Here is a 557,712-nt window from a genome sequence, read left to right on the forward strand (position 1 = left end):
ATATATTGACACAATGAATTCCTATGGAGAATAGCTTTTCAAAATGACATTTTTGTAAAATCGGCCATTGCCAATCATTTAAAAATACACATGGGATCAAAGTTCTGTTTACCCCAGGTTTAATAATTACCTTAGCGATGCAAAGCTGAGCCCAGTGACACAATAAACGTTCCTGTCCAGTTTGACATCCTGTATGTCGAGATGATGTTGACTCATGACTTCAGTCACTGCTTACAAATATTGGCCTGGGAGGTTGTTATAGATCAAAATAAATGATGTTATCAGGAAAGCGAAGATGTAGGAATCCTACGAAACTGACCCTGATCTAATGAAAATATCCACCAAATTAAGCAGATCATGGAGCTAAGCATCTCCTTCAGGCTTTTGCTCCGCTGTGATCTGTCGAGGGAAGGATTTACATTTATCTGAGCCTGAGGATTCATTATGGTGCAGTTTTTAAATGCAATTTACAGAGCACTAACAAGAGGTGAAACCAGGGTCACTATTCAACTCACAGATCAATAAATCTTTTCCATCCTTGAACTGTAATGTCAAATGCCATTGCCTAAAAATTCCTCACCCAATACACCAATGTATATCCATTACAGTTATATTCTCCTCTCAGGGTACAATTAGCATGCACATAGCCTCAGCTACACTTCACAGCTGTATGTGCAAGTTCTTCTACTTGCGGGCAAAAGCATACCCTAATTTCAACATCTATAAATAAATAAATACATTCTGATTCTTTTTACACATCCATAAGTTTCACATTGCCAATGCAGTAATTATTCTCCAACTCTTCCATTTCTTAATCAAAATAAAATCTTTGCCTAAACTCCTTATTCACAGTGACAACACAACATTAACATCTTTGTAATTCAGATAAGCAAGATCTTCTCTAAGAAATTCAGGGGGAAAATATGCAACCTGACAGAACAGCATGAAGCTCCCATATGAGAATCCTAGCAGGAAGTGTCTACATATTTCAGAGTAAAATCAAAGGAAGCCATTAAAAAGGAGCACATTGTCTAAAATGTGTTGAAATGAGACATGTATTCATTCTCTCCCTGAGGTAAAAACCTGTACAACTTTGGGTTTACAACCCATAAATTATCAAGTCGTTTCTCACTTGTAGAATAAATAGCATCCGAGAGCGTCTGCATCCACACATCAGCTCAAGCTGGAGAGAGCTACATTTACAAAACATTGAATCAGGAGGTATGTGAGACTTAGTAAACAGCACAAAATCCAGTGCCTCCAGCAAGGAATATTATAGCTAATCAGCAGGTTTTTGACTTTTCAAGAAGTTTCTGCCAGAGTTCATGGGGTGCTCAGGGCCCCCCTGCGGAGCTCGGTGGAAAAACAAGCGCAGCCCATGGAGGCAGATGGGTATAAAGGATGGAGGAGCTGAGCAGGATGCTGAGACCCAGCCTGGGCAGCAGCCTTGGGTTCGACCACACTTAATGGTGGTGTTCTGGGGCTGCCGAGCAAAGACGGGAGGGTGGTAGGTGGTCAAGGGTATCTGAATTCCTGGCTGAGCCGTGCCTTTCCTCCCTGCTCCTCTCCCGAAGCCCACCTGTCCTGGCAGCTGTCCTGCGTGGATGTAGGTCAATATTCAGAAAAGATCAGCAGAGCTGAAGTTCTCCCACCCGCTCCACGGTTCAGTGGCAAGTTGGGTGCCTGGCTCCCATGGAGTCCCAGGCTTGAAAGCTTTCATGGGAAAAGCACAAACTGAAGGGTTTCAGCACAGGGTGTCCAGGAGCCTCAGCCCTTCCAGTTATTACCCCCTCATAAGACCTTTTGGATACCTTGCTTTTTGAACAAATGTTTGTACATTGGAATCAGCACCCTGGCCACCCAGCCTGCAGAGCAGGGAGGAAAGGTCTTGCGACTTGCCACAGGGCTGGGGTCCTTATTCAAATGGCAGGTCAGCTCCAAGAGCTAGAGGTGGTGAGAGCACCTCACGGGGGGCTTCTGGCTCCTGCAGAAACTTGGCCCAGCCTGGTGGTTGTCCACAGTGATGCTTTGCCCTGGAGCAGGACTGGGATGTGGCCAGGGTAGACCCAGGACCTGGGAGCTCTCTGACCCCGCAGCAAGGCATGGCTGGAGCGCTGGGTGTGGATCTGCCCTGAACTTCAGAGCTTGTCGGCAATTACCTGGTGCTTTCTTGATTAATGAACTCCTGGTCTCATTGCATATTTTTAAGGGCAGGTGTCCGAAGGGTGGACCACATGGTGTGTCTTCCCCGTGCTAAAGATGTGCCCGCGCTGGCAGGCTCTGGAGGAACCGTGAGTGGTTTTGCCCGTGGAGGATTAAGCCGGACCTCGACCCGCGGTGTTCGCAGGGTCAGTGCTGAGCCTCCGAGGAGGCACGAAGCAGGCCGGAGCACCAGTCCTAAAGGTAAACATGAGAAAACACGGGCAAACAAATTACGGGGGGGGGAAGAAATCAACAAAGATGAATGTGGCAGATGAAAGGTAACCAAGTGTGTTAATGCAGGGTCAGATAACGACTTAAAAAATCTTGTACTCAGGATATTAAAATTGCACTCCCTGGTGTGTACCTACCTGCACCTCTTTTCTAAACATTATTTCTGCTACATTTGCCTTCAATTAAGAAAGAGGCTTTTCATCTTCGAAGCAGTCAGACCTGCAATTACACTGACCGAAGTTTTGCATGAAGTAATATTTTTTCCTGCCTTAAACACGTTTTGTGCTCAAAATGAACTTGTTAAATAGTCTGTCATTTTGCGTTTCCTTCTCTAAAGATGTGGACAACACCTGAATAGTTAATGAGCTGCAGTGCAGTTTAATCAGAGTGGGAAAAACATTATTTCAAACAAAGAACAAAGTCATTCCCTCCAGTTTCTCCCACAGCCTCCAGCTTCTCGCACCGGTCACCGGGTCACCCTGCACGTGGTGTCCTTCGAGCACGCCCTGAGCCAACCTGCCTGAGCCCCGAAGGCTGCACACACAGTTTTGGGGGCTGATGGTGCCCATCACCTTGCTTTCCAAGCAGACGTTTAAGCCAATGTGAAGTGGGAAGGCAAAGGCAGCGTGCTGCCGCAAGTCATGGCCCGACAAGCCTGGTCCTGGTCAGGCTGCGCAGTCCCAGCGTTTCAGCCTGCATAAGGGCTTACAAGGGCTGGATGCTTACTCACCCAGTATGTAACTTTACTAGGACATGGTCGTACCAGTGTACAAGAGCATTGATGTGCCTCCAGTCATAGTCCTGAGCCCAGAAATTTCGCTCAGAGCAGTCATCACCCAGAGCAGCAAACAGCTTTGGAGCTGTACATGGGAGCGCAGGGTGGAGAGCTGTGCCAAATGTAATATTATTAAAATAGCTTTTGTTCCAATACATTGAGCACATAGAAGGAAAAATATTACATATTGTCTGGGTTGTAAGTTCCCCTTTGTATAAAATATGAATAACATTTCTTAGCTGTGTTTGCGAAATGCTTTGTCCCTGGGTACAGAGTCTATACACAGCCACAGCATTGCTGTTATTTATTACTTTCCTTAAGCACCTGGAGTTATGAAAACGTACATTTACTTTGATCCTTCACAGACCCAGTAGCCTGCAGGAAGAATACAATTCATCAACGGTTTTGTTATGTGTGTCACTGTACCATAGGGCAGGAATGAGATACAGCACTCCTCTGCCACCTGGGAGCATCCTCTACCCAGCAGCGTGAAGGCGGCTGGGTAACGTCCTCTCAGTGGGCGAAGTGTGTGAAAACGTGAAGAAATAAAGTGGTGATTGTGGCTGGGAAGTAGCCGCTAAGGAAATTTAACTCAGCTGACTGTGATGAGTAAAGATGCCATTGATAGTTCCTGGTACTGGCCAGTGAGTTATTGGATACGTGATTTCCAAAATCCAGCTCCCTTAGTGCATTGCTATATTAAATCTGTTGTTGCTTGCTTTGTTTTATCCCCAAAGAATATGAGAAAGGTGAATTGCTGACTTTCCACAGCTTGCTCCGACTGCAAATGGAGCTTCAGCTCCTCAGGGCTTCAGCTCATGGGCAGTGAAGCAAACAGCGACAGTGGCTGAAGATGGAGCTGTCTCCCACCTGCCTGCCAGAGGTTACTGCTGCGCTGGTGGTGTCAGCAGCAGAAAATATCTGCCCGAGTCAGCTCAAGCTGAGGCACAAGGGTGGAGCAGCAAAGATGTAGGTGCTGAATCAGCTCTGTTTTGGAGCTCGGAGGGATGTTAGCAGCAGCATGGGGACGGGACAGGGCAGGCCAGGAGCCCCCGGAGCTACTCCTGCAGGATTTGCTTAAGCTGCTATGCCAAAGCCCGCAGGCACTTTTCGCGCTTCTTGCCCCAAGATTATGCTTTGTTGGCCAATAATCTTTGAAAGAGGGAGAAACCGAGCATTGTAACCTTGCTATTACCCACGTGAAAGGTCAAATCTTCCTGAGCCTGATGTTAATTTCATTAGTGGTGGGACGTGGCTTAATAAACACAAAGTAATACTAAAGCAAACAGAGGCATCTTGCTTAAAAGCTGCTATTATGCTTAAAAGAATTAAAATGGCAAATAGTGCAGGAGCAAACTGCAGTCCCCGTGGTTCAGTCCCTGCTGCATGTGTTGAATGTTGGGAATCATATACTTGAAAGTCTGCATTTTTGGTGTGTGGGGGAGAAAAATATAATACACAATAGGGTGCCATGGAACAGAATAACACAGCCGGGCAGGGTCCCCGTGACTCATGCCCAGAAGATCTTTCCTCAGGAGTGGGAGTCATAATAATCCACAACAAACTATTGTAACCCGCTGAATGTCGCAAGTGTCTCTGAAGCTGCATTAACTTCCCGCAGCAATGATTTTTCTAAATACGTGACATCGCATATTATTTTGCTCTGTGCCAAACACATTTAAAGGCACTACCTTGACTTCCCTTTCAGAGGTTCGTCTGAACTGCTCATTTCTTTTTCTCTCTCCTCTGGCCCCCTCCCCAGGACTGGGTGACGCTCTCTTCACTTCCAGGAGAAATGACAGCAGCATTCTGCTGCTTGGAACAATGTTCTGGTTTATCTCCAGGAGACAACAGTAGGTGGTTTACTTTTTGGCATTTCTGTCTCTTTTTGTTACTTTTCTAGGCCATTTGCCAAAGGGGAAAAAAAAAAAAAAGAATACCATGCTTTGCATTTCTATATCTTCTTCCATTCAAGGCTCCTAGAAGATTTGACAAACATCCTTTGATTTCGAGCCAGGCTGCTGGCGGGCCGACACAGCCACTCCAGCCCCACTGAGCAAATACTCCCCTGCCTGCTCCCTGGGTCGCTGGGAGGTGGGATGTGGGTGTTCAGCTGCAGGAGAGCGGCAGATGCGCAGCCGTAGCAGGGCAAAGGCAGAGGCAGCTACAGCCTGAGCTGCATTTCCACCTCCTCCTGCAAACCAGAGCCGCAGTGAGCTCCCACTTGGTCGTGGTACCTCTGCAGTACCTCCTCCTTCAATAAAAAGCCCATCGGGAGTCACCAGGTTGGATGGCGGTTGCTGTCCCACCCAGCCCCGGGTGCCGTGGCTGGCCATTCAGCAAGGAGGATGGCAAGGTGGACGGGCAGAGCCGGTCGCGGAGCGGAGCCCACCGGCATCCCCGGGGCAGGGCTGCCTGTGCCCCCGCACCTGCAGCAGCGTGGCAGCGGCACCCGTGCCTGGAAACCCAGGATTTCCAGGTCTGTGGTGAGGAATTAAGCCTGTGTGTACAGCTAACAAAGATAACTCCTTTCCTCTTATCTTATTGGAAGGAAGAGCAAGGGGAAGGCCAAGAAATGAGCCAGATAGATAGTGTTGCCAGGAGCAGTGCCCCGAGCCCCCTGTGACGGCTGATAAAGCCGTGTTGTGACCATGAAGCGGCAGAGACAGCGCCGTGACCCCAACCCTGCCTGAGAGCAGGAGGTGGAGGATATTTATGTTACTAAGCTGCGAACTCCAGTCTCCCCAGGCCACTTTGGAGACATCACCTGCCTCCTCCTTAGGGACAGCAGCCAGTGGCATGTGCTGTTGTGGCACATGCCCTTCCAGAAAGGATTTTGGAGAGAAAAAAGTCCAAACCCCTGAGAACTTCTTCCAAATAGCTGAAGGGAGTGGAGCAGAGGGGCTGCCCCTCACCACCAGTCATGGTGGGCATACACTGGGGTGCACCAGCCAACTGTGTGTCTTCTGCCATGGCTTTTGGCGAAAAGCGGCGGGTATGGATGTTCGTAGGCATCGCTTTGCCAGATACTCCCTTGCCAATGGACCAGGTGCTGCAGGGATGCACAGGCACCCAGGCTGGTCATCTATTTTTATTGTAGAAGGAGCTACCATGGAAAAAGCAATCCAGGACCGGCACATTGACTGGCAGAAGTTCCTATATGGGTACGTGAAGCTGAGCAATAGGGCTGCACTGGAGCTACTGAGGTCCCCTTTCCAGGGGGGGAGAAGGGGGGGTGCATGCTGGGGGGCTTCAGGTGAACTTTGAGAAAAGAGAAGAAATGCAGAGATGATAAGGGGATTACAGGTACACCCTAGGATTTCTTCCAGCTCTATAAACATCCATCAGAAATCTTTAAACCTGTTACAAGTCAACACATGATGACCCAGCAGCATATTTTAAGATACCAATTTCACAGGTTCATCCCCTCCCCTCTGTGGCAGCTCTCCAAGAGCCTGCTCAGTTTTATGAGCGTCTTTTCACACTGTTGTGCATCGTGTCATACAAGAAACGGGAGGACCTGCATCTGCCAGGGATGCTGCTTTCCAGGGAGTGCTTCTTGAGGGGTTACCACGGCGTGGAGGGCTGAGCAGGGAGCTCACTGGGACTTACAGAGGTTGCTCTACTCAGCTTATTGAAGATATGGAAAGGAGGAGACTTCTTCATAGCTGATGTGCCTCTGCCGTGACTCGGATCTGATATCTAGCACTGGTGGAGCAAAGTCCAACATGGGGAAGGGAAAGACAATTGTATTAAAAATGAAAATATTTGATACAAGTCAAATAGTTTAAAAAGCACCCTTATGTCATCCTGAAGAGAGAGCAATAGAATTTCTGGCACTGGAAATCTTTAAGACCTTATAAAATGAGGTTGTAGCATGGCCAGAAAGCCCTGATCTGGAGCGAAGTGTCCCTGGTGGAGCCCTGTGATCCACCTCACTGGGCATTAGGATGATGTCAGGAGCACCTTAACACTTAAAAGCTGGTGAAGCAGACTCTTTTTGTTTTACTAAGACTACTTAGTATTGTTAGCATAAAGGGAGCTTGGTAGCACTGCAATCAGTATCTAACCTAGTACAGTCACACCCTGAGCCTGCTGCCCATCCTGGGCCAGTTGGTATGGTCTCATGTTAAATTGATGACACTGAGACACAGAGGGACAGATTTTTCCAAGAGAAGCCAAGGGCAGAGATGGGAGTCTGACAGTTTTCACTCAATGACCGGATAGCTCCTTAGCAGTATAGCCATGATTCCTCTTGAGGATAAAAATGCTGTGGTCTCATTTATACTTTATATTATACAAGAGATTCTCATTGACAACCGCTCTGAGCAATTTCTCAGTGACCTTCTCAAAGGGAGCTGGGAGGAATATTTGACTTGTAAGTGATGAATTTAGAATTCTGGTGGAGGATTTGGAATAATGAAAAATATCTGCTTATTCTATAATATTCTGGCTTATCCTAATGCTTTGCTTTGCTGCTAATACGAATTAAGATTTTTTTAAACTAACCTATGAGTCTGATTTTCCAAGCAGACTTATTTTGGTTGAAAAAGTAATTTTGTGGGTCAAAACAGAAGTGGAGGTACCACTCCTAACTTCCTTACTGCATCCACATGGTCAATGTATGCTGGCTCCACGTTTTACGGTCCTGACGTATTTCTTGGATAGGGCTTGCTCTCAAAAACAACTAATTTTACAATTTACAAGCAGGTGAAATAAATAAAAGTAGTATGACTGTGCAGCTCTGGGGATGCAAGGCTCTGACGAGATATTTTCAATAAATGAAGAGTGCTGGGAAGAAGAAAGAAGTTACCACCCGTTTGTTTTCTGTTCTGATTTTTTCATCACGGTGTCAGCCTTTTCACATCACCTGTATCATTACACCCATGTGTCAGGCACACATGTGTCAGGGTTTAAGGGTCCCTGAAGCTGTGACAGAGGTGGCTTTTTGCCCGGTGTGCACCTCCGCAGGTCGGGCTTGTTGCTGGCGATGCCCGGCTGCCCTTTGCACGTGCCAAGCCACTTGCAGACGGCCAGGCCCCACGAGGGCACACACGTGTGGTCCCTTCGCACTCCCGAACCGTCCCTCAGGGCTGTGCAAAACGCCCTGACCTTCACCCTCTGTGTCCCTCTTGCTTGGTGCCCAGCCGGTCTCTGCTGCCGAGCCACCATGGGGAGCCTGCTCGTGTCAAAAGCCAGAGCCAGGCTCCCAGTACCACTTCAGAAGATGCTCTTTAACTACAACAACAACAAAAAACCCCAAACAAAACAAAGAAAAAAAAGAAATTGAGTTCAGTGCATAAATGCAGCAACTTAATCAGCGAGGGCGGCCAACACATTAACCCCTGTGTTGATGGGCTGAAAAACGAGTCTGAGCATTTGGTGGCCCCGGTGACCGGGTCTCACATAAGTTACGAGCTCTGACACCCCCGTGTATGTCCCGCGCTGGGCTGCGGGTCAGGGAGCGTGGGGGCAGCGGGATGGATGCTGCAGCCTGGTCGTTGCCCGGGGACGCCCTCCTCCCGCACGCCCCAGCCCGTCAGTGGGGCTCCTGGCTTATCCTCAGGGTTTGCATAAATTTGTGGGTATTTTAAATAGCTTTGATGCAATTACCATTCAGTTTTTGCTCGGATTATATTTGCACCCGCAGCTAGAAAGTTTTTGCGGTAGACAGTAGGCAAACAAAATACGTGCTTGCAAAATGCTTGTAGCTCTGCGGGCTGCAGTTGTGTGCCTTAGATAAAAGTGTTGAATCTTGGATCTCCATGCACAGGTCCACTGACATCCGTCATACAAATTGTGTATTTTAGATATGTTTTAAATGCAGAGTTGACAAGAGAAAGCCCTCAAAACGTGCAGTAAAATATATATCCAGCTCTCTGCAAGTTTAGCGATCGTTAAATAAAAGAGAAGGAATATCTTTTCCAGGTCTCTGAAAGTTTAGTGATCATTAAATAAAACAGAAGGAATATCTTCTATAGACTGCCCCAGGATTTACATCCTGCTTTCCTTCACAAAGTAAAGTAAACTGTTAAAACTGTCCTGGCCTGTTAGCCCTGTGTACCTGGGGTCCTTCGGGTTATTCAAGCTAGAATAGCAAAGTAGAGAGATAAATTAGGTTGTAAAATGGACTAAGCGTTTCTTTTGTGGCCACTGACATTTAAAAAATTCTTCAGATAAAGGCTACCCACGATAAATATTTGCAAGTTAATGAAAGCCTTGGAAACTTGAGTATGCAGATGTAACATTGGTAAGTACCCAGTATTTCTTCACCGAAATCCAGAGCAGTGAATGGATAGTAGGAAACAATAGTCATGGACATGAATACTTGTTGCGGGAGATGCCTCTTTATATAAGACATGTTTATTTAAAGTTGAAAAACAGGTTTGCAAAACAAGATCGAACATTAGAATTGTAAATAAGCAGAGACAAGTGGAATTTCCTTAAATATACTTAGGCACACTCCTCACACAGTGCTAATAGGGCACAGCAGCACAGTGGATTGGAAACAGAAAAAAGTATATTCTTATGACTGTGTTGCATCCAAAATTGTACATTAAAGGAAAGATCATCCAAATTAGGAACATATAAAAGCAAAAACCATAATGACTGTTCTGTATTTGTCTTCAGCAATTTTTATTTTTATGCATAATAGATATTCAGAATAATTTTAAGCTCAAAGTCCCTCCTGCTACCTTCTTTTCGAAGCATGAGCATAGTTTATTTGCTGTAGGAGATTTAAATCTTTAAAGCAATTTCATAAAAATAAAATACATAAGGTATTGAAGCATAAAAACTTTCTACCTTTTGAAAGTATTCACCTTTAAATTCTGTTATTAAGCCAGACAATAGAAAGTTGTTAATACTTGTTCCCTGGTTTGGAGGTTTTTTTAATCTTATATTCTTTTTTAATGGCTACAAGATCAATAGTCAATTTAAGGGTTTAGGCTCACCTATTTGATAACATCAACAGTATTTGTAAAGAAATGCCTTTCTGAAAAAGAAAAGCCTTTTAATATTCTCTTTTATATTCATACCTCATTAAAGTTAATAAGCAATAAAGAAATAAAAGTTTAAACCCATTTGAATGAAATGCTATACGAGAGACAAAAATGTGTACAGTTAAATACTCTATTTTCAGCTGAAATCATGAGATGTCAGTTTACAGAAGATGCATATCGTACCAGCCCACTGGAAAATGGAGCAGCCAAACAGCTGCTACTGTTCCCACCCCACAAAAATTAAAGTCTCGTAATAACATAGGCATGGAAGTTGCCTATAATTTCACATTTAGGCCTTTGTTTAGAAATTACTTGGGCTCTACTTAAGAGCAAAGTTCATGTAACTGGCAAGGCAAGACTGCATTATTATCCAACTGTGACAAGTCCTGTGCACAAAAAAGGGATTCATCCCAAAGGGTTATTTGGCATGGCCAAGGCAGCTCCAGAGCGCCAGGCCTCTCTGGTAAGTCCCTGCATAAATAGGAGAAGAAAACAAGGAGGCTTCATGAACAGAAGACTTTGTTTTGGAAGAAGAGGCAAGATCGATTAGCTGCTAATTGCTTCTGACTTTCCTGTCCAGCATTCACAGGGCAGAGGCTTCAGCTTTGCTGAAGCCAAACTTTATTGACACTGAAGCTTCAGCTTCACTGATAGCCCCAAGAGACATGGGGTTCATCACTTTAGCATGGTCAGACCCATCCTCCCCATTTGGGCTTTGGGGGATCCCCATCTGGATTATGAAGAGATCCTGTACACCTTGGGATGACTGAGGAAGGGCTTTCCAGCCCGCAGTTGAAGTGTATCGATGGTGTTGATGGCCCACCTGTTGAGGTGGGCAGAAGAGGTCCACCTCAACAATTTGTATTTTTTCTAATCTCTGTCTGAGACAAGAAAGGATGGGATGGGATGGGATGGGATGGGATGGGATGGGATGGGATGGGACACGACACTGGCCCTGAGTAGCTCAGTCCGGTTGTGTGCTGTGGTTTCAGTGCGAGTATTTGGTGAATACCTTGCATTCCCCATCTCCAGAAGACCAGCTGCTGCGCAGTAAAACTCATCCCTTATGTCTCAGGACGACAAAACCATGCCTGGGCTGCAGTGCCTGCCGGGCCCAGGGGTACCACTGCCACCACTAGCGCAGCAATGCTTCTTCAAGGCTGAAGTGATCATGGGCAATTCGCACCTTGTAGCAGCTGCGAAGGTGGTTTCTTCTGCACATCCGTCACATTATTCTCCTCTAGCCATTGGTATATCTTTCTTTAGCAAAACCTTCCAAGCAGCAAAAGGGGCAGGTCTGCTTTCTGTGTCTGTCTGATGGTCAACACTGTGTGCTTGCATGGATGAGTAAAAAATAAACCCACTTGGCGGAAAGATCTCGCTTCGGAAAGTCCACTTTTTAGTCTTTATTAGCATAAGAAAGTCAAAAGTGCTTCAACATACTGTCCTGTTCTCAGACATGACATGCTGTACCACAATGAATAAATGGTACTTGCAACCCGGTGCTCCATAGCTCTCTTATTTGCATCTGATTACGTAGAAAGTCTAGGCAGTTTCCTTAATTTTTGTCACAGAAAGTTGTTAAAAGCTGGGGACAAGACGTGCATCAGGACTCTCCACATGGTGACAGTGACAAGAGTGTTTTTCTACATTCTTCCACGAAAGCCTTTACCCAGACCCAAGGAGCTTAGACAAAGCTCATTACTGCTTGGTGTTACTTAATAGTTCCCCCGCCTACCCTGACCCTTCCAAAATGGTCTGCCGTGGCCACATTAATAAAGCAGCTACTCGCCTGTTAATGTGCTTTTCAATTCTGCTTTTGGGGTGCGAGCTCTCTCCCTGAATGAAGTGAGCAGCTCCACTGCCTGAATAATCACTTCCATAAATTAATATGGACTGCAGCCACGTCCATCTGTGCTGTGATTTTCCCCCCACTGCCCATGCTTGGAAGGGGCCTGTACCTCCTAAGTAATTATTTACATTCCACGTATTGCATTCTCCATTGCAGACCACAGTCTTTACTCATTTCTCATCTCGATTTACTCCCTGTTGTTTTCTGTGTTAAAAAAATACTGCACAAGAGGTGAAAGCCCGTGGTAACCTCTGTCCTGCAGCTTAGGTGCTTTCTGCCTTTAACAGGGAATAGTTGTAACTTACATGAAGAATCTTGGATCAGGGGAGTGTGAAAATAGAGTTTATTATGATTTTTACAAGCTTTTATTTTGATACAGGCTGGTTGGTCTTAGTCACTTTTCTTAAACAAACTGGTTTATTGTTATTAATAATAATATCTTAGCCTTGCTGTCAATGGGAGATGGATGAATAAGAAATACTGGCCAAAGATATTGCATAAACCCCTCATCTTCAAAACCCATATTTACCCAGAGCAGTGAGGGTTATTAAGCCAATGCCCTGCGAGCCAGCAGGGACAGCGTGGTGGGGCCGGCGGAGGCTGCCTCCTTGCCCGGCCACGCTGGAGGCTGCTCAGACGCAGGGGCAGGGGATAAGCGGGGCATGCCGGTGCTCCTGGTCCTAACAAAATCCTTCAGACCGGGTGAGGTTTGGGGTGAGTTATGGGTAGATCGTGCTCATGTGAGTGAGATCATGCTGGAGCTGGGACCAGGAAGAAATTTTCCTTTAGGTGAAGACTGGCAGGGCCTGGAAGTTTCTTTTTCTTCCTTCCTTCTGATGCACAGGGCTTGGTCACAGCCTTGGCTCCCTGCAAACGTACTCAGTAAATGTCTCCCTGCTATTGTAGGGACATGCAAAATTGTGGGTTTGTGGTTTTTGCAATATCTAGGGTCCCCCAGTTTTGCTGTTGGGCATCATTCTTCTATGCAAAAAGGAGCCTGAAATTTGCAGGAGAGTTTTGAGAAGCACTTTTTGACCTAGAGGGATAGGGGCCGGGAGGGCAGGCATCTTGTCTGGACTACATGTCTATTACACTGGTGCTGGTGGCTGCAGGAAACAGGGTTTGAGGTCTCAGACAGTCCCTTTGAGTCCTGCGTCCTTGAATATTAGTGGTCTGGGGTCTCTGCTGGATTCCCCACCAACAGAGCCTGGATGAGATGGCAGGCCATGACCGTGGGACTAAGAAGAGGTTAGAGGTCTTGTGAAAGTGTAAGAAACAAAGGAGAAAGAGGAGGGGGGGGTGGAAGAGAGAGAAGCATAACATAAAGAAATGGAGGAAGGAGGTGACTAAGGAGATACACAAGGCTTCCAAGTGGAGCCATTACCTTTTTTGCCTTCCATTACTGAATGTCCCCTCATCGGTAAGTGACACAGACAGCCTGTAGAGGAAAGGGGTGGGCTGGCTGCACTAACAGTCCTGGCTGCTCTGGATACTAAGCTGCTGGAAACAAAGAAAATTGCCTAAAATTCATCAGCACGGGCCCTATCCAAATCTCAATGACTTCAGGGAGCACTAGTCCAAGCCCCGAAATCCGCTGGCAGATTAGCTACCCCCACACTCCCAAGCTTATTTAGGGAATAATCTCTTGGAGAAAAAAAAATGAAAAGGCATTGCTGGCAATTGGTATGGTGGCACCCCGGCAGAGGCAGCCAGCATCCCCTCCTTCTGCAGCGGTGGGAGCCCATCGCCCCTTTCCCCTGCCACCTTCTTTTTTACAAAATAAGAGAGTTGGCTACATCTGGCAGCCCCCCCCAAACCAACTGGCTGACTTTCCACGGATGCTGGGCAGAGGGGGCACGAGCCGAGGTGCGTTTGCTCAGCCGAAGCCCCTCTGGCACAGCCTGGCCTCGCTGGCGAGTTCGCGGTGGAAGGAAGCAGGAGCGCACGAGGGCGAACACGTCCCTTTGGCAGCGGTTTCGCCAGTGAGACCGCACAGCTTTTGCCTGCATGAGATTTTTGGCATGAGGAAATTATATTATTAGTCCGTCACTTTTACAAGCATTGAAATTTATGGAGGAGACACAGATGTTTAAAAAAAACCCCAAACAAACAAATACCCAAATCTGAAAAATAAATAACCCAGCTAAAAAGGAAGCTTCGAAGCCAGACTGACTGCTCGATGGCTGCTGCGGAGCTCAGTTTCCACGGCAGTGGCCAGGGACCCCTGCCAGCCGGAGCGGTGGTGGGAGCTGCCTGGTCCCCTATGCCGTGCACCGCCGGTCCCTTTCGTCTTTACAGCAGGATCACGTCACAGCACGTTTCTTCATCCAAGCCAACGAGGACATGGCCTCGCTCCATCCCTAGTGAGGTGCAACCCAGTAAGATGGGAAACTGCAGCAAAGTTTTGCTGGTGGTGGTGAACTCGGGCTCGGTGCAGAGCTAGTGGAAAAGGCAGGTCGGGCAGATGGCGAGGATGTCCCCCGGGCCACCACGCGCGGGCTCTCCGTCAGCTGGGTGGGAGGTGGGCCAGCGAAGCAGCCTGCACCGACGTAGGGCAGCTGCGTGGTGCCATGCATGTGGCTCACGCCTCCGTGGAGGGAACCTTTCCCTCTGGCACTGAAACCAATCTAGGAGGGAGCCCCTGCACCGTGCCAGTTTTGCACTTCAAAAATGCTGGCAGGTAGGCTCTCCTTTCCGATTACATCATGTCACTACTGCTCACCCGGGCTGTCTCTGGGCATTGGTCAGGATCCAGCAGCAGCGTGGTGGATGCTTTAAACTCTGGTAGATTTGTCCCCGTCTCCTGATGCTGTGGTCCCTCTGCCAGCCCTGCTTTGTTAAAAATGTATGTTTTTATGAATTATTCCACTTGCCAGTGTTACGTGCTCAGCTGCTCATCCCCCTTGTTGTACCCGCTGGGTTTGCTCCTCTTCCTGGGATGAAGGGCCTGGGCACGCATTCTTGGGGGGCTGAAGCCCCCTCCCGGGGACCTGCCCTCCCCAGGGACTCACACACAGACCTCCCTAAGCTGCGGGGCCCACCTCTGGGGGTGTGTGTGCCTATCATTTTGAAGATGGTAGTGGAGAAGGTCTAAGTAAAAATCTCCCTTTTCCCCAGCAGTGGGTGCGGGTACAGCAGAGGCAGGGCCGTGGCTGGGGCAGGGACAGGGGCAGAGGGGCAGGGGCTGGGGCAGAGGGGTAGGGGCGAAAGGACAGGGGCTGGATGAGAGGGACAAGGACAGACGGACAGGGCAGAAGGACAGGGGCTGGAGCAGAGGGACAGAGGGCTGGGGCAAAAGGGTGGATAGAGGGATAGAAGCAGAGAGACAAGGGTGGGGGCAGAGGGAGAGGGACACGGGAGCAAGGAGGGAGCAAGGGCAGGGACTCAGGTGTCGGGGGGGGGGGGGGGGGGGGCCGAGGGCAAGGACAGGGACAGGCGCCAGGGCAGCGGCAGCGGTAGGGACCCAGGAGCGGGGACAGGGGCAGAAGCTGGGGCGGGGACGCAGCGGCAGGGGCAGGGGCAAGGCAGGGGCAGGGCAAGGGACCCGGAGGCAGACAAAGGGCGGGCAGCGGAGCCCGGCTCGCAGCCCGCGTCCCCGCAGCGGCAGCACCGCGCACCGGCGCGCAGAGCGAGGAGCGGGAGGAGCGGGCGGCGGCGGCGGCGGCGGCGGCGGAGGAGGAGGAGGCGGAGGAGGCGGAGGAGGAGGAGGGGAGGGACCTTCCCCTCCCTCCCGCCCCGACACCGGGGGAAATAAATTATTCCCAGCCCTCGCGCTCCTAGCTCCGTGCCCCGCACCCCGGCAGCGGCAGGCGGGGACGGCGCAGCCTTCGGCGGGCGCGGAGGGGCCGCCCCTGCCCGCGCCGCGCTCCGCTCCGCGCCCCGCGCCCCGCGCCCCGCGCCCGCCTCCCCACGAACTCCCGCGGGCCGCGGCGGGGGGCAGCGCCCGCCCCGTCCCGTCCCGCCCCGTCCCGTGCGGAGCGGAGCGGCGCGGCGGCCCCGCCGTGCCCTGGATGCCCCAGCGGCGCCGGCGGCAGCAGCATGGAGCGGCGGCGGGGCGTCCCCGGGGGCTGGCCCTGCCTGCTGGCCGCCCTGGGTGCCCTCCTGGCGGCGGGCCGGGCGGCCGCCCCCCGCGCCCGCTTCTCGCCCTTCTTCTTCCTCTGCACCCACCACGGCGAGTTGGAGGGCGACGGCGAGCAGGGCGAGGTGCTCATCGCCCTACACATCGCGGGCAGCCCCGCCGCCTACGTGCCCGGCCAGGAGTACCACGGTAGGTGGAGGCGCCCGCCGCGCTCGGCGCTGCGCGTCCCCCCGGCGGCGGGCGGCCCCGGGGGGGTGTGGGGGGGTCCCGCACCGCGGAGCGGCACCCCCGGCCCCGCGGGGAGGGGAGGGGGGGGGCGCGGGGGGGCGGGCGCCCCGGCCGCGGAGACGCGCGGCCGTGTGCCGCGGCCCAGGTCAGCCGCCCCGGCCAAGGGCTCCTTGGGGCTGCCCGGCCGTGCGGGACTTTGTCTCCACCTGTCCCGGGTGGCCTGCGGGGAGGGCCGCCACCGCCCCCGTCGCGGCGCCGCTTCGCCCTGCCCCGGCGCGGCTCCTGCGAGGCGCTGCCCGGAGCCGGAGAAAATCCCGAGTCCCCCCTCCTTAACCGGCCCGGGGCCGGATCCAGACCCTCCTACGTCGCTGGAAGCCTGTCCCTTTCCCACTCCGGTGGCTTTCGGAGCCGGCTCGCACCGAGAGCATCGCCCCTTCCCCCGGTGGCTGCGCGGTGCCGCAGCTGGCGGCTGCCACTCGCGGGCCACCGGGACGTGTCCTCGCAAGGACCGCGGACCCAGCCTCGGCCGGGGCAGCCAGCCTGTTGCTCCCCGTGCAGGGAACGCGGGAGCCACGGGCGAGGGCGGCGGGTCGGGAGCTCACAGGTGGCTTTGAAGATGGGAGGTCGTGCCCGGAACTAACAAACCGACCCGCTTTTTGTAAACGCCCAGGCTGAGCAGAATCAACTAGAGCGGGCAAAGTTGTTCACGCAAGTAGGGTCTTTTCGTGACGTTTTGGGTGAGGGGCACAGCCCAGGGCTGACCGCGGCCTCGCGGGCAGGTACGCTGCTGTGGAGAACTGCGTTCAGCTGCAGAGTGCCCCTGCACACCAGCAACGGCGTTGTTCAACAGCCTTATCACCATTTCGCTGTAGAGAAAACTTCCGTGTGGGAAACGTTTTTTAATTCATAACCGTGGAAGACCGCTTGAAGGTATATTCACTGACCCTTCTTCCCTCTTTGTGTCTGCTTGAGGTTTTGCCATGCTACGTAATAACAGCTAATTCTGCAGTAAGCAATAAAAAGTCAGACGAAATAACAATATTTGTTTAAAGCACCTTGCTCAGAAACAGATACTGCGTAATGGTCCCTGGTAAAACTTCTGAGCTCGATACATTCCAGCTCAGAATTCAAGTTTTAGGTAAATCATTGAATCGTTGAGTTATGTGAAGATGCCGATCGATTTTTTTACTGCAAAGACAGAAAAAACCAAACACGTCAAATATTCATTTTCACACGACCTAAGGGCTCCCGAAATTTTTGCCCACGAATAACCTTTACCAATATAGTTTTACCAAATTCATAGGAAACTTTTGTTTTTAAAATATCGCTGTCCTTTTAAACAAACCACGTATGTAAATTATATGACTTCATCAGATGATTTTTTTTCCTTAGAGCCCCATTTCTTCCGGCCCGTAATACACACTCAGATCAGGTAAACTGCATTCAACCTGCTGAACCACGAACGTGCAGAGGAAGAAAAAGAAGCTGGACTTCCCATCTCGCACAATTTTGAATGCTGGATTTTTAAAAATACGCTTCAGGCACGTAAATAACAGAATCACCCCCTTTCCTCGCCGCTGCCGTGTTTTCCAGCGTGCCGCCGGTGTTTAAGCCCCGGTGCTGGTCTGGGGAGAGGGGCTTGTGGCGGGCGCGGGAGCAGGGCTGCGGGCAGGGCTGCCCGGCCGCCTCGGCCCTGCGGGCTGAGGAGCAGGGATGTGCGTGTTTCTCCGGAGATGCTCTTCTGCCTCTCGCCCTCTAAAAATGAGGTTTAAATTTTAAAATACCAGCTTGCAGAGAAACGCCCCAGCCGCGCGCCAGACCTTCCAGGTAGCCAGGGCTGGGTTCTCCGCCGCTCTTGTGCCTCCGACAGAGCGAAACGCGCCGGCTTCGAACGTCCCGCCGTGCCTCCTTTGGGTTTGGTTTTGGTTTTTTTTTACCGCCCCGGTCTCCCGGGGCGCCCGGAGATTTTGCGGAGCCGCCGCTGCCCCGGCTGCGCGCCGCTCGCCCGGCCCTGCGCGCCCCCGCTGCGCGCTGCGCGCCCGCCCTGCGCTTCTCCCCCCTCCGCGGGCAGCCCTGCGCGGGTGCGCGGCAGTGCGGCCCGGCCCGGCCCGGGCCCGTCGGCGAGGTGCTGGCCGCCGCGTCTTCCCCGGGGGTTCTGTGCCCGCCGCGCCGCCCGTCTGAAATTTGCGCCCTGGTTGCGCTGTTCTGTCCGCCAAGCGGGCAGCGCTGGCGCAGCTGCTCTGCCCGCAGCATCGTCGCTGTCAGCGGCCAGCGTCTGCCCCCGGGGGCTGCCAGCAGAGCGTTTCGGGGTGTCTTTTAAAGCCACTGTATCGAGAAAGAATAAACAAATTGGACGCGCCCAGGGGATCCCGCTAATTCTCACGAACGCGGGAGAAAGTCCACAGACTGAACTTGAAAACCGGTTTGTTTACACAGCACAAGGTGTAGGCACGCCCCGGCGCGCGCCAGCCTCGTTTCTTCTTTCTGTCTCGCAGTGGTCATTTTCTGCAGTTTTGTGCGTTGATTAAACGCTTACCTGTGCCAAAAAAAGACAAGAAGCGCTGCCTGATTGCTATGCACAGCGCAGCCGACGTACCCTTGAGCTAAGCACGCTTATTCAGTTAGATATTTTGAAATAGCTCATTTGAATATTTTTAAATATAACAATTATCAATGTTAAATATAGCACAAGAAAAAAAACCCAACCCAAAGTAGACAATCTGAAAAAAAGAATTTGAAGCGATCGGGGCTTTTATATAAGGCAGTTTAATGTTAACTGAAACATGCCAGTCTGCACTGGTTGAGCATTTGTCATTTAAAAATCAAACTTTAAAGGCGGTCTTGTGGGGACGCAGAGGTGGAGTTTTGAGATGCAGTACAAAAGCACAAGACAAAGGGACATTTACATATGTACAAAGCAAATTCACCTGCTCAGAGAGCATATAAAAATACACTGCTCCCACTCTTCACAAGTTCCAGTGATGCCCCGTTTTACACTTACTGCCCTCTCATTCAAGAGGGATGGGTGACAGGCAGCATCCAAGAGCATTGAGTTCAAAGAGGAGTGAATTGGATGAAACCATACAGCAAGGGCTGGAGGAGAAAAAATTCCGATTAAAAAAAAAATCAGCCGACAACTTGCTGTTAAAAATGAAGGCAGTAATATTCCCTACTTTGCATAGTTAAATTAGATACTTTGGGCTTTAGCACTTCTCCCCTAACCCTTAAAAATACTCCAGATTTGGCCCTATTCCCGCAATCAGTAAATATTTAAAAATGCATTCACTGATTGAATAGGACCAGACCTACGCTGCATATAAATACGCTCTTTTATATACAGGACTGACTTGATAAATTGGTAAACAATTTTATTACCTTTGGCAGACTTTTATTCCTTGAATTAGCTTATTTCAAATTTAATTAAGTCCTTGAGCTGGCAAAGCACTTAAGCACTTGCTCAAATGCAAACTGACAAAGTGTGCACTGGTTTAATGTAGGCACCTGCTCAGCTTCCTTCCAGCCAAGTGGTGGTCGCCTGTTTGGAGAGCTGCATCAGGGCCCACTTGGCTTGCTCATAGCTTTTCTGGTAGATAGCAATGCTCCCGTTTTCTTTTTCTCCTGGGCCTTCCACTGTAATCTGCAGAGCAGAATATAATTTCTTTAGGAAAAAAACCAACAACAGTATAAATTTTTATACAAGTTCTTTTGGGTTCATTTCCAATCTGCGGTCAATTTTGATTACCCATGTCAACGCGCCTTTGGTGCTGAGAGCGTGTACCATGATTTACAGGCAGATAAGTACATTGGAAAAGCATAAAGAAAAAAGGATAAACTTGACTGAACATTGAGTCTTCACTGCCCTTAATCACAGAAACCTAAAAATGAACAGTCAGATTATGTAGTGTTTAAAAAATACAAATGGATTACCTTTACACCATATTTTTCTTATCCCTTAGAATTTTTTTTGCTGTCACTGCAAGCAGTGCCTTTTTCCCAAGGTTTCAAATTTAGAACTTTTAGGAACAACTTTGAACTGTTTTCCCGTGATTGATGTTAAAACTCATCATTCGGCCCTTAAAATAGTTTTCTTTAATGAGACTTGAGTTTCTATTTCACTCTCCATTGTTTCTTTTTTTTTTTTTTTTTTTCCCCAGAACGGATTAACCTTCAGTCCCCAAATGTTATCAGTTTCCATCAATGACTGTTACTATTCTTAGATATACTGTATATTGTCTGGAACCATTGCTTTGATAGGTTGTAAAAAAAAAGTTTTCAACTATTTTAAGTGGTAGTTATGCACTCTTTCAGCACTGATAAAAAGTTGTTTACAGTCTGGCCAATTCCACCTTTGTTATTAACCGCTCTATATAAGAAATACAGATTGTGACTTAGTATCTGTTTTCATTAAGGTTACTTACATTTCTGGTACCCGCTTTATGTGGTGGGTATGTTCATTGCAAATTCTTATTGATCAGATTATTAAAAAATAAAAAGGTGTTGGAGTTCAAAGTGAGAGAGGGGAAGAGAGGAAATAACTGGTGAGTAAGCAGTGATGCTGGTTGAGGTATAAACCGGATTATAACTGAGCTGCAGAAACTCACTTATGGATACTTTCTCTACCAGTTATGCCAAAGTGTAGGAAGCTTTTTGTGAACCAGTAGAAGTAAAGAGTGCACAGGAGGTGATGTTAGTGATGGTGCATTGCTAACAGAAGAGCAGATTTCGGTCCGTGTTTTCCGGCATCAGCCTGAGAAGCAGGTCAGCTTCTTGAGTCTTTTGCAGGGTATTCCCTCAAAAACTTTCATCTCATCCACTTACAGCCTCCTCTGATCTTTGGAAGAATGGAGTCTTCTGTCATTTTTTGTTTTGAATTAAAGAGGCGTGGAGAAATTTTTGCTCATGGGAGGCCAGTTAGCTCCAGGGATTTTTCTATAACTCTTAAGGGACACTTAAATTAAAAATGTGAGGCTGGCAATAGGTAGCAATGGAGAGGGAGTTATTAAGAATGGGGAAGACCCTTGGTCTTCAGGTCTCTTCTTTCCTCTGAGGTCCCTAGCAATATCTTGCAGCTGCATAAGGGTTTCGTAGCACATAAAAATTTCATCTGGGGTCAGCATTTACTAAAAATGTCCTCATCCACCGAAGCCCCTGGAGTGCACCCTGACTGTGCTCTGCTGTATTTAGCATTTTCTTGCATAAAGTGAACTTTTGCAAAAGCAAGGCTGATTTCTGAATACTGTGGCCTGTTCTTTAGATGTTCTGCTTGAATTTATCAGATCTGAGCCTTACTTAGTGTGTTTTTGAGTGAACATGGGTTTCTAAATCTTGATGTTGGCCAATGGCTTGTCTATATTTCTGAAGCTTTTGTCTGGCCCCAGAGTTCATGTGGTGTGTCTTTGCAAATTTTAAAAACCTGTGCTTTTAAGGTCTCTTGACCAGAAACTGATGAAGGATGCCAACCTATAAAAGAAAAAGGTAGGCAAGGTCACAGCTGACAGCCTCTTACAAACTGTGTTTTGCTAGGGAAGACGCTTAATTTTAACGGGTTCAGCTGTCATCGCTCTAATTCGTGGGCCAAATCAGCAGTCAGCAGATGGCTCAGTCAACGATGTGGTCAGGCATGGGATTGATGAAAGGAGGTAGAAGGTCCGCAAAGGCCTAAATGAGCCTTTCTTGCAAATTTGCAGAAGAGATGTAATCTCTGGTTAAATCCTTTCTCCCCCCATCAGGGGGCTGCTCCCCCCTGCAAGGGAGACTTGATTGCCCCAAATAACAGAAATCAAAGTCAGCATGGCGTGCCGGCCTGACCCACATTTGTCAGGTGACATCTGACTGTAGGACAGAAACGGTATTGTTGGTATTATGGGTTTGCATAGGGCAGACTACGCTGGGCTTGTCTGTATACATTAAAAAATGATCTCTGCCTCAGTGAGTTCACCGTCCGAGGCCCAGAGCTCGGTGTGGGGGCTGGCGTGTGTGCCAGCTTTCCCATAGCACATCACCCAGCATTGAAGTCAAGGAAGAAAAGAAGCCTATCAATGGTGAAAGGGTGCAAAAATACTGTTTCAGTGGGGATATCGCACATATTTTCTGCTTTCTGAGCTTAAAGGAGATATTTTTTAATATGTATAATTTATCTGTGGGATTTGTTGCTAAAAGCTGCCCCTACTAACTGCTTTCAAGTCAAAATTTTTTTTAAAAAGATATTGTTTTTATAAATAATTAATAATTGTAATTAGATATAAATAGATGTATACAAAACAAGATATAAACCTTCTACTTCAAGACCTAAGGTGACCAGTAAACAACCTATAAGTAGGTTACTGTGCTGTGGTGGCATGTAGTACATTTCTCCAATGTTTCCCACATTGATTATTCCACCAAAACCGTGTTGGTTCATTAGGTAGAACAGAGCGAGACTGTCAGACCGGTGGCATTTCTCATTTTCCTTATTGTTCCCTTAATCTGGATTTTTGAAGGCCACTGCTATTGAAATACTGTAGCATTTTATTTGCATATTGACTGGTTGAAGTACAATTTTCAATCTGATCATAGCCGTGGTGATACAACTGAGATGGATTCAGATGCAACCTTTATTTGCTTTGTGTGTCTCATGCCCTACAGCTGTGGCTTAGAATTGTCATGAGTGTTTGCTGCATGGAGAGGGAAGGAAACGGCACTGTCTTACCTCTGAGAATAAGCAACCTTTCATAGTGGCCCTTGTTATGAGAATTTCAATAGTCTCTGATGAAAGGTTCAGTCTTTTTAACATGCTTCCTTTCTTTGTGCTAACATTTCCTGCCTTTTCATCGGGCATGAAAGGTGCACAGAGTGCAAATGTGTGTCTGGAATATTTGTGTAATTCCCACTTTCCCCCCCAGCCCCAGTTGTGACTAGCCTCTGGGATAAACATAGGACAAACTCTGACAGTGCAACTTTTAACATCTGTCAAAGCCCAAGAACAGATTGCTTGTGGAAAAGACTTCCCAGTTTGTCAGACGATGCCTTCTTCTTCGGTGGGCGGTTTTCCTCCATTCCCCCTCCCCTCAGGTCAGACCTTGAAAATGAAAGTCATAGCGTGTGTCAGGCAGTTTGCGTGGCGCAGGCTGGGCTGTGCCAATGGACGGTGGTGTCATGGAGGCAGAGATCCTCCTGGTCCATGCCCGTGGGACCTTCTCCCAGGTCCCCCCCAGTGCTCAGATGCCTCCCATGGTGACACCTTTTTTACTCTTTTCCTAAAGGGAAGAGCAGGGCCATGGAGATGGGTTTTTTTGAAGACTTTGTTTTGGTTTAATATATCTCTCATTAAGCATTTGCCTTAAATAAGGCAATGTCAGCGAGGTGTACGTCCTGCTTGGAGAGGGAGAACCGGGGTTTGCAAGGGGCATTAAGGCTTGTGCCCGTTTATTCCACAGTCTGGCACCAGGCATTACTCAGTCCTTCTACAGCTGGAGAGGTCCTGGCTGGGGCTGGAGATGGTACCCAAAGGCTGGGCACAGGGCCACAGGCTCGCTGCCATCATCTCCTGCAACCGTCTGGAGCAGCTGATGCCTCCCGGGCACCACAGTGTTTCCTGGGCAGCTGGGTTCAGCCGAGCTTCAGGCAGAGGCACCTGTGGGCTCGTTCTTCGTCTCACCAACCGCAGCATCACCTGTGTCCAGACTCCGTTTGGTGCAGTTGTTGGCTATTCACCCTCGTCCTGCCGCTGTCAGCGTGGCTTTCTGTTTGGGGAGACTGGTTGGTATATGTGGTTTTTGCATGCCAGTAGTGATCTCCACAAGGCTACTCTTCCTCCACCCCAGTGGGATCCTTGGTCTTCCTGGGGAATGAGGACATCCCTGACTGTTACCTTGTAGTGTTTCCTCACGACCTGTTGTAGGCAATGCCCTTTATGTGAACATCTCAGTCTAGAAAGCAGGAGGTGTTTGGGGGGACCGGACACGAGTGGCCTGTGAAAGTTGCAGAGGAGCAGGTGAGGAGTTCCCTGGACACTTTCCCAAAGGCTTTCATTGCAAAGGGGAGGCTGTTTTTCGCAGTCTTTGTAAGGTCCCTCTTGCCATATTTTTTCATCCTGGGAACAAAACAGAGGAGGCTGATCCCTGCTCCTCTCCAGGCACTTTGATATTAATATTGGTTGTGAGAGTTTCACAGGCATCTCTTCAGGGGGTGAAATCAATGGCGCTTTTCCAGCCCGCATCTGTTGAAGTTCAACCTGCAAGAGCCCTGAGTGACAGCAGGCGACAAATCCATCTCCCTTCAGGTGCAAGCTTCACATTACACTACCCTAAGTTTTCAAAAAAACCCCTTCTTTCAGACTTCTACCTTCTTCCTAAAATTTTGTGCGCTGCAGGTTTCTCTCTGACCTGTGCAAGTGCTTCAGTGCTGCCCGTTTCCCATGTCCCAGGGTGACAAACACCACAGGGTGTATCTAGCCCTGCGGCGGGACCAGTGCTCCCCACAGACCCTCTCTGGGAGGATGCCTTGCCCCGCTCCCCAAGAGGGAGGTGGTGTGCCAGCCTGGGGGACAGCCTGTCCCCACCTCCTTGCTGAAGGGCCGGGTGCCAGCAGGGGAGGACATCAGATGGATGGTGGCCCCGCATGCCTCTGGCCCCATCCCCTCCTCCCCTCCTCCTCTCTGCCTGCTCAGAGGAGGGAGCAGCTCCAGGGGAGAGTTCAGAGTATTTGGTTGAGCTGCCCGAGTAAAATTTGATTTAGGTTTGGTGGATGAGAAGTCTTATTAATAAGCCCAGCCTTCTGGGTGTAGGGGTTCACTAGGGGTTGGAAATATTTGTGAAGCTGCCGGTAAAACTACTGCTGTGTCTCCTCCTGAGGCAGAAGCCTTAGGGCATGCAGACGTGCAGGGTGGTCACTGGTTTCTCTCTTTGGTTTTGCAAGATACAGCGCAGGGGGAACTTCAGCGCCCTCGCTCTTCTTCAGCAGGGTGAGCAGATTAATCATCAGAGATTGGGCTGAAGAGCTGTGTGTGTTTCCCTGAATGGCATCTACTCACACATATGCATGCATGTCTATGGCTGCTTGTTTCTCACAGGAGGTAGGGCCGTACACATCGGGCTGAGGGGATCGAGTTATAAACCAGACTGAGACAAAATGCTAAGAGCTCTTGCACCATGCTTAGCAAAATTATGATTGCCTCAGATTAGCCAGAGTTATTTATTCCTCCCCATGTCTGCTTGAAGGATAGTTTTGTAAATAAACGGGTATGACGTGACAGAGCTGAAAGGCAAGAAGAGGGTCTGCCTGCCAACCCCAGATCTGGCTGTGGCTGTGTGTCCTCCTCTCCGGCTCATCGTTCCTTGCTGCCATGGGTGGCTGGACGCTGGCTCCTTTGTCCCCCCTCCAGTGCCTGGCCACCATGTGGCTGTACACAGAGCGGTCCAGCTGGTGAAAACCACACAGCGTAAGGGGCCTCACCGCTTCCCTCTTTCCATCCCCCTGACGTCATTTTGAGAGTGCAGTTAGATAATCAAAAGTTGGCAAAGAAAAACCCCAGTTCGTACAGGGAAATCCGTCAAACAAGCTCCCTTTCATGCACAGGCGTGCATCTGGGAACAAATGCTGTTTTCCCCTCCTTATCCTGCCGCACCGCAACCGCAGGCAGTTCCTGGCCTGTCCCAGCTTGCGTTTGAAGGGATTTGCGTGTTGGTTGTCCATGGGTAGTGTATGTAGGATGCTCCCTGGGAACGCATGGGGAAACTGTGAAAGTTGACAGTCTGTCCATGTGCTGTGCACATTATAGTGGAGAGGAGGGAAGGAAAAGGGAAAAGAGAGAGCACCTAACACTCACAAGCCGGAAGACTTGGAGAAATCTGGGAATATTCTTCTCTCTGTGGCTGGGAGGTACTTTGTGGTCACATTATTCAACATGTCTGGAAGTATACTAATAAATGAGTTAGCAAGGACACAGAAAATCAGCCTTCCTGTGTAGGTTGCCCATGCTCTTGCAGAGGAATACCCCGTGGCAGAGCTGGGTCTGCCCGTGGGTCCTGCATGGGAGTGCTAGAAGTGAAAGCAATGAGTAGGTGATCGGCCTTTTTAACATCTGAAAACAGCAGCACGACCCTCTGTGGCCTCTCTTCGTGTCAGGCCCTGGGATGTGAGAAGTCATTCATCACTCACGGGGCTTGGCAAGGTCTCCGCCGTTTGCCTTCCACTTCTCCCACTGCTCCCCAGGACAATACAACAGATAGGAAAGAACAAGAAATATAGATAATATTTATCTTTCTGGCTAAACAAGCTGTGGCTTCCAGGCCACAAAAACCTTCCAGTGTTCCTATTTCACAGAGGAAATGCGCTGCTAGAAAAAAAACAACCCTCCTTCCAGAATTAGACACATTCATCTGGACACTGGATGAAACAATTATCGATACCAAGAACTGCAGAGAGAAACAAAACAGCACAACTGGCCAAGGCAAAGATCCTGGTTTAACAAAGTGCTGCCCAGCATTGCAGCGCAGCAGCTTGTGGGGATGCCAGGTATCACAATTAAAGAGTCAGTACTATAAAGTGCTGTAAAAAAAAAGTTCCTAGTATGTTTGAAAAAAAGGATCTCTGGCTAAACTCCAGCGTTAAACATTTTTGTAGAGCAATTCTTCTGACTGGCCCAAAAAGACTGTAGCCTTCGGAACTTCATTCTGCTTAGTACGAAGACCGAAAACCTCTGGCAAATATTTTTATGCTTTCCAAATATTATAGTTGATTCGCTGATGACTGATACCCCATCAGATAGGTTTTCAAGTTGATAGTATTCTTGCATGAGACACAAGACTTTAGAATTGATTTGGCTGGAATTGCCATGTTTATAGTGAATTCATTTAAAATCTGGTTTTGCGAAGGATAACAACTGACAATGTATTTGAGTAGAATTTGGTAAATGTTTTAATGGAAAATGGGGAAGTGAAGCATTTGAAATATATTACTGATATTTTCAAAACGTATTTTTGATTTTTGGTTTGAAAAGGTATCTTAATTGTGAAACTGACTGTGAAAAAGAAAAAAAAGAAGTTGGCTGCATAATCAGAAAATGAGACTTTTCTGCTTGAACAAAATTCTTTATCTAATTTTTTTGGGTTCATTGAAGATTTTCATATTGACCTAACTGATATTTTAATTTATTTTTTTGTGCTAAACCCCTCAGTACTTCTCCTTTTATGTTAACCCAAGCTGATCTCTTTTTCTTTCTTTTTCTTTTCATTTTGGTCACTGAACCAAAAATCGAACAGTTCTACTTCTGACAAGTTGACCATTTAATTTCCGGCCACTGAACAGATCCGATTCAGACAAGTAACCCTCACCACTCTCCTCACATTTGTTCCCAAAATAAATTACAGAATAATCATTCGCTCTTTAAGGCACCAAAGTGCAGTTGGTAGCAATACTGACATTTCCAAGGTAACAAACTCATGTTTTCTATAATGATACCTGCGGTTGCTATGTGGCTTCTGATGTATACGTTGACCACATTTTCCTTTACATCTAGTCATTGTTCAGTTTTCTTTTTCAGCAGAAATCTTTTCCCTCATTCAGTGTTCAGTAAAAAAGGCTTAGAGGAGATCTGTCACTTGGCTCCTTCTGGATGTCTACAGTTAAAGGATATTTCTGCTTCCGAACTTGAAAACCTGTTATAATGCATCTATAGAATTGGCATTCATTTAACTAGACAAACAGGCGTTCATGTCTCTTAAGATTCTCTTTTTTTCAAGGAATAATATTTATAGGGCTGTCCTCCTCAAATAGAAATGAACAGCTCAGAGCAGACATGGAAATTGGCTTGGAGATGCAGGTTTATTTCATTCAGGGAAATGATTCCCTATGTTCTTCATTGCCCTGCTTTTCCTTCAACCTGTAGTTAATGCAGTTATGGAGTACAATGGAGTTACAGCGGAGCTGTGATGTTTGCAGAATTTGCCTCAACCAGCGGAGATGAAAAGGTGCGGGTTTGGCTGGGGCTGGCAGCACCAGTCCCTCCCCAGCCTCAGGCAGCCCGGATTACTCCAGTGAGCATCTGTGGACCTTTTCACTCAAAGAGATGTAAGTTTTGTTTCATCAAGTGGTAGCAGATGTTAGGGAGCTTTCATGCCATTCATCACCGAGGGAAAGCCAATGCGATGGCATCTGGCTGTTTTCTTAGTACAAATTGTTTTTTTAAACTCTAAACTGTCTTTGAGCAGCAGTGGTGGTGTATTACACACTGGCTACTCTTCTTCTGGGACCTTGCCCAAAACCCCAATGTCCAACTCCCCCCAAGTGCCTTTTTCCCAATCAGTGAGATTACAGTAGAGATCACATTCTCCTGCTATTCGCAACAGTTTCAATTCGAGAAAACACATCCTAAAATTATTTGCAGTACAATATTTCTTCCGACTGCACATTGCTAACTGCTAAGAAACACTATTGAGTGACTTGCACCGTAACTATTAACCTTTCATTCCTGATTTACAAAGCCTGCACTTGTTGCAGTTACCAAGTATTCTCTACATGCAAGCAGTCAGAAACAGGGAACCTTTTCTTCCTAATTGACGTATTTTCTCTTAGAGCACGTAGATTTGCTACGAAGTGCAGAACTCATGCAGATGCTAGTAAGCATAGTACCTCAAATCTTTACACTGGCCAAATCGTTGATAAAAATTGCATGTTCTGTCTGATGTCTTGGAGCGCTCCAGCTTTTAATGCTCCAAGGTGGAGGAGGACTGTGGTCCCCATGAGAGGATCAGTGCCAGCAAAACCCACAGCTCCTTGATGCATCTTGTAATATGAGTGATGACACAAAAGCTTTGGGCAGCAGGACAAGCTTTAACTCTACTCTCTTCTTGAAAACTTTACTGATTTACTCCTCGAGCCAGACATCTGGATGGCAGTTTCCACCCCTCTTGGGGCAGTGCTGCGTCGGGGCAAGCCTGACCCCAGCGTCCAGGTGCAGAAAGGTGAGGCAGAAGGGATGACCATGCATGAGGGAGCAGTCAGACTTTCAGTTTACCAGATTATTCCCCTCTTTTCTCCTTTTTCAAAGAGCTGGGCTCATTGCTCAGAGAATGTAGCTGGACTGACAGCTTCTGTCTAGTAACTCCCCCAAAAACTGCTAGGCAGATGTATCGGTAGGAAAAAAAATGCCCCGGTCAAACGATCTGGATGACGTTCCAGCTGCGTGCCAGTTCCGTTCTCATCTCTTCTGCTGAATTTAACATGTGTTTATTATGTTTAGCATGCAGAGTGGTTGTAATGAATTTGAATTAGAGGGGAATCATCTTCTTTGTGCTTTTTTTACATCAAGAACACTGTGCTCTGGTATAAAGAGAGATTGATGCCTTTGTAATTAGCTAGACCGGAATTTCATGGCCTTTTTGGTTTTTGCTTTTACCTGCTGGTACCTTGTATAGGTATTTACCATTGAGGCAAACCAGGAATGAATGATAATAACACATCACATTTCTTCTATTCCTCTTAACAATTTGGAAATGTTTAGGTATAATGAAAGTATAATAATACATTTCTTTTAGTTATACACTTCAGAGCATATTCCATGATGTCCTTTGTTACATACCTGGCTGTTTTGTTGCTTCTTGATCTTTTCTGTTGCAGGCAATCAGATCGCTGCTGGGATAAATAGTTATACATGTTGGGTGGCTAATCATTTAATGTGCTCTTTGGAATCAGAAGAGGTGCCACAAGGAAACATATGTGAGTGGGGTGGCAGAGATCTTAATATATATTTCAGGATCCTGGGTATTTAGCAGCTGTTTATTACGCTTACTGTCTGTGTCATGGCAGGCCTAACATAATTCCTATCATATGCCAAAAGATAGCCCGACTGTCTGGTGTCTTGAAAATCCCCCTTTAATATCTCCCAGGAAGACCACATTTCTGTGACTTAGATCTGGCTTAGGTTTTGTATTGGTGGGGGCACCTTTTATGTGGTACAAAGCTGGTAATATATTGGGCAGGAATTAGGAATTACTGGGACATCTCCCAGTTCTGCTTAGAGAAAAAGAAGAGTCCTGTGATATGCTTAAATATAAACTTACTTAAATGGACCCAAAGGCTCAGGCTCATTTTTACTTTCCAAGAGCACAAAGCGGTGGAAGGATGCAAACATAATTTAAGTTTTTGTGACTTGTTCACTGTAGGAATACCTTTTGTTGAATTTATAGCCTGCAAAATCCCATGTTATTTGAAAAGCTACAAACTGGAACACTTCCCTGTGAGAAACAGAGGAAGAAAGAAACGTTTCTCAAACTTAAAGCAGGATTTTTACATATTAACTATAAATATCTTGCAACTGTCTGATTTGCTTTTAAATAAAATAAAGCCGCTTGCTGTCTCTGCAAAAATGAATTGGGGAAAAGGATTTATCCAGGGTAATTCAGTCAGATGAATGGAGAGATATGTCCATCACCACTAACGGGACGGTTATTCCTTCTAAATATAAACTGATAATATTATATATTAGAGGCTTGATTATACCGTTAAGAAGATTAGTACATTTAAACAGAAAATAAAGGCTTATGTGCCCTAAATGTGAAATGAAAAGGAGAGAGTTTTATATATGGTAGTATCACAACATTCAGTACTTTTGAACAAGGTATTTTCCCCATGAAAATACCTGTAAGGAATAATCACTGCATGCTGCCTCTGGGAATAGGTGGGATGCCTTAAATCTGATCTCTTTCAAAGTGGTGATTTAAACATATGCAGGTATTAATCTTGGCATATTTGGGTGTGTTTATTGGAGTAGGCATGATGATTGGATGTAATCGTGTCTGCAAGGGCAGTTTTCCGGCTCATCCATTTTCTGTAAACGTTTGGGCCATTTCTAATTGCAGAAATGGTGGCACATCTATAAAAAAATGTGACAGAAGGGAAAAAATGGTTGATGATGCCTCTGTGATATTTCTGTGAATCAGATATATGAGTTTAAAATATTTAAAATATATTAAAGATTTCAGTGTCTTTTAATATTGTGCTTGACTTTACACAGTACCGTCTCTAAGGACATAGTAGCTGAATCTTTTGATGGTATTGAATTTATGACAGTGAATTTAAGACTTTTGTGCTCATGTCATGAAGCTTGTTAGGTAGTGTTTAACATGTCTCCTTTTTCATTTTTATTTTTTTGAAATTCTTGTTCTTTATAAGCTAGTAGTTCTTCTCAGTGAAAGATTTATAGTGAGGATGGGGGAAGACTTGATCCTTTTAGTTATCTTCCTGATAGATAGCACTCCTTGATTTCCTTTTATGCACCTCTCAAATTAGATATTCTGCACCTTAATCACAACACCATCTTACTTACTTTATCTTTTAAGAGTAAAAGCACTACGATTATAGATTAACTTAGAAATATTACAAGACCTTCTGCCTCAAGGCTTGTCTTTGTTTCTGACTCAAGCATTGCTCCCTGGTCAAGTCCTGTCCAGAGGAAAAAAACACCTTAATTGAATCCAGCGGGGGCTGCAGTTTGAAGCGGCTGGTGTGTCCCGAGGCAGAGCTGGAGCTGGTGTGAACCCACAGCCCTGCTCCCGCCATGGGCTGGACACGGGCTGACACCACGCAGGCACCAAAAGTGCTGTGCAGGTCAAAATTAAATGCTTGCACTTCGGAGGGCAAATCAAGGAGATATGGACACCCAGGTATGTTGAGCGCTGGCTTTTCTACCCATTGGTTTCTGAAGACACCATGCAGAGGGGTGCCAGCCCCCCTGAGCCCGTCTGGCTGCAGGTAGCATGTCCGCCTGCCTGGTGCTGACAGTGCTTGCTCTGGAAGAGGAGGTTGGGTCCGGCCTGGGCTGAGATGCTCTGAATTTGCTGCCCTGCTTCCCCAGCGAGCTGGCCGGTGCCACGGGGAAGGGCTGCCCGGCCCCTCGTGTTCCGGAGGACAGGCTGGGGACACAGCCTCACCCATCCCTCCTTCGGGGCTGGAAGCTCAATGTAAAGCCTGGCCATTCCTGGGACTGTGTATGCTTTTTGCACTACCCATTTAAACTCTTCAAACCCATGTTCTCTAAAATACTAAAAAAAAATGAACTTTGCTAGCTTTTACATATGTACAAGAGCTACCATCCTTTAAACACTAAACTTCCGTTTACACATGTTATTAGGACCACTGCATAGTAATGTCCATAATATTAAAATGGTCATGTATGTATTTATTGCTTCTGTTGCTTTGGTGCTATTTTCATTGGCATAGCAAGATGTTGTAGACCAATACGCTAAATAAATGTTCTGTACATTGCTGTGGTGTCGTTGCCTTTTCTGCATGCTTATGCTTGCAAATAAATGTATTTGTCCCTGAAGCAGATTTATGTGAACAGACTCTTTTCTAAGGCACTCTCAGTACGCTGTCCGTCCTCCTCCCTTTTGAATGTGTTGGTTAACTTCAGTCAAATGTAACGTAGGGATACAGGTCTCAAAGATGCTAGATACCTGAAAGCTTGATGGAAATCAGTGGCCAGAAGAGGGAAAAGACCCAGGGTAATGCCTTCACCGAAACGAAAGACAGTCAGGTGAGCTTGGCTATTTATTAGCTCCAGGAGAACTCATGCAGAGAGGCACCCTGCACATGCCGCAGGCACAGAAATACCTTGGTAAGACTCTGCTATACCCTACAGTCACTGGGGGATTTAGCAATAAGGCACTGATCCCTACTGAAAACAGTTTTTATTTCCCCACTGAAAAGAAAAACTACTCTACTGCAGCATCTCCTGTGGATCCCAGCCACAGAGTGTTGGGCTGCTGAGCCATGTGGCCCTGTCCCGGCCGAGCAGAGGTTGGCAGTGATGGGGGGAGAGGCCTCTCCATTGGGATGTGCACAGATGAGGGACAGCAGGGGTCCCTAGGGGGACGGGAGTGCCCCAGCACGGGCTGCCTCTGCTCCCACCCTTGCTGCAAAGCCCTTAGGAGCAGCAGTGGGTTTTAGGTTTCTAGTCATATCTGGGAGATAATTTGTTGTCCTGGACGCATAACCAGTTCTTCTGGTGACCATCACAAGTCAGTGGCTTTTAAGCCAACAGCTGATCTAGTCCCTGAAGTTTTTTTCTTTGTCTCCGGATTAAAATCAGTGGCTTTTAAGCCAACAGCTGATCTAGTCCCTGAAGTTTTTTCTTCGTCTCCCGATTAAAGAGGAGCTTTCTGTAAAGGGCACCCTCTGCAGTTGCAAAGCAAGAGCGTAGTGATCCCTGTGGGAATAAAGTCTCAGAAGAAATAGGACGAAGGCAATAACACAAACCCTCTGTAGACCTGTAGGGCTGAACTGCAGTAGTGTAAGATGGGTGGAAGGTGTCTGAGGGCACTTGTTCACCCCCTCACCTGAAGCCAGCCCTGGGGCAAAGCCCTTCCCGGGCACCGGCCCCAGCAGACACAAGTCCAGGACCAGGTACAGCGAGATGTGAGAGAATATCAGCCATAAGCAGGTTATTTCTTTGCCTTTGATGAGATTTTTATTGTGGTTAGTAAAATTCTTCCTATCAGGTCTTAACTTTTGTGCTGTGCTCCACGCAAGTGTGCTTAAGTATTAGATGATTTATTTCTATATTTTCATTTGTCCTCCATGGGAATGACAAAGATTTTAATGTAGTACAGAAAATCCTTTGAGATTTTCAAATTAGAAAAGCTCTACTGGAGTCCTTTTTTTTCAAACATAAAATGATTTGTTTGTGACTCTAATTGATGATATGCTCATGAATCCCTTGAGTTAAATAAAGTGAGTCAGGTAAACAAAGCACTTTGTCTTGCTCATATTCATTCTTGGAAAAACAAGGCTAAAACACGTCTGTAAAGTAATTAATTTGAATCAGTTTTACCAAAAAGAAACACTTCTACTGGAATGGCAATATTTAAATTTTGTGCATCATCCTGGGATCACTTTAATTTAATTTTTGTATGAAATTTGCATTTGGGTCATATTCTGTGCTGGTGGAAATGGGATCGTGACTCCAATGGGTGAAATGTTATCAGCGTGGTCCTGATGAGTGGAGAATTTGGCCTTGAATCGAGTCATTATGATATCACACAATGTCTAAGGCAATTCTAACAGAGTATTTTAGGCAAAAGCAGTGATACCACAGAAGCATGCTGGCTTGAAGTCCAACACTGATCAAGACACTACTTTCCAATTTCTCTTCCTGCAATCTGCCTGCCCTCTGCCAGCCACTGGTGTGTGATTAATTGACTGACACGAAGTCTGTTATTTACATTGCAGGTATATTGTAAGTAGACTCCAGGTGAAGCTCACAGCATGCTGCATATTTACCACCATATGTTCAGGAGGTTGTGAACAGAAAAAAGTAAGTCTAAAGCCAGAGGAGGTATTAGATGACACAATAGAAAAGCTAATTATAAAAGCCTTCAAAAGCAGTCCCTGCTTCACCGTTTGATGTCCCAATATGTAATTACAGAGAACTAGGAAATAAGGGAAGATAATAAAAGGAAGATAATAAAGGGAAGATATAAAAACCAGGGCATGCTAGTTTGTGAGAGAAGAGAAAAACAGAGCTCCCAACCCATTTCTCCTTTAGCTGCTGGAAATGAGGGAGGGCTGTGAAAGGGGGTGGAGGGGGCAGGTGTCCTGGACAGTATAGGCAGGGGAGGTGTGAGCTCAGGGGGAATGGGCAAACTTTGTCAGTGCCTTTTTTCTGGTGCAAACTGGTGTTTCACTCTCCTGAGGGGGCTTTGCACCAGGTGGGATGGCCAGAAAGGGAGCGCTGAACCTGGCAGCTGTATCATCCCTATTGGCAAGCAATAATTTGTTCCCTTTAAGCAAGGACAGCATGGGATAAAATCACCCCACAGGATGCCACCCTTATTTTAAAGCCCATTATGGGCTGCCTGTGCAAGTAGAAAATCTTGCTCTGCATCTGTTGCTCTTGCCCATAATAATGTATATATTTTCCTTGCTATTTATATCGCTTCTGAGTTAGGCTTCCTCTATAAGGATTACAGTGTGTCTCCTGTTGTTTCGCAGAGTGGCTGGTAAGAGTAGTTTAGTAAGGGTTATAATTTTCGATAAAATAGAAGAAAAGTATGTAACTAAATCTTAGCCTCAAATCTACATTTATACTAAATCAATATTTCTTAGAAAAATAAAGGTGCCCTGCAATTCTCTTAGCTACACATGCAGTAGGGAGTTGGGGGTCAGGATACTCTTGGTCAAATGATGCAGCTTCTAACTGGCTGTTACAGGAAGGTGCAAGCAATGCGGGGGGCTGGAAATGACAGCTCTAATTTTGCTCCGGGGCTGGAGGGAGGATGTCTTCACTTGTGCCTCAAAGGGCCTTCCCCAGCACACAGCTCAGTTATATGGTCGGTAAGCTGATTAGAGGATTTGAAACCAATCATCCAAAAATGGTTGATGCCAGCCTCCAACTGACACATCAACTTATTCTCAATGAGTGCAAAGACGAGATACATTTCAAATTACAATTTTGTAGAAGTGTTTAAAAATGCCTTCAGAAGGTGTTTCGTAGTGAACGGGGTGAGCAGTCAGCAAACAGCTCTTTAATATACCTTTGTGTCTGTTCTAGCTGATGCTGGAGGCTCGTGTGGTGCCTAACAGTGCTTGTGTGCTGTGCCTGCTTGTGTGCCATCCTGGCGTGCAGCTGGGCTCAAGGGGATCAGGGGTCCCCTGGGCTCCCTCTTCTTGGGAGGCAAGAAAGATGTTCACTCAGGAAGAGAAAGTAGGAAAACAGAATTATGTTGGTTCAACGAGAGGACAAGTTGGAAAAGGTGCCAAGAAGATTGGACACTTAGAGTATCTGCTTGTTTACTCCTCACTTTCCTTTAAAGAAACACCCAAAATTCCCAAGTAAAAAAAAAAATCCCAAATTCCCTCTTCGAAACTTAATTCTTTGCAAAATTTCAGTTTCTTAGCAGATTTCCAGCCTGACTTTGCAACAATGATTTACGCAAGTAACCCTGTGGATTTTACTAGAGCAACTGGAGTCAATAAGGTTTACATGTGAATAGAAGTCCACAGAACCTAAACCATAAAAATTCCAGAAATTTATTTTTTTAGTGTTTTGCTATGAATCATTACTGGATGATTACATATGTATTTGTCCACGGTACATAGATGGTTTAATGTTTAAGGCATAAACGTACATTTTCTTACATTTATAATTACATTCAGAATGGAAAATTTGCATTGATAAAGCCTTGCTTTAAATGTATCCGCTATTGCTGAAATTAATATACACATTATAATATTTATTGCCCATTAAACTTCAAAGGCATTTTTCAATTGTTTAAAAAAAAATGTGTTAGAGAAAGCACATAAAATGGCAAAGGTGACAAAGAGACTAGCCATGAGCAGAGAAGCTCAAGTTGGCAGCCCTGCACCCCTCAGCCTGGCCATGGAGGTGGTTGGGTTGGAGAGAGACAGCTCCTTTCCTTAGCACCTGCATAGTGCTGAGCACTTATGTATGTAGTTATCCATTTCTGCTTTAACCTTGGATAAAGCTGTGATTCAGCTTCCTTCACTGTTCCTGCAGGCCCTGCTCTCAGTTTCCAAGACACCAGTCTTGAAGTGCACGATGATGTGCACTGCCTCATACTTTAAATGCCCATTGCGTGTGCTAATGACTTATTCAAAAGTTTCCAGCACACGTAAGCACAGATGAAGTTAATGGGAATCCTGGTGGTCAAAATCTTTGCAAAATTCAGATTTTAGATATTTCTAGCTGGAGGCTCAAAAACTTAGGGCCCTGAAGTTAGCTGTTTACAAAACGTCGTACCTGATTTCTCCTGCCTTTGCATACGGTGTGCACTGAGAAGGTGTTTGTAACAGACCTCTGTTCTTCTTGTATAAAAGCACTTTCAACTGGTCTGACAATGTATTTTGGTCTGACAATGATTACTGAGTGCACCCTGAACTCAGCTTGCATAAGATATAGTGTCTTCTGTAAAGACAATAATTCTCCATTCGCCTCAATGACATTTTCCGATGTCTCAGTCATTTCACAACCATATCATTACAAGTCTTTGGAGTGTACTTTATAATGTCAAGTTTAGCACAGAAAAAGGTGCGGTATGTTTAAATTCAGGTGCCTTAGAAACATTACAAAGTCAAATAGAAGAAAACTACAACAGCTTAAGTCTGTAGAGACTTTGTTACAAATGCAAAATGAACATAGTGCACGATATACCACCATTTAAAGGTTAAAGAAATTAAGCCAAAACCCATGGACACTGAGACAACCTCAACATAGCAAGACATGCTACATTGCTCACTCCTGCACCCAGGAATTGTACCTTCTGCAGCAGAACCTGAATATAAAGAGTAATTAAAATATAAACTCTATCTCATGATGTAGGTCTCCATGCTTTTCTTCCAACTGCACTGCAATCTGTGAGGCACCTCCTAATCTGCCTGGTAGGATAGAGGTTTTATATGGATTCAGTGTGACCTGGAACTTGGTGAACAAGGAAACAACAAAGAATCTCAAGGTGTAAAAAAGGGGCACAAGTCTTCTGCTATCGTGCTGGGGACTTCCTCTCCTTCCTTGGATTGTGGTTTGAGAAAAAAGATTTTAATTCACACAGAGGACTTCTAGGGGTTCCTGGCATCCTGCTGGTGGGTGAAGTACCAGCAATGTCTGACACAGCAAGAACTGTAATTTTGGGAGTCCCCAGGGAGTGTTGTTTTCTTTATATCCACATATGGGCAGAAACCTTCTGTTTACAGGAAAAAAGCTTTTTTTGGAGTTTTCTTCTCAGAAAGCTCCCCTTCTGCTTGCAGTTCTGCCCCCCATCTGAGGGAGGAGAAAAGCAGATTAATACTATGTGAATTTCTCAAGGAGTTTCCTTAAATGCTACTGTCCTACAATGGGACAAAAGTCAGAAGATTACTTACTTTTACATCAGAATAAAACCTCTGGTCTAGAGACAGCTGAATGTACAGCTGAGACTTGCATGGGCCTAACCTGCTCCAGGAGCCCTCTTGCAACACAGGATGTGTTCCTGCACCTTCTCTTTCTCTTATTCCCATCTCAGTCTTCTTGATGATGCCATGTTTTTTTTACTACATATAGTACCTTCATAATTTGATATTTTATCCTTTTTGGGAGGGCGAATTATTCGCAAGGTACAGCATAAACTTGTGATTTTTCCCCAGAAATTAGAATACAGTTTTATTTGTAAATGAAAAAAAAAAAAAAAGATCTTTATCTGCTTCTAATCACAGTATCATTATTACTTTTAAAGGATAGTCCATGTTTGCCTGGATAGTTTCATGTATGATAGTCATAACTGTGTAGGATAGTGATTTCTTAAGTGGTTATGTCAAGAAGCTACTGATTAAAGCAAAGGTTGTCCATTACCAACAGAAAGAAAAATTGGAAACAACCCCACAAACAGCTCCCTTCTCCCAGTAGTTCACTGAGGGGAATTTATGAGCTCAGTTCCTTGTGGCTTTGTGTCTTGAGCTGGGATTAGTCCTCCTCTGTTGAGGCACCAGCTTTGAGTGGGGGTTTTCCTGCAGCTGGAGCACGCATAATGTCTTGGGCCGTGTGGGTTCTCTGGTGTCTACTAATGTGGCTGCGACAGCCTTCCCCTCCCTGGGGAATGAAGGGGGCCGTGGGCCTTTCTCACATCACTGATTTTTCAGAGGATTAATAGAAGCGTAGTAGTTTTCAGATGTTTGCCTTTTTGTTGTGTTTAGTTGAAATCATATAGTGGGATCAACAGTTAGTGAGAGAAGTGTTGAGGAAAGACGCTTGTGGTTCTGTTATGCTGTTTTCTGTATGGACATGAGACTTACCCAGTATGAAATGTTCCTTGCTTGACTGCCTTCTCTTAAATGAGAGGAAGCAGAACAGCCGTGGAAAAAACTCATGTTCAGATTTAAAAGGAAGCTACAAGAGTAGGTAAATAAAATAACATTTCAAATGTGAATATGTTCTGATGGGACATACAGAAAGCTAAGGTGGGACAAGGAAAGAGGAAGAAAAACCTGTGATCTACAAATTACCTTGAAGCCAATAAATACATAGAGATGTTAAAGACCTTAATCAAAATCTGTGTCCCAAAGTGAAAATTTTAGTTTTACTTGTGCATCTTACACGAGGACACTGATGTAATTTGCCTATATTGCTAAATATTTAGCTGTCTGGTGATATTAAGTGAAAGAGCAAGGTTACCCTATCAAAATTGCCATGAAAATTTGACAGCTCCAATAGAAAAATCTACCCTCCTCGACCTTCACCATGATGACTTATGTTAATGAAAAAACTAATAATATTTTACTTAGCTGTCAAATGGCCCTGGGCAAGTGGCTGAGTAGAGTTTTACAGGCCCGGGTGGAGAATATTGAAGAGGAACAGTCTTTTCATATAAGAAGTAAGACTACAATCATTGGGGGCAGGGGGGAGAGAGACTGGGGAATAAAGAGAGGATGAGAACTTGGCCATATGTAATGGCTGTATAAATTTAAATGTGTTCTCTGAGGTGTCTGGGTACCTGTAGTGTGATGGACATATTTAGTAATAAAAATGTGGTTATAGTAATTGTCCTTCATAGAATACTGAGCTACCTGGTATTTTAAAATTCATCGAGGCCATTTTTAGGACATTTTTTCACATTTTGGAAAACCATTTTCTGAGCACTTGTACCAGAGTGGAAATAATTCCACAGCCATCTGACATATTATTTCAGTATGAAACTTTTAAAGTGCATTTTAGTTTTAGTATTAACTTGCCTGAATTTTAAAGGCATTTCATCCCTAGAAGTAACTAAATGGGTAAACCAGTTAACTGCAGGTGGTTACATTTGCTAATCAGATGGATAATTATTACACATTGGTAAAAGAAAGACAGCTGCAATTGCTGTAGAAGATTGTTAGAAAATTTTTAGCATAACAATGAACTGCAGCACCTGCCTTTCCAATATGCTTTGCAGTTACACCACTAGTATTATTTCCTTGAACCCCCCCATAGCACAGAAGGATCTAGACAGTGCTCTAGCTGTAGCTAGAAGACAGTTTCATTTTAAATGCCTCTTTGTGCTTGCTTACAACTTTCCAACAACCTTACCTTTTTGATCAATGTTTATTAAAGCTTTGCTTTCATTAAAATGGTGCACAGATGTTTGGCAGACTTATGTATGGCTATTTTATAATTACTGGTTGATTTGAAAAAGATTTTCACTTGCTGAAAGAAAATCAGGTTCCAAATCAGTATTTTAAACTTGTGCAGTTTTCAACTCATTTCTGCACATGTGTAACTCATAGACTGCCTGCTGGGACCTTCAGGTTTCCTCCCTTTTATGATTAGATTGGTAATAAATTTGAAGGAATTTGGTTTGCAAGAAAGATGCTTAGTTATTTATAAATCACTAGTATGTCTTTGTTGTGCTATGTATATGGTATTTATTTCCATATTTGACTTATATATGCGCACATCAGTCACTTCCCATTCCCCCTTAATTTAATTTCTGCCAATCCCTGCCTTAGTATATCCTCCAGATACTGCAGTCTGGCAAAGAAAGTGCTTGTGTCACCCCTCACACATGGCAGGTGTAAAGCAACATCCATCAATGCAAATTGGTGAGGATTTTGTATTTGTGAAAGCTGTGCTATCCTTGCTGTTTGGATCTATTCCACTGGCCGTTTACCATTCTTCAGGTGAATTTGGGGAAAGCACACTGAACCTGCTGTAATTTGTAGTGATGTATTTTTTCCTACATCTGCTCTTTTACCTTTACAACCACAGTTCCCATCTTTATTATCTGTAGCTTTTCAGTAACAGTTTGCAAACGGATGGACTGCTGTCTCAAGTGTAGTGATACGACAAGGGGTGATGACTTTAAACTGAAAGAGGGTAGATTTAGGCTAGATGTAAGGAAGAAATTCTTTACTGTGAGGGTGGTGAGGCACTGGAGCAGGTTGCCCAGGGAGGTTGTGGATGCCCCATCCCTGGAAGTGTTCAAGGCCAGGTTGGATGGGGCTTGGAGCAACCTGGTCTAGTGGAAGGTGTCCCTGCCCATGGCAGTGGGGGTTGGATCTAGATGATATTTAAGGTCCCTTCCAACCCAAACTGTTCAATGATGCTATGATTGAATATCCAGGGTATTTACCCATGCTAAAAGGTAAGAAGCCTTACAAATATTTTCATTTTGCTCTCTGTGCTTCACAGAAAGCTGATTCTCCATACTTCTCTACAGCTTATCAGTATGGCGTGATACATTGCAATATAATTTCTTATTTGTGATTGTTGGTTTGGAGACTGAATCCTAATGCTCACAAAGAACTATCTGCTTCTCCGTGCTTAAATGTAAAACCACTGGGCTGGGACAAGTGCATGAGAGGGTCTGAGATCCCCCTTTATCCTTACAGCTTTCCCACACTAGCATTTCCTACATCTGCTGTTTTACCTTTACAACCACAGTTTCCATGTTTATTATCTGTAACTTTTCAGTAACAGTTTGCAAATGGATGGACTACTGTCTCAAATGCACTGAAATTTTAGCAGCTAAAATTCCCCTGAGATCTTGGGCCTCTGAAGAGGGTTTAGCCACTCTTTGCCCTTTCTTGCTGCCTTTTTGCTTCTGCCTGGGGAGACATGAGACCACAGCTCGCAACGGGCAGTTGTTTAGGGACCTTGAGGAGCTACATCTCAACACACTTCATTTTTAATACATTGGGCTTTTATTGTCTTATGAGAGTTTGGTGAGGTTTTTGCCATCCTTAAATCTGAACAGGGTATTAGATCGTGTACTTGCTTAACTGTCTGAATCTTTTTCTCAAATTCCTATCAGCTCCAATCAAATCTTATTTTCCCACATTTCAAGGGGACAAATTATCTCTCCAGCATTGTCAGCAACAGGCACAGCCAATTAGGGGTTCACTTTCAAGCTTTCTTCCTGTGTCTACTGAAACAATAGCAATGTCTAAGCCAGTATCCACCATTCTTTCATTTGTAGTCTGTATTACGTACTGGAAAATTTCCTTTCTCTGATATTGGTCTGCAAGTCCAAATTAACCTGTGTAGATACAAGTGTTGTTCTGTAATAATTTGGTTTTTTACTCCGTATTTATGCTCTGATACACCAGGAACAGAAGTTTCTTCAGGCCCTCTGTAATGCAGATTTGCTGTTTTCTTTTCCTCTCCTCCTACCCCTGGACTATGTCTGGCCAACTCAGACTAGTGGCCTTCTCCAGGACTTGCATGTGGGCATTGCACCACATGTGGATGTTAATATCATTGTCCAGAGGCAGATGTACCTAAAAAACACAATGAAATTCATATCCAGGGTTATTTTTTCCTAATACAACCACTTCTGGTGGTTCTGGAAATTTTGTTTATCTTCCAACACATTAGACATGATTTTGAACTGATCCAAGCTGGTCTGAGCTCACGGGCTTCCCTCTAAAGATTATTCTATCATTTATATGGGATACCCAGAGCTTTCCATTCTGGGACAGCTACATGTGCAGTCAGGGAAGAAAAATGTGGTGGATGTTTGCTGTTAGAGAAATCTTTTGGTCCACCCAACTCAGCATCCAAGTGGCTGGTGTCCTTGTGGGTTGTAATTCTTTAATCTCTTTCACAAAGTGATTGCTCATGTCTTCAGGTCTGTGTTAGAGTTTCTCTTTCTTGGCATACGCCAAGTTAGTCCAAATTTTCCTACCCTCCTGTTTTTGGGAAAAACTTAGTCTGTGCGGTCAGGTCAGGCTGCTAATCAGTTAATTAATTCACCATTCTGACCTGAAAATGGATTTCCCCCAGTCTGCCGTGGCTGTTTCAATAAGAATCTCATCTATCTGCAAGGCTTTCCCTGACTTTTCTGGAAAAAAATCAGAAGTTTTTAGAAATTCTTTATGACGGTTTTGGTTCATCATTTTGGTTTGGTTTTAAACTCTTTCTGAACTCTTGGATGAGGGCCGTAGTGTTGTTTTGGGTTTGTGTGGCAGGGTTTTGGTAGCGGGGGAGGGGCCGCAGGGCCGGCTGCTGTGAGAAGCTGCTGGAAGCTTCCCCGGCTCCGAGTCGGAGCCGCCTCCGGCCCAGGCCGAGCCCGTCAGCGACGGCGGTATCGCCTCTGGGAGAGCGGATTTCAGAGGGGGAACCTGCAGCGAGTAGGGGATTGGGATGGGAGAGGAACCCCTCTGCGGGTACCGAGGTCAGGGAGAAGGAGGGCAGGAGGGGCTGCCCCCGCAGCCCGTGGGGAGACCAGAAGGCAGGCTGTCCCCCCCCAGCCCACGGAGGGGAGCGGGGGAGCAGATGCCCACCGGCAGCCCAGGGAGAGAGGAGCCCACGCCGGAGCAGGGGGATGGATGCCCCCCAAGATGCCCGCGACTCCGTGGGGAAGCCCGCGCTGGGGCAGTCTGTGCCTGAAGGACTGCAGCCCGTGAAAGGACCCGCGCTGGAGCAGTTTGTGAGGAACTGCAGCCCGTGGGAAGGACTCATGTTGGAGAAGTTCATGGAGGACTGTCTCCCGTGGGAGGGCCCCCACGCTGGAGCAGGGGAGGAGTGAGGAGTCCTCCCCCTGAGGAGGAGGGAGCGGCAGAGACAAGGTGTGGAAAACTGACCCCAACCCCCATTCCCCATCCCACTGCGCCGCTGGAGGGAGGAGGGAGAGAGAACCGGGAGTGGAACCTGGAAAGAAGGGAGGGGTGGGGGGAAGGTGATTTGCGATTTGGTTTTACGTCTCATTATCCTTGATTTGATTTGATTTGTAGTAAATTAAATTGATTCTGTTTTTTCCCCAAGTTGAGCCTCTCTTTTGCCTGTGACCATAAGTGGTGAGTGATCCCTCCCTGTCCATGTCTCGACCCACGAGCATTTCTTTATATTTTCTCCTCATCATCCCACTGTGGGGGGAGGAGTGAGAGAGTGTCTCGTGGTGCTTTGTTGCCAGCTGGGTTTAAACCACAAGAGTCATTTTGATGCCATGTATCCCTCTGTGAGTGTTGTGACTCGTCTATCACTTGCACCTGTTTGATGCAATGGTCGTAACATCTCTCTGTTGATAGTAGATCCCACTGAGATTACCTCTTTTCAGGATCATATGAATCACTTGCAGGAGAAAAAGAAATTGATAACCTCTGTTTTTTTCTTTGATAAACCCCTCCTTATTCTAATGAAGTCTTATTTCCTTGAGTGCAGGGGGACATGAGATGGTCTCTGAATTATTTCCTTGAGTGACATGAGGAAGTCTCTTTGGCCATTGCGGGACTTTTCCAGCAGCCAAATAAATGTGTCAGTCTCATGGCTGTGCTCAGCACAGTTGTTCAGATTGTGTCCTTGCATTTTCTTTCACGCCTTTTCTCTTAACTTCGCCATACTTTCTTCTCTGTTTTTCAAAGAAACACAACCCTTCACAAAGCAACTGCCAGCAATACTGTTTCACATGTGTATGTCTGCTCTTGGATGATGATGTTCAGCACTGGGAATGAAGGACCTGCTTTTGTTTTAACTGGTTCTGTAAAGGAGCCTGGCTGCTGCTTATAAGCATCTCATTAGAGGACAGAATTATCACTATTTTTTTTTTAGTTCACTTACCAGCAATATTGTGAAATCAGCAAAGGGTATTCTCTGGGGGAGGGGTTTTTGTGTGTGGAAGCTTTGGTTGTCTGAGGTCTCTGGATATGAGTGTGGGTTAGCAGGAGCACAGAGTGGTGCAAGGACTGAAGTGGAACTTCTTTGTTTCATCTGCCACATATGAGCATTTGTGGCAGATTTGGTTACTAGAAGGGAATGACATTAAATGATGATGCTTATTTCTCCTCAAAATTAAATGGAGAATAAAGGTTTGAGATCTCTTTCTGATTTGGGGTTTTTTTGGTTGTTTTGGGGTGAGGTTTTATTGAGGTTGTTTTTATGAATAGCTGATATGGGGGGCACGCTGTGTCTTGGCTCATGACCTATATATACTGATTTTTATGTGCTGTAGCTTCAATGATGGGGTATTCCTGATAGCTATCATCCTCTTTGAACTTACCAGTAGTATTATGTTTATAGTATGTTAATTTCAGTTTTGTGGTCTATAATGAAAATGCAGACAAAACCATGCAGAATCATAGCTATATATTGAATTTACACTGACTGACAAGGGGCAAAGAGATGGGCAGGAGTTCAGGTGTTGCAGAATCTGAACTCCAGACTGTCAGTCTAAGCGACTGGAGAATGCGCATGTGTTCATAGCATAGGCTTTACACTGTCTGTTGTCCTCTTACAATTTCCACCAAACTTCAAAAGTTTTGTAGTGTTGTGGTTTTGTAGTGTTTTATCTAGGAATTTTCCAAGGAATTTTTACTTTATCAGGGATCAGGTTAAGAAAGCCAAAACACTGATAGAATTAAATCTGGCAAGGGATGACAAGGGCAACAAGAAAAGCTTCTATAGGTGCATCAGTGATAAAAGGAGGACTAGGGAAAATGTGGGCCCTCTCCGGAAGGAAACAGGAGGCCTGGTTACCTGGGACATGGAGAAGGCTGAGGTACCCAACAACTTTTTTGCCTCAGTCTTCACCAGCAAGTGCTCCAGCCACACCACCCAAGTCGCAGAAGGCAAAGGCAGAGACTGTGAGAATGAAGAACCATCCACTGTAAGAGAAGATCAGGTTCAAGACCATCTAAGGAACCTGAAGGTGCACAAATCCATGCGACCTGATGAGATGCATCCACGGGTGCTGAGGGAATTGGCAGATGAAGTGGCTAAGCCACTACCCATCATATTTGAGAAGTTGTGGCAGTCTGGGGAAGTTCCCACTGACTGGAAAAGGGGAAACATAACCCCCCTTTTTAAAAAGGGAAAAAAGGAAGACCCAGGGAACTACAGACCAGTCAGTCTCACCTCTGTGCCCAGCAAGATCACGGAGTGGATCCTCCTGGAAACTGTGCTAGGGCACATGGAAAATAAGGAGGTGATTGGTGACAGCCAACATGGCTTCACTAAGGGCAAATCATGCCTGACAATTTTGGTGGCCTTCTACGATGGGGTTACAGCATTGGTGGATAAGGGAATAGCAACGGACGTCATCTAGCTGGACTTGTGCAAAGTGTTTGACACTGTCCTGCACGACATCCTTGTCTCTAAATTGGAGACGTGGATTTGACGGATGGACCACTTGGTGGATAAGGAATTGGCTGGACGGTTGCACTCAAAGAGTTGCAGTCAAAGGCTCCATGTCACAGTAGAGACCAGTGACGAGTGGTACTCCTCAGGGGTTTGTATTGGGACTGGTGCTGTTTAACATCTTTGTTGGCGACATGGACAGTGGGATTGAGTGCACCCTCAGCAAGTTTGCTGACAACACCAAGCTGTGTGGTGCGGTTGACATGCTGGAGGGAAGGGATGGCACCCAGAGGGACCCTGACAAGCTTGAGCGGTGGGCCCATGCAAACCTTATGAAGTTCAACAAGGCCAAGCGCAAGGTCCTGCACACGGGTCAGGCCAATCCCAAGCACAAATACAGGCTGGGTGATGAGTGGATTGAGAGCAGCCCTGCAAATAAAGGACTTAGGGCTGTCGGTTGACGAGAAGCTCAACGTGACTTGACAATGTGTGTTTGCAGCCCAGAAAGCCAACCGTATCCTGGGCTGCATCAAAAGAAGCATAACCAGCAGGTCGAGGGAGGTGATTTTCTCCTTCTACTCCGCTCTGGTGAGACCCCACCTGGAGTACTGTGTTCAGCTCTGGAGCCCCGAACATAAGGACGTGGACCTGTTGTAGTGAGTCCAGGGGAGGGCCATGAAGATGATCAGAGGGCTGGAGCACCTCTCCTATGAGGACAGGCTGAGAGAGTTGGGGTTGTTCAGCCTGGAGAAGAGAAGGCTCTGGGTAGACCTTCTAGCAGCCTTCCAGTACCTAAAGGGGGCCTACAAGAAAACTGGAGAGGGACTTTTTACAAGGGCATGTCATGATAGGACAAGGGGTAATGGCTTTAAACTGAAAGAGGGTAGATTTAGATTAGATAAGGAAGAAGTTCTTCACTGTGAGGGTGGTGAGGCACTGGCACAGGTTGCCCAGAGAGGTTGTGGATGCCCCATCCCTGGAAGTGTTCAAGGCCAGGTTGGATGGGGCTTTGAGTAACCTGGTCTAGTGGAAGGTGTCCCTGCCCATGGCGGGGGGTTGGAGCTAGATGATCTTTAAGGTCCCTTCCAACCCAAGCCATTCTATGATTATTCAGGAATAATAAAGCAGAGAATCTCAGAAACATATTTATAATCAAAGCAAGCATTGTAATAATGGAATCAGCATCATATGTGACTCAGTCTCTTCTAAAGAAGTCTTCATGCCTTCATTTTCAACTTTAATATGTTTTTAAACACTATATTTTAAAACTATTCATAAAGTACTGGAACAGTTCTTATATATTGTATTTAAAATTACCATTATTGGCAGCAGCAAAGACAAATTTCAGTGCTTGCTATTTACAGTGAGGGAATTTGTGAACAGATAAATTTCTATATATATATTTTTGCTTACCACAGCTGGTGTTTTGGAGAAGATTTACTATACTAACACACTAACACTAATATGCTACAATATGTAAAATGCCTTTAGCATGCCATTTACACTCATCTGAGAGATTTCATGAAAGTATGATATTAGTAAGCCTTCATGAGTAATCCATCATGCCTAGGAGACTTAATCAGATTGCACATGTACTTACCCCTGGCTTAATAATTGTTATTTTCATTATTACTGTCCTTATTCCTGTTTCATCTGTGGTGAAAATGTTGAGAATTTCAGTTGTAGTTCAATACATTATAATCATGGTTCTCCACAAAACACAGCCCAGCACAAAACCTACAGCCACAATTCAGATGTAATGCATAGTAAAATCTCTTGCTATTCCTTTTAAGGGACCGTACGAAAGTTTAATATTTCTGCAGGACTGTTGAGGTAGCAGCATTAAATATTAAAACTTTTAAATGTGCAGAACTGATTAATTCAGAATATATCAGAGCTGCTCATAAATGCTTAATATCTGTATTTTGCCTGATTGGATATAATTTAAGCTATGTGCTTCTTCCAGCACTGTAGGACCAGGTACTCATCTTTTATTTCTAGGAATGGTTTAAACATCATTCCTTTTATTACAGGTTAATATTAATGCCTGGACCTTCCGCTGTTATTGTTCATTCTTTCATAAAACCTACTTCAGAATTTGTCACCTAATGTCTAACTGAGAGCAGCTGCTAAAGTTCTTTTTAAGTTCATACAGTTCAGTTAAAAATTGCACAAAGTCAGTAGGCTGAAAGCTGAAATTTTGTCTTTGCAATACTTATGCATTTCCTTAGAAATGCAGAAATATTTTGGGGGAAGATTGGGACTAAACGAGTCCTGGACTTACGCTGAGGTTAAACTTGGAGTTGTGTTATTTCACAATGAACAAGTTACACTAAAAAGCTGAAGAATGAGCCTTAGTGTCTCTGGGGGAGGTGGGATAGACCTGGCACGCATGTTGGCATGTGGCTGCTGAACCCGAAAGAGATTAAAAAAAATCGCTGTAGTGGTAGGCAAGCTGAATGAATGATGGTGGAGAAAGAGTTTCTCTTTTAAGACTTTGAAAAAGTTCAAAACTTTTCTAAAAAGATGCTCTTTGTTAAGTCTGGTTATGCCTATGGGTTTTGGTAGATTAGAAAAGCTCCCCTCCTGTGTTCCACAAAATTCACGAGATCCCAAACAAAACAGCTTTACCACATTCAGAGACCTGGGAAATGCACCCTAAGTGCAACGCTGCCAGCTGGTAGGGCTGAAAGTGGCATCAGTCAGATTGGGTTTAGCTTTATAAAGTTGTAAATTGTTTACTGTTGAAGTTACATTATCCATCTAGATGTGCCTCTCCCGAGACCTCTCTTCTCTAGCACAGCAGCTCAGCCTCATGTGTTTACCTGTGGTGTATGGAAGGTAAAGATCTACATGGAAGGCTATAGATCTGTTTGAAACTTAGCTCTAAGTCTGGTCTGACCCCCAAATGCCTGTATTGTTTAGCTTCCAATTTACTACATCAGTACTGTTAAAGCTTAGAACAAACAAATCAGCAAATCCTATGCAGGCAAACTTGTGACCACACGTTTTTCTTCCCCCAAAAGCTACTTTCTGCAACAGTGCTCTGTCTGGAAATGTTTCTTCCACTGTGACTGGTACAAGGACGTAGGAGGGATGGACCTCATCTTTTAGATGTTCATTCTGCCGTAGCATGGCGGGGCCCCCACCAGGGCAGTGACCCACTGGGCTGGAAGAAAAACAAAAACCCTGTAGGAGCATCTGTCCCAAGACATATATGGTCTTCCAGCACTCAACAGGAAGCATGCTTAGCATACAGCATTAGCAATGCTCTATACCATTTCATTTTCTTGCTTAACAGGCTTTAAATTATCTTCGTTGCATTTAGTGCTTTATCCTGATCTCTCTGAAGTTAATGGCTAAAGGTCCATTGCCTGTAATGAGGCCCAGCTGCCTGAGAATGCCTCAAGTATAATAACAGGCTAGCCAAGCAATTTGCTGTGGTCCAAGGTAGAAATTTTGCTTTGATGCAGTGTTTTTCTCTTTTGAAGAGTGCTTCTCTACAACACAATGAATAATTCTGGTTGCTGCGAAAAGCAAACTTGAAGTTTAACGGAGAAGAGAATGAGCACAACAATGCTACAGGTTAATACCCTGGTGTGCATCCGTAAATACCAGTTCCAAGAGTGTTTGCCTGAATTAAATGTCTTGAATTTTTTGCTGTCTAACTTTCTGAGGTAGTTAGGTGCAGTTTGTCTCTGTAGCACGTATTTCTCCTTGCCCTTGGAGAACTGTGGGAATGTGAAGGAGAAGAGGTTGCATACTCTCCATCTCATTACAAGGATGAGGGACACAGTTCAAGCCCTTGGAAGTTGTCCTTGGGTGAGAAAGTGGAAGTCTAAAACCAGCTTAAATCACACAATATGACCTTTAGCCAGGGAATTTGGAGGGATATTGCATCTTGAACTCTGAGGCAAGTCCTGCAGCTCTACAGTAGTCTGCTCAGAGACGTTGCCTAATGACAGCTCGGTTTCATTTTGACTTTGTTCTTCAGGACTTGACAAAGTGCCAAGTTCTCCCTGTTTTCAACAGGATAATATAAACAGCAAAATAAATACATTGCCCAAGCTACTTTTGCATGTGAGCTCTCAGGAAAACTGTGTTTAGTCATGTTTATTTCAGTGTTGGCAATAAGGAAAAATATGTCAGATGTAAAAGAGAAAAAAAAAATCATAAAGAGGTATTTCAATACACTCAGTAGAGGCAAAGTGTACCTTTGCCCTGTAGGAAATGGAATAAAAGCAGTTCCAGCAGGAATGATTTATAATAGAAAACACAGCTTTTGCAGAATGAAAACTTCTCTTGGAAAAAATCCTCTGTTTTTCTTGACAATTTTTTTTTTTATTTGGAAAACACAATTTTTGAAGGGGGGGTTGACTCAAGTAAAAATATTTTTTGCATTTTTTTCTTCAAATTCATTTAATGCATTTTGTTCTTTGTCACCTCAAGATTAAATTGCATGTTCTTGGTTTGGTATGTAGTATCAAAAAGTCTGTGGTTAGGATCTTATTGCCTTTACTCTGTCAGTAGGTTGGATGTATTAATTAGACTGTGAAACTTGAAGCACAGTGAAGTGCCCCTCCTGGGTGAAGGGAGCACCCAGCACAAAGTGTTTGGAAAGGATATTTAAATGTTGATGTAAATAAAAAATGAACTTCTTTGTTTCAGTTAAAAAAATGAACTGAAACATTTAATTCTAAGCTGAAATGATACTTGGGAAGATCAAAGTATTTAATTTTCATTGAAAAAAGACATAGTAAGAATTTTTTCACTTATGAATTTTTAAGCATTTCAGTCTTCTAAAATCCCTTCATTATTCCACCTTTTCATATTTGAGATAACAATAAATGTTCAAATAATATTGGCACTGCACTAATTATTGCTAATATTTATGAAAGAATCTTATTTAGCGAAAGTGCAGAGTCCAAGTTTCTTAAGATTTGGGGTAGTAGAATGTGCATTTACCTCTGAGCTAACGTGGTGGAAGATGTACAGAAGTGGATTCCTAGAACACCTTTTGTTTTGTTTTTTTTTAAATGTATTTTGGTGCACTCTTGTTGACTTCTCTCTATTACATATTTTGCAAGTATAGTGTACAGTGCATCCCAACTGATGCATAGACCACACTCGTATTCAGATACATCTTTCTGTACCAACCTCTGCTTATCTGATTCTCCTTACTCATTCTTCCACGTGCAACACTGAGAGGATTAGGCAGATGTCAGAGTCATTTTTTGAATCAACTGCAGAATTTCAAAGACAGAAGTGGAAGAAAGTATTGAATATATGGTTTCCCAGATATGTGCTACTTATATTTATCTATACCTAATTCCTTTATAAATAGATCTTTATGATGTATGAAGTGGCATGACTACTTTTAATGGTGTCTGGCCATTCCTCTGTGCTTTAATTATTGAATTAGAGGGAGACATTGAAGATGAACCAGAGACTTTTGCCATTTTTTCTCAAAACATGTGACTTGTCAAAGAGTCCAACTTCAAACATCTGCAGTAAAACCAAAGTAGAGTCTTCACCTAAGTAGAAAGTTTCTCTGATTTTATTCAAGGTAGTACAGATTCACAGTGACCTTGCTTGGTGAGTCAGGACTGGGCAGAATGGTAGATGTTCCTCTTCCACATTCAGGCACATGTTTCTTCTCACCAGTTGCTCAGAATTTGCTTCCAAGTGTGGGTATCTGCTGGTGATAACACAGTGGAGTATTTTCTCTTTGTAGTTGTTCTGTGGGAAGGGATGTTGGGGTTTAGACGCATCACAACATAATGGTGTCACTTCTACCTTGACCTTCGTAATCCCTGAGGGGAAACTGATTGAAGTGCCTTTCTTTATTTTTGCACTGGAACAGGGGGTTGGAAGAACAACTTCAACATTTAGGTAAGATGTGGACCAGCTAGTATGCTTGCATCAACAGCCTATCTTATTATAGGTGGCTGGTGTCCCTGGGATCTTATTTGATAACCCAGTTTATTCAGTGATGTAAAGAGATGCCACAGAACAGGAGGCAGGATGACCAATTAGGGTCTATGGATTTAACTGCATTCCCAATGTTATGTTGTGTTTGTCCAGTCAGTGATGTTTGCATCAAATACAATTGACTAACTTTGCCACTTTTTGGAGGGGGGAGTGTTGATTTCTTGGTTTTACTCTTAAAATTTTCATTGACAAACAGAAGAAGAAAAGACAGGAAGATTAAAAACCTCTTCATGTTTTTTTCTGGCACAGATCTGCTAGTTATCATGGCTCTTGGCTAGCTTGGCTTCTTGTTGAGGATACCAGTACAAGTTAGTTTGGCAATTAATTTAGTTCTTCCTGTTACTAACCACCTCTTCTCTAGGAGAGTGGCTGTGGTAGTAGTACATCTTAGTTTGCTAGGCAGCTGATTTTCCTATGGTGTAACTGCGCTTTCTGAGCCTTTTCAAATTGGCATGAAAAAACGGAAATTTTTAATCTCAAATAAGCATTTGTCAACATAGTAACAGAAGATGCCACAGGATATACCACCTATTTCCCACATTTGTCGCAGTCCTCTTCAAACCCCCTACTGTCAAAGAGCACAAGTTTCATGCTCCCAACAGCAAAGCCCTTAAATATGAGGTATGCCGTGGCTTCTTTCCACCCAACTGACTCACATCTCTGCCTAAGGCATGTCTGCTCTGAGCACTATCACTATGACATGAAGTTGCTCTGCTGATTCCTTGCATGAATACTGTCAAGGCTACATTGAAACATTACGGTTAGCATATTTACCATTTTAGCCGTTGCCACCCTCCTATAAAAATATGCAGAACATCACTTATTCTGGAGGTACTTCCTAGTAATTGTCTCCTTTGGGATGTGAAGACCTCTGTGACACAAGAGCGCACAACCCCAGGAGCCATAGGCTTTCAGCAAACCAAGGCAGGCGGCTGTGGGATTTTTTTTCCAGAGAGCAAAGTGCCTGTTTCTGTTCTAACAAGATATGAGTCATAGCAGGGACATGGCTGTGAATACTTATCTCTTTCACTGGGATGTGCGGAGCAGAAAGAATTTCAGCATGGAAAGAGGACATGAACTGATTTGTTAAAAACCTCTTATTTGCTTGGGGAATTTGTGCTGGTATTATCTGGGATAGTTGTGCACACCAGGGTCAAGAACCATCCTGTTCCCCCCCCCCCCCCCCCTTTTTTTTTTAAGAACGGAAAGTGACCATTTGGGAATTAGCGGTGTATATAAAGTATTTAACACGCAACTAAATGATAATGACAAGTTAATCCAACAGAAGTCATCATGCTGCAGTTATTTTTTCTGTGTGTGCATGGCTTGACTAGTTGCTTTATCAGAATGTTGGGCTCAGATCTTTGTGAGTGTTGAAAGATGGCAAAGCATCTGTTAGAAAGTGTCTAGAAACGGGAGTCTGGAAGGAACCTCTTTTATCTTTAGATCCAACCCTTTGCCCAAGCAAAACAGAGAGAAGGCACTTTGTAGATTTTCCCCCAGAGCCCTGCCAAATGTTTCCTAATCGCAACCTGCCACAGTCCCACTGTTCCAGCCCTTGGTCTTTCTTGCTCAGTAGTTGACCATTATAACAAACCTAACACAAAGAAAAAACCACTCACCATAAAATGATATACCTACAGTCATACCCTTAGTGAGGTAGCCATCAATTACTTGGCATGCTCAGGCTTTACAAACCACACTGTAAAGAATTACACTGTAAAGGATAAGCATATGTATTGTATTACTGTGACCATCTCTGCCTCTGACCCATTTAACCACATATCCATAAAGATAAGACAAACAGATGCCACTGCACTTTAATATTGCTCTTATTTTAGGAATTTTATTTCTTAAGCATATTATTTTCATTATTTTGACTCAATTTTCATTAGGGGTGTTTTTAAGTGTCAAAGAACTAGTGAATGTTTGTTCTTATTTTTTTCAGATTCTTTTCCATGTTGTTCTGATTTGGACCTTTGGAAATAAGTATTCTTCATGATTAGACCTTGCAATATTAATATACTATGTATGGTCAAAGGATTGTATTAATATTTGTTACAGTCCAATCATCATTCATATGCCAGAATTCAGTATAAATACTACTTTATATTTAGTATAAACCCTACTATATTTTTCCCATATGAATCCTCATTTGCTCCATCCTGTCTACTTTAACTTAAAATGTCAATCAATCTCTAGGCTATTTTGTAGTTTTGTTCCAGTTTATAGATGGGGGTTGTCTAGCTTGCTTTTTTTATAGCATTCTGCGCCAACTAAATGAAGGACTGTGCTTAAGCAGAATTATTTTGTTGCATGAATCATACATACAAAATTATATCACATTTTTAAACTCTCGTGCCCTGTTCCCATAATAATCAGCATCGTGTATTTTGGTCCTCCTCCTTCTGCTCATGGTTCTCAGCAACTCTCAGTGCATTTCAGTCTTTACTTTCCTGTACTCGTTTTCTTTATTTTTGCCCTTCTAATCTGGACTTTTGTGCACTTCACCCCCCTTGCTCCCCAGGAGGCTATAGCCAACTGTCCCAGAGCCTGACTTGGTATCTACTTTGGGGTTGGACAGGCTGCAGCACAGACATGGCTGACTCTGCTGGGTAGATCTGTTGTATAGAAAGGACTCCGAGATGAGCAGTTTGGGTGAGGAGGACAATGTTCTGCACACTGACGTCCAGGCAGATGAATCTCCAGTCTGGTATTAAAGAAAAATCTGCGTATCCAATGCACAGCTGCTATATTGGATGCCCAATGTATTTAGACTGCAAAGCGCCAGGTTACTTAAGGTCTCTTATTACTGTGGTCCATTAAGCAATCCCATTAAGCTCTGATTTAAGGAATATAAACACAAATATATAAAAGATAAATGGAGTCAGAAAATTTATTGCTCACTCTTGCTCATGATCTAAACTATAAGAGTATGCCAGCTTTCACCTGAATTGTATCATACAAGGAATCCACTGTGAGGAGGGAGAACTGAGTCTGATGAGTAAGAAGTGTCATTGTCATGGCTTGATGCCTGAAGTTAAGAGTGGTTGAAGTGATCATGCAGGCTTAATAGCAAGGTAACAGCATCATATACCATGCTGCTCAAGGTAGTAAAATTTAAGGCTAACTGTGTTACTGTTAAAATGAAGGTGGGGAGGGGCAGAACCCAGGGAAAAATAATGAATATGTGGGACAGGATATTGGGAGTGAATCTCAAAAGATACCACCTCAGTGCTAAGCATGTGTCAAAAAAAAAAGTCAAACTGAACCTTGGGAATTATGAGGAAAGGAGTGAAGAGTAAAACGGCCAGCATCATTTTGCTACTGGGTGTGCACTACAATGATATGCCCAGATTTCAGTGTTATGGGCAGATCTGGTTGCCTCTGCTTGGAAAAATCATAGTAAAACTAGATGATGAAAGAGAGGGAACATCTTCCTGTGTAATGGGAAGCTAAAGCAAGTTTTCTTTATTTGGGAAAAGGGATGGTTGAGAGAGATGTGAAAGATGCCTACAAATGTTGAATGGTGTTGATAAAGCAAAAATGTTTTGCTGTTACTGAAAATGCAAGAATTTAGAGAAGGTAGAGCTTAAAAAATAAAGGGAAAGCATTGTCACACATGCTTTAAATCACAGAGCTCCTTGCCACCTGAAGCTGTAAAAATACACATACAGTTATTTAAATGGACACTTTAATGGTTCACTGACGACTATTTTACGTCACAACGTGGCGTACCTGGAGATGGGAGTGTATGCAGAGGGGATGTGGGGCTCACTCTCTGCATGCCCTGTTTCTTGTACTCCTCTCAAAGCATCTGCATCTGGCTGGGGTCAGGACAACAAGGATGGAAGGGACGTTTGGCCAGCTCAGTGGGACAATTCAGTTGCCTCAATACGTGTGTAGTGCTGTTTGTGATAATGTACAGCATGCCTGGCCCCTGCCTGCCAGTCCGCAGGGGCAGGAGCTTGCAGCTTGGCCTGTGCTGTAATTGCTGCCTTCCTGTGTTCTCGGGGTGCCCCAGAAGGCACCTGTCTTTAAGCAGCTGAAGTGAATTTTAGCATCCCAAATCTTGTACTTCACACCAACTAAGGATGCTCTGTGATTCAGAACTTCTGCTCCCTAGGAGGTTTTAAAAGAAGCCAGTGCTGAAAGCTTTTGAAACTAGTCAACATCAACACAGGTTGTGTGCATCACCATGCAATCACTGTCACACTTGCACTGGTACTAGAAAATAGGTGTTAAATTTTATAATGCACTAATATAATTTTGCGGTACATTAGGACTTGGATAAACTTTATTTACACGCTTTAAGAGTAACAAACAGGCCTTCAGTGGGTTGTGTTTAAGGTTTCAGTATGTTTCTAGGGCAAATTTAAGAAGTTTTAAAGCAAGGAAGTAGCTGACCTTTTTTAATTTTTTTTAATCTATAAGAAATGTAACTGGAGGATACAAGCTGTAAGGAATTTCTTTCAGTATGTTTAGGAAAAGATAGACCTATTGTCTTATATTTATCTAGGGTTATATTTTATATTACAGACGAGTAGTTACAAAAGAACACTGCATGTGTGTATTTTGATTTGAAAATGCCTCCTTATTCTCCAGTATCACTCGAACACATGCACTTCACAATATTTGCTTATCATAATTCATGTGTCTATAAGAGGATTTATATTTTAGCCTGAGGTAAACATGTTCAACAGCCTGGTTTTAGTTGGTGTGCTTCCTTAGTTAAAATTAAGACTAAAGTTCTCGCAAATGTTAAGATATTACTGGGTTATAATAAATTCCCAGTAGATAATTATACTTGCTCTCTTCCAAGCCAGCCTTCATTTTATTTTTTAATGCTGTTGTTATTTGTGTATTGAGTAGTTGTTTGTCTTTTGAGGACAGCAGAATAAAGGGATTTACCAAACTCTCTTGAAAATCCGAACACTGCAGTAATATTCAGATGTTCTAAATAATTTATTGAGACCACAGCCAACAATATGAAATTTTCATGTATGGGTATCAAACAGGCAACCTCACATAAACTTGAAAGGCATGAAAAATAAGGTTAGTCTTCAAAACGGAGGTCAATATTCTCAGGCTTAGAGTAATAAAAAGGTAATCACAATAAAGTTTAATCTGTTTTTAAGAAAAACCTTACGTTGGCGCATTTCATAGAAGCATGACAAAATTTGAATTTGAAACTTAAGGAGATTGGTGGTTGCTGAATAAGGACACAAAACGGTTCCAACATAGACCAGTGACCAGGCTTGCTTCATATCCTTTGTAGCTGGTGAGGTCTAGGAATGACCATCATCTCTTCCCATCTGTTCCTGGGACTTTGGATAAGAGAAATAAAACACTATGACTGGCAAAATAAGTTTCACAATTATTTAGGTCTAACCATCATGTACATACTGTTAAAGCATATGTTGCTGGCTGTTATGTTATGCTACTAACTTGCATATTAACAATATTTTTTGCCCAGAGGTGCATTTTAACAAATAATATCATTGGGTTTGTGTTTCTTAAAACTATAAATGACCATCCTCATTAATCATTATAGGAAATAGTATTTAGATGATCATTTTTGTTTTGGCTATAGTATGCAATATAATTTGGTGGTTGAATTTTGACTGTTGGTGGCTTCAGCTAGACACCATTTTTAGAGACATAGCTGATGTACATTTTTGTGAAACAGATTTTGTTTCATATCCAAATTATTGATCTTACTGCTTAAACTTCATTAATGTTGTTCAGGGCTCTGAGAGTTATCAAATGGAGTAACAGACATTTGCTGATATCCTTTGGAGCTTCTTGGTACTACAACAGTGCTTGCTAAGTTGCTAAGGGTTAATGATATATTTGGCATAACACAAGAAAGAAGATAAATATAGTCATTGTCTCTAATGTCCTCAAGTGAGCTCTGGGTGCTGGGATGCTTAATTCCTGCTCACCTCCCTCTGATGTGGGCAATAGCTGGACATCTAAATAGAAGCTGGATAATTAAGTTACTCTGTGTGAGTGGCTCTTGGTGGGATTCATCTCAGTTTGGCCATCTTCAGTGTTGACATCTACAGCTGAGCTTTACAGTCTAGGCTCCCTTTATAGTCAGTGGCGAGAATCGGGAATTTCTTGAGTGTGATTCATCTGGCCTGTTTTAGACATCAACATTAGGGTGAGATTTACAGGCTAAATGGGGTGACATAAATAGATATGATGTTCTCAGGAGCTTTATTTAGCAGCAGCACATATTCACTGGGCCACTGACTGAAACTTCCATCTCCTCCTTCCAAGAAGGCTGCCCCAACTGCGGGAATAGAGAGCAAGCCTCTCCCTGTGCCAGCTGGTGTTCACTTGTCCTATACAAAATGCAGTGCCTGCAGCTGAGGGACAGTGGCTGGGCCACACGGACACTGGGCTTTAAAATATTTTAGGATATTTGCTCAGGAAATTCAGGTTTGAATCCTCTTAGCTAGGTGAGAGCCTTAATTACCCATCTGTTGGTTAGGAAGCAGGCTGCTAGGGTAGCATCCAGTCTTACCCGTCCTCTGTCAGGTCTCTGGGCTGTGCCAACATGTTTGGCAATGCCAGCTGGAACACAGCACCTTGCTGCTCAATGTGACCAAGTTTCCGTTGGCTTTGGATATGGTCAGAAACATATTTAAGTCAGGGATTTTGATGCATGAGAAGTCAGGCGCTTGGGTCTAATGTTGGAATCATGCACCTGTTTTAGGTGCCAGAGTCTGTTCACAGGTCTAACCATCGGACTCTTCACTTTTAGTAAGATGCAGGCTCTGAAGCATCTCAGACCTTATAAAAAAAGTGACCAATCTTTGTAGTTTAGGAATAGAAGAATAAACACTGCTTATATCGCTGCTGATGTCACTGACACTGTCTTGTTATGAACTTTCAAAAAGATGTTATAAGTAGTGTCTCTGCAAATAGTTCTTTCACGAGGCTGATAGGCTACTCTTTGCATCAATGACAAATGATGTCTCTGTATATCATGTTACTGACATCTTGCCACACATCTGCAATCTATTTTCAGTTCTCTGTTGCTCATTACCAATTTAGGAAAGGAATTGAAAAGCTATGGAGACAAAGAGATTTGATGGAGCATGGGGCAGAACCACTGAAACAGTACCGTAACATGAAGCAATACCAGATCTGCTTTTAAGCTGCCTAGAGCAAGGTTCAAAACTTGTGCATTTTTACTCCCCTCATCCCAAGAGCCATTGGTAACTGGAGTTATTGGTGAAGGCATCATGGGTTAGAGGTGGTGCTATTCAACACACCGTCAGTCCACCTTCAAGAAAAGTTCACTGATGTGCTGTTGTGAGTTCAGTGCTTTGGTGTGGGCATTAGAAAACCATTACTTAAGTGAGAATGCTTTCAGTTGTAAGAGTGCTGTCCCTTGCCCATGTCTGTTTATTTAACCATGCTGAAATGTCTGTCTTTTTTGTATTCTCCCACCTACCTGGGGAAAATCAAAACCAGTATGAGTAAGAATCCCGTGGGTTTTCTGCTTTTGTTTTTGCTGGATGAGATGTAGACCTGTGATTCACACTGTTCTTGGGTATCTTTCTGGCATTTGTATTTGAAATTGCTGCATAATTATGAATTCCTGGATTTTGGTTTCTTTTGAAAGCAAAGTATTTCTGTGAGCAGTGAAAGTTAGTTTGATGTCAACATATATGTCACTAGTTTTTTTTAAATTCCTTCTTTTTTACTAATAAGGTTCTGAGCACAATTAAGTGTATACAGTTTCTGGATTCTTGTAACAATGCATACTCCACCATTAATTTACAAATACATTTATCAGCACACTATTTTGAATGTATACCTCTAAAATTCTACCTGAGTATTTATAGATTGCTTATCACTGTGGTGTCTAACCAGTGTACCTTTAAATAAGACATCAGAGCTTATTCTCTTCTTGCTAGCAATTTAATCTGTAGTTGACATTTCAGGGGTGGTCTGGTATTTTAAGGATTTGGGCTTAGTATTATCTGTGCCCTGTAAGACAGCTCTACATGCCAGGATGGGTTTACACTTGGGCCACTTGTGTTTGGCTTTGCATGATGGTAGCATAAAGGCACCATTACCTAAAAGAGGTAACCAACTTGGCAAGGGACAAAGAACATCTTCCCCATGTTGATTCATCTTTTGCACAAACCCTTCCCCACTTGCTGGGACTCCAGGTAATGAGTCCAGAAATCCACTCTGGGGGCACCACCTCATTTCAATTTTTAAAGCCATTGTGAGCAAAGCCAGAGAGGGAAAATTCGAAACAGGAGCAGCCCAGTGTGGGCTTTTGATCAGGTCATGTTGGGCAAGGGATGCTGAGATGCAGACAGGCATGGCATGTGCCCCTGCCGGAGCTCCTCACACTCACTGGGCTGCTGTTTGTCCCCCCACCCCAGCTCTATCTCTGAGCTAGCAAGGTTGGTGCCCATCCCAGCTCCACCTCTGAGCTGGCAAGGCTGGTGCTGGGACAGCATGAGACCCTACTGTGGGGTGACCTCTTGCCAGTCCTGGTGGTGTGGTGGGAACATGCTAATGGCAGAGCTGTCTCTGCTCTGCCTACTGCAACGAGCTGGTGCCTCTCAGCTGCGGGGAGAACGTGCAGCACCATGACGATTCTGGCATGAGGTGGTAGCACACTATATACCAGGTGGTTTTAAACCAGGGTGACAATAGTTGTCAAATGCTAGTAAAAGAGATGTTGTTTAGGAATTGTGACTAGAGAAGGTGCATTATCTTTGATGTCCCTGTTTTCATCCTCCTGGTATGTTGTGTGCCTAGTACCTACATAATTGGCATCGGTACAGTTTAACCAAACCCAGTATTTGCTGATGAGGCAGCAGAAAATGAGATTCAGAGGGTAGAGTGTCTCTGCGCTGGTCTCCCAGGTGAATCCTCCAACTTGTTCAAGAGTCGGCTCTTCTTCCTGGTCTTTTGAGCTGTATAAGGGAAGTCAGGGTTTGCATGCAAGCATGTGAGCTCGGGTGGTCCCAAGTACACTGCCATCAGATTGCATTCCTGCTGCTGGCTGTTTTAAGGAGTGTTAAGCTCTGCTTGGCTCTGAATGTAACGTGACATTGATGGTCTGGTGTATTTGATGTTAGTCTCCATTTCTTTTTGCAGTCTCCTGTGAAAGCCACAGCACTGTGGAGGGACAGAGGCCTCTCTGAACAGTGCCACTGCACACCCTGACTTGCATTACTTAAGAGACTGATACATTTTTTGAGGAGTCAAGTGAAAAAAAAGAATTACTTCAGTAAAAGTAACTTATTTCCTAAGAGGAAGGTTTCCAGCCATGGGTCAGCTGTGCAATGATGCAATATTACAGTATTATAAGGAACTGGCTTTGACCTTCAGAAGAATGTAAAAAAAATGCCTGTCCTTGCTTTGATGCAAGGAAGCCTCATTTTGGGAAGTCCACTGTCTGTGGTGATCCCCTTTCACATACCAAAATGATTTTCTGTTTTATTCATGGTATACAAAAGTGCAGTTTTACACTGCGGCTATGTGTCTTGACTCACATAAACAGTATATGGGACTTCAAAGAGTTTTGCCTTTGTTAATTTTTTCTTGAACTCTGCTACATCTCCACTCATGCTGTTTCATGTGTCATATCTGTATGTCTACATCTAGTCCTTTTCCTTGCCTTAAAGTTTTTTAACTCTGTGACTGTCATCAACAGCAGCTGCAAATTCTGTGGAATTTCTGTATATATATCAGCCCTCTTAGTGACATTTAGCTGATGCTAAAGAGCAGTGAAATTTGGTAAGACCTGTCAGTGGCAGATATCTCCTGAGATGATCCCATTCCTCTACCTGGCAGTTTTTCTGCCTTTACAGTTTAAATGCATTGACTGTACTTTGAGTATTTTGGGTATCAGTCAAAATGCAGCTGTCTTTTCAGGGAGTAAGTCAGTCACGCAAGAAAATGTAAGGCAAATTTTATGCAATTACGTACACAGATTAATCAATTTCTATAATACTATACAGTATGTGTAGCATATAACACTGGAAATAGTGAAAATGATGTTCATAAGAATGGCATGAGTTTCTTAGAAAGATCTGAATATAACTACAGTTCAAAACCCACTTTATCTTTCCTGTTATGCTGCTACCTCCACCTGTGGTATAATTTCAGCAGCATCTTTGCCAGCCTCCTTCTTCCTGACCTGCTTCTTCCTCGAAGCATGTCAGCTCCCAGCATCACCGGAGGCACCACTGTTCCTTGCCCCGTGGGAGGGCACCAACTTCAGGGCTCTCGCAGAAACCTGTCATGGGAAGTGTGAGGCGTCTCCAGGGACAGGCTGCTGCATCCCCTCTGTTCCCAAGGAAATAACACCCCAAAGCTCCCCAGAGATGTGTGGCTTTGGCAGGATGAGGCCAGCCTGTGTGCTCATTTAGCAGGTGTCTGTAGCAACCCTAGGCGAGCACAACAGCGTGTATGTGCTGGCCATGCAAGGAGTTGCAGTCAGCAACTCTCCACATTTTTTTGGTGGAAAATGGAACTGGGGGCCTCCTGGTTCTCAGAAATACAGTTGTTTGTGACCACAACCATTGTACAGAAAGAAGAGTAGGACAAAGCGGCACTGGAGGCTATTTCTGTGGTATTTCCCAGCTCTGATATGACTTTTTTTCATGGAGCCATTTCCTAGGCTTTTACAAAATATACTGAAGTTATCCACCTAACCTGTGTATTCCTATCCATGTGATTCGTGGACAGGAAGGTTTCATATCCATCATGCAAACACTGTTCACTTGATTCAGAAGGTAGAGTAAGAGCTGCATAGCGGGTTGCCATTGTGGCTGTTGACTAGCATGTGAGGCTGACCCACACTTCGCTGTTGGGTTTTACAGGTTGTTTTGCACCTGGTCTTTCCCCCAGGTCAGTGTGTGCATCCCTTGTATTGAACATCTGCAGGGTTTGCAGGCCACAGCTTCAGATCCCATCTCCTCCTTTTCATCACCATCTCTCTGCTACTTTGCCCAGCCGTGGTCCCCTCTTCCCCACTGCTCCCTGTTTTTTCTCCAAAAAGTCTCTCTTCCCCTATTCCCTGTACTGGTTCCAGTGTCATCACCTTCTCCATCCTAGTACACTCACTGTCCTTTTGCTCTCAGGTCTGCTTTTGTGTCTCCTAAGTTTAAGTTATTGGGGATGGTGTTGGTCGAACTTTAGGAGCAACTTCGTTTTTGTGACATTTTGCACATTTTTCAGCTTTTTGAGAAGTGAGATTCTGCTGCTGTTTTCTCATCAGAAGGCTTAGACTTTTTTTAAAGGTCCCTCCCTTTCCCCTTTTCTTTCCAACCAGCAGACATGACTTTCTGCTTTAAAACACCGAGAAACTTCCCGGATCAAAACATCATCGGAAATGATACCTCCACAAAGCACTTCTGCTCCAACAAAGCAGTATAGCTGGACTGAAATATATCTCATGGGACTTTTTTCAGCAAGCTCTATTAGTCAGTGAGTGCTCTAAGAGTGCTAAATGAAGACAGAATCTCCAGAAATATTTAGATGCTAAAAATGAAAATGTGTCTGTTGAGCATGTGTGAACTCTGATTTTTTTTTTTATTTTTGTATACATATGTAGAATATAATTTGTCCAAACTTGGAGGACAGTTCTCACACTTCAGAGTGGAAGAGCTACTGAAAGCAAAGGACACTGGAATTTTTCAGCCAGGGCAACGTAACATTTTCCTCTAACCTCATCTCAGAAATGAATGAAGTGTTTTGACTGAAATTCTTTCTCCCTTAAATAATTAAATCAGTCTGACACAGACACTTACCATGAAAAAAAAAACAACCGAAAAAGCCCAAGAGGGTAAAAATTGGCAAAGATCTCAGGAACTGAAAATAGAAGGAAATGTTGGGCAACTTTTAAAGTAGCTGTTATCAGCTTTGCCTCTAATATTTGCAGTGTGCTGTTGCCCGATCAGTAGGTTGTTCCCAGTGCAGCCCTCTCAGGAAGATGTTCTCAGTCCCTCTCACTGGGCTACTTCAAGGCAACCGACGGCTTTCTACCTATGTCTGCGCCATGGGCTACCTGCTCCCACGGGCTCTCTCACAAGCTCCCTTCCAATCCTCGGTGTGAGGGGTGAGATGAGTCAAGCCGGGGCTCCCCGCTTGCCCTGGTGCAGCAGCCAGGAGGACTGGCACAGGGTGCTGCTCTGTGCGGGGTGGCAGGGTTGGTTGTCCCCCCTGCCTGGCTGAGCAGTCCCCAATGATAGGAAGGGCTCCTCACTTCTTCACTCACCCAAATTCTCCTCCCAAGGAAGGGTATTGTGGAGGATGGAGCAGAGCCTGGTTGGACTTGTAGATGAGACTCACTGCTGTGTTGCCCATTGGGTGCTATGGGGCGGGTGATGGGGCTGTGCCAGAGCCCCCCTTGCCTGCCCACCCTTGGGTGCTCAGTGCAGCTGTTTCCCTCCAGAAGTTTTCCAAGGTCCAGGTGGCTCTTGGTGTTGGTCCTTGCTCCTGAAGCACCAGATATTTGGCATCAACTACCTATGGCATGAGCCAGTGTAAAGGCAGAAACAAAGCCTGGCAGAGGGGATCTCAGAGGAATCTTCTTGTTGCTCTCGGAAGGGGAAGCTGAGGGGCCTCACTAACAAGCCCTAGTCCCTACATAAAATCATGGTCCTGTTGCTGGGCTGTGCATTAGCACAGCTTTCCCGTTCTTGGTCATTAACGCTTGGCATGGTGTGTTTTCTTTCATTTTATGGGAATTTGATGTATTTCACCACTGGGTAGAGAAAAAAATCATCACTGAGAATGTCATGATTAATTTTTTTCCTCGTGAAGAACTATGAAATTATTCTGAAATGTATGACACATGTATAATAACAGCCTAGTGCTCTGTTTTTAAAAAATGTGCTAGAGGCGTTGTGCCGTTTCCCAGAGGCTTAATGACGGAGCCATACTGTGTTGGAAATTTTTCAACAATAAAAAATGACCTATTACATGCTCATGTAAAATGAGGGTTGACAATCACACAAATATGTCCAAAATCAAATGCAGGCATTGTAAAATATCACTTCTTTCCCACAGAGAAACTGGTCACCTGTTCACAGTAGAATTTTGCATTATATCCTATTCAGTAAAGAATAAGATGCTTCCCCACAGGGAAACAAAATGGCAGCAAAGTACTGGCCTGGTGCCCTTCTATCAATGCTTTTCACTGACTGTTTTGCCAAGTCTTCAAAAATAACGCATAGGCATATTTTTTCAACATATGTTTTGCCTCTTTGTTGGTTTAAAGGCACAAAGGGAAGAAAAGGTTCTGCATTATTCGCCACTTCATCATCAAATGCAGGAAAAATTCATTGTTTGCTTGTTTGATTTTCTTTTTCTCTCCATAATACTTCTATTTTTTAGAAATCTAGTCTCTTTTGCTGCTTTTTTAACATATGTATCAGAAGTGGCCTTTTAAAAATTGATCATATGGCTCTGAACCTGCATCTGCATTCAGGGAAGCGTCTATTGCAAAACACTGAAATTTGGAGTCACGGGAGCAGAAAAGTTGGATTCAGGAATTATTCAGTATACTATTGAATAATCAAAGAAAGGAAGATAATTAAATATAAAGAGTTGAAGAATAAATTAATCATGGTAAATATTGTTCCTCTGCTCAGAACAAATTAAGCCACTGTCAATGTTTATATGTTCTTTAAATATTTAACAATAAGTTTAGGCCAATGTGTACCCCAGAGGAAACACTAAATGACTATTGGGATTTAAAAAACCCCAACTGTTTCATTGCTGAATGTGTATTACTAGTGAATGTACTAGCAGTCACCTCGCAGTACCTTGCTTCAGTTCCCCAGCCAGTCACTGGCTTGTGATGTTCCCAGCAAGAGAGAGCAATATGGGGAGGTGGAACGTGATGTGGAGAGAGATCAGAGTTTATCAGCAATCCCCCCAAGGTGGGAAAAAGGATTAAAGTATGAAAGCAGAACCAGCATGGTAACTAAAGTCTTGATGCATCTTCAGTGTACAAGGCTACAAGTCATGAGACTCTTCTTCAGCAGGGAGATCTTTTTGTGTGGATTTCCTTGCAGGTTCTTTGCCCTTCATAATGCAGTTTAAAAAAAAAAAAAAATCCTATATGGTAGGCCATAGATTTGCAATGCATTTTATCCACATTCAAATAAATATGGGTAAAGATTGTAGAAAAGGATAATATTAGACATAGAAAAGGATGATATTACATTAGAAAAGGATATTAGATATCAGATGTAGAAAAGGATGATGTTAGACAGACAAAGGTGAGGAGAGAAAGAGAAGAAAATTTACCTCATTGTTAAGCTATTTAATTCATTTTTTTGTAAAATTTCCTAGTTCTGATTTTCAGTTCAGAGGTACGCAACCTAATGTTAGATATTAAATTTAAAAAAAAAATGGACAGGAGATTATTATGAAGCAAAGAAGGTCGTGTGCTGCTGTAGGATTAGAGAAGTCATTCTGGCTATAGAGGATATTGCATTTATATAATAGGAAAAACCTAAACCTATCACTTAATAATTTAAGTATTTCCAAGATAGAACCACTGAAGCTGATGTTAAGTATACAATGATAAAATCTGAAAGATACCAAAGTAAAAATGTAAGAATTATTAGCGTTTACAGGAAGTAAATAAATATTGCAAGATTTATCAATCCTAACAAAGTATATATAGATTCCTGTGTTACTTGTAGATGCTATTTGAATGATTACTTTACTGCTAATGTCTAAGAATCTGTTAAAAATACATTAATGAGTTATTTAAATACATATAATCTGTAATGACTCAGATGCCCATATAACTGAAGTGTATAATACTATAATATGCATGATAACCATAACTTAGCACTCTGTTTAGGTCCAGAAAGAATACCATAATCCTGGTTATTTCATTGCTTTTACTATATTCTGGTATCTTGACAATTGCTTACAAGCCATATATTTCAATGCTATGTTTTACTAACTCATTGTGCATTTAGTGTATAGTATAGTTTTGTGCTTCTAGCAAAGGCAACTGCCCAAGCAGCGATGGCCATGACCACCCTTTTGATGTTCATTTCAGATCCTGTTGTAATGCTCAATTTGTGTCTAGTTCCTGCTGCAGATGATTACTGGTACAGGACTTATGATTCATTTAGGAATAGAAGCTCATTCGAACACCAATAAATGCCAGTCGTTTACCTCTAAAACAGTCAATTTTCTTCAAGTAAACCCTGAGGAAGTTGTACAGGAGCATACTGAAACTTGGCACACACAGCTTGAATGCTGAACAAGTTGTTTGGGCAAATTACATGGGAGAGCTAATTTAAAGTCACTGAAGTGTCATAAGTATTGGGGGAATTCAGATGAATTCGCTGTACTGAATGATGGGATCTCATTCAAGGGCAAGAGTCTGCTCACAGAATGTGTATAGGATCTTAAGTACTGCTTATAAATAATTACACATATTTTATTTCTCTCATTTCAGTGACTATTTCGACAAGCACCTTCTTTGATGGCTTACTGGTAACTGGGCTCTACACCTCTACCAGTGTTCAGGCTTCCCAGAGCGTTGGTGGTTCCAGTGCTTTTGGATTTGGTAAGTCCAGTGTAATTTATATTCTGCAACCCAGGGTAATGAATACTTGGTTGTACAGAGGACACCAATAACAACACAATTACTGAAACAGGTTAATTTAGACTGAGTAATTGACAATACATGGAAGTCAGTGGGAGTCAATGACATAAGGCAGTAGTGGCTTTTAGACAGCTTTTATTTCTTCCTCCACTTCCTTCTTCTTTGGTCAGGCCTGGTAGTGGTATACTGAATTATATGAAATTTAAGAGAGAAAAGCCTCAGCATCTAAACTGGTTGAAATAGCCATTTCTAAATGGTGTAACATTTTGTATAAACTAAAGCATTTAGCCCAAAGCATCTAACTGTTCCTGGGCTGAAGAACTGATTCCTTTGAGCTTATGTCAACCTATTTTTTCCATTCACTTAACAATAGCATCTTCCTTAAAAACAGAATGCTGGTCAAGGTACTTTATATAACCAATTATTTTCCATGTACAAAACCTAGAATTGTAGTAAAAGGGGGAGGACAGGTTTTGCAGAATTATTATAAATTTCAAGTTCTGCTGTAGCATTCAGCAGTGCAGCCAGGCCAGTTGTGCTAAGGACAAGTGCTTTTGAAAAATCTCTCCTAAATTTGTGCAAGTAATTTACAGCTATACCTTCTGCAGTTTGTTATTTGGTAGCATTTTTTATATCCTTGCAAATAATTGTAAGAATTGCATTCCTCCAGTTGGAGGAACTCAGTGACTCCTAACAAGCAATCTGGGGTGAAGGTACAAAAATAGGTACCAGTTGTATGGGACACCAACTGCGCTGCACTTGCAGTAGCATGTTTAAATGTTCATTTGTCTGTTAGGGTTAAACTTCAGTACTTTCTTCATAATAATCTTTCATGACAATTATGTCTGTTATAAAGCGTGTGAAAAACGAGTGGCCTGGGCATGTGAGTGTCATACAGCAGGCATACGTTGACTTGTAAATGAAAAAACGCAACGTAAATAGCACATTATTTAAAACTGTATTGAGGAGTAATTTGAGAAGGGCTTTGCCTTTGGTGAATAGCACCACCGATCAGCCACAAACCTTTTGCTCGGTCTTTCAAAGGGAAGAGCACAGCTGCCACAGTTATTTCATGTCTTATGCAAAATGCACTGAAAGATCCACTTTTCTGGAAGAAGTAGTACTACTGTTTCTCCTTTCCCACCATACTCTTTGCAAGATGAACAGGATCTGATGGAGTAAGCAAGGCCGAAAGCACTTATCAATGTGAAATTTTTGGGATGGTCAAGTTACTGGCAAGCTATTATCTTGCCACAAAATAGGTGTTTGTATCATGCCATTGGGGACATCATGGCCCTGTATGGCAAACTCACTGGGCAAGGTATACAGGTGATGTTTAATCACATCTAAATATTTAAGAATGGAAATAAAGCAAAATTTTAAGAACCTAAATAGCTTTGTGCATTTACAAATATGTCTGTATTTTTTCCTAAATTTGTATCTTCATCTGTAGAACAGGGCTATTATAGTGGGTGTCTCACTGAGACAGATGTTAAAGTAACAAAAGTGATGTGTGACAGAAAAAAGATGTGGCCTTTTTTAATTTGCCAAAGGTAATTTTTTATCTCTTCTGTTACTTTGACCATTCAGTCACTGGTAAGATAACAAACAACTAAACTGATGACACGTGTGTTCTGCGGACCAAAAGAAGATCCAAACCTACAGGCTGGGAAAATACAAAAGCCAAAGAGATGCGAAAGCAGTCACGCGTGGTTGGAGCTACTTCATTTTGCTTGTCAATACAAATTCTCAAACATCATGCCCAGGGGAGGTCTGCTGCTCTGTCTTGAGCATGCCTCCATCCATGTCAGAGAAAAACTGCTGCCATCTCTGACATTTCTTTTGAACTTTCTGCAGACAAACCGTAGGGTCAGTTGTGTTACAGTTGTTAGCTATGCAACATTTTGAATAAAAATCTCATTTTGCTGGTTTTTTTTGCTATCTATCTCCTAAGCTTGCATATATATTGAAAAAATACAATCTGAATGTTTCAAAAGAGCTGATGCTCTTGTGCAGTGTCTGTGCAGTCACAGTAAAAAGTAAACAGTGAAGCAAAAATGGCAATGGCTTTTAAACTTAATTTTATGTAGATGTTCAATCCATGATGTACTGATGGCTCCCAGGATTGAGAACTACACAAACGTTTCCTTTCTCTGCTCTGCAGTGAGAGATGAGAAGGTTGGCCTGTTCCAAAAAGCATTTAGCATGCTAATGATATGCTTTTTAAAACAATTTGGTAGCTTTAAAAATTATTAATATTTTAAAATCTACCATCTGCAGTAGAAAAAGAGAGTAGTCTCCACAGTATTTAATATATTGTTTAATAAAATAGTAGGTGGGAATGGCATTGTTTTGTTTTCTGAAGAAAATGTAAAGCTCTTTCTCCAGAAAACCTGGATCCATCTGTTGTGTCATCATTTCCAATTAGCAAAGAAGCTGATCCTCCTTTCCAGCAAGTGATTGTGGTGTTCAGGTTAGATTTAGCTTGCTGGAAATTATTTTTTTTTAAATGTCAAGGACTATGTCAGGTTCAGAGACCTCAATTCAAAGACTTATGTGGTTTATCAGAGATTAGACGGGGGGGTGCGAAGCTGGGCCTTTAAAACCTGAAGATAGCAATATTCTGAAATTGGGTTGATAGCGGTTGCTTACGGAGCAGGGAAGAATATTTTTTCTCCCTTGGAATATTACCATTGAAATGCTCTTGTCTGTGTTACGCAGGAGGTCACGCTAGATTATGATAATCTTCCAGTCTACCCCGACAATATGAAGTCTTCCCAACATACATATATATGTCTTTTGTGCCATAAGTTACTGTATTGTGGCTACAATTATCTTTTAATTACCCAATTTAGGAAGTTGCTTGATGGAGACACAATCATTGTCAGTTATCACAGTTAGTTAACCGTGTCAAGAAGCTTTGAAGAAAAAAGATAAAATACGTTAGTGCTAACAGAGTTAATTCTAAGGGTTATGTTTTCTTTCTTTTTCAGTATATATTGTGTAGCCAAAGCAATAGTTTCTGGTTTCCTCTGTGGGATTACACTGACATGAAACTTGCTGAAATTTTTATTTGGGAAGCCTTCTAACAACTCTTTTAGGGAGAATTGGGTGAGCTTTTGGGGATAAAACTTAATAGTGGTCGTAAATATTAATCTTTTGTCCCAAGCTGAACCATTGTCTGGGTTCAGATTAAGGTAAAGCTAAAACTGTAAAGCTAAAATTAGAACTGGGATAAAATATAAATGTGTACTTGAATCTTCACCACCAAGCTGTGAGGATCCTTTAGCAAAGAAATGATCCTTAAATCTAGCTTTCAAGGATAGTGTTTCTTTCTTCGTTAGATCCCTTGATATAAGAGATACCCAAGTTGCATCTCTCCAGTAGCGTTTCCACTCTCCTTTCGTGATCGGTGCAGTGCGTACCTGGGATCATTTCCACGTCCTTCAGCGTTGCCTGCTGAAGGCTGAAGAGCAATCCCGCTCTTCATGTCCCCCTTTCTCAAGCCACATTGATACCCCTCAGTGTCACTCACACCCTGTCTCTCTCTGGAGACACGTTTTGGACTCCTGTGGGATCTCTCTGTCCCTCAGTGTCCTTCCCTTCTGCTTTTGACTCTGAGGGTCCTTGCTGGCATTTGGCCTTTTTTTGACAGCTTGGGTCATCTCCTGGCTGTGCTCTGGTGTTTATCAGCCCACCAAGGCTAACCTCCCATACAGCCAGGATGTCCATACCATCACTTAGGGGCTCTCACTGCTTGACTTATTCCAAATATGTAAGAGGAAAGTGGGAGACAGGAGTATTAAAAAACATGTTAGAAAGTTAAAATACTGTGGTGGGTTTGACGGGAATGATTGCTTGCAAATGAGATTAAGGTTAAATGGGTCTGGTGGGTGATAGGGGTACAGGTCTGTAACTTGGGATAAGTATGAAAATACAGCTCAGCTCTCCCGAAGCCATATGCACTGGGAAGCGAGGAACGCAGTATCACTTCTACAATTAAAGGAGAAGATTACAGCATAATCCCTCAGCAGCGATAAGGAGCGCTGTGTGTTGGGACCTGAATCTGTCTCATTACACGGGATCGTCCCCGCTGACAGGCTGGTTGAGCAGGCAGACGTGCTGGGCTGTGCACATCAAAGTTTGCCTTTGACCTGCCAGTCACACTGCATCTCCGTGCATTTGGGTTCTTCCCAAAGCTTTCTGGCTCCCTGGCAGATTTGCACATCATGCGCACATGACAAATTATTCAAAATTTAAGTTTGGTGTAATTAGTTTCTTGCAAACTACAGTGGAAAATGTAAGCCTTTATAGTTAAGCCCCCCAAAACCTAATTTTATGCAAAATCATGATTACTGCACTGATATCTACCTTCTAATAAATGTGGAATACACAAGTAATTTCACTATAATTTTTGTATATGCATTAACCTTTCAACCTAAATTGAAAAGGTCCTTTTGGAAGTCCATAGGCTCTATTATGGTAGGACAGTGGATTCAAAGCTCTCATTACACTGGAAAGTATTGCCTCAGGCCTAATTGGCTAACAGAAAATTTTTGGTTTATCTTCTGTGTAGGTTTATACAACTTGTAATTTACTATCTTTTAAAACAGATGTCTCCTTTCTACTGCAAGGTCATAAACTGCTGGTGAATTTTAGATTTTCTTTAACTCTGTGGGCTACTTTATAAGAGGCTATGAGAGTGATGTTACCTGGAAACATTTTAGTGCCTGAACAGGGGAAATGTATCTGCTAGAAAGCAAAAAAATAGAATATGAAAGATCATCTTGCAATCTCTCCTCCTTTGCAATTTTTTGTTTCTATACCATGAAAGTGATCTCACCTACTGTATGTAATATGTTGAGTCTCTGGGCTTTTAAAAAAAAAAATTGAATAGTTACAAATGTTCCTTAAAATATGGTGAACAATAAATTTCCTAGAGGAAATCCTGGGGAGAGCAATCACCCGAGATAATTTACTTGGCATTGCATTTTATCTTATACTCTTTTCTTTTTAAATTAATTATTCTATTGCTTTTTGACAGGATTAAGGCAGCCTTCACATAATCCTCTGCTTGGTATTTTGGTGACATACATGTTTGCATAGCAGACCAAAACCAAAAACCCCTTTCAGTTTGTAGACAAAGGATCATTTTGATTCAGCTCTGTATGAGCTGAGAATAGGGGAAAAGGATAAAAGTAGTTTCCTGGTCCCGTATACCCCTTTGGCTCGCAGGTCATGAGCAGTTTTAGGGCAGAGTTACTGTAGGTGGATGTCATTGGTGATGCTGCTGGTTTCATCTCCAGAAGAAGAAGGGGAAAGAGTGTGCCAGAGTGGCTGAAAGGCACCCACAGTGTCATCCCAAGGGGGTACCACAGAAAATGCTCTGGTCGTGCTCCCCAGCTCTGCTGGTGCATTGGTCTGGACTGTGCGTTGGAGGCATCTGAGGCTCCCACTGCTGGTGGATGGGGCGTGTGGTTTCAAGCCTTCAGAGGCTTGGTTTTGGCATCAGTTTATGCTCAAACACTGATGGTTCTGGGGCAATGTTTTGCTTTCAGTTTTTGACAGATGAAGGAAAATATCCCCCACTAACATTGTGAGATGGAAAAAGGCCAACTGTTGGATTTCTCTTGTTAGGTGAGCCTATAAAATTGATCCCTCCTGCTCAATCTTTGCCTCTCTGTGCTTGTTCACAGCTTTAAAAAGTAAGGAATAATCAGTAAATGCCAGCTCTTAAAAAAGTTTTCAGCTATGTACATGCTACCGCTCTTGAAGTGCAGTTTTTTAACTTACTGAAATTGCTGTAGATCCCTGGTTTACTTTGTGACAAGCCAAATGGGCTCCAGGACCCTCCCTTCACACCGGAGATACTTGCCAGAAACCAAACAGATGGTAAACTAGGAAGAAATGACCCTCGGCATTCTCATTAGAACAGTTGGGGAAATTTTAATAGGCCCCCATTTGCCTCGTGCTGTATCTAATACCCTTTGAACTGCCACTTTTTTTTTTTGTTGTTTGTTACAAGTCAACTACTGCCATGTATATTTTAATAGGGTTTATCAAATACAATTTGCCCAGAAGAGGTACCAGCCCTCTGCTGCTAATTAGCAAAGTTTAAATAATCACTGAGTTCTGGAATAATTGGAAAGAAACACTGTTTTTCCTGCCAATGCATAATTACCAATTAACAGGAAGATAAAATATCTGTATAGCAGTCATATCTTGGAGAATTTGTTAACAGTCAATTAAATAGTGAGTTGGTGCCAAACTGACAATGGTCAAGAAAGTTTACATTTGAGTTTAGTTTAAAGATACTCTCCCCTGCAAATGGTACGTAAAGAAACCATAATGATGATAAAAATTTCAAAACTTGTGTGTCACAATGTTTAATTACTACTTAAATGTCTTTATGGCCAAAAGTTGACAATTTCTACAGGTGGTTGACCATCATATGTGCCTTATAGAAGGGGTTTCAGCTTTATTAACACAACATATACTCATTATCATGGCATAGGCAGTAATTGCCCATGCTTACCCAACAAGGAACTGCGTCCCCAAGTATTTTAACTTCTGAGGAGGAAAATTCCCCACATGTAACTGGGTAAGGCAGAGAGTAATGCCCCAAGGTTGGAGAAACAAGCTAGCCAGAGAGGGACCTCCACAGAAAATACTTAAACTGACCTAGTTTGAGTCTAGTTTGACCCAGTCCCATCACCCTGAACACTTTCACCCATTTCTGCAAGTACTCTTGTATTTGTCAGGTTTACCCTAACCCCCCGCCACAGCAGCAGCAGTTCTTGGACATCAAAATCCAATTTTGCCTAATCTGCTAAGAAGCTCTGAGTTACTCCACAATTTAGCATTCATAAAATTGAGTGATGGTGTCTGCTCTATAATTTATTTCAAATGTCTTTGGAGCGTTACGAAGATGATAGTAAAATAACTCAAGCTTTTAACCTTTCAAATACACCTGTAGCTCCTGCTACTATCTGTGTGGTCAAGGTTGAAAAGGAGAATGAACCTCTGTAGAAGTGTGGCATGTGTAACATTGCTTATATTTGTTAGCTTTGAATAGCGGGTGCAGGTGGGTGTTTAATGCTATAGGCATCACTTAATGCTTTGCAGATGAGATGAGAGGTGGTCACTGCACTGGAGATGCAGAGGAACATTTTCCAGTGTGGCAGTGCTTGTAAAGGGGCCCCTGGCATTTTCAAACAAGAAAATGCCTTTGGAGATAGTTTTACATAGCCAAAACCAAAATGCTAATTGAAGTGTTGGGGCCAATTTTGGTCTAATTTAGCAAGTACATTTATTCAGTAGTGATGTTTTTTCAGGTCTTATATACATCTGTTTTTCTTCCCTGGGTGGGCTGGAAAATGGTATGGGGAAAAGTTAGAGCATCATTGAATTTTAATATGATTTTTTAATTGTGTTTTAATTTTTAGTAACATGCATGTAGTAAAAAACTGATGTAAAAGTTTGTGAAGTGATCAGATCAGGTTTTTTGCTACCTCATACCTCTGAGAAGATTCTGGTCCCAATAAGGTACAGTTTTCATTAAAAATATATTAAGAGATTAAAATATTCATTGTGACAGGTTGTTGATTTTTATCTATACTAATACGTATTGAAAGTAATTAGTAAAGCTTTTTAAAGTGTGCAAATCGTAGGTCCTTTTAATAATGGAAAATAATATTTATATCAGTATATACACACAACCCCATATATATACACATATGTATTTGTTCCTCGCTCTCCTTTTTTCATCCTAATTTCAAATACCACATTCAACTGGTGCACTTTGAGTGCTGTTAACCAGCATATTCCAAATTTTTATTTTTTGTGAAAACATACACAGTGGGGTTGTGGCATTATCTCCATTTTACCAACAGTAAATTAAGAACAATGATTAAGATCAAAAGTATCCTGCAAGTCTGGTGCCTACTTTAAGATGGCTATGAGCTGACTTTTGGAGATGCTGAGCACTGCATAGGAGTTTGTATATTGAAAAGCTCCTGTTAATTCCGGTGTGGGTTAAGCATGCTCAGCCCTTCCACATTTCAGCCCCTGCATGTCAAACTCGGCACCTGGAACATGAGGACCACTTCAATAGTGACCATGCAGGAAAATTTGGTGCAAGTGAACAGTTTCTAGAGCTTCTGGGCATGGGACTATGGTAGAGCCCAGCTGCCCTGTTCACCTCTTGGTAGCCTGGGGCTCCCTGAGGCATTGCATCAACTTGTCTCTTCCCCAGGGCTCCTCCATCCTTGCCCTGAGGCACAGCTCCATGCAGAGTACAGTACCTAACTCACTGCACTGTTTTCCCAACACTTAAATCACACCTAAACCCCATTGTAGCTACACTTCAAGCCTCTGAATCTTGGAGATCGAATCAGCTTGCCTACTCTCAAGAGTAACCCCAGAAATACAAAGTTTCCTGGGCTCCTTTATAAGCTTGTAGGTAACCTGGTGTGGAGACATCGACATCTACCTAAATTCTGCTGTGATCAAGAGACAGGTGAGGACCCCAACATAACTGCTAGAAGCTGAGGTACCAGATTCACTCAATTTCTCTTATACAGCACTGAATTCAGTAAAAACCAGACAAAGTGAAGACAGTTGGAAGAGAAGGACATGGGGGGCAACCAGATACATGGAGTTGGTCTGGCCATTTTCTTGCATCATAGATTAGCAATTAAAATACTTGTAGCATCCGAGGCCTTGAACTGCCCACTATTCTACCCCAGGAGGCACTGAAGGGAGCAGCCAGGAAGCGAGCCATGTACCTCTTCCACTAATTCTCTGCAGTGTCCTCTGTGCATGGGGAAATGTCTGGAAGCTTGCTGCGCTGCTTGTTCTCACTGAAATCTTGCCTCAAAATCCATCTTCTCTGTTTTTCATGGGTAAATCACTCCTGTTTGGCATCAATTAGAGAAATGTCAATGTATGACTCAATTATCTTTTATTATTATTTTATTTTCTTAACAATAACATTTGTCTTATTTGTTCACCAGTTAGAGCATGATCTCTAAAGCAAGGACTTCCTTCTTTATTATTCTGTACAGACATGCTGGCACAATAAAACCCAATCTTTAACTGTTCATGACTGTTATTATAATATGGATAATAGTGCATAAAAGTCAAGGAAAAATGAATTAAGCCTTCATTGATTGCGGCAACAATAACAAAATACTTTCCCCTCTAAAAGACGTTGTCATTATGCTTTGAGAGCTACATTCAGCTGGATTGACAGGCTGAAGTTGCATGGTAATTCATAGTAACAGAGAGGTATCTTTATTAAAGTAGGGAAAAAAGGCCATCATCTAGAAATTTAGGGCCATCTTAAAATTGCATTCTGTGTGTGTATGCCTCAAGAATATATTAAGCAAATGTTCCCATGGCTGCATGAACTTCACACTGCCAATGTGCCTGCCTGCATTGCTTCTTGTCCCGAGCATGTTTCTGTGATGCCTGATTGTCATGTGTTGTGCTGCGACAGTCAGTCAGAAACCCCTCTTCCCAACTTTCCCGTTGTGCCAGGCCTATTATTTTCCCTGCATTTTGTGTTTATCAGGATGTGATCGCATATTCAAGCTGAAATTACTGGGCTCTTGGACTTCATCAATTAAGATGCATTGAAGTCTCTTGCAAATGTGAAATGATATTGGGAAACGGTTATTATTGTAATTTTGAAGACAAGTTTGTAAACTAATTTCTGGCATATTATGACAAACAAATGTTGTGATCAGACTGCTTCCCCCATATCTGCCAATATTGTTATATTTCGAAGTGGAGTTGATTATATGTGGTGAAAAATCAGGCTTACAGGAAAATGGAGCTCAACAGCCCTCTGTTAAGATCCTGATCATCACCTGTCCTACCAGTTGATTTCACTGTTTGCTTGCTTGTTGTCAGTGTTGTGACTGATAATCATTTGCAAGTTTTCAGAGATGCTTCACAAGAAAAATCTGCTCCAGGTCTTCTAAAAAGAATAATCCAATTTTCAAGAATATAAGAACGAAAGTGAATTGCTGTTCATAGGGAATGATTGGTATGGTTGCATCTTTATCAGATGCTAAAATATGTGAACTAGAGAAGAAGGCTACCAAGCCCATGCCGCTGTGTGGCACAGTGGGAGCAGGGCCGGCTCCCTGCTCTCTTGGCGCACAGAGGGAAGGGCAGAGACCCTCCGCATTGCTCCCGCTCAGCTATCGCCGTCAGCGTTGGTAGGTGGAGAGAAGGGATTGTGCCTTTGTGTGGGCAGAAGGTCATGCTCACAGCTTGTGCCATGGCAAAAGAGGTATTTACTGATTACAGTACATTGCTGAAGTTAGAAAATTTGAGGTTGGATTGAAATGAAAATTGTGAAGTTACTAAAAGGCACTTCTTCGTATGCGAGCATAATCTTGCAAGAGTCCGAGTCAGTCATAAAGTGATTTCAGTCCAGTCATCCTTGCTACAAAATCCACAGGAAGAAAAAGTGCGGTCCTTCACATGAAGTCCTTATTCCTTGTGGTAGGGTTGTTCCTCAGTTCTGCTCTACTGAATTTTATTACTCAATGAAATCCGTTATTCCAGGGTGATCATGTCAGTCCAGGCGTGACATTGCACCTTATTTTATAAAGTTCTTGAAAGAGAAGGAGAAAGAATGATCATTTTTAATTTAACAAAATATGTGTGTTCATATTTTATTAGTTTATCTACTGCTTGAGTTTAATTATTTTTGGTGACCTACTGGACCTACTGTCATGTCATATGAACACTGACTTTTACTTCTGAAAAGAAAGAAAATAGGCCTTTTAGTTCAAAACTATAACTTCAAGATATTAAAAGCCTTAAACCAGGATTTTTTTATCAAATGAATCAATATACTGTAATTCTTGCCTCATTTCAACCCTTAGTAAAAATAATGCAATTATTAAAATCAGTGCAGTTTGTAACCAAAGCAATTGTCTTTTCATAAGCCTTAGCTTGAGCTGGTTGAATGCTTGAAGGAAACAAACCTTCAGGAGGAATCCATGAGATAGATAGACAAATACAATATCCAACCTCACTGCAGGAAAGTAAAGATGTTTTGGAGCTGTGTGAGGATAGTTTTTTCAAATGACATCAAATTAAATAGCTGAATGTTGAAAGACCGCATGGTGTTTTGGGAAGACATGACATTGGTCAAAGCGCCCTCACTGAGTTCTAGTTTATTTCAATAAAACTATTTAAATAATTACTTGACAACGCTATTTTGGCAGCATTACAGAAAGCGATGAAACATTTTACATAGCAGATTATTAATAAAGTCAGTATTTTTTTCCTCTAACACTCTGAGATTTGCTATATGTCTGTTTCTGGATAAACAACTGACACAAATACTTTGTGACACTAGAGTCATACTCCAGTCATATGGCATCACAGTCACCTTGACATTCTCTGACATGCTGGAAAGATGATGTAATTATTACAAGGCTGAATCAATAAATGCTGACAGCATTAGCTGTTAAGATGAAGAATATGAGCATTAATGAAGTCTAGATTAAAAAAAAAAATCTTTGAGCTGTTTTATCCTGCAAGTCTTAATTTTTAGAAAGATTAAGTTTAAATTTTTAATTTTTATGTGAATAGTGAAATTGTTGAAATATTCCATCTGCTTGCTCAGTACATATATACATTAAGCTCATTATTTTCTCCCTGTAAATGAAACTTTACTATTTTTAGATTCCATAATAAAAGTCTTGGTAGAGATTTCTCCTTGTTAACTACCTACTTAAATTTATCACTGAACATGCAGTATCACAGGCACTAGTGACCACCCAGTAGTCATAATTCACTCAAATAGGCAGCTTTGGGATAACCTTTGCTTAAGGAGGGCAAAGATGTAATGAACTCTTTAAAAAATCTTCAGTCATAATCTGCCAAGAGTTCAACCAAAATAAACTGGGATGTGCTTTGGCTGCAGTTTTCCCTGAGACTATCAAAGAGGTGTATGGTAGCTTTTAATTCAAGTTTGGCTAAAGATTTAGCATGAACACAGAATGTGGATTTGCTCTGAAAAATGTATTGAATGTGTGTGATAATCTAAGGACTTTTTGCTTAGCATGGAACAAATAAATGTTTAGTTGGTCTCCACTGAAATATGCTGAGCAGGATACGTAAAATTCAAGAACATTTTCTATCCTGAGAAATATTTCTGAGGAATTGACTACCTGAATTTTTCACATTTTTAAAACCAGGAACATTGAGGGTTTTCTTCTGTGTTTTACTCCTAGATGGATCTCCTCAGCCTATTTCTGAGGATCCTTTCATTAGGATTACTTAGGTACTTTATTAGGTACTTCATTTTTGCTGTGTAGATGTTAAGGGAGAAGCCGCTGCCCAAGCATTCACACACCCCCTGAGACTTTACCTGCTAGGACCAGAGCCCCTTCGCAGCGGGCAACTCCAGTGAGCTGACAGGTGCCCCTTTCGACTCCTCACACGCACACACACACACACACGCACACAGTGTCACCCTCGGGTGCTGCTTCTTTTCTCAGGCTCAACCCTAGGTTCCCTGAAGCAGAATCTCTAATCAAGGCCTTCAAAATAAAAAGTGTGATTTATTCTATCTATGGTGCACAAATTTAGCCAGCTCCAGCTGGGTGCCTCCAGAGAGGGACCCCCAACACTAAACTCCCTGGGCAATTATACCCTTACAATCTAAGTTCCTGCCACTCACACCATAGTCTGGTCCAGCAGTAATATTTGGGTCTGCGGTCATCTTCTCTCTCACTGGGTCCTTTTTCTCATCTCCAAGCAGGTTCTTTCTCTTTCCTGTTTTTTAGGCTAGTTGTTACTATGGCTCCTTTTCCTGGCTCAAACTGGCTCTGGGGCATTCTGAATCTTCTTATTCCTCCCATCAGAGAATAGGTCAACCTTAAGCAAAAGCATTAAGCAAGCTATGAGTTCTGCTTTGTCATGAATGACTACTTTTAAGCAGCTAAGCAAAGTCCTTAAAGCCCTCCAAAATATATTAACAGCCTCTATAATTTATATACGTTCCTGTGCTATTATAGCCTCACAATCTTATCCCATTATTGCCAAGTTTATGGCTCGTCCAGGTGCAGTCCACATGCTCATGCAGCTCAGCTTTGCCACCTTCCACGAGAGTATAAGGTGGGGAACTTGGCTGGCTGGCTGAGGCATTCACACACAGACCTGCCTTCAGGTGCCCCGTTTTCCAGGGACCAACATTGAAATGCAAAGTACTTCTGAAGATGTAATTTTCTAATACTAGCTGCTGTTCATCCAGAGGAATTTTGAAAGATGTCTGTCATATTCAGTTATGGCAGGGAGTTGTGGTGAGCAGCTGAGCTGGTCCCCCAAGGCTTCCTTCCTGCTCTGGGGAGAGAGACCGGCACTTCGGGGACATAGGTCGTCTTACCCTGCAGTAGCCATCTGAACTAGTCAGATGACTTCTCTCCAAAACTACTGATATCTTCCTGGTGATTTTAGAAGGAACCAAGGTGAGTAGCTCAGCTCTGGACCTCAACACAAAAAGTTACGGATCACATTTTCTTCTTTATTTGACAGAACAATGTAAGATTGTAAAACGTATGAAGCACAGGAAAACTATAGGCTATCACAGTATGGTATCAGTCATATTATTAATTGTTAGACTAACTGGGGGGGCAATTTTGTGGGAAAAAGCAAATGTGAAGGAAGCTGTAGCTGTGCTTGGTAGGGAGGATAGAATGTACAAGATACATGCTGTTCTTCAGGGCAAATGGAGCAGTGTGTTGGTGAGCTGATTAACCACTGAAGCAGTAGGGTTAAAGTGGACTGTTCCTGAAGCTTTGTAAGTTTGCGGTCATATAGATATGTTCTAGGAAGAAGTTGTAGTCACTTCACATGGAAAAAAGCTAGATTACAGTGAAATCAGAGCAGGGGGACAGATTGGCGCATAGAGACTGAGGGACTTTGTAAAGCGGAATGCTTTGTTACATAGGATTTTGATTTAATGGCATATGAAGATTTTTAAATTTAATTGATTGGGGTGTTCCTTAGAAAACTAGCTTTTAAGATCTTAGCTGTCATCATAAGAGATGTATAAAGTTTGTTAGAAGTGCCCAGTAGTCCATGGGAAAAAAGCTGTCTACTTCAAGTAGGTTATGAGAATTACAAAAGTTTAATACAGAGAAGTCAGTGGCATAGTATCTCTGGCTCATAGCAGAGGACTTCCAGCTGGTAAATTTACTTTAATTAATATCCAAAGCATAATTTTACAAACCAGCCAGAAGAAATAGACTATGGTGTTTGTCCTTTAAGTAAAATGCTGAAAAAACTCTGACTCTCCATTAAGAGCCCTTCCTATTCCTTCCCCAAAGGTGAGGTAAGGTCAGCTTACAACTGGTTAATTATCCTTGGCTTTTCTGTGACTGAGCTTTACAACACTGACATTTGTCAGTAAAATATGGAGATTTAAATTGAGTATTTATGAAAAATGACTTAGGGAATTTTGGTATAGTTCCAACTTAGATTTATTTGAATGTAAAGCAATCATTGAAATACAGATTTTTACACTTAAGAAGGAAATACAGAATTTTGTCTTCTGAGATAAACTATCTGCAAAAGAAAATGTTGGGGCTTGTATGAATTCTTGATCTCTTCCCTTCCATCCTTATCTTTAGGAAGGTGGATACTGCCCAATTACAGTCCCAAGCAAAAAATGTCACCCTAAAGAGATTTAAAAATGTCAGCTGCACCAGGATGTACATACACACATCTCAGAGTAGGAAAATCCACTGCAGCCCCCTTATGTTCAGCCTAGGGTCAGATTCAACTATCCATACCCAGACATCTGCAGCAAGTCAAGGTTCCCTATGCCATCACCCAGCCTCCAGCACCTGCCACAGGAGAACATGGACCCACATCAGGTCTTGTATCTTCTGGATGCCCCAAGCATCTCAGGTGTTTTTAGACATCACTGTGCAGTTGATACAGCTTGTGACATGTAGAGAATTAGTGTCTTAAGGCAGATATGTGTCCCATGCCCTGGGCTGATCAGACCTCCACTGTCTGTGAGGAGCCGAGACCCCTCGCTCGCCTGAAGGCACGTCTACATTGTCTCTGTCTGGAGCCAAGTCCCACCCTGGCTTTTCTCCTTCAGAGACTCAGGGTATTGTCTGGTTTTGGTAACAAACCACTTCATAGTTCAGCCTTGGGAATAGCTGAAATGCAGCTATGGCTTCCTTTAAGCATAGCTTAAAAATTATAGGAAGCAACTTTTTTCTATATGTAATAAATAAATTTATTTAAGTGAAATTCTATTTAATGTCACAGGGTAAGAAAAAGGAGGAAAGGTTTCTGTTAACACAATCTGGTTTTACGCTGGCTGTGGAATTTGTGCTATTGCAAACCCTCTGAAGTGCTTTTTCAAAAGCTGGTGTAGAAGAGTCTTGCCAGGACAAGTGGCTTTTCATGCGTTGTTTTATTGACTCACATTTGATGGTTTCCCATGTGTGTTTAAAGGCTGAATTCCAGTCTCTAGTGAATGACTAGGAAAGCATTTAATTTTGAACTGAATTCATTTGCAATTTCCAACAGAGGCATCTGCCGACCACTTATGAGACGGTCTAGGTTCTTGAGTCCTACCTATTGTAATCTTGCGGCATGCTTTATTTTGAGCGTTCTGTGCTTATCCTAGATATTTCTTTACAAATGAATGAAATGAAATATAAATAGCTTCAAAAAACAATGCCAGTTATTTAAAAAATCCCATGTTAAAAACTCATTCAACTAGTGCTCACTTTCATGAATCACAGTCTAACACAAATAACAAAAGATCCAAATTTTCCTACTTGTTTTACTAGTAAAAGAAAATGTACAGTATTCCCTCTACTTGATTTGTCACAAAATAAAACATCTTGAAGGCAAGTAGTTGCACGAGAGAAAAAACATGAACTCTGGAACTGATAAAAATGGGCTACAGTCAAGTGGAAATAATCGTAGGTATGGTTTTATGAGTTCCACAAGCCATGTGAACTACCTACCTTGTTTCACAAAAACTTAGTAATAATTCTAAACAGAGAGGAATTTGCACTTTAACATTAGATCCGCATCCATTTTATTTGCAGTTTGTTTCTTGAGGTGTTTTTTTTTAAATATAGTTCTACAGTTTTCAGCATAACAAAGTTGAGAAACTGTCAATCTAATTAGAGCAGCCAAGAAAGCAAAAACTGATAGCATGGTAGGAAGCTATAAGTAGTTTCAAAATTATTCTAATCAAGGGAAAATAGCTTAGAGTCTTCATAAGCAGATTTTGTATTTTTTTGTGCCCTGAGGACAAATAATAAATCTGAAGTGTTTCAGGAAGCTAGTGTAATGAAATGACCTTTTTTTAAAAAATGGGGGTGGGTGGGAGGAAAATATATGATCATACTGCAGCTAGATTGCTATTAAAGTAAAGCACTGCTTCACCACTTCATATGCAACAAGAAAGGTACTCACAGCAACATTTATTTAATTGAGTCAGACAACATTAAGTTGAACTACTGCTAATAAATACTAACCTGTCTGTCTTTTTGTGGCTGAAACAGTGCTTCCTACTCACATGAAGTACAAAAGAAACAGTGAATATTTGTTTGATAGTGAGATAATTCTTATTTTTGGCAGCCTGACCTAAATACTACCTATTTGTGTATGAACCTCGATACAAGTCCATTTAACTATGGTATTTTCAGTGTAATTTCAGCTTTGCTTTGAAAAAAATAAATGAATGATTATTGCAAGTTTCTAAAAGTGAATTTCTGACATTAACAGAGAGCCCAGAAACTATGGTGCTTCTAAGAAGACATAATTTAATTTTCTTTGAGAGAAGATAAGTTAGTAAGATACTAACTTCAGGGCTTGATCTCAATTTAAGCTCCATGCTTGTTTCAGCAGTCCCTGCAGTTTGGGGGTGATTGGCCCGTTTTGACGCCTGACCCCTGTGGTGCCAGTGAACCGTCCCCAGGAGGGGACCTTTCAGTTTGGCTCTGGTCCCCAGTGCTGCAGGAACCAGGACAATGATGCTGTAGCTTGAATGTCTGTGGATTTAAGCTCTGTCTTAAAGCTGGTTAGAGTCGTTTATCTCCCAAATTCCTACTGCAAAATTGTTTCAATGCTTCATTTGCCTAGTGATTAAAAAGGATCTAAATTACAGTAAATTTATTCAAGTCCAGTTTCCACCCTTTGTTCTTACACCATGATTGTCCTTTGGCTTAGACAGCTCCTTTACAACCCCCGTTATATTTAGTGATAGCAGTCATCCTCTCTCTAAACAAGACAAGCTTTTTCTGTCTCCTTTTATGACATATTTTACATTCTTCTCATCATCCTAGTAGTCCTTCTCTGCAGCTGCTCCAGCCTAAGTTAATCTTTTTTGAACACAAGCATTCATAATTACACACAATAATTGAAGTGATGTCTTAGCAGTGCTTTACCAGTACCATACTAATACTCCCCACATCGTTGCTAGAAATAATTGAGCTGATACATTCTAGGGCAGTGTTTGCCTTTTTTCACGTTGGTAGCTCATTGTCAGACTGTGATTGACTAACATGGACTGAGCTTTCTCCTCCTCAGTCATTTCTAGCTTGTAGCTGGAAGTATTCATGTTATTATCTAAAGTGCATGACCTTACACTTTCTACAAGAGGCAAAGAATCCACTTTGTATACTTTTTTCCAGTTGTTAATCATACTCTGTATAAAAAGATGCCTAATTTTTAATTTCATTGTGTCTCATTTGAGCTGTCAGGAGCTAGTTCTCACTATGTCTTTTATGATGTGTCTGAAAGTCTTTTATTAGGGGATACTTTCTTTATGCTAGGATACTTATCTACTGATATTACATCACTTCTCAATTTCAAGAAATATATTATAACCTATAGAGATTGAACTCTAAGTTTTTAGTGTAAGGAATCTTTTTTTATGTCTAAGCAGAAGGTATAAAGCAGATTAGCTTTTCTCCATACTGTAGCAATTTTCAGCTTCCTTCTAAAAACATGAACCCCAGCAACAGGTATTCTTGTAGCCTCATTTCCTTGTCCCTACAGGTCTGTGGGGGTTTTGTTTCGTTTTGCTGTTTTTAAAGGTAGACTCAGTTTACCAAAGACTCTGTTTACTGTATTCCATATAACTAACCTGGCTCAGGATTTGTTCCCGCTTGGCCAATATTTTTATCATTCAGAAAGTGTCACAGTTGGTGATTTCAGATCTGCTTCCAGATTACTGATGAAAATGCTTACTAACAGCAATACTCATGAAAGTGCTATTTAATGGTGATTTATAAGAGACAGCTGGCCTAAGTGATTCGAGTGCTTAATGCCATAAATGTATGGTTTGATATTGTTTGGGACTATTTTTGAATATAGGGATATTGCATTTTTAAGTAAAGTGCCTCAGGAAAGGCTAAAAATGATATTCTGAAACTAAGTGAATCAGAGCTGACATTTAAAATAAAAAGTTTCAGAATATGCTGGACACAAAAGTATTATTTCAGTGAAAACAGATTCTATCATTTTCCTGCTCTGCTAATTAACAATGGAGAAGAGTAGTTATTATGTGAAATTCGGGCAGTTCAACAAGAATTCACTTGATTAATACATGCAGAATAATACATGTTAGTCAAATACTGTTTTCCTCTGAGATCCCATTAAAAATTTGATCAAAGTTTAATTACAACATAGGCCAGTTATGTTTAGATGACACTGAAAACATCAAGGCCCTTCAAATAATGGGAATGAAACAAAGGGAATTGACAATTGTCATGGACCAAACTGGAAGTCTGCAGGTTTCATTTTCAGCCAAATGGCTGCACAGTAAAGAGAAGAGTGCTCTTTTGGTGATGGCACATTGCAATGAAAGGCTATTTTTCATTCTTTCTGGGTCATTTTAGTTCCAGAAGTCACTTGAGGACTTGACAGGTATGTGCAGGAGCTCTTGGATTTTGTGAGCACACTGTTGTGAGATCAGTGACAGAGAAGCCCCTAACCGACATACACTGGATTTCATGAGCCTTGGTGGTTTGCTTTGGAATTAGCTGTTTGATATTTTCTTGGGTCCACTTCTTCTCAAGAAGGAAGGTGAAGATAGCTCTGTTCTGCATTTCTCTAGTGAGGATTGTCATTTGAGAGCTACTTGAGGAAATAGGGTCAAGGGGTGGGTTGTAGAGCAAATCTGAACAGGGATATTTGAGATCTACAGAAGGTGTGGAAGCAGGTAGAGTAGGAACAACGGGATGGTGGAGACATCGAGGGGAAGGAGGTTTGCTGAAGCAATGGGAGTGAGGGAGAAGTAGGCATGAGAACAGAGGAACTAACAGAGATGAAGCTGTTCAAATCAAAGTGTATCTGCTTCTTCCTTGTGAAAAATTAATCCAAGAACTCAGATGTTGGGTTCGGGGGAGTTAGAACTGATGGTTTGTACAAAATGCATGAAAGTTCGTTAAGTCAGACTTCAATTCACGGTCAACGTTCCTGGAATGTGCTGCAATAAGTGGCATAACTACATTTTTTAATTTAATGTAACACAATCTCGTAGTGATCCTTCAGGAAGGAGTAAAGAATGGGATGTTCTTTCTTTGAATAGTTATAGGGAAGAACTGCATGACCACATCATGGCTCAGTAAAGCTCCATGGGAAAAACATAAGCCTCAAAGCAGAATTATTGCTATTCCTGCTTAGATCATCGGACCAAAGAAAGGCTTTCCTTCAGGAAATCTCATCTGGACAGAAGTCTCAGAAACTCTGAAGTAAGGGTTTCTATGATATACTGGATTTTAAGACGTATTTTATGAACAAAAAATTTGTACTGATGTAACAACAGGAGCTCTAGGAAGGAAACTGTGATCAAACTGTTATATTCTCCAGCAGAGATCCAATTCTGACAGGATAAAGATATCTTACACTGTACTAGCTTATTAATTTTCCCTGTAAGAAGACCTATACTGATATGAAGCGCACTTATACCTACAACTATACTTGGTAGAGATGTAGTTATTTAACTATTACTTTCTTGTCCAGGTGCTCTGAGGCATTTCAGATGCAGCTTTGAATATAGCCATGCATTCATTTTTATGAATAACACATCACATTAAAATGATCCACTTCAGCAGCAAAGATTTGTTTGTTTCATAGGGTATTTGTCTTGAAGATTATTTTCAGCTTTCCTACACTAATATAGCATCTTTTGTTACCTTCATGATTTCAAAGCACCCCAGAGAGAGCACCAAACCCGCCCTGCTTCACCGACCACTACTCAGAGATTTATCATGACCTCTCTTCACTTTAGCCTTTTTTTGCTGTTCTTAATGGTCTTCTTTAAACAATCTTTCAGTAACTCTTACTTTTTCCTACTTCAAAAGTAAATTAAATTTACTAAGGTAGCTATCCTTAATGGTATGATTCTCCTAAAACAATTCACCCACATTACATGTCTCTGAAAATTGCCATTTGCACAGAGTGAGTAGAATTAGTTATAAAAAGATTCAAAATCTCTGAATGCCACATCTGCCGTGAATACCGGGAATTTCTTTTGGCTCATAGACTGTGATCCCTAACAAGTCTTTTTTTTGATAGTGCAAAAAAAAAGGTGCCTGCTAGCAACAAAAAGATTTCTTTCCTTCATTTTCTTGGAAGTAGCTGTATTGTAGGGCTAGCTAAGGGGAATCACAATCTCTTTTTGATGCATATATTAATTTTTTGTGCTCCATAATCCTTATTATCAAGCAATGCTTGAACTTTTTGTGCAACTGAATGGGACATAAATTATAGGTAGCTTTCTGTGGAGACCATCACAGGCACCTATCTCTCCATGTTGTTTATAAAAGGAGCATAATGATTTACTGTGTGAGGACTGGCTCATTAACCGTCTAAAGTATAAGTTCAAGTGGTCTGGACCATACCCATGGGAGTCATCAGGGGCTAACCGCTCGAGTGTTTACTCAGTTTTTATAAAAGTTCTACAACTTTATATATTCTTATCAGTAGCTGACTTAAGCAGCTGAAAGCTAATTCGGAGATGCCCGCATGAGTCTAATTATTCAGAGAAGTGATTTCAGCATAGCCAAACTTAATGGTAAGATAGTTCAAGTGGTATAAGTTGCTGACACGGGTTAGACAGATCTGGGCTTAGGTCACACAGTGTGAGGGTCTGTGTATTTGCATGTGATAAAATGCTTTATTTCCTTTATTTACTATTTAAAAAAAAAAATCTCTTAAATGTAGCATTTAAGAAGAACAAGGAAAAAAGAAGTATTCAAAAGTTGGAAGATAATATTGCATGGTTTTGGTCTTTCCATTATTATTATTTCTCTATGGCTATCAAAATATGGCTATCTATTTTAAGCTTAGATGTATTTTCCAAAGAGCTATCTGTACTCTGCACTACACTGCATAGAGCTGTGTAAGTGATAATAACCTGCATGTATCTCCAAAAGAAATCCCATATACACCTATATGCAGAGTATCGGCAGCCCTTGAGCTTTTGATATATTGCCAGGACAACCTGCAGCTCTAGTTGTGCACTGCTGGTATTTCAAAATATTTACATGAAAAATAGGTGGAAAACTAATTATGGAAATTATTTCAAAGTGAAGTATGGTGATTCATTGAGATAAACTGCAAAATAAAGACCGGGCAGTGTTATAAGCATGGAGTATATCAAATTCATTACAGCCACAAATAGTGATCACAAATGTTCTGCCATGAATATTTTTTTGTTAAGCAGGACACAGGGGCATTCCCCACTCCTCCATGTCTTTGCTCGCTTGTAGGCACGGAGCAGCTTCCCCAGGAGGCCACCAGGGTGCTGTCTTCAGCCTCACTCCACAATGGCTCTGTTGCCATTTGCATTCTACTTGTATGAAAGTAGGCTTCAATCTACCCAAGAAGCAGTTTATTCAATACGGTCTCCTTCCTCAGTGATGATTTGGCCAGGCCACTGCACTACATAATAAGTTGTTAGCCAGCTTTAGGCTCCTCCCATTTTTCCAGATCAAACTGTCTGGTGATGTTTGGCCCGTATTTGTAGATCAGTTGGAAACTCCCTAATCTACTCAGATTTGGCCAGCGTATTATTTACCAGAAATATCTTCTTATATACTAGTTTCTCTATCAATGGGGAACAAGATTCAGAAGCACTAGCTCCATTCATAAATTAATAGATGCCTTCCAAGAAAAGCATCAGTATCAGAATAGAGTATGTGGACTTGTGGAGAAGGACTGATACTTGTGAGAGCTGATGTTACAGCTCACACTACAGAGAGTGTGAGACAGCAAAGTTACAACTGCGAAGTATCTGGAAGTCCTAGCAAGAAAACATCTGAGTTAGCATACATGGCAAGGCTGACATTAATGTAAATTAGGAAACCTGCTTGCTTGCTGAACTGCTAATCTGCCTTGAACAAGAAAAAATGTAGAGACCTAGAGATGGAAATTCAAATTCAAATTTCTCCCTTTGTGACACACACACTTTCCTATTGATTTCATCATATTGCAAAACAATAACGAAGGGGGGAACTTCGCTGTGGGGCTACAGTTCTTTGAGAGATTTTTCTTGTTAGGGGTAGATTAGCAGGTCAAAAAGCAGAGCATGTTTTGATCTTCATTTTTTTAGCCTCATCTTTATATGTTAATGGGACTGCTGCTCCCTAGTGTAAGTCCCTTGGGTGTTACTTTGACTCACTGTATTTTTTAAAACCTTCTTAAAACTGCAGTAAAATCTTGGAACATTTATCCTACTACAGTCACAGTGGGGGTCGTTTGCTTGGAGAGGCAGGCTTTCAGCTAAGTGTTCATTCATGGAACTGAATCAAGCAAGTTTTAAGATTAAATTCAAGCATCTAGTTCGAAGACCTGCAGCAGCAGCAGGGGCACTTGGGATGCTCTGCTCCCACTCACACCCTGCATGTAACAGCCTGGAGCCCAAATATTTTTTCCCATTTCTGTCCCAGATCCTGAAATGCAACTTAGACCTTTTACAGGTGATCATTTGCTTGGTTTTGTCCTCATATTGCCACAGCACTGGATAAAGCTTTCTTTCCAGCAAAGGCATGGGTCAGTTTGGAGGTCATGTAGTGGAGGCTCCCTGCACCCTATTTCTGTAGCACATGTAATTTTCACACATGTTGTGGCATTAGCTGCTATCACATGAACATTGACTAGGCTTCAGATGTGAATATTGTTTTCTGGGGGTTTTTTTCCCCATAAGTGCATAGGACATCAACCACAGAGGGGGCTGCAGCTCACCCAGGTCCATGGAGTGGCCTGTGCTGGTCTGGAGAATATGGCTCAGCCCTGCCACTGTGCTGACCCAACAGCAGGTTCATTACAGCTCTCCCAGGACAATATTTTAAGATCCTATATTGAACATGAAATGACTGCATAAGATTAGCCTTTAAGATTTAGTCATAAAGTGCTCTTTCGAGGACAAAGACTTCAATAACATAAGTCTTTTTCCCCAAAATTACTGTTTACAATGACTGATGTTTTACAAAAGGGTTACTGTTCTTGGTAGCTTGCTTTTATTTGCCTTTCTTATATCTGATCTGGAAATGCTCTTGCATATTTGGAATTGGTAATGTTTTGTCTAGAAGAAGTAAGCTTCAGGCAAAGGAATGAAATGCAGAATTACTTTCTTCTCTGCTTTCTTGCGACTCTCAACTGACAGTATGTGTTGTCAGATAGAAATAAAAGTGCAGTGTTACAATTTTCTGTCTGTGGTATGTATGTCAATATATACCATATGGCTGGGGGGCATTGCACCAGATTTTTTCTCGTGAGTGATTTTTTCTCACTAGAGTTAAAAGTAGTAATATGGAAATGAATGAGTAAAATAATTTGCTCTCCCTCTGGGCTTGTTGGCTGTGATTCTTGCTTCTTTTGGTGTGTAAAGTTTTGCATTTAGGTTTTGTTTCCTGAAAGTTTTGCTGCTGTTCATGTTTGTTCATGTTTACTGAGGAGTTTTCTTCTTCATTGGTACCATTCTGCTTTCAGTGGGCAGAAATTCAGACTGCTGAGCATGTTGCTCTTCTCTTAGTAACCGCTTAGTGAAATACTCTCAACATTATAGTCTGCTGCTGTTGGTGGGGGAGATGCAGCATGAAGTTGCAAAGAGTGGGATCATTGCAGTATTTAAGATAGAACAGGAGGCAAAGTAAACTATTGTCCATGTCACAAGGGAAAGGGAACAACTGCCAGACTGCAGTGATCAACTTCCAGTTTTCTGTTTTGTCCTGTAATAATCATAAAAAAGATGCTAAAGATGCATAAAGAATTAAAGCAACTGTCTGGGTGTTTGTAGAAAAGGAATTTTTTTTTTTGCCAAAAATACCACAGAGTCTGCAAATCACAGCTGATATTTCTGCTTTGGTGATGAAAGAAAGTGTGAGAAGTGTGTAATAGGGAAACACTTTGATTTTCAAACTCCACCTTTACAGAGAACCTGAATATCAAAACTTCTGCCTCTGTTCCCCCCATACACCTCCCTGGTGACAGCGAGGTGACGCTGCATGGCCAAGGTATCACACTGGTGGGGATCAGTCGGGTGCTGGTGGCTGACACTGGTCTCAGGCTGCTGTCACAGCCACGCTGGCTGTCACCTCCAGGCTCCCCCCATTCCCCATCTCACTGTTGGTACACAGCACCTGCCTGAGCACACGCTCACCCTCGTGGCGATGCTTTAGCCCAGGCCTAAAGCCTTGTCACCACTGCCAGCCTGCAGCCAGAGCATCCTGAGTTTGGTTCTCCTACACTGTAAAAGCTGTAAATGTAATAGATTTCTGGTTACAGAGGAGGTAAATCCAGCAGTTTTTACCTTGATACGTCAGAACATCTGTGGAGCATACAGGCGGTGTACAGGACTGTGCTTTCTTCCACCACTAATGTGATCCAGGCAGAGATACTGGTGGGTTTTAGCCAGTGGTGTTGAATCTCAGCATAGTTTCAAAAAAAGAACTCCTGGAGATTGAGAATTTTAATTGAAATTCCTCCATTCAACCCACAAACCCATTTTTCCTTCCCCACTTCTCCCTTACCTCTCCCACCAATTTGTTAGCTGGTTTCTCAGCTTCCTTCATCCCTTTGCAGAGGCTGAGAATGACCATGGTGCCCATTAAGCAGCTTTACTTACAGTTCTAGTTTTTATATTCATGAATCCTGAGGATTTTTTAACTCTTTCCTCAACACTCAAAAAGGCAAACCAGTGCTTATGTGTCACTGGTGTCAACTGCTGAAAAAATGCAAATGTCTTCACTACTGAAAACAGTGTTACAGACACTGTAACTAGTGTTTACAAATTGCATGTGTTGTAGTGGTTGGCCATGTTTAAATGTATGAAGATAAAACCATATTCTGTCATTACCACAGCTGTTTTTTCCCTCGCAGACACATAGCTCCTGCACATAATCTTTCCTGAGCAAATAGGAAAAGCTTTTATGAGACACCCCTGCCCCCAAAATCTCCCACAGGCTCTGGGACTGGCCACACCACAGGTCACTTCAGTGTCCCAGTGAGGGGACATGGGGTTGTAGGAGACTTTACGCAACTCACCTGAATGCGGGCATCATGGAGGCTGATGTAAGCCGAGCCGTGGGGAGAGGATCAGGAGACCTGGACCACCTCCAGGACTGCTCCTCTGGATAGAAACTGCCTCCTGTCTCCAGTTCTGTGGAGATGTTGCAGGCAGCGCTGGTGAAGGACACACCGTGGCTTCTGTACACAATACAGGGCTTCAAGTTGACTTTCAGATCACCTGAGATAAGAAATTAGGGAATAGGACAGAATAACTTGCATAACAACATCACTCGAAAACAAGAGATGTCTGTAAATGATAAATACTCCATCTGGAAAAATATTTCCGTGAAAGTCCCTCTGGTTTCATTATATAGTTATCCTTATTGATTGGTTTGACTGACTTAATTTGCTTTGGAGGAAATTATCAATTTTAAAACATCAGAGATCACCAGTAATGTCAATAACAGAAATATAAAGTGTAATTAAGGACAGTGCAAGTGCAAAGAAGATACCAGGCACTGAGTGCGTCCTTCAGCGACTGAGGCAGTGACAGCAATGTGGGCAAATGCAAAATATGTCTGCAGGCAACGGATCAAAATAGAGGAAATGCGTTACAAGGCAGACTGCTGCCAGAAACCATTAAGTTCATTTAAAATAAATTAAAGAGAGACTTAGGGGTTTTTAGGTAAAGCCTTGAAGCCGTTATCCCAATTAGTCATACTAGGCTACAGAAGAGCAAACAGGATATTGGGACGTGTCACCAACGCCCGTATAGCCAAAGAAGGGGTGTTGTCAGTATGCAAACCACTCAGCCCAGCACAGCTAGAATCTGGGGTGAAGATTAGTTAAAAAAAATTTTGTTTGGAAGCTACTGCCTTGGAAAGGATGCATTATAGGTCTAATCAGGATGTAGGTCTGTTACAGAAGAGCGTTGGGCAGTTTACATTTTTATTGGGCTGTGTAGTTGTTTTCCAGTTGCTACACAGCAATGTTTCATTTGATGTTTCTCACACCAGTAAGCAGGGAGGTTTTGTTGGTTCATGGCTCTGTGAGCCTAAGTGAGCAGGTCAGCATGGTTTTATCAGTTAAGACTGCTGGTTTGCAGTTTCACCTCTACCAAAGCAAATTCGGGGCAATTCCAGGGGCTCCAGTGCTGCCTTGGTGAATTGTCACTGCTGTAAGGAGAATGATGTGGTTACTGCTGGCCCTGAGAGTGAGTCTGGTGGGAGCAGATGTCTGGTGTGATAACAGGGTGGTCCTTTGTCACATTTGTCACTGGTTCAAGACCTATCAAGCGGTGTGTCTGATGTTTGGCTCCTGGGACACGTATTAAGGTTTGCAAAGTGGAAAGATTCAGAACAATGCAATATTTTTGGTAAGTTTTATAAGAGTTGCTCATATGGATGAGACACTCACCAGCCAAAGACAATAACAGTAAAAAAAAAAAGTGAGGGCAAACCAGGGACAGCTGGTTTTCTGCAAGACAGTAGACTGGAATACATTGCTAAAATAGACCTATGAAAAGCTAGTACAGAATGAAGGTATCAGCCTAACAGGTTTCTATAAAGAAAAATATAAAAGTTGCTATTATAAAACATGCTGGGGCTGTTAGGAAAACATTTAAAATAGATTTTGGCTCAAGCCTTTGAAAGGAGATTTTTTTCTTCCTCTACATTTCAGCAACACAGTAGCTTATTAGCATTTTCTATTACTGCTGGTCCCTGTTTACTGTTACTAAATCTACTTGCCTTGGAGCACTTAGTACCTTGTTGCTCTCTATGGAGCACTTAGACTTCAGCTTTAAATTGTCCTCTCAACCTTCCCGACAGTGGCTACCCCTAAAACGACCAACACGCTGCAGACCAGGGTCTCACCACCCCCACCCCCCTGACTCATGCAGCCATATCACACATTACACAAGGGGCTCATTCAGTGTCTTGGGGAATTATGCAAATGAAACGGGATATTCTCCTCCCCGTGCACCACAATTTCCATATGTGTAACTCCTGTTAGGTTTAATGAGACTGGCACTCATAAATCCCTGAGATGAAATTATACCCCTAAGTGGGTTCTAACAAAAGGCTGCTCAAAAGTTTTGATCAATCCCTTAAAAGTAGAACATTAAAGGAGAGATTAAGCAAAACAATATTCTCTCTTTCAGAGCAAATTTTTGTAAATCTGTACATTAGGGGTTCAGTCCTGCAAACCTGTGTTTCTAGTGAATTGTTCGCTTCAGTAAGTATTCAAAAAATGTGAACATAAAGCACTGTTCTTGTTAGCACCTAAATGACCTAACCTGATCTGCTTCATACCCGGATCCCAAATTGTGAATGTATTTCAAATGTGAACTTGCAATAAATTGTTGTTTTCAGAACTATAAAGAAAACACATTTAAATTTTAAATATGTAGCAAAAGGTTACAAAACCCGTCTCAAGTCTGAGTCACTTGAGCACAGTGGTACCCCCACAGGAATCAGATTGCTGTATTCAGGCTCTAGTTGGCTCCTGACCACAAAAGGAGTTATGGATTCTAGTGACAGACTTTATTAAGTTGTTATGCACTTAACCGTTCTTTTTCTGCTGTTCTTTATTAGCCTGTGGATGGTATTTTCCCCAATGTGGCATATGCTGAAAGGGTTTATTATTTAATAACAAAGCAGTAATAATAATAGTGAAATAAACACAACTTCAAGAAAGATAAAGGTAATATATTGCCGGATGGAAGAATGCATCTGACGGTTGCTGGTCTTTTCTTTCTTCATACTATTTAATAATTTATCAAACCATCCTGGCCCTTAATTGATCACAAGGGCTACCAAGTGCTTTAGCAGTCTGTTACATTCTATCAAACGAGATGTGTTTTCCCTGTGAAGCAGAATGAAATCATTCCCCAAAAATCAATCAGCAACAGCATATTTTAGCTAGGTGGGTGCAGTTCACTTAGGGCCAGATTCTGCACCTTTACTCACTTTGAAAGGAACTTGCATGGGTAATTCAGTTGCCTTTAGCTGTCTATTTGCTTGAGTAGAAACTGCATAAGCTCATAATTGTACATTTGTGTTCATGTTTTAGAAATTATAATTACCAGCTCCAGATATTTCTTTATTCCCAACAGTCCTTTTTAACACAGACTACTGATGTATTTCTTAAACATATATTTGTGAAAAAAACTTGGTTTTCTTCCTACCACTAGTTTTCCACAGTATTTTAAGACTTACATTTCGGAGTCCTGAAAGGGGTTCATAACAGTTTAAGGATGTTGCTCAAATATTCTTCCAGTAACTAAAACCAAACCATTATTTCACTTGCTATATCATTCAGGGAAAACACGTATTTAATTTTAAATGTATTTACAAGTAAGGATCAAAAAGGTCCTTTAAACATCCAAAGAGACTTAGGACAAAGGGAGGTGCCTAGCTCTGAAAATGTGGTCTGAAAGCTGCAGCTCCAGCAGCTGTAAAATGCACTTGGTGTCTACATATATTCAGTGAATAGATTTTAGCCTAAAAACTTCCTTAGGGCCTGCCTTTGGATTTCTGTGAATTCAGGTCTTGCCAGCTACCTGCCCAACTGTGCCACAGCCTCTGTTGCTCCTCAAATGATGTGGAGAGGCACATGGCTTTCCCTTCACTTGCAGGAGAACCCCAGTTCTGTGGTGGTCCTGGAGAGCTCTCCTACAGGGACTTTACTAAAAAGCCAGGCTCCTTGTTAGTAGCCACCAAGCTATGTCACTTGTCCCAGCACTCTTGCATCTGACTAGTGCAGTCTTATATGCAACAGGAGAGTGGGAGGACCTCTATATACACTTAATCTTCAGCTTCATAGAGAGGATGTGCTTCTGGGAAGAAGAGACTATGGGCATAAGCTCTCTGCCAAAGTGATTGCTTTAAGTGATAGATTATTATAAAAAAATGTGGCTACCAACATCCCTCCATTTTGAAAAAAATGAATTGTCCTACATACCCTCTCAGAACAAGTCCCTGGTGCTGCATGGAAGAAGCAAGCTGCAGGCTCTGGTTTGGCTGCTTTAGCATGGAATTCAGCATGGGAGGTGTATTCTGGCACAGTCCTGTTTGCATCACTCCCTGCTTCGTAACACCAGGCAGAACTGTGCTTAGCTTGTGGGTTTATGGATCACCCTTCAAGATGCTAGAGCCTGGGTGGAGAACATAGGTCCCCAGCTCTGTTTCCTATGGGAAAAGTGTGTTCCTAGGACTAGGTACTTCATTTTTACATAATGCAAAATCTAATTTGAAGGTGTCTGTTTCTGACTTAAATTTATTATCTACTAATCAGAAATGATTACTTTCCCAAAGATCCCAGAGTGATTTCGTTACTTACAGCTCTATTTTCTTGGTATTTCATCAATATTTCATGTTTGGCATTTTGCTGTCACTCATGCATAACTTTGAAAATGGAAGCATGGTGTAGGTAATCAGTTTAGAGGCAGCAAAACCCAAATGTGGTTATTCATTTTACACCTGTATTTAACATTAACCCTCTCCTTTAATATCATACTCAATTCATATAATAAATAGGAAATGGTAGACTACTTACCATCTGGTTCAGTGCTGGGAAGTCTATTGAGACTTAGCCTTGATGAAGGATTTACCAAGGACCTTGACATGCAGATGAGCTCTTTGTATAAAGTTCTGGTTTAGGAAACTGTTTTCTAAGGAGGATAGGTAAAAAGGATATGTCATGTTGTAATAAGGAACATTACATTGTTACCACGTGTAAGTCAGGACAATTACAGATACACATTCTCAGACTTAAAAAGCAGAGAAAGATGTGAATCTTACTGCATTTATCTGCACCTTTAGATGCTTCCCAAGCTCTGCCAGTAGAAAAGATCATCTTTTAGCTTCAAGGGGCCCAGCTGGGAGAATAGTTCCTATCCCCTATAGCTCTCCCTTTTGGAGAAGCTACACAACAAAGTGAAAGTAATAAGGAGTTCAGGAACTGCACTTGCATTTGGCCATTTATGGACCACCTAAACCAGCATTGTCACATGTCACTCACCTTCCCGTGTGCCACCTTATAAAAGAGGCAAAATATTTCCGGGCATTAGCTGCTACACCCCTATTAGTGATTCTGATTATCAATAAAATAATTTTCCACATGTAAAGGTTGAAGCTATGTATTTGTCATCCGACCTTACCTAAGATTTTCCATTCGATAATTTTTCTCTGTCCTTAGATTTCTTGTATTTAATCTATCCCTTGAAATCTACCTCTTCACATAGAAGTTCTTTGATTCAGTGACTGTAGATGGTGCGTCGAATAGGGCTAAGCACATTTTAAAAAGTTTACACAATAAAAACAGCTGCTGAGTTAAATCTTGAGAGGGACTGAACATGTCTAGTTCCTCTCCTAGGAGTGCTGTTGGCAGGTACAAAGCATGTCTGGGGTTTGAATGATTATACTGAGAGTCCAAAAGCCTCAGAAACTTTAGGGGATGGAGAATCTAGAAAGTGCAGATGTCTGAAAGACCTCAGTATGATGAGTGTAAAAAACAAGGGGAAAGGAGTTCAGAGAGATGTTAACCGCATCTTTGCATGTAGCACGTTTTAGAGCTGTGGATGTGCAGCTGTCACAAACCTTCGAACATTTCAGTATTCAATAAATCACATGGAAACACTTGATTATTTGCAGAAGTGTTTATAGAGCTTTATACAGACAGATCTTAAAATTTTACCTTAAGATTATTACTTTTGTAAACACTAGACTTGAACGTATATAGTTGCACTGGTCAACAGGACATGAGAGGGGTTGCCTATAGAACAACGTTGACCTGAGCCAAGCGCCTTAAACAAAGGCACGCTCTGTCTTTGAAGCTGTCTGAGGTACATACAGGATACAGTTTTGTTCTGAGAACTGCTATATAATCAGGCTTGTCTTGTATTCATTTCATTTTTTGCAGCAGAACACTGATTCACGTTTGTCCTTCGATTTGTTATGGGGCAAACATTCAGTCTGGGAAGCAGCCTGCCAGGTTGGAGAGGGGATGGAGGAGAAGGGAGGAGTTGCCTTCCATAGCAGGGGACTGCAAAAAGACTGGAAGCAAGAGGGGGAAATAACATTCTTTATCCTTAATTTGAGGAGTTCTAGGTATCAATTGCATTGCTTCATTTGTGCCATTTTTGTGATTTTTATGTTCACCTTTTCAGTAAGGAACTTTGGGGTTTAAGCATCAAAAACATTTTTTCATATCACTTTGTCACTCACTGACATTTCAGTACTTAATTATTGTGAAATGTTCTGAAGGCTCTGAACTCCAAAATGGAGTTAATGTACCCAGTAGAGGTCCAGCAGATGAGGACTGGTTGTTTTTATTATAAAAATTATCACAATAAATTATTAATAAAATATAAAGATAAAATGGTGATAAAATGAAAAAATTGGAATTTTGAATATTCTCAGTGCAATTCATTGACTTTTTTTCTGCAAAAAAATGAATGAGTTGGTTTTTTTCATTGTTTAGAATTTATTCTAGTCACTGCAAAGTTGTTCTTTTTTTAAACTGTAAATCAAAGGAAAAAGAAATTCTCCACAGATGTTGTATGTGTTTGATGTATTAGACACATTTTTGCAGTCTACTGCCTGAAACCTAGGGAATTCATTAACTCACAAGTTGCTGCCAAAGAGGGAAGCGGTCACATTTCCCAAGCTGGTGTGTCTGTCCCCCGGCTGGGGGTTGTGGTAGGGCAGTCTTTGTCCTCCCTTGTATTTGGCTGGCTCTGGAGAAGGGGGGATTTCTTCAAACTGAAGGGCTGTTCCTGTTTCTCCCCAACAGCGTCTGTTATTTAATTAACCTGATAAAGTCTGTACCTCGCTCTGTTTCCCATTGTGCAGCCAGAGATGATGATAGATGAGAGCTGGTTCTCCGCATCAGTCCCAGAGACCCCGTCCCACATCCCTGGCTTTAGCACAAACTTCAGAGAGGGACAAGACCCACAACTTTGGGAAAGCAGCAGAGTTCCCACCTTTCACCCTCAGCAAAGCAAAGCAGTTGTCTAAACACCACTCACCCTGCAAGAGGCCTCTCTGGGCATATTTTTGGACACATCTGCCTCAGCAGGGCAGACTGGGTAGACTTCAGCAGTGAGACCAGGGCAGTGAGCCTGGGCACCAGTCAAGTGGGTTTCTTTGAGGGTGTTAATGCCACCCCTCCCAATTAGCCAAGGAAGGCAAACAAAGACTTAAAATGTCAGTACAGCATGGCAAGAGATGGCCAAACCTGATCTGCATCTAGTGTCTTGCAATAAGCAAGAGTCAGGAAAATACTATCATCTCCCTGGATTTCCTTACTACTGCTCTCCAGAAAAGAGGCTCCACCTATGGGAGCCTGAGCCTTCTCTGTGGCCATCCTGACCTAAGAGGCTTTAGCATTGCTTGGAGATTTGAGCTGAAAGGTGTAACTGTGTGAATGATGGAAAACCTCATGTGTATGCTTCAGTGGGGAACTAACTGAAAAACCCCGGGTGAGAAGGTTGTGGTCGTTTGTAAAAGATACAGGCATCACTTCCATTACCCGCTGCCTCCTGTCATTCCTGGGATAGATTACTTAAACTCACTGTGGCTTCATTTCCCCCACCCCCAAGTTGAAGCTGGTTTAGAATTTAATAGCCCTCAGGATAAATAACATATATAACCCTGAGCTATAGTCTGTGATGCTCACCAGTACCTGAATGGGATTTCAGATGTTGCTTTTGATCTATAAAATGCTAAATGGTTTGCAAGACAGCCCCCCTCCCCGCGGGGTGCTGCTAGCATGGCAGTACCTGGAGAGGCACCAGGTGGAGCAGCATGTTTGCATTAGGAAGGATTCATGCCCCTCCTTAGTGGAAATCTCTTGCTTGCAAACTCCTTCCACCTCTGGATCTGTGAGGGGTTAAGAGAAATTGCTGGGTTCACATTACAGAAGAATTGCCATGAAAAACAGCTGTAGAGGATTCTGAGAGGCAGATATGGGTTTTATTTCGTTGTCATTTGAATTGCAACAAGTAAATATAAGAAATACCAGCCACTATAAACTTTCTGAGATACAGTCACCCAACAGCTAACAGTGACCTTGTTGAGCCGAGAGGCACCTGCTACCATTCGCTTTTCCTTTTTATCCTATTAGCAATGTTTCAGCCCACGTCACTATTTTCTGAACTGAAGGTTCAATATTTGAAGTAACCTGGAACAAGGCATTTCCTTCTGATAAGTGCATTCAAAAGAATAGTTTCAACATTTACTATTTAATGTACTAGGATTAAAGGTGTAGTAATCCACTCAAGTAAGATTGCCCTACTTTAAGGCAAAGGGTGTTAAACAAATAACCAAGTAGCACTAATTTGTAGGAAACTACAGAAGGGCTCTGAGGGGGAGAAGACTGCTATCTGATACTGGGTTTTTTTGTTAAAAAACACAGTTCTTTTGTCTAGTGATGAAATGCAGTGAATTCCAGAGGGAGAGATTAATAGATGACATTTATATTCATCCATGTATTAGAGGCTGATTCGGAAAAAAAAAAAAAAAAAAATCAAAGGCATGTATACTGGTAAAACTACTGAAGGTTGCTGCTTTTATTTCAGATCAGAAGAAGAGTTCATGAATCCAAAGTTCCTCTGTTTTTCCAAATAGGTGTGCCTGTCTACTAGAACATAACACCTTTCTCTAAAAGCTTCATTTTGCTTATTAAAACATGGCATTTTTCCTTCAGGTTTTATTTTCTTTTACATCTGTAATGGGTGTTGTCGTGGTTTAAGCCCTGCCGGTAACAAAGCACCACGCAGCCGCTCGCTCGCTCCCCGCCCCCCCCCCCCCCCGGTGGGACGAGGAGAAAATATAAAGAAAAGCTCGTGGGTTGAGACAAGGACAGGGAGGGATCACTCACCACTTATGGTCACGGGCAAAAAACAGAGACAACTTGGGGAAGAAGCAAAATCAATTTAATTTACTACAAATCAAATCAAAACAAGGATACTGAGAAGTAAACCCCAACCATAGAACACCTTCCCCCCACCCCTCCCTCCTTCCCGCCTCAACTCCACTCCCAATTTTCTCTCCCTCCTCCCCGCGGCAGCGCAGTGGGACGGGGAATGGGGGTTGGGGTCAGTTTTCCAAACCTTGTCTCTGCCGCTCCTTCCTCCCCAGGGGGAGGACTCCTCACTCCTCCCCTGCTCCAGCGTGAGGGCCCTCCCACGGGAGACAGTCCTCCATGAACTTCTCCAATGTGACTCCTTCCCATGGGCTGCATTTCCTCACAAACTTCCCTGGCGCGGGTCCTTCCCGCAGGCCGACCTTCAGTCACAGACTGCCCCAGCGCGGGCTTCCCCACGGAGTCGCGGCCATCTTGGGGGGCATCCATCCCCCTGCTCCGGCGTGGGCTCCTCTCTCCCCGGGCTGCCGGTGGGCATCTGCTCCCCCGCTCCCCTCCGTGGGCTGGGGGGGGACAGCCTGCCTTCTGGTCTCCCCACGGGCTGCGGGGGCAGCCCCTCCTGCCCTCCTTCCTCCCTGCCCTCGGTACCCGCAGAGGGGTTCCTCTCCCATCCCAATCCCCTACTCACTGCAGGTTCCCCCTCTGAAATCCGCTCTCCCAGAGGCGATACCGCCGTCGCTGATGGGCTCAGCCTGGGCCAGAGGCGGCTCCGACTCGGAGCTGGGGAAGCTTCCAGCAGCTTCTCACAGGAGCCGGCCCTGCGGCTCCTCCCCCGCTACCAAAACCCTGCCACACAAACCCAATACAGGTGTAAATCAGGTGATGGAATAACATTGATTTACAGCAGCTGTGATCCAGTTCCTCCTTAAAAGTGCAAATAATTCCCCTGGTATTGGTCTCATGAAGAATAACAGCAATAAATACATGGAGCCTTGTAGTAAATACAAAGTCAGCCTTGGCTTAAGCAAAGGCCAGCTCCAATGTTTTCAATGGCATTAATTCTAATTACTCAGTGGTATACTCTTGTTTGTTTTTTTCACTCTGTGTTGCCATGATGAAACACATGGCAGATGTATTTCTCAGTCTGTTAGCACCCTGTAATGAGCCATTAATATGTTGCTGTTTATCTCCCTTGTGTGTTTCTCGTAGGAATTATGTCTGACCACCAGTTTGGAAACCAGTTTATGTGCAGCGTGGTTGCATCACATGTGAGCCATCTCCCAACTACAAACCTCAGTTTTGTTTGGATTGCTCCACCTGCGGGGACAGGCTGTGTCAACTTCATGTACGTATACACACAATGCCTATCAGAAGATAATCAGTCACTTTAGAGATAATGAAATGATCTAACCTGCTTGCACTAGGACCTTATGGATTAAGAAGTCAGTCCTGCAAAGTGTAGATTTTAATAAGAATACTGAGTTCTTCCTAGCTGAAAAGTTTCTGTGCTCATTAGGACTTTATATTTCAAAGCCTGTTGGAAGGAGATAGTGTTTTGTAATGTAGCATGCCATCAGAGAAATGGTGTACAAATGCATCAAGCCTAGCTTTTCAATAGAAATTGATTCCTCTTAGTTATTAATCATATAATTGATTTTTTTAAGTATACGGCATGTTTGCATTGACTTAATTTTTTATCTGTTGCATTTAATAAGAGTTAGAACATCACACAGATGTATTACTCGGATTGTAAGCATCAACACAAAATACAAGTATTCAAGAGTAGCCATACTCAAGTATTTACTGTTCCTTATAATAAACACTTTTAACTTCTACTTAATTCAGCTAGTTTACAACCTGGAAAAAAAACAAGAGGTTATTCTTACAGGGGTTTTTGGTAATTTGTTTTAAAGACCTAAGTCATCATTTGATGATTTAGCACCATATAAAGTGCCAACAAAATACACAGCTTAACGTGAATTATTAGAATATATATTACTATGTTTTACCTTAAAGTAATTTCTAATTATTTGTCCCAAAATTTTGCTAGATCAGATTTGAGAGAGAAAACACACCTAGAATGGAGTTGAAAGTAGAAAATTTTTCAAGTTTGACCCATTGGTAGGAAAAATGTCAGACTGCTCCCTAATTAGATAAGTGAACAGTTGCAACATTTCAGTGTGTGAGACGTTTTCTGTGTTCCTGTGACTGTCCTGTTTGGCAAAGCAAATCTTCTTCTGAGTATTATTCCCTTTCTATCTATACTGGGAATTTGCAGGTAAGTGCCCCACAAAATCAGGTTGTTTTAGTGTTTAACACGTTGTAAAACGTAAAAAGTGACTGGCTTTTTTGAGAACATAAGTTGCTGATGGTGAACACAGTACCTGTTGATTGATTGATCTGTGTCGTTGATATGTTCCTTTTCCTACATAATGCATTTTTTTTTGCCTATACTATTACAGTACGTTATTTATTAGCTGCAATGACAATGTCAAGACATTTTTATTTCTAGCTCTCTTTTTCTTCTAAACGTCTAACAGTAAATTGGGAAAAAAAATTAGTTTTGATGAGTGGTAACTAACTTCTAAGAATGTATTTGTTTCTCATTAACTTCTACAATGTACCAGAGAAGCTGTTTACAATATTTAAGATTCCCATTCACTATTTGACAAAAGACAAATTTGATGAAATATTTGAGGAAATATTGTCACTATTTTACTTAAATTCTGTGTCAGAAAAGTTAGCCTCATAAAATAGTCGTATATAACTCAAGGAAATCTGTCAGCTATGTTTTTTCTGTGGAAAATCTGTGAATTCTATCCTTCCTTTAATTCCTCTCTAAAAGTAGTTTCCTTTGTTGATCAAGTTGTAGCAGCTAAATTTTGTTCTTTGAGCTGCCTGAGAAAAATGAGATATGAGATGTGCATTTTCTCTGCATACTCTTGCTTACTCCCTTTCTTTCTCAGACTTTTGTTTTTCCTGGTATTCAAGAAATAATTGTTGGTCCTGGCTTGCACAGTGTCTGTGAATGTATTTATTTATCTGAGATGTGACCCTCCATTGCGAGTTTTGAGGTCAGTTTATAAACAGTTATTAATTTTCCTGTGACTGATTATTTTTTTTTCCCCCATGGTTTTGAATTGGTTATTTTTGTTCATGTTTGTCATTGTTGAAGAAGAGCTGACAAATAGCTCTATAGAAATACAAGTACTACTATGACTGCTGATTCCCATTTAAGTGAAATTAAAGGGACATTTTCTAAGGCAATGAGTGCTTGCCTATCTTGAAATCAATGGAAGGTTCGTCATTGGACTTCAGTAGAAACAGAGTTAGGTCAGCACCAAACAATTTTGGAAATCCAACCTGTAATTCCCTGTTTGTATAAGCCATAATGCACCACTTCAGCATTAGCACCTCTTCAAAAATGGTGTTGTTTGCACTATGTTAGTAAAGTCCTTAGCCATGCTGCAGTGTGCAGAACATACATAGCAGAAATCTGAATTTATTCTTGACTATGTAATTTGCAGCATGGATGTACACCTACGTATGTCAGCAGTCCAGGTGCAGAGACATCAAAACTGTCTTTCCTTGATGTCCATGAAACTGGCAGGGCTGAGAGGTCTGATTCTGCACTGACAAGTCCAGCAGTGCAGCTGCTCCCAGGGTCCCTGGCCCAGGTGTCTGTCAGTCTCAGTGGCTTTACTGACTGCCTCACCCCATGGTATAAGGACACTCCATGGGTGGTACTTGTTTGTCTTTGAGGATGAGCAAAACGATGCAGTTTTATCAGTTTGGTGTCCTGTAGGACAAATTCAGACGAGAGTGGAAAGGCTCAGCTTCTCTGAAGTCGGTGTTTACTCCAGGATCCCACTTGGCTGCAGGACTTCTGCGTAAATGTGATCATCCCTTGAAGGAAATGAAGGGAGGAGGAATATGTTTTACCTCTAATCGTCCTCCTCATTTTTATTTCAGCTGCCCATGCTTTCTTGCTTCAGCTGTGTTTCCCCTGTATACTAAATCACAGGTTGGAGTAAACAAAGCTATTTTTTTGGTGTGGTGTTAGTCTGCCTGCCTTACCCAGTTCTCCGACTTCAGGATTTCCAGAGATGGCTCTACCTTCTTTGTCTTCATTTGCTCCTCTATAGCAAATAATTAACTTAAGACTTTTTAACACTTGAGACTAACTACCAGTCTAGTTTAAATTTAAAATAAATTAAATTAATTTTAATTAATGTTTAATTTAATATGAATTAAAAATATTTACAAAAGGTACCTGAATTTATAGACTCTGACAACACTGCAGTATAGGGAAGAGCTTCCTACGCTGTTTGTTGCCAATACGTTTGTGATTCAGATCAGCTCATTAGTCTTTGAACTCTGTGGAGATGGATAATGAAGTTATTAATTAGCACTAGCTTTGGTGTGTGATTTTTGCAGTGTTGATACATCTCCCTGGACAATTCTTGGAAGGAACTGGACGAAGTCCACCAGGCAAATCTCCCACAGGCCAGTGCACGGCTAGCATTTATTTAACTGCACGTAATATTGACCTGATCTGGCTTCCACTGGGAGCATGGACATGACACAGGGAAGTCATGACCCTATAGACATCAGGGGCAAAATTCCCTTTCACTTCATCCATGCTTTTTGGTGTGCTCTTTTAGAGCTCAGTCCTGGAAGAGAATGAACCCCTAAGAAACAAGATTTGTGTGGTAATGCTGTCAGTCTGTCCTCCCCTGTAGCTCTTGTACCCATTAGTAATGAAATGTGACAAAGGGGTTGAGATATCAAGATACTTAGTTTCATAAAAATCAGCAGCCAGGTAGAGCATTTATACCAGTAAATTCGGACATTCCCAGCAACAGTCCTGCCTGCTAAAACATGCTTGTCTATAAACTGCCAGAAATTTTCCTGGCATAAATTTGGCAGTTTCCAGCTACCATGCATTTCCCAGGTGTGGCTAAGGAGGAGGGCTCCTGGCCATGTTTGGTTTACTAAAACAGCCAGTGATGGACTCCCAAAGTACTGCTGCTGTTGCATGAAAGGAAAGCTAGCAAAGCTTTCATCCTCTGGGATGAGGGGAACTGGGAATGCTGTGGGGAGGGATGTGGGACTCCTGCAAGGAAGATGGGCTTATTCCTGGGAATGGGAGATGCAGAGATGCAGCAAACTGGGATTCACACCTTGTACAGCAGCTTGCCAGCACAGCACTCGGTTTCTTTCCTTCCCCGCTGGAAGATTCCTCATCTTTACAATTTGATGTAGTCCAGTTATTTCCATTGCACACAGTGCTGTGTCACTGCCAGGTCTGAGCATAATGTTGCCTGTTGGAGATACGAATGTTTCCTTGGCTCAGCATTTCACACAGCAAGCCTCCTCCCCTATTTCACTGGGGTAAGGGGTGGTGCAGAACCCTGTGCTCCATGGGGGAAGGTGGCTGGAGCCAACCTGCTTCTATGCAATATCAAGCAATAGCCATTTTTTTTACACCAATCATGTGCAAACTGTTGCTTATTCTTCTTTTTTTCTTTTTTTTTTTTGGTCAAAGTACTTTATTATGGCTAATAAATAAATATTTAGAAGTACCCTTTTATAAAATATACTTGTAAGAGAAACACAGAAAGCTGCTGGTGTCCCTGTAGTACATCTCTGTGTAATCCTTTAGTGTTTTTTCACCGTAGATACCTCCAGATGAGTTGAGGAAATAAAAGCTAAAATACATAATTTATTGCAGAATAGCTAGCTTAGCAGTAACTTAGGACTATTTTAAACAGGCGTTGAGCACCAGGGGCTCCTCTGTAAATGCTCTTTACCACCAAAAAATAGTAGGTCTTCCTTTACACTAACAAGTGATTTCTCTGATTGTGTGCAAATTTGTAAAACATTGTCTTCATAATCCTTCAGCTAGGTTCCACTGTTTGTAATTTCTGCTTTAAGCTCATGCTAACCTAGTTAAAGCTCAGCCTGTGGGGCAGATAATAATGGCTGTTAAGCAGGGTGGCACGCTGGGTTACATCTTAGGTTATTAAGCCTGTTGTTTTATAGATGGCTTAACTTACTAGTTTGTAAAAGTGATAAAGCTGACCTAAATTGCAAAAGCATATTGTGTCTTGACCATCAGCATCATTTATTGCAGAAGTTTGAGTTACTGTATTAGATAGAATAGGTTGCTATAGAAATTACTTTGGAAAATAAGTATTTTTCTTATATAGCCATTTTTGCTAGTTGTTGAACAGGTGTCTTATAATAATGATTGTGTTTATACATATATTCACTCTAACCTCTATTAATAGTGGACTGGACTTCTGTAATGCTGTCTGCCTGAGTCTGTAAGCAGTGCCTAATAACCCGTGTAGGAGATGTGACCCATCACAACTGATCTTAAAATTCTGTACTTTGAGAAGTCTTTGAAAGTACTAAAAGGCCCAATCATATATTATTCGACACCTAATTAGCACAGCTTATAGTGCAAATGGCTACAAGGGAACAGGAATAGCTGTGGTGGTGTCCCCCTATGAAGAGAGAGGTAAGAGAGCGGTGGTTGCTGAGGCGGGGCACTGCCACATCACTTCTGAAGTCGGAGCAACTGGTTCTCAGCACAGCTCCTGGAAAAAGTTTGGGACTGAATGCTGAGGCAGACAGCTGAACTACTGAAAAACTTTCAAGAAAGGAGATGTGTTTTTCACTGAGAGTATGCCTTTTCCCATAATCACCTAATGATACAACTCATTTCTGGGAAATTTAAAGTACCCTGTTCCAGAACTGGTCTCTTCATGCCCATGTGTTTAAGCCTGTTTCTAGGAACTGGCAACTGTGTTAATATATGAACTTGAAATATCATGCTATGCAAACACTGCAGAACATAAAGACTGTGATTTAGAGGCTTGGTTACCTATTTAAAGCATTTATAGAAAACCTATGATAATAATTATGGAAATATTGAATAAACATCCAAGAAGATTACATGGTTTTCTATATTAGTCCTCTAGCCAGGGTGGGAAAGGGCTATATTGTCTGAAGGAACCACATTCCCCTGGTAAACCACTTAGCTAAACCATCATTTAAGACACTGTTTACTGTTTTTTTTTCATTTGCTTGAAACAAATACAGAGGATTATCTTCAAGATTAAGTACACAATTACATTTACTCTATACACGATTATAATACATACAAATATTAAAACTGGAAAGTAAACAGAAAATAGCAAATATCAGAACTGAGGTCCCTTAGGTCCCTTGTATTTATATATAATCGCTCAACTCATATTTATATGGTCATTTAAGTTTTTATCCCTCATGTTCTTATGGTGAAACAGAATTGTACAATGAAATACATTGTTCTTCGTAGCATCCTAGTTGTTGCTATGACTTGCAATCTTTGCAGTCGGTTGGAGAATGTGTCATAACACACATGTATAGACAGCCTTGGCTTTGGGGTTCTGTGAAGCACCAGCTCCCTTTTAAGTGCTGCCCTTCTCTTCCTACTCTTTATTGCAAGGTCAGGGTGAAACAGGATATTTCTTACCACTCTTTTTGGTATTGGCGTGGACCCTGTTTGAGACAAGGGTTGTACAGGCACCAAATAAGATACAGTCCTTGTTTACAGTCAGGGTAGTTCTGACATTAGCCCAGTGTTGCAGTCACTTTATTTTTCCATATTGCTTATAAATTATGCCTTGTGGAAAAAAAAAAAATCATCAGTAATTGTTCCTTGTTGGTGTGCCAGTTCAGTGGAACTATGAAGAAAAATTACTCTTTTGCTTGGTTTTCCACTTCCCTGGGTAGAGGCATTGTTGTACCGTCAATCAGCATTATGTGTAACATTCTGAAAATCACGAGCCAATATTTATTAAGATCTTGGCTCTGCTCTCATGTCCCATTTTGATGTGGTGCCCAGATTACCTCCTTCATCTCCTGTGTTTTTGTTAATTTTCCAGTGAAATGCAAACACTGTGCATGGAATCATTGTGGCTTCTCTAAGTAGGACCCCAAGCAGCATAGACTCAACGGACTGTGCAGAATTAGATTTAGCTTGTTTATTAGTTTTGTCTAAGTTTCCTCTATTTTGTGTGGTGATAAAGCAAACAGAGATGACCAATGAGGAATTCTGGGTGTTTTCAGAAAGTTTGCTAGCAGAAGATGGTAGCACAAAGTGTACTGTGATGGTGAGTATTCAAAAAAGTTCAGAGCAAAGGAAGAAAACTGTGAGGGAGGATGGAAACTGGTTGCACCTGATTTTCCACCCTCAAAAGGATTTTCAGTTGTTTTCAACTGGAGAAAGGATATGTAGATATCTCCAGGTAGGTATTTATGTATGAGCTGTGTGTCTGTAACTCCCGTTAATGGGGGTGCAGTCTGGTTCCATAGACATCTAGGGCCTGACATTCAGCTCTACATCTAGAAAGAGGTACCTGCAGGTCTAGAAGGTCTCTGTAGCTCTACTAGTTTCCTTAGGACATTCCAAATTATTTTAGATATATTTAGACAGCTGAATCAAGCCCTAGGTCTCCACTGACCAAAATGGATCACTAGCTTCCTAGCTCCCATGTAGACCTTTATACAGGCACCTATTTTAAGCTTTTTAAAATCTGGATCTGAATCCCACCCAGACTCAGCTGCCTAAACATAAGCACCTTGTGCCAAATTATGAAAACGAATTTTTCATGCCCACCACCCTCAACAGTCAGTAGCTTTGTCTGCGTCAAGAATTTCCAATGAGCAGGCTGCTCGACAGTTGAAATCTGCTGAAGGGTATGAATAAAAGAGGCAACTTCGTAAAGTTCATAAAATCTTGCAATTTTTTTTCCTTTTTTCCTTGGAGGTAAAACCTGTTGTTTAATATTCTCTCAGATGTCTGATACTCCTACTAAAAGCCCAGTTTAATGAGAGGAATATTCAGTTTTTCACATTTTCTCCAAGTTTGCAGACAACGGGCCATTTGCTATTTTAGGCTTCTCATACTGTGTAGGTGCAAGAAAAGCAGAACCAACAAAGCTAGGAAGAATGGGTATGTGAACATTTACTAAAAATAAAGCACATGAAAACTCTATTCATAAGTTAGTTGGACTTAATTCAAAAGATGAGCAAAAAGCATAAAATGCTATTTTCATCAACATTGTGTAATGCCAGAATAGAAACTGCAAGCTGGTACAATATTAGGATGGTTTATTTTCTTTGTATGATACAAATTTAATGTATCACATACTGGTAATGTATGATAGCAGAAGGCAGCTCAATATAGCCTTTGGCTACTCTGTTAAGATTTTGGCGTGGTTCCATATAGGACTCTGGCTCCTCCTGCATGAAATAAAATGAAATTCAGTCATTTTCTACTGGTATTATCTAAATAATAAAACAGTCATGGTGAGAATTACTTCCCTTCTTACAAATGTTCATTTGGCAATTCTAGAAGCAGAGATTAGATTTTACTTTCTTCCCTTTCTAAGCAATGTACCCATTATTTTGTGCATGAGGCGATCAATTCACAATCCACAGTACAGTTATCAGTAGTTGTGTTTAAAATTCACTCTTGAACTTTGTTTTTCTCTCTCTGAAATTTAACCTCAGGGTTATTTTTGAGAGCACGTTTTAGTTCATCAACAACATAAATCTTTGTTTCATTCAAAGACACGCTTTGTCGTTCCCTTTTCTCAAGATGGCTTAATTTTGAAAACATGACTAGACTATAAAATAAATTACACACACTCCCATCAGTTTGCTTCCACTAGAAGGTTTTCCTGTGTAACAGAGGAATTGAATGAAATATCTTCTGGCTGCTAATAATTGATCAATAATAAACCCATCAAAATGACAGCGTAGAAGAAGTACGCTTAATGAAATAGGCACAAAACAGTTTTTGTGAATTCTTTTGGAAATGTTGGTTATATGAAAAGTGAGCAATAAACATACATGGAACCATTCTATAGGGGTGAACATATAGTGCATAAAAACACGAGTACAGGCAAAGGCAGAGGACAATTGTAAGAGATGTTTTAGGAAGCTGAATTTCAGTACTGCAGACAAGCCCATACAACTGGACACTGTGTCTGCATTGAAGCCCTTTGTAGCTGTGGAATGTCCCCCGGGTTGACTGAGAGAGTCTGATCATTTCAATGCCACTTCTCAAGTAGATAATACAAGAAGTGTCCAGTGCATGAATGAGTTTGAGATAAGTGTATTGTCTTTATACTTCTTTGGGAAGCACTTCTTGCAAGGGACTATTACTAAATAACTTTGTGAAGAGCTCAATACTGCAGGATGCTGAGCGCTGGCCTTGATCCAGCAGAGCAATCATGCGTGTCCATGCTGTCATCAGGGCACAGACAACACTTTTTGTATTTTTTAAAATTCATGCCTTCAGATTACTTGTTTGAAATTTTGCTTTGTTTGTGTACACAGCTGAGGACATATAAGGATGCTCTGTCTGTATTCTCAGTTCAAACAAATTAACTTTCCTCACCTTGTTTGTTTGGATGAACTATAATAGAGTGATCTACAAAGTATTGTGTAGACATGCAGTAATATTCAGCAAGTCTTCATGTATGTGTATAAAATGTGAAAACTTGGATATGATGAATGTGAAAATCCAATAAGACAAAAAAAATTTCTCCCTTTTTCTACACTACGATAGTCTCCTCACATCTAGTTCTAGCAAAAGTTTAAAAACAAAAATGAAAGAAACCCTGTACTTGAAGATATAAAAAATGTTAGATCAGCTTTTGCTGCCCACATGCTGGGAAAATTTGGATTTGAGTATTCAGAATGACCATGATCTCAAGCTAGCTGACAGAGTGAACTCTAAACCATGTCTCAATTATTGTTTAAACTGTACTTAACAATAGGGTGTATCCCTCCCTTCTCAGTTTGAGAAACTCAAATCTATTATTAATATTTAGATAATTCTTATCTGTGGATATAGAATGAAATACAATTCAATCTATTTATAATTATAAATTATAAAATATTATAATAGTATTATATATAAAACATTACAGAATAAATAATAAAATATAATAATCCTTCTATAACCTCAGTATATACATTATACAAATGTCATCAGAATGGAATTACACTAGGAAAATATTTGATAGTATCTGTCTTTATCTGATTTTTTTTACAGTAGTCACACATGACAGTTAATTCTTTTGATGTCATTCAGAATACAAACATTGCTTATATGCAGTGGTCTGTACATGATCATATTGTGGTCTATATATGTTCATGAACTCTGTCCTCCAGAGCCAAAGACCCCTAAGGTCGAGAGAGCTCCAAAGCTTGCAGAGGTTTCTGCAAGGGGTCAGAACTACACACCACCGTGGACACAGGCTGGAACTGCCCTGCATGGCACACGCAGGTCTCGTGCTGAAAAGCAACCCGTTCCCTTCGCCTGTGCAAAGGGGACTGCTTTGGGACAGACCTCTCTCCTGCACTAACTTTAAAACCCCTCCCTACAATTCCCAGCTTCGTCCCTTCCTCCCAGCATCTCCCCAGCCCTGGTCCCTCAACTTAGCTTTCAGAGGGCTGAGGGTCTGAATCCATTATCCAGAAAAACCACACGGGCTAACTGGGATATTCCTGCAGTCGCCAGGCTCCTCTTCGTCATCTGCAGGTAAAAAAAAAAAAGAAAGAAAAAAAAAACCAACAAACCCAAACCAAACCTGAAAAGGGAGTAAGCATCCCGTCGGCCAACACAATGATCATTTGGCAGGTAAAAGAGAAAATATAGAGAGGTAAATGAAATAGTTAATAATAATTCCTTTGCTTTGTTTTTCTTCCATTCTTGACATTAGAGAGGTTGAAACCAGAATCTTTTTATAGCTCTCTCCCTTTTTCTTCTCTGTCTTGCACTGTTTGTCCTCCGGAAAAATGGAAGTAATTCCTGAATGACTCATGAATGGGAAACTCCTTCCTGAATCCAGTGTGGCACGTCTGTCTTGTCTCCTTTTCTCTTATGGCCTGGAATACACCCTTTTTGAAAATCACTTGATAAATGGCACCATGATCAGCATGATCAGATGCACACAGCCACCCCTAGGTGAGCGCCCTCCCTCCTCTACCATGGCAACATGGTCCTTTTGGGCAGTAGCCCACATGGGGTCCATCTGTGTGACGAGAAAGCCATCATATTTTAGCAGGTGTCTATTGCTAGCCTGTACAGCAATGCGTTGGAAACTTCTGTCTAGTGTGGAAGTAAAAAACGTAATCTGAGAGAAAGATTGTGCAGCGTTAACTTCCAGAATTAATAAATGGTGCATTCATTTCCGAAGTCATCGTATCTACCTTAATAGCCCTGTTAAAAGGCCAGGTTGGCTGTATTAGAGTGTTCCATTACTTGCGTCTTACTAGGTGTGATTAGTTGGACTGTGGCTGTGGCATATCGGTGGCCCTGTGAGCTGTTCGGGGCAGAGACAGCACCACAGCAGGAGACTTCAGTCCAGCCAACTTTCGCACGTCGGCTGCTCAGCAGTTCCTGGTGGGCAGCAGCTCAGTCATGGGAACAGAAGTCTCAGACAGGTGTTGGGGTGGCACCTGATCTGATAATGATGATATAGTGATGTTGTAATGGTGGATGCCATAATAACTTCATAATGACAGGGTCATCATCACAGCAGCTCTCAGTGAGAGTTCTGTTCCATTCTGGTTGTGATACAGAAGAGTTATCACCTAGGAGAAGGCTTGGCGATCCTACACTAATTCAAATAATAATAAAATTTATTTTAAGAGCAAATTATTGAAGTATTTCACATGCCATCTTCTGGCTCTTGTTGCTGATTAATGGCTGTTCTCATAACATGTATTTTACAGATACAATACCACCATAACATTATGAAATAGGGTCTTCCTAATGTGGCATTGTTTTCCTTATCGCTCTCAAGTGGCTTGGATCTTTTAGTTCTTACTAGAAATGTAACAAATAGAACATTTTCTTTTACAGCCTTCTAAATATCCCTCTTGGCTCATCATAAGCTGTTTAGCCCAAGTAGTAATGTACATTTACTTGAGACATTTTCTGTGAAAAATGCATTTTTGAAGCCTTAAACAGTAAGCAGCTCTCCAGCAATCTCTATGATATCCCACCCAAGTAGGGAAGAGTTTAAAATAGCAAGTTTGAAGAAATGAATAATGGAGGAAAGTCAATCTCTTTGTCTTTTTTTCCAGTATTTCACTAGTTTTGAGGTCAAATTTTGCCCACATACAACATATCGGTTGCAGTCAGGAAGCAAAAACATGTTCCATAAACTCACCCAGCTCCTATCAGCATTAGTGTTTATGCAAAGGATTATAACTGATATGAACAAATTACTTTGCAGAACCTACTTACACATTCAAAGAGCAATGTCCTAAAATACAAAAGATAAACAGTAGAAACGCCTCCAGTCAATATCACAGACTGTTTTGCAAAGCAGTGAAGATGTTAGGGCCGTAATTTGAATGATAGTTTTAACAAGCAAATAGAGAGAGAATATGTATGGTGAGTTAAGCTGCATAAAGCCTTTCTTCTAAATCCAGATGTAGGCATTAACTTGCATATTTGAGATGGCATGCTTATTTGCTAAGTGCAAAGATGGTTAGAAAAAGGCTTTCCTGACTGAGGATAAAAGCTGGAGTACTCTTTAATTTTGGTTACTGCCAAGCTTATTTCAACAACCACAATAGTTATTTGGCTCTGTACCAAAAAGTGGCAATACAGTACTTACATGTCTATGGATCAAAATTAGATGAAAAATTGCTGTTTCTCATCTCCAAAGCCATTTGCTGCACATTTTATAGGCCTCAAGATGCCTTTTGTAATATATGATAACAGAGCCAACTGAAGCATCTGCCTGAGAAGAGATTACTTTAATTATGGACTCAATGTCCTATTTTCTGCAAGTGTTCCCCAGAGAATTTCTTACTGCAGGATGAGAGGTGTTATGATGCACATTAAAACCTACAAGTCAAACAAAAGAGGTTGTAAAAGTGAGACAAGGACACCCATAAAGTCTCCAGTCTTGTATTCAGTGGCTAAAAAAATAACTCTGAATGCTGTGATGATAACTTTTTAATTAATCTAACACCTGTTAAAATAAATTTCCAATAATGTAGAGAAAAAAAGAATGTTAAAAAAACTTACCCTTTTTTCCTAATCCTATTATGTTTTGTAAAATTGATTGATCTGTAAAAGACTTTAAAATACTCATGTTTTCTTTTTAGTTTTTTTCAACATAGTAGTAGTTACTAATGAAGTAATGAGAAAAATGCAGCAAAGAGGTTTCTTGTTAGCTTCTATTTTTGTAACATGCTAAGTTTCTTGTCATTAAGAATTCATTTGCCTTCTGCTGTAGTATCATTGATCACAATTAACTCACTTGATATTAAAGTGGATGTGCTGTATGCTCCTATAGAAATTCTGTGTAAATCACCATTGATTTAGCACAGTTTAATGGCTACTTAAAATATTTGTCATTCTCTCTTTATCAATTAGAAGAAAGCCTAGAGATCTTCATTAGCAGCTGTTGCAATGATGAGCTAAAAGTTTTTTACACAAAATGTGATGGAAGAGCTGTAAAGATGGCTTGAAGATGCTGTGACAGCACGTGAGGTACTGGGAAACTTCCCTAGAATTTGTAAGATTGCCAAAATTAAAAGGGAAAATGACATGTTCAGAAGATACTGAAGTTTAAAAAAAAAAAAACCAAACTATTTGAAGTGCATATAAATCAGAGGGCCATATCAGATAGCATTTGGGAGAACTGCTTCTGTTCCTGTACAATTATTAGAAAGGTTTATTCTCTTCAAACAATAGAGTGAAAGCAATGCTCATCCTCTATAAATAACATCAACTAACATTAGGGATTTTTCAGTTTGCTAATTATATAGTAACTGTCTTTATGGAAGCAAAACCGAGTCTGAAAAGGATGTTACATAGTCAGTAATTCCCTGTCTGAATGAAGGTAGTATGGAGATTTCATAGCTTAGCAAATGGAAGAATTTAGCCAGCCATGCAGCTTCCAGCCCCAGGAGGACATCCTCTCCTGTGAACTGAATATGTCAGGTAAGGGTCACATGTGTCTCTTCATGCTTTCCGACACCATTTCAGGTGCCTGGGGAATACCTGCCCCAAGCTTGGTCTGTGCTGTCATGTAGCCTAAGCCTGTAAACCCAGTCACAGCATGATGTGCTAGTGACTGTGGCTCAGAGATACCTGATCTGCATCTGCAGGATTGAATTTGGGTTTGGAGGTGGTAGCACCTGTTCTGTCTGGGCTGCGGGTATGCTCATTAACTCACACGACATAAGCTTTAGGTAGTGGATGGAGAAAGCTGAAATACTGAAGGTGGCTTTTCGTGGAGCCATCCTGGACTAGGAGAAGCTGGAGCTCAGCTCTCTGCTGCGTACGACACGGCGTGACGTCCTGAAGTCTGTGGGCTGGAACAGGTAACTGCAGAAACCCATGGACTCCATCCCCATGGAAGAATTAAGGATTAAAACTCAGATCTCTTGTCTATCTGCTGGGCTTTTCCTTGTTTTTTTCCTGACTCCTTCCTCTGGCTGTAAGAAGCTGTGCAGTGCCAGGGTTTAATGGAAAGTTTTGACTTTTAAGTGAGTGGGAAAAGCCCTGCTCTGTGAAGAGATCCTTGGATCAAGGTGGGAATTGAGTCTATATCGACTGTTTCCAGGCTTGCTGCTTTGTCTTTTGGTTTGTTACTGAAAAGGTGGAGGAAAGGGTCACTAACATCCATAGTTTACTGAAGTGACTGAGGCCACTTTGCTTGGAGCTGAATTCAGGACATTGTTGAGAGGTAGATGTGCAGGAGCATCGCTGGTTGGACACCAGTGTCCCTTCTGGGAGTTTGGGAGAGTCCCTCTGCCTTCATCAGGTTGTGGAAACTACACGTGTCTGAGTCCATATGCCTAGGAAACTTTTGGTGAGGCACCCTGGTGTATCTGGAGTGGAGCTCCCTGGGCTGCTTTCCCAGGCTCATGTGCCCTACATACCACCAGATCCCCTCGTGGCATTTGAGTCATGCTGGCAGTCATGCGAAATTTCAACTGTGATGTCTGCAAGGGCAAACATTTCAGCTGTGACACTTCACCTTGCCAGCAGCCACAAAATCTGTTTGGGTATTTCCCTGCTTGCCAGGGAGAGCTGACCTTTCCTTTGGGTGAAGTGTCCAGCTTTGGAGCTACTGTCCCTTTGCTCCTGGAGCTGGCACTGTTCATCGAGGTTTTTAGCCAGAGCTTTGTGTTTTAAATACTGTGGGCAATTAGGTCATCGTTCCAATTATCTATGTGCAAATTGTTGTCTTTTTTGTTTCAAGGAGTCTATTTTGGAGTGACCTCCACACAAAAAAGGTTCTAAGAGGCTGGACCTCTGTTGTTACTTAACATGATGTAAACATCATTACTTCAGAGAATGGTGTTTTGTCTCCCAGTGGCTTTGAGCAATGGGTTTCTTACTCTGTGGAGCCTTTAACTTGTTAGGGGACTTATTTTTTTTCTGGTTGTTCTCAGCAAACAAGAGTCCCGGAGTCAAGTGAGTAAAGGGATGAAAAAGACAGCTCTGCTTCCAAGTTGGTCTTTGCACTATCAGCTAATGTTGACTGTAGCTCATGTCCCTCTCCTGCTCGCTTAGCCCGGCTGCAGCAGTCACTGCTGGGAGGTCTCTGCCCATCTGGACAGGAGGCAACAAGTGTCTGGTGGCTCCTGCCTCCTCCACTAGTAGAGATTGTCAGCTTGGTTTGCCAGGGGAAGGGAAGAAATGGACTCCCAATCCCCCCTCCTCCCTTGCAAACCCACGTGAGGTGTCCCTTGACTAGGGAACCACTAGTTTAGCACTGTAAGCAGTTCTCTGTGCTAACAGATGAGGAACGTCGGCTTTATTTCTTGGGGGGGGAGGGCAAATAGATCTGTAGTCAATGATGACACTGTCTTTGCTCTGAAGTACATAATTTCACTTTTTCTAGCCCATGCAAGGATTTCAATACCATTTACTAGAGAATATGAAATGTGGTCTTGCAAATATTTCTCTTTGTGTGGCATTTTCTTTAACATAGAATTTCCTCTTTTTTAATCCCTCCCCAATAATGCACAGAACATCCATGTCAGCCTTTTCTCCTTCTCACGTGGCTCATTTGTAGTTCTCCCGTGGCAGCAACATACATGGCAATAGTGAAAAACTTCACAATCCTGGCAGAGCACAGCAGTCCCTGTGAGTAAGTCATGCTTCAGAAAAGCGCAAATTGTTTGATGTTAAATTTCTGAAAATGAATACCTTCCTCATTTATCTATTAGTAGATTTATTTGTGCCTTTAAAGAGATGACTGTTGTGATATTGAAGCCAAATTTAAATCTAACTTTGCAGTGCCATATGGCACAACCTGTAGACACTAAGACTCTGGGAGTTCATGCATTAGATTGCCAGACTGATGTGGTGGATAAGTAGATTGTCATAAAAGTCATTAGTTTCAGCGCATATAGATTGCACTTGGCCTTTTTTGTTGTTAAGCTTTTAAGGGTTGATCTTTTAATGCTTTGTTGTGATGCAAAAACAAAGCATCTCAGGAGGACACTTTATGGCTACAAATCAGTTAGTATGTGTTAGCTGAATGAAATAAAAATAACAAAAAAGATCTCACTCTTGCTAGTATTTAGGATATGTCAGGAATGTTTACTTGTATTTGTAAGGATATTTCCATCGTGGATTTGTAACCCACTAGGGATCTAACTAGTAGCTAGGTTTACTGTTTGTGACTATGTTCAGAGCTCTGCAATACTTTTGACTACAAGTCCCCATGGACTAGGAGAAGGAAAGAAAAAAATAAATCAGAAACAAGTATTTCTGAGGTTGACAGATGTTGTGTAATGGGATATAGATGACTATTGGACAACTATTACATTTGTCAGTAAAGGTAGTTTAGTTGCAGTAGTTAGTTTGGTAAAGGTAGTTTATTTGCTTCGGCAACTCATGACTCTTATTCTGTATCTGTCTACTACTATAGGTAGTTAAGATGGATTTCAAAGCTGGCTTTTTGTCCCATTTTTGGCAGCAGGGCTTTTCTGGTGCAGAATGTGACTTGGAATGTGAATTCCCAGCTGGAGCTATCAGGAAGTGCCAAAGCCAGGACAGAGTAGTTAACCCTTCCCAAGGATGATGCCTTTTACCTGGGAGCCAGTCCAGAGCTGCGCATGCCCCAGACCTCGAAGGGTTGTGACACGTGTCTTGGGGCTCTCAGCCGCATGGAGATTTTGGTGTGTAGCTGGTAGATTCAGGAGCACTGAACACCCAGTGACAGAGGGAAAGGGAGGGGTACAAACCTCAGCCAGAACATGAATGTTAAGCCAAGTGTATGAAGTTTTCATGAGTTTCCTTAGATTTCCAGAGAGTAACAAAATCGTAGGGTAAGTGAAGCTCAGTGTTTGCCAATGCTGGAAGCTTTGCATTACTCTGTTTAGCAGTGCTTAAATAATATCTTTAAAATTTCAGATTATATTTGAAAATGTAATAAATAGAATTTTAATAAACCTTGTTTCTTTTTTTGCTTTAAATTGGCAAAATAATGTTATTAGGACTTATTCTTTATGTGAAAGTGTGAGTGCAGAAACATTTTATGGTTGATTTATAAGCCCCTTGAAAATATGGTTTATAATGAAATTCTGACAGACCCTTAACAAAATTAGCATAACAAATAGCAGTGTAATAATACCTTTCATGCCTGTGCATTCCTGCACATTTACTCTCACTAAACACTTGCCAAAGGCCAGAGCACTTCCAGCTGGGGCTGGGCAGCACACCGAAGAGAAAGCAAGCACGGAAAGTTGACTGCCTGCTGCACCTAGATGAAGTTATGCATTCAGAGAGTCTGTGTGGGTGAAGTTAAATCAGCGGTAGTGTCACCAAAATAGCATCAAACTAAGAATAGCTGTCTTCAGCTACAGAGTGATTGCTGGTCTACTAAGGCAAAACATGAAAAGTGTAACTTTTGCTGCTGGCAGTACTTAATTTCAGGGTTTTGTTAGAATTAGGAAATATAGCTGAGATGGTAGCTAGAAAACCAGTACTGACTTGAGCTGTCATTGTTCGTATAAGAAGTCTATATTTATCTTTATATTTTAAAGCTTTATTTTGATGAATTTTACAGTTGAGCCTGGTCTCTACAGACTGAACTTCTGATGCTTTGCCTGTATCTAATGCTTGCAATATATGAGATTAGTTTCTGCTGCTGTGTTTCTTTGGGAACATTTCCTTTTTGTATAGAATAACCTGTGCCAAACCTGGATAACTGGTCGGACTCAGTATTTTTATGTGGAGAAGTCTGGGCTGTGGCCACCTCAGATTTAATGTACGTAACACCAGCATTTTGCCACTACGAATTCTGAGGGCATTATACTGACCTCAATCTGCTCATGCGACCACTGAAACAAATTAAAGAGCAAGAGTACTATGCAGCTGTTAGTATGCAAAGGGCTGTTAGAGGTTGTTGGAATAAAAAGCAAGGGGAAGACCTACAGCGAGTAGCATAATCTTTGGTCTCCCAGCAACTGATACACAATTATGGATAGATGAAGCTAAATTTTAACATTGAAGTTCATATATGTAGAGTATAATTACATTTTTATTCTAAAAACGTAGTTAAAACAATGTTACACTAGTGGTTTCTTTTCAAAGGAAAAGTTAAAATGGGAGATATAATTCCAGATGGGATAGTTAGAAAGAACCATTTACTGTGTTTCCCATTGGCAAATAGTTAGGATTATTTTGGGAAATACAAAAATGGGTGGGAACAGAAGAAACAAACTGGGAAATAAAAAAGAGGAGTGAGCTTGTGGTGAGACAGCAAAGCTCATGGGGGTGCAGGTTAAGCCAGGCCTGGGAAGAGTTTGTGCAGAAAGTGAGCACCCTGCCTACAGAAATTTTGGAAAAAGTAGAAACCATTGAGTGACAACTGCGTTATTTGTCCAGAGCTGTTCAGTTTAGTTTTACAGGCATGTCTATGCCTGTAGCAATCCTCAAATCTCCACTGTCAAAATGTCAGATTAGGAGGTAACTTAGTACTGGAGATCACTGGTTTACTGGAGAGAAGAGCAGACATGGAGGAGCCAGAACAGTTTGGGGAAGCCCAACCAAGGCTTGACACAGATCCTGTTGTAATAATTGAAGCTTTTTTTAATTGAAGCTTTTTTTTTTAAAGCACTGTTTGGTAACTAAGATAAAAAGTGATCATGAAAAGCTTTTATCATAATATGTACGAAATGGGGACAGTGTCCATCTCCTGCACTCAGCCTCAGCCCTCAGCTTTCTCACTGTGATTTTTAACAGCAGAATTTGTCCTTTGTGTTAATAGACTTATGAAGGAATAAAACATCCACCCGGAGTGCAACAGCATACAAATTATCAGACTATTTTTCTCTTTTTTTGACTAGCCAGGCTAAGTCTCCTGAAGGAGCAATATTTGGGCTTCAGCCAGCATGGTTGGGTGCATGGTCCATTAACAAGATTTCTTAGGCTGACAGTCTTGCTCTTTTAGCACACTTACTTTTCTCTGATCATGTCCTCTGTAGCCATTGGCAGATCCAGCAAGGAGGGAGAGATGTTTGTGCACAACTTTATGTGAGGGGTTTCCCTGTTAGGGTCATATGTCAGGACTATGCTGCAGTTCCTGGGGAAGTGAACTTATTTTGTGGTTGTTACATGGTTGTTACTCATGACCTACACAACAGGGTCATAATCCAGCTTTACAGTTGCTACCTAACAAATTGTACAGCATATGAAATTGGGTCTCTTAAGGATTCAAAAACTTATAACCAATAAGTTTAATTGGAGGTGGTTTTACTGTTTCTCAGACACAGGCAAAAAGATATATAACTCGTGGTAATTGCAGAAAAGCCAACACTTGAAATTAAGTTCCCCAAAATACTAGGAAGTAGGCCATAAGAAACAAATTAGCTCATTTCTCTGCCAAAGACTCTCAACCTTAGCAACTCTTAACTATCTTTAATGTCAGATGATTTGTAAATTAACCATTCATTGTCCTCTAATTTTAATTTTCTTAAGGAAAATGTTTGCTAACCAGATTCTGCTATTTTAAATCACATTGCACAGGATGATACTGCATGAGTAGTGAGCCTCACTAAGCATAGTGTGAGTATTGGTATACACACGTGACATGAGATCTTCTCATCAGCTAAGGTGCTGATAACTCAAAGTGAGCGAGCTCTCAGGACCTGGGTCTTCATATTTAGTTGAAGAGCTGCAGCAGCGCTACTAGTTTTTGGGATAGTTGCCTATGCAGTCAAATCAGTAACTTGTAGAAGCAGATGGATAATTCGGAAATGTCCCTCCTGGAATACTAGCTGTTGTGATAGATGCCTATACAGTCAGTCAAGTCAGTAACTCGTAGAAGCAGATGGATAATTCAGAAATGCAGGTACTGGAAGCAGTTTGGCACGCTGCGTTGTTGGACTTCATATAATGTCGAGGACGACATAGCAGCAGTATTTTCTTTGCAATTTGCTTCTTGTTTTAAAGAAAGAAAGTCTAATCCAAACCCAGTTAATCTGAAGTCTGATATATATGATGTGATTTGATAAAATTGCTTGGTCAGAAGTTTCACATTTTTACCAGAAGTGGCAGGTATTTATAATTTGCTGCACAAGTAGTTTAAGTATTTTAGCATAATTTAGAATGAATTAATGGATTGTTATTTATTACCTAATGCTCTATAGGAGTGATTTATAAAACCATGCTCTGCACTGCTTGTTACTTTGTATTCTTTGTGTTAGATGTATCATCAATATCATTAAATGAATTCACAGTGACATTGCTCTGAAACTATGATTTTTGATACAAGGGTAATGGAACATAAATCAAGAATTATGTTTAATTCATAAGAGGCACCAGTCTCTCATTTAGGTGTAGGCTAGGCTAGACGGTGTCAAAAATATGCTTTACAATACCTCTTCTGATTGCATTTCAGACCCTCTCTATATGCCCTTATGTTCTGTGTGAGAATAATATATAGCAATATAGTGCAGTTTGTCAAGTGAATAACATCTGTGTTTTTATTTATTTGGGTGCAAATGGTATCATTATTTTCACCACAAGCCAAAAAGGAATATATTTACATTAATATACTTAAGGGAATCTATAAATTTAAAGATAAGTCTTGCCTGTTCTGTGCAATAAATACTATTGTTGATTATTTAAATTACACTTTAAAAATCTAATACTTTCTAGTATTTCTTACTGTTATTTTTACTTCTCTCCCTGCAGAAATAAAAAAACGCTTTCATTTTAGTCTTTCTTTACTTACCTCTTTAAATTCCTCTTGAATTAGTGCATTGAAATCCAGAGCATAGAAAAGCCTGTAAGAATATTTATCTAATATCTGATTACTTTTTATTAATTTTGTCTAAATATTTCTGTCGTCTTTAGCTTTTGTAAAAAAATTATTCTTACAGAGCCTAAATTTAGGATCAGCACTGACTTGAAAATGTGCTTTTACCTCAATATTATTCCAAGGATATATGAACTCTTGACAGTGTCACTCACATATAATGGTAATTCTGAAGAAAGAAGGTTTAACTCTTCGCGCTGCTGATGCAGTTTATTAGAAGTGTTAATTATGCAAGATCTATGGATGACGCCAGGGCTGTCATTCGCTAGTAGTTTGTTTATTACCTGGGTGCAAGAAGTGGGACATGTTCTCTTTGACATTTCTTGGAGTTACCAAAATAGTCATCGCGTATTTTAAATGTGTGACTGAAAGGAGTTACATTCATGAGACAGTACTAATGTTTACACCTAAATCACTAGAAAATAGAAAAAAACATGTTTTGTGAAAATATTTTAAACTTTTGTTTTCAGTGGAAACAAAGTACTATAAAACAAATAGCATATCACTGGACAGGGAGCGAAATCAGATCTCAGGCTCCTTATGTCACAGCTTTCATGCCCTGTCGTGTGTGAATATAAATTTGGAAGAAGCGTGGATCAATGCGGAAAAGAGTTGTACCCCCTGTATTCCTCACTGCAGCTTGCTATCACAGCTGCCTGTCCTTGGTCTGGAGCACTGGAGGCAGGACATATCCCACAGCCCCTCTGCCCCACTGACACTAGGGCTGGGCTGCCCATGCAGTGGGGACAGCTATTCGCTTCCCTGCAGCCCTGTGGCAAATGGCAAGCAGAAGTGTGGTGGCTGTAGAAAGTCTGGGAAGATGGTTATATTTTTCCTTTCTTAATGACTTTTCTTTTTAAAATTATCACAAAGTATATCCTACTTTGTAATTAAAGATAGGAAAATTTAAAGAAAATATTTTATCTGCTCTAAGTCATGCTTTTATTGTTTCATTTCATGAAAATTTCAGAGTGTCTGGATTTCTTTCTAAGGTGCAAAGGAAGCACACTTCAGAGTCCTGACATGCCTCCCAAAATGGGATTTCTGTTCTCTTTACAGGCCTGACTAAAAGGGTAAGGCCACAAAGAATCAAAAGCTAAAAGCTTTATTAATAGACAATATTTGAGCTTTCACTAAGATTAGAAGAACATTGGTGTTAGAACGAGGGAAAAATCAATTTAAATGTATGATAGAATTTTGTACACAAAGCTGGAAGAGATTTTTTTTCATTTTCACTTAAAAATATGCTGGAAGGGAACTTTTTGGCTTAATATTGTCTTTTTAACTCAGTTCTGCAATTCAAAATTCTATCCAATTTGTAAACAAGACTTAGACACTCTCCTAGAACTAAAAGCACCTATATGTGAAAATCAGAAATTCCCATTAGTGTTGTATTAGTCCCAAATCTTCCAAAAATGCTTTATCCTGAACAACTCATTGGCTCCTCTTCTCCGTTGCAATGATGGCTTGTTGGCCACCTGACACCTAGCACCCTTTCCTCCCACTGTTGTGCTGGCTGATGTCAAGGACGTGACTGGTGAGTTTTTGGGAAGGTGTGCGGACCCTGAGGGATCTCTTGGTCTCATAGAAGATTGTGGCCCATAGATTTCCAGGTCTTCCTTACAGCACCCTGGGCATCCCTCCCACCTCTGCTGGCAGCCAGCACCCAAACTGCAGCAGAGTAGTTTGGGACACCTTGTCCTCAGTTTTGCAAAGAAAACAGGTATCTTGTTAGTTGTGGCATCCTTAGGCAGGGCATAAGGGTGCTCAGTAAAGAGCTATCATGTACCTGCTTAATGACATTAACATGTTCAAGACAACAGAGCTCCTTTAGGATCAGAAGTTAACAGTTCAATAACTAACTGCAAGCTCATTTCATCTTCTAGTACTTCTGAAATAACAGTGACTAGGGTAATTTTTCTTCATTATGTTGTGTGTCCTTTGATTAGGAAGGTTATGTTTTAAAATGGGTAACTGCTGTGCATGCTGACATGGTACAGATCCATTTCCTGGGCAACTGTCCAGTTTTCAGACAGTCACTAAGTAATATTAAAATTTTCTGTCACCAGCATTAAAAGGTACCTGTGCCAGTTAAAAACAGGAAGAGAAAACATGCAGGGAAATTCAGTTTAATTTGGCCTAAGATATATTGCTGGAGTGATAATGCTGTCTGTTCATCCCTCTTTCTCCCTACACTAATTATTTTTGAACTTGTAGGTCCATTCCAGTGAAAGCTGGCAGCAATGTGTTTTAAATATATTATGTGGGTGTTTGAATATAGAGGACCGTGCTGAAGGAAACATTGGGAGGGATTATCATATACAAGAGGATCACAGGGAGAAAAATTTGGGGCAGCTCATGCTTGGCAAGCAGCTCTGGCTGGGCATCTGTTTTATCAAAATCCTCCTCAACCAGCAGGAGTTTAAGTTGAATTGAGAGACCAAGGGAAAGATGATACCAATGTGGCTGCGAGTGATGAGCTTTCTGTGGCTTAGAAATCACCGCTCCTTCCTTCAAGTGGGCAATGAACGTGTACACACTCCCACTGTGTGGAGGTGCACAGGAAAATGCATTAAGTTAAACCACTATCCAATAAACTCATCGTAAAATCACAAAGCAGCATGGTTCAGCATACCTGGCATCAGGAATGCAGCCATGGGTTTCTGAGTTCAGGACTGCAAGGCTTTAAACAGGATCTTTTTTTTAAAGTGTGTTCCCAAAAATTAAAATGGGATTTTCTTATTTATTTTGATACAAGTTTCAGAAGTGTTAATTTGTATAAACATTTTTTCAAAGCATGAATAGTGTTTAAAATAGACTATTGAGGAATATAGGTACAGTTCCTTTAAAATACAATTCAACAGGACCAATATTTATGCTCTAGAGAATAAACCTTAGCATTTGAAAAATAAATACTTTCTGAAATTTAGTGTATTTTGTTTGCATAATGAAGCATATGAAGTAGTCTGGAAAAATAACAGTTTCAATCATGCTTCCTAAAACCAACAGATCAAAATTCTTTACAACGTTCTTAATGGTAGACTCTTCAAAAGACCAAATATCAGTGTGGAAAATATTGAAGAACAATTTTCCATGACACTACTAACAGCTGCAAAAAAGTAAGGTATTTTCTTACAGCAAGACAACATGAAAATTTTTGTAGCAAGCATAGATGAAAAGATTCGTGAATGGAAACTTGGATAAGATTCATGTTCTGGTTGACTAAATGTATCTAAAAATATTTATGACATTTTCTGTTTCTCTTAGTTCAGGAATTCTGATAATTTTTCATATAATTTTATACAGAGTCGATAATACAGCCATAACAATGTTTAGGTGCGATATATATTGAGAAACAGAAATAAATACATAATTTGAAATTCTGAAGCTAAAAGTACATGTGAGCATGTGTCCACTGAGTATTATTAATATATAAACCCAGGTCTTCAGTCTTCAGGGATTGGCCTCAAGTCAATAAAATAAAAAAAAGGAGATGGGCAGCAATGTCATGCAAGGAAACCAAACTTATTATGAGCTGTTTGATTGAGGGATCCTCAGAAATGGATGCACCTGGAAGCTAAAAGGCATAGATAACCGGCTGTATTTTAAAACATTTTATTTGTTGTTTGCAATATATTGTTTTTCACACTTCCTACTAGTATAACATAGCAGAGTTAATCTTTGCCAATGTATGAAGTCTGCCTGTTTCCTTAGCATGTGCCAAACAAGTGGTACTGCATAGTTAGTGCTGCTATTTTTACAGCATTGTTTTTAGATGCTGTTCTTGGATATGTCTTATTTTCTTCTAAATTGATAATTGTATCTCTGTCATCCGTATGCCTTTACCAGTTAACAGTTTAGTGCTATTCCTTCCATCTGTCTCATGGGTCTTACTTCAATTCTTTTGACTCACAGCCACATCCATCCCATCCATAGGGACAAGGTACCTTCCGGCTTGTGGTATATTGTTTTTTCACTGTAGTTTTTCAAGATTTCAGCCATTCTCTGTGCAGACATGGGATTTTTTTTCCAGAGATCAATGGATTTTTGGTGATAATTCAAAATGGGAAACTGCCATTTAAAATGGGAAATACTTGTGGTACCTTTACGTGACTTCCCATCAAATCTAGTATCTGTTATGAATCCATCTGTAACAGTGATGCTTGGACATCTGGTCAGTTTTACTTAGACTGCATGGGAAGATTTATCTCAGGGATGGGATGTCACTGCTTCCCATTGCCAGGGGACTCTGCCTGGAGCTAATACTTCCGATACTTTTGCCAAAGGGAGTGCTCAGAAGGACCAAAGTTTTAGAAAACCTGCCTGATTTACCCTGACACATTCCTGAATTTATCCCTAGCAGCTTACGGGAAGTGTCTCTTCCCTAATGGTACAGGGGCTTGTACTAAATGCAGTGGTGGACCTACTACCCAAAGTTCCTTAACTGAAGAGGAGAGATTTGCAAGAACAAACGCACTTTTCTTGTTGTTGTTTATTTGATGCAGTCTTTTAAAAAAACTTAAAAACTGTGACACTTTGAAAACCCCATTAGAATATAAGTTTTGAGAAGAGGTCCTCTTTTATCGCTAAGTGTTAGCTCAAGTTTGCTGTTTTATTAATCAACCATAAACTTCTTAGCTATACAAATTACAGATGAATTTCCCTAATTTCCAGCACCACTCTGCTATGTACAACACCAGATGTGCAAGTCTCTGATGAATACCTTCATCTGGAATACTTGGTATTTGGGATTCCAGACATGGGAATTTGAGCTCCCAAGCAATATTTCGTGTAACAGAGCAATAATTATTTGTGTGTATTTGAAAATTTCACCTTCCTGGCAACATTACTGAACTGAATTCCCAATGTATTGCTTTTGATTGGAAGCTGTCATTAGCAAATAAATGAAGAGTTGAAGTCTGGTTGCATTTCACCCAATATTGCCATTTTTTGTTCATCTGGGACATAGGGAATCCAGTGTTGGGACTGTGCTAAAGAGTCTCAAAACATCAACAGGATATTTTCCTACAAAGATTCATTCTAGTGTTGTGCTCATTCTGCCAGAGATTTCTGAAAACAGATCTGTGCTCAGAGGAAAAATGAAGTCAGTAACAAAGAACTGAGACCAACCATCTATTCTGGAAGTACTTACATTATTGCTTCGATTCTCTGTCACTTTCGTTTCTTTCAAGGCTGCAGTTATAAATCTCTTCATTAATACTTTACTTTAAGAGAAGGGGTTTTAGAGTTTGATGTCTTTTTTAATAATAGGCTTAAAGAATTATTATCAACACAATATCAAAAGGAGATATTATGGCAATGTAGCTTAGTGGGTAATTTATTTCTGAGTAAGATAAATAATGGATTGTTTCCTAGTGAGAAACATGGGTTCAAACTCATTATTGTTGGAACAGTATATTATATGGGAGGCTGCTGTTCAAATGAGTTGTTAATTGAGAGTATTTATGCCTGTGTCAAGTGACTGACCAATTCAAGCTAAAGTTCACACAGCAGTTTTTGTTTAACATAATCTTGATAACCCTAGCAGTATTTTATCAAGCAAAACCATTCACAAATACTAGAACTGTGAGCCTGGACATGCAGTTGGGCAATGTGGCAAAAGGCATAGCAGGGCTGTATACGTTTGATTAGTGTAGCTGACCCTGCTATGAACAGGAGGTTGGTCTGGAGACCTCCTGTGGTCCCCTCCAACCTGGCTTTTCTTACAATCCTATGATCCTCTCTGGGGTGTGAGGATGAGTCTGTGTGGGCAGGCCATGGTCTCTTGGGTGGAGGAAGAAAAACTTCTGCCCATGTCTCAGAAGCAGCTGCATTCATCCATTTTGGAGCTGGCAGCAGGGTGGGAAGTTGGGTCCTGACTGCAGCTGCCAGCTTGCAAAGACAGAGCTCCCATCCGCAGCAGAAATGGAGGCCAGCACCAAGAGATGCTGGGCCATTGCTAGCACTGTGTAAGGGGAGCACAAGGGCTTTGCTTAGCCCTAACAGCTGCTGAAAGTTGCTGGTTTGGAAAGCAGGGCTGGACGACAGGACCTATTGAGAACAGATTGTTCTCTTTTAAATCTGTTTCTGTTTGATCTCTCCAGCTGAGGTGGGAGAGGTTGGGTATAATTTAGATAATTTGGGTCTCTGAGTGTCCTTTAATCCAAACCTTAAGACATTACTCAAACGGGCATCTCTGAAACAAATGTCACTGTTGAAGAAACACCTAACTATGCTGTGAGCAGCAGGATCCATGAAGCCCAGTTTTCTACGTATTTGGGCAGTAAGTCCCCATAGCACCCACACCACAGTACTCCCAGGTGTCCTCACACCATGTCTCAGCCTTGCCTGCAATACCTCCAGGGTCCCTGAATAGCCTCTTAGCCTTCCCCAATACATCCAGCTCCTGCTATTGATGCCAGGCCTCCTCACCATAGCCTCTCCAGTTTATGCAGTGTGCCTGATGCCATTCCACCTGCTTCTTTTGGCTGGAGTTCTGTGATACTTAAAAAAATTTGTCATTTTTTCAGTGGCTGATAGAATTAATTATTGTTCTAAGGCAATATTTCACCTGCCAATTTCTATTTGTAAGCTGGTATGGTCTTCAGGGATATATGTTTTCTTCCAACACATAAATCTGGCTGAAAATTAACAACCATGCGGGAGAAATAACTGTCCTTTGTATGATTAGTGACCCTGCATTTTTTTCAAGAGGTTCGCCATATTCCCAGCAAGCAGGAGGCAAGCGAGAATAAGGAGACAATAACAGTTCTTCAATAACAACTGTAGCAGGTTCTTCCTTAGTTTGATTTTTATCAGTCTGTGAAAGGTTAGTGTACTTAATTTGTTTTTCAGTCCTCTGAAAACATTTAGGACAGTGGGAAGAGTGCAAAGAAACATTAGACAAGGAGTATTATTTCAGTGTTCGGTGAAGCCTTAGGAAAGGAAATGTGCCCCATGTTCTCTGGGGTGCAGCCTGTGGACATTCTGATTTTTGATGGAACATTTTCTAGCTTTAGAAAAAAGAGGTAGGTTTTATGCTTCCCTTGTAAGCTGATTTGCATGTTGTGGATGCACCAGTTGCATCTCTGTAGTTAGTACTGAAATTAGTGTTTTTTAATAAATGGGGTTAATTTGGCTATTTGAAGATTTCTTCTTGTGGGTTGTAAAGCAAATAGAGGTTCCAGATTCTCCTATGGTCCAGCTCATCCACAACTGCTGGCAACGTCCTTTGGGAGCAGTAGGCAGCTAAAGCAGGTTAGAGCAGGCTGTTCAAACCCTAACTGGGAAATGGGTAGAGGTACAGATGGTATGAGAGCAGTGAACTGAAAAGGTGGCCTTAAAATCATCCTTTTTTCCATTATTTAAGATCTTCTAAAACCAAAGTTGTTTTCATCATAGGATCTCATATGCTGTTTCAGATTTTACTCTTTTAGATTTTAAATGTTTTTAAGTTTTCACTGTATTAGTTGAATGTGTTATTTCTTATCGGCTTTCATGTAAAAACATATCACACCAGAAAACCCCAGAGCATTAACTACCTGCAAACTCTTGATTTTCTGGAATCATGCAAAATCCTTGGCACTTCTGGTGGATATTCTGAGATACACAGCCATAAACTCATGGATAGGGAGACTCAATATCACAGGTATTTATGCAAAGTGTTGGACATAATAAACTGGTTAATTCTTTTGTACTATGAAAAGCAGTTCTCAAAATAAGTGTTGATTAACCTGATTAGATGCAAACCTTACTTTCATTTCTTTACTTTTATCTGACGTGCAAAATCTTAGAATCATGGGCTTGCAGGATAATGAAGACTGGAAGGGACCTCAGGAGGTCTCTAGTCCAACATCCTGCTCAAAGCAGGGTCAGACCAGATTGCTCAGGGCTTTAATCCAGTTGAGTCTTAAAATACAGCAGTGATGGAGAGGAACTGCACAACCTCCCTTGGCTGGCTGCTGTCAGGTCCCCCCAGAGTCATCTCTTCTCCAGGCTCAGTAAGCCCTGGTCCCTCAGCTTCTCCTCACAGGGCAGGTGCTCCAGCCCCGACCATCTTGGTGGCCTCTGCTGAACTCATCCCAGTTGATCAGCACTGTCAAACTTAATTAGTACACGTTGTTAAGAAAAAGGTCATACACATTGTAGAAGCATATAGGAAATAAATATGTGCTGCAAGCCTATTTACTTAATACCTCTATGTTCCTTTAGATATGTCAAGTACTTTAAAATCCACAGTAACTGTAACAATTCTTGTAATATAGTAAAAGACAAAGTTTTTTTCATTCTTGAAGGATAATTTAGGTGATTGAATGGTATCTTTACTGAATATAGGCTTTAGAAGACTACACAGGCAAAATTTGGGAAAACCAGTAGGTTTTATACCAAAAAGATGTAATATATTCATTAGCTTAGGGTTAAATGTAGATTTCAAATAGTTGTAAATACTCAATGCATTAAAAACCTAAAATCCATACAATCGATATTTCACTAGATAATGAAGTACAACACATTGCAAAACCTAAGACAAGGACAGCATCCTCTCCCAAACACTGAAAAAGGTGGAAAACAGGGACCTAGTTGTTGGCACTGTGTCAATAGAGAGACAATGGATGCTTGTTCTATTATTTATATGAACTGACTGCTTGGCAGATGCCACTGCAATAACCCTTTATTTAAAATGTAGAAAAAATAGAATTTGCTTTCCTTTATAGTCACACAATGCAAAATACTAATGAAAATGTTGGATTTCCTGTAGCTGAGAAGAAAGTATTGTCCTAATCTGCTTTCAGTCAGCAAGAAGCTCTAATCATTCCAGTCACATAAAACTAGATAGAATTAAAAAAAAAAATCTTTTTATTCTCTGAGATACAAGGGAAAGGAGGATGAAAATGTTTATATACAGTTTAAAATGGTAATTCTTACTTTTTTCCTCTTGCAAAATGCATATGGACTGTTCTGCTGTATCCCTCTTTTGTACTCACACCTTGCAACCAAAACGTTTTAGGACTACAAAAGAAAGTTCTTATAAATTGTAAAGTGTAGGGACCAGAGCTGCCTGTGAACCCTAATGCTTCCAATGCTGTAACCTTAGATCCATTCTCTGTAATACAGGCTATAATTATATGTTAATCTCATTTATTTTTCTACTTGATGACATTTGTTTTATTCAAATCTTGGTTAAAGAAAATCCTTAAATATGTACTTAAATCAATCCCTAATCAGACCAGCACATCCTAAGTATACACAGCCTAGCATAGGTTTCTATGTTAAACCATAAAAAATATAAATTCATTTCATTTGGGGCTGATGTTACCATTTAACTGCTGTATTCCTCCCCTTATATTTACCCCAAATCATCATATTGTCTCTCAAACATATAACTTTTTTTAAATGCCAAAGAGCAACAAAACCCGCCTTGTGTCTTACAAGTGTCTTGTAAGTGCGCTGGACCAGTCGAAAATGCACACATCAGGTCAACACACAGGAGCGTGCACAGACCACTGCACACTTTTAAAAGAGGCTGAAGTGTGGTTGAAGTTGTAGGTTTTAAAAATGCATGTTTTGCATGGGATGCACTGAATGAGATAAAAGTTCTGCAAGACCAGCTGGATGCAGGTTTGGGTCTACCAACACTGAAAGAGTTACAATTAGCTTTTCAGACTGCATAGATACTGTGTGGGAGGGAGAAATAGCCCATCTCTGCACATAGTGTGTTTTATCCCACATAAATATTTTCTGCCAGCCATATCAATGTTTTGGTGCATGTTTCGTTAATGTCAGTGTGGTCTCAGGTAAAGGTAGTTGATATGGGTACACATGCTCTCGCAGAAATGCATGTGTGGCTTTAAATGTTGGTTTAATACCAAAACATTTGCAAAAGGAGACTTTGATTTCTTTCCTTGGTGTTTATTGGCTCTTGCTGAGAAGGCTTTTGACATTTGTTCTACATTTTCTGTCTCTTAGACTTTATTATTTTCAAAATATTTTAAACAAAATTTTAATTTTAACAAAGATACTGACCGCACCCTTAGGTTGACTTTTGAGTCCCTTTCCCCACATGCACAGTCCCCAGAGGTAAATTCAGAGACAAGAGAGAAAGTGAAGTGGCTCTTGTTCCTCTTGCATTTACTCTATGTGAAGGCAAAGGAGTCTTAACTCACCCATGAAGTAAGTCATGAGCATAATTTATGAATGTGAACCACAAACTTCAGCTCAGGACAGCTGCCCCAAATGAAATGATAGCTCTTTGCCCTCTAACACATACCCTAGCTTTTGCTGGCCACTTTAATCCTTTCCCTCTGAAGACTTTTCACCTCTGATCAAAGCTTTTAGAGCAAGTGTGCTAATTCCAGGCTCCTGAACAAATGTCTACATAAGTAATTACATCTTACTTGCCAAATTTCCCTGCAAGTTTATGCTGAATATGGTCAGGACAGATGACTTTTTTTATAGTATCTTAGGGAAGAAACCATTAGGGCACAGGGAGGGGAAGGCAGAGTCAAAAATGTGCCTTTCAGAACACACAGATCTCATTCCTGCTACTTTAATTAGACTGTGCTTGCATGTCAAGTGGAAACTGAAAAAGCAACTTAGAGGCATTTAACCAGTAGCTGAAAGCCTCCCACCCAAGCACCTTCTGGATCAGCAGCCACGAGCGCTCTGTGCATTCTCCCTGCTGACCCCAACACCAGCACCATCTCCCAGTCAGGTGTAATATGTTGGTCTTGGCTGCTCTTGAAGAAATTGTCACTGAAGATTTCAGCCATGGTAGGAGACACAGGCTAAAACACAGACCAGCCTGGCCTCACCTCTGCCACGCATAGTAAATGGTCATTAAACCACCTTTGCAGGGCACTGCAAGAAAATGTTTCACACTCCCACCAAGAAAGGTTGGACACAACTACCCTGTGTACTTAATCTCCAGAAGGCCTATTCTTTATCTTGCTTTTGAAGTTATTTTATTTGGACATCTCTTAATTAGGCGATATTGGGGGAGCATATTTTTTTAAAAAAGACAACAGCTAAAACAAGACAACCCTACAAGCAGAGATGGTCATGCAAATTTAACAATGCATTAAAAATCCACCAGTTCATTTGCATAAAGAGGGCAAATATCTACCCTGGCCTCTAGGCAGTGCTGCTGTGCACCCTTTCCACACATGGAGCTGGCAGAGCCAGGCAACACAGGCAGCGTCCGTGCATGGCTCAGTCCCACATACCCTGTGCTTTCCTGAGCTGAAACACTCTCTTTAAAATGCAATCTGTTAATAAAAACATGTTAGCAATGCATGTGAATCCAATGTGAAATATGAGATACTTCAATATAAAATCACGACAGCAATTATTGGGTATGCATTGCTTTGTTTTCTGTTCCAGACCAGTCTCATCAGATGCCCAGCACCAACCATCTGCCCTGCAGCAGCAGGGAGGGAGCATGGTCCGTGCTGTCGGTGGATCAGACCTGGTTTGGGGGGACAGCGCTGTGGGGTTTGAGAAGACCAATCTCAGCTTCATATAGGCAGTCACTGATTTCGCTGGAGCTGGCGCTGTGGATGTCACCCTAGATTTCCTCCAGTGGAAGCAGTCATGAGCCACTGTGTACAGATATGCAATGCAGCTGCTAGCAGCGGGCACAGGGTTAAACTCCGCTAGTGTGGGTAAAAAATAACCTCATTTTCCTTGGTCCCATTGAAAATCTTTTGGGGGATGTCATGAGATGAGGTATTTTACTGTAGGAAACCTGAGTCTTTTCCCAGTCCTGTCCCCACTGCAAATGAATTTGTCCCAATGCCTTTCCTTGCCAGGGAAATTCACAGATGCCAAGCACCCCTGTAAGGGCAGAGTGACCACTGGGCACGTGAACTCCAGAGCATGACCAAATGGTGACAGCTTCAGGGGAAGGCCTGGAACAGGTACTCTGCTCCTAGACATGCAGCTCAGTATGCTGCATCTAATCAACAGGAGGCTGGAGGGATGTCTCTCTATCTACGGGTTCATGAATGTATGTGTTTCTGGATTTCTTTTCTCCCAAACCACCTGGCAAGAATTTGTGTCGTTACACGGGACAAATTGATATTACTGAGGCTATGTTCAGAGGAGCTGGCAATACTGCACTTGAATAAAATGTTTTAAGCTTGTTGGCACTTGAGCAGGGTGGCACTTCAAGTCTATTTCACAGGTGACGTGGACTATATGTAGTTCAAGTAGAGAATCAGCAAGTCATATTTCTTTTTTTGCTTTTCCGTGACAGACAATCTAAAAGTCTTTATTGGCACCCAATTTCAACTTGAATAGTTGTGGTTTAGGAAGGAAAATTACAGAATTGCTGTAATTGAAGCATGGGGTTGGTAATGCCTTGAACTGACAGTGAGCCTTGACACTCGATATAGTCGTCTTGTGTTCAGACCTCTTTCTTCCTCTGTCAGCAGTTTAACTCCTCTTGCTACTTTTAAAAAACACATTTTCCTCTCTGTCTTGCATAGCCCCAAGCGGACAAATACATCTAGGCTAATGGCAGCGTGAAGTTAATATAAAGAGGAACCTTATTACCTTTAAGTTGTTCTTCTTTCAAAGCTCTCACTTACCATGTCAGGATGTTCCTGTTCCCTCCCATTTTTCTTTTATTTCTCATCCCTTTGGAAAGATTCATTCCTAGTGAAGAATTACCTCTGGGGACACGCAGAGCTTGCATCTTGCCTTTCAGCTGACTGACAGGTTAGATTTGATTAGTCACTTGCCCTTTATCTGGAAATAAATATCATACAATGACAGAGTGGGACTATAGACTGGTGTGGAGTAACACCAATTAATAGTACCCTTCATCTAAGCAATATTTAACTACATTAAAGACAGTGTATAAACTTTTCAAAAAAACAGCACAAAAATCAGTCACTGGATATATATGTCAAGAAAACAAACCCCATAGTGAATAGTTGAATAATTTTCTTTCTCTAGTAGAGTCTCTTTCAGGCATTGCCAGTATTATTTTTATTATAATTACTATAAATATTATGTAGTTGTTAGACTTGAGTCTGAATATAGGGATGGATGTGGTTTTGGATATGTTACATATTTTTAAGAGAAAAATCCAAATTCATGATCTTGTTCCATTAATCTCACTTGTCAGGTAGGAACATCACCAGCAAAGAAAGTTCAATACAGAAAAGGTACGTTTCGCATTTCTATCTAAAAGTAGCTTAGTTCATGCATAATTGCACTGCATTATTGTCATTTCCTCCATGAGTAAAGCATAAATACAGAGAAAAACAAGGAGATAATACTGGTAAACTGACAGTAGCAATACCCTTAATAATTCTCTGAAGCTGCGGGCTAGTGCAGAACTCATGCGTATGCCCATTGCAAAACTAATGCTAATGTGAGCATATGCTGTAGGAAGTGGTGCCCTTACTGCACGGCACTGTTGTCCCCAGGGTGCAGATCGCTCCTGCTATGGAGCAGCAATAATTGGCTCCTAGTGTGCATTATCAAGCAAGGGATGATAGACACAGAAAGATGCAGGTCATTCAATTGGCTGCTGGCTCTCTCCCCAAATCCCCTTTTTCTCACACGCGTGCAGAGATCCAGTAAACAGTACACAGTTTAGTATTATTGGTATTATTTGGTATTTGTTTGCATTCAGACACACACTTGAGCTCTGCTCTGCATGTAGTCTGTGTTTCGAGAGTTTGCTCCTATCTGCCTCAGAAAGGAATTTTGTGGTTGCCATTGTTGTTGCGTTACATCCTGAATTGTATCCCGAGCTGTTGCATAAACAGCATCTCTGAAGTCCCAGTCCACTGCTAATTAAGTTTTCTTTCTCACTGCCTACAAAGAGCCCTCTCTGCCACCCTGCCAGCTTGGGGGAGGGATAGAAATGTTGTACAAAATACCTTCTATGCCTTAGGTGTGGCATTTTCTCTTGTATGTGCTCAGGAGCACGGTGAGCCAGGTTTTTGCTCAAGACATGGAATTCCCACAGTGAAACATATTTGCAAAACATGTCTGTTGGTGCTTTGTTGGACCCAAAGCTGGCTGTGGGATGCCCTGCCATTTCAGCTGCTAGAGGAAGTCACCATATGTGGTCCTTTTAAAGAAGCCTGGGCACATGTTTGATTTTGGAGATTGTTTGGTCCCATTCTGACTTGTGTGTCCACATACACCTGTGAGGAAATTTGCAGAAACGTGTGTAGCGAACATGGTTTCTTGCATATTCATCACAACACAGCTTTAAGAAATACTTTAGTTCATACTTTTAAATGAGACTTAAAGTCTCAGCTCTCTTGCCTTTATGCGCTGGGGCGATGTATTTGTTTTTCTTTCACTCCGTACTCAGTATGGTCACTGATCTTGTCAGCAGATGAAGAAATGCTAATGAAGAACTATGGCATGACATTTTGCTGTATTTTACAGAAGTGTTGGAAATCCTAAAATAGTTTCCATGGTGCACATGGTAGGGACTACAACCAAAACCTCACACTGGTAATCTGATCCCGGGACTGTGGCCAAAATACTATTGCTGCCAGGTGAGGCAAGGCTCCAGCTTTACGTATGCCTCTGAAAGTCCAAGCAGATGGAAAAAGCAACACAGCTCTCCTTCCGCAAGCAGAGGAAGGGAATGCCCTAAAAGCCATAGCAGCATCAGGTGGCCGTAGTTTTGCATTTCTGGATGTGCACGTTGGTGTAAATAGAGCTTTTCTAAATGAGCAGGAAGCAAATGAGATCCCAGAGAAGTTTTCATTTACTCCTGTTTGTACTCTGACAGTTTGCAGATAGATTTTGCCTTGAGGAACCACTGTATATGTAAAATTTAATATTAGATGTGTTACTTTTGTTGTTCTTCCTTGTCAGTGTAACTGGCCTAGTAGCCAAGAAAAAAAGTGATGTATTTCGACTTTCCTTTCGGACCATTCCTTTATGGTCCTTCCTGACTTTTTCATAAGCAAGAGAGGCATGATCCATTAGAGAGGGCACATAGCTGGCTGAGAAGTAGCTTTCAATGTCCTACTGTTGAACTGAGAGGCTATTTCAGGGAGTTCCTATGGATCTATCTTGATCCCATTAATGTTAATTATTTTCATTACTGACTTGGAGAAAGGATAAAGAAGATGTATGAAGAGTGTGTATGAATCTAGACAAATACTGGAAGAACTTTGGCTGCAAGAAATCAGACTTCAGAGGCAACACTGGCAAATACCAAGAGGTTTTGAAATCCCTGAGATAAAACTGAAGTTATGAAGTACTACACTTAGAAAAGAGGGAAGAAATGAGCAATTGGAAATAAAGAATAACTAGCACTGTTAGTATGACAGCTCTGTAAGAGAAAAACAAATCAAATTGCATTGTATTTCTAGCTGATTATGAGAAAACAAAATGACAAATCTTCCTCCATCGTACATTAGCTGGTCTATTAGCTGTGGGTCATTAATGGGAAATAATTATTCTTAAGACAAAACTGGTGAGACCTCAAGTATAGAAACTCTATGTGTAGCTATAGGCATACCACTTCCTCAAAGATGGGGGCAGACTGAGACCAGAGGAGACCAAGAAAACAGTACATTGTTCAGAAAGTGAATGGTTAGAGGACAGGCAGTGTGAAGGTATCGGGCTTCTTACTTTGAGGGAAAAAAACAGAAAGCACGATGATGTTTTAAAAAAAAAAAAAAGGAGAAAGTAATCCACTTCAGCTTGTCTGGACAATGAGGGAAATAAAAAGAAGGAACAACTTAATTGGCAGCAAAACCCAATACAAAGAAATGTTGTACGGTCTCCTTTTTTGGAGATGTTTGACTGAGGCCTGGGGCAAAGAGCTTATTTGTCTCTCCCTTTGTTTCCACAGAGGATTTCTGGACACCCATTCAAGCTCTACATTTCTATCAGTAGCGTATAACAGTACTGCCATTGCTCTTGCCTATTGGGTCGTGTGACTATTAATTTCACAGGGCAGCAGCTCTGCAACCATTTCTTCTATTCTGTACTGAGACAGGAACGCTTTGTCAGACAGAGTGATGTGCTTAGCTTTGCAATATGCTTACTTTTACTCATGTCCTTCATTGAATCCCTGTGCCAGTGCTGATTATTACCAACCTAGCCATTTTGGTTTAGGAACTTTTCTTTTGCTATGCACAGAAACAATCCCTACAAATTATTCTATGAATTTCAAAGAGTGCAGAAAGAAGAACACAGGAAGAAAGCAGAATGGGACTTCTGATTTGATTAGTCATGCATCTATATATACATATGCATATATAAATAAAAATACTACATGATTTATTGTTGTCTTTTTTATGTTCACAGGGCTACAGCTACTCATAGGGGCCAAGTTATATTCAAGGATGCCTTAGCACAACAGCTGTGTGAACAGGGAGGTAAGAGCCACCATCATATTAAAAATATGTGGCAAATATGGTTTTCCATTGTACTTGCATGTCAGTGTTACTCATCATGAAAGCTATTTTGTAGAAAACTTAATATGAGGATCTTATTTATATTCTTAAAACTGATATTTTCTTTGGCTTCATACTTCCCATCAGTTATCTGTGAAACTCCTCTGTCCTCTCTATAAACATTGGGGAATATATAAAAGTTAAAGTAAATCCTATTGCATTATACACTTACCTGAAATCAGCCTGTAACCACCAACATTTGTTTTTTTGTCAAAACCACAAGCTAAGTTTTAAGTCTCACTGTACTAACAATAAGCAAAAAATGCAATATATCTGAAGCAAAAGCTTTGTTTACCATCCAGCTCACACGTATCTCTGTGAAGAGCCTGCCTTCCCGTTTTGTGAAAGTAGGCCATGAAATTTTCTCCCATCACCTGCAACATTTGATCATTCTTACAGCTAAACAAAATGTTTGACTTACTTAGACAAACTTTAAAAATCTGATTGTTTGCACAGCTTATCATATATATCCTTTTGATGAATAACCTAAAAATAAATGTCCTGTTGTCAGCTGTTGTCTACAAACAGTACACTGCTTTGAACCTGCTTCATTAAAGCAGTGGGAAGTAGAGAAGGTATCCATCATTTTTGGTACAGGAGAGAAAGGAATTTCTGTGCTGATTTTCTCTGCAAAATTCCAGTGATACTTCCATGTGAAAAGAGACAGTGAAACATGGGCCAAACAGTCTAAAATAAATATTTCAAAATTAGAAATGTGTTGTCATATTAACAAACAAGAGAAAATCCCCCAAAATACATCCTTTGGGGGCATTAGAGCTATAGGGTTTTTTTCTCCTATGAGTTTGGGAATATCTGTGCAAAGACTTCTGCAATAAGAAGCTGTTGAACTTCATGTCAGGAGCATATACTGAGTTATTCATATAAGGTATGAATAGTACCTCCGTGATAATGAGGGAAAAGTTTTAATTTTCAATTTCAGTATTTGAGTTTTGAGTATTTTAATATTTCAATGGGAAGTAGGAAGTGGGATTCAGAGAGGTGACTGAAGATGTTAGCTAACAAGCTAGGAAGTTTAGTTATATTTCGAATGAATTAGAAGAATGTAACACAGGTGCTGGCCATCAGAGGGGAGTGTTATGATGGTCTGGATGGAAGGTGATTGGGCCAGGCATGTATCAGTATTTTTACTGTGTGGAAGGAAAAAACATCTGGAGAAATTACCAAAATGCATTTGGTATTCAGAACAGGAGATAAATTGTATCCCCATAATGTGGGTGTGCAAGAGTAGTGTCTTGGTGACTAGTATAAGGGGATTTGGGAACAGAAGTGTTGGCAGGATCACCATTTGGGGTGTGCTAAGGAGGATGGTGAGGATATCTCACACAGGCTACTCACTGTATGGACACAAGTCAAGAGTGGAAAAACTAATATGCAGAGTCATCAGCATAAAATGATGAAAAGCCTCATAAGCGGATGAAAGTCTCCAAAGCAGGGCTGCGTAGTGAGCACACCACAGCCAAAGGTGGTCTGTGGTGGCCAGAACAGGTAAGGAAAGGAGAAGGAAGTAAAAGACATATTGATGGCAGAGTGATAGGGGGCCAGAGGGCTGGCAGTGACCAGCACAATGAAAGCTACGTGCAAGCAAGCTGACTATCAGTGTCAGAACTGGCAGCATGGTCAAGGAGAATATGGGCAAAGCAACAAGATTTCTCCCTGCTAGAAGAAAATACCTTGATAACAGAGACTAGTGAGTAGAAATCTATCCATACAGGCTTTGACAGTCCTTTCTTCAGACATGCTGTACCAGGAGATATTTAGTAGGAGAGCAGACAGCAGAAATTATAATTCTTTCACCCTTCTCTGCTTTACATTTCTCCAATTTTGGAGCATAACCTAACCTCAAATCAACATTTTAGCAACACTTAGGTTGGTTAGAATAGTAAGTCGTTATAGTACTGCGTGCTGTCCCTGAGTTCACAGGGACTCTGCAGAAAAAGGAGAAAATGGGATTTGCGTATTGGTTGTGTGTAGAGAATAAAAGATGCTGAGATGTGCCATCCCTGGGCCTTCGCTGGCTGCTCAGCTGTGACAGTCACTTTGCCTCCTTCTCCCATCTAGCCACTGATAGCCACATCCTGCACAGCTTCCCTGAAAGGGCCTCCAGCTTCCCCACCTTGTCATAGTCTCCTGCATTCTCATGACTTTTGTCTTTCCTGTGATCTTCCCAGCAATTCTCTTTGCTTTGTATACAGTCACTTCAGAGACTTTGTGGATTTGTCTTCTCCAAAATATGTGATGTCATTGTGGTAACTCTGCAAACATCAGGTTTGACTTAGTCAAGGATCACCCAGAGGTACTGTTCGATGAGCAGGTGACAGTGTATGACAGCCATGTAATCAGTCATCAAATTTCCCTGCAATACCGATGCGCAAGCTTCTCAGAGGTTCTCTTGGTCCTCCTCCCACATTTTTATCTTCACAAAGGCTTCTCTCCCCTTAGTTTCCTAGCTTGGCCACAGTTTTCTTGACTCAGATAGTCAACCACCCCATTACCCATTGCCCTTCCTCCTATCCATTCCAGCACCAGGCTCTCTTCTGCCCTTTTGTACTTATTTCTTCAGCAGACAATGTGCATTGCATTAGTGCCCCTAACCAGTGTGTACTATTATAACTCTTACAATACTAGGATTAATTTTTCTACTCAGATAAAAGATGCTTTCTTTGAAGCAAACCTCACTTCTTTTATTCCATGTAGACAATCACAGTTTCATCAATACTATTAATGTAAACAAAGGATTCTTTCAGAAAGAAATAGTGAATTTATTTAGATCAAATATCATATTAAGATATATGCAGAACAGCAAGGTAGATTGACATAAATGAGGTTTTATGGTCTCTTTCTGGCCCTAAACATTACTATACTGAAATGCTGTAGTGAATGATGTGACATATTAAGTAAAGAAAATAAAACCACAGGGCAACTTCATAGATTTATTACAGGATATCTTTTTAATAAGTATGTTCACTGGAGATTATATCAGACTTCATAATAACTAGTACAAAGGATATACATGAAGACGTGAAAGTAGCAAGGAATCTCAGAAATCATGTTCACTGTGGCTGTCCACCCTCAGATGTGCATTAGTAAATCCTGACAGAGTTAATGGGATTTGTGCAGTGAAAGGAAACTAGTTATTATTTTGAAGAGAATTAGAGGATGATAAAGGGTAGCATTAAGGGGTGGCAATGCCAAACAAGCAGCCCTATATATAATGTAAATGGAATAAGCAATGATGCCATAGGGAAAGACACCAAAGAAAGTAAAATAATCACTTGAAAAGCTGTGTGTTCAGCATATAACAAATATTTTAGGAAGATAGAGAGATCTTTGAGAACCGATGTAAGCTTTAAAGTCTATAAGAATTTTATTGGATATTGAAGAAAGGGGACTTAAAAATTATCACACAAAAGAGTTAATCCAGCAAAAATAGGCAAGAAAACAAAAAACATATAAGCCAAGACAGAAAAGTTAGATGTCTTATAAATACATTTAAGGACAAATAAGGATGTTAGTGACTGATGATGTTCTTGCCATTAATAATATCTTTAATTAACAATATCTTTAACTTGTTGATCTAATAGCAAAATAAATGGAAAATAAGGTGAACTTATTATTGTGCAGTTTGATTCATATTTATTCCTGGCTTGAGTAGAACAAAAATCATACATTAATAAACTGTAGCATAATTAAAATGGAGTTGACAAAACATCAGACCTGGCTGCATTGCACTGTAGAACTCAAAAGAGTTTAGGTCTGTATGAAAACAGCAATGCCGCTAGGAGAAACAGCTCACAGTGCAGGGATGGATGCAGCTGACATGTCACACAACCCTGCCTGCCTTTACTGCACCAAGTAGTGCTAAAGGGTTAAGAAGGCCATTTCCCTGGTACACTGCGTAACTTTTGACCAGTAGCACTGTTCTTTGGAATAAGGACCATACTGGGAGATTCATGAGTGTGTAATTTAGTTCTGACTGACTAGAGGAGAACAGAATAGTAAAACCTAAGAGATGGAAAAGATGAAGGATGTTGTTCCCTCCTAGTGCAAAATCATTCCTTTCAGCATAGTTCCTAGAATTTTATACAATCTCATGCTCAATGCCACAAATTACAGGATTGGGACTCCTTTCTTAAGAAACCAGTCTACAGTCTGACAGATGTTTCCATATGAAAGTAAATCCTGAGAATTAGCCCAGACTCTCTTTTATTTGATCACTTTTGCCTGAATGTTTGTGGCAGACCTTTAAGGTGTGTTTTGGACCTTGTAAAACTTAAGAACACTGAAAAACAAATGCAAAACAGATTGCAGGCTCTCAGGCTTGACCAGAGCAGTATTTTACAGAACAGAAGACTGGAGTTTAGAGCTGACGTATTGTTCCTTGGTTTATGTGTCAGCGAGAATAATGCAGCCCTCGGGCAACATGCTGACTTGTCTCTAGGGGGATGTTCAGCCTCTATCATTCAATAGTAACTCTGTTTACTAGTAGAGTGAAAGTATTGGCAGGAGTCTAAATAAAAGCATTAATTTCCTTCCTCGTCTTTATCTGGCTGCTAATGACAAGGAGACTGGACTTTTTTATAATCTGCAAAATAGAATATACCTCTCTCCACATCTCCTTTGTGATGAATTGATGATCAACAGCTAATGGCTGCTGGCTGTTGAACCCTGAGCACGGTGTTTGTCTGGGAGCATTTGAGCATTTGCGTTTCTGTAATTAATTTTTCCTTTATACTTAAAAAAAAAAAGTTCAGGGTTCTGAGAGAAAAAAAAGAAAAAAAAAAGCCTATTTACCAGTGAGCTTTAAGAATATTTTCTTATGCTGTATTCCCCCTCTATCCCTGTACACAGGCTTGACCCCACGGATCTATGGAATATGGGTGTCAATAGTACAAACTGATGTTGCTGGAACATGTGTTTAATTTGCATTATGCTAGCTCTTTTTATCTGGAGACTAGTTTTGCTTAAAACAGTTAACCATTACCATGTTTAATAATTTTGGTTCTTAATTTTCCATTGACATCAGAACCATCGCCAAATCTTTTTTCCCTCCTCATATTCCAGCTCCCCTATGTGAAGATGACATTCCCTTCCCACTTCTCTCCTATTTCCCTCCCTTCCAGTTTAACCAAAACAGGGCATATTTTTCTATTGGCTTAACCTTTCAGTAGGCTTACTTCATCCACAGAAAATTTTAACCTTTTACTCCAAAAGATGCCTTCATTCTCCCTCATCCCATTGACACAGAGCCCCACAATGACCCCATTGACTTTTGAATTCCCCATTAATTTTTTCAGGATTCTCACAGTTTGACTGTGGCCTTTCTGTCTCTGAATCACTTTGTATTGTGTACTTCCTTCTGTGCTTTTCCTTACCAAAGGGATTGCCTTGTCTTACAAGGCACGCACCCTACATTTCCTTACATTTTCTCATGTTGTATTTGCTCATGCCTCTTAGATTGTGAGCTCTGTTGAGCTCCATTTCCATTCTTTGCTTAGTACAATTCGTCTCTTGTAAAGCTCTGTATATACCCAGGGTGCTAGTTAAAAATCAAATAATAAATTCATTTACTTTACTTTTTTAAAAAGGTACAACATTCTCCTTCAAGCTAAGATGCATTTTGGAGCCACACAAATACTGATCCTAAATTTAAAACCACCCAACCACGTGCCTAAGGAAAATCTAAAAAAGTGAATCATGGTTTAAAATACAAACAACGATGGCCTTTTTTTTCCCCTCTCAGTCTGACGTATTGTATAATTCTTTTTAAACTGTAAATGTTTTACATCTTTGCACTGTATAGCTATGCTGCACCATGTAATTTTTTTTAGCTTTGTCATGTTACATGAGGAAACTCCATTTGACTTCAGCCGCATTGTATGGCCTACTGTACAATCCATATTGTTTTAAAATAAGTAGTTCTATAAATTGATAAAAAAGGCAGATCTGAAAATATTTTAACACTGCTACAATTGTTTTCGTGTGATGTTCTGAATTTCTATTATTTTGGGGACCTTAACTACAACACTTGAAGATCAACACAGTGCTGTTTTGCAATGAAATATAAAATGTAATACGGAAATTATTCATAGTGAGATAAAAGTCTAGGTTTATCGCTTATTAAATGGTACCTTCACAGTCTTTTGTCATACTCAGCTCTGGAGTTTGAATTACAAATCAGATGAAGGAATACCTGAGGCAAAAATGCTTGGGCTCTCAGATCCTGTAAAGATTTGGGAACCATCACCCCTCCTCAACATAAAGTCTTTGTTTGTAAAAACAACCTTTTGTCCAACATTTAGTGTCTGCTTAATTTCCACCTTTAGTTTTTTAAATGAGTGAACAGTAGCACTAGTATGCATCTGCAAAATTTCCTTCATTTCAGTCTATTGGTAAGCAGTTTTGGTTTGCAATATGCTATGCATATAATTGAAGAACTGTTTTAGGAAAAATTCTCAGATCCCGATTTTGTATTCTTTAAACACATAAACAGCTAGTTATATTTTTAAAAAATGCTGAAGTCAAAGGATTTTGCAAATGTAAAGATTCCAAGTTTGTGCTATACCTGTGCCTTTTGGCTGAATGCTGAAATTTTGCATAATAACTTCAGAAAGTATTATTAGTGACTGTGTATCCTGGGCTGGACTGCCTTCCACAGAAAGCTTCTTCCAAAGAGCAAGCGACCTGGGATGAGAGAGTCCCTTGGGAGACGGTCCTGAAGGGCAAAGGGGTCCAGGAGGGATGGACATTCTTTAAAAAGGAAATCTTAATGGCTCAGGACCAGGCTATTCCCATGTGCCGCAAGTCAAACCGCCGAGGAAAACGACCGGCCTGGCTGAATGGGGAGGTTTTGCTAGGACTTAAGAAAAAAAGGAGAGTTTATCATCTCTGGAGGAAAGGGCGGGCAACTTGGGAGGAGTACAGGGATCTTGTTAGATCATACAGAGAGAAAATTAGAAAGGCGAAAGCTCAGCTGGAACTAAATCTGGCCACTAGTGTAAGGGACAACAAAAAATGTTTTTACAAATATGTTAACAGTAAAAAGAATCCCAAGGAGAATATCTATCCTTTAATGGATACAGAAGGGAACGTAGCCACCAGTGATGAGGAAAAGGCCGAGGTACTTAATGCCTTCTTTGCCTCAGTCTTTAATAGTGAGTCCAGTCATCCTCAGGGTACTCCACCTCATGAGCTGGAAGGTAAGGATGAAGAGCATAACATACCCCCCTTAATCCAGGAGGAATTAGTTAGGGACCTGTTACGCCATCTGGACACTCACAAATCTATGGGACCTGATGGGATCCATCCAAGAGTACTGAGGGAACTGGCAGGGGTCCTTGCCAAGCCACTCTCCATCATCTATCAGCGTTCCTGGTCAACAGGGGAGGTCCCAGAGGACTGGAGGCTTGCCAATGTGACTCCCATTTATAAGAAGGGTCAGAGGGAGGATCCGGGGAACTACAGGCCTGTCAGCCTGACCTCGGTACCGGGGAAGATTATGGAACGGTTTGTCTTGAGAGCACTCACACGGCAGCTCCAGGATAAGAGGGGGATCGGGCCCAGTCAGCATGGGTTTACGAAAGGCAGGTCCTGCTTGACCAACCTGATCTCCTTCTATGACCGGGTGACCCGCCTAGTGGATGAGGGAAAGGCTGTCGATGTTATTTTCCTAGACTTCAGCAAGGCCTTTGATACTGTCTCTCATGGCATACTCCTGGAGATGCTGGCATCTTGTGGCCTGGATAAGTGCACTATTCACTGGGTGAAAAACTGGCTGGATGGCCGAGCCCAGAGGGTCGTGGTGAATGGGGTGAAATCCAGCTGGCGGCGGGTCACGAGTGGTGTTCCCCAGGGCTCGGTGTTGGGCCCTGTTCTGTTTAATATCTTTATTGATGATTTGGATGAGGGGATTGAGTGCACCCTCAGCAAGTTTGCAGACGACACCAAGTTGGGAGGCAGGGTCGATCTGCTTGAGGGTAGGGAGGCTCTACAAAGAGATCTGGACAGGCTGGATCGATGGGCTGAGGCCAATTGTATGAAGTTTAACACGGCCAAGTGCCGGGTCCTGCACTTCGGTCACGGCAACCCCATGCAGCGCTACAGGCTTGGGGAAGAGTGGCTGGAAAGCTGCCCGGCAGAGAAAGACCTGGGCGTGCTGGTTGACAGCCGGCTGAATATGAGCCAGCAGTGTGCCCAGGTGGCCAAGAAGGCCAATCGCATCCTGGCCTGTATCAGGAACAGTGTGGCCAGCAGGAACAGGGAGGTGGTTGTTCCCCTGTACTCGGCACTGGTGAGGCCGCACCTCAAGTACTGTGTTCAGTTTTGGGCCCCTCACTACAGGAAAGACCTTGAGGTGCTTGAGCGTGTCCAGAGAAGGGCAACCAAGTTGGTGAGGGGCCTTGAGCACAAGTCTTATGAGGAGCGGCTGAGGGATCTGGGGTTGTTTTGTCTAGAAAAGAGGAGGCTGAGGGGAGACCTTATCGCTCTCTACAACTACCTGAAAGGGGGTTGTAGTGAGGTGGGTGTTGGTCTCTTCTGTCAGGTGTCTGGAGATAGGACAAGAGGAAATGGCCTCAAGTTGAGGCAAGGGAGATTTAGGTTAGATATTAGGAAAAATTTTTTTACTGAGAGGGTTGTCAAACATTGGAATGGGCTGCCCAGGGAAGTGGTTGAGTCACCATCCCTGGAGGTATTCAAAAAGCGAGTGGATAGGGTACTCCAGGGCATGGTTTAGGGGGCATGGTTAATGGTTGGACTTGATGATCTTGAAGGTCTTTTCCAACCGAAATGATTCTATGATTCTATGATTCTATGATTCTATGAATGACAATCAAGTCTTTCATTTTCATTTGGAGGTCTGAACCGCTCTTGTTGGAGAGGAAGGTCTCTTTCGATGGAGTTACTCTCAAAGGCTAATGAAATTTGCTTGGCCAGCTAATGAGATGGCCTGACATGACCATCCTCCTCACAGATGAGCATTAGCAGAGTGGGCCTCAGCCACACCTGTGTTCACAATGGATCATCCCTTAGTAATGATCTGGAACTAATGGAAAGGGGTAATACAGAGCATCAGAGACAGCGGTCTTGTTTTAAGCTTAACATCTTAACATCTTACAATATCAGGAGTATTTCAAATCCCATGCCATAATGTACTTCTTTTCCTACAGGCAAAATCCAAACAGCTTGCATTGCTCAATCTGGGAAATAATTCAGTTAATCCAGTTTAATCCATTTCTTCTGTGCAAATAGTTTTTTAAAGTTTTCGAGAGAAATTTATACATGCCTCCATGAAGAAAAACAATGCCTGGGACTGCAAGGAACAAATGCAATCTTCTCCTGTGTAGTGTCCACCAGTGCATCCCAGTTTTATCCTGGAAGCAGCCCCAAGCTTAATGTGCAATTGGCATTGTATTGCTCCAGATTTTGTACCGTCATGATGAGAGGTCTTGGCCATTGCTAGAGTCATTATTGGCATTTCTACTGGGGCAGACAAGATGGCATGGATAAGTTGCTTGTATAAAAAAATGGAGCAAGTTAGCTGCATAAATACAGAAAGATTTCATATTTCTGTGTGTCTGTGATTTCTATTCAGCATCAGACTCTTAAGAATGCCTTTGCTCTTCTCTGCAGTAAAGCTTTCAGTAGTTCTGTGGTTGTTTTCAGCATTGTGTATATATATATATATATATAAGGTTACTGGATGGAGTAAAACCTGTTGGTCTTCCAAGCTGTAAGTCAGTTAAATCAAAGGTTTCTGTCTAAGCTAAAGCCAGACTGCTTGCCATCCTTTTCTGGTCTGCAGATACCTCGGTTGTTTGTTGCTCAGGCTTCTTAATCACCAACTTCCCCATGAAATGTTGCAATTTCATTACAGAATGTCACGCCTCCATGCAAACCCAGTGTTTAAGGAGAAAGCAGGAAGAGAAAAACAAAATTCTTGAGATTTGTGTTGGTCTTTCTATTCAAATGACTATGTGTGAGGGCTTTACGCAGATTGCTGCATTCATTTTTATGTTTATTTTTAATTTGTCAGATGTTATGACAGAAATTGCAATACTTCAGTAATTTTTTGCAAATATGCTGAACAAATCAGGAGTAGTGATACAATTTAGGTCAGTGCCCAAGAAGAAACACAGAATCATCAAAAGAAGCCTGGCTTCAAAAATTCTCTTTTTTTGGTGTTCTATTTACCAAGTACAAAATACAGCTAGAAATATAGCTGCATGGGTGAGGTACGGAGTGGCAAAAGAGGTAGCTGCTCCCCAGGAGCTTGCTTGTTGCACCTTCTTTGCCTCCGTGAAAGAGGTGTAAGTTGCTTTGGATTTAAGATCAGGCAAGGCTATGGATGTAGTAGCTACCATGGAGTATCTAGCACATTGTGTTGTAACCACCTTCGAGCCTTCCCCATATTTTTTATGTAGCTGTGCCCTTTCAGATACATTCTGTTTTCATTTGTGTGATGTTACACTGAGACTCCTCTTGCAATGTGTTAGGAGAAGACTACTTAATAAAGTTTTATCATTTCACACACATGCTGGCCATGCAGTGTGTCACTACGATATTAGCTGTTTCTTGGAAGACAGAGACCTACTGGGGAATTGATTCAGCAATGCATGTAAAAATGTGCTTTAAAATAAGTGTTTGATTCAATGATTTGCAGAGTCAATCTGTTACTTGTTGCCCTAGGAATACTAGGATTTTTTTCTCCCAACAATATACCCAGTAAAATGTTGTCCAGTGCAGTATAAATGGTCAAAGTGCGGCATTTCTGCCTCACCTAGACTATTTCTTTTGTTGAGACTAATTCCCACTTTCTTTGTCAATCATTGAATTACTGAATCTTAATCCAAATGATTTCTAATAATCTCTCATAATCCTAGACTAGAAGTGATATTTCTTACCTTTCTATACAAGCATTTCTGTCTTTCATTTATTATTGATGCTTATTTTAATTAGAGAAATTTTTTTTCCTGTTATATTTTTATAACTTTCAGTATGTATCACATTTTTCATAATTAAACTGTCAGGATAGTTGACTAAAGAGAACATTTACTGTACAATTTGTTTTATGCTGAATCAATTTGTAATGCTGCAGTTAAGCCCTGATCATAGAAGATATTCATGCATTGTGTGTCTTTGTTCTCTGCAGCCCCGACAGAAGCTCCCTTACATCCTCACCTAGGTAGGTGATTTGTCATTCTTACTACTAAAACTCAGAATCACTAACTTTATTATAATAAACAATCTGTAAGGTCATATGAAACTAGCTCTGGGGAATTCAAATAAAAATGAGACTCATAAAATGAATTGAATTATGTCTAATTCTGATTAGTTGTTTTTTCATTGTGATTTTTATTGCTGTTTATTTATTGCATTTGAACACTTGCAGCGCAAGTATATGATACTGCAGAGCTTTTCTTCTTAGCTATGTATTAGAGCATCTGTTTGCATGAGGACCAGGACTGGAGCACCTCTCCTATGAGGACAGGCTGAGAGAGCTGGGGAAGTTCAGCCTGCAGAAGAGAAGGCTCCGGGGAGACCTTATAGCAGCCTTCCAGTACTTAAAGGAGGCCTATAGGAAAGATGGGGAGGGACTTAACAGGGAGTGTAATGAAAGGACAAGGGGTAATGGCTTTAAACTGAAAGAGGGTAGATTTAGATTAGATATAAGGAAGAAGTTCTTCACTGTGAGGGTGGCGAGGCACTGGCAGAGGTTGCCCAGAGAGGTTGTGGATGCCGAATTCCTGGAAGTGTTCAAGGCCAGGTTGGATGGGGCTTTGAGCAACCTGGTCTAGTGGAAGGTGTCCCTGCCCGTGGCAGGGGGGTTGGAACTAGATGATCTTTAAGGTCCCTTCCAAATCAAACCATTCTATGATTCTATGACCCGTAACCCCCAGTGTGGGACAGCACCGTCACACCAGTGCTGGGTCACTGGGAGGAAGGTTTTGTCCCAGTGCACCTCCAAGGTGCACCCAGGAGCAGGGCACTGCCTCTCCTGCTCTCCAAGCAGGGCACGGAGCACACAGCAGAGGTCCAGCCCTGCACCAACCCGTGTGTTGCAATTTGATTAGTCCAGGACAGAGTCTGGCATCCTTGCTCCTTTTGAATAGTAGGTGACAGTTACTTCATTCATTTAATGGAAATATTTGTAGAGAAGGGTCTGTCTAATACAAATACAGGTGCCAAAATTTTGGGATTTGGGGGGTTTTTTTGGTCATCATATGTAAATGATACAGTAAATCTAGGGGGAAAATTGAAGTCCAAAGCTTGCAGACCGATGGTTAGAAACATTTGCGTAACATAACTCACAGTTTATATTCCTTAAATGAGCTGACCTTTACTGCCAGCTTCACTGACAGCAGCAGAGAAATTCCAATGAGCTCATGGATTTTTGCTTATGAGTTATCAGAATGAACCCCCTGACTATTAGAACTGTAGTACATTCACTGGGACATCTCATCCCTCTTTGTGCCAGTGTTTCCAAAATCTGGATTTGGAGGGATTTTTTTCTGAACTTTCAGAACAACCAACAATTTGGAACAAAAGTTCTTAAAAGATTTAGTACGTACTTGATGACTGCATCTTTTTATAGCCATCACACTTTGGTGATAAATTGGGGTACTGCTTAATTTTATTGTGGTACTATGATCCAGAGTAAGCAAAAAACCCTGTAACTGAGAACACCATGCTTTTGTGACTAGCATACTTTAAAAATCTGATTTCCTCATTTTACAATGCATTGCTTTAGCTCTAGGTAAGGCAACACTTAAAAAGCACTGGACAATTACACTGGATTTTTTTCATATAGTGCTTTCTTTTCTTTGTAGCTGAAATGCACAGTGACAGCATTATCCTACGAGATGACTTTGACTCTTACCTTCAGCAAGAATTGAATCCCACCATGTGGTGAGTTTCAGACTTCCGCTTTCCTTTATACATATTTGAGCAAATTACAACATTTTTGTTATTATAGTGAAGTGTTTGTATTATATTAATTCATAGATACCTCAGCTCACATTGGTGTAAGCTTATGTGTGTCTTAACTCCATTGGGACCTAAATATATTAGTTTATTAATTAATTGATTAATGTGCAACTGAGAAATTCTAAGCCTATTGAAGTGAGTGACAAATTCTCATTGACTTCAAATTTTGAATTAATCCAGAAATATAAAGAAGGACTAGAGCTGAGCTCAGTGAATGTTTTTGTATGAAGATTTTAATTTCTTGAAATCATAACTTTTCATGGAAAAGGTGATGAATTTCAATAATTAAACTTTGTTTTTTCATTTTTTTTTTGTTTATTTATTTCATGTTCATGTAGTACATGTTTCTGGTGAAGCTAACTACAGTAAAAATTCCTTCTAAACTGAAATCAAATGTTTCCAAATCATTCAAAAGAAAAAAATAACTGGAATTAAATACCTCCATCTAAATTTCAGCTGCTGAAAATATTTAAGGTTGATTTTTTTTTTTTTTGTGTGTGTGGAAGGCAAACTTTTTCAAAACTTTTGTATTGTATAGGAAGGAAAATCCTTCCCTTCCCAGCTCTATACAGCAACTCCCAATTGCTAGGATTTTTTCATTCATCGAGATTCCTGAGTGGGGTCATTCATATTATCACAGCCTGTGTCTGAAACAGCAAGCACAGGTTGTTATCATTCTTTAACCAGTAGATGCTGTTGGAGAATCTCGGGACTCCACATGCATAGTAAGACAAGTACAATTTAGGACAGGTCAGGCAGAAGCTTTATTAACTATGATCGTAGCGAGAGAGCACTCAGACAGCATCTCCCCCTCTGCTCCCCTGTTCTCTGCCAAGTGATTGCAGAGACCCAACCCATACACAGTTTCAGAAAAGAAGGAAAGAGGTGAGGAAAAACAATCATTTCAATGTTCATAAAGCCAAGTACCCATCCCTGGGAGGGATGGACTCTTTAAGTCGCTGCCACAATTCTAAGGACTCCAACAGTAAATAATAGGACCATATGGAGAGATGGCTGTTGGCAGAACCTGGCACACCCAGTATTATCTTAGGTCAGAAGTGGGGAGTTGGAAACAATTGCACTGTTAGCTTGTAGTCAAAAGGAATGTTCTTTTAGCAAAGATAACTCTTAGCCAGACCTCTCAATCTTAAATATTAATAATTTTACCACCACAATGATCATAGTGATAGAGTACCATTTCATATCATATATGTACGTATGTCACAGAAGAGGAAGTTATAGGTCTCTTATAGTACAAAACTGATTCTGTTATCTATAGTGAACATAGCTACTAGTTGTACTATACCCAGATAAACACATGTATCGGTCTTAACATTTATCTTCGTCTTATCGGTAGTTTTGAAGGTTGGAGTCTCCTTTTTTGATATGAGATTATTACTGAGTTCTCTATTCCTTCCAATCCTATTTCATAAATACAACTAATTTTATTGATTTAATTCATACAAGACACAGAAATATTTTACTGGGTTAGTTTATCTTGTTCAAATAAATTCTTGACAGGCATTTTAGCAGTTACCTGCATTTGTTAGTTAGGAATGTACATGCTCTGTGAAATCTGATTTAATTTTCCTTTTTAGTAAGGCCTGTCACAGTTTTCCATCTGTGTAGGTCTTTCACAGTTTCACCATCTTAGGTAAAAAGATTGTGCTTTATGGAATTTTATGGATATTTTTCTTTTGCATATACTTATTGTAGTACTTTTTAATATGTACCTACTATTTTTCCTCCTTTTGTATCATCTCTTAAAAAGTTTTTCTGGACAGATGCATTAAGGACCTGGAATACTATATTATAAAAAACTCTCTTTCTTTATGGGAATTAATAGATCAAGGACTCTTAATGGGTTACAGAATAGCTGCCAAGGTAGATAGCGTTAGCAGCAGTGTGTTAAATGGACTTAAGTGGAGAGAAATGAGATGAGGCATTATTTCCCTGCAGATGTCTCATAACTCACAGAGAGGCCTGTCTGTTGGGAGCCTCCGTAATTTATTTTTCCATTGCTCTCTTATCTTTAAATTCATTGTTGCTTTATAGAAGTCTCAACAGAGAAATTTCAGACTAAAGGAGCCCCCAGTCTCCTGCTCCTTTTGTCCCCAAGATTTGGATTTGGTCCCTCTGGGATAACCTTGATCCACCTTGGTTGGTGGGTCAGTGCAGAGAGGTGTGAGCTGGGAGAGAGGGTCCCGAAACTCAACACAATCCTGAGACAGATTTTCCTGTAATAACACCAGAAAGCCAACATCTTCAGCAATACTAACAGAAGTGGAGCACAAATAAAAGAAAGCTGTAATGAGGTGTCATGAGCTTTTCTGCGTAAAGGACTCCTACAGTAGCTCTGCCTCCAGTGAAGACCCTCTTAGTGGCAGAAAGCTCATTCTCATTTGATTGTCTAGTGGGACTAAAATCAGGGATTATGAAAAGTTTACACCATCCACCCTAAAATTGCATTTTTTCCCCTGGCAGCTGCTAAAATCCCATCTTTACCACAAACAATTGCGGTAACTGCTAGAGCAGTATTTCCAGCCCTGCTCGGTCCCTGGTCTGCTACGCTTGGAGTGTGTAGTGGCAGCTGCCTTGTGTGCACCAGTACTCCAGCAGTGCTGTGTCACCAGGGGCCAGGTAGACTAAGCCACTCTAATAATTTCTGAAACCATTAGTTGTGTAAAGTTGAAAAGAGGAATATTTGTACTTTCCTATGATCTTTTATTCCCCAATCCCACATAACACTGGCTTGGATGTGATTAATATTGTCCCACTCCTCCTGATCCCCTTTCTGGCATGTGCAGCTCTGGCAGAGACCTACAGTCCAAGTGCACAAGCAAAGCATTTTATAGCTTCTGTGTGTGTCTAATTTTATGAGTCCCAGCAGAGCCTGTGTGTCACTCCATCGCTGGGAGAGGCCTCATATCAAATATCTATTTTGCACAAGGGCACTGTATGATTTCAAGAGTGACTGCCTGTTTTTTATGAATTTCTGCTCTTTCAAATGCATCAAGACACATCCTACCCAGGAACCATCTGTTTCTTTGGAGGCTCAGGAGCAGGGAAGGAGTGGCTACAAGTGTTTCTGGAGATGCAAGGGGAGGAGAAAGGGAAGGCTGGGATGGGGCTCTTTATAAACAGAAAAATCACAGCATCTGGGAATGGGTTGCTGACCTAAATCACAGTTTGCTGATTGAAAGAAAACAGGAGAAACTGCTAAAGTGGGAAAGGACAAGGAGACAAGGAGGCAGTGGAAGAGGACGCATAAGGAGAAGGAAGCAGGGAGGATTTCTGTGCTGGGAATGCAGGAATGAGAGCATGTCTCATCGCTCTCATTTTCTTGGGACACAACCACCATGAGGATTTTCTTGCGTGGTGTGTCCAACTAATTTTTATATTCTTTTCTACCAGTGTGGAATCATGTCAGAATATGATTATTTCCAAAGTCTCCAACCGGTAGGCACAAGCCTGCTTACTTAAGCAAAGATTTCCTCATTTCTTGGATCTCATTTGCCACCAACTTTACAAAGATCTCTTTGGCTTGTGAAACGAGTGTGCTTCACACATTCATAAATGCCCAATGTATTTTAGGTCTAACATGTATTAGCTGTGGAAGTTAAGGTAGGTAAGTGACTCCCACTCCACGGTAATCATAGCACCGATGGCCATACTAAGCAGTTCACAGCTGACTTGCGGAACTAATTAGACAGTAACGTTTAGTGCATTTTTCAATAAAAAGTCTAATAGTGCACGTGATTGGTGGTACATGAGACTTGCTGAAAACTGGCAGGATTGGTTTAGTTCAGAAAGCTCAGGAACCATGAAAGTAATTTATTTCCTCTGTAGGGAAAGGGAATCTGCACCATGTACTACTTGCCAGGGAAGGGCCAGGGAATGGCTGGATGAAAAGAGGACCAATATGGGTGGTATCTGTAAGACTGTCTAGGTCATTGAGCACCTGTTTCTGTGACTATCTTGCCTCCATGTAACCTCATAAAATTGCACAGGAGAGTATAAAAAAGGTGCTATATAAGAAGTAAAACAGGCCAAGCAAGAACAAATCTAGAAAAAATATTGTGTTTACTCCTATGATAAATGATTTAATGTTGAGACAAAAAGGGGGGAGAAAGAAGATGCGTGAATTAGTAAAGAAGAGATGCTAGCATTAATGTATGTTTTTGTATAAAACAGTTTTAACAGTAGGGCTGTAGAGAACATGAGATTCAGTATGTTTAAAAAAGAAAGTCTCTGTACAGAAGCTTGTTGCTGGCTAAACTCTCTTTCCCAATTTGATGCCATGTTTCATCTCAAAGCCTATCAGCTCTTCAAACAGCAATCACTTACAGAAGACATACCCTTAAAAAATGACATGAAGAAAAGCTGAGCATGTAAAAATCAATCAGTAAGAAAGAGGTTCCATCACTTCTTCATGGCATATGAGAAATGAAGAGGTACAGTGGTATTTCCAGTGGCAAAGAGGTGGAGGAAAGCTTTGTGACAGGAGAGAGAAGTCCTAAAGTGGTTTCCAAATTGCACTAAAACTGTGGGATTAAACTTCAGAAAGATTTATGTTTAAAAATTTCTTGGCAGCTTGAGATGTTTATCTTCTTTATAGTCCAGACATCACAAAAGACATCAGTCAATATAATGTCCACAAACTCAGGTATTGTAGAGGGAAACGAGATGACAAATAGGGATGAGGAAACAGCAGATGTTTCCCCTTCAGCAAAGTGAAGAACAATAGCAGAGAGAGGTGGGACTCTCTAAGCCAGAGATGAGAGCAATGGCAGGTCTGCAGAGAAGACATCTAGATGAATATGACACATGTCAGCAGTGGCAGCGAGTGCCAGCTGCGAAGAGAAAGCTGAAGTGATTTTAACATGCTAAGATTTTAGACCAGGCAGGTGAGAAAGATAATGTAAAAAGCTGCACCCAGCCGGGGCGATTAACTGTCTCCTGTTTGTATAAATGGAAAAGAAATTAACCTTCCTGTCTACGCCAGGAGAGGAGCAAATTGGGTCGTTTCTAAACATGCAATACTATGACGATCATCTAAGGAACAGCAGATCAATTATCTTAATCTTCATGCATTCCTGTCAAGCTAGTGAGCAATTTATTGTCAGAGATTTCAGTTATTCACCACATCTCATTTCAAAGAGAGCACAAAGGTTTGAATCAGGATTACCAACAGCCATCCAATTTTTTGTGGGAGGCGTCATTCTAGAAAAGACGAATGATGATGAAACAGCTGTATTAAGAAGGACAGTGTTTCTGGATTTCCAGACAGTAGTAGAATTACAGAAGTAGAATAGAAGAACAGCTGAATCACTTTGTATTCATTGAAATATGAGAATTACAGAATCAAAATATCTCTTGGATTATGTGGCCTGACCTTTCACAAGGAACTAAGTGGTCCCTACCTAGTATTCATAGGCAAAATTTTCCTGCCATATCTGTCTCTCCCTGCACATATCAGGAGTTCAGTCTGATGCTCCACTACAAAACTCCAAAATGTAGGGGCAGATAATGAAAATAATGCTCATAAACAGCCAGAATCCTACAGAATTCCAGGTATTATTCTAGTTCCTGTCCCTCTGTTCTTCAGTTATCGGAGTTTAGGGATCAGGTGAAATTTAGATAGCGACAAAACACATCCTCCATGAACTCTGTTTCTGTACTTTCTCTTAAAGTACAATTTCATTCACTCACGCTCTCTTCTTGCCTTATATTGAGAAATAAAATTATGGGCTGACTGTGGCTTCTATAAATAAGTATTAACTCATTGAAGTGTATGGGAACTACATTACTTCATTAGAGGATTTAGTTTTGCTGCTTAAATTCAAAATCCTAAATGCTATGAGTGTGAGATGCTGAATGACTTTATTGACATGCTCGTACAGGTACATAACTCAAGGATTTTTTACATCTGACTTTGTTTCGGGAAGTGGAGCTGAAACTGACCTTTAATAAAATCTCAGAATAAAGGAGGGATTTGGAAAGTGAGAACAAGGCATTTATGTTTGACTTCTGTAATGGACTTGGGCATAAAAAAGCCAGTCCTGTGCTGAATTCACCCAGGACCAACTGAAGAGACCCAAAATAACAAGTGCAATCAATTATTCACCACATCTATGCATCTGAAAACATACCATCTCTCACTCAGCAGATCTTAGCACTCACAGACCTGCAGGGTATTGTGCAGGGTATTGTACGCAGCCCAGAGTTAACCCATTCCGCCAAAAGTTACCCACACTTTGCTGCCCCGGGAAGCCAGGGGAGTGGTGAGGAGCCCCAGTCTGCTGCAGGAGCAGACCACGAGGTAGCTCCACTTAGTTAAACACATACTTTAAAGATTAATTTAAACATTATTTCTAATCACTACCTGGGTTCACAGCAGTCCATCCTCCCTCCCTTGCTCAGAACTTTTGCATGCGTGGCCCCTGCAGGGAAGAGCTGTGTTACAGCAGCTGGGCTGTAGGAGCCTCTTGGTGCCCAGTTTTGGGTAGGGTCTGCAGCCTCAAGTCTGCCCTTTGGGGTAAATAACCCTGTGGGCTGGAGGGGGACTGGCCTTAACCCCTTTTCCTGACCTGTTCTGTATGGTAACTCCGCGATGGTGGGTTTACAAATGCTGTATCAAAAGTGCAGTAAAGATTTTGGAAGAAGAGTAACTTCAGCATAAATTATACATGTAAGAGTTCGCTTGGTTTCCCATGGTGTGGTGTTTTGCAGTCAACGAGCAGGGACACTCCTTTTTGGAGGGGGGACAGTTTGCAGAGAGCAAGTACTTATTTGCAAGGGCCTTTCTCGAGAGGCAGCTCTAGTACGTCATACATAGAGTTGCTCAACGTTTATGTTCAGCACCATGATAACAAAACAGTCCAATTTGTCTGACCACCAAGATACAACAGTCTTATTTTACAGTTTACAAGCCCGATGCTGTCTCAAACATACGGTTTCTGATTTCCATTTTGAACGTGGTGTGTTCTTCCTGCAGGTCTGAATGCAGTAACTGTGAGGTAGGAGAGCAGTGCGGTGTGATAATGCACGGCAACGCCGTCACTTTCTGCGAGCCATATGGTCCCAGAGAACTGGTAAGTGAAGCTTATCTGCTGGGACTGGGACTGGAGGCTATGAATTGAGGCTGTGTCAGCTGCAGAGATGTTGGTGTGCTTTGAAAGTGTGTTGTTCAGCAGAGAGGCTCTTAGGCAAGGCGATAGGGCCATAGGAGAGCACCCCAGGAACACCCCAGTGTTTTAAACTATAGATGCTAACCAAAGGTTATTGCAATAGCTTGCAAAGGAAAGTCTCTTGATCCGGTGTGCATCCAAGTTATTTAAAGTATCTATAAAATACTGGAAAGGCAAGGAAATAGAACTGTGTTGTCAAACTGGCATCATTCTCTTTTTGTTTCCAACAATGAAATGGAGACAAGGTTCATTTTTCTTCTCTTATTTTATTAGCTGTGTCCTGTTTTTTCTTGTCGCTGTTGACAAATGTTAATTTGGTTGTAAAACATCACTTGTGAACAATGCATCCTACAGACTTCAATGCAGCCTGGAACAAGCACCTGCCAGTCTCAGGAAAGTGTATGTAACAAACTGAGTCATGATGAAGGGGACAGAATTAATTTCTTTGGGGGGTAGTTTGGTCATAAAATTGCTGTAAGAAACAACATGGTGCAATTTGCATTAACTTGTGATCATCTGGGTGTGGAAAATGAATAGAAAGATATATATCCAATGCCCACATGCTAACGCTGGGCAGCTAGCTGCAATGATGTACATAAAATGGGAGTTTTGGAAAGAACTGAGAAATTGAAAGGCCAGCTCAAAGCCTGTGTAATTCAAAGTTAATTTTCATGTTTTCAACAGTCTTCTGAGTGGAGGGAGAGACTGATTACAGCTATTTGAAGAGCATACATGGAAGTGAGCCATAAAACAGAAGTACTTTTGGCCAGGCATCTTCTCTTCATTTCAGACACTGACAATTCTTTTAACAGGGTTAATTTTACATCCTTAACTGAGACCAGAATTCCATAAATGCAATGCAGATATTGCTGGTGTAGTGACTGAAAGTAATAAACATATATAAAACTAATTTAGAGGCTTTACGGATAAAGGAGAATTTCAGTCATTTCCCTCACAGCCATCTCCAGCCGGGGAATCTTGACAGGGATGCTAAATTGCTTCTCTGCTACTTTGAGTGCTATTTGAATGTACTATGCTTCATTAACTGCCTTGAGAAGAGATGCATTGTTTTACATCCTGTGCAAAAATGAAGTCACACCACTGGGATATTTTTCCCAATTTTTAAACTCATTTTTAGTTGTAGTATTGGGCATAGGTAGCACTCCTTGAAAAACAATCTATTTATGACATTTAGCAAGCCCAGGGTCCCAGCTCTGAGGGTTTTAAAATGTTATTAATTAGCTGTCTTCTCCCTGCTGATATGTAATTTAGACTATCCTTAGTAATCACGAATTGGCTCCAAAATTCAGTGTTGGACTATATTACCATGTGGTAATATAGCACTACCATGGCATCAGGAACTTGAAAAAATTTATTATGATGCCAAAGTGGTGTGATTAAATAATCAGCTGAAAAAATCATTATGCTTATAAACAGTTAGCAGCCTAATAATGAAAGTGTTTATAAATATTATGGCAGTGTTGCAGAAAAATCAAATCCTTCTGAAGGAACATGCTAATGGCTTAACATTTTGGATGGGCACAGGATGGTGTTCATGCCAGAGGTCTGAGATAGTTTTATTTTTGAGTATGGACATAGGTTTAAAGCCCTATTTTCTTAGAACCAACTTGTTTCTGATTTGTAGTCATGTTTCAGCGATTTCATGACATCTCTTCCTGTCACAAATTTTAAAACCTGTTTCATTTCTCCAATCATTTCGCATTTTTATTCTATCACCCTTACTATTTGAATCCTATTCTGTCCCTGCTTGAAATGGCTCTTGAAATCTCTGTTTCTGTTCATGGCTCCTAGTGCCACATTATTGCTTTAAAATACTTAGTCAAGAAGAGTTGAATTTGCAAAATATATCAACAGCTGTGACAGCTGCTGGTTTGCTTCCTTGATGTCCGTCTCTTCTCCTGACTCCCAGCAGCCACCTGTTACTGTAGGCAGAGGGTTTTTTTCATACCAACTGTCTATGTCTGTTGGTGAGAATTTACCACTGGCAAAATCCTGGAAAGATGTATAGCATCAGAGATGTTGCAAGTGAAGGAAAACAGCTATTGAAGGCTCCCTACCAGCCTCTCTGCACTGGCTGAACTCAGTAGTCCTTTGCAGAACTTTGCAGAAAGTTTTTAGTAAGTCTAATGCTTTTCTCTTAAGCATTACTGAAATGATTCACAACATAGTCTCTTTTAAGTCTACACGAATGCCTCTTCTGTGATAACTGATACATTTAATTTCTTGGTGATATGAGCCACTGAACATTGAAAAAGGGTTTCATTTTCAAATTACAACTTGCACAACATAATTAATTGGATGTAAACTAATGTAATAGGTACTCATAACTCAAGTCAGAAAGCACTTTATTATTTGGCATAATAGGTGTGATACCTAATACTGAATTGATCCTGACAGAATGGACTTAAATGGGGATGTGACTGTATTTTTTAAAGGAGTTTTGTAAATGCAGCTTCCCTATTTTTGTTTAAGGACTAAAATTACCTGTTAGGAATATTCCAAAGAGAGGAAAACTGTATTTTAAGTAAACGTACGCTCATACAGATAGTGCCAAAGTGCCAAATTTTCAGGCAGTTTTAAAAGTTGCTGTTTGAGATGATTGTGAAGCCTTGGGAATCTGTCCTGCTGAATCTGTCTTAGTTCACAGAGCATTAACAGCCGTGATAAATTTCCTAAATTTCCATGCACCCTCCTAAATCACATGTAGTCTTGTTATCAGCTAATCTTCAGTGCATTTCAGTGAAGATCCCATTCTTTAATATTTATGAGGACTTCCTCTCCATATGTAATATGTATGTAGAAAAGAAAAAAAACACACCAAACCCCCATGCCAACTCATGCAGGTCTCCATCCATTATTTTCAAAGGCATCATTTAATGAATACATCAACTAGGTGCATGCCAGCACTGGAAGAAGTCCGGTCCCTTTTGCTCTTCTGTATCACCACCTGTCCCATCCCACCAGGGGGAGAGGTGGTATTCATATGAACATTGGTGGGCAGCATGGCAAACCACACCAGAAAATGAATCCAGGTTAAAACTGACTTGCAAAGGGAAAAGACTATTAGTTTAACAGAAGTCACTATTCAAGCTGATTTAACGTGTAGCTACCCAGAAGTTGATGTTAGTACATGGAATGGAATGGAGGGAGCTGTCACCTAGAATCTATTAATCATATACATTTGAATATACATTCTGAATATACATTTGCAAAGATATGAAAATTCTTTTGAAAGTCTCCAAAGACAGAAAAGCCAATACAAGTGACTGAGAGAGAACATTTGTTCTGTGGCAGTGGAGTCCTAAATAACAGTCAGAAGACATCTGCATTTAGGACTAGCTTTTGTTCAGTGTCATGCAATGATGCACAGGGTAATAAGGAACTTCAGTTGTGACAGAGATCTCTCTCAGCAGTTTTGATGTTTATCTGCATAGTAGATAATTAAAGAGCACAGGAATACCTGATAATGGAAGAATCTCTGCTTTCACTGTGTGACTCAGAAATTATGCAGAAATTGTACTGTTCATCATTACAAAATGCTGATTAAATTGCCATTGTAGTACTGCCATAGTTAATGGGTGCTTGAAAGAATGTAGCATCTTCCAAGTCATTAAGTCTAATCTTTACTTGGGTGCTGGGTTTTTTAGAAAATGACAGTTTAGTGTCCATGAGCTCAAATGTTCATCTATACTTTGCAGATTACCACTTTTTTTCATTCTTATCTACTGTTCAGTTACCTCTACATCACTCATACAAGCAAAGAAGGAGGATCATTCAAGTCCTCCGGGTGCTCTGCCTGGAGCTGCCTCCATGCAGATTCCCAGCTGAGCTCTGGTAGACAAAGCCTGCTAGCCCTGGGACCTTACTTCTGGGGCTGAATTTGCTCAGAAGTTTGACTTCTCTGTGGCATATCCATGATATAACGTGGTGCATGGATGCAGATCACAAGGAGCACATCCGATGGAAGATTCTGTCTCTGCTTTCATGGGAAATGACATGAATTACTGGTGTGTAGGGTCTGACATAGGAGGACAACTCCAAGGTCTTGAAATCTAGGATGCAGGTATCACTGGCAACAATATCAGATTAATTTATTTAAGGTGTTTGCTGTCCCTGTTCTACCAGTTAGATGACTTCTTTTATGACTGTGTAAACTTACTGTCTGGCCAGGTCATGCTGTTTTTCTTTTTCTCTTTTGATCTAAAGTTGCCATTGTCTTTCAGCTTGTACATTTTTCCTTCAATGTAGCCTCTAAATTCTGCTTATAATGATAAATTATATCTTTGCTGGGTCTTTTGCTAGTGAATTAACCAAACTTTGAGTCTCCTCTTTTTGGGGTGACCCTCCAGTTGGTCTTTCTGCTTGCTAAACATTGCAATGATTTTTCAGCTCTTTGACAAAATAATTAGATCAGGCAGTGTTTTTAAGCAGTGCTTCTGCCTTGCTTGTTATGTAGCAATATCTTTAAGTCCAACTTTCAAAAGGAATTGAAAATAAATAGGTGTCCTTCACAACACTCTAGTGCTTCTTATCTTATAGTATTTTCAGGAAAACAGTCCTAATTTGAACTACTATAATATGGGGGCATTGAAAGAAGGGAGAAAGAAAAGCCTCAAAGAAGGGTAGTGTGCTAAATAGGGAATGAGCTGCTTGGTGTTTTCTGCTTGTTTCTATGTCTTGGTTGGATGTCAACAGTGCGTAGATGCTACTACAAAATTTCATTGTATATATTACGCAGTATCACCAAGGTTTTGTTTGCTTTGCTGTTGAAGACTTAGGTTCTGTTATTCCCTCTTAATATTTAATTTTATTATTTTAGGTTTACTTAATGTTATTTTTGTTATTTATTTATGGTAATTTTTGTTCTTGTTCTGTGCCTGGAGAAGTTAAAACCATTCTGTATATACAGATTTATGCTAAGCTGACCATAAACCACAGGGTTCATTTTTTCAATCTTCTAAATACTGGTCAAGCACCAGTGTTTCACGTAAATGTGCTTGCTTTGTAGACATTAATATGATGAACGAAAAAAATTTCCAGCTTTGACATATGATGAGACATCAATAATCAAAATGACATAACAGAAATGTCCATGATCACTCAACCTGAAAGGGTTGGCAGTGAATAGTTTTATGCACTGGAGATCTAGGTATCCAGAGAGTTTCCATGCTTTCAGAGAAGAATAAGTGATGAATGTATTGTTTTGCTGATCTAACACAACCTCTCTGCTATTTGCTTTTCTTCCTGTAGACCACCACTGGCCTTAACACAACTACTGCATCCGTCCTTCAATTTTCCCTTGGTAAGTTTAGCTTACTCTTTCACCTGAGAAAGTGTAAAAAGTCATTTCTGCAAAGGAAGATGGCCCTCAAGTTCAGGTTTACCTTTCTGGTTGATGTTCCACTTGACATGAGGGATTAAAAAATCTTTTAAAAACTGCAGCACATTCATTCATCTCCTAATCTAGAGCTCCTAATCTAAACTTTGACAAGGAGAAACTCCAGTGGATACTCTGATGACGGGAGGCATAGTCATGTTCGGGTTTGGTTTTATTTTGGATAACCTTATAATCTCTTGCTCTTTCTCTGAAGTGTGATTACTGTTTCTAAAAAATGAACTTTTTTAACATTTAAGACCCTTGCTATGTTCCAAGTTATGGGTGGGTAGAGCTGTTTTTAACACATCTGTACAAACAGAATAGGTTCATATTGTTGTTCATATTATCAACAGCGTGGTTATACACTGTATTACTTCGAATACCTGCTGTACGTTATTGCACATTTTCACTGTGTAGCTGTGGCTATAAATTATGGCAGAAGTTCTGGCTTGGGCTGAGGGCAAATTGTGAACACATTTGATTTGTTAACTCAAATCTCAGTGTTCAAAATATGAAGGAAAAATGTTTTTATGGTATAAATGGTTCAATAAAAAAGCAAGCAGGAATTGTAGCCTGCTTCCTCTGTGGACCCCTGGATATGTGTTTCCAAATCATATTCCTATTTTTAAAAAAGTAATTCTCCAAAAGTATCTCAGCAGATGTGTGATTAAATTCTGGAAATCTCAGCTGGATCTAAGAGCTATCAGGTAGCTTGGGAAGCAGCTTGTTTTTTTTAATGGATTGGAAGTCAAAATCCTAGAAGGCTCAGAAATATGTCATTTAAATTTGTTTTTATCTGAAGTTGTTCATTTGACTATTGAGGTCATCATTACCTGTCACCCTGCAATTGACTGCAATGTTAGTAGTTCTAAGGATTGGTATCTATCCTTTTATTTTGAATTACTGTTTTAAAAAAGCCGGAAGAATGTATCTACTCCTAAACTGAATTATTGCATAAATATTGGGCACCTGCAGTGAAAACCAGCCTAGAGCTACCCTCCAGTTTCATTCAGCCAGTGAAAGGGGAGCAGCTCACTTGATCTGTTAGGATGTATTGCTCGCCTGCAGAAGCCCGCCCGCCCTTGGCTGTGCCCTAGGATAGGTGAATTTTATAATGCTGCAAGTTTGCGATGATGGAGGAATTTTGTTTTTCAGGAAAATTTACAAAAATCTTCTATGGATTATTCTTACAGTGGCCCAGCATGGTTAACAGCAGTGTAAGCTGAATGGATTGGTAGGTAAATGTTTGCTGTCACAGCTCGTTGGCTGGTGTTTGCTGCAGGTGAACTGCAGAAAGGTGCGGGCTCCCAGAAGTTCCAAAATTAGACTTAAGATTTCATTAGTAGCCTTTGTACCTATCAGCTGGGGAAGGTCAAATAAAAAAAGGGTAAGAACAGGCTGAGTAGGAAATACCCTATATGACTAGATTGTCATGAATGTGTGGTAAGAACACCTTAACATGTACCAGTAGGAACCAGTAAAATCCCCAGTATGATGGAGCAGGAGGGGGTGAATGCACATCTGAGTAAATCAAATTTCATCCTGAAGTTCAAAATGTATCACATTTCACTATGTGCCTGTGTTGAGCTTGAAATACAGTGCAGATTGGCTTTGTAACTGATAAAAACTGGCATGAGTCAGGGGACTGCTGCTGACCTCAGCAATACTTGGCTTTAAACTCATAAATCTAAACTAGGCATTTGCCAGTTTCCAGCTTATTCCCAAATGTCCAATTTAATCATAACCCTATTTAGGAATTCATCCAAGGGAATTGTCTTTTTTTTTTAAAGAATTTTTAACACTTTCTATCGACCACAGAATAGCTTAAGCTGTAATCTTTTGGGGGTATCTTTATATTAAATTCGTCACATAGCTTTGGCCACATTAAAGTGCATACCCTTTGATTTCTCTCACCACTAATTATCAGATGGAATTTTGTATTTGTAGGTATGTAAGTAGATGACGACTGGGAAATGAAGCAAAAAAAATGGTCCTGAGTTCACCATAAATCCCAGATCCTTTTAAACTGTGTGGTCAGGAAGGGTAATACCCTAGTGAATTTTTCATTAGTTGATATTCTGTGTAGTTTCCTTCATGTACCACCTATTTGGTAGTTTTGCCCTTTAAAGGGCAACAGGGTTGAAAAGGTGCACTTAAGATGAAGGGTTAATTAGGATGAAAAGGTAATTAGTAAGGCCTATTCAGCACATAGGACAACATTAATGTGCAGTATCCTTTCCAAATGCGAGCAACTTTTCTGCCACTCAGCATTCACTTGGAGCTGGTGGCATTGCCCTTTGGTCCAGGGCTGGGGTGATGTTTACATTCATGCACTCTCTGCCCAAGTGTGCAGAAAATTTCAGTTACTTCAGATGTCTTAATCATCCATGACTACATTTCTCCAAGACCAAACGCTGACACGTGAAAGACAAAGTCTAGCAGTTTCCTTAATGTTCAGTGGGATTGTTAACCGAGTTATTTAAAGAAATGCCTGTGGGCTCTCTCAGGCCAGAACATCTAATTCAACAGCTTGGGATTGCAGGATACTGTGTAAAAGCCTAGGGTCTCAGCTGCCACACAATGGTAGCCTGATTCATTAGCTGAAATATTCTCTATTTCTCACTCCAAATCTCAGGCTTTTCCCCTTAGCTACATCCCTGGACTTCTCCAGGGATGAACATGATCTGTCATTCGTGTAGGCCACTGTGATGGAAGGTGACTCATAGTACTGAGAGATTAGTGACTGAGCTAAACACAGGAAGAAAGAGACCCATGAAATCCCATATGGAGAAGAGGAAAGGCTCTAAGGGAGCAATGACAAGGCATGAGATGTGCAAGTGGTTCCGCTCATGCATTGTTCCTTGGGTGTCCTCTTCAAGCATATGCTCCTGTGGCTGTGGTGTATGTGGGCTGTACATGCTCTGTGCGGGCAGTTCAGCATTGGCAGGCTCTTCGCATCCCTCCTTCCTCCACAGTGCCTCTGAGTCAAACACCAAGCTGAAGCTGAAGGTGCTGTGATCAGTACCAACACTCAGCCTGGCCTCCAGGACAGGTGCTTCTTGGAGCAGTGTGTGTCTCAACATGAAAATTGTTAATGGAAAATATTACATTACCTTGAAAAAATTTGTTCCATAGCTCTCTCCTTACATCTCTGGATCATTTCTGGCTGTTAAACAATATTTGAAAATGGGAATAACTTGATAAGGAAAGCTCCCACTCTTCAGCTTTGTTATGAAAATTCTTGAGCACTCCTCTGAGAACAGAATGATTTTGACAGTATCCTGTACTGGATAAATACATAATGTTTGTAAGGCAGGATCCTGCTTTAAAAATGCTTTCCCTTCGACTTTCATGCCATTATCACAAAGATCCTCTGTCATTACTAGAGCAAATTAGCAATTCTCTGCTCCCCCCGTTTTCTAAAAAAATCTAACTCCCCTACTATTTTATATTAAACCAAAATTGATTTAGAGGGGAAGAGCTTTCTTTTATCTTCTGAGAGGGAATAAGTCTTCAAACATTTCAAACAATTGTCACTTTGGCTCCATTTTTTAAAGATCAAGCTGTTAGTTTTGCAAACAAAGAGCTAGCCAAAGGGTCAAAAGTTTTTTTGCTTTATTTAGAAAAAAAGCTTGGGCTTGGACTCTCCTTTCCAAAAAAATCACGATAAAGAACTTCTGTGAAAGTTGGGTTCCCAAATCTAACAGATTTTACTTTGGGTCAATCATTAATCCTTACTTTCAGTCAGCCCCAAAATTACCTTTCTGTGACAAATACATGACTTGCAATATCTTCAATTTGTTTCTAATCATAAACCGTCTTTCCCTAATTGATTTTAGCTGAGTTACGGTCATTTCATACTTGTAGCATTGGCTTTGGTTTAATGCAAAAGGGAATTTGAAATGAAATGCACAAGGTGCCACATAATATGGTACTAAAGCAAAAAAATAATTTGCATGAATTCCTAAGAATCAACCCTCTCAGCAGCTTACTGTTCTGGACACTGCTGTCTGATATATAGAAATAGCACATTTCGACAGACATCCTTCTTATTTATTGTGATCTTGTGGTGGAGTTACTACTTTTATATAAGCATCACTTAATTATCCTGCAAAGGACTGCATTAAATTTGAGAGAGGTAATATAAAAAGGAAATTGTAAAAGTATGTAAAATCTTATTTAAAAGTCAAGAAATGTGAGGTAAAGCTTGAAATCCATCAGTGCCCATGCCCATGCCATATCAAGAAAAGTTAACTGTAATCTTTCTTTTGTTTTATGCTTAATGCAGTCTTCTGAAATGCCTTTCTGTTAGCTTAGTGGTGAACATGCCAGAATTCCTGGTATCCAGAAAAGGATGTACAGAAGGTCTGTGACAGCTACACGTTTCCCCAGGACTTGCCACAGTTTTTATACTTCAGATTTAAAGTGGCAAGACCATGGCATACTTGAAAAAGTTGGAGTATATGTTCACCATGACAAATGAAACATCTTATAATAAACTCAATATGATGCAGAATAACTCTTCCTGCAATAAATAAAATAATAAAAACCTGTCCCTAAAGTTCTGGTGGGCACTGAGTACTACTGAGCTGGCAATGAAGGTGCCGCTCTCCGAGGGCATTATTTGCTATTAACATGAAAGACTTGAAGAGGCAGGATGCATGAGTAAAGGTGATCTTCAATGCCTGCACAACCAACAGGCTTGACACTGGAAATTCCTTAGGTATCTTTGCTGCATGGATCATATGCTTAGTCCCAGCTATTGCTAGAGAAAAGACTTGACATGAAGCAAAACATGTGTCTAGCACATCAATCTTCCATTAAAAACGCAGTTTTCAGTGTGGGGGTTTAGTAGTAGGCTTTAATCTGGGAGAGTGCTTTGTGATTTTGCCAAGTGGACTCAGTTTGTCCTTTCAGGAAAATCCCAGTAGGTATTACCCATAAGATCAGTCACTCATGTTATGATATTCACATTGGTCTGGAACCAGAAGCATTTGGACCTTACTCATAGAGTAAGAATGACCCTTTTCTCCTCCTGCTTCTGGGGTGGAATGGAATGGAATGGAATAGAATTAGAATAGAATAGAATAGGAGTAGAATATGTCAGTTGGGAGGGACCTACAATGATCATCTAGTCTAACTGCCTGACCAATTCAGGGCTGACCAAAAGTTAAAGCATGTTGTTAGCTTCTTTCACATCATCCAGTCACTTCTCTGCCATCTGTTGCTATTGTCCCTGCCATTGTTCCAACTTATTTTGTCTAAACATCCATCAGATGACCAAGTTCATTCTTGATTGCAATATTTGACAAGGATAAAACCTACAGGGTTCCTTATGGATAAAACGAACTTATTACAATCACTAGCAATACCTACCTGCAACTTATCGATCTCTCTTAATATCTTTCTAATGGAACCCTATAGCAAGGATAAATGTGTGTATCTGTTGTTTTTAATATGGTTAAAATGTTACTGTAGAAGGATTATTATTGGTATTCAGCTATTCAGGACTTTTTGGTAAGGACAAAACTCCACTAATTCAGGGTGCAGAGACATTACTCGGGTGCTCTTCTTTCAGTAGTACCCCATTTGTCCCTGTTTTCTACCTTCCTCAAAAGGAAATAAAACGCTAAACTTTCTGCTTTTACATGCATAAATATTCCATTGATAATCTTGCCGTATAATCACTAAAACCAGTAACAAAGCTAATAATTTCTCCAATCTTGTTCAACACACTTTCCACTCGTGCAACTTTATTTTCTGATTGAGCAATCAACCCTGTCTTCACTTCAAATTCCTTGAGCTTTTAAAATCCATCAGACCATCAGCTGTTCTTAAGAGTAATTGTATCACCTGTGATGACTTTATATTTATACTGTCATATTTTTCAAGAGGTGAGGCACATGTGCAATGCACATACCAAGAACTTCCATGCAGCTTAATTTATTTACGGTCTATTTTTAATGCTGGCTGATTTCACAGTCCTCTGTAAGTGTAATGGAGAAGACTGTTTAAAATATGCTACTGATTGCTTTTGATCAGCATATGAGTAGGGGTCATTGATTTTGATGCAGATCTTTGACATAATGGTTCCAAAAGGGTTTTCATGTCATGTCCTGCCTCACCCTAAGACATCAGGTTAGTGAATCATTAACCGGTGGCCTCTATTACTCTTCCTGAACTACCAAGGTCTCTAGGGTCTACATGAGAGCTGTTTTACTCAGCAAGTCTGTGGGCTAAGTGTCTCAGTGATGTTTGTTGAAGACAAAGCACAGATAGTGTTTATCACCTTTAGTAAAAAAAATGCAATTTTTTTCAGGCTTAGCTTTTTTCCTTCATTTTTTGTAGTGGCAATTTGCCTTTGTTACCAGCGTGAGTCTTGTGGAATTAAATTATAAAATGTAATTGTGTAGATGGTGGAGATACTTCTTTTTTGCCCTGACGCATATTCAGACTACAGATGATGATGATGATGATGATGATGATGATGATGATGATTATTATTATTATTAATCAGAATTGTTGAATGTGCCCTTTGGATTAGTCCTTACCTGCAAAGTTTCTGTTCCTCAGAAAACACATTTACGTCCCTATTAACCTCAGCAAATAGAAGACCTCGATGGACAAAAAATAATCTTACAAAAAAAAAATTATCTAATGCATAAACAGTGCAGCTGATTCACTGACCCCTATGTATTTCTGTGGAGGAAATAGCAGTCTCTCTGGGCTGTCCTCTAGAGCAACATCTGGAGGGCTCTGCAGAGCATCTGCACAAGACCGTGATTCCTTCTCCTTCCTGCCAGAAACATCCCGACTCCACTTTGGCTCAGCTGCGTGAACAATGATGACTGCATTTGGCCCCATGTAACAGTCTGAAGGCACTTGTCATTTATATTTTTATAATGTTTTAATTCAGTTCTGGTGGCAGCTGTTATATTGACGGTACTGCTTTTATGTTGTCTGTTTATCCTCTGCTTGGATTCAGACCACTTGATAAAAATTCATGCATCCAAAGATGTTTTGTTAAATAGGCCGTAGCTTTGGCTGAGAGGAACCACTGCTGATCATTTTCTCTTAATTTCCAGTTTTGTTTAGTCAGTTTTACAATTATCAGAAGCTATCAGATGACTAACAAATGCTGTAATGGCCATTTCATGAGGTAGCACTGGGCTTGCCCTAAGCAGAAAAGGACAGAGATGAGCAATTTCCTTCAGAATTGCTATGAAAATTCACTCACATGTCTCTAGAGAAATACCAAAGTGAAAAATAAGCCCCTTCTGAATTCAGCATGGAAGAGTATTTGATCTTTTAAATCCCTCACTATCTTGTTAGCTGAACACAAAAACACTCATGGTAGAAACCGCGGTGCCAAATGTTTTGGGCATGTTGAGCCACCTCCTGCACTTTAGTCACCTGCATGGATGATTTCCTTCAGCCACCCAAATTTCTCCTGCTCCAATGCCTTCCAGGAAGCACCAGGTTTGCTGTGTGGGCATGGCACATCCTTACGGTCGTGCTGACAGTGGTACCAGCAGGGAAGAGGCTGGCCAGTTCTGCTGGCCTGGTGGCCACAGGACAGATAGAATATCTTGCATTAGGCAAATATGGAGCACTTTTGGGCTGGCATGAGGTTCTAAAGGATTTCATTACCAGGAAGCTGGCTAATAAAATTGTGTTAGAACCCTGTCTGAACTGAGCTTAAATAGTGCATAAAAACAGTTTTTAAAATAGGTAATTTAAAGCACTAATGTCCATAAGAAATGAATATTATGAAATGAAGCTTGATTGTTGCTATATTCAGATCCAAGCCACTCTAAGCAATGACAACAGAGCACTGAGTGTATCTGAACCCGCAGGTTATTTTTTCCTGATTTCTTTCCTTTACATTTGGGAAAAACTTGAGAATTTGAAAAATTCAGTGCCAAAATTGGTGTTATTCACCATTCTGCATTTCTTCTGCTTGCTTCATTTCCCATTTTCCCCTGATAAAACAATATTAAGGTTTTTGACTCACCACCCAAATTGCCATTTGCTGTTGCCTGATGTGAAACCTACTAGTTTCACCTTCCTGGTGGAAAAGTCCTTTGTGTAGATGCATAGGTTATGAATTACATCTAATGTGAAAGAATAAGGCAGGTAAGTAACATCATCTAGCACACTTCACATAGCATGTGGAAATGTTAGGTGGTGTTTATTGATTTTGCTGAGTTATACAAGAGGGGCTGCCTAGATAATGCCTAGATTGAAACCAAGGTTTAAAGTTAATGCCGTATTTGAAAGACATTTTAATGGCCTTGGGCAAAATGATTTGTGTTGTTTTGGCTAGACCAAGGTTACAATGAAATACTGTCTTTATTACTTCCGTACCAGGGCTTCTCTGCCACTGTTAGGAATTAAAATGTGAGCATTACAGATTTACTACATGGAGAAAAGCAGAAAAGATAAAGAGAGCCTCGGGATTCAGAGCCAGGGCAGGTGGCTGAGCCACCGCCTCACAGTCAAACGCAGGCCATTACAGAATTGGTTGCTGCAAATAATAAATGCTGGATTACAGACTGACTTTCATCTTAATCCTGCTCATATCATTGTATGAGGATAACACTTTTGTATGATTAAAATTGTCCATTTTTGAATTAAACAACAAAGCATCTGTAGTTCCCAGGGGTGAAGAGAGAAGCCCCCAGCTCAGCAAAACGCTCCTGGGTCTTTCTTCAGTGGGCAAGGGAGGGGGTATCCATGAAAGCAAAAGCAGATAAAAATAGAAAAGCCCATCAGGGCAAAAAAAAGCTTTTGCCAAACTAATTATTATCTACCCACATATAAAGTTAAAGGCAGGTAATCAGTTTTATAGGGTTTCAGAAAAGAGAGACTCTTCAGCTCAGGACTTGGCTTGAGAAAAAATATTTCCCAGATTTTCTTGGTGCCAGGGAATTTAGCTAAAGCAGGCAAGGAAAGGACTTTCAAATCTTTATATTCAAGATACCTCCTTTTACACAGCAGTTCTTGTGACCAGTGTGTGTTTTCTACTGCCTCTCTAGATTGGACTGGCTGTAGGGATCTAAATAAAACATCATTTACCTTCCTGCAGTCTTTTAATACCCTTATCAGCATCTTATGGTGCTCATTTTCTTGATTATTGACCTTTGCAGCTGTCCCAGGCTGCTAAACAGAGTTTTAACATCTCCTTCTACTTATCAATACATATTAGTATACTGCTGAACTATTTTAATTTTAAGATGGTATAATTTAAATTTTGCCCAGCTTCATTGAAAGGTGACCCTTTCACTTAGAGGATCTCCATGTAATCTGACATTAAGCATTTAATGGCAATAATGTTGAATTATACAGTACAGGTATACCAGTAGAAAATGCTTGCTGAGCACAGGGCTTACTACTTGGTCAGACATTCAAGAACCACTGTAAGAGTATTTCTGTGGTGTTAATGATAGTACTGTTTCAGTAGCTGTAATTTCTGGCTGTCCATTACATCCAGATCTTAACAAGTTTGCTCACTTTGCCTTCAGCAAGGTGCTCTATACGATGTTAGTGCACTTAAGAACATGATTAAATTTAGAAGCATCATGTAATTATTTATTTGGCAACAGACACATTATCCAAGCAGGTACTTGCTGGCTGTATCTTGGAAAGAGACACTGTAAATAGCTGAGCATCTTTACATCAGAATAAATTGGAAACTGGCATAAGGGAAATACAGCTTTCTGCCTGGCTTATTTTTCTCCCCTTAATGTTCTCAGCACAAAAAGCATTATGAATTGTGATCTGATCTTGTTCATTAGAAGAGAACAAATTTGTGTGATCGCAGGAAGCACATCATATCTCTGAATATAAATAGACTAAGAGGAAGTTGAGCCAGATAAGTATTTCCTCAGACTTTACTTCTCATCTAAAGGAAATTAGCTGCATTAATTTATAAAAAGTACATTTGCTGTTACTGGGAATCCTGGAATGAGGTGGGCGGGTAGGGACCGTGGGAGGTCACCTGCTCCAGTGCTCCCCCCACGCTCCAGCCAGGACCACCCTCTGGGCAAGGGCAGCTCGCTCAGGGCCCCCTCTGCTTGGGGTTTGACTGATTACTTTTTAGGACTTCATTTCTGAAGTCCTCGTGATTAATTTTTATCAAATTTATTTATTTACTAGTTATTCTTCTCATTTTTGTAGTTTTACAGTGGAGGCTTTCAGTATGCTTGTCAACCCTTTATTTTTATTTAGAGGTAACTACCCAGCATTTCCAAAATGGAGCAATAGCCTAAAGCTGCCAGTGGAACAAAAGTTAGCTGCTCTCTGAAACCTGCGGAAAAATAAATAGTTGAGACTTTGCATTTCAAAATTCATAATTCTCACTAATACTAGAGTAGATCTGATTTTTACCAAAGGCAAACACCATTGACATTTTTGTTTTCCAGTGTCAGGTATTTATTTCAGATTGTTTATCAGAACATATACAGGGGTGCAGATAGTCAAAATCCTCTTCTCACAAGGGAGAAAAAAGCAGCCAGCAATAAAAATATTTAATTCTTTCCATGAAAATGTATGCTACAACTACAAAATAGAGTGCAGTTCTCTACAGTTTTTAATTTGAAGATTTTTTTACACTTAAAATACTTATTTGTCCTCTGAACTTGTTCTATAAACAAAAACAAACTTCTAAAAGATAATCTAAAGATCTAAAATATGTCATAATTAAAAATCACACATAACTAATTTCAAATTTCAGAGGCAGAATGGGATGAACAGTGAGTTGCACATTTTTGTACTAGTGCTTCCGATATATCCAGCACAAAACATTCCATCTTTTAACATGGTTAAAATCATCTGGTTCTTGGTCATAAGCCAGTATAAACATACACCTAAAAAAAATTAGGATCCACGGAGCATCCATTATACCAAACTGTAGGGTTCATTAATTTGGAAAAAACTATTAGCAAGCCAGCCATATTTGACCACTAGTAATTTATACTATCCAGTTTGGCTTAATTCAAGCAATATCAGCAAATCATAATCCTTAGCAAACACTAATCATTATTCATCACACTAACAAAATGAATAAAAGCAATCTTCTAGCATTAGATAAACAGGATTCTTTTCAGCTCCCTTTTGTTTTTCAGGGTGCAGTCAGAACACAATTTAAACCCTTCTACAATTTTTTTCTGTGAATTTTTCTTGTACAGTTCCACATTAGACTCATTCTCCTTAAAGCCAGCATTAGATATCTCATCTGCTTATCCACGGAAGCACTTGCAGGAACTATCAAGAGGCTGTCAAGAGGCGGAGGACGTCACAGTCTATAAGGAGCAAAATATTGCTTTCCTTGCAGATGGCACCCAGTTTTATCTCAGCAAAACACCAGCTTCTAATCAGTGTTGTTAAGAAATCTTAGAGACCAACAGCCGTATGACTCGGGCTTCTGTAAATCTGACACAGTTGGAGACAAAGCCGTAGTGAGAAGTAATTTTGCCTGCCATTGTCAGCCTGGATACAAATAACTGAATACCTGCATACAAATACCTGGTATGAAGTGTCTTCATAACATCTCTCCTGAAATACTGTGCTGTTAGTACTTCTACCTACATGATATTTTAAAAAATAAGGTATGTAAAATATTCACTCATACTTTCAACGGCATTAGAGGAAACCAAAATCAGCTTAACAAGACTTACAAAAAATAGGCAAAAAAGTCATGACTCTCTCAGTGGGACATGTTGCAGGTGGTCAGTACTACTCAGGTCCTGGCTACAGGTTACCAATCCTCTGAAACAAGCAGCAAAACAATTGAGAACCATACTTTTGTTTGTTGAGAAAACACACTTTTGTTTTCTATTCTTTCCTGTTTGGTTTAGGTAGAATTAACAAAGCAGTGGTCAGGAGCTGTTTGGCATTCCCATGCTCTACCAGTCAAAACCCTCCCCTATTAGCATCAGTGTCTGGATTCAACTTTAAGCAAATTTTATTTTATTAAAATTTGCCTTGGGGCAAAATCCAAGCATGTAAAGCACAAGCCAGATTAATTAATGTTTCAAAATACTTAGTATATGAAAATAGCTGGGTGTTATAACAGAAGCTGCTCATCGTTTTTGGGAACAGACAAAATTGCTGTCTGTTGTGGTTTAACCCCAGCCAGCAACTAAGCACCACGCAGCCGCTCACTCACTCCCCCCCCACCCAGTGGGATGGGGGAGAAAATCGGGAAAAGAAGTAAAACTCGTGGGTTGAGATAAGAACGGTTTAATAGAACAGAAAAGAAGAAACTAATAATGATAATGATAACACTAATAAAATGACAACAGTAATAATAAAAGAATTGGAATGTACAAATGATGCACCATGCAATTGCTCACCACCCACCGATCGACACCCAGTTAGTCCCTGAGCGGCAATCCCCCCCACACCCACTCCCCCCAGTTTATATTATATACTAGATTTGGCGTCACATGGTATGGAATACCCCTTGGCCAGGTTGGGTCAGCTGCCCTGGCTGTGTCCTGTGCCAACTGCTTGTGCCCCTCCAGCTTTCTTGCTGGCTGGGCTTGAGAAGCTGAAAAAACCTTGACTTTAGACTAAACACTACTTAGCAACAACTGAAAATGTCAGTGTTATCAATATTCTTTGCATGCTGAACTCAAAACATAGCACTGTACCAGCTACTAGGAAGACAGTTAACTCTATCCCAGCTGAAACCAGGACACTGTCTGAACTTCAAATGTATCATTTAAAATTAAATCCATGAAGGTTGTGTCTACTTTAGCTTTTTTCCAAAAGTTTTAGAAGTCTGTGAACTTCAGCTAGAAGCCTATCAAAAGGAGTAAAATAACTCCAAAGGAGAAAAATACTTTGTTCCTGAAATCCAAGGACAAGCTTGCCTATACATACGTAGAGAAAAAATGAGGCTATTCTTGGTTGGTAGGTGGTTTGGTCGCTGCCCTCCCTGCTCCAGTAAATATGTTGAAAGTATAATCCCAACTCTTAGTCAGATTTAGCTAGCAATAACCTCACCAAGGCATCAGGTTTGCTATGACATATTTAGCTTAAGAAAAAAAAGGCATTTTTCTCTAATGCAGTAACTTACTAATGTAGACTTCTTTATGGTAATCATTGTGCATGGTTTATTACCCGTTTTCATGGCTAATTCAAAACCTGGGCATTCTTGATTTAAAAGAAGCCTATTCTAATCTCATTCAAAAGGTCTTATGTCATTTTGTACAACTTTTTCTTTGGAGGACCGGAGGGTATGAAGATTTACAGCATGACATCCTGCCCCTGCCGCTCTGCTCGGAGCTGACAAACTGTTTATTACCATCTCTGGAGCAGTGTGAAGGACACCTCCCTTCCCTGGCTGAATTTGCCCTCAGTTCCTGCTATGTTACTACTTGAATTTTGATCATCTCTTTGTTCACAAAATCAGAGTATAGCTTGGCTGGTCAAGGTAGAGGCAAACATCCAAACTGCAGATTTCTACAAAATGATTTAAATAATCCTAGTTTAGGATTACTGAAATAATAGTAATATGGAGTAATAGTAATAGTATTAAGTAATAGTAATATTGAAAGTAATATTGAAAATTATATTGAAAGCCACTGGCTTTCAGTAAACCCTGTCCTGGAGTGCACCTGTATGTTCACCTTCCTCCCTCTTCATGGGGAGAAACTCAGGGTAAGCTAAGCTGAGTATTGGTTTTGTGTATTTAAAAAAGATGGTTCAAATGGCACAGAATAATGCCTGAACCTTGTTGATGATTTTTTCAAATAGATTAATTTGGTTTTTTTTTTATTGTCAGTTCAAGTTTTGCAGAATTAGATACTTAAATGATAAATAATCTTGCTATTTTATGATTTTGAGTCAAGAACATAAAACACAATTGTTGTCACAGCCAGTAACTGCTACTTACATTGAACTTGATGACTTTCCCAAACTAATTTTAATCGTAACACAACCTGTTCTGCTTATTAAAATAATAATAAACGCAGCACTTGCCTGCTCTCTTTTAATTCTGTCTCCATTGCTCCCTTTCCAATAACACAAGGGAAATACCACATCTACCTTGCAAAGTCCTTTTTCAGTGGCCCCATTTCTTTTAAGCAATAACTTTGATCTTCATTGCATCATTTGAGGGTGTTCAGATTTAACAGGCAGCATTTTTCATATTGATTGTACTGACAGGGAACACTCATTTCCTATCGTCTTCGCAATATGGGCAGCAAATATGGCCTTCACCCCTGTTTTAGCAGAATATTTGGACTTGGCTTTGTTTAAGAACACTGTACCGAAAGTTGATTGTAATGCTAACTGAAATGGCACATGTTAGAAAGTCTATATTGCTGGTTGTTTTTACTGTTTATGTTCCTTTAATTTCTGTCTAACAGAAAACTCAGTGTGTTGCTGTTTTGCCTCACAGCCTCTGGCCAGCCAAAGTGGTTAAACTGGCTGAAGTTCACTGATTTTTAAACTCAATTCCCCTGAAATGAAATGAACGAGTGTGATTAAGGGTTGCAACTCCTAAATGCCACAGAAGCAGGAACCAACAGCAGATGTCACTCAGTAAAGTAGACCATCTCAGCAGATGGGCAAATATGAAACGCAAAGGCTTTCCTGACATCATTTGGTTTTAATATGATAGAAATAAAATGCCTTGTCAGTAAAATATAACCAGACAGTTGCTTTGTAGTCATTTTGGGTACATGGTTGGCAATTCAAAGTCCTGCTGCCTTTGAAATATTAATTATTCTGTGCCTCATTACGGCAAGAATACATGTCAGACCAGCTGAACATACCACACACAGCTGTAGTGGCTCAGAAGTACCTGTTCCTCTATTTACAATTTAACATTAGTAAAAGATATAAGAAAGCAACTTTGTGGGTCATTTCCAAGATGCTAGTTGATGTATCAGGCAAAATTATAGAGACAGGATTTCATCCCATGTTTTGGGGTGGTTTTCCCCCTGCAGAGGTATGTGCTGTGTATCTCAGAGTAGAAAAGCAGTTCTGTAGAGCTGAGAGCTGAGAGCTGCAAATGTGAACTGCCTCGGGGGAGCTGGGGCTGCAAGCAGTGTACTTAATGACATATGTTCCCATTAAAATGTGTAAGCTGTTCTCTTGTACAAGTAGTTAACACCTTTTTAATCAGGCCATTTATTTCATTCCAAAAATAAGTACCTCTAGTTGGAAAATGATGATATTTTATGGTCAGCAGTTTCCACATCTGGGTATATATATACATTCATACATATATAAAAGTATGTATATACACAACTTTCAGTGTGACTGAACATGCCTGAAGCACACATAAACATAACATACTACTTGTAGCACACATAATACATACTCCTACTCTAAGCAAAGCTGTGGTACTCACTCAGTAGTATCCTGATGCCATCAGAGGTGCTGTTTAATTGAGAGCTGCTTCTCTTAAATACAGAAGGTACCTGATGTCTGCTGCTCTGAATCTCACATTTCAAAATGCTTATGAAGTAGAAATTTTGATCTTTGGAGCACAGGTTAGGATTTTTCTGTTTCACTGGGTGTTGAATTTTCTGAGGTGGATGAATTATCTGGTGTCTGAGGAATAATAGTATTTTTAGTGTATTTAATTACCACTCAGGTTGTTTATCATGTTTTCTAGGTTGAATTTTTCAATCCCAGTATTTGTTATTTTGACTGTCCCCTTTATTAATTGTTAAGCGCATCTTTTGTGACAACACCCAGAAGGCACCCTTTTATAAATCAAAAGTAAATATATTACCCTACCTTGCAGGGGTGCCATAAGGCTTAATTAGTTCATTTTTGTAAAGTCTTGTGAGATTCTCAGATCAGCATCAAATGTTTATTATTAATTAAAGGCTCTAGTGAGTATATTGGATGATTTCTTAATTTAATTCTCTTCAGGCATCCTTAAAATAACTAATTTTGTAATGTCTGTATTCTTTTAGATTCCTAAAACACATTTGCTCTTGGCTCAAGTAATTCTGTACACATTTTCCTATCACTTACTGTATTTTTAGTTATGGAATTTTTTTTTCTATATGGTAATATGAAAAACAGTCTTTTACTGTTTTCCCTGTGAATTCTGCTGTGTGGATTATTCTCTAATATGAAGGTTTTGTTTAAACAGTATATGGTGGGTTTTTTCCTGCAGTGGGGGGTGTTAAGTAATTTACTTGGCTTCCCCTGGGAAATTTGCAGAGATTACACAGCACTGCTGTGATTTATCATTTCTACTTTATTTCTGACTCATAAAGCATGCATTATTTTGTGTTTACCTTCAGCAACAGATAGCAGGAAATTTCATCGTCAATCAAAGCGCTTTAAAATCGGGAGAAGTGGTGATGTGACAAAGGCACAGTCAGCAACTGTGGTTATTGGAGGATCATTTATTGCTTCGTTGTGTCGTAATACTTCTCATTTTATTGCTTTTCCCAGGATCAGGTTCATGTCGCTTTAGTTACTCAGATCCCAGCATCACCGTGTCCTACAGTAAGAACAGTTCTGCAGATTGGACTCAGCTGGAGAAAATTAGGTTTGTTACAGCTTTTTAATAATTTTCATGCTTTCGGGCTGAGCAGGTGGTGTTTAAACCTGGCTCTTTTAAAACTTGTTTTAATTGTTAACTTTTCAGTTCTCACTTGTTCATACACGTTAAAAGATGAGGGGTGAATTGCAGAACTGCCACCGGGTTTGGTAAATCACAATTTCATCCATTGATTATGTGGGAGGTAAGGAAGAAAATGACTACAGAGTTAAAATACAACTCCAATAACCAGCAGGTTCAGGTGCCTGAGAAACCAAAACTTTGATGACTTTTGCATTTTAGCACTGCTTTTAATGTCAGCAAGAGCCATAATTTATAGTGTTACAAGCTTCTACTTTGGTAGGATAAAATGTTCAATAAAAATAGTTTATAGTTTGATATGAACGCTTGGGTCCTAACACTGTTATAATAACAAGAATACGGTGATTTATGCCATGTTTTTAAACAAATTGGTTTACATGAAAGTGCAAAGGATTATGAATGGGGATTTTAAAGTCTTTTATTGCAATATGCACACCTTTAAAGAGAGAGTCAGTGTTGGAGATGGATTTTTCTAAGAGAGCAGAACCAACATTTTATTAAATAATATTAGGAGATGTGCATTGGCATATATAGATAGTTATACAAGTACAACTGGGGAAGAAAAAATGCCATTTATATGTAATGTCCTTATAATGTCTCAGTCCACCCTCCTGCATTACCGTAGTGTCTGTGCCACACAGGCGATTTGCTTGAGCCTGTTTTCAGTCCATTGAGACAATTTGCAGAGCAAAAGGCTACTTAATTCCTGATGAGTAAGCAAAACTCTAGCTGCAAGGCTGTAGATTTCAGTATTTCATCCTCCCACTCCTTGTGGGATTATGATTTAATTGACAAAGGCACAAATTATGAACAATTTTAGTAAAACAAATGGTGTTAATTCTTATCTCAGAAAAATATAAAGCAAGAGTAACTTCACTGCAGCCACTGGAGTTGCCTCAGAGTAACCACACAATATCTTTTATTTTTCTCACATTGATGCAGATTATGCACCTAGTCCCTAACGTCAGTTCAGTTACCCTCATAGCTCTGCAAGCCAGGAAGTTCGAGTTGTGATGGTGCAAACACAAGCCCCAAATTTTTTGAAGTTAATGCACATATAGTTTGATCTGTGTTGCTTTAACTTTGACTGCTGGAGCCAGCAGTAGGAAATAGGTCAATAGAGCAGTGTCGTGCAAAGTGGAGAGGATGAATTATGAAAGGATGCTCATTTCTCCTGTGGTCCGTATGAGTTAGAGTATTTATTTGCATGTGCTTCAGTGGCTTTCACTGCACTACAGGCAGTTCCAGGGAGTTGTGGGAGAACTGGGGAGAGGTGGGGCAGGAGGGCAGCTGTGAAGGGGAGGTGTTGTGTCAGTGTGTCTGTGTGTGTTGTGTCAGTGGGATTTCAGCTTTGGACTCCCAGGAGGGAGGGGAAGGACCTCTCAGGGAAGGTGGGTGCTGTGTGTGGGCTCAGGCAGAAGCGAGGATGACGTCTCAAAGCGACATTGCAGTGGAGGGTGACAGACATAACATTTAGCAAGTGTAGGGTGACTTGTGGGGGCAGATTCTGGGTGTGAATATGGGACAAATACAGTTGCTTTTCAACATTTCACTACACCCTAATGTTTTGCTTTACAAAGAGAAGTTCCTCCATTTGCTGCTATATGAGCAAGCTGTTGGTGCCTTTTTTCCCTAAATGCTCTGGATTGCCTCTGACAAGCTCTTCACCCACAAAAGCATTGCTACCAAGGCAGAGGCAAGGTTGAGTAGCTGACATCTTGCAAACCCAAAATTTGTAACTCCTTGCAGCCAGAGGTTTGAATGTAGCTAATTCCCTTGCTGGGTGATTAATAAAACAAAAATAATAATTCTCAGCATCCCTTCCTTGCACACAGAGCTCAGTCCTTTCACTGCCACTGGCAATGTAAAGACATTCACCCAGAGCTTGGGGTGAACCTCAATCCTTTCACAGCTCTGAGGACAGCTCTGGGAAGCAGAGCTCAAGGCCCTGATCATTGCCTAATACTAATACTCCAGGTCTGCCTCTCCTCCCCACATTTTCCATTTTCAGCAGCAAGAGATAGGACAAATGGGTTGTTTCTTCTGTATTGTTCTTGAAGCAGAACATGGAAAGAAAGGCAAGGTGGCCCTCCCCATCCACAGAATTATCCTGACAGCAGGGGTGTGGGATTGGAAGGACACGTTTGTCAGAGAAAATTCCCAGCTTTTCCGTCTGGCCATTCTGCTCCATCTAGATCTATGAGGGACTGAGGCCCCAGAAGTCAGGAGTTTCTTTTAGTGAAAGCTCATGCAAAAATCACATTTTGGGAAACCTGTTTTTGTAAAGTGAGTCCTTAATATTTCCTTTTGGCCATACCTGCAAAATACCTGACAATGTCCAGTCACCTGGGAGATGTGACCAGCATTGAGTATGAATGTTGCCCTGCTGTTTCTTCCTGCTCTCCAAACATCTGCATTGATCTGTTATTTATTGCCTTAGCTTGCACTTTCTTTGAAGCAAGGCTGTCTGTTTGAGCTGTATGTGAACTGCCTGGCACAGTGGGACTCTGCCTCAGGGCAGGTATTTTCTCATCTCCATGGAAGATTTTTCAGCATACAAGGGACATCAGCACAACTGTGTCACACCTGGTAAATGTGTTAAATGAGGGAAAAATGTTCCTGGCTATGGCTTAAACTTGGTCTAATTCCATATCATTGTTTTTCAGCGCTCCTTCCAATGTCAGCACAATCATCCACATCTTGTACCTTCCTGAAGATGCTAAAGGGGAGAACATCTATTTTCAGTGGAAACAGGATTATGTCCACACTGGTGATGTGTATGAAGCCTGTTGGGCATTGGACAACATCCTGATCATAAATGCTGCTCACAGAAAAGTTGTGTTAGAAGATAATCTTGATCCTGTGGATACTGGCAACTGGCTTTTCTTTCCTGGGGCCACAGTTAAGGTTAGTCTGATTTTCTAGGGCTTAATGTTATGAATACTGTTGTATGTAGAAGACGACAGTAACATCTAACCAAACTCTGAACACACAAGGGTGTTTAGGCCACTCCATCTGCTTCTAGAATTGGGCTCTTTTTTTACTTTGTTTTTACCTCTCCTCTGTCCCACCGGGGCTTTCTAGAACAATGCAACTTCTCTGCCATGACCAATACCAAATGACAGTTTATACTGTCATGTCAAAGATCATGTAACAGAAAATGGGAAACAGCTTCCTTTTAGCAAAACAGTGCAATGTTTTTGAAACAAATTCAAGTCTCTCCGTTGGATATTTTGAAATCTACCTGTTTGTTTACATTGGTGGTGTTCAGCTACTCCTACTTGCTTCATCACAAACCATCACAAAAAAATACAGTTTCCCACTTTTTCTGACTGTGAATATCACATCTCCATTGCAGCACGCATTCAGGTAATGGCTGCTTCTTAAAAGTCTCTTTTTCAGTAAGATCCTGTTTTGATATATGAGATCCAGTAAGACCATACTAGCTTGGGAAAAACTCTAAGGAGCCCTACAAGATCTCTGTGCACAAAGTTCCTTCAAACACAGAGTTGTTCAACATTTGGGAATCAGTTGGATTCTTGCTTTCTATGTTTCCCAGCAGCCAGAAGTTGAACAGCAGATGACTTTCTGTTTTCATCCTATTTTTCATTCACAAAAAAGACAGTTTTGATGTTGGGGTTCATTTATGATGCTGGTAATGGGTTTGGCAATTGCACAGGAAACAGATGTCGAACACTGAGGGCAGCAAGAGGTTGGTTATGGCCTCATCCTTTTCCCACAGAACCTAATACAAATGGCCTCAGATTAATCTTTTTAGAAATAAATACTCCCACTAATCTACTTATAGTACCTGCATATTGACTTTTTTTTTTACTTCAGTAAGACCATTTAAACTACAATGACAAAGTTTTTATAAGAGATTTTAGAATCAAATAGTGTCCTGTGTATTTAAGGAAGTAATTTTCTGTGATCAGTTCATATTTGTTGTGTTGTCAGTCTTATCTCTGGATTTTAAAATCCAGCCCACACATGTGAAGGCGTGAAAGCAAAGCAAGGATTAATGTGCCATAGGCGCAGTTACTTCTCAGCTGGCTGAGCCTAAACACTGCTTGCTCCTTCTGAAACATGCATAAACAGCATTTAAACTTTAGCAAGCAGACCTCTTTTTGTTGTTGATTTTTTTGTTGTTGTTGGGGTTTGGGGGTTTTGTTTAGTTAAACTCAGCCAGTTTGTGTCAATACACAACTATGGTTACATGAAAGACGAGGGACCTAAACTCAGAGATTACTTAGTGCTTCTAGACAGAAATCCTATTCAAGCTCAAACCTTATATGAGACATGAGTGAGGATTCACCAATCTGCCATTCCTCCAAGGTCATCTTCTGTTTTAGGGTCAAGTGAAATGTGCAAATGTCTGTTCCCATCTGACATTTGGCTATGTGTAGCCACTTACACCAGATTAAGACAATGTGTAAGACTGTGGTGTAGCCACACTGGATTAAGGCTATGTGTGATGCAGGGCTTTTATTCTTCTTGGGACCCCGTAGCTATTTCAAACATTTTTAGTGTATCTAGATTGTCACCAGAGCACTCCCATACTCAAATTTCATTTTTAAGGTTTTTCCTCCAGTTTTCCTCAAATTTTCAGGAACAGTCTTGCCAAATATGATTTGAACAGATTTTGCAATGTGAATTTCATGTTATGTCAAAAAGTAAAACTATAAATTGGGTCAAGATTTACATCAGATTCGGCGTAGACCCTGTCATAGCATTATAACACCAAGAACAATTTTTTGGGCAAAGATTTTGTGCTTTACAGGATTAGAACATTATATAAAACTTTACAAAAACTTCTAATATTTTCTTTAAAACATTTAGCATAGCTCTAATCGCAGTTCATCACAAACACACTATGTTGTATAAATAGAAGCGTGAGAATCTTTGTACATTGTACTAATGACGTTACATCACATTTTAAATGTAACCACACCCGTCACCTCTGTTTCAAGCAGCATTTCACAGCAGTCAGATAACTTGGCCAGTATAATGGCAGAATGACGGCAGCGATGGGTGGTACATCTTCACAGGATTCCCCATATTGTTAATGCTCTCAGGCTGCAAGAGTTCATAGAAACTGGGGGAAGCTTTTAAGAGATTTCTCTGTCATAGCCAAAGACATTGGCCTGCCAAATAATGTTGGAGAAACATTGACAGTGCTACAGTGATAGGTTGCATCAAAGCTAATTCTAGTTCTCTTTTTCCTACAAGTACTTTTGCTTCCCAGACATCTAAAACTTGCTAAATAGTCCTGATGTTTGTTCAGAAAGTCTGTATAGCAATTTTAAATTGTTATTTACATTTTTACTGAGGGATCGGCAAATTTCATTGCTGTACTGTGCTACCTTTTATAACTCTCACCTATGTGCTTTTTGAAGAAGTTCCCATACTCACAGTCTATCACTGTGCCAAACTCCATATCAAGCTGATGAGACCTTTTCTCTGCCATCTAAGCCTGTTTGTGCCATACAAGTTTCAGTTCATATCCTCCTGTCCTTTGTCAGTATTTTAGATAAACTGGCCTTAAAAATCTTTCTTGAGGTTTGTGTTAACTTCTTCATTGGCTTCCTTCAGTGCTTTTCCTTATGGGTTTCCTTGACAATGCCAACACACAGTCACATTTCTTGACGTTATTTGTTGTCTAACTCTGTTTTGATTAGTATATACAAAACTGTGGGTCAATTCCTTTCCTAAATTGTGCCATAAAGATAAGTACTTTTACTGGACTGAGGGAATGAAATATTAAGAAAAACAAAAAGAAACAAGAAAAATTCTCTTTCTAAATTTATTTCATTTACTGGGGTTATTTTCTGTATTCATCCTTTCTTGCTCACCACCTTTCACCATGCAGAATAATTGATATTGCATATTTCTCAGGTGGAAGGGCAGTGCCAGTCTGAGATAGCTCATCCAGCTGGCAGTCAGAACTGAAAGAAGAGGTAAACATACATACTGATTTCTAGTAGACAAAGGAGTAGAAACAGTCTTTCTCTAGGTGTTTACTTCTGGACTGCCCCAGCAGGTATTGCGCAGATGGTGGAACCTTCTCCTTGGAGGCTCTGTGGCACATGCAGGGTAGTGAATGAAGCAAACAAGGGTACGAACATGAGCCCATGATCTTGCACACCTTAGTTGTTACACACCCCCTTGCTTGGCTTTGGCTTGTGCAATCTCCCAGGCATTATCTTCCAGGGATGTACCCTCATGGATGGGCCAGGGACTCTTTCCAGTAGGCCGCAGGGATGACACCACTCTTCTGGAAGGAGAGTGTTTGCCCAGGTGGATACAAACTCTGCTGTGTCATTTGCTGTCAAGGCCAGAGAATACTCCCTGGCCTAATCTGGTTACCATTATGGTCCTAGGGTGTTAGAACTGCTCACCTCACCCATCCCTTCAGCCATCCCAAAACCTTTAAGGGAATCCTCATTAAATACCATTTCGTTGCCTTAGTGGGTTACTCTGTTAGTAAAGATAGGCATTAAGATATGGTTTCTTGGTGGTTTAGAATAAACGCTGCTGTTGCTCGCATAGTTAGAGGTGGTTCAGCAAGTTCTTTTCCAAGAGTTGCTCAGGAGGTGGCTTTTGAAATTGCTTGTTACGCCTGGTACATGCTCTTATTGGATGCTTATCAAATTGCAAAGAAAGTATATTCTTTTCTGTAGAAGGTTTACTTTGGTAGTACTTGAGATCTACTAAAATAAATAGCAAACATTACAAATCCAGGAATTTTGCTGGTAAAACCGCTCGGATTAATAGCTGCTCAGATTAATAAGGTAAAAAGACAGCTGAAACAAAGAAAAGTACTCCCATGAAGACTGTTGTCTGGGTCCTAGATTAGGTTCTGTGATGGATTCAGTCACTAGAGTAGACAGTGCAAGCATTAATGGTAATTATGCACGATGTGTTCACTCCAGTTTGGTGGATTTGGACAGTGTGTTCTCAATAAACACTTGTGGGAACTTGCCTGTGCCCAGCTTGGGAAGCGGTTTCTCCTCCTCTCCCAGCCTGCTTGAGCTTGGACCAGGAATTTCATTACGTTTCTTGCTGCGCTCAGGAGCGGTTGCTACTCGTTTGAAAGCACATGGCTGGTTGCAGACGCAGCTGGAACTGGCTACTGAGATAGGAAGCAAGCTGAGAGATAAGCCACTGAATTTGTGTGTTTTGGTTCCAAAGAAGACAGCAAAAGACAAGAAAGATGCTGTTAGCAAGGCCAAGAAACCCTTAGGAGATTAATTGGATCCACTGGAACATATTTATCTGTGTTGGACTGTGTGGAAGGGTGTTGCACAGGATAAATTCCTGACTGCATTTCAGTATTTCCAGTGACAGCTCTGAGCATAAGCACGGCCTTGCAACCGAGCATCATTAGGATGTTGCACTGGTCGTTGAGATTGCTGAAACACATGAAGCAGTGCTATGCTCTGAGAGCTGTTAAAGGTCTGTGACCCTTCATAACTAATTGGGGGAAAAGATAAAATCTTCCTTCAGTAACGCTTCTTGGATCTCTACTCTTATAGAACAGGAAAGTGATCTCATCTCTCAGTGGACACTTCATATATCTTGTATATTTGACCAGAAATTGTTGTGTTTTGAGGTACAACACTTGCCAAGTTTTTTAGTTTTCTCTGATTGCCCTGGCCCAAGATTCAGTGTGCAAGCTCAAAAACTGAGGTTGAGAAAGGAGACAACCTCAGCAGTCTTATAGTTCATGTCTCTGCGGTGCTTTGATTCCATAAAAATAGCATTGAGACCAAACCACCTGTCTCTGGAATTTTTCCACATGTGGGAGAAAGCAGTATAGATCATTATAGACACTAGAGCGATGGTGTATTTAGTCATGATGTGTTAACTTAGTGACACTTCTCACCTTTGAGAAGAGTCCAGTTACAGAATTGCTGTCTCACAGTAGTTGCAGCTGCTCTTCACTTGGTGGCTGAAGGTTGCAGTCCAGCTGGTCAGCTTAGTTTGTTTGGTGTACAGGACTTGCAGACTACACCTGAGGTTGTCTGTGCTGCTGAGCTGCAAACATGCAGCTTGGCATAGTATGGGATGGGACAAGGGGGGAAGGTCTGTGCCAGCCTCACTGAGCAAGTTGGGTTTAGGACCAGGGAATGGTACTTGATGCATGTTATTCACTACCGTGGACTTGACCAATAAATCCTGAAAACATCCCAATCCCAATATCCTGATACAGTAAGACCCTTAAGTAACAGGTCATCACTATTCAGCTCATTTTAATTTCCTGGAAATGCATGCCAGCTTAGCAGAAGAGAAAGCTGCATAAGAAGAGAGTGGGAGAACTGAACACTCACACCCAGAAAAATATGCTGAAAATGTGTCTGTAAAACGCCATGACCTTTCACCACACCCTGAGCAGAGCAGGGCTATGCACATCCCAGATCTGCAAGTCCTTCCTGAACCTGTGTTGTTGTCTGTCACTGAGCAGAGAAGACATGCGCACAGGCATAGGAGTTTGGCAAAAAGAAAGGCTAATTAAGCTATTCCACCTCCCCAGTTCCAGAGCAGATTTCCAAATCTCTGAATACTCTGTTAATTAATAGGAATGGCATTGGGTAGTCTTCTTTAAAAACAAACATCCTGATATTCCATATATATCTTTGTCGGGTTTAATTCTTTGTGCTGAAATGAACAAGATTCTTTTCCATTTTTTGGTTTTAAATTCTTGTTTAAAAAAGGGTTGAGGTACCCATTGTCTGAATCAGATCAAATATATTTGTTTGCAGGAGGAAAGGTGATGCTGTAGGTATGCTAGTGTGAAAGTGGCAGACTGAAATTGCTATGACCTTACGTTGGACAAAATTACACAGATATAAGTGCTCCTGACAAGATGCTTTTGTTTTTTGAATAAGATATAGCAAGGCAGTATTTGGTCTGTGGGCCAAACCCAGCCTTCTAGCCAGCTGCTTTGCCTCGCAGGAGCTCTCATCTACCACATCTTCCTGGGAAAAGGCAAGCAGGCTTCCTGCTGCACCTCATCTGAGAGCCATTCCTGCTTCTCTGTGGGTGGAAGGAGGAGTGTGAGAGGGGAGGAGAGATGAAGAAAGCGGAGCAGGGTGCACAAAACCTGTCAACCGGCTCCCTTTAGTGAGAGTGTGGGCAGTCTGAGCTGTGCCCATGAGGAGGCATCTGTTTATCCATAGGGCTGGATCTAGCCCATGCATGGAATTGCTCTTGCTTTTTTCTGTGTTAATAATCACACTTTTAATTAAAATAATAATACTTAGATACAATGCCTAGGGGTTCATTGGAACTGATAGGTGGTTGACTGTGGTGCTGTGAGTTGTTCAGACAGCTGAGAATCGCTGTCAGGCAGCAATGCTGAACATGCACCTTTCTCCATACCAGTTCCCTGTGGCTCAGAAGTGTGGTGGGGGGTGGCAGAGAGCCAGTGTTAGCTCTGAGCTGGCGTCAAAGAACCAGGGATCTTTCCTGCCTCCTAGAAGGAAAGAATTTGGTCTTTGCAGGTCACTGTGAGATGCACATTAATAAATACAACATGAACTGAGCCATTAGATGCCAAAGAGTAGAAACTACTTTGGCTGACTCTTTCTCACTCTAATTTTACAGTGGTGTAAATACACATTGTTATTTTCAGAAGAACGGATGAGGTTTAATCATGCTCACTGCAGAGTGCTAGAAACATCAATAGTTCCCAATAACATAGAGGAATAGTTCAGTTCATGCCAGTTAAATGACTCATTAAGGAAATCAGTCATCGCCAGAATGACCGATCTTGTACAAACATCATGACATGTCCTAGAAAATTAAGAACCATATGAATCATACAAATCACTCATAAACAAGCAAAGTGTTTTGAGCACTAGCCTTTGAGTAACAGTCTGTAATTGGAAATGATGAGTGAAAACACGCTTTATAAACTGTTTGTTACTACGTCACAGGAGAAGTTTCATCCCATTGTTTTGGAAAGGGAAGGTGCACTATAACCCGCCGTGCACCTGGCCTGCTTGTGCAGCCAAGGTTTTCGTTCTGTAACCTACATTAAATGATGTAAAAATGTAGCATGTGGGAAAGATTAAAGCACTGTTTTTCTCATGGGAAAGTATTCGAATCACTTTGTGGTTTTTCCTTTGGTTAAAGAAGGGACTTCAGCCCAGAAGCGTTAACAGCCAAATCCACAGAATGTAGAATTTAGAATCTTTCCTAAATTCTGTCTGTACCTTTGCTGGCTAAGACTTTGCATACAGAGTATGGTTTTATCAAGACTGAATCCATCCTTCTACCTGCTACCATGTAAAAATCTAAAAATTTTTAAAACTGCGTGACTCATTCCCAGAAAGGCACAATATCTAATTTATGGCTACATTGACAATGCTGCTTTAATTAATTTTCTTCATCTTTTTTCTTGTTCCTCTGCTTCTCATATCTCATCTGTTTGCATTGCCTAGATTTTAATTAAAAAACCCTCTCCTCTCTAAGGAGCAATCTGAAGTGGCAAAAATAATCACTTAAAATATTACAGTCATTAAAAAATTGGCTGCGGTCAAAGCCATGCATTTTCAATTTGCCTACAAACGATATTTTTGTTTCCTTTTAAAGTGTGTTTTTTATTTGAATAGCATACGCCAGCCAGCCTGGCTATCAGAGATGCTCCTCCAGCTGGGTGGGCTGCGTGACAACTCCTTAATGGGGGAAATTGATGGCCCTCTGCTCGTGTAGAGGTGAAGGCATACTGGGCAGATTTCTTTCCATCTGCCGTCAGCCCTTTGCAAGCTGGCACTGCCCAAATGCCCAACACATTCATTCCAATGCAAGAAATGTCGCCAAAAAATAAATTGTGAGGGTACAGCTGTCTGAAAGAATCATCGGGGCCATTAGGCCCAGGAGAGATAATATGAAGAGGTGCATCAGTGTTCGTCTCTGATAAAAACCTAATTAAATGATGGTAAAGATGACTGTGGATACTTTAAAGGCACAGAGGTGAAGCACAGAGGTGAACAACATTTTCATGGGAGCATGGGGATGAACCTCGGAAAGATAATATGCAGCACCTCAGCCAAAAATCTGTTTCACTGAGGAATTTCACACTAGTGTTTCCTGTTGATGCTTCTCTGAATAGCAGAGTTGTATCATCTAGCTGCCCTCTGTTCTGCTCTCCAAGTAAAGAAATCCCATACTGTAAAGCCAAGAGGTATTTATTGATTCACAAGTTTGACTTGAACAACTGGGACAGAAGCTGGTTTGGATGAACTTCAGTGCTTCTGTTTACATTCCTAATCTTTGTCTTTTGAGCTTCTAAAATTCTTCAGGGCTGTGTCCTTAGCTGCAACTGTGGCATAGGCTGATCTGGTTGACGCTTGAGGTACTTCACATGGCAGGGTGAACGGGAGACCTCCAGAGGTCCCTCCCAGCCAAGAGGTCACACTGAGGATAGCAGCTGTCTCCTTACGTGGTGCTTTCATGCAAGTCTTTAAAAATATAGCATGTTACATGATGTAGGATCCCAGATCTTACCTGGGGCCCTTAAGCCATTTAGATGCTATGGAAAGTTGGTCAGTATTTGTTTATGAAAACATAAATAGGTCCAGTTGGAAAGTACCTGCTTCACCAAATCTGATTTCCCTGCTTTTGCCGACCAATGGTTTTGAGCAGTCCTAATTGAAACCTTTCTGCATCTCAGATGATCAAGAGGCTTTCCTAAAAGCACCTACCAAAAAAAGATGAAAGCTGTAGGTAGATGTAAAATGTAAGGAGTATAGAGTAGAATAAAGAGGGTGACAGACTCCTGACAAAAGTTTAATTTTGAAACCATGCACTACTCTCTCCCATAGTCTCTATCTTCAAATTATTAGCTAATGCCTTCATAACGTACAACAGAAAGCTCACCTGAATTAATAAGACTTGCTGGCTCTCATAGACAGCTTGGCTAAGAACTGTACTCATAGACTAGAAATATTCATAGATAACAGCAATTTTAGCATGAAAATGTGTTTTTTGTAGTAATGGTACCATTGTAGTGTCAAAGAGCCCTGAGCGAGGAATGTACCACTGCTGCCTCTTCAGGCCCAAACCAAAAAGTGTCCCAGGAAATTGCCATCCATTTATAAAACAGGAGATAAGCTGAGGCTGGGGAGATGTGGGAGTAAAAGGAAATATTGCAAGAGGGGAAAGTGCTTATCCCGGTAAGCAGTGGATTCTTCAGTGTAATCAGTGACAAGGCTTGTTGAGGAAAGCACTAAGGAAGTGTCTGAAGGACATCATCTTGTGGGGAATTTGCCAAGCATGGTGGGCAGAATGGGCAAGGGCACATCAGTTTGGTTGTCTCACCAGCAGACGTAGTGGCAAGCATCGGCAGTCAAGGAAAAGTGAGCCACGAGATGGTGCATATGGGAGATGATGGAGGCAGGTGAGGATGAGCCATGCAGGGCCTTACAAGTAGGGAAAAAGCAGTGATACCATACCTATCCAGCAGACAAACTTGAGAAACACAGAAAATTCAGGGTGAAGATTAGATTGAAAGCAAATCCAAGCATGCTGAGAGATGGGAATGCATCCAGCCAATTTTCATTTTGCCCTATTCATGCAAAGCAATAGCTTAACAGTTGCAGCTAGTGAATAATAGAATTGGTAGTGCCAGATTAAATTAAACTGGGTTTTTTTCCCCTTGGGATGACCACAGTCTCTGAACAGAACTTGGCTTCTTTCCATTTGGCAACAGGCGGGGGTTGTTTATTTAGGAATACAACAGTTTACTTATAGCAGGCTGATAATCCCACTCCAGCTGCAAACAATGGGAAATAGCTAGTGGTGTGAAATGGCTCCATTCAAGTGCTTGCAAGTGTCCTATGTTCTATTATGTAGGTGATTTGGGAGAAGACTTTGTTTAATGAAGGTTATCAGATTTGTCAAAGGATTTATTCTGTAAATTAATTTTTCCTCACAAATTAGTTAACTTTTCAGTGTTGTAATTTGTACAAGGACACACTAAATGTTCCACATGCCTTTAATCCCCTTTAAATAAAATTAAACTCTGCTTTAGTTTTGGACCTACAGCTGATGCTTCCATGGTAACAAGGAGAAATATCCTACAAGTTGCTGTCATTTGGCCTTTTTAGTTACAAATTTTGCACAGCAAGCTTATTTGTTCTTATCTTAAAAATCATTTAAGTGTAAATAAACATGAAACAGAGAACAAATTTAACCTGGAATTCGTAAAAGAGAACTCTCCATCTACATAGAGAGATCTGCAGTATCTGCAGTTTAGGGAGAACTTAATCCAGTTAGTTTCAAAATACAGTACATGTTCATTTCACATTTTTTATCACTTTAGAATGACAAAAAAAAAAAAAAGACCTGTAAAATTCCATCCTTAAATACTGGAAGTATATAGACTACCACTGCAAGTGTAAAGCTTTTAATTTGGGAAGGAGGCAACACAGTATGTAAGTTGTACTTTAGTTCTTCATTTCTAAAGGCTTGGATTCAAATCTTGGGTTGAACCCAAGAGAAAATGGGTCTGATGGTTTCAATTCAGTCTCTAATCTGTTCAAGCCCTATTACAAAACCGCAAAGTAATCCAACACAGTCAGTAGCCGCCTGGATGTTGAACAAGACTGACAAGGTAGTTGGGGGCAATGCTGGTGAGGGACCATCTCCTGTGGAGCTTCTTTTGCTCATGGAAAATTTGGCTGAGTGCTCTTTGAGGTTATTCACCCCTCAGCAGCCCATCGGATGAAAAAAAAGCAGTAAAAGCAGTGACAGATAGCGACTGCTTGGAAAATGAAAAGAAAAATATGGAAGCTAAGTGTGAACTGGGGGCGATGATTATACAGGCAAGGGAAATTTGGCAGGTGGGAGAGGACGAGATCATGAGCAGAGGAGCCATGGCCCTTGCTGGGACAGCACGGCTCATGCAAATGGGACTCATCCTCATCTGCTTCTCCCATGGGCATGTGTCCAGGGTCCCAAATGGTGGCACTGGGGCAAAAATGTACTAGAAAATGAAGGCCCTCCCTCAGAACTTATTTAAAAGATGTACCTGTGTTTTGGGCATCTTACTCTTTTTAAAGGTAATGAGCTTCTATTCCTGGTTTCATAGGTATGCAGAATAACACAAGGAGTTAACACTCTGAACTTCTCTTCTGCATAGCTGTTTCACGTGAGATTCAAAGCTAACATGAGCAGAGGGTGATTTGAGCCATATGTTGTGTGGTTCATTAACACATAAAATATGCATGAAATACATATTCATAGATACCATGTAGCTGTGTATAAAAGCATGAAGATAGTTTTATAGAACTAATGAAATAAATGATGCTTTTGAGCTTTCATAAAGGGTTGATCATACACCACTGTATAAATAATTACTTATTCACCCCTTTGCCAAACTGCCCATTTATTTATCTTGACAACCTAAATGAAAATTCCATCAGATGTACTTCAGTAAATATTCTGTTAGACAGCAGAAGGACATACAAACGTTAAATGATAATCGGGTTGTATCTGTTTTGTGTTTATTTTAATAGGTGGCTTTCATCAGCAAGAGATTACTAATTACATACCACACTATCAAGTATATACTTACATGTAACTTAGCACCTGAGAAATAAGTAAGGCTTATAAAGGATTTTCCAAAGCTTGTATGCAATTGCAATAACTAGCTCAGTAGGATCTATTTGTCTATTTGTTTCCTAAGAGCTGAAGGGTTACATATAAATTTGAATTAAGTTTTAGCTTGAATATTTATTTTTAGTGTATTTACTTGACTGCCTGCAGATAATAGGAGTTTTGTGGCAGATTGATTGACAGATAAAGGAAACTTCTGTTCAGCAAATGAAGAAAATTCTGAAAAGCAAGAAGCAAAATAAACAAATTATTCTTAAAATTCTGATAGTAGCAATACCTGTTAGCATAAAGGATAAAAATCAGTGAAAAAAAGCCATTTCTCAGTCAATTATAAATAACTGCGTAGTAAAACCAGTGTTTTTCTAAGAGAAGTAAAATATAAAACTGTTTCATTTCTGCTAGTTATAAAATATTTGATGTGTAAATTATTCTGCCTTTTCAGTGGCAGCAGCTTCATATATGGTGCGCTGTGTATATGGTGCATTAACAGAGCAAGGAGACTTGTGACAAAATATATTTAATTTCTGTGTTAAATTATCAACAGTTCAGAATCTTTCTATTGCTTTGACCTTTCTTTGGAAGAAAAACACTTTAACAGCAATTTGTTTATTTTAGCAGTTGAAACAGTCTACATTTGTATAGTGTGTTTATTTCTTTAAGTGATATTTAGTCAGTGTTAATAAATATAGAGCTGTTGTCATTCAACTAGAGACCAGAAAGTCTCTATACAAAAATCAGACTTCAAGTACTCAGATTTTTTTCTAACTATGTGTAGGCACCTCTACAAACGTAGTCACAAATTACATTCCTAACTATAAATTAATTGCTAAGTTAGTGGCAACCATACTCAAAAACCATCAACAAAAGAATTTCAATTGTGTCTCTTTGTTGCATTGATAAATGAAGGAAGAGTTACAGAATCTGACAAAATGTGTTCTTTTATACTTTTCTCATAAAATCCCATAGACAAAGATGTACTGGGCAGTTTTCATTTCTTGCCGCGTCTTTCTCTTTGTTAAAAATTTAATTATTCACTTACATGGCACTACCATGACCTTTTTAAACGCAGATGAGGTGATTGTCATACTTTCCCCCGGCGTGTTATGAAGGTGTTCAGAGACAAGAGGGCACTGCATAGACGATATTGAAAAGGTCAATGCAATTTGGTATTATTGTATCTCTTTTTCAGATGTTGAACTATGGTAAGAATGCAGAATTATTCTAATTAATCATTTTTTATTTCAGCTTTCACTTTTAATGCGACCAAAATTTCCCCAAAATAAGTGTTTGAGCTAATTACTACTTTTATTAGTATTTGTTGTAATACAAACAATTCAAAAAAATGCCAAGTTCTCAGTTTGCATTAAGGCCAGGTAGGTCTTCTTTAGAAGCTCCCAGCATCTGTTTCAGCTACACATATGGATTTGGCAGACTTTTACCATTTTATCAGACACACAAGAACGCAGAATTGGGATGGGAGAAAGAAGAAAATCTGTACTGTAACCTCCATGTGCTCTTCACAGGTAGCTTCTTCCAGGTCGATACTCCTAGAGAGTCGTAGTAGTCAGGGCATGTTGGGGCAGACACATGGCTTCATTTGATGCTGCTGAGGTGGTATAAACAGAAATGCAATAGGAAAAGCAGAAGAGTTGGGTTTGGGGGCAGCCTCAGGACCCCTGAGACTGCTGTATCACCGGAGCTAGTTGCCTATAGAGCTATTTGTTATGCTATTCAAATTAAATACGGCAAATATAGCCTTTTCACTTGTACACTTCAGGCCGAAGGTTTACTGTATGGCAATTTTACACACAAACACCTCTTCTAGCAAAAATTCAGGCATGGGGATCTGATGTGTTTCACAGCATGAAACTTAAGCTGACAAAATACCCATAGCAATATTTGATATACTACTGAAGTTATTTGTACACACAGTTGTGTATGTGCCAGACATAATGGCAATACTTCAAAATAGAAATAAACACCCAAAGATATGGTACCTGTCTTTTCTATGCAAACACAATTTTACAACGGTCTGTAGTGCATTTGTAGGGAAGCAGGTATGAGATTAGGAAGGAATCATCATTGGGGGTGGGCCAAGAAAGATAAAAGATGACTGTCCATTTTTTATTTTTATTTTGTTTCAGTCATCGGGGAGTCATTAGATAGTTCTTGTGTAGTTCTTGTGTCTTGTAGCAAAAGAATAGGTTTGTAATGATTTCTTAGTGCTTATTTCTTCTTCAAATGATCAAGCAAATTAAAGCCTTGGTGAACCCGATCTAGTGTATTATGCAGCTATAAATGTAGACAAATATTGCTGAAATGAATGGTTTAGCTGAATGTAAGTTGACCTTCATGTTAAATATTTTTATAACCAATATGATGGCGTATACATATGTTACTTCACTAGTGTAACCACTGCTGTGATAATTTGAAGGGATGCTCTAGTTCTTTATTACTTCAAATAAGAATAATAGAAGTAGGGCTCAAATTTATATATATTAAAAGATTCATAGGTTATTACAGTAAATTATCTACTTATGGCATCCAATGATACAGCTTGCTTTGAGCTCTGACAGTGCATGAGCAGGACACCTTACAAACCCGATGTAACGTCACCTCCCATGTGCTCCTTTTGTCCACAGCATAGCTGCCAGTCGGATGGAAACTCCATCTACTTCCACGGGACAGAAGGCAGCGAGTTCAATTTTGCCACAACCCGGGATGTGGACCTCTCCACAGAGGATGCCCAGGAGCAGTGGGCAGAGGAGTTTGAGAGCCAGCCTAAAGGGTGAGTGCCCCTCACCTGCGCAGGGCCCTAAGCAGGTGTACAGCATCACTCCAGGGCTGAGGAAACTGGATAAACAGAGAATTACGTTCTGTCTTGGCTGTGTAGTCAGGGAAGATTGTAACTAGGTTAAATACCAATACAGTAACTAACAGGTGATTGTGGATTTTAGGAAGGAACAAGTCCAGAAAGCCCAGGAGGAACAGTCTGTTTCCAGACCATCCTGTCACCAAAATTTTTAATGAAGAAAAGTCATGCTTGTGAATTATGTAGTCATTCTGAAGAAACAGATGATGTTGATCTGTTTTTTCATTCACACCTGAGTGTTGTTAACAAACTCATATCCATATGAAATCAAATTCCTTGAGAAATTCATGCCCCTCCGGATCGCTGCTGTGAGCCATGCTTTGCCATGGCAGAGGTCCTGCTTACGCAGAAGCCTGCAGGTGCCAGCGGAGGGGCAGGAGGATGTGGAGGCAGGACAGCTGAAGCAGCACCCTGCTTTCACCTTCCAGCACCGAGAGCATGGCCATGCCTGCCGTGCAAGAGCTTGGGATCTGGCTGATAATTTACTATTTTTACTTTAAATATATACATTGGGATTCAAAGAGTACCTGTAAAGCCAGATCCAGCAGGGACTGCTGCAAAGGCACAGAAAGTAAAGAAACCATCTAGGACAGCAAAATTACTACTCTTACTAAAACATGAGTGAGCTTTAAAGTATCCTGATAAAGAAGTATCGTTTTATATACCTCAGTGTATAAATTCTGACAAAAAGAAAACCAACAATGTGGTCTTGAGTCTTTTTTATTTAAAAAAAAAGAATATTAGTTGCTGTAACCACAGGGCAATGAGAAACATACACTGTTAATTTATGGGTCTCTACTGAATGTTGATTTTGACCTACAAAGTACTTCAGATCATTAACAGCTGATTCAAATGCTGCCTATGCTGTGCTGAAGGTAAAGAGCACCTTTTAAGAAATGCGTGCTAATGTGTCCTGTGGACACGTGGTTTAGTTGGGGCTTACAGAAAAAGTATTCACTGTGAACTCTGTCCCAGTTTGAATAATCAACCCATGGTGCAGTAGGTGCTGTTTCAAAGGAAAGAAAATAAGTATGTGTGTGTTGTGTGTTAGGTGACCGTGTGGGATACATTTGAGATATTCTCTCAGTCTCTTTTCCATCTTGAAAAACAGGATGGGAGTGTTACCTGGGGACACCGGCCCTGTCTGTAGATCCTGTGTCTGCTGGACCAGGTGTTTAGTTAAGCTAAGTTGGGCCAGTTACCACCCTGGTTAGGAAATGCACAATTTCTTCTGAATTAGGAATATTACATTTTCACTGTCACACAGTGTCTAGCTCCAATCTGCAGGTGCTACCGCTCCTGGCTAGGAGCAAGGCAGGGTGCAGCCAGCAGATGCATTTTGCTCTCTCATCCTGTGTGCAGTCCCAGGAATCAGGTCCTGATCTGCCCCCCTGCATGTAAAATCTTGGTGGTGTGACAGCCTGCCCTAGCAGGGGGTAATTTTGTTTTCTGAGGCACTAAGCGGCCAGCCCAAGGCCTCACAATTTTTCCTTTTTTTTTTTTTTTATTTTTTGCTTTTCAAATTCTATTCTATATTAAAAACTTCCTTCTTTCAATTGTTGCTATAAGAATGGAGGTTTAAATTGCATGCAGCCGTGAATACACACTGAATTCGGGTGATGTTGTGGACTACATCCCCATGGTATAAAATTGTCATCTCCACTGTCCCTCTCTGCAACATTTCTGTGGGGCTTTGCTTTGAGAATTGTACACAACTGCAAATATATGAGCTTCCTTAATACCTTCTTAGAGAAATATTTTTGAATGCTATTTGAACTATATTTGAAATACTGTTTTACTGTATTCAGATAGCCACAGAAACACTTTATACCCGAGACAGAGCTTGCAGGAGCTTCTCAGGCTCCCATTTGTAATGTCAGCTGGAGCCTGTCAGCTCTCAAAGGAAAGGCAAAAGCATCCCTTATAAGGGAGAGCAAAAGGAGGCTCACATGTAGGGGTCACCACCACCTTCCTCTGCACCAAATGCTCTCGAAGGTGAGACATCTGAAAGAGCTCAAGAGTGAGGGCAGAGGAGCTTATCGTTGCTTTTTAATAAGCAGTTGATTGGTACTTTTTGCATGTCCCACCTAAAGCAGTAGGCTACGTGGATAGGGGTTGCTGTTGTTAGTACCACGTGTTTTCCCACTGTCATTCTGCTTCTCTTTAATTGCATAAATTAGGGCCTGATCCTAAAAGTGGACAGATCCCCACACCAGGCTGCCTCTGCCTCTAGCAGGTACATTGCTGCTTTGGACCTCCATGTCCACTTGATCTAGTTTAGATCCATATATCATTCTATCACCTATTTTGTAAAGAAGAATTTCAAGAGTCATGTGAGGGATAAATTAATTCAAATGTAATGTTAAATCAAGAATGTCCACATCTCTGTCATGCCATCACCTAGATTTCTTCTCCATTTGTCCTTACAGACAGTGTGTTGATGTATTTCTATTAAAGTGCCAGGTTTTTTTAACGTTGTAGAACTTTCTGGTTTTCATTTCTAATGCTACCTAAAAGGAGAGGATCCCTGGAAACATCCATGATCTGCATCATTCATGACCCCAAGTTGTTTTGTGGGTCAGTGCAGAGTGTTTTAATTGAGCTAAATAGAGCATACAAAAGATCAATGGAGCATTGTGAGATTTTGTCATGTAAGTTAAAGTAGGCACAACTGTTTAATTCTGTACTTGCATTCAGCCCAAGAGACCCATTTTCAAAATTGTATTTTGATTATATTGCCCATTACCTTTAAAAAGTCTGCACGACGAATTAGGGTTAGGTTAAACTGTGCTTCCATTAAAATATTTATATTTATATCATAAAGCTTTTCAGTGATGTGAAGCTCACTAATTCCTGTATAAAAGACTGACAGTTTTAAAGCAGGATTTCCAAACAGGCACATTGCTGATCTGTCACAGCTTAGGTCAATAGGGAAACTGGTGGCTTTTAAGAAGATCCTAGAAATACATTTTTAAATAGTTGGAATGGTTAAACTGATAAATAGACTGTTAAGTTCTCAAAATGGCAGTTTTTGAAATTGTCATATGGCACATCGCTGCTAGAGATTGTTTCTGCTGGAAGGGGACAGGAAAAGGCTCTGCCTTCCTACAAAGGTTTCCGAACTTCAATGTTTTCTCATTCATCCTGAATCACGCTGGCTAGTTAAATGATTGGATTATCAGGATTTAGTGATTCTAAATAATTTCATTGTTTTATCAGCCTTATAATTTTAAAATACTTTATTATTAATTAATTAGGATTTCAACATGGATAATAATGTATCAGACCAAAATAATGTACAAGTTTTTAACAGTTTCTAATCTTCCAAAATATTTTAATCGAGTTTTGAAGAAACCAACGCTTTCATGATGAAAACATATTTTTGGTAAAAAATATTTAATTGAAAAATTCTGCAACAGCTCTTTTAATTATCACTGAATAAAAATAAGATAAAATGTTGTACAGAAAAACTGAGAAAGATCGTATCATCACATATTAGAAACACAGCAGTCTTTTTTCATACTCTGTTCATGTGTTAGTTAAAAACTGTTACCCTAAATGCTCAAAAAGATGAAAAGAGAACATTTTCAGCTATTACCTACATATTTAATGACTGTATAGCAGATATGGTGGACATGTGCCTTTTCAAGTTTCATTGATCTATAAACCTTATATTATGCAAAATGAAACAGAATGCAGTTATATTTTAAACATTTTTATGCCAGAAAAATAATGAAGATGATAGAACAATGCAACACTAAATATTTAATAACATTCATTAAAAGCCTCATTTTTTTTAATAATTCATGCTTTTCTGCCAATTTATTTAAAATATTTACATCAACTTTGCTTTATTTGAGCCAACTGAGTTTAAAAGCCAGTATTGAATATGTAAGTAATGTCATAGGAATCATATTTGAAACACTGTGTTTTGTTGTCCTCTGTAAGAGTAAAAGCAGCTACTTTTGTATGTACAAATGAACTCCTAGAACATGTTTTGTATGAGTTTATCAGTAACGTGCCGCTGCACATTGTTGACCTCTCCAGGTGGGACATATTTGGAGCCGTCATTGGTACTGAATGTGGGACACTGGAATCTGGCTCAGCTATGGTATTTCTCAGAGACGGAGAAAGAAAAATATGCACTCCATACATGGACACTACAGGTTATGGGAACCTAAGATTTTATTTCAGTATGGGTGAGTATATATTCCTAATGTAATACAACATGTGAAGCATGTGAGATTTAAATTGTGCGGTGTGCCTAGAACTATTTTAAATACTCCTCAGAAGAAGATAGCTCTGGTTTGTGACTGTGATGCCCATGAGGATGTAAGACTGACCACTGTTGGTCAGATGAGAGTCCACCCTTCTGGATGACCACACAGGTGTACAAACACGGTGGGCACATAAATAGGCCTCCCCAAAATATTCTCCCAGATGACACTGACTTGCAGATGAAAACCTTTCTGAATCAGCCAGGGCACTCTGGGTTTAGTAGCCCTTGGTGGGCTTTTCTTCCATGGATTTATCCAGCCATTTTTTTGGCTGATACAAACATTTAGCTCCGGGTTAAAACAGTTTAATATAGAAGTTACATGTAAGATCAGTGTCTAAAGTTCCTTTATATTTAGAGGAGATGTGGTCAGTACCATTGCTGCAAAACCCCATTCAGCTCATGGTGAGACAGCTGTGCCACACCAGCTGAGCAGCTCCCTGTACTCCACTGACTGCATGGGTTGGATCTCCTTTGATGTAAAGGAAACTTAAGCACCTGGTGCACACATAGGTGTGGGTTCACTCTTGTTCAGTCCTCAGGCAGGTTTGTTACCCAAGCACATGTTATTGTTGCCACTTGAGGTGTCCAAGCATATCTGAGACATCAGCACAAGGCTGGCAGGTATAAGCCAGGACCTGGGGGAGAGTCATAGCCTGCTGGAGTAGCACGTGGGGGAGGCAGGCCCCTCCATGGTGTCTAAAATGATCCTTGGTACTAGCATTTAGTCACCTGAACCTGCCTGTTGTGCCCACAGCTCCATAGTTTAACAGTTCTTCAAGTGAAGAATCTTCTTGTCTTGTATCTTCTAATTTCACTCAATGGCCCTTACTCCTTCATTAGAAGACATAGTCATATCTTTGTCATCCTTACCACACCACAGAGGATTTATAGGTACCTGTCATATCCTCCCGCAGTCATATCCATGTAGACCCTGGTGTTAAACCATTAGCATGAGATAGGAGTAGCACAGAGGTGGGACAGCCTTACCTGGTTGAACCACTAGAATAGTTTCTGCTCAAAAGCTCTTACTATATTCATAAACATTTTCCTCTGCTAATGTATTGGTGCACAGTGAGATGCACACAGAGTGTGCTATAGTGTGCTACAATCTCGGAGGAGGTATGGCCTACATGTGGTATCCCTCATGAAAAGCACTGATGTGGTGTTAGCATCATCTGTGGACCTTCCCTGCTGGGACAAAGTCCAACCTCAGTCATTTACTAGGGCTAAGAAAGCAGCCAAGAACAAACCTGTCCTGTCACTTCCTCTCCCCGCTGTTGTTGTCAGTGCAACTCCACTATTTCGGTGTTGCAACAGACCAAAATCCCTATAAACATGGTGATTATCATTCAATACCTCACAGTGTTTTTCCAGAACTCTTATTTTGCACATAAAGGCAATTGCATGAGGTTATTCTCTCAACACCATGTTTAGAGGAGGTGAAGATTTTTGCTTAAAAGTAGAGAATAATAGAATAATAAAGGAGAAGCAGAGACTAAACTTGTGACCTGTACAAGCAACCTTCTGAATCAACAAGAAAAAAAACACTTTATTTAATGAGTGGAAGACCTCATGTTGTTGTCCTATATTGTCGCACATCTCCTCTGTGTTACATGAATTACCAATAAAGCACAGGAAAAAGAGGATGCTTTTTCCCAGTTCTTCCAGGCATTACAACACCTGCAAGAGAAACAGGAAAGAAATTTGCTCAACCTTCTGAACTTAGGGGAGAAGTTGTCAGCACATTCAGACACAGAAGATAGTGGGACCTCACTTGAAAAACGTATTCTGTACGTACTTGTAAATTAAATAAATAATAGTTTAAATATTCAGGCAAGCAGAGGATTTGAAGGGACACATGAATGTTCCTTATTACAGTATAATATGCATCAAAGATTCACATCTTATCTAGTTCTCAGGACTACTTTGCCTAGTCCATTCCAAGAACTGGCCATCTGTAGTGAAAAAAGCAGAGAAAGTGTTTCATATATGCAACCTTTCAACTTTACAGACTTTTCAAAAAAGCTTCCTCATCCTGTTTTTTCCATTGTTTGGGGGTTTTTTTTAATACCTGCAGTACCCATACTGTACAGGGAAATGATGTTTCCTGTTTCAAATACAGATACTTTGCTTTAAAAACTTTTTTCCAGAACATCAAACTAGCGTGATGATGTCCATCTCGTAACTGTAATGCAGAACTTAATGCTCATATTTGCCAATACATCTGCTCTTTTGGTGAAGATTAGTAAGTGTTTTGGGTTCTACTGATAGGAAGATATTTCAAATGCTGCCACATTCCAGTGAGGCAACTATGTCAGACATGTTTTGTGTGATACAATAGACTCCATCCATTCCTTTTAGGATATAGTGTAGACAGTAGAAGCGGCAGCACAACAAATAAGGTACACAGAAGCCTTCCTCGTTTCCTACTAAGAACAAGTTCTTAGCTGCCAGACCAGCAGCTGAGAAGTGTTTAAGAGGTTCTCACATCTGATGTGTGTGGCTGCTCAGAGTCTGAGTACTAAATAACAGTTTACTGATGAGAATGCAAAAAGCACAGCATTTCTATGTAAATAGGATTTAAAGCATACAGGTAGAAGTATTGCTTTGGGCACAGCGTTCTCTATTAAAATAATTTTGATAAACTGATTAAGAGAGGTACTTGAGGTTTTCGTAATTGTCAACCCCCTTGATCTCTGGCATGGTGTACCTAGTCAAATAGTTCTTATAGACTGTGTCCTTAGGGCTGGTGTTCTTTTGTTTCATATCCTAAGTTAAATGGCATCTGGTTGTAAGTATTTTCATAATTATGGCTGATTCCACTTTCCAATAACAAGGGCTTCAATTAATTTTTTTCCCCTGCATATGTGTGTTGTACAGGGGGAACTTGCGATTCTGGAGAATCCCATGAAAATGATGTCACACTTTATGCCAAGATTGAAGGCAGGAGGGAACACATACCTCTTGATACCCTGACCTATGCTGCTTACAAGGTAAGTCATCTTAAACAAAGTAGGTGGATGGGATGGATAGATCAATCTATTTTCAAGCCATCACAACAATGTTGTATGTTGAATTCCACAGGGACAGTCAAACATGACCTTCCCAAGCACATAAATCACGCGCAGATCTTGCAGTGATAGGATGCCTTTGCAGCACGGCTCTGCAGTTATTCCTGATTACTCAACCCCCGAGCAGGACTGCGGCATTGGCTAGTGCTAGGATAACAGGCAAATGGGCAATGGGCAAAAATTTTCAGCGATCAGCTGAAAACTTTAGTGATCATGTCTCCTCACAAATAATTACTCCTGTCTCCACTCAAGCTCCTGCTAGCCACTGTTTGATACTCAGGAGGTATGTCCTGAGAGGGTCAGTCATGGTGGGATCAGTGGCTGGGAGGAGAGTGACTCGGAAATGCCTAGATGTCTTTCCCACGCCTAGTGCGGGGAATTTCACATTTTACACTTTTTCTTTCCATTTTAAAATACAGTTGTGTGCCCTCTTAGAAGGTCTGCAGTGATGCAGGCTTGAACTCAGCCATAGGAGGCGGCTGCTGGCAGTGTGCGCAGGCAGCGTCTCCTCTGCCAATAGCGCAGCCTCCTTCCAACCACGTCCACCACCCTCAGGCAGGACAATGAGGACCTCGAGCTTGCTGTTAGGATCCTTCCTGTCTAGAGCAAGGAAGCACTTAGGCCATGCCTACCCTGAGTAACCCAGTCCTGAGGTGTCCCTATTCTGCTGCTGTAAACAAGACAGCAAAAATTGATATGTAATACGTATACACATGGATGTGCTCGAGATTGAAATGCAGTATGCTTACAGTGTGTGGGAAATTTGGTGGTAAAGATGCAGCTGATTTCAAGTACAGGTCTGTGTGCATTTTCACTGTAACTCTAGCATTCAGAGACCAAATGTTTACAGTAGGGTTTGGCCTGAGTTTGGTTGAGTCACTTGCATTGTTTCATTGTGCGTGGCTTCCCTCCTTGCCTGCTTCTGTGTGAAAGACGGGTAGACCTTTTTTAAAACTAAGGAAACTGTAATTGTAAAATAATAAAAAATTAATCGGGGAACTCAGGGAGAGATAGGATCTGAAATTACACTGCATTCATTGTGGAGTTTTTTTTAAAACAAGCAGTTTTAAAGCTGACATCCTCTTTTGACATAATGAAGGTCTAATTACATTGCTTTAGGACAAAGGCTTCATAAAGCAGTGATTTCATTTATTTCAACAACATAACATCCTCCCTACATATGCCTGTGAACTCATGCTGTTACTCCATTCTCACGTATTCAGACTAGACATGCCATTACCCTGTGTTTGCTTCTCTGAGCTGAAAGGCTCCAGGACAAATACCATCTTCCATTACCAACTGAGCACTGACAAAATAAACTAGTATTTTTCAGAACACGGAAGGTACAGTCTTTTCTACAGTGTCTTTACAACCAAACAATCCGATCCCACTAAAGTGATAAGCAGCACTGGTATCCAGAGTGTTAATAGCTATGCACATAGTATAAAATTATGTGCATAGCTATTATTTGGGGTCTTCTGTGGAAAAAGGTGGCTAAAAAAGTTAACAGAAATGAAGCAAGGAGAGAGAAAAGCACATGTTTGGTTCAGCACATTTGAAGTTGCTTTTCTATGTTAAATAATACCTTGTGATCTTTGTTAATATTATTTGTTTTATTTAAGCTTGATTTAATTTCTTTTAAAGGTTCCATCTTTGGTTTCTGTTGTCATTAGTCCGGACCTGCAGACTCCTGCAACGAAGTTTTGCCTGAAGCAAAAGAGTCACCAAGGCCACAACAGGAATGTCTGGGCTGTGGATTACTTCCACGTCCTTCCAGTGCTCCCTTCCACAGTGACTCACATGATCCAGTTTTCCATAAATTTGGGTTGTGGAACTTACCAACCTGGTAACAGGTACAACCAGCGAGATCTCTCTTTTGATTATCAGCTTTTTAGTACATTTTGGTTTATAACATCTACATGAGTATTTGGAATTATTTTTTCTCAGAAGGAATGAAGCCAATTAATAATGACAAATATAAGCTGCTCAAAAGCTAATGTTTCTCCTGATCTCCACAGGCCCAGGTTTATATATCATCTCACATGCAATAAGGAGTCTATTAAATAGCTTTCCAGGTCAAAACTTGGTTTTCTTAGTCCATTATTCTGAAATATGCTCATGATTTCAGAGCAACTTTTGCTTCAGTTTCTAATGGATATGAGATTTACCTCTTAATACTGTGTACGGGGTATTAAAGTATTAAAGGCAGTGGCAGAAACCTGCCCTGCTGACCTCCCAGAGATTACTAATGCCACAAGAGTATCTAATTCTTGTAAGACTGGTGATAAATGGTCCTCATCTTAACGACCATCAGTGTGAGGACCTCACTGTCTGTAGACCGACCACAGAACTCTTCTGCTGGCTTCACTTCATCGGGACATTCAACATGATTTTTTCCATGGAGTTAAGGGAGAGCAAAAGGGAAAGAAGGGAGTCATTTGCTGCTCCATATTGCGTAGAATCATAGAAATGTTGGTTGGAAGGGACCTTCACAGGTCATCTAGTGAAACCTGCTGCTGCAGGTGGGGTTGTTACCAGCATAGGTCAGGTCAGCCATGGCTTTGCCTATCTATGACTTGAAAATCGCCATGGATGGTTATTGTGCTACCTCTCTGCATGACCTGCTTAAGTGAAAAAGTGTTTCCTAACATCCAGTACAAAACTCTGAAGCCATGTCCTTATGGCCATTGCCCTTTCTACTGTGCCTGCCAGTACTAAGGAGAGTTTGGCTCTGCCTTCCTTGTGAGTGCCCTCTGCACCATCACAGGCTGCCATAGCTCATCCCTCCTCACCAGGCTGAGCAAGCTTGCTCCTCAGCCTCTTCTAGCTCGATGCTTGAGGCCAGGGACATCTTGGTCATCCTCTGCTCCACTTCTCCAGTTTCTTAACATCCTTCTTCAAATAGGGGACCCAAACTGTCCACTGTTCCTTTTTCCTTATGTACATGTGAGGCTGTTCATCCTGATATTTTACAAGGATTGAGTTACTTTATATTTTTCCAGAGTCGAGAGTTTAAAGTAAGATGTAGATGCTTTCACATCCATGTCCCATGGCACCTACTTCCAACTGGAAAAAGCTGCATTAGCACTGACAGTCCTAGCAGCCATGCAGGGCAGCAGAATTCAAGGGGCAGCAAAAATCAAGGCATTGCACTTAAATTGGATAGGAAGGGAAGGCAGCAACATTCTTCTACATGGAAAGTGAAAATTTTGCCTGTAAACACTCCTAGCCTGTAAATATGTGTTATATAAAGTCTCTGTCTCAGTCTGTTATCTGATGGGGATTACTACATATTTTGAAAGATTAATATTCTTCCTTTGTGTAAACTATTTCTGAAGCAGAAGTGAGCTTCTTCATAACAAAAGAAGCTCTAGGTCCCCATTATCCCTATTTGTTATTCCCAAATAAGGCAGCATTTCCCATCTCCTGGTGTACAGCATTATTCATAATGCTTTCATTACTGCAAATGTGAGAGACTCGCACTGAATATATGCAGTAAATATGACCCTCCAAGGTATCAGTATAGTTAAATCTGAAATAAATTAGTCAAAACCTCTATAAACCGTTTTAATACACACAAGATCACAGTGATGGTACATTTAAATAAAGTAATATTGTCAGCAAATTATAATGAAAAGGAAAAGTTATAATCCAATAATTTAGTATTGAGATGATGAATTATGACTTTTATAATGTTCCACTGACATTACTTAAAATAAAACAGAATATTACAAGCTAATTATATGGAGGAAATTACAAGAGTATTTCAGTAAAATACTAAATCCATAATAAATCAAGCACTTTCCCTATTACTTTTTCAAGGTCTTCAGAATGCAAGACAGCTAAGGCTTTCCTTACACTCCTAAATTGTAAACAATGTGGTTTTTTAAAATATGCAGTGTAATAGGGAAGGAAAAATTTCTAGTAGGATCTTTTTGAAAATTGAACTTGTCAATGAACTTTTGGGAGAATGGGTTTATTAACTCATTGACATAGATTCAGTGGATTGTCTCATAGAGTTTCTAAACTGTCTGTACATAGATGGTTTGGTTTACTACTAGTCCATGAAACCAGAGAACAGCAGCCTTTTTCCAAGCAAATCTGGAGTTTTCACATATGGTTATGTCACAAAATTCATAAAAATTCACTACTGAGCGCTCCAGGCTCTGTGAGGTGGGAGAAGCCTCCAAAGACCACTATTGCTGGGCACTCTCTGAAGGGTGCCCTTCCACAGGTCCTCTCCACCCTCTGCAGTCCTTGGTGCGGGCTGGCCGTTTTAGTGCTTTTCTGATCTCCATTTAGGCACAATGGGTGAAGGAGTCAGATGACTGAGGAGTCCAATGAAGTTGATATTTATCAGCAACAGAAAGGAAGAGCCAGCCGATGCATGAATAACTAGTGGTCTTTTACTTCTGAAGATGTAATGGTTAGCAGCTGGCAGTTATAAGTGTCCTGTGCTCACATGATGCTGTCTAGCTCTGATTAATCCAAGTTTTCTCCTCATTATTTTTGAAACCATTTCTAGCTGAAATATGAGAGTAACAACAACTCACTTAGCAGCAGCAGCATAAAAACACTAGCTAGACGGTGGCCAAACAAGGATTAGGTGTTTAAACAATCCTCAGTCTGCAGACTACCCTTTTGGTTTTTAAACACTCAGATTTGTTTCAAGTTTGTATTTTCAGGATTTGTTGTATTCAGAGTCTGCTTAAAATTATTTCATGTTTCAGCATCAGTTATTAGGAATGGCAGATTTGGTGGTTTCTCAGTGTTGGTACTTCTACATTGATATCTGTGCCAGGTAGGCTCACAGTGTCTTTCTCCTTTCTTTCCTTCACTGTGTTATAAGCGTCAGCTTGGAGTTTTCAACCAACCATGGTCGCTCTTGGTCCCTGCTCCATACCGAGTGTTTGCCTGAGATATGTGCTGGGCCTCACCTCCCCCACAGCACCATCTACGCCTCTGAAAATTACAGCGGGTGAGAGTGTTCTCTGCAAAGCTAACTGGGATGCAAGATTAGAGAAGTGAATTATAGGTGACAGAAGAAAGCAGCAAAGCACACAACCCTGTGTCATCTTTCATTTTTGAATAGCTGAGGAGAGCAAGGCAGAAGTGTTCTGGTCTCCCTGGCTGCCCAGTAATGAAATTTGAAATATATGGGGCTGCTTCTCTGGTATAATATTATTTTTCTGATGCTAAAGATAAATTACAAAAAAGACCCCTGTGGACAGCATGCTGGTAATTAGAAGAAAAGTTATACTTTGTCAAAGCCACAAAAGTTTTCTTCTTAGTCAGAGGAACCATCAGTCAAAGCCATATTTACATCCTCAGACACCTTTACGCACTTGGAATCCCAATATTGGGTTATAACGAAGCACATCCTCTGTACTTCTGCAGATGGAGATGGTTGTTAGTGTCACTTTCTTATATCAACTCTTCTCTTTATTAAGTCTCTTTGGTACTGTTCTGACCACAAAATGAACTGTGACATCTTGTTGCATAGCGCAAATCCCATGACTGTGTATCCTTCTGTATCCCAACTTCCACAGACACTTCAGAGCAGTGGGTATGACTATGAGAAGCAAGTGTAGTTGAAGCATTGCTATGCTGGTGACCCTCCCATTCCTGTACCATTTTCATGGGGACCATGACCCCCGGTGTGCATAGGAAGTCTAGCCCCCGTGGATGATATAAGAATGATGGCCCAGACCACAGCAGGCCAAATCCTCTGTGCCCCTCTTCTCACCCCCAAGGGTTTCCACCAAAGAGAGTTCAGTCATACCAAAAGGTTTAATTCAGTATGCAATTTAGGAGATATTCATTGTGATGGAGAAGTCACTACAGCGAAGCAGGTTAAGGTCTTTGCTGACTTCATGCATTCATGCAGGGGAAAAAAATGGCTGGGTTTTATGATGTAATAATTAACATTCATATTGTACGAAAATGTCATGGGCCATGTTCTTTTTTTCATTTGTATTTTCCAAAGCTGCAGTAACTTCACTGCTTCATTTGAGCAGATTTTAGAATTTAAAATTCTCACAAAGCTTCCAGTATAAGTAAACACATCTGCAAAACATACAGTTGCTTAACGACTATCAATATAAAATGCTAGCATTTGTGTTATATGTATTTCAGGTGGAACCGAATAACTATTCCCCTTCCCAATGCTGCATTAACAAGTGACACCAGGATTCGATGGAGACAAACAGGACCAATCCTTGGAAATATGTGGGCAATCGATAATAGTTAGTATTCTTATCCATGATCATGATACATCAGAAGAGTAAATTTTTATGTGCTGCTTCAAGTAAACATATTTTCCACAATCACAAGTCAAAGGATTTTCAGTTTGTTAAATTCCTTTTCTTCTTATCTGCACTTGGTAACAGATGCATTTTGAAGCTAGAGCAGAATTCTGTTACTTGAAAAGACAATAGCCTAGTAGAGTACCCTTTTTTTTTTCCTTTTAATTGAATACTTTCCAGGAAAATATATTGCTAACAAGGGCTTAATATAACACTTCCTCTAACTGCTTAGTTCTACTTACATAAATAGGTACTACACAGCGCTATTACGGACATGTACTGCACCAGACTAAGCAATAGTTACAGCATCTGGGACATATTTTTCCTTCTGGACATAGAAGACCATCATAAAGCAATGCTGCTACCAAAACACTGACAAAACTTTTACATTGTTTACAGTACCTTCAGGGGGAAAGTACCATCTGTCTCAGGGAACTGTTCTTCTTTTAGGAAATTATTTTTCACTTACCTGTTCTTAAATGGATGTGGAGAACTGGGAGGAGCTTATATTGACTCATATGATTATAAAACTTAGTGCAGAGGATAACCAGGGCCAGTCTTGAAAGGAAATACTTTAAAGCACAGTAAAAGTTTATAGCAACACGGGATATAATAAATACAATGTATGAAATGCAGAAATAAGCACAATTGAAAGGGCTAACTATGAGGAGGTGCAAATTTTTTTAGCTTGCTTATTAGCCCTAAATGATTTGGGACTAAGTAAACTACATCCAGAATTTGTTTTGTTAGATGTGTGAAGTATGTAATTTAAAGATTACAGTGATGTACAATTGCCCATGAAATTTTGTAGTGATTCCCAGTAAGGTTTGATATGGAGCCTGGGAATGGTAAATAGTTACATTTTGCAAAATTATTTAAATAAATTAATGCCTAGTATTGAAAAGAAAATCCTTGAAGCTGATAAGGTAATGCCACAAATGAAAGTTTTTCACAAAAAGTAATGAAAATTATTCTCTTAATCATATTAATGGGAAGTAGCATCATCTTGACATTCTGGATAGAGTATTAATGCTTGTCTTTAGAGATGATGATATACATCAAAAAGAAAGTAAAATGAAGGGAAAATTTAGGTATATAAACATAAGAAGATGTCTGTGAGTATCTGCAAAGATGACTTGCTACCTAACAAAATGCAAACTGTAAGTGTTGGAGACACTCACAGATATTCACAGAAAGAAGAGTAAGATGAAATCAATCCAAGGGTCCAAATTCTTTACAACAGAACAAAACAAGATTTTGAAAATCACTGGACAATTCATATATCTGTACTACCTTTGCTTGTAGAACAAAATACAATTCCATCAAAGGATGCTGCATGCTCCAGTGTGTACCATCTCAAAAGAAGTTTTACCAACCATCTGCCTGCTCCGAAATTTGTTTGAGGTGTAGAACCATGATACGGGAATCAAGTCTTAAAGATGAACATGTTTCTGAGGTTTTGCGTGCCTCCTTTGTTAGATACTAGCGAAACTGAAGCTTTACACTGTATTGTAGGGAAAGACTTATAAATATTGGAACAGAACTCAAATTCTTGAAGAAAGGAAGATTTTCAAGGATTCAGCACTCTTGACTTCTAGCTTCACAACTGTTCCTTATGTAAATTAAGTTTTAAATGAAATCTGGAAGCTGGCCATCTTTTAGAAACACTGGAAAACTGCCAGTTTCCATAAAGCTTTTTCAATTTTGAATGACATCATTGCATCTTTAACCCTTCTACTTTTACCACCCCCTCAAAAAGACCTCAAAAGACACAAATAAATCAAACAGAACAGAATTTTTCCACCCCGAAAAGTGAGAAAATCTAGAAATCACATGAAATCTGATGGGGAGTTAGTTACAGGGAGTAGCTAACAGGGATTTAGAGTGCATCTGCCAGGGAGTACTGACACACTGCTGTGACGGGCATCATAAAACTAGGAGAGGGAATAAGTACTGCTTGTTACAGATGATTTCAAATTGGTGGCTATTTGGATGACATTCCAGAAGCCACAGTGCAAGTGGATAACTCCAAGTAATAGTCATTCTTCAACAGAAAAGACAACACTATTCTTGGTTAAGGTCTGTTTATCATATTGTATTGAAAGAACATTGCCCACAAGTTGTGCTTTGGGCTACACCCAGATTAATGCATTTGATCTATACCCAGATTAATGCTTTTCTTTATAGTAGTGCAATGAGATGTAAATTATACTGAGATTTGCTCATCTTTCCATCCTTCATATTTTTCACAAATTATCAACACTGTCAATTCGAGTCATTGGAAGAAGATGAAGTAAAAGAGTAAAACAAGTCTGGAGTATTTTTGAGCGCATATGATTTGAGTTTTATTCCATTTGAAACAATCAGTGAAAATGTATCATACTTAATAGTTACTTAAGACATATCAGGGCAGGTTCTAATTCCAATTAAGTCCAGTGCAGTTAAGTATGTGCATTTCAGTGAGAGAGGCAGCAGCACATTTTTAAAATCTACAAGATTGCTATTGGAATGTACTGATACATATATATTGGATTACGTCTCCGAAATAAGATGAAGAAAAGGGAAGGCAAGAAAATGGTCAATGCATAGCAAATCATCTGATCTCATTCACAGTCTTAGAAAAATCAGGTACATTAATTAAAACATCACTAGTGTCTCAAGCCACAGATAGACATTACCTATTAAATAATAAATTGTCCCTGGCTATCCTTGACACAGTCAAATGCATTTTACCCTTTTGTAGACCTCTTGCAGCTAGTGGGATTAAGATAAATACACTAACTGTATGATCAGGCCTGTATACTTTCTTGTATTCTTTATATTCTGTTTATAGAATAACATAATCCTTCATTCAACTGATTTCTTTTCTCTGCAGTTTATATTGGTCCAGCTTGCCTCAAATTCTGCTCAGGGCGAGGACAGTGTACTAGAAATGGCTGCAAGTAAGAGTTATAATTCAGTACTTGTATTCAATTTCTGTCACATAGTTCACTTGATGGTCTGAAAGTTGAAGTGATTTTCATTTCAGCCCTTGCTTTTTGAGATGACTAAATATAAAACTAGCATACACCTCAGAATGCATAAAACTCACTGGAGAGCTAAAGATTAATCTTTCTAAATGGCAGCATATTTAATATTTTTTTAATAATTTTCTTTTGGGAGAGAGTCTAACTTCCAGTTCACCTTAAAATGTGCTATAGAGCACACTGAAATGTCAGTGATGCATGCTATATACTGGTTTTAGAGGTGATTTGGGACTGTATCACTTTTATATTAAATTTTGGGAAAGAATCACAATTTTCATAGTTCTAATATCCCGTAGCCTAACAGACCTCAAGGACAGAAGGTCAGCACTCCACTTTTTTCTGAAAGTCAGGCTTGTTAAAAGGGTTCCAGCCTAAAAAGTAAAGGTACTTACTCAAAACCAGTAAGCACATTCAAAATATTGGTGTAACTATTTTTAGGTATTAACAAGAACATGACCCACAGGGCATTCTGTTCTGTTACTCAGTTTCTTGTAATCACATGTGACATGCTACAGATAAAAGCAAATTAATCATTTTATATATGAACAACTGTAAATTATGTCAGCAGTATTTTTGTTCCAAAAAATGAATAAAAATATTTCTGTATTGCTTTTTATGTGCAGATTGGTGGGGTGTTCACAACTATGATTTTTTAAAATTGGAAAAGTAAGTACTACCTAAAAGAAAGTCGTTGGCTATGCAATAGCTAAATAAAGTTTAAAGAGGTTCTTGGTCCTTAGATTTGAGAGAGACTTTGTAGGCATCTTCAGTTCATGAACAACTGCAGCCACTGTGTTGGTCTGCCAACCAACCACAGGAGAAGATGGGTCATTAATTATGCTGTTCAATCTTCCTCACCCGCAGGTGCGACCCCGGCTTTTCAGGGCCGGCATGTGAAATGGCATCACAGACCTTTCCCGTATTCATCTCTGAGAGCTTTGTCAGCTCCCGCCTCTCTTCCTACCACAATTTTTACTCCATCCGGGGGGCTGAGGTCAGCTTCGGCTGTGGGGTCCTGGCCAGTGGCAAGGCCCTGGTCTTCAACAAGGATGGGAGGCGCCAGCTTATCACCTCCTTCCTTGACAGCTCCCAGTCCAGGTGAGAGGAAAAGAGCAGTAAAGGGAGGCAAAGAAATTGGGGAACCCCTTCCCTTCCAGCTACAACCTTGTGTATTATTAAGCTGATTGATTTAGCAGGAAGAGAAGTTTTTTAAAAACTCCTAGTTCCATATTTTAATGGTGATTTCATAGCCTTGCTTTTTCTCCTCCTGCTTTGTAAACAACAGAGCCCCAAACAGACTGGAGGGAAGTTGTCGTACAGCAAGGATGGAAAATATGAAATGTTAATATCAAACCTGAGTGTCAAAGCCAAGTGCTAATTAATTATTTATAAGGTTGTGTTTATTTGACAGCTTGTGGCAGCTGATTAGATCCATTCACTATCTCTCCCTCCCCTTCAGTGCCTAATAAATAATTAAACGCTGTAATGATTGGCATTTTTTAACTGTGTGTGCCACATTGCATTACTTGACAGTAAAAACAAATTGCACGTACAAAACCCCATAACTGATATTTATCAAAATTTGTCTAGATTGAAAAGATCTGAAAACAACCTGGTTAGGAGAAAAAAAAAATACTATGCAAATGGTACCCTATAAATATTTGTGTAATTTTGATCCAGGTTCCTGCAGTTCACACTACGCCTGGGCAGCAAGTCGGTACTGAGTACCTGCAAAGCACCCGACCAGCCTGGGGAAGGAGTGCTGCTGCATTACTCCTACGACAATGGGATTACCTGGAAACTACTGGAACACTATTCTTATCTCAACTACCATGAGCCAAGGTATATGCATAAATATTACGAGGAGTGTTATCTACATGCAGTTAATGCTGGTAGTGGTAGTCACTGCAATGCGGAAAGTACATCTGCCCACATGGTATGGGAATGAGTGGAATGAAGATCTTTTACTTCACACTGAAAGTTATCGCTTTTCCTCAAAATTTTGCAGCTGTTCTGGGCACTTCCCATTTTTGCCTGCTTCTATAAAAATAAACACATGGATTTAATGACATTTGAGTCTCAGGTGATGTGACAGAGCAAGCTGAGGCAGTGTGGGATGAGGGGTAGAAATGTACTTGTGGGAAATAGGGGCATGCCTCTTCCCGTGGAAGCAGCCACTTGTAAAGAAAAATTAACATAAATTGTTTGTAGCTTTGAAGCCATAGATACCTTCACTACACCATCCTCTGGGATTAGGAGTTTGTAGGCAGCGTAGGACAGCTAAGACAAAATCCAACTGTGAGGGTCTCTCCAGGTCAGCAGGGAAATTGCACCTGCTCCCATTGTGAGGGGGATTACATGACTTTGTGCCTGTGCCTGTGGGTTGGACTCGGTGCCCTGGGAGGACCTGCTGGTGACTGTGCCTGGGAATTGTACAAATCATGAAGAAGCTGAACAAAGAGCTCGTCTCATCTAGCAGCATCTATGTTTGGCACCAGATTAGAGAGGAATGTATCTGATGTATTTAGAGAAGAAGGTATTCTTTACTGTTACATTTGTGAGACCATCCACCAATTTTCATAAAGCAATGCAAAATCAGGAGTCTCCATGAGCATACCTGTACTGCAAGCCCAGAACAATCTGGGCTGGCTCTGTGCAAACCCACTCAAACCTGGAAGCATCCGCCTTCATGGGGTTCTGCCAATAGAGCCAATAAATCCCAATGAAAGGAGATGCTCTGCAAGGGGGCATGAGAGGCAGGGCCGACAGTGGCATCGTGCGTCCCATCCCAGCTGGTCCATTCCTGCCCAGGGACGGCTTTGCACTAGGTATTGCCCTGCATCCTCTTCTCTACCCCTCCACGCAGTTCCAGGATAAGGCCTGAGTCAACCCCAGGTAGATAGTCTGCAGGTCACTTTAACTATGTATAACTTTCCTTATTTGTATTTATTGAGCTCAGATCAGTGCATTTAAAAAAAAAACAAACTAGATTTCCTCATCTTGTTAATAACTCAGTACAAAATATACAATATACAAAATGTGATTAAGAATATCTTAATGGAAAAATACTTGTAACATTAAATCTATTTCCCAGGACCTGTAAGAAATACTGAAAAATCTGAGAGGAATGACTGTATTTGGTAGAAGTATACTGCATGTGGACTTTAATTTCTGAAGTTTTAAATGTTTCCAAAGGAAAGATCCTACAAACTGGAACACTCATAAGCCTTCTTCAAAATTTCCTTTCCTGTCCTTTATTGTAGTCACATATATATTTTATATGGCCCTGTTTCTAATTCTTAGATTCAAGATTACAGCTGTAGGAATTCTATTTCCCTAAAGGTTTTTAATATATAGCACTATGAAATTTTTATAACAAAAAGGAAAATACACATTCCGGTGACTGATTTTAATGAAGTTTAAGATATAAATGTAGTAAATTATATTGATGCCAGAGACCTTTTTTTGCCTTTTGAGATTAAGTATGAAACACAATTTCTGTTGTTCTGACAGGGCAAAGAGCTAAGCACAACATACACAGGTTAGAAAGGTTTTGCCATGGGATATGTATAGTCCACTCTGGGTAGATAGAAAAATGACAGACATACAAATCTGAAGATAATGCTGGCAATAATTATGATGAAGAACATGAAGAAAGCTTCACCTTTTCATATAATGTTGTCTGAAAATATCAGCATTTTTGGTAACATAGATGGACTGCTGCAAAGTTTGGTAATCAATCTGTAACCAGAAATTTAATTAATCTTCAGTCATACAAAAAATAATTACACATTTAATGTTCTGCTGAAAAGGTGCATTTAATCTGCTAACATTTGACAGCTGCATTTTTCTTCTGAGCAGAACAGCGGTGGCTTTTCAATATTAGGTATGCGCATAGCTTGAAAGAATGAGATCAGAGCAAAGGTCTCCCAGCTGGTTTTTAAGAAATCTAATGGTGGCTGGTAATGTTAGTAGGAACACTTTTCTTCTCTGCAGCAGAAAAGTCATTAGCAAGAATCCCCCTCCCTCTCCATCTATCTCCAACAAATCAAAGCCAGACAGGAGAAGCTGTTATAACTGGAGATGTAGTCAGGTTCTGCATACTAAACGTATGTGCCATAGATGGTGGTTTACACCAACGTCTTTAAATTGTGTTTGCTTAATCCCCTGGGATGATAAATTTATTTTAACATGTGTTAAATATTTTAACATCCAATAGGTGTATCAGTGGTGTATGTCATGATTTAGGATTTTCTGTAAATTACTGTCAGTGAGAATTAGTGTCCACGTGGGTAAGCTTATGAGAGTTAAAAGTGAAAGGGAGGATGCAGGCATCAGAGACAGCCACCAGCAGAGAAATATGCCCAGGATTATAACAGAGCATTAGCTCACACAAGTGCCAAGTGCTTCACAGCATATGCTGGATACAGTGCTCCTCCTAGCCAGGGTACCGGCTTTCCTCAGGTTCACCCTATTGAACCATGGAAGACAAAATCATCGGTTCCTTTTAGCATCAGTAGCTATTTAGTGTCATTTGTGCCTATAAAAATTGACCCCAAAAGTCATAGAGTTGCTGCTTATTAGGGAACCCTTGGTAGAAAGAAAGTCCTTGTAATTTATTCACGTGCCAGAGAGTAATAGGGCTTGGTCTTTCTCTTAGAAGGGTATGAAGTCATTCAAGCATGTTTATTTGAGTGGCAAAAGAAATGTATCCATCATACATAAAGTGTGCGCACTGCTGGTCCCTTGTCATGGGGACACGGCAGCGGTCACCTCTGGCTGTCCCTCGACACTGCTCTCCAGCCTACAACTGGCAGAAAGCAGCTCCTAGAAATGCCAGCCAGGACTTTCTGAGTGCTTCCCACCTGTTTAGCCAAGCCATTTGCTTTTTTTCTTGCTAATGGATTAACATATTCTTCTTTAAAATCAATGTGACATTAAACAACAGTATTATAAGTATACTCTTCACAAGGTCAGTTTAGCAAGTAATTTTTAAGAGTGTGGTTTTGCACTAAGAGCACTGCAGGCACAAGACTGTTTCATATGCGCAGAACAAAACATTGTAACAGGCAGCTTAGAAAGCCTTAAATCTGGAAAAAACTTCGTGCTAAAGGATAAAATGATGTTTCTGGTTTACCCGATTTGTCATTTTATCCACTTTTCCTCTAAGAGAGAAAGAAGAACATCAGCTACATGATGAGCTTGCCAAAAACCCTTTTGCCAGCAAGTAACTGTACACCGATGGAGACAAATGTCCCTGTTGCCAGTCTGTTTCACAGTTCACGTGTGTTGCATGGGGCACCATGGTCGTGGTGATTTATGGAGCTTTCAAGAAGGTGGTGTTGCTGTGGCAATTAATGCGTGCTCCCTGCTGCTGTGTATGATAATTGCTCCTGGAAATTAGATATTACTCTTAATTTTCTTTGCAGTTTGTCAATTACAGGGTTGTTGTCATAGCTGCCATGACAAATCAAGTGACCTTGCATACCAGGAGAAGAGCCTGGGACTCACCTCCAGTTGCATCTCTATGCAACTACAGAAGAGAAGTGTTTGCCATAAAAGACTACACATAATCACACTGCCTGACAAGCTGAACCTTTTCCACTTGAATGTGGCAGTTTACAGGAGTGGGTTCTTCTAGGACAAGAGCAACACAGGCATGATGTCAGTGCTGTGCAGAAACAAGCACAGATGTTAAAAAGATGCATGTCTTCAGATCAGGATAAAATCCACTGAGTCTGTGAAAATGGAGCTGGAATTCATAAGTCCTTGTCAGCTGATCATCCCTTTGCCAGTCCAAGCTCCTGGGCTTCAAATGGAGGGCATTCTGGTTTCTTCTGGCAAGGAAGAGCACCTTTAAATTTACAGAGAAGTCCACAGTAGCAGCAAAATTTACAAAACTGGTGGAAACTCTTTTTTTATGGCTTTTACACATGGCTGTCTTTCAATAAATATATTGACTACCAAGAGAACTAACGATTCCCCTGCCCCTGCCACTGGTAGAAGCTGTACCAGTAGATGCTAAGGTATTTGTGGGCTGAATTTAACCCATGATTTTTAGGGTCAGTAAGAAAAAATAATGATAAAATACATCCCTATGGAATTAATACAAACAGCAAAACTTTTGTCGTGGTTTAACCCCAGCCAGCAACTAAGCACCATGCAGCCACTCACTTACTTCCCCCACACCCAGTGGGATAGGGGAGAGAATCGGGGGAAAAAAAAAAGGTAAAACTCATGGGTTGAACAGTTTAATAGAACAGAAAGGAAGAAAATAATAACGATAATAATAGCAATCATAAAATGACAATAATAATAATAAAAGAAATGGAATATACAAAACAAGTGATGCACTATGCAGTTGCTCACCACTCGCCAGGGTCAACCCACCACACCGACCAATGCCCAGTTAGTTCTCAAGCAGTGATCTCCCCCTCCAGGCCAACTCCCCCCAGTTTATATACTGGGCATGATGTCACATGGTATGGAATACCCCTTTGGCCAGTTTGGGTCAGCTGTCCTGGCTGTGTTCCTTCCCAACTTCTTGTGTCCCTCCAGCTTTCTTGCTGGCTGGGCATGAGAAGCTGAAAAATCCTTGACTTGGTATAAACATTACTTAGCAACAACTGAAAACATCGGTGTGTTATCAACATTGGTCTCCTACTAAATCCAAAACATAACACTATACCAGCTACTAGAAAGAAAATTAACTCTATCCCAGCCAAAACCAGGACAACTTTCAATAACAGTTTTGGTTTGTTTTCCAGAATAATTTCAGTGGAGCTGCCTGAAGATGCAAGGCAGATTGGCATTCAGTTCAGATGGTGGCAACCATATCACTCTTCTCAAGGTGAAGATGTGTGGGCGATTGATGAAATCATCATGACCTCTGTGCTTTTCAATAGCATCAGTCTGGACTTCACCAACCTAGTGGAAGTCACACAGTCTCTGGGATTCTACTTGGGAAATGTTCAGCCCTACTGTGGACATGACTGGACTCTTTGGTGAGAAACACATATTCATTTCTGTTCTACTTTTGATTTCTTTGTCTATTCATCCTGCTAAGAACCAAATGATTTCTGCAAATGAGTCTTTCTGGCAGCTCTTCAGAGTAATTGTCTCATCCTCACATTATGGACAAAACTAATTGCAATTAGCAGTAAGTTTTTACACCCCGTTGCACAGAGATTTGTTTGATGGGAACCTTGAATGTAGCATTCTTACCCCACAAAATATTTAAAGAATATCCTAATAGAAACAATTTAGAAGATTTTCATAATCTTGGCTTAAAATACAGCCAGGTTAATATGGGTGTACAGGTTATGAATTAATCTGTTAAGCACAGGCCGTGAATATTTTGTAAGTGATGTTCAGATCTGTTTACATAGCCATTAGATTACACTCCAAAAAGGAAAGGCAGCAGAATGTTGGTAGAATGACATTAGTTATTTGTAGTTATTTTGTCTGGTATTATACCCATTTAGTCATTTACACTATGAACAGCATTATGACATATTGCAATTATGCCCAAAATGTACTGTGTATTTAGAAACAAAAGCAAGAAAACATCACCTGCCCCAAAGCAAAAAAAGGCAAGAAATGAAAAAGAAGTGACAAACAAAGAAAAAGAAAATTCTGTTACGACTGTGTAAAAATAAGCTTTTTTAGTAAAACGTTAACATGCTTCACAAAAATTAAATGCTGGAGTACATAAGTGTAACATTTGGAATTAATACAAAGGAAGCTCAATTTAATCTCTGTGTTTTGATTAAAACCAAGTAAGTTTCATGCTAGTCTGATCAACATATAAACCCAGTACAGCTTTAATCAGCATAGATGTATTTATTTGGAGAAGGTACAATCACAGTAATTATAGAAAACCTCAAGAAAATATAAACAATTTTAGCATCCCCATGGACACTCGGAGAAAAAGTGTTGCAATTTTATTAACAAGTATCTCTGAGCAATCTGATTTGACTTTCTGATCATCTGTCAAACTAAAAGGAGGTGGCTTAGCAGTAGGAACAACACGGAATGTGTTCTAGCAGTGATAATGAGGCAGTAGAAGCACCATTAACCACTTTAATAAGGACAAGGAAGGTACTCGCTGCTCATTAAAATGAAACAACATGTTAGGTCTCAAACTGTTTGCATCTTCTTCATCAAAGAGTTGGAATGAAAGCCCTTTAATGACATTGTTTTCCTTCTGTTCTTGTAAGACCAGTTTATGGGGGAGTCAGGGGGCAGGTTATTTAAGATAGCAGAGGTTCCTCTATTTTCCTCCTATAACTCTAAATCAGAATAGAAATAATAAACGCTAAGCTAAATTCTCCATCCCATATATTGGCTAAGATTTGTAGTGCTCAGTCATAGTGTAAATGTTGAACTTTTCATGCATCAAATAAAGAATCAAAGCTTTGCAATATTTCCTTACTATTTATGTATAAGTATTTTTCATTATCACTAGAAGACATGAACTCTATCCTTCACTGACCTTGTTTCTCTCAAGGGAAATTTTTAAACTTACACAAATTCTGTACAAATGGCTGCTAGTTAAATTAATTATTGTTGGCTTTTCCCAGCTGTGAGTCCATTTGGTTCTCATTTTCTAACTCATGACTTTCTATGAGCATAGTTTGCAGTAGCACTGACACCATCCTCTTGAGAAAAGTCTGACAACAGCTTTTTCATTAGTAGGACTATGGTAAATATGCTATAAATCATTTTACAGGGTGTCATCCCCAGGCCCGTTTTCACTGAATTGCCTTTAATCGTCTATTAGGCCTCTGTTTCTGCCTCAGAATCTGTAAATCTGAAATATTTATCCTTAAAATTGGGGAAAACTTAAAACTGAGGAGGGCGATTTTTATTTTTATTGAAGAGGAAGGTTGTTCTTTTCTATACCTGGCTTCACTTAGAAAAGAGGGGTATGTTGATATACATACGTTTTGAGCAAAGGTGATTTTTGAGTGTTTTATAATCATCTATATCTGGAACAGTCACTTTATTTGATCATAGTTGTCAACATGCGGTTTCAGATTGGTTCTTAGACCTTATTACAGCAAGTGTGTTGAGTATACTGAAAGGACTCCAGAACACTTTTAAAATTAAATGTTTGATGATGTACATTAACTCATCACTACTCCAAAATGCTCATACACAGGCAAGGTTTTGACCCAAATGCCTCTGGAGCATTACAGACTACTTACAACCACCTGCTGAAATGCATTTAAGTATTGATAAGGATGCTAACACTTTTTTTTTTTAATTTTCATCTGGACACAAATAAAATAACGATCTATAATTAAACTGTCTTCAGTCAGATTATGACATTATGATTTAACTCAATGTAGCGGACAATAGAGTGTCCCACTGTCCCTAGAGCAGCCTAGGGTAAGCCTGTAAATCTGGCTCGTAATGAACTATCCTCATGGACCAATGTAATACAGTTGCTCTACATCAGCTTGATAGTTCACCTGTGTTTATAAAATGTTTTGTCTTTTAGATTGATTATTACTCTGTAATGTGCAGAAAGTTTCTTTCAGGTAATTGACTTAATTAAAATATAGTAATACGTTTAGGAATTATTTAGCAAAATAGGTATGATGTGATGTAAAAAGACATAAATGTCTCCTGCCTTTGATGGAAGCAAAGCTGGGGCTAGCATGAGCATTTGCCCATCACATCAATATTCTCGGTCAATGCAGCTTTACAAAACCAGCTACATCCATGTGGCTTTTCAGTATTCCTGAAAGTACCAGCCATGAAAACGTGGTAACTCTGGGGATCCCAGAGCAATTTGGAGCAGCACAGATTGGCTGACATTGGCTGTGATATCATTCCCAGAAGTACCAATTAGTTGGCAGTGCTTGGAGGGAGAGCAATTGTTCTGAGGGCACCTATGGGTATTGTGTTCCTGCACCTTCGCAGGTCTAATTATATACACGCTAGAAACCAACTCACAGCTACATATTTATACAAAAATGTAGCCTCTGCATTCTCATTTCTGAAGATTTTTTAGTAAATTATTGTTATGCCAGGGACATTACTCTGTCTTTTACAAAATCTGGAAACATATTCCAGCTGTGTCACTCCCAGAACAAAGAAAACATTTGGTATTCCAGCAGAAGAGCATACCCCTAACCACGTACACAGGAGAGCTGGAGAGCAAAGAAGTGGCAAGTAAGGTGGAGCCCCCACCTTTAATGCTACCCTTGTTCAGCTGGAGGCAATTTGTGGATGATAAAGGTCTTTGTGAACCCATAGTGTGATTTCCTCTCCTTAAAAGAGCTTCTTATGGAGTATCACAGATTGTCTTCATCTCATCACTAGCTTCCTTTTTCACGTTTCTTTAATATCCATTTTAAAGAGCTGTTTTGACTTTAAAACAATGCTTACTTAACATACTGTGTAAAATATCCAGGGCTAAGTTAGTAAATAAAAATGAATACTAAACTTAAAGTGTTTTAATCATGACCTGAATGCCACCAGTAAAGAAGATTAGAGTTTAAGATTTTTTTTTTCTAGTTTTACACCAGTAATATTGAATAGAGGGAATTTTTGTGGAGACAAAGACAAAATGGAACATTTAATTCTTTGCACCTATGCTGAGTACCAGTCCTTCACTTGTGTTCCATCACTTCGGGGAAGACAGCTTCTGGGCAGATGCTTCATCAAACTGTTTAGTTTTAACTCCTTTATTCTGTTCAGATGAGCTTTAGGTAACTGTGATGTGTTGTGCCCAGGTTTATGTGTGCAATGCTAGATCATTTTCCAAAGCATTGCAACATATAACTTTTGGCTGATTACACTGCACATGGCTGACTGATACCTGAAGAGCCTGGTTGTACTGGCACAGATTTCCCAAGGTAAAACTTCGATTTCCCACATCAGCCATGAAATTTCAAGGTGCATTGTAGAAATTAAAACTATGTCAGACTAAGTCAGCTTTACCTTTTAAATTTGCAGGTTTTTGTCATTTTGAAAAATACAAGATAAAGTTTGGAAGAAAAAATAAATTCAGGCATTATCCAAACAAATTCTTCTGAGATGCATTCAGTTCTAACAATGAAGCCACAAACCATAGGTTGCCAGCTGGACCGCTGACGAGCGTACATTATATCCTCTGCTCAACTTAAAATTATCCTTCCTATTGAGAAGAAAAACACTGACAACACTGGCTGAAAGAGCAAACAGTTGAGATACAGTTTTCCAAGGCAACTTACTGCCTTCTGGTCCAGTTGTCCATGACAGTGCCCCAACAGTGAAGGGAATGTCCATCCACAGTCACTTCATGGTGCTGATCAACGTAGACTAGGTAGTTTCATATGGTGCCATGAGTTGGATCATCCTTTAGGAAATGAAGTCACAGAGAGCAAGGTCAGAAAGTAAAAAGGAGCCTGGATCTTAACTTGTGCCAAGTAACAGCAATTTGATAATGACAAAACTAATGTCAGCTTTCAGTAATTTCTTCTAAAGCTTTAAGGTAGAATGCTGGCATTTATGGCTTGACTGCTCTTTCTGGAAAGGACGCTGTAGAAAACAGTCTGGGTCAGTGAATTAATTTAAGAGTGCTAAGTAACACTGACTTGTATTCCTAGTCCTTACACCAACTTCATCGTGACCTTGATTTTTACAGGGTAGAAGCTAATATGTTTTATTGTATGATATTGAAAGATTAGGATTTCTTATTTAAGATGATGAACTGTAACTTACTTGACCATAAGGACAACCTTGAACTAGATTATTCTCTTCATCACCACTGTACTGAATGTAGCTTTTTATTTTTGCATGATGATTTGCAGTGATTTTTCTTTAAAAAGATGCAATCCCTATCCTAAATTGTTCACGTTTAAGAATAGTCTTAGAAAATGTTGAAGGTGAAAGGACTACAGTACTTCTGAAGACACTAACTCAACATCTCAAACTAAGGAGAGGGAGGCGATTTCTTTCTTAAAAACATTCTGTTTTGAAGCCTAGCGTGCAGGATTCAAAGCTTAAGTTGTTGTTACTTCCTCCTTATACCTCTCTTGCATTTGACTTTTTTTTCCTTTTGAATAGTGCATAGAAGAAAAACCTGCATTTAAATTGAAATAACCTTGTAATTTCGTATATATTGTGTTACCATGTATGTGATAACTGGGTACCTTGTATCATATATGAGGCTTGGTGTGTTCCAAACATTACTACTGACAAAATTATCTTCTCCAGTCCACTGGATAATAGAACTCTTGTATCAGTACATCCTGCAGAAAAGAAGCTGAGGATAGGTGATATTAATTCTGAAACACAGTCAAAAGTCAGTGAATGCATTGCATATAGAATCACTTGAAAATCAATGGAATGAAAAGTCTATGTAATTAGGATATTTTAAACTAAACGCAGTGTATCTTTACTGTCCAGTGCTTGCATGAAATTACAGCTGTTACTGTGACATGACCTTAGGCAATGGACACTCCTGGGGAATGAACTTCCTTTGTGTTGTTTTTTCTGTACATTATCCTTTCCTTGATCCTAACTTGATCATTAATACGAAGAGCATATAGTAAGAACTAACAGAATTATTCAGTGTTTCACACTCTGGGATACATCAAGGCCTTCCTTGTCATTTGCAGAAGTACCAACAGAAAGATGCTTCTGCACATGGTCTCATCCCATGCACCAATCTCCAGAACAAAGAAAGAAGCATCACTGTACTTAACCCAGAACCATTTCTACTGTTCCCTTCTGAATTATTTTGGGGATGGATCCTGATTCTTTCCTTACATCTCTCAGTTTTACAGGAGGTTCGAAGTTAGCTTCTAGCATGCGCTATGTGGAGACCCAGTCTATGCAGATCGGAGCTTCATATATGATACAGTTCAACTTAGTGATGGGCTGCAGTCAGGCGTTTACTCCTCATATGGACAACCAGGTGAAACTGGACTACTCCACCAACCATGGCCTCACATGGCATCTTGTTCAGGAGGTGAGGCTGGCAGCAAGGACGTTTGTCTTCCATAAACTCTGCTTAGACAAAGATCATCTGAAATATACTTGTGGCATTGAACAAAGGGAGATGTTTTCCTCATTCCCCTTTCTATAAAAAAATTCTCAGTTGGAATCAGTCAAAATGACTAATAGGAGTATTTAAACTGTTCTTCGTGATATTTGGAAGAAAGGTATCTGAGAGCCTGAAACACAAAATTGTGACAGGAATGGACCAAGGCTGAGAAAAGAACTGGGGCACAGATAGACACAGCTACAGAGTAATGGCCGAGATCTGTCCTGTGCTATTGCTTTGTTTTTCAAAGCAAAATGCATCTACTGTTTCCTGGAATTTAAATGGATAGAAATTTTTTCTGCCCTTGTGCGCAGCGATTTCGTAAATGGAAAGCGCATTCCTTTGGGGGATTGTAATGTAGAGCCTTTCATCTCCCATCCCTGGTTCAAACACAGTCCAGGGCCATAATGACCGGCTGTTTCCCCGTCTCTGCTAGAAGTGCAAATAACAGTGTTGGCTGCTATTTCCCCATGTGGCTCAGCCCTGTCTCAGCACAAATGCGAATAGCGCATTTGGGCATAATTTGTGCTTTTGTTTTCCATCTTAGATGGCAAGCTGGACTTTCCCTGGCCTCAGGGTGAACTAACCAAGGTCCTTCAGTTGCCTCTGAGCAGATTCAGAGGGTGTCAGGGAACTTGTCCTGGTGTGTTTTCACAGAGGGATTTGAATGTCCTGTCCCACATCTTCTGTGAGCAATGAAAGCATTGTCCTGCTACCTTTTGCCATGTTGTGTTTCGACACATTTACTTTGGTGGGCAGAGTAGAGAAATGGCAATAACTGAATTTTTAAACTTTGCAAATCCAAGTAATGCTTTTTTACCTTAAACAGAATTCAGAGGAAAGCTATAAACATGGTATTTCAAATTATGTTCATGTCTTTTATACCTAGCAGGCGTCATCATGGTGTCCAAGAACAGTTCCTAGTGGTGGGTGCTTGGGATTTGTCCTTGCCATCAATGGAAGATCAGTTGCCTTCAGATTGTAGTGCTCCTTTCCTCTCTCAGCAGAGCTGAGTTCAGAGAGAGAACTTGCAGCCAAATCATTTTTCTCACACCACCCAAGTTGCTGTGATAAAAAAGTAATAGAGAAGGCTATTTGTAGTATATTTCAAGGACGTAATCTGGCAAATACACAAAACACTAATTAATTAAAATTTTTGAAAATTTTGTTTGCTTCGCAAGGACTGATCAGATCCTGTTTTGTAAGATCTTTCAGGGGAGATGAATCAACAAAAAATGTTTGAAAATTGCTGGAAAGGAAACTAAGCCTTTAGAAAACATACTGAAAAAAAACCAAAACAGAATAAGCTATCAGATCTTCATTTCATACTCTAAAATACTTCAGCAATAAATTTCTCTGTAAAATAATATATTCTGCCCTTCTTCATATTTAATATATAACTATTACTATATAACTATATAAATATTCTTAATTGCTTTAACTACTGTAGAGAATCACTGCTTTATTATTAGTTTAAGAGCAGTCAAAGTAGGCTACTTGCATAGGCAGGTGTCTGTCCCAAAGGTCCCCCTCTTGCCTGACACCCCACATGGGGATGAGCGCAGCAGCAAACAGCGAAAGACTCGGAGAGGTGGAGACAGTCGAGAGGAGCTGTGCTGTGGCAGTAGTGGCAGAAGGGACTCTCTGAATGGGTACCTAGAAAAGGAGCACACAGATTCATAATAATAATCAAGCACTTTATTAATATCTCATCAAAACAATAGCACAGAAGTTTGGGGTGCTGTTCTACGAATATATAAATAAATGAATGGAATATTGCAGAAAAATGGAGTAACATGGGAAGGGCAGGTCTAGAAAACAGTAAGAGACTAAGATAATGGACTTCATTTATATTTAATATAAAAAAGACTTGATAATTATCAGATTTTCTGAAAAGAAAAAAGAAGATTTGGGGAACAGACTTCTCTAGGAATCTGAGTGGAAGGAATCTTAGGAGCAGGAAGGCAGAATTTACACCATTTGCTGTAGGTGTCAAAGGTAATGCAGCTGCAGAGCATGGTAAGGGCCTCTGGAGGCAGCTTCAGTAGACCGCAGTTGGATGCTCTCATGTGGCTCTGTCTGTTCCTACTGCTGCTTCCCACTGCAGATGGAGGGACTGGGGGGAGCCAGCATCCCCCGGCAAGGGCTCGCAAGTAGGTCTCTAAAATGACTGGTATAATGGTCTGGAGGTCACTTTCATAGACTTATTCCATAGTGGACTTGTAGACTTACTTCATAGTCAGCAGTAGATGCTGGAGTGAGAATAGTAAAAAAAATGAGCTAGGCATCCTCATTGAGGAAAACAAAACATTACTAGTCGCTAATGCTAAACTCTTTAAATGAGTCATATGGCTTTCTCCTATCCTTAATTGTACTACTGTTAGTTTTCTGAGAAATTTCTCTGCATCATGCCAGGATTTTTCTGCCTCTGGGTCTTTCACTCCAACATCTGGACCCCGGCAAGCTCCTGATTCTGTGAATATTTAACCCTTGCTTCTGTTCCCAATTCTTCCTCAACATTAAATCTGGTTTTGAAATGTTTTACTTCAAGGAATGTCTTCCCAGTATGCCGAGCTGTCAGGAGTTTACATCAGCAAGTATTTACCACTCCAGCGAATTTACTCAGTGGAGGAGAATCACCGTCCTTTTACCACAGAAGACCTGGTGAGCATTTCTTTCTTCTTTTTAATTTTTTTTTGGGGGGGGGGTCCAGATAATTCATCTACTTTTAAATTGCTGTGACAAAGATCAAGTCCTCTGTAGATCATACTCAAGTGGGTGGGTGGGGTGCCAGGGTACCAGGGCTGACCCTGTTGCAGGTATTTAACACAAAACGCCTTCCTTACATAATTAGAGAGTGAAATGTTGGTGAAGTCACCAGAAGCTATTGTTTAAGATTGTTTTTAATACATACTGTGAGTCTTCTAATAAAGTTCAGACCTTTTCAAAAATAGTGGCGCTTGTCTGTAAATGCCCCACTGGAGGAAGGCTTTATTTGGATTGTTAATTTTTATTTTGCACATTCCTTATTGTTTACATCTTCAGACCAAAGCCTTGTATAAACAATAACTAATGATTCATTTCTGGGAATTTTTTACCTCTTGTTTCTTTTTATAGCATGTCCTAAAAAATAACATTCTCTTCTGCAAAAAACAGGAACAAAAATTATCAGAAACACTTACCCTATTAATCTTATTGTAATCAACTTGTTTTGCCTCCCCTAACATTTTTATTTAACTAGATTATTTCTTCCATTATTTATTTTAAAATCTTTATTATAACATACAAATAAAAAGTTGTCATAAATCTCAATAATCTTCAGAGCTTCCTTCATTTGAGAATTAAATTATTCCTGTTAGAGTTACACTTTGCTTATGTTTGACCTGAATTCATCACAGCAATTGCAATGAGAGCTTGCTCAGATTAAATTATCATTGTATTTCCCAGTCCTTCATCATTCTTCTGCACTCTCCACAGCCTCAACACAATCTATTTCTATCAACCACCCCACGACACCTTCTTTCAACGCACTGGCCTTTTTTACTGTACAGCCAATATTCAGAATTTCCTATTTCCAGGCAAAACATCAGGGCAAATATTGAATCCTTAAAGCGTATCAGGTTAGTTAATACCAAATAGCACAAGTAAGTCTAAAAGAACTGCTTTGTAGTTACATTATAATGTACTAAATCTTACATGCTGTTATGTGCCACCAGCTGCAAAATCAGTGGCTCACTTAGACACTTAGGAGTTTAAAAAGTGTCTACAATTTTGCAGGTTAAACTCTAAAGTAGGCTGTTATTTTTAAATTTATTTATAAGATGTATGCTGTACTGAAAGTTGTTATTATACAGTGTATAGTTGATGATAATACCAAAGTTGTGGGCCTTTTTTTTAGAATCTAATAATTTTCCTCAGCATATGAGGTAACAGAAGCAAATAATTCTACTTTAATTTAGGAGACTGTGGGGAGAAATTATGATGAAATAATAGGCAGGTTCCTGTTTTATGCTGCACACAAATCATAAATATTTCACGCTCTATCTTGTATCTGAAGGGATTCCGGTCTGTTAGCAGAGTTTTGTTTGTAATTAAGGCACAAATTACCACTGAACTTTGCTTTGCTCTTCATAAAACACATTTTCAATATGACTGTGTTGTGCTATGGCACAATCAGGGTGAAGAGGAAGGATGGCTGCATGTTCCACTCCAGAAGCAATCCAGCACACCAGACACATCTCAGCCGCTTTCCCTCTTTTTTCCTCTTTTCCACTGGCAAGGAGCAGAGTGAGGGCTCAGTCACTCCTTTGGCTTGAGATTGGGAGGGGAATTTTTTTTGCATTTTTAAAGCACGCTTACTAACAAACAGAGGACAATTTTCTGCCTTTACAAACCTGGGCATTACTGGTGAACATTTGATGTGCAGAGCTCCTCTGCCAGCCCGGCCACACAGAGGGCATCAGCCCGGGGGCCTGGTAGCAAATATGCTCCATAGGGTTGTTCTTTGGGGCACCCTCCCTCCCTCTCCTACCACCCATGGGCAAAAACTTAGCAGTGGCCAGGAAGAACAGTGCAGAGGGGGAGAGCCAGGTCTTCTGCCTTCCCAAAACTGGGGTGAGGGGAAGGGACCTCTGGGGACCTTCCTTCTGGCTCAGCCCCACAAGACACCTAAATGAGGACTCAGGACTGAGGCTTGAGGTCTCGTTAGCCTTGCTCTGGCCCTTGGTAGCCTCAACATGCCCTCATACCCCTGCACAGCCGTGCTACAATTGCCGGAGCTTTTATCCCTGCATGCACAGCATTTTGCTGAGGGCTTGCACCTTGGGTGCACAGGTAGCATCAGGCTGCGGTACTGTCCTCATGCAGCCAGAAAATTGTTCATAACAGTACCTATTTCTCTCGTAAAACTTTCTGGGCATGCTGGTATTTCTGCACATCTGTAGATGTTCTGCATCTGGCAAGCATGAGTTTACAAGGTCTGTGTTATCCGAGATCTGGGATGTTAGGAAATCTGCTGCAACAGTGAGACTTGTATCGGCGAAATGAAATGTATGCACCTGCTCACTGAAATTGTATTGTACTTGAACTGAACATTTCTAACACTGATGAAAATTAATTTCAGTTTTATGGGAGGCATTTACATATGAACAGGCCTTAATGAGATACAAGCAGCTGTCAGTTGCTGACTTCATAAACAAATCAACACCTAATGACTGAATGAGAGTTTCAGGATAATTGGGTAAATGTAATTATGGTAACTCAGAAGGTAGCAAATATAATTTTATCGGATACAAATTTGCATTAAATCGTTAGGGTTTTTAATATCAGGAGAGAAGACAATGATTTTATTTTAACTCATATCTGAAAAATTTTATAACAGAAAGAACATCATTTCACTTGCAATACATCTGGGACATGATTTCCTTGTGCATATGTAAAATGTCACGCAACAACAGTGACTTTCATTTGACATCAACCTGACTTAGATATAATGTCATCAGAAAGCCAGATTGCCTTCCAGTAGCATCAAAAAAAAAAGGGGGGGGAAGAAATATGAGGAACTAGGGAGGTTTATTTTGCTTGTAATAAAATGCTTTCATAACTCCTCGGTACTGCACTTCCCATTTGAATAGGTGTCCAAATGGTGACTGTCCAGAAAACCAGTATTTTATCACTGAGAATGCAGCTGACACTCAGCTCCTTATTCTCTTTTCTTAATTAACATGGCTTTTTAAAATTGTTGATTACCATTTTTAACAGCATAATCCTCTTAAACTGTTGTTACCTTGAGGTGCAGAGCAGCCTTGGAAAGCTTTCAAAAACAGTGAGCGGGACTGGCTTTTCAGCGGCATTGCTTTTGCAATTGCGAATTCAGCCTAACACGTGGTATCCCTCACCTAGAAAGGAATCTGAATCTGTGAGAGCTTTTGCTGCCCACAGCCGTGTGACGGTGGCCCCAGTTTCCATGGACCCCCCATGACCACCCGGCTGGGTGGGAAGGCGAGGGCAGCCCCTCGCCCCGCTCCAGCTCAGGGGCCATGGGATTCCCGCAGCAGCGAAGCTGTCCCTGGGCAAGAGCTCTCTTTGTCTGCAGCTAAAAATAACCCCTGCCCGCTAGGATGTGGCTCCCCAGGGACCGTCCCCAGCTGCCCGGCTGATGCACGCACCTCCCTGTCAGCTTCATGTTCATCTCCAGGCGGCAACGCGACTCCTCCCTTCCTCCCCTCCCCTTAAATGAGGGAAACAGATCTCCTGCCATCGCTAAATTCATCTGGGGGAGCTTCTAAGTAACAAGCAGAGCTGAGCTCAGCCTTAGCTTGGTGTGCAGCCAACATCTGAGACCTGAGGAGGAAGGCAGAGCCACCCTGGCAGCATGTGGCTCTGTGCTCTGCCCCTGGCAGGGTGGCAGTCCCCTGCAGCAGGAGGGGGATGACGAGCCTGTCCAGGGAAACATTTTGCTCAGGTGAAACCCACGCAGGCCCCAGCATGGGCTGCCGGCCCTGGTGCCAGCTTTGCGCCTTGCAGTGTGGGCCCACTTTCCACGGGCCCACAGTCCTCGGAACAGCCCCACAGTGGTGCTGCACAGGGGTCTTCTCGGTGGGGTTTCAGGTGTGGTGCTCCCCTGGGCACAGAGGTGTACTTTGTTATTACCCATGGGTGGGCTCTCCGCACTGTTTGTGTAGGGCGGGTGTGAGCCTGATGCCCCAGAACCAGCTGCGATGCACCCAAAGAGCCACGCCGCAGGGACGTTTGCGCCCAGCAGCAGCCAGCAAACGGCTGAGGAAATGCCATCGACGCCACACCAAGCAGCAACGGGAGCTGCGTTCAGGGGGCACCACCACTTGTTGGGCACCACGAGACTTCCACGGGATGGCAAAATTGCCCCTACATCACTGTAAATTGCCCCCAGTTTGCTGTAAATACCCCCGGGCTGCAGAGTCACGCACCGCACCTCTATCCACACACCTTCACTAATGAAAACCAGAGGAGCCCGGCCACGGTGCTGTCCCTCCTGTCACCTGGGCAAACAACGTGAGACAATTTTATTGGGGGTGGGGTGGGGTGCCTGCTCTAAAACCTTTCTTTGGTTTCAGTATTGTTATTTTCCTCAGCACACACGAGAGTTGACACCAGTCATGACAGCTCTTTCCAGAGCACAAAGTCTCTGTCAGGGCTCTCTGTGGTGCCGTTGATGCTCTGTAGCGAACGTGAACACCACCACCGAGGTGATGTGCTGGCTTCAGAGCACTCAAAAAAAAAACAGTAACTAGTTGTGGTGAATATTGACTGCCCATTATGCCTATGCAAGCTTAGGAAGTCCTTCGTGTGCAGATTACTGGCATTGTGCACTTCTAATGGATAATTCATAGCTCTTGTAATGTAACCCATCAATACATTATATCCCGAGGGAATATTTAATCAGCAGATCTGCCCCCGCAGATTAACTCTGCATGCTGTAAAAGTGCTTATAGTATTTGCAATATCAAGCAAATACTTAAAGACAACAAGGGTGATTTCAATTAAAAATCAAGCCCTTGGGCAACTTCACTTGTTTTTTAAAGAAATTCAAAAGTGGTATTTTAAAAATTTCTCCAAGCATGTACTAAACTAATCTTTGTATGCTTCTAGTATGTGGCTGGATGGCTTAACTGCTCTAACGTACTGTCCATTTTAGCTGCACAGGCTTCCTCTATCTGTTTTTTCACTTCCATACATGCAAGCAGGTGCTCAGCCACCTTTAGAATATTCATTTTAAAGGTCTTATTCTACATAAATTTTGGGGTGTGGGGGGAAGAGCTTTTTATCTCAAATTAGAGTAACAACGTTATATCCCATGCCATCACTAACATAGCCACTTAGGAAAGAAGCTCCTACTTCTTATAGGAACCTCCTCAGCCCACCCAGTCAGCCCTTGGCCAGGCACAGGCCTGTCCCAATTTAAAGTCTGATTTTTAATTCTCTGCAGTCAGCCTTGCTTTCCCTGTCCATCCCCTCCACAGCTCTGTGACTCAGCCTCAGCGCCCTCATTGCCCCCACCAACCCTTTTTTCCCAGACCGAACACGCAGCCAGCACAACCCCTTTTGCTCCATCACGATGAATGGTTTCCCATCTTTGTTTCACTTTACATGCAGTGTATTTTTCTTAATCTCATTCTGGAACAAGCATGGAGTAGAGGGTCCCTGCACCCACCAGCTGGGAGCTGCCGCTAGCCAACACGTGTAACCTGTTGGATGTGTACAGGTTGGCAGGGCAGCTTGGAAAGGCTCGACAGCGACAAAAATTACCCTCCTCATGATTAAGTTTCTTCTCCAGCCTTGGTTTTTATAGATGTCAGGCTGGGTTTGGCTAGCAGGAGTCACTCAGCACGGAAAATCTCAATGTCACATTGGACAATCTCCTAGAGGGCCAACATCAAGCACTTTTTAATAGATAATATTACCTGACTCCACTATAATAAAGAAAAATAAAGCTGTTGAAGAGAAACTATTTAACTAGAAAGCAGAAACTACAGCAAGGTGTTCTGCTTGAAGAATACTACAAATATCCAGAGCTTAGTTATATATAGGCAAGTAATCTAATCCAATGATTCCCCACCACAGTCCTTGGGTGTTACAGATTTTGTTTGAGTAGCTCACCAAGAGCAAGCTATTTGCAATGTGGAAAAAAATAGGTGCTATGAAACAGGATCTTTGTCAAAAACTTGTGATCGCAATGTCACCAGTGATATGTGAGCAAAATCTAGTTTAGAATCATCCTGACAAAAAGAAATTTCTATATCCAATAAAAACCAGTCAACTATTGTTGAATGGAAATAGATGGTATTGAAAGGGGAGAAACGCTTGCACTCAAGCACTTTAATAGAATTTTTTTAATAAGTATCAGAAGAAACCTTTTTACACAACTTATAGCCCGTTAACTGTGACCAAAACTATAAAAATCAAAGTCATGCCCTAGATCCACCTTTCTAGTTTTGCAGCCTGTGACCTGTGACCCTTGCAGAATGGCACTCAATAAAAATCTGATAATATCCATTGACAGGTTTATCTTAAGATAATGCACAAAGGCCCTGTAACACCTCTGCAGCCTTCCTCAGAAATGTTATTAAGAACTGGAAAGCCCATTAGATAGCTCTGTGCAGCAAGTGGCATCATCTAGAAAGTTCATTTATAAAAATCTGTCTGGTTGTGCCAGTCTTTGCAGGCTGGGCTGTGATTGTGATATCAACTTACTTTATTTTTTATAGTTGCATTTTATCTTTTTTCCCCCAGTTCTGTAAAGAATCACAAATTAAAGCATTGTTATTGGTTTTAAGGTCCAGTGCCACACGTTTTCGCTGGAGTCAGTGCTACTACACAGCCCAAGATGAATGGGCCTTAGACAACATCTACATCGGACAGCAGTGTCCCAACATGTGCAGCGGACATGGCTGGTGTGACCATGGCGTTTGCAGGTATAAAGCATTTGCCAGTTCCTCTTAACAATGGTCTCCTGATACTTCAGGTATCCTATTAGTTTGCATACTCTTTTTTTTTTTTTTTGCTGTTGTTCTTATTTTTAGATTAAACATTAAAAAGTAAAAGCGCTATGAGGGGTTAGACCATTCAAGCAACATTAACAGCCTGTTGCTCAACACCTCTCTGTCCAAGAACCCATACCCTTGGAAGATCCAGGCGTTGGAAGAGCTTTCAGTGTCACAGGGCTGCCCTGCTGCAAGTGTCCTGGTGGCCACTCCAGTCCTTTGCACAAGGACCCCAGGGATCAGCTTAGTGCCGGAGCTCTTTTGCTGCATCAGAGTGATGCCAGGGACCAGCTTAGCGCTGCTTGGCAGCCGCTGTCAGACCTGGTGCAATACCAAGGGCACAGACTACTGCCTGCCAGCTACAAACTTTCTGGACACCACAGGCTTTTTTCTAGAAATAAGACATAGCTTTATTCCATTATCCAGTTATTCTAGTTTGTTTCCAAGATCCAAAATTCCAATCCCAGAATGATTTGCTATTTCACATCTAATTTTAAAAGGTCAGTGCACCGCCTTAAGTAATTGTCAATGTCAAATAAAGTCTTTAAAAGCTTGTTACGTTTACACTTCCTTCCAGGTGTGACTTGGGGTTTCGGGGTACTGAATGTCAGCCTGAAAATCCCCTTCCTTCAACCATCATGTCTGATTTTGAGAACCCAGACAGCCTGAAGACAGAGTGGCAGGAAACTATTGGGGGAGAGATCGTCAAGCCTGAAGAAGGCTGTGGGGTCATCTCATCTGGCTCCTCGCTTTACTTCAACAAGGTACTAACGGGGGATGGGAGAATGAGAAAGGCACGTACTGTAGGTTTGAATGGAGTATGATGTGGTCGTATGGCAAAGAAAAGGGAGGTGGCAGAAAGCTGCTCACAGTATGAGAAGTGCATTAAACAGCACAGCTGTGCTCTGCAGGTAAAGAACAAAGCAATCAAAAGAGATAGGGAAAGACACGTGCATTATGTATTCAAGAAATACCAGCTGTAATGGAAGGAAGTAAATCGCCAGTGTGCTGGGAAGTGTGTACATTCGTACTGTCTTATGTATTTTCTGTTTTAAGACTCAGTTCTTTCTCAGCATCCAGCAGCTCCCCTTTGTTTGTTCTGTACTGTTCTGGGTGAGGGATGGAGAAAGGTTGGCTTTTCAGGGGACAAGCAGCTCAGTTTGAGGTCACGGGACCAAAACTAGTGAACAAACCACCCCTCTGGACTTCTAGAAAGTGGTTAGCCTGTGGGAGGATACTCTTTTGTATAACTTGGATGCTTTGCAGATGAAAATAATAGAGCAGGAAAGAGATATAGGGAATTCTGCTAATTAATAGCAATTATAACTAAAATAAAAAGAGATCTTTATGACCAGATGTAAGATTATGGGTTGTAATCACAGATTTATTTTTTATTGTTGCTCCTTGGGTCTAGTACTGGGTTTTGTTTTGTTCTTAATTGAAAAGAAGAGTATAAATGCAGCTATGTGCTTCTCTTTTAAAGGTTTGATCAAACTGCCACTGCTGTCATGATAGCCAGATTAGTCCCAGAAGAATAACCCAATATGCCACGCTGTGTAATTGTGTGTTGTTTATCTCATTACAAAAATCTAACCCATCAAATAATTTTCAGCACTCCTACATAGTCTCACATCCAGCTCCCCTGGAAATGCAGCTCTGTGCTGAAAATTTCATAATAGACCAATCAGTATAACTAGCTAATTGTGATAATTGGATTTTTTTATATAATAGTCTTCTCTGTTAGATGTTTTTCCTTCTGGCTCAGTTCCTTATGCCAAGTTTCTCAAAAGTAGTTTGCTAAATTAGAATTAACCTGCTATGATCTTGCTTCTGATTTCTGCTACGGAGGAGTGAAAAACTCATTTAGAAATTCTTGGCTTCTTTCTATTGATCTCTTAAGGGTTAGGTTATCATTCATTTCTTGAGTAGTAGCAGTCTGTGTGCCATCAACAGAAGGTGGTTTATTTAATTTCTGTTTAGATCTTTTTCAAGGCATCTAGTGGCCATGCTGGTAGGTAATAAAAAATTATTTTTATAGTTGCCCAACAGTTCTGTGTTGTTTTGGGAGCTCATGTTCACAGGCTCCATTTCTTTTTATTTGCTCAAATAGCCACTTTTTATTTGAATGTCTAATGTTTACTGCTATAATCAATTACTGCTACCAGAATTAATGTTGGCTTTGTTCTGCCGACCCTCTATCTTTTGTTTTACAACTCATTTTAATCAATTGTAGGTATGTTTGTAATACAGAGCTCTTTCAATTAGCCCCTGCAATTCCTCTGAGGTTTTATGTCACTTGTGCCCTTTCTCAATTAACCTGGTTCTGTGGTTAACCCTTTGGCAAGCAGAGCTGCTGTGGGGTGTAGATACGGAAAACCCACCTGGAATAGTTTTACAGCCAGAGCTTGATCCACTACAGGTCAGTACGTTGGGTACCCTCAGCCAGCTGGGACACATCTGCCCATGGGGCAGCAAGGGTGTTTGCATCTTAATTATCTGTTACTAGTTTGATTTGGTGATGGTAATTTCAAATTCCTTTGGGTCTCCAAATGAAGCTGTGAAAGCAAACTACCAAGAGATTATCAGTGTCACCTTGGCCAGTATTAGCCATGTGGGGCTGCACCAGGAACCTCGGGGCTGCACCCAAGGCTGAGTCCATCTCAGTCTCATGGCACCATCCAGGAGGGCTGGCTCAGCTGGGGATAAACCACCAAATAAACAAAAACAGGAGGCATAGTTCAGACCAGATCAATATGAGTGTATCCTAAATGAGTTTTTTGAGGGTCAAAGGATTCTTCACAGGTTTTAGTTGTCAGCAAACGAGCTATGGACCCAGGCTGTAACGCCAGCAAAGCAAAATGTTCTGAGTAAGAAAGCAATAGACATGTATCTGTGCTGAGTTTACCCTGAACTGGGGAGAAAGAGGAAAGAGGTGATGAGTGGAACAGGATTTAAATTCATCTATCATCTTATTAAAAAACACAGATGATATTTTAAATCTCAGCTCATAAATCTTGTTACTTACGTCCAGCTAGATCATGTCACTTTATTATCTCAAATTTGTCTGGAAATTTGTCAGAAGGATCATGAATGTACAAGTGAGACAGAGAAAAACATAAATATTACTTAAAACATAGGCATAATTTTATAACTTAGCTCAGGTTTTCCTTTTTGATACCTTTTTATGCTTGGAGATGGACAGGAACCCATGATTTTTTAGGGAATTAGAAACAGTAGGCATGTTGCTGGTTCGGCTCCATTTTGGGGGGTGGTGCCAGATTGCAGCTACTTTTAATGAATGCAGAAATATGATCCCCACATCCTCCCTCCAGCTGCACGTATTTTGCTTTGCCCTACCTATAAAAGCTTGTGGCAACACAATGCTGTGCTGGGGCAGGGCTGTGCCAGGCGCAGGGCATGTGAGTCACCTCTGCGGGGACACTGCTCTCACCCTGTGTCCTGCCTCACCGCAGGCAGCTTCACATCACATATCAGCATCTTGTAGGCTTGTTGATGTGCAAGCCCGCAAGCTCAGCCTCAAGCACCAGGGCACAAGGGGAAGAGGGGAACAGGGTAACTCCAGTTACAATAAAAGTCTCTTAAACCTTAAAGCTTCTTTTTAGCTGAATATGCTCTGTCTTCCTTTGCCAACATGCACAGAGCAACCATGTTGACCACAGTGTAGACGTCCAAGAGCTGCGTCCTGCTAGAACTCAAAAACATCCTTGGAAATGCTGTTCACTGCATTTTATGAGGCTATTTTTTCTGTCAGCTGTGCTTAGGTAAACCTGAAACCAAATCCACAGGTTGAGAGACTCCTGATTTACAACACTTACTAGGAAAAGAGCATAGTTTTGTGTAAGAACAAATCATACTCAGGTGAGGCATGAAGAGAAAATGACACTCCCTTGTTCTTGTGTAGGAGGTGGGCTTCAAGCAACAGATATTATAGGGGCTATAATTTCAGATGATTGTGTAACCGTATACAGTGCAAGATTTGACTGGGGAAATGAGACTTCAGGAGTGTCCTTTTACTGCTTTATGCTTTATCATTAAAAAGCTGAATACTTAAAAATTTAGCCCTGGTTGGTTCAGGATATCCAGCGTCTGCTCTTTGTCTCCTGAAGGTACTTGGAACCTTGAAGGAATGAGATGAAATAGTTGTGTGGAAATTGTGTTGTGCAGTCACATTGTGTGTTGAAATCTGATAATAAAAATTCTTGTGGGATCACACCAGGGTGATTAAGACATGAAGGATGGCCAAGTGGAATTATTGTCTGAAGGACAAAAAAAAGTCATGTTAACACAAAATTCAATGTCCTCCATGTTGTGCAATTTTCTGTGGAATATTCATCTGTGTTGGACTTTAAATATGTCTGTTCATAGTGAAGTTGTCATATTTAATATTATTATTGCATTATTGCCCCTCTGTGTTTTTGTATTGTAGGCTGGGAAAAGACAGTTGGTAAGCTGGGATTTGGACACGACCTGGGTGGATTTTGTCCAGTTTTACATCCAGATAGGAGGAGACAGTTCTTCATGCAATAAACCAGACAGCAGAGAAGAAGGTGTGCTGCTGCAGTACAGCAATAACGGCGGTATCAACTGGCAGCTGCTTGCAGAAATGTATTTCTCTGACTTCAGCAAACCCAGGTATAATTTTGGTCTAAATTAAATCCATACTGCATCAGCTCTTTTAAAAAAAACTATTTCTCAGTTTATGAAAACATGAATAATAATTTCAAGTTATAATGCTTAAAAGCCATCATTATATGGAAACTTTTCCAGGCTGCCACAGTAAACTCCTGCCACTAGGAAGGAAAAATCTAATGAAAGTGGGCCTTAAAACTGAAGTAAAATGTAAAGTTTCCAATCACTCACCTCCCATGTGAAACATGACTAAAATGCTAAGATCTGCAAAACATTAGCAAGCAAATACAGAACTTGCCCAAGAGGTATAGAAATCTGCCATTTCCTCTGACTCTGGTTTCAGATCTAATGAACATGTATTAATGTCACATACAACAAAAACTCCTTTAAAGAAATATTTAAGGAGGAGAAGAAATCATGTTGAGCATTTCAAATTTGCTGTAAGATAGCTTGTCAGTGAAAATTTAAATTGCATTTGTCTGCATAGGTATTAACATTATTTCTATTACCTGTAGTTCATGTCTTTCAATATGTAAATAATGTTATCTTCCCATCTTGTCATTTTGCATTGCAATGAACAATGTTTTCAGAAGGACTTCTGTAACTCAGTAAACTGTCCTTTTCTAAAGCTGATCTAGGAACTTGGAAGTATAAAACCATTGAATTTTGTTTAGAATAGAATAGAAGAATAGAATAGAATAGAATATTACAGTTGGAAGGGACCTACAATCGTCATCTAGTCCCAACTGCCTCAGCACTTCAGGGCTGACCAAAGTTAAAGCATGTTATTTAAGGCATTGTCCTAATGCCTCTTAAAACACTAACAGGCTTGGGGCATCGACCACCTCTCTGGGAAGCCTGTTCCAGTGTTTGACCACCCTCTCGGTAAAGAAATGCTTCCTAATGTCCGTCCAGTCTAAACCTCCCCTGGCGCAGCTTTGAACTATTCCCACACGTCCTATCACTGGATACCAGGGAGAAGAGCTCAGCACCTCCCTCTTCCACTTCCCCTCCTCAGGAAGCTGTAGAGAGCTCCTCGGCCTTCTCCAAACTAGACAAGCCCAAAGTCCTAAGCCGCTCCTCGTAGGTCATTCCTTCCAACCCTTTCACCAGCTTTGTTGCCCTCCTCTGAACACATTCAAGAACCTTCACATCCTTCTTAAACTGTGGGGCCCAGAACTGCACACAGTACTCAAGGTGAGGCCGCACCAACGCTGAATACAGTGGGATGATCCCCTCTTTTGACTGGCTGGTTATGCTGTGTTTGGTGCACCCCAGGATGCAGTTTGCCCTCTTGGCTGCCAGGGCACACTGCTCACTCATATTGAGCCTGGTGTCAACCAGCACCCCCGGATCCCTTTCTGCAGGGCTGCTCTCCAGCCACCCCTCTCCCAATTCGTACTTGTGCCCAGTGTTACTCCATCCTAGGTGCAGAATCCAGCATTTTGACTTGTTAAATTTCATCCCATTGTTCATAGCCCAATGCTGCAATTTGTCTAGCTCCCTCTGCAAAGCCTCTTGTTCCTCAAGAGAGTCAACAGCACCTCCCAGTTTGGTATCATCAGCAAACTTGCTAATGGTGCATTCAACTCCTGCATCCAGATCATTGATAAATATATTGAGCAGAACTGGCCCTAGAATTGAACCCTGAAGAACACCACTGGTGACCGGTCGCCAGCCAGATGTAGCCCCATTCACTACAACCCTTTGAGTTCTGCCCTTCAGCCAGTTCTTCACCCAGCACACCATGAACCCGCTCATCCCACAGTTGGACAACTTGTCCAGAAGGTTGCTGTGAGGGACAGTATCAAAAGCCTTACTAAAATCCAGAAAAACTACATCCACCACCTTCCCTGCATCTACTAGGTGGGTGGTTTAGCCTCTACTTTGTCAAAATTACAGGACACATCCAACAAAGAAGCTACATACTGAAACCTTCATCACTGGACTATCCAACACATTATTTTTAGACAAAACATTTGCCCCTCTGAGTAACCAAGAGTGATGGTCCTTACTGAATATAGCTATGCATATTTATTTTTCTGCTGCTTCAAATGTGGTCCAGATCTTATTTTCCAATTCCTTATTTTCCAACACTTAAATCTATGAATCCTCTGGAAAAGAAGGTTCCCTGTACCCCTGAACAATTCCTCCACTTGTGTCTGCCTAACGAGCAAGTGAAGCAGGGTCTGTGGTACAAAATAATGTGGTATAAAGAAAGAGTACCGAAAGGAATACATGTATAAATACATGTACTTAAGGTGTCTGAAATAGGACTAAACAACTGATTAATTATTGTACTTTTTAACATAAGTATGATTAGGTTTGAAACTTTAACTTTTATTTAACATCATTTTTGTAAGGTGTTTCCTAACTTGAATGTAAAGCAAACTATCTGAGAAGACCTAAAGTTCTTTTATGAAGATCCATATAGGAGGGCTGAAATATTTTTATCCACAGCAGAAAACTCTGCTACATAATCTATTGCATTGTAATAGAAGGATGCTTTTGTCTACAAATAGGCCCAACCAGCAGAATAGAATGAGAAATTAATTTTGCCAGCATATTTCACTATTACTTGCTGGCACCAGAAGAATGTTAAGACTTGCTGAACATGGATCAGCTGAACAGTTTAATTCAAAGCTGAAGAGTTCAAATCAGTTCCTTATTGTGCTAGGCAATATAGTAATAGAGAGTAAAAAATAGCCATTTTCTTAAAGAGTTTACATTCTCCACAGACAAGAAGGACAAAGAAAGCTTCTTGATATGCAGTGTATAAATAGGTATGCAGATATGTAGAAGATTTCTGAGGGTTTCTACATGTAAGATAGATACTGGCTTTCCTGCGTCTTTTCCCTATTTAGTGGTATTTCTTCCATTTCTCTACAAACTGCTTTCCCTAAAGTCTGCTGAATTTCTGTTCTTCAGGTTTGTCTATCTGGAGCTGCCAGCTGCAGCCAAGACACCTTGCACCAGGTTTCGCTGGTGGCAGCCTGTCTTTTCAGGGGAAGGGTATGATCAGTGGGCCATCGATGACATCATCATTTTGTCAGAGAAGCAGAAGCACATCATTCCCGTTGTTAATCCCACTTTACCACAGGTAATAAGCAAGAGCAGACTATGGGCATCCCCACGAAACAGGAACCATCCTTTCTGTTAGTAGACATTTTTTTTAATATAATTTTGTTTGAAAATATTGGGTGTCTTTAAAGAAACAGCCATAGTGTTTGCAGCTGTGTCTCTCTGTGTGAGTATAACCTGAGTCTTATCACAAAACCATCAGGCTCCTAATCTTTGTGACAGAGGATGTAATTATGTATCTCCTCAAAAAGTCAAGACAAATTTTGGAAATTACAATTTTTTTATAATGACAGAAAATATAAATTGCAAAATTTGAAAGGTGATCATTTTGGGAATTATTCTGAAGTCACACTGCAAGGTGATAGAACTTGTTGTTGCTTTCCTTTTCATTTCTAACAGAACTTTTATGAAAAGCCAGCATTTGATTACCCTATGAACCAACTGAGTGTATGGTTAATGTTAGCCAACGAAGGGATGACCAAAAACGAAAGTTTCTGCTCTGCCACCCCCTCCGCCATGCTCTTTGGTAAATCAGATGGAGACCGGTTTGCAGTGACTCGAGATTTAACACTGAAGCCTGGATATGTCCTGCAGTTCAAGGTATTCCTTACACATAAATCCCTGCAGAATATCAGTAAAACTGCCCTTAGTCAATACTTGCAAGATGTCACTGAGGCTACAGTTCAAAACAAGGTGATAAATTATACCACTGTGTAAAAAGGTGTGAAGAGCACAAGTATGAATTCATACAGCATAAAATATCATGCTGCTTTCTAAAAGGATAGCCAAAACCTTGGTGCAGGAGAGCTTTTTTTACCCCTCTGGAGAAGTTTTAAAGCTTGTTGTTCTTCAACACATTTCAGAAGTGGGTTGAAGTGACTGTCATTATATTCGAGTCAGTACTAGGAAATGCTACTGCACTGTCAATGGAAAAAGGATTTATCCCATCTGGGGCTCCATGACTACAAAAGCTGCAATGTGGTTTGCGTACATATTTTGTATTTTAAACTATTTAAGGACTTACAAGCTGCTCTGTACTCCAGTGTGGGTTTTTCATATAATTTACTTTTATTGTGTCAATGAATATAGGCTCCAATTAGCATTCTCTTCTTTAAACGGCTTACAAAAATTTCAGTGGTCTGACAATACATCAGAATATGGGTTCCAAAGAAAGTGTATTTGCTTTGACAAGCTCTTGTTTCTGAACCCTAATCAAAATTTTATTGAGTTTATAATGAAATCCCATTGGTGAATTCTGGAGGTTGGTTGCAATGCAATTTTAATGAGCTCACCACAAATACATGGTCCTTACATAATTGGTGGATACAGACACTGAATAATTTACAAGTGGAATTATTAAAGAGATCAGATGTTTACAGGCAGCTTTTCAAATATAATTCCCACAGTTCTATAAATAGGAAAGTTAGTTAGAAATAACGGGATTTGTAAAATAATCTCATTTCATCTAAAAGTTATGCTAATGAAATGCTGGGGATTGCAGTACAATTTCTGAGTGAATATTGCTTGTAGTTTTATAGTTTAAACCCCAAAATATTTCAATATATAAATACCATTTAGCCTGGAAAAGATGCTATTTGCCTCTTCACCACTTTCCTTCAGTGACTAAGTCTCCATTCTGTAGGTTTGATGATCAACAGCATTTCAAAAATTTAGTCTAAAAAAGCAATACTTAAGGACATTTCATACACCTTCCATCGCTGAAACACTTGGCAATGTAACATAAATATACAAAATATAAACAATGCGTATCAGAGAACATTGAGTTCTTCTTTATGAAGTCTATTATTTGAGGCCTGAATTTATGCTCCTCTCTTTTTTGGAAAGCTTTTAAACTGGCCTGCACATAAATACGTTAGTCCTATTTGCGTGCTTTAATTTTAAACATATGGTTAAATGCTTTCCTGAGTTTGTGAAATTTCCATTTTAAATAGCTGCCTGGAATAATTTTGCATTGATAAACTCAGAGACAGTAATTTGTCAAAATTATTTCATTTTACATGAATGATTTTGTTTTACATTTTACATTTTACAGCTCAAGTAGAATTTCTGCAATAAAATAATGAAAACTAATATTTTTCTGATAGCTTGAAAAATGAAACTGAAAACTTCAAATCAGCAGTTGATTTTTGTCTTGGTTACATTCTCATTTCACATTTTAATATGCATTTTTCTACTTCATCCAATTTTGCTCTATTTTGGGGGACCAAACTTCAGTGCCAACTCCCAGACATCATTTCTGCGAGGCCAATGACTAGGCTGTGGTCAGGGCTCGCAGCCCAGGGCAGGGGGGGACCCTGGAGTCAGACTGATCCTCTGGGCACATTGGGTGGACTGCAGATGGGATGGGTCTCAGGGGATACAGCTCTTCCCACTCCTTCTGGGCATGTAGGTGCCTGTGCAGAGTTTGCTGTTTGTGGCCTGCTATGCACCAGGACCTTTGAGAAGTTATTTGCACATTTCAATGTGCTGAACCCAGCGATCTTAATGAAGGGATAGTGGGAATTTTTACTGAGAAATTTCATATACGTGTAGGAAACAGACTCCAAGCATCAGTCACTGTTTGCCAGCAGGGTTCAAAGCAAGTGTTCAGAGCGCTAAGCCTCCCACACCAAAAAGTCAAAGGTGGTTTGCAGCCAATAAATGCCAATAACAGCACAGGTTTCTTCCACTCGTATCTGATGCTCTGCTTTTTTGCAGTTGAACATTGGTTGCACGAACCAGTACAGCAGTTCTGCTCCCGTTCGACTTCAGTACTCGCACGATGCTGGGCTATTCTGGTCACTCGTGAAGGAGGGCTGCTACCCTGCATCTCCGGGCACGAAAGGATGTGAGGGAAGCTCCCGGGAGCTGAGCGAGCCGACCGTGTATCACACAGGAGACTTTGAGGACTGGACAAGAATTACTATTGTTATCCCCAGGTCACTTGCAGCCAGGTACTGTACATTGTAAACCAGTGATGCTAGTGGTACCCGTGAATTAGCTGCCTCTTCTTTGATATTACATTAGGAAAAAATTGCAAGCTGTGTGTAAAAGCGGTGTTAAAAATCAGCAGATCTGGGAAAAATACACCATGCTCTCCAAAATAGGGAGAAGCTTTCCATTTTAAAGGTGTCACAACAGTCTATAAAATTAAATTACAAAGCAACAAGGAACCTGGAACATTTTAATTTTACATCAATCTCTTCATGGTGCTGTCTCTCCTTATACATATCAGTTAGGTCAGAGGCACCAGCAAGAGAGCGATAAGTCACTTGAATCAAATAAGCCATTTGAACAGGATTACTTTTACAGTTACCACTGGGCAAAGAAACCCTAGAAGGGTACTTGAGCTGCTGCATAATGTGCTGTGTCATTGAAGGTGGCCGGGACAGCCGAAGTCAAAGGAGGGAGGAATGATAGGTGTGCTCACCAGCGAGCACAACCTCAGCCTCGGGTTAATACAGATGAGAAAACATCAGATGGTGGAAGACGCAAATAAGCCTTGAAATCAGGAGGCTTTTCTCAATCTTACTTGGAGTTGGCTGAATTTTCTCACTCGCCTTGCTTGCTGTCTTACCCTGTCAGTAAACCGCCCCAGTCTGATTTGCTGCCTGCACCAAGTGCTGCCAGCGAAGCCGGCAGCCGTCCCCCTGAGCCCCTGGCCATGCCCTCGCTGCCTCCTGCCTTTCTCCCCCAAGGCAGCTGCTCTAGTGCTGCCCCTGGGTTTCAGCCCCATCCTCCTGCCACAGGCTCCTCATCCTCAAGCCCTGGCACAGATTTTGAGTATGTGGCATATTGTGTAGCAGGAAAGCCACTGCCTTTGCCGCAAGGAGTTGAAATAGCAACGTGTACCGTAACAAGTTTGTCTTTTCTTCAGTAATTAGCCAATAAAAGCAGGTGCCAAATTGCACAGATCTGACACCAGCTGATTTGATTTACCCAAAACAAGCAGTGCAGAATCAATAGCAGCAATCTGTTTGGCATTATGTTCAGTAATGTGATCAGGAATAAGAAGCTCATGCTAATACATTAAAAATGCAAGTAGTGTGAGTCTGATGAGGGTCTCGGCGTGTTGAAAACTGAATTTGTTGTGGGTCACTTTGGAAATCATGGTTTACAGGTTATCCGGAGAGCATCCCATTTCATCAGTTGGTACAGAGCACTAGCACGATGATCACCTACCTACCGAATCCCAGTGCGTAGCAGAAAAAAAGCAATAGGTTTATTATATTTTAGGCAGAGTAGCAAAGAGGATCTTAGTTAATCCATTGGACTGGCAATGAGATTTTAAGTCTGTTCCCCTCTCTGGAGCTCCTCTAAAGTGATTCAGCTAAAAGTTAAAGACTAAAAATGAATAACCAAAATATTTTTTCTTTAACAAATTTCCTATGCAGTGGGTCAGCTGCAGTAACTTTAGTGTAGGCTCACTGAAGTCCCTGGAGCAGTTGTGGTTATACAAGTTAAGGATTAGATCACCGTTTTCCAGGAATTTCATGTTGTTGTCCAAGAATAAGAATCTTGTATTTCTGTCCACATGTCCTGTAGGACACATTATTTGCCATTATTTTTAGGAAGTGGATGATTTTTCTTGTATCCAAATTACTTGAAGGTTTTTTACTAAAAATTGTACAATCCCATAATAAACTCTGTATCACTGCCATTTCTGAGTTCCTTTCATAAGTACTGTAAGAAATGGAGTTCTGGGATTTTAATATGTAATTAGCAGTTCAGGTTGAACTGAGTAGTGAAAGGCATCTTCAGAGTTTAATCATGCACTCTTGTTGGTGAAACCATTTATCTGTTCTTTGCATCACACTGGTGGATAAGGGCCAGAGAAATAGAGGAAGTCAAAATACATCTGGAAAAAATATCCTTAAGTGAAGTTGCACAAAATGTAGGATGTCAGAAATATTTTCCAGACATCCATTTGCATCTTACTTGCAAATGGCTAATTCAGGAAAAGCTCCTTCTAATCTTAAACAAGGAGCAGTAGATATTGAAGCTGGGAATAGTAATACCAAGCCTTCATCGTTGTTTCTCTACAGTAAGACTCGATTTCGCTGGATTCAGGAGAGCAGCTCCCACAAGAGCGTGCCTCCTTTCGGCTTAGATGGTGTTTACATTTCTGAGCCTTGCCCCAACTACTGCAACGGTCACGGGGACTGTGTCTCAGGGGTCTGCTTCTGTGACCTGGGCTACACAGGTAAGACAAGCCTTTTTAGGTGGGATTACAGTAAGCATTGGCTAAGTTAAAGCTGTAAATCTAGCATCTTGTTTTTCCTCTCCAATATTCTGGAAAAATATATGATGACATAAATTTCACGGGCTGCCAGCAGGAGTCTTTTCATTTTGTTAAATAAAATTCAGCACAGGCAAAATAGAGCAGCTGAAGGCAGTGGACACCGGTGATGTTTCTGGCAACCACAATCTTTGAACATCACCATCTGTATGAATGGGAAGGGACTAGTGATAAAAGAGAAAACAAAATATTATAAACTAAAAAGTCTACTTAAAAGGCTTTGGATCATCTTCAAAAGAATTGGTGCTGTTTTTGAGTCCCCTGGCCATCAGATGGCATGGGACCAGGAGGGAACATATGTTCTGACAGGCCCTTCTGTGGAAAATTCTGCTCACTTGTGGTTTCAGGGGCTTTTATGCTGAAATACAAAAAAAACCCCAAACCCAATGAAAAAAAACAGTGATTGACACAACCAGTTGCACGCTGCAGTCTTTTGAACCCTTTATACCAACAAAGCAATAAGCTAACATCTTTTGTTCAATTTGCTTAAAATGAAATAAAAGGATAATATTTTTCTGTTTACATAAAATGCCTTATCAACATAAAACACAGCTGTTTTTCACCTAGTGAAATAAGCCATCTTAGAGTTTAGAGGAAGAGGGCTTATTCTGCCTACGAAAATTTGTAAAGTGGGTTTAAAAAGGTACAATCCTGTCATCAGGGCATTTTCTTAGAAAAGCAACAGAACCGTCTGCCAATGTACTGTATCTGACCTTTACTCTGTTCAGCACAGTTTCACCAAAGCATCTTCCATATATTTTTTTTTCTTGAAGCATCGCATGGAACCTGTGTGTCTAATGTGCCTAATCACAGTGAGATGTTCGACAGGTTTGAGAGGAAGCTAAGCCCTCTCTGGTACAAGATAACAGGAGGTCAGGTTGGGACAGGCTGTGGCGTGCTCAGCGACAGAAAATCTCTGTACTTCAATGGACCTGGCAAAAGGGAGGCGAGGACTGTTCCCCTGGACACCACAAATATCAGGTCAATCCTCAGTGCTGCTTCTCACAATTGTCTGTGTATTCATGTTGTCTCCTCTCCGCTATTGCAAGTGTAGATGTGAGAAGGTGAGAAATGTTTTTCTGGTAATTGCAACCTGTACAAGAAATCTTAAAGGAAGAGAAGTTAACTTTTTTGTTCATTCTGGTGTACTATTTCTTTTTCTATAGAGAGAATACTTAGGTTAGAAACTGTGAAATAGCAGCATAAAAAAACATGAACTCTTTATCCTTCTAAGAAGATGGTTTGCATTGTATTCTAGATGGACAGGCAGAAGATGTGGTCTTAAGACTGCACAAAACCTAAGACTCTGCTTATAGCTGGACAGAACAACTCCCTTTCCCCTGACTGCATTGAATTGCAGGCATAGCGATGGCATAGCAATGAGTTGTTGTTTACTTGCCAGATGTTGTGAATTAGTCTACTTGTCAGCAGTGTAAAAAAATGGAATGTAAATTGTTTCTGTGTAGCCAAGAGGCTAACAAGCCTTCACCTCTCTCCCTGGTGCCACTGAATCCTGCTCCACTGGTAGCAATTATCCTTTTTCTCTCAAATTGTCTAATTGATTAATGTAATTAGGGTAAACAAAGGGCTGTTAATTCTGACCATTATTTAGCCTGGAGTTTGCTGCTGCTTTGTCCAGTCTCATGAGGCATCATGCACCTGAAGGCTTGCCCACCCTACAATTATAACAGTTAGCTTAACAAAAGATATTTCTCCTGACAAACACTGCTCCAAGAGTAAGTAATGCCACGATTTGCTGCATTATTTAATTTGTGGGATCACTTGGCAAAGTTTGGCCACAAGTTACTGCTACTGCTCTCCAGCTCAGGCAAGTGGCGCTCCTTAGGGCAGTATGGGTGCTGTAGGTTTGGGGACATCCCTAGCTGCTCCCTGACACTGAGCAGCACAGCACCAGCTGCCTTTCCTCTGTCCCCTGCATGTCTGACAAATTCTCCTCTGACAAATAACATGAATTATTTATATAATTATGTAAAATACTTAATAATTAAAATAATTAATTGTTTCACAAATACGCTTTGGACAAGTACATGTTTGCACTGGAACTCTGGGAAGATCTGAGCACTTCTCTTCTGTTCGACTGTCTTTTTAAATCTTATGTTATTAATCCTGTGAAGCATAATATTGGAAGTAACCACATCATCAAGAAGTCTATATTCAAACAGTATTTTTGAGTTATTCCTTCTTTCCTGGAGAAATCTTTTTATAAAAGAAAAGGATTTTCTTTAGCTTTAAGATTACTTTGAAACCAATTTTAATGCCAGATATTCATATTTATAGCTTTCCATTTTTACAGAGTTCAAACCATTTTAAAAGCCAAAAGAAGCTTTAAAATACTGAGCAATGCTCTTTCTTGACTTTTTAAATCTATCACTGCTTCTGTTTTGCACAAGAACATGGTCATCTGGTGTCTTAAAACTGCCCCAAGAACATAAATGGCCAGAGGGACACCTGGTAAGAGCAACCAAGATCCCTCTTCTGAGCACATGCTCTCCGTGTGAGCTGCTCTCCAGCTGTGACTGGTTATTTTGTCAAAACAAAACAGCATTTAATTTTTTTATAAACATCACAGTGAGCAGTTTAACCTCCTTGAACATTTCAAGCTTGAAGCCACATCCCTGGGCTGTTTGCTAGACAGAACAAACACACTGGTCATCTCAATCACAAATGGGACTAACATTGATTTTTTTGATTTCTTCAGCCATGTGTGTGCTCAAGGGTAGTATCCACCCCGTGCCACTTGACCAGAACATGGACTTCTTAGACTACAGCAATTACCCCAGACTGCTTTTATGTTCGGAGGAGAGAATAGCTGCTTCAAAAGGGCGATGCAACTCATCCTAAAATAGGGTCTAGCTAAGGCCAGTGCTTTGTCTTCTGGAAGCTTGTATTTTTTTCGTTAGTTATAAGGCAGTCTAGGTTGGCCATGTAAAACAGACATTCAGCTTCAGACACCTTGCTTAGAACAGGTGCATCCCAGTTTAATGTTTGAGACCATCTGTAATGTTAACTGGGTCTTTTTTTACTAGAAGCAAAGGCAGACTAAGTTTGTAAGAGAGTGTGAGGTTAACTGAAAGACCCATACCCTAAAAAGAAAATAATTCCTCAGCCTAGAATTTTTTTTTCCATTATTGGAGCTAAAATTAATGTCACTTGAAAGAGGAGATTAGAGGGAAGCACTTTTTCCCATTTTGGTATTACTTTTTGCATTCAATAATGCCTTGCATAGAATTCGGTTATCTTATTAGGGGTCATCTTAGCCCCTGCACAGTTATCTTTTATTTCTGCGTGGATTTTTTGGTTGGGGGTTTTTGGTGACTGAGTAAACAGCAAGAAAATATGCCTTGAAAGACATATCGTTAGATATGTGGATTGAGAGTTGTGAATAGGAAGGCTGAAACTGCTGCAGTAGATTTTAAGCTGCTTATTTTTCAGGTTAATAGCGTTTCCCCAGACCTTTTAAGATCTTGTTTCATTAAATCAGGCATGGAAGCGCAAAAAAATGAAAAATATTGCAAGACATTAAATTTTTATTTTCATTCTGAATTCCTGCAGACCCATGTATGCATATTCCCTATCATCTTTCTTCAGTTACAGCTTCTTGAATGTAAAGTGTAAATTTTATGTAAGGAATGTAAAGAATTTTTGTCCTTTCTTGTAAGAAGTACAAAGACCCTTTTCCCCTTTGCCCTTCTCTTCCCAGAGGAGGTGCATGGTGGCTCGGTGCTCCCAGTTTGCTCTGCTCCAAAGGGGTTGATTTGACAGCCCAAGGTGTGTGGTGCTGCTCAGGGAAGAAGCCCAACAGGGCACTGCCAAACTCAGGTGTCATGCTAAGAGCATTTAAAACTAAAGCTTGCTCCCTGAAGCCAATGATCATAAACAAGCACTCAATGTTTAGCATATACATTAAGTGCTGTCATCATCTTAGCTTTGTTTGTCCTATTGTCTCCTTATTCCTTTATATGATTGACTACACTTTTTTCACAGATATTAGGAGAATGTCCCATAGCACTAAGAGAGCTGTAAGTGTCAAAATTCATCTCACCCAGACCATTTTTTGCCCTACACTTCAGAACCCCCCTGGAGTCTCTCCATCCCTTCCCTTTTGCATGGCCCAATGTGCCAAAGGCACAATTTCACCAGCAGTATTTCCATCCTCCTAACTGACAATACGATACCTGGATGCATTTTGGTTAATGATGAGCTACTGCCACCCATCTTGATGGCCTGTCCCTTATGACACTTTTCACTATCTGTTCAGTGAGAGCATTTGCACACAGTACGTACCTGGCAGCTAGATAAAAACCATGGAATAGATTTTTTTTTTCCAAGCAGTGGCATCTGGCTTGTTAGCTGACTTGGCTCCCATCTGCATTACAGACTCCGTTGCTAATGACTATGCAGTCATCCCAGAGAGCTGTTCTGGGTCAAATGCTTACAGATCAGATGGACCGATTCACCGTTCTGCAGAAAGGGATTTTTTTGTCTTTTGTTTTTGCTTTTTACCAACCTTTACATTTGGCAAGCAATAAAAAAGAATTTCATCATAGGACAGTGAATCTTTTCACCTCTGAGACCGCTGTCTAGTGTTTTCTTGCCTGAATACTGTCTCAGACAACAGAACTGCAGCAAACAATAAGACCTACTTGGCTAAATAGTGTAATACTGTGAGCCTTTCTGCTCTTGAGCTATCTATGGGGTTATATTATGAATGAGAGACTGATAAGTACATTCTGACTTGTCCTAGTCACTATGGATATACAAAACATCTCAGATAGGAGATACTGATTTCAATAACGGAACTGGAGTGTGGTTGGGTTTAGAACCAGAAGAGGATCATGACATTGTGTATGTAGCAGAGGGAAATTGGAGTCCTGTCTGCATCGTACTGGGCCTGGCTGTAGTCCTGTGGCTTGTCTGTGATTTTACTGATATCACTACAAATTAGGACCAGATCCCCTAAAGTGAAAAGAGTTATCTTTGTGGGGAATTATTTGAGTGACAAATGAAGCCTTGTTTCTTCACACAGAGATACAAATTCACCTCAGAAATAGTATTTAAAATAAAGAAGTTATCTACAAGCAGTAGAATTAATAAAGCCTGCAGGCTTTATAAATACTTTAGATTTGTATCCTTTTTTCCCTCAAAACCCCTGTTTGGCAATAACACCATCTCACCCTATGTGCTCCACAAGGACACCCCCAGCACAAGGGACAAGCAATTGCTTCCCAAAAGCATCACATCAGCGAGTACACCAATAGTCATAACACAACAGGCAGGCATCATCCTCAGTCAAAAACTGGCTAGGAAACAAGAAGGAGAATGGCATCACCAACTTTCAGCATGCAAAAGCTCATCGTAGGGATGAGTCCAGGTTCCCTGCTCTGTTCAGGCAAGGTTCCCTGCTCTGTTCAGGCACTGTTTCAGGTGTGCAACACAGACAACCTGTGAGATAGATGAGGGGGCAATGGCATTCTCAATCATCTCAATGGTCTTTACATTAGTTATGACCAGATAAGACTCAGATGAATGTTGGAGACATGCAATGAAATTTGGTGAGTGAGCAGCAGGACATTGATTGAAACGAATTGCTGTTACATAGCACAATAGTGCGCATCTAAGAGGAAATGTAAACTACTCTGACACCACAGAGTCACAATTAAAAATATCAGTTCAGCAAGGATACCAGGGCATCGCTGCAGATTGGGAAAAAAATTAACAATATTTTGGAGCACAAGGATGGGATAATTATTAATTCAAATATAGCTAAATAGAGGTGTTCCAGGCTAATCCAAAGTTCTGTCAATAAAACCAGCAACGCTGTCTCAAAGGGATGTTGCAGCTTTAGAATGGTTGCAGAAAAAGATTATGGGGAAAATCAAGGACATGGGAAAATTTTCATGCAGAGAGACAGATGAAAAGGTTGCCATGGTTTACAGTAGAAAGGAATAAGAGAAGGCAGGGAAGTGATAAAAGCACTGACTACAGGGAAGGTTGCAAGAAAGGCAGATCAGGAACATTTTTTCCCTGTCTCATGACATAAGAACAAGAGGATATTCAATGAAATCAAAATGTATAGGTTCAAAATCAAAAGGTCTGCTTCACAAAATGTCCCATGAACACTTTTCACTGAAAACTGTTTATATCAAGAGTTTAAGGACCAAAAGGGGATTGGTGGTTTAGTGAGGATATAATAATTTTATTAAAACTCTAATATTGTATTTTAAAGCTTAAACCAATTTCCAGTTACAAGAAGTCAAGGTAAGATCTGACGTAAGGAGCAGATTTGCCTGCTTTGGAGATTTTTCATCTTTGTGTGAAAGAAGGAACTGCTAAATACTGCTATTCAGTACAAAAATACATTTATTAGGTGCAGGATCAATAAACCACATCACCTTCTTCTCTCTTGGATCCTTTACTGTTTACTATGGCCATGCTTTATTTCACTGGGAACATTACCTAATCAATAAGCCTGGAATAATGACTTAACTGAAAATGCCACATTAGCTAAGAGAGGAGAGTTATCCTGACTGATCTTGCGCTATCAGAACATACTTACACTTCTCTTCTGCCCTAATTTTTTTAACAGGCTAGTTCAATTTTATGTACAAATTGGAAGCAAGGCTGTTGGTAACTCCTGCAACAGACCAAGAGCCAGGAATGAAGGTAAAGCTGCTTTTCTTTATAATAAGCTTTTTGTATTTTTGGTCTTCTACAGTGATTTTGCCTTTTACTGCCTTTACAAAATAAAAAAAGTTTGTTTTATTTTTAACATAAATCAGTTACCTCTTCAGTTTTCATAAATGGTGCAGAAAACTACTTTTGTTCCACATTTGTATTTATAACTTTTTCCACCAAACCTAACAGTGATCTATCAGTAGAAGTAACTGTTGGAGCTGTGATGGTTTAGAAAGACAACATTTACAAGATAAGGAGTAATAGCTTTTATTAAACTGCTTGATAGTATTGGAAAACAGGTAAACTTACAAGTACGTAGGACTTTCTTCAGGTCTGAAATAAAAAGAATAAAATTAGAGTTCAGGATAAAGTGGGCAACCTCCATTTCTGACCTGAAGAAGAGCTGTGTGCCTGAAAACTTGTTCAGCTTCTCAACTACACCAGTGAGTCTAATAGAAGATTGCCCTCCAACTCAAGCTCATGCATGATTTACCTGAAATTCAAAATTATAAAGCCACAGCTGAATAAATATTTAGTCTAAAGAAATTCATCTTTCCCAGCTGTCTCCTCTCTTATTTTATCCACATGCTTAGAGTTATTGGGACAGGGGGCTGATATTTGTGTTTGGGAAGGATCAGCAGAGTTTTGGGAGCAGATTCCCCATGTAAAGTCATCCAGTTGCATGAATCATAGAATCATAGAATGGTTTGGGTTGGAAGGGACCTTAAAGATCATCTAGTTCCAACCCCCCTGCCATGGGCAGGGACACCTTCCACTGGACCAGGTTGCTCAAAGCCCCATCCAACCTGGCCTTGAACACTTCCAGGAGGTGACATCCACAAACTCTCTGGACAACCTGTTCCAGTGCCTCACCACCCTCACGGTGAAGAACTTCTTCCTAACATGTAGTCTAAATCTACCCTCTTCCAGTTTAAAATGGTTACCCCTTGTCCTATCACTACACTCCCTGTTAAAGAGCCCCTCCCCATCTTTCCTGTAGGCCCCCTTTCAGTATTGAAAGGCCGCTATAAGGTCTCCCCAGAGCCTTCTCTTCTCCAGGCTGAACAGCCTCAACTCTCTCAGCCTGTCCTCATAGGAGAGGTGCTCCAGACCTCTGATCATCTTCATGGCCCTCCTCTGGACCTGCTCGAGCAGGTCCATGTCTTTCTTATGTTGGGGTCCCCAGAGTTGAACACAGTACTCCAGGTGGAGTCTCATGAGGGTGGAGTAGAGGAAGAGAATCACTTCCCTCGACCTGCTGGTCACACTTCTCTTGATGCAGCCCAGGATACGGTTGGCTTTCTGGGCTGCAAACGCACATTGTTGGGTCATATTGAGCTTCTGGTCATCCAACAGCCCTAAGTCCTTTATTTGCAGGGCTGCTCTCAATCCACTCATCACCCAGCCTGTATTTGTGCTTGGGATTGGCCTGACCCGTGTGGAGGACCTTGCGCTTGGCCTTGTTGAACTTCATAAGGTTCCCATGGACTCACCTCTCAAGCCTGTCAAGGTCCCTCTGGATGGTATCCCATCCCTCCGGCGTGTCGACCACACCACACAGCTTGGTGTCATTGGCAAACTTGCTGAGGGTGCACTCAATCCCACTGTCCATGTCACTGACAAAGATGTTAAACAGCACCAGTCCCAATACAAACCCCTGAGGAATGCCACTCATCACTGGTCTCCACTTGGACACGGAGCTGTTGACTGCAACACTTTGAGTGCGACCATCTGGCCAATTCCTTATCCACAGAGTGGTCATCCGTCAAATGCATGTCTCTCCAATTTAGAGACAAGGATGTCATGCAGAACAGTGTCAAACACTTTGCACAAGTCCAGCTAGATGACGTCCGTTGCTATTCCCTTATCCACCAATGCTGTAACCCCATCGTAGAAGGCCACCAAATTTGTCAGGCATGATTTGCCCTTAGTGAAGCCATGTTGGCTGTCACCAATCACCTCCTTATTTTCCATGTGCCCTAGCACAGTTTCCAGGAGGATCCGCTCCATGATCTTGCCAGGCACAGAGGTAAGACCGACTGGCCTGTGGTTCCCCAGGTCTTCCTTTTTTCCCTTTTTAAAAACAGGGGTTATGTTTCCCCTTTTCCAGTCAGTGGGAACTTCCCCAGACTGCCACAACTTCTCAAATATGATAGATAATGGCTTAGCCACTTCATCTGCAAGTTCCCTCAGGACCTGTAGATGCATCTCATCAGGTCGCATGGACTTGTGCACCTTCAGGTTCTTTAGATGGTCTCAAACCCGATCCCCTCCTATAGCGGGCAGTTCTTCTCTCTCCCAGTCCCTGCCCTTGCCTTCTGCGACTTGGACGGTGTGGCTGGAGCACTTGCTGGTGAAGACTGAGGCAAAAAAGTTGTTGGGTACCTCAGCCTTCTCCATGTCCCAGGTAACCAGGCCTCCCGTTTCCTTCTGGAGAGGTCCCACATTTTCCCTAGTCTTCCTTTTATCACTGATGTACCTATAGAAGCTTTTCTTGTTTCCCTTGACATCCCTGGCCAGATTTAATTTTATCAGGGCTTTGGCTTTCCTAACCTGATCCCTGTCTGCTTGGACAATTTCTCTGTATTCCTCCCAGGCTACCTGTCTTTGCTTCCACCTTCTGTAAGCTTCCTTTTTGTGTCGGAGTTTGTCCAGGAGCTCCTTGTTCATCCACGCAGGCCTCCTGGTGTTTTTGCCTGACTTCCTCTTCGTTGGGATGCATCGCTCCTGAGCTTGGAGGAGGTATCCTTGAATATTAACCAGCTTGCTTGGGCTCCTCTTCCCTCCAGCACTCTATCCCATGGTACTCTACCAAGCAGATCCCTGAAGAGGCCAAAGTCTGCTCTCCTGAAGTCCAGGGTAACGAGCTTGCTGCGCGCCCTCCTTGCTGCCCTAAGGATCTTGAACTCCACCATTTCACGGTCACTGCAGCCAAGGCTGCCCTTGAGCTCCACATTCCCCACCAGCCCCTCCTTGTTGGTGAGAACAAGGTCCAGAATAGCACCTCTCCTTATTGGCTCCTCCATCACTTGGAGAAGGAAGTTATCACCAATGCATTCCAGGAACCTTCTGGATTGCTTATGCCCTGCCGTGTCATCCCTCCAACAGATATTGGGGTGGTTGAAGTCTGCCATGAGGACCAGGGCTTGTGAACGTGAGGCTGCTCCTACCTGTCTATAGAGGGCCTCATCTGCTCAGTCTTCCTGGTCGGGTGGCCTGTAGCAGACCCCCATTATAATGTCACCTTTCAATGAAGACAGACCACTGACATCTGGTAGATGAGAAAACTTCATTTTCCTCTCAGTATAAATCATTTAACATCAGTGGACTGTTTCCTGATGTGTGGCATTTACATTGATACTGACTCAGAATTGTCATCTTTCAGCACAGATTACAGGGAGGGTTTGATTCTTCTCTCCTTTGCACCAGTATAAGACACAAGAAAATCCTTTCTTTGAACATACTCCAGTATAGAAGAGTTTTAAGAGAAGAAATATACTTAAGTGCTTCTTTCTTGTATTATCCCCTTTGATGAGCTCATAAGTGACTTCACAATTCTGCTATGTCCTAGTATTTGCCATACTGTGTGATAGATACCAAGACTATCTTAAATTATCTAAATACTACAATAATTAACTTTTAAGGATGCTGTGAGCTTGCATAGGTAGCATGAGCATTGTGAACTACCCATATTGGGAGCCCAGCTATCAGAATTACAACTCAGTGTCCCACACAAACTGCAAGGATACCCAACATGAAATAAATACTGAATATATGAAGAATGTCACATTATTCCTATCGTTTCTGTGGTACAATCGTTAGTTTCACCAACGTAGTAAAAGATTTGATCCTTTGAGTTTGGTGAAGACAAGCAAGATAACGTGTGGCAGCTGGTGAGCCCACATCACCTTTGCAGTAGGACTTCGTCCACAAAATGCTCCTGGACCAGGAGATGCCAAAAGGGATGGGGAGATGCCAAAAGTCACGTGCACTGAACGGGGGTTGGCAGCTCCTGAGCACAGGCTAAAGAGTTGTCCCCCTTTGCTCTGTACAGTCAGACTAACTGTCTTTCTTAATTTTAAATATAGGGCTTATTGTTCAATACACAAATGACAACGGGATCACTTGGCATTTGCTGCGAGAGCTGGACTTCATGTCATACCTGGAACCCCAAGTTGTTTCGATAGACTTACCTCGGGAGGCCAAAACCCCTGCCACCGCTTTCCGCTGGTGGCAGCCACAACATGGTAAGCAACACCATCCTAAAAATTCATTAAGCAGCTTTACATGACCCACATGTCAATGCTTCTCAGTGTGGACGTGTTCTGCAGAAACCTCAGCTTGCCAGAAATACAGTAAGGTGAACAGTTGGGTGCTGTAAGAACATATTTAGGCTTTCCTCAGTCACACTGCAGACATGATTTTCTTTATAGCAACAAGTGGAATAGTGGGCTGAGAGTAAAATTGTGTAAAAGCTAAGTTTAAACCAAAGATGCTGAGACATAACAAAGGGGAGAGGAAAACAATATTACACAGAAAAGCCTAAATAAGATTAGAGGATTTACCTGAGTATAGAGTGACCTGGGATGCAAAATGGCTTACACACTTTATCTCATTTTTTCTGTGTTTTGGAAGAGGAGGCATAACTTGGCCTTGAATCTGCCTACCTGGTGGCTCCCATCTCACTATTTTAATATCTCCACACTGCAAAACAGGACCCCCATCCCCTGCCATTTCTGGTGTCCCAGCGCCCTGCTCCCCTGCCTTCTGCTGCCCCTCCATAGCCCACTCAGCCACTTCCCGCATCCTCAGTTGAAAGTAAATCCCTGATGCTGACTGATACCTACAGCCGCTGTGAGAGCTACCACCTTGCATGGGGGCACGCTACCACTATTAAATGTGTCCTGTTTAAGTGTCTTGCCTTTGTGCAAGACAGCAGCTCCTGGATCCCTGCAGGAAATATAAGGTCACATTCAGAAATATAGCAGAGTACATTTTAACAGCAATTCCCTGGGGAGAAAAGCACACAGCTTACATTCAGGTAATTATGGTATGCAGCTTCTTGGATATCATTTATCATTTTGATGGCTGTTTTTTATTCGTACATTTTCTTACAATGTATGTGCTGGAGTTAATTGTCCTCACTAGACAAGAGAGTAGGCAAAGCAAGAAAGATGTGATTTAGTTAAGCAGCCAGTTCATTTGGGAAAAATGCTGTGCACCACAGACCCTTGTTCTGCCACGATCATTTGCACTGGTGAATGGCACGATGTCAGACCCATTGCTCCCTACCTGTGTCCTGCCTGTGGCCGCTTGCTCCGTGGGCACCTAGATGACATCTGTCCTGGCTGAGAGCATTCACTCTAAGACCACCTGATGGCAGTCCTGTGGCTCCTAGTAAGAGGGAGAGTTTATGACTGGAGGTTGAAATACCACCTTCCATACCAGTGCCATAGGTGACAACCACTCCTCATTACAGATATTAACTCCTTCGTAGACTGTCCTCTGTCTGCCATAACTCAGTGCAGAGTGGCCCTATCAGCCATGACCCACATTCCTCATAGTGGCAAGACAAAAGTCCTGGCACGTTGCTGTGAGCTTACAATTTGTTGCCAAGACTGAGATGCCTGTAGGCTGGAGAGCAAGAAAACAGAGGTTTTCAGGAAGGAGAAAGTGAAGAGCACTTCTATGAATATCATCTATATCATGAGCCTTCAGCATTTTCCTTTGTGTACTATCCTCTTCCATACAAAAGGTACTTTGGGAACTAGACAGAGGCCTTTTCGATTTAGCTGTGGGGAACTGCAGGAAGGTTTTGACCCATAAAATGAAAATCCCCAATCCAGAGGCTCAGGGAGTGTCTCATTCAAACACAGGAAGAGCGTATGATGATGAAGGCATTGAAGCTTGAGAAATGAAGAGGGAAATACCTGTGTTTATCCAAAATAGAAACATACTCTAGAGTCCAGGTTCATCCTTGAGCAATGACTTAGTCTTGTTTAACAGCGCTCAGTCTACATGACTGAGCAGTGCTCACTGGGTGAACACAGGATATGGGCATAAAAAATAACTTACAGAGACTCCACTAACCTGCCCATTCTGCTTTTTGTAGGGAAGCATTCAGCTCAGTGGGCTTTGGATGATGTCCTTATTGGGATGAATGACAGCTCTCAGACTGGCTTCCAGGATAAATTTGATGGAACTGTGGATTTACAAGCAAGCTGGTACAGAATACAAGGAGGTCAAGTAGACATCGACTGCCTGTCTATGGATACAGCTCTGATGTTCAGTGAAAACACTGGTATGTGTCACCAAACATTGCTACATTTGTACGAGTCTATTTTACAAATTATTTATGGTCAAGTTTTTACAAGATGGGAGCTATAGAAAAGATCAGTTATATAGTAATCTGCAGGAAAGAGAAGGCTGAAAAAAGGTGAAAATACAGATAACGTTTGAATGACTACTGAAAGCATATGCATAAGGTATACTTTTTTTGTCTGTTTTTCTCTTCTCTTAGGAAAACCTCGTTATGCGGAGACTTGGGACTTCCACGTATCAGCCTCCACTTTCTTGCAGTTTGAGCTGAGCATGGGTTGCAGCAAGCCATACAGCAATTCCCATAGCATTCACCTGCAGTATTCTTTAAACAATGGGAGAGACTGGCACCTCGTGACAGAGGAGTGCGTCCCTCCAACCATCGGCTGTCAGCACTACACGGAGAGCTCCATCTACACTTCAGAAAGATTCCAAAACTGGAAGAGAATTACAGTCTACCTCCCACCCTCAACCAAGTAAGCACTGCTCTTCTGGCTGTTTAGCATGATACAGATTTTGCTGATCTAATTTGAGCAAACATCCCCCAGCTTGGGAGTTTTCTGCATGTCTTTTAAATTATTCAATGTGTGTTGTCACGCCATCAGAATTTTAAATTTCACTTCAAAATATTACATCAGATATAGTGTGAACTGCAGGAACTTAAGGAAGTAACAACTTTGGATGAGTGAATTCTTAAGTCTTGCCTATAATCTATGACAGCAAGAACAGGAATGCTACACCAAGCTTTTCTAACATTTACCCAATAAGAAGCAAGAATTAATGCCCTGACCCATCCTTTCATATAAAAGTATTTTCTGTCATTGCATATAAGTTGTCGTCCAACATTTAGGCAAGTTAGTCATGGCATTCAGCAAGTCAAAACACATGTTACTGGATGTGCCACCTCCGCCCTTTTGACCGGGAAGAGTTCTGCCTGCCTCCTAGTGATATCACATGGTTGTAAATGGATGTGGCAGATATGCTGGCATCCGTCTCTCTGAATAAAACCATGCACTGGTTTAGAGATAACAGGTGATTATGATATTGCTTACCATTATTCTGAATAGTTCTGTAATTCTTCAAAGCACCCTACACATTGCCTCTGTAAATTTCACCACCAAGAAAACACAGTGCTAAAAAATGGGCACACAGTAAATGAACTGGGACTGGGGTTCACATATTAGTTTCTAATTCCATAGTTCGCTCCAGAGGACCACAGATCTTCTTCCAAAGAATCTTCTTCACAAATATAATGATAACCTGATCCTGTCAAAGTCTGAGGGCAATTCTCTGTGCGTTTTCCACAGCACATTTCCTGCCTGAACAAATGCAAGATTATCTAACCCATAGGATTTTGATAGATTTTTGTTCCCAAAATACTTTCCTCATCTGACAAGGCAGTCAACAATCACAGCAGTGTGTATGCATGTGCATGTTTGTACATATATATTCATACGTTGTTATATATATGAAAATATGTAATTGTTTTTTCCTTACACAACACTTAGTAAAAATGAACTTTCATTACTTCTTACTTTATTGAAGCAATTATATTGTTTTAACTCTACTAGCAACACATGGAGCTGTGGAATGCTAATGTAGCCAATAGTTTCTGCTCAGCCACTTTGCTGACCAGCAAGAGTTGCAGCAATATTGACTTTCTTGGTTTTCAATTTGGGCACCTTCCTTTAGAGTCTGCTGGAATTTTGCCTAAAAACTAACCTGAGAAATTGAAACTTCCAGTTTCAACTGGAATATTAATCTTTTGCAAATACAGGGAGTCATGCTTATTAATATGCTTTTCTTCTCCTAAAGTCTATGGCATTTTCTTTATTATTTAGCACTTTGTGGAGCAGACATTTTGAAGCCTGAAATACATTCACTCTGTTTTTTTCTAGCTCTCCCAGAACACGGTTCAGATGGATTCAGTACAACTATGCTTCTGGTGTTGATTCTTGGGCTATTGATAATGTGGTCCTGGCTACAGGGTGCCCCTGGATGTGCTCAGGCCACGGCATCTGTGATGCAGGTCATTGTGTGTAAGTAGCAACCTGCTTAACCTGCTTCATAGAAAGGATGTTGTGTTTTACCTAGGCCAGATGGATAACACCTTTTCCTCCCAATTTGTTGTTAGGTGTGACAGAGGCTTTGGTGGTCCGTACTGTGTCCCTGTCATTCCTCTGCCGTCTGTCCTGAAGGATGATTTCAATGGTAACTTGCATCCAGACCTTTGGCCTGAGGTCTACGGTGCTGAGAGGGGAAACCTGAATGGTGACACCATCAAGTCTGGAACAGCTCTCATTTTTAAAGGGGTCAGAGATTACTTACACTGAAAAAATGAATAAAAACCAGTAGAGTTAAAAACAGAACGTAAATTTTTTGTTTTTTCCCCCCCATATGTTTATGTCAAAGTCTTTAGGCTAGAATTTGACATTTTCATTTTTCTTGTCTTTTCTTGCCCTAAATATGCACCATGTTTGTCACAGTTGTTTCTTATGAACAAATGGGTTTCATCTGTTTGTTGGCTATTACTTTCATTTGTGGTATAAATTCCTCCTTAACCACCAAAGGAAAAGAATGAAACTGCGGCTGAGATTCCTGAGGCCAAGTGAGTGATTTGGAAATATGGTACACATTACAATCAACTGGGTTTGTGTCTTGAAATCCCCTGAATGGCTTTTGAGTATTTTGAATAATACAAATCAGTCAGCACTGTAGTCTATGTAATCAGTGTTTATGTAGCTAGCCTGTGTTTTACTTAATTCTATTGTTTTGAAGTTTTCTAGCTCTTTAAGAATTTTTTTGTTAATTACAGGTTAAAAAAGGCCAGGAAATATCATATTTTCTGAACTTGTCAGTTCTTCAACAAAACACATAATAGAAAGACTTTTGTTCACATAAGCACACAAATTTTAAGCTCACACATGAGTCTTCATTTGACACCGTGAATTCAGGTGCCCCAAAAATGCAAAGTTTAATAATGTTTGGTGTAGAAATTAATTTTTTAGAAATATTTCTTTGCAAAACCTTGGTTCCAGTTCAACTCTTTAGATCATTTAAATCACAAATCACAGGATGCGAATTGTCTAAAACTTGAATTGGTTGTTCCTGCAGGTTGTTCCCCTGGGGGAATGGGTCTGAGAAAGAGGGAAGCTCTGAGAGGTGGTTTGCCAGATCTCTGCAGAACAGGGACCGGCTCTGGCCCCAGGATCCACACAACACTGAGCTCATCTGTAGAGATGGACAGGACCTTAGGGGTCACAATGAGGTTTCCTGTCTGCTCCCTTTCCTTACTGCTCTAAGTCAAGAGGTTGCCCCAGAAGAGGATATTTGTACAAAATATTTTTTGAGGCACGGAAAAGAGCTCCTAGAGAGGAGTCTTCCTGCCTGGAAATTAGGGTCCTTGGCTACTATACAATTTGCCCAAAAAATTAGTATACTAGCTTGGACTCAACGTCTGAGTAAGTCAGCGCTTGCAGATCAGCTCACATCCCAGTGGTTCAGAGCATGAACTGAATGAGCTGTGCCTGTGTCTGTACCTGATCACGTAGCTGTGCCTCTGGTGGTGACACACACTTCTATCTAGCCCTTTCCATTACTATGGCTCACTTTGCCAAGGCTATCACTGTCCTCATTTTCTGCCTGGGAGAACGTGTGGAACAGAGAGCTACCTCTCTCGCTGCCACCGGCAGTCAGTAACAGACAATGTCCAGACAATAGTAAGCTGCAGAGCATCTTCAATAGTGGGAACTGAGATTCACACTATATATTCTGTATTTGCAGGAAGGACTGAGAATGCTTGTTTCAAGAGATCTAGATTGCACTAATACCGTGTACATCCAATTTTCATTTAAATTTATTGCCAAAGGTAAGATCACTGTTGATTTCCTATCACTTCTCTAGCTTTATTCATACATACCAGCATCACAGAAAAGAATATGGATTTACATTTTCAACTTCAGTGTACGTGTTCATCAGTTTATGGTAGATAATGTCAGAATTTGTTTAGGATTCTGCATCATCCCTACCTTGCTACCAGCCTACATGGCCGTCTGTGCAGCTCCTAAGAAAAAAGTAAACTGTGGTGGTGTCAAAACCAGCACAGCTAGTACAGTCTTTGAGCAGAAGAGAAACAAAATAGCTCAAGATTTTTTAGAGATTTTGCAGTATGTTGGGAAAAAAATGAATTTATCAGTTTTTTAAGTCATAAAATGGGGCCTATAGTAGATTACTTAAGGGACTGATAGTGAACTACAGGGTTTTTCATTTTCAAGCTTCAGTCCACTGCATTAAAAGCTCTTACCATTTGACTTCCTAGTAGGTATCTTAGAAATGACTAAAACTCCATAATTCTATTTAATTGTGTATGAAGAATAGGCTTTGCAAGCCAAGTTTACACGTTGGTGTAACAAGCTTGAGATAGTTTCTCTAGTACAAGTATTTTCGAGCCAATGATTCAGTCTTACCCTGCTCCAAGTCCTGCCATCTCTGGCTTTGCAAAATAATTTTATCCAAGTCAGCAGTGACATGGTGGAGACCCAATAACCTGGTTGAGGGTTTGAGTCACTGCCAGGCAATTTCAGAAGTTTTTCCCAGCATTGCTTGTAGAACCAGCACTTCCAGTCTGAACCTTCAACATGCAAAAACTCCTCTCCCTTTGATGGAAGGTGGAAGACGTTCATAGCTTCTGCAGGAAGCTCAACACTCTGGCACTGGACCCTAACCAACTTGCCATTTGCCAAAGGACAGCATGAAAATAGTTTTGAACCACCTCTTTCTTCCTAAATAAATATCTTAGCCAAATCTCTGTATGGGCAAGTAAAAATGTAGCTCTTTAATAGGCATTTAATCATATATATTTGGCTATTTATTACTATTGTTTAAGTACTTATGGAAAAGAGAGAAAACAGTAACAGCCAGAAACATAACATGCCCCAAAACAATAACATGCCCAATATTTCATGTTTAAAAGCACAATCTTTGTGAAGACTTCTTTTACAGAACTGTGCCTTGAAAATATTTCTACATATGATCCTTGCCAAAATATTAAAAAATATGATGAGTAAAAACATCATTCTGAAAGGCAGGAATAGCCAAAGGCTCAAGGCTGGGTTTTGACACTTGACGCACAAGAGGTAAAGCAGTGAAACTCCAGGACAAATCTTTTCTCATTAAATGTATATGGCTTGCTAGCCCTAGGCCTGGATCCAGGACTTAGTCCCAACAAGCTCCCTAATATTGGATGCAAATCAATACAGCTGGGCACATCTCTAGCTGTAAGCATTAAGAGCAGTGTGTTGTTTACTGTTAATTGCCACAGATAAGCCGAAATCAGCTCCTGACTGCAAATACCTCCTCCCTGCTCTGTTCCACATGCAGTGGTTGGAGACTTTGCGCTGGAGCAGAGTGGAGGGGGAGTGTGTACATCAGGCACTTTGGCTTCAGCAAATTTGGTTAATTTAAGAACAGAACATGGGAGAAACTTGCACAGTAATGCATAGTGAGGCAGGGATGAAGAAACTGTCCCTTAGTCCTTTTCTGCTGCTAGTTCCTGCCCTCAGACTGAGTTTTTGGGGACATGCCATCACTGTGCCACACTACGAAGGGAGTAGAGAGTGTAAATTTGTCTGAGTGAGAACTCAGCTCAGAGATACCGTCACTCAGATGCTGATGTTCCTAGTCAGCAAGTCAGGCACGGACCAAACATACACTGGGAATGGAACTTGTGCAGGGTAACCAGCATCAAGTGCGAGTGCTGGTCTTTAATCAGCATGTGTTAATAGCTAGGGCTGTAAATAGCCTTTATTGACTTTTTAGAGCTTTAAGCAGAAAAAGGAGGAATTGGTAGTCAGAAAATGCAAATTTTACTCTCAGTTCTAGCACTGATTTTTAGGCCTAGCTTAAAGCACAGAATATTGCTTTTTTGTTGTTGTTAAAACATGCTAATAAAGATCCTCAGCGCTTTCCATCAATTATATGATTTCTGGGCATGAATGTGCTCATATCAGTGTCTGCAGTCGGAGCCATAGACTATAAATTTGTGAGGATAAGGACTGTGTCTTTATCTGTGGGTGCTGCAGAAGGTGATGATAATGCCTGGTACCTGGGAAAAACAAACAAATAAATATTGAATTACTAAAAAATGTCTGTGGTAGAAAGAGCTGGTTTGTTCTAATCTAAAAAATTATAACACTGAGATAGCTTCTCATCTAAATAATTAACTGTGACTGTCGTGGTTTAACCCCAGCCAGCAACTAAGCACCACACAGCCGCTCACTCACTTCCCCCCCACCCAGCGGGATGGGGGAGAGAATCAGAAAAAAAGTAAAAATCGTGGGTTTAGATAAAGACAGTTTAATAGGACAGAAAGGAAGAAAATAATAATAATAATAATAGTAATAATAGTAATAATAATAATAATATGAAAATAATAATAATAAAAGAATCGGAACACTCAAACCAAGTGATGCACAATGCAATTGCTCACCACTCGCTGACTGATACCCAGTTAGTTCCCCAGCAACGATCCGGCCCCCCAGCCAACTCCCCCCAGTTTATATACTGGGCATGACGTCACATGGTATGAATATCCCTTTGGCCAGTTTGGGTCAGCTGCCCTGGCTGTGTCCCCTCCCAACTTCTTGTGCCCCTCCAGCCTTCTTGCTGGCTGGGCGTGAGAAGCTGAAAAATCCTTGACTTAGTCTAAACACTACTTAGCAACAACTGAAAACATCAGTGTGTTATCAACATTCTTCTCATACTGAATCCAAAACATAACACTATACCAGCTACTAGAAAGACAATTAACTCTATCAGCCAAAACGAGGTCAGTGACCGTACATGTAATGAACAGCAATGTAAATTTAGCCCCTAATTTATTAGCATTTTGCAGACACTCAAGCAAGGGAAAGCACAGGAACACGTATATGTACAATACACATGTAATGTCTCAACAGCTTAAGTTGTTGTTAAAGGAAGCCCATACTCTGTAATAGGTGTCAGAGTAACCTAATTGTATTTACACTTGAGGAAGTGTTTTTGAGCTAGTGCTTTTTAAAACCAGATTATAATGAATGTAAATGCATGTGCTCTCTGCTCCAGGCACCCCTGAGAGGTCTCATTCCATCCTACTGCAATATTCTGTCAACGGTGGCATCACTTGGCACCTGATAGATGAGTTTTACTTCACGCAGACTACAGATGTCCTCTTTATTAATGTTCCTCTGCCCTATGCAGCCCAAAGCAATGCAACGCGGTTCAGGCTCTGGCAACCTTACAACAACGGTAAGGAAGAGACACCCATGGGACTCCAGGTCCACACTTGTACAGCTAAGCATCTGTAGGAGGCTAGATTTTTGAACTCAACAATAATAGACACTCTTAAATCATGTTTTCTTGTATTTGAACTCCTTCAATTAAAATTATCACGGGATTATGTTTACTGTTTTTGTAAAGCTGCTGTATGGTTTAAAGTGAAAATACCTTAACTTAATACCCCTTGACTGTGTGCAGAGGACTATCAGCTTTGGTCCTGGAGGGACTGGGAGATCAAGCCACACCAATAAAGTTAACTTCACTCAGGTTCTTCTCATTATTTTTAATGGATCTGATTCTCGTTTACACTGAGGCCCCATTAGAATGCTCCAATTATACAAAAGTGTCCCAAGTGTAAATGGGATCTGGGCCTACCTTGCTCAGAATTAACTAAGCATTAAAAAGCCATTTAGAAAGAGTATGTAGTGAGCAGTTAATCTTTTGATTAAATTGTAAAGGACTGTAGAAAACCACAAGAGGAACGCAGCTCATTCCTCCTGATTACAGAAGATGTGCCAGCTGAAGAAAGCTCTCCTCTGCTCTCAGTTACTTTGAGCACATCTCTTAGCAGGAGCTGACATTAAGGGCTCTAAAGAATTCCAGCAATCATTTAGACACAGTGATACAGCAACAATTTATTCCATGCAGGCAAATGCCTAGCACACCTCTAACAAAAAATCAAATTGAAATCCAGTCCTAAGAATCCAGTTCCAGTTCATTCTTCTGGTGGGTCCTGCCTAATACATTTAACTGAACTTTTCTTGCAGACGTTATCCTTAAGTAGTAATTTTATTTAAAAGAAGCCTTTTAACTTTCTCCGATCAACACAAAGACTTTTAGATAGATGAAAAAAACAGTTACACAAAAGATCTGGCAATCTAATCCTTCCTTTCCAGTTTGAAATCACCAGTTTTCCGACATATTTGATTTCATAATCCATTGGAGAGAAGGTCACTCAGAGATGCCTTCTCTCTTGAAGAGCTCTTGCCAGGTAAACACAGGCTACTGAGTGCAAGGAAAAAGGTGTAGAATGAAATCATCCTTTCAGGCTGCTTGAGCTGTACAGCAACTTCTCATTTAGACGATTCTTAATTAAAGAAGACATTGATGCTACAGTTTCAAAGTAAATGTGATTTTAACAGAAGATAATTGTTCAACACAGGTTTTTCACTCTTCAGTTTGCTGTGACTTCTATAAATTTTAGAGGAATAAAAGTTAATTCTGTAGGGTCAGGCTGCAGACCAGTATGGGGACTATTTTCATGGAAAAAGAAAATTTTATATCTTCCATTTCCATTTTCATGGAAAATGAAAATAGTGAAGCCACGCTTTTAGCACCCTTTTCTCCATGTAATCCATAAATACTGGCTACTGTTCTTCTCTCTAATAATAGTAGTATTAGGTCTTAATAGGAATGTTCCGCTTTTCTTTGTAGGCAAAAAAGAAGAAATCTGGATTATTGATGACTTCATTATTGATGGAAATAACCTAAAGAATCCCATGATCCTTTTGGATACATTTGACTTTGGTCCCAAAGAGGACAACTGGTTTTTCTATCCTGGTGGAAACATTGGGCTTTATTGCCCATATTCATCTAAAGGAGCTCCGTAAGCATCTCTCAGCAATAAATTAGAAAGAAGTGACTGTGTAATAAACTGAGTCTAAAGTACTCCTTTCCTTTTTTTACAGGGAAGAAGATTCAGCTATGGTATTTGTTTCAAATGAAGTTGGAGAACACTCCATTACAACGAGGGACCTGAGTGTAAATGAAAACACTATAATCCAATTTGAGGTACTTGTCCTCAGAAAGTTATTTTGCCTTTTGCTTGGAGAGTTCTGTTCTTTCATGTTCTGCTCTTTGGTGTATTTGCTGAGCTGTTAGGATTGCCAAGTAGAGAAGCCTGTCTAATCTCCCCTGTAATTGCTTTGATATTACTCTCCCTCATGTAGGTGTATCATGAAGCTTTTAATACACAGATAAGGGAAATTTCTGCCTCAAAGTCTTCTACTTTCTTGCCTAAATTACTACTTTGTCCATGCCTATATACTTGCACGGATAGCATTAAACTCCATGTCCTACGAGTTGAAGAGTCACCACTGGCAGACAAGATGATGAGCAAAATATAATGAGGGTCTATATTGCCACTTCACAGCCTGCTCAGGCTAAGTGTGCAGCATTTCCGTGAGCTGACCCAGTGGAAAGCTACAACTTCATCTGTGACACTAGAAATTAATTTTTCCTACCTGCTGGCTTAACTTCACTGTTGTACTTTCTCAGAGAGCCAAGGTTCTGCTTTCCTTTTGCTTCTACCCATGCTTTCATAGACACCCTAGAGGAAGCTGTTCTTTGGCCATGATGGCCTGAATTCATCCCACCTTAGGGAGTTATCTAAACCTCATGAATAAGGAGCATATTTTTTTTGCTTCTCATATAGTCAGTGGAAACAGGTACCCCAATGACAACACATAGTCTAAATTAAACTGTGTTTCTGGTTTATCCTAAAATCTAAACTGTGCATTGGCTAGGGCAGCTACTGAAGGGAGTAACCATTTAGCCTAGTATGTATTAGTTTAGAGGGGTCATTATATTGTAATTGAGAAATTGTAAAAGAATCTTTCATGTAAATTGCCGTGCCACAATTACCAGGCTGCTTTTAACAAAGATGTAGCATGCTGTAGCGTTAAACAGCAAATGATACCGGTTTATAAACAATTACTAAAATGATACTAAGGGTTTTCCAAGAAAACTAGGTTTAGCTGTGTACTCATGCACGCTTCAGTTTGTCATGCAACTAATTTATAAATTATTGAATGCAAACCATTTTCTGTTTTAAAATATAGATTACAGCCTGTAGAACAAAAATGTTTGAGGTCACTTTAAGACATTCATAAGTCTTCAGAGCATTAACCTCATAAAATCTACATTCTTACTCCCATACGTGGTAAGAACATTGTTTTCAGCTCACGTTTTTGAGGACATTAGTATAAATGAAGAAGTTATGCATAATGCAGTAGAGTTTCTCTCTATGTCTCAAGAGTCAAAACCTATATTGGGTCAAGCATTTCTCTAAGCTTCCAGATGAGTAGACAACGCTTCTAGTCAAATGTAGGTTGATGGGATGCATGTGCGCTGAGCAGTGATGAAGGAAATTCGATGTAGGATACGTTTTCAACATTCATGCACAGTTCTAAGTATTACTGGGTTTTAGAAATAAATAGATTTTCATTACAGAGCAGCATGTCAGAAAGACACTTATTTTCTACTACAAAGATATGTAAAAACCCCAAAATGTTTCATAGTTCTAGTACAGGCTTTGTATTACATCAGCAATGGGTTTTTATTTATTGCATGGTAAGTATAGTACATCTTATTTTATATGACAGAGTCACCCTGTAAGGGAACTAATTCTTCTTCTTTTATATAAGCAATTTGAAACTAAAAGAACATCTTAATATCAGTGTGAAAGAAAAGCAGACTAATTTGCACCGGGTGCATGCAGAAAATATGTCTTAAGAGGTCTCAGATTCTGTACAAAACATCATTTTATATTTTCTTTGGCAGTAGAACAGTTGTGCATGTAAGTTTTCTGCCTTTTCTACGAACACCATGAGAAGTTTGACACTGCCAAACTATGTTTTGTGTGACACTGAATCTAAATCCACTCCAGCTATAATACTCTTTTAATGCTGTCTCCTAGGGCTTTGCTGCTATACATGAGCAAAGGGGTAGAGAGTATGAAAGCTGAAGAGCATATTGAAGTGATACAGCACACAACCTGTGGCATAAGGGGTTTTTTTTTGGAAGTGTAACATAAAAGAGGACCACAGTGCAACTCAGCAATTAATAAAAAGTTCATGTTTGCACATTTTGTTTTAATATTTCTGGTTTTAAAAATGCACATTTTTTTGGTGCTGTGATTACTTCAGTACCTGCCAGCGGACTGCAAGAGCTCATGCATTTGCTCCAGCAATGTTAGCAACTCTCCTTTGGGATTTTGTCTAATTAACTTTATGGTTTTCTCTTAGTAGAAGTAGTTGGGGATTTCATATTACATTCATTTTATGATAAGCCAGAGTGCAGTATGCCCATGTACTGGTAGGGCAATGTGCAAGAGTTCATGTTCATGTTCTGAGTGCATCACCCCAGTTGTTAAATGAGTTTCCAAATCACCATTTTCCTGGGCTAAATAAATACCAAACCAAATGGGGGAGGCTGACTAAGACGAGGAGTGATCAGGAGTCCCACAGCCTGCCCTATGTCATTCTCTGCATTTCATGTCTTGGCCTCCAGATCAATATTGGCTGCACCACTGATAGCTCCTCTGCTGACCCAGTAAAGCTGGAGTTCTCACGAGATCTGGGGGCAACCTGGCACCTGCTGCTCCCCTTGTGCTACAGCAGCAGCAGCCACCTCAGCTCCCTGTGCTCCACTGAGCATCACCCAAGTAGCACTTACTACGCAGGCACCACCCAGGGCTGGAGAAGGGAGGTCATTCACTTTGGAAAACTGCACCTCTGTGGGTAAGTGTCCAGCTCCTATTCCTGCCCAGCTGCTTGTTGGTTTGTTTTTATTTCTGTTTTCCAACCAAAATGTTCTCCCAGCGCAAGAGTGGTGCATAAGAACTGTGGCACTAGAGCAGACCAGATGACCAATTTTTCTCTGCTTTTTGTCCCGAATGTTAGTTAGTGTTCAGGTGATTCCCAAAAATATGCTGGGCCTAACACTAATGCAGAATAACCACAGATAATTTCCTATTTATCCGTAGATCTAATCATCGGTGACATTTTTATGAAAGTGTGTTGCCTGGTAAAATTAATCCAGAACTGACTGTCCTTAAAGTGCTTTGAATGTTCTTTACTGCAGTGCATTAGCCATTTGAATTCATCAAGGATATTCTTGCATGAAACTGGAGATCCATTAGAAAATGCAGTAAAATGTGAGCTAGTATAAACTTTATTCTACTTCAGTGTAAGGAAATGGACTGATCTAAATACTCAAGGTCTCTTGTAGCTGTAAAGTTCTCTGATTCTGAGAAATTAACTGCTGCAGTCACTCAGAAACTGGAAGTTTGTGGAACAAACCAGATTGGAAGATAATAGATACATAGCATAGAAAAGCAGTATGTGCTAGCAGGCATAATAATATGTAACTTTTCAAAGTACAAAACCGTACTGTTTACTTTTTCAGGGAAAACTGTCTTCTAGCATCAACTCAGTTTTTGTAAAAGATCACATCATTAAGGATGAAACCGTAGCATGTATGAATGAAAATGAGCTATGCAACTATGAGACTGAGTATGAAACTACTGCATGCAATGGGCCCTCTACTAAATAAGTGGCCCTATATGTGCCTCTGAAAATATCAAAAGACCTATATAAGAGATGAGAACCAAGTCTGGAAAGCCTGGATCTTTAATAATCTAAGAAAATGTTTAAATTTTAAACGTGAATTTTCTGGTTTATGACAGTTAACATTTCAAGCATGGAATAGGTAACCATCTCTTGCAGCAGCTCATTTGTCCTTCTGATTTTGCCCAAAAGAATTTCATTTGACCCTTTACCCAACTACCAATGCATCCCTCCAAATGAAAATTTTGACTGTGCAGACTCCTAACTCAGTTAAGCCTTCCAGGTATTTTTAGTCCTCTGTTCCTGAGTGTTTATGTCCTGTTCACCTGCCTTCCCTCCTATTCCTTGCCCAACATGCGAGGCCAGAAGCCAATTGCTGATAGCCAGCCAAACCCAGCAACACAGAGCAGCTTCCATGGAGCATTCGGTGCCATGAAATTCTTGGGCCAGAGGGCTGAAGGGGGATTTTCTCCACCAGAATCCACTGGAATAACAAGAAAAAAACTCCAAACCTGACTCCTTGTGTAATTATAAAAACAACCCAGCCTTTTGTTCCCCAAAGTGTCAAGTGATTATATTTAAATGAAGATGAAGACATTTTCAGTTATTTCCACTACATATGTTATTTTGGAAATTAACATATGTTCTCAGCAGACAGCTGTAACTTAGTAGTCCACTTATGTCCTGAAGGAAAAGCCCAGAGCCTGTTGAGCCAGTGAAGAAACCCCTACTGACTTCAGCAAGACCGGTATTTCACTCTCTGCTTCAGACACAAGTCATGCTTAACCCTTGCCAAGAAGGAGCCTGAGAGAAGGACCTGACGTGCCTCGGGTGGGATGAATCCAGCCCCTGGGGCAGAGATCGCCTGTGAAGAGGAGCTTACAACACCTCCAGCCTCACACTTGTGTCCTTCACCTCAGGGTGCACTAAAATGTTTTTGACTTCCAGCAGGACTCTGGTTCTCGGGTATCTTTGTTGAAACTCTTAGTAGTATCCCCACCCATCAGCTATCCCTTATCACCTGAATCCCCTCACAAAAATTCCTTTTTAGCAAATCAAGACAAAAAAACCTCATCAGCTACCAGTGCTATTGATTCACCTGCTGCACTTAGATATCTCTAACAAGACACATTAAACATGCAAGGCAATTAAGTGCTTTTCCCTTCTCACTCTTCTGGTTTCCTTCCTCCTTTAAAACGTTTTCTCAATTGGGAATAAAATTAGTCTCTCAAGTGTTTTTCCCCATTTCAATTTGTTTTCCCTCCTTCCCTGGTCGGTTCCTCTTTATATGCAGCATTGATGTGAGTAGCACTTAGGAGGTGAATTAAAAATGACAGGACAGCACCCAAAGGAAAATATAGTTTAAATTAACAACTTGCAATATCAGTCTGGTTTAAGATTAAGCCGCCCGAAAGCAAGCTGAATACCTGGTGACATGGCAGATCATGTCTTCTTTCCGCATAATTGAGGGTGAGATCCTACCACCCCAGCTCCACAGGTGGTCTCCCTGGGGGCAGGGTGGCAGCATGAAGTAGGATTTCACTCTCCAGGAGAGGGTGAAAGTAGCCCAGTCTGACCCAGACACTGTACACCAAAGCAGAAGGAAATCCATCAGATGATGGCCATTCATCCTCCCCATGAACGATGAAGAGAAGAGTGGTTAGATTTCAAACCCCATTTTCAAGTCCATCATTCAGTTTTGGTATTACAACTAATGAATAATGTTAGTTTTATTTCTGTCCATACTTGGGTTAAACGTCAACATAAAGATGCATGAGGTACTGAAGGAATTAGGTGTAGCTATTTATCAAGCCAGTTCCAACAGAAAGAATACTATATATATGCATAGTTTGGTGTATACATGGAATACAAAAAAGATGGAACTGTTATTTAAAGTAAGTACACTTTATGCCTTTTTCAGGTTGGCAAGGTTCAGATGGTACCAAGGATTTTACCCTGCTGGATCCCAGCCAGTGACTTGGGCCATTGACAACGTGTACATCGGCCCGCAGTGCGAGGAGATGTGCAATGGGCATGGCAGCTGTATCAATGGCACAAAGTGCATCTGTGACCCCGGGTACTCTGGGCCAACCTGCAAAATAAGTACCAAGAACTCTGACTTCCTTAAGGATGATTTCGAAGGTATCTCTTTGGGGCGGAGGGGGGTGTCTGAATTCTGCCTGTCTTAGTGGAACCCAGCACTCAGGGGATAAAACAGCAAAGTCTTCCTCACTGCTGCATGCTTCTGAATGTAATTTATGCTGTGGAGGTATTCACATAAACCGAGTAGTTTAGATGTCATTCTCAAGCATGGTTTGTGAATGTCTGATGGCTATCAGTTGTCTGGTTTGGAGCATTTGACTCTTTGTGAAGTTGTTAATGCTGGAATACAAAATCTTCGTCAAAACAGAATTTCCTGAAACTGCATGTAGAAAATAATTTTAGAAGAAAATGGCAGTTTGATGGTAGTTTGACTTCAGCGCAGACAGAATGCATGCAAGCGAGGCAAACAACGGAGGGCTTTAAGGTTATGTGGTTTCTCACTACAAGGGAAATCTAAGTGGCCTTAATAGGGCAAACATCATTTCAGAGCAGACCATGTGTCTCAGTGGTGAGGGCCACCGCTTGGCAGGCACAGCAGACCCCAAGCGAGCAATGCCAGGAGGGAACTCAAAGCCTCATGTGTGCCTAGGTACATACAGCATCCACACACACAACTCTAAAACCACCTCGAGGTTTCCCCCGCTAGCAAGCATGGCAAGAAGAGCATGTTTTGAATAAAGCAGCACCTGTAAACCAAACTCAGCCCTTCATAGGTGCTGCTGTTCATTTTCAATTTTGCCAGCCCTTGCTTGCATGCTACCACATGGCACTCAAAGTTTCTTTTACAGACCTGGGTACTTTGTTGTTATCTTTAAAAAAAATGAAGAAAAGTAGAAAATCCTGTGAATAACTGGAGACTATGACCCAAACTTCATACTTCTGTGTTTATTTTGTTTATTTTATTTTGACTCATGGCAGTTTTCTAGAAAACATTGCATCAGAAACACTGCATGTTTGTTCACTCTGCATGTCATGTTTAATTTAGCTCTCCTCCTCTGGAAATAGTACTCTTGCAGAAGGAGCGCTTCAGACTAAATCATAAATATGTATTTACTGTGTATTCAGGTCAGCTGGAGTCGGATAGATTCCTGCTTGTAAGTGGTGGAAAGCCATCAAGGAAATGCGGTATCATGTCTGGAGGAAACAACCTTTTCTTTAATGAAGAAGGCTTACGTATGCTGATGACTCGAGACCTAGATTTGTCACAAGCGAGGTAACACAATTTCAAAGTTCTTTCAGGATTTCACTGAAGAAATAATATACTGAAGAATAATACATATGTGGTACTTCTGTGGTAAAGGCAAGCTGATATATTCTGTGGTCCTTACTCTAGCAAATATTCCATTTTAACCACTGTTACCATTTTAAATTAAATTTAACTTGAACTTTAATGGGATTAACCATTTAAATGCTACTTTTTTCCTTGAATAAGAACTCCAGGATCTGATGCCACACCTGCAGTAGTTTATGCAAGTTTTTATTTCTTAAATGCATAACATGAGAAATAAATTGCACGTCACATGCTCTGCTTGTCTTACAGTTTGTTGTATTATGAACCATTGCTGAAACAGGAGTATCTGCTGCCAGTGTAATTCTCACATTCATCATCTCATAATTCTTTCATTTCTGAAGCTTACTTTCTTCTTACTGTGCACATTTCTTTCCAATAATTCACTGAGAAATTCCCAGCAAGCTGTCATCAGCTACACTGAGCACAGCAATTGAAAAACAAATATTTTTAGTGTATTTAGAGATTCTGTTGTATCATAACAGCCTGCAGAGGAGATATCTGATGAGTGAGACATGCTAAGCAAGCCACATTAAAAAAATTTACACTAATACAAATTAAACCACATTCTAATTGCATCCATGCTAACAAATAGGCATAATTTTCTAATTTATTCAGTATCTTAGCTTATATCCTTATATTATTACTTCAGAGAGATTGCATTTTCTCTGGGACTTTTCTCTACTGATCTCTTGTAAACACCCTACTCTTCTCTAATGTTCTGTGGGAAACACTTTAATAGGCACTTCATCTCTTTATGGCTTGTCTTCATTAGCATTGAAGCTTTAAATAATGGTTTAATTGCAGAGCCTCATGGCCAGTCGACCTAATTTCTAACCATTATATTTTTTAGATCAGCAATTAGCTAACCCTCAGTGAGGTGTAATATTAAAGATCCCTGTACTGAATTTGTAAGATTCCTTACAGCAAACTTTTTTCAGAACTTGGTAAACACAAACATCAATTCTTTGCACTAATTTGATTTCCTATACCGTTCTGAAATTAAAAATTTTTTAACAAAAGATACAAGAGATCTTGTAAGTTGCTCCATTAGTCTAAATGACATGTTTTTCTTACTGCTCATGTTCAAAGAACTGTCATTTATCTCTTCTCCGTGATAGTCTGTAGCTGGATTTGCATATATTGACCTCAAGGTGTTATATGGACATAAATTACTTCTGTCTTAGTAAAAGAAGGAAAACAAAGCAGTACGTTTAATTTCTTGTATACGCTGATGAAAAGTAACAGTTATTAACAAATAACTGTATGCTCTCTTCTGAACAGCAAGGCAGACGGCAGCGGCGTTGCTGGGGGCTGCTCTTTAGCAACCTAAAGTAATTGCAGTGGGATTTTCTTAATTTCCAGGCTGACTCTATTGGCCACCTGCAAAGCACAACAGATCTGGGGAGACGTTTCAATTTATGCCAGGAATTATGAGAACCAGCGTTTCTAGTGGATCTTTTAAAGGGTACTAGACTCAGTAGTCACATTAAAACCTCCCCTTTTCTTCCAAGGAGATCCCCTGAAGTACACAGGCGAACAGTGCTGTTGGTGCTGCAAGCCCCGCTCAGCACCCGGGGATTGCGAGTGGACTCTGCAATCCACTGTCCCCTCCCATGACATCTACATTTTAAAGAATTTAACACAGGGGACAGTGTATCACCATCATGGTGATGCCAGTAGCTGAAGCTGCACAGCATGAAATACCAGTAGGGACAGCATATTTTAGGTATCGCACCTGATCAAATCCTTTTCAATTCTGAATTACTAGAAGAATATCCACACATTTTAGTGTTACTAGATCTACAAAAAAACTTTGCTTTTCCATTTCAAAACAGGCAGAACCTTTGGAAAATATCTGTGGGATGAGAAGAGAGATATTTAAAATTACTAACTTTTTAATCTGCTAGACGTTATGTTACCTATATTTGAGTGGGTTATTATTATAGTAGTAAAAATTCAGATAAAAGAATAGCAATCCACAGAGAGCAGATTCTACAGAGACAAGGTCACCTGGGTTTATTTCCTTTGAATTATGTGGTGAATGTCAGAGTAAATCTGAGGAGGCACAAAGACTTGCCAGCAGTGAATCCAAGCCATTACAGTTGATATGTTGATCCATGAGGGTCCCCAGTGCTCCTTTACAGCACAAGCAATATGTTATGTCTGGGATGTGGAGGTGGGTATAATCTATAGCGAAGGAAGTTATATACAGTAGCAAGAGAAACCATGAGTCACAGCGAGGACTAGAATTAATTGACTTGCCGGTCTGGTGTTTTATTGAAGCTTTGTCTGCCCAGCACCTCTGCAGCCTCCACTCCCAGCGGATCTACCTGCAGATCAAACCAGAGCAAGACTTTTGATATAAAACTTCTTTTGCACCGTTTCATTTAACAGTGAGCCAGGCAGCACTAATGCAATAATAATTAGAACAGATACAACACTCTAAAGCTGTGCAAAAGCTGTGCAAACATGAATTAATACTTGTAATATCCCTGCGAGTCCAATAGGTAAATATCATTACAGCAGCAGTTCCTTCCACTCCAAGTGCATAGTAGAGCTATTTATGAGCATCAGCTAATGGGAAGAATTTCACAGTTTGATACGAGTCTATTGTGCTGCTTTGGAGAAGCCAATTAAATAGGGGATGAAAGCGCTGGTGTCCCTGGGTGGCTTGGGCTGGCTTCAGGGAAGCCAGCACATTTAAGCAATGTGATTTAGACAAATTTCCCAGGCTGACTAAATGGACAAAATGATCCCTGAAAATGAAACGTGCTTTGTTCTCCTGTCCAGATTTTCTCTAGTTTATGCCAATGGAAAACCAGGATGCTTATTTTGAATTTAAGCATTTCAGCAAATTCATAGCAAATTATGATCTACTTAGGGCACCATTGCTTTTCTGCCACTAAAATCTGTACTCATGGGCTACAAGATAAAAATTTCACCCAGAATTAAGTTTCTGATATTTGCAATACCACCTGCTGTGCAGACAAAAGCTCAAAACATAAATGACCAGCTTCGTTCAGCCTCTTCTGCCTGGCAAACTACCACACAGACAAAATGAATTTTTGTCATCCCACCTGTCTGTCTACTTCTATTCTGGAGGCTTTAAAAAGGAAATCATAAGATCTCCTACAGGTGACTCTTACAGCAGGAAATCACGGGGCTAGTCAATAGACAAACTCCAAGTCTCTCTCGTTGGTTATCTAGGATGTTGCAGAAAAGAAATCTTTCCAGTAATTACTCCCTCTGTTAGATTTGTGCAGTTCTTCATGAGACTGGGATGTGGCAAGGGGGTGCCAGACCCCAGGAGCCAGCCTGTGCTACTGCAGTATTCACTCAACGGGGGCCTCACATGGAGCCTTCTCCAGGAGTTCCTCTTCAGTAACTCCAGCAACGTGGGACGATACATTGCCCTGGAAATTCCCTTGAAGGCCCGTTCCAGCTCCACTCGGCTTCGCTGGTGGCAACCATCCGAGAACGGGCATTTCTACAGTCCCTGGGTAATCGACCAGGTAAGGAAACCTCTGGGTTGGTTTTTTTAATACAACTTTAGACTGTTTTCAGTCTTAATATTTCCCATTTGTTCATGTATGTCATTTCACTGGGTCAAGCAAGAATGCTTTGTATAAAGATATTCCAGAATTATAGTAATCTAGCAAAATAATAGAGCACAATTACTGTTTGCTAATCTTGTGTTTTTAAAGCACCCTTCCATGCAGGATACTGAACTCCCATTTTGGAGCTAGGGAAGTCTTTTATACATGGGTAGAGCCTCAGGTTCACATTGCAGAAGGCCTTACCATGCAACATGCAAGTCTGAGTTTAAACTTCAAAAAACTTCATTTAAAATCTATCCAAATATGTAACTGGCTTGGTAGAATGTAATAGAAAAAACTATAGAAAAATGTCAATCTATATCCATCTTCTAAATTTGAAAACAAGGTTTTGTTTCATATTTGGGATTTGCTTCTATAAAGATTATTGTGTTGCTTCGTATGACTTGGTATAAATTTCAAGAAACCCCACTAAAGTGATTGCTCTCCAAGTCGTGTTATTGGGCTCTCCAAGTTCAACTTGCTTCAATATTTATGAATGTTTTTTTAAAGGAAATAGTTCAGGTCCTTAGGAGAAGGCCAGAAACTGAACTCCCAGCCATGTTTAATGTTGTGGTTACAAAATTTTACTTCCCATCCCTGCATTTAAAAATGAAAAAATCCTCATTCTTTCATTCCTATTATCTTCACTGAATGTAGTTATATTAGTTCAGAACAATCAGAAACTGAATTCAGACTAAGAAATGAAGATTAATTCTACCTTGCTTGCTGATGAATAGTAAAATGCTGACGTCTTACAGTCAATGGCAAAACAGAGCCTACTTCCCCAGTTCTATCAGCAGATGCAATCTGATAGCAGTGCACCAGATTATAGTAGAGCTGAACAGTCAGTAGGAAAAAAGACAGTGTAATCACTTTGCACCTACCAACATTTATTTTTGTGAGCAGTTTTACTTCATCCAGGATGGAATTCACCTCCCTAAACTTTAGATTTGTATAGCTGAGCTGATCTCTTTAGGACCCCGTTATAGGAAAAAGATATTCCCCTTCCTCATAACCTAAACTCTTTACAAAGTACATTTGTCCATTTTGGACCAGCAGAATATATATGCATAGATCAGTAAATCTCTTCCTCCTCCAGGATGCTATGTCACGTGTATATTTGTGAAGACTTCTAGACATTTTTTTCTTTTCAATAACAATTCCTTTCCTAATATTTCAGATTCTTATTGGAGGAAACATCTCTGGCAATACAGTATTAGAAGATGATTTCACCACACTGGATAGTAGAAAGTGGCTACTCCATCCTGGTGGAACAAAGATGCCGGTCTGTGGCTCTACTGGGGATGCTCTAGTGTTCATTGAGAAAGCTAGCACCCGCTATGTTGTCACCACTGACATTGTTGTCAACGAAGACTCTTTCTTGCAAATAGATTTTGCAGCATCCTGCTCTGTCACAGACTCCTGTTATGGTAATCACTTCGTAGTAATTCCTGCCCTTCCTCTTCCTCTCCTGTACAGGAAAGTTCACTTGTTTTCTGGTTCCATTATTCATCATAATGAGAACTGAGAAACAAAAGCAAGCTGCATGTTTCTGTTAGGAATTGTAATACCATCTTTTTTATTCTAGGGGTCTGAAGTCTAAGATAAACTAAAGTACATTATTCTCTCTGAGCACTTAAGTTGCGGTTCAGTTCATTTAAGAAAAAACTAACAGCTGTCTTTCTTATTCAAATCCATTTACCAGTATATGGTATCCACTGCTTGGGGTGATCTTGTGGTTCTAATAATAAGCAGCTGGGTGTTCCCAGGATATGTTTCTTGCTTTGTGGTTTTGCATTTTTCGTGAAGTAAGTCTCAGTTCAGACCTCACTTGCACCTGTATAACTAAGAAATCATTTATATCAGCATATATCTGGCACACGCTAAGTCAGCATCAACTGCAAAAATTTGTATCATCCATATGAAATAATAAACGTGTATATATATGTATGTATGTATGCATGTATAAATGCATGCATAAATATATGCACATATATGTGTATATATACATATACACATAATGATGCAATTTTTAATTACCTAGCTTCCTTTTTTCCCATATGATGTGTATTCAGTGCAGAGCATGCTTTTATATGTGTATATGTATATATACACACATACACATATACACATATAAACAAAAACATGCTCTGCACTCAATACGTATCACACAGAAATTAAAAATTGGTTCATTATGTGACTTTTAAGATGCACAAGAAATAAGTCTTCCTAGCTTTTGAATGCTTGTTTGTACATCTTAAATTACATTCTTTTAGCATAGGGGTTTGGGGTATAGATTTTTTTTATGAGGAGGAGAATACAATCTGTTGCAGCATGTAGCATGTGTTAATTCACTGAGCTGCTGAATATTCTCTAGAATTCTGCATAAAAATGTGTCCTGTTCTTATCTCAACCCACAAGTTTTACTTTTTTTTCCCTGATTCTCTCCCCCATCCCACTGGGGGGGTGAGTGAGCAGCTGTGTGGAGCTTAGTTGCTGGCTGGGGTTAAACCACAACAAAATGGAAGAAGGTTTTACATGAAGTCCCAGAAGTGGCTTCTCTGATTTTGCTGTTCTGAAGCCAATGGAAGTAACTGAGATATCTTATTCACATGCTTAACAATATTTTTTTCCTTTTGTTATTAAAAAGACTGCGGCATCCTAAGGTCATCTCTGCTAAGTTTAAAGGTGTTTTGGCAACTTAGCTATATAGTAGCAAAGAAACAGGTCATTCTTTTTTTGTTTCTTTGTCTACTAAACTTACCATTATCTTAACTTAGTGTTAAATTAGGCAGGACACTACCTAATCATGCTTTCAGTCATGATGAGCAAAGCATTTCATTTTGGTGACAGAGATTTAACACTAAAAACTCACTCACCCTTGTTTGTAACCACTTCTCCTTGTATTTCTATAGCACTGTCTTCTGTGCGTAGACATCAAGTAGGACCAATTGGGTGATTAAGGGTCATTCTCTGTGCATGAAGGTAGAAGAAATGGGTCTGTAGTAATCTAAAAAGATAGCAGATTTATCACCCCTGTCAGTGCAACCACGCTCCATGTTTTACACAGCCAGAATGCCTGGCAGCTGGAACATTTACTTCAAGTTACAGTTCTGTGCCTATTATTATTTACTTTTTAATGGCTGTATAAAAGTTTAACTTGAAGTACTTAGTGAGCTTGACTAACCTTCATTTTTCATAATAAAAGTTTATAAGCCATAAACATCAAAACAATGAAATTGCTGATTTTTGCTGAGAAATTAATACATTAGTTCAATATGGCTAGACTGTGTTTGAATGAAAACAAGCTCACTGACTAACAAACTCAACTAAATTGTTTATGCTGGATAATGAAATGAGCTGATCTGGAGGGGGATGGAAGAGTGAGTAAACCATCTTGTGACAGAGCCAAAAGTTTGAATTTGAGTGTTGTTCTGCCTTACACAACAATTACATCCAGCTGAATCTCATCCTTCAGCCTGAAAAACAAAAAAAGTTGCTGGTCATGATGCTGTCACATCACTCTCTTGCACACTGCAGCTACAGAAATTGGCTTGACTTAACCCTGGCAACTTGATAGATGACTTTGTCTTTGCACCTGCAGTCCCTTGAGTTAGGTGGTGGATGCGGAGGAGTACTGCAGCCTTCTTGTAAGCTATACCTGCTCAGCAACATGTAACGTATCCAGCACTGCCACCGAAGGGGGTAGCTTTGTGCTACTGACAAAAGGGTTTGAAAAGTTTTGAGTGGTAATTTTGTCAGCATAGACTTGGGACTAATGCTCTCTGGGGTTACCAGTTTATTGTAGACCTATGGATGTAAGTCACTAAATTAAGTAACTAACCATATTTCCACCCTTAGCTATTGAACTGGAATATTCAGTGGACCTTGGGCTGACCTGGCACCCGATTTTGAGAGACTGTCTTCCCACTAACGTGGAATGCAACAAGTACCATCTCCAGAGGATTCTCATTTCGGACACTTTCAACAAATGGACCCGGGTTACTTTGCCTCTGCCTCCCTACACTAGGTATCTCCCTCTGGTTTTCTGTGGAATAAATCTAAATGCATAACTGTGTATTGAGGCATGATACATTACAGTGTTAAAATAATTGTACCTTGCCATTTTTGTTTGGTCCATGTATATAGCAACAAGTAAGTGTAAGTAAATGAAGCCCCATCCTGCTTTGCATAAAAATTGCAAAGCTACTACGTGCATTTACTTTTCTTAGTTATTTAAAGATAGGAAATTCTTGTCTGTCTTGTCCTGGGGAAGGATGAGGGAACTTTTTAAAGAATCTCATGTTATCATCAGCCTCACTAAATTCTGGTTGTTTTGGTAGCTAATTGGACTGGCTGAATCCCCACTGCACCCTGTGCTTGGTGTTGTTGGCAATGAGCTGGTGTTTTAAATGTAGCACTTTCCAGGCTTCTTGTTTTTCTGTGCATTCCTTGTATCCTTTGTGTCTCTCTCAGCTTTGATGCTCCCGTCGTTGTTTTTACACATGCCCCATTTTCACCTTCTCTTCCTTTTCCTACATTCTTTTGTCTTTGAGGGAAGAAAAATTGTGGGATTTGTTGGGAGGTTGCAGTGAAAGGAGCTGTTTGGGACTGACAGTGCTATTGAGAGTGCTGGCCATGCTGTTCCCTCCAATGCCCTGAAAACTGCTGGATTTTTGTTTTGTTTGTCAAAAAGATCCATCTAGGGACAACTGGGTAGTTCAGCCTTCCAGTTTGCATCCTTCTTGATGTGCTGTTTTGCAGTGATAGCTGTGACTGTTCTCCATGCAGTCATACCTGATAAAGCCAGCGTAGAGCTAGCCCAAATTAAAGCCCTGCAAACACAGGTAGCGAGGACATTAGGGTCTCGGAACTTGACTCTACAGCTTTGCTCCTGTTGCTGAGCGCAAGATCCTCCCATAGGCATAGATTGAGCTAACTGCAGGCACAGAAGTACCACAGCACAGGCAGAGCCTATGCCTGTTTGAGAAGGTTGTTATGAAAGATGCCAGCTAATGCACATACAATTTTGGAAACAGAGACCTAAACTAGTAGTGGAAAAGCCCATGTTCTATTACTAATCATTTGGGGCATCTAGACACTTCCCTATCTTCAGTGCAATGCTTCGTGTCAGTAGTGCTTTTTTAGGACTTCTTCCCAGCATTGATCTCCTCTGCTTCCTCTTTTGTACTGCTTTACTACATATTGTCTGTAAAATCCATTACCCCAACAGTTCTTGTATAAAGTCTATAAATTTCTGTCCAGGAGGGGCTTTCAGGGGCTGAATAGGATAAATCAGGACTGGGGTTGATGTTCCAAACCAATTGAATTTGGACCTGAAAGGAATCCACCACCCAAGATAAACTCAGGTTTATGAATAACTGTGATTTTAAGACTGAGAAGTTTTTTGAGCAGTATATGTCAAAAGAAGTCTGATGCCCTACTGAGGCAAAGATTGTTCTTCTGTCCAATCCAATAACTGTATTTGTTGCCTCAAGTAATACCATTTCCCAAAGATACTAAGATAGGGGTTGCATAAGAGAGGTTATTACAACCTTAGCTCACAAGCAAGGGGGACGTTAAGCTTTAGAATATGGAATAGTGCAGCTAATAGGCCCTTTAGTCTAGATGCGATATAATTTTTATGCTACTTTATTATTTCAAGCTGTATAATAGCAGTGTGTGTCTCCAATTGTTTGTTCCTGTAAGTTTTAGGGACATGCAGGCTACGTAGTCAAGAGCTTGGCCTGGCACACAGCACCCATACTTAACGTAGCCTTTTAGGGCTCGTGTACCCCGGAGTGCTATCTAACCTCTGGCCTGTAGAAGGAAATGAACACTTAGTTTTAACTTACTCAGAGCTGAGTTTAAAATGCAAATGCAAATACAAAGCCTCTCCCAGGAGCATCAGCTCCATAAATTGTTAGTGAAGCACCAAATCTAAAGCAGGCAGTGTAAGATACAGGTGCTTGTCTTTATTCCTAAAGGACTTCCTCACAGTTTATGGATTTCTTTTAAAAATGCTATTTGGTGAACATCTAGACAGCACAGCAGTAGATTTCTCTTTGGATAAACTTGTTATTCATTCACCTCATGTAACATGTTTGTAAAGAAATAATTCATAGGATAACATTGACCTTACCATAAAAGGTGTATTTTTACACTGAATAAATTTTGGGAATTTTGCTGTTTATTTGTTTTGGTGTTTACAATAATTGTGACTTCTCTTTGAGTTTCAAAAGAGGACTACAAAAAGTTCAAGGCTGCCATCTAGTGCTATACAGCAAAACATGGACTAGCTTGAATTTAAAATGGGACTTTTGATAAGTTACAGAAATTCATCTACTCACAGCTATTCAAATATAGCTATCTACTGCTGCATGAGCTGAATAGCTACGTGGTGTCCCCTAACTGTTTTGTCTAGGTTTTCATCGTCTATCTTGGGAGCTGAGACACTTAATTCACATATAGCTACATCAAAGCAAGGTGTTTGAATAGGGAGCTAAGCCCCCTTTAATCAACAAAATGAAAATTATTTACTGAAAGGAGCCAGGATCACACCATAGATAATTTCTTAACATTCCGAGCCAAGGCCTGGATGGAGGGGAGGGAGGAAACTGCAAAACCAGGGTCATGCCACAAGTTCTGCACAGGCGCTCTCACCTGTCCCCTGTAGATTTATAAATGGCAGCATCTTGCCTAGGAGCCAACGCACTCCCTAGAGCTGCTCTTACCTAACTGTAGCTGGGACAACTCATAGAGAAAAAGTTGGGTTAGTGTGTTGACTTGAACTGAAGCAATAAAACTCAGGCTCAGGATGAAACTTGGAGGATTTGGGTGATTCTGGCTTGATCCAGCTCCCAGCCATCCCTCAAGTTTGGATTTGTGCTGGGATGTGGCTATGACTGGTCTGAGCTTCCCTTTGGGCACACCACCTTCTTCCTACCCTCTTCTCCACTGCACCAACCACAGTCCACTTGCTTTGCTCTCACCAGTGATCCCTTTCCCACCTCCTGCACTTTCAGCATGCTACCGAGCACCTGTGCTTTGTCCTGCTCTCCAAATCCGGGCACCCTGTTCTTGGCTTTTCAGGGACCTTGTCGTTGTCAGGAATCAGCCCTGGGTTGTGTTGATACCAAACAAATCTTCCAGGAGGAGTCTATCCTCAAGACTGATGTTTCCTTTCAGTCAAAATAAAGATTAGCTTAGCTAGAAATACTACCTTTCTGTTTTTCTTTCTCTCCCAAAGGTCTCAAGCAACTCGTTTCCGCTGGCACCAGCCTGCTCCTTTCGATAAGCAGCAAACATGGGCAATTGATAATATCTACATTGGGGATGGTTGCATAGACATGTGCAGTGGCCATGGGAAGTGCACACAAGACAACTGTGTGTGAGTGCCATTTATTCCCTGTCCTGCCCAGCGCTGTAGCATTTCACTCCTTCTGTCATGTTAATGAACTTGCGGGAAAGACTTTGATACATTTTTTAAAAGGAAGGTTGATTTAGCTGTTAAAACTGAGCAGGGCACTGGGACCACTTGGGAACAGAAATAACTAGAGGAAGGGTAAGTGCAGGGGTTAGCTCTGCCAGACCTCTGCCTGTTCGCGCATCATAGGTGATGCTGGCTGGTCCTTTCCTCAGTGGCAATGCATCACCTCTGCTGTTGCCTATGCTGCATCTTGGCTCCCCTCCCACCAGGTAGGGAGAAGGGACCCCTTCAGTTTGCACACCCCTCTAGGGATATACAGTCCTGGAGCTTCCCAGAAGATGTCATCCTTATTCCCAAGAGGTTTCACGCTGTGTCCCTGTGCCCTCGTCCTGGTGCTGGGTGCAGAGGACCTGGGCTGGAGGTGGGACACGTCCACTAAGCAGAACGATGTACACCAGTTCTTCACAGGGCCAGGTTTTGCCTTGGGACTGGTGTTGGCTTGATGGCCTGATGCCTCTGCTCCATGGTAGGGTTTGCCAGTGGAGGCAGACTGGCTTGATCCTCAAACTGTCTGTATAACAGCCCACATAGAGCCCTGCAAAGCTAACAAACAACAACCAGATCTCCCCAGATTTGTCTGTCTGGCAACAGAGAAATACCTTCCAGATGGATGTATTGCTTTTTTCCAGCCACAAATGGCAACAGAAATGGGAGAATGGTTGTATAATTGTGCTGTGACTGTGTTTGTTAGAAATATATTCCACTGCAGAATAGACATATTATTGTGTTGTCCTCTATCCTGACAGCACTGAAGTACCAAGGCACGATCTCCCTGGTGGAATCTGCATAGTAGCAGAACACATTTCCATGCCGTTATCCAATCTTTGACACAATATAAGAAGGTTTTTCAGAGGAGAAAAAAAAGGGGAACTATATAAAGAAACAACAGGAAAGTACCCATCCACTAAAATTTTACAGAAACTTACTTAAAATTTAACATTAGCGGAACATTGTTAGGCTTGGCACATTCTCTTAGGTTTATCTATTCAAGTACAATGTATTTTACTGATTTTACTCTGTGCTGTATTAGCAGCTTGAATGATACGTAATACTAGCCTTCCTAAAGTCATTTTTGTTTCATATTAACTACAAGAAGTGGCAGATGTTTGAAACCCCCATATACCAGTTGTGCGCTAGTAAATGATGCAGACTACCTCTGCACGGAATAAGATGGCACCTTAATGTGGAATAACATGGCACTGATTAAACCTCCATGCAGAGCCTTTGCCAGCTGAATTTTGCATTTGTTTTTCTCTGCAGCTGCGATGAACACTGGGGTGGGCTGTATTGTGACGAGCCAGAGACCCCCCTTCCGACACAACTGAAAGATAACTTCAATCGCTCGCCATCGAACCAGAACTGGCTGACAGTGAATGGGGGCAAACTGAGCACAGTCTGCGGGGCGGTAGCCTCTGGGATGGCTCTTCACTTCAGCGGGGTGTGTGCTCAGCACGGGGGCCAACTCACTCCATTTGACAGTATAAATGGGACTGATTTAAAAAGTTAAATAGCAAGGTGTTAAAAAACATCAGCATAACATATTTAACATACAAAAAAAATTTATATCCTTTGCCTAGCTGAAGGTCAAAGTCAGACAGGTCCTACAGAGTAGGGCCAGCCAGAAAAAATGGTATGCTTGTAGATCTCTTCCATACACATTTATAACTAGTTTCAAACTGATGCAAGTTTTCTAAAATAAACTAACAAACAGACATGTTACATTTCCATTTCCTTCCAGCAGGACTAAGTAGGCACCACTAACTAATAGACTAAGCAATGAAGCAATGTGAAATATATAAGGGATTATGGAACAACACACATATTAAAATTGCTGTGCCATTTGATGGTTTGCATAAATTGAGCCATTAGCACATAAACAGTGATTCATTAATTCTGCATGGAAAACCATGTGTTTTACACTGGAGGCATGGATTTTTTTAACTCTTGTATTCAGAAGAAAGGTGAATACAATTCTTGATACTGAATGTTGTAAAGCTGTAGGTACAAGTAGCAACGTGTATGAATACACAACAGGAATTTTTAAGATGGAACATAACTGAAATTATGTCCTCAGGGAAGAACATTTATTGTTCTGTTGTAGCTTTACCTTGGTTATAATTAGTATAATTTTGTACAATTTTGAAGATTTTACAACATGAAGTCGTATTAATAGTGACTGCATAGTCTAACACTTTTTATATCTGTAAGTTTTGCCAGCCAACACCAGCCAACATATTTTTTCATTGCTTTTAAGGGTTGCAGCCGTATGTTAGTTACAGTGGACTTGAACCTCACCAGTGCAGAATTCATCCAGTTTTATTTCATGTATGGATGTCTGATAACTCCTAACAACCGCAACCAAGGAGTGCTGCTGGAGTATTCTGTGAATGGTGGAATCACCTGGAGCCTCTTAATGGAAATTTTCTATGATCAGTTCAGCAAGCCCGGGTTTGTAGTTACCTTCTTCTGCCTATATAATTTCCTGTACTAAAGGAAGGTGGCCTTGAATGTTTCGTAAGAACCTGTGGGACATATTAGTGCTGTGGTTTGGATGTCAGATCTTTAAGAGTTCAGCCTGTCCAGTTCTTGTGGACATTCTCCTTCTTAACACTTGCCTTAATTAGGACCTTATGGTCTTACCCTGCGAGTCTAGACCATTGCATTTGGTCCCATAAGTACCGTTGAAGCACATGAGGTTGCTCAAACCATGCCACAGTCTGGCTGCTGGCCCTTCCCACCTTGCTCTGAGCCCCTGTCCCAGGGATGACATTGGGAGTGATCAGGAAGGTTTTTGTTTCAGCAATCTCCCATAGGGGAATATAGGCTAGATCACCCAGTCTTTTCCTTCTTTCCCAACTTCCACATACTCTAGGAAACAACAGGAGTGGACCTGGTCAAAGCACCTGGCACAGAGCATTGAGAAGTGTCCTCCTCTTGTGGCTTTCCTACAACTAATTTCCACTTTTTATTTCAGCTTTGTGAACATCCTCCTTCCCTATGATGCCAAAACCATTGGGACGCGCTTCCGCTGGTGGCAGCCTAAACACGATGGCCTGGATCAGAACGACTGGGCTATCGACAACGTATTGATCTCCGGCTCAGCTGACCAGAGGACGGTGATGCTCGACACATTCAGCAGTGCTCCCCTGCCGCAGCATGAACGCTCCCCTGCCGATGCAGGGCCCACCGGGAGGATCGCCTTTGACATGATCATGGAAGACAAAACTACAGGTAAAGGTTTCACGTGGATCTAAGTTAAAAAGCAAGAAGTCAGTGCAGCAATTTCCAAATCTTGCTGAGCCTCTGAATCTTTGTCTTACTGTGATGGATATCACAGACAATACCATCGCTATAGGGGGTCTTGTGTTTTGTTTTTAGTTCACAAAATGCAAAATGAAAAGATGTAATGTAACTTTTCTTTTTTTACTGCATGAATTTACTTAGAAGATTAATTTCTCTTCAAAGAAAAAAAAGAGGATTAAAAAGTGCCAGGTTATTCTAAGCAGATTTCTTAACCTGAGTATCTGTTTCCTATTTCCTAACTTTTTTAAACATTCTTTGGGGAAGTTGTTACATTTTAGAACTAAATTTTGTAGAGGATGTATTTCTGGATGTTTACAAGGTTTAACAGCTAACAATGCTGGGGTATGCTTTGTGCAGACATGTAGGCAGCACCCATTAAAAAGTTCTCCCATAATGTCCAGTGCAACAGAAGTTTATGTTTTGAGTAGATCTCAGATCCTTACTTCTTGAACATTAAAAAATAATGCTATAATGCCTATGTTAGAGAGTAGTAAGAAGTGCTTGAGCAATTAATGTGATAAATTTAATAAATATGTACATGGGAATGATGGGGTACTGACATTCTCAGGAGCAGTACTAAATAATTCTCACATAGGCTGAAAAATAAAGCCATGAATCACCTTTAGTAGTTAACACTACTCCCTGTTTTCTTTAATTTATATTGTCATTGTATATTACTGACATTGCCATTTATTTTCAAGTGAATGAACACTGGTTATTCCATGATGATTGCTCAATTGAGAGGTTTTGTGATTCTCCTGATGGTGTCATGATCTGCGGGAGCCATGATGGCAGAGAGGTCTACGCAGTCACCCACGACCTGACTCCTACAGAGGGTTGGATTATGCAGTTCAAGGTAAAATCTCTGTCTGCAATATAATTATTCAAAAACACATCTTTCTCCATGTCTAAGTAGATTTTTCAGGAAGTAGGATGACATATAGGCCTATGCATGAGCCATTCCCTGCAGGGAAAAGTGTTACTATTAGGCCATCCTCATTTTTTCTCACCTACTCTGTGTTGGTCAGCTTTAATACCACAGGCTGTTCTCGGAGGTGACACAGACTTCTCTTCCAGCACAGCAGTTGTATGGCCATCATGTAATATGGATATTACACATATACAAGGTGCCTATTTTGTTACAGCTGCTTGGTGAATGAAAAGCAGCTCCAAAGTAGTCCACACCACTCCTAGGCTGTCATGCATTCACATCAAACCTGCACCCAAACCACCCTTCATACAGCCCTTTACCTAAATTAAAGAAATAACCCATCAATATATGGAAGTTGTAAGAGCTCGTTGCACATCTGTCCCATAAAGACGGTCCGCCTAACATAATCGAGCTGGGTGCCCTCCTCTGAAATACTCAAGTCTTAGATTGTGGGGAGGGGACATTAACTTTATTAATTATGGTGTACTGGGGTATAAGGCACAAGCATCAAAACCTGGAAATCCAGAAATGTGAGATAGCTAGAAGAAAATGAAACTCAGAATATGGTGCCTGTTCTCAGTCTTGGGAATATTGATGAGATCTGCAGATGATTGGTACCATACAAGCACTGTTACTGCCATCACTTCAAGCAAAATTCTGCAGTCGGTTTTCAGGTTCAAACATTTTTTTAAACTCTAAACACCACCACAATTAATTCTAATTTACTTATGCTCTCTTCCTTATTAGGTTTCTGTTGGATGTAAAACCTCAGAAAAACTTGCACAAAATCAGGTCCATGTGCAGTATTCCACTGACTTTGGCGTTAGCTGGAGTTACTTAGTACCTCAGTGTTTACCAGCGGATCCAAAATGTTCTGGAAGTGTTTCACAGCCATCTGTCTTCTTTCCCACAAAAGGATGGAAAAGAGTAACTTACTCACTGCCTGAAAACCTTGTGGGCAAGTAAGTATGAATTCAGTAGTCATTTTGTCTTGGATTCAGTACCTTCTGGAAAACACAACAGGGGACACATCTGCCTATTCATTTTCTTTCAAGGAAAGTGCAGACTAGCAGCGTTCACATTCATTTTGTATGCTGCATAATTTTATTTCCTATCAACCAAGATTGACCGTGACTCTTGGTCTGAACAACCAGCAAAGTTATCCTTGCTTCTCTGCAGTCTGCTCCTGTACAGCATGTTCTGCTCTGTTCAGACAGCTGCGGTCACTTAAAGAGTAGATTTATGACCTTACTGAGTGGAAAAGTTACCCTTATTGTCTGCACTAGTCCGCACATATGCAAACCATTTGTCTTTTTCTGTAAAAGTAAAATATTTTATATTCTTTGAGTAATCTACTCAGGAAGTATAACCAAAATTGAAATTCTCTTGCAAGAAGCTGGAATAGCTTTTTCCAGCTTCAGCAGTGTCTGGAATCCATCCATAGATCACAGTTAGTACACACGTGAAGAAGAAGATACAGATATGTATAAAATCAATTTCAACACATACTGCCAGATATTACTTGTGGAAGCTTGGAGCATAGTACAGTCATAAGCATATTGTGTTTCACCCACCTTTTTTCAATTGAGGAAAGTTGTTTTATACATATGTCTTGTTTTTCTTCATTCCTTTATATCTAGTCCCGTGAGGTTTCGGTTCTACCAGAAATACTCAGATATGCAGTGGGCCATCGATAATTTCTATCTGGGCCCTGGTTGTCTGGAAAACTGTAGAGGTCATGGAGACTGCCTGAATGAGCAATGCATCTGTGATCCTGGGTATTCGGGTCCAAACTGCTATCTGACACAAACATTGAAGGTAATTTTACTGCATGTTTTAAGGAGTGAATTTTGCCATGTGTTTGGCTGAGAAAGAGAGGGAGAGGAGAGATCGATGCCACTGGAAATTTAGCTTTGATTCCTGTCAGCCTAAAGATACTCAAATCCATTTTCAGCCCTTTTATCATTTTTTAACAAAACTATTACTGCAGTATCGAAGGACAGGTTTATTCCTTTGCAAGTAACACTGCCCGAAAAAGCTGTGATAAAGTTCACTGTTCATCCTTAGATCATCATTATATGATCTAAATCACGCTTGCACATATGATTATATTTGATCAAGACCTGTAGAAAGATTGTCTTTATTATGAAAGAGCTTATTGAAGTAAATAATACAAGAAAATGACATAAAATTACATAAAATTAATTCACCTAGCTATTAGTAGTGTTACCCTATAACAAGTGAGTGAAATCTAGTTAGATATTGCTAATTTAAAAGTTAAAATATTTTTAAAATTTAACATATTAGAAAAGAATATGTAAGGAACCCCAAATTAGTTTAAAATGCAGTGTTTACCATCTCATTTTTTCTACATCAGATAAGAACAGAATAGGTATGCGCTCCACAGAAACAACAGGTTAAGCAGCATTCTGTCTAAAGAGAATGTAACTATTTAACTTTTCATTTATCATGTCATTTGAATTATTATAACCTTCTGTTTTTCATCTGAGATACTAATTACATGGACAAATATTATATGTTTGCAATTTTTAATTAGTAATGTATTCTTCACATTAAGGACATTTGGGATAAAATGCTAGCAATTCTAGGGGAGTTTTACTACTATCTCCTTAAAGCAAGGATTTCACTCATGGCATTGCTTTTACTGCATACCTGGAGGTAAGTGGAAATCAGAGATATATTCTAGATGGTTTTCTCTACAAATATTTGTGCATACAGTAGCATAAATGCATATTCATTACAATAACCCTAAAATTTCATTGCAGTACTGGTTTTGCTGGGGGAAAAAATACAGAATAGCAATTTCTCCCACACATACTAGATATGTACTGGAGTGGTGTTACATACTCTTAAATAACCACAGTTTTGAATAAGACCCATTGTGGTGGTTGACCCTGGCTGGATGCCAGGTGCCCACCAAAGCTGCTCGATCACTCCTTCCCTCAGCTGGACAGGGGAGAGAAAATATAATGAAAGACTCATGGGTCGAGATAAGGACAGGGAGAGATCACTCACCAATTACTGTCACGGGCAAAACAGACTTGACTTGGGGAAATTAGTTTAATTTATTACCAATCAAATCAGAGACGGGTAATGAGAAATAAAACCAAATCTTAAAACACCTTCCCTCCACCCCTCCATTCTTCTCAGGCACAACTCCACGCCCAATTTTCTCTACCTCCCCCTCTCCAGCAGCACAGGGGGATGGGGGATGGGGGTTGGGGTCAGTTCATCACACGTTGTCTCTGCCGCTCCTTCCTCCTCAGCGGGAGGACTCCTCACTCCTCCCCTGCTCCACCGTGGGGTCCCTCCCATGGGACACAGTCCTCCACAAACTTCTCCAACGTTGGTCCTTCCCATGGGCTGCCGTCCTTCACGAACTGCTCCAATGTGGGTCCTTCCTTTGGGCTGCAGTCCTTCATGAACTGCTCCAGCGTGGGTCCCTTCCATGGGCTGCGGTCCTTCAGGCACAGACTGCTCCAGCATGGGTCCCCCGTGGGGTCACAAGTCCTGCCAGCAAACCTGCTCCAGCGTGGGCTCCTCTCTCCACAGATCTGCAAGTCCTGCCAGGAGCCTGCTCCAGTGCGGACTTCCCATGGAGTCACAGCCTCCTTCGGGCATCCCCCTGCTCTGGCGTGGGGTCCTCCTCGGGCTGCAGGTGGATATCTGCTCCACCGTGGACCTCCCTGGGCTGCAGGGGGACAGCCTGCCTCACCATGGTCTTCCCCACGGGCTGCAGGGGAATCTCTGCTCCGGCGCCTGGAGCATCTCCTCCCCCTCCTTCTGCACTGACCTGGGGGTCTGCAGGGCTGTTGCTCTTACATGTTCTCACTTCTCTCTCTGGCTGCCATTTCTGTGCCCACTGCAACTTTTTTTCCCTTTCTTAAATCTGTTCTCCCAGAGGCGCTACCACCGTCGCTGATGGGCTCGCCCTTGGCCAGCGGCGGGTCTGTATTGGAGCCGGCTGGCATTGGCTCTGTCGGACATCAAGGAAGCTTCTAGCAGCTTCTCACAGAAGCCACCCCTGTAGCCTCCCAGCTACCAAAACCTTGCTGCGCAAACGTGATATACCCATTCATTTGCACATGCAAATTTTAGTGTGCTGGATTACCTCCCAAGTATTTTAAAATTTAGCCCTAACATATTTCACATTTAGCCAATACAGTTCAAGTGGCTAAATATTCAGCCAAAAGTGATTATGTTCAGTCACTCTGAAAAAAATTTTTTACAGTGTTCATGAGCCCTTCAAACATGTTTAGGTCAGTTCCAGCTGTGGTCATCAGAAAGGCCTAAGATCATAATTACCTGTGCTTTATGTTAAACACCTTACTTACAGACTTTCCTGAAAGAGCGCTTTGACAATGAAGAAATTAAACCAGATCTATGGATGTCCTTAGAAGGTGGAAATACATGTACTGAGTGTGGGATTCTCGCAGAAGATACAACTCTGTATTTTGGAGGTGCGACTGTGAGGCAGGCTGTCACTCAAGACCTGGACCTGCGGGGAGCAAAGTAGGTCATGTTTCCGTGTCATTTTAATGGGGAACTCTGTTAAACGCTGGCAAAGCAGCAGGCGACATAGCTTGTAGCTCAGGGAATTCCTAGGACACCACAATCATAGCACTATCTCAGGTAGACACTGAGGAGATTATGATAGTCAAGGCAATGATGCTTTCAGATAAGTCACAGAGAGCAAGGCTCACCCTAGCACAGTGGGAAGGGTCTGCCATGTCCAGGTGAAGCAGCAGGTCCCCCTTCCCAGGAATGTCCTAGGGTCAGCAATGCCTGTCCTGCAAAGTGGCGAGATACTGCAGTCTCCTGGGCATTGCTGTCTCCACTCCTGGCGTCACCAGCTGTGTCTCTGTTGTGGTTTAACCCCAGCCAGCAACTAAGCACCACACAGCCGCTCACTTCCTCCTCACCCAGCGGGATGGGGGAGAGAATTGGGGAAAAAAAGCAAAACTCGTGGGTTGAGATAAGAACAGTTTAATAGAACAAAAAGGAGGAAAATAATGATAATAATAACAATAATAAAATTACAATAATAATAAAAGAATTGGAATATACAAAACAAGTGATGCACTATGCGATTGCTCACCACCCACCAACCGATGCCCAGTCAGTTCCCGAGCAGTGATCTGTCCCTCCCGGCCAACTCCTCCCAGTTTATATACTAGGCATGACATCACATGGTATGGAATATCCCTTTGGCCAGTTTGGGTCAGCTGCCCTGGCTGTGTCCCCTCCCAATTTCTTGTGCCCCTCCAGCCTTCTTGCTGGCTGGGCATGAGAAGCTGAAAAATCCTTGACTTAGTCTAAACACTACTTAACAACAACTGAAAACATCAGTGTTATCAACATTCTTCTCCTGCTAAATCCAAAACATAACACTATACCAGCTACTAGAAAGAAAATTAACTCTATCCCAGCTGAAACCAGGACAGTCTCCCACTGAGTTCAGAACATAACCTCTGCCAGTTGTCCTCTCTTGGATGCCTGTACAAGACCCACTCCACTCATGTGCTGTAGAAAAGGATGACTTAACTGGAGAGCAGTGGGATTATGTCAGTTTAGACAAGCTAAGGACATGGTGTAGAAGACAACCTCAACATCATTTACCTTGACTGTATGGCTTTAATGAAGCTACACACTCTCACTTCTGTAATTCACCAAGAGTTCGCTGAATCACACAACCTTTCAGGAAGGAAGGGGCCTCGGGGAGTCTCTAGTCCAACCACACGCTCAAAGCCAGGTCAACACTGAATTCAGACCACATTGCTCAGGGCTTTGTCCCATTGGGTCTTGAAAAAACTCCAAGGACAGAGATCCTACAGTCTCTCTGGACAGCTTGTTCCAGTGTTGAGTTACTCTCACAGTGATTTCCCCCCCCCCCATTATATCCAATCAGAACCTCCCTTTTTTCGATGTGTGACCACTGTCTCCCAGTCCCAGCCATCTTCTCCAGGCTGAAACAGCCCTGGTCCCTCAGCCTCTCCTCACAGGGCACATGCTCCAGCCTCAACCATGCCAGTAGCCTCCACTGACCTTGCCTCAGTGTATCAACTTCTTTTATGTCCTTCATTGATATAAGGGCACCTTGTTAACTCACTTTGAGCTCCCTTTCCACCAGGACTCCCAGGGAACCATTTGCAAAGTGGCTCCCAGTCAGTCAGTCCCCAGGCGGTACCATTGCAAGGAGTTAGTCCCTCCCCAGGGCAGGACTTTGCTGAATTTCATGAGGTTCCCATGAGAATTACTAGGCCATGTTTTTAGGAACCTTTGTTCTACTTGTACATTGATGTTACTTGCTTTAAAATGCTGGCATTTTGAACATTTACAGCACATCTGCTAACAGAAAGCAAACTTCTCAATTTGTGCAGATCTTTAACAGATGTAAATGTATACATTTACTCTTAGGTTTCTACAGTACTGGGGCAGAATTGGGAGTGAAAACAACATGACAACATGCCACAGACCAACTTGCAGAAAGGAGGGAGTGCTGCTAGACTATTCCATTGATGGAGGCAAGTACATCCTGTAGTTTCAGCTAAGCTACAGCCTTGTTCTGTATTCAAGCACCATCAATATCTGAGAGGTTGTCAGAGACATCCAAAATAATAAGATAATTTTTAATTGTAAAGTTATTTTTGTCCTTGCGAATTTTTTTCCCCATCTAAAATTTCCATCTATTGCTCAGGAGTTTTCCATAATACTCCTGCCTGATTTCAGTAATCGGTGGCTTCCAGCCAATTTGATTCCTTTATACCCTTACAAGATTGCTCTTGCAATGAGTAACAGTTGCCAACCACCCTTAGAAGTTAAGATTTGTCTATCAGAAGACCATAGCTATTATTTTTTATTTCCTATTGTCTTCCTTTAATCTTTTAGAAGATTCTACCATACACTTGTTTTTATTACTAAACCTGCATCTTTTCATTCTAGGGATATCCTGGACTTTGCTTCATGAGATGGATTATCAAAAATACATCTCGGTCAGGCATGACTACATCCTCCTCCCCGAACACGCTCTGACCAATACAACCCGCTTGCGCTGGTGGCAACCTTTTACCATCAGCAACGGGATTGTGGTTTCAGGCCCTGACCGGGCACAGTGGGCGCTGGATAACATCCTGATCGGAGGAGCAGAGATCAACCCCAGCCAGCTGGTAGATACGTTTGATGACGGTAAGACAGGCTGTGACAGCTAATCTGTTGTCTGGCATTATCTTATCTAAGATAAGCCCTGTGAGCTTGCAAGCACACTTCTTTTTTTTAACTCTGCAAATTTTTCATTTTGTAGACTAATGCTGTTTATATGTTATTCTTCATGCTAGTAATAGTGGTGTGTAAATATATATATACATGTATGTTCAGATATGTATGTGTGTATATATATGTATATACGTATAAGAAAAGCAAAAATTTTTCTTTCAGTCCAACTCATTTCATTTAAAATCCTGGTAATAAAGCTTTATTTAATCATATTTTTTTAAAGTACTATTATTTTAACATTTTAATAACCTCTCTGGAGCTGATGTTTTTATTATGTCTGTTAGTAGCTTGCTTACTGTGTGTCATGACAGGTAGCATATATTTAATGTATATATCACTAAAGTACTGTATCTAGTGATTCTATGGATTCATTACTAAGCCTTGATGTTTACTGAGACAATGCAGTAATTGTATTTAACTCATCTTAACAGAAGGCACCTCTCATGAAGAAAACTGGAGTTTTTACCCTAATGCAGTCAGGACTGCAGGGTTCTGTGGAAATCCATCATTCCATCTCTACTGGCCAAATAAGAAAAAAGACAAAACACACAACATCCTGTCCTCCAGGGAGCTCATTATACAGCCAGGATACATGATGCAGTTTAAAGTAAGAAATGTTCTCTCTCTCTCTCCAAAGTAAACTATGCAATGAAAAATCATCTAATGTGTCTCCAGAAATTATTCTTCTTCCAACTAGAATGGCCTATTGGATGAATAATTAATAATGACTTTTTATTAGAATTTAAAGAAAATTCTGAAGTGTAGGTAATGAGAACCAGAAAGATTGCATGAATGTTAAATGTCAAATTATTCTGACTGTCTGTATGCTTTGGGGGTTACTGAGAGGGATTGGAAGTCTCATCCCTTTTTCTTGAAATTACTGGATCATCAGATACAGTAGGAATTATTTTCTAAGGTGAGAATACACACCATGCAATGTATGCCATTTTCCTCTAATTTGTGAATAAGCAGAAACAGCAAGGTAGAGGCAGGCTGGAGAAGAGTGGCATATGGAAAATGCAAAAGTGCTCTAGCAGAAGTACCCCTTCTACTTACTTGTGTCATGGCAAATGATCTAAACAATCAGAGAAACATTTCTGAATATTTTACTTTGTTTTACAGTAGAATTCTGCATAGGGCCAAAGGCAACATGTACTTGTTGTACAGATACGTTCTAAGCCCTTCCCCAAGCACCACGTCTTAAATAAGCCAGAAACTAGTAGGAAAGCAGGGTTATCAAAATAGTCATCCATTTTCTTGTTATGTTTTTTTTCTTGCTTTTCTGTTTGACAAGACGGTTCCAAAATTTTCCATCTTCCACTAATCAATTTTTTTCAGCTTTTCTCAACATTGTTGTCTATTTTATATTGACTAGGATAATCCCTAAAGCACTGCTTCTCCCACTCACACAGCATGCCACCTTCAAAGACATTATATAAAAAAGGAGTCTGACATGCTTTTTACTACTGAATGCCAAGACCCCCCCCAAGCTGCTTATTTTACCCAGCCTGTCATATTTTTCCTCTATTTTAAGGCCAAGATTATGATAACAAATCAGCATTTAATAGTTCATATTACTAAAATCTCATTGCAAAGTTTTTCTCTCCTGACTCTCTCCTCCTTTTTCTTCACCAGGCACAACAAAGATTTTATTTCTAAACTAAGAACTCAGCTCTTGTGCATGACTGCCATTTGGTTTTGAAGCTCTTAAAATTTAGCTTTTTGTTATCTATTCAGTACAGTACCTTGGGTACTGTTATCTTTCCACTCTAATATGACACAAATATATTTATTGTTTTAAATATTCAGAATAATTCTGTTCTTAAATTGGATTGACTGAAGTTTATATCCACATGTTTATCATTTTGAGTTATAAATTCGATAGGTAATTAATACATAGTTAGGTACTTCACTTTCTGAAATGCCAAGTAGCTACCACATCTTTGTGTTTCAGAAACAATGTTTGTTTAGATATTTAATTTGAACTTCAGGAACGTAGTGTTAGGATTCTATTTGAAAATAACAGTAGCAATGAAGTAAAATTCATTAAGTAAAAGCAGTGTCTGAAGTACTGGGTCTTTTGTTTTCCATCCACTTTTGATGGATTTTGTCCAAGATCTAAGTTGGCAATCTCTTCTATACACCCTGTAAAGAAAAAAAAAGGAGAGCAAGATTTCATTATATATCACATTAAATGACTACCTGACTTGCTATAGCAGCCAATTTTATTTGTGCTATAGATCGTGGTTGGCTGTGAGGCAACTTCTTGTGGGGACCTCCACTCTGTGATGCTGGAGTATACAAAGGATGCCAGGTAAATGACAGCAGAATCCATAGACCTAAAAGAAACCCACAGTATAATAGTAAAAACCTAGAGAGCTTTTATTTATTAAAGCAATTACTTTTTGCTATTCATCTTGTAGCAGGATCTCAACAAAGCCTGTGTGCAAGCACTGGGATTTGTCTGCATAACTCCTGTAAATTCTCTGTATAATTTATCCCAGATGTTGACAGATTCATGGCATTGAGCTTGCAGTTACAGTCATGGGCATGCGCCTGTTAAAAATGTGCTTGCAGAAAACCACATTCACAGGAAACTGTTGGTTTAGTATGATACAGGACTATATATTTAGGACCAAGCTGTAATGAAGTGGGAGTTACTTAACTCCGAATTGGTCTTTAACTAGAAAACAATTAATAACACTGTCTCCTGTGCTGTAGTATAGTACTGCATTATAATTTGTAAAAGTGAAGGTATATTCTGTGCTCAAATGACTGTGGATGAACATGGAGCAAATTCTGTTGGGACTCTTCTGAACACTGTAAGAGAGAGACTAAGGAGCAGATTCCTAAATAAATCCTTCTGTCATGCCAGCCCAGAGGAGCTCTGGGTTGGACTCGGCTGTGTGTACCACCACCAAGGGTTTCACAGCACTCAAACCTGGTGCTGGAAAGTCCTCCCTGGCTGCACTGGTGCTTCAGCCTCTCACCCCTTGGCTATTTGTGGCTACAGAGCATGGAAACTATTGCTGACAATCTCTTGGGTTTGTTTAGTAAGACAGGCAATGCCATGACCCTTAGAATTACCTGTTTCCCTTTCATTATTCTTTCAGTTGTTCTAAAACATTATATTTTTTTTTGTTTCCTGCAGGACAGACTCATGGCAGCTTGTCCAGACACACTGTCTTCCTTCCTCATCTAATAGCATTGGCTGCTCCCCATTTCAGTTCCACGAAGCTACCATCTATAACTCTGTCAACAGCTCTATGTGGAGAAGAATAACTCTCCAGCTGCCTGATCATGTCTCATCCAGGTAGGTTACTGAAAGGTCAGTTCACTGTGGACCTATAAAATGTCAGCTGTCTTGCTGGCACTGTTCGCTTGGAACAACTGGTGAATTAAAAATGCTTCGTTATTGCTGGATTTAGATCTGATACATAATTAATGTTTTTCAGGAAGCTTTTTGTTAATAGAAGTGGCTACTGCCAATGATGTAGCACCAGTTATTGAAGTCACAGCCCCTTCATATGACATTTTTCATTACATATGCTGCTGGTGTATTTGAATGTCACTGTACAGATGTGTTTAATTGCTAGATATCATAATACTGTGTTTGGATTTTGATATTTGCAGTGCAACTCAGTTCAGGTGGATTCAGAAGGGAGAAGAACTAGAGAAACAAAGCTGGGCAATCGACCACGTGTACATAGGGGAAGCGTGCCCTAAGCTCTGCAGTGGCCACGGATATTGCACAACTGGAGCTATTTGCATTTGTGACGAAGGATACCAAGGTTTCATTTCTTCAGTTTCTTTCTTATACATCTGCTACAGTCTAATCTAGCCCAAAATTAAACAAAAAGACAGAGTGATGTGTCATGTCTAAATTAATCACTGGAATGCTTGAGTAACAAATTCTAAATTAATAATTTGACAGAGCTGCAAATAACAGCTCTTCCCGCACTTTACTCTTTCTGGATTGAGTCAGTAGTCTCCCCTGTCTGGCACTGTATGTAAAGCCCATTCAGCCTTCACTGAAGGCAGAACATGGCTACCTGCTTACCCAGAAATGGCTTCCACCCCTGTATTCCTTCCAAGGGTGCATGCACTCCCAGGGGATGTGTACATGGGATCCAGATGTTGGTGACTGGCACCTGTAAGGGACTCAGTTCTGTGCCCCATCAGGACAGAGTGTTCTGCTCTGATCCCTCAATGCAGCTAAGCACATGCCTAATGGTACCTGAGTGCCCTCGTTAAATTATGAGCACTTTATGGGAGTGGAGCCAGTGTTTAATGTCTTCCAGGAGAGAGTCTCATAACTTTATAAGATCAGATCCCTTCCCTGTTTTAGAAGCATTTCCCTTCAACCAGCAATTTGAGGTTTCTCATACTGGCATCAATGCAAAATAGGAGAAACCGTACTGCAGTTCTTGAAGTTATACTGATGTAAAAAAATAAGACTCACAGCCTCAAATTTCTAAAAATTAATGCTGTACAGCAATGTGCACATTATTAATGGATCTGCTGAAATATATTCAGCCTGTAGTCACACTGTATATTGGGCCGCAACCTTGAATGGAATTACAATGAACTGTAACTCAATTTTCTCAATTCTTTGGGGTTTTTTGTGTTTTATAACTTTACTGTGTCATTTCTAGGTGATGACTGCTCCATTTTTAGCCATGACCTCCCCAGTTATATCAAAGATAATTTTGAATCTGAAAGAGTCACTGAAATAAACTGGGAAACCATTCAGGGGGGAGTGATAGGGAATGGATGTGGACAGCTGGCACCCTACGCCCACGGAGATTCGCTTTATTTTAATGGATGTCAAATACGACAAGCTGTGACTAAGCCTCTGGATCTCACCCGAGCAAGGTAATACTTCGAGCCTAAAATGCTCTTTTAGCAGCTCATGAGAAAAGAAACTCTTCATATGTACATGCAGCCATGTGGGCCAGTACTGATGAGGATGGACTGACCTGGCTGTACCATGCAGTCAGATGTTGCTGGCAAATAAACATTAGGATTGGCAATATGCTTTGTGACTTCCATTTGGGAGATGGAGAGTGAGGAGGAAGCGATGTCAGATTAAAAGGTCAGATGTTTTCGTCATGCCCAACAGAGCACTCTCTAGTAAGCCAGCACTGACAACGAAGCCATTGGCAAAGACTGGACACCAGACTGTCTGGACCAGTGCCTGATCTGAAAAGACAAATCCCATGTTTGTATGTGCCTCCACGACGGTTATGACCAAAGATGCTATTAGTAATTACAGACTCATTTTCCTGTTTCAGTTGTCAAACAGAATTATATTCACCTGGCAATGAACAGGAGTATCTTTTTCATCTATTGAGCCTCTTTGGCCATGGAAAAACAAATGCAACCAGCCTATACTGGCTCTTAACAGAGTGACAGCTTTCTGGACTGGTTTGTATTTAGTTGTCCGAAGCAAGATTAGAAACAGAATGAATTGGCAAGTGGGCCAGATATAAATTAGGCTTTTCCTTTCTTATTTGAACACCCAGGTAGAAAATGATAAATCTTTTAGGCACTTCATTATATTCAACCTTTATTTGCCCTTTTTTAGCTTTTCATACACTCATTTGCATGTTTATATTTTTTATGTATTTCAGTTTTGTGCAGATACATTGTAAAATTGGATCTATTGCCTCCAACTATATGGCATTATGTTATACATAGTAAACTATTACTTTGAAAGGGGAGCTGTGTTTTAGAGATGTGAGAACAGTTTATTTTGCATGTTAAAAGTAATGATTCTTGATGTTCCAAGTTTTAATAAGGTAACTGCAATAAACCTGGAAATGCTATTGTTCCTGTTTGAATACTTTTTGCATATTGAAAATAGCTTTTCTCTCTGTGTTTTACAGCAAAATCATGTTTGTTTTGCAAATTGGAAGTATTTCACAAACAGACAGTTGCAATACCAATCTGAGTGATCCTAACACTGTAGACAAGGCAGTGCTCCTGCAATACAGTGTAAATAATGGAATTACGTGGCAAGTAATTGCACAGCATCAGCCAAAGGACTTTATACAAGCCCAAAGAGTGTCTTATAATGTTCCCCTGTGAGTACCCAGTCACATTTCATTACCTCTAAGTGCACAAAATATATTTCTGCTAAGAAAGAATCTATCTTTGCATCACTGTGCAAGAAAAAATGTTGATGAGAGGGTAAACAAAGAAGAAAACTTAAGGGGAAGGCTGATTAAGAAATTCCAGCCTAGTGTTTACCAATATACTTGAAAGAAAAACAGAATACTTGTTTTAAAGATATGGGGGGAAAAAAAAATTCCTCCTTATCTGTGTGCATTTTTCACCATTAAATGTTTTGCACGTATGGTGTGCTGATGTTCAGGGATGTAGCGATAACGCTTTGACTTTGCTCTCAGTTCCTGTTGGGGGGTAGATAGGGAAGTGCAAAACACCAGAAGTCTGGAGCTCTCATAGGCTCTTGCGTTTGTGATGACAGGGAGGCACGAATGAAAGGAGTCTTACTGCGCTGGTGGCAGCCCCGTCACAATGGAACAGGTCATGATCAGTGGGCTTTGGACCACGTAGAAGTCGTCCTGTGAGTATCAGCTTCACCTCATCCCACCCCATCTCAGAAAGCACTGAAATTCCTCCAGCATGGCACAAGTGTTAAGCTCAGTAAGAACCACTGTGGCCCAGGGAAACCTTTGAGAACCAGTCTTTGCTAATGCTCTGCCCTGACTGCAACCGTCAGTGGTTAAGACAGCCATGAAATAAGTGGCACAGCAGGGGTATGTGTTGTGCATCGTGGAAAAATGCAGGAGGGAAAGTGGGGCTTTATCACCACCAAGTATTGGTGTGGTCCTGTAATGCAGCAATGACTGTGAAAAAAATATTGTGCTGGGACATAAGAAAGGATATTCTTGTTCAACACTGTGCTGCCATGTGAGGCTGATTTATATCCTTTCAAAGATATAAAAGAGTCTGCTGTATTGCTCTTTGCACAAAGTAATGTTGTTGTGCCTCTGAAAAGTTTGCATTAGCAACTAATGCCTTATTCATTTCCTTTTTTTAGTAAGAAGGATACTGTTCAGAAACAGGGTTCACTATATCAGGTTCCTATGGTCCGAGCTCTATATTCATCCCCTTGTCAAGATTTTACCAAGTAAAGTGTCTGCACCCTCCTGATTCTCCCATTCTTGAGATGGGTTTCGCTGGCAGCTAACCCGTTTTTCCTGTGTTACGTCACGAAGAGATGACCTGCTTTTTCTCTAACAATTTAGTTCCAGTAGAAGTGAAATTCTAGTGGCTTCACGGGCGGGAACTCATCGCTGACAGTGGTTGGCAGAGAGAGGCGTGCCTGCTCCATAGATAGGTTCAAATGTTCCTTTTATTGAACAATTTAAAAACCAGCAATAAAGAAATTAGGTTTGGATAAGTTCCAGACTGTGTAATTATAACCATGAGGTTTCTGAATTAGCAGAGACACTGCAAGTAATGTTTTGTAACAGTAGCAAAGTGAATTATCTGATTGCTAGTTAGCCCTGTTCTTCTTTCCACCAAGAAGCACCAGCTTGCATGGCACTCATATCAACCCCAACCCAAACTGGTCCCAACACTGAGTAACTGTACACGCTCTGCTGCTTTTACACACCTTGCTGGGCTCTGCTTTCATAACATTAAGCTTAAAACTTGAAGGAACAGAGGGATGGATGTGATTCCTGACTTAGTTAATCAACGGCTGTATGATGCTGCATCACGAAAGATATGGAAGAGTATGAGCCTGCAGGAGGTTCACAGTGTTTAGGAAACCATGGAAAAGGAAACTGGTAGTTCTGAAATATTCCCATGTCTTTCTACCTTGCAATTAAAAAAAAATTAAAAATTAAAAATCAGGTCAGAAAAAAAATAGAGCATAATATTACCGGTCAATCTGAGCATTGAATGAGGGAGTATAAGTAGGAATAGGACAAATCTTTAAAAAGTGATTCTTAGGCTGAAATATGGAGAACTTCCTTGACAATGAGATCTGCCAGGTTGGAGACTAGACACACAAGCTGAGTGGTGACAAGTCAGTCATATGAGATATGTTATATTAGAATGGAGACAGCAATGGAAATGCTATAGCAAGTAATCACACCTTGCCTAGAGAAGGAACCAGATGGGCAGACAGTGCCTCCTCCCTTCTCTTCTTTTTCTCCTGTTAAAGAGCTTTAAGGCTCTTCTGAATATTGGCCAAAATATCAGGCTAGAGACAGGTAGTTTCCACCCTGTTCAAGTGACACCTGGTACAACCCACAGAGGAAGACAGACCAAACCAGAGAGATTTCTCCCTTACCAAGTACTGTGAAATGCAGTGCCATGGCAGTATCTTTCCCAAAGGCCAGATGTGGAGTTCCAGTCCCTGCTAACTACAACACGTGAGACATGCCACTCTCAGGAAAGACAGAACTACATGCTGTGGCACATCTGGTTCATATGCTGGCATGTGCTCAGACCTGACAGGTGGCTTTGACCCCTCTGTTTTGCTTAAGTTCTATCTGCACCTTCTAATTCATCAAAATATTCTGTAGACCTCTTAAATTTTATTTGCAAGTAACTGGGAAAGGGTTCGATAAAGCCTTTGGAAGGCTTTCCGAATGGAGGCATACTGTTCCTTGTTGATAGTTACTCTTACCTGGGTTTTCCTTTAGCTCTGCTGTTTCACTCAGCCACCTCACGCTGGTCACTTTTTCCCCAGCACTTCAGTTTTTTCACTGTAGAATGATGAAGTAACTCAGTCACTTCCATGGAGTGCTGGCAGGCAGAAAGAAGGGAGCCTGGATCAGTATCTGCTAGCACTAACCCTGGATGATCCTGCACACACCAGGGCTACCAGGATCACACCATGAATACTAAAGATAGGACTTAGCTTTAATTCTTAATATTCCTGAAACCCTGCCTGCCTTGGCGAGAGCAAGCCACCTTGCCCAGGCAGCTCTCCAGTGACAGGTGAGGAGGCAGCATCCCTCGGGTGCTCTGCCCTCTCACCGAGATTGCCAGAGGTGAGCTCTGTGAGTGATAGCCACCCCAGGGCTCTCTGACATGGCTGCAGAGAGGCATGGCCTGAACTAAAACCACTCACCAGGGTGCTGTAATTACCTCTTCCCATTAATTCTATAGGGAGTCACTGGAGAGTCAGTAGGCTTCTGCCTGGCTTATTCATCCCAAAGCTGGGATACCTTAGAAAACAACTGTGCCTCACAAATTGGAAGTAATCCCAGTTGGCACTCTGACCTTGTCTCAGAAAGCCATGAACACCCCTGGCTACAGGACCTGTTGATGGTCATTGTCTAACACAGTCTGTGCTCAGTCCCCTTATAAGACTGCATTCCATCACCCACCTGAATGAGATTCCATACACCTCTGTGGGCACCATCAAAATTATTCTCACTGGCCCTGGTTTAAGTCCTAGACTTTCATGTTTGTTTGTGATCCGTGTACCCACGTTGATGCAGCAGGCAAGCCTCTAGCCTGTGAGGCGTTACAGCTAGTAGCTGACCTATACTAGGAGGTGCGGTTTGGGACATACAGAAATTCCTGGCTTTCCACACATCTCGTCTTGTGTTTCCTCCGCTACCCTGTGGGCTGACAAGGAGGTCTGATTTTCGCACATGCCCTAGGTGTTGGCTTGGGTGCCTGCACCCCCAGATACACACCTAGGTGCTGTGCCAGCTTTTCGTCAGCCCACGGGCAAGTGAGCAGACCAAGGGCTGGAGTAAGAGGGCAAATGGGGAAAGCACCTGCCAGCAGGGAGAGCTCGTCTGTAGGGATGTAGCACAACCAAGGATTTTCTTGATTTTATTTCCCATCCAACATGGGGGATGTCCCTGTTCCTCCTTACAGTGCTCACCCCAGGGACAAATCTGTGAATACCTGCTTTCATGGCTCAACTCTTCTCAGCAATCCAAAGATTTGAAATTAATTCTGTCACAGGCCCAGCTGCCAAGTCATAGTGCAGATACTGCTCACAGATGATGCATAGCCAGGGTCATGACACTCTGTTCAGTCCAATTGATTTCTGAGTCAAGGGCCATCATCCTCTCACCAGCAAACATGTTTTCAGGGTGCAATTTCTTTGTTTCCTTTTTGCTCCCAAGATAGTTTGCTGGGGGGAAAAAACTAACCTGCAGATTATACGTGCATGCAAAATACCTGGCAGTGATAAGAAAGGCCAAAGATGGATACTTTTGTATGTTACTTAAAATCATTCCACTTTTGAATGAATTATTGGAATCACTCATTAAAAAGCAGTATCATTAAGAATGTGAAGCAGCTGCAAATGGTGCTCAAATTGAGCACCTCTTTTGAACAGGTGAAACAATACCATTAAATCGATCTTGCCAACTAACCGCTTGCCAACTTATTTTAACAATGGTTGATGTCTATCCTCTGGTGGGGAGAGGATACTAGTTGTCAAGTTGTCCAGTCCCATTTAAAGCTAGTGCTGATTATTCCTTGTTAGTGCAGCATTTTTTCTCTCCATTTGTAAAGAAAGCTTTGGGCACAACTCTCATATGTTCCATGTGGCTCTTCTTAGGATAAAAAAGTATTTTACCCCAGGCTTAAGAAGGAGTGTTTTTCTGTGCCCCTGTACTTCTGCCCTAAGAAAAGCCCATGTCCAACTCTGCATTTCATTTGCACATTGTTTTTCTCTGGAAGCACAGCTCTGAGCCTGTCTGATGCACAGACACCACGCACTTTTTTGCATGTGCATTTGGAATTGCCATCTCTTTGTGTATAGGGCAGGCCCTTACAGACCTCTCATAAACTCAATTCTGGTCAAAGGTATTGAGAACTAAAGGGTAATGATAAGCTGAACATTAAGGGTCTGATGTTGCTTTCTTTGCACCCCAAAACTCATGATGTGATCCAAAGGAATTTGAGTTGTGCAAGGAATGCAAGAAATATTATCCCTACCTACTATTTTATGGCTAACTGTTGGATAACAGAACGAATCCCTCCATAGCCATCACTCCATGCTCTTCATTGTCAAGATATTCTCACATTTTTGGCACAAATGATTTAGTGAGAACTTGTGCTGCATTTGGTGCAAAGAATGTTTATTCTTATTTTGCAACATTAAAATACAAATTATATATTCTAGCTCTAACAACAAGTGCTCATGTGGAAAAGCATTTTCATCTGCTTCATTTTTTTAGTAAAAAGCAATGTTTTGAAAAATGCATTTAAATTAAAGTATCAACATATTTAAAATAAAGAACAGAAATAGTTCAAACATTAGGATATTATCTGAATATTCTCAACATTTATGCCAAATATAATATGATGCAGTCTGTGCTTTTATGACATTTTTATTATGTTTCTAAAAAGTGCATGCTGAATTTTATAGAAAATAAAAATATAAGCATTTATTTGAAATATCAGGAAATAATTTGTTCAATTTTTATTTTCAAAAGAGACGAAAAGTCCTATATTGCCTCTAAACCTCATCAGGGTTTTATGACTAATCACAGTGCTGCATGCATTGAAAGGCATTTTCTAACTTGTGTTGTATTTCATTGTTTGCTGTCATTGGTTTTACACTAGAATAAGGTAAGTACTTTCCCTGAATCAGTATCAAATGTATGTTTCTGTTACAGCTACACCTCTTTCACAAACTTTGGTCAATGATGGGTTGGTGGAAAACTATTTGTACTCTCTGAGATGTGCCATGTAGCTCTTGAGAGGCCTGAGCCTGCAGCTCTTCCCAGGGAGCATTTGGGGAAGCTAAACTTAGCAGAAAGTGTTCAGCAGCTCACCCGTACTGCAGTGGGAATTTCGCTGAGGCTGCGGTGAGAAGGACTTCTCCTTCTCCTGCGGTGCAATGAGACCTGCCAATGGAGGGCTCCCAGCATGTTGCATGGGAGACCTCTCAGCTCCAAGGGGGAATTCCCACTTTTTTCCATAATTAATGACCACAGAGCTGAAGCCACAGCCAGGTAGTGCATGTCAGTGAATCTGCATGGTGGCTTAGCCACGCGTGCCCCTTAGACACACAGCAAGTGTCTCCCACAGAGTTCTTTTGTTTCTTTTAACTCTGCTGCTTTGTCCTGTCGCAGTTAATAGATACCACTAACCAACATAGTTACTGAGCTCTGGGTTCAAATCTTGACCTCACCGGAGCCAAAGAACATTTGTCATTGATATCAGCCGTCAGGACTTCAGTCAGAGCACATCACTTTTCTCATGATAGTACCCTCCTAACAAAGCATTTGTAATTCAGCCTCAAAATTTACCCCAAGCCTAGTCGTAAGAGGCATGCCTTTGCTGTTTTCTAAGGCTTTGTTCATGTTTCATTTTGTTATCCAAATATTTTTGTTTCTGTTTGGTTCCTATTGTGCCCTGTCAATTAAAAATAAAAACACAGAAATAATGAAAGACATTAGTATATACTGGGGGGGTTTACCATATATTTCTCATTCCATATGGCTATGTTCTCTTTTCATAAATTTTAAATTGAAGACTTGTAGTTCAAACTGTGCTTTAGGAAACATGCAATAGCCAGAATGCTCTATTAAAGACTCAGAGTGACTCCTTCTCATATATTGCTTTATTGTACGTATTTATTGAACATGCCCTAGACAGAATTTTGTTCTATATTGGCTGCATATTGTTTTCATCTAACTAGTATAACTCCAGTGACTTCACTGGAAAGTTTTGTAGGGTTTCCTACATAAATTGGAGCAGCATTATCTTTTTTTTTTTTAATAATGCACTCAAAACTGTCGAACAGGTTATGCAGTAGTTGCTCCTATTAATTGCTTTTTTCCTGTCTGCTCCATCAGCAATACACAAATAACTATTTTGGGTCTGTACTTTTCTGATCGATTGATGGTTCAGTGAATGCACAGAAAAGGCAGAAGGCTCAGCAGATGCTGACCAGTCCATTGCACACTTGCAAAGCAGCCTTCAAGTTGCCACTGATATCCAAACAAAAGTTCCCTCTGCACCCTCCATTATGGAAGGGGGCGTCTATTCTTAATATAGCTTGATGCTGCCCAGCACATTTTGGGTGCTCCGAACAAGAAAACAACAGCAAAATTATGGTAAATTCTTTTATCAGTCTGTGAAAATACAAATTAAATTTGTTATTAATAATATTGAAAGCATTCTTAAATCCACCAAATGCAAGAAATGCACAAGTACTCCTGCAAACTATATTATATAATACTTATCGTGACCTTATAAAGCACTATTGATCTCTCTTATACAGTGCTTGTCTCCTACCAATATATAAAATTATTTCAAAAAAATAAATATAGACCTACTCTGATTTTGTGGATACCAGACTACTTACTGTACAATACAATACGATAGTATAATACATAGGGTATACATATTTACCTATAGCAAGAGTGAAAATCATGCCATTTTCTATAGCAGGCATGAAGTTTTTATGTGGCATCCAACCAGTAGTTGGAAAGTCTATCTATCTATCTCAGACATCAGTGAGGACAAGTTTGAACCATGTCAGTACAAGTAAAAAAATAAGCATTTAGTTCCTGAGAATTTAGATTTCTCTTATTTTCACACACTACACTGCTCTGGTGTTCAGCATAAGACATAAATATATGTTTCTTTGTAACTTCTTGATCATCTTATAAAATAACAAAACAATTATATACATAAAAAATAAGTAAATCTCTTTTAAGTTATTAGGTAACCCTTTCTTTTTTCCTTTTTTCAATTCTTTCTTTTCCTTTCTTTTTGTTGGTTTTTTTTCCTTTGTTCATTGTTTTAAACATCTTCGCCATAACTTTAAGGCCAGATGCAAAACGGTTAGCCATTTGAAGTGAAATAGAGGCCAAGTGCACCTAGCAGTGTCCAAAATGAGTCCTGAAAATCTCTGCTGAGCTGTTGCTGAATGTGAGCAGATGAAAGGCAGGAGGGAGATGGGGGAACACGAAGGCCCCTGGACCAAGGACTGTAGCTGTCCAAGTCCTGCCCAAGCTGAGGCACTCACAGCCAAGCTCAGTCCCAAATTTAACATGGTCCAGAAATGGCAATTTTTTCAGCCAAACACATTGACAGGCTGTGTTTGGTCCCATGTACCTAGGGCAAGGCCACTCAAAATTGGGCTATGCTTTCTCCCACGCCCCTGTCTCCTGTATTTTTGCTGCAGAGCAGCCTTCTCCCAGCAGATAGGTGCTCCATCCTCGCTTCATGGTTAGGATGCTCTTCTGAGAGGTAGGATGTCACCCTGAAGGCTCTATGTCTAAGGAACCACCCACTTGCCAGGCAATGGTAATTAAAGGAAGGGCAAGATTAATACCTCCTTCAAGCCTCATGACCAATGGCAGCCACTTTCAGGAGTGTGTTCAGGGTCATGATTTCCCTCCTGCCTTCCTCACTGAGGGTGATGTTCCACTGAGATGACTAGAGGACCAGAATAAAGACTGATCTTCAATACTTCTTTGCACTTACGCTACCAAGTGGCATTAAAACTATATAAACTCACCGCTGTCACTCTCTCACACAAAGCTCTTACAAATCAGCACAGACCTCTCCTTTTCACTTGAAGAAGTCAGGTGAAAGTCAGGATAAGTCAACCTCAAACATTAACCCCTCTCTCAACTGCCAAATGTTCTAGAGCTCTGCCTTATTGTGAGAGTGCCAAAAGTTGTGCCAAGTATAGATGTGTTTGCTTTCATTGTCACCAGGAGCTGGACTTTGTTTCATTCTTGTATGTATATTCCAGTGGCAAAAAAAAAAAAAAATTTCAAAGCCTTGGAAAACTAGTTGGGAAGCGACTTGGATTTGCTTAGAGGTTTATAACCTAGATTTTGACACAACTGCTTTTATTCAGTTTAGTCAATTGTGTTCTAGATTAGCTGTTGAAAAGGGTATAATTTTATCATACAGATTTTTTTAGATGAAATTAGCATACTACAGCAAAAGCTGTCTTTGCCTCTGGAGGATCATACGTGTTTTACAAAGCATGCAATTATTCCTTTTTCCTAAGGGCCACATTCACTAAAAATAAGCTTATGCACTAGAGAGGAAAGTATGACTGATTACAGTATGAATACTTACTTCTCATTCACAGAGAAAACTCACAAGTGAAAACCTGCCTTGCACCCACAAATGGGAGATTTGTTGACTGTAATGTCTACTGCAGGGCTTTACTTCACAGATCACCTTTAAAATCTGATGGACTTGGTTTGGAAGGTCCTGGTAACATCCAGTCCCTTGGAGTAGAGATGCTTAGGCCAGGCATCCTTCTCCCACTGCAGGAAGAAGCTAGAAAGCACAAGGTCCTAAGCAGGCAGGGAGCATTAGGAGAAGGAGTCAGAAATTAGCACGAGACTGCACAGATTCACTAAGACTTTGCAGCTCCTTTCCCCTGGAAACCAAAAGAAAATTTGGCCATGCAGTCACCAGCAGTTCCTCCTGGGTGAAGCTCCTTACACCTGTTGGGGTTGTCCTTGGGGTCTGCATGGTTAATGCTGTGCCCCGATCTCTTAAAGAAACTGCATCCTCTGACTGCTTCTATGGGAGTACCTTGTATGCCACTTTTCCATGTGGAGAAAGGGGGTCAGGTGGCTCTAAAAACTAGAGTCTGGCAGCAGTATGTGATACTATTTTTATTTTTAAAAGTAGTTGTCCGATCAAAGGGTCCTTCCCATACCCTGGGACTCTACAGTGTAGAGTGCAAGAGTCACTGTCTCTCTTATAGCAACATCTCAGGTGCTTTATACGTCTGACCAAGTGCACTGCAAGTTGTAGGTCTGAGAGGAGTCATCCTTTATTGGAACTTCAGAATACATAAACCTTTTCATTCTCATGTAATTCTGAATGCAGTTTGGCTGTAGATCTATGTAGACCTGTATTTGTGTGCATGTGCTAGGGGTTTGGATATGTATGTAAGCAGACCAAGAAAAGGCACAGCCAGATGAAGCTCTGTGGCTGTTCTGCAGTCCTCTGCCACAGCAGAGGCAGTAGGAGATAGAGAGTCTGTGGTGCTGCACATGTAGTTCTTTCCAAGGTGTATGCAAGTCTGTATAGGCCATAAGTAGACTCACAAGGATGCACCACAGATGTTACAGCTTCATTTCCAAAACTGCTGAAATTTGGAAACTGAAGGTGGGATCCAGCCCTTAGGGGTTAGATGGGTTTGAGGTATCAAAGTCCCAGACAGCCGTCTTGTCCACTGCTGCCCTCTCATGGTTCTTTCTTTCCTCAATGGGAGAAGTAGAAACCTGTGTTAGGTGGGATGGGTCTTGTCCTCCAGGGAGGTCTGAACGAGTGTCCCTTCTTCAATTAGGCTGCAGTCAGACTGTCTCTTGCCTGGTCTCCTCCCAGACGTGATGATGCTTATTTCCCAGATCTTCCTTTAATTTTTGGATGGGGGGCGTACAGGGGAGGGAAACATTAAGTCTGCATAAAAGTGTTGTACTTCACTTCCTATATGGTAGAAGCAGAAGATAATGAAGTGGAGTAAAGCTTTTCTTGTCTTCTCAAGATAAAGCAGTTAATGATCAAAAACAGAAGGATAACTGGAATATAAAACCACTGTAGAGAAATGCCCTGTATTGAGATGGTATGAAGTGCATACAGCTTTAGTGACTCTGGCCCTAGGCAGCAGAAGTTTTCACTAGCTGAAAGCTCTTAACCTTTCCCTAAGATAATGAATTGTAAATAAAAGCAAAGTGGGACAGATTCTCAATTGCCTTGTACCTTGCTGTCGTACAAAGGGTGCACTTCACACCACTTTACACAGGCTTGAAAGGTCATGCAAGGACGAAGAAGAATCTGTCCCACTAGCTCACTGCTCCAAAAGAATTTGAAGTACATATAAAAGAAACTGACACTCTTCTCTTCCTCCGCCCTTTGATTTTAACAGCACTCGCAAACAAAATTACATGATGAATTTTTCACGGCAACATGGGCTCAGGCATTTCTACAACAGAAGACGAAGGTCACTTAGACGATATCCATGAAGAAACGAGACATTTATTTTTTCCTCCCAACATGTGATGTGTTGCTTTCCATTCTTTAAATCTAGCACTGCGTCTGGTATCAGGACTTTTCTGCAACTGGCTTGATGAATAACTGAAAGCCTTTCTCAAGACAGAGTGTACACCACTTTTTCGCACTGTGAACTAATGAGAAGTGACTTATTTTCTCATAGGTAAATGTTTTAATGTTGATGTGTCTGTGAAAATTGTGATCTGTTGTAATATCAGTTACAGTGGCAGTATTGGAAGTAAGCAACTAATTCTGTTTAACAGGAAAAAAGGTTAAGCACAAAGACTTTTCAGATTTTATGTTTAAAAAAACCTACATACTAAGTACAGAATTTAACATTCTTTGTCACATAAGTATTTAAGTGCACTGTATTTCAGCTCTGTGTCATTTTACATGATTAAGTTATCATTGTTTGTCCTCTTTGTATTCTCTTCTACAACATGACACATTGGCACTGTATTGACTTGTTTTGTTGTTGTAATATTTTTGCTGCTGATTTTTGGGCTATCTACCTTCTGACAAAATGTATTAAAAAAATCAAGTACTTAATCAAGAAGATAATTGCAAAAGTAGTTGTAAAGGCGTTGATATCCTTTGGTCTTATTCTTTGATATGTCTGTTGGTTAGCATTGTTTTTGTGGATAAAAAAAGAATGCTTGACATTAAACTTTTTTCTACTAAGGAGTTGTGGATGAAGCCCCAAACAGAAGTTCCCAATTCCCTGTCTAAATGTAGTCAGTTCTCTGCAACTGATTTACTTACAGTAACTGCCATTTGGTGTCTGTAGTAATGAAGTGATTTGTAAACAGTGAACGTTTCATCGTGTTCTCTTTAGTGTTTGTTTCTATTGCGGGTCATGTTTGTATCTTCTGATAAAGTTGTATCTACACCAGCAACGTTATAATGCCCCTATAGCCCTAAACTGTCTATTATCATAAATAAAATGCTTCACTTTATGGTGAACCAAGCTAAAGATCCATGCTTCAATAAAAATAATGTCAACAAAGAATTCTGACGTTAGACTTTTCAAGCCATGCGAGCCCTACATGAAATCATAAACCAAATTCTTTTACTAAATACCTAGATTCTAATACAAACATTGATGGTATTTATTAATATTTAGTACATCACACTTAACAGCACTTTGCAAATAACACAAAGCAAGAGATCTTCCCAGTCCCACCTGTGGGCATAACATGGTCATTGGAACAGGTCCTGGTGCAAGGAACAAAATGGGACCACAGACCAATACACACTCTCACTAGTCTTTATCTGCAAACCCAATGTGCAAATCGGCATTTCCAAGCTCTGAGGACTACAGCACAGCACATAAGGAACCCGGTTCAAAACAAAGTTGTTAATTCTTAGAATCATAGAATCATTTAGGTTAGAAAAGACCCTTAAGATCATGAAGTCCAACTGTAAACCTAACACTGCCAAGCCTACCACTAAACCATGTCCCTAAGCACCACATCTACACGTCCTTTAAATACCTCCAGGGATGGTGACTCAACCACTTCCCTGGGCAGCCTGTTCCAATGCTTGACAGCTCTTTCGGTGGAGAATTTTTTCCTAATATCCAATCTAAACCTCCCTTGGCACAACCTGAGGCCACTTCTCATCCTATCACTTGTTACTTGGGAAAAGAGACCAACACCCACCTCGCTACAACCACCTTTCAGGTAGTTGTAGTGAGCGATATGGTCTCCCCTCAGCCTCCTTTTCTCCAGGCTAAACAGCCCCAGTTCCCTCAGCCACTCCTCATCAGAGAGAAGTACTATATACACGTGCTATGCTCTTACGTCATGCGCATCTGCTTCTGGCACTATACTGGTCTGAACCAGAATGGTGTTTGTTACACACACATGCTCAGCCACCTAAAATATGTTTAATTTTTAAGAGGTTTTTGATCAAAGGTACCTGAGCAGTGCAGGTAAAAAGGAAGTCATTCAGTGACCAGCTAGTCAAAACCTTGGCTTGATCAAAATTGTGCAACAGACCTTTGACAGACCTGGAAACTTACTGCAACAGCCCAGCCTCCTGCAGCTGCAACATTGCCATACTGTTCTGGAGAACCGCCCGTGTGCTTTCAATCCTTGAAACAAGATAAAGGATCTATTCAGAGAAAGAGCAGGAAGGAAAAAAATTGAGGTTATTAAAGAATATACTGGCTTAATGTTTAGGCAAGAGATTTTAAAACATTGTAATAAAAGTTTCGCCCATTGAACAAACAAAAAAGCAAGATATAAACACTCCTATTTTTAAAGATAATTTTATTTGCCCTAATATGTCAATAGATGGGTGACATTTCAATCTAAAATGTGTGTGCAGGTAGTATGTTGCTAGGGAATTAATTTAAGATTTTACATACAGCAAGGCACTTAATCTGACTTCTCTTTCCAGGTAAGAGACCAGCATAATCAGAGAAGCTGCTTTTCACAATTGTATTTATTTCCTTTGAATAATGTATGTAATCATGACTACTGAGGAATCCCACGAGGCATTTCACCAAAACTCACTACAAACTGTGCACAGGCTTTTCTCAAGAAAATCATCCCTGCTGGTAGATTCTCAAGTGATACTGTCATTTGCCCTTTCCAGATTCCAGGAAGCCCTTCCTTACATTTTTTCCAATTCTACAGCACACAAGGTAGCATGCACATACTGCATGCTGAGCGTATGTGCTGTTTCATTTTTCCTCCCATATGACTGAAAACAATCATTCATCTGACATTAAATAGTTGTTAAAATAGCAAGGGTGAAACAGCACATAATCAATGGCAATAAAACAGTGACACTGCTATAAAATGTACTAATAAGCTTATCTACTGGTATAAAACTTTGGCAGGCATAACTACAAAAATTGACATTTTTAGTATGCCTTACAGTCTTCCTCATTTCTCCTATCAGCTCACTAACCCATGTTCCAGTAGAATAAGGAGAACATAAGACAATTTAAATAAAAATACAGGAAGATGAAGCTCTGACCTGCTGGAGTTCCTGTGATAACCAAAACTTGAAGTTCTCACAATTTTGCCTAAATGTTCTTCTCTTGAGCGTGCTTCATCCAAAGGTGGCAACGTTACCTGAATTGGAGGAAATGAGCAGAGCACAAGTATTTTGAAGGACCGAATTAGGCTTTGTATGAACTTGGCAATTTAGAGAGATGGGTAGAAATGAAATAACACAGCAAATACACTCAAGGACAAGACATTGTCAAAGATCAGGGTAGCAGCACACAAAGTGGGTAAATATCTGGCTAGGCAGCAAAACTATAGGAGGAGAATCAACAGTGTGAAGCAGTTTAAAAAAAATGCCATTTTGCATTGTATCAATAGAAATGTTTATGCTAAAACATGGTAAATATATATACGGCTGCTGTGCTGGTAGACAGCAGTTGTCAGCTGTTGAGCCCTTCACTTAAACAGAGACGTAAACAAGTTGGAGAGATTGCAGACTACAGCAGCAGGAACGAGACCCTTGAAACCATGAGCTTACAAGTAGAGAGAGTTGGTTTGTTTAGTCTAGAAAGGAAAACATTTGGAAAGAGGCATGACAACAGCCATAAACATGCATCTATGTTTTATTTACTTGCTAACCCTTCAGGGCAAATGTCACTGGGTGGACATGCTGCCACAGCATCACCTCATCATTTATCCATCGGCGGGGAATGGGGTTTGGTTATTATCCAAGCAGAAAGCCACTGCGAGGCTCTGCAAGCCCCTCTGACGGACACAGAAAGGGCCACGCACAAGCAGCAAGGTAGAGCAGATAAACCCCACTCAGTTCGGCTCTGTAGCGAGGCTTAACTAAACGTGACTCAACACTAGAGTTAACAGGAACAAGCTAGCTGTAGAGGGGAGCTACCTTAATCCTGAGCTGGTGAGAGAGCCTCAAAGCCAAATGAGATCAGCAAAAGGACTTGCCTACCTTAAGCATGGCCCTAAAGAGCTCTTCAAGGGCTATTAGCAACCTGGAGCTGCTGAGACCACGCTACCGCTTGCAGCACGTCTCCTGTGGAGGAGCAGACATAGCACCCACCACCCACAAGTGTGGATCTGCTGCTGGCAGAAACGACCGTGCGGTATGAGGCTGCAAAAGTCGTACAGGTGGCACGTGGATGAATGCCTAGTGTTTTCCTGTGTTACTGATGTTTTATGACCGTTGCTTTTTCTTCCCTGTGTTCTTCTTGGGGACCGACCTGGCAGCAAGCCTAAGGACTTAGGCCCATGCATGGCTAATTACCACAGGGCCTGACAGGGAGAGTTTGAGCCGGCACCCAGCAAGGAGGGGCCCAGTAAAAATGGTATTCCAGGGATGGAGGAATACTGTACTGGACGATGCTGATAAATACTGGTTTTATAGTTTGAATCTGTATTTCTTTTGAAAGAAAATAAGTTTGTTAAGCTTCTTTAGAAAAAAAAAAAAAAGAGGATGTGGTTGTGCCTTTGAGCTGTGCTGCTCAGGGATGATCTGTGAGTGGCAAAGAAGCTGCTTCAGAGGGCTCAGCAGCTTCCCGAATTGCCTCTGGGCCGAAGGCAGGACTCGGGGAGGTACTGGGCAGTCACAGGTTTCAGGGCCGTTTCTGCGTTAGGATGCTATTGCTGATTGTAGGAGAGCTGGCCGATAGCCTCGGGTTCCTCTTTGCTGGCACACTGACTGTGCATATACATGCCAGCCTTCTGCTGATACCGTATTGCTCCGTATTGTGTGCTAGAAACAGCACGTGCAAAGCCATTCAACTGGTTTATATTCATGACTGGACACCCAACTTAGCTCATTTAAAAATCACACCCTTCTCAAGGGATGTTTTAAAGGATTTGAGTTCTGCCACTTTCAAGGAACTTCACATGGTAAAAAGGAAAATGTCCTAATGTTTGGGCCTCTCCTAGAATAATTGTGTTGTTATGAACAATAACAAAGCTTGACATGACTAATGTATCTGTATGGGATGTGGGTAGTAACTAATTAACAGGAGCACTTTGAGAACCAAGCCAACTGCCACTGAAATAAGTGGGAAAATCCCTGTAAATCTAAACGCGTTTCACTTCAATCTGGAAATGTCCACCTCGACTTTACTAATTCAGCTGGTTTGACCTGTCCTAGGACCTGCGTAAGACTCCATGGTCAAATATATACAGGGTTTTTTCTGCCTTGGAAAGTTGTCTCATTATTAGAAGAACTCTGAGTGTAGTTAGGGAGTGGCTGGGAGCGACCCAGTCAATGGAGCCTGTCTGACGCAGTTTGCGAACTTGGGATGTCCCATCTGGGATGTCCACGCCAATGAGACAAGCAGAAGTCTCCGCGCTCCCCAGCCCCTCAGCTAGCTCCTGTGCCCATACTCTACCAGCAGCTGTTTGAGGCAGTCGAGAACTAAACAGCCCGACGACTGGAGCTCTGAGCAGCTGTGAGCACTGGGTCTGGCCTTCGACAGTGCCTCACAGCTTTCCTTCTGCTGCTGGAGAGCAATGGCTCCCGCCGCTCCCACCCCTGCGAGCCAGACGAGCCCTCGAAGCTCACACTGGGCCCTCTGTCATCACACAGCTCCAGTGGTGTGTGGGCCATTAACTTATTTCCCCCAATTATCCTTCACAGGAGTTTTTTCAGTCCCGCCAATTGTCCCTATTGTTTATTCTGTGTTAACTTCCCCTCCCTTTTTTTGCTTTGACCAAAAATCCTCTTCTCATCTTGTTCCTACTGAGTTCAGCACTATATTAATCCCTGCCCTTCTCTCAGAGCTGAAGAACTGAAGCATCTTTTGCCATTTTAGACAATGCTGGAAAGAAGCAATAAAAAACTACTAACCTTCCCAGTGAGTCACGCTAAAATGCACACAAGAAATTAAAACCAGTTTGTCTTTAAATGCAACCATTGACAGAATTAGTGTAACATAATCCACACTGTGGATTACTCTAACATTCAAAGTGATTTATACCTTTGCAGATTTTTCTAGCAGGAAACCTGCCATTCCTGTGTTTGTTTCAGGCTTTCTCCTCTCCCTCCTCTTTGTGCAGGGTGTATAAGCAGAGGTCTGCCTGTGGTATGTTACTGCAATATATGCTTTACTGGTAATGAAGCATTTCAAAATTTCAGTCCCTCAGTGGTGACACCACACCTTCATAAGGTAATTACAACTGCATTCTAACACAAGCTACAGATGCCCATGCTCAGAAAAAAAAAAATAGCTTTTTGAATAAATAAATAGGAATCAAAAAAGGTGTCTCTCCCAAACTATCTCCGTTTACCCGGTTCTGTGTAACAACGGCATCCAGCACCATTCCATGTGAAGTCTGATGTATGTGGCGTATCTAATGTATCACTCTGAAATTGTTCATCAAAAGCCTTTTTGATACAGCCTATTTTGGATAAAACTGGTTATAACAAACCTCTCATTTAAAATGCAACTTTTGAAATGTTTTGACCTTGAAATTTCTCAGTATGACAATAGTGAAATTTAAAGTACTGTGTTTCAGCTTGAATTAATTTAAATTTTATTTAAGTTACTCTTAAACTCTAACAAGGGCTAACATGTCAAGGAATCATTTTAAGGTTTTCAAAATAATACGTTCCTGTAGACACCAATTTTACAGGGTTTTTTGTGGTCTCAGTGCGTAAGAATTTCAAAATTTTTGTTTTTCTACCAGTTCTGTATACAAAACCAGATCTCTAAGAATCTGAGAAGTGGGAAAACATTTTCTCCTGGGCAAGAGACCAAGCTGTCGTCATGTTGGAAAACATTTCCATATCATGGACCGGAAGATGAGACCTGTGAAGATATTTCACTACTAATTCCTGTGTATTCACAAGGAAATCGATACCTGCGTATCCTTTGTGTCCCTAAAGAAATAAAACACTACATCCAGTCACTTGTGAGACCGACCACGCTGAGGCCCGGGCTGACGAGCATGCTCTCAGACAGCGGAGCTGGCAAAAATATCCTCCTCATTAAAAAAGAAGGAAAATAACGGTAAGTCAGTCTCTTGAAGTGTTCAACCAACATGAAGTCCTTCAGAAATTTGTACTTTTACATTCATTCACATGACCGGCACACGCCTGCGTTGGCCGCCTGGCATAGGTACTACGCTTCTTAAAGGACAGAGCGCTGATGTCTGCTTTTTCAAATTAATTTTAGACAATAAATCCTGAAGCTTCTTCACCGGAACTCTGGGACAACCCAAGCGGGGTTTATTTAAGGAACACCGCGGCGTACCCCAGCGCCGCGCACACGAGCCCAGCAAACACAGCCAGGCCACGGCCTGTACCTCATGTCCCTGCTAGCCAGTGCCTACCCCACGCTCCCCAGGTATGCTTTTATATTTAAATTAGAAATAAGTCATATTTATACTATAATTACAGGTTGTGTGTGTGTGTGTACCCGAAAGGGAGGGCGGGGGGTGACACCCCGGCTGCACCCCGGGCGGGGGGGGGGGGGGAAGGGAGGGAGGGAGCGGCCGCGAGGGCGCCGCCGGGCGGGGGCGCGCACCGGCCCCGCGCACACGCGCGCGGCAGGGGCGGCCCCGCGGCATTCTGGGGCTTGTAGGCGGCGGCGGGGGCGCGCCCGGCGGGGGCTGCGGGGGGGGGGGACTACGAGTCCCAGCCGCGCCCGCGCTCGCCCAAGGCCGGCGGGGGAGGAGGCGGGGGCTGGCGGCCCGCCGCCGCCGCCCGCCCGCCGTGCGCTCACCTTGGGCGCGGAGGGGAGGCGCTGGGGCGGGTGGCTCGCCGCCGGGCTGGAAGGAGGCAGCGCCTGGAGGCGAGCGGAGCGCGGCCGGGCTGGCGGAGGTGAGCGCGGCGTGCGGAGGGGTCCCTCCTGAGGGGATCTCTCCTGAGGGGGTCTCTCCTGAGGGGGCGGGCCTCGCCGTGAGGGGCGCCGGGTCGGGGTCGTGCTCTCCCGCTGCCCTGCGGCTCCGGCTCGGTCGCCCCGGGCCGGGGGCTGGCCTGGGGGACGGGGACGGGGTCTCGGATGGCGCTCCCGCCTCTCGCCGTGCCTTCCCCGCTCCCTCCTTCGCCGCCTCTCCCCGCCGGCCCCTGCCTCATCGCCCCGCGCCCTCCCCGCCGGCCCCCGGCGGAGCTGCCGGAGCTTCGTGGGCGACGGGAGCGGTTTAAAAGGCACTTGTCCTGAAGGCGGTGCCGGCCTCGGCGGCTTTCCGAGGCAGGCGGGCTGGTCCGCGCCTCCTCCTTAACGCGCTCCTTAAAGCTCAGGGGCTGCTTGGGCAGCAGGCAGCACCCACGCTGCTAGTAACTGTGAGGTACACGCAAAACACCTGGGCTAACTTGCGGGGTGGGGGAAAGGGAAAAAAAAAAAGAAAGGGGAAACTAGAGGAAGGTCGAGAGATCAGTCATTTCCTCGTCTAGTGACTGCAACCCCTCTGACGTTAAGCTGCGGGCCGTCAGTTTAGGCCAGAGGGACTGTCCAAGAAGTCTTGTAATAACAAGAAATAACAAGAAATAACTGCTTTGCACCTTGTTACTAGCTTCAACCCAAAGATCTTCAAAACCTTTCCAAAACCTTGACTGAACTATTTCCACGCACATGCATCACCCACCTCACCTCGCCCCCTTTTCTGGCAAAGAATAAGGTTGTGGCTTTCCCCGTGTCAGTATTTTTCAGCTTCTGGTCTGCGAACTGTGGGAACGTTTTGAACTCCTGAGAAGGGATCAGCGAAAGCAACCAGGAAAAGCCAGCTGGAAAAGTAAGTAGGCTTAAATTTGCAGTGCTGGTGCTCATACTGCTATTGCAAACTTTTAATTGTCTGAACATTGAAATATGGTTTAAAGCTGTTTTCAAGATGCTTCAGAATTTCAGATAACCCAAATGGCTGTTGCAGCAGGCATTTAGAGATAGTCCAGTAGTAAGAAACAGAAAAAAAAAATTAAAAGTGCTGCCATTATTTCTGCTGATGATTCAGCAGAATGTACATTCATAATTCTCCATATCTATCGCAGTAACACAGTTGCACAGCATTGGTGTGGATGGGGATGACTGACAGTCTTAACAAGGGTCTGGCCGCTAGAACTTTTTTGGCTGAAGTTTTCACAGAGGAAGACTAAAATTTTCAGACAGACTTTTAAAATGTCTTCTACTGAATGTGCAATAGAATGTATTCTGGGTTAACAGGTGTCTTGATTTATATTACAGAATTTTCGTAAGATGCTGCTTTACTAGCTGCTATAGAAATGGAAAAACTAAGGTTAATTAACTGTACAGTTTCAGAAGCAAGCACGTGTAGGTGACTTGCACAGAATTGACTCTGTGGGGATCAACTCTCGCATTGGCCTTCCTCAAGTGGTAGTAATCGCACTTTGAAATACTTTTTGTTTGTAGCAATTCCAGGTCTTCTCGGGACACATGATAGGTGTTCCAGTTCTGCATTTAGCAGTATTCCTGAGCTGAAGTATTTTATTGTCTTGCAATGTACTGTGAAACATCTCTGAAATGGAATGGGGAAAGGGTATAGGGAGAGAATGGAGTTTCATCCATGCAAAGCTGCTTTTGGTAGCTGATAAAGCATGTTCATTTGAGATAACATTTACCCCCTTGTATAGACTTGAGGGCCTTAAATTCAGCAGTCTCCTGCTAAAAGCTTCACTATGCTTAAAGGTGTATTTGTGGGGGGAGCTGGGGCAATATTGGGTTATAAGCAGAATCACATTTCAGTGAAGGAAAGCTCTAAGTTCAATAAGAAAAAAACCTGCTGCTACTTTCAGGCTTGGGTTCTGATCGCTAAACCGTATTTCCTCTGCCTAAGTAATCTGTCCAGAGCTGATGTGGTTTTTTGATTGTAATGTACAAATTTTGTGTAGGGTAACAGTTTGCTTAAAGGCTGACACAGTTAAAAGAAGTGAAGATGGCTGAGCATGATCCTGGGGGAAAGGGCCTAGGAAATGGCAGCCTTTAGCCTCTGCCATAAACTGAGCCCAGTTTTCTGAGCTGAGTGCTTACTGAAGTGCTCTGTTGGGTTCAGCCATCACATCTTAAGACTTGGGGCTCTAAACAGCCATCAAGTATTGCCTTTTGTTTGGAGTTTCTAGTCCATTACTGTGATTCAAATCATATCTTTAGCACACAGTTCTCCATAGGTATAGTAGCCTGTCCCCAAGGATGCAATGTTTTTAGAACTTAAATATTCCAAAACCACATGGGAAGTTGGTTATTATTTAACGTGACACTAAAATCATGCAGTACTGAGGCACAGATCTAGCAGGTGGCTGCAATTCCATTGTTCTTCTGCTAATAACTTGAGAAAGAAGAACCAAACATGTTTATCTGCTTTGATTATTATTATAGTATAGACAGACTGTAATTGTCTTAAACTACTGTTTATTTGGACTGTAGCTGTAGCCTCTAAATGTGACCAAAACTTTTGTGCAGCCCGTGGGTTGCCTAGAGAAGCACAGAGTCCTTGGAGCTCTTCTGCCTCTCTTAGTTTGGCTGATCATCTGCTAAAGTCAACCCTGTTAAGGAGCTACAAAGGAATTCGTGACTCTGGAGCCTGCTGCTTTTTTTGTGTCTTGAGGAAGTTTTCCCCTGGAGAAGACAAGCCTCCACCCTACATTTTGGTGGGGTTTTTTTGATCCATGTTTTCTCTGCGTTAGCCCTTCCCTATGCAGACTGTCCTAGCCACACTGGTTTACTCAGCTTTAACTTTGGTATGCCAGTTGTTACCAAGCTAGAGGTCAGTGTGGTAGTAGCAGCTACAAATAATGTAAACTTGACAGGATTGGGCTGCAACCAGAAATTACTAGGCCTAAGCTATGCCTGATTTAATAGGCAGCTATTAAGGCTTAATACATCATTGTCCCCTAGTTCCCAGTTTGAATGCACAGTGACTGAAGCATTTACATTATTGTAACTTTCCTAGCAACTTCTTAAAGGTATCCAGACAGTTTCTGAAATTGTTGTCCTACATGGTAGTATCAGACCTTTAGCCAAATAATGGAAGGATAGTGGATCTCAAAGAATAATGAAATGTATCTGTGCATGTACATTAGATGTCAGTTTGATGATTAAATCGGAGTATGCAAAATTCCCGGGAAGAGCTTGTGTTACTTCCACTGTCCATTCTTCCTGTGCTAACATTAGCACACAGGGGAAAGCCAAAAAGTCTTTCATTCTTGTCTGCTAATTATGCCATCTTCTCTCCAACACTGAAACAGTTTGCTTTAATTCACAACTCAAGGTTCAGTAGCTTTCGTGGGTTCCCTCATTTCTTAATACTAGTCACTTTTTTTCTGAATAGCTTTACACAAGGGTCTTTTGGCATCTCTCATGCATTTCCCCATGATCCAGCGTATACTTCCTTCTGAATCTGATGAACTGCTGACTGCTATTTTTTCTTCTATTTCATTGCTGATATGTTTTTTTTCTGTAAGAACTGGTTTTCTAAAGCATGTGTTTTTCTGTCTGATTGTTTGGTAGCTCTATAACTTTCAGCACAAGGTGACCATGCTGAAGCTAAAATTCTCAAGATCAAATTAGCCTATTGATTTCCCAGTTAGGTTTACTGAATTAAACGCCTTCCTTATCCTGATATGTTTCCTTCCCTAGATCTGTTAGCCAGCAGAATGTTGTCCTGCTAGATAGTATTTCTTGGTAGTCCTTCTTGATAGTATTTCTTAATATGGCTACGAGAGCTGCCATTGCTATTATTTTATAGCTAGTGATCTGTAGCTTTTTGCTCTTCAGAAATATAAGCAGCAGCAAAGTCCAGGTCTTGTAGTTATTTTCCATGTGCCCAGGTAATCAGAAAGCTATAGACAATGTCAAGTACTTCCATGGGTATGAAGATATGGCTGTAAGTTTGTGCAGACAGCTGAATGGGTTTTGCAAGTCAGTTGCATTGATAAGATTTAGATTTTATTAATGATCATAAGAGTACATATGTGAATAACTGGCCTATGCGGGAACTTGGACTACTGTTCTCAAAGACTCGTATTAACTGTTTCTTTTGTTTTGTGCAGTAGCAAGCTGGGAAGGCCTTCCACGTGATAAACAATAGTGTAATTGCCTTCTTGGGAGTTTTTTGACAATGAACCTGTGTTTTCACTGCCTGGGTAGAGTCTCTCTCCAGCCTTCACTGAAGAATTCTTACCAGTTTTACACAGGCAGTGGTGGATCAAGTTTTGCTGCTCTGCTTTGACTGTTGCCTACCATTTTGTATGTCCAATTTTGTTTGTGTTCTTGTGTTGTTGTGGGTTGTTTTGGGTTGGGTGGTTGGTTTTTTTTTTTAGCTAATTAATAGATTTTAATCTATTAATTGAAAACCTGAGATTCTGACACCTAGGCTGGACTAGAGCTAAGGTCAAATTGTTCATTTTCATTTATTTTATGGAAATCGGGTTCTGAGGCAGGGCTGGGACTTTAGAGAACTTCTCAGAAAACCTCTCTTAACTAAAGCATGGGCAGAATTTTCCAATCCAAATACAAAGATCGCAGTGTCTGTTGTTTGAAACATCCTTTTTGGAGTTGAGTCTAGTAGTGCCAGATCAAATTAAGGATTGAGCTGATCAGGCATTACAAAAATTCAATTTTTGGCACCTGTTTTTCATGGAGCAGAATTCAAAATTCCATATACCATCCAGGAGAAAACTTAGATTGCAACTCAGAGGTGCCCACAGGGAACTGCCTGTTCCTGTTTTCACAGAGCTCTGCTAAGCTCAGGCATGTCTGAAGAGGCATGTTAGGAACAAAACCACAGATCTTTCATAGATACAGGCGTCTGTAATGTCTTCTCTAAATACTGAAGTTTTGTCGCTGCTGTCATAACTTTATGGCATAACGTGGTTAAAGTCCTTTCCTAGAGAAAGCTAGACCTGAGTTCAGTTACCACTTCAGCATGTTGGGATTTAACCTGCATGTCCTGCTTTACTAGGATAGTGCCGTAGCTACACAGCTTTGACATAACATTGTTTTCTAAGCCCTCCCTATTTCTTTCAGGTTTACTGTTTCTTTATCTTCTGTCTCTGGTCCGTTTTATTGTTCAATTTTGCACTATAAAACTTGTTTTCTTGTTTTCAGTTCTGTATTATGTGTTTCTGTTTTTATTTCTTTGCCAGTTTCATGTTTAAAATCGATGCTTATGATCTTTTTTCACTGTGGCATTGCAATGCTATAGATGGTGCTGTATTTGTGTCCATATAGCTGAACAGGTGACCAGAGTCTTTAACTTACAGATGTAGCAAGTCTGATTTTCTTTTTCCCTACTTGCTGGTGACATTTCTTTCTTTTGCATATGTGTTTCTGAGGAAGGAAGGTTCTTGCAAGAAGTAGTCACCAGAAAATTACTCAATGAACCTTTCTTCATTTCATTTGATGATCCTCAGCCCAGACACCTGTGTCGCTCTTCCAGTTCCTTTGTTACGGGACCTTGTTTTAGTGTTAGCTGTTGCAGAAATCCGTTCATGCTGGATTGTTCTGCCAAACACACTTGAAGAGTCAATTGGCGAACTCTTTGCCCCTACAAACCTGTTTGAACTAAACTCTGTGACTGACATCTTTACAAATCTGGTATAGATGATGTTTTGGTAGGTGGATTCTTAGCTTTACTGTATGCATGGATGATGAACACCACTGCTCTCTTAGAGCTCTTCACAGACCATACATATCTTCAGTTCTACCTAATAAATGCCATTGATTTATGAAGACCTGACCAACACATCTGAAAGTCCTGTGCTTCAATAGCCTAGTAAAATTAAAGCATAACTGCAAGGACATGAGCCTGGTAGGTTTTTTTATCATTCCTGTACTCTGTAGCATAGAACCTTCAACATATGAACATGTTCAGCACCAACCGGTAACTAGGGTCTGTCCGAAGTAATTTCTGTATATTGTCCATCTTATTTGATTGCTCTGTTTGGGATTGTGGAGTCATTTCTCTAGCTGTATGAAGGTTAAGCTTTTTACTTGTGTAGTTAAGAACAGACACAAGGCTGTCTCACACTAAGATGTGAGCTCTGTCATCAGCCACAGAAGAAATGTGAAGCCATAAGGTGAGTCTGCAAATAAAGCAGGGGTTTGCTGTGAAATACTTCTCAGAGAAACTTCTCTATGTGTTCATTTTGCTTACTATGAATTTTAAATATTTCAAGGAAAAGCAGCACTGGCCTGTGTTTGCTGCGCACTCATGGCCTTTATATGTAACCTTGGTGTCAAGATGTTGAGGAGGGTCATTCCCACTGGCTGGTAATCACCTTCAGAACATGAAGCAACACCCTTAAGTACATAGGAGACAGGAAAACGCTATCGCTTGGATAATATAATCTTAACCAAGCAGCAGTTGCATAAATGGGGACAGGATCTGTCACAAGTCAGGCCCTGCTCACTGCTCATGTAGGATTTGGTTTGCTACCTAGTGCACAAAAGATATACACTGAAAACGTGTGTTATAAAATAGCTACCAAGAATGAAATGTTTCTTCCAAATGCAGATCCTAACATGGATAGGGAAGTTGAACTTCTTTGTCAAAACTAGCAGCAAGAGAGTTGCAGTTTAGATAAATAGTTATCATTACTGCTTTCCCAGAGGTGTCTGCCCTGTGCTGTGTTGTCAGAAGCAACAGTTCTTCAGGAATTTCTTCAGGCACGGCAATGGCTGTAGCCTGTACTGCAGAGGGGCAAATCCTTTCAGAAAGTGTTAGGAAGAGAGCCTCATAGAGGATCATTGGAGACATTCCAAACCTTATATTAGTTAAGTAAAATAGTTACTTCGTGCCTTGTTTTCAGCAGTGAAACTGGAATATAAATTTATAATCCATCCTAAACTCTCTCTTCTTGCCTGTCCCCACCCCAGTCATTTCTTCCTGTGACCACACTGTGTTTTACTATCTATCCTTCAGCTTCCCCTGTGACTTGAGAGGTTTGCACTGTAAACATGATGACTGAAAGTATTCTGGTTATAAATAACAACCTTCTGCTTTTTTTGTTTTGTTTATTTTTAGCTTGATGCAGCGCTTGAGAGGCTAGTGGTGTGTGTAAACAGGGTTGATGAAGCAGCTGTAGAGGGAAAGGACTTTTGGTGGCTTCTCTGCTGAAGGAAGCATATCATGTAACTTCTCCCTTCTGCACAGACACTTGTTTGATGTCTGCTTGTTCCACTTTGCCAGAAAAGATGAACCAGCTGCTGGAGGTTATTGGTGCACTGAGGTCACATGAAGTATTGAAATTATTCTGAGTTAGCTTGGTGTGTATGCATGATCTTGGTTTATGTTCTCTCCTCTGATCATCAACTGGAGCTTTATGATGAAGTCAGCTCCAACAAAGTTTTTGGCAGTGGATTGCCTCTGGAAAAATGAAGCTAGCAAATGATTACCTGTCTCTGAGGGGATGTACATCCTTATCAGTTGGCTTAAGCATGACAAAGAGGTCATCAGCCGTGGTACCATTCTGATTAACTTATCTGATTCCACTATCACTTGCTACTGCTTTTGGATTTCAGAAGGGGTGAGGATGGCAGATTCAGACCCAAGGTCACTGAAGCCACAAAAAGCAGGAATAAGAATGATCGTATTTCCATGGGTTCTCATGGCCATCAACGTGTTTGCGCTGGAAACAGAAGCCATCTCTTATCTATATCTGAGAGGGAAAGAGACCAGTGTTCTGCTGTTCAAAGTGCTCCAGGTGTTTGTCTTACGCGGAATTGATTACACAGCTCAATCATCATAACAGGTTCCCAAAACATTCTCTTGTTGAAAACAAACATAAGATTGCTGGTTGATAAGAGATACCATTAAGATACTAACGAATTCATTAGTCCATGGAGTAAATCTTTAGAGGCTAAAGTATTTTTTGGCAAGGCACATGAAATATAAAATACCCCTTATCAGTTACATAATCTTTTTTTTTTTAGTATAGGTCTAATTTGTTACTGTTTTCTGAGACAAGGATCTCTGTGCCTCACATGTTGTTGTAATGCTCTTTTCAGTGGATAAGATCAGTTTATTAGAGGAAAATACATCATACTGAATCCAACAGCCTGAGGAAGGTGAGGCTGCTGCTGCTGCTCTATGTCCCCAGGTCCAACCAGTATCAAGGCTGAAGATATATTGCTGGCAGGCACATGCACACAGAACATGTATATACACAACATATTCACATATGTACATGGCAAGTTGCACAGATTAGGCAGGCAACACTGACAGCCTCATTCTCCTCCCCTCTCTGGCTAAGCAGGATGGAGGTCCAATAGTGAGAATACATATACATATATAGAGATATACACACACACATACACACACATATGTATGTACAAGGTGGATCCCTCCAGCAACTGGGCTCAGACACTCAGTCTGCCCAGTAGCTAGCTCCTGCATCCCAGTCTCCTCAGTTGCTGTCAGCTGGGCTTATGAGCCCTCAAGGCCATAGCCCCACTCCAGTTGCTGGTACAGACCATCACATGTGCACACACGTGGCTGGCCAGGACTTCCCAGGTCCCAATAGCTGCCCCCCCCCCCCCCCCCATGCTCTTACTCTTAGAGATAGGCATATGCTCTCACACCTAGAGCTGGCAGGGTCTCCCATGGTCCCATAGCTGACCCTCCCGTGCTGCTCTGGACTAGTGGAGATGAGCCTTTGATGGGCTGAGGACTCCTGTGATGGACCTGGGAGTAGCCCAGCAGGGTATTATCCAGGCTCACCGTCCTGCCATTGTCCCTCTGAGTAACTGTGGGTGTGTGGAAGAGCTTTTATCACACAATCCAACACAGTTTCTTTAACCATCTCACCTTTCTATGTGGAGTAGAGTGGAAATTTTGCCTATCTAAGAGCTACATAGGAATTCAAGGTCATGATTTTTAATTTTTATTTTTTTCCCAAAGGTTCACTCCTGGAGTGCACTTCTTAGCTTAGGACATACACAAGGAAAACTGTTTGCTTCACAAGTTATTTCTAAATTTGTGAAGCTTTACATGAAGGCTACGGGTCTAAACAATCTATTCGTTAGTGGATTTAGTGGGAGTAGTGGAGGAGGACTGAGGATGATAAGCACAGTCCAAGAAAACTAGGAGAATGCATTCTTTATGACCCCACCCAGTGATTTTACACCTTTGTGCTTGTTTTAAAAAAAAAACTTCTGTTCCGGCTTGGTGTAATTTTATACGTATCACTCAAGGTGATAAGTGGAATGGCATAGGGCACCAGGGAGTGAGGCCAGAGAGGAAAGAAAGAAATGAGAGAACATGTGGTTCCTAAAATTGCCTCAATTTTTGAGTCTAGCCTCTTCAGACAGTAGGAACCGACCTTGCAATAACTCTGCTTTTCAGTGTACATTTGGGAGAACGTATTTTACACAGAGTGGCAGTTTTTCTACCAGCCCTTTGGCTGATGACAGTCACCTGTATTTGTAAGCTTAAAGATACAAAATACTTCATAGACTTTGCTGTTCATGATCTAACTTGGAATTCCCCAGCACAGATGTGTTTTTCTACTGTAACGTTGTACTAATACTGTCTACCTGTGCTTGTCCACTATTTAAGCCAACTCTGTGCTTAGCTACCAGAAGAAAGGTTTTCTGTTCTTTTAAAACAGGCAAGTCAACGGATCTGCCACTGACTCGCCCCTGTTGCATTAGGTAGTTCAGATACATACCGGTTAGATACACAAGGTTAGGGACAAAAGTGCCCCATTTTGTAATTATAAGCCTATTAAAGCTGCAACAGTCACACAGCACGCTATTCTTCATGTCTCCAGCTTCTTTTTTTCTTTTTTTTTTTTTTTTTTTCCCCCTCCCCATAGTCATATTTTTAATCTAAGGAACAGCAGCCAAATCGTGGTCCTTATAAATTTTATGGCTGCATTCTAATTCATGTGGACTGGATCAAAAATTATTGTCCTCTACAAGAATCAGTGTAGATGGCTTGACAGCCCTCCTTTATCATCTAATATTGGGAAGAGGAAGTACTTAATTATTAGTGATAGTGTTATAAATTGATGTTTGCTTCACTTTTTTTATTTAACACCTTCAATTTGATAATAGCAGTAAAGACATAAGACAGGCCTTTATCAGTCAGATAAAGAATCACCAACTCTTAAGTCTTTTGCATACAGCTTTTAACTACTTCAGCTCAACTCTTATCTGGCTGATAAGATTAATGGCAGTGTTTCTTATAGCTTTTTAATTTTATGCTTGCCATGAAGTTCAAAGGCTGTCTAAGAGCAGTATTCCACTAGTAATTAAGACTCTCATGCCCAGAAATTGCCTTTCTCTTCCTTTGTATAAAGGTCTGGGAGTTTTCAGAAATCATAGCAGTAAGCTTTGTCTTAATGAAAATGACAGTACCTGCTTTTGCTCTTCCTTGAGCATGCTGGGAGTGAAGGGCAAGGCTGAATTTCCAAGCTTTGGCTATCTCTATTGGCAGTTCGTCATATTGCTATTCAGCAAACACTTAGAGAGACACTTCAACCAGTCATGAAGTGCTGCTCTTTTGCTACTCTATGGACAATGCATATCATCTGTTGTACGCTCAAGTATCTCAGTCCTTGCTCTGTGTGTGATTTTCAAGAGATGGACAATATTAAAGACTTTCGTCTTTATTGTATTATCTGCAGCTTATTCAAAATTATCATCAGAGAACATGGTTATGTAGGGCTGTTAAGATGAAGTTGGTGACATGGCGTGCAATACATAAAATGATGCATCCAGCTATGGTTTTGGGGTAGATTTAGGACCTCTTTTAATGGCATGTGATTTGTTCTCTGTGTTCTGGTATCCGCTGTGAACCATAGCTAAACACAAGATCCTCTTGTATCCTCCCTCAGGTTTACTTTTGTGTTAGAGGGTTCTCATGATTCAGTGCAGTGTAACTTCCTTGTTCAAACAGAATCAGAAATGCTCAATCTACAGTTTAGAAACCTTCAGACTGAGTGATGGTGGAACTTGGGTTGTGACCTCTGGTAGTATTTCAGACTAACACTTGCCATCATCTGGATAACTGATTTAGAGTTGAGCCCTGTTCAGTTAGTCAAATACATCTGTATCATTTATTTCACCATGGTGAACGGAGGCAGGACCGAACTTCTGTTGTTCTGTATATGCTCATAGTACCTGGAAGAGTCTGGGCATGTGTACAGAAATGAGAAAGGAACTGGAGATTTTAAGACCTCTCCACGTCTAGATTTACATTACAAACTTGTGTGGCTCTTCCAAATATTAACCGATCTACTTGAAGCTTAACAAACTTGAATGTGGAAAGTATGTAACCCAATCAGGACCTGAATTTTGGGGGGTTAGCAGGGGGCTGTTTTGTGTTGCTATGTCTTTTGGAACAGGAAGAAGGGGTGCATGTTTTTAAAACCTTGGATAGAAATGTTTTGATTATATTCTCATTTTATTGGAACAGTTTGGCCAAAACTAAGCCTCTGAACTGATTTGGTTTGTGCTTTTTGTATGCAGCTGTAGTTTTTGTTTGTTCTGATTTGTTTGAGTGGGTTTTCTGTTTAAGACTGATTAAAATTGCTTCGTAATTTGTAAATGAGGCTGATGTTGCCAGAACACACCAATTAATTACCAGAAAAGATACATTCTATGTGAATAATAACATAAGGGACCATTATGCAATCACAGAATGGTTGAGGCTTGAAGGGACCTCTGGAGATCATAGGAGTACAACCCCCCTGCTCAAGCAGGGTCACCTAGACCAGGTTGCCCAAAACCATGTGCAGTCAGATTATGAATATCTCCAAGGATGGTAACTCCACAACCTCTGTGGGCAACCTGTTCCAGTGTTTGATCATGCTTGCAGTAATTTTTTTTTCCTTATGTTTTAACAGAATTTCTTGTATTTCAGTTTGTGCCCATTGTTTATTTACTCCCTGCCGCATCAGGTATTTATATCCATTGATACGATTTCCCCACCCCCTCTGCAGGCTGAACAATCCCAGCTTTCTCAGTCACTCCTCATATGTCAGGTGCTCCAGTTTCTTAATAATCTTTGTGGCCCTTTGCTAGATGCTCTCCAGGATGCCCATGTCTTGCGCTGGGGAGCCCAGAACTGGACCCAGCAGCACTCCACATGTGCCTCACCAGTGCTGAGGAGAGGGGAAGAATCACCTCCTCCAACCTGCTGGCTATGGTCTGCGTAACGCAGTCTAGGATGCTGCTGGCCTTTGCCAGAAGGACACATTGCTGGGTTATGTTCAAATTTTTTGTCCACCAGGACCCACAGGTCTTTTTCTGCACAGCCACTTCCCAGATGATTGACTCCCCAGTGTTTACTGTTGCTGCCACCTCTCATATGCTTCTTTCTCATGTATGAGTTTAGTCAGGAGCTCCTTGTTCATCTACACAGGCCTCCTACCACTCTTGCTTGGATCCGTGTTGCTTGGGATGGACCATTCTTGAGTCAGGAGGAGGTAATCCTTGAAAATCAGCCAGCTCTGCTGGACCCTTCTTCTCTTCAGGACAATATCCCATAGGATTCTTCTAAGCAGGTCCCTGAACAGGCTAAAGTCTGCTCGCCTGAAGTCCGGGGTTGTAAGCCTGCTATATGTCTTGTTTCTCTCACGATCCTGAAGTCCACCATCTCATGGTCATTGCAGCCAAGGCTGCCCCCAGGCTTCATATTCCTGACCAGTTCATCCTTGTTTATAAGTATCATGTCCAGCAGAGCATGTCTCCTTGTCAGCTCCTCCATCACCTGTGGCTGGAAGCTATCATCACTGTACCTCAGAAGGCTCCTGGATTGCTTGTGCCCTGCTGTGTTGCCCTTCCAGCAGACACTAGGCTGGTTAAAGTTTGAGTTTCACTGGGCAGAAGTTAATACACTAGGATTCATGGGTAGCTCACTGTGTGATAGGGCAAGATGTGAAGTAGGAAGTGGTATTTGTGGGTAGGTAGATACTGACGTGGAAAAAAAGTGCTACAGGTGTTAGTGGCCAAACATACATCTTAGTATGGACAGCATTGCTGTAAATACGAAATAAGATACATGTGATAATATGGAGGTGAGAAGAAAGCCAGAGGGCTGCTCAGATGGAAATTGCTGGTAGAACAATCCTATTCTAATGTTGACTGGATCAAAATCTGCAGGTAGGAGGAAGAAACTGTGATGCTGAGAGTTACAATTTGCTAAACAATAACACAAGAAAACAGTTCACAAAATGTCATTCAGGCTTCTCGGTGAATTGAAACTATGGAAAGATGTAAAAGAACCTTCAGATGTGTTTCAGGAGTACAAAGGTAACAATCTCTGATAGTACCCTTGATATGATACTGTTCTTACAAACAAGTTTTGGTATCTTATTTCACACAATAAAGGTGAAATGAATCTTGAATGTGGTGTAAATAAAAAATTATAATTTCAGTAAAAATACCCTTTTGTGGCTGACTATGTAGGGAAAATGTTGCTTACAAAATAATGAGAACTGAAGAGATGCTAGGCTGTGTCTGTCCTAGGAGATAGAGAACAGCAAGCCCTGAGTGGAAAATTCCAGCACCTTCATCAGACTGAAGGCTTAGGTAGCAATACTGGTATTTTGCTGCCAGGCAGACTGTGTTTGCTAAATCAGAACGTTGGACCAATTGTGGTTAGCTTTGAGTGTTTAGGTAGCAATTTGTTTAATTTCTGCGCGGTAACCCTTTTCTAGGAATGTATTGATGTACAGCTAAAAACTAAACACCTCTGGGTTAGCTCCCTTGGTTGAAGGCAAACACATGCTTAAGTGACTTGCTGGACTGGAGCCCAAGGGCCTTGTTCACAATTATGGCTCTGTTTCCCATTGCAGTCACGTTCTGTCATCAAATGTAGCACTAGCCAGCATCTCTGCTTAACGATATAGCAGTCCTGTCATTTTGCTTGTAATTTGGAGTTACATTTCTTGCCCCATATTTCTAGAAGCGGCAAACACGGGGCAAAGGAATTATCAGAGTATCTCCTAAACGTGTTAAGATGTTTATGGCACTGAATCAGATAAAAGAATAGATGTTTACAATCCTTCTGGCTAGTTTTAAAATCGTGTACATCTCCTGACTCCTGTTTTAGTGGGCGCAGGACTGAGAGTAGCAGTAAGTGGCACATCCATTGAAAGAATAACTTTTTGAAAGTAGTGAATTGTGCATCCTTGAGATGCTGTCTGGAAACAGAAGCCTCTGAAATGGAGGAGAAAGCAGGTGGATAGATACAGGAAGCAACTGGCTATCCAGAAGAAAGAAGTGGCTTTCTCAGTGTTAAAATTGGAGTTCTGTCTTTTGGAGATGGACGTGACAGTTTGTGAGTAAGCAGGAAGTAACTCAGCAATAAAGTAATCTCCCTTTGACACTGACATTTTCTTTAAAGGTTGAGGAGGGAAAATCCAGATAAGCATGAATATAACCTTCCAATTTTGTTTCTGCAATTATTTACAGAGTAATTAATGTAAAAGCTTTCTTTACCTAAGAGAAGCATAAATTAATGGCTTCCATATAGTAAAGATTGTGAGTGTGGTTTATTTACTTATTGCTGTTACAGACTATCTAATTAGTGCTTTTAAACTGCATTCACAGTTCTTGTCTCTAGCTTGTCAAAATACATTATCTGAAAGGAAATGCCAAATCCAAGGTTAAAAAAGTAACCAAACTTATTTTGTCTACAACCAGGTTTTTCAGTGGAGACCGTGGAACTGTTCTTCCTTGGCTCCTGCTCCATGAGATCAACTATGGAACATGCTCAAGAACATGAAGCATGCCTTGAGCAAACCCAGATGTATTGCGTGGAGAGACCAATATATAACCAAGAGCTCTTGCAAGGACAGCTGCACAGACGAGAAAGAACACCTCAGACTTTAAGGCAGAAGATTGTACATTCCTGTCGGTAGGGTTTTTGTCTTTATTTTATTGGTTAGAAATGTTCTAATTCTTAATTGATTCGTGCACATAGCTAGTAATCTCTTCAAAGAAACCTAAAAGATAAAAGCACTAGTTCTGTTTTGATTATTCAGCAAGACTGTGATGAAGTTGTATGTGTGGTTTTATATTATAATATATAACTGTATTACAAAAAAATGGATAAATTAGTTGAATCTTCATGAAAGTGCAAAGGAAAAATATGCAGCATAGGAATGTGAAGTATTAGTCAAATCACGTGACAGGAATTCATAAGACCCAGAAAAATATCTGTCCTTTTTATGTGGAAATACTTACGGCCAAATTTATGCTTCACATGATCCTTTCACAGAAGAAGAATGGAGATGTATGATAGCTGTGTAGAAATCTAAATTACTAGTCTAATAGCGACTTAATAGAGGCATTCTGTAGCTTTTAACTAACTGCCTTGGAATCTAAGTATCATCTGGTTAGGGAATGTCTTTAACTGCAACTCTTGCTCTGTGGTACCAGAGGATAGTGAAGAAAAACTTATTCTAGTTAAGTTCTCATTAGCTTTATATTTATCTGTGCTCCATTTGCAGAATTGATTCAATTTCTTACTAGAACCTTGTTCTGCAAGGCAACAAATGATTGCTGCCTGACTGCTTGTCTGTAAAATATTTCTGTTTACATGACTTGACATTTGGAGATTTGTTTTGGTTAATGGAATGACCATTCTAACAGTAGTGGCACCTAATTCCACCTCAAAAAACTTATCTGTCCTGAATAAAAAATATGTGGATCAAAATCCTCCTGAGCTATGACTTGTGATTCAATCTGGTTAAACACGGAGAATTGCGGATGACTCTAGTTCCCCTCTCACTTGTAGCCATAAGCTTCTTCACTATGTAGTTTAGTCCCATGGAATTCAGAGATGTTAACAAATCTCTGCAGTTCTCTTGCAGTTCCCCTACACAGAAAAGCATTTATATGATCCCAGTGTTATATTTTTACCCAAGGTTAAACTTCCTTACCACAGTACAATCAAAGTATGATGTATGGCAGTACTGGATAGAGATATTTATTTCCTGGCTCTATTCACTTGTCATGAGTCAGGGTTTCAAAAGGTTAATAACTCTGCTAAAGAGACACAAGGATCAGTGTTGCTGGCTTCAGTGCATTTCCTTTCAGGGTAAAGAAGGGTTATGTTCTCAAATAGCCTTAAAGTTAGTCTATCAGTACCAGTGATAGTAACAAGCATTAGTAAAATAATAATTTTTTTTAAAAAAGCATAATAATATAAAATGTTGTAATCAAAAAAGTATAAAGCATTCAAATAGTAAACAAAAATAGGAAAAAGCATTGCAAAGCACTTTAATGAGTGAAAACTACTGTCAGAAAGCAAGTTATCCTCAGGGGATTGTTACTACGAATGATCTCAGCAAAAAGTGTTGTGTGACTGCTCAATCGTGCATGGACTGGAACAGTTTCACTTCCCACTGACCTCTAGCCTCACAAGACTGTGATTCTCTTCTACAGTTCCATAAGGTTTGTGCACAGCAACCAACATGTGATAAAGAGCTAAATTAACTGGAGTCATAGATGTTTGTGCTTAAGCTTTGTCGAGAAATTACTGTCAGCAGGGGTCTGAGCCTGCCTTTAATGGAGTTGTTTCCCTGCACAGGGATGAAAGACAATTTTTTCGACCCGTTTGTCCCCTGCTAGTGTCTAACTTTTTCTTTCTGCTTTGTATTTTCAGTTGTTCTTCTAAGAAAGCCAAGTCTCATCTTTACAGTTTCTTACCAATTTTTAAATGGCTTCCCCGTTACCCAGTGAAGGAATACTTATTAGGAGACATTATCTCAGGTATAAGTACCGGGGTTATGCAGCTTCCTCAGGGTGAGTATCTCTCTGGATTTATTTATCCTCTTCTTTGCTTTTTCTGTGTGTGCTTTTATGGTAGTGCTTGGATTCCTGAACATGTGCTCATAAGAATAGGATGCGTATTTCAGGTGTGTGTGTCAAGATCAGTACAGCATTCTGGGGACCAGCCCATAATGATGATTCCCTTAAAACTGCAAGTCACTGATATGGAGCAAACTCTGAAAGAAGCTTGCCTCTAATCAATACCAACAGCTCTTGGTGACAGAACAACTTTTCACAGTTTAAGTGCATGTCTAAACCTTTGCTGAATGCACCCAATTATTTTCTGATCTCCTCATCCTGACAAGTTGTAGCAAATTTCCTACAGAGGGTAGCAGTATCTAATAGACATATAGACATAATGTTTCAGGACAACAGCTGTTGCAAAGTAACCAAACTGAATTCAACCAGAGAAGAACGTGGAAGAAATCAGAGACTGATCCCTCTTTTTCTCTTAGGACTAGAAGTCACCAGTTTAAGCTGGAACCATAGTAGTGGGCAATGATTTACATGGTGGAAAGAAATCAAAAGTATCTTCTATAACAAGACAGCAAATCTGTGGAATTTCTATTAAATTACTTGGAAGTTTCACCCCAAGTGGAGCCTGGCCCTGAAGCAGGAGCAGGCTTTGTGGAAGACGAAGAGAAAGCCAGTGTTCACTGTTCTGTTCAGCTCTTGGTGACTGGATCAGTGCAATCTTTTGTTCAGCCTGACACCTTACTATCAGTAGTTTCAGAACTGCTATGGAGTTAGAAAGTGAGAGCATTTTTACAGCGGTATCGTTATGGGGTGCCATCACTGCTCTGGGAATGGCAGCTTCATGACAGCTGCCACAGTCCCAGTAGATTTCCCCAGGAGGTCTTGGAGCAGAGGGAATTCTTGAATTTGTGCAGAGCACAGTCCAGAGGAGTCCTCATGCTAAGGGTAATGTAATTAAGCATATATAAGTTTACTTGCGTTTTGGCTTATTTCATATTTCCACCTCACTTGTTCGACTTTAGGCTGAGGCAGGTCTGTAGAATTAATCTATAAATCCAAGAAGCCTAGATTTTAATAGCTGGTAACCCATTAAAGCAATGGAATATTCTAACTTAGTCTGTGCAGTTGACTTCTTTATTTCTGTAGCTTCCCAGTTTTGTGCTATTTTTTATAATTACGGATATTTTTTCTTACACAAATATAAACATCAGCTTATCTTAAACTGATAAGTAGTGTGGTTAACTGTCAAGCAAATCTGTCATATACGAGACACAAACATTACCAGTTGTATACTGAAACACAGTTTATGTGATGACCAGATAAGGACAGTAAAATTTAAGTGGTCAGCAGTGAACTTTATACTTAATTTTGTGACTTTGTTTTAAACTAAACATTATTCTTTCCTTCGGTGACTGCAGACATGCCCTTAAACTCCTACTAATCTTTCCCTTTCTAAAAAGGCAAAAGTTGAACTTTTATTTTTCTGGAATGGATGTAATTATAGAACCATGAGTTCAAAGAAGCCTGGGAATCATTCCAGACAGAACTACAATGACCAGGGTGTTTAAGCTGTGAACTCCTGTCATGTCAATATCTCTTTACTTCCTTGGCACTCGCAGCCTTTAAAAATGCCAGTACAAATGAAAAGGAAAAGGAATAAAAGGGTATTCAGATCAGGAGCTTCACACAGACCCACCCTCCCAGTTTTGAAACCACTGGTTTTCAGTTCTGGTCATTTGTACTGTTAAGTTCATCACCATGTTAAAGGCCAGTCTGTTATGGTACAGGGTGTTCTAATGATACTCTTGGCATGAGGGGTAGCCCCTGGAGCAGAGAATATATGTGGTGTGAGTTTCAGAAGTACTTAATGAAAAGCTCATTGCTGCAGGAGAATAAACGATATCATCAGTCCAGTTCTGATAGGAATATGAATTCTTGGTTAGGACTCAGACATTGCTTAGGGCATGAGCAAGGCCATGTGAGCTATTACACTGTGCAAGCGTGCTTGGATGACACAGAAGATCCCTTCCTGGTTTTGTTCTTTCGTCATAACTTGATGCTTTGTCTCTCAAGTTAAAAATAAATTAATAGGGAGAGGTGGTTTTGACTATCACTAGCTCTCCATGGCAGGTGAACCATTGCCTCCTTTTGTAATTTGCACTAGACCGTTGAGCTTTTTGGTCCTAACTTGGACCAGTCTGCCCAAGTGTGGTAAGAACACACAGCTTCCTCAGGTGTCATGAGTCTGCACTCGCAAAAGTGAATTGGAGAACCAATCCAAGCCAGGACACAGTGTTTTCTTCTCGAGGCCTATTTGTTCAGTTCTGGTGTCTAATTCTCATTAATGCAAGCCATATAGAACTATTGATTTTGCTGGAACTGCTCAGGACAGTTATGCGCCACATCACGTGGTGCCCAGAATTTGCTTGTGAGCCTGGTCCTGTGATAAGCATACGCTCAGTCACACAGAGAGGGAGCACCGTGGGAAGTGTTCCTCCCTGGTGTCCCTTAGAGCTGTTCCCCCACAGCTCCATTGCTGTGCTTGCCAGCCCCCACTACAAATAGGAATGGTGTGGATTGCAATTCCACCGTGTGGAACTGGACGGGGCTTAATAACAAAAAGGACTTCGTTTTGGGGGAGAATACCAGACTGCATAAGCTCTATGACCTTACAGATTGCAAGCAATGATTCTCTGCTTATTTTACATTTTGGAGCATATTTTGTGGAAACATAAACTCATCCCACTCGTTCTGGGGAAGAAGCGTTTAATCAGTCATAGATTACCGTGAAGATCATGTCTGATGAGAAAAGGAGAAAAATCAAACATGTTCCACTGGTTTTGGGTGTTTCTATTTACATTCTGTGACAGATGAAAACAAAAGCAACAAAAAGTGTTTGTTGGCTTTTAAGAAGTACTTCCAGCCCCAAAGGCAAAACAATGAGTGCACTGGTGCACAGATGTACACAAACACATCCACTCACACACCTGCAGCGCCTGTAACTAGAGACTTCTGGTTTCCTGACTCAAACCATCAGGTTTCTAGGCACTGCCCTACAGTATTATACATATTAAAGAGTATTCCTTGCAAGACTTCTTGTTTTTTAAACCTGTGATATGTCACTAGATTTCCTGTTAGGTGATTTCAATTTTACTAGGCTTAAATCCTTTTGCTTCAGATGCTTTCTGTCGTTTGCCTAACATACACATTTGTGTCTTGTTTTCTAGGTTTAGCATATGCTTTGCTGGCAGCTGTTCCCCCAGTATTTGGCCTATATTCTTCATTTTATCCTGTCTTTCTATATACTTTTTTTGGAACCTCCAAGCACATATCAATAGGTATATATGTATGGATAACTGAAAGTCTGTGTGTGTGCGTGTGTGTTTAATAAAGTTGTAAAAAATAAAATTGGATAAATAGAAAGTGTAGTTGTTTTCTATAAATTCAAATTTAAGTGAATAGGAGAAACACAAATGTGTCAAACATTAGCATTTTTTTTTGTTGTTGTTAATTTATCCATCCTACTTCAGAAGGAACAGAAAAGCATCTTTTATTGGATTAGATCTAGAAATTTGTGCTGTGAACTCCTGAACTATAATTTCATCACTGCAGTCAGCTGTCTGTGTGGTCAGATGAACCTTTAATTTGCATAATAGAAACTGGGATAGAAAAAAATGATGGTGTTTATTTACCATAGAGGTATATATTCACCATCTAATTGATTTAATGGTGCTGAGTACTGGAGCAGATTTTGGGACTAAAAAATACAATATTTAAGTAGAAAACTATTATAGTTTAATTCCACTTATCTCTTAATAAGAATGACTCCTAAAAAAAATAAACCTGCCAGGATTTTAACCAATTATTTTCCTTTCCTTCTTATTTCAGGCACTTTTGCTGTGATTAGTATGATGGTCGGCGGTGTTGCTGTGAGACAAGTGCCTGATGAAATTATTTCTGTAGGCTATAATTCTACTAATGTTACAGATTCCTTTGAATATTACCATGCTAGGGATACCAAGAGGGTACAGGTAGCTGTGACTCTCGCCTTTCTTTCAGGAATTATCCAGGTATGTGCTTGCAGTTTGCTGTAAGGGCCAGTTCAGATGTTGCTGCTAGGCTTGCAGTTCCAAGGGGTGCTGGGTCACAGTGGATCCCCTGTCAATAGACTTTTGCTTCAGCACGGCACTGTGTACAACACAGGCTGCTTCGTGGCAGCCACGTAACAGAAGTGGAGAGGGATACATTGGAGGCAAGTCTTTGGCATCTTGGCTTGGCTGGGAAAAATGGGACCTCCCCCTTTTCACTTTTTCCTATCCCATCAGAAAAACTCAACCTGATGTTCTCTAATCTGTCCATAAATGCATACAAACACCTATATTTACCCATATCCCACATTGCACCTGCCAGTGGCATAGAAGATTTGGTGCATTGATGGCTGCTTACTGAACTGTGGCTTTAGAGAGGCCAAGTTCAGGTTTGCCTGATCTGGCTTGGGCATCGAGGTAAGAAGAAGTGTCCTGTGGCCTGTCTGCTACATAGTGCTGATGTTCAGGCTACAGTGGGAGTCACATAGTTAATATTTCTCTTCTTCATTAGTTATGTTTAGGTCTCCTTCGATTTGGATTTGTAGCCATCTATCTAACGGAGCCTCTGGTGCGAGGATTTACTACTGCTGCTGCGGTTCATGTCTTTACATCTCAGTTAAAGTATCTCCTTGGCATTAAGACTAACCGATACAGTGGACCCCTCTCAGTTGTATATGTGAGTAACTACATTTACTAAACATGCAAATTCTGCATTGTCTGGATCTAGTACTTAAGCCTTTTCCTATTTTTTTTAATTATTATTTTGGCACTAAGTAGAATAATGCTGCAGTATTCAAAACTGGGTATGAGGTCTTTAAGTGCCATAGCAATATATGAGCATCTTAAAGTGCAGCTTGGGTGTGACTTGATAGATCAGCACGGTCTGAGATGGGCAGATTTTAGGATTCTGCTTAATGTAGTTTTGTAATAAGAGCAGATAATGTTCACTGAAGCAAGTCTCTTGTACGTAGTGGAAAAATGTGCTACTAAAATGCTTCACTGTGGACCAGACATGTTTTGCAAAGCTAGGAAATGTTATTCTCAGAACCTTGCCCAGTCTGTGTTTCTTTAATTTCACACACAGTTCCTGATGGGAGTATTCTTCATTTCCTGTTTGTAAGCTGTTTTGTAGTGTGGTTGGACACAAAGTGCTGTGGCATGATAAATGTACCTGTTCTTTAGAGTAGTGGGAAAAAGTGTTTTGAAATAAGGACACTCAGTGTAAAGCATTGCTATTTATCGAAGAACCTAAGCATTAAAACTGATTGTTCAGAGCATGCAGGGATCCAGTATTTGACATAGCTCATAGCTTAATCTTCCACTCGCCTTCTGTCTAACACATAGTGATGGGAGAGGATCACCAGGACAGCCATGCAGTGTAAAGCTATGATTTGGTTAGTATGACTTAAGTAAAACCAAAAGCTCTAAATTCATTTGAATTTAAAATTGACAGTTGGGCTCTGAAAAAAATGTAATGGATCCCATGCAGCAAATTATTTGTTTAAAGGGACATTTCTAATTGAAATCACAACTAAAGCTTTTAAGTTGATATGAGCATTACTTTTCTTGCTGTTATGAACAAGCAGAGTTGAAATGCATCTGAATCTGATTTGCCTGCCAGTGTAGGAAGCCCCAAGTTGTTATCACAAAATCAATGCTCTGATTTTGCAGACAAGAACTCCTGAGTGGAAGAATAGGGAAGATCTCAGATATCTGTGAAAACCCAAGCTTTTGAGCAGATTGATGGCTCAGCAATAACGAAGCTTCAGGATTTCGACTACATGGAGGCTACAGAAAATACTTTGTGGGAATATTTCTTGTATATTTGTGCAGATATTACAAACCTTTTGGAAACAAGGCTGCACTAATGATTAATTCCTAAATTTGCTGTTTAGTTCACTCATCTGGAAACCAGACATACTAACTGCTAAACAAATAGGAGGGAAGGTACACATGCAAGATGTACTACCAGGACATCTTGAATGTATAATATCCTGATAGTTGCTGTAATTTTCCTTATATCTAAAGAAGGGTATGTACATCTTCTTTCAAAGACCTCTCCAGAGGTCTTTTTTTTTTTTTTTTTTTTTAAATGCAGTGAAATAACAAGGAGTAATTGGTAAGGAAATCATTTACCCTGTAGCAACTTGCGTGTTCCAGCAAGCTTTCTTTCTTAACACCCTTTTAATAGTGTTTTCAACTAAAAGATATTTGGAATAATCACCAGTTAATAATGGCCAGCGGTGTTGCAAGATTACTGTTATTTAATCATATTGCTATGGTAACCTCAGTGGTTGTATCGGCAGCCTTATCATTTTAGAAGGGTTTATGCAGCTCTAAGTAGATGTGACTTGCCAAAGAATATTTGAAGGTATTAGAAGGAGTTTGCATTTATTGTTTTCAGGTAGCTGGCAGTATGAAATATGTGTGAAAATGTTGAAGATAAGGGATGTGGTTTAGTTTAGACTTTTTTCCCCATGGTGGATTTTTCTCCAAATTTTTGCCCCATTTGAGAAAGACTGATATTGTAAATGATTGCAAGTGCATCTCCCTCACTGAGATACTCTGAACTTCTGTGTTTTGTGGGGAACAGTGGGGATTTTGGTGAGGCACTGATTCACGGTGGTTATCAATGCAGAATAAAAACACAGCTGAACAGCAGTGTATAATTTACTCTTTTATGGCAAATCTCCATGAAGATTATATTTTCTTAGGAATAATTATGATACTTCTGTTGTGTTACAGAGCATAGCTGCTGTGCTTTCAAAAATAACAACGACCAATATTGCTGCATTGATTGTTGGATTAACGTGCATTGTTCTATTGTTGATTGGAAAGGAAATCAATCTCCGGTTTAAGAAGAAGCTCCCAGTTCCTATTCCTATGGAGATCATTGTGGTAAGCCAGTTGTGAAATTCTACAGCTAAATCATATAACTGTTCTAAAGCTGTAGAAACTATCTCATTTTCTATCAAGTCTTATTGAGCTTTAGAATAACTTCGGTTGGACATAATTCGTTTGATGCTTGATCCAGTTGAAGGTCTGGATACTCATAAGGTTAGAGACTGACATGCCCAAGTTTTAGGCATAAGCTCCCAAAGAAGAATTGAAAACCCAGTTAAACACCCGCAGTCCCCTACGGCAATGGGTAGGTAGAGATTTGTTGTAAAACCCACTCTATCCTGGAGTTTTGGCACCTGAATGATTCTCTTGCAAGATATGCCTCCGAGTGGCATTTCCCACTCAGAGTCCAAGAGCTCAGAACCCCCTCCTGAAGGAAGGTCCTTACAGATGCCTGTTTCAGAGGTTCTGTGGGGCCTGCTTGCTTTTTAAAATGCAGTGGTAGAAAGAAGAGCAGGAACCAGTAGGATTTACTACTTAACCTTCCTTTCTGTGTTTCTGAGACTGATAAATGACTGCAGCACTGATTCTGTTTCGAATGACTACTCTAAAATACATGCATAAAGCAGACTATCTTAATACACACAAAGCCCACATCTCTGATAACCTTTCACCTTGAAAAGTGGTTGGATTTTAAAATGAGTTCTTGGATAACTAGCGCTCTTAACCAACCTGCACAAAATCAGACCCAAGAAAGGGAATAACTGAAGGTGTGGGTACAATCTAGATAGAAGGAACAAAGAAAAGGGATGCTGTTGAGAGATGGTGGAGGTGGTGTAATAGGGTATAGTTTGATAGTAAGGCAATAGCATAAGTGATCTTACACCTGTTCCTTTCACTGCTGCTGCACCAGTTCTGTTTACAGATAGCATGCAGGTTATGCACATGAAAATATGGCAGTGCAGACGTCCTTGGCTTGTCCTTGCATTTAATTTCTCAATACACTATTCTGCCTGAGCTTGGCTCAGGCAAAGGGAATTCAAGTGATTCAGATCATACCATAGCATGTTCCATTTAACTGTTTCCAAGAAAACTTCATAAAGTCAGCGAGGGTTGAACCTGATGGAGGGAAAATCGTGATACTTCCTCCTTTTTATCTGCTTCTTTATCCTCTAACTCTTAGAAAATTGATTGACAAAGAAATGTAAACCCTTGTGTATATTATTCATAATCAGCTAACTGTTATTAGTTCTTCAGGTGGCTTTATCTCTTTCTAGCTGATGTTTACAAATGTGTTTGTCGATTTTTAGGTAATTATAGGCACAGGAGTTTCAGCTGGAATGAATCTGAGTGAGTCATACAGAGTGGATGTTGTTGGGAATATTCCTCAAGGGTAGGGATGATTTATTCTTATTCAAACTATACCTTTTCTGTATGGCATGTAGCTTTTATTATAGTAATTTGTAAACATTTATTTCATCTCCAAGGTTACGTGCACCAGCAGTTCCCGAGATTCAGCTCATCCCAGCAATATTTGTGGATGCAATAGCAATAGCAATAGTTGGATTTTCAATGGCTGTATCAATGGCCAAGATCTTTGCCCTTAAACATGGTTACACCATTGATGGGAATCAGGTAAAAGTATTGGGGTTGCTTTGTTGAAAATTCTCAGTAGCACCTTTGTTACATCATTAACATAGAATGGGATATTGGACAAAAATTAGTTTTTCTTTCATAGACAAATCAGGTCCGGTTTTTCACAGCCTACACATTTAAATGCCAGGAATTATTTTAAGTTCTTCTTCTGGCTGTGTTTTAATAACCAGTTTCACTTTTAGCTTCATTTTTGGAAAACTCGCTTCTATTAGACTTAGACATATGCATGAATATTAATTGTAGGAACAGCAATTACTTAGCCTACTGTCCTGATGGCCAGCTACTTTATCTCTGCTTTCTGTAATAGAGCAAAGCTTAGAGTTCCCATGTGATAAATACAATGCCTTAATTGTCAAAGAACTATTACCTAAGGTTTAGAAATTCCAATTATGTTTTATAGTTTCTTTTTATTCCCACCCATTGCAGATAGGCAGCTCGTCATTTTCTGGGGCAGCAATTGGCCCTGTCCATAGTTAGCATTCTTATCATGATTTGAGTGACAAAGGCTGTGGTTAGGGACTCTCTAAAACTAAAATGGTATGTCATCCTCAGCTACCCTGTCCTTCCTGTGCAATTTAGAATCAGTATTGCAGCTGGATTATTGGTTGATATTGTTGTGGTCTCACGGGAGCCAGAAAGTTCATATGCTGTAACGCATGTCCTAGAGCAAGCATCTGACACAGCACAGATCAGCTGTTCCACCTTCTCAAAATGGCTGTCTTCCTCTGAGAGTAAATGGAGTTTAAATGACCTTAACCTACAGAGTTTTACATCTGGTCAGATGAATCTCATCCTTCACATCATTGTTCTTTGTTACCCAAAGAGAGAAAAGTCCATAGCTGCATAAATGGAATCAGCTCTGTTTATATTAGTTAAAGTAATCATCACTGACCTAAGTTAAGCATCTAGATCTTTTCCTCAGGAGGTGCCAGATGCTACTTCACCTGGATGTTAAACTATAGAACTCCTTGTCACAGGATGCAGTGCATGCTGAGTGTTTAAATGGATCAAAAAATCATTGTACAAATGCAAAGAGAAAAACTCATTGAGAACTGTTCAAAACATATAACTCGAATCATCTCAGTTACAAATAGCAGGATGCAGAGTAACCTGGGGAGGCCTTATTACAAACAAATACCTTCTTAGGCATCAGAAACACAGTACTGAGGTAGATGGATCTCTGATCTTGCTCACAATAACAGTTCTCATGTGGGATCTTCCTGATGAAGCAGTGGACGCACATTGTTTTTTTCATGTACAGCAAGGGATTACCTCCCATGGAAACACAGCCAAGGCTGCTCTTGGTTCTAATAGTACTAAACAGATAGTTTAGGGTGGGAAGCAAAGAACAATGTTTGTATGAGAAACTATTTTCCATGTATATTCAGGGTTAAAATCCAAGTTATCCTCAAGCTGAAGAAATCCTTAAAACAAGCAACGCTGTCATTCATTTTAGTTTTCAGTCTGACTCATTACTGTAACATTTAAGGATGGGAAATGTCTCCAGCACTTCATGAGGTACTTTATTTAAAAGATGATTTAACATGCATCAATTTGCACATGCATGAGAACCACAAGTATAAGCTACAATAAGGTTGTTTATTCTCTATAATAAGGTTGCTAGAAAGCACTGTACATAAGATGTGGTTATTAATATGTATTGATAGCTCCAGCTTTGTACAGTTGCTAGGTATAATTGCCTTTTGTTTTGCTCTATTGTTTAACACAGGAACTTATTGCCTTGGGAATATGCAACTCTGTGGGGTCATTTTTCCAAAGCTTTTCAATCACTTGCTCAATGTCTCGAAGTCTTGTTCAGGAAAGCACTGGTGGGAAAACTCAGGTATGTAAACCCAAATTTTGAGTCAAACAAAGTTTGCTTTTTGGAGCTCCAAAGCTAGAGTCTGAAGCTTCACTAGATTGCCAGATTTCTCTGCCTGGGGCAGAAGGAATAACTGGAGTTTCCCATGTTTCAAATCCGGATTGGGCCAGGATAGAAAGCTGCACGACAGCCAAAAGGGGTGAACTGAGTGGGAGGGATCAAAAGTCTCTTGAACAACCAGCCTTGTGACAAGCACGAGAGGGGTTAGCTAATCAGTACTACTGCCCTTTGGGGGCACTTATAAATCATTTCTGGCTTCTTTTGTTCAGATTGCAGGTGCTCTCTCTTCAATTATGGTTCTGTTGGTAATTGTGGCTATTGGATACCTCTTTGAACCACTTCCACAGGTAAGGGAGTTTTGCCTCTTAGGCATTGCTTTGTCGGTGAACAGAGGCCAGTGAGTATTGCTTAAAAGAGAGATTGTGGGATGATTAGTAAGCAACACAGTTAGGCCTTGATCCAGAAACCTTTAAATTTGGTATGCATTTTTGCTATAAGTTAGACTAGAAATGAATAACATTTTGAATTTTGAAGGATCCAGCATATTTTTTGTTGTTGTTTTTAATATTGGACATTCTGGACTCTGTCTGTAGAACATAAACATGATAACTTCAAACAACTCCCCTTTAGAATCATTTAGGTTGGAAAAGACCCTTAAGATCGTCAAGTCCAACCGTTAACCTAACACTGCCAAGTCCACCACTAAACCATGTCCCTAAGCACCACACCTACGCGTCTTTTAAATACCTCCAGGGATGGTGACTCAACTGCCTCCCTGGGCAGCCTGTTCCAATGCTTGACAACCCTTTCGGTGGAGAATTTTTTCCTAATATCCAGTCTAAACCTCCCCTGGCACAACTTGAGGCCACTTTCTCTTGTACTGTCGCTTGTTACTTGGGAGAAGAGACCAACACCCACCTCACTACAGCCCCCTTTCAGGTAGTTGTAGAGAGCGATAAGGTCTCCCCTCAGCCTCCTTTTCTCCAGGCTAAACAACCCCAGTTCCCACAGCCGCTCCTCATACAACTTGTGCTCTAGACCCTTCACCAGCTTCGTTGCCCTTCTCTGGACATGCTCCAGCACCTCAGTGTCTTTCTTGCAGTGAGGGGCCCAAAACTGAACACAGTATTTGAGGTGTGGCCTCACCAGTGCCAAGTACAGGGGAGCAATCACTTCCTTAGTCCTGCTGGCCACATTTGATTGCAGCATAGGAATTCTGGGAAGAGGTTAAAAATTTAAAAGAAAGTAATAGCTCAGCTAGGAAAGAGTTGGGGCTGGGTGATGGCTCAGCATAATGAGTTGGTTTTGCTGCAGTTTTACTTATTTGTATAAAAATATATTTACGTGAATAAATATATTCTGACTTTTAAAAAAAGTTTGTTTCTGGTGACATGCATAGGATGATATGCAATTCCTGTTTCTTTTTATAGGAGATGTACCTTGGGTTACACCTATATGACTGTTGCAGGAATTGTTGCAATATATTGTAGAGAAACTTGAATCTGAGATTATAGTCTAGCTGCTTCAGGCACTACAGGCACTATAATTGCAGCAGCATGGAGCTCAGGCATATGTGATTTCTCTTGACAGGAAAGAGTAAATCAAACTGTACTGACTGGCTTGCCATTTCTGCAGCTGCAGTAAAAGCATATCTCCACTGAACTACTTGAAAAGTTGTTTTTTTTAAATTGAACATCTGCTCAGTAGATTTATCAGTTGTACAAAGCACAGAAATAGAGTTATTTGTGATGCTTTGAAGTTCTTATTTGGCATTGGGTTTATTTTGCTTCTGAAAATTGCATTTGTGTAATATTCTTAGACAGTGCTAGCTGCAATTGTCATGGTGAACCTGAAAGGAATGTTTAAACAGTTTGGAGATGTCACGCACTTCTGGAGAACCAGTAAGATTGAGCTGGTGAGTAATGCACGGCCCAGTGCATATATTTTACTGTATTAAATTTGTGGCTTCTCTTCTTCCTAACCCCCAAAACAGGGTAGAAACTTATCAAGGAGTTAAAAATTGGTGTTGCATTGCAGATGAACATAAGACATGGAGCTGTAAGTACCCTAGGAGAGTGATCTGTTGCAGTCAAGAATGTTTTTGTTGTTGTTCAGCAACCTTTAACTCAGGTCAGAAGTAGTTTGGTTGCAGTAAAAGCAAAGCTTTTCAGTGTTGCTATAGGAACTGCACTGGAGACTGTGGGAATGTCTGAGAAGAATTTGAAAAACAGAGTTAACAAAGAAAACTACGTGAAGGTATTTGCTATCTTTTAAGACAAAGCAAAAACCTGGCTGGAGTGGGCCAGAACTAAGAGTATCAGAGGGAACATTTTGGTAGCATTTTTCTCCTGGATTAACTGGCTGGTGGAAGTAAGTGAGAGCTACTTGCAGGCCTTGAATATTGTTTTCATCCTAAGGTATTTGGAGTCTGGTGGTAACACAAGATTCCCTGGAGAACAGGACTTAAGGCATTAATTAATATGTGACAGTTTGTCAGATGTTATGTTAGTGCACCTTGATCTTTCATGCCCTTCTGAAAGGTTAAGGCAATTACAGTCTGCTATCATGTTGGATTACATTATAGCCTATTCCTGAACAGAAGTGATATGTAGGTTTTGAGGTTGAATTATGCTATTGTTTTTGCTGTTAACAGAAGAGGATGCATAATAATTCAGACCTTTTCTTTGTTTTAGGCCATCTGGATGGTAGCTTTTGTGGCTTCTCTTTTCCTGGGACTAGACTATGGTTTGCTTACTGCAGTAGCGTTTGCAATGATAACCGTTATTTACAGAACACAAAGGTCAGATTTCTTCTGATTTCTTCTTCAAAATTAGTGTTTGCTGATCTTCTATGTGGTTTTGTTTGTTTAAGCGGTACAAATAAGCAGAAGACCTTTCCACCCTCTTCAACTGCATGCAGTATAGAATCTGCTTCATAATATAGGTCATGCCCTGTGGCTCTGATCCAGGGTTCACATTTTATTTTTCTGAGAACAAAATTTCTAGAGGGTATGAACTTGCCGTTTCAAAGATAAACAGAAGATTTTCGATTTCTTATATTGGTTAATCTTCTTGTTTACTTTTTTTAATGCCTAGAGTTTAGAACTTCAAATCTGCTTGATGACAGTTTCAGTAAATGATTACATTCTGTGTGCACTGTCACAGTCAAGCAGAAGTTGCGTCAGGTTATCAGTAGATGAACATTTTATAAGAAAGTTCTCATTTATCAAAAAATTGCGCTTGCCCTTCTAGTTTTTCAAATCACTTCTCCTCTCTCCCCATTCGAAGTGACAAAGCTTTTACTGTGAAGCTTTCCAGGTCTACAGCGAAATGATTTCTTGCATGTGTGGGTAGGACTGTCATGTGAGGCTTCTAGGCTCAAGGTCTGGGACATCTAGGTGGAAAATGTATAAAAGTCTAGGTTTCAGTCTGCATTGGAATGATACCAAATTCTGAGATTTCTGCTCTGCATAAATAAGAGTATTTTTCTGCCACCTCTATATTGTTTTGTTCTTGCAAACAGAACAGTAATGTACTTTGCTGTCACACGGCTTGTGAGTTGGGAATACTTATCTCCTCAGGTGTTGTCCTGGGAGCAGAGTGGCTCTTTGAAATTGCAGCATGTATTCTGCCAGTATGAGTTTCCGTATTTGCAAGATAGTCAATGGAGTTGCACCAGTTCATGCCGAAGAGAATTTGCCCTGTACCTTTGCATGCTTTGGCCTATGCTTTTCAGAAAATAACATTACAGTGCTAAGTTTATAAATTGTTTTTGCACTGACAGAAGCAAACTTGTCTAGTCACCAACTGGCCCCTTTATTCTGCTCCTGCTGTAAACCGCCCACTGCATTTGCCCACATTTAGATAAGCCTGTACAAGACAGGCACTGCAGAATGACCATTTAAAATAAGTTTCAATCTGTATTGAACACTCACTTTTCCATTTTATAAGTGATAATACTGAAACAGTTGCTTCCATTTCTCTCTAGGCCTCAATACAGAACCCTTGGTCAGATTCCTGACACTGACATCTACTGTGATGTGGAAGAGTACGAAGAGGTAGGCGTGTATTCTTCTGCATTGAAGAGCTTTATGTAGTGAGCAAAGACGACCGTGGCAATTTTCTGCTTAGCCCTATCATACTGCACATATAGTGCTGTCTGCCTAGCATTCAACTGTGCTGAAGGGAAAGAAAATAAATTTGATTTTGGTAGCAAAAGCTTTTTTGTTGAAAATGCTAGCTTTTTGTACTGTATATATGTTTGACCAGGAGGTGATCAAAAGTAACCTTTATACTAGTTCTGTTGTACTAGCTTGTACAAAATGATAAGGTTTATAGGAATACCACTGCTAAACCTGCTATGTACACAAGTGCATACAAGGCCACCTTCTTTACTTTTGTGGCAATATTGCATGAAATCCATGGAACCCAGGATCCAAACTGATATGTTCTTCAGAATTGCACGAACTGTTCAAAACAGCATCTCCCTGCCTCCACCCATCCCCTGCTTATTAAATATACATGATTAATGGCACAATTGCTTGCCATGCACTTAGCTTCTTATAAATGCCATTTTGTTCAACCAAAAGTTGGTAAAAGCAGTAAATTTTATCAATATAATGGATGTAAACATTCTGTATTTATTCACAAACAGCAACTACAATTTTCTGCACTCTCTGCCATGTTCTCAGAGATGGTGCTATGAAGGCTACATCCCCCTTTACTACGGAACCAGTCTGTAAAAACCTATGGGAAAAGATGATTCTGTAATCTGAAAACATTCTCTCACCAGCAGTTCCGCTTTGAATATGATACTAAGCAAAAGTATATGTGAGCATGTTTATAGCTGTATGCAAAGAAGAGGAGACTCCATTTTTGTTACACTGAATGCAGTTAGCATTCTTCCTCCTGTATAAAGATGGGCTTGGCAGCATATGGCAGGCTGGATCTCAGCTGCTGGCCAGGCTATTTGCATGTAAAATGTCAGAGTGCAGCCTGTTTAGAGATGACTCATTTAAAGTAGAGGAAAAAAGCGATATTGAGGCCTATCTGAAGGCCTGTTTAAAACCAAAGATTTGAAAGGCTCTTTTTTTGGTACCTGAGGAGACAAGAAAGAAAAGGACAGAGAGAAACAGAGAAATAAGTCATTATGCCTGTATAAAGGGAGGCTAAAAGGAAGCATTCCTAGATCTGCGGGATTTCCTCATGGTAATACCAGCTGCAGATAGCAACATCAGAGAACTGCAAACATTTAATTCCTTTTTATGTCTGTACCTTTCGTTGTTATAAAGAAGGAGAAATGTTACATAGCATGGATTGTGTGCAGTATTACACCAGGAAAGGGGGAGGTTCTGACCTGATTGGCTTTGCTCATGACAGTGCCAACCTTTATTTGACACATGCTGATAGCCATTCAGAGTTGGCTCTTGGGCTGCTGCATGTTCATGTGTCTTGTGATCACACAGGTGCTTTTCTTCTAGTGCAGGCAATACTTAACTGTGCACATCCAATATTCTTTTCCTTAGGTTAAAGAATATCCTGGAATAAAAATATTTCAAGCTAATGCATCACTGTATTTTGCCAATAGTGAGTCATATACAAGTGCACTGAAGAAAAAGGTGAGTAAACCAAATTCTTTAATGACTTGTGTCTTGAAAATTCAAACTGGCTTCTGAAACCTGCTCAACTTTCAGCTCCTTTAGTGTAGCCCCTAGCACAGTGTTTCTCAGCCTGGTGATCAGTAAAATATGAGAGGGTGACTCTAGCCAACTGCAAATCATCTTAGGAAGCAACAACATGGTGGGAGGGAATAAGCGGACAGAGAGTAGCTTAATACTAACTGCTTGTGAATGGAAGGTCTGGTGGTTGCAGAGCACAAACTGGTCAAACACATTTTTTTTTTTTTAGAAGGAAATAAGTAGTTGCTGAACCAAACCCAAAATGTCTGGGAGTAAAAGCTTCTTTTGTGGGTGACGAACTTTACTGGAGTGCAAGACCATGGAATACTGTAGGCATTCAATGCCTCTCAAGAGCAACAAATTACCTGCATACAGAGTATGCCTCGCCTCCTGTCTAACCAGTGTTTGACTGGGTGGGAATGGCAATAACAGAACTAGCTAAGGGCAGAACTACGTGACCCGGTAGCAATTGCACCCTTACTAACTTCTGAAAAATTTTTCTGTAGCTCCCATGATGAGTCTTATACAAAAGGTGGGTGGTACTTGTCTTCACAAAGCAAGAGGTGTTGGCAATTTAGGTCCAAATGCACTTCTCTCACCTTTGCTCTCTGCACTCGAATCAGCGCTTGGTTGAAACATGGCACGCTCTGATTTCAAGAAAAGAATGTGATGCATCTCTTCCTCATCTTGTTAACACTGTGCTTGCCAAGATTATTCCTTCTTACTTTATACTGTTCTCACCCCCACCAAGGGAAGCTGAACAATGCAGGCTTGTGTTTTAAATTTATGACAGCGATGAATTCAGTGCTAATTGATAATGCAATGTCATCCTAACAAGCTGAATCCTCTGATTGTGCTTTCTTTTCATGACAGACTGGAGTGGATCCTTGTGCCATATTAGCAGCAAGGAGAAAAGCCCAGAAGAGGCATGCCAGGGAAATAAAGGCGGCAAATGAACTCAGAAAGCAAGCTGTATTGAAACTAGTGAATTCTTCGGTAAATATTTACCTCTGCTTTATCAGCTAACATGCTGCTGCTTTCTGGTGTTACCATTCTTGTTTATACAAGGTGCAGGGTGCAACTCAGGTAGAAAGGCTTAGGGAGCAAGCACTGCGCAGTGCGGACAGGCTACTGGGGCAACAGCGTAAGGATCCACGGCTGGATTGAATAATTGTGTTGAACCTGATTACATTCAGGTAGCACATAGCGGAGCAGAGCCTTTCCACACTATCATACTGTCTCAGCAGTGGTGTCAGCAGAAATTGGAGGGACCCTACCTCTGCCTCTCCCCATACACTTGGAATAATCATGCAGAAATAGGATATAATAAAATTAATTCAAATTAGCAGCCGCTGTAATAAAAAGGTGCCATCCGCACTGCTGATCCTGGCATGGTTAAGTGAGGCAGGTACATTGAGAAGGGTTGTTTGAAACATGCTTGTGCTTTTGTGCATGTTTAAATTCACCCCCCTGTTGGGAGCTGGTGTGTGCTTTTTGCCATGGGAAATCAACCAAACGCCTAACTTAAGAGCATGATTGCCGTTGCTTCTTTTGGATATATAGGCCTTGGCAGGATCAGCAGGGATGAGGCAAGGAAATGGAGTAAAAACATATGAACAGGTGTCAGTGTTTGAAGGAAATGGGTAATTCACTCCTAAGAGAACAGCTTTAAGCTGTTTGCATGTGACCGTAGAAAGGCTGGGCATAAGAGAATAAACCTTGATTGATATATGTAAGATATGGAAGTACGTGTGGATGTAAAGCCAGTTTCTGTAATGGTTAGGAACTGTATAGCTTTTAAAGACTGAAAGAACTGATGAGTATGGGGAGGAAGGGGATCTACACTGAAAAAGCATTGGCTGTCATTAAGCTTTATTTATCTTCTCTCCCAGACTAACGACGTGGAAGCAAGTGTAAAACATGAGATAGCAAATGATGAGTTACCTGTAAATGGAAAATTTGCATCTGCAGATGCTAGTGTACAAGACGTGTCTCCTGATGAGCATGAACAGTTTGTGGAGCCCAAAACAAACATCCACTCTTTAATTCTGGATTTCACCCCGGTGAACTTTGTGGATTCAGTTGGAGCAAAAACATTAAAATCAGTAAGTAGGGCTTTTTTTCCCCAGAAAAACCCATAGAAAACTTGTGAGATACTTAACGGGGAACATAAATGCCAGCTCAAATACAATCCAGTATCTCACCTAATCACGGTTTTAATTCTGTAGCTCTGTCAGTTCTAGCTGAATACTGGGGAATGTGGACTGTGCAGCTGTCATGGTAATTGGCTTACATCTTCCAAAACTGCGATGTATACAATGTTAGACTTGCGTTTAACTTTGGTTTAACTCTGTTGCAGATTATAAAAGAATACAAAGAAGTTGGTGTCTGTGTCTGTATTGCCAGCTGTAGTGGTGAGTTGAGATTTTTTTTTTTTTTGTGAGCTTTATGCAAGAGATTGTGTTTTATGTCTTTCCCTCTGGCCCTGAATTTTCTGCTGCCAGGTGCCTCAGTACTATCAGCACTTACTTCACATAAAATTGGATTTGAGGAAAAGCATATATGCATTAGAGCCTTCACTTTAGTGAAAGTAGAGCACTGACATAATGAGTTCTGTGAGGACTAGATCCTGCTCCCGTTTATTCCAGCTGGCGAACTGTTAATGCCACACCGAACTTTGCACCTTGGAATTGTTGTAATAATGTAATAAGGAGGAAAAGCCTGCAATGTTCCAAGTTTCTGATATTTGGAATTGTAGCATCTTCTGCCAAGAACAGGCCTCTGTGTATGTCTGGTTAAGAGAATTACCCATTTGGAGTAGAAGTAGCATGTGATCCACCTGGCTACTGTAAATGTTTTACGTAATAACAAGTAAGAGAACAAGTTGTCATCTTCCTGAGATAGCATTGTCTTCCATCTTTGTACTTTAGTTTATGCACTGATGCCATGTTTGTTTTTTATGTTGTAGGCCCTGTAATGACTGATCTGACAAGACTGAATTTTTTTGATAACACTGTAACAAGAGAGTTGCTGTTTCACAGCATTCATGATGCTGTCCTTGCTTGCCAAGTGAAAGATGGGTCTGCGTCACAGACAGGTTTTAACCTCTGAAGAGTGGCATCGAGCAGAATGGAAGCCAGATTTATGCTGATGGAGACTCTTACTGAATATTTAATTTGCACACTTTAAAGAGAGCCTAAGGCTATTTGTATCTACGGGTATAGGGTGGTGCTTATTTTCTGTAGGAAGAGTGGATAAGGAGTTGGAAGCCTTCATGCTCTTGATTTTTTTTCTTCCAATCAGGGTGTAGCCTCCCAACAACATACAAACACAAAATTATGCAAGACAAGAAAATTCGGTGTATTCTGCTACAATCAGAATCTGATAGACAAGGTGACATTCCTATTACTGTTGAGAAAATGGGCACTTTAACTCACTACGAGGTGGGATCTTGCAGGAAATTACTGTTTCCGCAATTGCAATGCACTGTACCAGTGTCTTTAAAGAACTTTCTTAGATGACTTTTAAAGCCTGATGTCAACATCTGCATACAACAGATTCATATAAATTATAATAATCTGCCAGCTGGATTAATGAATTCACACTGGTACCATTTAGCTGCTACTCTTTTTAAGCCTGGATGGTACAGTTATTTTTTTAAAATATCTAACCTTTTTCAACTACACTCTTCATTGCCTGAACATTTTCACTTGAAGTTCAAATTAGAAACTCATTGTTTAATTATTACATTATCAATATGGTACTTCCACTGCCAAAACCTAGTTGTGCTTTCTAGAAAAGAATAGTTGATTTTAAGCTAAGATTATTTTACCTTCAAAGTTTGAAGACAAAACTGGTTTGTCAGGAGGCAGGAGTGAAGCCTATTAAAATTAAATTAAGAACTGATGCCCTCTATGCAGTCTCTTAAGCTAGAATAAAAACATAGACAAGGTCTAATGTCTCAGTGGGCCAAAAAAAAAAATCAAACCCAACACTTTTCTGTTGCCTGAGGTATCTTCCTACCAGCAGTGCTGCTTCTGCCTCAGCTTTTAAGTGCTTTGAGAAATAGATTTCAATAGAAATCAAAAATGTTAAGTGTTTGGTTTTTTTAAAAGAAACAGTAGTGTGGAGTTTTTTTCTATGGTCTTCACAACCTGGCTGCTGTGGTACTGCTTAACTTCAGGTGGGAGATGAAAAACATGGAAATGTAACTCAAGAAAATGAAAGAAATCTTCAATGCCTGTGTTTCCCTAACAACAATCACTATGAATCTGAGCAGAGGTAGGAACCTAAAAGTGTTTGTTTCTCTGTAGGTTATTTTGACAGCACAGGGGAAGAGGAGTGTCAGTGACATTTCATTTAGCACCCTCAAATCAGAGGTCCTGTGCATAAGGGAATTCAAACTACTTTCTCTCTTCTGAATGCAGAACTTAGTACTTTTATCTTGCTTCAAGCTGTGTTGCGATGAGGGCTTCCTTCAGGTAAAGCAAGTTTCCCAAGCACCAGGGGCACTTGGGGAAGATGTTTTATTTCATCAGACTCCCCTGCCAATAGGGATAGGAGGCTTTCTGCATCAGAAATTACCACTTAGCTGGAGTTCAAAAGATGAATTGAATGCATGTTAACACACTGTGCGTGTTTATTTAAACAACTTTTGGTACATTTTATAATGTTAACTAGTTTAACAAGCCTTTGTATCTACATACAGTATATTTTTCTACTTTTCAGCTTGTCGCAGCTTCAGTTTTTAACTATGTAGTCTCTTCAGTTCACGTCAAAATCCTGTCAACTTCTAAAATAAAGTGATGATCATGACTTGTCAAAATTTTCCACTCTGTCTTGGTGAGACTCTGTGCGTGGGGCGAGTCAAGGTCTCCAGATGCAAGTGTCTGTTGCTATGGGGGTCACCACCTCCATGCAGCTCCTCCCTGCTGCTCAGGTTCTTGCTCCTCACCCCCCGGGCTCCCCCACCCACATGAAGCCCTCTCCATGCCAGGCCTCAGCGTGATACAATTAGTGCTGCACTGCCCATCCTCTGGGGAGCTGCTGAAACGCTGGACTGAAAACCTTTGCCCAAGAAAGTCCTAGATCCCAGCCTGTGCAGCACTAGTACTCTGCCACCTGCTCCTGGGTACCACCAGCACTACTGGTAACTCATCCAGTAAAATAAAATCTGGCAGCTTTTGGCCAGCCTTGTCCAGTGCTTTGCTACCACCAGCTGAAGCACTGCTTCCTTCTCGCCAACCTAAGTTACCTACTGAAAAGTAAATGACAACTTCTTTCCTATACTGATTAACAAACTGCTATCTCAACGTTTAAATCCTGCCTTCAGCTTGTCAGTGCTAGATTAAACAAACCCCCCATCCTTTAAACTCATAACAGGGCTCATCTCTTTCCCCTCTCCAGTTTGTGTGCCTTGACAGGGTAGCACCTCTAACCCCTCACTGCTGAAGCCCCACCAAGCAAATGTCACTGGGTAGCCTAAGTCCAGTTTGATGCCTCATAATAATCAGAATAATGCTCCTCTCCCCCTCCTTTTTTTGCAAGAGTACTGATGATAATTCAAGATACCCAGTAAGACCCAAACTCTTTTTACATACTTCACTTAGCCTTCTGAACTAAAAGGTACACTTGAGTACTGTTCTTGGTAAACAGATACTCTCAGTGCTGCTTTCTGAACCACTTTCCTCTCAGGCTCAAAATGAAAAAAATTCTGTCCCACCAATAAATTTGCATCCCTCCCCAAAATAACACATAACCATTGAGCTCAGCTTTTCAAGCAGGTGAGGGCAAAACCAGGGGATTGCCTAAGTTTGCTTATCAAGTTACTGACACTGGCCAAAATCCTGACAAAGTCCATGTACCACATCATACACTTTTTCCCTGTTGTACACACCTCCTCTTTCAAAAAAACATTAAGTGGCTGCTTCTAAGCTTGATAAATTGATGTCAGTTGTATCAAAATGAGACCTGATAAAACTTCTCTCACTTCCAAGACAAAGCAGTTCCCAAAAGCATTTCCCCCCACCCTGGTATTTCTTCAAGCTCTTCCCCTGCCCACCTCCAAATTTAATGCAAAACTTGAAAAAAAGAAAACGAAAGGCTGTTGCTTTTCATTGACCAAACCATCCAGCGTGAAAGGAACACGCTAGATGAATGAAGATCAACCTTTTAATGTTGCCTGCTGCCAACAACTATCAGCTATTGCCCAACTACTGGAGCATCAGGACCCTATCAGGGTCATCCTCCGTGTGTAGTAGCATCTTAGACAAGTAATACGATGTATCAAAGTGCTCACTAGTACGCTGATGCCAAACTTGAATCTTTTTTAGAGCAGGAACAGGAAAAACAAATCTTCTTTCCCTTAGCGCTAAGAAATTATGCTTACTTCTTCCTCCTTCTTGACCCACTTACTATTTTGTAAGAAACAAAGAATCTCAGCAAAAGGGATGAAGAAAACCACTGAAGACAAAAAACAAGTTATGATGGTACCAGAGTGCTCACCCAGGGAGAGAAAAAATATCCCTTTGCATCTTCCCTAAGCTGGGCACTGACTCAGACCACCAAGCACCTGAGCTGAGCTATGTACGCCTTCTCCTCAGCTCTTGTCCCATGGTAGTTCCTGAGAGTTTTCTCGGGACACACTTGCACCTCGGTGCTGAACATCACGCAAGCGCACCTGGAAACACTGTAGTCACATAGGGATCTTTCAGCACCTCTACAGCTTAGATGCTAAGTTTTGGGGTGTAAATGGTGGCTAGGGATCTAAACTTTGGATTTCTAACATTGCCCAGGTATCCGATTTAAAAATATCTCACTGGTCTAGGCTGCATTATTAGAATCTCCCTGAGACTTTTTTCTTCTACAGCAGCAATACCCCACCAGTGTAGAACACACTCATAATGAACTCACACCTAGTGCCTGGAATACTCCATTTATTTCTAGCTTCCAAGAACAAGACATGAATTACTCACTTGAATTTTTGTTTCACGGGAAGTTTAACAACAGGAACAGGAAAAACATTCCAAGATATTAGTTGTAGGTCATGTAGCGGGGGGTAGCACTGAATTTCGCATACGATTTAATGACTTTGTTCACTGCTTCTAAGAAGTCTTTCTCTGTTGCAATTTTTCGACGTGCTCGGATAGCAAACATGCCTGCCTCCGTGCAGACACTGCGAATCTCAGCGCCTTTGAAAGAAAGGGATAAATGAATTCAACACTGACCACCAGTGGAGATGAAGCATACACAGAATTGTTAAAAAGAAAAACCAAAATTCAGCTTACCTGTGCTATTAGGACACAGCCGAGCCAACAGCTCAAATCTTATGTCTCTTTCAACACTCATGGAACGAGCATGTATCTTGAATATGTGAGTTCGCCCCTGAAAGAAGAGCGGAGGATAGAAGTGTTCATGCTATGAAAAAGGGGATGACTCTCAGCGTGCAGCTGTCCACATCCAGAGCAAAGGCAGATGGAAAGTAAATCTTTTATTTGCTGCTCAACTATAGTTCCCTATGTCTGGACTAGCATGTTTAAGTGTCCAGGATATAAACTAAGAAAATAACTTTAAAAAGAGCTTTAATGGTAGAAGTACCTCAAGGAATCTCTCTCAGAAGAGCCAAACAAAACACATGCCAACTTAAGAACTAAATCACGGATCTGGTTAAAGGATTCTTCATCTGTTGAGTCAGGAACATACAGCGAATATAGCTATTTACCATAGCTTCTCGGCCAGGGATGGAATCTCTGCAGTGTGGGAAAACCTTTTTGGCACATCCTTAATCCCCCAAATTTCCATGTAGTTTCACATAAGTTAAGAGTGCTGCTTTTGTAAATTCTCATAAACTGCTTCCAGACAATAATGCCCTAACTGAAGAAACACTCCAATATCAGAATATACTTAGCTGTGAAAGAAAGCATTCTCACCTCAAGATCAGGCAAGCTAAACTCTATCTTCCTATCCAACCTGCCGGGCCTCATCAGGGCTGGATCCAGAGTATCGGGTCTGTTTGTAGCCATCAGCACTTTGATGTTGCCTCGTGGGTCAAAACCATCCAACTGGTTGATCAGCTCCAGCATAGTACGTTGCACTTCGTTGTCACCCCCAGCCCCATCATCAAAACGAGCACCTGGAGAGAAAAGACACAGGTTTCACAAAATAAGAGAGGGACCTTCAGAGCATGGAGGAGGAGTCACAGCTGCGACATAGAAGACACCTGGAAAAATAATCTTAAATTACATACAAATATTTGTGACAAGTTGTTGTGGTTTAACCCCAGCCAGCCGCTTACTTACTTCCCCCCCACCCAGTGGGATGGGGGAGAGAATTGGGGGAAAACTCGTGGGTTGAGATAAAGACAGTTTAATAGGACAGAAAGGAAGAATAAATAAATAAATAAATAAATAATGCTGCTGCTGATAATAAAAATAATAATACAATAATAAGCTGAAAAATCCTTGACTTAGTATAAACATTACTTAGCAGCAACTAAAAACATCAGTTTATCAACATTATTCTCATACCAAATCCAAAACATAACACTCTACCAGCTACTAGAAAGAAAATTAACTCTTTCCCAGCCAAAACCAGGACATGAGTTTAAAAAAGGTGTGAGGGTTTTATTTGAAAATGACACATTTCAAACAAAGAGTGAGTGCTGTTATCTGTCCATTATAACAGGCACTGTTATCTTCATCCTTAGTATGAATGGGCCTATCTCCCTGCCTAATAACAGGCTGGGCTGCTGAAATTTATAAATGTAGTTTGTTTGTTTGTTTTGCCTCCCATCAACCAAAATCTTCCCCTACCTTGTCTGTGTAAAAATTATTCTGCTTTCAAAGGACCCATGTACTTCCTTTGAGAAAAAAAATTACTGAATTTTCAGGCAGTAATAAAGATTTAGTATGTAGTCCAGAAGCTGAAGGGAGTTTAAGTTAACAGTACCTTTTGCAAACACAATACAGAGATTCTTCACTGAAGTTCACATAATCTGGATGTTCTAAATGTGCAAAAATGAATTCTCATCTGGGCTAGATATGTTCAAGCTATATAAACCAATTCTTGATAGCTTCCTGGACATAGGACGTTCTGGTACTAGTTTTGCTGAATAGGTATTTACAAGCACATTTCTTGAAATGCAGCAATCCAGATAAAGAATTACAACATGAAAAGAAAACCTGGAAGTTGTCATATGAGATTAAAGCTATAGATACCACAAACATACCTCCAATGGCATCAATTTCATCAAAGAATATAAGACAAGCTTTTTTAGTTCTGGCCATTTCAAAGAGTTCACGAACCATTCGAGCTCCCTGAAAGCAAAAATCAAGATTTTGTTAAAGATTCAAGGCACATTAAAGGAAAACTATCAAAATTAAACTTTTCATGCTTCCAAACACTTCTAAGTTTCCAATGATAAAACTCTTATTTGTACACATATATATAATGGAACATTCATAAATCTTAAAGCAATTTATAAAGAAGAGACAAATTACTACTCTTAAATTCAGAAGTACAGCTGAAGTCATTTACCTCAGGGCCAACTGAAAAATAAGTGGCAGTGTTGAGAACAGAATCCTCATCCTAGAGCCCTCCCAAACTGCACATTAAACTCTGCACTGCAAAATCCATTTCATCAATGGCAGCATACTTCGGGTTTTACAATTGATCGCCTGACCTGCAGTGATTTGTTTGACAGTTCCTCCCCACTCCTTGTATCTCCAAGCATGCAAGTACATTCGTCCGTCATACCCACTATGGTGTCTGGTCACCACGACTGGAAATCTGCAAATCACTCCACACTCCATCGAATATTTGCTCTTACCTCTCCCACATACTTCTGCACCAATTCAGATCCAATTACTCTGATGAAGCAGGCATCAGTCCTGTTAGCAACAGCCCGGGCACAAAGTGTTTTGCCCGTACCAGGTGGCCCAAACAAAAGTACTCCTTTGGGAGGCTCAATTCCAAGGTTAACAAATCTTTCAGGCTGCAACAGTGGGAAACAGAAGGCAAGGTTATGTGCAAATCAAAATTAATTTGCATATACTCTTTGATGCACATAAGAAAATCATCAATGAAGAGCAATATAAACCAGGCTCGGCTGGATTTCACTTGTTAAAACTAGACTTCCTTTCACTTAGGTGTTTATACTGAGCTACATTATCTTTTCTTGCTTTTTCAAATGCTAACGGATGACCAGAATACTTTCAAAATAATAAAAGTCTCAATCTGGAGGTTACTTACGTGAAGCAGAGGGGTTTCAACCACCTCTCTCAGCTTCTCAATCTGCTCTTTACAACCACCAACATCACTGTAAGTGACATCTGGTTTTTCTTCTACCTGCACAACAAAAAGTTGAGCGAGCAGTTAACAGTCTGATGCTTTGAAAGCTCTAGGCTTTCAACAGCCCAGAACAAAATCCAGCCAAAGTAATCAAAATTACAAGACAAAGCAATGTCATAAGTAAATGTCAAATAAGTAAAGGCAGTCTCACTTGCATCATGGTGACTGTGGGATCAATCTTTGGAGGCAAGGGGATATGGATTTGATACTTGTTTCTGTCCACCCTGGTGAAAAAGCATAAAGACATTATTTTAACACCGGTTAATTAAACTGTCATGTAGAAACAACTCTGTAAATTAGAAGCTGAATTCTTAAACTGTTCTTTTCTCTGGCATCAGGACAGCCCAGCCCTGAAAGCTAACAGTCAGATGGGCTAGAAACTGGAATTCCTTCTGCAGAAAAGTTTTAAGGTTTCCAAAAATATTAATTCCAAAGTATTGTGAAAACTAAACTTCAAAATATCCCACAGAGCAAACTGGCAAAATATTGATTCTAAAAGTAACAGCCTTCACCTCCTCAGTGAACATTTCCTGTAGTCACCCCCTGTGTGTAACTGCAGACTGCCAAAGAGGAAGCAGGCTACACAGGCTCCCTGAAAGCTGGGACTATTGGGGCCCAAACTGAAAGGTTTCAGTCCATGACACACGGTTTTCATCAGAATGACATCAAAATCAAAAGATTCCAGCATAGCATGCAGGTGAGTTACCATCTTCCAAAAGAATGGCATTAGTGTTATAATTTCAACCACTGCAAAAATATGAAGTGATAGCTGTTGACATGTCAAACTAATGGATCAGATGAGAAAGCTTCAGTCTCCGGGAAAACTCATGAGAACATAAAGATTTTGCTTACCCAACTCTCATGCCTTCTTCTATGTCAGTAGGTGCCACCTGGTCACTGAGATCCACCACAAATTTGGCAAACTGCTTGACATTGATAATGTACTTGGGATCCTCGGAGTCTGCATTGATTATCTTTGTACACCTAATACAGAACATACAATTAACACTGCCAAGCAGGCAAACTAACTGGCTTGCTATTTGTATAAGCATCAAGATGAGAGACTCGTATTTTTCAAATATACCAAAATAGCTATTGTACTTGTGATTCTATTATTATAGCATCATACAATAATTACAGGAATAAGTACGAGTACGTAAGGCACCATCAAACATAAGACAGTTCCTTTTTGATACAATGGTAAAAAGCACTTTCAATACACCTAACAACTGAACCTTATTTTTTTTAAAAGTCTACACATAAGCTCTAAATCACATTTTTAACACTATGCAGCTCCACTGTAAAGAGGAAGAGTGCACCCACCTTGCAACTTGTAATGGTTGCTCACTTTGGAGAGTTTGCTTATCTGCTGCCAGATCCCAAAGGGCAGGAGGAGCCAGGCCAGTGTCGGATTCCTTGATTCCTATGTACAACACAGACAAGCTGAGGAGGAAGCCGCTAACTGGTACATCAGCAGTCCTTCCCACACCAAGAACCTTAGACGTAAGCCTGCAGGAAGCTTTTTGAGAGATCTCCAAAACACACGCACACACATCTTTGATGGACTTCCTAAAAAACAAGTTTCCTAAAGAAATGAGGCCTAAATGACTGTGCCGGCTAAACATGCAAATACCAGTCTAGCCATCCTCTAATACAATTTTGCAGTGTGGGGGCAATTACAACCAAGCTTGATAGAGATATCAGAGATAAGCGTATTTCTAAAAGTTTCAGCAAAGGAGCAAAACTCTGCAAGTGCTTTCACTCAGGGAAAGCTTTAGGGCAAGGTATCAGAAGCTAAGGGATTCACAAAGATGAAAAACCTTATAAATCTTCCAAAACATGGATATAAAAAGTACCATCTCCATGATGTATTTGAAAGAATCAAGGATTTTACTAGAAAAGAGAAACTGCAGTCTTCCTGGCAGAAGTGAGGGCCCCTAGAGGATTAGCAACAGGGCAACAAACATATATCAGCAAAACAAACGAAAAAAAATTAGGGAACAAATTAATTTTTATTGTAACTGCCATAACTGACCAGCTGATTTTAAATGCTAACTGCTCTAATAGACGTTTCTTTGTTATACAAGGACTGGTACCACTACTTAATGATACTATGTTGAGGTTTTGCAGTCTATGGAAGTTCACTCACTATTCAAACACAGCTTGACACAAATCAGAACAAATTATCTAGTGGCAGAAAGGGGCATTTGTTTCATACCACCATAATAAAAAAAATGAAATAAAAATAAAATTACAGTTTTGAATAAAAATATGTTAAACTACAAAATTACATAATCATATGTACAGATTAGCCCCGCCCAATCAAAAAGACGATCACCTACAAAGCAAAAATCTCACGTTACCAATTAAAGAAATGTATTCTTTTGGGAAAAATAACAATAATAAACCAACGCAGAAGTTGTTTAAAATCAGCTTTTTAAAACACTCATTTTGGTATATGTGGCTCTTCTACTGAAAGTTATCTTAAGAAAGAAAGATACCAGTGAGCTCATTGATTTTCTTAAGTAGTTGTTGAATATCATCTTCTACTTGCTTGATCTGCCTTGAGTATGTGCTCTGGCCCTGGAAAAGAAATATCATGTAGATTTCGTAAGTCAAATTATTTCATGTTTAGGAAAAAATGCCAATAGCTGCTGAGTGTCAAGACGTTCAATGGACTGTCTTGGTGTAACAGCCAACTATTGATCACAGCCAAAACCAGACAGTATTAAGGTCCAGTAACAATATTTCTGTTCACAAAAACAGAGTGCAGCTACACAGCTTCCAATTGCGCAAGTGGAAATTTTTCACATTTGTAAACTTCAAGGACTTGTTTTTCTTTTAAACCTGTTCAGCCATATTTTTTTAAACTATTTTTTTCCTGAAGTTTAAAAAAGACTTAGCAAAAAGTATATATAGACAGAATTCTGTATACGTTATCCGAAAATCATCCGTATGAGCACTTTAACTACCTTACCCAAACTTTCTATCATCCAAAGAAGATAGCAGAAAGGTCCTGGGGCAAATCAGAAGCTAGAGTCTTGCTTGTGATAAAATGCTTTACTATCTTGCCCTGCCTAATGCAGACAGATCTGGATCTGGATTTCCTTTACAAGATCTCCTTCGTATCAACTTGGCAACAAAAAAGAAGCCGCAGTGGGCACAAGCCATATTTCAGAGCTTCGTAAAGGAGTCTCAGTGTCAACAAAATTCAGACTTCTGGCAAACATAACTAAATCCAGACATACGCTAAGCTGCAAGTTTCATTTTTCAAGAGTTCTTTCACAGACCCACCATACCTTCTGGCGGAGATGGGAGATTTGCATTTTAAGCCTTATTGTCCGTGGAAAACGCCTCCCAAGATTACACTCTTTGACAAGGTCCATGTATCTCTCACTAATAGTTTTTTAACATGATGGCTAAAAGCAAGTAAATTTGATGGGAGAAGGAGTCTTAAAGTTATTGTTCTTTATAAAGCAAGAAAACTAGTTAGTGAAGAAGCCCTAGTAAAGCCCTAGCTGTTAGACCCCTATGACAATCAGCTACAAGATACAAAACAAAAACAGGAAAAACCAACTTCATTACTTTCAAGCTAACAAACCAACTGGATTATTTTTAGGGTTGTGGGTTGGGTTTGGGGCTTTCTTGTTGGAAGGCAGAAAGGGAGAAAAGATTTTGGCAGGAGAGAAAAGCATTAGGAGAAGCAGATTTACTAACTACTCACTAAGTACACGTCCCTCCACTCTTGCATTCAATTCCTAACAGGACTTGGTTTTTTTCTTTAACACTCTGGTATATATGTATGCTACTTACATATGTTTTCAGCAAGGCAATATCTCCTTCATCCAGAGCTGAAACAAGACAGGAAAGACTTAGCTTCCAATTTTACAAACAAAATCAGCCATCTCAATTCTGCTTCTAAAAGACGAAAACATGTATTTTAAAGGGATTCTTTTGAGTTTCTACTTTTTCACTAAACCAAAGTGGAACAAAAAAGTATCAGACATTCAAGAAAAACAAAATAGGGTCTCCAGCTACTCTCTTCAGTCCAAAAATCTGTACCACCCACAGCTCACAGCAAGCAAGCTACTTAAACCTTACCTCACTCAGAGTAGCTTACCGACCTGCATCTGTACAGAGAAGGAACTGAAGGTATCAAAACTTCATCTTTTTAACTTTGTGTTTCTTAACGTTTAAGAAAACATCAATGAAAAACTGCCACCACTTTCCCCCAGTGATGTGTCTCTTCCAAAATGCCCAGCGTGAGCAGGGAACAGCAACCAAATCTAAGCTGGTCTTAGCAACAAAAAACTACTATAACCTACTAAAGCAGCCCAGAATCAGTAACTAATACAATGCTGAGTTCTAGTATTTTAAAATGGAAAACATGGGAATGGTTGTACTAGATGAGATATGCAGTCTGGTCCAATATCCCTTCTCCAACAGGAAGGTCTACAAACATGGCAAATACACAGTGAGCTCCCACTCCCAGGACACATGTTGTTATTAACAGCCCTTAAAAAATTTTCCTTATGTGACTATTTCTGTCAGTTTTTTGAATCCCTGTAAACTTTCAGCAGAATATGCAGGAAGGAATTCCCCAGTTTAAATCAGCACCCTGCTTCCTTTTACTCGACTTAAACTTGGAATCTAAAAATTGTACTTGAGCCTCAGAATTCCCACATCAGAACAAGCAACGTCAGCTGTTAAAATGCATATGCTTTTGCACAGAGTCCCACAAGATTGCTCCAGCAAACTCTAAGAAAAATAGAACTCTCTCTGACTGTCACCCCTATTTACTTTCATATCACTTGTCATTTAACAGACCTTTAACATTCCCTCTCCTTTCCCCCAAAAGCTGTTTCTTTTCCCAGTTGAATGATAGCCTTCACCTTAAGCATCCCTGGCCCTCAGTTTTCTCTCTTTCCTAATTCCATTTTATCTTTTGATGATAGAGGGAGCCCAAACCACACAGTATTGAAGATCTGGGTGCAGTATGTATCCTACAGTATTTTGAGAGGATTTTTTTGTGTGTTGATCCTTATTTCTTTCCTGGTTATTTGTACTACCCCACTGATTTTTTTTACATCTACTAAACACTCTGTTGTTATAATTTAAAAATCTGTCTTGAGTGGGAACAGTTCAAAGCCCATCACTGATTACATAAAGTATTGCTTTTGTTTCCAGATGCATTATTCAATACTTACTAACATGAAATAAAAAAGGCAAATGAAATTCAAACATGAGAAGCAACTGGCAATTTTCACACTATGCCGGTATCACCAGAAAAATTTGCTACCTCACTCTCTCCCACTTCCACTGAATTACTTATGAAAGCAGCAACGCACGGGGTTTGACAGCCAGCTCTGCAGGACTCCACCAGCGGAGACAAATTGCGATGTTTTATTAGGCTGACCTGTTCACCAATCATTAAAGCGCAAAAGGCCTTTTGTCTTACAGAGAGCAAATTAGGCTTTTTAGGAGCTTTTTATAAGAGAACCTGAGAGAGCCTTAGCAACAGAGAAGCTCGACCGTACCCTCTGGATCTCGGCTCCAGCGGCTCCCCGGCAGCGCCGGGAGGGACCTGGCACCCCCCCCCCGGTATTCGTTACCCCCCCCGGACCAACCCTTCACCGCGCTCCCAACGCACTTCTCCCCAACGGGCAGCAGACTTCGCGGACCTGGCTCTCCTCAGTTTTCCCTCAGAATCTTTAAAAAACAGACCGGTGTTGACGTCTAACACCACCGCACCCCAAACCGCACCCCCCCCCCCCGGTCGGGGCCACACAGGCGGCACCGGCCAAGCCCGGGCGGAGAGGCCGCTCGGGGGACGGCGACCGCAGCGCCAGAAATCATGTCAGAAAGGGGTTTTAAGTCTTTTTTTTTTTTTTTTTTCTCCTCCAGTCGCCCTCCTCCAAGCCCGCCGCTCCCGGCACCGAAATGGCCGCCGGCAGCACTGCCCCGCGCCCGGCCGAGATGCTGCTCGGGCAGTTTCCCCGCCACGGACACGGGGACCCCGAACCCGTGTGGGGTTGGGGTGGGGTGGGGGACGCTGCCGGCTCCACCGCCCGGTGCCGCGGTAACGGCTAGGTGGGCCCGGGGGAGACGGCTGGGCCGGGCCGGGCCTGGCCCCCGCCCGCATCGCCTCTCACCGCGGATGGGCTTATCCTCCTTCTCCTCCTCCTTGGTCTTCCTCTGGTCGGCGCCCAGGTAGTCCGGCATCCTGGCGGCCCGCGGCGCGGCCCGGCCCGCCCTGCCCTGCCCGGCCCGGCCCTGCCCCGGATGCGTTACGCAGCACCGCCGGGGCTTCCGGCCGCGCCGCGCCGGGGGGACACCAAAGGAGGGTGCACCGGCCCGTGCGCGCCGCGGACCCCGCGCCACCACCATCTCCTTCCCCCCCCGGCGCCGCTGCCGCCGCCGGAGAGTTCCGACCGACACCGCCGCCGGCGGAGCGGGGTGCGCCGCGCCGGTTAAACCCGCCCCGGGCTCGGGCTCGGGCTGCCGCCGGCCCCGTTGGGGCGTAGGCGGCGTGGAGGAGGCGGTGGGGCGAGAGGCCCCGGCGGGCCGCTTATCGCGCCGCACGCCGCCGCCCCGGAAGCGCTCGCGGGGCGCCTCCATGCGCCGGCTCCTGGCAACCGGCGAGGCGAGGCGAGCGGGGCCCGGCGGCGCCCAGGCCCGAGGCTCGCTCCGGCCCGCCGCCCGCCGCCGCCATGCTGCGGGGGGCGCAGGAGGGGCAGGTCACGGCCGTCACCCGGGCGCTGTCGGCAGGTAGGTACCGCCGGCTCCTCGGGGGGGAGCGGGAGCGGCCCGGCCCGCGGGGCCGTAGCTGGAGCCGAGCCGCGGCCGGCGGAGGCGGCGCCTCGGGGAGGGGAGCGGGGCGTCGCTGCTGGGATCCCCCCCCCCCCCGCTGCCGCGGCTGCCAGGAGCGGGGCTTTCCCCTGGTTAGAGCGAGTGCGTGCTGCAGGGGGAAAGACCCACCCCTGGAGCGCCTGCTCGGGCTGTGCAAAATGCTGCGTCTGCGGAGGGCTTTGCTCTCTGTTTTACTTCAGTTCGGTGCCCTTCACGCGTTGCCTCTGCCCGGGTGCTCGTTTCGCGGCGGTGCGTGAGCAACAAGTCGGGCTTCGCTGCCGGGGGAGTGGCCTGTAGGAGGGGGAGCAGGAAGGCACGGGAGAGCAACCCGAATTCGCTGTTGTCTGCCGCAGTTACCTCCTCTGTTGCCAAAGCCGGGAAGATACTAAGGATCGTTTCACGTGGGCATTCCTTTAACTTGAAAGCACCTTTCCAGGTTGGAGAACGCAGGGAAGCGTTTGGAAGATAGCCGTCTGAGAGGCATGTGTTCGGGTTCTTGCAGTCTAGCAGTCTGGTGGGTTTAGAGCGAACTGGAAGGTTTGGCAATCTGTAGCCTTGTGCGATGCAGTGCTTTCGTGGGGTTTGATATAAAAAAAGTAAAAAAAAAAAAAAAAAGTAAGCCGCAGAAGGTGAAGTCGTTTTTATGTTTTTGCTTATAGCATCAGTACTCTGTCAAGTGGAACCTGTGGGAAGATGGTTTGAAGCATTTATTAAGAGGAGAAACATAAATGTTTCTGCCTCTTTCCAGGAGCTAGAAGATGAGAAGGAACTGTCTGAAGAATCAGGGGATGAAGAATTGCAGCTTGAAGAATTTCCTATGTTAAAAACCCTTGATCCAAAGGACTGGAAGGTATTCAGTTGATATAGATTAGGGTTAATTATTTTTGCTGGAAATCTCCTGTCAAAGTTATCTGCTCTTCCCAGCTGCTAAAGATCCCCTTCCTCCTCCCCTCCCACCCCCATCTGAATTGGTTTGTGTCCATTAGCGTTCCGTCTGGGTTTGTATTTCCCAGGCATAACCAGTTGATGAAGGCAAACTCAAGCGCACAGCAGGATAAGATCTTCGTCTTGAACTGTTGTTTTTCATTTTACTGCCTGTAAGCAGTAAAAGTGTCTCCCCTCCCTGTTGCTGCCTCCCTTATTCTGGAATTGCGTTAGCACTCTTAATATTAAAGACAGCAATTCAATTCTTCAGTAATTGAACTTTCTGGGATTCAGTGCTTGAATCCAATTTAGATTAAGCTACTTGAATTTCTGTAACAGTGGCTTAATTTATTAATATTTGGTTATTCAATAGTTATGGCCTTTATGACAATTGTTCTTTTTCTAATATTTGTTGAGAGAGGGAAGAATTCTGTCTCTTGCTTTTAAAAGATGGGGAGAAGAACTCTTTTTCTGCATGTGTTGTGGCTTTTTAGGTTGCATTTACCAGTGTTTATTAGGGGTTTGGTTTTGTTTTTGTTTTTTCCCCCCTCAGAATCAAGACCATTATGCAGTCCTTGGGCTAGGAAATATACGATACAGGGCTACTCAGAAACAAATCAAAGCAGCTCGTAAGTACCTTTCCTGCATAAGCATACCTTTCTTTCAGATGTACACAACTGTTTTCCACGTGAAAATACATACATGCCATGGACAAGATTTTTGCCATTTCACGGGCCCAAAAATGCCCACTCTTTGATTTGCGTTGCTTACCAGCCTTCTAAATTCACATCACGGCTCCAAAATCCCCAGGCCTAAAGCTAGGGAATTCAAAAATATCACTGAGTTCACATCTCAGCTTTCTTGCTTGTGGGTTTTTTTTGTCAACAACCTTGAGACTATAACTGTACGTTTCTGCATTTTTGAGTCTGCAGCCAGGCTCAGTGAAAGGCAGAGAAATACAGCTAGCCCCACCCTATGTATTTCAGTAGGTTGGTACCTTGAAGCCCCCTTACACTGGTTAGGTGCCATGTTAATGCTAGTGGATGGTTAAGAAGTATGCTACTGTTATTGTTCTGATTAGACTGAGTGTTGCATGGGAATGGAGTGGTAGCTCTTGAATTTTGGGGTATTCGAGTAACAAAAAGTTGCTTAGGCCACTGAGAAGCTTGGTTTTGCTCTTCTTTGGTCATTTTACCGTGTGAAAACTGTAGAGTTCCTGTGGCTGGATCTCTGGGATGTTTCCAAGCTGTTAAAAACGTAGTCTTGTGAGGTTAAGTTTCCTTGACATTTGGGGTAAGTAAACCATAGAACTTCAAGTGCCACTGTGCTGCTTGATGATGTCGTGGGCCTGTGTCTTAAATCAAGACATGATTCAAAAGTGCATGCAGGTGATTGGGGGTATTTTGTGGTACTTGCATGTGAAGGAACACCGTGTTGGGCTTCAGAACATTTTTCCTAGAAAGCAACGTGACCAAGAGTTGACTTTGCAAGAAGGATGCAGGTATTTAGTGGAGAAAGATTTAAAAGTACTCTGAAGATTGTTCAGTAGCCTTTATGAAATAAGCTGATGGTTTTGTGAGCTGATCTGGCAAACAATTGCCTGTATAACTGTACTGGTGTGAGTAGAATCACTGTCCCCAGTGAAAGCACAGATGAAGATTAAGTTACTCCCAAATGAAAATGGGTGGAAGTCAGCAAATTACCAACTGACTCAGGAAATTATGTTGCCTCAGGTACGTGTTGCTTAGCAGTGCCATCATGGAGCATGTGCTAATGTAGCTGTCCTGGTTTCAGCTGGGATAGAGTTAATTTTCTTCTTAGTAGCTGGTACGGTGTGTTTTGGATTTAGTGTGAGAACAATGTTGATAACAAACTGATGTTTTAGTTGTCGCTAAGTAGCGCTTATCCTAAGTTAAGGATTTTTCAGTTTCCCATGCTCTGCCAGCAAGGAGGTACACAAGAAGCTGGGAGGGAGCATGGCCAGGACAGCTGACCCAAACTAGCCAAGGGATATTCCATACCATGGAACATAATGCTCAGTATATAAACTGGGGGAGTTGGCCCGGAGGGGCGGATCACTGCTCAGGCATCGGTCAGCAGGTGGTGAGCAATTGCATTGTGCATCACTTGTCTTTTCTTGGGGTTTGGGGTTTTTTTTTTTTTAATTTTATTGTATTACATTCCTTTTCATTACTATTATTATTATTACTATATTTTATTATTGTTGTTGTTAGTATTACATTTTATTTTACTTTAGTTATTAAATCATTCCTATCTCAAACCATGAGTTTTACCTTTTTTTTTCACATTCTCCTCCCCATCCCATTGCGGGGGGGGCAGTGAGAGAGTGGTTGCGTGGTGCCTAGTTGCTGGCTGGGCTTAAACCACAACAATAGCATAGAGCAACACCTATTCTGGTGATGATTAGTGGTCTCACTACTCTTCTCGAGCAAGAACTGGGGCATCTCTCTCTTCAGGATCCTAACAGCACTCAATTATCACATGACGCTTTAGAGATGTGAGTCTCTCACCAATATATACTGTGCTTTCCTATTTTTAACAAGGATTCTCATTCATTTCTCAAAAGGCAGGTTGCTGTAACTACTTGCATGATATCTTCTCTCTAGTATTTTATAGTGAGCCAAGAAGGTACATTTTACGTTGTATGATAATATGGCTAGACCTATTGGCAAAGAAGTCGGTTTAAAATCTGGTTTTGCTGTTTAAACACGAAGACAACCTTGGTAGCAACTTTAGTAGATACTCTATATGTGTTAGTTATATCTCAGCATTCAAGGCCTAAGTAGAGAGAGAACTTGACCACGAAGTCTCGTGTGTGTGCTTAATGTTATCCATGGGTAAGTGCAGCAGTCTTCACAGCCTCATGGCTGTAATTTCCTTGCTATCTCTTCATCTTGGATCGTGTGCAGAACTTGAGTAAAGGGATAGAACGCAATTTTTATTTTATCTGAACTACTTTGCTTTTCATTAAAAGTAACAACTAAAATTAATTATTATTCTTTATTTTTTCAGTGTGATTGCACAGGGAATTGTACAATCTTGCACAATTAAGGTCCTGAAGCTGCATTATGCATTTTGAAGCTAACTGTACACTTACGGTTACTGAAGGACTTCGCTATGCATAATAGTAGACTAAGTCCCAGAAAATCAGTACTTCTTCAGCTGATGAAGGTGGAATAGAGTTTCTGAGTTGTGGTTATTTTGTGTCCCAGCAAAGATGAAATAATTTAAATTATGACAATAGCATTAAATCAAAGAAAAATTCATTAACTCATATCTGTTTTCTTCCTGATGTTTTTTGGTGTTTGGGTTTTTGGGGTTTTTTTTAAAGTATCTAATTAGAGAAATGTCAGTTGCAATTATTGTGTTACTTTGCAGTTTGTGAGAAATAAACTGTTGATGATGAAGCATTTCTAAACGTAATGTATCTATTTGCTAGATAAATCCATGGTTTTGAAACATCATCCAGACAAGCGAAAAGCTGCCGGGGAACAGATAGGAGAAGGTGATAATGATTATTTTACATGCATAACTAAAGGTAAGCAATTGATCTCTTTTATTATACTCTCTCAATCTACCTGATAATCTGAAATGTATTTGTAGTGCTTTATTAGGTTTAAAGAATTGTCAATTACTAAAAAGCCAGAAAAGTTCTTTTCCATTTTAGAAAACTGCCTCAATAAATCGAGATCGCACTAACATAACTTCCCTCTGGGTAGAAGCAGTATGGGAATGCAGCTGATAGCCTGCCGTGCTACTTGGTGACAGAACGTGAACGCTTGTAGCAGCGTATGCAAAGATGAACCACTAGAGGTAGCCACATACCTGGGATAAACTGGTGTGCTCTAAAGTGATTCCCCTAAGACACCAACAGCAACTGGAAAAACTGAATTCTAATTCGTGTACTCTGCCAACAGAACATCTGTTGATTTGATGTAGGATATCAGTTTCTTCAGCTGCTCTTTTTTGCCCACAGATGACCGAGTGATAACATTTCCCTTCTTGCCTGTAGTGACCTAGAACACCACTGCTGGCCAGTTCCAGAACCATAGGGAATGTTCAAGGTGTATGACTTATGCCTCTAGAAATGCTTTGGAGTTTGGCTTTTTCATTTATTTTAAACAATTTTCTTTGACTCAGTAAGGTCCAGGTGGGAGGAAATCTTGGAATTTGTGTGTTCTAAACTTTCTTCTTCTGAGTGTCTTCTTACAATAGTAGTTAAAATGTTAGATGATATCTTAGACAAGCTAATGACGTCTTCAGCCTCCTTCAGCTGTCAAAAGGAAAAAAGTTGCCAAAGGACATTTTTTTTTTCCATAGTTGCAATCCTGTCAGAAACTGGCAGACATTTTTAAGAGCAACCTGTACCTGAATTAAGGAATATGCTCTGTGTTCTTCGTGCAAGGAGCAAAATATGTTTCCGCTTGACTTCTTACTATCCAAGTTTAAGGATAAACAGAAAGGAAAGCACAAAGTGGCATGGAAGAGGAGTAATGCTTCCAGGCAGCACCCTGGAGGAAGGAAATGCAGTGGTAGGGAAGGGGAATCTGGAGTAGGAGTAAGTGGTAACGGAATGGAGAGAAGAAACTTGGAAAGGCAGGAGTCCGTAGGTGGGATTCAGAGCTGGGTCTGACAAAGGAATGAGTGGGAGATACAGTACTGGGAGAACTGAGTCTGTGGGAGTAGAATTGGGGATCTCTATGGAAAGGACATCTTTTAAGTGGAAGAGGAACCAACGGATGTGTGTGGAATTTCTTGCATCAGGAAAATGGTATGAGGGTTATTGAAGCTCCTAGCTTGCAATGTAGAGGGTAATTGGGGTCATTTAGAGTATTGGCAGAGGCAGGTCCCTTCCCAGAGGGGAAGGGAAGACTAGCAGACAGCAGCTCATTGGTGGTCCCTTGGATTCCTTCCTCTCTCCATTACCACATGCAGTGCAATCAGTTTACAGAACCACAGAGCACCACAGTCTCCTCCGGCTTATCATCTAGATCTCACCTTCACGGTGCGGTGATCTGCAGTCAGAGAAGCCCATGAATGATCGCAATGTGAATTTGATTCCTTTGACTTTTCACTCTTACTGAAAAATAGTGGGTATTGTAGAACTGACAGACAAAGTAATTCCACACTTCCTTGAGAGAAAACAAGAGTTTACTGAAGCTACAGTGTGTAGCTTTTTCCAGGTTATAAGATTGAGTAATGAGGTGCTCCCCAGCTGCAGGACTGCAAGAACAGGAAAACTGGGAGCGTGTGCATGTGTTGGCTAGTAGCTATGTGGTGTTTTATACTCCTTCCAAGTGTCCTGTTTTTGGCTGGGATAGAGTTAATTTTCTTCCTAGTAGCTGGTATAGTGCCCTGGTTTGGATTTAGTATGAGAATAATGTTGGTAACACACTGATGTTTTCGTTGTTGCTGAGCAGTGCTTACACTAAGTCAAGGACTTTTCAGCTTCTCATACTGCCCTGCCAGCGAGGAGGCTGGGGGTGCACAAGAAGCTGGGAGGGGACGCAGCTGGGACAGCTGACCCCAACTGGCCAAAGGGATGTTCCGTACCATATGACGTCATGCTGAACAATAAAACTGGGGGGAGTTGGCCAGGGGATGGCTGCCTACTGCTCGGGGACTGGCTGGGCATTGATCAGCGGGTGGTGAGCAATTGCACTGTGCATTACTTGTTTCGTATGTTCTCTTATCATTATTATTATTTTCCCTTCCTTTTCTGTCCAATTAAACTGTCTTTATCTCAACCCATGACTTTTACCTTTTTTCTGATTCTCTCCCCCATGCCACTGGGGGGGAATGAGCGAACAGCTGTGTGGTGTTTAGCTGCCTGCTGGGTTAAACCACACCACCAAGTCTCAGTACAACTTCATCATGAGCTGCAAAAATTCTAATGAGTGGCTCCTGTTCTTGCTAGTTCTGACATCATATTAACTTGGAGACTGCTTTTACTCCATGCCTGTCTTAGTAGACTGTTTTGTCAATTTATCTGCAAGGATCTGGTGTAGGATAAAAGCCTGAAGATGTCATGCCCAAATTCCCACTGCCTAAACTGAATTTACTGCTATAAAATTATTTTAAATATAATCTGATTTGTTACATTGTAATGGTTAAATGTGGTGTTTTTCATAAACATTTTCCTCCTACTTAGTTTAACAGGAATTGACAGCAATGCTATTTGCTGTCACTAAAAGAACTAAATATCAAGCTGTACAGAATGATAGATCAAACACAGATCTGAGAGCATCTTTTTAAACATTTAGAAGCTTTTCTGTAACATTCGCACCTTGTGGGGAAGACTCACTTTAGTCTCATGTTTTATGTCTGGTAACTTTTTTTCAGCTTACGAAATATTATCTGATCCTGTGAAACGACGAGCATTTAACAGCATAGATCCTACTTTTGATAATTCTGTACCTTCCAAAAGTGAAGCAAAAGAAAACTTCTTTGAAGTTTTTTCACCAGTTTTTGAAAGAAATGCCAGGTAAGCTATGTCAGACTGCCTCTGCTGTTGCTGGACAATCAGTATTTGCAAAATCTTCTGGCATTGTGTTTGTAACAAGTGTGGTTTTAAGGGATGCTGGGAGATGCATTAATTTGCTAGAAATGTAATACAAGTAAAATAGTGCGTTCTCTATTACTTCATTTTAAAATAATCTGAACTGTCACACTGGCGGCATTGAGTTTGACCCATGAGATTAAAAAAAAAAAAAGTCTGTTCTCAGCGCCATATTACTTACTGTCCTTTTTGTACAACACGTTGTTTCATCTTAAAATTATTTACTATACCAAGTGTGTGTATGCTACTGACTAAAAATTCCTTTTTTTATGATTTTCTTATGAGGGTGAGACATTAACAGAAGACAATAGTTATGTTCACAATTTAGCTGGTTAAAAGAGAAGATAAGTAACTATCAATATTTGGTGGTTCTCTCTTAAGGTGTGTGACTTTTTTTCTGCATTTGATTCATGCTTGCCAATTAACTTTGTATTAAGGCTGTCACAATAGAAGTTTATTTCACCTTTTACCTGTATGAAAAAAAAAAAGTGGTTTATTGTGTGAGGCACTTTACAACACATTCTGAACAATCCGTTGATTATTTAAAGTAGATTTATTGAATCTTTTATCAAGTATTCCAGAGATTCAGACCTGGATCTGTGGTTGTCAGATGGGTTGTTTCCCTTCTCTGCTTGGAAATGGATGCAATGTCATGGAATAACAAATTCTAGAGCCTATGGAAGATTTCCCTCTTTGTAGGGAAAAAATGGAATGGAGGCAGAGCATGCATTATTCCCTCGTACTCTGTTAGAGTATTTGGGAGACTTCCTGTAGCCTACCACAGAGCTGAGTTATTCACAGAGCACCTCTTGTCCACTTTCTGTAAGCTTTTTCTACCAGGAGAATGTGTGTGGAGAATTGAATATCTACAAAGATAGCTTGTGCTCCATTAGGTCTCCTTGTAGGCATACCAAACTCGGGCAGGAGGAGTTTGCTTTTCAGGGGGAGCTCCCCAAAAAAGGCCCAATCTGGAGGATGTTTAGAAGGAACTCTCCCATTTTCTTCCTCTTTCCTGGTGCCCCTCTGTGTTGGTGGGAGGGAGCCTCTGATGTGGTATTTTGATTCCATAGTTAACACTACCATGTTATGAAGTAAGATTATGTATATTATTTCTTGAATATATCCATTTATTTTCAGGTGGTCAAATAAGAAAAATGTTCCTAAACTTGGGGACATGAACTCATCATTTGAAGAGGTAGATGCATTCTATTCATTTTGGTAAGTTAGCCGATACCTCAGTTTCTATTCACAGTATTCAAGACATGATATGAAGGGCTTGCAGACCCTTTTGTATGTAGGTTGTAGGCTGTGGTCTGTTCTGACCTACTAACATCACGAAATTACCCACAGCTGTTTGGTGCCTTCCACAAACTGAGCTGGCTTTCTCGTAGCTAATGCATCTATGTTGTAAATTCACAGTTACAGCGGGAGCTTCTGACAGTTCTCTGACCACAATGGCTGCGAACAGAGTTGACCCACAGACTAGAAGTAGGGTTCATCTCACGTAACTTGTGTTTTTAGTGGCGGTGTCTACTAGGTATTTAAGCTCCCCTAGTTAAGGGAGGTCTGTCTAGTCCAATAAAGTCAGTAGAGTTTATGGCTTAACTTACCTGCTAAATACAGATGCTTACATAAAGATTAAATTAATTTCTCTCTCAACTCTAAAGACTGCACTGTATCTCCGCTGCCTACAATGGGAGCTTAGACAACTGCACTGTAGACATTTAGAGTTGGTGAGACTGATCCCATCCTAAAATACACTCTGTCCTACAGTACAGACAGATGCAAATCATTACTTTCAGTAACATCTTCTGTTTTGACTTAACACAGTGGAATCATTGTAGGTGCAGTATAATTGTAAATTATGTAGTATAAACAGTAAATAACAGTATAATTGCCTACAAAAACCTAATAGTAAAAAAGGTAGATTATTTGTAATAGTTTTGCTGTTTGGTTGGGTTTTTTTCATTCATTCTTTGTTTGATTTTTTTTTTTTTTACTTTTGTTTACTCTAGGTATAATTTTGATTCCTGGCGAGAGTTTTCCTATTTAGATGAAGAGGAAAAAGAAAAAGCAGAATGGTATGTAAGTAAAAAGAAATTTGACAGGAGACTGAGAGATTGATACAGCAAGATTTTTCCAACTTTCTATTAGACTGTAAGTCATAGGAAGAAAGGTAGCCGAACTAAGACAGAATTCCACTCTCCCAGCTTAGTAGTCAGTCATGGACTTGAACTGGACTGACTGTGGGCTTCTCTTTGTCTTATTTGTGTAATTGAAGTAGTTCTTGCTTGCATCACAGAGGTGTTTCTGAGGTGCTTTGAAATGTGTTCATTTAAGTTCAGACTTGCAGTTCCACCAAGTCCCAAAGACAGGTTGAACCTGGAGCCAGAACAGAGTGGATGAGTAAGCAGGTATCATTCCTCTCTCCAACTCTTTATTGAACTGTGCTGAGACAAGCGATACTTTCTAGAATTTACAGAGATTAGTTCTGATGGCTTGATGTTAATAAAAATTGTGTATTTGTTGATGTAGTGATAGTTGCTGAATTACTCAGACCATGTTGCCATTGGAAAACACATTCTATTTTTATCCTTCCTACAGTTATAACACAGAATGTTCAAGTTAGAGCAGCAAATCATTTAGTCTAACACATTATTTCACAGGACACAACCTTTCACTTAGTCATCCTTGTATAACCATAACTGGCATTGTATGAACCTCTTCTTCCAAGTTTGAATAGAAATCAATTTGTAGTTAGTCAGTGGTTAGCTTGCTTTGTGGCTAAAAACTGCCACATTTAGGCTATAGCTAGGTCTTCATTCCTCTTCTCTTAATGCCTTTTCCTGCTGTTAATTTTTTTGAGCCTCTCTGGACCCAATGTTCTTGCTCCTGTGAAGATTCTGTGAAGGCACTGTAATCAATTCCATATCACTTGTATGTTTGATAAATTACAGAGATTAATCTCCAGGCTTCTCATTGGAAGGCTCTTGAATTATTTGCATAGCTCTTTTTTGTGCTTATTCCTGTCATTAGTGTCCTTTTTTAAAAATGTTTAGACAAATGGTACATAGTACGCTGTACTTCAGAGAGAGAACTACACTTCAGCTTCTGTTCAGATGGTCATGATTCTTGTTATCCCTTCTTGTCAAAGGTGATGTTGCTTGTGTTTTAAACCATCACTCTACTCGTAGTAGTCTCCTGCTCTGTTATGGGGATTGTTTTCTTTGTTCTAAGGTATATTGTTCTGTATTTGGTTGTGTGGGTGAGGATATAGACCCCCATTATTTGGGGGTTCAATTTGCCTCTTTCTTGACAGCACTGACAAATATTTTCAGGTTTAGTCAGCCAATTTTTAATCCATTTAACCTGAGCTGTATTTTACTCAAGTAAATCCAGCTTGATTTTACCAGTGTCACAGTACTTCATAGAAAGTGTTCTTTCTGTGCAGATGGGTTTATGTGACATGACCTATATTCTGTAAAATTGAGATAATTAACATTGATTATATTGCTGCCCTTTAATTAAACTGTATACCAGCATTTCAGTTGTTTTGCTTGGGTTTAATGTTAGGTCAACAAGTGGACTGCATTTTGGAAATAAAGTCCATGACCTCATTCCCTGCAATGACAGATAAGCAGCTTGTTTTGTCAAGTGTTTTGAAGGTTTATGTAATTGTGTAAATGCCTAGCATTTTTGACACGAGCTTGGGGCCTGGAACTTCATTTTTTGAAGTATTCAGAGAAGAGCGTCTGTGTGGGGAAACTTTTAAAAAGTTTGTTGGTGAATTTCTAACAGACTGACACTGTAGGATATTAGCACTGAACTAACCATGCTTTCCCTTTTTAGTCGAGATGAAAGGAGGTGGATTGAAAAGCAGAACAGAGCTGCTAGAGCACTGAGGAAAAAAGAAGAAATGAACAGAATCAGGACACTTGTTGGTGAGCATGCAAACTGCTGGTTTTTTTGAAGACAGATTTGTTAACTAACAGTGGAAATCTCCTGTTTTTATTTTGTACATGATGCATCCTTTCTTCTGCCAGACAATGCATACAGCTGTGATCCCAGGATAAAGAAATTTAAGGAGGAAGAGAAGGCAAAGAAAGAAGCAGAGAAGAAAGCAAAGGTAGAAGCAAAACGAAAAGAACAGGAAGCAAAAGAAAAAGTAAGTTAACTGCTTTATTTGGGTTGAAAAACCCTGGTTCATTCATACCTGATCCACTGCTTCAGCTTCTACATGTGTCAGAAAGCTACTGTTAGAATTATATTGGGGTTTAAAGATGTGTTGTCGTCGATTCCTGTGCAACAGGCAGTGCAAGACTGACAGCCTTTTGAGAATGAGATGAAAACAAGGAGCACAGATCTGAAACAAAAAAACTTCTAAAATTGAGTTCTGTTGTTGCATACACTTCCGCTGGTTTAGAGGCAGTCATTAAATTCCAGGGCCTACTTTCCTTTTTCATAAAATGGATACAGCTGCTTGCCTTGTGCATATAGTCTGTGAATAGTTGATTGGTATGAAACACTTTGAGGTAACATAACATATTTGATTAATATTAACAGTTTGGAAAAGATGGCTCCAAAACAAGTACCAGGAATGAAAGGGAACTGTAAGGTGCTGAAAAGTGACTTAAAAGACAATACCAGAGCACTGCAGGATTCTATGTTAATAATGATGCATGAGAAATATTGGACCACTGTGTTTTTCAAAGCTCATATTCTTGGGGCAGGCATAGGAAATGTCATACAGTTTTGTAACTTTGTTGTCAAGGAATCAAGGAAGTCAGGCTTTATAAACTAGGGGTCCTTATAGTGAGTATTTGAGTTAATGCTAACTGGTATATGTTTCATCCCCTCCCTCAAAATCCTTGGGAAAACCAAACATTAAAGTATGGATGTATTAAAAAAAACCAACAAAACCCACAACCAAACAACAACAACAAACCCCCACCAAAACCAGAAACAGCACATTTTAATATTGAATGACTGAATGACCCTATAACAGTGTGGCTTTGTTGATTTTTTTTGTTTGTTTTTTCCTTTTGATTGCAGCAAAGACAAGCAGAATTAGAAGCAGCACGGTTAGCAAAAGAAAAGGAGGAAGAAGAAGTTAGGCAACAAGCATTAGTAGCAAAAAAGGAAAAAGAGATACAGAAAAAAGCAATCAAGAAAGAAAGGCAAAAACTGAGAACAACATGCAAGGTATTTAAATATTATTATAGTGAAATACAGGTTACATCAGTGAAATTACTATGTGTGTTTAGATCGGACCCTATCACATGCTTGCGTGTTCTTGTGGCTGGAGATGGGTATGGAAAGTGGGTTTACTAAAAAGCAAAATACTAAAACACATACTTATCATGTGGTTTATACGGTTTTGAGTTGTGAGTAAAGCTGACCAAATAGGTCCAAACACAGCAGTGGCTGAAGAATGCTATGTGTTAAGCCTTTGTCTGAAGGAACAGGACAATAAAGTTCAAGAACTTTGTAGAACATGTATTTCTGCTTCCAGAACTGGAATTACTTTTCTGATAATGAGGCAGATTGTGTTAAAATGATGGAGGAGGTGGAAAAGCTTTGTGATCGTCTTGAGCTAGCAAGGTAAGTCTTCCTGCTGCTGATTTCTGCTCGTTTTGATACCCATCTTTCTACTAGCTATCCGTTGTAACTTAATAATTTATTTTTAGTCTGCAATGCTTGAATGAAGCACTTACATCCACAACAAGGGAAGGAGGAAAGGCGGCTGTAGTAAAACAGGTAATTATGCTGAGTGTCAAATCAAAATAACAGAATAACTTGATTTGTGAAATCTACATGACCAAATCAAAGTAAGATACAACATAGCTGCTGTGGAATCCTGCCTGTTAAACTCAAAGACCTGAGTTTCAGAGTCCTCAGGCAGACTTGACCTCTGCTTCATTTTACATAGTGCAGTTCATGGCTGGTGAAATAACCAGGGCCAGCTGAGAAAAAAATACGCATTTTTAATTAGTAAAGGACATAAAACCTACCATTTGTACAGTATACAGAAACAGTAGAGGAATTTAAGTTTTGCCCAACAGGTGGCAATTACCTAGAGGGGAAGGAGGGCAGTCTTAACCTATTCTGTTATGCAATAAAAATCCTATCCTAGTATCCATGACGTGGGGCTAGATCCACAAAAGGACTTAAGTGCTGCAGGCTGTAGCCAGTGGAAGGGCCAGTGGGTTGGATACCAAAGTATGGGAAAAGCAAGATCCTTGTGATCAAGATTTAGAAAACTCAGCAAGGATCTGCCTAAATTTTGGCAGCAGGAAAAAGCCATTTGGACTAATAAGGCTGAACCCATGTCCTGCAGAAAGTGTAAGGTACTTCCTCTCATCCGCTTTGGATTCACAGCTGTGAACTTTCTTTCCTGGTGAGGAAAATGATCTGTCCCCATCCCAGCATCAGGTTTACTCATCAGACAACTTAAGAGTCAAACCCCTCGTGTTCTACAGGAGACTGAATCCAATCTCCCAGTCTGCAGGAGAGTGTTCCAAACACGGGACAGTCACTTTTCTGTCTCTCTGTTAAAACTGTTCTACTTTTGCATTAATAAAAGTTATCTATCAGATAACTTTCCTTTTGCCAGGAAGATTTTATTGAGATAGACAGCGAGAAACCTAGTTTGAGCATCCTGCCAACAGGCATAAGCGCATAGCTTTTTTAATATTGCCAAGACTGGACTAGGCATACTCAGAAGCAGATACCTTAAAGATATGTCACGCCACAGTCTCAGGATGTCATTACAGTTCACAAAGGTGCGATCGATAACTTAAGTTCTGCTGAATTGCTTGCTAACAAACTACATGTAGCCATCTAACCCTGAGTAAGCACTTAGTAACTAAAATCTGGGTTGTTGCAGTTAATGCTAACTTAGTACAACCATAGTAACTGAGAATTTCAGGCATAACCAGGCTTGGGTAGCAGTTAGGTTGGAAGATTTGGGAGTCAATGTATTCAACACAGATGTTTAACTGCCCTCACTAGTCACTTTAGGTTCTTAATACTTTTGTGGATCTGTCCCTGTAAGTCAGGTGTTAGCGTGGACATTCACACTAGATTCAGAAGTTTTGCCTTAATCCTGGGAGCGTTCACTTAATTTCCTAGTGAACTTGTGATGGATTTCTGCCATAGCTCCTAATCTGGGATAGCCAAATTTACACGCGGGATGGAGGGAAATAATACTGGAGCAGATAAGGTCCTCCATTTCCTTATGTATCACGTACAGAACAGAAACTAAGCAAAATTCAAGGCTCAAAGCAATACCAGAGAGAGGGGTTTGTGTTCACTGTAAAACATAAAAATAAATAAATAAATAATGCTTGTTTACAATCCTTCAGATAGAAGAAATAAACGAACAAATAAGGCGAGAGAAAGAAGAGGCAGAAGCTCGTATGCGCCAAGCAACAAAGAGTTCAGAAAAGTCATCCACTGGTGGTGGAGGGGGAAGCAAAAATTGGCCAGAAGATGATTTACAATTGTTAATTAAAGCTGTGAACCTCTTCCCAGCAGGGACTAACTCGAGGTACTTCTCAGGTTTGGTATTAAAAGCACTACTAACAATTTTTAATTAAATAACAAGCATGATACAACTTCTTTTCAGACCATCCTGAGTATGATGTCAGTATAAGGACTCCCTAAACTTCCTCCTTTTCGTTGACTGTTGAGCAGCCTGTGGTTTGACTTCTCTTGGTACCATGCTCTGTGTGTCACTGGAGTTAGCTCTGGTCCTGTATCTTGTTTCCCCCCAAACTTGGTGCTGAGGTCTGTGTTTGCACAGAGCTTACTTCAGGATAGGCTCCAGTCATTAAAGCAGAGAACAAAACCGGAACAGTGACCATGATGCAGCTGGGTAGGAATACAAGTGCGTAAGCTACTTCCACTAGCTCCACAATGAATGTGAGGCTGGTTTCTCCTCTACACTGTAGGAGGAAAACAGCCAGAGATACGAGTTAAGTGCGCCAGCTCTCTTTAGGGGAAAAGGGAAAGGCTGGGCTTCACAGAAAGCAGCACTGGCAATCAGCTTACTAATAAGCATCAAACAGGAGCATGCCTTAAATCCTGTTCTTTCCCAGGAGTGAGATGCCTTCTTCCACTTAGGATTCACAGATTTGAAGACTCCATTACAAGATGTGGATGCTTGCTTTTAAAAAAACCAAGCTGTCGTACTCTTTATGGAGATGATACCAATACCTGTTTCTGCACTGCAGCTCAGCAGTCACGAATACTCATTGAGAACACAGGCCTACATATGATCCTACTGTCTATCAAGTGCAAATATTCCCCTCCATTTCCTAAGAATGCACTAGGAATAATTTGGGGCTAGGGCTGTTCCAGGTCTCTCCTGTTGAAGCCCCTTTACCTGATGTTTAGGTATTCTTTTTGAGGGCAGTGGTAACAGGGTTAGTAACTTCTCAGCCCTTTCAGTGCAGTCTGCAGTAGTTAATGTCAGAGGTGTTTAGGGAATTCAGGAAAGCAACAGCTGAGCAGAGTTTTGAGGATTACAGGTTTGCACTTACACACATATATTCTACCCTGTCCTTCTTCGGTATCAGAAGCCAAGAAGCTCACCTAAGCTGACTGAATTCTTAAGGGCAACGTCTGGATTTAGCGACTGAAAGCTTTACAGGATAGTTACCATGACAGTTTATCTGTATTTAAGTACGATTAAACTTACTTAAGAGTTGATATAAATGTGTATGGGAGCTTGAAAGTAGCTTGTATGAAGATATGCTATTATGTAATATGCTGGTTTACCCTATCTATTCTTGTTTTAGGTGGGAAGTTATTGCCAATTACATGAACTTGCACTCTGCTACTGGAATAAAACGAACAGCAAAAGATGTCATTAATAAAGCAAAGAGCCTCCAAAAGCTTGGTATCTCTATTACCTTATTTCTGTAATAAGATTGTCTGCATGCTTCTGTACAGCTTGATTTTCTTTGAACAGCATTGTGTTTCTATTATGAGAAAATCCTCTATATATCCCTAAAAGAAATGTAGTTCAGATGGAAGATTGAGAGGAGTATTTATGTAACTCAGTATTTTCAGCCTAATACCTATCATGTAAGTCACCACCTCATGAGTGAATCTCAGGAATTCTTTTAATGTAACTTGATGCACAGATGTCTAGGCCACATGCATTGCCTGGGCTCCTCTACACTCAGAGAGGGACTAGCTGGCCTCTGAAAAAGCTCTCTACAAAGGAAGGCATCTAGAAAAATGAAATTGATGAAGCTATAGAGATACTTTAAAAAGATAAATAGGATTCAGCAACAGACTCAGACACCTGAATTAAGGTGACTTATCTCCTCTTGTGGTAAATGGAGCCTAAAGAGCTTGGATAATGAGAGTAGGCTCTTGAGCAAGTTTTTAAGGAAAATCGAAACATTCCAAAAAACAGTTTAAGAAGTTTCTCCATTGCAATACCTGCACAAGGAGGACCCAAGCTTTCATACTGTTCCCGACTGCCCCTTTAACACACTGGTACTCTGGGTGTAATATGCAGGTTTTGTGCCACAGCCCTTACTTGATAGAATAATCCTTTTTGATTTCAGTGAAGTTGCAGATTCAAGCTTAAACTTATACAGAAAAAGTACTCATCTGAGCAGTATAAAGCAGGATCGGGGTTGGAGAGCCTGATACTTTGAGTACAGTTTATTGGACCCTGATTTTTTTTTTTTTTTTAATCTACCACCCTCTTTACCATCATTTCAAAGGAAGTAGGAATTAGGTTTTTTGATTATGTGATTATGAGTTTACAATAATCTGCTACACAATGTTTTCATTATTACATCCAGCTTTAATTTTGTTGTACTAATTATTGTATTCAATGTCTGTTGCTCATAGACCCTCATCAAAAAGATGATATAAACAAGAAAGCATTTGACAAATTTAAAAAAGAACATGGTGTGGTGCCTCAGATGGACAGTGCTGCCCCCTCGGAACGATTTGAAGGTAAAGGTGAAAAGAGAGACCTTCTTGCAGAGTTGCTTCCCCTGTGCATCTTAGTAAGAAAGTAATCCAGAACTTACTTAAGACTTGCTTACAAACAAACTTAGTTATTACAAACTTACGTAGCAAGTAAGAAAGTGATCCAGGCTCTGTTACTGGATTTGAGGGTTTCTGTTACACACAGTACAAGCCACAGCTAACTAGTGACAGTTTGAAATGCTTCCTGGTGAGGCAACAGGTTAAGGCTGATGCTGAGATTATCTGTTCCTCAGAGGGTGCTACATTTTCAGGTAAGAGTAGGCCTGAGGGTATGCACTTGAGATACAGGATCATCCTACAGCTAAGCTTTGGTCTCCTGTTAAACCCCAAACAACTCCCATCAAATTTTGCAGACACTTGCAGAAGGCCGTGTTTCCTTACTAAGTGTTCCTTACTGAAACACAAAAGGAAGAGCTACATTGCCGCCCTAACGATACTTAACAGGGCAGCTGCAGTGATCTAACACTCAGCTGACAATGAAAGATGTTACCTTCTAACTTCTCTGTGCTTTATTTAAAGATCCCAAGGGCCACTCGTCCAGTCACTTTCAGGGTTGGGTTTTTCTTTTCTTTCAGGTTTTTAGTACTGGGTAGCCCTTAGGACAGACTAATTGGATCACAAAACTGCAAGGATTTTAAAGCAATTATAATAGATTTTACAATATTTTCTTAGGCTTATCTCATAGATTACTTATTAATTTTTTTTTTTCTTACTGTCATTTTTGCATTTAAAAACAGGATCACCTTTAGATTCATCCCCTTGGACAACAGAAGAACAAAAGCTTTTAGAACAAGCATTGAAGACTTATCCAGTAAATACTCCCGAAAGATGGGAGAAAATAGCAGCAGCTGTTCCGGGCCGGTCAAAAAAAGACTGCATGAAGCGATACAAGGTAAGGTACCTCACCTCCTTCTGGGACTGTAATTAGCCCAGGTCTTGTTAGAATCCTTTGCTTTTACTGTTGCTTTCCCTACCAGAGACAGTATCTGACAACTGCAAACTAGCACAAGATGGAGCCTTATGGGAAGACTTTTTTTTTTTTTGGTGGTGGTAACTCAACCCCAAAAGAGCAGTAAGGACTAAGTTTTCCTCAGTGAAAGTACTGGCTCTGGAAGCTGGGAAGGAAAGTCTGTCTCATGAGATCTGCCTTACAGTTTGACAACAAGCTCTTGTAGATGAAGTAGGTGAAGTCCTATCCCTAGCCTCCTGCAGGTAAAGTTCCTGCTGCAGGGGAAGCAGATGAGCATTGACCTTCCATTAATTTATTTGTTTCTATGAGAAATTGTTTTAAGTTATTAAACTGTCTAGATTCCTCACTATGTTGAGAGCTAGAGTGTTTCAGGCTGAATATATGTAGTGTTCAAAACCACAGCATTGTTAAGAAGTTCCACATTTAGATAAGTTTTTTTTTTTGTTTTGGTTTTTTTTTTCTTCCAACTCTCTAGGAACTCGTTGAAATGGTCAAGGCGAAGAAAGCTGCTCAAGAACAAGTGATGAATGCTACTAAAGTCAAGAAATGACTCTTACTGACAATCTTTGTTTTATAATAAAAATGCAAATACTGTACATGTTTTCATTCCTTCCTTAATTATACAGATACACAGGACTGGCTGGTTCTTGAGTTTTAATTTTCTTAAATGCATTTCTCCAACTCAAAAGCTTTAAACAGGGGTGTAGTTGATTTTTGGGGTTTTTTGTGTTGGTTTGTTGGGTTTTTTTTAAAGCTCAAACATACTGAAAGTTCGTGTTATTCACTACTCACGAAGCCAACACATGCCACTGCAGATTTTGTTATACTCTGGAAGTTGTTCAATTGGACCTGGAAGTTAAAGAAAGTTGGCCATGACATATGCTAAACTGATACCAATTGGTGTGGAGGGGTTATGGGAAGGTAGGGAAACTTGTACAACATACCCACGGCAGCAACTGCTGGATGCTTATCATAGATGTACTTTGTGCAAACTTCTCTAATAGTCTGGGCATCAATAGCCTAAAAGGGGTAAAGAGACACCTCTGTTACCAATCCCATCTAAAAAAGTATTAAGAGCCACTGATCTTAATTTTGTATAATCCAGGGGAACAGGCAACAAAACAGTTGAAAGTTTTCTCAGTTGGAAACAGTGTAATTTCTGTATTATTACTTCCTGTAGCAATTAAATGTCTCAATGGCCTAATTTAAAAGTTGCAACGTGAGTGCCACTTACTTCAATTCTTGCCTCAAGTTCTGGAATTGGGATTCGGCGCTTGTAACACAGCATTTGTCTTCCAATGTCTTCACAGATTGGTGTGGACCCTAAAATAGGGGAAAATATGCTTCAGTTATCAGCATACAACTCCACTAAGAATAAAAAGCTCTCATAAGTCTCACCATCAAGTTGTAGCAGCATATTTGTCTTTAGAAGATTTTTCGCTCGAGCTACTTCATTTTCTGTAACACTTGTGCAAAGTCTTATCCTGAAAAATAGTTTAAATCCAAAGGCATTAAATAATGGTAAATAATGTAGCACACAAGATTGCCTGTGATATAGAGGTGCATGTACATTGGTACAGCTACCAGGCACTTCTTTTCTATAGGTAAGAGGATTTGGTATGGAAACAAGCCATAGGATGCAAAACAGCAGCATAAGAGTAGGATTTTTTGGAAGCATACCAATACACCCAAGAGCAAGTTTTTCCCCTTACAAGAGCTGTATTTCATTTTACTAATATTTTGAGCCAAATGTTGTCCATACTTGCTATCTTGAGAATAGCTGTTGCTAAGATAGTAAGAGCCAAACAATTAGAGGTAATTAGCCCAGAAGGCAATGCACTATGTCCTGGCTCTCCGTGAGATAATGATTCACCACACTGCATAAGGAACATTTCACTAGGACAGGGGGATGCATTAGATGCCTTAACACACTTTTGTCACAGGGATGGTTCATATCGTCCCTGGTGCTAAGCTGCAGCAAATGGACAGCTAAAATGATGCCATTTTCTCTACAGGTTGTTTACAAAGATCTCATAGAATAACGGTATATGAGAATTGATGCACGTAATTAAAGAAACTCTTCATTTTCAAGTTTTCTTTCAACTTTTGTTTCAACTTCACCCACTTTAAATCAGTGCTCTTAAATAATGTATGTCTGTTTCTAATCACATATGCAGTTCTAGCATTATAGTTGTACCTATGGACCTCTTTTCAATTTAGATTCATCCTCAGATGAATGAATGTTATCTAGAATCCCAGGTTTCAAAATTCCATATATAACAGCTCACCTACCTTACATCATTTCATTTCCCTGTGTACTCACTAGAGCTTTATGTAACACCACCACCTGGTACATCATGTGGGATAGCAACTGCAGAATGGGTAACTACAAATGGTGTTTGTAGGTAATTGCACATTCATTATTCTCATTCATTAATATTTACTCTTTCAGTTGTCAAACATGCAGTTCATGGGCACTGTACACTGACTTAGTAGTATTCTAAAAGGTTTGACACAGTTTCATAACTCCTGTCACTTTACAAGTCAAAAAAAAAAAAAAAAATCACTGCCACATTTTTTGTACAAGGAATACTATTATATTAACTACAGTTAATATTTATTCTTCCAAGGCAGAACAAAAACCAAACCTAAACTTTAATCTATTCACTTAAAGTAAGGGTGCCAGAAACTGGCTGTTGGGACTCTGCACTGAGCATCAAAGTTCAGAACTTGATGCATTTGTTTTTTCCAGGCAAGCCTAAGCGGAGAAACAAAAATATTCTCTTTATATGACTGCTATTTTTTTAAATTGTATTCCTCTACTGAAAATGATCTTTTAAAGAAAGAGTTGTTAGCTTACCATTCTCTCTGAACAAAGTGTACCATGTCCTGTATAGTGGATGGCTCACAGACCATATAGAGTCCCCACAGCCCTGTATCAGTGTAGCAGGTGTTGAAGGACTGGAAACTGTGACACAGGTTACCATGGCAGGCAATCTGAGCAAGTTTACTGGATAAATTCTGCTGAGGCAAAAGAAAAATACATTATTTTATGAAGTTTTTTTGAAAGTTTACTAGTCACCTCCATGGTCTCCTGTTTTCATTTCAATGATGACAGAACATGCAGTAGTATCACAGGCTCCAGCAGAAGCTACAAGGTTAATTATCAGCTCTTCATCTCAACAGCTTCTTTTCTTGCATGTAATCTCATGTTTGCAATGAACAGCCCAGATTTAAGCCAAAATCATAAAGCTACTTAGGTTCAAGAAAGGGATAGTTATACCTACAGGCTCTGATGACATACAGGTATGAAAGATCCTACTTTCCATGAGGGCTGGCACACCTCAAGTCACCTCTACTTTGGTGGTTTAGAACCAGTTCCTAAGTTTTTGCTAGATCTGGGGCAACAAATTCTCTCAGACTCATGACTGGATCCCCTTCTTCCGCTCCAAAAAAGGACCTTCAGAAATAGCCATAAAGTGGCAGTAACGCCATCAGATAGGTTTGAATGGGTCTGTATTGGCAGTACCCAAGTCCGAGAGATCTCACCAGCCCACCAGCCTCATTAAGAGCAGGAAGGTGCTTGCAGGTTGACTTACCACACCTCCTCCAAAGGAACGATCCCAGTTACCTATCAGAGTATTTGCTACCATAAGTGGGATTGTATCTGGGTGCGACCAGCCCGCTGCTTCAACAGCTATCGCAATGTGTGCCAAGGGCATCTTATCATCTCTTATACGAATCTGTGGGAACATAGGAAAGTAGCTGTAGTACAACCTGTACGCAGTAATGTATACAGGAAGTGTCAGGAGACAGACATTTCCATTACATCTGGATTATAAAGCGTGCACATAGAGAACCAAAAATCAAAGCATATGAAGCTTTATTTAACATCAGCCTGAACTAGTCTCCCCTGTGGCAATTTCAGAGCACTTTGCCATCAGCAAGCCTAATGCCACATACACAGAGAGGGCATTACAAGTCACTTTACAACTAACAGCAGCAAGGAAAGCTGACTTTCCAAAGTCCGAATACAGCTGGGAATAGAATGCAGATGCCTCAGTTCTCTGCCATATCCTTTAAATTCGTGATTCTCAACAAGTGGAAATGCTCCAACACCGTAGGCAAGGGGATAAAAAGGAAGTAGCAGCAGGGGTAAGGGAGGTATTCCTCCAGGAACTGATGAAACAGAAAAAGTGGTGGCAGTGAGGCTTGTCCAAGAAAGGTTGGAAAGTACAGCTTTGGAAAGTAGCTACTCCATTGCCCTCACTGGGGGAAAGAAACCTTTTCATCTGCTGAGTCTGTGGCTGAGCAGCTCACTCTCCTCAGCAGAGAGCACGTCAGTTGTGCCCACAGGGGATACAGGGCCCAGCTCAAAAAGCCATCCAACAGCTTACCTCACTACCTGTGAAGCTACAAGGTGGCAGGGGTGGCAGTCCTCCTTCTGGAGCAGATGGCAAGTTACCAAAATGGCACTTTGCTAGGTCAAGTAGCTCATCATGAGAGACCCCTGAACAAAGATATTTCACATATTTTGTAATGTTACTCTGTAAACACTTAATTTAAATTGCTGCAAAGTAAAGACTCAACCAAGTATTAACTTATTGTTCCCCCGCTTTAATGCCCCACTTTCAGATTCCTCACACTGCCCCATTAAACAGAGTAATATCATCAAGATCACCCTTCTTAATTCTTTTCAATAGCCTTCTATTAATATTAAATCAAATCAAGCTGTTTGCTCTCGGTTTCAAGCCTCAATGTTTTTTCTCTTTCTCCCTGCTTTCCTTGCTACTCCCCTTTTCACACTGAACCCCTTCTAGGCCCCTCTTTTCCTGCCCACACGGAAAATGACCTTGGCCTCCAATTCACTTCTAGTCACTGGTTTAAGAAGGTTTCTGGAATATTACTGAGGGGAAAAGGGAACAAAAATCCAAAGGGTATGAAGGTACAAAACACACAAGGCTAACAGTGAGCTTCCAGGACCTATTGAACAATGGGTAATTCATCATGTTGTTCCCAGGAACTTAAAGACCATGGTTTTAAGCATAGTTTCACATGATCCAGGGTGAATGTCTCATACTAACCTCCAGCAGCAGCCAGGACCATTCTGGGTCCTTTGTAATGTGTTGTTATGTACTCCACCAAGTCATTACGGTTTATGGATCTAGAAAGTCAAGGAAACATCACTACTGTGTCAGTAAAGTTTATTAGAGTAAAAAGAGATAAATGTGTAGAATAATACAATATCAAAATAATTATAAGTTCTGCCAATGCACAGAGGTGTGCATAGAGGCAGAAAGCTAAAATAAGGGTGATTTCCTAAAAAGGAAACAGGAACTTGATACATTTTGCCTTTCAAAGCTCTTCTAGCTTCCTGAGAAGGAGTGAGAATTACAGCTCAGTCAGGTGGAGACAGGATCCACTAATGATCTCATGCCAATTTGAAAACAGCACATTTAGCAGTCTCCCAGTCTGCACTGGTATAAACAAATGCTGAAAGAGCAGTGCAAACGCAGTTGTATTTACAATAATGCCCAACACCTCACCAATGGGAGAAAGAAGCATTTCCAATTTTGTATCAGATGCATTTTTAACAAACAGGAGAAAAACATGGCAAATAATGAAGACAGGCAGTAGACACCTGAAGTTCACATGCCCTTTGATGCCCACATACAGGGTAATTAAGGCAATAGGGGAATTCTTCTTATAGTTATATCCAGTGCAATTTCAGCTACCTTCTAGGGTAAAAATGAAAACTGATGCTGTTCCCTACATTTTCAGATGAGTGTTTTCAATATATAGAAGTTACTACACAATTAAAGACAGCCACAAATTTGGACATACTTGATGTTTTCAGTGGGTCCTAAAATTGTCCGTCCTAGGGCTGTCTTCTGATACGCTGTAGCATGAAGGTAATCAAAGACAACTTCTTGTAAATTGGTTTCAACCTCTTGCATCTCTCGAAGTATAACTCCTCGCTCACGCTCAATCTCTGCTTCTCCCAGGGTACTGTTCTGAATTATGTCAGCAAGAATTTCCACAGCTGATTGAAAATAGGGATGGGAATGGAAAGCGTATTTTCAGACTGCCAGAAAAATCTGGTTCCAAAAGTAAAACCCACCCCAAAGACAAAGTGGCCCAAGATTTGCCAATAAGATTTGCAAGGGGACAAAAGACTAGCTCTGCAGGAAGGGAGAAGTCCAAAAGGTATTTTCTTTCGGGAATCTAAAGACAAAAATATTTCAAATATTAACTTCCCTGCTGGCACTCGCCTTTCCAAATCTGCATTCTCACGTTCCTGTGAAGTTCAGGAAAGGACTTTTCACCCAGGAAGAAAGGGATATGCTGCAAAAGCATCATTCTGTGTTGGCTCGTTAGGAGCTGGATAAGCATTTCGTTCTTTGCTGCTTTTCTGAGGAATGAAAGCAGTTACCTCTTGGTAAGTCTTTCGAAAAAGCCTTCGCATAATACACGGTTTGTTCCCTGGATGTATACGCATTCAGATGAGCTCCCATGTTCTCAATCTCTAGTTCAAGGTCTAACTGAGATCTCTTTTTTGTTCCCTGAAATAAAACAGTAAGAAAATCAAACTAGACCCTTTAATTCACCTACTTGTCATTACTACTTCTTGTCTGGAAAAGTCAAGGTCAAGAGAAAGAAAAAGTCTTCTAGAAAGAAAACTGGAATACTAATCTCTCCAAGCTTGAAAGTAAGATACAAATCCTACTACGCTCCCAAATGAAAATAAAAAGCTGGTAAAAGGGGGACTGAGTGTCTTCTAAGACTACTACAAGAAGTTAAAAGTGAGTTAAAATTAGACCTGTGTTACTAATCTATAGTTGTGTATCAGCTACACAGACCTAGGACTTAAGTTTCATTTTCTAATGGAAACCAAAGTCTAAGTTGTCCACTTCTTTTTTTCTCTCCTCGATTTGGAGAATTCATTTATACAATTCTGACAAAGTTCTTATCATTGATCTTTAAAGATAAATAACTTAGAAATCCATTGTAAACTTCTACATCAATACTGATCTCACCTTGAAAGCCATATGCTCAAGGAAGTGAGCAGTTCCATTGTTCTTCTCATTTTCATACCTGCTTCCAGCATCAATCCAAAGTCCAACCTCATTGGGGAAAAAAAAAAAAAAGTCATTTTACCAGCTAACGATGCAGCTTTGCTGTTTTTGTGTATGAACTACACTTAGATTTTCAAGACCTATTTTTAAATGGCTTCTTCCTTAAAACGAAGCAGGTTTTCAAGAAACAGAAAAGTTTGATCTTCACAAAAAATCTAATCACATCATTTACAAAAGCCTTAAGATTTCTATTTCCTAGCTTAAGTTTTAAGAACAATTGTTAATAAACATTGAAAGAATGCAATTTAGTTCCACAAGGAAATGAACATACATGAACAGTCATGAAAAAAACTTCCCTTTACAAGTTACTTACTGTGCACGTTGAGAGTCCAGAGTCTTCAGAAGCTACTTGCAAGCCGTTTTCCAAAGGACTCACCCTAGTTTCAGGAACATTTAAGATTACTTCTGTTGCTGCTTTGGAAGCTCTGAGCCTGCCTGTTCCAACATGCACACACTGTAAGGAAAAAGCATCAGTCACGCACAGATTGTTAAGTTATATCCTAGGATGTTCTTCTGAAAAATGTATTCCTGAACTTAAACATTAAGTTTGTGGATCTTTTTTAAAGCATGCATTAAAAAGAAAAAATTCAGCACTGATTTATTCACCACGACTTCAAAACAGGGATGCATTAACCTGACTCAGAAGAAAAACATGAAGATAACTAAAATGGAGTAGTCTGCATCTGCTTCCCTCCAATCAACTGATCTGACAGAAAAGCACATTACTGTCATCAGCCAGCTACTCCGAGAGCCGCATTTGTTTCCCAGTTCTGCCAGCAAGAGCCTGCAGGACCTTGAATATATCTTTTAACATCCAGAATTCTTTTGGGTACCCACTTTCTAAAGTGAAGTGAGATATAGTCCAAGGGCCTATGTCCAGGACTGCAAATCACAGTCACCTGTTGTTCAGAACAGAGACAGATACTGAAACTGCCACCTTTTATACAATCATCTGGCAGTTAAAGCACATTAAATCAGAATGGGGTAGAAAAGAAGGGAAGATGGAAGTTAAAAAAGTTTACTGCGCTTTTTCAACATGGAGAAATTTAATTATGTATCCCAAATGCGTACTTCAAGCAATAAGCTATTCCAAAAATTCTAAATATATCAAATAAACAAAGTTTTCCCTCACCACGTAACTGCCCTAAACATGAAAGTAAAAAATCCAGCTCTCGCCCACTCTCCTCCTGGAATACCAATAGGCTAGATTTCTCAAAACTTGCATATTTTAGGATCATAGGACAATTCAAGTTTGAAGGGAACTCAGGAGGTCTCTAGTCCAACCTCCTTCTCCAAGCAGGATCAGCTGTGGTGTCAGACCAGTTTGCTCAGGGCTTTTTGCAGCTGGGTATTGAAAATCTCCCAGGATGGTGAGAAACTGCACAGCCTCTCTGGGTAGCCTGCTCCATGGCTTGACTGCCTCACAGGAAAAAACGCTTTTCATATATCCAGTTTTTCCTCTCTTGTTTCAACTTATGCCCATTGCCTCTCATTCTGCCACCATGCCCCACTGTGAAAAGCCTGGTTTTGTCTTCCTGACAACCTTCTCATAGGTACTGGCAGGCTGCTGTTAGGTCCAGCTGAAGCTGTGTCTTCTCTAGGCTGAACAAGCCCCAGACCCTCAGCCTCTCCTCACAGGGCACATGCTCCAGCCCGCAATCATCTCTGCTGAACACGCTCCAGTTCACTAATGTCCTCCTTACACTGAGGAGCCCAAAACCAGCTGCCATATACTAACCACCTGACAAGTGCAAACTAATCACTTCCTTTGATATACTGGCTGTGTTCCTGTTTGTTCAGCCCAGGCTGCTGCCAGCCTGCTCTGCTGCCAGACACACTGCTTGCCCGTGCGCAGCTTGCTGTCCTGTACTCCCAGGCCTCTTCCACAGAGCTGCTCCCCTGCCAGTCAGTTCCCAGCCTGGGTTGTTCCAAGGAATCATTTTCACTGCTAGTCTGCATTACAGGGAAGGAAAAACCTGCGTTTGAAACCAAAATCTCCCTCTCCTCTTTTTAGAAGGAAAGCTTAGGCTTCAAACTGGGAGGACAGGGAAGATGACAGAAGTGGAGAGCTCTGGGATCAGGGCCTCCGGGTAGCCTCCATCTAACCACGGGAGAGAAGAAGGGTTTAAACTTTCTCTGAGCTCCCCTGGGGTGAGCACGGCAGGACCCGTGCCGGGGCGGAGGCCCCTGCTGCCCCTCTCTAAGGCATCGCTCCGGCTCCCAGACGCTGAGCCAGCCCCGACGCCTCGGCACCGCGGGGGGCGATATGGGGTAACAGCGGCCCCGGTAAGCAGTCAGCAAACCCTGGGGCCTGCGGCACCCGGGCTCATTTCCCGCAGAACTGTGTGCCGCCGAGGGGCGGCCGCCGCCTTCACCTCAGCCGGGCGGAGACTACAATTCCGGCCATGCACCGCGGCAGCCCCCCCGCACCGCCCCTCCCCGCCTCCGCGACTACAAATCCCAGCGTGCACCGCGCCTCCCGGCCTCCAGCTCTCCCGCCCCTATTGCTGCAGCCTGAGCACCAGCGTAGGGAGCCACTGCGGCGCTTTGGCTCTCCGCAACTCCCTCCCCTCCCCTCCCCCGCTCCGCCGCCTACCCGGTCCCCCGAGCCGGACGCTCGCACAAGGCGAGCAGACCAAGGCAGGAAAAGCCTCCGAGCCGCTAAGCCAGCTGTAGACGCAGCCATCTTGGCGAGCGAGTGGGCGGGGCGGCGGCGGACTTCCGGCGGGCTGTGCGCAAGCGCAGAGGCAGCTCCCTCCTTCCCGCCTCCCCGGCCCCGCGTTCGCCTGGGCTCCGCCGTGGCCGGGCGGCACTGGGGCCCGTCCCAGCCTTGGAGTCACCACCCAGCCCCCGGTTAAAACGGCCTGGTTGCCTCTACCTGCCCGTTTCCTAACCAGCCTCTGTGGCAGTGCGGTAATCTCCCCTCTCCTCAGAGCCCCTCATGGCACTGCCGGTGGCCCCGGGAGGGGCTTGACCCCTTCGTGAGGAGCCATCGGCACCGGCGCCTCGACCAGGCCTCCGTGGTATGGGCCCAGCAATGGGAGCGAGGCCCAGTACCTGATCCAAGCTACGGAAAGTTTGTGTTCCTCGCAAAAGCGCTGTTTCCCCTGTAATTCGTATTTTCAGTGGGATGCTCCCAAACTATTCCAGAGCTGGCTAATTATAAACTGTGCAAAACAGGCCTAGGTTTTATTCGCCCTGCTCTTAGCTCCACAGAACAGTGCAATTCAGGAAAGCCAGTTTTCCTCTCAATAAACTATTACTGCCAGTCTTGGTAACCACGAAGTCCTGCGTTTCTTCAGTTAGCTTGTGAGCTGCTGGGAGTAGAACTTATTGCCCACTGAGGTTCCTTCGGCCACGTTTCCGTGCAGTGTTGAAATAGGCCATTTACGTACTGCTAGTTGAGGGCGCTGCATCTTCTGCGAGACAGATCCACCCTAACTGGGGAAATCCTGAGACTGGAACAAGATAATAACCTAAAGGCTTGTTTTATGAAGTATTCTGAATGTGTGCGACGTACCTAAGAGGCTGGACTGTTACGGATAGGAAGGCTTCATCTACAGCAGTAAATGCAGTGTTCCACCAAGGCCGGCTGGCAGCGAACAGCCCATGCCAGCGCTGGTGAACTCCTTCAGCTCCCCACACAGGACGGCCCAGGGCAGACTGCTGGGAACAGTCCCTCCCAGCTGCCAGGGGCTGGGAAAAGCTTGCGGGAACAGTACTTGACAATAGCCAGATTTGGGCTGGGAAAAGTTCTGGCAATGTACCCATAGAGGCAACTTCATTTCAGTGCCAAAGATCGTTCCTGAGCATGTGTGGAGAGTATGGTTGTGGATACATGGGTATAGACACACAGAAAGCAGTGCTTTCAGTTTTTACTTCCTGTTTAAAATTTTTACTTTTTTTCCTGGAGTTTTAGGAGCTTTTTGTTTGCATAATCAAGTATTATCTCAAAAATGAAGGAAAAACAGAGGTGAAATTCTATTATTTGTCCAAGCCCCACAGTGTGTTAAGTGTGACACAATACAAAGAACCAAAATACTACTTAAAAAAAAAAAACTGTACTACATATGCTGGGGGGAAGGCACTGTGTTTTGGTACTATTTTCCTAAGCCAGGAACTCCCCTCTGCCTCAGACTGCAGCACAGTACTTCTGGCATCCTCTGCCTCAGTACAGATACTACAAACCTTCCCTACTGCTGTGTTGCTCTGCTCCAAAAACAGAGAGAAAGCTGGGCTCCCGGCAGATGATCAGAAGGAAAAGGATATTGGGCCCCAGGTGTAGAACTGGCTTTGCCCCAGGTCCTTCAGCACCTGCCTTCTGTGCCCCCTTGTGCTTTCCTTTTTAATAGATAGAGCCAGTTTCTGAAAGAGCTCAGTGCTGAGTTGATGAGTGCCCTCAGTTGCTCCATCTCTTGCCCAGGGCTCTACTTCCACGCTGGGTCTCAAAAATGGTGGGAACTGAGGATCCTTCTGCTCAGTGTGAGCTGTCTCCTGCAACTGCCAAGGTCCTGTTACTCAGAGTTGATTCACCAGCGCTGTCAGAAGTGGTGCTCCCTTCCCCCTGAAATGTTAGCAGTCACATGCAGATTTTAGGTGACAACTCCTGTGACTCACAAATGACAGTGACGGTTGTTAGTAGCTCCTGAGCCGTCTCAGATGCTAAAGCATGAGAAGGCTATTCACCGTGATTTACCTTCTCAGACTCTAAAACGTGGAGCAATGTCAGAAAAAGACATTGTATTTTAAATACATAGCTTTTCTGGAATATTTTGTGTGTGTGGGCAAGTTCTTACTCCCTTGGCAGTTCAGAATGAAATTGTACTGCCTGCCCTAAAAAATTTGCACTGCCACTTCATATGCTGTGTGCTTAAACAGCAGCTTTAATCCTGCACCAGGGCCTGTCCAGTTTCTGTCACAAGGACTGTAATTGCATGAAAATAGTAAAGCACAAAAGCATGATATACTGCATACATTTAAAAATAAAAGTGGAAACAGTTGTTAACACACTAGTTAAATACAGACCTAAATGCCAAGAAACCAGATGCTACCTAATTCGACAATGACCCCTTCATTGCGTATGTAACTGTAGATCTCTGTGATTGAAATTATTATTGTTACTGTTATTTTGCTGCCTGTACTATTTTAGTACCCACATAACCTATGTAAGAAGGATCTTGTAGCTGCAAAGTAGGCACACCCTTTCACCAAGAATTTACATTGGAGGCAAATTAGTTTCCGTGGAATAGAAACAGCAATCTTACATGAAGCTAGCTACTTGTCCTTTTTTTTTTCACTTTAGTTTCTCCCTTTTAGTTTATGCATATTCAAAAGATCCATTCAGTTCCAGCATTTTTTTGATTTCAGCTATATCTCTGTCAAGTTGTAAAATAAAAAAGCAAAGCACCAAACTGTGCATTTGAAAATTGAAATTAAGCTTCTCTTCCATTTTACAGTTAGATCTAACAGATCTCATTATGCTGGGATTTATCTCAAGGATGTTTTACCAGACTTCACTAAGCCATTAGCCATTCTCCATCCTAGAAATTTGAATCCTTGCTAGACATAGAATTACAGCTTAAGATAAACTGATTATCCTCATAATATGAATCCTACTTAACAAAATAGCAGTGTCTCATATGTAAATGCAATCTAAAATTTAGCATCCAACAAAGGTCATTAGAGAGATGCAACTTTAAATCAAGAAATGTTATTATTCACCTAAAAATGCAATAAAATAAAACAAATACTGATGTTCTAACAGTAGGAGCTGAATATATAAACATTCACCACTAAACTCTTACAAAACACTACTTTTTAAATGGTTTTAGCAATCTCTTTTCACAATGAGATTATTTAGAAATGGACTGTTTTAACAATGAATGCTCACAATATCCCTCTCATTTAGGTAAACAGTATTATCTGCAGCTTCCAGATGGAGAAAATGAACATAGTTCTTATGTGTCCAGTCTCGAACAACAATGAAGTGGAAGGGCCAGGATTAGCAGAGGGGAGTTCTATATAAATGATGTCCTTGTCATTTATCCTGCAGTCATCAGCATAATACATAAATAGTTGCCTGCCAAGTTCAGGATGCCACAGAGCCTTATGAAATGGGTAGATGATATAGGTGAGATTCTCAGGATAACAATCTGGTTCCTTCAAATCCAGACTCCAGATTTCACCCTAAGTATGAAGAGCTTTGTATTTTACACTAAGTAGCTATTTTAGATTAGCATCCTTCGTAAACAGGTTTCTGGAAAAGGACCAAATAGCACTTTTGGTTTTTAAGCAGGCTTTACCCTTCAAACTTATCAGGAACTCCACCAAAACCAGTAGAAATATACAGTCTGAATTATACAATTCCAACTGGTTTTCTGAGGAAAAGAGGTTTCCATGCTCATTACTGTGCAATATCAACCATGCTCATTACTGTTGAATATCAACCAAACTTGACACACAGATCTCAAAAATAAGGCCCCTCCTATGTCTCATGAAAATGAGCAGCCAGGAGCCATCAGCTGAGGAGAAGGCTGCAGTATCAGCTCACACACAGAGGGAGAGACTCTACAATACCCGATATGAAAAAAGATTCAGCTGGTTCCAGCACTCATAGATCTAGCTGGTTGCTTCTAGAGTAAATACTTCTACTTCATAAAACAGTTCCATGTAGTAGCAGTGAAAGTGATATAAACCAGAAATCTGCATATACATACCTGATGCATATATAACCATGTGTCAGCATGGGCTGCACACAATACTTTGAAATCAGCACTGCTGTAACTCTGAACTGGGATGACAATCTTGATATGAGCAAAGCAAGCATGATCACATTGAAAGGTTTTTTCTTTCAATTGTGTAGATAAAATATTTCTTCTGAAATAAAGAAGAAGTTCACATCAGCAAGACACAATATCACGATCAGGTTACTATAGAAGTAGTCAGGAAGAGCTATGCTGAATTACAGGTTGATTCAACCCCAGACAAGAGGCCACAGCAACTGAGCATCAGAACAGCACTACTCATGAAAAAGACCTTCAAAACTGCTGAAACAAGCACACAGTAAAAGCATTAACAATTGAAATTGCCTTCAGCTAAACTACTGTTTAGTGCTGTGTTGGCATTTTGTAGAGTCATTGTGTTCACTGTTTATTTACAATCCGCTATGTTTTTAAAGCAATGATACAGTATTGCACTTAATGAATATGCCAAAATCCTGCTGCCAGGAATTGGCTTTAGCTTAGCCAAGCAAGCAGAATTCAAACGAGCCTAAAAACATGGGCTCAAGAAACAATACTTTTTTCAGAGGAGAGTTTTTTTGTGAATAAAGTTGTTTTGAGAATACGAATCAAACTTTATGGACACTGTGTTGTCCGATTTTCATGCCAGCTGCTTACTGCCATCTAACTGATTATTTTTATCAGTATTACCTATAGGTTATCCTCCAGCTAATTAAATTGCAAATAGCTTTTCTTTCCCATGGTTAATCACTGGGCAGCAACTGCAAAGGCCTACAGGCCACTGACACTGGTCTTTTGTACTCTCGAGCTGCAAGGAAGATTGTCTAAATTAAACATAAAGGCTGTTGGCTGAATTTATAACATTTCAGTTGCTCATTAACAGAGTACTCCTTTGAAGCTGCTGATTAAAAACTTTCTTCAGGTAATATTCTAGCATTCTGTCTGCATGCAGTTCTTTTTCTCATAGGTATTTGTGCACTGAAATAAGAACAAGGGACCTGTCAGTAACTACCAAACAACTTACTGCCTGACTTCTGAAGGTTTTTATCAGAAAGATAAATGAAGGAGTTTGGGTAGTTCATAACAACACTTTTTCAAGAAGAACAAGCCAAACAAAAGATTCAGCCTGATGCAGTAACTCAATAGGAAATTCCTGTGGTTAAGTTCATCTGATTTAGCAAAACAGATAGGTTTCTCCTTCCCTTTTACCAGGCTCACTACAGAACAAGGATCTTACAAATTAGTCCTTTTTTATTACTTTTGTTGGCATTCTATATAAGTGTCATTTCCGTACCTTCCTTTGACTATAACCACATACAGATGCATTGTTTTATATCATTATTCTGATTTGATGGTGGATGACTTCCCAAAACTCCAACATTTATTTCAACCTTTTGCTTGTTTTAAGAAAAGGTCACTTTAGCAAAATATTTTCTCTAGAAAATAATTAAAAGGTCACTCAAGTCTCGAGTATAATTCAATAGAAATTAACACAGTTAGTGAAAAATTAAATTAACGCAATTACTGAAAATATTAGAATTTGGCACCTGATCAGGCAGCCAAGACAGCCACCATTCTTTGATTCTGTGATTCATTCTTCCTCTGTTCAGACATTGTTCAGGTAGCAATGCTGTGAGCAGCTTTTCTTAACAATCTATGGAAGGAGAGTAGATTTTCCATTACAGAAAAAATGCTGTTAATGTTACTTGTCACAGCTTATAATATAGTAAATGTACAGTTACATGCTATTCTAATATCCAGATAACTGAGTTTTCTCTTTTATCTCCTCCCTTAAACCCTGTTTTCTCAATCTCTAATCCCTATAATCTCAGTAATGCTTAAGTAAGCATTAGCAAACACAAACTACAGACCATGTAGTTTTATACAGATATTAATACAGTGTGAGTATAGACTTACCCAAAATAGTCATTGATCCAGGGCAGTTTTTGTTTAGCTACACAGTTCCCAGTTGCAGTTTTACTGTGGAAGCATTCAGATTTACAGCTCTATCCAGCTTCTCAGCCAGTTGTATAGCCTGGACTGACTGCCATGATGTTGTAGACTCCTCAGGGTCCATGATGCTATTGTGAACTGGCCAAATTCAAGTCCTGGCTCATCTCTGTGTGCTGTAGGCCTGCCTTGTGCTCATGTATTAAGGTGGTATCACTCATCACACTTAACTTCAGCTGTATAAAACTAGTTCTCCACACTCTCTCAATACTCAGTAGAGGGAAACAGGCACCTCCAAAATGTGGGTTATCCATTGTACTCTGGACACCTCTCTTAGGATAATTACTAAGAAATCTCTCCTGGTGAATGTAGAGGAATGAATAACTAGTTCAGCAGACTAAAGGTACCCAAATTCTAGGCAGCTACCTTCAGGCAAAACAAATCTTACCCTGAGCTTCAGGCTAGTGGCTCATCCCAGGCTTCCCTTATCTAAAGATCAGATCCATATAATTTATTAAATTATTAGAGGATATTACATGGATTATAAATGTATTTACTCAAGGGCACAACAAGTTGAACTTACATTCTGTAAGGGCCTCCAGTGTTTTAGTGCAACATCCTGGAAATTCTGCAGCAACTTTACTTAAATTTAAATACTGAGTTCTTGTCATTAATTAAATACAAATAAAGCAATCGCTTGAGTATCTTTGTGTTATTTATCTTTACATTACAATAAATTTATTTTTTGATGCTTGCACATATTCAGGGTTCAAGCAACTACATTTTGTGCTGATTTTTGTGAAATGAATAACCACACTGTAGAAGTTATTAAGGGAAAAGCTAGGGGTGTTGACAGATGGCTGGCAAAGAGAAAGTTGGGGATTTTATAACCTGAGAAGCCAGCAGAAGGAGTTTGGGAATGTGGGATAACATTGTTTGGATATCTCTGCTCACATAAGCAGCTAACTTGCTAAAGCTGATATTTAAACTTCAAGTTAACAATCTGATTGCACTGAGTTTAGTGGTGCATATCACTGAAGACCTTTTTTCAGATTGATTTCAGATTCACTGGCCTTTTTTTATAATTCTCTGAAGAAAACAATTTCTAGAGTTTCTCAAACCCACTGTGGTCTATATCCCAGATTGATGCCTTTCTCAAATCCTATTACAGCCCAGAGTGCCAGACCTGCCATTTTTTGTGGGAGACAGCTGCTTTTGCTGGTCATTTTCTTCCCTACCACTTTTCTGCATTTTTCTACTAACTTCCAGATGTTTGGCAGCTAGTGCAGAGCAGCAACTCCAAGCGGGCTGCCAAACACCTACTAATCCCAGACCTTGTGCATGCACAGGTTTTCTCTGTATTTGATGCGCACTGTGATTCTTCTTCTTCACAAAAGCCACGCAGCTCAAGCCACATATGCTCAGAAAATCATCAGGTTTGCAATGCAAGAATCTCAGTGCATACACGTTAATGAGTTGGTCTGTAGTCAAGCAGTGAGTTTGAGATGTCCAGAACACATTCAAATTGAGGCACGTGCATAAAGATCCAGTATGCCTTAAACACATTTCCTTCCACATTTGCCTCTAGAACTTCAGATACTGACTGAGAGGCATGAGAGTACCTGTGTACCTCTGGAATATATATTTCTTCTTTGGAAATCCCAATTAAGTAAGCGTATAAGGAGGAACTAGGTTAATATGACAGGTTTAAGAGATCTACCTAAGAGGCATTTTCAAACATGACACGGCCTTCATAGCAGATGAGCTGCAGTATGTCAAACAAAAGAAGGTTTGGAATAGGAATCCAAGTCACAACTACTAAGTAGATTCAACAGAATTAGGGGATGGACAGTTAGTCTCTAGCTAGTTATTGCATTGATGGTATTGCATAGTGGCTGCACTACTTTAAGCATTAGCCATAATCTCATGTGTTTCTGACTATGGCTATCAGTCATCCTGCTAGTCTATTAATGCTGGCAGATCTACTTTTTGTACTATATGTAGTGTATTTATTTTATCCTGAAATGATTTTCCCCAGTCAGGTATAAAAAATAAACCCAGAAAGCTTCAGAATCTACTGCCAGCTGCACAGTGCACAAATCTCACAGCTATTCCTTTTGACTTTCCCTCTTTTTTTTTTTTTTCCTGTGATAATCCATATTTTCCCATCTTGGCTTTCTACCAGTGACATTATTTACATCTCATATTTTCTTTTTTAATTACAAGTTAAGCACTAGGAGTAATTTTTAGTATAGTTATACATATAATTGATCAGAAGGGATTTATTGAGCAACTCTAAACTCCCCAAAGCCTCTTGAAACTATTCTTTTTACAATTTTTCAAAGTTTTCAGCAGCCTCTGGATAAATACAAGAAAGAATATGTGGTATTTACATGCAATTTTCCTCTCATCCATGTAAAGCCCTCATACATTTCTCAGAAAAGTATGGATTGACTCTCTCTGCCTGCATAAAATCTACCCCAAATCATGTATATTTGAATAAGGAAACCCCATCTATACAGTTTGCAATAAAGCACCAGGAACTATGCACGTAGTTAAGATTTGCTATCTGATCTTTGCAGGCAAAGACTCTAAAGGCCTGAATCAAAGTTCAGCACAGCCAATGAGACGCTCCAATTGAATTCAAAGTACCTGCTTTTAAACAGACGACTTGCATGAAATGGTGGCTGACACTCACAGCAGAACATGGAATGGAATGGAATGGAATATTTCAGTTGGAAGGGACCTACAGTGATCATCTAGTCCAACTACCTGACCACTTCAGGGCTGACCAAAAGTTAAAGCATGTTGTTAAGGGCATTGTCCAAATGCCTCTTAAACACTGACAGGCTTGGAGCATCAACCACCTCTCTAGGAAGCCTGTTCCAGTGTTTGACCATCGTCTTGGTAAAGAAATGCTTCCTAATGTCTCTTTTTTTATCTCCTTGCTTTGACTTCTGCAAATGCTTGTGTATGTTGCCTTGCTTTGATTTGTAAGTTAGAGAAGGGAATAAGACTTCCAGATAGAAAAGGGAAAGAACAGATAAAGACAACTTAGATAAATTAAATGTTCTAAATTGCGTCAGCCTGATATAGCTCCCTAAACCATTCTCTACTAGTTCTCAGAAGTAACTGCTTCATTCCCTCTCTAAGTAAGCAACATGTAAGTTAAACAAGAAAGGAAATGGTCAGGCATGCAAATGGAAAAAAGGGAGAATCCAAGACTCAGGAATTCAGGAAAGGCAGTTCTTTGCCTTTTAGTTCCTTTTGCCAAATAATAGAAAAAATAAAGTATTCCTAAGCATCTATAAAATAGCAAAGAGGAGATTATCAAGAAGATGGAGCCAGGGTCTTCAAAAGGCTGTATGGTGGGAGAATGACAGACAATGGGCATAAGTTGAAATAAGAGAGGTTCAAACTGGATTTAAGGGAAAACATTTTCACCATAAGGCAGTCAAGCCATGGAACTGGCTGCCCAGAGAGCTTGTGAAGTCTACACTCTTGCAGGTTTTCAAAATCCAACAGGATAAAGTCTGATCTGAACTCATAGCCGACCCTGGTTTGAGCAGGGGGTTGGACTAGAGACCTCCTAAGGTCCCTTTCAAACTAAATTATCCTGTAATTCTATGGTGATAACAGGTAATGTGGTTTTACCAGAAAACAACCTATTAAAAGCAACATTCCAGAACTGGGACATAGGCCTTGCATATTAAGGAGAAGCAATAGATGCTTCATATCTTGACTATAATGAGGGTCTTAACCTGGTCTTGCAGGAAGCATGCATGGCTAGCTAAGGAAATACTCTGGATCTATCTAGGGGCCAGATTCAATTTTCCTTGAAAATTCTCCCATCTCACGTCCCATTCCCTTTTGTCTTCTCCTGAGGGCCACATGGAAGTGGGCAGGGAGTGGTCATGGCATGCATGAATTGTGCTAGTTCTGCCCCATGACACCTTCATGAGGGCTGCATGGCCTTTCCTTAGGAGACAGGAAAGTGAATCTGTCACTTAGTGCAGTGGACTAAGTGGTAAGAGTGCACAACTACGTCACGTCATAGGATAAACATCAGAATAAAAAATGGTAAAAACCACAGAAGTGGTCTGAAAAAAACAGGATGTTGTTGAAGATGGAAGGATGTAAGGTATTATTTTTAAGACTCATCAGCTGTACAGGAGATGATGGAGGGGTAAGCAGCACACCCCTCAGAAAAGCATCGAGGGGTAGTATTGCATCATAAACTGAACAAGCCAGTGCTGTCATACTGTTGTAAAATAAGCAGACTTCACACTGGGGTGTATAAACAGCTCTATAAAAGATACATGAAGCAAGGCTCTGTTCAAATCAGCACTGATAAGACCTCAGCTGGAGTACAACATCCATTTTTGGGCACCTTACTTGAAGAAGGACCAATAAAGAAACCACAGTAGAGCCGTGTCATTTTCAGAGGTATAGAAAATGTGACCCATGAGGTAAGATTGAAAGAATTCATTTGTTTAGTCTAGCAATGAGAGGACTGAGGGAAGATATGGTATCAGTTCTCAAACACATAAAAAGTATTGCAGAGATACAAACTGTTCTTCGTGTCAACTTGATATGGCATGAAGTAATAGCCTTAAATTGCAGCTTGAAGATTTAAGTTAAATTTTACAAAAAGCTTTTGAACTATAAGAAATGTTATGCAGTAGCTCACTCTGGAGAGGTCTGAAGAATCATCATGACTGCAAATTTTCAAGGTCAGGTTGAACAAATATCTGTCAGGAGCTGATTAGATAGAGTGGATTCTGCTCTGAAGCAAGAGGATGAACTGGAAAACCCTTTCAGATCTCTTTTTTAATCATGTCTAGAGAAGCAACTCCATTGTCCTCATTACTAAATTGGCATGAAAAAGGAGGAAAAAATGTACCAGTGTCACCTCTCCAAGTTTTCTTAAATTATGCCAAGTATTTTTTTTCCTATTTGTTAAATCTCAGTATTGTTTTATCTAGAATTATGTATAAGAACAGTACAACATACATAAAACTGGAAAATTATTGAGGTGGTTCAATTTTGTGTTTTGTAAATACTTTTTTAACTTCAATCACATGAGCAGCTGGGATAGAAAACCCCTTTGATTTGTAATTGCTCGTTTTGTTTAAATAACAGAAATGGCAGGGATAAGAGAAGAACCCTTTGTTTAGCTTTATCTGTGCTGGAGAACATGCCTTGCAATTGCTCTGTAAATCACTGTTTTGTCTAGGTCTTTTTACACTGACTTTCTAAGCTCCCCAAAGTTCTCCTAGTGACACAGGTATACACAGACATCAAGATTTGGTGTCCTTTCAGCTAGGCTTGAAAACATGCTCCCAATCTAACTTCTTCATTTCAACTCGAAAGAAACTTACTCTTACTTTTGTAGAGGTCCTGGTGAAACTAGGGGAAATCCCACTTGAAACTTCCAGTACTTCTATGATTAAACATAAATAGCGGAGTTAAACATCAGTAAGAGAACACCAGTTGCTCACTTCATTTGCTACAAAGAAGCAAGTCACTTGTTCTTTATCTACCCCAAAATCCATAGAAGTTGTGGTTTCTAAAAGCTTCTATCCCAAGAAGCAGGAAGCTTAGAAGCAATCTTTTTTTTTTTCCATTTTAGAGGTAATTTTATCCTCTGCTTATATTGTTTAAGTACTTTTAATAACAATTATATTTTATTAATTAACACCATTGTTTTGTTATCTGACTCCAAAAGCATTTTCTATGGAAGAAGCTTACCACTGTGCAGCATTGTGCTGTATGCTTGAGTCATTTATCGTTACTATATTTTGAAGAAAAAACTATCTATACCAGAACACTTAAAGAAGCATCAGTCATTTCCCAAGTTATTTATAACATACATGATAATTACATTCCCTTTAAAAAAGCCAATGGCACTTTTGTAGCTTTGTTACTTTCATAGAGTTTGCATTGTCAATAAACCACCATCAACAATTATTTATGCATTTTAAGTAACAGTTGTGCAGTTCTGCTCTAGTGTTGCCAAAACTAAAAAACTCTGTTCAGATGCATCTGTTTTCCAGTGACATCTATGCTTGCTTTCTTTCATTTATTCAGTGAACCAGCTGTGTTGACTGATTTCTGAGAAATCAAGTTCACTCCCAGAATAATTCCATTGTAGTCAATTTAGTTGCAGCGAGGACCAATTTGACCCATGGAGCTCAGTATATTGTAGAAGGTCATGCAGCCTGTCAGTAGCTCAGACAGGATTTAAATAGAGGATCCTCCTGAATCCCAATTCAAATGAGCCTCTTTTGACATCATCATCATGTCTACACATTCAGAGTGACATTTTGTCAAATGCCACTTGGAGCATTGCTCATCTGCTGGCATACCAAAAAGTGACCTTCATGGCTTTAGTCACATGCCTTCATTCTTTATTTCCATTTATTTATAACTCTCTCCTCTGTTCAGTGCCAGCTGTTAAAACCAAAGCGGATTTCCTTTCCCTCTTCCTCCCCGGAGCTGTGGATGAAGAAGAGGTTTCAGACTCATTTCAGGAAGGCGGTAGCAGGGTACTGAGGTCAGCCTGGGAACCCAGCAGTTTCCATTAGTGCCAGAGCAGCAGCTTAGCATCTGAAAGCAGCTTCATGTAGCACATAGCATGCCTGCATTGGGTGCTGACAGTTACAGTAATACTCCAATTATGAAAGATCCTCACTGAATGTGGTGGTTTGGACTATGGAATTTCTTGAAGCCCCTTCTAGCCCTGTATTTCTATGATGCTTGTATAATAAAGCTACACAAACAGTTTGTGCAGGCAAGGAAAAGGATGGTCCACGATTCTGAATATCTACAAGCAATCACAAGGAAGCTCTGGCTTACCTCATTGCTATACACCTTCTTTCTTATTCATGACTACTTCCCTATAGTAACTTTACAAGATTTAAAAAGTCTTTTTTTTTTCTTGTTTTCCATTTCATAATGTATTTTTCATTGTAATCTAAAAACTAACTTACTTGAAATTATGCAGAAGTTCTCGGTTACAATACCACCAGCATTATCTCATTTTAACCATGTTTCTTGTGAAACCATGCTCTGTGCCTTTCTGTCAAACTAATTTGCCAATTTCAATGATATTTGAAACAAGGAAAGAAATTTAAAGGGCTTTCTGTGAATTAGGATATCTTAGAGCATTTCCCAGTTTCTCAGTAAAGGTGGGCAACTCAAGCTACACCCCAGTTCACACTATGAAGAAACCTGGGTATGTATCTGTCCTTTTCCCTGCAGCCTGGTTTTCATAGAAAGTAAACATTAAAAATCTGTGTTTGATGGGATCTAAATGATGCTCCAAAGGCATCTGTTCTGGTCAGTCAAGGGACCAAGGCCTCGGAGCATGTAATAGTACACCCCTGAAGTAAGCCTAATACAGCCCAAAGTAATTCAGTTCCTAAAATTTTCTTTAACACTAGTATCTGCATACAGGAAGGAGACTCAAATTAGTTCCCCGAGTATGGGAAAAGTAGGTAGAACACAGCAGCCTGTATTATCTTAGCATGAGCCAGTTGGCAGTGGGCATGTGCACTTGCTGGCCAGTCTGCCTGCACATATGGCTAACTGGATTAACCACAGCACACAGTCTCTTGCCCAAACATATGTCATGGAAAGCATGGAGAGAAGTGGGCTCGGATTATTGCGCTGGGAGGGTGAAAGTACAGAGCAGTGAATAAAAATGAACAGGATACCAAGCTTGCTTAGTTTCTTTCTGAAAAAGCCTGTTTATATATGATTTTATGTTTTTATGTGGCTTTGTCTTTCCCTATGTGCTCTGAAAGTATATGAGTAAACAGTGGCCCCAGTTCTTCCATGACTATCACTGGTTTTATTCTGCATTGTTGTCAGAGGTATTATGAGTTTAAACTCAAAAATGAGACAGATAGTGAATTCAAAGAAGTTGTTCCAATCCTAGGATCTCTGAATGGGTATGTCACTGTTTAGAAGGAAATAAATGTCTATGAACCTCCAATATTGTCTAAGACTTCAAAGGTGTTATGTTCAAACATGAGAAGGAAGAGACAATTTTAACACTCTGCAGTTTTATAGACAGCTCTTATAAAGCACGTAGAATAAATGGTTGGACTGACTGTCATACTCCCATGATCAGCTCATCGCTGTTGGTGCACCCCAAAAATCATCCTGAGAGCAACCTATTTGGGATACTGCTGGTGAAAACTCAGGCCTGTGCTCACTATCAGCATTCTCTTCAGGCAGTCTAGATACTCCTTCTGCAGATGTACGCAGCCTGGAACACTCTCAGCCAGCATATTTCCACCATGAAGTTCATAAGAGTATATTCTTCCATACTCTCATAACACGCCTCCTTCCTTTCCTACACATTCGCATCTTGTCCCTCTCTGAGCAGTTTGTAGTACTGCCAGTGCAGTAGCCCTCTCATTTTGCAGGCTGATCATATGCCAAACAAGGAAGTGGTGTCTTGGCAGGATGAATTTTCCTCCCATATTCCAGAGGACGCACAACAGGCACTTTCTGCCAAAGGGCTACATTCACAGCCATGAAGGCAGTCAGATCATCTTAAAGACCCACTGAGACCCAGCATTGGGGTTGTCAGAGGATGCGTTCTGCCCCACAGTAACCCACTTGCTCTGTGGTGAATAAAAGCACAGAGCTAGAGCCAAATACTTCTTAGAGACACAAAAAGTGAGACCACAGAGATATAAATGGCATGAGAATAAAGATCATTACATATACAGACAGCAATCTTGTCATACCCAAAATTAAACTAGAGGGTATAGTTAAGATCTTAGCAATGCACATGGGTCGAGGCAATCCCAAGCACAAATACAGGCTGAGTGATGCGTGGACTGAGAGCAGCCCTGCGGAGAAGGACTTGGGGGTACTGGTGGATGAAAAACTGAACATGAGCCAGCAATGTGCGCTCGCAGCCCAGAAAGCCAATCGCATCCCGGGCTGCATCAGAAGAAGTGTAACCAGCAGGTTGAGGGAAGTGATTCTCCCCCTCTACTCTGCTCTGGTGAGACCCCACTTGGAGTATTGCGTTCGGCCTTGGGGCCCCCAGCATAAGAAAGACATGGACCTGCTTGAGCAGATCCAGAGGAGGGCCACGAAGATGATCAGAGGGCTGGAGCACCTCTCCTATGAAGACTGAGAGAGTTGGGGTTGTTCAGCCTGGAGAAGAGAAGGGTCCAGGGAGACCTTATAGCAGCCTTCCAGTACTTAAAGGAGGCCTACAGGAAAGATGGGGAGGGACTCTGTAACAGGGATTATAGTGAAAGGACAAGGGGTAACAGTTTTAAACTGAAAGAGGGTAGATTTAGATTAGATATTAGGAAGAAGTTCTTCACTGTGAGGGTGGTGAGGCACTGGCACAGGTTGCCCAGAGAGGTTGTGGATGCCCCATCCCTGGAAGTGTTCAAGGCCAGGTTGGATGGGGCTTTGAGCAACCTGGTCTAGTGGAAGGTGTCCCTGCCCATGGCAGGGGGGTTGGAACTAGATCATCTTTAAGGTCCCTTCCAATCCAAACCATTCCATGATTCTATGAACAGCCAACATTCACATTCAAGCCATGGCACTATGCATAAGAAATGCTCCCTTAAATAAAGTATAGTCACAAACTCAATCCATTTTAGTATCAGTCTAAAACGATTGTTAGAGAGACAGTTTTCAGTAATGCATTTAGACACAAAGGAACAGTTTGTCATCATCTTGCCTGCAATGAAAGCAGCACAATGTTCTACAATTTTTAATTCACAATTAAAAGTCAAGACACTCATAACAACCTAACTGTGTTAGGAGCTAGCCTACATATTCTTATTTTTTTCTCCTTTGTACATCCGGAATGTCTTTTTCCTGTTTATTAAACCTGTTACTGTATCTTGTGCCCAATTACAAATTCAATTGCAAAAGGACAAGGATTTTTCTTTCTGCGCAGTGCCACTCACAAAGGAATCTGGATCTGATCAGGCCTTTTAGACACTGTAATTGAATTTCCTAAATAAATTTTAAAGATAGTAATTTTGTAAAATGTTATGCAATATTACAATACATTATCCAGTACTGACTGTAACAGCATCATCTCATGGTAGTGCTTGTTCACAATGACACTGCCAAGATTCACCAATCTTGGAAACAAATGTAACAACTTTATTTTCCCCCAAGATACATGGTTAAATCTCAAAATCAGATGTTGTCTAAGGCTAGATGCATTCTTGTAAACTATGGCATGGGTCTGGACGTTGCCACACTTTAATAACCATAAAATTGCTAGCAAGGTTGCTAACTCAGTTTTGACTCATGCCAACGAGCATTCTCCCAGGTAGTGCCCAAGCATGCTTCAGGGATTAGTGTGGGCTAGGGAAGACTTTCAACAGCAATTTTGATGCAGCCAACTGCTCTTCAGGGCTAGGAAGGTTTATCTGTATGAAAATACATGCATTGTAGAATTTGGTGTCAGGGCTGGAGAATGCTCCTGTTACTAGTATAGCACAGCCTAAATGTCTCTGTTATGATTCCAGTTTATTGTCTCCCCCAGTTTTGTCCCCTAAGTAGAAGTAAAAGAGATACCAGCTAGGCATCAGAGAGTATTTCACATAATATTTAGAAGCACATTTTGTTTTGTTTTAACTGTAGTTCATAAGTTCTTTCTCTGTAGTCCTAAAGATTGTCAAATTCTTTATCATGTAAGAGGTTCGGATTTGTAATGGTAAATGTAACATTTACAGTCATTTCATTAAGTATTATATATCGATTACATATCAATTTAGTAACTAAGGCAATTCAATGTTTTGATTAAACACTACTGTGAAGCATTTTGTACCTATATGTGTGTATATATATATAAATATATTAGATGGTTGTGTAACCCTCTTTCACAGGGTAACTTAATATCCAACATGATTTGAAAGTCTGCTTGCCTCTGCCTACAACAGGTGCCAAATAATTTCTCTCCAAAACAGTGTGGATACCGTAAGGGTGGTCTCTCCTCCACACTGTAATTAGAAGGGCTAGGCTAGGCCTTTTGATTATGTCCTGATATGGGCCAGTTTTGCCAGAGAGGCTTTTACTAGCCTAGTAGAATTTCTTTTGGTGCAAAACTTCTACGCTAGTAAAAATTTCAGTATAGCTAATATTAGAGTGGTGAAAAACTTCTTTGCTAGGGTAGTTTATTTCACTGAGAGATCCAGCACAAACTGTTCCAGCAAGTGTGCTTTTTTACTGTGATAAACTGCATCTGCACTACAACATTTAACATTGCCTAGTATATAGCAAGCCTAAGCCTAAAGGGATTTTGGACTATGACTTGATATTCTAAGATGGAGCGAGAGATGGTACAACATTTTTTATTTTTTTATCTAGGAGGATTTTCAATCAAGTTAAGACAGCTCAGTTATAAAGCTATAAAAATTTTAACTATAAGAATTCCTACTTTTTCCTACTTTAGATGATTGTGCTTCAGTTACTGCTCAAGACAATGAGTATCTTGCTTTGACACAGCTTATGTCAACCGACTAAATTAAACTTTGTGAAGAAGATATTAATTCTGCACTTTAGAGATCTAAAAAAAATACTGATAAACTTCAGTTGCATAGAAGGTTAAACTCTTCGTCAAAAGAAGTTTTATAATCAAGTTAGTTTAGCTGTCCTGCCCATGATTAATGCATACACTATCACCAAGGGAAAGACACCACTGGAGATACAATTCATTAAATACTAACTGCGATTCTAATTAAGATATAGGTTGTTATATTAAGCAGATTAAGCTATGTTAAGGAACTTATCCTTCCGAGAGGTTAATGAAATGATATACCCCCAAAACTTATTCGATAAAACAGCTGTTAAATTTCACTGTGAGAAAATAAAATACACTGACCCCAAAATAACCTCACTTTGCTATCCCTCAGTATCTGTGCCTCTCTCAGGTAGAAAGAAGCTCCCAAATCTTTTTTATTTCCATATATAGTGGACAATATATAGGGCCAGTCTGAGTAGTAAAAATGCCAGGAATGCATGCCACTGAAGAAAATAAAATTATTAAAACTCCCTTTCTTAAGACTAAGTGCCAAGCAAAAAACTCTTACCTCATCCACGGATGGCTGGAACCTTCCCATCTGTTAGTAACTTCTGGCCTCCAATTCCTGCAGGATCCTAACGTCAGTTCTCTAAGCTATTAGCACGTCTGGGGTGTATTAAGAGTCAGAAAGATCTCTGTTCTGGGTTTACACAACTATTTGAGCATAGATGTCCCATTGGGACTTTTCCTGAGTCTAAATGTGTTTGTGTGCATTGAAAGATCAAAACCTACCAAAGCAGCAAGACTAGACTGAGATCTTAGTTGGCTCATGGGAATACTGAAACAGTAAACTAGTTTAAAATACTGGTTCTGTTGAAGAGCACCTCTGAAGTTGAAGTTTCTCATGTTGTGCACACTGGCATGGCAGAGTAGGTAATAGGTGCTGATATACACTTCTAGTGGTGTGAGAAATTACTCGAACAACCATGTAATTCTTCACCAGTTGTTACACCAGAAAAGAGATGTTTCTCTTTCAAATTGAAAATTCCATGCTGCACAGACACCAGTTGTCTGCACTTACCGCCTCCAAATGTTGACATCTGTATTTGTAGTACAGACAAAATACATTTACTAAAGCAGAGCTTCCTGAACTGTGGCTTTCGCAGCGCTGGTGACATACAAACTACTTCCAAATGACATGTGGAGGCAGGTCTGCCTACCAGGAGATATTCAGCTGAAGTATAGGATGAGCATCACAAATATGCTACTGTTGGCAATCAGTTACTACCAGCCTAGAGGCACTTACCTGATGGCTTACAGAAATTTCTATACATAGGCGCTAATCATTACTGTTAATGGTGATTGATCAGAGCTGTGGAGAGCAGCTTTATCATCTAACTCATTTAGTAGGTCTTAGAGTCCATAAAGTAACAGTAGAAATAACTTCAATCAATATAGATTTGTGTTTAACAATGTATAAGTAAAAGTCATTGCTACTACAAGGCCAGCTTAGCATTAGACTTACTGATAGGAGATGAAATGATCAGGAAATGTCAGGTGAGAAGAGCCAGAAGTAAGAAATAAATTAGGATTTCCCACTGGCAAAGGTCAGCAAATCTGCCTGACCATAAGCAACTAATACATGTCTTCCTCATACAGAACAAGATAATTTAGTAGTATTACCCTTCCTTTACCTTACAGAGACTAAGAGAATGATAGATTAATGATAGGAAGGGTAAGGCTCGTATTTCTAGCTTCCCAAGACCTACCTTGAGAACTTGGCCTCTGAATATAGGTAAGATTTCTTCACCAATAAACTGGACATCCATTCCTGAGCATCAAGATAAAATGTACATAAATGCGTTATCAGAGCTCCAGATAGTCTTAGACTTCATATTGCTGCTGTATACATTTTTTTTTTCATATCACAGCTGCATAGCTTTGTCCTTTACCTTCCACTGTATTTTGTGCTTAAGGAGGTAAGAAAAGAATAAAAACATACATATTTATTTCTGAGAACCTAGTTTCTCTGGATTGGGTGCCTGAAAATCCCTCAATTCCCAGCCCATCGGCTGGAGTCGCGTGTGAACTTCTCACAGGTGTAAACAGGGTGTGAGGTGATGGCTGTAATCCAGCACGTGAAGAAATTTGGGCATGAGATTTAACTTCCTGATGTAGGGGAAATGGCCACGGGGATACAGGGGCCTGTGAGCTGGGCTGCTCTGCGGGGGGGGTGGGGGTGTCGCTGACGGCCACGAGTGGCCTCACCTCCCGTGAGTGCCGGTACCCCCCGGCGATGGCGGCACCGCTTCAGGTTCCTGAGAAAACCGAGTCTAGGAAACTTTTCACGGCAGCACCAGGTGGTCGGAGCGTGCTCGTACTCCTAAATGGGACCGCGGGCAGCGTTTAGCAGCGACTGGAGCCCGCCAGGAGCAGAACCAGAACCCAGTGCTTCCCTTTCCCTGTACCGACGAACAGCCCGGCCTCCAGCGGTAGCGACGCGCTGGCAGCCCTGACGCTGCCCCGCCACGGCTCCAGGCCCGAGGGCGTCCGGCCGCCACGGCTCCCTCAGCGCCGGCCCCCCCCCTTCCCCACCGCCATCTTGCTAAGGCGCCGCCAGGCGGCCCGCCGCCGCCGCCGCCGTGAGCCCGCGCACCCCCGCGGCCGGCGGGGCCCCGCTGGGCGCGGGAGCGCCATGGTGAGGAGCAGGGCGCTGTGGAGCTGCTGCGTGCAGCTCGCCGCGCTGCCCTCGGCGGCGGGCTGGTCAGGTGGGAAGCCGCAGCCGTTCAACGGCTCCTGCTGGAGAGCCGCGGAGCCGCCGCGGAGGGGGTGGAGCGGCACTATGGAGGAGGAGGAGGAGGAGGACGAGACTCCTCAGGGGCAGCAGCAGCAGTCCGGGAGGTGAGCGGCTCTCCGGGGGCGGGGGTCGCTGCCCCCGCGCCTTCCTGTGGGCAGGGAGGGACCGAGCGGAGCGGAGCTGAGCGGCGGCTCCCGCCCCGAGCCCGTGCGGAGGAGAGGCACCTGCCCGACCTGCTGCCTTCAAAGCCCGGCTGGCGGCCGGGGGAAGGGGAGCCGGGGCAGCGCGGCGCTGCGCACCTGCTCCGAGCGCGGGAGCGGGGCTTGCCGGACGTTACGGTACCGGGGTCCAGCCGGGTGAGCGTGGCGGGGGGGACTGGGCTGAGCCGCCGCGGGAGGCGGTGGGAAGCGGGGCCGAGGCGGGGAGCCCCGCCGGCGGCAGCGGGGCAGAGCGAGTGCGGGCGTCTGCTCGGAAAAGTTAGGCGGTGGGCGAGGTGCCCGGGGCCGGCGGGCCCTGGTTCCTGGCCGGAGAGGAGTTGCGTAAGCCGGCGCTCTCCTGCGTTGCCTCGGCCCCTGAGGTAGGTGCGGGCTGTCTGCGGCGGCGGTGCTGGCGCAGCGCGGGAATGGGTCTGCCGCTGCCCGGGGGGGCGGGCGGGCGGCCTCCGAAAGGTGCCGCGGCGGTTAGTGACAAATCCCGGCTAGCGCCAGCTCCAGAAACACTTGGGACCGGGAGGTCCTTTCACACCGGTGAAAGAAATGCCGGCGGCAAAAGTCCCACCACCTTCACCCGCCCTCCCCGCGGCAATGCTTTCGGTTCCCGTAAATTGACAGTAAAATATACTGCAGTAGCGCTCGGAAAGAAACAAGTTATATAATGGCCTACAAAAAAACCCCAACAAACGCTTCATGGTATTGACGGTTTAGTGAATGTTTTCCTTTGGAGAGACGAACCGCTGTTTATCGCCAGCGTTTTTCTTGCGTTGTATAGCGCGAGGTGGAAGGCATTAACAAAGTCCTTTAATGTAATTAGTTCGGTCAAATAATCTCAATGATCGGCAATTACCTCTAGTAAGGATTTAGGGAAAGTATTTGTTGAATGTCTTGACGGAGTGCAGTTAAGTTCATATTAAACTTCTGCAGAAGTGGTTTTTCTAGTGATGATTATGATTTCTTACTCTTCTATTTGCTAAATGGCAATTTTGAAGCAAGTTTTCAGTTTTAATACTTAGGTATTTTTTCTTTATTTTTCAAACTACACCAGCTAAAAATTAAAGAAAGTGACAGGAAAATCACTTGTGTCTTCTGGCAAAAGACCCTTGAAAAGTGTCATGTAGTTTTCAATTCACAGTAGCAGCTTCATCAGTTAATAAAGTAGGAAGCCTGATTCATTTTATAGGTAAGACTTACAAGAAGAAATAAGATTTTTTTAACTTATTTATGCAAGAATTATTGCAGCAGTTGATTTAGAAATGCCCCAAATGATCTGAAATTGAAATACCTGTTATAAAAAGATAATGGCAGTTTTGAATACCTGGAGACTGGAAGGCCCTGTCTGATTCATTTGCTGTGATGGAGAGGACGTGTTCAGGAGGGCAGGAAGTAAGGGATGATGGTGAAACTGTTCAAATATAAATAACAGTTAATTTGGTTTCAGCTTGGCCCAAATCAAGAGAGACATGCAGCCTTTTCAAAAAGAAGCAATTAATTATTATTATTGTTTTCTTCACTTGTATTAACCAAGTAGATTTGAGGAATTAACTCAGTAGAAATCTGCTGTTTCCTCAGCCTTTAAAAGCTCAAGATTGAACCAAACCTGCTAATTCTGCATTCAGAAATAGCTTTTTAAGTTCTTTTTGCAAATGGGAAGGCAGTTGTTTTGTCTGTGATGAGAAGAATGGAAATGCTGCCATATTAATTAGTGCCTTTATATAACACCCTCTGTGAAATTATTTTTTACTTTTGTCACATCTATGAATCTCTTCCTGATCTCACTTTAATTTTTTTCAGTCAATTGCTGTAAGTATGTAGCTTGCAGTATGCTGGCTAGCACCGTAATCAGAATCATACTTCTAATATACTCAGAGCCAGGACCATGGTAAAATCTTGTGTCTAAATGCAGCTTTCAGTAAAAAGGATTTTTCTGTAAACCAGACGTTGCACTTGGTTTGAATATTCTTAGAAAATCTAGGAAAGAAGTTTCATGTTATTTACTGTCTGCATTTAATATCTTAGTATTTAGCAGCTGTATAAAGAAGGGGTGATTTGGGTTTGAATAACATACAGCTGCGCCCAAGCAGATAAACCTTACACAGCTGTTCAGCAGAGAGAATGGGCATTACCAAATGACACTATGAAAACACTTTGCTGCTGTTGTGTCCCTACTGTGAAAAACAAGGTTTAATAAGATGTTATGTGAGTGAAAAGTCAAGTGGTAAGGAATGTACGTCAAGATGTACATCAAGAGATTTTTCTTGTGTAAGACCTGTTACCATGGTTGGAGCTGGTAGAGCTACTGTCTGCTGAGTAAGGCTTATGATAAGATTTCAGTTTTTATTGCTTATAATATTTGGAAATAGTTTCAGTTGTTTAGGCAGAAATGTCCCATGCTGTGGACTGGTTTTTGAGGGAGGGTTTCAGTGAGGTTCAGCTGTTTCTGATAATAAAAAGATTGTGGCAGTAAACAAGTTGTTTATGTGTGTCTATTTAGGTGTGTTTAAATGAAACACTTTGTCTCCTTAAAACACCTACATATTTAGGATGGTGCCTTGAAAATTAGTAGATGGCTCGCATGTGTGTTGGAAATGTGCCTTGACTCTTCTGTAAGGAAAAAAAACCCAACAAACCAAACAACTTTTAATATTAACACTTCTGTTGTTGACTAACAACCAAAGCACTTTGCATTTGCTTTAGAGTACATGAAGAGACATCATAATTTAGAGTCGTGGGGATATGGTAGAAGGCTGGTCATATATAGGAAAAAGGGTTGTCATGAAAAATGTTAACATGTTGTGATGTTTCCAGTTTCCTTGGGATTTGTGTTTTGCTGTGTCTGGTGTTCTGCCACTTGGAGTTTCTTTTAATGGCTGTGTTTCAGTTAAAGAACCATAAGGGTGCTGTATCGCATATGCTTTCTGGCTTTCCAGTATGAAGTTTTGGAGATTCGAAACTTTATATTTGGAAAGGCTGATGACCTTCTAGCTTAACTCGTGAAAGATGGTCTTTGAACAGTGGCATTCAAGAAAAACATATTTTTCAACAAAGCAAAAATTCTGATTTCTTTGTTTTAACTGACCTGGAAATTATTTGTTTGGATTTCAATAAATTTGAAGTCAAATGTTATAAATAGTTCTATAAAATCCATATATCTATGGGGCGTGTGTACATACATATGCAGACAGAGGGAGAGAGAGAGCACGTTGTTGGGACAAGCAAAAGTTGAGCTTATGCTGAAATCTAAGTAGATTTAGAAAGAATTTAGGGAAATACTTTTGTATTGCAGAGAAGTAACATTGGGTCCTATGTGCTTGGACTTTGAACTGAAGAGAGGGAATGAAATAGACAAGCATTTAAATATGTATATAAACAAAATTGTATGACTGTGTATTAACTTAAGAATAAAAACTAGTTTAGTGCTTGGGCGTTGCTGTGCTTCCTGGACAACTGAGGTTTTATAGGATTTTAAAGGATTATTGTCGGTCTGAGTCTAGAGAAGGTTTGCATAGGAGTTTGTTCCTTTCCGGCATGGAGAGAAAAGGAAAAAGAAAATTAAAAGGCTTAGTAAATGAGGTGGAGATAGCAATTGCGCAGTTGCAGACATAAAAGTGCCAGAGTTATTACAAATGAACTGGTTCAGATCCTGCTTTGCCACGTGGATCTTATGGATCAAGGTTTTAATGTACTTTCTATGCACTTTTATGGAAACAGTTCTTACCTTGTCTCTATGGCCATGTGCTGCAAAGGAAATCAGTTTTCTCCTATAGTATGTTCAAGTGGAGCCTTAGTTTCATTACGTGTAGTAGTATTTATTTTTAGTCATATCTAATTGACATAAGATGTTAGATGGGAAATCTTTACCCTCAGGATGAGGTGCAAACTTGTACAACTTTAAAACTTCGTTTTGGTTAAGAAAAACATGTGCTAACAGCTTCAATGTTACATAATAACTTAAAATACTAAACCCAAGATGCATAGGCTCTTAACGCATGGGAGTGGCTAAAGTGTGTTTATAAATGCTAAACTTTAAAGTTCGGTTGTTTTTTCTAACAGTAAGCCCCATCATGGAAGGGTTTGCCTCTGTTATTAACTATAGTCACATCAGTAGACCAAATGAAACTAACGAACTACTCATTTGCATAAATACTTACAGGAGTGGAGCTGGTGCCAGAACACTAAAGTTGGGGTCCAGATCCTGTAGCTGGGTTGCTACAAGTTTCATGTTTGCTTTTTTGGAAAAGCTTTATTGAAATTCTGTTCAAGTGTGAAGGGCCATCCATGGAGATTATTGTTGCTGTTGGAATCCACAGTTTATCTGCCCAGCTGTGTGCATGTGCTATCTTCTCTTATTTTTCTGTTGATTTTAAAAACTGTCTGCATTTGATTTGTGATCCAGTTATTGTTTCACGTACCATAACACAGCTGTAATGCACAAACCTCGCTTCTGTATGTTGTCACTCTGAGTCCTGCAGAGCAGATAGGAAAACTTCCATCCTGGCTCTTGCGTCTTCAACATTCTTCCCTGTACATTAAGTCGTCATATGAAATTGGTTGTTTAGGGAGAGCAAAGGAAAGCACTTTCTATTCCAGTGTGGGGAAAATTGACTCCTGCTTTCCTTTGGTGACTGCTTCAGCAATAGCACAGAATTACACTGCTCTTGTGCTTAATCATAATGATAGTCTAGGCTGCTCTTTTAAATGCGATGGCCATATGCCAACTTTTGGATGCTTTTATTCAAGGCTGCTGTAAAAGATGAGGGTAGAGAGGGAAAAAACTTATTTTAATAGGCCTGTCTAGCTAAAGAAATTGGTTACTGGGTCTGTCATCTCTGTTAACATGTGTGGCCCCTATGGACAACTACTTTCATATCAGGGATCATAACCTAAACAGAATATGCATGTAACAGAAAACTTCTATAATATTAAATACAGTTCATAAACATGTTTGGGAACTACAAAGTGCTCATATTGGACAGGGACAGTCAGCTGGGACACCTGGAAACAAAGGAAAAATAGTTATGTATTGTCCCAGTTCTAGGAAGAGGCTTCTTTATGCAGTTGATACAATGCCCATAGCTGATCAGATTTAACCCAGGGTTGAGAAATAGCTGGCTCCAGGTGCTACTGATGGACCTGACTCTAAAGCCTATTTGCATTTGTATCCAGAGGCATATAAGGGTGTAGCTGATAGGCACTTGTGATGGCTATGAATAACTTTCTGTTGGTTTAGTTCCCCTAATGAATGCCAGGAAAGTAGAGGTCGGAATGTGTAGTGCCCAGAGTGGGCTGCCTTTTGGGTGGTAGGTAGCTATTTAATTTGCTTGGTTATAATATGAAACATCACTCTCGGAAGAGGCAGCCAGAGAGTTTAAGCAGCATCAGTACTAAATGTGAATGAAATGTTGGCTAGGGAATAGATTGAAACATATTAAGTGTAGGGGGAATCGTTGAAGCGAACTTGGTGGTGTACGTAACTGAGCTACACTGGGTGAATTCTAAATGGAGGGTATTTAATGAATTACTTTTTTATAGCAGCACTGGCATGAGTAGTTTTTGTTTACAATAGTATATTCCTGTTCTCACCCTTCCCTGTCCTAGCCAGTTTGTTGGTACAAACACTTGCATGGCTACACAGTGATGCAGGTGAAAATTAAGTGCTTCTCTAGGGGATGGGAAGGTAAGAATTGACTATCAGCTAGATCAGTTTCTCGAACTAATTCACCATTTGGACACAAATGTTTGTTTTGGCAAGCCTGAGGGAGTAATGAGGGCAGAAATGGATTGGCTCATGGTGGTGACTGCTTAAGTAATACAGCTGTTGTAAGAATATGCCGAACAACAGACAACCGTGGGTAAATGCTTCACATTTGTTTTATTTGTAACTAATTTTTTTTTCTCTGTTATGTCTAAATAAAACTTTGCTTTGTTTTACTGTTGATCTTCAAAACTAGGTAAGAATGGTAAAGGATTCATCCTAATTCTATGACATTGTTTATGGAGAGAGCTGTTTCTGTTACCAACTTGCTTATTCATCTTTCTTGAATGGTACACAAGATCACTGCAGAGTCAGGATACTTACAGATCTGCTGAGAACAGAGAAGAGCTGGGCTGGCAACCTATAGCTCTGCTATGAAATGGGTACATCCAAGAATGGAAGGTGGCTGTAATAGCATGGATTTTTTTTTGCTTTGTGGATGTTTGGAAAATATGGAAATAGGATATCACACAGAATCCCAAGCTGGCTGTTAAAATACCAAATAACTTGAATGGCAATTTCTGCAATGGTTGTTCTTGCTTGCAACTTTTAATGGGAAATCCCAAATATTAAAAGTATTTATAGATCAGCTAGCTGCAAGCTTGAGAGATCTTCTTTGTATGAAATCCTAAGACCAGGAGTGTCTGGAATAATTGCTGTTGGAACTGCTGTTGCCATCATAAAAAAAAAAAAATGTATAGTGAAAGAAAAACTTCCAGGTTGTGTAGCAGTATATGGTTTGCAGAAAGCTCAGATTCTTGCTTTGGTAGGTCTGCAGTGGTATGGTGAACAGCCTGAAGTACTGCACAATAAAAGTTGAAGTGCATTCAGAATTTTCCAGTCTGAAACTGTTCATTAATTAAAGCAGACAATTTCAGACCTGAAGGAAAAATAAAAGCACAGCCAAACCTTAGCTGGCAGTCATTTGATAGTTGAGTGTGCAGGAGCCTTTTTTCAATGCTCCCTAGTGTTTGCAAATATTGTAAATACCTGACCTTTTAGCTGAAAACTTTTTTTTTAGTTTCAAGCCAAAAAGTGTGCTTTTTGCAGTCATTAAAAATATGCATGTTGAAAGAAAACTTCTGAGTTGTGTGGCAGTATATGGCTTGCAGAAAGCTCAGATTCTTGCTTTGGTAAGGCTACAGTGGTGTGAATTTGCTAGGAATTGTGTGTTGTCCCTTTTAGGTGATGTAGTGTAGCCCAGTTCTGGATGTAGTCTATGCAGAGAGGCAGTGGTTAGAAATGAACCGAACTTCTTGCTTCAAAAATAGAGAAAACTAAGGATATTTGGAAAACTATGGAATGTTTGCAAGGTAAGTATAAAGTTCTGTGGCTGTTGTTGGGTTCCAGTAAACCATAGCTTCATAGTAACTCTTTCTTAAACTTTCTGGCTTATGGATTTGTTAAATAAGGAACACACTTCTGTGTAAAAAAGAGGGATAAGTCTGTTCTGGCAGACTTCACGGCTAGTAGCATGTCTGTATGCTTAGTAAGGGGAACTACATCCATTTCATTTATGGAGTAGTGGATGTTAGAAGAGACTGGGTGGAAAACGTGAAGACTCGCACAGTAGATTCTATGTCAATGTGTTTCTTCAAAAAAAGCTAAAATAATTTGGCTTGCAGCTCTGCTGTGTTTAAAAGACCATTTAAAAAGAAAAATTTTAATGTTAGAGTGCTTCTTGTAATGTATCCTGTTTCCAACCTTCTTTTGGAACAGAAAGTGTTAAAATGTTTAGTTAAACTTTTAATTATTTTCCTAGATAAAGAGAAGACTCAAAGCCAAAATATTTGTATCCAAGTTTTCAGTTATATAAGCAATGCTAAAATAAACAATTGACCCTAAACCTGTTGTCCTAAGGGCTATATCCTGTTTACAGGTGTAAGCCTGTTTACTGGGACATAAAGACATAGGTTTTCCATGCCACGTCCTGCCTGATCTACCACTTCTCTCGATTTGTGGGTTACTAGGGGCCCATTAGTGTTTGGTGCTGGAAAACCAGTTATGTGAGCTCTGCATTTTGATTCATGTTAGGCTTCATCCTATTCATCAGACAGTGGTGTTCTTCCCCTCTGTCTTGAGTACCTTCTGGCCTCATGGATTTGGCATGACTAATGGTCTCCTTTAGTAGTTTCTATGTCTTTGTCCATTTCTTTTTCTGAATTCAGTTGAAACAGTGATGCATCTCTGAGCACAGAGAGGGTGGTTGTGTTGGGTCTTGCCTGAGCCCCTATTACAAGTGGTGGCAATCCACTTGCCCTTGTTTGGGGGTAAGTCACCTCATCCTGAAGGATGGGTTCCTTTTGTTAAAAGCATTAAACTGCTTTCTTAAGTAGAATAGTAATTTTCCTCTTTGTTTAAAAGTGTGGAAAATAGAAGACTTCTTGTGAAACCTTACAAATATTCACCAAGGACATGACCCCTTCCCCCTGCCCCTCCCAAGTGAACACAGCTCTACTCCAGTTTGATTTTGGTGTCTCCATCACTCATAATTTGGCTGGCAATCCAGTGCTTAAATTATTTCTCAAGTGCCAAACTATTATTTTTTGGAGGGAAGAATTCAGGACAGCTGGATGAAAAATCAGCTCATTTCTGATTGGGTATTTTCTAATATTTAAAATATACCTGCCAAATCTCCTTGTCTGTAGAGGCTTTCTTTTGCAAAAGGGTAAGAATCTCCTTGGACTAGTAACTGGTTGAGTTTTATTTTAAGCTAATGATTGCTGGCTTTCAAGAAATGATCATCTACCTTTTTTTTAAGTAAGAAAAATTAGATTTCTTTTACTGTATTCCATGAATATTCTAGGATATATTTTGCCAGTTTAAATGAAACAGAAATGAACTGGCAAGATTGATGCTTCAAAGGAATCTACTGTTCATCAGGAAAACTTTGTCAGTTAATTGTTTGTAAATGTGTCCCTTTCTTATGAATGTAAAAGGGTTTAAAGTGTTCTGTGAGCACTGAGGTCTTTTATCCCTTCAGTTGCTTATGGAATACTAATGAAAAGTAATGTATGTGCATCATGTGGAAAATATGTTGGCAGACAGATACCTGCAGTGCCTTAAATGCTTTGGCATTGTCTTTGTTTAATCAGCATAGTTGATCCCTACTTCCCCTAGAGGTTTATACTTCCAGAATAAGATCAAAGGTTTGTATGAAAATTTAAGCACAAGTAGAATTCACCTATTTTAGAGATGAATGCATAGATAAACAGAAGCTTAAAAATAAAACCTTAGGCACTCCAGTCTCTAATATAAAATGTCTTGTAGGAACAATAATTACAGTAGTTATATATATTTAAAAATCAGACATCTGAGATGTTAACAGAAGAATTTCCTGGAATTAAGTACCTATCTGATTAAGCTTTTGTGATTTGTTTTCATGATGCTTTCTAGAAGAGAAACTATGCTGTGTCTGCATGCTTTGCTAAATTAATAAGCTGACTTGGCATTGAAAATGTTCTTTGAAGAATGCCAAAAAACCCAAACCAAACCCTCTTAAGTTAAAGTAACAGTTAAAATATCCATTACAATTTTGGGGGTATTCCGTCTGCCTTTTTGTGGCACTGATTCTTTTTGTTACCATGTATGTCTGCTTAAAATGGTATAGAGCAAATTGGGTGGCTGTTCATTGAAGGCTGATTCCAGTAAATGTTTAGTGAAATAGAGAAAAAAGCCTAGGAGTATCAACAGTTAAATTAAAATTATGATGCAGATGTGGTATCTTATTGCTAAATAGAAAATACATAAATGAAGTGGTTTCAGTAAAACTATGGGGAAACTAAAGTACAAAGCAATTATGTTATAACAAGATTATGACCAAGGGTACTATTTATAAAAAAATTCTGTCAGCAATGTTTTCTGAACGCTATTTGTACTTCTTTATCAGAAGTGAATTTTGATGTGTTAGTTTTTATCTCTACTGTATGGCAAAATAATGGTTATTTTGTTAAGAAAATATCACAATATTTATCAATTGTGTATCTTTGCAACTGACACCATACTTTCTGTTTAGTAATCGGTTGCTGCTGAAATAGCAGGGACAGGCTCTGCATTTGAAGTTGGAGCATCACCAGTAAATGCATTTGGGTTCAATTTGATAACATTTCTTATATGTGTGTAAAATCTTAGCTGTAATATTGCAGTGGCAATGTATTTCTTTTTCCCTGTAGTTATGAACTTATGAGGGGCACAGAGTTATGCAATTTCTAAGAAAACTGTGGGCTTTAATTCTGTTCTCTGAAAATGTTGTTTGAGTGGACTGGCTTTGGTACCTCAGCCCAGTGCTTCTCATATGAGTATACAGCTAAAGTTTGAGTATCTGAGTTAATGAAATAGTAGATAGGCTAAAACATGGGGTGGAGAGTTTTCTACAGGACAAACTTTATAATTTCTTATTAAAAATTATTCCTGCACCTAAGCAGTATATCATGCTGTCTGTTCATTACTGGTCATCTTCTAGTTTTTATCAGGTAGAGTTTGTAAGTACCAGAAAGTTGTGCACTGTTTGAAGTAGCACCCTATTTTTTTTTTTTTTAAAACTGTCAGAACAATCTATTTACTTTCAACTGAAATGTTGAAAGTAAATATAGAAACTGAGGCATTTAGCTTCAACTGAATTGCTTCAGGAACTTTTAAAATGAAATAGGGATATTTGTTTTTTCTACCTTGGATATAATGAGATGAATAGGACTCCATATTCTTAAACTCTGCAACACTTAAGTGCCATTTGGAATAAGAGACTCTGACTACCGAGTTTGCGGTTTTCCAAGAACTGTGCCAGAATTGTGACTTAACTGAGAAAAGCTTATTTCTATAATTTTCTCACTTTTTTATATTTCACAATGGAACTAAGAACAGACATTGCAGCCATGACTTATTTGAGATGTTCCAATTTTCTGTGGCCTTTCTCTTGTCAGTTTAGTTAAATGTGTATCAAAATTGTATTTGAAACAGTTACTTTTACTGTTATTACAATAAGCTTTTCCTTAATTTTGGACAAAATGGGAAATAGGACCAAATGTCTTTTGCGTTCTGACTTTTCCGCATGTATGTGCATCTTGTCAGTGGAAGTAATGTGTTATTCATGCTACATGAGGCTGCTGCTCTTACTACAAATCAAGGTCACTATGTAGGCTAATCTTAAGGTACTGTATAGTTCTGGTGTCTCTTGGACAGGTTTGCAGGATCGTATTACATCAGGCACTAAATGTTGTAAGTTTCAGGAGGAACTTACTATTCTTCCAAAATGTAAATTAAGGAACCCTTCCCCCTCACTCTTGCAGTTGGTAGATAGTAGTGTTAGTATCTGAAGTAGTGCATACCGGGGAGTAAAACTCTGCCTGAACTACAAAGAGATCTCATGTCTACTTGCCACAGCACGTTTTTGAAGTCTTTTGTGTAATAGCAACTGTTTTAAAAGCATATTTTGTTGAGGAAAAAAAATACAGTTGATCATAAAATGAGAAGGGCAGGCTTGTTTCTAATGTGTGTGAGAACATTCAACCTTACGAATGTTGATGTTAGTCCAAGAAAAGATTGATTAATTTAAAATTTATTTTAGTTCTCCTCAAAAAGATATGGATAAGAAAACAGATGAAGAGCAGCCTTTGACTGCGTGTAACCAGTATCCTAAAGAAGTGGTGAGGAAACGCCAGAATTCAGGTCGAGGTTCCAGGGGCAGCAATTCTTCCAGGACCTCCAGGAAAAGCTTCAGGCTGGACTACAGATTAGAAGAGGATGTGACTAAATCAAAGAGAGGGAAAGATGGGAAATTTGTCAACCCGTGGCCAACGTGGAAATCGCCAACCTTGCCAAATATTTTGAAATGGTCCCTCATGGAAAAAAATAACAGCAATGTGCCATGCTCAAAGCAGGTAAATACATGAATGTTTTCTGTCCTTGATTTACACTGCTTTTACCTCTGCTCTAATCAATAAAATAGGACAGTTTCTAACTAATACTTATTAGGCATCTTTTGGAGACTTTTCTAAGTCTTTTTTTTTCTTTCTGATTTTATTATCAATTTATTCTTTTCAAAAAGTGGGTTAATACTTTATGCCTCTTTAATTTTTTTCCTTCTTTCTGTTAGTTTCACACCCTTTGATTTATCCAGCTCAGTTTATATTTACAAAGCTGGCAAAAATGGCCCCCTAGCTCAGTCATAAATTACAGTTACACTCTTTCCTTTTTAATAGGTATTGCCTTATGAAGCATACTACTAACATCATTTGTATTGCATGAAATAGCTGTGGCATGTCTCATTGTAAAAAATTTTGCCTTTTTTTTTTCTCCAGACTGCCATTTATTACATGCATTACATCTTTTTCATAAAAATGTAATAAATATTTGCTGTCATTTACTTATGGAAGTGTTTGCAAATCTATGTTTTTGTGTTTCAGTACACAAGGAGAAAAAATTGCATATGTTAAAAATAACTTGAGCAAGTATTTGTACTGAAATACTAAAGGTACAGTGCCAGTTTACTGGGAAACACCATTATTTGTTCTTGGTGTATTGCTTCTGTCAGATATTGTATATAAAGAAAAGGAGGCAGGGGAAGCAGCCTCTGAGAGAAGCTTCTTTTCCATGAGGCGTAATGGATACTGGAAAGCCATGGGTTATCTTTGTGGCCCCAAGAAGTGTTACAATTGCTACAGTTTTGACAGTTAGGATTACTTCTCAGTGTATTTTCTAATGTGTTGACTGCACTTCGGAAAAGCTGTGCTGAAGGGTGCAGAACCAGGGAAAGCATTTTTGAACAAATAGGTGTTAGTAATGCTTTTAAGCATACAAGAAGGCATGCATAAGCTATAAATCTCACAGTCACCATTTAGCAAAGAGCTTACACTTTTCATTTTTATTTTATATGAATTACCTGTGAAGGAAGGAATTTGATCAGCTTTATGGACAGAAAAGCCATGTTACTTACTAACACATGATGGTCAGAGGTTTGGGGATTTCTCAAAGGATATGTGGCATGGAACATGTTTAAGGGAGAGATAATCTTGGCTGTAATTTTTCTATAATAATAACAATTTGACTTCAGAAAGAAGCACAGCAAACCTATGTTGGTCTTGGGATCCCTTCCAACAATTTACTGTTTTAAATTTGGTGTCCTGCTTCTAGACATTATCTGCACCTTGTAGTAGTAGCAGTGGTTGTGCCTCAGTGTGTACAGCTTTCTACGCAGTGTGCTGCATTATACTTTGGCCACATTTGTATAAAATTCATGCTTGGTGTTTTCAGTTGTCTTTGACCGCTGCCCTATTCCATATGTGTACTGGTTAGTGACTGAAGTACTTGGAAGGCAGTGCTAAGGTGTACTTCATAGTACAGAATATTCAGTTCTCCGATGGTAGTGGAGAACTGCAGCACTCCCCTTTAATTTACAGATTATCCCTGCAATAAAGGATGATTACAAAGAAATCTACACTGTACCAGTTGTAAAGCTGTCTCTCTGACCCAGTTGAAATTCATTTTGGACTAATTTTATTGCTTTGCATATGAAATTTTTTAATTAAGTGCCTGCAATTATTCAGGAGCTCAGTGAAGTAAATCAGAAATAGAAAAACCTAGTGTAGTGGGTTGACCCTGGCTGGATGCCAGGTGCCCACCAAAGCCGCTCTATCACTCCCCCTTCTTAACTGGACAGGGGGAAGAAAAATATAACAAAGAGCTTGTGGGTCGAGATAAGGATAGGAGAGATCACTCACCAATTACCGTCACGGGCAAAACAGACTCAGTTTGGGGAAAAATTAACTTGATTTATTACAAATCAACCGGAGTAGGGTAATGAGAAATAAAACCAAATCTCAGAACACCTTCCCTCCACCCCTCCCTTCTTCCTGGGCACAACTTCACTCCCGGATTCTCTACCACCCCCCCCAGCGGCACAGGGGGACAGGGAATGGGGTTTACGGTCAGTTCATCACATGTTATTTTCTGCCGCTTCATCCCCCTCAGGGGGAGGACTCATCACACTCTTCCCCTGCTCCAGCGTGGGGTCCCACCCATGGGAGACAGTCCTCCACGAACTTCTCCAACGTGGGTCCTTCCCACGGGCTGCAATTCTTCACGAACTGCTCCAGCATGGGTCCTTTCCACGGTGTGCAGTCCTTCAGGCACAGACTGCTCCAGCGTGAGCCCCCCACGGGGTCACAAGTCCTGCCAGAAAACCTGCTCCGTGGGCTCCTCTCTCCACAGATCCGCAGGTCCTGCCAGGAACCTGCTCCAGCGCGGGGTTCCCACGGGGTCACAGCCTCCTTCGGGAACCCACCTGCTCTGGCGTGGGGTCCTCCACGGGCTGCAGGTGGATATCTGCTCCACCGTGGACCTCCATGGACTGCAGGGGGACAGCCTGCCTCACCATGGTCTTCACCACGGGCTGCAGGGGAATCTCTGCTCCGGCGCCTGGAGCATCTCCTCCCCCTCCTTCTTCACTGACCTTGGTGTCCGCAGGGTTGTTTCTCTTACATGTTCTCACTCCTCTCTCCGGCTGCCGAATACCGCCGTCCCAACTTTTTTTCCTTCTTAAAAATGTTATCACAGAGGCGTTACCACTATCGCTGATTGGCTCGGCCTTGGCCGGCGGCGGGTCTGTCTTAGAGCCGGCTGGTATGGGCTCTGTCGAACACAGGGGAAGCTTCCAGCAGCTTCTTACAGAAGCCACCCCTGTAACCCCACCCGCTACCAAAACCTTGCCACACAAAACCAATACACCTAGATAGGGATCAATGAAATGCACTTCTTGATTCCTCAGCCATTTTGATGCTTGTACCAGCTATGTTTGTTCCACACCTAAATCAACCTGTAAAGCACTTCTGAGCTTGTTTAAAATTCAAACTAAGGGCTCCATACTTTATTTAGCACTGTCAGATAGAATGTCCTTTGAGCAGACTACTACTTCAATTTCCACATTGAGTGTGCCTAGTGATACCCTGCTATGGTGGGCAGGTTCAGTTTATCTGTACCAAGTGCTTTGCATATGTAAAAAAACCAACCCATATTATGTAGGATATGTACTTCACTGTGTAAAAGCTATATGTATTATAATTGTGCCTTCATGAGAAGTCTATATCATTATCCAGAATGCATAGACTTCTCGTATTTTCATTACAGGCTTTATTAATAACTCTTTTCAGTGTTGTTGGAGTATCTTTAATTATTAGTTGTTGGATCAACAATTTAGATTGTTCTCATTTCTGTAAAATCCAGTGGTATTCCAGTATGCACTAAGCACCAAAAATCCTAAGCTAATTAGCTAGTCTTACCAAAGCCCGTCATGTGTTTCTTCTTGCCTTGCATTAGGAAGGAAAGAAGAATATGGGAGGGGGGAAGGGGAACAGCAGGAGGAATTTTTGTATTACTCCAGTGATGAAGATAAGACAGTATTAGGCACATTTTGCTTCTGTTGGTAGCTGATTTGACATTAATGTCGTGTGTCAAAGATCTGTTGCAAATTCTTGTAGTATTAATGTTTCTAGTTAGCCTGACAGAGAACAAAATGTACTACAGCAGGATAAAAGTTCCATAGGATTATGTATTTCATTCATTATCTTGTTTTACCCTGTTGTATGAGTTTTAAGAATTTCATATGAAGTGTACTGCCAGTAAAACTTGTGTTTTAATCTGACATCTTATGAATTATGAGTCCTTATTGCTTTAAAAGGTAATTTTGGGGATTTTAGCATACTTTTGTAAAACATAAAAAAAAAAAAAAAAAACCAACCAACCCCAAACATAAAATCCATGCACTGAGAAGTAATTTCTTTAGCTATTTCCCCATGTGATTTACTATGATAGCTCAACAAAATGCCTGATTTCTGATCTCACTCTCTGAGGAATCATTGATTTGGATCAGAGGCCTGTGTATCACAAACCTGCAGATATCATGCAGAGTCTGTGCTTTCCAAGTTACACTGCCTTTGTGCTCCTTGTTTGCATTGAACTTTCGTTCACAGAATTTTATTTAAACAGGTCAGGATACCAGTTGTTTGAACTGTGCTACTCTTTATTTATCCATCTTCCTGTCTGTGTGTCCTTTACAGGTGCCTTTTTAAGTGATTAGTTCTACCTTTAAATCAACTATTCGAAATACTTAATAGTGTCGATCCTAGTGACATCCCTGTAAAGCATCTAATAGTGCAGATGTGTTGTGGTTTTACCCTGGTAGGCAGATAAGCCCCAACAGCGGCTTGCTTACTCCCCCGCAGTGGGATGGGGGAGAGAATTTTTGAAGGGCCAAAGCATGAAAACTTGCGGGTTGAGATAAAGACGGTTTAAGAGGTAAAGCAAAAGCTGCATGCACAAGCAAAGCAAAGTAAGAAATTCATTCACTCCTTCCCATAAGCAGGCAGGTGTTCAGCCATTTCCAGGAAAGCAGGGCTCCATCATGTGTAATGGTTACTTGTTACTTGGAAAGACAGACACCACAACTCCAAACATCCCCCTTCTTCCCCTAGCTGTTATACTGCTCAGCACAATGTCATGTGGCATGGGATATCCCTTTGGCGAGTTGGGGTCAGTTGTCCTGGCTGTGTCCTCTCCCAACTTCTCATGTACCTACAGCCTACTGGCTTTGATGCTGTGTAAGCACTGTTCAGCAATAGCTAAAACATCAGTCCGTTATCAACGCTGTTTTGAGCACAAATCCAAAAGCACCTTAGGAGCTATTAGGAAGAAAATTAACTCTATCCCAGCCAAAACTAGTACAATATGTTTGAGTCCCAGTTAAGAACTCACTGTTCACATCTGCCAATTAGCCAGTTCTTCATCCATATAGTATTGTTTATTAATATTTCATGATGCTAATTTTAGAAACTAGTTTTTGTCAAATGTCAGCAAAAATAAAGTGGATTCATTTAGAGTTCTTAGAATAATTTGTCATCTACCTCCAAACAGCTACTTAAAAAGAACATTTTTCCATAAAATACGTACTTACTGACCTAAATTGCATTATGACAATTAATTATTACATTCCATATCTGAGTTTAATTTCTTTGATATAATCTGATTTGTTGATTTAACCACATGTAATTTGGTGGGTTGTCCTAACTTCCATTTTTGAGTCAATTATGTTAGTTTTGTGGATCTTCCACTTTTTTTTTTTAATTGAAGTGTCACAATCTATGGTTCAGAATTCTGCTGCCAGAATGAAATAGAGGTAAAGAAAGTTATGCTGCTTTCTTGGAGAAGCAGCAGTTTGTCTCAGTCTAATACTCATACTTTGTTTATTTTTGTATGCATTAAGTGATTGTATTGTACAAACCTTACATTCAGCTTTATAGAAGGTTATCTATTTCTTGTTCCTGAAGACAGTAATGAAACTTTTTCAGTAGACATGTCTTGTCCATTAGCGCTCAGAAAAAGCAATTTCTTGAATGTTTTATTACTCACAGTAGAATTGCATGGGGCTGGAGATGTATGTGTTTTGTTTTTTCCCAATGTATGCCCTCCAAATCAATAAAATATTGTGGAGAGAGTAACTTTCCTGAAGCTGTCAGGACTGTTTGAGCAAGGGAAATCCTAGAGTCCTAAACTGTCACAGCATCAGCTGGACATTTAAGGGAGTGGGAGGTCAGCTCTTTATAAGCTTGCTGATAGCACTAATCTACTATCCTAGACCTAGAGAATGAGAGCAGCAACCATTGCAGGTAGAACTTGACTAGGAACCAGAAGTGCTGGGACATCTGTGATTACCGGGGGAGGAGTGTCAGGAGTCTGTAGAAGCTGCCTAACCCAGGAAAATTCTTCTAAAGTGATGTGAGTTCAGACCAGAACAGTTCGGGAGGAGACCCTTAGACATGCTGTGTCAGAGATGGAGATGGTCAGGAACTCTGAGAACTTTTTGTTTGGTTGGTTTTTTTTAATAGGAAAACTCTTATTTATTTCATATAAGACTTCTGCATAAGCGTCTCAGCCAAACTGCAGTGAAGACTGTAACTCCGGTTCAAAATGAGAGAATGACTGGTGGTTGGATGATGAGTTTCAGTAGATAATATACAGCCATTGCCTCCTTTGTGCCAACTTGAGGCTACACACAGAGTCAAATTTGGAAGCTGATTGAGCTGAAAGTTGTCTATTTTCCTCCTCTGGATTAATGTGCAGCTGGATCAGTTCTCTGACCCATCAGACTTGAGTAGGGACTGTGTAAGTATTGATGCTGGAACAAGAGGGGAGATGGGGGAAGGCTTCCATAACTTTTTTACACAGGAGTATGGATTTAGATTGATTTGAAGTCATTCATGGGACTGCATCCTGAACAGGGATGATCAGTATAGTGACTTATTCAGTAATAATTAAACTTTAATTACCTTGAAGGCTTCAATAAAACATCATGAGAAGCATAACTAAGTGCCCTAAGGTCCATCTTAAAAATGAGCTTGTGTTTTACGAATGTTCATTGAATTATTGGCAGGATAGAAAGAGAATTGTAAAAGCTAATATTAGCCAAGTGAGGTTAACCTCCATGTGCTGCTCCTATATGTAATGGGGAGAGAGAGAGGGTCTGCTAAAGGCTAATAGATCAGCTTTTGTGGAGTGCTGTTAGGAATGTGGCATTCTCTTTCATCTGTGGGTTTGTGACTTATTTGTGCTAGGACTTAGGGGATGCATCATTTAGTTGCACAAGCTAAACTTTAGCATTTGTTACAGTAACAGTGTGTGTGTGTGTGTATATATATAGATATTCTTTTCCAGGTTGGGGAAGGTCAATTGATTACAAAGCCTTTCCCAGGATGCTGTTAGTGCCTTGCAGTGCTTTCACTGCAATGCTTTTAGAGTCTCTCTATTAGCAGGTCTCCTGGCCTGATGAGATACTCTTGAGCTCTCTCTTCTCTCTCTTGACAGAGAAGTGAAAATGTTACAAAAACTTAAGATGAAATTAGGAGGAAGTAGCTGAGAAAATGGTCATTAAAAAGGCATCTGTGTTGTGTTGTAGTTCTCTGCCTAAAAATATAAACAAAGTGCAAGTCTTGACTGTATTGATTTGTGCTTTGTATGTAGTTTTTGTTCCAAAGCCAAGTACATTCTGAAATCTCTCATGCATATTGTGTTCTTTTTTGCTAGGAACTCGATAAAGAGCTTCCAGTGTTAAAACCTTATTTTGTTCAAAAGCCGGAACTTGCTGGGAAGACAGGAACTGGTATGCGAGTCACATGGTTGGGACATGCCTCAGTTATGGTGGAAATGGATGAACTTATATTTCTTACTGACCCAATCTTCAGCCAGCGAGCTTCCCCTACTCAGCTGGTGGGTCCCAAGCGCTTCCGAGGACCTCCGTGCACAGTAGAGCAGCTCCCCAAAATAGATGCAGTCATGATCAGCCACACCCATTATGATCATTTGGACTACAACACTGTAACGAGTTTAAATGAACGCTTTGGGAGTGAGCTGCGCTGGTTTGTGCCTCTGGGGCTCTTGGACTGGATGCAGAGATGTGGTTGTGAGAATGTGATTGAACTGGATTGGTGGGAAGAGAACTGCGTCCCTGGTCACGATGCGGTAACTTTTGTCTTCACTCCTTCTCAACATTGGTGCAAAAGGACTGCGACAGATGACAACAAGGTTCTTTGGGGCAGCTGGTCTGTCTTGGGACCTTGGAATAGGTTTTTCTTTTCAGGAGATACTGGATATTGTGTTGCTTTTGAACAGATAGGTAAAAGGTTTGGGCCTTTTGATCTTGCAGCCATCCCCATTGGAGCTTATGAGCCAAGGTATGAAAAGCAAAGTTTGATCAAAATACATAAATGAAATTATATACTGATGACAAATACACCCGGAAGTGAAAACTGTAGCCATACTTTATTAAGAATATACGATAGAATATAGAGGCAAAAGAAGGAGATTGCTGAGGCAAAAGGACATCGCTGAATGAAAAAAAAAAAAAAAAAACAAACCCAAAAAACAGGCAATTGGAAGATGGAGCTGAAATGTTTAGGATGCTTGTCTCTATGTGTGATGTTCTTGGAGTTTTATTTCTTCAGTCTTAAGCACAGCAAGGATGAATCAGCTGACTTTCTTCCATGAAAAATGTTGAGTAAAAATCTGGAATTACTTTGTGGCTTTTTTTCTGAAATAGCATCATTTAATCCAACCCATTTAGGTGCATGCAATTTGCTACATTTTTCTCTTGCTTCAGTCTTTACGCCGTTTTTGCAACTTACCTGGAGATAAAGATGACTCCTTTATAGTGTGTGAAATATCTGTTTGTTTAGGCATCTGTATCCTCCTTATGATGGGGTATCTAAACTTCTAGATGATAATGCTCATATAATGCTGGAGGCAAAGCATGTATAGGCTGGGAAAGGAAGATAGGAATCTGAATAACATTGTAAAAATCCGGTATCTTTCAAGAATTGCCAGGTTCTCTCTTCTGCTTTAACACCATTCCCTTAGGCTATCTTCTGAAGCACACACTTCTTGGTGTGTGTTGCTAACCTAAAATTTTTTCGGGGATGGATTTAAATCTATGGCCTTAATGCCTCAAGGCACCAGTAATATGTCCTTATACTATTAAAAATATAGATAAGAAAAAAATCTGTTTGAAAGGGGGAGTAAAATACATGAACTGTTGTTTCATGGGTATGTTGATATATGGCTTGAGTGTTCTGTATGTTTTTCAGACTTACATGCTCCATGATTTTTTTGATTAGGTAGGCATATTTTTTTTTTTAGATTCTTTGCAACTTATCCAATGAAAGTAAAGAATAAATCTTGCACTGAATTAGGTGATACAAAAGAATTTGCTTTGTGTTTTGGTAGGTGGTTTATGAAATACCAGCATGTGGATCCTGAAGAAGCAGTAAGAATCCATATTGATGTTCAAGCAAAGAAGTCTGTAGCAATTCATTGGGGGACCTTTGCTTTAGCAAATGAGGTAAATTTCAACACTATGCATGAGTTCAGATTTCCTGAGTACATAGTCATTAATGAAGCTTTGCTCATGCAGTTTAACCTACTTATCTGTAAATGTAAACTTAAAATGTAAGCTTCGTGTGAGTGAAAAGTTGTTACTATATGTATTGCAGTTCAAAACAATGCTTAGGTTTTCATAACAATTATGTAAAGACTAAGATGAATTTGAAAGTTATTGAAACAAATGTGGAGGATTTCTGATCTCCAAAAGCTGAGGAACAGGAAAGGTGGGGACATGTATGCAATAATAAAAGTAAACTCAGCAGTGCATCACTTGGAGACAGTGAGAATTGCATGCCTGTAGGTCAATACAGTATTTATTAATCATGTCTGTCTAGTAAGTAAATTGAATAGTATTTTTAATAGTTGATTCATAGTTAAATACCAGCAAGAATATGAAAAACTGAGTTATTCCGAGTTGCTGATTTTTTTTTAAACACCCCCCCCCCCCCCAACCCCTGCCCCCAAGTCCCTAGTTCTAATAAGGAGGTTACTACACAGGTACCTTCACAGTGACTAAAAATGCATTGAAAGGGAAGTACCTACATCTACTTTGATACACCCTGTCTGGTAGCTGTTTCTCAACTTTGTTGTTGCATCAGTTGCACCACTTTATAAATCAGTCCCAATGCTGTTATCTGCATTCACCTGTTAATGTCATGTTTTCTTTAACTTGGATGTAACATTTTCTATCCACGATGCTTTCAATAAGCTGTGTCACTAGTGCCCACAGTACAAACGCTACTGTGCATTTAGAAGCACAAAAAAAAAGATGATTTCTCCCTGATGATGCCTTTTCTGAAATGTAACAAATATAACGAAATAACTTCAGGGGGACCTCATTGAAAGGGCAGTAGTTTTTTCAACAGTAGAGCTGACAACTTGGTTTTACCAAACGAGAGAGCGCGCCATCTGCTGACCTGTGAGCACTTCCTCCTCTCGCTGTGTTTCTGCTTCGAAGGGGTCTAGTTCAATACATTGAAGACGACTGAATTTTGGATGATAGATTATCCCTTGCTGGTTACTCTACAACTGTAAATCAGCATTCTTATCGTTTAAAAACTGAAAATGAAACCAAACATTTTAATTTGACAAATATCCTCCCTCCCCCTTTATTAGATAATGTTTAAAATGTAAACCATTTCTTGTTCAGAGCAGTGATATCCTTTTCTCCCCCCCCCCCCCCCCCAAATGCTGCAATGGTATCTTTTTCCCTCATATTATTCTTATTTTTCCAGTATTACTTGGATCCTCCAGTTAAACTGAACGAAGCTCTTGAAAGATATGGCTTAAAACAAGAAGACTTTTTTGTCTTAAACCATGGAGAATCACGGGACTTGAGTACCAATGATGGGTTTGAATAATGAAACAGTAGCAGTTCTTGTAAGCCCTGTTTGATTTGAACTAGTAATTAATGTTACAAATATGAATATGATGTACTTACAAAGTAGATTTATTGGAGTGAATTGGATTTTTAGATGCCAGGTTTGTCAGTTTCAGAACTAAAACTTGCACAATAAATTTTACTAGTTCTATTGTTTATAAATTTTGAGGGGTGATCTAAAAACTGGTTAATATATAAGGTATTGTCTGGGAATAACTTGCAGTTTCAACTCTTGTATATGCCACTGATAAATTACTGTTTTTTTTTTTTTTTAAAAATCGTCATCTTACCTGCAGCAGCAATAATAACCTCAGCACAGGACATATTCTTAGAATTAATGGCTGACTAATTCAAGTCATTGTTAGAATGTCATCTCCCACTTGTTAGTCATTAATCTTCAGGTTATGCCCTGTACCTTGATAGCTTCACTGTATGTTTTGTGGGGTGGAGTCTTCCAATACAGCTGTGTTGTTAAAGCACAAGCACAGTAAAATAACTATTTTACTGAGTGCTTCTACATTTTCATATATTAACGAACCACAAAAGCTGAATTTTACAATGATCTAAATAAATGTGCCTTTTAAAGAGAGAGATAATTTAATATTGCATCATTGAGGTGTAAAACTTACTGCTGGCCAGAGTATCTGCACACTTCCATTGTTTGGTCAATGTTTTTAAGTTAGGCCTGAATGTGTCTAAAATAACTTTCTTGTCAAATGCAGTACATGAAATGGAAGAATCCCTTAATGGCGCTTGCCTTTGCATTGACTTAGCCTATTACTAACTACTGTTTGGTTTTTTGTGTTTTTGTTTTTTTAAATGAAAAGTCTTAAGCAAGGGCTGTGGTATTTTTTTGTTATAGCTTCCTATAATTTTGAAGTTGAATGAGCGATTACAACATTGTTCAGTATCATAAAACTCAGCTAAATGTATCTGTATCAAATTGCCATGCTAATTTACAGAATTAAAGCCTATTGTTGCCAATAAAAAGGGTTGTTATTCTCCTTAATAATTCATTGGCAAATCATTTTTTTTGTTCATGATTTGTTTTGGTCTATGGGATATGTGTATCTTTTCGTTCTTGCTGTGCATTACATTTTATGTTCATACTCCATGAAGATAAATTAAAAAAAAGACACATTATTTCCCTGCAATTTAAAGACATGAACTTCTGGCAAGTAATTAAAACCTGTTAATGAGATTTCATGCTAGGAGCAAACTGAAGTAATATTTTAATTGTTGACAGTTACCTTTTAAAAATTTATATCGGGAAGTCCTAGAAGTCTTGTACATCTTAATACCAACAAAGAACAGCACAAGGAGGCAAAGAGCAGTTAGTCTAAGTTCATGCTGAGGAAGGGTTCTGGAACAGAGGATTACACTTACATGTAAGAAAAAGTAGTGTATATTCCTTTGGTGGGATTCATATTTGACAAATATCAAGATTTCTTCATTTGAAAGGGTAATTCTAGTATGGTCTAGATGTATTCACCAGAATTTGTTCAAAACTGCTTTAAAAGTACTGTCAGTCATTCAGCGTTGATTTTGTGAGGGTATTTCAGATGAAGTCTCTATTGGGCCTTGTATTTACACAATAGCTTCAATAACAATTTGGATAATATAATGCATATGACATGCTCATAATATTGTGGAGGACACCAAGCTGCAGGATGTTTTGAGTACTTTGAAGGACATGGTTAAAACTGAAGTTGGTTTTTGGGTGGGGGTTTTTTTTTCCTGTTTTCAAAATCATCAGTAGACTATGCTGTAGAATTCTGTACTTCAGAAAGAAAGAATGAAACTAAAATACATGATACCTAGATAAGCAGCCACGTAGCAGAGAAGTACTGACTTACAAGGATCAGAGACTAAATGTCAGTAATGGCATACATTTTGTTTTGGATCTATTAATTCACAGCATTTTTATGTAGAACAGTGACTGTGATCCTTTGCTTGGTGCTGATAAGATTCCATCTAGGGTGTGGGATAAAAAAAATTAGACACACCTGCCTGAAGACACTTTGGAGAGTCTTGCCTGATTTCAAAACATCTCAACAGCATTTTTCTATGAAGAAAGCATTTAAAAACAGACCAGAAAAAGAAGACTGAGACAACACTGTAACAAGTTTTCATGTATTTTTAGAAAAGGGTGACTGGTTTCTGTCAGCTATCAAAGCAAAGGATAAGAGATCAATTTTAATTATTGAAAAGATAATATTTGAAAAACTTACTTTTAGGCTGGAGAACATGGAGAGGGATATCTAGACATCTTTGTTGTTGAGCTTAGAAAACACATGTATGTCAGAAATACCTAGAACAGACTAGTCTAAGTTCTTGTCAGAAGAAGAGAAAGGTGGGATCTGTAAATTCTTAGTGTCTGACCTAGCCTTTATTTTTCTTTGTTTAATGCAGAAACAGAAAAAAATTAAATCACAAAAAGTGGCAAAACATTAAGTGATTATAATGTAACTTGCTTATTACAAAACAGTGGGTTTGGAGCAGTGGGAAGGAGAAAGGGAAGTTCACTGTCAATGCAGCAATTGTCAGAGTTCTGACTGGGAGTCATGCCAACTTCTATTTCTGCCTTAATTGTATTCCTGATGAGTTAAAGCTACCTCTGTAGATAAATTAGATATATACAGATTTACCCCTGTATTGCTCAGGGCATAGAGATGTTTTATTTTCAAGGTCACGTTTTTCTTGCAGTTTTAGCTATTTGCAAAGTTGCCTACTGAAAATAAATATCTATTAAATTACAGAAAAAGAGAGTAATATTTTATTAAGAGCAGAGTGGGTATATTAAGTTAGAAAGACAAAGCATATGGTAACAGTTGAGGTAATACAGCTCTTAAAAATGGTACAAGGTGGAAAACTTGTTTTCTAGCCTTTATGCCTGACACCTTTTTTCCTTTATGATGCAGTGTTCAGGAAGTTCTTGTAGTCTCATTTTAGTATGAAGTGTTTTCTAGTATGTTTTATTTTCATCAGTGAAACTTCTGGTTTTTTCACAGTGATGTTTATATGTATTCCACTTCATTTTTAATTAACTCTGGATTGCTGACTAAAACTTTATGGGGGCTAACTCAACAGAAGCATTTATTCCAATGATGTTCCAGTTGCAGACAAAAAGGAGTAAAGCTCTCAGAGGAAAGCAGGCTCAAGGGCTGCTGCAGAACAGGAAGCTTTTGTAAAAATGTAGACTTTTTTTTATAAAGATGAGAATGTTGAATTGCAGTTGCAGATGATCTTTGAGTCATAATAAAATACTTTGAAAAATATGTATGCTTTCCTTAAAGTGGCAATTTTAAAGAAAGATAAAATCCTTTCCATTTTTTTCAGTGTAGAAACCTTGCACAGTTGTTAACTACACTGCAGTTTGGCTAAATGGAATGGATATACTAAGCATATGAGAATGTAGTTTTAGAATATGTTCCATGCAGGTAAGGTGAAAAAACATAGACTGAGTAACTTTAACATGCAGTTTTCATTGAAAATGCTAATTTTGTAGGAAGCCAATGATAGTTTGGTATTGTTTTTATTTAGTATTTTCTAAGATTTGCCAGCACCCATTTAGTAGATATCAGATTAATAAAATGTAAATGTCATCTCTAATTGCTAAATCTTTAACACGCCATTTTATAGAGGTATTTATTCAACAGCTGTAAATACTTAAGGCAACAAAAATTCTTTGACATTGAGAATAGTATTTTGATTCACTTTAGTCATCCATTTAAAATGTTCACTGTACGTATGAAAGTTTTCAAGTTTTAAACTATTCCTCCCCCTTTGTGTACAGGTATCAGCTGTACACTGGTTTCTCAGTACTAATTAAGCTATTGCTTTTATCATGCTCATGTTAAAAAAAAAAAAACCACAAACAAAAAAACTGTCATGCTCTATATTAAAGACATTGCGTTCTCTTTTGTAGTAACTGATCTGTGCCTAGTAATATGGTAGTATTCAGTATTTTTTATGGTTGTTTTACTGTTTGCTTGTTGGGAGTTTTGTAGCATATCATTCCTAAGATTATATATTTTCATCAGGTCAGTCTGTTTTTTAAAAAAATCACTACTGTGTTAATATTCTCACAACTTGCTCTTTCACTTCTGTATCGGGATGATGCAACAAAGATGCCAGTTTCTGAGCAAATGGGGTAGAGTCCCTGCAGAGCGTGGAGAAAATTGAATGTTCACTGTATTGGTCCTTAATCATGGTGCCATCTTCATTGTTCATATTCTTTTTCAAGTTTGCTGCAAACACCAGGGCTCTGAGCAGAATATCTCTGTTTATACAGTTGTCAAAAAGCAACAGCAGTGATGGCACCTAGGACATTCAAGAAATAATCCATACTTAATCACCAGCAGTAAAAGTACATGTAACTAAATCTAACTTTAAAAAAAAAAAAAAAAAAAAGAGAAAAAAAAAATCTGCACCTAAACCATCTAAAACAGAAACCCTATGAAATACCAGAACTCCACGTGTTGTGAAAGCATGCCAGAAACTTGCACTGCATGCACATTTCCTCTTTAGAAAAGACTGGCTTGTGCATCACAGGCTAATAAATGCTTTGTACTTTCAATCTCCAAAATGTGGCTGTCTGGAAGATTCCCATTTGGAAGAGAGGGTCTGCTTTCCTTCTCAATAATGTTGCTTTGCCCTCTGCAGTGGTCTGAATGTTTTTGTTAGCACATCTAATAAATGAGAAAAGGATACACTTTTAACAGAGAACTGAATGTTTAGCTACCTTAATCTTGTTTTAATAATGAAAAGCTGGTAGTATCTACTCTAGATTTCCTCATGGCAGACAGCTGAAAAATAAAAGCCACTGCATCTTTTAAGAAACTTACTTTGGGGAGGGGGAGGAGGACGCAGCACCGTTTCAGTCCCTGACTCTTTGTTTTGGTGTGAGAAAAGGATATAGCTGAAATAAACTTGTATGCCAAGGCCAGCAATAGCAAATGTCGGATAAACTTCTCCATGAAGATATAAGTAAATGCACAGGGAAAGTTCACTTACGGTGCTTAGAGACAACAGTTTTATGGCTGCATTTGGGGAAAGATGTGGGGATTTCAGTGGAATGTGGTCATTTTGGGTACCGTATGTTAGCTTATAGAAACAGCTGTTGAGAAGGATCATTTACAGTACTGGTTGTGTTTGATGTTTGTACCTGGTCTTCAATCTATATACTAACTGCATGTCTGGAAAAGAGGTTTTGGGGTTGTTTTTGAAACTCATCAGGGTACCTTTATTACATACAAAAGTTCACAGTACTACCCCTTTGGTGGAAAGGGAAGGTGAGAACAGGCTTCTGCAAGTTGTCACTGATTATTTGGAATGGTACATAGAAGTATGGCCAACTGTCTTCAAGCACATAGACCCTGTGACTCTCCCTCTGCAAGTACAGTGTAATCTGTATTACACTACACTCTGGCAGAAAGCTAGCCTGTGAAAGAATGTACGCTTCTAGCTACTACTAATAACCAGGTACTGCCTAGAATTTTACTCTGGAGTTGCATATATACTTCTAATACGGTAAAATTTTTCTAATGCCTGCACATATCTACACATATACATGGGTATAAATGCTAAAAATATAATGAAACAGCAAGAACCTTACTTTTGTTCTGAGAAGATGTCTTGTCATGGCTGGGTTTGCAGATAAGTTCACAAGTACTTTCAAAACTTGAATCTGAAGTGAGGAACATAAAAGTTCATTGCAAACAGTAAGTACAGCAGTAACGGGCACCAATAATGTCAGTGTTTACTTGGAGAGGAATAGGTAAAATGGGTGAACTAACCTCTTGAGAGTTGTGCACTTCAGTCTTTGGTGTAGGAGAAAACAGACCTTATGGAGTCACTAGCACGTATGTACTAACTATAGACGTTTTAGAAGCAAATTCAGTTTAACTTAAACATCAAAGTAAGGCAAGATCTATCAACAACTCACAGTAGGCAAAATACGCAGTATTTTTAAAATAGACAGAGGATGGTTAAGCACTGTATTTAAAATGTGATCAGAAGCATATACAAATACACTTTTGTACTTTCCTGGACCTTGTGACGCTAATCTTTTAACTAAACACTAGGAAAAGGCCAAGTGCTACTTATAGTGTGTCAGTAAAATACATCTGCTAAGTTTAATGGAAATTTGTGTTTTGGAAAACTGGTATGATCTGATAGAGCAACTGAGTGCATTGATATCGATGGTACTGTGACATCTTGAATAAATCCTGAATTTGGTCCCCAATTGAAGCTTTTCTCTTCTTTCAATATTACAATAATTCACAAATAAGCACAATTTCCTATTGCAGTCACTAGGGTTGCAAGAGATGCAATAAGCGTAAGGGAACAGAAGTCCATAACTTAGGTTATCACTGCTTGGCATGTTTCCCTAGAGAGATTCGTGCATCAGTGAAGCCTTTCACATGCAGATTCTCCTTGCTCTGTGATGCAGTAGCAATGTTTAGCAAGCAGAAGAGAATTCTGGAGTTGCTATAGCAAAGGCATAGGACAATAGCAGTGCACACAGCACTGCTTTAGTAGAGCTCTAGCCCAATGGTTCCATTATTAAGATTCCCTTTTTCCCCTCTCTCTGAATTTACATTGAGAAAGTAATATAGATCCATATTTTATGCACTATCTGCTATCATTAATGAATATTAGACTGTGCTTAGAAAATCAAAACCATTTTACAAAAACAGTAAAAAGGAGACAAATAAAGCGGCTTCATAAATGGTTTGTAACAATACACTACCCGGTACCTGTGTCCTTTCAGTTCCTTCTGAGAGCAAATGAAGCAAGCATGGAATTGAGTTTATCATCTTATGGTGGTAGTCACTGGTAACAGACATATTTGTCAACAATCTGAGTCCAGCTAGCTGCAGATCAGAGTTCAGGGGAGCTGACTCAATGTTCCTACAAACTTGCACAATATATACCTGGGGAAAAAGGGAAGCAGAAAAAAAGAGAAGGCATTTTTTGACAGAAGCAGATTTTCTATTCATGAATAGGATCGGTGGTCTAGCTACAGTAGTGTAAATACCTCTTGAACACTGCTGGCTGAATACATAACCTGATCAAGGTTCTTGGAAACAAGTACTTTTTTGTTTTGAATATATTCAAACATTCTATTGGCATGATAGATGTTACAGAGTTATGCTCACTAACCTTCCTGAAGCATAAATTGCTCTGAAAACCCAAATTCCTTTGACTCCATCTCAGAAGTGGCACAGCTGCTTTAAGGAGTTTTATAAAAAATCACATACAGCAACTAACATCATCTTAAATGTTAAGAACAAGCTAAGGGCAAGTCTTGGAATAAAATCCTTTCTTCCAACTGTGTGGCCCATTCACTGGAGTACTCCTCAGGAACAGTGATGACAACTGACATTAACAACTATTATTTACCAAATTTTCTTCTGGATGACGTATACAGCAAATCTTGGAGTCTTAACTAAGAAAAAAATTACTTTGCCTTTACCAAAGGAGTTGTTTTCTACCTATATGCCTATATAAATACCTGCTGTTGGCAAGCACTACTTTAAAAAAAGTTGCTCAGCACTAAAGATGCCGCAAACTACCACATACAGTCAAACTGCCTTTTTCTCAAGCTAATGAAAAAACTAGTAAAAATCTTCAAATCTGCATCAGCTCACTGCTTGGACACTTCTTGATCTATTGATTAATCTGATAATGTCAAAGTGGATGCTTTTTTGATGGTCGGTCCTTTCACATCCATAGCTTCTACTATATTTACCAGCGGGACTTGTTATCATTTTTACATACTATTCTTTTAAAATGAAAGTGTCACCCTGAGAAATTGGTCTTATACAAACGCAGGGGATCAATTACTGTTTTCTTCTCCCTTGCCTAAGGAGTAATGCCAAGTTCAGTCTGCAATCCATCCTATGAAACAACCACTGCTAATGTTCTAGGCATGTTTGGAACTCATCTTGCCTCACATAATTTTACTACAAACTTAGCAGCACAATCTCTGTTTAACAGCATTTGGTGAAAGCTGAACACAAACTGCCTAGTTTTCTAACTGTCTTAAAAAAAGTAAGTGCCAGTGATGCAATGCATTTTTAAGTTATCCTTTTGGCCTTAGGACGCACAGATCATCCACATCTGCTGACTCGTATGGCTAACATCAAAACATTTTGGCATCCTGGCTTATATTTAACAAATATGCTGAAAGCCCTATACTGTCTCCTGTGTCTCAATTACTTTGATTTTTCCCTTTAAGAAACTTACCTGTATCTCTTCCTGATTTTTAATATTCATACTCAAATTATTAAGTGCATTTAGTGCTTTTTCTTTAACTTTGGGAACGCAATCCGAGAGCATCCCTCCAATAACAGAAAGGCCACCCAAATTTTGGATTATGTCCTGAAATATAAAACAGATATTTAATAAGATTTTTGAAAATTTAAATTAAATGCTGAAGGCTTTCCTCAAAGTTTCCATTTTAATGCAAATGGAATGTGTGAATGAAGACTTCCAGAACAGACTACTCTGAAGAGAGAGTGTTAGTAGATATTGCTTCATTGCTTCCATTGAAATTAAGGATAGTCCTGCTTAGGGCCAAAGTATTATTTGACATTATTTGACAATGGCACACCTTTAGTTTTAAAATCTGGCCTGCAGAGCATGCTTAAAGCATTTTAGATTATAAAGAATCAAAGGTAACTATTGCATAATGACTTTATAGAATAGCTGAGCCAGGCCACAGTACCTAAAAGTCCTGACTGAACAGAACAGAATTTCAAGATAACACCTTTATATTATTATGAGTAGAACTTCCAAAACTTTATCTTTCTTTTCCATTACATTTGATTTTTTAAAAATCTTTTTCACTTAGGCTCTAACCATCACTGAAAAAAACCATGTTCTCTTTTCAAGTAAATGAAAAATGGGCCAATGGGCCTTGGGATTCAGTTACGTTCTGTTCTGAGAGATTTCTATTAAGAAAACAGTTTTGAGAAGCCAAAATAGACAGCTGTCATAAGTACCATGCAAAAAGGACAAAAAAAAAAAAAGGGTGGGACCCTGGAGGTTAAACCTTTACAAAGGCATGAAAATCTGCACCCAGCTCAAAGCTTTTCTGCATCATATTTCCAATTGATTCGAAGAGACCTGGAGAGTTGGAAAGTTGCTAAGATGTAAGTATCATACAACTTTGTAAAGATAAAAAATTAGTTTAAATTATCTCAGTAAATTTCAGACCTCATCCTGAAAGTATTTAACCCTTCTCCAATTCAACCCTTTCATTAACATTACATAACTGTAAGCAACAAAAGATACATTTACAGCATTTTAAAAATATAGGACTCTGTACAGACTTTTAAGTTGTACAAACATTAAGCTTAGGCAAATTCTGTGAAGCTGGTAAATTATATTATTTGGGCTAGCAGAAATTAAAACATAGACATAAAATAGGTTTTAGAACACAAGCTATCCTAGCTCTCAGTCCTGTGTCACTCCAGCAAAACAGCACCTCTCATCTTCCATTACAACTGGTATTGAAACACTGTTGTTTTTTACAGAACAATACTTACTTGATTTACAGAGAAGGCAGCACTGTTGCTGAGAGTGATTAAAGCTTGCTCTTGAATTAATGGATCATCTGTGGCCTGGAGCAAATGAATAAGTTTCTGTAGAGCATCCTCATCCACGGTATGGGTTGATGCTGGAGGACTGTTGTCTGTCAGTGTTTAAAAATGAAATACTTGATACCGAGTTTGAGACATTTCGCTTAGTTACCAGTTAACGTTTTTTACAAAGCTGAGGTTTAGCTCTCAGTTGTAGGATGCGTTGTTTTAAGTTTGATTGTACCCAACCATCATATCATGGCAAAAAGACTGTTTTATGACAGCGAGATTTCCAGCCTTTCCCTCACCTCCAGTCCTCTGCCTGCCTCTTTTCAAAGTAGAAAATAAAAGGAATACATAGTAACAGCTTGAGGTGTATTACCCTCTGGTTAACCAACAGCAAACCTCCCCTTCAAAATTATTAGGAATATTCCCCAAACATGTTAACTTTTTTCCTTGTGTTCCCTGAAATGAAATGTGGAAATCTGTCTGGACACTGTAGGAAAACAAAACTTCTGACCTGCAGACTGCTACTTCCAGAAATTATGATAATGACATTTTGCTAGAACCCCGAGGTCCTTTGACAAAGTAACAGCCCCAATGTTAAGAACACCGCCAAGGTCGGCATCACTCAAACAACTGAGGAAGGCTGTTTCTGAGTCAGGATGATGTTATGGAGTACCTGGCTTTCATAAAAAGGTGACACAAATGCCATCAAAGACCATTTTCAGCCAGGTTGGAGGCAGAACTATTTAGCTAGCTGAATAGCCTGAAGACCCGATCTATGACTACTGGACTAGTCAGCGATGACTCAAGATGACTTCTGAGAAGCTAACCATTCCTTTATAATTCCACATATTTGCTTCCACTATCTCACCAGGCAAACACCACGGTATTCTTCGGCAAGGTCAAAGTTAATTATGATGATCTAAGACCTAGCTTGAAAAGCAAAATCCTTTTTTATCCTCATCTCATCCTCATCCTCGTCTAAAGACTTTGTTTAGCTTTGAATTACAGGGGGGACACAAATAACTTTAATAACAGAACAGCAACTCAGCCCAGTAAGTAAATACACTGATTGGATGTACGCTCTAAGGGATGTAAAAAAAAAAAAAAAAAAAAAAAAATTAGGCTTTTGTAAAAATAAAACGTGCTCTAGAGTCCTCTGAACGCGTCGCATGGCTATCAGAGGGCCGATAGGCAGGGCCGCGGTACCCCCTCTCACGGGGAGCAGGTCCGCCTCCGAGGCCGCAGGCGGGCAGCAGCCCGGAGCCGCGCTCCAGGGGCGCGGGCAGCGGCCCGGCGGGGGCTGGAAGCCGCCCCTGGGCCCCGCCACAGCTGCGCGGACCTGCTCCGCGCCCACCGCCACAGCGGAGGCCCGGCCGGGGCCCGCTCGGCCCGCAGGCAGGCAGCGGCGCGCCGGCTCTCCCGCCCTGCCCCTCACCTGAGGGCTGCCCCCGCCGGCCGCCCGCCGCCAGCCGCCACAGGCAGTAGCAGGCGCCCGCCCCGAGCAGGACGGCCGCCGCTCTCACCGCCGCCCCCCGCGGCTCCCCCATTTCCCCCGGCGGCGGCAGCGCCCCTGCCCGCGCCGCCCGCCCGCGGAAGCCACCGCCCCATCCGGCGCGGCTCAGCTCAGCTCCGGCCCCGCTTCCCTTCCCTCCCGCAGCCGGGCCCTGGGGCCTGCGGCTCTGCCCTGCCGCGGGTCTGCCGGGGGTGCCGAGGGAGTCCCCGGCCCTGCTGGGGCGCAGCGAAGCGCAAACCCGCGTAGCGACGACGGGGTGCAGGTCGTGTTTTAGAGGAAAAAAAAAAACAGCCCGCGCCCCCAAGCCAGTCTGAGCACCGCGTACCGGAACAGGCTTCCCCTTTGGGAAGGCTGCTGCAGCCGGGTACCTGGGAGGGAAATAAAGATGCGCCTTTTTTATAGCTACCAAGCTGTTTATAAAGACATTAATTAGGCCACACACAACCTCCCTAAAAAAACCCCCAAACCACAACTATTTAAAGTTTTAACAAAACACGGCAATGTATTAAAAATACAGATGCTGAAAACATTTGCCTCGGGGGTGCGTATACCTGCCGGCCAAATCCTCACCGCGCTTGTTGGCTTTAAATACGAACGCAGGGCCACAGTTTCTCAGCCGCTGCCCTTTCGGACACCTAACACCTGCAAACGTGCTGGGCCTCCGTGGTGCACGCTGGCAGCAGCAGCAGCAGCAGCAGGGAACGCCGGTAGCACTTAGCTCGGCTGAAAACCGGGCCGGGGTGGAGAGCCGAAGCACTGGCAAGGAAACCCTGGTAGTGCGGGGCTGGGAGGGCTCTCCGGGACCGCTCGGAGCAGTAATCGGCAGACACCCCTCTCTCTGCCTCCGGGTGCATGAAAGCCTTTCCACCGCTCCTCGCAGTAATCGGCAGACACCCCTCTCGCTGCCTCCGGGTGCATGAAAGCCTTTCCACCGCTCCTCGCCCCACGCGATGGGGGAGCAGGGGGCAGGCTGGGGCGGACAGGGGTGCGTAGCTGTCCGCGGGGCAGGGACAGGGTGCCCGTCCCAGCCGGCTGCAGGTGCCGCGCAGGGCGCCGGCGGAGCGCGGCAGCGGGGGCGGCAGGGCACCTCGGCCCGGGCAGCTCCAGGCCGCGGGCCCGTTGCTACGCGACCGCCGCCGCTGCGCCCAGCGCTGCCATGGCGTCCCTCGGGACCGCGAGCCCCGAGCTCCGCGCTTACTTCAGCCGCCACAACCTCCTCCACGTCTACGAGGTAACGGCGGCAGACCCCGCCGAGGGGGGCAGCGGGAAACGGCCCCCTCCTTACCCCCCGGGACCCGCAGCCAGCCAGCCGCCCGCCCCGGCCCTGCGCCGGCCCGCGCCCCCGCTTTCCGCGCAGGCGCTGCCGCTGGCGGGCGGAAAGGGTGGCGGGGTCGGCCCGCGCCATAGCAGGCGCTGCGGGGAGCACGTCGCCCCGCGGTGTGTGGGAGGCAGCCTTCTCGGCCGCCCCTGGCCTTCCACCACCCGGCCGGTCGTCCTAGGTGGTCGGCAGCCTGGTCCCCACTGGAGCCGGTGGGACCACAGACTCGCCCGGTAGCATCCGTGGGAGGGAGGCGACCCCCCGCCGCGAAGGGTTCCCCTTGCCCCTCAGCAGTGCCCAGGTGCCGGGTCCCTCAGCGTTGGCCAGGGCGTTTCACACCCCTAACGCTGCTCGCTGCTGGTGTGGGCCGTGGTTTCGTTCTTCTGTTAATAGCTTGCTTCAAGCAATTTGTGAAAACTGTAAACATAGGAACAAGATGGAACAAGGTAATTCTGCTTCTTAATCCATGTTTAAACTCAACCGATGACTGAAATGAAGGCAAGCGCAGTGAACTGCACCAGCACCTTCCCTAGATTTGCTTAAGTTCTTTAGTTTTTACAGAAGCACCTCTACGTGTCAGCTGGACACTTCCCTCCTTTTTGAGCGCTACAGGTACAACCTGTAGTTTTTAATGGCCTGTCAAAGGTAAGGATGGCGGTGGACCACGTTTCAGATATTGGTGGATTAGTTATTTATTGGCCCAGGAGTAAATAAACCTCATGAAATGTTGGAGAGTAAAATTGTTTGTCATAATGTGAAGGACTGTGGGGGAAGCAGAGTTGGTGGGTTTGCCTTCAGGATTCTTACCTGATTCTCTATTTTTTTAGTTTCCTCCCTGTTTGTCACATTCATCTCTGCCTGTTTCAAAATCTGCAGCAGCTGTTCTTCAGTTTCCTTAAAACAAAGAAAGGCACAATGCACAAATACAAGTTTAAGACACATCCTGATACTTTTAAGCTACCAAAAATAGACCCCATTTGCAAGCAGCTATTACAGTCAGGATTTCCATGGAAACATTAATAAAGAAATCTTGAGCCAATTAGAATAATTATAGAGCAGCGCTGTCATGCAGACTGAGTACCTCTCCTGAGAGTCTGTCTCTTGATCATTCTTTGTTTTTTAAAGCACAGAAAAACAAAAGATAAAATATATTTGTGTGAGGTGTATTTCTTGGTTCAGCACTTCAAAAAGAGCTCATATTTACATTTCTAAGCAAAAGTTATAAATACCTTTATAGCAACAGTGGCATTAAGTTAATAAACTAAAAATGAAAGAATTAAGATTAAAAGGAATTTCTTAAAAGAAAGAACCAGTTAAAAATTAGCCTGTGTAAGATTTTTTTAATCCTTTTTTTTCTTCTTTTAGAGGTTGGTGCTTGCTGATATCTAGCCATATTTCTTAATTCATTTTATTACATTTTAATTTCTTTATGAAGTTACAGTATGCTTGGTGTGAAGATAAATGAGATAATACTGGTCCCTGTGTTAAGGAACATCAAAGCTAAGCTGAGACCTATGAACATTTATACAGATATTCTCAAAATTAAGGATATAGAATTCTAAAATGGCCATTTGTTCAAGTCTTTTTACAATTAGGTTGTGGTTTGGACATGGTCCAAACACAGTTGGAGTCCAAATAATCATGTCCAAATAATTTGGGATTCCCTGCTGCATCTAAGTGTTTCATTCCTGTCTCTCTTTCAGTTCTCATCCAGATTTACTTCTGAACAGTATCCATAAAAAGTCAGGCAAACTGTAATCCTGCAAACACTATGCGTATGACGACTTTCACTATTGTTAGTAGCTGTATTCTTACAAAGTTAAAATTAAATATGGATAGAGAGCTGACTTACGATTTTTCTGCTGTATGACCCAAATGAATTTTGCCATGAAAGGTAAATGGCTAAAGTGGTAGGATGAGGAATGGGGTTATGGCTGGAAGAGAGAAGCCTTTGAGAGAAGCCAGGCTTTCTACTCTGGGTTAACGGAAGGCTGAAGCTCATGGCCAGTCCTGGCCTCATTATGTGTTTCACACAACCTCCTCTTTTTCTCCTCTTCCCCTCAGAGGAATAGCCGCAACAGACCAGACTTTCTGGGTTGTGCAGAGACAAAGTTGACAACCATTTTGTCAGAGTTTTGCATCAGTTTCGTTATCACAGTTAATTTGCTGCTTTGGGGTGCTGCACACCTTGCTAGAACTCCTCCTGGGGATAGCAGGCTTTTACTGTCTTTGCAAAACACATCTGGTTTAAGGGTGTAGTCTCTTATTGCAGGTAGATATGAAATAATAATAATAATAATATTTAGTATTTATAACACTGCATTGACATTTAAGCAAGGTGTTAATGGAATAGCTGAAATGTATAAATGGTAATGTAACTTGAATATACAGTGAACAGCACATCTTCAGCACTGGAATTATGAGGCTGGGAAATAACACACCTCTGTAGCAAAATAACAAAATTCATATTTTTCTTGGTAAATTTTTTTTTTATATTGATCTCACATACTACTTCTTGCAATAGTCATCATCATCATAATGCTTAGAAACCTAGGTAATGACTCAGGATACTACGTTGTCGTAGGTGCTATACATTTATCAAAAGACGTTCCCTACCCAGGTGCCTTATAAGCTGATGGTGAGTCAGCAAATGGACATAAGAATCACAAATGGGCATGAAAAACACAAAGACACTGTAAGATTGATGAGCAGGGAAAGGCAGTAGTCACAACACATCAAAACCAACCATTATCAAAGGCTTTTATCCAGGCTTCACAGAAAAGAGAGTCTTTGTGGAACCTATTTAGTTCATTTTTTTAATATTCAACAGGAAAAGATACAGTCTCTTGATTTTAGTAGGTGCTTCTGGAAAAGCACCGCACATTATGAGGGTTTGCAAGAAAACAGCAGGAGCTGTTAACAAAACTACATCTAGCCATCTACTGATTCTGGATAGCTTATGGGGTTTGGGAGAATCATTAAGTTTAAAGCTTGTTACATCTCTAATAAATTACTATTGGGTGGATGCTGTTTTGATTTGTAAGAGTAAGAGAAAATGATGAAACTATGCCACTGTTAAGAATTTTTGGTAAAAATGACTATGTTGTGTTTAGGTTACCTGATTTTTGAGGCATAGAACTTAGATATTGAAACTTTTTGCTTTGGAAAACTTTATGGACAAGACATGGATGTTTCTTCGTCCTCTTAGAGAGTATTTTCTAAGGCACAGCTGATAGTCATCATCCATGCCACCCAGTCATGCTCTCTATTTGGTGTTGGAAATAAATGGAAATTACTGTTTAGAAAATATCTGTTAACATCAACAAAACTATTGGTCTGTGTACTGAGCTCATTTCAATGACAAAAAAATGTTATAGCTGAAGAGTTTGTAAAACTTGTTGGATATCAGTATCAAATATTTTATTCAGATGATGACTATGCTGATTCTCAATAGCTCTATTTCACACATGAATAAGGAATAAGAATATATGTAGCTAGGTATGAATGTATTTTTAACAGTTGCTAAATGTACACAGGAAGGGAGGCTAAAAATGGTTCTTCCATTACTGAGCTTTAAATTGAATGCTGCACAATTTTAGGCCTTTTCCTTTGTGAACTTTTAAACAACAGATGAGCTTTTTCATATTGATGAATAGAAGCAGTTCATATAAAAACTGACCTAAATATTTAATTCTAGCCTGGTAACTTAGTTGCAATGCAGCAGTTTTGTTGATTTTATTTTTTTTTTTAATACTTGTTTGGTAGTTGTGATGATGTGTGACTAATGATCATTTGATGTATGAGTATGCTTTTAGTTGTTTAATGTTATGAATAAATAAAATTTATAGGGTGAGAAAAATTGTAGGTGGACTCTTTCAGATTGTTGAGTCTTGTAGAAGTCTGATAGAAGTAGCCAGACTTGTACAGATTTGGCTTAATTGTTTTCAGTTTTATGCCTGGCCCAAACATCACTGAAGAGTACCTGAATGAGAATTGCAAGACCAGGTGTTACGATTCCTGCCTTATTTAAGTGTTATAAAGGAATTCTCAAATGCTAAACAGAGGCCTTGCACTCCAATATATGGTTGCATAGTTTGGATTTCCTGTGTTGGAGAACTTTCAGAACATCCAAAGGAAAACAGTTGTTTATGTGTGTTTGAAAAAGTTAAAAAAAAGAAAAAAGTAACAAAACTTGAAATAATAAAAAATGGCATTCATATGGCAGACATGTACTGGCTTAATCCAGCAGAGGGAGTAGCCGACCAATGTTGGGATTGGCTTTGGGAAATCTGTCCCTGCGAAAATTTGTTATGAAAGCCATTTAACTGCCTGTATATTATTTAAAATTATATTATTTGTCATTAATTACAGTGAAAAGTGATGGAGTTGTAATATTTTCTTAATATAGTCAACCATCAAGATATACCTTGCATGTTACATTTTTGTTAAGAAGATTGAAGAGATGCTAAGGTTGGAATCAATGTATTGATTAGTGTTATAAATATTCAAGGTGTCTAAACTGAAGACAGTTGCCTTTCATTGTGTCTGCGCATAAAGAGATATTTTTCTTTGCCTTTTCATATTGGTCTTAGAATCATAGAATGGTTTGGGTTGGAAGGAACCTTCAAAGACCATCAAGTCTAACCCCCCTGCAATGGGCAGGGACATCTTTTACTAGATCAAGTTGCTCAAAGGCCCATCCAGCCTGCCTTTGAACACTTCCAATGATGGGATACCCACAACTTCTGTTCAACAGCCTTCAGAGATCCTTTCGAATTTACATTACTGTCTGATTCTGTTTCTACATTGTATTCTGATTAGCGTGTGGAAAGCCTGTCCAGCACGCAAAAGTTCCCAGGCTGCTCCTTCTACGGGCCTGACCTGCTCTCTGCCTCTACAAAGTGAGGGCCTGCTTGACAGGGTGCTTTTCCTCGCCTCTATGTTGTGCATGGCTTTTGATCTATATCCATAGCATGGTTTTGATACAGAGCCTTCCTCTTTTCCCTTGTCCTCCCACCATGCTTCCTGAAAAGGATTCAAGCACATGCTCCACATTAATTTAATAATAGCAAGAAGCCATGTCTTGAAAGGAAAGTTGTATTGCATCATCTGAGTTTGTACAGTGAGTAAACCATTATATTATTGTTTTGTCTTGATCCAGCAAACATGCAGCAGTTGCTTCAGATATTTCCTGGTTTTAAAATTTAGTTTTATTTTTATATAGACCAGTTGTATTACAGTAATAACAAGTCACAATCAACATGGATGTTAGAAAATGAAGAAAGTATTTCTACGCACTGAGTGCATAGGCGAAAGGCCATGGTTTGGGAAAATTAAACATAAGTGGATGGTGAGATTGCACAGTCAGAATTTTGGTGATGAGCTTACAGAGGCCAGAGCAGACTCTGAATGGCAAAATTTAGTTGTGTACCATCGAACTGCACCATGGAGAGTGGTGGTAGTGAAAAGTGGGCAGAGGCAAAGAAAAACAGTTCTCTAAGTGTCAGGGCCGAAAGAAAATCTAAAAAATTCAGATGTTGTTTTTGTGATAACCAATAAAAGCTAGTTTCATTATAACAGACAGAGGGAAATAGAAACAAGAGAGTGTGTACCAGGACAGCATCTTTTGCCTTAACGTAGGTTAACGTCTAGTTAAAGATACGCAGTCATGTTTTGAAATTTTTACCAGGCACAAAAACTTCTAGTTTATAGTTTTCATTAAATATTCACTTAAATAACTGCAATTTGCCCGTATACTTTTAAAAATCAATATACTTTGGACATTCTTGCTGTATGTGAGCTCACAATCCAAAAATAAACAATCTATGTCCTTTAGCTGAAGACAGCTAAAGGACAAATGAGAAAAATGGTTCACTGGTTATTGTGCATTATTACTAAAAGATATGCAAAGTAGTGTGATAACACAGTCCTGAAAAGCAAACCTTTTTTTTAAACTGCATTTTGTTTTCAGTACTGGTTACAAGATCAATTTGTGGCCATGTGTCCTGGTTTCAGCTGGGATAGAGTTAACTGTCTTCCTAGTAGCTGGTACAGTGCTATGTTTTGAGTTCAGAGTGAAGAATGTTGATAACACTGATGTTTTCAGTTGTTGCTCAGTAGTGTTTAGACTAATGTCAAGGATTTTTCAGCTTCTCATGCCCAGCCAGTGAGAAAGCTGGAGGGGCACAAGAAGTTGGCACAGGACACAGCCAGGGCACCTGATCCAAACTGGCCAACGGTGTATTCCATACCATGTGACGTCCCATCCAGTATAGGAACGGGGAAGTGGGGGGGCAGGGATTCGCCGCTCGGGGACTGGCTGGGTGTCGGTCGGCGGGTGGTGAGCAATTGCACTGCGCATCATTTGTACATTCCAATCCTTTCATTATTGCTGTTGTCATTTTATTGGTGTTATCATTATCATTATTAGTTTCTTCTTTTCTGTTCTATTAAACCGTTCTTATCTCAACCCATGGGTTTTGCTTCTTTTCCCGATTTTCTCCCCCATCCCACTGGGTGAGGGGGAGTGAGTGAGCGGCTGCGTGGTGTTTAGTTGCTGGCTGGGGTTAAACCACGACACCATGCTTCCCATTCAACGTACTCTTTAGTACAAAGGATTAATCTTGTTTTAAGTTCTAGTTTTCATTAAGTAAATAAAATTATCCAATCTTCTATATATTCTTTCTTTAATGCGCATTAAAAGCAATGAAATTCTTAGTAGAAATTGTTAAAGAAATACCACATATTTTATTACTACCCTAAACCCAGTGCTTTGAAGTCTAGCAATTGAACTATGCTGTTACATGCAATATCACCTTTAAAAATTGAACGAAAGGGGAGGTAAGTGACAAAAAGAAATGCTTCTCTTTTACAGTATTTTAAAAGATGCTGGTAATCTTGTGCTTATTTTAACAGTTTCATATCTAGATGCTACTTTACTGTTAACACAAAGGCATTAATTTGCAGTTTCTTTTTGCAGGTGCTGCTTTGTGGTGTAATTGTTATGCGTCCAGAAGATCCACTTAAATTTTTAGAAGAAAAGCTCAGAGAAATAATGGAAAAGGGATTAGATGCTGTCTTATGGTACATACTAAATAATTGTGTGTGTGCTATGTGGTTTATAATATTGAACTTGGACTTTTAAAATATGCTAATGGCACAGCATCTACTGTGTAGACTGCAAGTTAAATGTTAATACTGCTTTTTCTGCAAATATTAACGGCATATGATATTGCAAAGACAGTAAGACAATATCTTCTAAAAACATAGAAAATATTTTTTATTTTCATGTCTATGGGTTGTTTTTTTTTTTTCTACAGAATATCTGATGAATATAACCTCTATTTAATGCTCCTCTTTGTTTAGTTAATATATTAAACCCTTACTTTTGTGGTAATCAAAACTGAGGTTGTGTTACTTGTTATAACTTCATTGCTGTCCACAGTATATGTACCTATATGAACCAGGGATGTGGCCTTCAAGCACTGAATCATTAACTGTAGTATTTCTCATTTTTTCTCTTGTGTGTTCTTTCATCCTTTTAAGTGAAGTCATCACAGCATGAGTAAAAAAAGACTTAAGGATTTATTTCTGTTTGCACTGGAATCTTAGAAAATACTGTTATTGTCTTAAATGGGAGCAGACTTTGGTCTCTAAAATATGTGCAACTCTTATAGGCTAAAAATGCCATCTGAATTTTTAAAAATATGTTTCACAGCAAGTGCTTTTTCTCAGACTTGTTAATACTTTTTGCCCACTGGTAGACACCCCCCCCCCCCCCCGATTAATTTATAGTTAGTCTGTACCTGACAAAAGAGCGAAAATGTGTGTGTGTAATCTTAGCTTACTGTGCAGAAAACAAGACACAAAGTTTTGCATTAGTTTTGAGTATTGTAAGATCATATGTTCTTACCTTTTTTTGAAGCATATTCATTACTGTTGGTGCAGCTCCTGTGAAAGTTACTTACCCTCCTGCTTTAACTTACACATAAAATTAAGTAATTTCATGGTTCAGGTGTGTTTCAAGAAAAGTTGTGTTTTGTAAATATGCCATCTTTGAGGTTTATAAATTCTGGTCCATTGAAGATTTTGAATATCAGGAAAAAAACTTCAGCTGGTGCAGAGGGAAGAGCAACAAGCCATAATGGTATTTGCATTAACATGTATCACTAAGAAGATGGAGCACTCTCTTTTTTTACTTGCTGGACTTCATCCAAGAATGCAGTTTCATTTGTAGGTGTCACAGCTGTGCAATAATCAAGCATGATGTTTTAGGGTATCATCAGGATTAAGCTGCAAGAAAGCTTTAAATATTGAGAAGAACTTCTACAGAGATTGTACTGTAAGCAAATAAGAAGATAAGAAAAAAGATGCCTGGAGGCAAAAAATCTGCTGGGGAGTGAAAGAGCTTTGTACATGAAGGAGGTGGAAAGTCTTAATTCAATATGAATTAAATTCCGTTTGACATGTAAAGTCTATACAATATAATTTTTTAGAGTTCAGGTTAAGTAGGTGTGCTGTCACTGATACAAGTTTTTAGTAAGGGACTGTTCTGTTGAGATACTGAGTTCTGTAAAATGCCTCATTGTTGTCAGAAAATTGCAGTGTTCATCACTGGATTAAAACTGACCCCAAAAGACGCTGGTGATCTATTTAGATGGGAGCTAGAAAAACCTAGAGAATAAGAATTGGAAAAAAGAGAGAGGGCAATATAATGGACAAAGCCATGGTTAATGCTAGGAAAATAGGCATCTGTTGCAATGTGAAGAAGCTGTAATTTCAAAGGGCTAGCCAGGGAGGTACTTACCTCACTTCTATATTATGTGCAGTTGTCACTTCTGGTTGAAGTTTTCAGTAGGAGGTGAATAATTAATCCTTAATCTTTGGGCCCACTCAAGCAGAGATCTCGGGAGTTGCCTGGACCCCCAAACACTCTGCATGTACTCACAGACTGACTTCGTTACATTGTGGTAGCAGGTAAAATCATTACAGGGGGTGATGGCAGATTTGTGCCCTTATTGTGTCCTTTCCCTGGGGCTCTCCATGGGGTAACACAATTCCTCATATCACAAGGTGCACCAACAGTCTGAACCATAATGATGAGGTTTTATTGTTTACACTATTTATGATGTCTTTCCTAGAAGTTGAAAACTGACTTGATTTCTCTTTTAATTTTGGCCCTCTGGGAAATGTATTTTTCATGGAAGTATAATGCAGCATGGTCTTTTTTGATTTATTTGGCTCGTGGCAGTGTGTTTTCTCTTTTTTTAAAATGAAAACAAAACAGTTTACCTACCTAGACATGGCATGGCCTATCTGCAGCAGCAGGAGACATTGCTCCAACTACTGAAAATTTGAAATGGCTGCTTAGTCAATATTAAGATGAGAAACAAAATAGTATATAATCTGATAGGAAACATCCAAGACAGATATTACATGGAATGTATTAAGGTCTGATGTACACCATATTTCAACATAGCTCTAAGAGTAGCAATAAATCATAATTTGTTTTCATATTTTGTAAACACATTCAAAAAATGGCTGCTATAGGTATTTGTAATAAAAGTGTTATGTCTTAATCTTTTAATAATAACATTATGATACCATAACATATAACTGTAATCTATTAGGTACAGAGAAAAGATGCATTTTCTTTTGCGGGTACTAATATGGTTAATACAATTTGTTTCTCTTTTAAAGGTATATGTGTATTGATCTGTCTTTACACCCCAAATTAAAGAGGATTTCAGAAACTTACCTGAACACTGTTTTCGGACTAGATGGTGACCAATTGGTAAAAATCATTGAACATTTGCATTAAATCTATGCTGTGAACAAATCTTCTAATACTGAATACTCATATTCTGTTTTTAGGTTTTCTCATATTACTCTTCTGTAGCTAAGGCGAGGAATATGATACTGTGTGTTTCTTTCTATTGATACTGATTTGCATCCAAAACCTAATGTCATCTAGGCATATAGTAGGGAACAAGTAGTTCCTGTTTCATATTTGGTCATAATTTAAAAAAGAGTTCCACGTAAATATGAATCTAGTTTCAATCGCATATTTTTTCTATGCATTATTTAGTTTTACTTAGGCTGATTCCTAAAATTACACTTGAACTGATAAGTCTTGGAAAGTGCTATCAACACTAACAATTAATAGTTACAGTTAAATGCAGTATTATTGTACATAAAGCAATACAGAGGTAAACATTTTGGTTTTGCTGATCAAAAAAAGTCACCTGTAGAGAAGAAAAACTGTTATTTTAAAACATTCAGAGGAGAAAATTGCTGTATGACCATGCAAGAAAGTAGTCTCAGTAATGTAGTCAGTAAGTTGGCATGCAGTGTGACCAGATTTTTCTCTTAGTTACCTGTGTATAACTGTACTCAATTTTGTCTTCTCTTAGTACATCTGTACTGTCAGTTTACTGCAATTTAATTTCAGCTGTTTCTTCTTTTACCAACCACTCAAATTTATATTAATCAGTGTAAAAGAGGAATGGTTGATTGATACAGTATATGTATAAATGTACAAACATGTTGCAGTCAAATCCTCTCATGGATTTTCTTAGGAGTAAGAACAATAAATGAGATGAAAAACAGTATTTTCTGAGGCCCAGTTTCTATTTGCACATTCAAAGGACCATATTTTATTTTAGAGGGATATTCTTAGCCTGTAGTCTTACATAATTTTGGTTTTGTAGGAGTTCAAACAGGTTTATTAAAATACCTATGAGTTAGAATCATGTGCTAAATGGTTTACATAGCAATGGGTCATGAAAAGATTTTTTGCAAAGAGTAACTAAAGTATTTGTTTAATATACTAAATTGCTGGATACAGCTGATCAATAAAAGGGTAGATATGAGGTATGAAAGACTACATTTCAGTTATTGAGCTTTCCCTCAAGCACACATATTAGTTCTGTTTTGTATGCTAATTTAGCTTTTCCTTTAACTTCTGTGTGTAAAAACAAAAGTGTAATTTGGTAGCAAAGTACTTCTAACTATACACAGAAAATTATACTTGAACATTCGTCTCTTTAAAATAGATACTTTAATTTGTGCCAATCAACATGGAAAATACAAGATTTCATACTGTTGTCTGATTTTAAAATATTCATAACACAGCAGTGTTTTGTGTACTAATGTCATAAATGATTTGTTTAGATGACTGAAGAATTATGTGCCAAAGCATGGGACTTTTACAGCAGAAACTTAATGAAGCTCTATTTTGGGTAAGTATATGCATTTTACATATACCTCAGGAACGTCTCAGGAAAAATCTTTTACCAAAGCAATATTTATGTAGTTCCTTTGGGGGAGGAACAAGTTTTCATTTTAACAGAACAACATGAAGAGAGATTAGAAACTTAGATTTGACTTTATTTTTCTTCATCAATGTTATTCTATGTTAAAACTAGTAAATTCTGAGTTTCTGCCTGTTCCAGACCTGAACAAAGTCCTTTGACATTTCTGTACTTTAATCCGTTCTGTTTGCCAGGAATATGGTAGTATACCCATGAATAAAAGGATAATTTGCGTTTGGGTCTGAAGGTAAAAGATCTGTATTCTCTTCTGTTCTTTCTTCAGTTTCCTTTATGCTTGGGATTAGGTAACTCATACTTTATGTAATACAACTTTTCCTTTTAAAAATGGGGATGATACATAGATGTGTTTTAAAATGTGATGATCACAATAAATAAACATGTTCACTAATTTATTTGTTATAAGCATGTGTATCAAATTTTAGTGATCCTCCATTTAGAATAGGTAAGTTTGGGCTATTTTGTTTTGAAAAGCATACAATGCTAATTGTATAGGAGGTACAACTTTGTTAAGAAGACTGGTGTAAATCCTTACTAAGAATCATAGAATAACAGAATTGGTAGGGAGGTGAAGATTTTCAAGGTATACTGTGGTTAGCCTTGGTGAACATTGATCTAGGCTGGTTTTAGTCATCTTAAAAATCACAGGTGTTGGAGACATGACAATCTCTGCAGGCAGTTTATTCCAGTACTTCATAATCCTTTCTACTAGAAATATTTTCCTAATACCTGAGCCTTCCTTGCTACAAGAGAAATTTTTTTTTTTTTTCTTTTTGTCTTATACACCAGGGACATCGAAGATTATTCCTTTTCCTTTACAGCAGCATTCTGAAGATTGTCTGAGCTAACAGTTTTGTTTAATTGTCACAGAAGTTGGACTGGAACAGTAGAATGTTCCATTTATAATTGCTCCCAACTATATGAAATGATTTTTTTAATTATTATTTGAAATGAGAGAGATTTTGGCAAATAAAAGTAGTCATGTAAAGTCGAATTTATTCAGTAGTCTTTCCAGCAAATCAGGTATGGAGAGATAGTGTTTTTAATATATCAGCAACATATGATTCATTTGAAATACATTTTTTTGTTCTGAATCTAACTCTTTCTTACTACTTAGCTTAGAAGAGAAATGGGATTTTTACCAAAGGTTAAAATTGTTAAGATATAAATTGTTTGTATTCTATTATATTAACTTTTATTTGTATCGCCAAGAAAATGTAAATAGCACTTAAGTAAATGCATGCATCTAGCACTTTTAAATTATTTTCTATAAACACTCAAATACAGATCTGTACATTAAAGTATAGCTGACAGCAGCAGGAGTATACGATGGTGGAAACAAGCAAGTTTTTATTGCTCAATACTGTAGAATATTATGAACAAGTAGAAATTTTATTAAAATGAGTGAATGAATTACAACTGAAAAATATTATCAGTGCATATTTTATTTAAATTATAAATAACAAATATCAGTCAGAAGTTTATAGTGTTGAACTTGACTGCTTTGTATTTTACAGCAAATTGCAGAGTTTTATAGATTTTACTTCGTTCAGGTTGGGAGTCATATTAAGTTACTCATTCTGTTTTACAATTCAGAGGGTGGATAAAATATAATCTGCTGAAAAAGAACAAAAGAAAAAAAGTAAAGCAGAAGATGGCTCTAGCAGTAGTCCATTACAACGTCCAAATATTAAGAGTTATTATACAGAAGTGGAGCATGTGGGTGCAGATTCACAAGGAAAAAATGACATGTAAGTTTATATAGCTGCTTTGCATAAGACAAAAAAATACATGTTATTTAAAAGAAAATTATGCTGTATAAATTAAATGTGCTTGGTCCAACAATTTGTCTAGCTATCTTTTTGCAGGATGCCATTCATTGGTTGATCTGTGCCAACTTGAATGCCGTGAGAGGAAGTTCCCTGTATTCTTTGCTAGGCCAGGTGGTGCTGGTACTCTTCTCTAAAGACTGAGCATTGATGCTGATGCAAAGCAAGCTTGGGAGGTGTTAGGGAAATGGAATTTATATCAGAAGTACAGGGTGGAGTGAGTCAGGATGCTTTTCTGGGAGGTGAAGAGTACAGTATAGGGATAAAACAGGAGGGATCACAGAATTGGAGTCAGCTTCAGTTAGAGGGAACGCATGATGAGAGGTGGGGAAGGAGTGAAGATCAAAATAAAATAAAAAAAGTCAGAAGACAGAAAAAAAAATACTTTGTTCATTCTGCCTGAGACTGTGTTCCACAGATCCTGTGGGTATGGCTTTTTTTAAATGTCTCCACACAGCAGCAGCTGTGAACAGAGACTCTGTTAACCTGAGTCCACCCAGGCAGAAGTTTCATGAAAGTAAAGAATGGGCCAAAAGCACTACCTATAGCTTTGAGTTTGAGCTCAGGCAGTTATGTATGACTCAAACATTGCTCTTACAGAGCGGGCGGCCCAAGCTGTTGTCTCACTCCCCTAGGCAGTTTCCAGAGGCTTCTATTCTTTTTTATTACTTCCTTTTATATTCTCTTCTAAATATTACTTTCAGCCAAGGCACCTTTGTTAATTTTAAATTCATGGAAGCAGAGGAGGAGACATCTAGAGGGCATAGTTACACAATATATTTCCTTCCATGACAAAGCTGACATGGAGAAATGCCATTCAGTCATTCTTGGCTCTGTGACCCTGTTCATTGACTCTTGACTAGTACCAGTATAACCATTTGTAGGATTACACTGTAAACAAGGTTGCTGGAATGACAGAGAATTAGTGGGGGGGAGGGTCTTTTTTTCTTAAATAAACTTTGATCACTTTGGGGGTCTGCTTATAGTAGATCTCTACTGTACTATGAACACAACCCACGAAGGAGTGATCTGTGGAAAAAGTTCAAGAGTTAACAGTGTGTTATAAGAAAGAATTAAATAAAGGGGCAGGTCACTGGGCTCTTAGATCCCAACTGATGAAAGTCACAGCAAATTAATGTAGATGCAGTCTGAACTTCCCTTGCAATCCTGAGAGTTTTTGTCTTCTTCCCTTGGGCAATGAAAATTTGATATTATTTTGTAGGCATTTGCTTTGCAAATATTTCCAGTTTCTGTACCTTACTGCTTATATAGCCTAAAAAGTTATTAAATTTTGTAATTAAAGTGTAAAGTGTACACTTATTAAAGTGTATAATTAAGTAATATAATACAATATGTTCCCTAGAACACATAGTGTTTCACCATGACTCAGGTAACAGAAAATAGACTTAGGTTTATACAGTTAACATTGCATCTCTTGCCAGATTTGAGACATGCTGATTTTTTTTTTTTTTTTCCCTGACAAACAAGAATGGATCTTAAATGTACCTTTATAATAATTTATTTCAGTTGAATTTCAAGACAACTTTTTGTTAAAAAAAAAAGATAAATGATTCTATAGAATGTATTCAATATATCAAAATTTACATTTTAATCCTTCTTTTGATAGTGAAGACTGCATGTCACACTAATCAAGCTTAGATCTTGCCCATGAGATAGGCTAAGCTACTTAAACAGCTGTATATTCTTGAAAGTATCAAATAAGAAGAGTCTCTCAGCTCCCTTTGTAGCTTATTGCAGTTTTTTACAAAGTTAACTGACAAAAAAAATTTGAATGACTTAAGTTTTTTGCGAAAATTGCACTTTTTACCTCTGTGTTTTATTTCAGTGGCTGTGAAGAGCATTTTATTTTGCTTGCATTTGTAACACCTTTTACACATAGAAGGACGCTTACAGTATTCCCCATGCTTTTTTTTATGTGCTGGACTAAGGAAAATTCAATTCCTTCCAAACTTTTCTTACAAGTAATTTTTTTTTATGTTTACATTAATTCATAATGAACACATGATCTTTCATAAGCTACTTTACTGTTCTTTGTATGTTTAACACTGGTGTAACACTTAGCACTTGACTTTACTGAATTTATTCTTATGACTTTTGACTTCTATGCTATCTGAAACATTATTAAAGTTTTGTTATTGTATTTCACTGAGATCTGTATACATCTTGCACCTCCAAGCTCTGTCAAATTATTGGGTAATTTGGTAGAAATAATATAAGACAGAAATGTCTTATACACAACTGATAAATTGGAAATATGTCATGTTTATGCCTTGCCTGCTAACTTGAAATCCTGTTGCAACAGTCTTAATTATATCTATTGTAAAAAGTTGTTATTTATTTCCTTACAGAAGCTGAATTGAATAGCTATTTTATTGAAATGTAATTTGATAGACAGTCATTCATCTAAAATGTTTAAATGACATACTTGTTCTTACTTGTGGTCCTCAAATTGCTTATAATTATGTATATTTTCAGTGGCAGTGAAGAGACTGCAACAAATCTTTAACAAAATATATTTAAATGCTGTCGTGAAAGCTTGGCATGCAGAGGCCCACAGTTCTTTGAAAACGAAAGCATATTTTGAGGTATGCAGTATAATACTTTGAATATAGTAAGCGCAATGATTAAAGATTAACTCCATTAATTCCAACTGTTATGGAAAAACAACTCCATCAATATTAAATGAAGCGTACTACTAATACTACTATTTAGTACTTATGGTGTTATGGGAAGCAGGTCATTGCCTCTATATTCTACAAGTAAAAGTTTGGTCATATCTTAAGCAGCAAAAGGGGTTGAGTGTTGTTGTGTATTATCAGTGACCTAGCTGGCTTGGATCAGGTGGCTGATGTCTTAGGGGAAGTATTACCAGTTGAGATGATAATCAGTAAAGATGATGGCTCTGGATCCCTGCCACCAGAATCCAAGAGACGTAGATTCCTGCAGAATGAGGAGAAGCGTCAGTAACCTCATCTCCTCCCCAAAAGTGTGGGGTAACGAAAATTGTGATCACCTGAGAGTAGGCAACACATGGACAGCCCCATATACCCCACTGCCAGCAGTCCTGTCTGGTCTCACTGTGAAAAACAGGGCTCTTCTCATTTGTGGGAAGGTTTCTCCTGTGAAGGAAGAGAATGCCGTAGCTTGGTGGGATGCTCAGCAGATACCATGTGGGGAAGGGGAGAGATGGGAGCTGTAAGACCCAGCCACTGCTAATAGCCTGGGGGTTCCAAAAATCACACTCGCGCAGATAAAGCTCTCCCACTGTTCAGCTCCTTTTCCTTCCCCTACTGTAGGATGGTCAGAATGGAAACCAGCTGTGGACAATTTATCAGGTGCTGGCTGCCAGACACCAGTTGTCAGATCCTTCCTGGAGTAAACCTGTCATTAGTCCTGCTTCTTCCCTGTTCTTTCAAATTAGTCAGTAGACTTTCACTTTTATTTTTGTTTCTCCTCTCTCCTGTACATTTTCTTTCTCCTCTTTTCTTGCTGGTATCTTAACATATTTAAAATGTTAGTCTGACTAGATTGAGTACACAAAAGAAATCCTGTTTCTGGAGTGTATCAGGGCATTCTTAGGGAATAATATTCTTAAATTCTTTCCATTCTTAATGGCAGTTGCCAAGGATTGGTTTGACTTCCATAATTAGATTAGAATGGATATAACAGAAAGCATATAACTGAATAATTTTTTATTGTGTACTTTTGTACTATGTACACTTTTGTAGGCATTTTGGATGCAACTATGTCACCTAGACATAGTTTTCTCGTGCAATTCAGCATGTCCTGGGATATCTCAGGCAAGGCTAGACCAGACAGGCCTCTAGCTTAAAGCTCAAAAAATGCAAGAATCCTCTGCCAGTCCAGTGTCATATCTGCCAGTCTTTTGTGGATATCTTGGATAATCCAGGGCATCTGAGATGACACTGATTGATTTTAAAATGCAGAATTAAACCATCAATGATTATAATATGTAATAAACTTAATGGGCCAGAAGAACTCGCGTTGCTACTAAAGGGCAAATAAATTTTCAGAATGGGAAGTTACAATCTAAAGCTCGTTATTTCCATTTACTCTGTTCTTTCTGGCTTTCTCATCCCACTGTTTTCTTCCTTCCCATTTTCTTTATTCCTAATTTCTCCTTTCCTGCATATTCCCCCTTTCTTTTCTCTTCTCCTCTCTTCCCTGTAGCAATATTCAAATGAAAACCAATTTTATAACCCCTGAAACTCTTCTGTTTCTAGAGCTAGAATAAAAGGAGATTCACTGTTACTCCCATGTTGAGATTATATATGAAAAATACTTTAGTATCTTTCATCCATATATATTGTGGGATACAATATAACATCAGAGAGATTTCAGTAGTGAAGCCTTCTGAAGACTTGTCTGAAAAATTTGCATGTGCTAGTGGTATGCTTGTGTCATATTGTGTGTACACAATGTTTTAGTTTGGAAATGCAGATGGTCTCCTATGCTTCTATATTGTATTGCTACAATGCAAAATCATGAGATGCACCCTAAAACTATGATTATTCTCAGTAACAGCAGTTACAAGTGTTCATAGATGTGTAACTATATGGGGATTTGAAAATACCTAGTTAAGTTTAGCAAATTTAATTTCATTTTTTAAAATATTTAAATGTATTTGAAACTTTGAACCTTCAATTAAGATAAAACTGTACTTCTCTCTTACCATCTTTTTTCAGAGTTTGGCAAATGAAAATCAGAAGGGCTGTTTTGAATCAAATGATCTTACTGTCAGACATAAAACATCCCATTTACCAGAAAAAGCCTTATTACAGGTTTGTGATAGTTGGTGTTCTTTTTAATTTTTAATATGAATATTTCATAAATGGTATATATCTTGTTTTGTTGAAAAAGATGTGTTTGTGCAATGGAAAGGAAAGTTCCTGTTTACCTTGTTCACTTTGAGTCGGTTGGAATCCTTTGAAGGACGGTAATGCTATTCTTTCCTTCAGTGGCACCTGATCATATTCTGCATGCCCTAACCTGACATCCAGAAGCTTCTCTGAGCTGAGACTGAAAGAGGGAGACTTAAAAAGGGAGAACAAGAAATCAGGAAATCTGTAGGATAGGTAGAGAGTGGAACTTCTCAGAGAAGTAAAGGGGTTTGTTTATAGTGAATAGAAACTTACAAGCAAAGCCTTAAATGTGATAGAAAGCAGTTTAATTTTCTTAAAAAAATAGAGGGAAGACTGTATGGACATTATGCAGCTTCTTAAGACAGAAAAAACTGCTACGCCAGAAAGCAAGAGTAGAGGAGAGGAATCTAGTGCAAGGGCGCAGTGGGTAGGGAGAGATTTCTTTCCAAACATTTTTATTCAATTGTTTAAATTAATTTGTTTGTTTGAAAGGTTGCTTTGTTCAGTATTTTTGTATCCTTTCAAAATGTAACTTTAGAGGGTAAAAGCTTGTTAATACGCTGACTTCTAGAAGACAAGGTGGTTCTACCCAGAAGAAAGATGATTGATTTGTGGCAGTATTTTAGAAAAAGAACAGAATTACTAACTACTGGTTGTGGGACCTTCAGTTGTAGAGGCCAGTTTAACTAAATTATAGGTTGGTTACTGAAAATAATTGCTGTTGAGGGATACATTCAAACTACTGCTAAAATGTTTTCTTTTTATCTTCTTATTCATAGGCTTTAATTTGTCCTATCCTGTTTTTCCATTAATTTAACATTGCAAAAACATTAAAGTGGTATTTCAGAAAAACATGATATGTTTTTCTTTTAAATAGTATGGACAATAGTGAACTCAAAATTCAGTTTTTATCCAATAAAGTCTAAAACACAAATGCAGATACTTAATTTTAAGCACATGCATAATGCCACTGATGTCACAGGAAACTTGAATCTGTAAGCTAAATCATGTTCTGTAAGCTAAAACATAGTTTACAGACCTTACTCACAAAAAATAGAGCATGCTTTAATTCTTCTTGATGTTATCTATATGGATTCCACTGGTGGTGCATACGGTCTTCATGGATGTGAGACTGGTTTATTTTGACTTAGGTCCATCAATGGCGTTTAGTTTGTGCTGTTTTCTTAGTACTGGTTCATTCAGTAACCAGAGCTTCTGCTATCAAACGATTCAGATATGGGCCCCTTGCACCAGCAGTAGTATCTCTCCTAAAGAATTTGGGAGTCATGATACTCATACCTCTGATTACTAAGGCACTGATACAAGTTGAGGAAGAACCTCTAATATGAACCTCTTCTTCAAAAGCAGTGCACTCAAAAGGGAATGTTCTTCCCATACAAGCATACACACCACTAAAACAGAGAAAGAGATTAATTTACTGTATGAGTAGCAGAATGACCAAAATTTGATCTACAGTGCCACCTCCTAATGTTCTCTTTCCTATTAAGGTAGTATTATACACTACAGTAGTATTATATATAAAAGATAGTATCATTTAAGAGTGTGTGTGTGTGTGTGTATATATATATATGTATCAAAGATAGTATTATAGCTTGCATGTGTCCATACCTATCCAACTTGTCATGCCTATAAATAAACAATTATTCAAATTTTCAGGAATTCTGAAGTTGGTAGTAGCATCCTTTCTTCATTAAAAAACCTTGAAATAGTGTAATCTTTCTGTTAGTTCTATAACAAACAATATTGACAGCATCATTCCTTTTTTTGTAGCTTGGGAGAAATCTTTATTTTATCTTAATCTATGAGCCTTGTTTTTTTGACATCCAAACCATGAGCTCAAAATATAGTGACATTTTAAGCTATCCTTCTAGGTTGCCCTTTTTTGAGGTCACATCATGTTCACAGTTACATGTGCTGCTGTCACAAAGAATCAGATCTCACATACATAAAGACTATGCACATGAAAACCAGAATCTGGATATTAACTTATCAAAAAGAATGACAGCTATTCTGAGGTATGTAGCCATACTTTTTGATTAAGGCTACAGAGCAGCTGTAAAAATACATTATATAATTTTCTCTTCTGTTCATATATAAACTTGATTTTATAGCCTGTATAAATCAAATATACTGTCAAGTGCTACTTTAGTGGCTTAGCAGAAAACATTGATGTCTTCCATTTCTAGAGCAATTCCATATCTGAGGTCGGGAGCTGAAAGGCAAGGTAGTTTGGCAGTTTAGACTTTGGCCCCATCATAGTTTATATTTTAAGTGCATTTATGAGCAAAATGAAGTAGGAAGTGAGAATTCTAATGATTTGAATACGAAATAATAACCTAAAGAATAAGAAAAAATGAAATTTGTGTGGATTATGCAATTTTAAGCCGTATTTCTGTGATCCGTATATATATACGTCATTGTAGGAAGAGGAATCATTTTTGTTTGTCTGTATTTAAATGGTATTTACATATCTAAAATCCAAATCCAAAAGCTAGAGCTAAGGAAATTGTATGTCATAAAAGAAATCAAAACTAATGTCACTGCAGTGAAAAAACCCAAGAGGTAATAAAATGAAAAACAACAGGAGGGTAAGGTGAATATATTAGGGAATGTTAGAATAATGACAATGTTGAGTTTTTCACTAGAGAGTGATTAGTATCTTGGATTTTCAGGAAGCAATAAATAACAATAAGATTGTCTGACTATTTTCGAATCTGCTGATTAATTTAAAAGATCTTTAACTAGCAGTGTGCCTGTTCAGGAATATGCCTTTTTTTGTCACGGTTCTTTTCTTGTGACTGAGCACACAGGTAAAGATAAAGAAATGTAAAAATTCTGCATCTTAAGCAGTATACATTTGTATACCTTTGTGTACAAATGAGTTTCTCTGTACTTTTTCACATATTCCTATATGTAATATCTGCCTGTTCATTGAACCAAACCACATGTAGTTTTCTATTCCTATTTGTATGTAGTAAATAATTTTAAAATATGATTTTTTTCAGTCCTGCTTTCTTAGGGTTGAGTCCTGTTATTTCCCCCTCTTTACAGCACAGGAAAATAAAAAGGTTTTAATATGTAACAATGTTATTTCTGGGGGGAACGTATGTTCCAGTTCACTAAAGGATTTAAAAACCATAAAATGAGCTTAGGTAGGAGTTTATCACGTAGATCTAAAATAGAGATCCTTAAAATTATCATTGAGTATCATTTAACTGTGCAAATGCTCAAGGTTTCAGTATTCAAGTTCCTTAGAACTTGAAGTTTTGCTGAGGATCTTGAACCCACAATTATAATTGGAAGGAAGCTGTCCCAACCTTCCTATTATTCCCATTTACCCTTTCTTGCCCCAGCATTGTTCTCCCCTTTGTGTTCATTACAGTGATTTATGTGAACCATATCAGGGAACAGATCTGAAAAATGTCTTCCATTTTCTTCTTTTACTGAATCAGTTGACAGTTGGATCAGTTCCTTAATCCAGCTCATTGTGTGGCTGCATGAACAGTTTTTTAGGTACAGAGGAGGAGATGGGGAACAAGTGGTGGGGAAATGGTGAAGCAAGAGTGGATCTGCCTGGTTTTGCAGGTGTAGGGTGTGCACTGAACTTCAGTGCCTCAAGGCTAAGCTTATTGGATCTGTCAGTGAAACAGGTCTGCCTTTCTAGCCTGAGAGTCATAGGCAGTTTTAGAGCATAAAGGGTGTAGCAGCTGCTGTTGTTTTTTTTCAAAGTGTAATCGGAGAAGGAAATATTGGTGCCTTCCTTTTAGGCATAATTTTAAAAGTTGGTCCCTTCACCATTTGTGGGGAGATGTGAGTTAAATTCTCGCATTTAACAAATAGGTTCAAACCCCTGTCACTGCTCTGAAGGCTGCACTGACCACAGAGCTGTAAGATGGCGGTTTTCACACAGAGGGTAAGGGCAAGATAGGAGCAGGTCTTTCTGGGAAGCCTCCTCATACACCCTAGGAGGAGAAAGAAGCCTCCCCAAAATTTCATCCAATCCACCCTCTTCCCTCTTTTCTTGTCTGTTCCCCCCTGCCCCACTCCACCCCCACCCCCCCCAAACAAACCCCAACCCCCCCACCAACTTCTGTCTTTAACAGAATGAACAGAATAACATTACTTTGAGATAGTGAGGACATAGGTTTGGGATTTAGATGAAGGCAGTAGCTGAGGCAAGAACAGGGTTTTTTTGTGTTAACTGGCTGGTGTGCTAGACAGGGTTTGCCACCTCCCTCCTCCTTTTTTTGTGTGCAGTGGTGAGACAAACTGAGCTGTCATGGGGTATGCTGTGGTTGCTGTGATGTATGGGGGTGCAGCAGTTTCCTATTTTTCCTAGGGAGCTATCCCAAGAGAAGTTGGGCCGCAGGGAATGGGAGCTGATTCTCCTGGGTTATGTTGGGGTAGGGAGGGTTAAGGACTAGGATCAACAGAAAACAACAGCAGCAGTGCAGGGATTTGGGGAGGGGTGCGTGGAAGCATCCAGGGCTGGGGAGTGCCTTCTGGAGGGTCTCCTTCAGGGCACACAAGAGAGAACAGGCTGAGCCAGCTGTGCTGAAAGTATTTTTGCAAGTATTTTTTGTGTATGTGGGATAAGTCATGCAAGTTATTACACATGTGGGATGGAAGCTAGAGCTGTGGATCTTTGGGGCACGCCAGAAAATAATGGCTTTATTTATGTGTAAAGCGCAGAGGGAACAAAAAGTATTACAGAAAAGCAGGAAGCCTACTGAATTGCTTCCGCTTTGTATTTAAAAAGAATGCAGCTCCGTTGATCCAGAGAGAAGTACAAATTTGTGTGGCTGTCACCTGGTTACTTTTTCTTGAGCTGTCACTATTCTATTCCGTACGGGAAGTGCAGAAAGAGCTCTTCTGTTTACTGGCACAGACCAGAGATTCCCACTAACTGAGTGCCTAAGCATTTGCTGCAGAAAGGCAGATCCTTCCTCCCTTCCTCCCTTCCTCCCTCCCTCCCTTCCTCCCTCCCTCCCTTCCTTCCACCCTCCCTCCCTCTCCCCTTCTCTCCTTTCTTTCTTCCTTTCTTTCCCTCTGTGAATCCTCATGCTCTCTTTTTGGTGGATCCAGTATGTAGATACAATCTCCTTCAATAGGAGATTGTTACTGGGTGTCTCCTCTAGGCCAAATCTGTGTTTGCCCTGAGCTTTCACAGACTGCGGAAAGTAAAGTGTGCCTGGACTTCTCAAAGTTTTGGAACTTATGGTAAGGAGACTTTATTGGCACTGCAGTTGATATTTGGCAGTGGATCATTTCAAAATCACAGGGTATTTAGTAAATATCAGTATTAGTATGCTATCATTTATTGCATCTTTCTGTTCTGCTCCCATGCAAAAAAATATCTGTCAGTTGGTATTTACTATGGGGACAAGATCTGTCCTCAGGGCCAGCTGGAAACCATTTGCTTTGTAAATTACAGTTTCCTAAAAAAGTCAGTGATACCGCAGTACCCTAGTGTTGAGTTATTGACAGAAAATTATTGCTGTACTTTAAAGCTGGCTACTGTGGTCTCGACCTAACATGAAATAAATGTTTCAACAGACCTTTTCAGAACTGGAAATTCAAAAGGTTACTAGCAAGAGAGTGTCAAATTAAAGGCTTGCTTTCATTCTTCTGATATGAAACTAAACCCTATTAATGAATAATAATACAGTCAATATTTTCTTTCTCATTCTAACAAGTCATATAATTCCATTTATTCAAATACTTTTTGTGACCTGTGTCAAAATTCCTTAGTTTTAAATTAGATTGAGTTTTGAAGTTAAGGAAATAATCCACATGTCCAAATTAAACAGAATTCTGATTAGAGAAGCCTGTGATGGATCCAACTATAATTATCATGGGATGCAAGTCTTTGAAGCGATAGGGTGTACAGAAGGAATTTGCTATTGAAAAGGGCCTACACATTTCTGTACTTTAAGAGATCTTTGTAAGTCCCCAGCTGCATTCTGAACCACCTAAATATCTTTAAAATGAGTATGGCTGTAGCAAGCTCCCAAGATTCCAGAATAAAAACATAAAGCCAGAAAACCTGATTTTTAAAAATTCTTTTAAGTAGTTTATATGAAGTGAAATACAGACAGCTTGTGGGACAGCAGTATATTTTGAGGAGCAGGCAAATTGCTGGAATGTGTTAAAGCTAGTGGTAAAAGATGCATTATCAGTGATTTTCCTACCTGATTTATCCTTTTCTAGCTAAAGAAATTACAGCCTTTGGATAGTTTCTATAGGTTGAAACAGAAAATCTTTTTAAATCTTGGTAGAATACTCTTGATATTTCTGCTTGTTTCTTTTAATTGAACTTAATCTCTGTGATAAAAATGGGTTCTAGCCAATATGTTTTTCAATCCTGTTCATTTCATTAGAACTGCACAGAATATAAATCAGGATAAAAGTTTCTCTTAAGGTAGGAGTATTTCCTTTAGTGAAACATCTTTTTTATTAAAACATCCCTTTTTGATTCTAACAGTTTTTTATTGACTCATTTATTATAAAGCATATTTCAGTGTAACCAAGATAACCTGCACTTTGCTAATCCATGCACTCTACGCTTGCACAGGTAGTCACTCTTTCTTCACTTAGCTATGTTGATTACCAGAAGTGAAACAAAATTTGCAATTATTTCCTTACTTTTGTAAAAGCTTTATGTGTATTGCTTCTGAGTACAACACTCATTTGAGTCTCAAAGCCTCTGTTTGACTCAAGAATTCTCTTGTGCCTGTGTAGTTTGAGTGAATTCTGTACAGAGTATGCATACTTAATATATAAATATATAAAGTATCATACTTAATATACTGCTATAATGAAAAACAGGTTTTATTGTATGCATTATTTATGCATACATTATGCATTAGAAGTTGTATAACTAATATGGAAATGTTCTTCTATAAAACACGCTGGTATCTTTGCTATGTTTTCACTCCGACATCTTACTATTAAGGTACATATCTTAAGTGCTAAGCTCTTTGAAAATGTATATTAATAAGAAAAATTTCTCTTCAGTGACAGGTTATGGGATAAAACTAGAAAGTTCTTTTTGTATTTTTGCTATCAGCCAATTACCATACTAGGTTTAAACTGTTGCCATTGATGTATTATTGTGCAGTTATGAAAGTAATTGCATTACAAGCATAAAGTTTTCCTTATATAAAAGTTGCTTTAAGAAAAGTGATGTGGGATTTTATTAACTGTTCCTTTCAGCTGGTTTCTTTTTCATACTTAGAACTGCACATTTTCAGTGTTGCATTTCGTATCAGATGTTTATATTTCAGCATATGATGTAGTAACTCAGTTCTGCAAATGATTATGGGTATGGGAGTTTTTAGTATGTAAATAATCCAGTGGTCTTACATAAAATTCTGCATATGCTCTTTGTCTTTGAGTCTTAAGTGGATCTTATGTTTTCAGGTGGTTATAATATAATGCGTATTTGCTTCTATAGCAAATAAATTAAATTTTACTGTATTTTCCCTCATTTTGTTTTACCAAGCTTCTTCTAAGATGAAACATTAGCATTCTGTTGGCAGAAATACTGTTTGACACTTGGTCATAAAAATGGTAGGTGAGGAGCTATGGCAGAAGCTTGCCAAATGTTTTCTTCATTCAATCTCTTACTTTTATGGCCTGAGATTGCTGTATCTAATATTATTTACCAGGACAAGACCTTTTGGAATGCTATAATTTAGTTTTTCAAAATGTTGCTTAGTGGTAGCAGTTTATTTTAGAATATTTAACTGTATAAAATGAACTATCAGTATAGCTTTTATATTTTTTCTACCATAATATAACACATTGACTTTAATATTCTGAGATTAAAGATTTATAGATATATTTACCAAATTATACTAGTTAAATTAAAAAGACCTCTGAGGTAGAAGGTACAAAAACTCTTCATAGGTAATTTAAAGTTGAATTTAAATGTACTGTATTTAATCTACAACTAAATTGTCCAAATTATATTGTCTCAAATAGGTTTAGGAGAGGTGTTTTAACAAGCATTGTTTTAATATGGGTGAAATGAAACTGCTGATAGTCCATGAAAAATCTTCAGTTTTAAAACATCTCTGTCATTCTCCATCATAGCTTGAATTTATGAGCTTTTAAGCAAAACCGTCTTTTCATACTCTTTGTTAAGGCTGTTAATGAGAGTAATTATTGACATTCTGCTATAAAAGGTATGTTTAAACTCCTAAGAAAGAAGTATTCAATTTGAAAATAGCTCTCGTTGTTTAGGATGATGTATCATTTAATATAGTAGTGCTTCTTATTGAATAGTTTTTAATATCATGTATGTCTGTTTTTCTGACTTAGATCTTCTGTTATGTAAATTTAGTTGATCTGGCAAGATGTGCTCAAGTTAGCCAAACGTGGATGCTACTAACTCAGAACAGTTCATTATGGAGTGACGTAAGTAAGATAATCACTTTCAATATTTTATTTCAATTTTATTTGTTTTAAAAAAAAGAGTGAGGCAAGGAGGTAGTTTACTTAAGAATGCTAAATATCTAGGATAAAAGTTTTATCCCAGAATATGACTTGTTCTACTCAGCTACGTGAATGAAAAAATAGGAGCAACTCAAATGAAGCTGTCTGTGGTATATCGTTATAAAATCAGTGGAACCGAAAGAAAATTGGAGACTAAGGCTTGGCTATAGCCCACTAAATTTAGACAGTTAAGTGAGGTCTCTTAGGCTCCCTAGGTAATCTAAACTGGCACTATAGGACTACTGTGGAAGGAGAACGTAAACTCAGTTACAGATACTCTGAGACTACTTGTATTTGCTTTAGAGAGACTCTTGTCATCCCTGGAACAAGTGGTGCAGACCAGCTCACTTCCATAGTCATGACCTCTTAGAGTGGTTCAGGTGGTCACTGTGTCTCCAGAGCACATGTCAGTGTCCAAGGTACTGTGTTGTCTCTTCTGCTTTAGCAGTCCAATTCCCTAGCACACACATTTCAGTCAACTTGCCTTCTAAGGCACATTGTGTGACCATGCTGGCATGGTCTGTTTGGGGCCACACCTGAAATAGCTACTCTGTCTTTGCCTTGAACTTAAAAATACAGTCGCACTACTCATTGCTATTGCCTTCAGTAGTGCTCATGATGCTTCAGGTATGAAGGACTACCTCAAGGCTCCCCAGTCCTTAGGCAGTGGCTTAAGACTAGCTGTGGGACCTCAACCAATATTACTGTTGCCTCTATATCTTTGCCTCACATATAGCTGTTTATCAGCAGTACAAAGAAAGATTAAGGCCAGGTTTTTAAAAGTGTGTGGGCACTTCAGACATTATTTAGTCAGATTTTAGACCCTCAAGTCTGAAATTACAATCCAAAATACCCAGTGCATCTTCTGCATAATCCTGGAGATGTCTAATCTGATAGGTATCTCCTTTTTGGACCTAAAAGTTCATGATGATGATGGTGATCAAAGAGATTGTTTTTCTCTTTTCTCCAGAAACTGCATGACCTGCATCCTTGGTGTGAGGGAGCAGAAGGGCTGCTCTGCAAGGGAAGGCGAGCTGGGAGCCAAGGGTGCTAGAAGGGCAGGCAGGGGCAGTGCCCCCCCACTGACTAGGGGCACAGTCCCACAGAACCTGAGCAAGAAGAGCAGAGCAGGACCAGTGAGAGTAACCAGGATCAGCCACCCACCAGAGACTGCCAGTGAGCCCTGTAGTGAAGAGGCATCTCCAAGGTCAAGTCAGGAAGTGAAGTTCATGAGTGAGGGTCAGGGTCAGCCAGACACAAGGGTGGACACAGACATACCTAAAGTGTGGTTCAAAGACTCAGGGCAAGGGCATGAGCTTAAGGGCAGCTCCTGAGCCAAGTGAGGAAACCCCTAATGATGCTTCTCCAGCTCTTTCACACAATGAACTGTTTTCGCAGCAATCTTATCCAGGGTTACACTGCTGCATCATATAAGAGCTGACCTTGGACTCTGGTAGCTAAACCCCCGAGGAAGGAAGAAGTTGCAGAACCTGTTGGTGAACCGAGGGCCCTGACACTAGGGACCTGTCTCCCACTTAAAGAGATCCATTTTGGATCCAGAAGGTGAACAGAGTTGTGCCTTGTGAGGCTGAGAAGAGATCCGAACTTGGGTCTCCCAAATTCACTGTTCTGTCCCCTCAGTGCGACACAGGCTCTAGTTCCCAGGTAGCTGGAGGCCTATATCTGCCTTCCTGACTGAAGTAAAGAAGTTCTGGAGGGCTCAACAATGCTGCTTACATGTCCTACTGTCTGGTTCTAGGCAGCTGCCTGTTCTGTGTGAGTTTCTTTAAATTGACCTTCTGATGTGCTTAGCTGTGATGTATATTTTGTAGAGTCTCTGCTCAGATTTGAGTTGTTGAATCTACACTGGGCACCAACACCTAAAAGACACTACAGTGCCTGGCTCGTAGGTGCCTGGAGCCTTTATTAGGTCTAGTCTTAAGTTACTGTGATGAATTCGTGATGTTAATGAAACTAGTATTAAAACTTCTGATAATTTTAATGTAAGAACAACAAAATCCTAGTAAGAAGGTGAAAAACTGTAAAAAGTTCTGAACTCCTGACTTCCTGGTACTGTAATCACTTCCAAGCATTCTGCACAGAAATAATGGTGATTGATTTTTCAAAGTATTTGGGTAATAAACATGTATTATAAAATGTACAACAAACAGATGTGGTGTAGCTGTAGCAGGTTATACAAAAGGGGAAAAAAAGCTTTTTCTGGCTTTTTTAATGAACAAATTTAAAGAAGGCATGAAAAAGTCTTCTCCAAAAAAGGAGATATTTCTTATTAAACATTTGTATGTTGGCTTTCCTGCTTTTTTTGAAACACTCAGTAGATAGACTGTTAAAACTATTTTCTAGTAATTTTTGTTAAAACTTCTTAAACTTGAACTTTTGACAGATACTAAGAAAAATAATGGTTTTAGTCAAAGATCTAGATATCCCCAGCCTGCAGCTTAAATCACTTAAGGATTCTTCTACTAAAGCTAAGATGGTAGGTTACATATTCTTGATATCTTGATGTATCAGTAGACCATTAATTAGAAAAAAAAATCGTTAGTGACTTTAGGGTTTTATACATCTTAAAGGGAAAAAAATAAAGTAGGTATTCAAGTCTGACAATTTTCTTTGCACATAATATTCTGGCACATCGTATTTCAGCAGTTCAGGACTTGCGTCAGCTTCATATATACTGTAGACACATGCTTCCTCTACATTTAAGTAGTTTTAGTCAGCTGTCTAGAATTTTTATATATGTAATACACAGACATTTCTGTGTTTTCCAAACTATTGATTCATCTAGTTTACATAGAACTTCATCTATTTACTAGTGATTTTCATAATTATGTGTATTTTGTATGTACTACCTATTTTTAGTACTGAATTATATATCAATTGTTTAAATTTTTAGATCAATTTTTCATCAGTGAAGCATAAAGTTCAGGACCAAATAGTAGTAAATATTTTGCAGAAGTGGCGTCCATATGTATTACGTTTGAATCTTCGAGGTTGCTGTTCTCTTCACTGGCCTAGCTTTAAAAGTATCAGTAAGTATTACATGTATATTTAAAATTTTAATTCTCTCTTTAAACTGTGTCTTCATGCTATGCTTTGCTATTGTCCCATTTTACTGCCTATATTCTTCTCTATATGTCCAGCCATAATGAAGCAATGTGAGTATGAGATCTGTAAAATTACTTTAAATGTGGCCCCCCTTTCTTCATTACAGTCTCCAGGCCCAGCAATATCCATATGACTGAACATTGCTAGAATGCCATAGAATGGTTTATATTATGTGTGAAATGCTGTAATATGACAAATAAGATTGGAATGCAAACATGTGCTTAAATATATCAGGAAGCCAGAATGGAACTCCGCTGAGATAATTGTCACAGAATCACAAAATGATTGAGGTTGGCAGGCACCCCTGGCTCAAGCAGGGCCAGCTAGAGCAGGTTGCCCAGGACCATGTCCAGACTGCTTTTGAGTATCTCTAAGGAGGGAAACTCACAGCCTCCCTGGGCAACCTGTGCTCAGTCACCCTCATAGTAGAAAAGTGTTCAGACAGCACCTCCTGTGTTTCAGTTTGTGCCCGTTGCCTTTTGTCTCCTCTGTCACTGGGCACCACTGAAAAAGCCTGGCTCCATCTTCTCTGCACCCACCCTTCAGGTATTTATATACCTTGTTAAGAGCTCCCCTGAGCCTTCTCCAGCTGAACAGTCGCAGCTCTCTCAGCCTTTCCTTATAGGAAATATGTTCTAGTACCTTAATCATCTTTTTGCCCTTTGTTGGACTCCCTCCAGTCTGTCCATGTCTCTCTTGTACTGGGGAGCCCAGAACTGGACACAGTACTCCAGGTGTGGCCTCACTAGTGCTGAGTAGACAGGAAAGATCACCTCCCTCGACCTCCTGGCAATACTGCTCCTAATGCAGCCCAGAATACCATCCACCTTCTTTGTGGCAAGGGCACATCGCTGGCTCATGTTCAACCTAGTGTCCACCAGGACCCCCAGATCCTTTTTTGCCAAGCTGCTTTCCAGCTGGGCTACCCCCAGCATGTACTGGTGCCTGGGATTGTTCCTCCCCAGGTGCAGGATTTTGCACTTCCCCTTGTTGAATTTCATGGGGCTCCTGCAAGCTCATTTCTCCAGCCTCTGTCAAGGTCCCTCTGGATGGCAGCATGCCCCTCTGGTGTATCAGCCACTGCTCTCAGTTTGGTGTCATCCACAAACTTGCTGAAGGTACACCCTATCTCATCATCCAGATCATTAATGAAGATGTTAAACAGGACTGGACTCAGTATTGACCTCTAGGGTATACTGCTAGTTACTGGCCTCCAAAAAGAGGCTCACAGATGAAAAAAAAAAAGAATCCAAGCGTGGTTCAAGATATTAATGTGGTGTTCAAGTTTTAGCACAAATAACAAGTACTTGATTCTACTGCCAGAACAGAGTCACCCTGGATGTAGAAAAGCATCTTAGTCCTTCCTGATAATAGGTGTGGAAGTACATGTGACTGTGTGATTAGAGCTTAATTCCCTTTGTTGACAGCATTTTGCAATAGTGTCAGGTCAGTAATCTCTTTCTCCATACAGTTACATGCTCCACTAAGCAGAGAAGTGGGCAGGAAAATAAAAGCCTTTATGATCAGTGTTAGAGGTTCAGTGCTAGCTGTGAAAATTTACTTGATTTGTTGGGAATTACCTGCATCCTAACTGTTATTCAGCCATTTTTAAAACCTCTTGGTAGTGTTTTCGTGAGAAAAAACTCTTCTGCTACAGCTAGGCAAGATCCCAAGAAATGTTTTTGATTCCTGGCACAGTTTTACTTCAGTCTTTCTCAAGCAGGAGGATGTTACTGATTGACTCTTTTTTAGCCTACACTTTAACTGAATGCAAATGCATAAAAAAGAAAAGGAAAATGTGTTTATTTTTGAAATAAAAAGCATATTTTGATGTTTTGAGACTATAATGCATTTACTATTTATAATAGTATATACTGTTATAGTATATTTAGTATAGTATATCTATAGTATATCTAGTATATTTATAATAGATAATACATGATTGAAATTGTTGATGCAGCCTATAACAATTTCAGTGTGTTTTCTTTTGTTTTAGAAAGTGACTGTGTAATTACGGGTGAGAACAATTTGCTCTCTAGAGCAGTGACGGAAAAGAACAATTGGCCAAGAATAAAAAGTCTATTTGATCATGGTCTTGGCTTTTAAATCACAGGATAAAATAACATTCTCAATGATATCAGCATGCAAGTTGTTCAGTGAAATAATTTAATTTGATATTACAATGAACTTTGGCAGCTAATAAAGAAAGCGAGCCAAAATAAATCATAAACAGCCACGTCGCCTCCCTTACGGGGGCTGTACTTAGAAATGTTAAATCCTTTTATGATTTTGTTTTCTGCATGTATTTGAGTACAAAATTAAAACCATAGTAATGTGTATTGTGTTTAAAGCTAAAAACATGTAAAGAATAGTTGTGATAGAATTAAATTTTATATACACACTGCCTTTTCTATCACATTGGTTAACTGATTCATATCTAGTTAAAATAATTTAACTTAAAATTATCATCATGTTGGTTATATCAGTCAGAATATTAGTATGTTGATTGCCATCCATCTCCATTTACCTTACATATCAAAGACACTAAATTCGTGTATCTACAAACTATGTATTTCCCATTTTTGTTGATAATTTATGTTTTCTGTAGGCTCAAAATCAAAGATCATGTCAATTTACATCTACTCAGTGCTATTAATTTTAAACTAATTGTGATGAATCATGTATGACGGTCCACAGGGGCTTTTAGAAAACATTGATTTTTAAAGCTGTTTCTTCTAACTTTGAAGCTAGCCAGTAGTTCTTTTTAAGAATGAAACACATTTATATCAGTGTATTATTGCTATTTAGATTACTAACATATTTCTTCTGTTAAAACTCATTGATACTGATCATACAGCCTACTTGTGCCGTTCTTTTGAAGCTCTTGTGGATGGTTTAAAATTGCTGCAAAACTATTTCTCTATCTTTTTTAGTGATTGAAAATCATATTGAAATTCTCTTCCTTTGACATTTCTTGAACTAACAAATTGCATTGAACTGTCTGTGCAGTTATAGGCTACAGATGTGATGAACCTTTTCATTTGAACTTCCCTGAACTGCAGTTCTGACCTCATCTTTCCAAATAAATCCAAGATTACACAGATTTTGGCAACATGTTTTTATTGTTAATGGTAAAACAGCAATGATATGAACTGGGGTTTAGGTCTGTTCAGCTGGCTAATCATGTTAATATTTTTTTGTAAATTAATGAATTAGCTGCAATTTAAAAAATTGTTTTTATGTACTGCAACTTTGGTATGTGGTGTATGCATGAAATAGTAGTCATTGTTTAATATCTACATATGAATATTGTATGATTCCAGCTCAGACTGTCTTTGGCAGATGAATGTGTTATTGTGCCAAAGAAAAATGAGTATATGAGATGCATGGATTACAGCTCAGCTGTTTCTGGTATTACTCCACCCACTCAGTGATCTTAGAGAATCGTTTGACTTCAATATGTGACTGGGAACTGCATTTAAAAGCTGCCATTCATATTCATAGTGCAGGAGCTAAAATTTCCTCGGAAACTTTTGAAGTGTTTTATTCCCAGTAGTGGTCACAGTATTGACAGAACTGTCCATTTTTCCTGCACCCTGTCATGGGAAAACATGGTGCAAAATAATCTTTTCTGTGTTTCATGTGTGCTGTGTGGAGAGAGGGGCACTGCTTCTATAGAGCACTGTAGTTTATCCCTTAAGACAGCACTCCCAGTATATATGCGGCATATCAGGAAGACAATGCACTATCATACAATTATTTTCTGGATATGGACAGAGAAAGAAGGGGAATCAAGAGAGAGATTACTGAAAGAAAGGACTTAAAAAGCATGTAAAGGAAGAGGAAGGCCCATGATTTTCTTTTAGACATGGAAGTGCTTCTGGGACTTTTGTGATTAAATAGTACAGGAACAAAGAAATTTCAACATTACATTGTGGTTTGTGGCTATGGTGTTTCATGGAGGGTGTACTTTAGTTTACAGTACATTTTGGAGAAGCTCAGAGAAATAGCAGTTAACCCTGTAATGCTGAAGTTTTTATCAACTGTTAGTCCTCTTCCCCATATGTACATTTTTCAAATATATTTTTGTCTTTTTCCTTGGGCTGCCTCCTTCTTTACTATCTTAATAGTTCCTATATGCTTTTCCTGTTGATACAGTCTTTTCTCAAAGAATTTGCTACCAGACACTGTCAGAAGAACATACTAGCATATATTACCCTTGCCCCAATCTAATATTTTCATTCTTGTGTACTTACATTATTTGGAATTGGAATTGCAATTACTATTCTGTGTCTATTCTGACACATTCTCAGTATCCGTGTCTGAAAATGCCAACGTGCAGAAAACCCTAATGGGTTCCAGCTAGTTTTTCAAGGAGGGCTTCCCCCCCCCCCCCCTTTTTTTTAAATTATAGGAAACTAAATAGCCACCTGAATACTTCTATATCTGTTTTATAACAATTCTCTAGTGTCATTGCAAAAACTGAAATATGCAATAGCTTTAGACAGTAAGGAATAAAATTATAGTGCATTGCAATTAAAAGAATAGAACTTCTAGCTACTCCTTGAAGGTTCCAGAGACCATCTAAGGAAAATAGTAGCAAGGACAATTCCAGCATTCAAAACTTCCGTCGTTTCTTCTCTTGACCGCTAGAAGTCTTTTCACTTGTTGATTCTTAGAGGTCTAGACAGATCTGCTCTTAAGTATTGAATTTCATTTTGGTGTTATTGCACAAGTGTTTCTTTCACGGAGCTTCTGAGATGACACTGATTTCACAAGTTCACACTGAAACCTTTATTTGGTGGATAGTTGTTAAACCATCTTCCCCTAGAGTGTCCTTGTTGATATGTCCCTCACTTACAGATTTCACACTTAATAGCTGTCACCAAACATCTTGTGCTGTTAGATATAGGCGGCATGTTTAGGTCATCATCACCCTTGAACCTTCAGCAGATGCAACACTTTCTGGTGCCACTGTTTGAGAAACCTGAAAGATCACACACACACCCTTAACTCTGGCTTCTACTGAACAATTGTCCTATATATCACTGTGACCTCCGGGTTTTAGTCTTGGTCCTAAGAGGCAGATTTTGTGATCTGTTTAGGAATCCCCAGGGCCTTTGAACTTGTTATTTACAACAATTAGGCCACTGCTTGTGGTCCTCAGTATTATTCCACTGCTTTTCCAACTGGTAACCTTTTGCTGACTAGAGAGATCAGAGGCCTCTCACCCAGCTTTTATCTTATATTCCTTTCCTAGATTGCCTTTTCTACCCAGACTTTAGCCTACCTCAAGCTAGTTTTTTTTCTTAATGCTGTTTGCAGAAATTAACCTAACATGGTTTATAAATTCATTTTTTCCTACTCAGCTTTTCTTCATTGGCTGTGCTGCCAATAACAGATGATTTGCTGCGGTTCCATTGTCTGTCCTTTTCAATCATTCCCAGTAGTTCCATTCTGTACTGAAATAATCCTCCAGAATTTGAGAGGAGGAGTTGTTCTTCACTTCATGCTGGCTACTACTTATGACAGATTTTTTTTCTTTCAGCACTTTTAAGTTTCTAGAAAATGCCCCGTTTAGTGAATATTACTGGCCAAATGGGATTTTCATGTGTGTTCCATCTTATCAAGATTAACCTTTAATAATTAAGATAATGCTTAAGATATTCCCAGGAGCAGGGATGAGTCAGATACTGTTGTATTTGCTATAAAGTTTTTAAAAGATGTTGCGTAAGAAATGGCTAAATTATTCAGTTTATCAGTAAAGCACTATTAAATATATCCACAATCTGAATAATGGAGGACATGAAGGAATGCAGTTAATAATAGGATGTGTTTGCTTAAGGATTTTTTGGCATTCCTGCTACCCTTAATAATTTCTGAATTTTTCCTTTATGTTCTTTTATTTCATGTTAGCATAAAAGCACTGAGTGCTTTGTATTGCACTTCTAAAACAAAATGTGTGACCTTTTGGGCTTGTGGCTAAAGCACCAGAGGAATCCACAAGTACTGTTATCGTGTGCAGATCTTTAAAGGAGGAAATTTTCTCCCTGGAGTGTTCCAGAACTTCTTCCATGGTAGCCAACAGATATTTAAAGTTTTGGCTCTGAATCTCTATCCTGCACTTACATATTTCTTGCTGATCTAAGAGCAGGAGATTGGTCTAGGGCTTGAGCTGGGAATACTGAAGTTTTAACCCAGCATCTCCTACTTGTCCACCATGTGAGCTTGAGGAGTTACTTATCTTTTCCATGTGTAAAAAGGGGTTTATAATATCTGCCTTTAAGAGGCACTAGTTCTGCTAGTTCAATATTAACTGATGCAGAAATTAAAAAAACAGAACTGTTTTCTAAAAGCTAAGAATAGTCATTCAGCTTTTTTGTAAAAGAACTTTTAGCCAGTATATTGTGTAGCAAGGAATTTTATCTTTAGAGATATTGTCTACTTAGCTGGGGCATTTGTATGGCTCTGTTACCATAGTATTAGAATAATCACAATTTTTAATAAATCTATATTCACATAGACAGTTGTGTGGTAAGGAGGTGCTACAATGTACATTTTACAAATGAACTGGAGGAAGGGTGGACTGTGAGAATGTCCTACACTTTTAGTGAGCACTCAAAAGCATACTTACCTTCAGTTTGGATGGGCACTGGCATGTTGGATGCAGACCACAGCAGCCTTCACGTGGTCCTCTTCACCTAGAAGTGATGTTATGTAAGCTGTGTCAAACTGACATGGCAACCTAAAATATCTCCTAGAAAGACTTCAGCTCTGCCTACTACAAAAACCAAACAAGGAAAATACGAGCATGTGGAGCTGGATGTTGGGAACCAAACATGTCTTGGCTACTCATGGTTTCAGGCAGCTCAGGTACGGAAGAGGCAGAAGCTGAGTTATTTACTCAAGACTGAGCAGGAACACTGGTAAGTCAGCAAGTAGAACCCAACTTCTGGGTTTGAATTCTAATCAGTATAACGAGTGCCATTCCTGTTTTTCTAGAACTGTATTTAAGTTTAGTCTTGAGTTTGATTTTTCGTATACAATAAAACAACAGGAAGCTAATACAAAAATCTTAGAAATATTTTCTGGGAATATTTCAGGAAACTGATAGATACAAAGAACTGTCAATACATTCAAGAAAAATGTGTCTTGATCACAATCCTGCAGAAAGTTCGGTGTCAACTTATAAGCTGTGTTCATACATAAGACAGCTCCTCCCCACCCCATTATGTACATTTATGTCTATCGATTTCTACTGTATAGTTTCAAATATTTGCCAAAATATTTCACAAGAATGTCCAGAACAAATTGTTAGAAACAATTACTTGATGAAGGATGCTGTATAACTAATGCCATTCTGTAATTATTAACTGCAATAAACAGAACTTTGTAGGCAGGTAGTCCTACAAACAATCAGTATAATTAACAAAAAATGTAAACAGCATGTTTTTCTTTGTCAGAGTATCAAACATTTGAATGTACTTAAAAAAAAATAATTCCCTTATTAGCCTATCACAGTGACAATTACACCGTGCTTCTTTACTGTTTGAACTGATTGTTCTTTGTGTCGTTCCCATTCCTCATCATCTTTTTCCAGATCAAAAGTTTCTGGATAAATGGGCAGCTTGTCTTTTGGGCACTCCTCGTAATAACTTCGAACATATTTTCCAACAGACCATCCTTTGTATTCCTCAGGCATTTTGCATTCTAGGCCATTGTAGTGAACATTGTAGTGGTGCTTCAACCAGTAGAAAAGATAATGAATGTTGTAATCACATCTCCAAGGATTCTCTCTCAGCCACAGTATTTTCAGAAAGTAAAGATCTTCCAGTACTCCATATTCAAAATTCTGCAAGCTGTTGTTTGATAGATCCAGCTCCTCTAAGTTACTGAGACCTGAGAAAGCAGCTAGTCAATAGAAAAATAGTTATTGGTACCTTATAAAGATAAGTTAGAACAAAACATGCATATCTGCAACAGGAAAAACATTTTCATAATTATACATTTATTAATTTTTTTGGCAAAAGCCTACAAAAAAGACTTTTCAAACACTGAACTTTAAAATATGGCTTGTGCCTTGACAAGTGGCATATTGGTATAAATATATTGACATTAGGGGAGTTGTACTGCTGGTAAAGTTATAAACCACTTAAAGAGCATGCATGAGTGTAGAATAGGGACAGTGAAGGTGAATGAATGCTTGATTTGGTCATAGAAGTCTACTGTTACTGCCGTGATACAGAAGTAGGAATATGGAAATTTATTATGTATTAGACAACGTGCAGGGCTAGTAGTTTTTGTATGTATGTGTGTGTGCGTAGAACCTTTAAATTAATATTTTAAGATATGGAATAAACATGGAGCTTCATAATAATGCTTCTGAGTCACATTTCAGAGAACGGTTCATATGTTTTGCAAGTATACTGTTTCATTTAATGGCAGAAGTCTTAAATAAATTGACTATGTCTAATGTTAAACCTCATAAGTACCATTTTACTGATATTATCACTTTCTACTGCAGTTTAATTTCCAAAATGCTACTAGAGAAGGGTCTTTTTGCTTCATACTTTCTCTCTCCTTGTGTTTGCTTTCATAATTAAAAACCAAATACACACAGGCAATAAGCAAAATGCCAACAGGGCCACTTGAGTTCTAATAATATATAACTTAATAGCAATTATATGTAGTGATTTTTAACCCCAAAGAGTTTAAATCCTTTTGGTTTGTCTATTACTTTATTGTCCAATATAATTTAAAAGCACCCTCATTATATGACAAGTTTTCTTAGATTTGGCAAAGATATTTAAAAAATCATTGAACTATTTAGCATTTTGGGAAATGATTTGCCTTCAGTCTGCAGAATTAAATTTTTATACTTGGTTGGTTTAGTATTAAGAAAGGGCAGCTGAAATCAGTCTCTCTTTATTGATTTCCATGATGAATACATTTCAGTGCAAACCTTTAATCTATGAATTGAGTGGTACAAAAGGTAAAATTTGCACCAACTTCTAGATTTTTAAATTCTTTTTTTCCCACATTTATATCTGATAGAGACATTATCAAAGTTTGTAATTAATAAAACACAAATAACTTTTTAATGAATATTTAAAATTATTCTTACCAGGATCAATGTAAGCTATTCCATTACTGTTTAGGTTTAATATCTTCAGTTCACTGACATCTTCAAACTCTTTGGCTCGTAGTTGTCTAATTTTGTTGCTGGACAAATCAAGTTTAACTATATCTGGAGGTATGTTACCTGGAACTTTCTTTAAATCTTAAAAAATGAAAAAGATATAACTTGTGTCAGCTTTAGATTATTCTTACTGCTTAGGTATCACAGTTGCATACCACACACAGTTTTGTCAGTCTAGCATTGTTTCTTGTTTTCTTTCCCTTTTATCCTCACTGCTAGTGTCAACATGTTTTTTTCAACTTCTGAATTTCATTGCTTTGTTCACTTGTATCTATACATTTCATGTGAAAATTGCTCTCTTCATTGATGCTTATAGTAAAGCCTCTTTCTGTGTTTTGTATTTTTATTTTAATAGAACTCTACTATTCATTTGCATAGGGATAGGGTAGGTAGTGAAGATACTATACTAATAAAATTATGTGTGAAGTGCTTGATCATTTAAAGAAAAGAAACCAGAGTAACTATATAAAAAAATGTTCATTGGTATATGAACATCTTCCATAATCAAATTATAGTGTGCTGTCTTACATCCTTTGTTTTGTGTTCCCAAAAGGTAAAATGTTCTAAATTTTATCAGCAATAAAAATGCTAGTTTTTATAGTATTTATAGTAATATATACAGTTATAATTATAGTTCTTCAGTTACAGTTATGTAGTGTTTTAGTAATATTTAAGACTTTATATTCGTTACAATACTTACAGTCGTTATGTCCAGGCAGCATAGTGGCATTCTGTCTATCTACTTCTCTATCTTACTTGTATCATTGGCATTACCTAAGTAGCCAAGCACCTCTCAGTCATCTGAGTACGTATCCTTACAGTGTTCCTTGCAAAAGAGTTACAGAAAGAATAGCTTCTAGTCCAGTAGTAAGGGCACATTCTTGAGAAGTGCAAACTGTGGTTTGAATCCTCTCAGGGTAATGTTAATAAATCTAATCTCCAGGATTATGTTTACTCAATGAGTGTTCTACTCCTGGGCTGTTTTTACAAGAAAATGAGTAGTATCTCTTATTTGACCATCTTTGAATGAAAGCAAGTAGTTTCTGGATCTGTGCTGAAATTTGTGTTGTCAGTGTACTTCTGAAGTTCTGAGGTATTCTCAAGACTAAAGCAGTGTATCAGTCTTCCTGCCTTATATCTGATTTTGAGCAGAGCTTTGGTATTATAAATACATAAATACTATAACTACTCCAGCCTGCTCTGTTTGGAGTGCTTCCTGCTTGTGCAGATGTCAAAGTTTCAGGGCCTATTTATCACCAAATGAATGTGAATAATGCTTGAATTTAGAGACTTGGAGAGTTTGGCAGTACTAGAAAATAGATTTTTTTCAACTGCTCTTGCAAATACAAATTCTTTTGCAGAAAAGCAAACAGAAGTTACTTTTTGCTTCCAACTTTTGTTGCTTTTTTTGATAAAAGAGAATCAAGGACATAGGACACTTTCATTCTGAAGTACTGAAGGATCTGACATATCACTGGTCTGATGAGATAAAATAAGAAGTTCTTCAAAAAGGAGAACATACACATGGTTATATGTATTTTTAAGATGTTTCTTCCATGAGCTTTCTGACATTAACTGAAAGCTGCTGACCTGTTGTCATATCTCCTTAGAGATACATAGTACTGGTATACTGCTTGTCATTCCATCCCCTCCATTGTAAAGGAATAATGGATTGCAGCTTTTCATGTCATCTTACTGGTTTGGCAATTGATGCCCCCTTTTTCCTACTCTGAAATATTGTCCATGTGGATTTAGATAATTTTTTTGTGTTTTCCCAGCATTTTGGATACATTATACTCCTATTTCTGATGAAAATTCCAATGAAATTGTGCATCTGCTGCACAGTAATCATATGCAAAGACAGTAAGTACAATGCTTTCATCAAAGATTACCATATGTTCAGAAATCCCACATGTCCATGGGATATCTGCATCCAGCTGTCAAGCATATGCACAGTAGATCTGATACTTCCTAAAAAATATTGAACGTACTCAATGTGTCCATGCTAGACATTCAGGAAGTCCTGGACTGATATACTTAGTTCTTGATCTGAAGGATGGAGTCCCTGTACCTAATAGTACACTCATGCAGAAGTTGAAGTAACTTTATTTCTTCATTATTAGTACTAAAGACAGCAAACCATTTTTTAAAAAATACCATAAAAGCCTGTGAAAATCCAATGAAGAGCAGACCACATTGAATGTTTCAATGAACTTAGAGAAAAAAGTAACATTTTTCTTGCCAAAAGTTTTTGAGTGTATTCTTGTATTCAGCTCATCTCTTTGATACCACTGCAGTGATCTGGTATTGCAGGCTATGCTTCACAAAATTTGTGACAAAATCCTACCAATTTTGGCTACTTCTAGTAATGCTTTTTATTTCAGATTTGTAATGTTAAAGAACGACTCTCTTCTGAATTGTTTTGTTGTTTCCTTTGTTTCATCACGGGATAAAATACAGGAAATATAAAGCATGAATAAATGTGCACTTTTGTGTTGATATATGCCCCAGCTGGTTTACCCTTAAGGCTTAACTGTGGCTTTTAGGAGCCTGAGAAGGATTTAGGAATGGAATGGATCCAAGTGTCTGAAAAACATTTACTGAAGGCCCTTCAACTTCAAAATGTTTGCTGGATGCTGGGAGGAAGAACACAGAGGAGGTATTTCTTTATGAACAAAAGCACACAATTTCTTCCTTAGTAGAAGAAATCTTGCACAGAAAATGTGAGGATGCAATGGGTCTCCTTTGCAGTCAGGTTCCTTTGGGCATTGTAAGCACAGCTGGCTGCTCCAGTCCTGCTTCACAGCTCGCTTCTGTCAAAGTTGTTGCTATCTTTGTGTTGTACACTGGAAAGAAGAAAAGGCACTCTATGCTTTTCTCTTCAGTACAACAATTTCAGCACAGCTGTAATTTGATTGATTAGTATGTTTATAGTTGTAAAATCAGGACTAGTGAGATGCTGGTCCTTCAGTAACTTAAGCGTGCTTAATTTTATTCCTGTTGATTTTTGTTGGATATCTTACACTAGAGCATTAAAGAATATCTGGAACTGGGGCTGCGGAGTAGAGGTAAAATGCAGAAATAATTCGTACCTGTTGCTTGTAGTTACAAGAGGAAAACAATTAACAGTATTAAAGTGAGTAAAGCAAGTACTAGTACTATATTTGCTGTAAATAATATGTGTATAAATGTAGTATGGGAACAAGAATATTAAAGTCATTAATTCAGTTATAAGGACAGATACAAACCTTTTCTTTTGCAGTTCAGAGTTGGTACAGGAAACACATACATGTGGCACAAAGAGGAATCAAATTCTGGTTTGACAGCTTCGGGCTTCTCCTGTCTTATGTTTTGGGGGTCCTGCCTGTCCTCTTCACTACATAGCTGTTCAGCTTTTATCTGCTTTAGCTTTTGATTTTTCAGTTCTATTGGGTGCACACACTTGGCATAATTTCCCAAATTCCTGTTTGTTGGAACCTGTAGCATTGTAACAAGAGTTTCTAGTTCACAGTTGCAATGCCAGGGGTTATCATAAAGACGCAGGTAGTTTAGACTGGGTGTATAAATAAAAATCTCCTCAGATAAACTCTTAATTTGGTTATGCTGAAGTAAGAGTGTGGTAAGTTTATTCAAACCAAAAAAAGCCTCACTCTCAATTTTTGATATATCATTCTGTTGTAAATCCAGACTTTTCAGTACTTTATACTTGGAAAACATATTATTCTTCAATTTACGAATCCTGTTTCTTGCTAGCAGCATGTGTTTTAAATCCTCTGGCCAATCAGGTGCCACAAAAATCAATTTTCTTTCCTGACAATCTAGGTATTTCTCATGAAGATAACTGTATATATCACATGGTAGGCCTCGGGCATTGCGCTTAACAGTGCTAGATGCTTTCCTTAAGATGTTTTCCCTTTCATTATTTCTCAGACTCCTATTCCTTGTCTTCCTACAGTCAGACAGTTTACAAAGAAGAAGTAGTAGTATAATAGTAACTACTTGCATCCTGACATTCAGCTGGCCCCAGTTATTTTCTGTGACAGCTGGAACAGTTGAAATTTTTGGATAGTCTTAATCAGTATTGTACAGATCTGAGGATGCACAGCTGGGGTATGTGGGATCCCTGTGTTGGAAGAAAGGTAAAACATTAGTACAGATGAAACAGGCATTTTCATGGAGGCTTGTACATAATGTGCAGCATTCAGTCAAGTACTCAATCATCACACTACTTGGAGCTTTACAAGTACTTTGAAGATTTAATGTCCTATCTCTTTTTTTGTTGTTTTTACTGTCTCTGGTCTACTGTTGTTCATTTTGATTAAACATGGGAAACTATATGGACCAATTTCTAACTGATTTTTGTTAGAAGGTTCTCATGTATTCAGGAAAAGTGCATCAGGCTGAATCTTCTTTGTATTTAAGTTCATCTTGGAAGATAAGCTTCAAAGAGGAGCTTGAAGCTGGTATTTTCCAGCTTTCTGGGTGTTGACCCACTGAACACATACAGAGCCAGACCAGGGAAAGTTATCCAGTGCCTATCAAACCCCCGGTTTCAGACTGCGCTCAAGTGTGGACTTGTTTTCAGGTTGAGCCCCAGTTATCATAACTAGCCCTGCTACTACCAAGTGTATCTCATGGCCCATGTCAGATAGAGAAGGACTGCTCCCTGCAACCGTTTCCAAATTGCTTCAGTATTCATAGTAATTTTTTGGCCTATGTTCCCTCCTGAATTTCCCATACTACTCCTGTCCACTGCCCTTTTCCTTAATTTTCAGTGAAGTTTGTTCACAAGGTTGTGTTTCCTTAGAAATATTTTAACCCCTCGGGTTTTTTTATTTTCTAACTTTTCCATCTCACAAATTTCCTACTTTTGCTAGTCAGTATCATTCCTTCTGAAACTTTTTTTTAATTCTTCACTGTTTGGCTTAACTACTTAGTTACTTTTTCTCTATGACTGTGGACTTCTTTGTGTTATGCTCAGTCCTTTTTGACCTTAGCACCTGGGAAGGTATTGAATCCCAGTCTGGAGTGCAGATCATTGCACAGATGTTCTGTTTCTAAAACACCATTGTTTTGGGCTCAAAAAACTTGTTTTTATCTGGAGGAAAGGTAGCACAATAAATCAACTAATATCAGGTAAAATTCTTCTGAAAGCAAAGAAATTTTTCATTTTTAAACAAATTGGTAGATCAGTTTAAACCACATCTCGACTGTAGGGCATTCTCAGTATTTGTGCAGTTCTTACTCATTAGATAGATGAAGCAGTCCTGTCTATGCATGCTACTGCGTCCCTCTAATCCACGTGGCCAGTTGTTAATATTACCTTTGAAAACCCATTGATTGGTTTCTCCATTTTGTTCCTGTAGTTGCCAGTTGTCTATCTGCATTCAGATTCTGTTAGTTCACAGTGTGAATGAGGGTTTGCATTGAGAACTTTGTCCCTTACATGAAAAATTAAATTTTACTTGTTACTTTTTGGCACCTATATGCTTGTCAGTGTAAATTGATCACATGTTTTAATAACTTGAATCATAACTGGGATCCTCTGTGTTGTTTTGAACTGTTCACCGTTCTGATAATGTGATAGCTCATTCTATCCAGGAGAGCTTGGAAATAGAAAAAGAACTTGGGGGAGGAAAGGTAATAAATAATTCTGGAAATATTCTTTCCTATTCCTTTTCATCTCCTGGGTCTGAACTGGAATTTTTTACTAGTATTACATTCTGTCTGCTAACTAAATTATACTCAGCTATAATACCAAAATGAGCAGCTGCTTTTGGTAGCATATACAGGTTCACATGTAAAAAGGTAATTTTGTCTCATTTAGTGCTAGGGCAAAAAACGTATAAGAGGTTTGTAATTTCTGTGGCTTAGCAGCCTTAAGGATGATTTTAATTGGTTAGGTTCTTTTGAGCTGTGCAGTCCCTCTCAGTATTGTCTTACTCTTCAAAAAGGCACTGAGTTAGACAGTATTACAGGATATCAATGAAGTCACAGTCCCTGTAGAAAAGAATATACAGAGGTATTGTTGTACTAGTGCTTGGTTGCAATTGAAAACATGTATTTGGCTTACCATGTGAAAATGTGTTTTTAAAGATTTTTTTAATATATTTCTTTTAACTCTGTAAACCTTTTATACTGCATTTTCCATATTAGGTATCTGTATGAGGTCTATTTTTTCATTTCAGTTTAGACAGATCAGTTATTTTTGAAGATCAGATTAAGGCAAAAAGTATTACTATGTTTAACAGGAGTTTTTGCATCTTTACCTTGGAGGATAGACTCAAAATTTGGCAGAGTGGCTGAAGGGATGTGTAAGTGTTTCTTCTAGTCTCAGACATCTATCTTTTGTTAATTTGTTAGAATTTCAACAATCTCTGCAAAATAGGAGTTTCTAAAAATAACAGATTATATGCACACAGAAGAGACTGTCTCAGGCAGCTAAATTCTCTGAAATTCCATACCTGCAGAAGATAAGCAGGGCTCTTCCTACAATTGGTCTGATTGCTGCACCTCTACTTTCAGAGGGAAAAGATTGTTCACTTATATAATTAGATACCGATGTCGTAATATATGGGTGGGAGGGACAGATAAACCTATGTGGAAAACTTAATTCTGGCATTTCTGAACACCAGATTGCTTAATTAGGTAGCTTTCTGGTCCTCTGGTAATATAAGACTGAAAACAGCTTGGTTCCTAAGCCAGCCATTAGTTGATGGAGTGTAAGAAGAAACATTTCTTCAGGACAGCTTACTCCAACTTCGTATTCTACTTTTTGGTTTTTGTGTTTTCTCTCAGTAATAGAAGCTCTGGTGTTGTTCATGGTGTATTTGGGTGGGATGTTGGTGGTTTTTGTTTACTCGGTGTGTTTAGCGGCTGATCCTTTTCCGGAGGGTTGGGGGGATTGACGGGTTTTAGGGTATGGGGCAGGGATGGTTTTGGTGCTTATTGTGGGGGTGGTTGTTGGTGGGGTTGAGTGTTGAAAGGTTGGGGTGGTTACTGTTGTTGGGGGAGGTGTCTTTGTAGCTCGGTTGGATTTTAGTTGTGTTGCTATGTTCTATTTGTGAGGGGTGGGGATATTCTTGGCAGCGGGGTGATGGGCCTAGATGGGCTGAATCTGTAATAGGAATTCTTACGTTTGTGTTGTACACTGAGAATTTTAACTGTTCACCTTTAATATGACTTTTTTTTTTTTTTTCTTTTTAGGTGAATGTAAGAATTTGCAAGACTTAAATCTGTCTGAATGCCAGGGATTAAATGTAAGTACTACAGACTTTTTCCACGAACTCTAATTCATACCAAGAAGGAAGATTTTTTGAAGTGCTGTGGTTATTTGGGTACACAAGTCTTCCCAATTAAAAGTAGAGACTTGTGTTCTTAAGTACTTTGAAAATGGAGTTTAGTAGGATTCAGAGACACTCAGTGAAGTTCTCATTTGTTTTCTACATTTGTTTTCTACATTACACATTTGGTACACACCAGTAAGCACATTCCTAGGTGATGCCAGGGATAGCAGGGACTTGCTGATCACACTCTTGGCAATGCAGCCTAGTATACAGTTGGCCACCTTTTTCAGAAGGGCATACTGTTGATATACATTGAAATTGTTATTGACCAGGACTGTCAGGTCAGTGTGTTTGATAGCTGCTTTCTGTCTAGTGTCTAGACTGTACTGATGCATGGGGTTGCTCCATCCCAGATGCAGGACTTTCCATTTGCCTTTGTTGAACTTCCTGAGGTTTCTGTCAGCCCATTTTTCGAGACTAAATCTGTCTGAATAGCAGTTCTAGCCTCCAGTGTATTGACGCTCCCCCCCAGTTTGGAATAATTTGATATTGAATATCAAATTTGCAATAGCAAATTGAATTTGCTGAGAATGTACTTTATTCCTATCATCCAAACCATTTATAAAGACATTTAACAGTACTGGTCCCTGTATTGACCCTTGAGGGATGCCAGTTGCCATAAGCCACCAATGGGACTTAGCACCATTGGTGGCAACTCTTTGGCGTGGCAACTCTTTGGCCTGGCAGCCCGGACAAATTTTCACTCACGTTGAAGTCCACTTATCCAGCCTTTATTTTACCAGTTTGGCTATAAGGATACTGTGGCCTGCATTGAAGGCCTTGCTGAAGTCAAGATACACAACAGCCGCTTTTTTCCCCTTATCTATAGATCCAGTAATTTCATCATAGAAAACTATCGCCTTAATGAGGAATGCTGCCCTTGGTAAATCCACGCTGGCTGTTCTCTATCGCTTTTTCATCCTTCATGTGCTTGGACAGGGCTTCAAGGAGGATTTGCTTCAGAACCTTCCTAGGGACTTGGGTGAGGCTGACTGGCCTGTAGTTTCCTCGATCCTCCTTCTTCCATTTCCTGAAAATGGATGTGACATTTCCTATCTTCCAGTCATCAGGAATTTCCTCTGATTGCCATGACCTTTCAAAAATGAGTGAGGCTTCTCAGTGACAGGAGCCAGCTTTCTTAGTACTGTTGGATGCATCCTGTCTTGTCCCATTTCCTCAGGTGCTCCCTGACATTATCTTCTTCTACCATAGGTATTGCTTCACTCCCACAGACTCTGCTAGTAGGCTCCTGGGAGGCACCTGGGAAGCCTTAAGACAAGCCTTAGCAGTAAAAACTGAGGCAAAAAAGTCATTGAGTACCTTGGCCTTGAAGATCAACCAGCTTTCCTGGGCCCCTTTGCCCTCCAGGGCTGTCAACCACGAGATCCTGTTAAGCAGATCCCTAAACAAGCCAAAATCTGCTCTCAGGTTCAGGCTTTTTCTTCTCCAATTTGTCCAATTTTCTTCTCTCAGGATTTAAAACTCATTTTCATGGTTGCAGTAACCAATGTCACTCTAGTTCTTCACGTCTGTGACCAGTTTTTCCTTGTTTGTGAAACAAGTCCAGAAGAACATGTTCCTTAGACCACTTGTCAGTCATCTGGATCAAGAAATTGTCTTCAGCACACTGTAGAAGTCTCCTGGATTGTTTGTGCCCAGCCATATTGTTCTTCCAGTGGATATCAGAGCGGTTGAAGTCTCTCATGAGTAACCAGGATAGGCAATTGTAAGGCTTCCTTCAGCTGCCCAAAGAAAGTTTCATCTACCTTCTTCTCTGAATCAAGCAGTCTGTAGCAGACACCTACCACAATGTAATCCTCATAGGTCTAGCTCTAATGCTTACAAATAAGCTGTCAACTGCCTTGTTACCCATTCCAATGCAAAGCTCCGTGCATTTAAGCATAACTTTGCATAGAGTGCAACCTGTCCTCACCTTCCTGGGCTGTCATTCCTAAATATTCTATAACCATTCATTGCAGCCCTCCAGGTGTGTGTGCTACCCCTTTGCATCTCTGGAATCCCAATGAAATCATAGCTCTGCACCTGTGCGTGAACTTTGATCCCTACAGGTTGATTCCCATGCTACAAGTGTTTGCGTTCAGACACTTGAGATGGACCCCTGGTTGTGCTGCTTTCATATGGAAGGTTTCAGAGTTTTCCCCATCGTGCTATCCCCCTAATGCTTTCTCACCACTCTCTATGTCTTCAGTTCTCTTCAGGTTATGGTTATCTTCCGTCAACATACCTATTTTTACTGATATCACCTCTCTCAAATCCTTTGTTGCAGGAGTATATTTAAAAAGCACAAACTGTCCTCTTTAAAGTTGATTCGTATTGAATTTCCAGCTACCTTGATGGTCCTTTTGCCTGCTAACTGAAATATTAAAAAGGTGACCACAACATGGCAAAAGACAGACACTCAACTGTTACATTTCCATGTATAAGTGCTGACTTTTTCCCTTTCTATTATATGGACATTTATTGTGAAACATTCTTCATACTAGGAGGTTTGTTCCCATTATATTCTAATGGAATGATATATAGAACAATCTAGGTAGTACCACTTTTGCAGGCCAATAAAACATGGAAGCCTTAGAATTACTCAAATCTAATGTTCCACCTAGAGGGTAGAACTAAAGAGGAAGCATTTTGTAAATGATATTAGGGAGTTACAGAAGTATACCAGAGCTTATGGAGAAAATTAACCAGTGGTTTTAGATACCAAGACTGGCTAACAAGAATCTTGGTTTAGCAAAATATGTAGACATGTGCTAACTTTCAATCATGTGAGAAGTCCCCTGTGCTCTGTAGGACTGTGTAGTGTATAATGTTTTCTTGAATTGGAATGTTAAAATTACCATACTTCAAGTGAGTAACAGTAGCATCATGTGTCTCTCAGTATTCTACTCTGAGGCTTCCAAAGAAAATGGCCGTGTTGTATAAAAAATATTATGATGATTTAAAGATACTTATTCATGTTTTTTTCCCTTGTTATTCTGCATAAAAATGTAAGATAGATGAATACAAATATAATTCTAATGTACTTCTGGAAATTTTTTTTTATTATTCAGGATGAATCGATGAGACTCATATCAGAAGGTTGCAGATCTCTTCTCTATTTAAATCTGTCATATACAGGTATTACTAATGGAACACTACGACTATTGTCAAGGTAAAATTAAACAGAAATACAAAAGTGTGTTTGTTTTAATCTTGCAGGAAACTTAGAGGCATATGTAGTAGAAATATTATTTTTGAGTGATTTACAGGATTCTGTCTGCTATGCAAAATGAAAAAAATGCCCGATACATTTGACTTAGATAGCAGTTCTTTTCTCTTTTTAGTATAATTAAAAATGTATGCTAGATTACGCTATATATTTCACAGAGTTTTACAGAAACTTTTAAAAGAACATGCTAGCCAAAAATTTCTTGGACATATCTAGTTACTCATGATGATGCAAGAAGTTTGCAAGTTAGATATGTTCTTAAAAATTTATATTTGCAAGAGAGGATTGTGGATATGTGTATTCTGTGAGCCAAGGCCTTGTGTGACAACTGCAAAAGAAAGAGTTATTCCAAACTCTTATTTGGAAGATCAGTGAGCTGAAGGCAGAGAATTTACATTCTTACAGAGGTCTGCCATTCCTGTTTTGCGTGTATCCCTCCATGAGACTTGAAGTCCGCCTGGTAGGTAGAATTGCTGCATTAAAAACTGCCATACAGAAAAGAGACATGCTGGTCCATGAATAGCAGCCGTCACAAAGATGTATATGGATTTGAAGATAGCTGTACATTGTTTCTCTTTTTTATGAGGAAAACTAATGTCTTCCTTTCAACAGCAGCCCACAAAGTCCAGAAACATGTTTTTCTTTGGTATTTGTGTAATACATTTTGACTTTTGTTTTTCTTAGTCTATAATGCCATATCCTCATATAACTAACATTTGTTTTGGCAGTTTTCCATTTAGTGTCTCCAATCTTACCACTCATCTCTTCATCAGTATTATTCTTATCATAATCTGTGTTTCTCCATGTTGGCTGATATTTTTTCTTTTTAAATTTCCATATATTTATGTTGAAGTTTGGAACAGCTGTTCTATAGGTAATCTCAGCATACGTTATTCTGGTTACCTGAGCATGCTATTGCCACCAAAAGTCAGAACCGTTCATTTCTTCTGATGCATAAATAGCACATACCCAAGAAAGAATTCTCCAGAGCAGGTGAAGCTTTCAATGCAATAAAATGTTTAAAACGAAAAGAAAAATTCTCCACTGACAAAATATATTTTGCAGTTAACTTGTACCTTGTTAATAAGAAATTTTCCCAGTCACGCATGATGCTTCTGATTTAAAACCATAAGATACCACTGTTTTTACTGACAATTTTTGGACAAAAAGCAAAGCTTATTGTTTCTGAGGTTATGGGGATGTACAAAAAGTTGCTGTCCTGTGAAGATTTTGATAGCAGACAAATTTCATAAACATTTCATGTGCCATCTCAAAAGCATTAGCTCACCACAGGTCCTGTGTAGTAAAGTAACTAATACAAAGTTCTCAGAGGTGGCAGTATTGCATTTCATAATACTGCACATGAAGTTTGCTATTGTATATCGGATGTCTGTTATTGGAACAAGGAACAAGTGAAGTGTAGGCTGAGTGTGCTCAAAACCGTTTGGTCATTCTTGATGTCTCCTACTGTTCTATACAAGCATTTTAACCTCCGTATTGCACAAAACAGATCATCAGCTACAATTTCCCTCCGAAAAGTTGTTGCATGTGGTAGATATGAATATTGTCTATCAGGAATAAATGTCAGGAGGTGATTTTGTCAGATTGCTTTAAACCAATGATCCTGACATTGCTAATGCCAAAATTAATTGAAAAATCAGTATGACAGAATTCCTGCAGAATTTAGCTGTAACACAAAACAAGGATTTTTAGTAGTCTGTGTGCTCAAGCTTAAGTTTTAAGAAAGCTGTCACTTTAAAAATGGTAGAAGAAGGCATGTGATAAAATTCCCAGATCATAAAAATGGGTCATATGACCTGTAAAGAAAATCAGTGTCTCTTCAAAAGTATTGGAAGGTTTTGATCACAGTCTTCAAAATGCAGTAAGAAAGGCTTCCCTGTGTCTTAAGTTGTGCAACCTTGTAGCAAGATATACTTTAAAAAGACTCAGAACTGCCAGAGTATAAAAACCAATCTCTTAAATTATTATCTGTTTTGTCAGATAAGTTTGGAATTGTACTCTCTCTGAGTTTGATTTTCCCTACTCATTTCTGTGGAATATGTCACTAAAATGCAAAAATGCTTATGCTTCTACAAAGAAGGATACTTTTATTTCTGTATTTAATATGAATTAAATGTTTCCATTAAAAAGAACACACCATAAACACATGCCCTTATATTCTGATATCTGGTTCTGATGCACATTGGTTTGGGTTTTGGTTTGTTTGTTTGTTTGTTTGTTTGTTTGTTTTTTCCCCATGAAATATAATCTTATATTTAATTTCTTAGGTTTTTTGTATTATCCTTTTTTTACACTAATGTTCTTTTCCAGCTTCCTATCTCTTTTTTTTTTTTGCATTCAGTTCAAGTTAGCGTGTTTCCCCACTCTATATTGAAAGTATAAAGTCAGTTCCAAAAATGTATGCCACTCCTTAAGCAGTCAGCTCTTCAGTGGGTGTTCCCATCTTTCTTCAAAATGCCTACTTTTGCTGACTTGCAGAACTGCATGACTATATCCCTACAACTAAATGTCTACCAGAGCAGTAGGTCCTAATTCTAGGTTTTGATTTTCTGTATGCTTTCATTTGTGGTGCTTGTGGCAATTGTTATTTATTCCAGTTAGAAATATAGTTCAGTAAAATGAATAGTTTTCAGTATGTTATAAACCAAAGCTGCAGATGGAAACTTAAGTGTATTCAGAGTATAGATTCTTTTTTTTACAGAGTGCTGTTGATTAACATTTTCCACTTATAGTTTGCTTTCTTGTAACTAATGTTTAGTGTAAAGAAATGTTTCCCAAAGAACTGATCAAAACCTAACACTGGATGATTCACTTTTGGATAATTCCCTTTTGTATCTCTTTCAATTTTTCAGATTGTTTTAATAGTACTCTTCTAGATAAGTATATGACTTAAGAAGCTCTAACTGTACTTTTATGCTTTTAACGTCCTTTGTTAGAGTTCTGGTTTTCATTTCTAGCAGGCACTGCTTGTAAAATCAATGGCAAAGAGAGTCCAGCAAACTTATACTGAAAAGTCTATTAGTTTTCAAAGTATGCACACAAAAATCCCAGTTAATTAAAAAGTATGCTTTTGCAGTTATTTGAGATAACTTTAAAATGATACTGTTTTCATATGGTGAAATATGTTGTATGATAGTGCTATTCCCCAGTAATTTGCAGTACAAGGAGCAGAGGAAAAAGTGCAGCAGAAGAAAGGGACTTTCAAACTTCAGCAAGGAGATAATTCTATTTCATATCGAACATCTTTTCTTTACAGTAATTTTCAGAATACTTTAACTGTGGTATTTTATGTTCTATCGATTCTGTAACATACCCTTGTAATAACTTGCGCTCTCTTTTGGTTTTTTTGCAAAGCAGCTTCCCCAATTTACAGTATCTGAGTTTAGCTCACTGCAGAAAATTCACAGACAAAGGTTTACTGTACCTGAGCTCTGGAAAAGGCTGTCACAGGCTCATCTATTTGGACCTTTCAGGTTGCATTCAGGTTTGTAGTTCACGTCTTTCTTTCATTCTGTGAAGAAGAGAATCCTTTATATGACTGGCTGCATCCTGCATTCATGGTATACTGAAGTAGAACAAGCACTGCAGCAGACTTCCAGGGTTTTGAATTACATGACTACAGCTGTTTAAATTTTACTGAGGAATAATAGCACTATAGGTTTGGATCACTTCCAACAAAATGTCAGATCTATAAACAGATCTAGTACTTACTGCATAATGAGAACAAGGCTTGCTTTTTGTAGCCATAAATAGACTAATTCTATGTCATTATTAGTTAGGATTTTAAATCAGGAGCTTTGAAAATGCAGTTTTTACTAAGATATCAAAAAAAATAAAAGCCACTCTGCACTGGAAAAATATGAATTTACACTTGATTTCCTGAAAAGGAAATTAATTAAAAAGTGAACTTTTGTTATGATTTTATATTGGTTTAATATATAAAGTGAAGTAGTATTTATAACTGCAATCTAAAAATAGTTAATGTTTTGGATTATTTTAGTCTCCTACTAAACTTCTAAAGGAAACCAAGGTTTTAGAATCTGGTACTATTTTAGAAACTTTCAAATATATACTGTATCTTGAAACATACTTCAAAAGCAATACAAAATGCCAAACTGTAAGGCAATAAAAGTCTGCCAATGTTTTAATAAAGACTCCCACATATATTTATTTATAAACTGAGAAGATGCACCAAATTACAAAATACACGTGAAATGATAAAGAGATGGAGTCTGAGGAATATAACTGTTTAACTTTCCATCTAACAAAACCTTTCCTGAACCAAGGATGAAGGCAGACAGGGCAACAGTCTTGTTCTGACTGCTCTTTACTGTGTCTGTTTCTTGTTCCTGAGAATCATGCTGAGACTATTGTGCGTTGACAGTGTGAAATTTGAAATGAGGGCTGAGGTTAGAGGAAAATTAAGAACTATCTACCTCTGAGTTACTTTTTCAGAATGCCAGTAATTGGTTATTTTTTCCAAAAGCAACATTCCTGCTTGTTCAGAAGTGTAATAATGAGCTGTAAGGATCTGCCTCTAGAAAGCATGACGTAACAGTAGTCAGAGAAAAGTGATCATCATCGAACTGGGAAAACCACAATCCTCCCCTTTCCAGAGGAAAGTGGGTTTACTCACCAGTGTATTTGAGCGCTCTGAAAGGAATTCCACAGCTTCCTCCATTTTGGGTTTCCGCACAATTCTGGAACAGTGCTTATTGATTATGACTGAGTACTTAAGTAAACAGTTAAAACCAAAAAGAGCATCAAATTGCATCACTGTTGCAGAAAGCATTTTAATAAGATAGAATTCTTTTTTTTTTTCCCCCTCAATGGATCAACTAAACCAAAGGGAACTTCTGTAAGGCTAATGTTTCAGAATTAGTTAGAAAAATGTAGTGAAGCTATAGTATAAACATTTAAATTATGCTAAAAGGTGTTCCATAGAACAGAATATATATTCTATAGAATATATATTTTTCCTTTTTTTCATGCTTCCTGTTTTTTCCTTAATTTCAACATTACAGTTGTTTTAATATGAGTTCTTATATTACTGTTACTACTGTAGGATTTGAACATCTGTTTAGAAAGCCCATCTGTAAAATGGGTGATTACGCTAATGATTTTGCAAGTGGCAACTTGAGGACCAGAACATTTAAATAGCTGTTAAAACATAGTCAGGCAGAAAACTGGGAATTAAACACACATTTTCTAGTCCATTGTCATAAAATGAGGCATTCTTTCCTTTGACTATTATATTAATACATGGTAATAATACTGGATGAATTGTAGGTATGGGGTTTTTGCATGAAATCTCAGTAACTAAGGTTGTGTCATTATGACACGGGTGATAAATATTTTCATTAATGAGTTTCAAGATATTTTCATAAAAATACAGAGATTCTCTTGTGTCCTGATCTCAAAGTTGTCCTGTTACACCATTGATATTCTCAGAGAATTACCTAGAAAGCATAAGATGTCTTTGTCCTGCTTTTGAAGCTGAACAGTATAGGTGGAAAATTTTCTGCTATTAGACACAAAACTGAAAAGATGGAAGGGTATAAAGCAATTGCATGTCATTTACCAACACATTACATTGAGATTATACAACTAGAACTGATTGGTGAGAGATATTTTCAGTTAAATTAGAAACATGGAGATTTTCAAAGAAATTGACTTTTTATTTTTGCTGCCAACTTCTATGGCTGATTTTCAGACTAGAACTATTCTGACCCAAAATGTGTTAGAACAGTCTATCAATTGCTGTAGTTTGCAACAGCTGGATAAGAGATCACAAGCCACTGGGAAAAATAGATTTGACCCTTTCATTTCTTGACATCCTGCAGTGTTTGTGGGGATGTCAGAGAAACTATTGGCAAATGTGTAGGCTTCATCAGTTTCCACCATCTGAGTTCCTCCTGCTCTGGCTTCATTGGGAGAATTCTCATTTTGGCAGTTACTGTCAAATTCTGGCTTCTTCAGATGAATCAAGGAGCAAAAAGGGGCCATCACTTGGGGAGAAAATCTGAGCCATGTTCTTTATTATTGAAGAAGAGGACTGATTGTTTACATTTCCTGAGTACAAACTCACGTAACTGAAGAATACTTTATTATAAGTTACGCATACACTATTCCATATTTTTAGAAATATGCTAATTCAGGAGTATGTTAATATAAGCTTTTTTTGGAAAGTGGAAAATTAAAAGAAAAATAACATGTGGAGGCAAGCCATCAATGTAATGTGCCAAACATGTGAAAGGATGTCACAATTCATTTTGTCATTCTTGACAAACACAGAATAAAAAAAAAATATAGCCCCTTGTGTACCACAAGAGTACTTGCTCAATCCTGAACACTGATTTTCAAGTTTCTGCACTCACAGTGCATTGACAGTACTAGAATCATGGAATAGTGTTTCTTCAAAACCCCTTCTGCGCTGCAGACAGCATTGTGCCTTGCAGGGTGGATTCCACAAATACAATTGGTTCAGGCGGAGAAAGAAGGAATTTTAAAGCAGCACTTACTGTATGTGTAGCAAATAAGGCAAAACTTGAATAAAAATTCTGTGTGTTCCTATTCTTTGGAATTAAGAAACTATAAAAAGATGAAATTAAATGAATTTTGACATTCTTACAAGCATTTCATTATTTCACTACATTTTATTTCTGAATCTATGGGGACAAATTTTTATCTGTGGTTTGCTCCATGTTTGTTTTGATGTACTTTATTTCAGATCACAGTATACTAGCATACAGTTAAGAAAAAAACCCAATTCAGTCATTTACATATTAGACTGAAAACTCCTTAGGCAAGGAATTGTATTTTATGTACAATCATTGCATTGACTTCTGATCCTGTACATGCAAGAAAAATAATACATTTATAAAATTATCTGAGTCATGCAGGAAAAGTCTGTTTTGCAGAATTTTATAGGATCTAAGGCTCATAATAACCTTCAAAACATCCTCCCTCACAATTGGTTTGAAGAAGGAGGTTTAAGTGGGGTTTTACTGAACCGGGGCAAAGAATGCAGTATTAAATTCCATATGTATCCTAACATTGATTCTTGGGTCAAGCTGTTTGCTCTTGAGCAATTTGTTATACATTGAAATTCCAAGTGAGTTGAGAAAGCAATTGTTTTACTAAAATGTGCACAAAATTTCATATTTCTACACCTTATCTTCAGGAGTGCCTGAAGTTTCATAGATAATCCATAGGGGCTTTAGAAAAGAAATTAAAGATTAAGATTTCACTGTTCTAGGAATAAAGGAAAATAAGACAAATACATAAGATATTGCAACAGCATCTAAATGTTGACTAATTTAGTTGAGTCTTATCTGAATGCATGTTTCACACTGGAACTTTCTCACCCTGATGCCTGAGATCCATTATCCAGCTTTAAGTTAAAAAACAGTTCAAGTGAAAAAGATTTGAAACAATCTGTGCAGGGGTATTATTAGCTGCTTCAGTATAATTGGTTTTGGCTTCCATGGAGGAAAACACTAAATTGCTGCTATTTGTGGTATCAAATGGCTATGTTAAGCAAACAGTGTTTTTCCAGACAAAGAGATTAAAAGTCCTTTAGACTGCAGTTAACATTATGCAATCATTACTGAATTTCAGAAACAGATATGCTACTTCTGTCCCTCAGCATTGTTGAGTTTGATCTGATTACCTGCTACCTACTATCTATCCTTCTGAGAATGTGAATTTCACTTGATTTTAGGCATCTAACCTAAGGTAGTGCCTAGAAAATTACCTTAATTTATTTAAATAACAATTAGAGAGGGAGAGCAATCTCCAGAGGTGATTCAGGCTTTTTCAGGTCTGACCTGTCTTGGGATCTTTCTTGCTCTTTGCTGAACAGAGATCCCAGGTTTCATAATTGTCTAACATAGACACCTCAGTTATATTACTAATTTCAGTGGAGTAAACAAAGGCTTTAGCATTTACAGTCTTTTTTTTTTTTAAATCACCATCATTATTATTGGTACATTCCTGACTTAGCATTTTTCCTACCTATTTCCCTGATTTTAAACTGTGATTCCTCTTCTACAATTATCAGAACAACCCGTAAGCCTTGCAAATATTTATCTTATTGCTCAGTTAAATGGCTAACATTTCCAAAGTCTGGACCTTAAAACTAGTGTCCTGAGTCTGCATTTAGGTTTTTTCAGTGATATTTTAAAAATCTTGGCCAAAGCAACAAGTAATGTAATGTAACTAAGATCCATAATTTAATTGTATTTGCATCTGAAGTTTAGGTACCTAGACACGAGGGGTCTTTTATTCCTACTCTCTGTATCTAACTGTGATCACTAGCCTAGGTAGGTACTCTTTTGATAGTTAACAATGTGTTCATAGTAAAAAAAAAAAAAATCCCAAGAACAATTGGCAGCAGGCCCCATTAAGCCCTATACCTTCCTTTGATTAGCAGTCATAGGAGTAAGTTGTAGCTGGTTACAATTGATGCATGCATTTGAACTGAGTCTTACAAAATCTCTTCAGTTTGAACAGTAAGCATAGCTGAATATGGCATGTTCTGCACTCTCTCAGCTTTTGAGTGACTGTTCCTTGGGAGCAGAGTTATTCCTTCTCATTATAGCAAATCTGTTTAGCAGTTACAAGGGGAAATCCTACTGTCATAACAGCTAGAGCATACTCAAACTGCTTAACAAACTGTGGCTGATTTTTTAGAAGAGTGAAAACCTCAGTCTTCTTTTGAAAATGCATCATGTTCAGATTATAATGGACAGTGTTATTACCATGTATTACAACAAACTGTGTGGTGTAACATATCCTCTCTTGGGAATGGTTTGCTCTTTGTAGTATACGGACCAAGAACAAGACTCAACTACCAGAAATTCACCTCTCAAACTGAAATTTCTAGGGGGTGATTTGTTTCACTTTAACATATTAAACTACTTGGTGCATGTTGTAGAAATGCGCTGTCTTCTGTTGTTGCGCTGCTTGAGATCCAACAATGAGGAGGCCTGTTGCAGGGTTAGGTAAACTCTTACTTGAATGGATTGGTCATGCCATGTTAAAGCAATTAGTGCTTCTTGACCAGCAGAGAATAGAGATTTCCCAATACCTCCCTCAGGCAGCTGCTTGAGTGATATTCACAATTTAAGCTAGTCTCTTTCATACAGGCCAGAGGTTTGGGGCTGAGGAAACTGGAGATAGGATTACATTGTCCTACATTACATATACCAATAGTGAGTACAAAATTGTAGAATTTGGACAACTGAATTTCATATTCTGTCCTGAGGACTAGCACCCATCTTGCCATGCTGACATTTTACCTTCTGGTGATCACTACCAGTTGAAAAGAGGATTGCCTTTGCCATATCAGCCCTACACTAGTACTGGTTGTTTTGCAGTCATTTGGGGTGGGCAAATCCAACCTATCCATGCTGATGGGTGAGATCTGCAGTGCTATCTGCAGATCCACACTCATGTGTTATCCACATCAACCACATTCCCAAAGTTGTGGTGTTCTTTTGTCCAGCAGACATGTCTGAGTTGGAGGGTGTGTGAGAGCCTGGAGTGCACTAACAGGCTCTACATGCTCTGACCAGCTTGTATTTACAAGATGGTTATCTTTCTGTATAATCATGTTCTGCAGCCTTCCCTCCTGCCTCCCAAGATTTTGATCTTTTTCCTTCTTCAGCTCTTTGTTACAGTATAGCTGTTTTCAGAGGAGCCTGACCCAGGGTTCCACAGCTGCACTGTATCAGACCTCACCTTGAACACAGGCAGCTGACAGAGGGTAGTTAATGGGATTTATATCACCATGCATTACCTGTAAAATGTTTCCTATAGTTATTCTGCAGGCTGTTACAGACCCACTGTAGGAAAAATATTCATGCTCCACTTGTCCTGAGCTTAGAACACATCAGACTATTTGCATCCGCAGCGCTAACAGTGCTCGCGTGTGTCATGAGCCACACCATATTCTGTCTGGACATGAGACCTGCACAAACACTTTAAGCCTAAGAACACATTTGACAGACATGTAGCCAGTTCCCCTCTAGTGCTGACACCCCCCTGCACAAGGGAAAAAGTGCAAAGAGTGCCACAGTCCCTTACGAAGTAGAGACAAGACATTTAACATCAAAATATTTAAAACAATTTATAAAAAATCTGTTTAAAAGGCCACTCCATCCTGAAAATAAAGAGCAAGCCAACCTGGCTGTAAGTTAAAAGATGGGGCATTATGCCAGAAAAGACAAGACAGTCTGGTTTGATTATAACTTAAAGTCAGATACTCAGTTCATGAAAAAACACTCACCTGCAAAAAGAACCCAAATGTTAAGTTTGCAAAAAGAACAGCCAGAAACTCAATGTGTTAATGCCCTCACTCAATGCTAGAGTGGAAGGAAAGCAGGCTTGACCCTTGTTTTCACTGATAAGTAGTTGTGGGGAACAGTCAGATGTGCTACAAAGGCCAGAGGCTGCAAGTGCAAGAACTGGAAGCATCTTCTGGTGCACTGCTACCATACTGATGTGTGGTGGGTGATTAGATGCTGCTTAGCTTCTGGCTTGCTTTTCTGTGACTATCTCCTGTCTACAATGGTGTCCACTGTCAGACAATATATATACCCTAAGCAAAGCCTGTGTTTTACACTGCTGTTCCCCTTAAGCAATGAAACGAAAGAAATCAGGCTTCTCCAGTAGCTGGAGAGGTGGGGTACAGCAAGAATCCCTCCCAGTATACTTTATCTTTGAAGTTTCTTCCTTTGGATTCTTGTCTCCACAGGCCTTATTTGGTACCCATGAGAACATGCCAGACTGCTTTTTTTGTGGATGTTTTGCAAATGAATTCCCGGTGCAGAGCACAGCTGTAGTCTGAGCTGCACAAGATTATTATGTTATACTTCAAAAACCTGGGAAATAGTGAGATCTCTACATGCGAATATCAGGGAGGACTATTTAATAGGGAGGAATGGTTCACATCCATGTTGTCTGTAGAACATGGGGCTGAAAGGAAACTGTCCTGTACTTTACACAGGGTTTATATGTCAAAAGAACTATGTATGCCCAAGAGTGAACTAACATATATTGAATTTGGGCAGTTGAAGAATTGACTCCCTGGATTCACTCCCTGAAGCCACTGCATGGAATGATAAAAGGAATAAACTGAATTGACAGATCCATCTGTCCATTCATAGATTCACTGAATATTGCTCTGTTAGAGTATACAGAATTGGTGATGTGGTCCTACATGAAGGATTCTGTAAACAAGCTCCATGTTATTGTGATTGCATAGGATCTTTCTTTGTATCCCGTCTGAATTTAACACACATTTTACTATGGATCTGGAAAAAACAATGAGGATAGTTTACCACATCTAAACCTTGCTTTAAACTAGATGTGAGTACTTGCCATGTGTGAATACCTCATAAGGTTGGGAAAACAAAGGTAGAAGGATGTGACGATGACATTTATTGCTACTCCCATAAATAGTGTTGACTGTAGAAATTGTTGGGCCTTACTCTTGCTTGTTTAGTAGACACATTTTTGGAACAGATCCTGGATTTGGATTATGTTGTTAAAACTTCAGAATAATATGTATGCCTCATAGGTCTGTTTTTCTTTTTGGGGATTAATGTATTTCTTGTTTTAGTGAGCATCTAGGTACCTATGATTTTAAAGTATTGAAAAGATCTCAAACCATTCCTGTATTGTTTTTGTTAGGCTTGCTAAGACATAAATATTTTATTTCTTACTTAGATTTCAGTTGATGGCTTCAGAAATATTGCCAATGGCTGCAGTGGGATTCAAGATTTGCTAATCAACAAAATGCCAACTCTTACAGACAGATGTATTCAAGTAAGAAATTGAAAATAAATCTGTACTTTGAGAAACTTTTTGGTTTTGGAACTGGGTTATCCTCTCAAATGACTTTAAAGTTATGCAGATACAATTTAAGAGGAAAATTTCTCACTGAAAACATTTTTTAAAGCTATTATCTAGTTATATTTATAAATCTTGCTCACTTGCCATCACTTCCAGGAAAATTCAGTTGTCTTCTTTTGCTACATTGGTATCGCTGAATTATGGTCTTCCAGTTTATAGATGAGAGTTTTTCAGTTTTTTCAGTGTTAAGCAAATATAATATATGGGAACAGCATTCTGCTACTGATTTTGCCCATCAAAAAAGAATTTTCAGGCTTCTGCAAAAATTATTGTTAACTAGACCAGTGTCTCGGGTGTCTGCCATAATTCATGTCTCCAGTTGCTTACTTACTTTTCCTTGTGTTCCCAAACATAATAAATATATGTAGAATTTCAGTAGTTTATATACTGCTCGCTGTCTAGAAGTTACTGTTAAAATGGATTATAACTATTTGTTTGAAATTGTAACATTTGGTATTATATGCAGAATATTTGCTAATCTTTTGTTATGTGACAGCATAGGTATATGAATATTTTATTTTACCTTTTTCCCTTTGAAGGCTCTGGTTGAAAAATGCCAACAGATAATGTCTGTTGTCTTTCTTGACTCTCCACATCTTTCTGATACAGCTTTTAAAGCCCTTGCTGAATGTAAACTTGTCAAGGTCAGCATTGAAGGTTAGTATAATAATTCACAAAATTAATAGGATGATGTATTTTTAAAATTCATCCAGATAATTTGAAGTAAATCTTTCAGCTGATTTCAGTGGGTATTTGGATCAGGCCCTTAATGTATTTCAGATGTGTAACTTACATCTTTATATATTTCAACAGGGAATAACCAAATTACTGATTTAAGTTTCAAGTTGATGAGTAAATGCTGCCCATACATCAGGCACATTCATATGGCCGATTGCCCGAATATTACAGATGCTAGTCTTAAGATGATTTCACCATTGAAGCATGTTCTTGTACTGAATGTAGCAGACTGCATAAGGTACTATATCACGTCCGGATTTCTGTAGACCATTGCAAAGGAATTTTAGTAAAGTTAATTATGCTCGTAATAAGTCCTGTTAGCACATCTTTCAGTTTTAAAAATAAATTCTTAGAATGTTAATGCACGTATCTTAATATTTTAAAAAATATTTTATACGAGTAGGTTTTTGTTCCTGTGTCATGTTTGCAAAAACCCATTCATTATTACTCCAGTTCAAGCAAAAAAATCAACTGTAATATTACTTAATAGCCATGGCATATTTTAGTGCTGGAATGTGGCTACAAAGAAGATGAAAATGATAACCAAAGACAATGCGAGTTCCACAGCTCTATTAAAATTTGGATATTGTTTAATTTTGTGAATATTAAAATAATACTTCATAACTATCTAATACTAAGATATAAACAAAACTGCCATTTTTTACAATTACCAAGATAACGTTGTAGTTTATGTGGTAGAGGAAGGGTATATTTTATGTGAAGACTGTTTTCCACTTCAGGTGTATCATGTGTCAGTAGAAACAAAGACAAATGAAAGGGCTTCCAAAGCTGCACACTTGTTCCCTGTTTTGTGGCACAGTGATGGAGTCAAGGGTGGGAGGGAACAGAGAACGCAAAACCTCCAAACATTTCAAAATCAACAAACCTATAAAATAATACAAAGAAGGTAGAATTGCTGCTTATATTAAAATTTCTGACATCATGTGAAGTAGGGATTCTGCTTTAATGTGTAACTAAAGTACTTTTTGTGCCTGTTAATGCTGTATAAAAATCTGATAACATTGCATGTAGATGAGCTGAGAAGTGCTGGAGTAATACCATGACATCATGTTGGTAGTTCAACTGGGTAGATGGGACAGCTGCCTGCATTTTCTGGTTTAACATTTAGAAGGCTGGATTTTCCAGTCTGTTAGCCAAATTTTGGGCTGTGAGTGTGTTTGCACATGTGTCTACTGTCTACTGCTAAAGAATTGCTGAATTACCTTAACAAAACTTTTTAAGCAGTTGTAAAGCTATTGTAAAACTCTGTGCTTATATTATTGCTTTTGCAGACTAACAAAGTTATAGATTGTAACACATCTAAACTTGGTAAAGAGTTTCTCTCAAGAGATATGAAACTACAAAAGGGGGATTGTTAGTATTTATGTTTCTTTTATTTGGACAATGTGTTGCTATAAAAGTTCACATTGTGAGTTAGAAACATTTAGGAATTTCTCATAGAAATCAAGGGAAGCACTATACTGGTGGTGGAATCTTAAGAACAGATTTTGAAATGCTTAGCCATCTTAGTGCCCTTAATCAGTTTCCTTTTTTTCATAGACATTTCATCTTAGTCTAAGAGTCTAAGTTTTTCTAACTTAGTCATATGGAAAATTTTTTGAGAAATGAAAGGGACAGAAAGAGCAAATCTAACAATTCAGAATTCTTAAATTACAGGAAGTATTTGACTACATGTGAACAATGAAGAAAGAAAATTAACTGATCATGATTATTAGAATTAAGAAGTAATAAAGATGTGAGTAAAAAGGTGTCTAAAAATGGACATAGGCAATGTGGTGGCTCATACCCTTGGCACATTTTCCCAGTTTAAGTATGTTATCTTCATGTATGATAAAGCAGTGTATGGCCTGTGTTCTTATACAGTTAATCAGCTGACTAGAGAAACTGAGCATGTGTATTCACAGAACAATTATTTCAAAAGTTATAATGTGGCTATTTCAGTCCTCAAGCCCAGTGTGGTTACAGAATATCTGAGTTTTTTTTAAATTCACTTGACTATATTGCCAGGCTCTGCATTCCTTACAGACTTTATGCAAGTTAATTATTCTGAAAGTGTATTTCTTAAATTTATCTATCTTGAATGAAGAACAACTGCACTGTGAAATAACACCAAAACTACCACAGTAGTTGAATTATTGCAGCGTGATTACTTTAACACTTTATGAATTATAGCTTCATCTGTAGCTTGTGGTCACACAATGAGGCTCTGTTCAGGTTATCATTTTATTACTATTGCTATTCCTACCCATATGTTTCTAGGACTTTGGGATTTGCAGTGATTCTTTGCAACAAACTGTACAAGCCAAAATTCTGTCCTACAGAATTCTGGGATTAATTTTTTATTCATCAGGGAACACGGAATAAGTACTGGGAATGTATTGAAAAGCTAAGTGTACAAGTAACGTTAAACATTCCAGAGATATGAACTGTATTGAAACACTTGCCCAAGTTGTAGTCAGCTCTCTGACACTCTCAGCTTGGCTGAAAGACTTAATTTTTATAGCCTTTGCGCATATTATGAGTTGGCAATTTGTGTGTGAGACATACAGTTGATTAAATGAAACACTCCAAGGACGAAATAAGGTTAGCTCTTCATGCATGTGTACAGTACAGCTACTACATACATATACTACGTATGACTTTTGCTTCTGCGCTAGAAGATAATTTTTCCTTTAAATTATTTCAGTTCCTTAAGTTAACAAAGATACTAAACAAAATAGTACTCTAAAATGTTTAAACAGGTTCTGATACTTTCTAGATATGTTTTCCAAGCTCTGTCTTTTGAAACGCTATCGTATCTGAGTATTGGAACTAATGGAAGTTCTCGTAATCTCCAACAGACTTTTATTCAGAAAGTTCTGTTTTTCAGCAGTTCCAAAGAGCAGCATCTTTCTAATCAAGCCATTAATTATTCCGACTCCTTTGGGGTTTGAAAGGCTATTAAAAATAGACAATTATTAATTTCTGCTTATCTACAATGCAGGCTGCTGAATGCAAATTATACGTTGACTTGTATGGAGTAGGAAAAATACATATTATAAGTATTGCTTACATTTCTCTTTTAGAATCAGTGATGGAGGTGTAAGGACATTTGTACAAGGTTCTTCAGGAGCTAAGCTGAGAGAGCTGAATTTGACTAATTGTATTTGTGTCACTGATGCTTCTGTCACAGAAATAGCACAAAGGTACCATAGTCCAGTACAATATTTTTATAGTGTGGTTAGACTTTCAACATATTCTAATGTTAATGTTCTTAATATGTTAATAAATGGGTAAAATTGTACAGCCAATTATATACAGAATATTGTACTAGGTAAATGACTAGTCCCTTTTGGCATTGTGAATCTCTTAAAAAATGACCCATTATATAAAGGGGAATTCATCAATATAAATATGGAAACCTGAGAAGTCTTAATTTTAGGAGGGAAAAGGTGCTTAAATGATGGTTGTCAGTGACAAAACTGCATTAAAAGATTAGTATGTATAAGTCACATTTTTGTAAACTCTATAAATACTGATGTCTGCACAAACAAAAAGCACTCTATTGCTAAACTTCTTAAATTCCAGTTCCTCAGAAGTAGGTATTGGATAGCTGAGCATCACTGAGCATAGATGCACTGTTTGAGGAGTCACATTTCTCAGGTCTTCTGGTTTGGTTATGGGAACATATAGTTTACAGTGCTTATGCAGTAAAATTTAGTCTTCCATGTGTGGTCAGTGAGTGCTGATTTGCAGAACCTGGCAATGTCTTCATTTGCTGTGCACCATTACTTGTGTAGCTGTAGCTGGGTGTGGATATAGCCATGGGGTCCTGAATTCTGTCATTGCAGTGAGCTTTGAAGCTTCTGTGCAAGATACAAGGGATTTGAAGATGGGGACAAGTCAAGCATCAAACTAATTTAAAAAATATTTTTATTTGTAGTACAGGTCCTTGATTTCCATATTTTGATTTAATTTTATTGCTGTTCATGGTTTGAAATATTTGCAATGCTTATATATCATGAGTACAATCCTTGTAAGTGCCTGTGTAAGCTAGGTATCAAAAGTCTGGTATAATTCCTTGGGTTTAGAGTGCTTATTTTCCTAGGTCCCCTGAAAAAAACTTAGCAAGGTTTATTACGAAAATGTACTTGCTATACTACATTTCTGTAACAAAAGTGGAAAGATGACATTTCTGTTTGTTTTTTTTTTAAATTTAATTTAGATGTCATGAATTGACCTACCTAAATCTGCGTCACTGTGAAAATGTGACTGATGCTGGAATTGAAGCTTTGGAAAATATGTCATCATTGATATCCATTGATCTCTCTGGAACCAGCATCTCAGATATGGTATATATATATGATTAAAGAATGATGAATGTGTTTACTATTTATTTAGGCTTTCTGAAAAAATGCAATAAAAATCCATTCATTTAAAAACCTGCATGGATATGAAGCAGTGGAGTTGCAGTATCATGAAAACATATTTTAGAAATGTATATTATACAATATTAGCCCATGTATAGGCAGTACCCAATAAAAGGTAATTCTTACCTTGGAGAATTCTCACATTTGAAAGAGAGAAACAGAAACCGTCAAAAAGAGAAAGTTTGGCTGCTCTATTACTGATCTGAAAAAAAGTTTGTTAAACGGAAATTTTTTGCTCCAGGATGATTAGACCTGAGGGAAACTGAAAAAAAAAAAAAGGTATTTTTTAAATTTCAAATTTGTAAAAATTGTGTTTTCCATGAACTAGATTTTATGGTGAAAAATCCTGATTGTTAGCTCTAGCAGAGGCACTGCTCTACACTGTGGTCTAGAAAATAATTGCTAGTGAAAGAATTACTAACAAGGTATCTTCAATGTGTCAAGTTGCTAAGACTCTGGAAAGCAAAATAGCAAGTGTGGGAGCCAGGTTAAACATCACAGGCCTCCTCATTAGATGTTCTTGGCAGGTGCTGCCTTGTGGGCAGGGTTCAGAGCCAGTTCTGCTGTTTCTTTTACTTTTGGGGCAAACTCTTTTCACTGAACAGAGAAATCTAGGAAAAATGAAAACTTGCCATAGCGACACTCAGTCACTGTTCAAACAGAATTTTGACCAAGAACTTTATTATTGGGTCTAACACAGAGTTTGTGTAAAAGTAATTAAAATGTGAAAAAAGTAATTAAAATGCCTGTATCTTTTATGGAGGCCTGAAAAAAAAAATTAAGCTAAATAAAGAGCATTGGGAGATCCAAGACGACTTCATGTAATGCAATCATTTAAAATACCATAAAATTTTATCTGAATGAAATTTATAATGCCTTGAATTACAGTCCCACAATGTTTTAGTATAAATGTTTTCTTTCTCCTTGCCTGCCACAGCTAGTCTTTTAAAATGCTGTGTTGCTTCTTATTCTAATTTTCACATAGCACAACCCATGACCTCGGCAATAAGCCAAGCTCTTTTGCTTACACTGCATTTCTAAGGCATTCAGTTGCCTCCCTCCCACAAGACACATAAATTAACCCGGAAATTGGCCATTTATCATTTTCTGTAATTTCTGATCTGATTGCTAGTACTAGCTACAAAACTGTTATGTGTTTTGCTGTTCACTGTGTTTTACGTATATAACCTTCACGCATATATAATAAATGCATTTTCTAATCTTAAAACATGATTTGATAAAAGGAAATTATCAGTCTGCTTTGTAACAAGCTACTATTTGTATGCATTGACTTTATATTATGCATTTTATTAGCATATAGGTGAAGTTGTATTAAGATATCTTTCAATTTAGACTTTGTAAGTACTGTCGCCAGATTGCTTCCAAAATTTAGCAGAGCACACAATGTTTTATGTGCAGTAATCAACACCATTATGCTGTGCTGATAAAGAGAAATTGTAAGGCTCATGTGATTTCCTGTAGTCTGTGCAGTAGATCTCTGTTGTTTTTGCTGTCTTCCTATTTAGTGTGAAACACGTAGAATGCGCAAGATAGATTTGCACTACGCAGGAGAATTTTCCTTTCTTAGTTTTTCAAATGTCAGCAGAATCACTCTGCCCATCAAAGCAGAGCAGAATTTACTGCAATAAGGATAACATATACTTACGGAAAGGTCAGAGGAGAAAAGATACAGTAGAGTCAGATTTTCTTGCAGATTTGTGCCTCAGGTATGACTGATTTAAATGTTAATCAAAATGGAAGTTTTTTCCACTATTGGTGCCTTCCTGTGTAGTTTCTCTGGTGCCAAATAAGTGAAATGTTCCTGTTGCAATCTGTCTTTCATTCAGGGAATGTGTTGCATTTGGAAGAAATATATTGACTCTTAGAATTTGCCTTATGAGATCTTGTTAACAAAATAATATTTACAATACCCTGTAGACTCACAGTAATTAAAATATGCAGTGCTAATAAGAAATATAGGGCTCATCTCTCTCTCATGTTTGGAGAAGTTTTTTATCCTTGTCCTGAGTCTACTTATCAACAGAAAGACTAGAAATTGAATATAAATAATCATTGCATGTATTCAAATTTTGGCATTCTATAGAAAGTTATGCATTTTACATTGAGAGAAAATGCCTAGGCAAACTTCTAAACAGAACCTAGAATAAGGCAAGTAATTAATCACATGTTTAAGGTTGTATGTACACTTACATGTCTTGCTAAGTAAAAATCGAAGACCATTCATTAACAAAACCAAATATCATCCAATGCAGGGGGTATCAGCTTTATGCATATGAGAGACTGGTGGCATACCAAAGACGTTGCTGCACTTTTTTCATTAGGGCTTTGACTATATTGCTCTTACTCATATAAAATACATAACATAACATTAAATAAAATAAAACACAGTTACATTAAAAATATTAATTTATTCACTCAGTTATTTTAGCATTCATCCTTCTACATTTCAGAAAATATTTCCTTCTTTATTAAAGATTAATTTTTAAAAATAAATTAACACACATTTTTAAGTCTTGATAACTTTTTTTAATAGTGGGAAGGACATTTGTTCTGTTTTTGTCACAAAAAACAGAACAAACAAACATTTGTTCTGTTTTTGTCACAATGCCCTGACATAGACTTGGGGCAGCTTAGTATTAGTGGTGAATTATATGCAGTGTAATAATGAGAGAGAAAAAAGTAGACTAAAACAGAAGAAATTGGTAAAATAATTTAAAAATGGGAAGAACCCTGATGCACTTCTGAAATCAAAGATAAAAAGGAAATATGAAGTATACAAAGAAATATTCTTTTCTTCTGCATTTTCTTCCACAATGACTGCCATGCATGAAATTCTCTCTTGTAATAATCTAAGGCCCCATTCTCTCTTCTGGCTGAAATGCCTCCTCAAGAATTGTCTGTGGCATCAAGTCAGCTGATCAGTCACAGATTTTTTGCATGCTATATGTAGTTACTCTTTAAAGTTGAGGATAATTTGTAATCAGTGAGAACTCTGGAGTAGTGGTTATATGGAAGTATAAAGGGTTAGCTCAACTTACTTTACTTATGTTTGTACTTAATGATCTTCAGATCTTGGCTGGTCCTGAAGGCCAGGCTGCAACTTATTTACTAATATTTTAATAATAAGTTTCTAAATAAGGGAAAAAAAAACCTCCAGAAGTGGCATTTTGGCTTTCCACAGTTATCTAGAGTAATTTCTTTGCACTCTTAGTGGGCTTCTGAATCTACGGTGACTTGAATCCATAGCCTGGCACCACATTTTGGTCTGTTGTTAGAAAATTAGGCCAGTAGGTCTGAGTAAGAGCCTTGTGAAAGTTAAGAAAAAAATATTATCAGGTCTAATAGATATAGCCAGCAACAGACTGCAAATGAATTAGTTGCATTTGATTTCCAAAGGAAAGGATGTAACAAATCACACACATTCCCAAGGCAGGGAAAAGGAAATGTTAAAATACATTAAAGTGGGCTCCAAATTCAGATGTTAGCACTCCAGTTTGCTTGGGAGAATAGAGGAGAGAATTTGACCTGGAGACTTAGCAACTTAATTCTGCATAGAAACAGGAAATACTAACACAGAGTCATTACAATCAATGCCAGATGTGCTAACACCTTGAGTCCCAATGCAAATCAGTAGGAATTAAAGGTACTTAGCAATGATGAAAATTGGGCTCGATGTTTTTACAGGATATTTTGTTACAATGGAAGCCCTGTTGTCTGGACGTAGTGTCAAGAAATGTTGGCAACCGTATTTCATAAGTTATGATCTGGTCTAACCACAGAAGGTGTTAGGTACAGAAATATAATTTTATGGCATGCGTTATACACAAAATCATACAGGGGGATTTCTGTACTGCAATAGAAAAATGTCTGCACAGTTCATGTAAACAGGTCTGACCCACCTTTACATTAGCTCAGGTATTGGAAACAGTATAGCTACATTTGCTTAAGAACTTGCCCATTTTCCAGAAGGTTTTTGCTATCTGAAACTGAATTTTGTTCTGCCACATATGTATTGTTATTAGCAAAGTGATACTGCATGATAGGAATTCAATTCCTCTTGTCTAGTGTTTGATCCATGGAACTGGTGCCTGACTGTGGCTAATGTGTGCAGAAATCTGAGCATTTAGAGGATAAGCTGAGTCATTACATATTAAATGGCTCAGAAATAGAAGGTGGGAGATACCTCTTAAGAGCTATCTTCCGAGATTGGAGTCACTTTGAGGTCAATCTGTTTGGTTTAGGGTATGAACAGGAAGTAACATCTGTATATCTCTGGAACATAAATATACATTACAGATGCTGACCTTTAAGGTTACAGAAAGATATGTGAACAGAAATCTCAGAAGTTGAAAATAGCATAGCACATGGTTATTGTTAACGAGAGACGGTACATTCATTGCAGACTGTAGTTGAAAGGCAGAGACTTGCAGCTTGTGAATATAGAGTGGTATGCCACAGCCTCAGATGACTTTTGTCTCTAGCAAGTGAAGATCCTCACCAACTAGTACAGTCGATACTCATTTTCTCATCTACAAAAACCATCGTGAAATAATAATAAATGAAGTTCTGAAATTGTTTGCAGGCCTTACATAATAAGGTAAATGAAACAGAACAAAAATGTAAAAATTGCTTGAAAAAAACAGCTGTTGGAGAGGAATAAGAAGTTTCTCTTAAAATTGTTTTCTAAATGGAAATGGTAATACACATGCTATAGAAGAGATGTAGGACAAAGTCTTCCCTTTCTCCATGGCAACAGAAGATTGATCCAAGATACCTGGGGTGATTTCTTTATGTTAAAGGGGAAATATGTTTTTGGAGACACATAGGGTGGGTGATCCAAGTCTGTATGCTGCACAGTATTGCTTTTGCTAGCATCTATTTCCAATGATAGTATGATCGCTCTGACCATATCTTTCAAAAATGTCTGGAGGCTTAGTATAGAAGGTAAAAGTCTCTAGAAATAGGTCAGTATCCTGGATGGAGATCCCTGATGTTATCTGTCAGGGACTACTACTGAATAAATCAGGAAGTCTAATAAAACTAGTGATAATTGGCTCCTTTGTATATATGTTAGATACAAATATAATAATTAAAAATTTCATATAGCTTAGAAGAGGTGTATTTTTGGAAATGTAAAAGTTTCATAGTTTTTCTATGTCATAGACAGTTCCTAATGACATTCATTGTCTTCCATGTCTTTGCTCTTTCCCTTCTCAAATCTGGAATTATTGATGAAACGCCTCAAAGGAGACCTTGATTTTCATTGGGAAAAAAAAAAAAGTTGTTCTGTAATTCAGTGTCACTCTTGTAATATAAAATGATTATAAATTACCTTTGGAGTCATAGCAGCATTAGTTGTCATGTAGCAAAAAAATCTTTATAATATTCTTTAACATTTCATTACCAAGTACGTGAAAGTGGCACCAATTTTAAATAAATAAAACTGCAAAAAAAATTACGTCCATAAGGTCACACCTATCACTATCAGTCTCTGCTGTCAGGAATTCACGTTCTGACCTAAACCCATTTGGGGGTTTAAGTACATAACTGTTTTTTTGTCTTGAATAGGAGTGCTGTGGTCAACAAAAATTTGAAATCTGTAGATTTTAATGAAGCTGTTGAAAGTAATGGTCACCACATAACTGCGTCTGCTGAGAAAAATACAAATTTCTTTGTTTTTTTAAGTAGCCAGGATTGGAAATCTCCTTCATTTTTTGTTTTTATTCAGCTTGTGAGATTTCAGGAATTTGCAAAATTTGAACTCCGGCCACACTCTTCCAGCATTATCATTACAGTGTCCACATCTGGATTCCAGACACTATTTACATGTGCTTATTTTTTCAAGATGATATTTCCTCTCTGTGCAGTGCTGTTTGCTGCCTAATTGTAGATAATTTATTAACCATATGGAATAAAGTAATAACTTTGTCCTTCAGTAAAGTTTACTTTATTGATATGAAGCACAGACATATTCTGCTGTGACTATCAAAATACATTTTACAAAATCAACATTTAATTCTCCTTCAAATTAGAGAGTTTAGGATCAGAACATGGTCCTGTTTCCTGGTGTACAAGCAATAAATATCACAAAGCATCTTTGGATCCTTTTGCACTCCTAAAATAGGAATTTACCAAAGTTTTCACCTCCCTATTGTCTTGAATATGGGGGTTGTTCATGCACCTACGAGTGTGACTGGACCATTTCAAATGTTGTTTTGTACCACAGCTGTAGCCATAAAGCCCTTACTGGTAAGCAAATCATAAAGGCAGCAATTTTAAGATATTATTTGGTTGTTGCAAATAGTATTTTGTTCTTCCAATAAAAAAATTTGTGAAAAGTTCTTTCAAACCCCAATTTTGGAGGAGATCTGTAAATGTATTTTGCTTTATGAGAGTCCTGGTCTGTGTCCTGTGGAACTATTTCACACCACACTACTTTTCTTCAGATTCTTTCTTTCTGAACAGGTAGGAAAATCTAATTTTTTGCTTTCTCCGTTGAATTATTTCTGCAAAGAATTCTTAACTCTTGTACATTCTTCAAGCAAAAATTGTATGATAAACTATATGCGTTCTGCTGAAGAGAATGTCTTAAAAGGTGCTGTAATTCTTAGATAGAAGCTTTAATACACAGACATTGAATATTATTGACCATCTTAACATATTAAATGTAATTACATATAATAGCATGTTTTGATATTTAAGATTAATTTTTCTGGAATTTTTTAGGGTTTGAGATCCCTTGGCCACCATGGAAAAATAAAGGAACTTTCTATATCAGAATGCAAAAACATCAGTGATACTGGGATTCAGGTAAAACTTCACCTCTTTTCTTGGTGTTTCCTGGAAGCCTCTCTATTTCTTCAAATTAACCATGTGCAAAACTGATATTATTTTACTCTGTACATCATCATTCATTCTTCATTACACCGTTCTACACTCTCACTCCTCCTAATGATTCTCCCCTTTCATACCTTTCAATTTTTTTTCCATTCCTTCCATGAATTTTAATGCGTCTTGAATTCTGCTTGACTCTGAAATTCACTCCACAAGAGCCTTAATTTCTACTGAATTGTACTGTGCAAATTGCAATCTAAATTGCTGGTACTATTACTTCTTTCTTGCTCTACAAATCCTTCACCAATGTCTATCTAAAACATACTTTTCCCATCGCTGGTGTGGGTTTTCAGGTCTTGCTTTCTGCTTCTTTGGTCAGTCATTTGTTGAATGCCCTTTTTAGATGACTTAGCATGCCTACCTCAACGGAATAGTTGAGTTTCTTTTAGTCTGTTACACTTGGTTCCTCATGTGCTGCTCATATATTGCTACACATCATTATCTCTTAGTGACACAAAAATATGTCTCAATATACCTCTAAAGGCATATTTCTTACCAGCATAAATGATGTGATTATTATGATTAAACATAACAAACTATATTTCAGTGAGAAATGCATGTGCATCTTCTCCAGATCGAATAGATGTATTAGCTGGTTTATGGGAAAAATAGCACAAATGGCACTGTGTTATTATTTGAATAAACCCTTTAAAAATATCCTAAAAACATCAAATGCGTAATTTATATCTAATGATGAAACTAATCTGCTAGAAAATGGACTACATGTATTTTAAGCTAGATGTTTGAAATACTGGCTTCTTATTCTAAAGATCTCATCATGCTCACAGCAAGACATCTATTGAATCTCACTAAACTTCATTTTTTAAATTGTTTTTATTTTTAAAATTACTATTATATACAGTGGTTTTGAAATTTAAATATTGGATCTGGGCAATATCGAGCTAGATATTTTTCTTAAAATAAAAAGATTAGGTTAAAACATGTATTGTTTAGTGTTCTGATCTCATACTTTTAGCCTATGAACTTAGAAATTTCCCAGGGTCAATAATCTTTATAAAGTAATCAGACAGGAAATTAATTAATTTGTAGAAAGGCAACCTACTAATTGAAGTTGCCACAAAGGCAGTTATGTACATTGATGATAAGTTATGAAGTTACACAGTGAGAAAATACTTCCTCTTTTGAATAATCAGCAGTTATCATAGACATATTAATACTAATACATTGACACTAATACTAATACAATACTAATAATTTGAATTTCATTTTACAATGCTTATAAATTTCTTTTATATTTCTGATTTACTGAGTCTTCTTTTTTTTAATGAATGTCAACAATGAGACTTGCCATCCAAATAGTTATTAGACTTACATTATCATCACAGCAGTAACTACATACGAAATTCTGATTTATTAGTACTCATTGTCTTGTTTTGGTAAAATCAGTTATTCAGTGTTACTGTAATTCTTTTTATGGGTAAAGCATTGCACTGGAAACTGCAAAAGATTCCGAGAGGGTAATAGGGATGATCAGAGGTATGGTACAATCTCCATAAAAGGAACAGATAAGGAAGCAAGGAACCTGCGGTCTGAAAAGGGGATGGCTGAGGGAATACGACTGAGATCTGTTCAATCGCAAGTGACATGAAAAGGTTGGATAAGGGTCAACTTTTTGCTGTTTACTTCCATGCATAATTTAGTGGGCATGAAATGAACCTAGTTTGAAAATTCAGCATGAAGAAAGGGAGATGACCATTTCCAAAATGTATAGTTAAACTGTGAAATTCCTTATCACAGGTTGCTTGAAATTTACCTAAATCCTTATGGAGGTTTGACAAATTCAGTATGGTTGCATAGATTTACTGCTTTGTGTTTCAGAGCGATATAAGAAATAAACACTAGTTGGTAACTACTGTAGAAAAAAGAACCATCCATCTTGTTAGGAAGGAGGGAGGATTTACATCCAAATAAGAGCACTTTTTTCTGTAACTGAGAATTGTTCCTAATCATATATAACAGAAATACTTAAACCATGTTTTTTAATTATATCAATTTCATGCCCATAAACAGTTGCAGATCATAAGGCTGCAGGTACAGGCAATGCCATCACATAATCCCAGTCTTCAGCTTCTACATTTTTTCCATTATAAACCTCCAACATCCATCATTTTATAGCCATATATTGTAAGAATAAGTAAGTCAGTTGTTGCTGTACCACAAGGGATGCATCTGGATTGAATCTTTTTACCCAACATACACGTCAGGCCATTAGGATTTGCTTCTTTAGGAATAATTCTGACTCACCTTTCATGAATGTTTAGTGTAAAGTTCCATGTTTTTAACCAAAACAATGACCAAGTATGTACATCTTGTGTACCTCATGGAAAGCCGGGTAGTGCCAGCACTGCTGCTTTCAGAGGAGAATATTCACTTCTGCGTTGTGCTATGCTTATGCTAAGAAGCTATTTCAGTTATCTCTCTATGTAAAGTTCAAAAAAAGACTGTGAAAAAAAAAGTGTGTATGCTTTCCTTGTCTGCCATATGAATTTGAACTTTTTGAGGAAGAAAGCATCAGCAGGGAGTACATGTAGGAGCTAGTTACAGAAGCCATGTTGTCATGGATCTAGGGAGGGCAGGAGAAAGAAGAAGAGGTATGAAGTAACTTGAAACAAAATGGCAAGTCCTTTTTTGTAAGTTGAATCTAAGGATAAGAGTTTGTGGAAAATTTGTAGAGAGTAATCCCATTGTATGCTTGGTTATCCTTTGATTATATAAAGAATATTTAACTTATGTGAAAAGAAAATGCATATTAAGAGGGCTTTACTAACACTGTTAAGGTAAATTGCTACAAAGTTATAAAATAACTAAATAATAGAACCAAAAATAATATAAACAGAAATAATGTTGACTGTATAGTGTTAATTCTTTTACTTGTACCCAGGCATTATAGCAGTATGTAAATGCCTATGTGATACATATTTTGTAAATAGGATCTTTGCTCATTCATAACTCAGATGATGCTCACTTAATAAGCAGCAATTTAGTATTTCATATTTTCATTGATGCTTGTGTGTGTCCTTAGGCCTTATTTACAGAGAATGAAAATTGTGCAAATAAGTTAGAAAGTGATGTTATTTCCTTCATATGGTATTTGATTCTTTGTAGTGTCTAAATGTTTTGCAAACATTATTTATCTTCACAACTTCTGTTATTTTCTTTATAGGCATAGAACCAGGGATACAGAGATGAAGAGAGCAAAGAAAACTCCATTCCCTTTGATGGCAAATATAACTTTAGTGCTATTTGCAAAATAATGTAGGCGTAGACTTAAACTTAAGAGCAAATTCAGAACCTAACTTTGAAGGATATTTTAAATATGTGTGTAGACAAACTATGCCAGTAAAAACAAGATAAACATATCTCACAGGCATTGAAATCTTGGCTTCAGCTTGTACTACATACCCCAGCCGAGAATGTAGTGATTAAGTCATCACATCTAAGGCCTAATTCTGAAGGGAGTACAGTTTCTCTTACACATGGATAAAAAACATTCATTTACTGGGTTTAGAATGTTTCTGTATTGCAGGTAACAAACAGCCTGTAGAGCTAAGATTGAAATAGGAAAGGTACAGAAGCCAATTACTATAAAATCTGAATTGTCCACTCTAACTAATCCTAAGTTAAACCATTGGCATTCTAATATTTTTGTAAAATAAAACAAGAACCCAAAGCCCATGAAGCACTGCCTTGCTACAGCTATACTGATAGAAAAAAGAAGCTAGAGTGAGGATACAGACAAAAAGTTCTAAAATTCCGGTCTATGAAACAAATTTCAGACTTATAAGTTTCTTTGCATCTGTTTAGGTAAGACTTAGGAAAATCACAGAGAATCACATAATTTTTGGTCATAACAAAGCTAATATTTTCCAGTGATCAACCATATGTTAGTGTCTGAGTTCCTGTTTTACATAAGGAAAAAAATAGCTATGTGTCAAAGGCAGTAGTCTGATTACTACAGAATTTTTTTCAGAATGATAAATATGTAATATTTGTGCATGATAAATACGCGCATTTTTGTGTCTCTGTGTGCATGCACATGTGTTATTTATCCATGTGGCCCTTAGTCTGTTTACTTCAGGACTACTTCTTGAAAGTTTTGAAAAGCTTCGTGCAACCAGTGTTTTTTATTCAATCTACTACATAAGTATTTCCTTCTTTCCCCTATAGAGGTAGAATTTCCATTCCAGTAAATGACAAATTACACTGGCCTTAGGCCAAGATTAGCAGGCCTGGAAGATCAACTCAGTGACAAATTTAAGGCATCTCACCATGGTTTTAGGATGGACATCACAGAAGAGGAGAGATTCTCACTGAAGCTAAAGCTTCTTGAGCTGCAGAATGTTCTGTGATGCCCACATCATGGCACTGTTAGGTGAAGAAATATGATTTTATGTTGTTTGGTTCTCGAGTTAACAAATCTGCAGGCTTTTCAAGAGAAGGTTTCCACAAACGCAAGTTATGGTCTACCTTCTCCTTCTCTTTATAGGCCCAGAAGTTAATATTTTCAGGTTTGAAAAAGATTCAGGCCAAAAGGTAAACGAAGTTTCAGAGTGCAAAGGAGACAAATATATTTCACGAATCTATGTGGCCTTTCGTAGGAGTTTCATTACAAACAATAAATGTGCATAGTATGCCAAAGTTATAACTACCCATGTTTCATGAGAAGCAAAGTTTTATGTGGGATAATCTGATGCTATTTAAAATATACACTTTAATGTGCATTTTGCCAAACATTTTCATTCATATGATCACCTGTCACAGGTGCAAGTATCAAATGTAAGGTGAAAAATACATGAACACATTGAGTTGGTCAAATTGTCCCTTTGGTCTTTTCAATTGGTCTTGTAGAAGAGAACATGGAAAAAGTATTCATGTAAAAATTAAAAAGCTCATGTAGAAGCTGGAATGTCGTCGTCGTAGTAGTAGTAATAATAATAATAATAGCAGCAATAATAGTAATAATACTACCTTACACCTATTTATCACTTGCCATCTGCAGGTCACCAAAATGTTTTGTAAACAGCTCTTGCGATTTCATAATGTGTGAAGTTATCTCTGCTCCGTTTTATAAGCTGGGAAAGGTCACTGAATGGTTTGGTCTGTTATTTTCCAAATGATCTGTTTTACAGGGTGTATGAAAAAGCTAATACCTGAGTTACAAAGGTGCTGGAATTGAAGTGAGTAGAATCAGCAGGTGGTTATTTGCTCTAAAAATGAGGATAGAAATTGTACTTAACAGGTATCGCAGCAGGAATTACATGGCGCTTGTCGTTGTTTAACCCCAGCTGGCAACTAAGCACCACACAGCTGCTTGTTCACTCCCCTCCGGTGGGATGGGGGAGAGAATCGGGAAAAAAAAAGTAAAACTCAGGGGATGAGATAAAGACAGTTTAATAGGACAGAAAAGGAAGGGAAAATACTACTATTACTACTAAGAGAATATACAAAAGAAGTGATGCACAATACAGTTGCTCACAACCTGCTGACCGATGCCCAGCCGCAGTGCCCCTGGGCCAACTCCCCCCAGTTTATGTACTGGGCATGACGTCACATGGTATGGAATACCCCTTTGGCCAGTTTGGGTCAGCTGTCCTGGCTGTGTCCCCTCCCAACTTCTTGTGCCCCTCCAGCCTTCTTGCTGGCTGGGCATGAGAAGCTGAGAAATCCTTGAGTTAGTCTAAACACTACGTAGCAACAACTGACAACATCAGTGTATTACCAAAATTATTCTCCTACTAAATCACAGCACTATACCAGCTACTAAGAAGAAAATTAACTTTATTCCAGCTGAAACCAGGACAGCACTTCAGCCACAGTTAACTGCCCTGAACTCCACAGAGCAAATCAGAACCCAGAACTCCCAAGTGACAGTCCTGAGATTCTTACTCATTCCTTTCCAAGAAAATAATGTAATTTATACAGATACAGTTGTTTGTTCATTTTGGGGAAAAAAAAAAAAAAAAAGAGAGAAATGTTAATATACACAAAAACAGGCATTTGCAGAGAGTAGAAGAATAAATGTATTTTGGGCTTGTCCTTTAAGCACAAACCTTTAGTTTCTGGGTTGTGCTCAATTTAAACCCAAATTCAACATGTTTTAATATATAGAGTGGAACCTATATGAATGTTAGTCTAACGAACACATAGTATAATATATAAGCAATGGAAAACGGCATCTTAATGCAGCTCTTCTTTTTCTAGTGACATTCACAGCCAACGGCTGACTGACTTCACTACTAATAAAGGGTACCTAGAAAACTGAAGTGCCTGAAGTGGATCAAAGGATTGATGTAAATGTATCATAAATTGAGAAAAATAGAGTAGGCGTGTCACCTAAGAATGACTGGTTTGTTTGTCGCTCTTTCAGGAGTTCTGCAAGGGCACAAAATGCCTGGAACACTGCCATGTCTCTTACTGCCCTCAGCTGACGGATGAAGCTGTGAAAACAATGGCATTTCACTGCCACAGGCTAACGTCTGTCAATGTAGCAGGTTGCCCAAAGGTATGTATAAGAAATGGGGCAACAGTTCTGGGATTGCTATTGCAAAGAAGTACTTAGTATTTAATTCAGAAATTTGACCTGCTGGCATCTGTGTCTTGTCACAATTCTACAACGAACTCAACTAATTTAGAAATCAGAGCTTAAGTTCAGCTGACTTTCCATACGTTTTAAGTTCTGAGGCTTGGCTCTTGCGAGTGTTTGGCATTCTTCTTATGGTTGCAGTTACAACAAAAAGGTGTCTGTGCTGTATCAGGTAAAAGTTTGTCTCTCCAGGGGTTGATGTCTACAGAAGGGTGAAGAGAGAAGGGCTTTTAGTGATACTTCCTGCAAATATTCTCTCAGTTTCTGGTGTTTTGGGTGCTTCCAAAGGGTGGAGGGTCATGTCTTTGTTTTAATAACTCTTGGTATTTTCATGCTTTATTTTTTCCAGTGCTCTTTCTGAACGCAGGTAATGCATAAACAGGGGCATGAGAACTTTATACCTGTGGCTTTACATGGCAGGGTAGTGGCTACTTTGAAAATAGAATTAGTGCCTAAAAGCTGATGCACTCAGAGATGTAAATTCATGCTTAATTATTTTGAAGATGCTAAGGCTAAGAAACTAAGTCCTTTGGAAAATAAAATTTATGAGGTATTTGGATAACTTACTTATACCTATGGAAGGGAGTCTTCCTTAGGCTGTTTTTTATAGTCAGTGGAGAGAAGTGTTCCTACAAAGCATCAGTCAGGGAACCTCTCCTCAGTTCTTTGAGAAGCTCTGTCTCTCTACTGACTGCTAGAAGGAAACTCAGAACCATAGTCGTCCCAGGGCTATATGAATATTCCCTTCATATCCATGTTAATGTGACAGTTTTGCTAGTAGTGGTTCCCACTGTCACCAGTATGCTTTGGTGAGTCTGATATATTGTGTTTAGTAGGTATTTATTACCAATAAAACCATGTGCAGTTGCAGCCATATTCAATTAACTAACATCTCTTCAGGAATGCTGCTCAACTAATTTTCATTCAGGATGTCTAGATATCTGAAAAAAATACAATTATTTCCAGCTATTAATTTATTTAGATTAAGATTCATCTATAGTGAAACTTAGTTCCTCTTTACCATGAGCTTATACTACAGCATTTTTGCTTCCTGTATCTTCAGTATTATTTCTTTTTGATTAAAGTCTTGCATCTCAGTTATCTTTTTTCTGTATCAGAATGTGTGTTCCTTTTTGAAATTATTGCTGTTATGAAGGCCTAAATCTTCTTCCCTGTGCTTTCTGACTTAATACCTCTGGCTTTTGTGCATTTAATTATTTCTGTGCCTTTAATTATTTTCTTTAATAGCAAAAGCAAATACTTGCTGCATTTTGGCAATAGGCATTCAAATGCAATTTTTAAAATGCTGATTTGGGTCTTTTTAATTTCATGGAAAAAGTTGTTGTAATGTTGCTTCCATCACTATTAAGTGGAAGTAGACCAACTTTATTACTACTTTTGGAAAAGTTCGTCTTGAACTATCCCCTAAAATTTCACCATACTCATTGGACCAGTTTCCCCCTTTTTTCCTACTGAAGTGCCCATGTCCTGTTTCCTTCCACAATACGTTTGCAGCCATCGCTTGTCCCTGCCTTCCTCCTCTCCAACACCCATCTCCATAACCCTTGACTATCTTTTCAGTCCTCCACACAGTCCTCACATCCTTTTATTCACTGCAGTGGCTGAACAGTTTCCTGGCCAACTAGTTTGAGATGACTTGGCTGACTAGTTAGCCAGCCCTAAATTACAGATACTCTGATCAATTTGTTTGCCGTCCAAAAGTTCATAAGTTTCTCATATTTTTTCATAATAGAAGTTGTGCATGGAGATCTTCCCAAAGTAGTTGAAGTTAGGTAGTGTTGCAATCAGTCGTCTCTGCCACACTTTCCACTACACCTTATGTACTAACACAGGAAAACAAAACAACCCTATAAAATGGCAGTAAATACATTCAGGCTGGAAATTGGGAGAGTTTCTGATTATCAGAGCAGTGTAAAACAGCATCCTGGGAAGGGAGACAGGGGCAAAGTATTAAGGAATGTTAGGGTGGCTCTTGGTAAGGGAATGAACTGGGTCATATTTTGTAGTTCCTGCAAATGGGAACAAGTAGACTCAGTGACCTAGTAATCCCTTTCCAACACTTTGTTCCTGGATGGTATCTTTTCTTTAAATGGTTATAGAGCCTATCTGTTAACTGCTAATACCCTACTATTTTCAGAAAAGAACATCAAGACTCTTCCAAATAAACTTACACATAAGTTTACAAGTGTTTTTTTGACTTGAATCCAGCTTGCAACTCCATAAAATGAGATGGGTACAACTGTGGATGTTAAAACTAATGGGTCTTTCAAATCCTTTGGCAATCTCTAGTGTAAATTGAGGGGATCCAGCTGCTAAGTAAGGAAATATTTTCCACTCAGAGACTGTTTAAAAGTGGTCAGGAGATTAAAGTAAGAATGAACCTGTTCCAAAGGATATATGTTAATATGTCTGACAGTTGTGTCCTGCAACATCAGCTATATTATATATTAAAAAAAAAATTAAAAAAAAATCATAGCAAGAGAACATGGAAAAGAAAATAATAATAGAAATACATGTCCATTAAGAATGTTTTGCCATGTGCTACGCAGGTTACTCTAAAATTAGAAGAACTTATCACTTTAATCATATCTACTGGGGCAAATTAATTGTCTTTGAACAAACTCCACTGGCTTTAGTGAAACTGCAGTGAGCCTCCCTGTCACGTTTCTGTATACTAGGACAGGTACAAGTAATTTTGCAAATGCTGATACTATAAAATATTCAGCAGTGCAGTTCTGAGTCTTACTCAAGGAATGAGCCTGATTCAAGGGTAATTCTTATTTCATAGGAAAAAAATGAAGTTGATGTGGGAAACATATCCTACACATGAAAAAATACAGCAAGAATTGAAAATAAATATCTGGTTAAATGAATCAGCTATTTAAATAGCTAAGTTCTGAAGACACAGTTTAATGGACAATGAATTCTGTAATTCAGTCCTCTAAAAGAAATAGGATTGAGTGTATGATGAATGTAGCTTTCTCTTAAATGCATCTGATACTGATTACTGACTTCAGAGTCAGCAACTTCTTTTTATTCAATAGAAATATTAATCTATTTATTAATCTTTTAATCTATTAATCTATTGCAGATCTTTATATTGAGCATATAGCTAAATCTGGAATAAGCAAAGCACAGAATTACCTCTATATTCCAGGAGGACTGTATCACGAGATAGTATGCTTATTTTCTGTTCCACAGCCCAAGGTCCCAGCTTCATCTTGCCTCCTTGTCCCTTTTAGATTCTCATGAGATTGGCTGTTTAATGCAAGTGAAACCCTTGTCTCTCTTTCCACCATCCCACTTCACTGATTTTAATCAAGTATCTTTACAAGGTCTTTAGTATGTCCCCTCTTGATTTTCGGTCCTGACTGAACAACGCAATTAAAGTATGTGCATAATGTATTCTTGACTGTTCCCGTTGAGGTCAGTGGAGCAATTAAGTAGCTTGCATGACTGCTTATGTGCCTTGAAGACTCAAATGTGCCTTCCAGCATCAATGGCAATGAATATCAGTTTAGAAAAATGGAATTGTGAGGTGAAACTAAGCAGCTGTGCTTCAGAGCTAAAGAAAAACAACTATACATTAAAAAGGTCTTGGTGTGAGACACTCATTTGTAACAGAGAACTGAGATACAAAACTGATATGACTAAACTGTAAGTGCAGCCTAATAGTTTAGCGAGAACAATACAATAGCAGGTAAGGCTAAAGGCTTATACGTGCTACATGCAAAATTACGAGGTTGGGAAAGTTAAACCATTCTGATTAGGTGAAAACAATCCCATAACACTTTAGACTGTACTGGAATCACAGTTAATTAATGCCTAATATAGTCCTGATATTTAAGTGACAGTTCTTGTAGAGCCTCTTGCAGAGATTCAGAATTCTGCTGTGCCAGAAACTTCACTTCCGCAAAGTATTTTAAAACATAGTTTTCCCACAAATCAGACACTAAAGTTGTGCTCTGTGTTTTTTAGTTTCAACTATTCGATAATCTTCTAACTTCTGTGTGTCTTGTTGCTTCATTTACAGATGACTGATACCTGTATCCAATACTTGGCTGCAGCCTGCCATTATCTCCACTTCTTGGATGTCTCGGGTTGCATTCATCTTACTGACAAAGCACTGAAATATCTTCGGAAAGGTTGTAAACAACTCCAGATTCTCAAGATGCTGTATTGTAGAAATATTACCAAGTAAGAGGATATTTCCTAATCTTAATTCAGAGGTGGTTGGAAACCCAAAAACATGAGGTTTTTTTTTTTTTTTCATTGACATCATGGTGCCATGCTAGGTATCTGGCTTGAGCCATCTTACTCCTTTATCTAGGAGGTGTCCACATTGCTGCCTTAGGATTCCTGTGGCCTGGTGTGGGTATCTACATATTCTAGTGTCAGCCAGAAGTGAAGGGAAATAGGCACCCCATTTATCTTTATGGCAAACAACGTCCTCTTAGGGAAGTTTCTGCAGACACAGGATATCACCTCGAGGGCACATGAGAACATGAGGGAGAAAACCAGACTGGGCCTAATGCTCTCAGCCATCGCAGCGTGTACTTGAGCTCACTCCGAGGGTTTGTGGGAGCCTGTTTCTCAATGACTGAATGTCAGTATACAGCAGAAGTAGACGTGGGCCTGTACTCAAAATGCAGCATGGTTACAGCAAATGAGTCAAGGTATAATAAGCATAGTTTCATGAAGTACAAGTGAAACATACTTGTTATGTATCTACAACTGGAAAAAACAGGTAATCTACCACAAAGTAATCCAGCTTCCCCACTGGTATAAATGGGCCAAGCCTCCTGATTCCCCACAATATTTCAAAGCCAGTCAGTTCTGATCAGGTTTAGAATCATAGAATCATAGAATGTCTCGAGTTGGAAGGGACCCATACGGATCATCGAATCCAACTCTCTGCTCCTCGCAGAACAACCTAAAACTGAACCATATGACTAAGAGCATCATCCAGACGCTCCTTGAACTCTGACAGGCTTGGTGCCGTGACCATTTCCCTGGGGATCCTGTTCCAGTGACCGACCACCCTCTCAGTGAAGAACGTTTTCCTAATGTCCAATCTGAACTTCCCCTGACGCAGCTTCATGCCGTTTCCTCGTGTCCTGTCGCTGGTCACCAGAGAGGAGATCAGCACCTCCCCCTCCGCTGCCCCCCGTGAGGAAGCTGCAGACTGCGATGAGCTCACCCCTCAGCCTTCTCTTCTCCAGGCTGAACAAGCCAAGCGACCTCAGCCGCTCCTCATAAGTCTTGCCTTCGAGGCCTTTCATCATCTTGGTCACCCTCCTCTGGACACACTCTAACAGTTTGATGTCATTCTTATACTGAGGCGCCCGAAACCTCACACAGTGCTCGAGGTGGGGCCGCACCAGTGCAGCAGAGTGGGACAATCACCTCCCTCGGCCAGCCAGCTGTGCCGTGCTTGATGCACCCCAGGACATGGTTGGCCCTTTTGGCTGCCAGGGCATGCTGTTGACTCATATTCAACTTGCCATCAACCCAAACCCCCAGATCTCTTTCCGTGGGGCTGCTCTCCAGACTCTCGTACCTCAGTTTGTATGTATAACCAGGATTACCACGTCCCAGGTGGAGAATCCAGCACTTGCTCTTGTTAAATTTCATACAGTTGGTGATTGCCCAGCTCTCTAGTCTATCCAGATCGCTCTCTAAGTTTAGTATCATCAGCAAACTTATTTAATATACATTCAATTTGTACATCCAGATCATTTATAAAAATATTTAAAAGCACTGGCCCTAAAATTGAGCACTGGGGAACCCCACTGGTGACTGACGACCAGCCTGATTTAACCCCATTTACTATAACTCTTTGAGCCTAACCTGTCAGCCAATTGCTCACCCAACATGTTATGGACTTGTCTAGCTGTGTGCTGGAGAGTTTATCCAGAAGGATAATGTGAAAGACAGTATCAAAAGCTTTGCTAAAATCCAGAAACACCACATCTACTGGCTTCCCTTGGTCAACTAGATGCGTCATCTTGTCATAAAAGGAAATTAAGTTGGTTAAGCAGGACTTTCCCCTCATGAATCCATTCTGCCTATGACCAATGACTGCATTGTCTCTCAAATGTTTTTCAATAACTCCCAGAATAACCTTCTCCATAATTTTACTAGGCACTGAAGTGAGACTGACAGGCCTGTAATTAGCAGGGTCTTCCTTCTTAGCCTTCTTGAAAATTGGGAGAGCTGAGTTTAGAGCCAAGTTTTCAGCTGTGAGTCTTCAAGATGTGGCTTCAATGTCTGTCCATGGGGGTTAAGAGCATCACAGACCAGGCGCTGTGCACCTAGAACTGCACAGTGGCCAGACATACCAAAGGGACTGAAACTAGAAAAGAACCAAAGTTTAAGCGTGGTTGATATATCTGAGTATATAACTTAAACTTTACGAGAGTAAGAAATATATAATACCATCTTATATAGAGAGTATCCATACTAGGAGAGCTCTAACCCCACTCTAAAAGGACCACTGTAGATAGTGCACTCCCTGCTAAACCACTCCAGGGTTTCATAGACACTTTAGAGACCACAAGACCAATGCAGATGCTTAATAACTTAAAAGATATTTCCAGAGTGCTTCATGCTTTCCAAACTCTCCTTGGTTTATTTCCCTCTGTCTCACCACAAACAATTCTGCTGTCATTACTTTTATTTTCTTTACTTCTCTCTGACTTATTTTTCTTAATGTCGACTTAGAACTTCCTTCTTAAAACCTCTACTTCTAATTAACTATGTGTTAGATACAGAAAATGTTTTGAAGGATTGGTATGCAAGAGTAGTAATTGAAAAAAATATTGTAAATGAACTACACTATTCATTCTGAAAAAAGGTATTTCAAATACATTTTATCTCCTCATAACTTTCTGATTTACAGTTTTTCTTATATTAAGCCTCAAGGGATTTTCTTTTACCCCCAGGTTACTGTTGTTGATTTGCTTTTTCTGTGACTTCATATCTCTGCTTAGAGCAGTAAACAGTGTGCTGTCCCTTTCAGGCTCTGGTTGCTTATACATCTTCCTGTAGAAGTGAGGTGTAGTAGGAACAGAAATTTCTGCAAGTTCCAATTCATGTTGGGTGAGCCATGATCAAAGCGCTGATATGACTTCTCAGAAAACCGTCTGCATTACTGTAGCCTTTGCAGGATGACCCAGGATTATGCCTCTGCCTCTGAGTCCCATATGCTATGGGTTCTCCAAATGTCTTGATTAAACTTTTATGACTCAGCCAAGGAATTTCCCAACCAGTTATTTTTACTGTGAAGAAAGCCCTAGAGAGTTATATATCTTTGCAAAACAAAAAAGCGACCATGAGACACACATCTCCACCCAGTGTTATCTTTGCCCTTTTGGTGATTTTTAGAACTAGGCAAACTTTGCCAATTTTACTTTCTTGAGCCTGATTTGCAGGTATGTGACGGTGGCTGGTTCTTTTCTTTGCCAGCCTCAGTCTCTAACCCTTTGTACCATATGTTCAATGATAGGAAACTCCTATCCCGTGCCATTTGAGTCTGGGACAAAAAACTATCATCAGGTGGATCGATCATGTAGAATAATCCAGTAAGGAAGATTTTTTTGCTTGTTCCTTCCAAGAGGTCTGAAGAGCCTCCCTAGACCTAGGCAGTTGCAGAATAGACTGACCACATCAAAGTGGCTTTTCAATAAGACTCTAAAATTGTCATTAGATGGAGTGATATTCAGAAAATAAAAGGAAGTTCACAGCTAGATTCAGATATATTCCACATCCTGTATGTCACACTTTAGAAAACTCTTTTTTTATTGTAATTAAAGGCCAATATTGCAAAGATGAGAAAAAATTTATCTTCTGCCAATAACTACATCAAAAGCACAGTAAAATATGGCAGTGATTCTACAGTTAGTCTTGCAGTAGCTTTTCAATGACATCAAAAGCAATGACAATACTGTCACTAATATGTCACAATATATTTTTATACAAGTATGTATTTCATTCACAACCTGTATGTTTTTAGTAATGAATAATAAGCAACAGATTGTCAGAAAAATGAACAGGGCTTCATTCTCTGTTTTCAGACTAACTCTTAAAACCTTATTCAGGTTCTTAGAATTTCACAGCATGTAGAGGAGAGGGCTGGTTTCGGGTGTAACTTACGTTCTGCAGGAGTGAAACCTACATTTCAGAGACATTTCATTCCCTGTTTAAGGAGATGGAAGAGGACATCTATGTAAAAATCAGATTAATCTGGAGAACTAAACATGCTAGTGGCTTAGGTTCTAAATAAGCAATAGAAGAAATACATTTTTGGTTTAAAGTTGTCCTACAAAATCTATAAATCATGTATACTTCGTTTTGCCAAAGGAATTCCCCATTTATTTATTATTAAACGGTAACCAGTCCTAGCAGTCATCTCTTAATAGACTGAGCCTTGCAAATATTGAGGCATATCTCTCGTATTGTGTCACAATCTTTTTCAAAGTTTTTACTGTTTCGTTAGATTAAAATAGAAAACATATGGAGCCACAAAGTTCTTCAAGTTTCAGTCCAATGCAGCTTCATAGGAAACAGTTATGAGCATATAAATTGTCCATTCTTTCCAGTATCAGGTAGCTTTTGAGATTACATTTGCCAACATACGAGCCTGGGTCCAGGTTTATTAAATGTTAGGAGAAAAAAAGGTCTGTGGCCTGATACCCTGCTGCATATTTCTGTATCCAGAGGCTAATGACCTTTCAATTAATCCTGTTTCTAAATGCCATAAAGAATCATGGATAATCTACCTGTGGGAGTATATGATACTGGTACAATTGATTTCTTCTGCTAGAGGAAAAGAAAGCTAACTAACTAACTAACTAACTGCTTTTGAAAATGTGGCTTCTGTAGGAAAAGGTTGTATTGACTGTGATTCACTTGGGACTAACCCTACAAAAAATAACACACTGGGATCTTTAGAGGAACACTTCTCATCCCTGTAAAACATTCTCCTTAAATTTCAAAACACAAGTACCATTTAAAGTCAGGTGCAGTGCTGAGAAAGGTGTGGCTCTCCATTAAAGTTCTGGGTGCAAAATGAGAAAGGAAATCTGCCATTGCCTTGAGAAGCCAGCCAGTCTTGTGCTCTCACCAAATTGCATCTCGTCTGTAAGTTTGGTTCCACCAAAAGCTGTTCTTTGAGAACAAAATGAAATGCTTCCTTCTTTCTTGTCTGCACTAACATGAAACCAGTTGCATTTCTTTTAAATTCATGACTACTTTGTTAACAAGTGACTCATCAACAAATACTATTAAAATTTTTGCCTTTTAAACAGAAATTACATTGGGTTTTAATAGCTACAATACATCTGACATTGGGAGAACATTCTGATTTTGGGTTTGTGGGTTTTTTTTTTAAATTGTTGTGTTTTCTGATGGTTGCTGTTGGTTAGAAATGAGATTGCAAAAACTTTGTTTTCTTGAAAAAGCAGGATTTCTTAGGTATTATCCAAATATTCAGGTCTCAAGGCAGGAATGATTTGAGAGTCCAACACACATGTAATTGGAAATGAAGACAGCCTACACTTGATTTGGTAAAGGACTAAGAATAATTACTCTTAAGTTTTTTCTTGAAGAAGCAACAAAAATATCTCACTGCCTTCTCACTGACTGTAAATCACTCTTCAGAAGTGATATGGAGGCTCCTGGAGTGCCAAGTTTCAGCCACTATATGCACTTGAACTGGATGCCATAAAATGATACAACTGCTGCAGCTGACATAGACCTCAGAATACTTCAGATTTTATGTAGTCTTATCACTTTTTGTAACCTGGAGCATGCTTGCAGGATGCTTTCTGCTTTTCCCATTAGCTGCATGCCTCCACCTGCCTCTTCGGCTTAACTTCTCCTGCATTTGCACTATAAACAGTTCTTCCATGTTTAAGTTTTTCTTTTCCATTACCTTTTCCTCTTGATTGTTTTTTGTAACCTCATCTCAAAAAGCCTTTTTCAAAACCTCTGCTTTTTATTATGATGGACCCAGTCAAACATTTCTGAATTTTGGAATGGCTCAGAATTCAGAGTGTGATGCAGAACTGAATTTCCTAGCTATCCCCTCTGAGTAAAAAGGATTGAAACTTTGGGTAAGGAGTCAATTATATATTCCGGTGCTGCTCAAGCTATGTGTTTGGGCCAGTGCTTTTGTCTGACTGACTTAGACCAAGAGATATTTGCTTTGCCAAAGATAATTGTAATTATTTGCTGAACCGCTTTTATTCATCAGTGTGCTCATTTAAGACACTATATAAATAAACAAGCAGGCTCTATCACAGTACAGTATATCTTAAATAAATGATCTGTTTTTCCATGTGTTGATGACTAATGAATGGCTGTTTCTGGCAAACTAATCAACTGTAGCTCCATGCATGGGACAGCATAAGTTTCCAAAAAATAGTAACGGCTCCCCTTATACACACTTCAGACAGCCACCATACATTGCAGTTTCCATGAAAAACAGGAATTTGGACTTGGATGAGTTGATTTTTTATTTTATAGCTTAGAACTTATAGCTCATATAAATTGTGCACACATTCCTCAATGGCACAGGCCTCCCTAATATAAAAACAGATACAGCCTTGTGTGGATGTGGTTCATACAGTGTGTCAGTGTTAGATTTTTAAAAAAAGTATCCCGCAGCAGTTGAAAAGAAGCCCTCCTTGCTTCACTAATGTTGTCCCTTTTGCACCCCTCTGTGCTTCCCCTTTCCTGCTGTGGTGGTGCAAGCTTTACAGCTGTGTGTGTCTGCCTCTTTTGTAACCATCATCTTCAGCATTTTCACTTTGGGGAAAAAAAAATACTGTAGTAGCATTACTGGCAGATAACAGACCACTTTAATTTGGATTTTTTTCTATTATTGTCTGGATGCCATATATTATGTTCTGTTACAAAGCTTAGGAAATTGGCCAGCAGGGAGAAAGGCTACCTTGCTGCAGCTGTGATACACCAGATCAGGTTCATCTCCCATCCTCTTCAGGAGATTCTAGAGAACTGGCTCTTTCCCAACGAGCACATGAGTATGCTCAGCCCAGGGGAGCTTTGTGGAGTGCAAGAGCCAGCAATGGGGGGAGGCTGGGGGAGGCGGGTGCTCTGTGCAGCTGGTAGCGGGCTGACAGCCAAGTTGCAGAAGTGATGGAAAGAAAGAGACGTTCAAAAGACTGTAAGTGGCCAGTTGAGTTTCTTCAGCTTGGGAAGGCAATGAAAGTTGCTGGACTGATACTGCCTGGAAAGGAGGGAGAGTTACTTTTCAACTTCTTAGGGTGTCTCACTCAGCAGGCCTGATTTTCTCCTATTTCTGTGTCATTTTGCTCTAGTTCGTTGTTTTTGTGTTCCAACACTGCAAAGGGGCAGTGGACACAAAATGCCAAGGGAGATCAGAGGGATCATGGGCTGTTTTGGACATCGTAAGCAGTTCTCTGCTGGTTCAGCTATCACAGAAGCTGCAAAAGACAGCCTTGGGGTGAGCTTGGGGCCAGTGCAGGTAACAGTAAGGCTCTGTAACACTGCCCTTTGTGTATCCAATTCCGTTTCAGAAACAATACACTTTAAAAAGAGGTGGGTGACAGAAGATAACTACAAGTGGAGAGGTTAGCCAAAAAGAAAGCAGAAGGTGAACCAGGAAAGGGTAGAAATACTTTGAGGTTCCACAGAGACTGTTCAAAGAAAAAAACAGTGACTACAGCCTTCCTATATAGCTATGAAAAACCACTCTGGAGACTTTGTGACATCTTTTGATCTGTTTTATTTATCTTGTTTGGTGTTATGTTGTCTTCAAAAAGCAATGCTATTATTCCAATGGCATTGCCACCTCAGTCCCAAAAATCTGTGTTTTAGGCTCCCCAGTCCAGACAGACACTGACACGCTAGAGCAAGTGCAGATGAGGGCCACCAAGGCCATTAAAGGCCTGGAGCCCATGACGTGTAAAGGGAGGCTGAGACAAGAAGGGAAGGCTGGGGGAGACCTTATTGCTGTCTGTATCTCTGATCAGAGGATACAGAAGAGAAGACACAGCCAGACTGTTCTCAAAGGTGCACTGATAGAACAAGTGGCATATGTGAAGTTCTGATTACGTACAAGGAAACTACTTTTTAGTCAGAAGGCTAGTCAAGTCAAACACTTGAACATGATCCCAGAGAGGCTGTGCAACCTTCATCCCTAGAGATACTCAGAACTCAGCTGGCAAAGCCATGACCCACTTGGTCTAGTTGGATCCATTTAGAGCAAGACCAGGATTAAATATCTCCAGAGGCCCCTTCCAACCTAATTTATTCTGTGACTCGATGGTCTAACCAATTATCTTCTTTTTTAGTTTCCACAACACCTCTTATAATATTGATAGCTTCAGCTAGAACAAGGAACTTTTGCTCATTAAACAGCTTTTAGTGTTCTTTGTAGAAACAGCCTCTGCAAAATTTTTTTTTTTACTTTTGTAATTTTTTTTTAACTCTTGTTGCAGACAAGCTGTCTTGAAATATACAGCCAAATTGGAGAAACAAGAACATAATGATGCTGACCCTCCTTCCTGGCTTGGATATGACCAGGATGGCAACATACTCACCTTCACCAAAAAACACACATCAGAGCCTGAATAAACAAATTCTTCAAAATGAAAAATGAAGAAACTGCACAACATCTACAGTTCAAGGGTTTTTCACTAGAGCATGAAAAGAACACTGTATTATTTTTCTTAAAACTAATCATACTTTAATAAAAGGCCGTCTGTTGAATTAGTAAGGAAGCATTGCAAATCTTTCTTGCAGGAGTGTGTATGCCTTCAAGCAAGACAGCCGCACTGAAACATTGCTAACTTTCAGATGTTGATTCAAGCTGTCTTCATCTTTCAATAATGAGAAGTTTTTGTAGTCCTGTGCAGAGTAAGTAATAAATAAATCTGTGTGTGTTTGGGGTTCTTGTTTGCCATGAAGGTCCTCTCCAGGACGTAAACACTCTGACTTCCCACAGAACTTCACACTTGACACGGCTGGTACTCATCAAGTACAGTGTTCTTGAGCAATGAAGAATGGTGAAAAGGTAGTAGCGACTGATTCCTTAATACACAGCTATACATGCACGTTTAAGCACAGTTCTCTACTTCTGAACAGTCACTTGTGCACCCAGAGCCCTAATTCTCATAAAAGCCTCTCAGGCTGAGTTCAACTCCCTAAGTGAGCTGATATTTACAGTTGCAGATCGGAACTCCAGGCTGGCTGGCAGCTGAGAAAGTCAGGAGAATCAAAAGAAAAGTAGCATGGATGAAAAGAGTGTTAAAGGATAAATTTTCTCCAGTTACAAGAACATGTCTTCTCATAAAATGGACAAAAAAAAAAAAAAAAAAAAGCATACATGGGATTTGCCATTCATATTCTAATTACTGATAACCCACTGATCTTTCCTTGTCTAGAGAATAGTACGTTTCATCTCGTTATAGCAGAACAAGACATTACTCAAATGCCTTTGGGGAAACTCCCAAAGATTTGTCTTTCTTCAGCTCATTCTTGACGTTCTAGCTGGTCTCAATGTTTATTAGCTTGAAAAAATATAATCAGAGTAGGTTTAGTGGTAGCACAATTTTCCTGATGGCTTATTCTAACTTCTTTAAGCAAGTAACTAACAATCCTAATGTTTAATTCCAGCTAGTTTTAGAATATGAACGCCTTAGCTTGCTTTCTTTTGAACATGGAAGAAATAACATGTTTTCTTACTACCTTCTCCCTTAAATTGCTGATGCGTCAGTCCCAAAAAGCACCACCTTAATTGCAGAGGTTGACAGGCTTTGTATTCTGGGTGAATAATGGAACCATTAAATGGACTCGATTTTGTGAAATATCTACTACACTGTTTTTATTTTTCAATGCAGTGTGAATTTAGAGGTGCTTCTTTCACTTTGTCTGCAGCAGTGCACAAAAATCATTAGTTTCAAAAATTTTCCAGGAAATCTAAAACCATTAAACATTTATTAATTTTGTACCTTTTAAAAGTACAATAATTACTAATAACTAGGAATATTATATTGCTTTTAGTAATAGTATTAGTAATGTTTTATATATTAGTGTTTATATTCAAAATACATATAATTTGCCATACATATCAGAGCCCACCTCATCCAAACAAACAGTACATACAACGGCAAACAGAATGTGGAATTTTTAACCACCCTGAATTATAGTAAAAATGGTGCCCTTGAGTCCATTAGCCAGGGGCAGTTATATGTCTTGGGGAATCCTGTGGGAAAGAAGTTAATTTCATAACATACCATCATGATCTAAAGTACATACACACGTATACACAACTTAAAACCTGAGCTGACACTCTGAACTCTTCTCTGCTACTCTCTAT

At 40.2% G+C, this 557,712-nt stretch overlaps 9 protein-coding genes across 19 annotated transcripts; 5 read left to right on the top strand and 4 right to left on the bottom strand.

Moving 5' to 3' along the window:
- The first annotated feature begins 15,815 nt into the window (after nucleotides 1-15,815).
- On the top strand, nucleotides 15,816-322,883 carry RELN (reelin). 2 transcript variants are annotated; one of them, XM_052789505.1, is made up of 65 exons: nucleotides 15,816-16,328; nucleotides 67,850-67,960; nucleotides 103,601-103,736; nucleotides 141,064-141,134; nucleotides 152,380-152,412; nucleotides 154,058-154,136; nucleotides 161,212-161,308; nucleotides 166,676-166,727; nucleotides 183,234-183,330; nucleotides 186,090-186,330; nucleotides 200,688-200,833; nucleotides 204,965-205,116; nucleotides 208,077-208,189; nucleotides 209,912-210,120; nucleotides 213,117-213,245; nucleotides 214,403-214,512; nucleotides 217,448-217,514; nucleotides 218,463-218,696; nucleotides 219,279-219,440; nucleotides 224,366-224,602; nucleotides 230,373-230,565; nucleotides 233,192-233,304; nucleotides 239,955-240,092; nucleotides 240,739-240,925; nucleotides 244,609-244,814; nucleotides 247,740-247,911; nucleotides 248,292-248,492; nucleotides 250,611-250,846; nucleotides 252,938-253,095; nucleotides 253,965-254,172; nucleotides 259,799-259,875; nucleotides 263,976-264,134; nucleotides 266,000-266,188; nucleotides 266,408-266,681; nucleotides 268,104-268,244; nucleotides 268,340-268,517; nucleotides 269,989-270,073; nucleotides 273,307-273,489; nucleotides 274,954-275,125; nucleotides 275,208-275,310; nucleotides 277,810-278,039; nucleotides 280,789-281,009; nucleotides 282,036-282,183; nucleotides 285,515-285,773; nucleotides 287,038-287,287; nucleotides 289,719-289,887; nucleotides 293,107-293,247; nucleotides 294,607-294,784; nucleotides 295,601-295,794; nucleotides 296,321-296,577; nucleotides 297,351-297,505; nucleotides 298,328-298,542; nucleotides 299,221-299,398; nucleotides 301,938-302,113; nucleotides 304,019-304,125; nucleotides 304,544-304,786; nucleotides 305,305-305,480; nucleotides 307,114-307,187; nucleotides 308,025-308,186; nucleotides 308,507-308,664; nucleotides 309,529-309,748; nucleotides 310,762-310,959; nucleotides 311,364-311,462; nucleotides 316,324-316,459; nucleotides 321,750-322,883. In XM_052789505.1, exons 1-64 carry the CDS (start codon nucleotides 16,100-16,102, stop codon nucleotides 316,451-316,453), a joined length of 10,416 nt encoding a protein of 3,471 aa, XP_052645465.1. In that variant the 5' UTR covers nucleotides 15,816-16,099; the 3' UTR covers nucleotides 316,454-316,459; nucleotides 321,750-322,883. The 2 variants fall into 2 exon arrangements, with proteins under 2 accessions (XP_052645465.1, XP_052645466.1); XM_052789506.1 differs by lacking the exon at nucleotides 316,324-316,459.
- Nucleotides 322,884-329,522: 6,639 nt separating this feature from the next.
- On the top strand, nucleotides 329,523-367,517 carry SLC26A5 (solute carrier family 26 member 5). 3 transcript variants are annotated; one of them, XM_052789915.1, is made up of 20 exons: nucleotides 329,523-329,653; nucleotides 330,473-330,564; nucleotides 344,436-344,649; nucleotides 346,402-346,541; nucleotides 349,772-349,882; nucleotides 350,433-350,614; nucleotides 351,144-351,308; nucleotides 353,378-353,530; nucleotides 354,784-354,866; nucleotides 354,961-355,108; nucleotides 356,859-356,972; nucleotides 357,281-357,358; nucleotides 358,831-358,926; nucleotides 359,705-359,811; nucleotides 360,999-361,068; nucleotides 362,536-362,628; nucleotides 363,562-363,684; nucleotides 364,581-364,793; nucleotides 365,048-365,102; nucleotides 365,657-367,517. In XM_052789915.1, exons 3-20 carry the CDS (start codon nucleotides 344,483-344,485, stop codon nucleotides 365,797-365,799), a joined length of 2,241 nt encoding a protein of 746 aa, XP_052645875.1. In that variant the 5' UTR covers nucleotides 329,523-329,653; nucleotides 330,473-330,564; nucleotides 344,436-344,482; the 3' UTR covers nucleotides 365,800-367,517. The 3 variants fall into 3 exon arrangements, 2 of the variants coding, with proteins under 2 accessions (XP_052645875.1, XP_052645874.1); XM_052789914.1 differs by lacking the exon at nucleotides 329,523-329,653 and having other exon boundaries at nucleotides 330,341-330,568; XR_008235598.1 differs by lacking the exons at nucleotides 329,523-329,653; nucleotides 359,705-359,811; nucleotides 364,581-364,793; nucleotides 365,048-365,102; nucleotides 365,657-367,517 and having other exon boundaries at nucleotides 330,339-330,564.
- A 2,089-nt stretch (nucleotides 367,518-369,606) lies between these two features.
- Nucleotides 369,607-379,352, bottom strand: PSMC2 (proteasome 26S subunit, ATPase 2). The gene is made up of 12 exons (XM_052789918.1): nucleotides 379,188-379,352; nucleotides 376,849-376,886; nucleotides 375,537-375,618; nucleotides 374,359-374,458; nucleotides 373,888-374,019; nucleotides 373,187-373,259; nucleotides 372,937-373,032; nucleotides 372,515-372,679; nucleotides 371,915-372,002; nucleotides 370,617-370,819; nucleotides 369,975-370,071; nucleotides 369,607-369,878 (listed from the first exon to the last, which is right to left on the bottom strand). Exons 1-12 carry the CDS (start codon nucleotides 379,255-379,257, stop codon nucleotides 369,721-369,723), a joined length of 1,302 nt encoding a protein of 433 aa, XP_052645878.1. The 5' UTR covers nucleotides 379,258-379,352; the 3' UTR covers nucleotides 369,607-369,720.
- A 289-nt stretch (nucleotides 379,353-379,641) lies between these two features.
- On the top strand, nucleotides 379,642-398,971 carry DNAJC2 (DnaJ heat shock protein family (Hsp40) member C2). 2 transcript variants are annotated; one of them, XM_052789916.1, is made up of 17 exons: nucleotides 379,642-379,803; nucleotides 380,544-380,734; nucleotides 381,362-381,437; nucleotides 384,269-384,367; nucleotides 387,172-387,313; nucleotides 388,526-388,606; nucleotides 389,404-389,469; nucleotides 391,238-391,329; nucleotides 391,432-391,553; nucleotides 392,441-392,590; nucleotides 392,901-392,989; nucleotides 393,076-393,145; nucleotides 394,753-394,937; nucleotides 396,190-396,290; nucleotides 397,262-397,369; nucleotides 398,143-398,297; nucleotides 398,851-398,971. In XM_052789916.1, exons 1-17 carry the CDS (start codon nucleotides 379,746-379,748, stop codon nucleotides 398,923-398,925), a joined length of 1,860 nt encoding a protein of 619 aa, XP_052645876.1. In that variant the 5' UTR covers nucleotides 379,642-379,745; the 3' UTR covers nucleotides 398,926-398,971. The 2 variants fall into 2 exon arrangements, with proteins under 2 accessions (XP_052645876.1, XP_052645877.1); XM_052789917.1 differs by having other exon boundaries at nucleotides 379,659-379,803; nucleotides 380,633-380,734.
- Nucleotides 398,972-399,012: 41 nt separating this feature from the next.
- Nucleotides 399,013-408,252, bottom strand: PMPCB (peptidase, mitochondrial processing subunit beta). 2 transcript variants are annotated; one of them, XM_052789920.1, is made up of 13 exons: nucleotides 408,108-408,252; nucleotides 405,825-405,965; nucleotides 405,413-405,499; nucleotides 404,809-404,938; nucleotides 404,220-404,418; nucleotides 403,460-403,539; nucleotides 402,773-402,885; nucleotides 401,975-402,118; nucleotides 401,236-401,396; nucleotides 399,774-399,859; nucleotides 399,610-399,698; nucleotides 399,320-399,395; nucleotides 399,013-399,224 (listed from the first exon to the last, which is right to left on the bottom strand). In XM_052789920.1, the coding sequence occupies exons 1-13, from the start codon at nucleotides 408,195-408,197 to the stop codon at nucleotides 399,160-399,162; spliced, it is 1,461 nt and encodes a 486-aa protein (XP_052645880.1). In that variant the 5' UTR covers nucleotides 408,198-408,252; the 3' UTR covers nucleotides 399,013-399,159. The 2 variants fall into 2 exon arrangements, with proteins under 2 accessions (XP_052645880.1, XP_052645879.1); XM_052789919.1 differs by having other exon boundaries at nucleotides 401,236-401,399.
- Nucleotides 408,253-428,352: 20,100 nt separating this feature from the next.
- NAPEPLD (N-acyl phosphatidylethanolamine phospholipase D) lies at nucleotides 428,353-451,052 on the top strand. Of its 3 annotated transcripts, none has more exons than XM_052788958.1 (5): nucleotides 428,353-428,623; nucleotides 440,050-440,362; nucleotides 447,555-448,201; nucleotides 449,250-449,364; nucleotides 450,641-451,052. In XM_052788958.1, the coding sequence occupies exons 1-5, from the start codon at nucleotides 428,418-428,420 to the stop codon at nucleotides 450,764-450,766; spliced, it is 1,407 nt and encodes a 468-aa protein (XP_052644918.1). In that variant the 5' UTR covers nucleotides 428,353-428,417; the 3' UTR covers nucleotides 450,767-451,052. The 3 variants fall into 3 exon arrangements, with proteins under 3 accessions (XP_052644918.1, XP_052644921.1, XP_052644919.1); XM_052788961.1 differs by lacking the exon at nucleotides 428,353-428,623 and adding an exon at nucleotides 428,752-428,857; XM_052788959.1 differs by lacking the exon at nucleotides 428,353-428,623 and adding an exon at nucleotides 435,774-435,799.
- Nucleotides 451,053-454,406: 3,354 nt separating this feature from the next.
- On the bottom strand, nucleotides 454,407-461,964 carry ARMC10 (armadillo repeat containing 10). Its single transcript, XM_052788966.1, has 6 exons — nucleotides 461,821-461,964; nucleotides 460,344-460,489; nucleotides 459,040-459,174; nucleotides 457,548-457,724; nucleotides 456,404-456,475; nucleotides 454,407-455,109 (listed from the first exon to the last, which is right to left on the bottom strand). The coding sequence occupies exons 1-6, from the start codon at nucleotides 461,930-461,932 to the stop codon at nucleotides 454,855-454,857; spliced, it is 897 nt and encodes a 298-aa protein (XP_052644926.1). The 5' UTR covers nucleotides 461,933-461,964; the 3' UTR covers nucleotides 454,407-454,854.
- Nucleotides 461,965-462,773: 809 nt separating this feature from the next.
- Nucleotides 462,774-556,285, top strand: FBXL13 (F-box and leucine rich repeat protein 13). 3 transcript variants are annotated; one of them, XM_052788949.1, is made up of 21 exons: nucleotides 462,774-463,129; nucleotides 470,196-470,299; nucleotides 472,916-473,009; nucleotides 474,389-474,456; nucleotides 476,143-476,297; nucleotides 478,872-478,981; nucleotides 481,103-481,198; nucleotides 489,626-489,721; nucleotides 492,714-492,849; nucleotides 509,331-509,383; nucleotides 512,542-512,642; nucleotides 516,075-516,204; nucleotides 524,454-524,552; nucleotides 525,179-525,296; nucleotides 525,453-525,615; nucleotides 528,464-528,583; nucleotides 529,603-529,729; nucleotides 536,555-536,638; nucleotides 543,111-543,245; nucleotides 547,381-547,544; nucleotides 555,833-556,285. In XM_052788949.1, the coding sequence occupies exons 1-21, from the start codon at nucleotides 462,815-462,817 to the stop codon at nucleotides 555,966-555,968; spliced, it is 2,604 nt and encodes an 867-aa protein (XP_052644909.1). In that variant the 5' UTR covers nucleotides 462,774-462,814; the 3' UTR covers nucleotides 555,969-556,285. The 3 variants fall into 3 exon arrangements, with proteins under 3 accessions (XP_052644909.1, XP_052644910.1, XP_052644911.1); XM_052788950.1 differs by having other exon boundaries at nucleotides 516,078-516,204; XM_052788951.1 differs by lacking the exon at nucleotides 462,774-463,129 and adding an exon at nucleotides 463,289-463,662.
- LRRC17 (leucine rich repeat containing 17) lies at nucleotides 499,954-516,340 on the bottom strand. Of its 2 annotated transcripts, XM_052788962.1 has the most exons (5): nucleotides 516,145-516,340; nucleotides 508,394-508,501; nucleotides 505,373-506,247; nucleotides 502,050-502,205; nucleotides 499,954-500,836 (listed from the first exon to the last, which is right to left on the bottom strand). In XM_052788962.1, the coding sequence occupies exons 3-5, from the start codon at nucleotides 506,127-506,129 to the stop codon at nucleotides 500,433-500,435; spliced, it is 1,317 nt and encodes a 438-aa protein (XP_052644922.1). In that variant the 5' UTR covers nucleotides 506,130-506,247; nucleotides 508,394-508,501; nucleotides 516,145-516,340; the 3' UTR covers nucleotides 499,954-500,432. The 2 variants fall into 2 exon arrangements, with proteins under 2 accessions (XP_052644922.1, XP_052644923.1); XM_052788963.1 differs by lacking the exon at nucleotides 508,394-508,501 and having other exon boundaries at nucleotides 516,145-516,286.
- Nucleotides 556,286-557,712: the final 1,427 nt, after the last annotated feature.

The sequence above is a fragment of the Harpia harpyja genome, chromosome 6, assembly GCF_026419915.1.
Source record: "Harpia harpyja isolate bHarHar1 chromosome 6, bHarHar1 primary haplotype, whole genome shotgun sequence".
NCBI lineage: Eukaryota > Metazoa > Chordata > Aves > Accipitriformes > Accipitridae > Harpia > Harpia harpyja.

Excerpts from the sequence above, each read along its gene's own strand:
- PSMC2 (XM_052789918.1), bottom strand. The coding sequence starts at position 379,257 with ATGCCGGACTACCTGGGCGCCGACCAGAGGAAGACCAAGGAGGAGGAG. Across the intron at positions 373,260-373,887 it reads GAAGAAGGCATGAGAGTTGG|GGTGGACAGAAACAAGTATC; the intron begins GTAAGCAAAATC and ends CTTTTTCACCAG. Across the intron at positions 370,072-370,616 it reads TTAGCTTGCCTGATCTTGAG|GGGCGAACTCACATATTCAA; the intron begins GTGAGAATGCTT and ends CTCTTCTTTCAG.
- DNAJC2 (XM_052789916.1), top strand. The coding sequence starts at position 379,746 with ATGCTGCGGGGGGCGCAGGAGGGGCAGGTCACGGCCGTCACCCGGGCG. Across the intron at positions 380,735-381,361 it reads TTGATCCAAAGGACTGGAAG|AATCAAGACCATTATGCAGT; the intron begins GTATTCAGTTGA and ends TTCCCCCCTCAG. Across the intron at positions 393,146-394,752 it reads AGGCGGCTGTAGTAAAACAG|ATAGAAGAAATAAACGAACA; the intron begins GTAATTATGCTG and ends ACAATCCTTCAG.
- SLC26A5 (XM_052789915.1), top strand. The coding sequence starts at position 344,483 with ATGAGATCAACTATGGAACATGCTCAAGAACATGAAGCATGCCTTGAG. Across the intron at positions 351,309-353,377 it reads GACCCCTCTCAGTTGTATAT|AGCATAGCTGCTGTGCTTTC; the intron begins GTGAGTAACTAC and ends GTTGTGTTACAG. Across the intron at positions 361,069-362,535 it reads ATGTGGAAGAGTACGAAGAG|GTTAAAGAATATCCTGGAAT; the intron begins GTAGGCGTGTAT and ends TCTTTTCCTTAG.
- RELN (XM_052789505.1), top strand. The coding sequence starts at position 16,100 with ATGGAGCGGCGGCGGGGCGTCCCCGGGGGCTGGCCCTGCCTGCTGGCC. Across the intron at positions 141,135-152,379 it reads ACAGCTGTGTGAACAGGGAG|CCCCGACAGAAGCTCCCTTA; the intron begins GTAAGAGCCACC and ends TGTTCTCTGCAG. Across the intron at positions 219,441-224,365 it reads CTCAACTACCATGAGCCAAG|AATAATTTCAGTGGAGCTGC; the intron begins GTATATGCATAA and ends TTTGTTTTCCAG.
- PMPCB (XM_052789919.1), bottom strand. The coding sequence starts at position 408,197 with ATGGCTGCGTCTACAGCTGGCTTAGCGGCTCGGAGGCTTTTCCTGCCT. Across the intron at positions 405,966-408,107 it reads CGTCCGGCTCGGGGGACCGG|TGTGTGCATGTTGGAACAGG; the intron begins GTAGGCGGCGGA and ends TTTTCCTTACAG. Across the intron at positions 402,886-403,459 it reads GGTCCTGGCTGCTGCTGGAG|GGGTCTCTCATGATGAGCTA; the intron begins GTTAGTATGAGA and ends ATCTTTGTTCAG.
- NAPEPLD (XM_052788958.1), top strand. The coding sequence starts at position 428,418 with ATGGTGAGGAGCAGGGCGCTGTGGAGCTGCTGCGTGCAGCTCGCCGCG. Across the intron at positions 440,363-447,554 it reads ATGTGCCATGCTCAAAGCAG|GAACTCGATAAAGAGCTTCC; the intron begins GTAAATACATGA and ends CTTTTTTGCTAG. Across the intron at positions 448,202-449,249 it reads ATTGGAGCTTATGAGCCAAG|GTGGTTTATGAAATACCAGC; the intron begins GTATGAAAAGCA and ends GTGTTTTGGTAG.
- FBXL13 (XM_052788949.1), top strand. The coding sequence starts at position 462,815 with ATGAAAGCCTTTCCACCGCTCCTCGCCCCACGCGATGGGGGAGCAGGG. Across the intron at positions 476,298-478,871 it reads TCACAAGGAAAAAATGACAT|TGGCAGTGAAGAGACTGCAA; the intron begins GTAAGTTTATAT and ends GTATATTTTCAG. Across the intron at positions 525,297-525,452 it reads TGTCAAGGTCAGCATTGAAG|GGAATAACCAAATTACTGAT; the intron begins GTTAGTATAATA and ends ATATTTCAACAG.
- LRRC17 (XM_052788962.1), bottom strand. The coding sequence starts at position 506,129 with ATGCAAGTAGTTACTATTATACTACTACTTCTTCTTTGTAAACTGTCT. Across the intron at positions 502,206-505,372 it reads TCTGAACTGCAAAAGAAAAG|ATTTAAAGAAAGTTCCAGGT; the intron begins GTTTGTATCTGT and ends TCATTTTTTAAG. Across the intron at positions 500,837-502,049 it reads AATAGCTTACATTGATCCTG|CTGCTTTCTCAGGTCTCAGT; the intron begins GTAAGAATAATT and ends TCTATTGACTAG.
- ARMC10 (XM_052788966.1), bottom strand. The coding sequence starts at position 461,932 with ATGGGGGAGCCGCGGGGGGCGGCGGTGAGAGCGGCGGCCGTCCTGCTC. Across the intron at positions 456,476-457,547 it reads AAGGAACTGAAAGGACACAG|ATTCAAGTTTTGAAAGTACT; the intron begins GTACCGGGTAGT and ends TCCTCACTTCAG. Across the intron at positions 455,110-456,403 it reads GACATCTTCTCAGAACAAAA|GTGCCATCACTGCTGTTGCT; the intron begins GTAAGGTTCTTG and ends TGAATGTCCTAG.